Source organism: Dryobates pubescens, chromosome 4 (genome assembly GCF_014839835.1).
Source record: "Dryobates pubescens isolate bDryPub1 chromosome 4, bDryPub1.pri, whole genome shotgun sequence".
In the NCBI taxonomy this organism is placed as follows: domain Eukaryota; kingdom Metazoa; phylum Chordata; class Aves; order Piciformes; family Picidae; genus Dryobates; species Dryobates pubescens.
In genome coordinates, this window is record NC_071615.1 from 26,077,199 (window position 1) to 26,577,238 (window position 500,040).

At 44.2% G+C, this 500,040-nt stretch overlaps 4 protein-coding genes across 9 annotated transcripts; 3 read left to right on the top strand and 1 right to left on the bottom strand.

The window, feature by feature from the left end:
• The first annotated feature begins 27,211 nt into the window (after nt 1-27,211).
• HECW1 (HECT, C2 and WW domain containing E3 ubiquitin protein ligase 1) lies at nt 27,212-317,912 on the top strand. 6 transcript variants are annotated; one of them, XM_054160974.1, is made up of 29 exons: nt 27,213-27,447; nt 97,114-97,171; nt 116,207-116,531; nt 143,898-144,005; nt 178,881-178,975; nt 209,704-209,782; nt 220,529-220,698; nt 234,918-235,060; nt 237,044-237,144; nt 238,380-239,747; nt 243,198-243,299; nt 248,926-249,076; nt 254,589-254,719; nt 257,329-257,450; nt 261,270-261,455; nt 262,034-262,168; nt 269,747-269,852; nt 270,068-270,164; nt 271,265-271,348; nt 272,377-272,486; nt 274,637-274,757; nt 276,507-276,620; nt 279,447-279,599; nt 297,790-297,888; nt 299,330-299,459; nt 303,839-303,985; nt 305,351-305,465; nt 306,639-306,837; nt 315,776-317,912. In XM_054160974.1, exons 2-29 carry the CDS (start codon nt 97,145-97,147, stop codon nt 315,885-315,887), a joined length of 4,830 nt encoding a protein of 1,609 aa, XP_054016949.1. In that variant the 5' UTR covers nt 27,213-27,447; nt 97,114-97,144; the 3' UTR covers nt 315,888-317,912. The 6 variants fall into 6 exon arrangements, with proteins under 6 accessions (XP_054016950.1, XP_054016949.1, XP_054016947.1 ...); XM_054160972.1 differs by lacking the exon at nt 97,114-97,171; XM_054160973.1 differs by lacking the exon at nt 97,114-97,171 and having other exon boundaries at nt 209,707-209,782.
• A 10,606-nt stretch (nt 317,913-328,518) lies between these two features.
• Nucleotides 328,519-359,388, top strand: STK17A (serine/threonine kinase 17a). Its single transcript, XM_054160979.1, has 7 exons — nt 328,519-328,808; nt 337,174-337,386; nt 344,240-344,384; nt 353,105-353,231; nt 354,015-354,063; nt 354,171-354,350; nt 355,261-359,388. Exons 1-7 carry the CDS (start codon nt 328,624-328,626, stop codon nt 355,592-355,594), a joined length of 1,233 nt encoding a protein of 410 aa, XP_054016954.1. The 5' UTR covers nt 328,519-328,623; the 3' UTR covers nt 355,595-359,388.
• A 6,151-nt stretch (nt 359,389-365,539) lies between these two features.
• On the bottom strand, nt 365,540-421,940 carry LOC104298258 (cytochrome c oxidase assembly factor 1 homolog). Its single transcript, XM_054161374.1, has 8 exons — nt 421,888-421,940; nt 413,679-413,736; nt 409,125-409,240; nt 390,511-390,711; nt 374,577-374,679; nt 371,189-371,340; nt 368,175-368,251; nt 365,540-365,865 (listed from the first exon to the last, which is right to left on the bottom strand). The coding sequence occupies exons 5-8, from the start codon at nt 374,668-374,670 to the stop codon at nt 365,769-365,771; spliced, it is 420 nt and encodes a 139-aa protein (XP_054017349.1). The 5' UTR covers nt 374,671-374,679; nt 390,511-390,711; nt 409,125-409,240; nt 413,679-413,736; nt 421,888-421,940; the 3' UTR covers nt 365,540-365,768.
• Nucleotides 421,941-442,938: 20,998 nt separating this feature from the next.
• On the top strand, nt 442,939-454,352 carry BLVRA (biliverdin reductase A). Its single transcript, XM_009898307.2, has 6 exons — nt 442,939-443,061; nt 444,910-445,029; nt 445,607-445,704; nt 447,073-447,180; nt 447,870-448,041; nt 453,723-454,352. Exons 1-6 carry the CDS (start codon nt 442,943-442,945, stop codon nt 453,994-453,996), a joined length of 891 nt encoding a protein of 296 aa, XP_009896609.1. The 5' UTR covers nt 442,939-442,942; the 3' UTR covers nt 453,997-454,352.
• Nucleotides 454,353-500,040: the final 45,688 nt, after the last annotated feature.

Here is a 500,040-nt window from a genome sequence, read left to right on the forward strand (position 1 = left end):
TTACAAAGAAAATACCCTCACCTAAAAACCTGTCACCATTTAAATATTTAATTAGGAAAATATGGCTAGAAGAGAAATAACACTTTCATTGTAACCCATGAAAAATATAAGCTCTCCAAGGACATTAGAGTTCTATTGTCAAGCTTGTGACAGCTTGGACAACACTGCTTATTGTTCAGTTGCTATTTTGGTCTGGGTTTCATTTTTAAAATTGCTGATTAAAAATGAGAGAAGTAGATAAGGATGTCTGGCAAAATCAGCGTGCTCTTCTTAACTGGAGACAACCACAAGGTTTAAAAGGTTTAAATATTCAGAGCTATACTTGGTAAATCTCTGTAGAGGTCTCTTGCAAGAGCTGAGGCAGTCTACAAGAGAAATTTGTGGTGCTCAGAGTCAGCAGCAGCACTTGCATGATCTAGAGTCTCATGGCTGGACTGCTAGTGCTTACCATGACTTCATGTATGATTACTGTGTACTTGGTTTTCTTTTCATGTGTTTCAGTTATCCATTCTCAAATCATCATCATAATAAAAGATGATATTTCTGAGCCACTGATAAATGTACTGATTTTCAATAACATTCTTACTGTAATGCTACTTTCAGGTTTAGGTCACATGGCAGGCTTAGAGCTACTCCAAGCTGATACACTGTGATTTCATGTATGCCCAAGGCCAAGGGTAACTTCATGCTGAAGCATCCTAAGCTCATTCAGCTTCAATACCTGCAGCCTTACAATTACCCTGAAGGGTGCTTGTAGCCAGGTGGGGGTTGGTCTCTTCTCCCAGGTAACCACCAGCAAAACAAGAGGACACAGTCTCAAGCTGCACCAGGGGAGGTTTAGGCTGGATGTTAGTAAGAAATTCTTCACAGGAAAAGTGGTTTGCCATTGGAATGTGCTGCCCAGGGAGGTGGTGGAGTGAACATCCCTGGAAGTGTTTAAAAAGAGACTGGATGAGGCACTTAGTACCATGGCTTAGTTGATTAGATGGTGTTGTGTGATAGGTTAGACTTGATGATCTCAAAGATCTTTTCCAGCCTGGTTAATTCTGTAATATAATTTCCATAACTAATCTAGTAAAATGTGAAGAATGTCATTCAACTTTTGCTATGTATTGAAGGAGTCTTTGCAAAACTAAGACTTGGATTAAAACAAATGGCCAATTTAGTGACTTTTTTTTTGTAGCACTCATGAAATTTGTTCTCCTGTGGTTAACCTGCTTTGTGAAGGCTGCAGAGTTGTCCTCAAGAAAACACTAAAATGCAATTTCCTTCTTTCATTATATCACTCCAGTGTGTAGGTATTAATTTCTACTTAATGCATAAAATGTCAGTTTCAGATATGTGTAAATTAATATTAAACTGAGGGAAATAAAGATTTTAATTTCTCTTGCTCTGTACAGTAAAAAAGGTGACCTCTGGACATGTAGATCAGCAAAGCAAGAGTAAAAGCAAAGACTGCTCAGTGAGGATAGAGCAACTGTTAGGCTGGCAAGGGTGGTCCTGCCATTTAAGTATGTCAGAATGTAGGATGTCCATCCAAAGGATGCTGAGAAATTGGGAGACAGGAGAAGAGCAATGAGTGATAGGAGTGCTAGAAATTAAGATTTATAGTCTTAGAGCTTAGTTTCTTTAACTTGGTGAAGGTTAAGAGGAATCAAAAGTAGAATTAGAGGACTCTTAAGTGTAGCAAACAAGACTGTAAGAATGGTCAGCAGCAACAGCTGCATGGATTTCAATTCTGAATATTGCTGATGGACAACCTGTTGTGAAATCTATTGAGCCTCTTTAAGTGAAGAATCAATGCTTGCCTGAAAGATTAAACTCTAATTTGAACATGAAATAATTCAATGAAGTCTGATGGCCTATTATGCAGGATGTTGGATAGGAGAATTAAGAAAGCTTGATATTATATGTGTAAAGGCACAGCTCTGCACAGGTGGACTTGGCTGACCAGATGAATATTCCTCATCTGTTTCACTGGCAGGTAAATTGAGCTGTGTGAAGCTGCCTTAAGCATTGCTGATGGGAGATGGACAAGGAACTGCTACTACTCAGAATAGCTGAAAGCAGCCTGAAGAAGCTATTTTCCCTGTCTCTCTGGTGTTTCTCTGTTATCTATGCTGCAATGTGGCAGCAACTCCATTTGCAGTAGAGACGGGATCTCCTCCTGATCCTTTTTCTTAAGATTACTCCTATGTTGCAAAATGACACCAAGGTAGAGTGCAGTGGTTTGAAAAGACAGGTTGGGGATCGTGATCAGGCATAAAAATACTGATACTTGGCAGTATTTGTTTTATTGGGATAGGACAGGAGGAGGAAATCCCTCTAGTATCTGTATTGCAAGAAAAATAAGCTTCCAATAACTACTGCTGAGGTATTATCCTGGAGATTTTTCTGCAGGAATTAGAAGTGGTTAAAAACCAAGTACTAAAAATTGGTAGGAAAGGAGCTGTGAGCAGACCCAGCAAATGTCATCAGGCCACTAGACAAACTGTGGTGTGCCTGCAGGCTGTGTGCAGAACTGCAGATCTTGCCACTTCTCATCTGAGAAGACAGTTGTTGGAAAAGGTATAGGAAAGGCTCTACAGGATTGCTACAGAATTGCTTTCATTTGAGTGAGGTGCTAATTCTTTAGTTTCTTTAGTTTTCTCAAGCAAGCTGAAGAAAGGATGTGGTACAAGCTTAGTCATGGATGGATTGGAGAGTCTAGTGGTGAATGTCTACTAATTACGTGCTCACAAGGCTCTTCTGATGGAGAATGGCTTTGAAAATTAAGGTACTTTTCTAGGGAGTGCACAGGGAAATGGCAGAACTTGTCAGTGGAAGATGCTATAGAATCCAGAAGTACAGAAAGGTGAAGGAAAAGGAGCAAGAAAACAAGACCAGCAGCAGATGTTGGACATAATTGTGTCAACACAGATTTTTTAACTCCTGAAGTCCTTGAGCTCATTCCTGCTTAGGGGCCACACCAGGGGAAAGGTTACTGTGTGTTTGACATGCTGCTTTTAATTTTTCCCAAAGCAAAGGTCTTAAGAGGTAATCGAAGGGGAGGAGCTGGTCTCTACTGCCCTTTGAAGTCCCAGTGAAATCTCCTGGGAGAAGTAAAAAGCAGGGAAAGGGAGTTGGTGGGTCAGGGAAGTAACATGGCTATCAGGGCACAGAGGGAGCAGTGGAAGAGAATACCTTGCTCTGAGGTTTAAAGGAAGTATCTGTGGCCCTGCCTATCTGTCACTGTTGGAAAAAACAGGATACAGGTGGAGGTTGTTTGACACAGTACACCTGTCCTTAGGACTTTATTTCCAGCATGCCTGTGTGTCCTGCTTTGAGGCCAGGCTGATCCTCTCTGGCCCCCTGAGAGGGGCAAAAGAATGACACTCACACAAATGGATTGCAGAAGTGATGGAAAGTTTAAATGGAAAAGCAGCAAAGCAGTGACAAAAGAAGCCCAAAGCATAGAGGTCCCCTTACAGCATACCCAAAAGCCACCCAGCGCTTCCCTTTTCCCCACCTGAGGGTATACCCAAAACCCCCAGGGTTCTTTCTCTCTTACAGCAAAGATTTAACAGTCCTGAATTACCAGGAATCATTTAAATTTAGGGGATGTCTGGGACATCACAAAACATTAGCTGACCAGGGCACAGTAAGTGAGGTATTCCTAGGAGATAACAAGGTGGGGGGTGGAGGGGTGGGGAAGGCTGGCTAATTCTAATTTAATAGATGGATTTATAGGGTGCAGAATATTATGGGTATGAAATACAGGTTTTTTCCCTGTGTCCACCTACTGGGCTGGACACTCAGGACACTAGAGGTGTAACCTATGTGGCAGAAACAGGAGGCACCCAGCCTAAACTGCCACACTGGGTGAAGTCATTCTTGTAGGACAGTTTCTGCCAGTGGGAGAAGCTGGAGTGGACCACTCTACTGGAGAGACAGTGTGAACTATTTCAGGAAAAGGGTGAGATCAAACCCCTTGTGTTTAAATCGGATACCCACTTCTCAAATACTCTGCTGATAAAACCAATTTCTTCAACTGCTTTGATTTTCTTTTTAAAATGTGACTTTTAAATGAAATTAATTGCTCTTGAGTGTAGATTTGATCTGTATTGTCTCAAATGCTGTATGTATGAAGCATTCAACTTGAAATCACCTTCCTGGAGACCCTTCTAGTTAAATCAATGTAAAAGAACAGATCCTTGGCTAATACTGATCATTATTTCCATTAATGAACAAGTTGCAAAAGTGGCCTAACATGCACTGAGTATCATGGTAGTTTTCCAAGTAAATTGTCTGGATTTTTTGCTAAGATTTTTTTTTTTTTTTAAACCTTACAGAATTAATTCTGCTTTTGAAGCACTGTGCATTCTCCTCTGGTAGGAGCAGTTCCTCATCTTCTGCTCATAGAATCAATAAGGTCGGAAAAGACCTCAAAGATCATCAAGTCCAACCTGTCACGCAACACCTCATGACTACTAAACCATGGCACCAAGTGCCACGTCCAATCCCCTGCTGAACACTTCCAGGGATGGTGACTCTACCACCTCCCTGGGCAGCACATTCCAATGGCTAACAACTCTTTCAGTGAAGAACTTTCTCCTCACCTCGAGCCTAAACTTCCCCTGGTGCAGCTTGAGACTGTGTCCTCTTGTTCTGGTGCTGATTGCCTGGGAAAAGAGACCAACCCCCTCCTGTCTACAACCTCCCTTCAGGTAGTTGTAGACAGCAATGAGGTCTCCCCTGAGCCTCCCCTTCTCCAGGATAAACAACCCCAGCTCCCTCAGCCTCTCCTCATAGGGCTTGTGCTCGAGGCCTCTCATCAGCCTCATTGCCCTTCTCTGGACACATTCAAGAGTCTCTATGCCCTTCTTAAACTGAGGGGCCTAGAACTGGACACAGGAGTCAGTGAGGCCTAACCCGTGCTGGGTACAGGGGCACAATGATTTCCCTGCTCCTGCTGGCCACACCATTCCTGATACAGGCCAGAATGCCATCGGCCTTCTTGGCCACCTGGGCACACTGCTGGCTCTTGTTCAGCTGGCTGTCAATCAGTACCCCCAGGTCCCTTTCTGTTTGGGAGCTCTCCAGCAACTCTGACCCCAGCTGACATGGGGCTGGCTCAGCCTAGTCACCCCCCATCTTTGCTGTTCTCACATGCCATTCTTCTGTAGACTTACATTATTGTAGGACAAAGGGTGTTGGCCTCAGGAGAGGAAAATGCACCTAGGAGGGCAGAGAAATAAATCTGAAAATATATTTTTTTTCCTAAGGTGCACTTTCTGTTCTGAACATACTCTGTTCATGATGTGGAAAAACTAGCTGTTTCTGTTCCCAATCAAAAAGGGGACTTATTTCTAGCAGCAATTCTGCTTGGTGACTAAATCTCACTGCATCCTCAGAAAGGACAAGATCTCCTGTACAACTGTGTTCTGAACCAGCCTAGCCCATCACTGAGTTCCCCCTCATGACAGCAAATGTCAGAGTAAATCTTTTTCCCTTTCACACAAAACAAATTCTGGCACAAAAAAATCCAGAAACCAATTGCATAAGTGTCCATGTAAAAACCCTCTTTTTTTATTAATCAACCTCTTGCACCTAAAAGCTGAATTAGAGTTCTTGAGCTACCAAAAAAACCCCACAACCAAAAAGTGACAAACCACTTGGAAGCTCACAGCCACTGTTGTTGCTGTGAAGGCCACAAAAAAAGGTCACTGGCTGGCATAGCTGCTCTGCTCTTCCAGGAAGCGATGCTTTTGGGGCTGCATATTTTTAGACATGACCAGAAACAAAACCTTGTGCTACAGAAGAAAACAAGACTGCAGTAATGAGGGGTGAAATGGTAGTCAAATCAATGTGCTGCTTTAACCTTGCCTTTGTGTGCTTGTTAACCGAAACACTCAACTACTGCTACAAGTTTTTAATCAGTGCCGAGTTCTAAGTGTATGAATCCATCCCAGGTTAATTAAATGTTTTGTTGCAGTTCAATGGGCTGGTTCTTAGCTGCTACAAAGCTGCCACAGGTAATGTAGGACAGTGCTAGGCTAATGAAAGTGAGAATCTAATTATCTAAACCAGACTTTTCTACCCAAGCTCTGTACATGATGCCAAGAAAGGAACTGTCTAATCCCACCTTTCCACAGAGCTAAGTAAATTGAATTATTTTTATTCTTCAAGATCTGCAGGATGAATTGCAGGCATTGAAGTAGCATTGCAAATCTATTGGTAATATATAGAAGTAAAGCTAAGTGATAACAGTTGTCTAAAGGAAATCACAGGATATATCATCAGAAAGTGATTAAGATGGTGGGTGGTTCTTTCTGATGACCTCTGTTCTTGTACTTAGTGTTGAATGTTTTTGTCTGGCTAAGAGGGATCCTTCAAAGTGCCTCACTTAGAGCATTCAAACCCAGTGGTGATAGCTGAAAAGCTGGGTCCTGGTTTAGTGTACAATGACCTGACACTACTGGGGGGTTTCAAAAACCAGCACCACTTTGTAAATCATTACAATGAGATGTTGGTACTCAGCCAGCTAGTGCCATCAAATCAAGATGTAATACTACATCCATCAAGAAGCTGGAGCAGGGTTCTTGCAGGAGTAGTCCAAAAGGCTGAAGCACCACATGTTGTTTTTTAGTGTCAGTTCAACAGAACAGCTGCCCAGTGTGCAAGTATAGAGATGCAGAGGAGGTGTAGTATCTATTTAAGTGACTGCATGTCTTAGTCATGCAGTTGCCCATGAGAGGTCTTCAGAGACAGAGTTTTAAAACTAATCGTCTTTCCAAAGAGGGACAGGAAACATCCTTTGTGACAGGCAGCTGGGACTGCAGAGGTGTAGGCTGCATCTTACCAGTCTGAGAACAGTGTATCCTGGAGCTAATGGCATGGCTCAAAGGTGTGAAAGAACTTGTGACTTGTTACAGCAGATCCTGTCAAACTAGATTACTTGTGACTACACCTTCTGTAGGCAGTGAATGGGCAAAACTCACCTGAACTGCTGTAGGGAACAATGGGCCTGAGAGTGCTAAGGCTGTATCCAGATTTATTCAGGCATAAACTAGAGCAGAGCTCCACCTCCAGAGCCTTGAAAGCTGTTATCCATTCAGGTTTCTCTCATATCTTCACATAATGTGGTGGTATAGAGCCCACTTCCATAGAAGGCTGCATGTGTTTGCTTTTATATGATCCAGAGGGAGCTTTCCCAAGGTGGAGAGGACAGTTTGGTTCCCACACTCCTCAGTCTGGAGGAGGGCTTATGCAGAAGCCTGGTGCATAATGTGCCACTACTGGGGATTAGCTGTGGCATTGCACTAAAAGGTTTGGAGACCGTCAAAGACCTGAGGCTTTCTGCACTCTGAATGTGGTGGCAGAAGGTCTCTGTGCTTCTAGGTATCACTCAGTGAAGTAATTTATGTCCTTTTGTTTGCACCAGTTCATTTTGAGATGGTGTGGGCAAACAGATCCAAATTCTGTGACATTTTGAAGACACTTCTGATAATGGAATCAACAGATTAAAATGAAAGGCTATGACTGGAGAAATGTTTGTCTTCTCAGGGGTCCTTCCCTTAAGATTTCAGGTGAGAATCTGGCTCACAAATGGCACTTTTCAGCCCTGTATCTACAGCAGCTGCTACATGTAACCTAGCTAGCTTATGTCTGCACTGTGCTGTATCCTGGAATTGTGCATTAGCTTCTTGTGCCTCCTGTGACTTATGCTGGCATGAACTATTTTTATTAAAACCTTTCAGGATCTCTAGAAGGATGAGGAGGAGCTCAAGCAGCATTGTTACAGTACTTTTGGTGCATCCTGATACTAGCGAGGTTTGTGGACTGTGAAGAAGGGTTTGAAGAGACCAACACAAGCAAACTAGAAACTATTGCCCAAATCTGGAATGTGCCCAGCTTGAGGTAAGGGCAAAACCTACCTGCTGCATTTCTATCAGCCAGTGCTGTGATTGAGTATCCTTAATGACCTTGTGCCCCAAATATTGGACTCCTAGGTCTGAATGGAGTCTGTGCTTAAACTACATCAGGATGGATGGATATATATATAGATAGATAGGGCAATCTGTCTGCTTTGCCCTACCTGTGCTCTAAACCATCTGGACATGCCAAACTGATGCAAAGTCTCAGTGTTCCAAAGGCTTTCCAGTGCTTTGGCAGAATTTGTTATTGTGTTATTTGGCTTAACAGTAGTGATGTGACTGTGAGCTCTAGGCAAGTGGTTAGACTTGATGATCTCAAAGGTCCCTTCCAATCTCGATAGTTTTATGATTCTATGATCTTGGCTTGGAGCTGGGGTGGAGAAAGGACTGGTCTGGGCAGCCCTGCTCCTTTACTGAGCACCCTGCCAGACATGAGGAAGGGCAGATCTGAGCAGGACAATCCAAACCTCTGTTCCCTTTTCCACACAAACACCCTGCATGCTGTGAGTTTTCAAAGTAGCTGCTGACATCCTCAGTTGTGTAGCTTGTATACAAAGTACTGGATGTGGGAGCACTCAATCAGTGTTCCCAAACTTCAGAGCCAAACATGGTAGACTACACTCTTGAATATGGTTGTCTCCTTTTAAAGGAGAAAGAACAAGAGAAGCAAGTTTTGGGTTTGTTTCCTGAAGAGTTGGGGTAAAGGCTAAAGAAGCTGAGATTAAGTCTTTAGAGATGGCAGGGAGGGAGACTTGAGGAAAAAAGCTCAAAAGTAGATAGGGATTTTTTTTTCTAGCTATTAATGACAGAAGCTACTGGAGGTTGTTAAAGCTGTCTGTGTAAATGAGCTGTGTAGGTTATAACAAACACAACAAAGTTGTCTTATGAGCCATTATTGGTACATGTATGAGACATTATTGGTATGTTGCATTTCCATCGAAGAAGTAATAGAATGGACAAAAGTATCTTGTGATGTCTTGGACAATCTAGCGAGATAGCAAACTAACAGATACTGATGGGTGTCTGTGATATGTAACCTTATCTAGTAGAGTTGAAGAACTGTAATTATAAATGGATTCCCACAGACAGTAGTTAAAACATCTGCAAGTCCCAAAGAGGCTTCTCTTGTGGTTGTAACCTGAAAAACAAAAAAAAGCCTGGGAGAGGTTTTTTCTCAACATGACATCCATTCCTATGTCATTTTCAAGTCCCATCTGCTGTAGCAGTGCTGTTCTTCAGTGCATCTATACTGGGCTAAATCCCACTCACCTTAATCACAACAGCAGTCCCACAGGTATCCACAAAGGATTTGCACCACTGAACTGGCGTAGGAATTGTTCTGATGTCAACAATTTTATGACCTCTTTGCAATCTACACTGCAAGCTAGAATTAAACAGCAGATCTCCAAATCCTGAGATACAGAATGGTGAAGGAAGAGGATGAGAAAGGACGAAAAATGTCTGACTGGTATTTGTTTTGAAAAGACTAGGCAATATTGTCAAAACTTTTCAGCTGTCTGACTTCGAATGCTATCTGAGGAAAAAGAAATCTCTCTCAGGGGAATTGAAATTAGAACTTCTGTGCTCTTGTTCCTACTTCTCTGCCAATTTTCTGCATGACCTTGGCTACAGTATGTTCTGCAGCACAGTCACTTACAGGAAGGATACTTTAAACTGTCTGAGATGTTAACCAAAATTCACGTTACCATGTTTTGCCCTCACTTGACAGCTATCCATTACCTTAAAGCTCTGTGGGCTGGTTAGCACAGTATTCTCAAGTTCTGTTCCAGCTTACCCAGCTGGTATGAACATGTACAAACCGGTATCTTTGGATAAAAATGCTGGCTTTGCCCTAAATAGCTACTGAAATATTAAAGCCCTAATATTACATTTTGGGGAAATTGTTTCAGATAATGTGTGTATCAAAGCAACAATAGGAGTGTTTTGTACCCAGAGGCTATCTGGGCCCTGAATTTTGTGATTGGAAAAGGGCTAAAGACTTAAGGTGATTGTCAGGAAGGTCTAAATATTTAAGAAATCTTGCGTCTGCATCAGCACAGGGCAGGCAGCATTGTGACAAAGTTTTGCTTGGTTTGAAGGATGGCAGTACACAAAAAGGAAAACACAGATTCCTGACATGATTGCCTTACTTTTTAAAGTCCAACCTAACCCCCAGTTCAGTGTCTTCCCAGGTTTCTGGTAGGCCCCCTTCACCTACTTCATGTGTAGGGAAGGTGACCAAGTCCATGGCAGGGGGGTTGGAACCCACCACAGAACTACATGATCTTTAAGGTCTCTTCCAACCCAAACCGTTCTGTATCAGTGCTAACAGAATCCCTATTTTCCACATGAGGTTTCCAAACTTTTGTTGTCATTCCAGAATTCCCTAATCTCTCATTTTCTTTTGGTATTTTTTTCAACACAAAAACTATGCAACTTTCCATTTGGGACAGTCAGAATGTGTGTGCTGCTTACAGGGAATGGATTTGCAGAGGAAGCACTCCAGGGGGAAATAGAGAGATGCAGGACTAGAGCAAAGCTGTTAATTTGCTCAGTGTCAGTGACATTCATTCAGTATTTCATGAGAAACACATGTAAACCACTAAGAAGAAATTCTGTAGTGTATATAGCAGCATGTACACTGCTGAGTCAGCAGGCTCAGTGACAATATCATCCAGTAGGTATTTCACAGAGCACTCTTCTTTTGACAGGTTGCTTCCTGACTTGCTGTAAGGCTGCTATAAAAGTACACTGGCCTTTCAGGCAGTGGATAGGGTTCCATGAACACTGTATCATGCAGCCTGAGTACTGGCTGTTGCTTCTCCGTAGCTATATCACTTACAAAGTCATTCCCCAAGACTACGAACGCTCTGCTCCTTCCTAAGTAACCTTTCCTTGCTGAGGTACATTGATCCTTGAGTGAGTCAGTAAGAACTAGGATTGCTTAAATTATGTTCATTTGTCAAGGGGTTGCTCTGAACTCTGTTGAACAAGACCCCATTCCTGTTATAACACACCTGTTTTCTCAGGTATCCTACTGTCCCTGCCTTTAAGATATGGCATGACAGCCATGATCTGTTAGAGGGTAGGAGAGCTCTACAGAGGGAGCTTGACAGGCTGGACAGATGGGCAGAGTCCAATAGCATGAGATTCAACATATTTAAGTGCCAGGTTCTACACATTGGCCACAACAACCCCATGCAGTGCTACAGGCTGGGGTCAGGGTGGCTGGAGAGAGGCCAGGCAGAAAAGGACCTGGGGTTACTGGTTGATAGTAGGCTGAACATGAGCATGCAGTGTGCCCAGGTGGCCAAGAAGGCTAATGGCATTCTGGCCTGTATCAGGAATAGTGTGGCCAGCAGGAGCAGGGAGGTCATTCCATACTCAGCACTGGTTAGACCACACCTTGAGTCCTGTGTCCAGTTCTGGGCCCCTCAGTTTAGGAAAGATGTTGACTTGCTGGAACGTGTCCAGGGAAAGGCAAGAAAGCTGGGGAGGGGTTTGGAGCACAAGCCCTATGAGGAGAGGCTGAGGCTTGCTTATCCTGGAGAAGAGAAGGCTCACAGGAGAACTTATTGCTGTCTACAAGTACCTGAAGGGTACTGAGGTTGTAGCCAGGTGGGGCTTGGTCTCTTCTCCAGGCAACTAGCAGCAGAACAAGAGGACACAGTCTCAAGCTGTGCCAGGGGAGCTATAGGTTGGATGTTAGAATACATAGAATAAACCAGGTTGGAAGAGACCTTCAAGATCATCGTGTCCAACCCAACAACCAATCCAACACCACCTAAACATCTAACCCACGGCACCAAGCACCCCATCAAGTCTTCTCCTGAAAACCTCCAATGATGGCGACTCCACCACCTCCCCAGGCAGCCCATTCCAATGGGCAATCACTCTTTCTGTATAGAACTTCTTCCTAACATCTAGCCTGAACCTCCCCTGGCACAGCCTGAAACTGTGTCCTCTTGTCCTGGTACTGGCCGCCTGGGAGAAGAGACTAACATCCGTCTGTCTACAACCTCCCTTCAGGTAGTTGTAGAGAGTAATAAGGTCACCCCTGAGTCTCCTCTTCTCCAGGCTAAAGGAAGAAGCTCTTCGAGAAAGAGTGCTTTGCCATTGGAATGTGCTGCCCAGGGAGGTGGTGGAGTTACCATCACTGGAAGTGTTTAGGAGGAGACTGGATGGGGCACTTTGTGTCATGGTTTAGTTGATTAGATAGTGTTGGGTGATAGGTTGGGCTTCATGATCTCAAAGGTCTTTTCCAGTCTGGTCTGGTCTATTCTATTCACAGCTCTTCACTGAGAGAACAGCTGGTACTTCAATCTGAATGCAAGAATTGTATGCATACGGATGTAGGAAATGGCAGTGGCATTCCCTACTGTGATCTGGAATTTCTCCATAAATGAAATGTCAAGAACAGAATACAAACCTATTGAACAGACTGAAATCCAAGCTGTAGCCATGATGTGAGGTAATCAAGAAAATGATAAAAAGAAAAGAGGATCAATAATTGGAAACACTCTGCAATCAATAAAATGCCACTGTTTTATACTTTACCAGCCCATATTTTGATGTAGAACTCCTGGCCTGGCTATTTCCATATGCTTAACAAAAGCTTTTTAAAATTAAGCCATTTAACAGTAAGCTTATCCCAAACTTAAATATTTTCTCTAGGACTGAAGAAAGCTTTCAAATTCTTCACATTACAAATAAATGCTAGCAGCTTCTCTTCTTTATTACTACGTCTCTTCATAACGGATTAAGAGTTGTGAAACAAGTGTTGAAGTAATTGGATGGCATAATCCAAAATGCACACCATAAACCAAAACAAAGATAGAGTCAAAGGCATGAGAAAGTTAGCCATGTAGATGCAAATAGAGTAGAACAGAATAGAATAGACCAGACCAGGTTGGAAGAGATCAAGTCCAACCTATCATCCAACACTATGTAATCAACTAAACCATGGCACCAAGTGCCCCATCAAGTCTCCTCCTAAACCCCTCCAGTGATGGTGACTCCACCACCTCCCTGGGCAGCACACTCCAATGGCAAATCACTCTTTCTGTGAAGAACTTCTTCCTAACATCCAGCCTAAACCTCCTCTGGCACAGCTTGAGACTGTGTCCTCTTGTTCTGGTGCTGGTTGCCTGGGAGAAGAGCCCAACCCCCACCTGGCTACAACCTCCCTTCAGGTAGGTGTAGAGAGCAATAAGGTCTCCCCTGAGCTGCCTCCTCTCTAGGCTAAGCAACCCCAGCTTCCTCAGCCTCTCCTCATAGGGCTTGTGCTCCAAACCCCTCCCCAGCTGTGTTGCCTTCCTCTGGACATGTTCCAGCATCTTGAACCTGGAGTTTGTTCACTTCCATATCTTGATTGTGATATACTTCTGAGGAAGGAACAGAATAAAATGTACTTCAGCGACAACACTTCTAAGTATCTCCTGTGGATTAATCATAAAATAGGACACTTCCTGATTAGGAAAGTATTATGAGACATAGCAGATTGGGTAGTAGCGACAACAATGGATTACACAGAATGCCTGTATGGGGGGAGAACATACACACAAAATAATTCCTGTGCAGTAAACAGCACTTCAAGTCTTTTAGATATCTGTAGATCTGTTCTGTAATATCCTAAGTTAAGAAAAGACTTTAATCTCTATATACACAGAGGCAAACTGAAAAGTAAGCCACTACGTGGGAAACTTAGTTTTTTGTTCAGAATGTGATGCATTAAATAGAGCAGAGTTGGACTGATAGCCTTTCCCCCCCCCCCTCACTCCTTGTTATCTCCTAGGAATAGCTCAGTTACTGTGCCCTGTAATGTGTCGTGATGTCCCAGCCATCCCCTAAATTAAAATGATTCCTGGTAATTTGGGGCTGTTAAATCTTTGCTGTAAAGCTTTCTCTGTTAGAAATTCTATAGGATCCTCTCTCAGGGACAGTGGAAATGAAGAATCTGCTGAGGGTTTTATCTATTCTGTTTGGAAACTTTCACCTGTGTGCTTTTAGAGGAATATCAAGAAAGCATCAGGAAGGTCCTTGGAGAATAGAATTAGCCAGGTTGGAAATGACCTTTGAGAGCAAGTCCAACCTATCATCCACCACCATCTAATCAACTAAACCATGGCACCAAGCACCCCATCCAGTCTCTTCCTAAACACCTCCAGTGAGGGTGACTCTACCACCTCCCTGGGCAGTCCATTCCAATGGCCAATCACTCTTTCTGGGAAGTTCTTCCTAATATCCAGCCTAAACCTTCCCTGGTGCAGTTTGAGACTGTGTCCTCTTGTTCTGGTGCTGGTTGCCTGGGAGAAGAGACCAACCCCCACCTGGCTACAACCTCCCTTTAGGTACTTGTAGACAGCAATAAGGTCTCCTCTGAGCCTCCTCTTCTCCACAAAACATTAGAACAACATCTAAAGGAAGAAGGGAATTATGGCAATATCCGTGTCCATGCAGGAGGCATGCATATACGTGGAGAGACCAGATTGAAGGGGAGTAAGCACAACTATCTACGGACTTCAGCCCTTTTATCCAAACAATCTATTTCATATCACTTGGTTATGAAGTGTAAGGATCTGCACTGTATGTGGGATTTCCCCTGTTTGCTCTACTCTTGTCTCTCTGCTCCTGACAAGAGTCAGGAAGGGGGTTCCTGGCTAGCTGGTCTTTGGTCTGATCCTCTCTGGTTCTGTTTTCCATATCGATGATCATCACAAATCATAGCTTCATAGAACTGTTCCCGTTGGATAAGACCTCTAAGATCATAGAGTCCAATCATCAACCTAACACCACCCTGGCCACTAAACTGTGTCCCAAAGTGCCATGTTTACACATTTTTAAACACCTCCAGAGATGGTGACTCTACCACCTCCCTGCCAGCCTGTTCCAGTGCCTGACCATTCTTTTATTAAAGAAAATCTTCCAAGTATCTAATTTAAACCTCCCTTGGCACAGTAACTGCTGGGTAGAAGTAGCAGCATCATGGTTAGCAGGAAAAAATAATCCAAACCCAACCCAAAACCTCAAAGTGCAAAGGGGGTACTTTCTCTGCCACTGAGAATGTTACTTTACTATAAGCAGTAGTGCTTCTGAAGGATATTTATCTGGTCATCTAGTGATAACAGATTAGAAATAACAGGACAAAGTGCAATCCTACCATTATTTAACTTGCCTATCTTAGTGAGGTGTACTAGTAGTCTGCTCTGTCCAACATGAAACTTTCAGTATTAAGATCTCTACCTCAGTGACTCTCAGTTTGCATCCAGCTTTCAGGGGGTTTGATATTTGCAGATCTTTAGCAACTGAAAGAGCCTAAATACTGCAATAAAACCCCAGGGCTGGACAGCTCAATCTGTGTCCTTCACTTCTGCCTGAAGAATTTCTATGTACTCATTGTTCTTGCTCTCTAATACAGCTGGTCACATCTGGGGTAACTCCAATAAAGCAAGAGGGTTTAAGGTAGTAAAATCAGACCTACCCAGTGAAGTAACAAGGGGTCTGCCACTGGAGAACTGAGAATTCAGTAATGCTTATTTTCTGATGACAGTTCTGCAGCTTGTATCTGTCCCTTCTTTCTTACTTGAGATACTTGGAAATATTATGAGAGGCCAGGGAGCAAGCCTCTCCCTAGAATACTTCATATATTTTTACCTCAAGAGTACTGGAAACTAGAAAAAAACAACCCTCCAGTACACTATGATCTGTTTCTGTATTATGTCAAAATTGATTTAATCATGGAGAACTAGACCTGAAGTTTGGCTTCAGTCAGCAAATAATTGGCTAATTTTCAGACTTTGAAAAGCAAGGTCTTCCCCACAAAAGGAACTACCCTGTCTACCTTATTAATACCCTTTAAAAAAAAAGTTAATTTCCTGCACTATTGTACACATCAGTCTGTGCCCTGTCTGTCCAAACACTTCTGTGATCTTCACTGTTGATAATATGCATCTAACCTGACACTCTCTCAGTCCTTTCAGGTTTATTGCTTAGTGACATTTCCCTGGGTAAAGCAATATTTTTCTCTTTACACATAAGGAATAGACAGAGCAGGTGGACTGAAGTATTTACCCAAAGCTATATGGGAAGTCTGACAGAACCAGGATCTGACTCCAGCTATTTGGAGTTGCAGCATGGTCACCAGACGTCCATCGTCATCTGCTTGCAGCAGTATCTTCTAGTGTATTCCAACAACAGGTGAAACAGTATTTTTTCCTATAGGATCAAAATATGGTGCTGAAGAGAGAGAACAAGTCTATTACTGTTGCTGGGTACTGGCCAAAATCAGGATGAGGCTCTTTTACAAGAATCTTTCTTTCCCAATATTCCTGATTGTATTTAGCTTGCTTGCTTTGACCTATATTAGGTGTCATAAGTCATATTATTTTGGATAACAGCTGGAGATTATCAGAAACACTGACCAAATGAGGAATTTGAGGAGGCTAATTGGATGCACAGTGTATTTTGTATAAAACATCAGATTTACACAAATACCATGGGAAGTGTAAGTCAATTTTCCTTCCACAACATGGAACCTGGTACTGCAAGGCATTATAAAATAATACAATTTAAAACAGCATAAAAGCACAGTAAAACTAAAAAGCTCACCCTGCTGTTTAAAGCAGATATCAAAACATAACTCCTGTCCTAAGGCACTATTACCCAGCAGTGCCTGAACATCAGGCCGGGTGCCTCGGAGAGCTTTAGACACAAAAGGAAAGGGACGTCGCATTATGAACTTTGTTTCTGGTAGCATGTTATTTTTAGTAAGAGTCATTTTCCAAGAGAAATGTTAGAGCTTTCTGTAGGTCAGTCAGATTTAGGATTTGATCAGCTTGGCAAAAATAAAAAATTAATCTGCCAGTGGGATACAGCTTTCCAGGAAAAGTTGTGTCCCCATTAGCCACCCCAGGCTTCCCAGGAGTGGCAACTTGCACTAGCAGCAAGAAGTCTGAAAGGCTGTAAACTGAGGACAATGTGTGGCAGAGCAGTGCTCTGGGCCTGTGGACTGCAGCCAAATAATTGTCAGAGGATAAATTCTTGCCGTACTATGGCACAGCTGAGAAGACCTTTGTGCCACCCTAAACCCTGGAGAGTTTTGGTGTGAGACAAAGGTGAGTTGGTAAAGTCCACAAGGAACTGCAGAGATGTTATCCAGACAGCTCTGGCTAACTCAGAGGGAAACTATATTTTCTCTCTCTTTAAATACATGGATTTTATACACATTAATCCATGTGTGGCCAGATGTGTACAAGCTCTGTTGAAAATCATTGGATTATCGTGAAGCCAGACATCCTCCTTTCAACTACTGCCTTATCTCTGTTCTGAAGTGTGAAGCCCGGGAGATATTAATCACGAGAAAATTAACTTTTTTCTTTTAGGCTTTTTATAAAGCATTAAAAACCATTATCTCAAATGTTAGAAGTGAAAGCAGCAATAGTTTACAAGTTGGCTGGGAAGTGTAAGAGCACTGGAATGGGTGCTCATGTAGGAATTTTATTCCTTTGTGTATTGATCTCAAACAAGGTAGTGCTGAACTTTGATAATTTTTTCATAATAATCAGGGACAGATTCTGGTCTCAGTAATGAATTCTTCTGGATATAAAGCAGCGTGATACAGCTGAATGTAACCCTATAGGATTAATGCTTCTTTCAACTGCAGGTCAACATGCTTATAAGACTGGTAAGGCATCACAGGCAGAAGAACGCTCAAATTAATGTACTCCAGCTCTGGGTGTCCAGTGCTTCTTACAGTAACGTTTTTCCTGCTCATGTGTCAGTTGTCCTTTAATATCACTTCTCATTCATGTCTCCTTTTACTGCCAGATGCCATTTTTTACCTTGGGTTCAGACCCCTCTTCTGGCATTTACTTTTGCCCTTTCTGTAGAAGTTCTTATGTTGGCAGGAAACTCGGTACTCTGTATCATTAGCCTTGCAGGAAGGGCCACTGCCATGCAACTTCCTTCGTGCACATAAGTGCATTGTGATGGGGAGATGGGACTGCAGTATAGACCACTTCTTCCTTTTATGCAACAAAAGGAAGAAGAAATCCAGGGACAGGAGAACCTGGGAACAGCCCCTTTACAATGGCACAGCATGAAAGGCTGCCACTTTATAATGTGTGGTGACTATTCACAGGTGTCTTGCTAACTTACAGAGACACTTATACCTCTCATACTGACTGACAGGGCTCAGAAATCAGTCCTACATGTTTGTCCTGTACAGATGGCTCACTGGACTTCAGCTGCTGCTGAGTATGACCTGTCTATAATTCTGTCCCTGCTCCTGTATACTTCAACTGTAGGACATGCCATGTGCAGCTATTGCTTACTCAATAGGAGCGTGTGTAGACAGTCACATCTGCTAACAGTGTCAAAACACTTTTCTGTTGCTTTTTCCTCCTGTTAGCTTTGCAAAGACAATACAGCTGAAATGCAGGGCTGCTGCATTAATAACAGCTCATTTGCTGAGCTCCTCACAGAGAACAGTCCCTGCTAGCACTGTGCAAGCCAGATGTGCATTTTTGCTGACTCCCTGATGTTGAGCTGGATGCAGAGCTTACTGGGCAAGGAGTGGTTTATCTTAAAATTTACCTTGGATGTGAACTAGGGTCATGACTAGGGACTCTCTCAGTGCTGTGCTTCAGGGAACAGATAAGATTAAAGATGCCCAGCTTAAATACAGAAGGAATTCCTAGAGTGGCACAGAGTTTGAGACCTACCTACATTATGCTGGTATTTGACATGCACTCGTGAGAAGATAGCTTTGTGTTGCTTTTGTGTACATGCAGTAGACTTGATGTTTCTCTCAAGGGATACATAACATACATGTCTATTTTATGTATGGATAGAGGTTGCTGTATTTCCTAGTCATTGCTTTTTACTACGACTGATAACACCTTTTTAAGGACAAACTGGTGAAAGCAAAGGAATTAATTGTATCTCTCACTAAGCTTTAAAGTGTGGCTTGTGAATTTTTGTGGGTTAACCTTCAAGTTTAAAATGGCTGGAATGTTTGCTGGGGTTAATGAGCATCCCTGGTGTACTTCATGCAGCTTACAAGAAAAGGGAGCTGTGCCTGAGAACTTAACAACTTCTCTGCAGCAAGAATTTCTTGAATGGTGGTTGTAACTAGAGATCAGAAATTGTGTCAGCATTTAAAGGCTGGAAAAGGTGCTCTGTACACCTAGCAGGTGACAAAGTGCCCCTGCAAGCTGGTATCTCAGCCTTCCTACTTAAGAGCTGTCACAGTTACATCCCTTGCAATTCAAAGGCAGAGGCATGCAAATTATGCACGTGGAATACTAGTTGCTCAGCATCCAGCAGGTACAGTGATGTGGTGTAAATTAAAGTTTGTTTACATGATCCCAGATGTTATTCTAGGGGTTGAGGACTAATTGGAATGGCTATGTCTGCAGAGACCGCTGTAGGGAGATCTTGGACTAAAATGTTGATAGTAAAGAGTAGCAGCTACAAGCAAAGCATTCACAATTAGCTAGAAGAGCAAGATGAGCAAGGGCAGAGCTGAAGGAGCAGGCAGGGCTCAAACAGGGGTGGTGCAAAGTTCAACCAGAAAAGCAGGTAGCACTTACGGCCAGGAGGAGCAGCTAATGCTGTAGGGCCAATAACAGCTTGGATAAAGTCTTCTTATCCTTCTGTTCAGCTAACAAAGCCCTAGGACCTGCTGACTGCAGAAGATGGGGAAGCAGCCAGATGGCTACAGCAGTGTGCTAGGGAGAGGAAGGTTGTAAAGAATTACAACTCTGTTTGGGGAGTAGTGTTGTACCTTACTGGGTTTGTCTTCCTGGTGTCCTTTTCCTCCATTCAGCTGAGTAACAGCAGACAGTTTAGTTTAATCTTGCCAGCTTTGGGGTGGGAATTCAAGCTGGTGTTTTATTGGCCACTGAAGTTTATACCTAGTATGGTTGATATCAAGTAAAGACTGTCAGAAAGGTTGCAGAGGACTGTGTATAAACTCAGGACATCTTTCCTGACTCATTAAGACATTTCATGATAGGTTATTTTGGCTACAATTGGAAGAGAGATGCTATTTAAAAGCATACCTACTCCCTTTTTCATTTATTAGTAGGACAGATTGACAGATGAGGGAAGACAGCGGCAACTAAACCCATGCCAGACTTATCTTGACAGTATTTGAATGGGGAGGTGGATGAGACATTGCAGAACTACTGAGGGTGGCAGTACATCTGTGCTTCTGTAGCTGTATTCATATTATTGTGATTATAATATTTGTAAAAATAACAAAGGTATTCACACCACACAGAATGGTGGTGGTGGGGTGGTGTTCGTTTAGATCCTTGAAGCATTGCCTGCACAAACCCACCCCCCCACCCCCCCCCCCCTGAAAATCTCAGAACAAAACAATGGGATAGTTATGAAGCACTCTGACAATCAAACAACAAGAGCAGAAAAAAATGTTTAGAAGAGACATATGGCTTAACATGCTGGCCCATTTTTGGTTGATCTTTTTCCAATCCTTCTGCACTCTCAGCATAACCTCTCTCTCAGTCCCTCTCTATTCCATAAACCCATCTGCCTTCATCTGTTAATTCAGCCCTCTGTTACTATTGAATTGTTTATCAGCCAAATGAGTGTGGACGATGGGCTCCTCTATTCCCTCCAACCTAGTTAAAACAGGCTTGCTACTCAGTGGTGGGTCAGGGTTGGGAAAAATGTAAATTACTAATGATTTGCCTGGCAGCCTTTGAGAGGGAGGCCAGAACAACAGAGCATTTGGCAACCCCCAAAAAAATTTCAAAGGCCTGGATTCAGGCAGCAACAATCTCCTCTTCACCACCCTACTGAGTGCACAGAATTTTGGCTTAGTGGGCTTTCTTAAGGTAAGAGGAATACCCCTGCTTGTTCTAGGCTTGATCCTCTTCCAGTTTGGTCTGGGAGAGTTCTCATGAGGAGTCTCAGCTGATCCAACAGCCTTAATTGTCCCATAAGGGGGAAATCTCATTTTTTTCCCCCCTCCTGCTGTCCAAGTGATTTCAGCTCTCTCTCCAGTGTACTCTGGGAGGTGTTGGTCTGAACCCACTTCAGATATCAAAAAGTTAACCCAGCAAAACAGCGGCTACCAAAGGACTAGGTAAAATGCTCAGCAGAAAAGTGGGGGAGTAGCAGATGAGGAATTGGGTGCAGAGTAAAACCAGAAACATCCCCTTTCCATAGGGATTAATTAATTGCATTTGAATAACCTTTCTCTCATCAGGAGAAGAAAAACTTCTCTCTGGTTCTGTTCTAGCATGATGTTAATATGTGTCTAAGCACATGAATAGCTGTACAGCAGTGCTGCCTGTGTGACAGCTTTATCAGAGTTATTCCTCTGTGTGTGTGGGGACTACCTTCAAAACTTATTCCAGTAACTAGAGATTTTCTCAGTCTGCCCCTCCAGAGGAGGCTTCCTGTTGAGATTAAAACTAAATATATGTTAATTAAGCCAAATCAGTCTGGTGCTGTGACTCTCCAGGGGTTTCCTCATCTCTCTCCTAGCTTCACTGTTGCAGTTATGCTTATAGACCCCTGATGTTTTTTATAGATGATGAGACAATTATCCCCCTTTAGTGTGAATTCCTAAGAAAATAAAACTTGTAGAATTACTTTGAATGCCCAACAATATGCCATCCACATAACTTTTAAACTGGCTGAGACCTCATTCCCATGCCATGGAGGCTTACCAAATATACTAAATTCTTCTAAGGTTTGTGCCAGCCAGGTAGAGAAGAGACTGATAATTTGCATTCCCACTCCCACTTTCTGGTGTGGGAGAACAAACAGCGGTGTGAGCTCACCATAGTGCAGCTGACATACTAAAACAGCTAAAGGAACATTCATCTAAGTAATTCCATTGCTGATGGATCCCATATCCCCAAAAGTTGTTCAGTCTTTGCATCGTTGAACATGCTTTAGCTGGTGCCTTGATGGTAAAAATAGTTGGTATTTTGATAGGATTATGGAATCATAGAATTGTTAGGGTTGGAAGCGACCTCAAAGATCATCCAGTTCCAAACCCCCCCTGCCATAGGCAGGGACCCCTCACACTAGATCAGGTTGCTCAGAGCCACATCCAGCCTGGCCTTAAAAACCACCGGGGATGGGGCTTCTACTACTTCCCTGGGCAACCTGTTCTGGTGTCTCACCAGCCTCATGGTAAAGAATTTCTTCCTAAGGTCTCATCTGAATTTACCCACTTCTATTTTTGCTCCATTCAGCCTAGTCCTACCACTACCTGACACTCTAAAAAGTCCCTCACCAGCTTTCTTGTAGGCCCCCTTCAGATACTGGAAGGCCACAATAAGGTCTTCTCAGAGCCTTCTCTACTCCAGACTGAACAGCCCCAGCTGTCTCAATCTGTCTTCATAGGAGAGGAGCTCCAGCCCTCTGATCATCCTTGTGGCCCTTCTCTGGACACATTCCAGCATGTCAAGATCCTTCTTGTAACAGGGGCTCCAAAATTGGACATAGTACTCCAGGTGGGGTCTCACCAGAGTGGAGTAGAGGGGGAGAATCACCTTCTTCAATGTGCTGGCTATGCTCCTCTTGATGCAGCCCAGAAGCCTTTATGCAGGAAAGTATATGCAGTATGTTTGCCCATATAGAAGGTGGTTTCATGATTATGATGTATCCCTTCAGCCAGGGGTGGTAATATTTAACCTCCTTCTATTTTGAAGCTGGTTAGCATTTGCTCCAGGAAGAGTCAAGTTAGAGGAAAATGAACCGCACAGGGACAAACGTCATACCAGTGTGTATCTACATGTAAAGGAATTAAGTGGAACTGCAAAAATCAGGCCATGCAAATTATTGCAGCCAAAGGGCTGGGATTCTTTTGATCAAGTTGGGTAAATGCTCCAGTATTTCAGTACCTGTGTAAAGAAATTCCTCTGTGCCCTTAGGATGCAACAGGGATGGAGTTCAAGCTGTTGCATAGCATGCTGCTCACTTCTGCAAGGAAGAGGATTGGGAGCTATCAGGGTTGCAATCCTACTAGGGCAGAAATCACTCTTGGATCTGTCCCATGCCACACTCCACCAATTAGAATCCTTGGTCACCTCTTTTAAAAGAGTGTCTGTCATAGCCTCCCCAAACATTCAGATCTGGGCTGCCAGGAAGGATATAGTGTCTATGAAAAAAACAGTTTGTGCCAAAGTGCTGCTTAAAGCACTCTGACAGAGCCTGAAGTCCTAGCACCTACATTAGACACGTACCTACTGCTATGCATAAACATCACATTCAGCTGAGAGATGAGCAATCCCATCTGTGTAAGGCAAAATACAGTAAAAGACATTAGACAGCATCAGCCAAGCGCCTTTTTAAAGACAGTCTGTGTGTGTCAATGTCATTAACAGAGTCCTGAGTCCCAACAGAACAAATAATCCAAAATGAGAAGACACAGGAGCCAGGTATGAGAATATTACTTGTGCATAAATAAGTCTAGTGTCTGGAAACGCTGTTGTATATCAGTGAATGGCAATCTCTTTATCAGGATAAAAATGGTGTCTGTTGGTAAAATTTGATGGATACTATGTTGTACTTAGACATCTAGCCCAGCTGGAGATGAATCAAGCATAAAGACTTAGGATATGCCCAAATGTGCCTCTGAACTGTTAAAAAGACCTCAGTATGGTGTCTTCTGCTAGTTCTGCCAAGGTGGGTGATTTCTATTTATCAGTTATCCAATTTATTGCTAACAAAATGGCCACCCAGGGCCAGTGGCAAGATAAAGGCTGTGATCCTGTTTGGCAGATTAGAAGGTCAATATAAAGAAGTTAATATCGGTTTTTATATGCCTTTCAGGCAGGAACATATTTAATAAAGAAGAAATAGTCACTCCCTAACCTTGTTTTTTCCAGTAAAGCTCTTTGGGGGATGTTTGGTCTGTTTGCACCTGGCCCCCTGCAAATGCAAGATATGAGTAAACCCTTACTCTGTCCTTCCATCATCACCCAGGTCAGCTCAAGTCAAGTCTTGCAGCAAAGGACATCAGTGGCATTTTTCTACTGGCTGTAACATGACAGCCACCCTATCTGGTGTTTTTTTTTCAGATGAAGGTGTGCCTGACATTCATGAAGAATAAGTGAAATTTCCCACTTTTTTGTTTATTTGATCCAAGCATTTTAACGTAACTACAACCTGTTCAAAATATGACCCTATGCTAAGGAGTTCCTCTGACACACCAGGCATGAACAAGCCACCTTTCTGAAATGCAATGGGATCCACCCTGTGCCAACTCAGGAATATAGGTTACTCAGAAATATTTGGTGTGGAAACATACAGACGTTTCACCTTGTGTTGTTCACTTTCCCAAGCCAATTTTTTATTGCTCTCATCACTTACTTTTGCTGGACTACTCTCTGGCTGCCAAAATCCTTCCAAATTTCCAGCAAAACAGACATCCATTTTGGCCACTGCCTGCTCAAGTGATCTTCACTTGATGCTGTTAGAAGACCTGGCTTGAGTGTGCCTTAGCTTATGGCTGAGAAGATACCAGCAGCTGTTGACAACCCTGTGGGACAGCAAACCTTGCTGGTTTGCCTAGTCTGTGGGAGGCTGGGGAGTGTATAATAGGTAGGCATATAAAATTCAGAGGTTTGTTTATAACATAGATAAGCATCTGAACTGCCAAAGTTTAGTCTAATTTTAAATCTTCTTATGCAACTCCTCCTCCTCCTCAGTGAAATGCAAAGTTACAATGGCAACCACTTTATTTCCAATGTGCATAATTTCCTTCTTTTGAGAAACAAGAGGGCAAAATGTCCTCTTCAAAGCCTGGTTTACCTTCCGACTTGCTCACTACATTCATCTTCTGCTCAATATTTGAATAAATATCCACAGGAGGTGGGTATGCAGTTTGCCTCTTGATCTTAGTTTTAATCTCCCTGGTTTTACTCAGATTCCAAGAGGGTAAAATTTTCAACTTCCCTCTCCTGAAGGAGATTCAGGATATTCTTTTCAGCCTGAAAAGAAAGCATAATTGGTACACAGTGAAGAGAAAAGCTCATGCCCTTAAAGGCCCTTGTGTGGCTTTAAGTCTCATGGTCTGGAAATGTGCTGTTGGGGGTTTTGTGGACTCCTTGAAACCCCAAAATGTTAAGCTGCCTTTAATATTCAGAATCAAGCTTGGAGCTTGAGTTGCTGTATTTAAACTGCTTTTGGATCATATGGTTTCATTAAATTTCCTGGTTCAGCTAACTTAATGTCTTGATAAAAATCAAGAATCCACCTTCAAAGATGAGATGCATCTCTGAGATGAATACGTGATGTAGAATTACACCAGTAACCCACACAAGCAGGAGGACTTGAGGAAACATTCAGAAAAGGGCAGTGAATCAAGAATGAGGACTCTTGGGCCAGTTCTTTGCTTGTTTCCAGCAACCTATTGTGTGACTTTTGGGCAAGCCACTTCACCTTTCCATTTCTCTGACTCCTGCTCCCATCTTTTGTCTTATTTAGACTTTCCAAGTAAAAGAGGGAGAGCACATGCCTACCATGCACAGTTTTGGTGTAAGCATTGATACATAGCTTTAAAACAAGGACGCAGATATCTGGTTAGAGTGCTCCAGTAGCTACTGGTTAGCATGGTCTACTGCAGTCTGTGATCACTGGATGAGGAATGGTAGTGTGCTTGCTCAGACATTAACTGAACTCCTGAAGTAACTGCAGACGAGTGTTTGCATACAGACATGTCCTTAGAGGCACATTAACTCACCTGGGTGGCCTTCAAGCCTGGTAGGTCTTTTGGTCTTCCTTGCTCTGGAGAAGACCTGGTGTGGCTTTGTGATGGCCCCCCTGCCTTCCCACTTTGCACAGGCAACTAGCCCACTTACTGGTCTTGTGTGCTGGCAATGCCAACTGTAGCTGTATTTTTTGACTCTAACATAATAAAACACCAAGCCATGCTCCATCCCAAATTAAATTTGGTTTTGTTTTTTCTTCTGAGGTTTCTGCTGATACTAGGTTCTAATTCCTCCTGGTTTACCTCTTTATAAAGGAAATGAGATGATCAAGTGAAAATTAGAGGTTACAGCATCTCTGAAAATATTTGAGTGCATTGATTAGAAAACAAGAATTAAAGATTTCTTCCACTGATACCATGCAAAGTAAATCTTTAGTTCCAAAGAAATTTCTATGACTGAAGGAAGCAATGATGGGTTTAGAAACAAATTTAGATTCCATTGGGCACAGTTGTGTGTTCTATCAAGATGTCTCTTCCTCAGGATGCAACCTAAGATCCAGAAGACCTTTGCAAAATTGATGTATTCAGTAGCACAAAGGGAAAAAGAAATCCACAACAATAGAACTGTTTTTTTAAAAGCTGCTACCTAAAAGCCTCACACCTGGAAAAATGAGGTGAGTGGGCTAGCAGACCTGTGCAAAATTATTCTGTCTTTTCCTTCTTCCAGATACCACGAAGTGCCAGTCTTCAGCCCTTGTGACATGTGGATGCAGAGCCTGCATGTTGCTGGTGGAAGCGGGAGTTTTGTGCAGTCCTAGCAGCACTCCTGATCTGTTTTTGATGAGATTTGCCCAGAGGGGTAGGACAAATGCAAGACCTGTGAGAGAAATGAATGTACAGCACCTCTGCCTAGATCCCGAACTGCAGTTTGAAACCTGCTGCCTTCCTCCCGAGCTGCGGTACTGTGGCTTTCTCTGTCGGGGGGTGTAGTTCATAAAGCAGTGCCCAGAAGAAAAAGACGGGGCAGGAGACGCTGGAGCACAAAGGTGTACCCTGCCCCCCTGGGGACGAGGTGCAGCTGCTGAACTGGCTGTGTGTGGGCGAGAATAGGCATTAATGATCCCCCGCGAGACAGGGCACAGCTGGGGGGTCGGTGGGAGGACTGCACACCTGGGAGCTTGATAGGCAAAAAGGAGAACAGGTTCATTTTCCTGCTTCCATACGCAGTAAGCGCTGGCTGTGTGGGGTAAGCCGGCACACCAGCGGGGTTCGGTATTGTGGTGTCTCTGAAAGCCAGGGTGCGGTGGCTATGAGTGACGACCCCCGGGCGGGCAGTGTCGCCCCCACCTGGCCGAAACGCAGTGAGGGCGGCCCAGGTGCTGAGCACCGGGGAAAGCGGCGCCGGGTCTCCGGGCCGGCCACCAGCCCTACCGCGGCTAAAACTCGACGCTCCGTCCCCAGGCGGTCGGCTATGTTGCCGCGCCGGGCGAGGGCCGGGCAAGAGGCGGTGCACTGAGGGGCGGGCCGGGCCGGGCCGGGCGGCGCTGCCGGGCTCCCGCCGCGGCGTGTGGGTGGCTCCAGGCGGCCGGTACCCAGCGACAGGCGGAGAGGTGGGAGGAGGCTGGCGGGGCGGAGGAGGAGGGAGCGCGGCGGCGTTGCGGGCGTATCAGCCGGTGCTGGACTATGGTGCGGCTCGGTGGGGGCTGACGCGCCGGCGCTCCGTCCGTCCTCCTTCCCTGTCGGCGGGCAGGCGGCGAGCCCTGAGCAGCAAGTGTGGGATGTGAGACCTGCCCTCGCCGGGGGAGTATGAGCTGTGCCCAGGCCGGCATTGTCCAGGTACGAGGGGCTGCTGCTGCCGCCTGGCACCGGGTGAGGGCGGTGGGGACGGAAGGGCACTGGCGTTGTTTCTCAGCGGAGAAGTGCGAAGCGGGATGGGGCTGTCAGCGGCCTCGCCGCCGGGAAAGGCCCTTCCCGGGGCCGCTAGCCCCCGCCCGGCCGGCGAGATGCAGTGGTGGGTCGTGGGTGTGCGCTGTCATCTGTGCTCGGTTGCGCTGGTGCCCGCCTTTGTGCCCGGGAGCCGGTCGGGCTGTGCGGGAATGGGACTCCCCGCCGTGTTCTCCAGCACTTCGGCGGGTGGCTGGGGGCGGGGGCTGCCCTCCCTGGGCCCTGGGGGGTTCCGGGCTTAGCCGGCGGCCTGTCAGCTGAATTCCATAGCCAGCAAATAGTGTGGAATTCTGATGAGCGACGTGCCGGCGGGGATTGACATCATTTGGGGGATGTGGATGCGCGCAGGCGGTGATGAAGAGTCCCGCGCTGAATTTTCGGTGCTTACATCCCTTCTCTGCGAAAGAAGAAGCCCCCAGATTTGGTTCTTGGCTCCTTGACAATGCAGCAAAATTTAAAGCACAAACTGCCTTTCCCCCTTCTCCTCCTTGTTCTGTTGCTGTAAGCTAATATTGTGACTTCACATTTTGGTTATTACCTGGTGTTATTATGTAACTGCATCATTTTTTTGTGTGTTAGCCATTAAATAAAATAACTTATAAGTGCATTAGGAACATTGCCCCAGCCTGTAGCCTCGTCAGATGCTGCTTTCCTCATTTCGCAGCCTGCATGCCTAATGGGTTTGTACTGACACACAGGCACATACAATTCATTTTGCTATCTTTTGCGTTGTTTCCTGGGTGTTTCTCTGTAGTTGCAGAAGAAATTACTTGGCCTGGGTTTAGATTTTTGCATCCTGCTGATTGGAGCTGCAGTAGTGCCTTTTTTTTTTTTTTTTTGTTAATGCTGCACTCAGCAGAAGTGCGTAGTGAGGCTGTACAACAGCCAGGCAGGCTGTGCTCCTCTCCATGCCTCCACCAGCACTACCAGCTCCTTCTGTGGGGCACTCTCTCTGTCTGAAGACAGCGGCGATTAGAGGCAGGGTGCTGCTGTGCCTGCAGTGTCACACAGCAGGTGGTCAGCTGCCCCTCTTCTGATTAGTGCTCACACGAGGATTGTGGTTATTACGGTAATTCATTTTAGCTTGGGGATTCATTTTGAAAATTTGGATTTTCCACTAAGAAGGGATTAGGACTTCTCTGTGTAGTACATGTGTTTTATGAAGAAGTGGAGTACAGTGCGTATATCCTGGCTGCTCCTTCTACTTCTTTTCTGTCTCTGAAGTGAAGGCCCATTTGGAGGGTACAGGTGCAATGTTGGGTTTCGTGCTGGAACCAGAAGTAGATGTAAACCACAGCACACACAGGCAGTGAATGTGTGCAGAGGGGACATGAGTATCTGTCCTCATGGAGGGCAGGCTTAGTCTATTGCCTTGTCTGTGTCAGAAGCGTGAGCAGCCTGTTAGCTCAGAACAAAGAGTGGTTGGTCAGATGGTCATCGCTTGCAAGGGGCCAGCGAGTTGCTGGTGGATGGCATGTCTATCACTCCTGTGATACATATGCTAGCGTGTTGCTGACTTAACGTGATCTGAGCTTTGGACTCCTAACCTTATTAGTATCAATCAGCTCTTTCACATCAGCTTTCTTTTTGAAACCAGAGCAAGCCAGAGCATGAACTGATGCACTCAGTGACTTTATCAGGAACTCTCAATATCTGAATGTGACAGTAATGTATTTGAAAGCAAACTGTGTGCACGTGTTCAGAACGTCCCAAGGAACTGATTTGAAATCCATATACTCAGTATTTAAAATACATTCTAATAAACAAGGTGGCATTTATTGTATTCCAATAAACAACTGTCTAAGACTTGTTTTTAAAGAGCATCTTCCCGTGGCTTTGTTTCATGTACATGGCACAAGATCAAGTATTCTTTGCTATCATGAGATAGCCCCTGCAGAGCTTTGTGGATTTTTTCAGGTGCTGTGTCGGGCACTAAATAACTTCCTTCTCCTGGCCTCCTTTTGAACAGTCCTCTTTCAAACAATGTGGTTACTTGGAGAAATTGTGTGAGCAGAACGTAGTTTATTAGCTGCTTTGTTAGCTTTAAAACACCATGAGAGATGTGGTTATGGGGGGATTCAAGTTGGGAGACTTGATGGTACTGAATGGTTGGTGTCAGGCCAGGAGCTTCTTGAACAAAGAGGTTGGGGTTCTTGTTCTTTAAAGTTGTTGGAAATCTGTTTTGTACATGCAGGCATTAAGGTTGCCTAGATTGTGATGATGGACTTTGCCAGAGAATGTAGCTTGTCTTCACAATAACTTCCTTTTCTTCTTTCCAAGTGTCTCTCTGGTCCTAAGTCTTGCCCACTTAGTTTCCTCCAAGCTTAGGGCTACCCACAAGTGCTGGCTTCAGCATGCATAGTTTGTAGTCTTTGCAGGCCCCTACAGAGCCTTACACATGAGCTCTGTCTTGCTCTCACTCCTGCCCTCTGGAAGGGATACTTGCCAGCCTAAGCCAAAGCATGCCTTTGTGAATGCTACCCAGACCAGTTTCATTGGGTATCCAAACACGTATGTGGCTTCCACAAGTGGATTGTACCCGCACCTGTCACATCTTTCCAGCATCTATAACTAGGAACCAACTCCCCTGGGAGTCACCAGCACCTCAGATGCTCCCTGGCCTCCGGTGGCACCTGCGCTGCCGAGAATGTCACTGTAGCATCAGCTGCTTCCTTTGGATCAGCTTGTGGGAGTAGCTGGAGGATGGTCCTGCTGATCCCAGTTTGTGTCTGCCTATTAGTGTGAGGAGGAATCGCAACGCCCTCTGTTCTTCAGGATGTCTGTTGTTTGTTTACGCTCGGCGGCTCGCTCCGTTTTGGCAATAAGGAGATGAGTCAGTTTTGCTTCTGGTTAAGGCTTGCTTTTTTATTATTTTTTTTTTTTTACCCATTTATCTTGTAATGTTTCATGTGCTGTTGTGGTTCTGCAACGGCTGAGTGGCAAACGCTGCAGGGGTTTGGTTTAATTCCTTAGAAAGATATTTCTATCGGACTTTAGATACTGTGAATGCTAATTCTAATAAAGTCTAAGCCAGGCTAGATCTTACATATTTATGTATTTGCCCTAAAACACTGCATTGTTTTGCTTTCTACTGATAATCTCAGGAGGGTGGGGGCATGCAGCACAGTAAAAATAAAAGTAAAACCAGTGTCAAAGGGCAGGTTGGAATGCCACCTACTCCAGTTGATGTTTTCCAGATGAGATTTGAGGACAGCAAGATGCTTAGGATTAATTAAGAAGAAATGGTAAGGTTCTTTGATGCAAGGAGCCCAGGGTCATTTTCCTTACAGTTAATGAATGGTGGCTAAGCAGCTGTATAATGTCTTGTGAGTCAGTCTTGGGTTTTTTTTGATCAGCTGTGCTGTGGCTAGGGTATCCCATCACCAGCTCAGAAGTAGGTTTAGATTCTTCAGGCAGGACTCCTTAAGAGGTGCTGGGACTGTCCCTTGGCAAAGGGTCCTCATCTCAGATGTTTGTGAGTTTGCCAGAACATGTACTAGTAAGACTGGTCCAAGCTACAGGCAAAACAGTGTTATCATGGGCAGCAGACTGCTGGGGGCAAGAGGCTGGCTGTGGCCCCACAACCTGCTGTTTACTTTGGAAGGAGGGAGGAGCTGGGTTGCAGGGCAGCAGCTGATCCTGAAGTGGGATTCCCCTGCTGCAGTACCTGTTGCAGCTCCTGTTTGTCCTCTCCCTCCAGTAACAGCAGGAACAGAAACCTCAGCTCCTCAGGACTCTCCTTCCTCAACTCTCCACTTACCTCACTCTCCTTTTTCATGAGTTTCCAGTCCAGTCTTGATGCCAGCTCTTCATTCTTTTGTCCAGGTTATTGCCTACAACGCAGAGAATCCTCCAGACGGCTTGGGGGCTGGGGAGGAGTCATATGGCAAGGTGCTCCTTTTAGGCTTTAAAGAGAGGGGTGCAATACGGAAGCAAAAGATGGGCGCTGTGTTGCCCTGGGCATCGCCGTGCTCCATTGTATTGCAAAGTTCTTTGAGAAGGTGGCAGCGCAGGCAGCGTTGCCTTGCTGCAGAGCAGAAGGTCTGTGGGAGAAGGCGTGTGCACAGCAGTCGGGAAGGCTGGCTGTTATTGAGACCTTTGCTGAGGTTTCATTTTATGCATTTAGCAAAGCAGGCTTGCTCTTTCACACTTCCCAGATATTTTTATATTTCTCTGCAGATGCCTGCAGAACACCAACGTTTGTTTGGTTTGATGCCTGAATTAACATTCCCAACCAATGTCTAGAGGCAAAAGGAGACCAAAACAACAAAAAAAAGGCATTTAAATATGAGAGTTGTTAACCCATGAAATAGTGATGGAGTATAGAATGTCTCTTGGACTGAATCACTTGTGTTTAAAATGGAACATGCTCTAAAAATAAATGGGTAATTGCTACAGTGTAGTCAATATGGAATGTAAAGATGACTGACAGCTGATTTGTCATCTGTCTCTGTAGCAGGAGTCATCTGGGAAGTCTGTGATGTTAAAGGCATTTGTTTCTATTAGCACCTTTTAAAGTCATTTTGTTAATGAGCTCTTGAACACCAGGACTGAAATCTTTCATGTGGTATAATTTTTCCATACCATAGGAAAATGTGGGCCATGTGCACCTTCAATTACCTAATCAGGTTTCTCAGGTCCTGAAATGTGTGGTTCAGCCGGCCTATTGTTTTAGAGAAAGGAGGAGCATGTTGGTCTTCTCCTCCCAAAACAGTGTTTTCACACAGCTCCATGTGAAATTTAGAATGGCATCCTGCAAGCTTGGGAAGGTCTGGTGGTGTGCTACCTGCAGTATGCTTTTTTGCAGAGGGGAAGACTGGTGGATACCCCTCCCAAACATGTCAGCAGAAGTGAATCAGGAAACTGACTGCTTTTTCCAAGGCTGGGAGAGGAGACTAAGAGACAGAGAATGTTTAATGTGATGGTCAAACAAGCAGTTTTTTACTGTACACTGGTGAAATGCCTGACTGTTGGTTGTATGGAGCAGATGGGTCCAGGAGCTGTTCTTTGGGTCTGAAGTGTTGCTGTGACTTTTCTTCTTCCATGAAGCTATCCTGCTAAAGTCTGTCTCTTTGGCAGATAGTGTTCTGTATGCTGTAGGTAGTTGAGAAGCAATGAAGTTGGGATAATCCAGCTTTACTTGGAGCTGGATGTCTGTTGTGGGACACTTCCTGAACCATTTGAACTGCAGTCCTTCTTCCAGCTGGACACAACAGATGTGTGTGAGGCTACTTGTCTGGGCCTCTGTGGGTATGCTTGCAAGTGCTTGCCAAACTAGTGGGATGGACGGAATCATTTGGTGTCTCCAGCTGTTGTTTGGGCAGTTAGGTGCTTTCCTTTGAAATATGGGCCCGTCAAGACTGACAGTATTGTTGAAGTGGAGTTATTGTCTTGTGCCTACATCTTAATGCAGCCTCAGGAAAATTTAAACTTAGAATTCATATTCTAATGCACCTCATCCATCAACTGTTGGGTCGTTTGTCAAGTGTTTTTAATGGTGGGGGGGGGCGGGGGGAAGAAAGAAAAAAGAGAGAAAGGCTACGATATGAGAGAGGCCTTAGGATTTTTAAATAGGGAAACTTATGCTTTTTGTTTGACATGGTACTTATTCTGTGTGGCTGCCTGAAGACAAATACAATGACAGATTTATTCTGAAGCAGCATCCTGCTTTAAATAGCAAGGTTTAGTTGCTCCATGCTGAACATGAAAAGGCGGGTAAGTGGGTGAAATGTTTAATCTTGGAGCCAGAACACGTGTTTCCAAGATGATGCTCTTCAAGAGTCATGAAAGGCCCATTAGCCATTAGCCTGTCTGCTGCTTTGGTTACAGGCCCATGGAAGCTCCATAGATATTAGAAGCAATATCTTGTAATGAACTTTTAAGTTGCTTAATTTGACTGCACCATGTGCTCAGATGGTAGTCAATATGAGGTCAATACCGTGATTCAGAAGAACTACATACGTACCGTGAGTCATAGCAGAGCCCCGATGCTGAGATAAAGTATTATTGAGCTAAACCCTTTGGTCTAAAAATGAATAATGCTCCCCCTAAAGTTATTTGGAACTTTGCTTCATGAAGGTTAGTGCTACCTGGCCCTTTGTGGTGCATTTTTTCCTTTTCTTTCTCTTTTCACTTTTTGACAGAGCTGCATATCATAGAGGAGCTGGCTGTTTGCTGTGCCAGCGTGAAGCACTGACATTTCCTGCTCATTACTCTAGCAGCAGGCTAGAGCAGAAACAACCATAGGTATTACTACCTAAGGGCTAATGAGCTGGTCTATATTTTCTCCTCCTGTTCTTCTTAGGCTAGTAAAAGATTCCAAAATAGAAGCACCTGGTTCTGTGGTGGAACTCCTTTCAAGACCTATCCCTATGGTGGTTTATTAGAGTCAGGCTACCTGATTTATTTCCTTTTTGGTTTCAGCTTCTTCATGTTCCTTAGGGGTTTTTGTTTTGTGTGTGAAAGAAAATTATCTTTTTTTTAAACTGAGCAAAGCTCCTATTGAACAACAAGATTTCTCACCTAAGAGCAGAATTTCCTACGTTGGTTGAGAAACCGCATGCTGGCATAGAACAATTCCCTGCTCCTGAAATTTGACTCTGGATTACTCCTTCATGCCCCTCAGAACTGTGGCTGTCAAAGCATCCTCTCTAGAGTTTCAAAGGCTCCCTCTCTTTGCTTTCTCTTTGATAGTCTCTTCTTCCCTTTCAGCCTTTCTGCTTCTCAAGAACTGATTGACTGCAAAGTGCTGTTCTTTCCAATGCACTTTGCTACACAGATACCTGTTCCTAGGCAATGCAATTTTATGTCTCAGACAATTAAAACATGGGTTAACTTAGGCTAAGTCTCTGTACCCAATAGCATGATGTAGGCTAAAACCTTAGTGTCTGTATTTGAGCAATTATATTAGGGCATGTCTAATTAAAAACATGTGTCACCTAATTGTAAGCGTCTGAACTCTTAAATATCTGTCTTTTGCACTCTGCTGCATATATAAAGCAGGAGCAGGTGCAGAGAAGGTACTTGCTTATCCTAAAGTGCTTAGGGCAGTTTACAAATCTAGTGTTAGATTTCACTGTTGCCTGGAGAGTGAATAAGGAAGCTTGGGATGTGGGAGCAAAACAAGCAATCACACTGTAGGAAAATGCAGCAAAATTGTGGGAAAATGTTCTGGGTGCTTCTGTGCATTTAACTTGCCAACTGTGCTGCTGAAGCTTGGCTAGAGGTGGATACTAGAGGAGGGTGTGAGTATACAGCATCTTCTAGAAATCTGAACTGAGGATCAGCTGCTTGATTTGCTTATTGGAGCCACCTGGTAACTTGTAGGTATGAGCCATATTGTCCTGTCCAGCTAGAGGAGTCATCACAAGCCCAGGGAAACTGCTGCAGACCTTCTTCTAGAAAGGGGCAGACTGCCCTCATGCCCTCTGCTCTTTCCTTGTGTGTGGACCTGCCTGCCAAAGTGGTTCTTTGAAGCTTGGAATAGGGGTGGTGGCCAGGCTCCCTGCAGGGCTGTCTCAACCCTGCACTCTCACTATCTTTAAAAAAACCCTAACAAACCCCACCAAACCCTGCCCAAGGCTGTAGTTGGGAATGGGTAAGGAACAGTTTGCCAAAAGATGGGACAAGAAGAAGATGCTTGATTACAGCAACAGGATGGATGTGGAATTGTGATGGAGAGGTGGTGTGTTTAAACCTCTGCTTGGAGTGGGAATAGCAACGTTTCTGGCAGAGCCTCTGCTCTGTAAAATGCTGTGATTGCTTCCTTCACATCAGAATGATTGCCTAACAGTTATCAAATACAGGTTTTGTGCGTATGAGTTGTTTGTTGGTAAAATATGATTCTGAAGTTGGAGTCCAAGTTAAACATATGCCTGTTTTGACCTATTTCTTTCTAACCTGATTCTGCTAGGTCTGCATGGGCATGTGTGATGTTGCTTGCTCAGGGAGTCCTGCTGACTTCAGAAAGACTATGCGCTTTAGGGTAGCTGGTATGGAAGTGGTGGGAGCAGGCTTAGGTTTGCATGAGATGGGTTGTCAGGTGAGCTCGGCAAGGGGAAGACATGGAGTAGGATGTTTGAGGAGTCTACTGACTTAACACTGTATTCCCTAGTAGTTCAGGAAGGGTCATTGTGATTAATCTGTTTGGCTGACTTGTGACCTCCTAGTAATAGCTCTGAGAGACAGACAGGAGATCAATCTCCTTGATAGCCTTCTAATAACTTGCTGGAAAAAGCCAGTTCATCTCCTTTAGCTACCTGGACCAAAAGGGATAGAAATGTGGTATTGCTAATCCAAATAATCCCTGTGGGACCATGAGAGGGGCCACCTACCTGCTGAAATGAAAGTGATAAAAGGGTGTTAAGCAAATGAGGATCTAAGCTGCTAAGTCTGCGTGGCATCATGCTGTGAGTTTACTAGTTTGTATCCAGAACACTGTGGCTGTGTTTTGTGCTGCACTGCACAAAACAGAGGTATGAGAGGTTAGCTTGAGTTGCCTGCATGCAACTGGTTTGTGTGCAGGGTTCCTGCTCTGTGTTCCTTAGGCCTTTTTTTTCCCTATGTAATGCAAGTAACCGAAGTTCGCTGCACCTCTGCCCCTTTTGAGTTCCTGCCCTGGGTTAGCTGCAAGGCTGGTTAGCAGTCCCTGAAGAAAGGCAAGCCTCATAAGCAGATTCTCCAAAACCCATGTGTTGGGTAGGGCCTGTTGCTCAGGGAGCAGCGGCCCTCTCTGGGAAGGGGCATTATTATTGTTCTTGCACCTAATTTAGATCAGACCTAGATCCGTGACTTTCCAGGAATGTGCCCTAGCAGGCAGGGAGCTCCTCTCAGCGTGTGTGTGTGTGTGAGACGTGATTTATGCTCCTCTGGCCAAAGTCAGCGTATTCTACATGGATGATTTGAAGATTCATTGAGCCAGAGAGCAAGAGGGAGCGTAACTCTTGATTTAATAGGTAGAGGGGGAATTTCTGGGTTCCTTTGCCAAGGGCTGGTTTATATGTGTTGCATGCAGAGTAGCAAGTGGGCTGTTGAGACTGGTGTTTCTGGGGTGCACAGGAGCAGAACACTAAGTCCCTGAATACTGGCGTGTTGAAAGCAAGGCTCAGTAGCAGCAAGTACCATTTCCAACTTTAATGCCTCAGTTCTACACAAGTTCTGTCCTTTTGATCTAGCCTAAAAAATGTCTGTGTTCAATCTTAGTCTTCTGAACTGTTTTAATTCATGTCTCAGTGATGTGTCCATGGAGAATCTGTATGTTCATTTGGCTTGTTTTGTGCAGTAGTGTTCTGAGCTGAATCCTGGTAGCTAATGGTGAATAGGAAAGCTTTCAGACACAAATTCCTGTGTAATAGGATGCCAGTGTAATTCAGTCAGAGCTTTGATAAGCAACACATTATATGTGCTAACCAGCTCTCCAAGCCTCAGAGGACCTAGTATCGGAACGCAGAAAGTCATTGGGCTCAGGTCTAAATTTAAGAGTGAGCAGTTGGCAAGAGATTATTGAAAAATGCTTCCCAGCTGCACCACTCTGGTTAAAACCATGGTCTTTCCATAACTGCGTCTCTTGATCCTGTGTTCATGGTCTCCCTGGTGGTCCGGCAGGACGGAGACTTTGTAGCCATAGAAGTCTGAAAATTGAAGACTTGTTATTAGAGGCACTGACTTAATGCTCCAGTTCATGATAAATGAATCAATGGTAGCTCGCTTTCAGACTTTTCAAGGTTTAGAGCTTTTTTCTCCAGTTTTTAAAGGAAGTGGGGTGTAAAAAAACCAACCCTTTTTTGTGCTTGAGTCAGCAGGTAAATTCTGCATCTGCTGGAAGCAGCATGTCTTCTGTTTAGCGAGAGCCATTTTATATAATCGGTTGGGGGGCGGTGGGGAGGAGGGGGAAATCGCATTTTAGACCAGAGAGGGTTGGCATTGAGAGACTTTTAGAGGGATTGCTCCTCTTGCCACATGTGCTCTGTGTCCCTGCAGTGCTGTCCTGTTGGGCTTGTCTTCTTAGTCCAGCTTCAAGTGCGGTTCAGGAGCTTGGACCAGCCCTTGGCAGCCCTGATGAATGCTGAGTCACAGGGAAGAGCCAGAGACAGATTTGTGCAGCAGTGGTGGATTATTTGCTGAAAACTAGAGACCCACTGCAAATCATGTGCACTTCCTCAGTTGTTGATCAAGATTGTTTGCTAGTGTAATCATGATGTTAATTTTCAAGTATCTGTCTGCCTAAGTAAGCTGAGTTTGTCTCTGTGTGAGGCATCCTGAGGCTACCAAGCCTCTCCTTTTAAAAAGACCAGACAAAAATAAGAAAAACAACAACAGCCAAGGAAAAAACAACAAACCCTGACTTTTTTCCTTGCATCTATTTTTTGGGAATACATGTCATTCATGTGCAGACATTGAGTCACCTCCATTTTGCTGGCTCCTTTCCTTGGCATCTCTCACTCCCAGCAAAGACGGGTGACCTGACAGGAGCAATCCAATGCACTTCAAACATGCAGCAGAATTATCTTTTCCAAGTAGTTCTGGTGCATGCATGTGTGGGAGGAGGGGGAGGCATATTAAGTAGGGGAGCTGCGTGCAGATTTGCCTGTAGAACAGTTTTCTTGTCAAAGAAGCGAAGCTATTTTGAAACAGAATGAAGATGTTCCTCATGAGAATGTTTGTGCTGCAGCTGGCAGCCGTACAGAGGACCTGGAGCCCTGAAGCCTTGTTTAATGATCAAATCCAGTTGGGAGAGATCAGAGATGGAGGTGTGGCAAGGTGGTGGTTGTTGTTATGATTCAGCTGTAAGGAAAACTTCAAAATGCTTCGATTTCCCACAGTGAAGAAAATTAGACTTGACCTACTCTGCTTCATACGACTGTTCCTTAAAAACTATCTCCTGTCTCCAGCACACATCATCATTGTAGTGACATACTATTGTGTTTACTTCATGGCAGCCTGGGCCCCGTCTCATTGCTATGCTGAGCTGATTTGAATCACTGATCATCCTGCACTAGGGATGCATTTGGCTCGTGAGGTCTTAAAATAAACTGGGGAAAGATTCACTGCATGTTGATGTGGGACAGCAGCCATGCAGATTTTTTCAGGTTACAGTTTTGTAACACTTGTGCACTGGAAAACAAAAGCACAGCAGTGAGGGAACCCACACACGTACATGCTTGCTTTTTGGCTTGACTAGATCACCTTGAAGGGGGTCCATGTTCCCTTTTTCAGGTCAGTTTTTCCAATTTGGATACCCATGTTGCTTTAGCAAGGTTCTTCCCCCCACTTCCTGGTAATGCTAGGAGCAATGTTTGTTGTCATAGTTGTTGTTCTTTCTCCTTCTTTCCTTTCTATCTTCTACTTCCCTCCACCTCACAAACATGTTTTATATAGCTATTGGAGACTAATATGTCTGTTCTCTCAGTGGCAAGCCTGTAAGATGTTTGCACCACCTTGGGTTAGTGGCACAAACCAAGCATAGTGCTACTGCTTAGGTCCTTCTGGTTTCACTGGTTTTGGGATCTTTTTTATTTTTAGTTGCAGAAAGGTCTGTGTTTTGAGACTTGTGCTGTCTTATTGTACAGCAAAGGCTGCAGCATACTGTTCCAAAGTGGTCCTCGTCAAGGAAAGAAATGTCACAGGATCACAGGATGTTAGGGGTTGGAAGGGACCTCTGCAGATTGAGTCCACCCCCGCTGCCAGAGCAGGACCCTAGAATCTAGCACAGGTCACACAGGAATGCATCCAGATGGGTCTTGAAAGTCTCCAAGGAGGACACAACCTCTCTGGGGAGCCTGTTCCACCTCTGTGTGACCCTTAAAGTAAAGAAGTTCTTCCTCACGTTGAAGTGGAACCTCCTGTGCTGTAGTTTACATCCATTGCCCCTTGCCCTGTCACAGGGCACAAGTGAACAGAGGCTGTCCCTTCCTTCCTGGCACCCAGCCCTCATTTATTTGTATGTATTTATTAGATCCCCTCTGGGTCTTCTTTTCTTCAGACTAAAAACCTCCAGGTCTCTCAGCCTTTCCTCTTAAGACAGTGCTTCAGGCCCTTAATCATCTTTGAAGCCCTCTGTTGGAGTCTCTCAAGTAGATCCCTGTCCCCCTTGAACTGGGGAGCCCAGAACTGGATGCAGTACTCCAGGTGAGGTCTCACTGGGGCAGAGTAGAGGGTTGTCAAGGGAGAACCTCCCTTGGTCTGCTGTCCATGCTTTTCTTAATGCACCCCAGGATACCATTGGCCCTCTTGGCCTCAAGGGCACATTGCTGTCCCATGCATAACTTGTGGCAGTCCAGCCAGGCATTGCTGCGGTGGACAGAAAAATAATGGCTTCAATTAATGTCTTAACGTTTCATAAGATTTTTCTTTCTCCCCTGTGCTGTCAATTTATCTTGTTCCAGCAAAGACCTTTTTTCACCCTTTGCCCTGTGGGTTGCACTGGTCTGTTGAAGACCATCTTCCAGCTGCTTAGTCTGCTGAAACATGAATGTGGAAAATGCATTTTTCTTAGTGTGAACACTCAACAGTGCATTTGTTCAACTGAGCAGTTCCTTGTTCAGAGCATGCTGTGCAGCAATAACATAGCAGCTATGTCAGCTGCTAAGTAAGATGAAGAAAGAGAAGGTTAATGGTTTGTTCTTTTTTTATTATCCTGAGACCATTTCTCATTCTGCTTAGTTCCCCAGTTTCTTGTGCTTGTTGGCTAGCACCAGCCTTGCATCCTGCATATACAGATAGGATCTTCTGTACTCATCCTGCTGGATTAGTCTGGAGTGTGTTCCTGCTGTCACTGTTTCCTTGGCTCAAGGTATCCATGTATCTGGAGGCAGGACTAGGCTAGAAGTGCCCTATTATCTGGGCAAAACTTGGAGGTGTGGAACTTCTCAAATTCTGTCTGTGACTGAAGAGCAACAGCAGAAACTTCATCACTGTGCTTAATGTTTTCATAGGCTGAGTGTGGATAACCAAGTATGTATGAAAAGTTCTTTCGCTCTTCCTTTAAGGTGTCCTGCTGCCTGCAGATGGAGATGGGAATCCTTCAGAGAACCTTGTAATTCTCTACCAGGAATGTATAGATGTTTTCAGTTTATAGACCTTAAATATTCAGACCTTCAATGCTGTTCTCACAGGCATGTGAACCCCCTCATAGAAATGTCATGCCATATCTATCATTCAGTCATTGAGGTAACCTGCATTCTTCACAGTTTTGCTGAAGAGTTGAGTGGGTTTTTTGTATTTCATTTTGTGCCTGTTGCCTCTGGTCCTGTCTCTAGGCACTGCTGAGAAGAACCTCACCCAATCTGCTGTACTGCATCCCAACAGCTATTTATGCACATTGATAAGATTCCCCCCAAGCCTTTTCTCCAGGCTAGATAGTCCCAGTGCATCCTTCTGCTTTTCTAGCCACTTCTTTCTGCACATTAGCAATTTCTTAGGTCAGGATATGCATTTCTGTGGCTGCATGAAGAGGTACATCAGGGAAGTGGCCCAGGTTAGAAGCAGCCTGCTATTTTATGCCTTGTGATTTTTAACCCAGGTGAGGTCTGCTTGGCTGTTTCTTTTTGCAAGTGTCACTTTATGCTGGCTTAGTGTTTTTGACAGCAGTCACCTGTGTGGACTGTGAACAGATGTGAAGACCTAAGGGCAAAAAACTTTGGCTTAGACTTACCAAGAAATAAAGGCAATGGAAATTGTGTTTTTGTTTGCTGTGAGAAAATGACTTCTATTGTTTCTCCAATTATTTATTATAATAGTTTGTTCCAACCATTTTCCTCTCAGGAACTTTCATGACCAATTGTTTCTGTGAATTTAATACCTTTCAATACAGACCTGTTCCATGGCATCTTCCCTGCTTTCCTTTGAACCTATCTACACTTCTATTGTAATGTAAACATTAATTTCACAGGTCAACTACCTGTCACATTAAGAACCACCTCCTTCATGTTGTGAATGTGACTCCTAGTGCCTTCTCATGATGCCTCTCCTAAGAGGAACGTTCCTCCATTGTCTCTTCCACTCACAAGTCTGTGCTCCTCTCTTCCATCTTCCCCCAGCTGTCTTTTATCCTTCCCTGAATCTTCTCCTCTATTTTAATCTTTGGTACCTGCATAACCTTTCTCTCCCATTGCATGCACTCCCATTTTTCAGATATTCCTTTTCTGTTAGCTTCCAAACTAGTTATTTTCTAACTCCAACCCGTTTCAAGAGAGATTTCATGCAAATTTAAGCAAAAGAGCTGTAACTGGATGATGTAAATCTTTACTCTACTACAGGATTGCCTGTGATGATAGAGGACTGGAATTACTGGTCAGTATTCCTGTAGGGGTCCACATTAGCTTTTTCTGGAACACAAGAAAATGTGTTGCTGACTTGTTCATGTCTGTCTTCCTGGAAGGTTTAGTTTTGCTTTAACAGAAGGGGCTGTGTGTCATCAAGGCCAGTTGAAGGTGTCACAAGTGGTAATAGTTGATTCATAACCACCAGCAGGTAACTGTGTAGAGCAATGTACTTAGGGAAAGTACAAAGGGCAATTGGGACCTGGGGGTACTGGTTGATAGTAGGCTGAACATGAGCCAGCAGTGTGCCCAGGTGGCCAAGAAGGCCAATGGCATCCTGGCCTGTATCAGGAACAGTGTGGCTGGCAGGAGCAGGGAAGTCATTGTGCCCCTGTACTCAGCACTGGTTAGGCCACACCTTGAGTACTGTGTCCAGTTCTGGGCCCCTCAGTTCAGGAAAGATGTTGAGTTGCTGGAACGTGTCCAGAGAAGGGCAACAAAGCTGGGGAGGGGTTTGGAGCACAAGCCCTATGAGGAGAGGCTGAGGGAGCTGGGGTTGCTTAGCCTGGAGAAGAGGAGGCTCAGAGGAGACCTTACTGCTCTCTACAACTACCTGAAGGGAGGTTGTAGCCAGGAAGGGGTTGGCCTCTTCTCCCAGGCAACCCGCACCATAACAAGAGGACACAGTCTCAAGCTGTGCCAGGGGAGGTTTAGGCTTGAGGTGAGGAGAAAGTTCTTCACAGAGGGGGTTGTTAGCTGTTTGAATGGGCTGCCCAGGGAGGTGCTGGAGTCACCATCCCTGGAGGTGTTCAAGAGGGGACTGGATGGGGCACTTGGTGCCATGGTTTAGTAGTCATGATGTGTTGGGTGCCAGGTTGGACTTGATGATCTCAAAGGTCCCTTCTGAACTGGCTAATTCTATTCTATATCAAGCCAATACTTCTGTCCATAAGGATTGAATAATCAAAAGTTGGACTGCCCACCAGTGTAGGAATTTTCAAGTCTTTTGCTTTGGAGACTTACAGGATCTGGGTGCTTACAGGGTTCATGATTTGAAGACTTTCAGTACGTGATGGTTGAGGATTTATTTCTGGAAGGGAAGGCTTAGGTTTGTAGGTTTGCTTTTTAAATTCCCCCCCCCCCCCCCGCCCCACCTTGCTCCTGTGCATACAGGTGCTCTGTACGTTAGGAAAAGGATTGGGTTTTATTAAACTCTCAACAGTGCTGCTCCCACTGAAGGTGGTGAGATCTGGGGGTCTTTCTCCACTTTTTGCCAAGAAACTCTGCTCACTGAAGTTTGAGGTGGCGAGAAACAACCCTTTCTTTTATTGATTTGTTGTGGTTTTAACTTGGTTATGCTTCCCTTTTACTGTCTCCTAAGCCTTGTTAAATGGCCTTTTATATGCCGTTTACTTAAGAAACATGAATATTACTCACTTGAAAAATCCTCTCATCTTCTCTGAGGGTTAATCAAAGGAGAAACTTTCTAATCCTTGGAAACAGGGTGAGGCTCTGTCTTTATTCTGAAATATTAAATAAAGGAATCAAAGGGAAATAATACCCTGTGATGATACCTCAGAGAAGATTTAATTAAGGACATGAAACTGTTTTAAGAGTGACCTGTTGTGGACTACCAAAATGCCAAGAGATGAGGGAAAAAGTTGTTAGCAGTGGCTGCCCATCAGCAAGAGATCACTCAGTGTACCAAGCCTGTGAGAGATGATGCTCAGAGTGGTTTAAAGTGATGTTTAATTACCTGATTGATTAAGGTTGTCTCTTTAAATACAGTACTGCAGGGAGCAGATCCAGTCTGTGAAGTGGTTCACAAGTTCTGGGACCAGGGCTGGTGATAGCATGCGGCTCTGTGAGGGGGTCTGCTCATGCCTCGCTTAGTCCTCAAACTAATGAGTTGCCTGCAGTTCAGAGATACTGTTTCCAGCCCTTACTGGCTAAAAGGGAGATGCTGTCTGTGGCCTGGCATCAACTGAGGAATATTACTCAATAGGCCTGCAAACCTCCTGTGAAGTTGTATCTGTCTAAGCTGACTGAAATTTCTGCAGGTTTGTGTTGCTTTGATCAGTGCAGGGAAGTTTTGTGCTTCTTGGCAGAAGCAGTTTTGTCCTGACCGAACCCCGGAGGTGTGAGGGCAGTTAACTGGTTGGCAGAAGGTCAGCTGAGGAGTGCAGACCTACCTGTAGTGGCAGAGATTAAGAAAGCAGCAAAAGCTGTTTCTCATGGGTTCATGCTGCTCCAGGTCTACTAGAGGCATGAAAAGGAGGCACCTCGGTGTGACCTGGTTTGGTAAAGTTCAAAGCAGAGTATCTGGGGAAGGTGCATCCAGGTCTTTCTCTTGCCTTTACAGATCAGGATTATTTCCTGATTCACAGCAGAAGAGTGAATTGGGAGACTCTGTAGAAAGAGCATATGAACTGAGGAGGGGAGGGTATGTAGGGAACTGAATACTTGGTCCCTTACTCCCATAGGCAATGCTTTTGAAGTACATTTGACTCAGGGGTCTTGAACAAGTCAGGGAATGACATTTAACAAATAAAGGCTACAAGGATGGGTCCAATGTCTGTAACAACTTGTGTGCTTTTTGTAAGCCAGCAGTCATCCCTGTGCTAGGGTTGAGCAGTTTCTTGAGTGCCCTGTGCTGTCTGGATCCCCAGAGGTCTTGGCCTGCTCTCTGGCAATTCTGCAGGCATGGCATTCCCTCACTGTCACCATTAGTGTAATGGCTAGCAAGAACATCACTTATCCTTTTGCTCTTGAGTGACTACTGCTGCTATAATCTCTTTTGTACTAAACTAATGGCTGACTTGTGTATGCAATTTTTCTCCCCCTTCTCATGTGGTGAGGAGGGTACCTGTCATTGCTTTTGTCCCATTTGTCTTTTCTTGCAGATGAAAATAGAAGAAGAATTTGACAAGAAATTAGAGCAACTGTCATATCTCACTGTGTCCCACAGTCTTCTGCAAATCTTACTAAATGTATGCAAATAATAGAAAATGCCATCTGAAAAAAGCAAACCACCCCCACAGTCAATTACTTTGTCGCCATGTGTAATTCCTCAGCTGCGAGAAAGCAGATTCTCATCAGCAGCAGTCATTTCACCTGGCTTTTATTTATTTATCTTGCAGTTAGAAGTGATATTTTAAATAGCTACTTGATGAAATGGTGTAGTGACAACTTTAAGCCATCCTTTATGAAGGAGGAAGATAAATTTTGCTTACAGACACAGTACCTCTCCCACTGTCTTTTACTGTGATGTAACAGTGATTTTAGAGATCTGCCTCATCTTTTCTGGGTTTAAAACATGATTCCAACAAATAAACATCTCCTCTGTTCATTTGTTGTTGTTGTTTTTCTTTTGTTTTGCTTTTGTTTCTGTGGTTTTTTTCCCCTCCCCCTTCTCCCTTGAGCTGGAAGTGACCTGTAGAACAATGGTATCTTCAATGCGATGTGTCAGGAGCTTGTGTAGCTGCTTTCAAAGGCTGCTCAGACTGCTGTGCAGTGTGTACCTCTGCTGCTCTTTATTGTTAGGAGGCTTCATAATGTCTAAGTTGACTCTTGCTGTGGTGTAATCAGACCCTCCCACTGCAGACACAAGAGAATATTGCAGCTTCTTTGCAGTAGCATCTTTAATATTAACCAGTGTTGCTTGCACCATTCTTCCCACCCCCTCTGCTGGTTTTTTGTCCATGTTTGCTAACCATTTAGAGTTATATCTTTGAGTAGTGTTTCCCTGAGTTTTGCTCTTTGCTATGGCTCTTTTCTGGACTAGTTCCATCTGGCTCATTTTTTATTTCAAAGGCTGTGCCCAGGCAAGGATGTAGTACTACAGCTGAAGCCTTGCTGATGCTCAATAGAGTGGAAGGATAACCATGTGTTATGCAGCCCACAGTTCTATTTATCTGTTCCAGCCTGCTTCTTTGTCTTGTGCTCAATAGCTTGACTCTCAGATTCCCATCCCCTCTCACCAATGGATCCTCTCTGAGGAATCTTACAGTGAGGAGAACTTCCAGCTAGGTATTTATGCAATCATTTCTGGTAGGTGTGGGAAGGGACCTCTGAAGATCATGGAGCCCAACTCCCCTGCCAAAGCAGGATCACCTAGAGCAGGTCACACATCTTGGGTTCTCCATGATCTTTTGAAAACGATGGAGGGTGGCTCAGCAATAACATCAGTCAGCTCCCTCAGCACTCTTGGATGCACCCCATCAGTTTATCCAAGCAATCTCTAACCCAATCCTCACTGACCAGTGGGCAGTCTTTCTACCACCAGGCTTTCTCTCTTTCTTCAAGGGTCTGGGATTCCTGAGGGATGGTCACAGTATCACAGTATCGCCAAGGTTGGAAGAGACCTCAAAGGTCATCGAGTCCAACCTGTCACCACAGACCTCAGTGCCACATCCAATCCCCTCTTGAGCACCTCCAGAGATGGTGACTCCACCACCTCCCTGGGCAGCACATTCCAATGACAAACGACTCAGTGAAGAACTTTCTCCTCACCTCGAGTCTAAACTTCCCCTGGTGCAGCTTGAGACTGTGTCCTCTTGTTCTGGTGCTGGTTGCTAGAGAGAAGAGACTGACCCCTTCCTGGCTACAACCACCTTTCAGGTAGTTGTAGACAGCAATGAGGTCTCCCCTGAGCCTCCTCTTCTTCAGGCTAAACAATCCCAGCTCCCTCAGCCTCTCCTCATAGGGCTTGTGCTCAAGGCCTCTCACCTCACCAGTCTTAGCAGTAAAGACTGAAGTAAAGAAGGCACTCAGTAACTGCTTTCTCTGCATTCTCTGTCACCATGGCTCCCACCTTGTTCATGATGCTTTGTGCTGCTCTCCTGTTTTTTCCCAGTGTCTCCAGTTTGTCACAGTAATACTGGATTTGAATCCTGTTCTTCACATATGTGGTCTTCCTTGGTTTCGTTTGGTCTGCAGATTCAGTAAGTCATCCAGTTAAAGACAGAACATGACTAACCCACAGAATTCATCTAGGTATGTGCTTGTGTAGAACCAGTGATGATTTTTGGATACAGCTCTCCAAGTTTTTCATCCAGCTGCAAAGATGATCCAAAGGGAGGAGTGCCTCTCCTATGAGAATATGCTGAGGGAGCTGGGGTTGTTCAGCCAGGAGAATAGAAGACCTCAGAGGGACCTGTCAGGTGCTTTCCAGTACCTGAAGGGAACCTACAGGAAGGCTGGGGAGGAACTTTTCATAAGGGTGTCTAATGACAAGACTAGGGGGAATGGTTTTAAGATGAGAGGGAGTAAGATTAGACTGGATCTTAGGAAGTTCTTCATTATGAGGGTGGTGAGACTCTGCAATAGGTTGCCCAGAGAGGTTGTGGATGTCTCTTCTGTGGAGGTGTTCAAGGCCCGGATGGATGAAGCCTTGAGCAGCGAGGTCTAGTTGAGAGGTGTCGCTGCCCATGGCAGGGGTGTTAGAAGAGATGATCTCTAAGATCTCTTCCAACCTGAGGCATTCTATGCACTTCACCTCCATCGTGTTTTCCAAACTTTCTCAGGAGATTGTTGAGTGAGACTGTATCAATAGCCTTATTTACAGTGAAAATATGCATTATTCATGCCTTTTTCCTGAGCCACTAAAATCATTACTTTGTTGAAGGAGGAAATTTAATTGGTTTGAGGTGATTTGTTCTTGATGCATCTATTTCTTGTTAATTCCTGTCCTAGACATGTAATAATGCTCTTTTGGATTTGGCCCACTCAAGGAGCTGTTGGGATCTCTCATTGAAGCAAAATGCCTGCCAGAGAGATTAGACTTCAGACCTATTCCTCTTTGTCTAGCTTTCCCAGTCTCTGGGGCAGGCTCTGGATTTACCTCCATGTTCTGGAGAAGTATCTGGGAAGTCTGAATGACACTGCACAAAATTCAGTGTCAAGGGAATAAAAAAAACAGTTGTTTTCTCTTCTCTCCCCAGGGACTATTGCAAGATGCAGAAAGTTAATAAATTGTCCAGGTGCCTAGTGTGTCAGGTGGTCCTGTGGTCTGTGTAGAAGTCACCAGCTAGAAAGTGTTCGGTAGTATAAACTGAAATGATGTTATTAAGATTTCACCCAAGTAGAATAAACACTGCAGCTGCACATAAACAGGATCTCTTCTCCCTCCAATATCTCTTGCATTTGTAGCCAGAAAGAATGAGATAGGAAGGAAATGGGATCCAGTATACAGCATAAACTTTATTCATGATGTGGTTAAAATGCAATCACTGTACTTTGGTTAGCTTTTTCCCTACTGTTGGGAGAAAAAAATCTTTACGGATGAGAAATCTCAGTGTTTTCTAGCTATCTGTTTATAGTGAGAAAAATAGATGTGTGAAAAAGAAACAGAATTCAGGATGAAGCATCTCAGAGAATCAGGTCTCCTTAGTATGGGTAATTTCATAGAATCAACAAGTTTTTTTTGCAGGGCTTCATCCTGGCCCCATGAAGCTGGATGTTGGATCTCAGCTGGTTTTGGAGACCAGGAGCACTGAAGGATATTAATGCATTTTAAGGTGTATTTTTAAAAGCCCTTTGTTGTGAGCTGAATCTTTGAAGCCTAAAATTTATTCTTATCTAAAATATACTTTAGATGAAATAACATTCAGTATAAATAAAGTGTACTTTACTTACTGAAAGTTATTACCACTGTGTACTTGTGGAAATCTTTGACTGGTCCTCCTTCTCACTTTGTACAGCGCAGCTTACTCTGTGTCTTGCTGGAACTCTGAAAATGCTGTTACATGCCTTGCAATTTGATTTATCAACTGTAAGGCAGGTGTCTGTCTACATGGTAACACTAGCATCATAGAAGGGTCTCAGTTGGAAGAGACCTCCAAAGGTCATCCAGTTCAACCCTTTTAGCAGGAAGCAGGGACAGCCTCCTGTATCAAGTTATCCAGAGCCCTGTTGATCCTGTCCTTGAATATCTCCAGGGATGGGGCCTCAACCACCTCCCTGGGCAACTTGTTCCAGTGTTCTGCTACCCTCATGGTAAAGAACCTATTCCTAACATCCAATCTAAATCTGCTCTTCTCTAGTTTGAAGCTGTTGCCTCTTGTCCTAGGGAGGAGTGATCATGTATCTAGCTTTTTGAAAAGCAAACGGAGTACTCTGTATGCAAGAAAGCACATAGACCTCTTAAGATACCAGAGCAAGGTCTCTGCAGTCTGTCTGGAATTACAGTAGGATGGGTTTCAGGCACTTAGATATCTCTACTGTCTGATGGTATTTGGACTGATGGATCTGTGAAGTTTTCCTTGCTGCACATTTTTTCTTCTTGAGTGTAGCTCATCCTTCCCCTGCCCCCCCCTTTTTTTTTCCTCTTTATGTATTCTATCAGCTTGAGGAAGAAGACCTGTTTCTTCTTTTTCTTAGTGTTTTGTTTCCACTTCTTTCCCAGAAAATTAAATGTTTGAATTTTAAATCTCTAGGCTTAGTCTTAACTCAGATGCATCTATGAAGTACAAAACTCTCTGTGGTTGAGTTATAAAAGGCTGCAGATTGTCAGTGCTGGGTTCAGAGCCTTACAAGTGTGGGCAGCAGATACGAGTAGGAGATGCAACATATCTTGTATAAAACATTATAGATATTTTATATGACAAGATTTAGCAGTAATTCAGGAAGGGATTGCTCTTCATGATGGGTCTTTAAACATTCATTTATGTGAGTATTTATTATCAATGGTTCCAATTATTTAATGAACCAACGAACTTACTTTGTCCCAGGTACAGCAAAGACTTTGCTGTATCTTCAGTTTGGATGTGAGGTGACTGCATGCTGATTAGAGATTCTGCTTAAAATTAATTGGAGTGGGCTAAAGCAAAGCTTGTGACCTTTTTGCAGAAGTGCTTGGGAATGGAATAGAACAGAATTAACCAGGTTGGAAGAGACCTTTGAGATCAAGTCCAACCTATCATCCAACAAAATCTCATCAACTAAACCATGGCACCAAGCACCCCATCCAGTCTCTTCCTAAACGCCTCCAGTGATGGTGATTCCACCACCTCCCTGGGCAGCCCATCCCAATGGCCAATCACTCTTTCTGGGAAGAACTTCTTCTGAACATCCAGCCTAAATCTCCCCTGGCTCAGCTTGAGACTGTGTCCTCTTGTTCTGGTGCTGGTTGCCTGGGAGAAGAGACCAACCCCTTCCTGGCTACAACCTCCCTTCAGGTAGTTGTAGACAGCAATAAGGTCTGCCCTGAGCCTGCTCTTCTCCAGGCTAAGCAACCCCAGCTCCCTCAGCCTCTCCTCATAGGGCTGTGCTCCAAACCCCTCCCCAGCTTTGTTGCCCTTCTCTGGACACATTCCAGCAACTTAGCATCATTCCTAAACTCGATTTGGCTGCTGGGAGGATTTAAGATACTTCCTAAGTTCTTAAAGTAATTCAGTGGTGGCTTTTAGTTATAGCCTCATCTTTTAATTTAAAAGCTGCATTAAAAAATAGAGTTTTAAAGCACAGGGAAAAGAATGCAAGTTTCTGGTATCCACCATTCACTTTAAAGAGGCAATGAGGTGTTTTCTTAGTTATTGTTAGTCTGTACAATCAAGGCCTTAACCTGACCATATATGTATGACATGGTTCATTGTCTAATTAATTTCTTACTAAACTATTTGTGTATGATGTGACTCATAGTTACTAGTTTTTTCCTGTCTTCTGTGCTCTTTGAAAGTATTTAAGTTGGAAAAAAATGTTGGGCCAGGTTTTTTGGTGTCTAGATAGTCTAAAAGACAAATCTTTATATTTTTCACATGTATCATTCATCACTTTGAAGCCCTGGACTATGCTGGTTCTGAGAACATTGCTAAAACAAGTGACATCTCTGAAAGTATTGTGTGAATTATTAGTAAATGTTGATGGTTTAATAGTGACCTCAATTTTTGTCACTTGTCTTGTTAGATTTGCTAATATTTCAAAACATATGGTTTTCCATGGGAGAATTTCTCCTTCTTGGTTTTTCTTCCTTCTTTCTTGAATCTGCTGTGAAGATGGGAGGCTGGATCTGACATGATCTCCATGGCAGCACACATTAGTTTCCATGGCAACATATTTCACAAACAACCCTACAACTTTACTACAGTGTCAAACAAAAGGAGAAAGCTGACTATTGGAGCAGGCTCTGACTGAGGTTAAAATTAAAGAGCGGGGGGGGGGGAAGGGACAAAACATGGGAAGAGATTGGGTGAGCTAATGACTTCTTGCAATTTGTCCTTTTTAAAGCTTTTGCTCCAGGATAAGCACACCATTAAAAGGGAGGAAAAAAAAAAAAAGCCCACCTACATTCTTCAGGCCATAATTACTGTACCACCCAGCTGCATTCCTGCACACCAGTAGGTAAATGATGTGCTGTCACAGTCTGTTGTCCCAAGATACTTGTTTAGCCTGATTTCCTAAGGAAATGAGGCTTATAGAATGAGAGTCCTCTGTTTTGGCTGTCTCTCTGTCCCTCTTCTACCCTACCTCCCCCCACTGTGGGTTTTGACCCCACTGATCAGATTATTTGAATTTGACAGAAGGGCCAAAGCTAAGAAAGCAATTAAGTTGCTCTAGATGTGTTCTGGCTCTCTGGTCAGTCCCTGGAAGGAGGCTGTAGGCATGGAGAATTAGGGAATTACAGGCATCCAAACTACATGGATAAAGTGAGTGAGGTAATAAATCCTAGTTCCTTTCTTCTGAATTCGGGAAAATATTTCAGCACATGCTTAGTGTTTCTCTCTCTCATAAGATTTTTTTTTTCTAAACTGCAAGGTAAGGGAACGACAAGAGGCTGATGCTTTTAGAAACATTTAAGGTTAGTTCATTTTTCAGGATAATGATACTGGGAATCGTAGAATCACAGCACGGGTTGGGTTGGAAGGGACCTTAAAGATTGTCTGGTTCCAAGTCAGCTGCTATAGGCAGGGACACCTTCCACTAGACCAGGTTGCTCAAGGACCCATCCACCTGGCTTTGAACACTTCCAAGTTTTGAGGGGAAATGTGAAAGGATTGTAAGGTGTGAAGGGACTCGAGTCATAGACTGAGCAGAATCCATACTTCAGTGCTGTGCAGTTCAAAGATAACAGGCAGCTGGCTGGTTGAGTTTTGCTCATGTAGCATGTTGTCTGGTCAGGAAGCTGAAATGCAGTTGTCCTTGTCTCTCCCTTCCTATGTACTTGTCAGGATGCTGCTGGCAACCAAATGTGAAAATACAGGTTGGAGTTGGGGCACAGAGGGCTTTTTAAAGAGAGGGTTTGGGAACACGGGCAAGAATAAATCATTGTATTCCATGGTCTGCTTTATTGTTTGAGCTGTGAAATTCTCTCCTGTCTGAAAGATTTTGTTCCACCTACATGTGAAAGACTGCGTGATAGCATTTTCAAGTAGAGAAGAGTAGATTTAGGTTGGATATTAGGAACAGGCTCTTTACCATGAGGGTACTGGAACACTCGAACAGGTTGTCTAGGGGAGGTAGTTGAGGTCCCATCCCTGGTGATATTCAAGGTGAGGCTCGACAGGGCTCTGGGCAGCCTGATCTAGTTGATGATGCCTCTGCTTACTGCAGGGGGGGTTGGACTTGGAGGTCCCTTCTGATCCAAACCATTCCATGATTTATGTCACTAGAAAGGTGCTGGTATCTGTTTCTCTGCTGCATTGGAGGTGGCTTTAAACAAATTACTGACTTTCATTTATAAATGCAAGGCTACCACATTACCACATCTTGTCACCTCAAAGTGATTCCTATCAAACTTAGTATGGCATGCAACATGAACTTTTAATGGAAGATTGGAGGGCTTTGTATTTTCTAGTTCTCTTACTTAAAAATATCAGGCCCCATTATAGAGGTGACTATAGAGGGTTAAGTACAGGAGGGAACTAATAAAGATATCTTTTGATTGAAAGAAATATAGATAAACCCCCATTAGTATTGCTATAGGTGGTGATGGAAGTGGAAGGCACCTGTGGAGCTGCTAGGGATACAGGCAGGTTGGGGAGCTATGCTCTCAGACTGAGTACATTGCCATGCTCAGGGAATGGAATCTAGCTCCAGTGGGTCCTAGAGGGAGGGATGGGTCTTTTAATACATTACTTGTCAGAGGTGACTTGCCCCTGGCAGACCTACTTGCCATACAAAGCATTAAAATGGCAAGATGCTCCTTCAGAAGGAAAGGAAAACAGCATTAAGAGAAATGGTTGAAGATGTCCATAATCAAGTTTTGTTGCCTACCTTTCCATTTTACCTGATCACTGCTGGTTTCAAAAGTGACTGGTGATTTTTATTGGTTCTGTTTTGTTGTCCCAATAGATCTCCTTGGAGGGTAGTTCTTAGCGTGCCTACATCTTCTGAAAATTAAGTCCTTTGAAGTTTTTGGTGAAACAAAGATGCATGCAAACACTGCCCCTATTAAAAGGCTTGCCTTATAGCAGTGTTAACTGTGGAACCAGCCTACACAATACTTCTGATTTTGATTAAAACCAAAGCCCAAAGTAATAGCTGTGATAAACTACTAAGCTTCCAAAATACCAATATCGAAGGGGTTTTTTTTGTAGCTGAGGTGCCACCTCAAAACACTTAGGAGGGTTGATGTGGGAATTCAGACATTCTTATTTAACCTTCTTTTGTGATGCTTATGTTGTGTCCCTGCCTGGCCATCACAGGGGGCTTAGTCCCTCTTAGACTGACAACCCACAGAACCCATCTTTGGTTGATTTTCCTTCTTACTTTTCAGCCTTCTTCCTGCCCTTAAGGCTTCTCAAAATCAATCAGTGATACTTAGACTTGAATTAGATATGCAGTGGTGGTCAAGCTGAACCATTCTGATTTCCTCCCCCAATCAAAAGCAGCTTCTCCAGCTATTGTCTTCCGTGTTTTTAAGCTTGTATTCAAGGACGTGTGATCCAGGCAGGGTAAACTAGACAAACATCTGTTTTTTTAATGTCTTTCACCAGGACAGGATTAATGTTTGCTAGTGCTGATTTCAATATGTACTCCCAATGCCTTTTGGTGAACACTGGTAATGTCTTGCTTTCTTCTGCTTTGCCTCAGAGTGTTAAAATTGCAATGTGGGCTCACTGCTAAAGAGCTACCAACATATATCCATCTGAATGAAAACTGTGAATCTGTTCCATGGGTTGTAAAAATAAACTTGTTTCATTGAGCTTTCAATATCAAGAGATTTTGCAAATGTAAAATGCAATATAAAGGAAATGGATTTTGAGTAATTCCTTAATCTGGTTTTCAGTGGTCGGGATATTCACTGCATTTTCTGTCTTCTCCCTAATCACTTTCCTATTAAAGATTAATTGCATATCATAGAGAATCCTTGATTAAGCCAATGAAAAGTGAGAAGATAGATCTGTTCATTAGAAGCAGTGCGAGGAATAATAATGAGCAACTAACTGCCAGGCTTCCTTGTCTACCTTACAATAGACATGTGTATTTCTGTGATGCTCCATTTGCTGTTATTAAACAAAAAAGAATCATTTACAGCTTAAGTGGGAAACTTCCTCATTAAGATAAACAAAACCAAACAACAATAAATCACTCTGCTCCATACATCTCCTGTGATGTAAGTTTAACAGGGAAAGGAGCTAATGTTTTACAAGTGTGTTTTGGCTCTGTCTCCAGTAGAGTCCAACAAGGTGATTTATGAAGGCATTTTGGTTTTAGACGTTGTCATTTTGTCTAGGACTTTCTCTTTTGAGTCACAGAATGGTTTGGGCTGGAAGGCACCCTAAAGATCATCTAGTTCCAAACCCCTGCCATGGGCAGGGACACCTCCTACTAGACCGGGTTGCTCAAGGCCCCATCCAACCTGCCTTTCAACACTTTCAGGCTTGCAGCCTGCACTACTTCTCCGGGCAACCTGTTCCAGTGCCTCACCACCCTCATGGGGATGAACTTCTTCCTTATGTCTAATCTAAATCCAGCTTCTTCCAGTTTGAAGCCATTACCCCTCATTCTATGAAACAGAACAGAACACAGCTGCTGGTGCTACACACCTCTATGTGATGGGCTTTGTCCAGAGTTCTAGGGTACTGCATGTGGCATGCGTTGCATCTGTAAACCTGCAGAAACTGATTCCCATTGCACAAGTAGGTAAACGTGTATGCAGTGTTTTACCCCTGAGCTGTGGCTACTGGCCTCTGTAGAGAACGACTATCAAAGGATAGAGTGTAGCAAGGGGCAAGGTCATGAAATAGTGTCAACATGCATTATATATGCCAAAATTAAATTAGTGTCACTTTATAGTGTAAGGTGAAGCAGTTTGAGAATGAGATCTGTTTGTGAGGCCAAAGGTGGTTAAAAGGTACACCTTTGTTTCTGATAGATGCATGTACTGCAGCTACTGGATTTCTGTTCAGCAGCATCATTGGAGGGTATGAGTCCCTCATTGGAGGGAATGAGTTCTCTTACTTCAAGGGATGACTTTTTTTTCCCACTAGTATGCTGAATGAGTTTGTCCTGAACCTGTGAGTGAGAGTTGTGAGGCTGTTGTCATGCTCAGTGTTGTTCATAGTCCATAACAGTGATTCTGAAACCTCCTGGAAATGGATGACTCTCAAGGCTCAATTTCTGCAGTTTCTCTTGGATTCTTCTCAGATTTTTAAGAGAGAACCCCATTAGACTATGAGTGAATTAAAGTCGGTCTCATCTACTTCATGCCAGTCATTGGTAAAATGGTAGTTTGGGAACCACCAGCAAAGTGTCATCTTTGTCTTGAGTGAAATACAAAACAAGGCCTCTGGGTTGAATTTCTTGTTTCAGTCAACTTTTTTTTTTCTTCCTGCCTAAGGCTTAGAGATTCAACAGAAATGCTTGATGCCAAAAAGGCAGCTGGATTCTGCCTCCTTCAAAGACTGTGCAATCAAGTCAGTGTGGAATGGGAAGTACTGTCCTGAGACTCATCTGAGGCTTGTGCTTCTCATGTACTGGCCTTAGACCCCATTGTTTTGCATCTGTTGTAGGGAAGATACTTAGATGTGTATGAGAATATGTGAAGTGGGTCAGGTACTAAAAACTTCCCAGAATTGTCCCTCATTTACCCAGTAGGTAAGAAGCAAAGCTGAGTTCTTGCTTGAGAAGATTAATTACCCCCAGGAAGTAATCAACAACTGACGGTGCAGCTGGTTCCGGACCTTCTGAAACAGAAGGCTGTTCTGTGAATGATGTGGTCAGAGGTGATGAGTCAATACAGTTTCTTTCCACTGATGGTTAAATAACAGTTAGGAATAGGTGGTTATTGAGTAATCTGTGTTTCATACCTTCTTTTACTAGCACTGGACTTTATAGATCACTTTTAAACAATTTTTTCTGCGTCTCCATTCTGCCTTTTTTTGAGCTAACATGAGCAGTATGCCAAAGGGAATAGCTAACCTATTTATCTTGCATTTCTCATGAAGTCTCTAGGCAGCGTATTATAATCGTCTTCATCTTCCAAAATGTCTGCATTGTAGGCAAAAAGATTAAGGGAAAGAACTTTCAGTCTTGGTAAAAACTGAAACACAGATGTTGGCAATAATAAACCTAATTTAATCTATCTCTGCTGAAAAACTTGGACCAAATTGAATTGAGTGGATGGCTGTGCTGGTTTTCACTGTTTTTGTGTGATTGTATAGCTGAACTGTATGGTTTTAAATGTATTTTTTTTTTTCTTTTGATGCAGAATCCTTCTAATTTCAATATTTATTTCCTTTTTTGACTCACAAACAGTAGTGTGTCCCAAAACATGTTGGATTTACTTTGTCTTCTCTCCTAAGTTTATAGAAATAGATACCTTGGTTGTCACTTCACAATTTTTTTTGCCAATGCACCCTTAAAGGCATTGTTGTTTTTAACAAATGAGGAGACCTCTGAACAGGCACAAACACAGGCTGGGTGCAGTGTGGGTTGAGAGCAGCCCTGAAAAAGTCTTGGGGGTGTTGATTATTGAGAAGCTCAATGTGAGCTGAAAGTGCACTCATGCAACTCAGAAGGCAACTGTGTCCTGGACTGCATCGAGGAGTGTAGCTAGCAGGTCAAGAGAGGTGATCCTTCTTACCCTTTACTCTGCTCTTGTGAGACCCCATCTTGAATACTACATCCAGTTCTGCTGTCCCCATCATAAGAAGGACATAACTGTTGGAACAAGTCCAGAGGAGGGCCACGAGGATGATCAAAGGGCTGTAGCATCTCTGCTATGAGGATAGGCTGAGGGAGCTGGGGTTGTTCAGCTTGGAGAAGACTCCAGAGGGACCTTATAACTTAAAAGTGGTTTTAAGCTGAGGGAGAGCAGGTTTAGATTGGATTTTAGGAAGAAGTTCTTCAGTATGAGGGTGGTGAGACTCTGCAATAGGTTGCCCAGAGTGGTTGTGGATGACCTGTCCCTGGAGGTGTGTAAGGCTGGACTGGACGAGGCCTTGGGCAACCAAGTCTAATTGAGAGGTGTTCCTGCCCATGGCAGGGTTGGAGTAGATAACCTCTGAGGTCCCTTCCAACCTAAGCCATTCTATGATTGTATAGTGGTTTGGAAGGTCTGGAGAAAAAGACAAGACATAGGTAAGTAACAGCAAGGGAGTGCAGTTAGTGATGAAAGTTATGTACGCTCTGTAGTTGCTGCAGGGACCAGTTTGTGAAAATATAAGAATTTGGTTTTATCTAACTTCTCCAGGTACTGTTGGCAAGGTGATCATGCGGCACAGCTGATGCTGCAGGTATGCTTGGTGAAATGGCATGTGCTCAGGTGGTGAATCTGTTCCGAGTCCTGTCTACCAAAGCAGATACAGGACTCATGCTATGGAGTGATGAGAAGAATGCACTTCAGTGTTCCAGTGAGGGGTGGTGTTGTATTTGGTTCCTGTTGACCTTGTAGAACTTCTATTTATCTGTGTGTCTATCTAATTATTTTCTTTGCTATCTTCACAACGGTGTTGAAGAAAACACTACCTACCTCAATTCCTGTATCCCACTGTGAACACTGCTACATCGATAGCAACAATTTGCTTGCTGTTGCAGGGAGCTGAGTTGTGCAAACCCCATCTATATCTCTATGAGAGGAGTGGCATGGGTATGGCTGGGGTCTGTTTCATACTGGTTTCATTTGAAGAGCTCAAGGAAAAGATAAATTTATCATAATGCTACAGGAGTCTGTTTCCATTTTACTGGTGGAAAGAAATGAGTCTTTCACAGGTGGAGAGGCAGGAAAATTTAATCATCTTCTAGTCCAGAGAGCCTGCACCACTCTTCTGGTGTGCACAACTGATAACATACAGTCCTGGGAAGGGTTGGATCATGCCCAGCTCTTTGGGTGAGAAGAAGGGAATAGGTTAAGGAAGAGATGGGAGAAGATTGAATAGTCCTTCATGTGGCTGTGGTCAGAAGGAGAACAAAAATCTGTGTGGTGCCCTAGCTTCTGTACCTTGCTGTAGTTTTGTGCAAGAATCGCACTGCCACTCATATGCCTAAGCTGGTGAGTTGGTTTCCACTCATGCACTTGTCTTTTTTTCTGTTCCCTGGATAAGCTCTGGGCAGGTTCTGAGGCAGAGATTTTGATCATGAGCTCAGATTTGCCACAGGAAAACTAGAAGAAGCTAAGTTGCCTGGCTTCTTGTCCGGTGCGGAAAGCCTGAGGCCACTGCTGCTGTTCTTCTCAAATGAACTCTGGACTCTTCTCCTCATACTTTGTGAAAAACATGTTTAAGATTAACCACCAAAACGGGATTTATTACTGTTTGTAGAGCTCAGACCCATGTTCTGTTGTCTTTGACTTGTTCTTGGTGTTCTGCTAGAGTGAGGCATTTTTGGAACATCTACTGTGTTTTTACCTTCGTCCCTGACTAACCTCCTTTCCCTTGGACCAGGACATAGAGCCTATTTGTTTTTGGTCAGGCTACTCACATCTTTGTGCAGTGCATGAGTAGGTAGGAAAGAAAAGTTGTATTGATTTTGATGTTTAGTGTTTGACAGCAATGTTTATTTTTAGCCACAGCAATGTGCAATGGGAGCTTTTCCTCTACAACTAAAAACATCCTGAAGAGTTTTCGCTGGGATGTATTGGATAATCTGTTCTGCAGGGCACCAGACATAACTTGAAATGAATATCTCTCTTATAAGTGAAAAAAGAATGACATTGAGGTCAAGGGAAAGCATCTGAGGAAAAATAGATCCATAGTGGTTAAAAGACCGCATACAGATTCCTTTCCTCTTCTATCCACTCACAAAACATGCAAGAGACCATTTAAAAATCAGTTATAGGTAAGAGAAGGTAGGAAGGTGAAATACAGGAAGAAACTGGTGAGCTTGCATAGATTATCTGCATGCAACCACTAATTCAGGAATTGTACTTTATTGTTCAGAAGTAGTGTCTGTAACATATATATTCCTCAAGATTTCAGTATTGGGAAGGGAAATTATGTGATTTCTGATCTACAAAGAGCAAAATAGTTTGCCTTAGTTTAGTTTACATTTCCAGGTCAAAACTGGAACATGTCCAGAGAAGGGCAACAAAGCTGGGGAGGGGTTTGGAGCACAAGCCCTGTGAGGAGAGGCTGAGGGAGCTGGGCTTGCTTAGCCTGGAGAAGAGGAGGAGGCTCAGGGGAGACCTTATTGCTGTCTACAAATACCTGAAGGGGAGGTTGTAGCCAGGTGGGGGTTGGTCTCTTCTCCCAGGCAACCAGCACCAGAACAAGAGGACACAGTCTCAAGCTGTGCCAGGGGAGGTTTAGGCTGGATGTTAGGAAGAAGTTCTTCCCAGAAAGAGTGATTTGCCATTGGGATGGGCTGCCCAGGGAGGTGGTGGAGTCACCATCCCTGGAGGTGTTCAAGAGGAGATTGGATGTGGCACTTGGTGCCATGGTTTAGTTGATTAGATGGTGTTGGATGATAGGTTGAATTCAATGATCTCAAAGGTCTCTTCAAACCTGGTTAGTTCTGTTCTATTCTGTTCTGTTCAGCACTGAGCTGAGTCTGCCTTGTGTATGTCTCTCAGCATATTGGTTATCTGCTACCAGATGAGAGATAGAAAGTAGAAACTTATATTTGAGGAACTCAGCAAATCCATAGATTTCCATTTGATGGTTTCAAGAACTCATCAAGGTGTTCTGCAGGCTGTCCCTATATATGTCAGCACCCTGGGGAGGTGCAGGAGAACTAGAAAAAGAAACTTTTGTAGGTTTTTAAGAAGGGTGAAAGGTACAACCCAGCTACTTGTTTGTCTATGACTACTTGTTTATGCCAGAGGGATGATGCAATGCCTGGGATGTAAGGAAGGGTAGTATAAGGAAAACTTGCCCACTTGAGTGTTGACTGGTAGGAAAAAAAACATCATGTCAAACTGACCTTTTTCTTTTTTCTTTTTTTTTTTTTTTTTTTTCCTGTATGACATTTTAAGCCTGGTTAGCAGAAGTTACACAACTGATTTAATACGTCAAGACTACTCTGAGGCATTTCTCTTGCTGCTGTACGACGTTTTGATTGAGAACACTAGGTTGCTACAGAATCAACATGACATGTTATGTAGATAAAACCCATGTAACTGAGGTCTCCAAAGGTAATGGCAAATAGGAAAAACAACTGTTGACAAAGGAAGCTGCCTCTTCTTTCAGTGCTGTGTCCTCTGCTTGTGGCCACAGGTCAGGAGAGGTTTTGAAAATGGCCTTTGCAGAGGAGCTGTAAGGAGGGGTGAAGAACTGGAGTTGCTGGGTCTGGTTTATTTATTTGTTGATATGTTCATCTTAGCACAGAATCACAGAATGGTAGGGGTTGGAGGGGATCTCTGGAGATCATCTAGTCCAACCCTCCCTGCTAGAACAGGCTTCACAGGACAGTGTTCAGGCAGGTTTTGAAGGACTCCAGTGACAGAAAACTCCATCACTTCTCTGTGCAGCCTGCTGCAATGCTCCATCACCTTCAATGTAAAGAAGTTCCTCTTAGTGTTTAGACAGAACTTCCTGTGTTCAAGGTTGTGCTGTTACCCCTTGTCCTGTCATGGGGCACCACTGAAAATATTCTGGTCCCACCCTCCTGACACCCACCATTTAAACATTGATAAGATTCCCTCTCAGTCTTCTCTGGGCTTTAAACCCCCGAGTCCCTCAGCCTTTTTTCATAAGAGAGATGTTCTAGTATGTACCCTCATTATCTTTGCATGTCTTTGCTGCACCCTCTCAAGCAGTTCCATGTTCTTCTTGAATTCAGGAGCCAAAACTGTACTCCAGATGAGGCCACCACTTCATCAAAGAGAACTGAAGTGGTGACTTGATCATAGTCTTAAATACAAACAGGGGAAAGAGAAATGCAAGATCTGAAGCAAAGGTTTAAGACCCTGGGGGCTGAGATTGTAAGAGGTATTTTTCCTTTATGCTGTAATTAACCATTTCAGTAATTCCTCAAAGTGTGCATGGCTGTTGCCACATCTGAAATCTTTAGTCCTTTTTGTATATTTTTCTCGAATGTACACTCAGGGAGGTGTACAGGAATTAATTCCCCCCGCCCCCAATCTCTTTTGGTGAGAAAAACCAACCCTGTGTCCCCCAGTCGGCCCTGGCTGCTGGGCTGAGCTGCCTTGCATTAGAGCTGCCCACTCCTTGCTCAGTGTGGTGAGATGTGGTGCATCTGGGAAGATCAGCCCTTGGGGGGGAGAATAAGGTCAGGAGATGCTGTTGGGAGGCTCTACAGCACCATGTGGGGCCTCAGGGCCAGCTTAGACCCAATTCAATTTAATGTCATACCAGTTTAAATTAAGACTTCTCTATTTAGTCTAAGATGCTAGGGAAGAGTGAAATATTTACTATCTGCAAATAGTGTTCTCTAAATACTTTATTGTGTTGAAAGTGCTGATATTTTGCATTTTTGCCCTAATTAGATATGAATACAAACATCCAAACTGGGATTTTCTGGGGGGTGATAGTCCTGTTTTATTAATTTTTACAGAAAAGCTCACCTTAACAGCCAGAATCACTCTTTCATAATCCGCATTAAGACAGCTGAGCTTCTGCCTGCCTTTACACACTGACTTAGTTGGGCTACTTCATTCTAAGAATATATTTAAGCACAATGCTGAACTGGCCTTCATTTCAGAAAATGAGCTGCAGTCCTTTTTGTTTGTAAGCAAGTCTTACGAGGAGCCACTGAGGGACCTGGGGTTGTTTAGCCCGGAGGAAAGGAGGCTGAGGGGAGACTTTGCTTTCTACAGCTCCCTGAAAGGAGGTTGGAGTGAGGTGATTGTTGATCTCTTTTCCCAAGTAACAAGAAAAAAGGGCCTCAAGTTGCACTGGGGAAGGTTTAGGTTGGACTTTAGGAAAAAATCTTTCAGTGAAAGGGTTAAGCACTGTAACAGGCTGTCCAAGAAGTGGAGTCACCAACACTGGAGGTATTTAAAAGGTGTCTAGATGTGATGCTGAGAGATATAGTTTAGTGGTGGACTTGGTAGTGTTAGATTTATAATTGGACTTGATGATCTTAAATGTCTTTTCAAACCTAAATGATTTTGATTGAATGTGTGAGAAGGCTGAGAGGATAGATAAGGAGAGCAGAGCATATGTAGGACAGTAAAATCCCAATGAGTGTGAGATAATACTGAAGGTATTGAACTTTTACCTGCCGTGATGAACAAGGGTGTGAAGTAGGTGAGTAGTTCAGGAGGCTGAGAATTACTGCATCTCTTTTTTGCTGTGTGAGGTTAGAATAGAATGGAATTAACCAGGCTGGAAAAGACCTTTCAGATCATCAAGTCCAACCTATCACCCAACACCATCTAATCAACTAAACCATGGCACCAAGCGCCCCATCCAGTCTCCTCCAAAACACCTCCAGTGATGGTGACTCCACCACCTCCCTGGGCAGCACATTCCAATGGCCAATCACTCTTTCTGGGAAGAACTTCTTCCTAACATCCAGCCTAAACCTCCCCTGGTGCTGCTTGAGACTGTGTCCTCTTTGGTGCTGGTTGCCTGGGAGAAGAGACCAACCCCCAGCTGGCTACAACCTCCCTTCAGGTAGTTGTAGACAGCAATAAGGTCTGTCCTGAGCCTCCTCTTCTCCAGGCTAAGCTCCCTCAAACGATCCTTCTACAGATACCCCAACCGTCCCCATTGCTATGGGTGTGCGGGCAGCCGGTCCAAACCGCTGCACCCTTGCCCGACCCTGCGGCTCCCCTGCATGACCCGGGGGAAAGTCACTGAGAAGCCAGCCAGCCCCCTGCTCAGCTGTTTGGCAGTGGCTCTGAGCAGCCACTCAGTAGTGCTGCTCCAGGAGTGCCTGGTATGCAGCTGAGAGAGTCTTGGAGACCAAGTGAGACGCTCTGCCTGTGCTACCCAGAGGCTGTCAGGTTCAGTATCCTGAGCAGTGCACAGGACTGGTTCTAGGGATGCAGCTGAAGATGTCTTTTTTCCCTGCAGCCTGGAGTGCATGGCTGAACTCCCACTGGGATGCTGCCCTAAACCTGTATCACATGTGAGCTGGGCACCAAAGGGGAGGTGTGATGCACCAGGAGCAGCGGGTTAAAAAGGCACCAGTTAGTGCCGGTGACTTGGCGGTTGCTTACATAATACTTCTTCATGGGCACTTTAATATTTAATGTTTGCTATAGGATAAATGGAGCTTAGAGACAGATGTATATTAGCTGTATGAATTTTTAAGATGGGGGGAAAGAAGTTTGGAAGGCAGAAACGTCACAGAAGCTTCTTAATTGGCACATACCCCAGTAGAAAGCAAAATGTGAAAATTAAGTGACTGCCCTAATTATCAGAGGCTCCTAGGAATACATTGTGCTGGGAGATATTCCTTTTTCATTTCAGGCACTGCTTTAAAAATAAGCATTGTGCAGAGCATAACAAGGCTTTTAATTAAAAGGCTGTGCCCACACAGCAACTTTTCACTGTGGCACTAGCTGGCAAAGGGAGCTGCGAGGGGTGAAAACGCTGCTTTGTGTCCACAAAAGATGGAGCTAATAATCCATTGATAACCAGTGGCTCTTAAATGGGTTTGCCACAGTGATGTGAGATCTGATTCTGCCTGGCAGCTGTGTGCGTGGTAGGTTTCCTGTAAGGATAAATGCTTCTGTGTGCTTCTGGCCAGGAACTGCTTTTGACCTCCTGCTCCTCTGCAGTCACACAGCAAAAAATCTGCACCTTCCTTTTGTCCTGAGTGCCAGCCTGCCCTGAACTCTGGTGACTCTTTCCCTAGTCTGTACCAGAATGTTAAATTTGTGGTCATTTAAGCCAGTAAGGCTTGTAAGATGTGAAAGAAGGCTGGTAAGTGGTGATGGAAAAGCATGGCAGAGTACTATGTAGGTGGGCAATGTCACCTGAAGAAATGAATAGTAGGCAGACATGTACACTGAGGGGTGTATGAATGCTGCTGTTAGTAATTGTGAAGTTCTTCTTAACTTGCCATATATGCTTTTTGGAGGCAAGAATGCATATGTATAAAGGCAGAGTACATAACTTGAACAGGTAACTCTTTTGTTGGTGCTTCCTGGAGAAGTTGTGGAGGCTCCAACCCTTCAAGTGTTCAGAGCCAGGTAGGATGGGGCCTTGAGCAACCTGGTCTAATAGGAAGTGTCCCTGCCCATGGCAGAGAGGTGGAAACTCTTCAAGGAACCTCTTCAAGGTCCCTTCCAACCCAAACCATTCTGTGATTCCTTAATATAAAAATCTGATTGCAATACCCTGTTTTCTAACCCATTCCATTTTAATATTTTTTTACCCCCAACTTCTCTTATCCCCACATGACTTGCCTTTGCTGCCTCTGAAATGTCTTAGTTTTCCTGTGCCTTCTCCACAGCACTCCAGTGTCTTTGGCAGCTTAGCCAAGAGGACTGACGTGGCAGTTGGCTGACAGGGTCCAATAGCTTAAACCTGTTCTGCTAGAAATGGTGCTTCACAGGCACCCTCTTATGTAGCTAACTTTGTAAAGGTTTCTTAAACATGCTCTCCACTTGTTCACCTGTGATTGTTCCAAGTAATGGAGCATGATGTTAATTGGCCAATGAACTGTTTTTTCTTGGAGGCAGTATTTTGATTTGGGCAAAAGTAATTAATGTTCTCATGGTCCTGTTGGAGTACAGAACTGATGTCTACATAGGCATGTGTTTGAGAGGGGAAAACTATAATAGCAGAGTGCTGCTGAGTTTCTGGTTATCTGGTACAAAGTATGCCTTTCAGAGTAAAGTGTTTTGAATGACTCTCCTGACAGCAATGTCCCCAAGGTCAGCAATTGTATACCGTGACTTCCCTGGAAGAGGATTTTGGTAAAATGAGGAGTGCTTTTAAAACATGCTGCTTAAGGGGACAATTACATATTTCAATTTGTATTCATATAATGTATGTATGCATAATAGCTGTGTACCAGAGAGCTGCTGAAACCCGAGAATTTTGTGGTCAGGCAAAAATATCTCTGGCGATATAAGCAGAAAGAATGTGTTTTAAAAGTATCTCTTGATTTGCCAAAAAAATCCTTTAAGGACTTCAGATTGGGAAGGATTTGTAAGTTAGGCTTGCTTTCCTGTGTCCAATCTACTTTTTAAACCTTTGTAGAATAGAATAGAGTTAACCAGGTTGGAAAAGATCTTTGAGGACATCAAATCCAATCCACTACCCAACACCATCTAATCAATGAAACCATAGCACCAAGCACCTCATCCAGTCTCTTCCTAAACACCTCCAGTGATGGTGACTCCACCACCTCCCTGGGCAGCACATTCCAATGGCCTTGTATAAGAGGTTTGAGTAAGTTTTAATAATTAGATTCATCAGGGGGTGTGTTACTGAAGTTCCTTGTGAAAACATGAGATCAGCAGAACCTGGATGAGAAGGAAAGGATCCCCTTGTGCAGTTCCTCTCTCATGAACCAGTAACATACATTTAGGTAATGAAAGGTAGAACCATCACAAGCTTTGTAACGATGATTTGTGAGTATTCTCCCACCTTGCAGTATGCTGTTGCTCAGGAACTTCAAGTCTGTATTGCCTGATAGTGCCTAAGGGTTATTTATCAATTTATTCAAGTATACTTTTATTTTCCTACTTTATTCCTCTAACTCTCACCACAAAATTTCTCACAAAAATGGAGTTTCCATCTCGAGGCATATCCAGCACCAGAACAAGAGGACACAGTCTCAAGCTGCACCCAGGGAGGTTTAGGCTGGATGCTAGGAAGAAGTTCTTCCCAGAAAGAGTGATTGGCCTTTGGAATGGGCTGCCCAGGAAGGTGATGGAGTCACCATCACTGGAGGTGTTTAGGAAGAGACTGGATGGGGTGCTTGGTGCCATGGTTTAGTTGATTAGATGGTGTTGGATGATAGGTTGGACTTGATCTCAAAGGTCTCTTCCAGTCTGGTCTGGTCTATTCTATTCTATCCTGAAACTGCAGTGTCTGGCTGCCAGAAAGATGTGATTGTGTAGATACTGCATGCTCTAATTCAAACAGCTGTGATTTGCTGTTTGTGACAAACAAATGTGATTTCAATTAGTTTGAGATATTACTTTGGAAGAAAGTAAAGTGACAGAAAATATATTCACTTGAGGTGCCCAAATCTTTATAAAGGCTATGAACAAAACCATATTAAGTAATCAGGGATACAACAATCTCCTTAATCTGGTTACAGTACCCTCTAATTGAGTAAGTAATCAACCTGAAACATCTTGCCCTGAGCCTCAGTCTCAGACTCTCACTGAGTGTAACTGATAACACTGTGGGCAATACCTCCATATAATGTGTCCTTTCAGCTTTGCAGCAATCTGACACACAGCTCTTTCCACCCAAATTTGTGCTGATGCCTTATTTTGAATGTGATAATGCTCAAGGCACCCAGACAATTTCTGCCTCTCCTCCCCTCCGTGAGAGACTTTAGTGAGCTGATATGAAAGTAGGGAAAATATATCTCTGGAAGAGGCTGGCAAGGATCCATGGAAGATGAGATAACAGTAAATGTACGACTGCTACCTGGAGGCAAAGAGGAAAGCCACGTTCAGCCTATGAGGTGTTACAAATACAGCTGTTAGACACTAATGTGCCTCTCCTGGTGATCAGTAGAAAGTATCTGATTGTGTTGGAATCAAAATTTTACCTACTGACTTTAAGATAGGAAAGATTGTTCCATCAATACTGTTTGTTAAACTGCCTAAGTGTCCAATTATTTCTTAAACCAAACACTTGGAGAAGTTTTGTTCTTCAGAGCGGAATAAATGCTGTAAAATATTGCTTGCGCTAGTGCCTGGACTAAGCACTTTCTGTGCACCAGACATTGATATTATGATACTCATTCCCTCTGTCTCTCTATCACCAATTTCTCTTTCCTGAGGTCTTTCATGAAGTTTGCATTTCTGCCCTTTTCCCTCCCTGCTTACTAAACAGCCACCTAAATTGCAGACTGGAGGATTCCTCTCCCCATGGCTGTGCTTGCTGCTGTTCTCAGGGCATGTGTAAGCTGTGCTGGGACCCACGCTGCTGGTTTTGGCATACCTAAAGCCCAGTTGTTGGACTGTAACAGTCATAAATGTGGGCTGGGGTGACCTGGGGAATGCTCTCTTAATGTGCTGAAAGGTTGAAATATTGTTGGGCACAGGAGTTTATGTGCAGCCTTGTTATCGGCTGGAGCGGTCTGGGTGGCTTTTAAGGTGTGTTTTAAAGAACAGAGCAGAGCATTCTCCATTAGAAAAATAACCTTTCCTCTTGCAGTTGGGAGTAAAGGATTTCACGTGTTGGGAGTTGAAAGGACCTGTGAGTTTCTTGCATTCCAAGAGTAAAAGGGAGGCTGTAAAGCATAGTGGGACATCAAGTTTTTCTTGATAAAGAAAGCTACCTGAGGTTCCTTGTTCATGAAGATCACTATTATTTGCACAGCATCAAAACTGAGTTAGTCCACTGCAGTGAGACAAGAGCAGACTCTAATACAAGGGTTTTTAACTCTACAAGTCCTAGAAATAACACTGGCTGTGATAACAGAGACAGCCAACATTTAGGAGTGCTGTATTTCAGGTCTGCGTTCACTGCATTGCCCGAGCTCTTAGTTTTCCCATAATTATTACCCACACAACATTTGGCAACCAAACTGCTCATTTAAATGCTTATTCTGTATGTTTTAAAGGTTCTGTTTTCTTTTTAACTATTTTTTTCCTTAAATACCAAATGAAAACAGCCAGTGGTGCTTAAAATAGATTTAAAGAAACATCAGGCAGGAGAAGGTCTGTCCTGGAGCTGGTTCACAAGGATGACAGAGGGCTGGAGCACTTCTGCTATGGAGGCAGTCTGCAAGAGTTGGTGCTGTTCAACCTGGAGAAGGCTCTGGGAAGACCTTATAGAAGACTTTCAGTACCTGAAAGGAGCTACAGGAAAGACATGAAGGGACTTTTTACAAAGGCTTGTAGTGATAGGGCAATAGGAAATTGATTAGGAGCTTGAGGGCAGATTTACAGTGGGTATTAGGAAGAAATTCTTTACAGTGAGGGTCTTGTCACTACAAGTCCCTGTAAAGAGTCCCTTTCTGGTTTTCTTGTATCTCCCTTCAGGTACTTGAAGGCTGCTATAAGGTCTCCCCAGAACCTTCTCTTCTCCAAGCTGACCAGTCCCAACTCTTACAGCCTGTCCTCATAGGGAAGGTGTTCAAGACCTCAAACCATTTTCCTGTCTTCCTCTGGCCCCACTCCAATGGTTGAATGTCCATGTTATGCTGGGGGCCACAGAACTGGATGCAGTGCTCCAGGTGGGGTCTCCAGAGCAAAGCAGAATGGCAAAATCACCTCCCTTGTCCTGCTGGTCACACATCTGTCGTCTAGCCTGCTGGTGTGCGTTGCCAGCTCATGTTGAGTTTGTCATCAACTGACAGCCTCAAGCTGTGCCAGGGGAGGTTTAGGCTGGATGTTAGGAAGATGTTCTTCACAGAAAGAGTGATTGGCCTTTGGAATGTGCTGCCCAGGGAGGTGATGGAGTCACCATCACTGGAGGTGTTTAGGAAGAGTTTGGATGGGGCACTTGGTGCCATGGTTTAGTTGATTAGATAGTGTTGGGTGATAGGTTGGACTCGATGATCTCAAAGGTCTTTTCCAACCTGGTCTAGTCTGGTCTATTCTATTCTATTCTATTCTTGGCCTTGTTGAACTTCATCAGAGTTGGGATTGTGACCTCAGGTTCACCAGATCTAGTTGGGCATCTAGCCATTGCAAAGACTGCACAGAAACTGCTGTGTCCTCTTGTCCGTGTGTTTTGCCTATTAAATTCTGCTGTGGGTGAAAAACAAAGTGGGAGACAGTGGTGTGTGTGGAAGTGAGTATACTTGCTGGTATGGCTTCATCGGGGAGCACATCTGGACTATTCTTTGACATGCAGCATTGCCCCTAACTGAGGAGCAACACTTTGTGATCAGTTCAAGTATCATCTTGTGTGCTTTCATTTGTGATGTTCATGTTTATGGCAGGTTCAAGGTGTTCTGATGACAGATAGGTTTGCAAGAATAAAGCCTTGTCGCAAAGACAGCAATTGAGAGCTGCTTCAGGGCTACGCTTGAGCTAAATATCTGCCTTTGATCTGCATGCATGACATCTGTTGATGTTAGTGCATGTCTGATAGAAAGGCTGAGGGTAGATGTATTAATATGCCAAATGTTCATAATTGGTCTGTCCAGAAAATTGATTTAAAAAAAACAACACAAAAAACAACAGGAAATTAACTGAATGGTAAAATTAAACAGAGAAGGGGGGAAAAAACATCACACTATGCCAAATATGAAGTTTTCCCATTTTGTCTAAAAAAAATTCCCTTTTTATGCAGTCCAAAATAAGCCTGTAGCACCATTTTTTTGCCAGCTGGTTGGAAAACAAAGGCAGGAAATTCCTGTGTTCACAGACTCTCCAATGGTTGTGAACTTCTTTTTACCAGGACTTTGTTGCTTCATGTTATCACCTGGGATGTGGAAAACTGCCCTCATTTCTAGAGGGGTCATTTAAATTTGCAGGTCACTAGCGACTTTAACCACAAAGCTGAAAACTAGTCTGAAGTTGAGGACTCTTCACAGGCTCCATTTAAATCCTATATAAATAATTATCATTTAATTGGAGCAGAAACGTGATTTCGCTTGGCAATGAGCATCCTTACAGATGATGTCGAGAGCCAGACTTATTATTTTGTTTTTGCTTTCTATTTATATTTATCTATAGTAGAACAACTTCATCTGGAGTGGCTGAGAGAGCCTCTCTGAGTGTTTTATAGCATGAAGTGTAGATATTGGTGGTTGAATTGTCTGCTTGAGTGGAGGAGGGAGATGAACTTTAGCCTGGAAACCACGTTCCAGAGCTAGGGAGCTCCTGGGCAAACTAAAGACACCCACCAGCAGCAGTTTTGCATGCCAGAGTTTCCTCTCCCATTCTAGTAGAGCGCTGCTGAAATAGTGTGGGTGAGATTCACAGGGTGTTGGGGGGTGTACATTTTGGATGCGTTCTTCAGAGGAGCTGCTGCTTGAGTCGAGGCCAACCATCTGGAATTCCTTGCTCTTCCAAACGAGTGTGTGTCGCATTAGTTATGGATTAGTGTTTCTAGCAACAAAAAAGGATGGTAATCGTTACTGGGGGCTCCTGCGGTGTTGCTTTTCAATAAGAAGTCAGGTTGAGCCAGCAGGCAGTAGGAGCTGTTAAGAGGATGTATGTTACAGTAAAACTAGCTGCAGAGGACTTCTCAAGATGTAATATGTGAAGTTTTAAGTCCGGTAGGGATGCTATGTGATAGGGCATCTTGATCTTCTGTGTCTGTCGTAGCTCCTCCAAGAAAATTGGTTGAAGAAGCATGGTCAGCAGGTTGAGAGAGGTGATTCCACCACTCTAATCTGCTCAGGTGAGATCTCACCTGAAGTACTGTGTCCACCTCTGGGGACACCAACACAAGAAGGGCATGGACCTGCTGGAGCAGGACTGGAGGAGTGCCACAAAGATGATCAGAGGGCTGGGGCATCTCTTGCATGAAGACAGACTGAAAGAGTTGGGGTTGTGCAGCCTGGAGAGGAGAAGGCTCAGGGGAGACCTTAGAGCAGCATGTCAGTATCTGAAGAAGACTTACAGGAAGGCTGGGGAAGGACTGTTTAGAAGGGCTTGTAGTGACAGGACAAGGGACAATGGTTTGAAACTGGAGCAGGGTTCATTTAGGTTGGATAGTAGGAGGAAGTTCTTCACAATGAGAGTGGAGAAATCCTGGAACAGGTTGTGCAGGGGTGTGGCTAAGGCCCCATCCCTGGTGACATTCACGATCAAACTTGATGTGGCCCTGGGCAGCCTGATCTAATTTAGGAGGCGTCCCTGCTGACTGCAGTGAGGTTGAGGTTGGACATAATGACCTTTGCGGGTCCCTGATGCATTCTGTGAATCTGTGGATTAATCTGTTCTTCATCAAGCCTGGTTATGTGTTGTGAGCTGGGTTGGTTAATTTTCAAAACATCTTGTTGGTTTCTGTCATAACAGTGCAATGTAAGAGTTGTGGTGTTCTGGAGGCTTAAGAGGAAAACTTACTGCTTAGAGAAGAAAGATAGAATTCATTCTGATTCTTACCCAGACAGTGTACTCCATCAAAGCCTGCCTATGCCATTAGAGATGTTGTCTTGTAATAGCTCTGCTACATTCTTCAGTCATGGTGAGATGTATTAAGGAGGAAATGATATTAATTATATAGGTACTTGAAGGCCTCTACTTTTGTTCAGAGGGATGAATTGTCGTGGGCATGAATTGTTTTGGATGTTGAGAGAGAAGCATATCTGAATCCCCAGATCACTCACCAGCATTTTATCTTGGAGATCTCAAAGTGATAGGACTGCTTGTTGTATCAGTTGGCCAAACCAGCCAGTGTGGTTTAACTGCATTAATTTCAGCAAATATTTACTAATTTGTGCTGCCTGTGAGGATTTGGCTTTTTCCCCCCTGTTTTTCTGAATATACCAGTTTAAGAGAAGCCACTTACATGCTGTGTTATGGAGGATATGGTATGAGATGAGACCTGCCTTAGTTGACAAGATTTTGACCAACTAGGAAGTGCCAGTTTTTCTGTAAAAGCAAAATGTGTCTACAAAACATGAGTGAGTGGTGTGAGAATTGCCAGAACTTATGGCCAAATGCCTGACCAGTCACAGTTAACAAAGACATTTTTAAGAAACATGAATCCACTACTCTGACAGATCCCAGTCAAATGCAGGGGTTTCAGCTGTGTAGACCATCTGTCTTCTGTGCCAGGTTGAAATTGTGTTACAGCTGAAGCAGTAGCAGGCCTGCACCCTTGTGCCTGTTGTCAGCAGCTGGGCTGCAGGATGCAGAAATCTAGAGCAGCAGAGGCACCATAATTGGTTTGAGAGTGAGCCTGAGTGAAGAGAAAGGTTTAAGGATTTATGGGGGCCAAGAGATGAATTTGACAGTAGGGCAGGTTGTTCCATGTCCTGCAAGTGACCTATACAGTCTCACACTATTACAAAAGGGTCCTGGCTTTCCTGCTATTTGGAGTCTTGAAGTGGACTTCTCAAGGTTTTCAAGGGGAGGCACTTAAGGGTAGGAGAGCTGGCTGGAAGGAGAGGAAGGGTGCATGTGCAAGAGAAGTCTCCTGCAGTGCTGTTCAGACTAGTTCCGCTCTGAGCCACAACTGTCTTTGTGTTTTAGGAACCTGAGGGATTTATAGTTTAAGTTTGATTGCTTAGCTGAGGGCTGGAGTCTTTCCTCTGAAATCTAAGCATGATGAAGTAGTTGATCAACATCCTCAGGCACATAAGGACTAGGAGAGTACCATGTGAGAGCCACAGCCACAAATACCTTTGGAGAAGACAGCACAGGAAAATGTTCCCTCTGTCACCGCGGCATGAGAGAAAGAGCAAGGAGATAATCCACTTTTTTAGGATGGTGGATGGTTTCTAATACAGAGCTGGTGCATTGTGCAGCCCCATCAGCAAGCAGGCACTTATGTGGTGTACAAACAGCTGTCTCTGGGCAGGAGGCTGTACTTCAGTGTGGGTTTTTTTAAATGAAAGCTGCTCCATGCCCTGCCTGAGGACAGTGAGACATTTGGGCAGATCAGTTCTGTGTGCAAGAAGACAAAGTAGCCAAGGATGTGCTCCATAAACAGTTTCCAAAACATCCCTGTTCTTTAATTATTCCTCTCTTTTCATTTGCTCAATAAAAACATTCCTGTGGTTGTATGTCCTTTCTGGTGTGCCACCCATTTTATGCCTGCATGCTTAGGAGCGTACCCTTGTCTGGTGGGGACAGGACAAGAGGGAATGGTTTTAAGCTGAAGGAGAGTGGGTTTAGACTGGGGCTCAGGCAGAAGCTCTTCAGTATGAGGGTGGTGGGACTCAGGAATAGGCTACGCAGGGATTCCTCCTCCCTGGGGGTGTTCAAGGCCAGATTGGATGAGACCTAGAGCAGCTGAGTCTAGTTGAGAGGTGTCCCTGCCCATGGCATGGAGGTTGGAGTACATGACCTCTAAGGTCCCTTCCAGCCTAAGCCATAGTATGGTTCCTGTAAATGGCTCATAATGGTGAGAGCTTGAGTGTTCTCAGTGTTTGAAAGTTTTCAGCTGGGTGTGATTTTTGAAAGCTTGAATCTGTCTATCTAAAGGTCATTTACATTCATGTGTCTGTCCATAGCTGTAAGTGCATGTGTATATATATATATAGCACACACAGATAAAAGCAAATTAGATGTGGCTGCATCTATCGAAGAAATTTTAATTATTGGAGGGAATTCCTTTGGCAGCATTACCTGTGTGTTTTTCATAAGACATATTTGAAGGCACAAAGATGAGCTGTCTGGCCTTGTTTTAAGCTGAAAATCAAATTGGTGAGGAAAATGACCTAACTGATTGTCTCATCCATCTCGAAGTCAGCCCCAAATGTTTCCCTGCTGTTACCCTTGGCACAATTTTTGTAGCGGTTTATCCAGCCTGCAAGAGCTGAAGCCTTTGATGTTCTGCTGTACAGTTTATTTTCCATCTGAAGTACCACCTTTCATATGTGGATTTTATTGGAGGCCTCTCCCAAAGACTGTGGATCAAATCTTTATTCCTGTTGTTTTCAAGGGGCTTTAGGTCAGGCTCTGTAAAACTCCATTGATACAAAGCACTGATCCTCACAAGGGCACAGGGATTGAGGATTTCTGAGACACCTGCCATCAACCTGAGTGAGCCTACATTCCAGGAGGCTTTCCTCTTATGAGGAGAGGCTGAGAGACCCTTCTCTGGACACGTTCAAGTGTCTCGATGTCCTTCCTCCCCCTCAGTTTAGGAAGGGCATCGAGACACTTGAACGTGTCCAGAGAAGGGCAACAAGGCTGGTGAGAGGCCTTGAGCACAAGCCCTATGAGGAGAGGCTGAGGGAGCTGGGATTGTTTAGCCTGGAGAAGAGAAGGATCAGAGGCGACCTCATTGCCCTCTACAACTACCTGAAGGGTGGTTGTAGCCAGGTGGGGGTTGGTCTCTTCTCCCAGGCAACCAGCACCAGAACAAGGGGACACAGTCTCAAGTTGTGTCAGGGGAGGTTTAGACTCGAGGTGAGGAAAAAGTTCTTCACTGAGCGAGTCATTCGTCATTGGAATGGGCTGCCCAGGGAGGTGGTGGAGTCGCCGTCCCTGGAGGTGTTCAAGGGGAGATTGGACGTGGCGCTTGGTGCTATGATCTAGTTGTGAGGTCTGTTGGAACAGGTTGGACTTGATGATCCTTGGGGTCTCTTCCAACCTTAGTTACTGTGATACTGTGATACTGTGATACTGGAAGGGAAAACTGAGAGAGGATCTTAGCAATGCTTATCAGTATCTAAAGCATGGAGGTCAAAAGGACAGGTCCTGGTTCTCTTCGGTGGTGCCCAGTGACAGAACAAATGGCAAGGATCACAAACTGCCACACAAGAAGTTCCACTTAAACATAAGGAAAAAATTCTTATCTGTGAAGGTGCTGGAGCACTGGGCCAGGCTGCCCAGAGGGGTTGTGGAATCTGCTTCTCTGGAGCGATTCCACATCCACATGGATATGAACCTGGGCAACCTGCTCTCAGTGAATCTCCTTTAGCAAGGGGATTGGACTAGATGATCCTCAGAAGTCCTTTCTAACCCCTGCCATTCAGAGGATCAAGGCTAGGTTTGTGTAGTTGACAGCATCATCATCTCAAGGCTCACATCATCTCTCCATTATAGGTATGTGCAGAGTGAAGGAATGTACTTTGCTGCCCCTCAGCCGAATTCATGATAAGGACTGCTAAAACTGCACACCTCTCGTTTTGGTGTCCCTGTGGATGCTTGCTCACATCTGTGTCCACATGGCAGCAGCTGTTTTAATACCATCCTGAATGGTTTGTTCTTTTCTAAGCAAATTTGTGAAGGTTTTTTGGTGTTTTTTTGTCGTTTGGTGTGTTGTTGGTTTTTTTTTCTGTTGAGGCCCTGTGTTTTCTCCTTGTTACACTTTTTTTGTGTTGGAGTATTGTAATTCCTTGCCAAGTGGGGTCACACTTGTGGTAGCATCTTTCCTGTAAAATGCAGGATACACAATTTCAATTAATGAAGGCAATTTTTCCTTTTCTAAACAATCCTAGCAAGCAAAGTCATGGGAAGGGCATAATAGAGCATCAGAACAACATTTTTTCTTACAGGCCACCGTTCATAGTGTAAGGCAATGATCAGAACAGCTGTTGTGTAAGGTACAAGAACAGAAAGCAGAGAGTCATTCTCTGTTCAACTTAAAATTTTTGGGGCATTTGGAGATGAATGAAGGTACAGTGGGGAAATGAGCTGTGACGTCCGACTCAGCCAGCCAGGGTCACTTGGAAATGAGGATCTGTTCCCCCCCCTGCCCCGAGATGTTCAAGGCCAAGTTGGATGGGGCCTTGAGTAACCTGGCCTAGTTGAGAGGCCTCCCCACCCATGGCAGGAAGGTTGGATTAGATGATCTCTGAGGTACCTTCCAGCCTCGGCCATGCTAAGAACTACCAAAACAGTTTAGTGCAATTGACTTCCTGCTGTCATTCTTTTCTTGGGGAACTCGTTAACCTTCCAGCAGTCCTCAGTATTTCTGCAAGAGAAAGGGTGGTGCAAATTCACTGCCACTCCTTTTATTTGAGGGATCCTGCAGCCTCATTTGTGAAGCTCACACTTTTGGGCTTTATTCTCAAGTAAATCTTTATTTCATTGTTCAGAGTTCCAATGAAGTTTGGCTTCGGGAGAGACTTTTTGAGAAGGGCTTACCCAAATTTGATGAGGCTTTTTCTAGATCAGGATTATTCCACTCCAAGTAGCTGAGATCTTCCTTCACATACATTTTAAATCTAGAGTGAGGTTTTTGTCTCCCAAACTCTTCAGGCAGAGTTCCAGTGTGTTTCTACAGAATCCCACCATTAATATCCCACATTAATAAAGCAAATTTTAAAAAGAAAATAATTGTATGCCTCCCTTTAAAACTTGTTTAATTTCTTATGAATGAGCTTGGGATTTCTCATTCAAGGTGTGTGATTCTTAGGATACTAAGTGCGCTTGTAACTGTCTATATCCTGCCTTTTCTCTTCCCTGGAGTGAAAGGAAGAAGTAGAGAATGAATTCTGAATGGGAGAAGCCCTATATAATTTCTTCCTTTGAGGATCTGAAAGGTGCTACATGGCCTCAAATCTTTAGCAAGGACCTGTGAGGAGAGAAGAAAAAAGCCTCTGTGCTGCCTTCTGATACAAAGCACAACAGAAATTGGGCAGTGTCATAAGGCACACAATGTGTTTCAAAGCCTTAACTTACTGGTTGATTTGGTTTGGTTTTGAGGGCACCCATGAAGAGCGGTAGCCCTGTGCCTTTGAATGACCTGTAAAGCTGAGTCTTGGCTGCATGCCTGGGGCCAGGAGCAAAACTGAAGTTTCTTGATGCACCTTTAGCAACTCCAGAATGTGGTGTTTCTGTAAGGATGCCAAATTAATAACTTTGGCAGGAATGGTCTCTTAATCAGCACTTACTGATTTGCTGTGAAATACTGAGGGCTGTTTCTTGGGCAGTTTCTTGGAACTGCTCTTTATCCAGCCTGCATTGCTGGGTTAGGGTCAGCTAGCTATGCATCCAGTTTCTGTCTTTCTCAAGTGCCATTGTGGTAGCAAAAAAGATGATGAGGGTGTGGCAAAAGCAAGTCAGAATGTTTAGAATGCTTCTGGTTATTCATATCTTTCTAATTTGGGGGGGGGGGGGTCCTGTTGCTTTGGAGTTGCTTTGCAGAACTTTGAGAAATCTGTCAAATCCATATTTTCAATTTAACGTCTCCTTTCTGTGGAGACATGCAAATGGCTGCCTTATGCTTTAAAGGAAAGGAGGAGAGCAACGAAGCTATGTGTGTGAGAAAGTAATTTTGTGTTATCTGCAAGTAGTAAGTTTAAGAAAAAAGGAAAGCTCAAGATTTATAACCACTGACATTTAAATTGGTGGTAGCTTAGGGTTTCATAATTGCCTTTAAATACGCTAGATGTATTTCTACAACTTTATTAACCTCAGAGCAGTTAGCAGGCGATATCCTGGCCTATTTCTTATGACCATCATATCTTAACTTTTAACTTCTTGTTGTTTGTAAGGGAGCAATATATTCAGTTTGTTATTCTGAGGTCGGGGGGAGGAAGGATGTTTTCAGGAACTCTGTAGCCTCTGTCTCAGGAAACAGAGACATGGAAATCCCACTTTCATTTTATATGGAACAATTGGTTTCTTTCCCTTCACAAACAGTGGCTCTTAGGCCACTAAGAGGCTGGTGTAGTCAAAGGCAATTTAAGCAGCAAGTATTTGAGCTAGGGACTTGACAAGGAGCTGCCAACCCTAAATGCATTTTCAAGATCTGCTTCAGAAGCAAATAAGATCAGGTGCCCAAAAGACAGAAACCCAACCCCTGGTGAAAGTACAAGGTGAAATGAAATAAACCCAGTCCCAGATCAATACCATAAGTAAAGAGGGGAGTCTGCATGTAAATCTGAAGTGCTTTTGTGTTGGTGCACAACAGGAGACATGTTAGCCTGCCAACTGCCTTCAGTCCTGGAGAGTTTCTGAAAGCTGTGTGCCTTTTCCACGTGCTTTGTGCTTTGTTCATGAAAAAGCTGATAAACAGGGTTCATTATTTATAAAGCTTCTCTGTATCCCTAGGACTCTTCCTAAGCAGACAGAATGAAGACAGCTCATTGCAGGGCATACTTACTCTGGCTCAGTGTGGTGCTAACCATTGCTACCTGAATTGTAGTAACTTGGAGAGTAGGCCAAGGACTGTGACAGGTACTGTGTCTTGTGAGATCCATTTGAGCTCAGGAAGAAGCAACCATTAAAGTTTTATCAAAAATTAATCTATTTGCCCAGTGTCAAGTGAACATTTGGTAGCTGTCAAGGAACCCCTAGGTGACTTTCCAAGAAGAGTTTGACTTACTGGATTTCACCAGCTCAGATATTAGGAAATGTCCTAATTTTGTTTTGGTGAAATCCAGTAAAGTGGCAAAGGAAGAGCAAATGGGGTTGAAGTGATAACTGTGTGGTGGCATAATTAAAGCTATACATCAGGGTGGTTGACTGCCTAAGTAATCAGAAGAGGAGATTTTGGAGTCAACATGGGAAAACAATATTGGTTTTTGTCATTAGCAGCTTATAGCACTTAGGAGTAAATGACCTTTTCACAAGAAGATAGGTGAATACCTTGAAAACACTTTGTGGTTTCTTTGATTCCAAATATAAAGATATTTAGAGGATAACAGGAATTTCCAGGTATTTCATGACTAAATGAATTTTTTCAAGGAGTTTTTTCCCCCTTTTTCTATCTTCAGAGGTTAATGCTCTTCTATTTCAGAGGGTAGAAATATTTTGACAAATATCATACAGCCATAGAATACCAGGTTGGAAAGAACCTCAAGTAGCATAGTTCGGCCTTTCCCAGCAAATATATGGTCTAGGCAAGATGGCCCAGCACCCTCTCCAGCTGAATCATAAGTGTCCAGTTCTGAGGACTCCCCTCCTTCCCTGGGGAGCTCATTCCAGTGGCTGATCGTTCTTGTGAAAAATTTTCCTTGTGTGTCCAATCAGAATCTATTCTGGAATAACTTGTACCTATTACCCATCACCTTTTCCTTGTGACTCCTTGTAGAAAGGAAGTCTCCATCTTCTTTTGTGACCATCCCTTAAGTACTGGAATATGGTGATTAGGTCTCCTCTAAGCCTTCAGTTCTCAAGGTGGAACAAACCCAGTTTCTCTCAGTCTTTGCTCATATGGCAGCATCCCAGTCCTTAGATCACCTTTGTGATGGGCCCTTCTCTCATTGATCTTCAGCTTGACCATGTATTTTGTGTGGTCAGAACCAAAACTGAACATGGTATTCCAGGGGTGGCCTGATAAATGATGAGTAGAGCGGGATAATAGCTGCTTTATCTCTACTGGTGATGCTCGTGATGCAGCATAGCAGTCAGCAGCATACTGTTCTCTCACATTGAGCTTCTTGTTCACCAGGACCCCCAGCTCCCAGGCAGGCAGATCCCAGGCTGTGCTGCACTCCTGGATTATGTTTCCCCAGGAGCAAACCTTACTCTCATCCTTGCTGAACTTCAAAGGTTTTTGTCAGTCCTCTCTTCCAGCATATCCAGGTCTTCCTGCAGGGTGGCTCTCCTTTCTAAGGTGTTCCCCACTCAGTTTGGTATCATCAGGAAACTTCATCAGGGTACACTTGATCCCAACATCCAGATCACTTAAGAAGATTTTGAAGGGAGTTGAGCCTGGTACTAATCCTTAGGAGACCTCACTTGCAGCAGGTTGCCCATTTGAGAGGTGGTCCTAAAGCAAAGGTCAGTGCTTAAGAGACAAATAGTCTGTTTGTGAGTGCTTGTAGAATGTCAGATTAACATAGTGTGCAAAAGGACACTGTACTGCACTATTTACAAAGTTAGGCTAATCCATATTTCTGCTTTCTGCCTTTTTAAAGTTAGCTTTTTTGAGCAGTTATTTTCTTTACCTATTTTCTTGTAACTGCTGCTACAGTAGGGTCCTGATCCTATCCATTGCTTTTGGTACTGCTACAGTATTCTGCATTTGAATTAAGGAGCAGTGATCTTCAGTCTGATTAAATCTGCTGGGAAGCTTTGTCAGTCTTCCCCAGAGACTTTTTATTCTCAAACCTGGTTCATACATGAATGCTTTCCTTAAAATACAACTACTGGGGCAGGGGAGGAAGGCAAAAGCTGCATAATGAAGAAGTTTTGGATACTTTTTGCCAAAAGGACTCTCTTTGATCTCTGTATGCCAAATGAATATTTTAGAATTTCACTGCTTATAGCTACTCATGATAAATTAATGAGTAATTACAACTTATGGAGTTTTAGCCTTTGGAAAATGTAGTGCTGGTTTGACTTCCTTCACTCGTTTGGGTGGAAAATGTGAAGGGTCCGATTCCCTCCTTCATTGCAGCACTGCTAACCTGATGTAATTGCTTTCATTCCCAATCTACAGGTGGATGTAAAATTGGTGTTACAAAGTGGATAAAATGACCAGGAAATGTCAATGTATTCATGTTGCTTTTGTAGCACATTTGCTGCAGGAGACAGAATTGTAGGAGCTTGATGAATGAAGTCTGTAATTATTTTATTAAAGCTTGCCATGGTAAGAATGTTTTGGGAACCTCTTCTGAGACACTGAAACTACTCTATTTTTTTTTTCTTATTATTTTTTTCTGAAGGAGCTTTTTTGTTTTGGAAGGGAGAAGGCACTTCAGGTAATAGTGTCTTTTGGTGGCCACACAAAATGACAATAGTTTCTTCACATATTTTTCACAGAATTATTGAGGCTGGAATAGACCTCTGAGATCATCAAGTCCAGCCTGTGTCCTAACACCACCACATCCACTAGTCCATGTCACTAAGTGCCACATCCAATCTTTCCTTGTTGTCACTGTCCCTTCCTACAAACACTTTGCACCCAGGCATGCTCTGAGTTATTAATTTGTTCAGATGTTTCCAGGACCCAGATGAATATTTATTCTCAAGATGAGTGCATTTGAAAGGTCTCAGTGGGATGCAATCTTTTTGCAACAGAGTTGTTAATCTCCAAGAATCAAAGTCGTCGAGTGGAAGGGAGGCCCTATCTTGGCATCCTTTGAGAGCATATTCTCAGCTGTGTGTTCTTCTAGCATGGGTGTTAGCCTGTCTCTCCTGAAGAAAAAGCTCTTGGCCAGGATTCTTGCAAGCTTTGTTAGTGTTATGCAATATGATTTTAGCTGAACCTACCATTGATGGTTAGAAGAGAAATGCTGTGCTGTCCTTTCTGTTGTTTGCAAGGCATGTAACTGGTTAGGGAAAGGGTTTTGCTATCAGTTAGTACCATCTTAAGGCTTCCTGCCTCTCCCAGCCTCTTCTGGATGTGTTCACTGTCTTCATCTGCCTGGCTTTCGGGTGCATCTGTGCTGTGAGCTGGAATGGGGACAACCAAGGCAGCTCTTCATAAGCTGGTGTGTGGTTCTGCATCCCATCATGCAGCATGCAAGGCAGTGCACAAATCTCTTTCTCTGCAAACTCTGCGCTTGCAGCTTGATCTCTTTTGTCTCTAATTCCTTATTGCCCATCCCAAGTGCTTAAAAACATGAGTCAAGAGCCAGAGGGCAAGAAATTGTCTGACAAAAAAATGAGGTTTGTGGGAAGGCAAACCTCTTTTAAAAATATCTTCTGGTTTTAGGCCCTTTAGGGTTGACCTTTGCCAGATTGTCTGAAAAAGTAAACCTAGACACTCACAGTACAGGAAGGGAAGATTTTTACTTGTTCATACAGCTCCAGGGTTGATCTTAAGAATACCAAATATTGTAAAATCTGCAATTAAATCTTAGTAATTAACTTAGTTATTTATCCCCTCACCCCAAAACTGCTTGAAAACTCTGAGAGGCAACAGCATTTTTTTGGCACAATATTTACTATTGCTCACAATTTGAGTCTTATTCAGAGGCAACAAAGGAAAAGGTCTCTAGGGTACATTTAAGAAGAGTGTGAACAGCAGGTCAAGGGAGGTTCTTCTGCCCTTCTGCTTTGCTCTGATGAGACCACATCTGGAGTATTGTGTCCAGTTCTGAGTGCCCCAGTTCAAGAGGGACAGGAATATGCAAGAGTGTCCAACAGAGGCTATGAGGATGCTGAAGGGACTGAAACATCTGTGTGATGAGGAAAGGCTGAGAGACCTGGGTCTGTTTAGACTGGAAAAGAGATGACTGAGAAGAGATCTTATCAATGTTTATAAGTATCTGAAGAATGGGTGTCAGGAAGGTGATGCCAGTCTCTTTCCAGTGGTGCCCTGTGATAGGATGAGGGGCAGCAGACACAAACTGGAACACAGAAAGTTCCACTTCAACATGAGGAAAAACATCTTTACTCTAAGGGTGCCAGAGCCCTGGAACAGGCTGCCCAGAGAGTTTGTGGGGTCTCGTTCTCTGGAGACTTTCAAGACCCATCTGCATGCATTCCTGCCCTAGATGATCCTGTTTTGGCAGGGGATTTAGACTCCAGGATCTCCAGAGGTTGCTTCCAAACCCTACCATTCTATGATCTAAAGAGCACATTCCCACGTTGGCTGGAGAAACTATGAGACGTGACGCATCAATCCAGACAATGTGAAATACTCAGAAGTGTTCTGTGGTGGGAAAATGCAGTTCCTTTAATGAACAGTGCCTTACTGTTTGAGTTGCCATAAATGCAGTCTCACTGTAACAGGCTATTCTCATGCTGTGAAGCACTTTTAATTAAGAAACTCTGTGGACGCATCATGTGTAAGTTATGCTGCCAAAGAAATGCATGTATGCATGTATACATGCAAACATCTGTGTGTGTCTATGCTCCTGGGTTTTGTTTATATATTAAAAAGATAATAAATCAGGAGGCTTGCATCATGGCAATATAAATATTTATTCAAATTGAGCAATGAATTACTTCTGGATTGTTTCCTTAAAATGTGGAATGAATCTCCCAGCACAGATTTCCCCAAATGAACTTTAACAGGTAATATTGATTGTATGCTTAAATGCCAGCGTGATTACAAACACACTTATGCAGTCTTGAATAGAATAGAATAAACCAGGTTGGAAGAGACCTTCGAGATCATCGTGTCCAACCTATCATCCAATAGTTAACATAGTTAAGACATGAAATACTTTGATGAATTGACATTTATGCATTTTGGGGCCTGGGAAGTTAATTTTTACCTATGCTAATAGAATTGTGCTGATATTCTTCATACTCAAAGTGTCTTCTGATCACAGTGAGCAGAAATGAAGGGCAGTAAAAGAGACAGCTGCTTGTGTGCAGGATCAACAGTTCTGCTCAGCCTGTTTCATGGGAAATGTTTTCAAAACCAGACTCTCATACATGTCTATGGTCACGTACAAGGCCTTTCTGTACCTGAGTTAGTCAAGAACAAATTTACTTGACTTGAATGAACATCAGTCTTTGGATCCTGCCTTACAAGTTAACATTCTGGACATGGGACTTAGAAAATTACCAACTTTCCAAGCACCTTTTACAGAAGCAAATGGTCAGAGTGGCAGAAGTGAGTTGTTACAAACAAGCCTCACACCTTCCAAAATATAGAATTCTCTTTAAAATATCTTGTCACTTACAAAACACTCCCCTTTCTTTTTACACAAAGATAACAAATAGAGAAAATTAGTGTGGCAACAATGTATGGAAAACAAATCTCTCTCTGTCTTTGTTTGCATACGTTCTGTTCCCAGGGCGCTTGTGTGCTTCATGATGATTTAGCATGAATTCTGTATGATCCTGTTACAGACTTTAATATTCCAGGCAGCTGATCTGACCTCTGTTTAATCAGTGTTTATTTTGAAGAGGATGTAGACAAACTTATCATGAGAGTTATCATGAGAGAAATAATTCCACACTGCTTGTTCATCAGCAGAATTTGCTTCATCTCCTTTTCTTGATTTCCTGACTACAAGTTGGATCTTTCTTAGATTCTGGTTCATAGGTCACTTACAGGTCACTGGATTCATGTGTTTCATGTGGATTCATGTATTTCACTTCAAAACTGAGCAGCCAAGTATCTGTTCCTGAGAGGAGTTTTGGTTTTTTTGTCCATATAAGCATGAAATTCAGATACACCCAAAAGAAATCATGCTACTTTACAGCATTCTCATCCTGCTGATTCTTTGTCATCAATGACTGTGGTTACATGCCATGATCTAGAATATGTATTAGAAGAAATGAAATTGGGAGAAACTAACTGGGGGATCTGGAGGAGGAGAACCCCAGCAGTCAGCTGAAGAATCACAGGTTTACACTGTAGGGTTGTTTTTTTTTTTCAGTTCTAGAAACAGCAATGAATTACTTTCTCAGTAACTTGCTTTTTGTGTGGCTAAAAAAATATATCATTGTGGGTTGGTTTGTTTTGTTTGAGTTTTTGTTTGTTGTTTGTTTTTAAAACTTTTTTTTACTGCAGCCTTCAAGTTAAATCTGATCACTGGAATTCTTCTAGGGAATTACTTTAAATTGGTGTGTGTAAATTATGCATGCATGAGGACAAGAAATAATTTGGTGTTCCTAACAGCCAGTTGTACACTGAGATGAATGTTTGCATGTGGAGTCACCCATTTGGAATTGGGCCCAAACTAAATTAGAATTAATACCATGGGCTAGTTCCAGGATTTAGCTCTCAACTCTATTTATAATGATGTAATATACATTAAAAATGTCCATCTCTGCAGACTGCATTCTGCAGGGGCTGTTCTGGCTGTGAACCCCAGTAGCTGCAGCAATTGCACGCCATCAGGTAAGCGTGTGCCTTGGAGATAAGGGGCTGGCATGTCAGGTAGAGCTGTCATCTTCAGAACTCTGGTGCATGTTTAATGTGAGGAAACAGGCCAAGCTGGGTAAGAAGCAAGAGATAGGACTGTGACACGAGCACCTCTTCTTTCTCAAGCTCCTCCACTCCGTAGTGCTTGAGCAATAGCTGTGCGGATGAGGAGATGGACTATTTCCAGCAGACAGCCACTTCAGTTCAACCCCCCTGAGATGATAGCATGCACTTTAAGAGTAATAATAGCTGCCAGCCCTTGCAAGCCCCAGGGGATGGGATCTTGACGTGCTGCATGACATTCTACAAGCCTGCCTGATGTCTTGTGTCAAGTTGAGTGGCCAAGCTTGAAGTGCAGTGCTGGAGGGAGAGGGGGCAAAAAACTCAGTCTCCTGATTTAAAATGGATTTTGCAGCACTTGGCATCTTCTGCAGCCTGTCTGGTGGACAAGGATTTGGACAGAGTTTTTCATCTCCTGACCCATCCTTCCTTAATCCTCACTGCACAATGACTGCAGCAGGACCCAGGCTCATAAGAGAGCCCAGTGTAGTACCATCTGCCATCCCCCACTCCCACTGGTGTTATCCATCCCATAACGGATCAATTGGCTCTGCTCTTAAAGGATTACACTGGTGAGGCCAGACTGAGACTAATGCAGCACCCGGTGTGGTCTCCTGTCACAGGAACAATTTGCGGAATCCTCTGTCTGGCCCCACCATTTGTGGTCAGAGAATGATGTGAGCTCTGGAGATGGAGCTAGTCTTAGTTTTAACAGTCTGGTGACTAGACTCAGACTAGCTCACACAAGACAGCGGTGTGATTTTATTTTCTATTACAGGAAGGCAGTTCCCACTGTGCCTTCAGATCCAACCACGTGCAATTTCAGAGCTTTTTTAATGCCAAGGAAGGAAATAACATTCTCACTCTACCAAATCATCTTTTTAGGACAGCTAAGGAGTACCAAAAGAACAGAAAACCAGACCAAACCAAGGAGTGTAGTGAGCTGTATTAAGAAAGAGGAGATGAACTTCTTGTTTTGAATCAAAGGAAGGAGAATTGTTTTGGTTGTTGTGTAGTATATTTTTGTTATCATGTATTAATTAATGTTCTTTAGGGTCAAATGACTCCAAAATCTTGGCGTCAGATGAAACACTGAATTTGGCCGTTAGTGTTACTCAAACATGAGTGTGCAGGAGGGTTTAAAAGTCAGATTGTTTAAATAAGATGGTTGCTTTTGTATTGTCTTCAATTACAAAGAAGCCAAAATATTGTGTGCTTATGGCACCCAGTAAAAATACTGCAGTAGCAGTATTTTGTTTAAACAATAGACATAGTCTAATCTGTGTGATAAGACAAATCACAGAATGGTTTGTATTAGAAGGGACCTGAAAGATCATCTAGTTCCAGTCCCCCTGCCATGGGCAGGGACACCTTCTACTGGATCAAGCTGCTCAAGGCCTCATCTAATCTGTCCTTGAATACCTTCAGGGAAGAGGCCTTCTTGGCCAACCTGTTCCAGTGTCTCACCACCCTTACTGGAAAGAATTTCTCTCTAATATCCAATCTAAATCTACATTCCTCAAGCTTAAATCCATTCCCTCTCATACTAATAAATATCAGATGGTGGTTGGTTGTTGCCTACCGTTGTGGGTGTATTTTGTCGGTAGTGGAGGAATCTCTGTTTTCAAGGTGACAGAACAATAGTATAATTGAGTAGAATGCTTAAGAAAGCTTCTAGACTTGTTTTTTAAATCATGTCCACACAACTGAGGTGGAATGATTGAAAGCATTGGCTGAGGCAAGCAGAAAGAAAAGGTACTGCACCAGGAAAATAAGTCTTTGGAACTTTTGTGAGCACCAAGAGATGTGAGCAGGGAGAAGCTGGACACGTGAATGCACGTACCTTTGAGGATCAAATTAGGCAGAGACCCAATGACAGAGAATACCAGTATAATGATACAAGAGAGAGTTCTTTAGGAAGTCACCGAACACAGAAACACACCTGCAAGATTACTGAGGGGAACTTTTTCATCTGGAGTGGTAGTTTTCCTGGACCAGTGGTGTTGTGTACAAAGTGGTAAGAATTTCTTTTGTATTATTAACTGATAACTTCTTTCCCAAGAAATGTTTTTTATTTTTACCTGCTTTGCAGGAGTTTTTAAGATTGTTGTGAGTCTGCCATCCAGAAAGGGACAGAAATGGATACTCTTGAAATTAACAGCTCAGCTGAAGGCAGTTCAGGAACCTCAGTGAGCTCTTGGAACCTGTAGTCCACAGGAGTTGTATGAATTGCTGGGCTGGGTCCAGAAGAGGTCCACAAAGATGATCAGAGTGCTGGAGCACCTATGCTGTGGGGACAGGCTGTGAGAGTTTGGGCTGTTCAGCCTGGTGAAGAGAAGGCTCTGGGGAGACCTTTATAATAGCCTTCCAGTACCTGAAGGGGGCCTACAAGAAAGTCAGGAAGGGAATTTTTACAAGGGCTTATTGTAGGGGCAGCGGTTTTAAGCAGGCAGATTTAGACTGGGTATTAGGAAGAAACTTTTTATAGTGAGTGATGAGATGCTGGAACAGGTTGCCCAGGGAGGTTGTCGATGCCCCCTCTCTGGAGGTGTTCAAGGCCAGGCTGGATGAGGACTTGAGCAGCCTGGTCTAGTGGAAGGTGTCCCTGCCTATGGCAGGGGCGTTGCTTACCTTTTTGGTGAATGTTGTCCTTTAAATTCTCAGGGTTACAGTAATAATGAAATGCAGTCAAGCAAATAACTCTTCTTTTGAAAAAGATTATACTCAGAAGTTATTTTGACTTAGCCTGTTGCTCTTAGTAGAGGAAAGAAAAGTGGAAGACAGAGATAGAAGCATTTTTATTAATATCTTTGATGCCTTTTTTTTTTTTCTTTTGGTCACTTCATTTCAATTCTTAAAAGAAATAAAAATCAACTACTATTACACTTCTGGAAGTAAGACCTTAGCTTGACTTTCTTTTTAAATTGATTTAACCTACTATCCCTTTTTAGATAATAAAATTAATGGGTGAGCAAGGTGCAGTGAATGGGGCCAGTGTTTTGCCCTAGGAGTTAATAGAACATTATAATCAGCTTCAGCAGTACAGGAATTTCACCCTAATTCCTAGGTCTTACTAAAAATAAAAAGATGTAATCAATTGCACGTTGTTTTCATCCAGGTCATGTATTGAAGACTGTCTGAGATACTTCAGGAGAAGATGGAGCCTTGCTGGCTCTCTTTGGATAGAAATTATTTAAGTGGCTCATTTAAAAGCATGTTTCATCTTTTTCCATCTAGATGATGGTGCCTGGCGAGTTAGTGGTCTAGGCAGGACATACTGGGCTGTTATTCCTGTGGACACATTTCTGTGAAGATAAGATGTTTGTTTTATTGGTCTACGTTGGTGTGTTTTGGTTTGTGTGTTATTTGTGGGGTTTTTTATTCCATCTGGTAAGTGTCCTGCTCTTTTCAATGTATCCCTCTCAAGTCTGTCTGCTTGAGAAGTAGCACTTGTCTTCTTCAGTGGCCTTTCCTAAAGCTTTTGTGTGCCTGATTAATTAGCCTATTTATCACTTTTATTGAGTATCAAAATATCTTTTCCTTATAGCCACCTCAAAGTGCTGTGAAGTGTACTGCTGGATAAATAATTAGTGATTGCTAGTAATGGCAAATCATCATGGCTTTACATCTTACCTGTGTAGAAATGTTTAGCTTTTCTAGATATTTAACTTGCTTGTAACTTCAGAGGTGGGAGTGGTTATATTTTCTTTATGGGTTTCCAAGAATGTGCCTGCTGAGACTTGGTGCAGGTGTTACCTGGGGGGTTTTATGCAGAACAAGCTGGAGTCAGCCAGTTACCAGAAACAATGCTTCTGGTTTGGGATTTCCCGCCCCCCTTTATATATCTTCCAGTAACAGCTTGGTCTGTGAATATTGCTTTGAAGAGGTGAATGATGCAATTCTAAATACATCTCACTGAGATGCTGTTGTGTTAACCATTTGTCTGTGTGTTTGTGGGAAGCAAATAAGTCCTTGTGTACCACAGCCAGACTCAGAGCTTGCAAAACTCCTTTTATATAGTGGATCCACCTCTCAAACATCTCTTTACCACAACTTCCATGCTTAATGAACTATCCAAACCCAGTGGTTAATACAGTAATAAATTCGTCACTTTGGCATAACCAGTGCCAGTTTGTAGTTTCATAGTGTGTGGTTATATCTATAGTGAAAAGAGGATGAAAGCAGTGGTTTAGGAACAGGAGCAAAAGGGTCTGGTATTTATCATTTACTGCAGAAGCTTGTTATTGCTGCTTGGTTTCCCCTTCCTCCCCCAAGCTTTTTTTTCCCCTTCTCCATTTAAACAGGAAGCCATAGTTTGCAGGTACTGGGAGAAGGTGCTGCTGGTGCTGCTAATAGATTGTTGGATGTTTCTGTGTCACAGTTCCTCAGATAAGGTGAGGAGATTCCCAGCTGCAAAGAGGTCCAGCAGCAATTTGTTATACTTGAAGCATTCTGTTTTGCAGACACAAGCTTTAGTGGTCTATTGCAGTCAGAGGGCAGCAGTGGCATTTAGGCAATGCCAAATGAAGTTTTCTGTCATGTACCTTTTCCTGCTGCAGGTCTTTAATGTCCTTCTTGAATACAAAATACTGTAAAAGTTTGCTGCAGGACTGTCATGTGTGCAGTTTGTTCAAGGCTGTTCTGGTCCCTTGACTTTTTTCTGCTCTAGGAAAAGGATGCTTCTAGGTAGACCCTGAAATTGCACTTGCAAGTACAGGGCTGTAGAGACAGGCTAAGGGGTATACAATGTACAATGCTGGCTCTCCAGTCATGCCTGCTTCCTTGAGAGCTAGGTCTGGCTTCCTTGTGTTTGATGTTTACAGCTTGCTCAGCAGCAAACTTCATTTGGTAAGCATTAACTCATCTGCAGATGTTAGTATTCCACTGATCCTTTAGGACCGCACTTCAGATCCAACTTCATTTCACAAGTGGCTGATGGACTGTGCTAAACTGTTTTTCTGCTTGAGTCAGTGTACTGCCAAGTGTCCACATCACTAGGAAAATCATGACTGTCAGGGAGAGACTGAAGACTTGAAGCCACTCTCTTCAACAAGTTGTTAATTATAGTACACTGGAGCCAGTGGAGTGATAAGAAACAACTCCATCTGAAGATGTGGTGTACACAGTTCCACCTCATCAAGCAAAATGTTTTCTACTCAAGCCAGCTCTGAGTCACAGTGGCAGAGCTCTAGAAGGAGTTTGGCAGCTGCTGTTCTTGTAGCTATCTCGCAACATGCTGAAGTCTTTTGTGCCCAGAGGTTGAACTGGTGGTGCCTGCCATCACCTTGATGCTTACTTCATGAGAAAAAAACCTGGACCGAGCAATCAAATATCTATGGACCATTTCTGAAAATGTCATTGCTCACCAAAACATTAGGTAGACGTGGACACACACATCCTTTTGACACATATGAGAAGGGCATGACTAGTGGTGATGCTGAAACATCAACCCTAAGTGAGGCCTTTCCTATTGCTGCAATAACACCAACTAGCTTTAGTTTTCATTGTGTGCTGTCAGTAGCCATAGCGTTATGTGCAGCCAAGGAGTCTGGTCAATAGCTGGACAACATCCAAAGGAAGCAGAGGTTGTTGAGAAGCCTGATTTCCCAGAGGCTTGTCAAAGCAAGAAGAATTTTGTGATTTTTCAGAACCTGATCCATCCATTGAGGATAGGCAATGATGCTGGAAATAAATTGATTGGTTGAGATGGGCTCTTCAGGAGAAACTTTCTGGGTCTCTTCAGCTCTTTGTTCAGTGTTTTATTCCCTGGGGCTTCAGTTATTGCAATATCCTTTGTAGTAATGGACATGCCTCACTTTATATCTCTCCATGGTACTGCTGGAAGCACCTGCTACCTACAGAGCACGTTCCTCTGACTGTATTTTCTCTTTTGCTGCCCTCTTTTTGCTCTCCCCTGCAGAATGTGTTAAATAGCTGCTCAACTTCAGAGACATTCATGACCTGTGAACACCCTTTGTATCATCTTTGTGTTTCTGCAGAATATATTAAATAGATCAGCTTTGGAGACATTCATGACCTGTGGACATTCTTCTTGTCATCTTTCAATCCATACCAAGAGTTCAGCATGGCTGTTCTGCCTTCATTGCCAATGTCCCTGGAACACTTTCCTTCTCTTTCAGTTAGTCTTCATGAGCCCTCCCTTGCTGTCTTTCCTGATTGTCAGGCAAAGGAAAATACGGTATCATCCCTTACCCTCTTTTTAAGCCTCCTCCTTTCTGCAATACCTATGAAAAGCCTGGCAGAGTTGGCGTCATTGCTACAGCAATGAATACTGTCTCATTTTCTCTCCATTCTCTGTTCGTCACAAGATCTTAGCAGGCATGTTTATGATGTCACCTTTTTGGGGCAGGAATCATGGGTTCTGTTCTGTGCTCATATATCTCCTTGCTTCATGGAGGAGCCTTGGTTCATGACCTAGGTTCTACACTTCATCTTAATGTATCAGCATTTAATTACAGAATGGGTGGGTTGGAAAGGACCTTTAAAGACCATCTCACCCAACTCCTTCAAAATTTGTCAGCCATTTGTTTGATGTAATATTACTGCCTGATGCCTTCCAAGACTGGCTGCAAGTTGTGAACAGTAAAACAGAGGTTTCATTTTATATTAATATCTACAGACTTTGTGCCTTTACTTGGACAAAAATAAAGTGCTTTCCACAACAGATGTGACTCTGATTTTGAGCCAGATTTCAAGGCAACTGAGGTTTGTCCCTAGGCAATTAAAATCCTCAATTAACATATTAATTATTTTTCTAATGACTTTCTTTTTCCTGTTGTCTACTGAGGAGAGAAGAAACTGTCTAATTTGTATACTGGTTTGTGAGGTATTTAGCTAATTGACACAGGAGAATTCGTTAGTATTTGTCTTGCAGTCACAGAAGGGAGCATTTATTCTGAGGGACTGTGTCTGTTTCCTGCTGTAGGAAGGTGTGTTACAATAATGCGTCAGCTCGCTGGGGTAACTAGCAAAATGGGATGAGACAGGAGATTCTTTTACCTGCTTTCGTGTGGTGAGAGAGAAGGAACAAATGCTTCTAACATAAATAACCAGTGCTACCTTATAGCTCTTATCTGCATAAACACTGCAAAGTCTTTCAAATACCAATCTTTGGAGGTTAAACCCTATGTCATTCCAATCCCTTCGATGTTGTTCTGATCCCTTCAATACAAAGGCAATGCTTGAACCGTGCAGCAGCCGCTGTTAATTAACAGCATATTGGGGCTGATGCTTGCAGGAGGGAAGGAAGAAGACAGTGAATGTGAAAACAGAAAAGCATATCTGCAGGAAAAAAAACAGAGCTGCTTTTCTGTTATTGTTGATGAATAGTTTCCTATTTAACAGGAAAAAAATCTCTTTGTTAGCATGGTTGGATGCTGTTAGCATGGCATGATGGCCTAATATCTGAGCGGTGTCCATTCTCTGTGCTACAAGATCAGCCCCTATGTAAGTGGCATCAAGCCTGAAGGTATTCACTGTTGGCTCTTAAAACAAAGTGTTGACCAATGAGCAAAGTAATTTTTCAGCCTTGGATAGATTTTCCTGCAAAGACTGAGTTGTTACTAACCAGTACTGCATATCTTGACTGGAGAGACTCATTCCTGTACAAACTACCCTGAGGCATTGAACAGTTCATGGGCTAAGAGCAGGCAATGCAGAAAGCATGGGCAGCAGTAGGAGGCAAGTAGAAATAGAATACATAGAATACATAGAATAAACCAGGTTGGAAGAGACCTTCAAGAAAATGTCATCATGTACAAGCAGATGTGTACACATGTATTAAGACATGTAAAAGAGGTCCTGATTTTAGCTGTTTGTGTCCTACAGTCAGGGTTTTGCTTTGTATTTCCAAAACACTTAACTGCAAAAAGTGGGTTTTGAGTAGGGATCTGAAACAAGACAGCAAGTACCAGCTTCAGGCAGGGCATGGCATGCATAAAAGTGAGGTTAGTGTACTTCTGTGGTAAGCAGAAGAAACAGAAGGTGCTCAGACACCACTTCAGAGGCATTATGGAGGATCAAGCACTGGGGGTCAGAGACTAGCAATGGCTTCTATCAGGAGAGAGTCAAACCAGAAGGAAAAGTGGAGAAGAGAAGATGAAGTATTAACAGAAATGAAGGAAATAAAGAAATAAACCTGAAGGGAATGGAGTTGAGGCTTAACTGGGTTGGTCAGAGCTGGATAGCAAGCAAGAAGTCTTTATGTTAAATGATGTGTGATGAAAAAGGTGTTAGGTGAGGAAGAGAAAAACAGAAAACAGGGAGACAGTAAACATCAACTGAATCAGCTTGAATTTGGCAGTGTTTCCAGGAGGAGAAATAGGTTAGGAAAATGTCACTGCTGATTGGACTTTCCTCCCTCCTTTTTTATTTTCTTCTGGATTGTGGTAACATCACACAGAGGGCTCAAAAGAAACTGCTCATCTTCTGTGTATGTAGGGCTGATTTTGGTGAAAAACTCTTTTCTTCGCAGCCAGAGAGTGAATGGGTGCTTGGGCTGTGAGGAGTTTCAGCACAAAGGGCTCAGCTTCTCTATTCTTTAATCAGTTTTTCTCATCTCTTTATCAGGGAGGTTTGAAACATGATGCTATTAATTTTCTTGGCCTTTCTTGTGTTTGTGTATACATTTACTGGAATAAGTGCTTTCTAGACTTCTATTGCAACAGCAACTGGCAGACCCAGTTATGAGCTGAGGAGAGGGCAAATGCTGTAAGAGAAAAACCAAACCAGAGTGCCAGGAAACATGCAGTCTAAATGTAAAGACAGGAGTTCATAGGTGACCAGAGACAGACAAGAAAGAAATCCAGAGAAGAGTGTTCATCAGAGCAATGATAGTCTATCTGATTGCAGGTTCTCCAATTTACCTGAAGTGCACTTCAAACATAATTATGTTTCTGAAGCTTTTCATTTAACATTAAATACACCCCTGAGTAAATCTATTCGTGTGTAAAATAGTGCTTTTCCTATCTGTTGCTATTGAAGTTTGAACACATCCAGGCACATGTGCCGCTTGTCCTGGAGCAGGGGGACAAATACAGCACAGTGGCAATGGAGCTCTGCTACCTTGTGGGGCCTTCTTGACCAGATTGGGTGATGAGAGCTGGGACTTCTGTCAGGCTTGCTGTAAACCCTGAGTGATAGATTGTCTGAAGGCATCACTACAGGACCTATCTCCATGCAAAAAATGCTTACTGTGACTCAGTGTAGGTTTTACATGATGTGTAAGCCAAGCAGTTTAGAATCAGAGTGGTTTAGGTTGGAAGGGCCTTCTAAAGGTCTTCTAGTCCATCTGCAATAAGCAGGGATATCCCCAAACAGATCAGGTTGCTCCGGGCCCAATCAAGCCTTACCTTGAATGTCTCCAGGGATGGGGCATCTACAACCTCTCTGGGCAACCTGGGCCAGTGTTTCACGTCCCACGTGGTAAAAAAATTCTTCCTTCTCTCTAGTCTAAGTCTCTTCTCTTGTAGTTTTAAGACCATCACCCCTTGTCCTGTCACAACAGACCCTGCTAAAAAGTTTATCCCCAGTTTTCTCACAGCACCCTTTAAGCACTGAAAGAATGTTCCAAGGTCTTCCTGAAACAATCTCTTCTTCAGGCTGAATGACCCCAACTCTCTTAGCTTGTGTTTAGAGGAGAGGTGTTCAGATCACTTTTGTAGCCTCCTCTGGAGCTGCTCCAAGAGGTTCCTGTCCTCCTTGTTCTGAGGGCTCCAGAGCTGGATATAATATTCCAAATGAGGTCTCACCATAGCAAAGTGGCAGAATCACCTCTCACTCTGCTGGCCATGTCTTTTCATAGAAACATAGAATCAATGAGGTTGCCTTCCCCGGCGGCTCATCTTTCGGCACATGGGCACAGCCTGTTCCTGTGCCTTCAAGAATTCCTGTGTGAAGTAGGTGATGGAGCCCAGGATGCAGTTTCCCTTCTGGGCTGCAAGTGCACATTTCTGGCTCAGTTCCAGCTTCTCATTCACAAGCCTTTCTCCACAGGGCTGCTCTCAATCCCATCATCCCCTGGCCTGTATCAGTGCCAAGGATTGCCCTGACTCGGGTGTAGAACCTTGCACTTGTCTTTGTTGAACCCCGTAAGGTTCACACAGGCTGAGTTCTTGAGCTTGTCTAGGTCCCTCTGGATTACCTCCCATCCCAGTGGCATGTCAGCTGCACCACTCAGCTTGCTGTTACCTGCAAAGCTGTTGAGGGTGCACTTGATCCTGCTGTTTATGGCTGTGTCATTGATGAAGATATGGAAGAGCGCTGCTCCCATTTACAGACCCCTGAGGGACACCGCTTGTCACAGAAAGGTTTATCAATTCTTCTTTCTTCTGATTCACAGACTGAGTGACCTAAGGTCTGAAATGCTGAGATGGTTTGAGGAAGGAGGGTGGATAAAACCATTTACAGCCACCCTGTGGGGTTGTGTTGTCCATTGCAGCCACACTCAGCACAACAGGAGCTGAGGGTGCATATCTGGGAACTCTTCCTTGCTCTAGTTTTGCTTTGGTCAGAGAGCATCCCTGGTCTTGTAACATGCTGGTACAATGTAGTGGCTTTGAGGATAGGAGCAGAGCTGTGGGTTGTTCACATTGCCAGTGAAGAATGAAACTTTATCTCTATGGAAGCTGCTTTAGAATTGGATTAGGAATAGAGATGTGCTTTTATCCTGAATCGTTTTCAGCAGAGACCTGAAGGAAAATGGAGTGGTGTATTACTATTTGCTGTTCGAAACCAGTTTCTGTGGGGCTGAAGAAAAATTATGGTGACCGTGGTTGAGAAGTGGTTTTACAGTCCTTATTTGGAAGAGTTTTTGTTGTGTATGCTTCTAACAGACAGCTGACCAAAGTGTGCATGTGGATTAACTCCTGTGAGACTGTCTTTAAAGATGATGTGGCTCTTTGCCCAACTTTGGGATCACCCTGCTTTATTTCCAGTCTAAATGCTATTTCAATAAAAGCAAAGAGCCACCAGACTACAGGCAGTTGGTAAATTTGGGCCTAAACCGGATTAGGTCCATGAGATTTAGCGTCTTTTGAGAGGCGGAGGGAGATGACAAAGCAATATGTACTTTGATTTTGTTTAATTTTGTGGGTATTGTGTGTGTTTGAAAGCCTCTTAATTTTTGAGGAGGAGGATCGAATGGCATTGTTTTGTTTCATAAATCTTTTTTTAGCTGAACATTTCTGAACAGTAGAACATCTTCCTAAATCCACTGTCCTGCCCTTTGCTTTTGGTTCTCTTTGGTTTGCTCTTGCTGAAATGTCAATTTTCGTACTGCCTTTGGTCATGTTATTACAAGATTGTTTTTGTGCCTTCTCAGCTGCCATTGAGTACACAGCAGAAACTCATGAGGATGAACGTAAGGGTGGGCCAATGGTTTCCGGGCATGTGTGACATGAGGAGATGTTGGTATCAGAGTTTGTTGCTGAAGTGCTTTCCCTGCTAGTGCTGTGGAGAAGCTGTGAAGTGTCAGTGTGCCCTGGTCACCAAAGAGAAGGGGGAGAATGAGTTGAAATCCAGACATTGCTGTTGTGGATGAATTGTGGATGTCTTTAGCTGTTTTAATTTGAAGTTGCATGTTTAGAGAGTCTTCCATCCTTGCTGGTTAGCTCTATCCCTGATTCAGATTTAAGTTTCTCAGTTTTGTGGCCTCTCTCTGTATAATTTTGTGACTGTATAGTTTGGGTTTTTAAATCTGCTCGAGTTTGATTTAGAGAAGCAGATTATTGCTCGCTGTATTCCATGGTCTGATCGTGGATGATTTAACTATGTTAAATACCCAGTCAGCTCCAGTATGGTACACTGACATTTCCTTCTTTTGTGGCTGGTCCCCACCAATATCTGAGGATATCAATAAATTGATGGGAAGTGGAAATGCTAGTTGGCTGCCAGCCATCTAAGCTCACTTGGTATGACAAAGAACAGTGGATACGGACTGGAACACAGGAAGTTCCACCTCAACATGAGGTAAAACCTCTTTCCTGTGAGGGTGCTGGAGCCCTGGAACAGGCTGCCCAGAGAAGTTATGGAGTCATCTTCTCTGGAGACTTTCAGTCCCCCATCTGGGTGCATTCCTGTGTGGACTGCCATAGGTGATACTCCTTTGGCAGGGGGGTTGTGCTTCATGATCTCCAGAGGTCCCTTCCAGTCCCTCCCATTCTGTGATTTTTCAGTAAAGTTGTACTGGTGGTGTCTTTTGTTTTCTTTCAGTTTCTTCTTAAGTCTGAAAGAGGTGTAGTCAACACCCTTCTTACTTATTCTAAATGCATGTGTTTCAGCCCTGAAGTGTATGACAACACCTAGCTCTACTGGAACATAATGTAGTACAGGATTAACGTGAGCAAGATATACTCAGTACCCAACAGCAAAGCAAATCAGTTCATACAATGTTGGCACAGACAAATTTGATGGAAAAAACACAATGTTTTGAAATGTGGCTTTTGTTGGTTATGGGATACATGCTGAGTTAACCTCATTGACCTTTTCCCCAGGAATTGATGCGCTTACAATTGGCGGGTCATTATGCTGCTCCACCTGTGTAGTGTTAAGGTCAGTGTGTTTTTCTGATTATAAAACCCATCCATACCATTCCATTATAAACTCACTGCCATCCATATAATGGAATGTGCCAAAGCTCGGAGCTCGTTGCAGCTGCCCCTGGTCCATGTTTAAGATCAAACAAAGTGATTCAGGTAATTTGAGCACCTTTTCTACAACATGTCTAACCAAGCTTCATTTGAAGTGACTTTTGGTTTATGTTTTCTTTCTATTTTTTTTCCTTTTCTTCTCTTTTTTTTTTTTTGGTAACCTACTAAGCATCCATCTGATGTCAGTGTTGGTTTTGTTTTGTGTGACCTGCCCAAGAATTCTTACCGAATTGAGACGTGGTATTTATAAGATCATAGCAGGGAGGTCCTGGGAGCAGCAGGCAACTGTAACGTTGCAGTTGCATGCATCCACGCGTAGGCAAAGCACAGAATGCATCCAGCACTCACCTTCACAAAGCATTTTCTGAAACCTGCAGCTTCTAACAGTGAATTGAGTCATCACAACACACAAATCAACCATCACAGTAGACACTAATGTTGGACTGGCACTAACCACTTACTAGGGGAACGTGGGAGATAATGTGCATGCATAACACACTACTGCTTTATGCATCTTCCTGCACAGCTGAGTCTTCTGAATGGTCATGCATTATGAAAGACAGCCAGAACCTGCATTAAAGCCTATCTAGTGTTATTTCTGTCACTGAAATGTTGTTATGGTTGGGGCTTCTGTGTGTTTGCTTCTACATTTTAATTTGTTATTAATCATCCTTTGATTAATAACTTTAATTCTGGTGGAGAGAATTCAGTCAAGAGCCATCTGTGTAACAGGTCATTACGTTCTTCAGTTTCATGAGGACGTATCCTTTCTGTGCTAAGGTTTGCGCTTTGTAGCAGCCGGTAAGAGCCTCGGGCACTGGCAGTTTTGCTGGGGGTTATTTTGAGCCCCTCTGCAAATTAAGCAGTGCTGTAATTGCTGAGGAAATACATTCAGCTTCTTGATGATGACAACTGTGACCGTGTCTAACAGCAGTCCTCCTTTCACCTCTCCATAGCTGCAGACTCAGTGGTATCCTACACTAATTGCAGTGTGAAACTTCCCTGGGTGTGTGTGCTGCATACAGCACATCCAGGCTCACAAAGCGTGCTGGAGAGTAATGCAAAGACTCTTTGGTGAAAAGTAGTCCTTTAATGTTCTAGCTTATGAGTACCTGTTCACAGCCTGACATTTCACATGGCAGTAACTTGAGTATTGCAGCTATTGCATCAGGTAAGTACATCTTCAGAGGTGTTCTTTTATTACTCTGGGAAAAAATAGTATGTATTTCAATTAGGCCACAGTCCAAAAACTACATGAAATGTCCCCACAGAAAGATGATGCAGGTCGCTATAGGACTGCATGTTTTTTTCACGAGACTCAAAAAGAAGGTTGTGCTTAACAGCAAAAGGGATCCAAAGGCTTGAGAACAGGGTCTGGAGAGTACATAACACCTGTGTAACTTAGGAGCAAAACCAGATTCTGCTTGCGAACCAGAAGGATATATTTTGCAGCACTTTCAAGTTTATCTGTGTTGATTAATCTACCCAAGCATCAAACAAGTGCTTCTCTCGCTGCTACACGGAATCACAGAATACATCTGGTTGGAAGAGACCTCAAAGATCATCCAGTCCAAGGGTTAACACTAAACCACGTCCCTAAGTGTCAGGTCCACATGCTTCTTGAATACCCTCAGGAATGGTGACTCCACCACTGCCCTGGGCAGACCATTCTGATGTCTGAGAACCCTTTCAGTGAAGAAATATTTCCTAGCATCCAGCCTGAACCTCCCCTAGTGCCTCTTGAAATCATTTCCCCTAGTCCTGTCACTTGCCACCAGTGAGAAGAAGCTGCTGCCTCCTTGTTCCGACCTCCCTTCAGGGAGTTGTAGAGAGCGAGGAGGTCTCCCCTCAGCCTTCTCTTCTCCAGACTGAACAACTGCAGCTGCCTCAGATGCTCCTCATAGGCCATATGCTCGAGGCCCTTCACCAGCCTCATTGCCCTTCTCTGGACATGCTCCAGCATCTCAATACCTACACCTAAGTGTCTCTATCAATATGTACACCTAAGCGCCTTACCAAATTTGGGCCCTTACAAACCCTCCACCGGAGATCCTGGGGTTTGTATTAAATACCTCCCACCAAGGATCCTGCCAGAAATAGGTAGCTGACATGACAGCAGGAAGAAAGTAAATTAACCACCTGCTGCAGCATATTCAACTGGCTGTGGTGCGTTGTCTCCTCAGGGAGATGTCTTCCAGTTAAGATAAGTTTGACGCTCAGTTTGTGGACAGCTATATTCAGATGTATCAAAGTGATGCAAATCAGAAGCAAAGGGCTGTCCACCAGGTATCTCACCCACCTTTTCTGGACAACATTCATTAACTAAAAATGCAGCTTTGGCTCTGTTTCTACTAGGAGGCAAAAGTCCAAAACATTCTGTAATTTACAGAAAATAATTTCTAAGCCCCCTGCCCCATCTCCCCTCCTCTTCTTATCCCCCATGGAAAGCACGTTGAACTAAGTTTATAACAATATTTCCAGCTGTTGCTGGATATTTCTTTTCTCTATTGTCATGATTAGAAAAAAAACAAAAGTTAGTTTCAGTCTCAACATGGACTTCTTCAGGAAAAGCAAACCAGATGTATGATTTAGTCTATGGCAATGAACTATGTGTACCTGCAAGGGCATTTACTTTTGTTCCATGTAGGCATTTGAGATAAGTGCCAGTATTTGTTAGCAGTGTGAAGACTTGATTGGTGCAGGGAGTGCAGGACCCTTCCAGATTCTGGGTGAGGAGAGAGCACTATTCATAGCCCTGTGTTTGAGTATCTAATTTAGCTTCTTAAGTTCTTTTTTTCCTACATAGTTCCTGTATAGTCAACAAAGTCGTGCTCCTGGTGGTATTTCAGACCACTATTTTTCTCTCCCTGAACTGTGTAACTGATATAGAAAACTTAACTTCATTCAGGTGCCCAAATCTCATTGCAGGCTATAAAAGACAAATCAAAATGTATACAGCCCTCAAAAAAATGATATGGCACAATCAAAATAAGGTCTCAATTAGAAAGGCTTTAGTGCTGTAGTGTGTGGCAGCTCTCAGGAGTAATTTCTAGCTTTTAAAAGGTCTTCTTCAGATGTGCTAAAGAACAGCAGGTTAACCTTCTGCTTTGGAGATAGCCCTTTGGTAGGGAGGAGAGCTTACATTGATCCATTGCTTATAAAAATCCCCTTCTGTGTGAGCTTCACATTATATTTGCTCTGTCTATGGCTGTTCTAGCAGATGTGTCTTTGGTAACGTGCTCTGTGTTTACATTAAGACACAAAGCACTGTTTCATTTAAGACAGAAAGAAATAGCCTTTAATTAGAGGTTTCTCACATGTGGAGTTCATCCTTTTAGTCACACAAGCTAGTGATGGAAAAAAGATCTATTGGTGTTCCCGTGCCAAACGCTGTTAGTGTAGAATTGTTGCCTGTGGTTTATTTAGGACTCAACATGCAGAAATCTTTCTTTTGCAGTGTAGCTCTTCAAAGAAAATAAACAGCAACAAAAATCAGAAGGATTCTTTTTTTAACAAACAGCACACCTAGGTTAAACTTGTACTGAAAGCCAAAAGCATTCCCATGTATCCAAAGCAGAGCATTTTGCATCTCCTCATTTTTTTTGACACTGTACTTTGTGCTCTCACATTGCTTTTTCTTCTTGCTAACGGTAACCAAAAAGATGTAAAAAGTGTTTTGACCTTTTCGGCTCTCCTCATATGTCAGGCTTGTAGGTAGAAGAACCAACAGATCCATGAAAAGGTGCAGAAGGGATGGTGGTTAGCCAGCCTGCAGGCATGAAAGAAACCCCTGACATATCCTATAGACCCTCAGCTAGGTGCTCCCAGCAAAGCCAGCAGATGAGAGGCAGTGGTAGGAGGAGAGGTGGAGCTATGAACTGCAGCTCTTGCTCTTACAATGTCTTTTTAATTAAACTAATATAAATATTGGCTGGGTTGATAGATATATCTTAATGGAGAAATTAAGAAATTAATTTCTGGCAGAATTCCCTCTTCTATTGGTCTCCATTTCCAGCACCAGTTTAATTGAAGAAACAATTCTCTGTATTTGCTTATCTGCCAGCTTTGTAAGGGGATAAGCGTACATTTGGGAAAGCACAAAGAAGGTTTAAGGGCAATGGCAGAAATAGCTACAGGTTAAAAAACACCAGCACTACCAAACAATGCTGTCATTCAAATTATTAGGGAAAGAGCATTTGCAAGAAAATTAGGTGATAAGTTTGCCATTTTTCTCATTATACCACAGAATAGGAAGGCTGTGAAGATGGTGCTTTCTGTCTAAACTTTGATGTGAGGTTACACAAAGATGGTCAGAGAGGCACCTCTCCTTTGAAGACAGGCTGAGATGGCTGGGGTTGTTCAGCCTGCAGAAGAGAAGTCTCCAGGGAGACCTTCCAGCAGCTGTCTGGCACTTGAGGATCTCCAGGACAGCTGGAGTGGGTGTAAAGAGTTGTATAGTGACAGAGTAAGGGGCAAAGGCTTCAACCTGGAAGAAGCTCAATTTAGATTAGACATTAGGAAGACATTCTTCCCCATGAGGGTGATGAGGTGCTGGAACAGGTTGCCCAGAGAAGTTGTGGAAGCTCCAACCCTAGAAGCATTCAAAGCCAGATTGGATGGGGTCTTGAGCAGCCTGGGCTAGCAGAAGGTGTCCCTGCCGGTGTAGGGGGTTGGAACTAGATGATCTTTAAGGTCCTTTCCAACCTAAGCCATTCTATGATTCTATTTAGGAATTTCACAGAACCCCAAATGACCCAATGGAACAGGTTCTGCTTCAAAGTCTGAAGTCAAGAGGAGCTTTTCCATCACACCCAAGACGCACAAGATCAGGCCCAGGCTGAATTCACTTTAAAAGAACAGACAAGTGGCATGCAGATCCATACCTGTATACACCTTGTCCATACTGGAGGACACTGCATAGAATATTGGCAGCAGCACCTGTCCTGTGTGCCTTTAGAGAGCTGATGCCATTTCAAATAGAATAGAATAGAATAAACCAGGTTGGAAGAGACCTTCAAGATCATTGCTTCTAACCTATCATCCAACACCACCTAATCAACGAAACCATGCCACCAAGCACCCTATCAAGTCTCCTCCTGAACACCTCCAATGTTGTCAGCTAGAATCACGGGCCTTTAAAACCTGAGCTAAAATGCTTTATTTCTTTTGGTGTAGCACAAGTGTGCTTTTTCCTTTCAGGATTTCCATACTGGGCATCTGCATTGCTTCCAGAGGGTTTTTGCCCTTGAGTGATGTGTGGGAACACTTTGGTTTTGACACAGACAAATATTTTGATTTTAGTGGGAAATTAATTCTCTTCTCAAACTGTGGCTCATCTCTTTAAAGCCAACAGAGCAACTGGCTGGAAAAGAAATGTATTTAGTGAGATCCTATATGATAAAAAACTAATTACAAGCAATGACTGTTTCATTTTATTATTAAACTGTTCACAGAGCTAGTTGCATGATGGCAAAATTATTCCACAATATATTGGGCAAGCTCTATCAAATACTTCATCTCTGACTCTTATCTGAATGTATACTTTATATTGCATTGGGAATTGATAAATATAAATGAGAAGAGTTTGGGGTTTTTTTAGTAATTTGCAGTTTAAATTATTCTTTGTGACACGGAGTTTTCACCTCTACAAATTTTGTCACCTCCTGAGGAAAAAAAAATATACAAAATTATACAAAATATTGATGCTTCCTGTAACATGGGGGGGGGGTGGGGGGTGGGGAATCACACCAGATTTACTTGTAATGTGGGAATCGATCACAAAAGCCATACAGAGAATATAGACGTGTTCTGCTTCATTTCTAGCCAAAATTTTCCACTAGGATGCAGCTCATTGGACTCTCTGACAAAATAACTAGGGAATTAGGAGGAATGGTGTTAGAAATGGAATAGTGTTGTTTATGTGTTAGACCAGGTCCTATTTCCACTGAAGTCACTTTGATTAGTTTCTGTTACATTTTTGTAATGGCTTTTGAAGAACCCATGCCCCCTCTTTTCTGCAGACCTGTGCATGTGAGGGAATGCCCTCCTGTGGGTAATCAGTTAAATCAGTGAGGCTATGGGTATTTTTTTTTTATAGCCTATCTTCCTGAGCTGATCAGACTTCTCTAATTCCACTTTCTTATCTGTCACTCCCTTACCTAATTACTTTTGAAGCCACTGGCCAATTTCAAGTGAAGCAGAGAGAAATAGTTGTCTTTGAGATAATTAAGTTTCTAGAGGTCTCAGGGGCTGGGGAGAGGAAGGAGACCCAAGCTGAGGTTGGGGGAAAGGCAGGTAGAGCCTGTCTGTCACCTGCACTGGCAGCTGGCACAGTTGCTGGGATTGTCTATAGCTTTGTTTCATGTGGGGTTGTTTTTGCAGAGGAATGGACAGGAAAAATTGGGACTTTTGTAGAGGCTTGATGGTGATGAAGGATACAGCTCTGCAGGAAAACAGCTTCATTAATTCCACTGCTAACAGGGCTGCTTGGTTTTGTTTCCCTGAATCAGACCTGAATGTCTTTAATGCAAACATTTGGCTGCTGGTTAAAGATCAGCAAAATAGCAATCAAGTTAATTTGTGGAGTTGATATCAAGAGGAAAAATTACCAGAAACCTTAATATGTGGCTATTAAGCTAATGTGTTACAAGTGATACATTGTCAGATCAGTGTCTTTTCTGTTGGCAGGTCTTACAGTGTAGTGGGTTGGCCCTGGCTGCATGCCAGGTGCCCACCAAAGCTGCTCTGTCACTCCTCTCCTCAACTGGATGAGAAAGCATAAAAAGAGGCTCATGGGTCTAGATAAGGTCTGGGAGATCACTCACCTATTATTGTCATGGGCAAAACAGACTTGATTAGGGGAAATTAGTTTAATTTATTAGCAATCAATTAGAGTAGGATAATGAAAAACAAAGAAAAATCATAAAAACAGCTCCCCCCCATCTTTTCTTTCTTCCCAGGCTCAACTTCACTCTTGGTTTCTCTACATCATCCCTCTTCTGAGTGCTGCAGGGGGATGGGGAATGGGGGTTGTGGTCAGTTAATCGCACATTGCTTCTGCTGTTCCTTCCTTGTTATGGGAAGGACATCCAGTTGCTCGCTCCAGTGTGTGCTTCTGCATGGTGGAGCTGTATTCCACTATTAACCTCCATGGGCTGCAGAGAGACAGCCTGCCTTGATGTGGTCTTCACCACAGGCTGCAGGGAAACCCAGTGCCTGGAGCACCTCCTCCCCTTCCTTCAGTGGCCCTGGTGTCTGTAGGGTTGTTTCTCTTGCATATTCTCACTCTCTCCAGCTGCAATTGTGTTGTGCAGCACATTTCCCCTGTATTAAATGTGCTATCGCAGAGGAGCTCCCACCATTATTGATGGGCTCAGCCTTGGTCAGTGGTGTTGACCAAGATGGTTTTTGGCTGCCATTGACTCCTCACAGAAGAGAAATAATTGCAGTTTTTAATATTCCACTGCATGTAAGGCCCGAAGGTGAACTTTTTTTAACCTATGTGGTAACTATCCTTCTGTGAAGGAAGTGTCCAGCATCTTGAAGCCAGCTGACATTGGTTTTATCAGACACAAAGAAAGCTTCCAGCAGCTTCTCTCCCAAAATCTTTGCCATACAAACCAACACATGAGTTTTTTGCAACGTTTGAGAACCCCTGATAGAAATACTTGTTCAAAAGTCGAGTTTTATCTTCATTGATATTCCAGTTTTACAGCATTTTATCCAGCAAGTAATTCCATCAACTTGAAAACAGCATCTGTGGACCAAATGTGCTTCATTGACTAGTTCACAGAACTGGACAGTAGATATTTCTCATTGTCCTTAGGCGGACAGAATCAGGTCCCATGCTGAGACAGGCCAAGGGTACGGCCACTGCATGGCCTCAGCCTTGCTGTGTGATGTGTGTGGCTCAGCCTTCCTTCCAGAACTTAGGTTTAATGTCTGCAGAACCAAATGGTCTTCCAGCTTGCTAATTTGTGCAGGCTTCTGTAAATACTAACTAATTAAACACTAGACTTTCATTGCAATGGCCTAGAACCTAATATTTGTTGGGTTTGGGACATTTCTTGACAGAGGGATAGTTACCAGATAAATAGGTTAAAAAAAAATCACCTTTGGGCCTTACTTGAAATGCAGTGTTAAAAACTGTAATTACTTCTCTTCTGTGAGGATTCAGTGGCAGCCAAAAAACGTTGGGTCAAGTATAACTAATGATCCTCATTAAAATTAATTTCAACTATGGCTTGACCTTTCATTCATAACCATTCTTGTGCTTTTGGCTGTGGGGGAGTGAAATGCAAACTTTTCCAGTCACATTTACAGACATTCTTCCCCTTTCAAAACTCTCATAAGAGCATTTAACTGCAGGACCCTAACCCTTTTGAGCTGAATTAAAAGAGAAATAAGTAAGTTATCACAGCATGTAGTAATGGGAGTAGGCATGATTGTGTGATACAGCAGAGTAATATCTGATTATGGTATTAGAGATGTACTAGCAGTGAAGTAGGTATGGATGAAGCTTATAAACCATTTGCTGCAGTGGAGCCTGCACTAGTTTGCTCTTCATCCACTTAATCTAGCTCTCCCATTCCAGGCAGTTTCTGTTTATGCCTGTACTTGTTGTTTTGGGGAAGGCTACCAGACTACCTTTCATTTAAGCTTGGCTAGGAGTTCCCCAGAAAACCTTTGATATGTGGCTTAGAATTGTCTCACAGTGATCCAGAGGAAACCAGGTCCCTGAATGCAGCTTCTTTTCTCATGCCCTAAATAAAGCCACCACATATTCTCGTTGTAAGATCCAAAGCTTGTTCCTCAACTAGTGACTGTAATACCAGAATGACTCATTTCCTCATGGGATGTCTTGCCCAGTTGCTTTGATTTCTCATGAATACAATTATAAGAGCAATTTAGTATGACTTACACAATCAAAACATAAACAAAAAAATGAAACAGTAAGTAGCAATCCCTCAGTTTAAGAAAAATGTTGAGATGTTTGAATGTGTCCAGAGAAGGGCAACATGGCTGGTGAGGGGTCTGGAGCACAAGCCCTATAAGGAGAGGCTGAGGGAGTTGTTTAGCCTGGAGAAGAGGAGGCTGGGGGGAGACCTTATTGCTCGCTACCATTCAGGTAGTTGTAGCTAGGTGTGGGTTGGTCTCTTCTCCCAGGCAACCTGTGTCAGAAGAAGAGGACACAGTCTCAAGCTGCACAAGGGGAAGATGTTAGGAAGTTCTTCACAGGAGTGACTGGCCATTGGAGTGGGCTGCCCAGGCAGGTGGTGGAGGCACTCTTCCTGGAAGTGTTTAAAAAAAGACTGAATGAGGCACTCAGTGCCATGGTTTACTTGATTAGAAGGTATTGGGTGATAGCTTGGAGGGCTTTTCCAACCTGGTTGATTCTGTGATTCTGTAATCTGGTTTGGAGATATGTCTCTGAGGCTAGTTTTACCTGCCAAGGAACAGAGGCATATCACCCCTTAAGCTGTGCCTTGTGGGTTCAATCAGCAGCATTAAGTTTTTTATGGTGTCAGGATTATTTTCAATAATAAAATACTGGATCTGAGGCATTACTATGAAAAAAAAAAAATCACTTTTTCTTTGCTGTTTCTCAGTGCAAAATAAAAACTCCTGATCCTAAAAACCTTTGTTACAACAGATTTTTCTCAAAAAGACCCGAACAGGAACAACACATAATGAACTTTAGATATTTTTGTATTTTTTAAAAATATAAATATGAGGATGTTATAATGACCCTCAGAATATACAGAAGTTATGCTTAACCATGGCAGTCAAACATTTTATACTTGCAAGTGGTTTTCATTCTGCCCTCCAGTGACGCCTGACAAAACCTGCGTAGTAGTGATGAATATGCTGCAGTGTCTAGTGATCCAGTTTAAATCCATAAGGAGTTTCTTTACTTTTGAGGGAAAAGAAAGGAAGAAGTCTTGGATTCTCTCACACTTTGGTCACAACACCCCCAAGGAACACTACAGTCTTGGGGAAGAATGACTGGAAAGCAGCCTAGTGGAAGAGTATCTGGGTGTGCTGATGGATGGATGGCTGAACATAAGCCAGTGTGTGCCCAGGTGCACAAGAAGGCCAGGAGCATCCTGGCCTGGATCCAGAACAGCATGTCCAGCAGGAGTAGGGAAGTGATTGTGTCTCTGGGCTCAGCCCTGGTGAAGCCACACCCTGAGTACTGGGTTCAGTTCTGGGCACCACAATGTAAGAAATACATTGAAGTTCTGGAGTATGTCCAGAGAAGAGTAAGACAGATGAAGGGTTTGGAGAGTGTGTTGCATGAGGGGTGGCTGAGGGAACTAGGGTTGGTTAGTACGGTACTAGAGAAGGCTAAGGGGAGATCTTATTGCTCTCTACAGCTCCTTGAAAGGAGATTAGAGTGAGGCTGGTGTTGGTCTCTTCTCCCAAGTAGCTAACAATAGGATGAGAGGAAATGGGCTTAAGGTTTAGGTTGGATATCAGGAAAAAAAATATTACTGAAAGAGTGGTCAGGCATGGGAACAGGCTGCCCAGGGAGGTGGTGGAGTCACCATCCCTGGAGGTGCTCAAGAAGCGTGTACTTGGTGGCACTTCAAATATAGTTTAAGTGGTCATGGTAGTTGGGTTACAGTTGGACTCTTAAAGGTCTTTTCCAACCTTAATGATTCTATTGTTTTTTTATATAGGGAAAAAACAACATTGACATATAGTCTAAAAACATGATGCTATTTTAAAAGAATCCTAACCCACCCATGACAGATTTGTTTCTGGTGTTTGAGCTCTCACTCGAAGAGTTGTATCCTGGAATGCATTTTGCTGCTCTATGTGTTTGTGTTGTCTAACAGGATATGATGGATGCAAATGTTTGAGGTGTTCCAGTTAAAATATCAACTTGATTTTCCAGGTCTGCATCAGCCCTTCTTATCTGCAGCTTTTGACATATATGTGGGTTTTCTTTTGCTTTACAAAGTCACTTTGTTCCACGTCGAAGTTAGGGAGTTTTGCCTTTAACTGTATCAGAAGCAGGATCAAGCAGACTCAAGTGGATGGCATTTCTGTATTTGTCTGGAGGTAATATCATAATAACAGGAGCTTTGTACCATATTAATTTTAAAGTGTCAGGAAATGTGCTAGGCCTTGTTGAAAGGTAGAAGATGGAGCTGAGGGCATGTTCTGAAGCTGGTGTCTGGTTGAGAGACTGGTTTATTGGGATGGTTTATTGTTTGTGGATCAAAGAAGTAGTTGAAGTAGGCATAAATACTTGACAGCTCGCTAGTAATACCTGCCTGCCTCAGTCCTGCCTCACTGCCTGAGGATCTTCAGATGCTGACACTTCAAATCACTTTTCTCTTGTAGAAGTACAGATGGGGTAAGAAGCATAACAGAGTGTAGGGACAAAGAGTGAAGTAGAAGATTTGAAATGTCCTCTTTGCTGTAGAGAGGGGTTCAGGCACTGCAGGCAGCTGGAAGGAACCAAACGTGAAAGGAACCTCCTTTCGTGTCCCCTGGGATTTGTGTGTTTGTCTGCATGTGTTAATCCAGTGCATGTGTTAATCCAGTGCCGGTCTTCTGGCTGGTACAGCAGGTGGTGCCTTGTGCCCTATTCCTTCCTACCTACACGTGAAGGGAGGGTGGTAATATTGATGAATGAGGAAGAGGAGATATGCTCTGAGAATAAAAAGGAATGGGAAGGAGAGGAAGGTGCTTAGTCACCTGGGAATATGGCATGGGCTGTGATGTGAGGGACACGGCCCAGAGGAACGGGGACCTTGCTGACGGCCTGGAGCCAGAGGGAGGAAGGCGGGAAACTGTGCACAGCTGTTGCAGGGAATGGTACTGGTGGTGCTGACAAACATTTTACAGATCATAGCAATGGTGAACACCTGATGGGGTGTGTGTGTATGGATCCGTTTGTGCTGCATATGGGAGTGTCCAGGCAGAGAGGGAAGTCTGGATGGTGAGAATGCTGCTGGGGTATATCTGAGCTCTGCAGAATAAATCCTGTGATACATTTGCACATGAATCTTTTGTTTGCAAAGAACCATACTCATCTCTAAAGGCTAATATTAAAGTCTTCACTTCTGCATTCTGTACTTCTTTGCTTTGTTGCCTTTGTGTTTTATACAGAACAAGCTATGCCTGTTACCTATCTAACACATTGGACAACTCCTATCTTCTGTCTGGTAGCCATATGCACTTTGGTTTTTAGCTGAACTGTTGCATGGTGGGAGGTATGATGTGCTTTTAATGCTAGAGAATGCTGGGATTTTTATATCACAGAAATTAAGAAGTTTTTTCTGTAAAAAGTCTTCAGAGGAGTCTTTGGACTCTGGGGAAGAGATATGGGAAATGTGGGACTGCTGCTGAGCAGAGAAATGATTGTACCTGACAGTTCTGAGAAATGTTCTACATTACTGGATATCTTTCTGCAACTCACATTTACTCTACATCATTTTGTTAGTAGTCTCTTAAATTTTGCAAGATACCTTCACAGCTTTTCCTGTAAACCTCTGCCTCGTTTACTGGCACTGCACTTTTAAATAGATCTGTACATAAAGTGACTACTGTATACCGAGTATTTCCTTTTATTTCCTCTGCTTTGACTTTCTCTGTTTCTCTGGAGGTACCATCTTGTTTGCAATTTTAGTGTTGCCTAGAATATCAGATTATTCTTCATCAGATAGTACTTCAGCATGCTTTGAAAATATGCTTTATGTTTCCGTTTCACATGTCTGAATGCACTTTCAATACACATTTTCTGCCAAGATTGTGTTTCTGCTACTGATTAAGAGAAATTAAGGAATTAATTTTGTCCTTAGCTGCATTCTATTACAGAAACTTCCAAGTGCTTTATGTAGTGAACTGTGAGTTCAGGCTGTCAATACAAATGTGTTGAATGTGAGATTGTTAATTGCTCTTAGATGTAAACACATTACAGTGTAGAAGCTTGAGGTGATCTTATCTAAAACTGGTAAAATCTCATTTTTTTAACAAATAGAATTGTTTGATTTATATAGAGGGGCACAAATCTTAGTTCCTGGAATCTTATAATTGGAAATGTGATGTGTGTGTCTCTCAGCATGCTCTCTGGGGTTCATCAGACAGCACTTCCTCCAGAAAGTATCAAAGAAATACTGTTGTGGGTTATTTTTTTTATCTTTCTTTTTCTGAACTCCAAGAATTTCCATTCAGTCATTGCCCACCTATTCCACCTTCCATCTGCTTGTGTCCAGGAGATTGTACGAGTGCTCTCACAAAATAGACTCCTCTTAATTGTACTTTTGTTTTGTTTTGTTTTGTTTGGGTGTTTGGGTTTTGTTGGTATTTTTGATAGATGCTAAGATGCTGGTTCCTGCACTGCCAGCTTTTGTTGCCTTAAGACTAATAGGTCTGCATCAGAAATCAATCCCACCCACTGGCACTGAGCCTTGTCAGGCTGACCTTGAGGCCAACTCTTTCATTTTGATTCTAATTTGTGCAATGATTTGTACATCATTGAAGCAAAGTTAATGTAAGAGGGATACATTAACATAGCAGTACAGCCAGACTGGAAACATACAAAGGTCAGGAAATGGAAAAATGAACTACCTAATAACATCCATTTGCCCCATTGCTGATGTATAATGGCTTTGATTTCCAATTAGTGTTTATTATAGGCATAAATATATGTATTGTGCCGTGGATGTGCAATATGGAGACAGATGCACTTGAAGTTCTTTAGTGCTACTATGGCACGCATCACTTTGGAATGCCTGCAGCCTTTGTTTCAGTTGACTGAAGAACAGCAGGGAAAAAGGTGTCAGGAGACCATGGAAGCCTGCAACTCCCTCGTGCTATTAAATTATTCCTATGGAGCCCTGAGAAACCATTCCTGTGCCTTTCTGTGGTGGTTTGAAAGGAAAGGCTCTGCTTTCCCTCCCCCACTGAGAAAGAGACCACGGCTAAACCCAGTCGGAGAAATGAGAGTATATTGTACAAGGAAACAGATTCTATGTAACACAACAAACACAGGTATTTTACAATATATACAGGAATATACAGCAAATGAACTCAACCAGAAACCAGACCCCCCACACAGGGGGCTTCCCCCTGTGCCCCCTTCAACCCCCTACCTCCCTTCTCCCCCAAAAGAGGTAGAAGAAGAGACGAGGACAGTTAACAGGGCAGGAAAGGAAGAAAGGCCTTGCACAGGAGTTAGTATCTTATCTTAGTTGGCCAGAATCCCAGAAGCAGATCCAGCCGAGAGGGACAGCGAAGGAAGGAAGACTGAGAGAAAGTTCCCAACTCCCCTGGGTCCAATCTCTCCTCCCACAATCCTACCAATGAAATTCGTTTAGAAAACCAAAATATTTTACAAACATTTAGCCAGTGTGCCCCTTCCTTAAAGGCACAGCGTCAAACGGCCACACTTTCAAATTAGTGGCTTGATCCTACAAAGTTGTCCGTGCTCTCCAAACCCTTTGGCTTCATAGTATTTTCTAATCCCAAGCTAGGTGGTTTTCATCTTGGGTTTTATGTTTCCAGCAAGTCAGATGATCAGCTGTTTGGAGAAGGTTTTATATAGCTTCTTGCACTACAAGGTCATGTTTACTGGATTTGGCTGTACTGTAAGCTTTGCTTTAAAAATCCTTTTTGTGCTCAGAGTTACAGTGATCATTTTTCTGAAACTCAAATGCCTAAAGGGATTTTTCTTATATGATATTAATAAACAAATAGTGGTGATAGGTTGATGAGGGGCAGTTATGATAGCTTGATTATAGCTTACTGTATTTCTTCCTACCTCTGCATTGCCTTGCATTTGTTATAGTCAACTGTTCTGCACCCGCAGAGATGGAAATTGCAAATGCTCCCTTTGTTAGTTATTTGCTGTGCAGGTACTGCATGCTAAGAGGAGTGTCCCTGGGCAAAAAGAAAGCAATCTGTGCTTTATTTCTATCTACTCTGAGGGCTGCTAAGTGGTTGCAGCTAAGGGACTCTCTGGGCTTTGAGTGGGGGAAGAAGATGGGGAAAGGATTGAGAGCAGCAGGTCTGTGATGAGAGTGGAGATGGGAAGGTTGCTGGGAAGAATAGATCCTGCAGCAAGTCTTTAGCACTGTGGAAAGCAGGAGAGTTTCCTTTGAGGATGGAATTCATGTTGCTGGGTTGAGAGCCATGCTCAACTTCTCAACGGGGGGGAAAGTTATGCTTTGTAAGGAGCAACAGTGGGATTCACTCTCCTATATTTTTGCTTTCCCTCAGCTGTTTTCACTCTTCCACCCAACAGAGCTGAGTTTCTTGTCTTTTCAGAATTTACCTGACTTACGCTCTAATGAAACAGTTTTATATACTGAAAGCCCTTTCATTAGACTCATCTGTCTCAAAGCTCTGACTCACAGAGTCCCATCACATCACCTTTTGATGACCATGGGCACTGTTGCCTTCCTGCTCCTCTTTCTCGCCCACCCTCAGGGTTTTGCACTGGGTTGTTCACACCTGGGCTGTAACTGAGTTTTAAGAATGTTTTTGTGTTTTCTTTCACCCACCAATTAAACTTTTCACACAGGCTATTACTACCTCTTGGTACAATATACTTGTCGATACAAATGACTGTGCTTTCCTGAAAGCTGATCAGAAGACAGTGTGATAACTGCTAACTGATCAGAAGACAGTGTGATAACTGCTAGCTGATCAGAAGACAGTGTAATGACTTGCCACTGTCACCAGCCTACCCTAATTTCTTACTTTTTTTATTTTTTTAATCTGTCTTGTGTCTCTCTTGGCTTTTACAAAACACATAAGCCTTGTAAATGAAGCCTAAAAGCTTATCAGAAGAACCTTCATCCCTGAGGGAGCACCAGGAGACTAACTAGAGACTAACTCCACATCTGACCTGCTTGTGATGTCAGACTCAACTACTGGCCTATTAAATTTGCATATGGCTAAATGTGCTGCGTCCCAAGCTTCTCATCATACAAAGCTATCTCACTGTCTTGCTTGGTAGTTGCCCTTGAAATTTGTGTTGAATGACTACCTGTGTCTTACTTTGAGCCCACTGTTGTGCTGGCTATCATTGTCACCTTGTTCCTGTTAATTTCTTCCTTTGCTCCAGTGATGGATTATATTTCAGTCATAGAGTATCTTTGGTTTAGATGGCAAAAGTCTGTTGTGCCATCATCCTGACCTGCACAAATACATCTCTGACAAAGCGGCAATGGGAGGTAACTGGTGTTGGTCCAAGTATCTAAAAAAACATCTCTTAATTGTCTGAACAGAGGATTGATCTGGATCCTTGCAGGTGCTTTGCTGAAATCTATCTCTGTGTAGCTAAAGCATCATGTGCCTTTCTGGCGTGATTTAAAATAATCCCAAATAAAATAACAATAAAAAAATAAAATCCCTAACATTAAGCTCTTCAGGGGAAGCTGCTGCACAGCAGCTCTGAATGCTTTGATGAAATTCAGCTCGCAGTAATGGTGTGAAGCCTTTCAGCCACAGGATTAATAGGTTCATAGAAACATAGAATGGTTTGGGTTCAGTGGGACCTTCAAGATCATCTAGTTCCAACCCCCTACCATAGGCAACTTGTTCCAGTGTCTCATTACCCAGACTGTAAAGAATTTATTTCTAATATCCAGTGTAAAGCTACTCTCCTCAAGCATAAAGCCATTGCCCCTCATCCTGTCACTACAAGCCCTCGTAAAGAAGTCCATCCCCTACTTGCTTGTAGCTCCTTTCAGGTATCGGAAAGCTTCTATAAGGTCTTGCTAGAGCCTTCTCTACTGCAGGCTGAACAGCTTCAACTCTCTCAGCCTGACACCCCCCACCCCCCCTCCCCCCCACCTCTGGACCTGCTCCAACAGTTCCGTATCCTTTTTATTCTGAGGGCCCCAGAATTGGATGCAGTGCTCCAGGTGGGGTCTCAGCAGAGCAGATGTGGAGAACCACCTTCCTCGTTCTGCTGGTCACACTTTTGAGAGGAGTATGATGCAGGCCAATGATACAGAGTGACCCAGAAAGAAGCTACATTTTCTCTTTACAGGGAATATTGGTCTTTATATTGTGAACTCTCTTTTCAAACACTGAATACATATAACTCTTAGAAAAGCAGCAGCAAAACATTAGTTGTGTAGGACATGCAACACCGTGTACCTCATTCCCCTACATGCTTCGATCCTTCTCTATTCACAGAATGACTGAATGCCAGGTTGGAAGGGACCCCAAGGATCATCTGTTCCAACCTTTCTAGGAGATAGTGTAAATTACATGAGATGGCCAAGCACCCTGTCAAGCTGAGTCTTAAAACTGTCCAGGTAGGGCTATCCACCACTCTTGGGAGTTATTCCAGTATCTATTCCTGTATCTCTAGTGTAGCCTTTTGTATTATAAGCTTCAGTCTCACCAGCACTTCCTCTAAGGTGTGGCATTCCCACTGGAGCTATTTCTGCTTATAAACCCTGTTTAAAGCAGTAAGTGAGGATTTGGGTCAACGGATTTTAAGTGTTACAGGACTGTGTCTGTAAAGTGACAGCATATTCTATGTGCCAGTCAAGGGATTTCTGCCTTTAATTCTCCACACAGTTTTGTGTAACGGACTCCTAAGACACAATACTGGCTCTAATTATTCCACAACAATTAGTACTAAAAAACCCCCAATGTTAAAATTATTATTATTTTTATAAACTTCGTGTTCTGTGCTGGCATAGCCTTAATAAAGCCAGAGTTAAATAACTGCTTGGCTGGACAGAGGAGCTGTGATTTATTCCCCCCCCTCCCCCCCCCCCACATTTAATTTGTTTGAGTTCAAAATGATGATTTCATTTCTGATCATGTGAAAACCATACTGGAAAGCTGTCTGGGTTTCGTATCTAACGAATTTGACAGCATGGTTGGCAACAGACAGATAATGGAAGGGCTAATGAATAATGAAAAGCAGAATGACTGAAATAGCAGAGCTGTAGGGAGAGAAGAGGGAAAGCTGGGAAGGAGAATGTTAAAAATAAACAGCACAGAAGTGAGGAATAAACAGTATTTTGATCAGTGCCAGAGCATGCCTTCACAACAAACTTTAACCCAGTTGTAACTTCAGCATTACCCATCTGCCAGCTCACAAGAGCTCTTCACTTGGGTACTTGTTGTATTTTGCGTAAGTCATTCATCTTGCCTTGAGAAAGAGGATGGTAGGTTGGAATTTAAGTAGTATGTTCAGCTTCTAGAATGATGACTACACTTCAGTAACCATCTCAATTGCCATTAGTTGCCTGGTGCATTCCCAAATTCCTACTGGAGCAGGTATGCACAGTATCTCAGAGTCTACAGCAAAAACCAAAGCCAAGCAATAGCACTGGAAGCCATCAGCTGTGCTGGGTGACCCTGTTTGTATTTACAGGTCAGTGGAAGACATCTCTGTTATGGCAACAGGGGTAATTCTATTTTCACAGCTCTTACTCTTCAGATCTTCAGCAGGAAGAGTTCTTACTCAGATAACTAGTCTCTTCAGGTAGGTTATGATCTCTAGGGTGACTGTGCTTTAAGAAAGTCTTCTGCAAATGCAATGCAAATTACTGGGGAGAAGACATAATTCTGGGTGTCAAAAGTGGGAAGACTATCTCCTGATGATAGGAGAATGGCTTGCTTGCACTTCAACAGTCATGATGTGTGTGGATGCATGCATTAACATGGAAGAAGCCAGCTATTATTAATGTCTTCACACACTGCCAGTTGTGGCTGAGCTTGGTGGTGTAAGGCTTGCTCTTCACTTGTTTTTGTGGTAAGATTATAAAGTAGGGGCTGAGTTAGCACTGTGATTCCTGCTACATCTTTTCCCGCCTCTTTTCTTGCAGTGCCAGAAGGACAAAGATCTGCTAGTTTCTTGTGCTGATGTACAGCTTTTCCTGAGTTTTGACATCACTGAAAAATGAGCAATCCTTTAAATACTCTTTTGTCTTTTTGTTTTCCTTCGCAGAATCTGTACCAAAACAGGTTCCTGGGCCTGGCAGCCATGGCGTCTCCATCTAGGAACTCACAGAGTCGACGCCGGTGCAAAGAGCCTCTCAGATACAGCTATAATCCTGACCAGTTCCATAACATGGACATCAGGAACAATTCCCATGAGACTGTCACCATCCCTAGGTCTACCAGTGACACGGACCTTGTCACTTCAGACAGCCGGTCTACCCTGATGGTCAGCAGCTCCTACTACTCCATCGGGCATTCGCAGGACCTAGTGATATACTGGGATATAAAGGAGGAAGTGGATGCAGGGGACTGGATTGGCATGTATCTCATAGGTGAGTTCTTATTACTCCTTCCCCTCGGGTTTCTTGCTGCTTTTTTTTCCAGTTACAAGAATTAGGGTAATATGGGCTAATGGTAATAATGAGCTGGTACAGAGTGAAGTCGTCAAATGGATTTACACAGTAAAAGATTTCTTCTGTTCCTCCATTGTTGATTGCAGTCCTGGTGCTCATTTTCACTTCAGCAGAGGTCTGAAAAGGCTTTCTGTTGATGGAGTTTAGAAACTTCAGGGTATTTTCATTTTTAAAGCTATTTGGATTTGGGGAAAATACCTCCTGATAAAGATAGCCAAATATTTTCAGGATTTCCTCTTACGAGTCCCTGAGTAATCTATGACAGATGAGAGGGATGAGAGGTTTTTCAAGTCAAGGATATGAATCATTTAAAAAGCTTGTGGAAGAGAATGCTTTTCTCTATAGCCAAAGGATATTTTGATATGAACAATAATCCACTTTTTACCTGATTGTTTCAGTTTTAAATGAGTTTTGGATTTTTTTTAATTGCTCTTTTTTGTTTGGTTGGGGTTTTCTTGTTTGTTTGTTTTGCTTATGTTATAACCTCGTTTGGTCCCTATGGAAATAGTCCTGCTGCCTAGAGTGAAGTCTGTATTTGCTGTTTGCCCTCTGCTGAGTTTTGAACATAATGGATCCATTCCTGATACATTCCTCTACAGATTAGAAGTCTAAAAAAATGTGAAGTTCCTATGTTTCCTGAAAAGCAATGACTTGCTAAAGAAGATAGGCTTAAACTGGCTCCCCCACAAAGGGAAGTGTGGGTAAAATGTCTTGCTTGTCTGTTTGGATAAGTGTGGCTAGCACTAAACAGGTTTGTCAGTTCCAATAGCACTGTTCCATTTTGCACAGGTGGGAAACCAAACCCAGGTAAAGCATATAATATTGTGAACTGGGCTTTTAGTGTAGTCATCAGGTCCATCACAGGGAGCTATGGTGCTACTTAAGTGCTTAAAAGAGAAGTGATTAAAAGAGAAGGCTTGGTATCATGTGTTGGGGATGTTTGGAACACAGATACTGTCAACACAGGGGATGTGAGAAAGTACTGAATGGGACGTCTGAGCATGTAGAGAAACCCTGACTGCACAGTATTGGGCCCTGGGAAATGAGTTCAGGGGATTGGAGAGACTAGGAGAAAAGGAACATGAGGATGGCTATTGAGGACATGGAAGGAGAGGAGTTGGGATTACAGTAAACCAGGTTGCAGTACCAGTTCCCACGAGGAACCTCATAAAATACCCTGCTTTGGAAATTAAGGTAGGTTTCTGAAATTTTAAAATCATTTAGGTAAAAAACAGAGCTTGGATTTAAAACAGATGCTCTGAAAGCAGCCTGGTTTGTTGCCCTGAGCACTGACTTGTGTTTACACTTATGCTTGCAGCTGAGTGTTTTACTAGAGCAAATCAGTAGAGTCAGCAGTCCTCAGTGCTCAGCAATGAGAAATACTCTAAACCTGCTCTGTAGTAGGGCAGGCAAACTTGTGAAAGACTGCATTGCTTCAGTAAAAAGAGGCAAAATGAATCTGGTGGTGGTCTGGAGCAGCTGTTTTATGATGAAAGAACTTGTTCAGACAGGTGTCATAGCCCAGATACCATATCAAAAGCTGTGAAGACATGTTCTAATATTAAGGATGGGGAGACACTGGAACAGGTTGCCCAGGGAGGTTGCAGATGCCCCCTCCCTGATGGTGTTCAAGGCCAGGTTGGATAAAGCCTTGAGCAGCCTGGTCTGGTGGAAGGTGTCCCTGCCTATGACAAGGAGGTTAAAACTAGGTATCTTTAAGCTCCCTTCCAACCCAAACCATTCTGTGGAAAAATAGAAGTTTAACTGGGTAAAAGAAAAATCCCCCGTGTTGTTCCTGATTAATTTACTATATTGAACAGGGTGTTGCTTCAGAAACCCCAGAAAATGTGAAGTGCAAGTTGTGAAGTGTATCCTTGCCCCCACTGGCTGAATGCCTGGTGTTAATGACAGTAGTCACTGGCTTGTTCCAAGAAACAATGCTTTTCCCTTGAAAAACCAGCACTTGGCCCTTAGTGTCTTTGAAGGTATTTTGTCTCCAGCCTCTCAGGATCTCAGTCTAGATAACTTTTTTTCATTTTCTTTCCACTCTTCCCACTCCTCCCCTTCCAAAAGGTGGGTATTGGTGTTTTGGTTCCTATAAAGAATGAACATGGGATGCTGTGAAGATCACTTGGGTTTGCTGTTAGCTTGATGCAAGGAACACTCAGAACCTAAGATGGTGCTGTGGCTATATCCACAGTCACAAAAGAGGGGAAACCATTAGGAATAGGTCTGTAGAAGCAAATACCTGCCGAGTGCATTTTGGGGACTTTGCTTTAGAACAGTCTGTCTGGCAGACTGAATGCCCTTGAGCTGCTGTAGTGCATCTTTCACTTTAGCTTCATCAGGACAGTTTGTGTGCCTCAGTCTGGTGGTGACAAAGTGGGGACAGTGGGAAGAGTCGTTAAAAAAGCATACCTCTGACCTGAAATAAAACACCTGTGCTTCCTGCAGTCAGTGTTCTTGACCACTCCACAGGGGTGGCAGATCCACACATCCCTAATGGCTTAGTTTTGTGCGTGCATTTGCACAGATTTTATGAGCCTGCTCTCCTGTTTAGGGAAAGAATGTTGCTGACCTTGTGGGTATGACCTTCACAATGTAAACTGATATATGACTATGTTTTGAATTAGCAGCCAGACTGGAACAAGAGAACCAAAGAAACTGTGAGCTCTTCCCAGTCTGTTCAATAGAGGATTAGTGCTGAAGCCTGTTATTACCACTTGTATGGCAACACTGTTAACTATTGCATTGCTGATGGTCACTCTAGCATTTGTTTCAAAGCTAGCTTGTGGAAACAGCCTGACTAGGGGCGTTTGTGATGTTTGGATTGGCAACATTTGAGCTGAAAAGTTTGAATGGAGCAATATTTAATTAATACAAAAAATATATTGTTGGAGCAATATTTAATATCATCCTGGTCCATGAGAACAATAAGGAATTATTTGCATCAGGTTGTGTGCTGTGGATTTTCTTTAGAACTTGGTCTGGGTACACCATAGTCAGTGTTTGTTATTTGTCGTGTGGGGTGCTCCTGGGTGTCCTGTAAAGGGAATATGTTAAAACAGAACAGAAGGCGGATCTCACCTTGCAGGTGTTTAATAATTGTCATTGTGATATTCTTGGAAATATCTCCAAATAATTTTATATGAGTGTTTGTTTTGGGACACAGAAAACTTAGTCTGTTACCACCACCACTACCATCACTAGAAAGCTGATGATACCCAGTAAACTGCAGGCCTAAGAAACATAGATACATAAGAGGTTTTCAAAACAAAGAGAGCAAAAGTTATGCAGCTTATATGCTTTGATACAACAGGGCATTTGGGGCTGCTATTCAGAGGTTAAAGTAGGCTGAAAAAAGAGTTAAGAGAGTCCTGCCTGTGTGGACATGCTGGCTGCTTATTCCTCATGTAAAGGAGCCATGGCTCCTTTTATCACAAGGTATCTGTTTTTCCCCTCTTCAGTTCATGTGCACATTCCTAAGGGTGGCCAACTGGAAAACAGTCTTTACAGGAGCTGGATTTAGAATTGGTTATAAGAGTTAACTTTTGGTCATGGTCTCAGGAAATGGAGTAGGCAGTCAGTCAGTCTCATGTCCTGCACTTCTGTCACAGCAGCCACAGGCTTGGGGCAAGGTGGCTGGAAAGCTGCTCAGCAGAAAAGGACCAGGGGATGCTGGTTGACAGCTGGCTGAACATGAGTTAGCAGTGTGCTCAGGTGGCCAAGAAATCCAGCAGCATCCTGGCCTGGGTATGCAATAGTGTGGCCAGCAGGACCATTGTCCCCCTGGACTCAGCACTGGTGAGGCTGCATCTCAAATAACTGGATCCAGTTTTGAGCCCTGCACCCCGAGAAAGACTTTGTGGTGCTGGAGCATGTCTAGAGAAGAGCAACAAAGCTGGTGAAGGATCTAGAGAACAGGTCCTGTGAGGAGTGTCTGAAGGAGCTGAAATTGTTTAGTCTGGAGAAGAGGAGGCTGAAGGGCTGACCTCAGTCTGAAAGGAGATTATAGTGAGGTGTGAGTCTGTGATGGAAGAGATTTCTCCCAAGTAGCTAGTGATAGGATGAGAGGAAATTTCCTTAAGATGGGTCCAGAAAGGTTTAGGTTGGATGTTAGGAAAAATGTCTTTTCTGAAAGAGTGGTCAGGCATTGGAACAGGCTGCCCGGGGAGGTGGTAGAGTCACCATCCTGGGAAGTGTTGAAAGTCGTGTAGACATAGCACTTCAGGACATGTTTTAGTGGGCATGATGGTGTTGGATTGATAGTTGGACTGGATGACCTTGGAGGTCCTTTCCTGCCTTAATGATTCTATGATTTTATGTAAAACAGTGTATGAAATGGCAGCCATGCATCTTATGGCAAAAAAATAGTTGTATTGAATATATCCACCATGCATGGAAAAATGCATAGACACTGGTGTGGTTTTGATGAAGTGCCACAGAAAAACTCTTTAGTTGAAAGGAGAATAGTAAACGTTGACTCTGTTAAAATACAGACATTATTACTTCAGTGCGTTTAAAGGTTAGCTGTGGTAAGATGACAAAAAATATGGGGATTTGAAGAACAACCTTTCTGGGTGTTTCAGACATATTGTGCCTTCAGGAGCAGGAGTTGCATTTCATTCCTGCTAAGCTTCAACTCCAGAGATGTTCTAACTTCCCTTTGTATACACTATATATCAGCTCTGAGCTGTGCAGAGGAAACTGAATTCTCTAACAGCCCACCTGAGGTGTGCATTTGCTTTCCCTCAAGACAACTATAGTATTATGAACATCAGCAGGTTTTCAGGAACATGTATAAACACTCAAAAATGATTTGTTGGGAAATTCAAACACAACCCAGCTCTGTTGCTGTAACAAAATGTCTGGAATCTAAGTTTTCTTTGCAGAAAAGCTACATGGCAAGAAAATGGTTTCACTTTTTTATTCCTCCACTCCCAGTGTACAAAGTTAGGAATAATGAAGAACTCTAATTTGGTGGGAAGAGTGAGACAGATTTAATATTTGCAGTTATTATCTCAGAGGTTTTTATCTCTCTTATGTACTGGTAGTGTTTGCTACAGCATGAAGCCTCTTAGATAAATTAACATGGACTGCTGGCAGTTGACTGGAGATAAAGAGCGATCTAATAATTACTGCAGTAGCATTTTAGCTGCCACTAGATTTCAGTTGTCATCATCTCCATATCTGATGTAGAGTAGCTAATGAGAAATGCTTAAACCAGACTTTCGAAAGAATGGTTTGCCACAATGTCTGTGCACGCTGCTGGGAATTTATCAGGGTGAACATCAGACTCCTCTTCCTCACTTGCAGCAGGCTTTTCGCTGTCAGCATTTCCTTATAGGAAAGCAAAACACTGTTGGAGGCTGTTTATTAAACGTTTCTTCATACACAAATCTTAGAGGATCCAAGTTCTTGTCCATATTTGGCTTTTGACAGAGTAGTTTATCTCAAATTTATATAAGCAGGAACATCTTGACCTTTTTGAGCTTTAAAATGGCATGTTTTCTTTCTCTCTTTCAGGCTTTCATGTTGTTTCTTTCCCAAAAAAGGCAACTCGCCATAATTTGGGTTTTGGAACTATTCATTAATAGACATTTGAGCATTTGTTTAATAACTTTCCAGGTTGATTTTAGGCTTGGAGAGCCTTGTATTGCTGCACTGCCCACTGAGGCAAGTAGAAACATCCACATTTTCCCTGCCATCAGACTTGGATCAGAACTTGTTTGTACAGCTATGTTACCAAACATCCAATGCGCATGAGGAGAAAGTGTCACACGTTGCCAGCAGAGGTGGAAAATGTTAGACACAGTGATGTGCTTATAAGGGTAGGAGTTGTGGGTCCCTGCATTGTAACTCTAATCCCTGATTCAAGCTGTCTGTTTGGATGGTTGTTCCACCTTTCTACTTCAGATGTAGCCATCTGTATCACAAAAGTCTTCACAGTGTACCTGCTTGGAGTGAATTTTGTTGATGTTTGGATTTGTTGTCTCCTAATGTTACCCATCTTCACGGTGCTTTTGTGGCCTTTGGAAAAGAACCTTGCTCTGGTCTTAGGGCTTCTCCTCCGGAGGTCGTATTGTAGTTAGGTCTCTCACCAGGCTGAGGTTGGTGACTGTGGCTGGCTGGGATCACCACAGCAAGTTGTTTTGTTCGACTACTGCAGTCCTGCTCTCCCTGTAAAACATCAACAGAGGTGCCCAGAGGCTAGACAGCTTTCACTAAGCACAGCACTATTTATTTCAGGAACACAGTGTCAGAGGAGCAAACCTGACGTAAGAAAACCAACAATAGAATGCCTGCACAAATGCTGAACAGAGAAGATATTAGGTATCGTAAGCCTTGGCAGATGGATTAGTGCAGCAATATGTTCTTTGTTCTAGTCTCCCTTGCCTACACCTGGCTGCTCTCGGGTCCAGTGAGTGACTTCTTTTTATCAGGCTGAGTCACTTTTGGCCTTTCCCAGTTCTGTATCTAGTGGACCACTTCAGCCAGATGAAACCAGTATATGCTGTTTCCAGACCTACCAAGTGTGACTAGATTGTAAAGTCCACACATTCTCCAACTCTACCAAGTCTGATGCTAAACCATGTCCTTCAGCACCCCATCTCTGCATCTTTTAAACATGACCTCTGTTTCACCCCTTCAAGTAGATACAGTCAACAGTTAAATGCAGGGGTCTCCAAATATTAGCTTCTGACCCATTCTCCCTTTCAGTGCCTCCAAGATTCACCTCTGTCATTTGTGTGGTGTTAACAGTGCTAGTAGCAATGCCCTGAAAAGCTTCTGTAGAGGGGTTTGTGCAGTGGTGGTGTGCTTTTGGTCCTTTAAGGAAGTCATGGTAAAGAATAGAATAGAATAGAATTAACCAGGTTGGAAGAGACCTTCGAGATCATCGTGTAGGCTGTGGGTTCTTTTCCTTAACTATCTTTACTATCACAGATTTTAAATGGTAGGGGTTGGAAGGGACCTCTTGAAGATCACTGAGTCCAACCCCCCCTGCTAGAGGAGGTTCAGCTAAAGCAGATTGCACAGGAACACATCCAGGCAGGTCTTGGCATCACTGTCCTCAAATGATACCTCCCATTTGAAGGCAGCTGAAGTGATAAAGGATGACATCATATATGACTCTGAAAGTAAGGCAGATGTTCAAAGGTGTAAGTGTTTTGCCGAGAGATGTAACTCTCACAATGTGTCCTTTGGACTTTATGTGCAGTTCTTTCTGCTTCAGAGTAGGTGGTTCAGGTTTTAAACCTAACATGCCCACCTTTCCATGTGCCTGGACCAGTTTACTTAAGATGGCATCTTGTGCCCTTAGTGACCAAGCATTGTTGCAATCTTGCCATCTCTATCACTGTTTTATTACAGTTCATGCTCAGTTATCTCCCTACTTTCCTTAGGTCGCTCTCTTGCTGTGTCTTCCTCTCACTGCTCTTCTCCATTCATTGTTCACATTTTCTCCCTCCCAGTTTACTTTTCCTGGGTAGGGGTTTAATTTTTGAGGGATTAACATGGAACCAGTCATGTTCTCAAAGCAAAGCACATGCATGGCTATTAGAAATGAAAGATTAGGCCCTTGTTTTCTTCCAAAGAAGCTGTGGAGAGATGGATGCTAAGTGTAAATTGCAGTGCATTCATTCTCTGCACCAGAAATCAGCAAATGAATGGGCAGTGGTTTTGATCCATGCTAGAGATTAATCTGTAGCTGCTTCCTATTGAATCCTATAACAATAACCATTAGTTGTGATTTTTTTTTTCCTGCTGTAATCTCTGGGAATAAGAAGTTGGTATCTAATTGGTATCTGAATATTCTGCATACACTCCTCATTAATAGCTTCTCTCCTGCAGAATGGTGGCCAGTTCTAAACTTTGGAAGCACAGTTTCCAAGGGCTATCTTTTGCAATGTTAAAGGAAACACTGGCATGGCCTGGTAGAACTCATGCAGGCTGCACTTCTAAATTGTGGAGGCTGTTGTCATCATTTTATGTTGTTCTTCAAATGATAAATTGGGTGGTAAGAGAAGAAACATCAGAAGTAGGAAGCTTATCCATGACTTACAGGCATATTATCTTGCAAAATAATTTTAGCTTATTGATATTCTGTGCTTTACAATGTCCCTTTCCTGCAGTTTTCCAAGCAAATTGCAAAACAGATCAACCAGAGCTGAATCTCTTTGTACAGAAAATGATTTTTTAAAGTATTTTGCTAGCTATCTTCATCTCTCATTATAGTGCAGACAAACATATTGGCCAAAAGCCATTTAAAATTTCTAGATGAAGCAAATTTGTTCACTGAAAGGCCCTAAGTTTTTCTGTGCTTTCAGGAGTACAGCATGCCTTATTCATAACAGATTGAGATGTACAATCATAGAGTGGTTTGGGTTGGAAGGGACCTCCAAAGCTCATCTCGTCCAAACTCCCTGCAGTCAGCAGGCACATCCTCAACTAGATCAGGTTGCCCAGAGCCTTGTTGAACTTATTTTTTAATATCTCCAGGAACAGCGCCTCAACTACCTCCCTGGACAACCTGTTTCAGTGTTCCAGCACCATTACGGTGCAGAACCTGTTCCTAACATCCAATCTAAATGTACTCTTCTCTAATTTAAAACCATTGCCCCTCATCCTATCACTAAAGGCTTTTGCAAACAGTCCCTCTCCAGCCTTCTTGTAGGTCTCCTTCAGGTACTGGAAGGCCACTCTTAGGTCTCCCTGGAGTCTTCTTCAGACTGAACAATCCCATCTCCCACAGTCTGTCCTCATAGCAGAGGAGTTCCAGCCCCTTAATCACCTTTGTGGCTGTCCTCTGGACCTGCTTCATCAGGTCCACGTACTTCTGGTATTCAGGGCTCCAGAGCTGGATGCAGTACTCCAGGTGAGGTCTCACCAGGGTAAAGTGGCAGAATCACCTCTCTCCATCTGCTGGCCATGCTTCTTTTGATGCAGCCCAGGATGTGATTGGCTTTCTGGGTGGCAAGCACACACTGCCTGCTCATGTCGAATGTGTCATCAACCACACCTCCCAAGTCCTTTTCTGCAGTGTTTCTTTCTATCACCTCATCCCTCAGCCTGTATTGATAATGAGGATTGGTCTAGCTCAGGTGCAGGAGTCTGCACTTGCTCTTACTGAACCTCTTACTGAGTTCACCTGGGCCATATCCCCAGCTTTCCGGGTCCCTCTGGATGACATCCTGTCCCTCTGGCATAACAGCACCACTCAGCTTGGTGTCATCTGCACACTTGCTGATGGTGCATTCAATCTCACTGTTTATACTAATGATAAAAATACTAAACAGCACAGGTGCAAATCTGTTTCTGTAAGGGTCCTGGGGGTGCTCATATGTTTCAATTGCTGAGACCAACCTCCTCTGGGACTCTACCCCTACCATCTCATGCTGAATGCCCAGGGGATGTCTCTTAGCTCAGCCAGGGGTCTCCAGGCTCTGCCTCAGAGCTATTATAAGTGTGTCTGTTCCTGTCTCCTGGATGGGGCTGATACCTGCACTGCAGTGAGCTGCTCTCCTGGATAGAGCCCTCAGCCCTGTGTCAAAGCCTGTTGGGATGCTGACCTCAGCGTCCCACAGCAGAACTGTGCTCTTCTGTTCCCTGCACTCCCCATGAGTGGAGGAACCATGAATCTGTTCTTTGCCGGAAATGCTGGGAGGTTTCCAGCTCCAAAACCACTTCAAAGGACACAAAACACAAAGGATACAGGTGGAAATAGGATTTTATTTTGGTTTATGTTGGTTTGTGTTATTTTATTTTTTTTATGCTTCACTGTCCTGGGAATCTAGAAAGCTTCCTCCTCCTGGACGTGCATCCCAAAGGCCACCTCTGCAGAGCATGAGTGACAGGTTCCCTACCCTGAGTCTAGAGAGCTTGCCTCCTCCTGCAGGAGCGGCCCGAAGGCCACCTGTGGAGCACAAGAGTTCCCTCCCTGTGCTGCCATGGTAGATGGCTGCTCCCTCTGGATGGGCGGCCCGAAGGCCACCTTTGTGGAGCGGCCCAAAGGCCACCTGTGGAGCACAAGAGTTCCCTCCCTGTCCTGCCATGGTAGATGGCTGCTCCCTCTGGATGGGCGGCCCGAAGGCCACCTTTGTGGAGCGGCCCAAAGGCCACCTGTGGAGCACAAGAGTTCCCTCCCTGTGCTGCCTTGGTAGAAGGCTGCTCCCTCTGGATGGGCGGCCCGAAGGCCACCTTTGAGGAGGACAAGCAACAGGCACCTGGCTAGCTAGGGTGGTCTGGAGAGCTTTCTGTCCCTGGCTCTGCAGCCCGAGGGCCACCTTTGTGTAGCACAAGCAGCAGACCCCTGGCCAGAATGGCCCCAAAGAGGCCTGGCCAAGGGGCTGTGCTGAGTGCTGCAGAGGAAGGCAAAAAAACCCCGGGGACACTTAATAGTCCCTTGTGAGGGGAAAAAAGCCTTCCTCCCCTAGCCTCAGGGCATGAGAGGCCATCTTCCTGGTGCATGAGCAGCAGGCAGTAGCCCAGCCGAAAGGGAGCGGAGGAGCCCTGGCAAGCGGTGATGCTCAGTGCTACAGAGGAAGGCAAAAAACCCCCAGGGACCAGTGCCAATGTGCCCCGGGGGAAAAAATTCCTTCCTGACCCCGGTGCTGGCGATCGGCTACTCCCTGAGCACGTGAGCAAGACCTGCTTCCTCCTCCCACAGGCTTCTCATGCCTCCCAGGAGATGCCCAAGCCCTCTTCTCCCTCAACCTGCAGCTGTTCTCTCAGTGGCTTCACAGAGTAGCCAAATGCCCCTGGCCTGATAGGCCTTGAGGACAAAAATCCTTCCCCTGCCTGCTGCCGCTACCACTGCAGGGGGTGAAGATGGTGAGCTCTGCTGGGCTCCTGAGAACACATTCCCTTGGTCTTGCTCTTGCTGCCCAGCTGAAAAAGCCTCAGGCAGCTCCAGCAATTGGTGGTTGTCCTCATCCCCAGCAGCCTGGTCTAGCCTCTGCTCTTCATCCCTCAGGCCTTACCAAGTCATACCACCTGCTCCTCCGGTGCCTCCTGTGGGCCAGGTCTGTCAGCAGGCACGGGAGGATGCTCCCTTTTATACTGGCTGGTGGCATAGCACTGCCGTTGCCAGGTGCTGGTGGCCCTGTGACATCAGGTGACAGCTCCCCGTGCTCAGCCCTGCCCACCAGCGCCCCGCCCAGCGCCCCTCTGCCCAGTGTCCTTCAGAGGAAGCCTTTGGGGTGCCGGCCCTGAGGCAGTCCCTGTGTCCAGTGTGCCCAGGGAGCTTTCCCTGCCCCAGGTGGCCACTTGGCACAGCTGCTGGACATCCCTGACATGTTATGTGCTGCTAGGCTTCAAGGATGTAGCTCATGCTGCCACTTTTCTCTCAGGCTGTGGCAGGAACCACCCCTGCACCCAGCTGCTCCTCAGCCCTTGACGATGGGCTTAGAAAGGCATATTTAGTCAATCTCCTCTACTGAGGAGCAAACAAAGCATAAAAGCAATGAGAAACTTGGCTGTGCTGGCCAACAAGACGGGCAGGAGATCACAGAGCCATGGAATGACATTAGCATCCAGGCCAGAAAGGACCCCCAAAATCAGCAAGTCCAGCCACGCTTCTTTTGATGCAGCCCAGGATGTGATTGGCTTTCTGGGTGGCAAGCGCACACTGCCTGCTCATGTCCAGGGTCTCATCAGCCACACCTCCCAAGTCCTTTTCTGCAGTGTTACTTTCTATCACCTCATCCCTCAGCCTGTATTGGTAATGAGGATTGGTCTGGCTCTGGTGCAGGAGTCTGCACTTGCTCTTACTGAACCTCTTACTGAGGTTCACCTGGGCCACCCCCACAGCTTTCCGGGTCCCTCTGGATGACATCCTGTCCCTCTGGCATAACAGCACCACTCAGCTTGGTGTCATCTGCACACTTGCTGATGGTGCATTCAATCTCACTTTTATATCAATGATAAAAATATTAAACAGCACAAGTCCCAGTACAGACCCCTGAGGGACACCACTTGTCAGTGCTCTTCACCTGGGCTTCAAGCCATTGAGCAGTGCAAGTCTGTTTCTGTCAGGGTCCTGGGGGTGCTCATATGTTTGAATTGCTGGGACCAGCCTCCCCTGGGACTCCCACCCCTACCATCTTATGCTGAATGCCCAGGGGATGTCTCTTAGCTCAGCCAGGGGTCTCCAGGCTCTGCCTCAGAGCTGTTATAAGTGTGTCTGTTCCTGTGACCTGGATGGGTCTGGGACCTGCACTGCGGTGAGCTGCTCTCCTGGATGGAGCCCTCAGCCCTGTGTCAAAGCCTGTTGGGATGCTGACCTCAGCATCCCACAGCAGAACTGTGCTCTTCTGTTCCCTGCACTCCCCATGAGTGGAGGAACCATGAATCTGTTCTTTGCTGGAAATGCTGGGAGGTTTCCAGCTCCAAAAACACTTCAAAGGACACAAAACACAAAGGATACAGGTGGAAATAGGATTTTATTTTGGTTTATGTTGGTTTGTGTTATTTTATTTTTTTTATGCTTCACTGTCCTGGGAATCTAGAAAGCTTCCTCCTCCTGGACGTGCATCCCAAAGGCCACCTCTGCAGAGCATGAGTGACAGGTTCCCTACCCTGAGTCTAGAGAGCTTGCCTCCTCCTGCAGGAGCGGCCCGAAGGCCACCTGTGGAGCACAAGAGTTCCCTCCCTGTGCTGCCATGGTAGATGGCTGCTCCCTCTGGATGGGCGGCCCGAAGGCCACCTTTGTGGAGCGGCCCAAAGGCCACCTGTGGAGCACAAGAGTTCCCTCCCTGTGCTGCCTTGGTAGAAGGCTGCTCCCTCTGGATGGGCGGCCCGAAGGCCACCTTTGAGGAGGACAAGCAACAGGCACCTGGCTAGCTAGGGTGGTCTGGAGAGCTTTCTGTCCCTGGCTCTGCAGCCCGAGGGCCACCTTTGTGTAGCACAAGCAGCAGACCCCTGGCCAGAATGGCCCCAAAGAGGCCTGGCCAAGGGGCTGTGCTGAGTGCTGCAGAGGAAGGCAAAAAAAACCCCGGGGACACTTAATAGTCCCTTGTGAGGGGAAAAAAGCCTTCCTCCCCTAGCCTCAGGGCATGAGAGGCCATCTTCCTGGTGCATGAGCAGCAGGCAGTAGCCCAGCCGAAAGGGAGCGGAGGAGCCCTGGCAAGCGGTGATGCTCAGTGCTACAGAGGAAGGCAAAAAACCCCCAGGGACCAGTGCCAATGTGCCCCGGGGGAAAAAATTCCTTCCTGACCCCGGTGCTGGCGATCGGCTACTCCCTGAGCACGTGAGCAAGACCTGCTTCCTCCTCCCACAGGCTTCTCATGCCTCCCAGGAGATGCCCAAGCCCTCTTCTCCCTCAACCTGCAGCTGTTCTCTCAGTGGCTTCACAGAGTAGCCAAATGCCCCTGGCCTGATAGGCCTTGAGGACAAAAATCCTTCCCCTGCCTGCTGCCGCTACCACTGCAGGGGGTGAAGATGGTGAGCTCTGCTGGGCTCCTGAGAACACATTCCCTTGGTCTTGCTCTTGCTGCCCAGCTGAAAAAGCCTCAGGCAGCTCCAGCAATTGGTGGTTGTCCTCATCCCCAGCAGCCTGGTCTAGCCTCTGCTCTTCATCCCTCAGGCCTTACCAAGTCATACCACCTGCTCCTCCGGTGCCTCCTGTGGGCCAGGTCTGTCAGCAGGCACGGGAGGATGCTCCCTTTTATACTGGCTGGTGGCATAGCACTGCCGTTGCCAGGTGCTGGTGGCCCTGTGACATCAGGTGACAGCTCCCCGTGCTCAGCCCTGCCCACCAGCGCCCCGCCCAGCGCCCCTCTGCCCAGTGTCCTTCAGAGGAAGCCTTTGGGGTGCCGGCCCTGAGGCAGTCCCTGTGTCCAGTGTGCCCAGGGAGCTTTCCCTGCCCCAGGTGGCCACTTGGCACAGCTGCTGGACATCCCTGACATGTTATGTGCTGCTAGGCTTCAAGGATGTAGCTCATGCTGCCACTTTTCTCTCAGGCTGTGGCAGGAACCACCCCTGCACCCAGCTGCTCCTCAGCCCTTGACGATGGGCTTAGAAAGGCATATTTAGTCAATCTCCTCTACTGAGGAGCAAACAAAGCATAAAAGCAATGAGAAACTTGGCTGTGCTGGCCAACAAGACGGGCAGGAGATCACAGAGCCATGGAATGACATTAGCATCCAGGCCAGAAAGGACCCCCAAAATCAGCAAGTCCAGCCACGCTTCTTTTGATGCAGCCCAGGATGTGATTGGCTTTCTGGGTGGCAAGCGCACACTGCCTGCTCATGTCCAGGGTCTCATCAGCCACACCTCCCAAGTCCTTTTCTGCAGTGTTACTTTCTATCACCTCATCCCTCAGCCTGTATTGGTAATGAGGATTGGTCTGGCTCTGGTGCAGGAGTCTGCACTTGCTCTTACTGAACCTCTTACTGAGGTTCACCTGGGCCACCCCCACAGCTTTCCGGGTCCCTCTGGATGACATCCTGTCCCTCTGGCATAACAGCACCACTCAGCTTGGTGTCATCTGCACACTTGCTGATGGTGCATTCAATCTCACTTTTATATCAATGATAAAAATATTAAACAGCACAAGTCCCAGTACAGACCCCTGAGGGACACCACTTGTCAGTGCTCTTCACCTGGGCTTCAAGCCATTGAGCAGTGCAAGTCTGTTTCTGTCAGGGTCCTGGGGGTGCTCATATGTTTGAATTGCTGGGACCAGCCTCCCCTGGGACTCCCACCCCTACCATCTTATGCTGAATGCCCAGGGGATGTCTCTTAGCTCAGCCAGGGGTCTCCAGGCTCTGCCTCAGAGCTGTTATAAGTGTGTCTGTTCCTGTGACCTGGATGGGTCTGGGACCTGCACTGCGGTGAGCTGCTCTCCTGGATGGAGCCCTCAGCCCTGTGTCAAAGCCTGTTGGGATGCTGACCTCAGCATCCCACAGCAGAACTGTGCTCTTCTGTTCCCTGCACTCCCCATGAGTGGAGGAACCATGAATCTGTTCTTTGCTGGAAATGCTGGGAGGTTTCCAGCTCCAAAAACACTTCAAAGGACACAAAACACAAAGGATACAGGTGGAAATAGGATTTTATTTTGGTTTATGTTGGTTTGTGTTATTTTATTTTTTTTATGCTTCACTGTCCTGGGAATCTAGAAAGCTTCCTCCTCCTGGACGTGCATCCCAAAGGCCACCTCTGCAGAGCATGAGTGACAGGTTCCCTACCCTGAGTCTAGAGAGCTTGCCTCCTCCTGCAGGAGCGGCCCGAAGGCCACCTGTGGAGCACAAGAGTTCCCTCCCTGTGCTGCCATGGTAGATGGCTGCTCCCTCTGGATGGGCGGCCCGAAGGCCACCTTTGTGGAGCGGCCCAAAGGCCACCTGTGGAGCACAAGAGTTCCCTCCCTGTGCTGCCTTGGTAGAAGGCTGCTCCCTCTGGATGGGCGGCCCGAAGGCCACCTTTGAGGAGGACAAGCAACAGGCACCTGGCTAGCTAGGGTGGTCTGGAGAGCTTTCTGTCCCTGGCTCTGCAGCCCGAGGGCCACCTTTGTGTAGCACAAGCAGCAGACCCCTGGCCAGAATGGCCCCAAAGAGGCCTGGCCAAGGGGCTGTGCTGAGTGCTGCAGAGGAAGGCAAAAAAACCCCGGGGACACTTAATAGTCCCTTGTGAGGGGAAAAAAGCCTTCCTCCCCTAGCCTCAGGGCATGAGAGGCCATCTTCCTGGTGCATGAGCAGCAGGCAGTAGCCCAGCCGAAAGGGAGCGGAGGAGCCCTGGCAAGCGGTGATGCTCAGTGCTACAGAGGAAGGCAAAAAACCCCCAGGGACCAGTGCCAATGTGCCCCGGGGGAAAAAATTCCTTCCTGACCCCGGTGCTGGCGATCGGCTACTCCCTGAGCACGTGAGCAAGACCTGCTTCCTCCTCCCACAGGCTTCTCATGCCTCCCAGGAGATGCCCAAGCCCTCTTCTCCCTCAACCTGCAGCTGTTCTCTCAGTGGCTTCACAGAGTAGCCAAATGCCCCTGGCCTGATAGGCCTTGAGGACAAAAATCCTTCCCCTGCCTGCTGCCGCTACCACTGCAGGGGGTGAAGATGGTGAGCTCTGCTGGGCTCCTGAGAACACATTCCCTTGGTCTTGCTCTTGCTGCCCAGCTGAAAAAGCCTCAGGCAGCTCCAGCAATTGGTGGTTGTCCTCATCCCCAGCAGCCTGGTCTAGCCTCTGCTCTTCATCCCTCAGGCCTTACCAAGTCATACCACCTGCTCCTCCGGTGCCTCCTGTGGGCCAGGTCTGTCAGCAGGCACGGGAGGATGCTCCCTTTTATACTGGCTGGTGGCATAGCACTGCCGTTGCCAGGTGCTGGTGGCCCTGTGACATCAGGTGACAGCTCCCCGTGCTCAGCCCTGCCCACCAGCGCCCCGCCCAGCGCCCCTCTGCCCAGTGTCCTTCAGAGGAAGCCTTTGGGGTGCCGGCCCTGAGGCAGTCCCTGTGTCCAGTGTGCCCAGGGAGCTTTCCCTGCCCCAGGTGGCCACTTGGCACAGCTGCTGGACATCCCTGACATGTTATGTGCTGCTAGGCTTCAAGGATGTAGCTCATGCTGCCACTTTTCTCTCAGGCTGTGGCAGGAACCACCCCTGCACCCAGCTGCTCCTCAGCCCTTGACGATGGGCTTAGAAAGGCATATTTAGTCAATCTCCTCTACTGAGGAGCAAACAAAGCATAAAAGCAATGAGAAACTTGGCTGTGCTGGCCAACAAGACGGGCAGGAGATCACAGAGCCATGGAATGACATTAGCATCCAGGCCAGAAAGGACCCCCAAAATCAGCAAGTCCAGCCACGCTTCTTTTGATGCAGCCCAGGATGTGATTGGCTTTCTGGGTGGCAAGCGCACACTGCCTGCTCATGTCCAGGGTCTCATCAGCCACACCTCCCAAGTCCTTTTCTGCAGTGTTACTTTCTATCACCTCATCCCTCAGCCTGTATTGGTAATGAGGATTGGTCTGGCTCTGGTGCAGGAGTCTGCACTTGCTCTTACTGAACCTCTTACTGAGGTTCACCTGGGCCACCCCCACAGCTTTCCGGGTCCCTCTGGATGACATCCTGTCCCTCTGGCATAACAGCACCACTCAGCTTGGTGTCATCTGCACACTTGCTGATGGTGCATTCAATCTCACTTTTATATCAATGATAAAAATATTAAACAGCACAAGTCCCAGTACAGACCCCTGAGGGACACCACTTGTCAGTGCTCTTCACCTGGGCTTCAAGCCATTGAGCAGTGCAAGTCTGTTTCTGTCAGGGTCCTGGGGGTGCTCATATGTTTGAATTGCTGGGACCAGCCTCCCCTGGGACTCCCACCCCTACCATCTTATGCTGAATGCCCAGGGGATGTCTCTTAGCTCAGCCAGGGGTCTCCAGGCTCTGCCTCAGAGCTGTTATAAGTGTGTCTGTTCCTGTGACCTGGATGGGTCTGGGACCTGCACTGCGGTGAGCTGCTCTCCTGGATGGAGCCCTCAGCCCTGTGTCAAAGCCTGTTGGGATGCTGACCTCAGCATCCCACAGCAGAACTGTGCTCTTCTGTTCCCTGCACTCCCCATGAGTGGAGGAACCATGAATCTGTTCTTTGCTGGAAATGCTGGGAGGTTTCCAGCTCCAAAAACACTTCAAAGGACACAAAACACAAAGGATACAGGTGGAAATAGGATTTTATTTTGGTTTATGTTGGTTTGTGTTATTTTATTTTTTTTATGCTTCACTGTCCTGGGAATCTAGAAAGCTTCCTCCTCCTGGACGTGCATCCCAAAGGCCACCTCTGCAGAGCATGAGTGACAGGTTCCCTACCCTGAGTCTAGAGAGCTTGCCTCCTCCTGCAGGAGCGGCCCGAAGGCCACCTGTGGAGCACAAGAGTTCCCTCCCTGTGCTGCCATGGTAGATGGCTGCTCCCTCTGGATGGGCGGCCCGAAGGCCACCTTTGTGGAGCGGCCCAAAGGCCACCTGTGGAGCACAAGAGTTCCCTCCCTGTCCTGCCATGGTAGATGGCTGCTCCCTCTGGATGGGCGGCCCGAAGGCCACCTTTGTGGAGCGGCCCAAAGGCCACCTGTGGAGCACAAGAGTTCCCTCCCTGTGCTGCCTTGGTAGAAGGCTGCTCCCTCTGGATGGGCGGCCCGAAGGCCACCTTTGAGGAGGACAAGCAACAGGCACCTGGCTAGCTAGGGTGGTCTGGAGAGCTTTCTGTCCCTGGCTCTGCAGCCCGAGGGCCACCTTTGTGTAGCACAAGCAGCAGACCCCTGGCCAGAATGGCCCCAAAGAGGCCTGGCCAAGGGGCTGTGCTGAGTGCTGCAGAGGAAGGCAAAAAAACCCTGGGGACACTTAATAGTCCCTTGTGAGGGGAAAAAAGCCTTCCTCCCCTAGCCTCAGGGCATGAGAGGCCATCTTCCTGGTGCATGAGCAGCAGGCAGTAGCCCAGCCGAAAGGGAGCGGAGGAGCCCTGGCAAGCGGTGATGCTCAGTGCTACAGAGGAAGGCAAAAAACCCCCAGGGACCAGTGCCAATGTGCCCCGGGGGAAAAAATTCCTTCCTGACCCCAGTGCTGGTGATCGGCTACTCCCTGAGCACGTGAGCAAGACCTGCTTCCTCCTCCCACAGGCTTCTCATGCCTCCCAGGAGATGCCCAAGCCCTCTTCTCCCTCAACCTGCAGCTGTTCTCTCAGTGGCTTCACAGAGTAGCCAAATGCCCCTGGCCTGATAGGCCTTGAGGACAAAAATCCTTCCCCTGCCTGCTGCCGCTGCCCCTGCAGGGGGTGAAGATGGTGAGCTCTGCTGGGCTCCTGAGAACACATTCCCTTGGTCTTGCTCTTGCTGCCCAGCTGAAAAAGCCTCAGGCAGGTCCAGCAATTGGTGGTGGTCCTCATCCCCAGCAGCCTGGTCTAGCCTCTGCTCTTCATCCCTCAGGCCTTACCAAGTCATACCACCTGCTCCTCCGGGACCTCCTGTGGGCCAGGTCTGTCAGCAGGCACGGGAGGATGCTCCCTTTTATACTGGCTGGTGGCATAGCACTGCCGTTGCCGGGTGCTGGTGGCCCTGTGACATCAGGTGACAGCTCCCCGTGCTCAGCCCTGCCCACCAGCGCCCCGCCCAGCGCCCCTCTGCCCAGTGTCCTTCAGAGGAAGCCTTTGGGGTGCCCAGGGAGCTTTCCCTGCCCCAGGTGGCCACTTGGCACAGCTGCTGGACATCCCTGACATGTTCTGTGCTGCTAGGCTTCAAGGATGTAGCTCATGCTGCTACTTTTCTCTCAGGCTGTGGTAGGAACCACCCCTGCACCCAGCTGCTCCTCAGCCCTTGACGATGGGCTTAGAAGGGCATATTTAGTCAATCTCCTCTACTGAGGAGCAAACAAAGCATAAAAGCAATGAGAAACTTGGCTGTGCTGGCCAACAAGATGGGCAGGAGATCACAGAGCCATGGAATGACATTAGCATCCAGGCCAGAAAGGACCCCCAAAATCAGCAAGTCCTGCCACGCTTCTTTTGATGCAGCCCAGGATGTGATTGGCTTTCTGGGTGGCAAGCGCACACTGCCTGCTCATGTCCAGGGTCTCATCAGCCACACCTCCCAAGTCCTTTTCTGCAGTGTTACTTTCTATCACCTCATCCCTCAGCCTGTATTGATAATGAGGATTGGTCTGGCTCAGGTGCAGGAGTCTGCACTTGCTCTTACTGTACCTCTTACTGAGGTTCACCTGGGCCACCCCCACAGCTTTCCGGGTCCCTCTGGATGACATCCTGTCCCTCTGGCATAACAGCACCACTCAGCTTGGTGTCATCTGCACACTTGCTGATGGTGCATTCAATCTCACTTTTTATATTAATGTTAAAAATGTTAAGCACCACAGGCTCACTTTTTACCAATCTCCATCTGGACTTTGAGCCATTGACCACTACCCTCTGGATGCAACCCTTCAGCCAATTCCTTATCCACTGAACAGTCCACCCATCAAATCTGTATCTCTCCAACTTGGCAAACAGAATGTTCTTTGGGGTCTGTGTGAACGTATTTCCAGAAGTCCAGAGAGATCACATCCATAGGTCATCCCTTGTGCACTGATGGAGTCACTCCTTTATAGAAGCCACTAGGTTAGTCAGGCAGGATTTGCTCTCAGTGAAGCCCTGTTGGCTAGCTTTGATCACTTCCCTAGCCTCCATGTGCCTTATCAGTGTTTCTATTGAGAATCTACTCCGTGATCTTCCCAAGCACATAGTTGAGGCTGACAGGTTGGTAGTTCCCAGGGTCCTCCTTTCTACCCCTTTTTTATAATGGGTGTAATGTGTCCCTTCTTCCAGTCATTGGGACCTTCACCTGACTGCCAGGACTTTTCATATATTGTGGAGAGTGGCTTGGCACCTACGTCAACCAATTTTCTCAGGACTCTAGGATGCATCTCATCAGGTCCCATAGACTTGTGTATGTTCAGGTTCCTCTGGTGGTCATGAACCTGATCTTCAGAAACAGTGGGAGGGACTTCACTGCCCTTATCCCCACCTTGTGTTTTTTATACTTGGGAGGTGTTGGAAGAGATTTGTTGGTGAAGACTAAGGAAAAAAGTTGTTGAGAACCTCAGTCTTCTCTTCATCTGTTGTTACTAGCTCACCATTCTTGCTTTTCAGGGGGACTATGTTTTCTTTAACCTTCCTTTTTTCACTGACATAAATGTAGAAGCCCTTCTTGTTATTCTTTGCATCCCTTGCCAAGTTCAGCTCCAACTGTGTCCTTGCCTCCTGACCTCATCCCTGCACAACTGAGCAGCATCTCTGTACTCTTCCCATGATACCTGTCACTGCTTCTCCTGCCTGTGCCATCTCCTTCTTGCCTTTTAGCTTGACCAGCAGGTCTTGGCTCTGCTATATATGAAGTGTAGCTTATTTTTATGCCATAATTACATTAATTTTATAGAAACAATTGTTGTAATAGGCAGTGCTAAATCAAGTTGGTGATGGATAAGAGACTGGAATGATGTACCAAGTTCAGGAACCTGTCTGGCATTGTGTTCCTGTCTCATGTTAATTATTGTCTGTTTTGAAGGTAGCCTGGGTTATTCTAAATTTTGTAGGTGTTATTCTTGGAGTATGTGGAAAGAGAGGTTGATCATATAGACCAGCAAATACTGTTTGTGAAAGGAGAATAGGTTTTGTATTTCAGCCTCTTAAGTAAAACCAAACTAACCAAAAGGGTCACTCAGATCTTTAGAATTTGAACTCTGTCCATCCTTCTGAGGCAGATGTGTTGACTTTCTTTGTTCCTCTATGGGAATTTCAGGCAAGCTTTCTAATACTAAGGTCCTGTCTCCTTATTGTAGACTGTTGACAGTGCTCAAAGTCTTCATTACATTTTTTACAGATCTTTTTGAGGATGGCCTTTATCAAGTCTCCCTAATTCCTCAGAAGAACAGCATGCTTTTTGTCAATTGGTTACTGTCTTTCATCTCAAAGATAGCTCTTTGGTGGCCATGGTTCTGTATCACAGTATCACCAAGGTTGGAAGAGACCTCAAAGATTATCGAGTCCAACCTGTCACCACAGACCTCATGACTAGACCACAGCACCAAGTGCCATGTCCAATCTCCTCTTGAACACCTCCAGGGATGGTGACACCACCACCTCCCTGGGCAGCCCATTCCAATGATGAATGACTCTCTTGGTGAACAACTTTCTCCTCACCTCAAGCCTAAACTTCCCCTGGTGCAGTTTGAGACTGTGTCCCCTTGTTCTGGTGCTGGTTGCCTGGGAGAAGAGACCAACCCCTTCCTGGCTACAACCACCTTTCAGGTAGTTGTAGAGAGCAATGAGGTCACCCCTGAGCTTCCTCTTCTCCAGGCTAAACAAACCCAGAGTTTGTGAAATATATTGGGATCTCTCAGCATGAAAATGACAGCACAGAATATTTTTAGCAGTGAAAGGCTGTGCTTGGAGGTATCTGGTTTGGTGAGGACAAGCAGTCTGTCAGAATTGCTGCTGATTCCCAAAGCACTTGCTAATGTTTGCCTTCAGCATACATTGGTCACTCTGGCTGCTATTCAGGCTCCAGCTGCTAAGTGCCTGGTTGTGCATCACCTTCTCCATTCCCTCTAGGGACTGTGTGAGGTATGGGAGGTCTGACTGCTGTGCCTCCTGTCCCAGTGCAGCTTTGCAGATCTGCAGCCTCCTTCCCTCTTACCAGCAAGAGACAGACAGCACTTCTGTGTGGCCCAGAGCAGTGTCTACTGGCTCACCAACTTAGATGCTCTCACCATCCTCATCTTTTATCTCCAGGACCAACCAATGATCACAGGATCACAGGATATTAGGGGTTGGAAGGAACCTCCAGAGATCATCGAGTCCAATGCCCCTGCTAGAGCAGGACCATAGAATCTAGTGCAGGTATCACAGTATCACAGTATAACTAAGGTTGGAAGAGACCCCAAGGATCATCAAGTCCAACCTGTCATACAGGAATGCATCCAGGTGGGTCTGGAAAGTCTCCAGAGAAGGAGACTCCACAGCCTCTCTGGGGAGCCTGTTCCAGTGCTCTGTGACCCTCACAGTGAAGAAGTTGAGGTAGAATCTCCTGTGATGTAGTTTATATCCATTTCCCCCTGTCCTGTCTTAGGGTGCAACTGAGAAGAGCCTGTCTTCTCCCTCTTGACCCCCAGCCCTCAGATACTTGTAAACATTTATTAAATCCCCTCTCAGTCTTCTCCTCTCCAGACTAAACAGCCCCAGGTCTCTCAGCCTCTCTTCATAGAGCAGTGCTCTAATCCCTTAATCATCCTTGTAGCCCTCCTTTGGACTGTCTTGACTAGATCCCTGTCCCTCTTGAACTGCGGAGCCCAAAACTGGATGCAATATTTCAGGTGAGGTCTCACCAGGGCAGAGGGGGAGGAGAACTTCCCTTCATCTGCTGGACACGCTTCTCCTAATGTGCCCCAGGATATCTTTGGCCCTCCTGGCCACAAGGACACATTGCTGTCCAGTGGATGACTTGTTATCCACCAGGACTACCAGGACTCTCCATGGGGTCCTGAGTAGCAGATGTTGAAGGGGCAGCACATCCTGAATTCTCCCTCATTTGGCACTTCCTTAATTAGTTATCTGTTTGCCATCCAGGGAAACGAAGCTGTAGATCTGAGAGTGAGCACAAAGTGCTTGCTGGCCAAGCATGGCCAAACCCAGCTATGCAGGGGCTTGCCAGCTGAGCAGAGAGGTAGCGTAAAGGTTAATCTCATTTCAGAAACAGGGGGAGGGAGATACATTACAATGCTTCATTGGAAAAATGTCAAAAGCCATTAGCTGCTGACTGAAATATATGAAAGGGAACAGCATTAACCCTGCTCTTCGTTTTGTGTGGAGGTGAAACAAAGCATTTCGCCATTTACCTTCGGGAATTAAGATGTAGCATGGTTTTAAGGTCAGTTCCTTTGTTATAGGGGTTCTCCGTAGAAATATGAAATGAAGTTTATTTTCCTTTGCACATAGTCTTTAACATACCATCTTGTCTGTTCTCTTACGTATGGCACGAAATAGACATCATGCACACATATATGGAATGCACTAAGCAGCTGTGTATTTCACATGCATGATTTTCTTTGTCCATGTGCTACATACATAAAGCCTATATTCAGGGAATACCATGCCTGGAATAGTATCACCTGCCAACTGAAACAGGTCTGTCTGAGCGTGTTCACATATTCCAACCTCCTGACCAATTCCAGCTATTGCTATTTTTAACTTGCCAGGGGATATTTCTTATCTTTCACCTTCCAAAAATACAGATCTTTCTCTTTCATTTTTTTTGGAAAGTTTTCCTTTTGGCCCTGTATGTATTTTTCTAGAGCTGAAATTTTTCTCAGTTAAAATCCCAACCAATGCAATTTTGTACAGAACTAAAAATAAGTCTTATTTCTTTGGAACGGGGGGAAGTACCTAGCATTTCCAGAGAGCTTAGGTCTGGCTTAGAGCACGTTATACATACTTAATTTCTAAATGGTGGCATTTGTAAATATGTTTTATTTACAAAAACCTTTTTTTATACATAAAGGCTCTGCTGCTCCTACTTGAGGTGACCTGCATACTGCATAAACTCATGTTAAAATAACCTTTCTGCTGCCTGAGCCTGCATTTCATCAGTGGCCACTATCCATAAATTGTGTGTGCATGACTTGCTCCGTGTGTGTATCCCCTCCCTGATGTGCTTTGCTACCTGACCTTTTGCTCTGGAAGCTGTCCTTCCCACACCCCCCAGCTTGTCTCTGCTGCAGGAGCCAGCGTGCAGCTGCTGCTTGGTTGGGAGCAAATTATTCCAGTTTTCCTCACTTACCAGTGTTCCTCACCTATCAGCTGTAACCATAAGTACAGCTTGCATATTCCTTCCATTTGGGGGTCTTTTACCCTGGTCGTGCAGATGGAGGGTGATCCTTGTCTCAGCCTGGTTTTCCAGTTTTCCTACACATTTCAAACAAAAAGCATTCCTCCTTTCTGCAGTCATCCCCACTGGCTCATCTTGCAATAGGGAAGTGCTTTAGTTTGGGCATGGGCATATGTCACCATCTCTGTCAAATCAGATTGTGTGACGCAGAGTTCATGCTGCCTTTGTGCCAACTCTGGGAAGCAGACAGCAGCCAATGCAATGGAAGTGCCAGCTGGCCCCCAGACACTGCGTATGAAGCTTCTGGGATCTCTTTGTTCCATTAAACTCTGCCCTAGTGTCTCTGCGATTTCTTAAGCAAGGCCATGCAGTCTAGCTCAGCTAAGCCTCCTTAAGCAAGCAGGGTATTCTATAAGCAATGTATCTTGAAGAACTGCAATTGCCCGTGCATCTTAATAACATGGCAGGTGTTGGAGCATCTCCAGCAGCTTACAGAAAATAAATACGAGAAATAAACATCATGACTGATGAAGTCAGACCTGAGGGATGCTCTCTGTGCCCTGTCAGGATGAGGGGCTGGGCAGGGTTCTCAGGCTCCAGCTCAGTTTCAGTATCTGCTCACCCTTAAGTATTAAGTGTTTTCCCTGCCAAAGCAAAAGGGACAGCTCAGAGGATTAAATCTCCTCATGTGTGTGTTCCTACTTCTGCAGAATGATGTGGGTAATTCTGGATAATGTGTATCCAAAATGGGTCTTTACTGAAGGTAGTCATTACTAAGCCAAAACTCTGAGAGCAATAGTGTGTACTTACCTGCCTTTATATATATATATATATATAAAAAATATGTTATAGGAAAGAAGATACAGGCAGCTATAAAGCACAGACAAAGAAGAGGAATCATACCAAGAGGATTTTACTGTTGAAGGGCTGCTGCAGAGATGTACTGTGTGAACACACTGAAAGATTTCCACTTCAATACCAAGCATGAAACACAGCTAGTGACATAATTACTGACAATTAGCAAGTCAGCAAAGGGAAAATGTATTGTAGGAAGCATTGCCATTTATAATTATCCAGTGCAATCATTAATGACCTTTCAAAAAGGATTTCTGTTGTAAATCCCTTAAGAGAGTGGAACCAAAGCATTCAGCATTGCTAACCCCCTTGCTTTCTTCCTTTGAGAACACAACTAGCAGGGTAACATCAACATCTGCATGCTGCTTTATTCTTACAATGAAAATGCGGTTCCCTTTGATTTAGAATTCTACTTTGACATTCATAATATGTATTTCAGTAGTATGTAAGTCTTTGAGTTTCTTGGGTTTGTTTGTTGAGCTGCCTCTTCTGCTCTGCAGTTGATCACGCCTTCACTCTATCCTCAGGCTCGATGTTTCCTTGTGTGGCATTATCTTTGTTTTCTCATTGGCTTACCTGATAACAAAGTGAGTGCCTCGGTGTATTTTAGTCTTGAATTGAATGGTTCATACTTCTCAGCTTTTAGGGTAACTAGTAGTTAATGTAATTGTCTTCAGGAGTGAGTCTTAGCAGTACCCCCTGGACTATATCTGCAGCAAGATTGAGTTTGTTAAAGTGCATTTGTAGAAATCTCGGTTAGAATTAAAACTTCTTTTGTTGCTGAGAGGAAAAATCCAGGAGGCTTGTGGCTAGTCTCTGCAGGTAGAGATCAAGGCCTTTTGTTCTGGCAGGGCACAGATGTGAAATCCATTTCATGTCCCTGAAGCTGGAGCAGTGAGGCCATGGTCAAGCCCATCCCAGGTCACTGCTTCAGCCACTTGAGTTCACAGCCACTTCAGGCTCCCTTTGGCCACTGCCCCTGAGCCCTGCTGCCCTCTGACAGGCTGTAAACATCTCCCTACGTCTATTATTTTTGCTGTGCTGTTTGTAAATAGTGATGATCAAAGCCACAAGCGCTGGCCCAGTATGGCGGCAATATCTACTTTTTGTTTGTTTGAAAGCCTGGCCTAAGCTGCTGAGCTGCCAAGTGTGGCCCTGAGGCTGCGGCATGGTCCCAGTGCCTGGTTTTTAAGCTGTTGGGTAAAAGAGGGTCAAGAACCAGGCCCTTGGGGTGTCTGCTCACATGCACTGTGTAGGGCTTGCAGATTGGTCTGGAAAAAAGCTTACTGAAGCAGTCTACAAGTATATTTGGAAACAGACTAAAAATTATTCATGTGGACAACCGGAAGGCCTCTCCTCAGGCTCACTGCCGGCTTGCCTTTCATGTGCATGCGGCCCTGTGTGCGCAGGCTGGCTGCTTCCTCAGCCTTGGTTTTCAGCAGCTCTTTAGAGATTGTTCATTTTTGTGGACTACTCCTTGGCCTCTCCGAAGATCAGCTTGGTCATCTGATAGCTGCTCTGTGTCTTAAAACACAGCATTTTGCTGTCAGTCATTTGGTTTGGGGGGCCAGGAGCTGTGAAGGCTTCCAGTGAGTGGTGTTCTTCAAAAATAAATATCCTTTTCTGTACCCAGCAAGAAACAACCACATCTGTTGTGATGTGAATGAGTGTAGTGCAGATGCCTACATGTAACTATTATCTGGTTGGTCTCTTTTTTTTTTTTTTAAGGAAGAGTTGTTGCAGAGCAGAGATTATTTTTTGCTACTATTACAGCTAGATAATTATGGTTGATTAGGTAGGGATTTATCCATGCTAAGTTAGATGTTTTCATTTCTGAGAATTTTGTAGGGATGTGGGTTTGGTTTTTTTGGGGGGGTTTAAAATTACATTTCAGGAAGATCTGTGATTTTTAAGAATAGCTCTACTTTTTAAACAGATGAGTAAAAAAAGCTCATTTCTCAACATGTGGTGTCAAGCTGTCTAGCAGTTCTAGTATGTTCTGTCAAGCCAAAGGCATATTTTTAGCCTCACTCTCTACTCTGAGTGTTGTCATAACAGGCATTTGATTTTCTTTGTTTATAGATGAGGTCTTGTCCGAAAACTTCTTGGACTACAAGAACCGTGGCGTCAATGGCTCTCACCGTGGTCAGATTATCTGGAAGATTGATGCCAGTTCTTACTTTGTGGAGCGTAAGTATTTTTCCTATCCTGCTACAGTATCAATCAGTCACCACAGAAAGATAATTGATTTCTTTAAGTTGCTCTTAAGATGGTTTTGTGCCCAATATGTCCTTTAGGAAAGGCCAAAAGCCTTACCAAAATCTTGTAATGGATTGAGAGGAATTGAGACATTTTATGGAGTAGAAAAACAGTTTCTGCAGGCAAATACATTCTGTGGATGTTGGCTGATTTACATAGTACTTTTTAATACAGCTATGAATAAGTGTTTTAATCCATTCGCAGAACGTTAGAGCTTGGAAGAGACCTCAAAAGATCTAGTTCTACACCCCTGACAGAGCAGGATGACCTAGAGTAATTCACACAGGAATATCTGGCTGGGTTTTGAATATCTCCAGAGAAGGAGGCTCCACAACTTCTCTGGGCTGCCTGCTCCAGTGTTTTATCACCCTCACAGTGAAAAAGTTTTTCCTTATGTTTACCTGGAACCTCCTGTTCTCCAGCTTGCACCCATTGCCCCTCCTCCTGCCACTGGACATCACTGAGAAGAGCCTGGCCTTGTCCTCCTGATACTTCCCCTTAACATATTTATAAACATTAATAATATGCTGCATTAACTTTAATGTGATATCAAGGGAAAGCGGAACTTGGGAGCATAATCACGCTCTGGGAAGATTCACACAGAAAATATCATTGTGCATCCAGCTTCCACCAGATTCAAGGTGGATTCAGAGGTAAAAAGAGTTGAGCTCTGATTATTGCCTAGACTGATGGAAGTATAGCAACATAGAGTTGCAGCAAGGTGTGCTGCTACTGTTACTCACGATACTCAGGTATTACCCAGGGCATCTGATGCAATGCAGCACAACTCTTTACCATTCCCTTAGCAAACAAAACACAGAAACACTGAATTTGCTTCTGCAAAGTACTATGCACCTTATACAGCAATTTAATGTTTCCAGGCTTGGCCATCCCACATCCCTGGCCAAGTGATCCAGGCTGAGACTGTTCAAGCCCTTCCTCTTTTCAAAGAGCTAGTCCATGCCAGCACAAAGGGAATTCATGGTCGTGTTTTGAAGAACAGAAAATAGGGTACTCAAAAGGCTGGGCTGAGATCTATAGCAAAACATCTGTGGTGATATAGCAACGTGTATCCTTAAAGAGCAGTTAAGTGTGAAGAAGCCTAGCATACAGCAGTCTCAGTTTTTAAGTCATATTGAATGTTTCTAATAATCTACCTGCTGGGAAAAAATTCAGGTGTTTTACTGTAAAAGTGTATATACATTTTGTGGCTATTGGGTAGATCTGTTTAAGACTGTCTGAATTTGAGAACAATCAAGGAAACTGATGTAACCTAAATGGAAAGGATTTGGAAAGGATATGAATTGTACTTGATCAGGTTAATCTGTGGCTTTGACCTTAAATATCTGGTGTCAGTAAGGATGATACACACAGGCATTTTACAAGATAACTTTGAAACAGGTTACCTCTTTGCAGAAGCATTGCTGATGGTCTGTAATTCCTAGGGTGAAGTTAAGTTGTGAATGTTGTTCTAAAGAATTAAGGAAGCTCCTGAAATGCCTACTAGGTCTTACAGGGTGCCTGTGTTTTGAAAAATACATTTATGGGAAATTGTTTAGTATCTAACAACAGTGGGTTTAGTTATCCTGTGTTAGGGGCAGAAATACATTACAGGATCTAACCTTTAAAGCAGAATATCTTGCAGTTGCTTCTTTGATCAGTGGTCACTAATCCATGAGAATGATCATGGTTTCTTTTAGCTGTTAAAGAAGCGTGGGTAGGAGAGAAAAAAAATCCCAAAACAGTTCTGATGAGGCTTTGGTAGAGTCATAGAGTGGTAGAGATCAGAAGGGATCTCTGAAGAGTGTCGAGTCCAACCCCTCTGAAAGGCAGGGTTACATAGGGCAGGTCACACAGGAACACATCCAGACAGGTCTTGAAAGTCTTCAGAGAAGGAGACTCCACAACCTCTCTGGGCAGCCTGCTCCAGGGTTCCAGCACCCTCACAGGAAAGAAATTTTTTCCTCATGTTTAAGAGGAACTCCCGATATTCCAGTTTGTACCCATTGTCCCTTGTCCTATCACAGAACACCACTGAAAAGTGACTTCTTGACACCCACCCTTCAGGTATTTCTAAATATTAGTAAGATTCCCTTTCAGTCTTCTCTTCTCCAGGCTAAGCAGCCCCAGGTCTCTCAGCCTTTCCTCATCAGAGAGATGTTCCAACCTGTCATACTTGTAGCACTTTGTTGGACATTATCTAATATATAACCCTGTCCCTCTTGAGCTGGGGAGCACAGAGCTGTACACAGATGTCATCTCTCCAGGGCAGAACAGAGGAGGAGCAGAGCCCCCTGTGATCTGCTGGCCACAGAACCTTGGTTTATTGAGGAAGGGTGGATGTGAGACTGGGCTGTTGGTAGCTTTCTTGACTAATCCACAGCAGAAAAGAAAGAGGCAATGTGGAAGTGCTTAGAAGAAGGCCTTTTCAGGGGGGCCACATTTCATTAAGGGCTGAACTGGAGAATGAATTAAGTCATAAGTTGTTCCTGTTAGCTGAGACATAGTAGCTGTTCTTGATTGCATGTACATTCTTCACTTGCCCAACTGTAAGAAAATGCAACTTAGCACAATCATCTTTCACTAATGTTTAAAACTACATTGTACTACGCTGTAGTTGGGTAGCTCTTGGTTGATGAGTTGGTGCCTCGTGGTAATTAGTTATGCTGATGTTATTAGGTTGTGAATCTCAGCCCTGTGATTATGGATGAGTGCACTCATAAGAGACAAATCACTGCCCTGTCCAGAATTAAAACAGGAGAAAATGAACTAGGCAGTATTAAATAACAGCACATGTGGATACTCTTAGAGCCATTGACTACTGAAGTAGGAAGCTAAAGCAGAGAAAAATGTTGATGTGAGTGAATTTTATCTATCCAAATCCATATTTGAGAGCTCCTTCTCAAGACTTAGATATGAAAGTAGACAGCTTTTCAGTTGATTAAATGTTATGTTAAAAACTTCAGTGTCTGCAAACTTCGTTATATTTCTTTATAGTGAAGGTGGTGAGACGCTGGAACAGCTTGCCCAGGGAGGTCGTGGATGCCCCCTCCATGTGCGGTGTTCAAGGCCAGGTTAGATGAGTCCTTGAGCAATCTGGTCTAGTGGAAGGTGTCCCTGCCTGTGACAGGGGTTTGGAACTAGATTATCTTTAAGCTCCCTTTCAACTCAAACCATTCTATGATTCTATGAATTGAAAGAAATACCTTCCTTCAGACTTCTACTTTTGGGACAGAGATGTAATTTCCTTTAATGTTGTGTGGCACACAATATGGTGACATTTGCAGGAATCAGAAAAGTACTGTTTGTCAAAATCAAACTCATCTAAGAAATTTATCCACTGCAGAATTGAGAGAACTTAGAGGACAGCGCAAGAGTATGTTCAGTGGTATATGCTGTAAAAATTGCCATGTTGGTCCAAAGTTAAACTGACTTGGTACCCAGTCTCCAAAAATGGCTGATAGTGTAGACTTAAGGAGGGTAAGAAGGTAGGCAACTGTTAGTGAGGATTCTAGATGGGGTATTCTTAGCTTCTGCTGATCTGTAGCTCAGGCACTTGAGGAGATAGGTATTCTTTTTATTTAGTGATCATCAAGGCATACAGTTGGCAGCTAAGACATCCAAGTATCTCAATTGTTTTTGCAAGCTTTTGTTAAGCTGCTATTGATTGGAGTCTTGCTGATGATGACATTAATTCTTTCTAAAACAGAGCCACTTACTTGCAAAGGCACCCCTTCCTTTCTGCTTTCACTTTCCCTGTAACTGTCTGTACCTTGGTATCTGTTCATTAGATGAGTCAATATCAATGATTTATCAAACACATAGATCTTCTGAATATTATGGTGTGCACTGCAGTGTTTGGCCCATCATAACTGTCAGGAGCCACAATGAAGGGGGAGATCAGTATGGCCAAATAAAGAATCAGCCTTAGACAGTGAATTTAGAGTTCCTAAGAAATGAAGGCATCCCATACAGACTGTTTTGGATCCTGTTCTTGAAATACACACAGGTTTAGCGTTTTGGTGGTGCTATTGTGTGAGTTAAAATAGACTTCTTATTGGGAGAACATGGGGGGCATCCTGTCAAAAACTTAGCAGTCAAAGTTTTTCTTTTGCAAGCAGTTAGATTTTAGGATTTCCTGTGGGGTGTTTTTGTATCATGCTTAAGGAAATTACCTTTATGCTGTGACCAGCCAAACACTTGACATAAAGAGTTTAAAAAAGATAGTTTTGAACAGTTTTCTTTTATTAAAGAGCTGTATGAAGGAACTGGAAAAAGCAAAGGTATTAAAGATTGCCTGATTTGCAACAGTGAAATTTCCATTAATATGAAAAAAAGAGTTAAGAATGAGGTCAAGTAAATAAAGACTATTACTCATTTTCTGTATTTTGAATCTGGAGGCATATAAAGTGCATTTGGGAGTATTTTGTTTAAAAGCTTTAATGTTCCCCAATTAGGTAGCCTTTCTGTCCTGCATTTGTGAAAATTAATAAGCAAATTAATGGTGTAATCAGTAGTCATTACACATCTTATCAATGCTTAGAAATATCTAAAGAGTGGGGGTCAAGAGGATGGGGCCATATTCTTTTCAGTGGTGCCCAATGATAGGACAAAGAGCAATGGACACATATAGGAACATAAGTTCACTTAAACTTAGCACTTTCTTTGCTGTGAGTGTGCTGGAGCCCTGGAGCAGGCTGTCCAGAGAGGTTGTGGACACTCCCTCTCTGGAGAATTTCAAAACCCACCTGGATGCATTCCTGAGCAACCTGATCTAAGCAGATTTGCTTTAGCAGGGGATTGGAATGGATGATTCCCAGAGGTCCCTTCCAACCTCCACCATTCTGTCATCCTGTGATACATAGAGCCACTTCTTCGGTGCTCAACAGAATACTGACAGTAGACAGTCATTTGCATGCAGCAGTCTAGGACCTGGAATAGGAATGAGTAAAACCAAAAGTGGCTGGAAGTTATTTTCTGTGTGATAGCAAATTATCACAACAGAAATCTTTTATTGGATGCTGTTGTACTGATGACTGCTGGCAAAACTCATCAACCTGGAGGACCACACTAGGCAGAAATGGTGTCTATTCTGCTGCTATGGGCAGAAGAAACTAGCAGTGTTGTGAGAGTTGTGGAAGTGCAGCAGGAGTGGAGAACACAGAAGGAAGCACGGGGAGAAATTGAAACAGTATTTTGTTAACTGCATTTCTCCTACCTCTACAGAACAAATTCCAGGGGCTTCTTTGCCCTTTAAGCTATACTTTCCACAGTATTCTTGGTGGGTTGCCCAGTCTGAGTCATTAAGGGTTACTTTTGCAGGTATGTTTACAAGCTCACTAGGTTAAGAAAATGCTGTTTGCATGGTAGGTCAATAACAATGCAAAACAGTCTTCTCTTTTTGGAACATGCCTCTGTGTTTTGGAGGTACTTGCACAAACTACATGTTGCTTTTGAATTTGCTGATAGCCTGGTTTAAGGCCATCTAGAGAGCCCTACCACATTTCAAAACAAGGAGAGTGTCTTAACACATCCCCATGCAGCATTTCAGAAACCACAGAAGGTTAAAGTTTGTTTTATTGATCCTACTATTTCACCTTGAAAGAGGACTAATACCTTTCCCAGAGAAGTGTGTGCCTTTCCACTTTGCATATCACAAACTTGCAATATAATGGTGCCAGACAGGTATGTAATTGGTGTGAGCCAGAGAGGGAATTGCTTCCAAATTACAGCACAAGCACTGGCAGAACAGGACTCATCTCCTGTTAATACTGAGCAAACAAAAAGATTTAACAGCTGCAGAGACAGCGCTGCACTACAGCCAGCTTTGCATTTCTGCAGAAATCTAGCAATCTGAGGGTTTATGACAGGCAGTGATAAACAGTAACCACCCACTGTACCCATGGCACAGCTGGGGGCGGGGGAGGGAGGAGTGGCTATGTGCCACTAAGGATGTACACTGTCTGTTAAGGCTTGGAGGGCACCGCAGTCAAAGTACCAGCTTGTAATGGGTTTTCCAGGAAAGTAAACATGCTCTGCTTCACCGCAACTTCTGGCAGACTTATTTAGCTTACACAGCAATACAGAGATAGTGTGCAAAAGACCACTGCAGTGAGGTGTGATGCATCCAACTAGTGTATCCTTAAAGTGATGAGAAGAGTTTTAACACTGTTCAGAATTGCACTGAAGATAGGCAGATACCTGGGACCCTTGTTAAACTACCTGGCAAGTAAGAAAGCCATTTCCAAGTGTAACCACTCATCTGCCTGGCATTTTTATAGAATCATAGAAGTGTTTTGGTTGGAAAAGCTCTCTAATATTGAGTCCAGCCATCAACCTAACACTACCATGGCCATTAAACCATGTCCATCCCTGGAGGTATTCAAGAGAGGACTGGACATGGCACTTGGTGCCATGGTTTAGTCATGGGGTATGAGGTGACAGGTTGGACTTGATGATCTTTGAGGTCTCTTCCAACCTTGGTGATGCTGTGATTCCCAAAGCACCATGTCCACATGTTTCTTGAATACCTCCAGGGATGGCGACTCCACCACCTCCCTGGGCAGCCTGTTCCAATGCCTGACCACTCTTGCAGGAAAGAAATTCTTCCTTGCATCCCAGCTAAACCTCCCCTGGCACTATTTCAGGGCATGTGGAAACTTATGCAGCAGTTGTTTGCTTCAATTTGTCGCTTCTGCAAGTTTATTAATAGCAAAGATGGATGATGTGCCTTGCAGAGAGCAGAAGCTGTAGTTAGTTTTTCCTATTGACCAACAAGGAAATAATGGTGAAAAAAAGCATGCAGCTGAAGTCAGGGGTCTGAGAGATCTGGTACATGTAGAAGGCATGTGTTCTAGGTCATAGTCAATATATGCCATGTGTGTTTTTGTAGTATGTACAGAAATGTCTTGAAAACTGACACCAAAAAATTAAAATAATCAGCATTCATCTGGGAGTCTCTCTAGAAGATGTATCTTTGTGATGCTTTAGGAAGCCAATATAAGGGCTACTTTCAAAGTAAAAATAGTTGATGTTACAGCCTCAAATGGTTCCAAATAAAAGAGGCAGAGTCGTATCAACAAAAGCTTTAACAAAGCTGAGTATTTACAGTTTTCCTTTTTCTGGACAGGCTGTTGACAAGACCAGCCCACTAAAATAATTTCCTGTCTCTGTTTTCATTACCCCAGTGTCTCTCAAATCACATGTGCTTCACTTTATGAAAGCATGTGTGAGAGGACAAAATGAAAAATCAGGCTATTGAAGCCCATCCTGTTGTACCTTTTAGCAAATTAGAATATGCTGCATGACTTTAACCTTGAGGAGTCCACAGATGGTAAAAACTGGAGGAACACAGAAGCATCTTCAGTAGTGGAAATACTATTTAGCAGATGTAAAGATGTGTGAGGAAAAAACACACATATGAAGCAATAAGAGACTTGTGTCCCAAAGGGTGCTTCTACTGCTTGCCTCTCTCCCTGGTTCTTATCTCTCTCTGAGGTTCTTTCTTTTCTTCTACATGCTGTAGTCTTATAAATGCTTCTTTGTTGTCTTCCTTCCTATTGAGTTTTTAAATTGCTCCTTTTCCTCAGCCTGGTACTCTTACAGTAGTTTAATATTCATATTCAAGCTAAGCTTAGCTGTGGGAAGATAAGCAGAGTGTGAGCCCAGATGAAGATGTTTCCCAGTTTGGGGCTGTTGAGGTTCCTCAAAAACCCTTTGATTTGAATCCTTTCATCAGCCCTTTAATCTTTGCCATTGTTGCATTTCCTGTTAGTTTTTCTCTTGCAGAATCTTTGGGTGCCAGTGCTGTAGACAGCAACCTCTCATAAACAAAGGCATAGGCCTGTCCACACCAGACATTAGAAAGCCATTTCTCAGCTTCCTGCATGGCTGTGCTGTGGTAGCTTAACCGAGAGACTTGTCTGTGAATCAGCTTTTTCTCCATCTTTCTCTCCTTTTCCACAATGTGTTTTGACACTTGGACATATTTGTTGGTGCTGTGGAGATCAGAGCTGTTTGTTTATTTCTTCCCACGCAGGAAAGGAGATGCTTGCGTTGCAGCATGCATGGCTGGTGACACCATGCTGGGACAACCTGCCTGGTCCCCACAATACCTGCTCTCTGCTTTTCATGGCAGTGCTTAAAGATATTACAAAATCTCAGCTTGCACAAAGCTGAGATTGAAGCAAGAGCTCTGATGGGTTGGTAACAGAGTTTTGGAAAGCTCTCTCAAGTTGAACTGGAAAGCTTTGCATGATAAGCAATGCCTGTTCTTAGGCTTGCTGAAGTCAGAGCAAGTCTTCCTTCATTAAGCTATAGTTCCTGGTCACAGAGACCACAGGTACTTAACTCTAAATAAGCACAGACATGGTATTAATATGTTAGAGACTGGATGTCATCTAATTCCCAAGGCAATGCTCAAGAAGTTGCAGTAACATTTAACTGAAGTTTTAGTGCTAATTAGACTGAACCATGAGGCACTCAGAACCTGATCTGGCTGCACACATCTATTCATGCTTGACTTTAGAGTTTTTATTCATTTTTTTTTTACTGCAGTAGTATCTTGTGAAGAGAGGTCTTCTTCTCTGTGTACCAGTATGGTTTCTGTCCAAAAGAGCTAAGGCTGGATTTTTGGAGTTGTAAGTTTGATGCAGATATTTGAGAGCTAGGCTTTAATGCTGAGATAGGGAGGGTAGATTAAAAGGTGAGAGGTGGAGACAGAGGCACAGAGTAAAGAAGCAGCTTGACAGGGCATGGGTACAGCTGCAGATAAGACCTCAGTTTCCATACTCCCTGCTTAGTGTCTCATATGGTAATTTCAGGCCACCTCTGGTCTGCACTTTGAACTGTTGGGACTTGCTTAGAAGTTGTACCCTGAAAATGAGTATGCCCTGCTGCATGGTGCATACCTCTTCCTTTTGTTCTTTGAAGAACAGAGTTTCTGAAGGTTCTTCTGCTGGAAAGAGGGAAGAGATTTGTGTAGGGCTGTTGTGACTTTATCAAAGTTGGAATGAGTATTGGAAAAGGTGGTAATGAAGGAACCAGGATTTTTCCTCTCCTATTCCATTTCATTTTTTTAAAGCCAGCTGTGGGCATGCTGGAGATCTGCAGGTTTTCTTTCTAAGATGTTTCAAGTTGAGGGATTGCAGTAACCTCTCTTGCAGTTCAGCAGTTCAACTCTTGTCTGATCAGTCTTCTGCCTTGGAAAGACAAAGATTTGTGGAGTCTTTTCACTGGCTGAGCATAAGGCTGACACAACTGGTTCCAGCCTTTTGTTCCCCTACAGTAGTCAGAGGAAGAAGGGCACTGTTGTGTCAGTGCTGCTGGGTGACCCTGTGTTCTAGATACACAGAGCATAGGGTGAACTCCCATCTTTGCCTGGTGTTTTGTGTCCCCGAGTGGACTGTGTTTTGTGCATTAGCTTTGGTATCACTCGGGGTACTGTACTGCACTTGAGGAAGTAAGGAGAGATTCCTGCAATCCAGAAGTGTGGCCAATAGCTGTGGTTTTGTCATCCAACAGCATTTGATAAACACATAAACAGATACCTGTTTTGCAGCTTTGAATCTTGAGCTTTAGTATTCTGCACAACGGGTGCTGAAGTCACGTAATTTATTTCTAATGGATCGGTATCACTTAGATAACCTTGTTTTGTGACTGATCATCTTTCTGCTGTTGACAGGAGGAGATTACAGTGTTATCTTTGACTCACAAATCAGTCCTTGCCACTGTTAAATGCTTCTGGAAGGTTTGTTTTGGATGATACTGTCTAGGGATTTAGAGGGATTGCCCTAGAAGATCTCTTCTCTTTGCTCCATTGAACAGGGGTCCCCATCCTTTCCCCTTGGATACTTCCATTGGGCATGTTTTTGAAGCTCTTGCAAGCCAAGATGGTCCCCACTGAATTCAGTGAGAATTGCTTGCATGCAACTCTGCATGCCATCAGGCCCAGCACCTTTCATGGACCACCATGTGCTGAGAGCCCAGCTGCAGACTTCAGCCCAATTGGTTTTATCTTTGTGGAAAACCAGAAGGCAAACACGGTGGAAATGGGAAGCAGCTGTGATTAGAAAGGTATCAGCACCTGCCTCAAAATGTCTCTCCAAAAGAGTGGTAAGGTCCTGAGCCTTGTGTCAGTTGTTTTCTGATTAAATATACAAGGGGGAAAAACAGAAGAAGCAAAAGTACTGTATTGAGGCTTTTCTAATTAAGGATGTCAGTTCAACTACTGCATGCAAAATTTTTCAGGAGACAAGGAGTCTGTCTTGTAGGTGTCAAATCTCAGCACCATCAAACCTGAACATTTCTGCTGATGGAGGGGATAGGATCCCCAACGACAGGGGTCTCTGAGCAAAGGCCAAGCTGCATCAAGGCCTTGCCTGAGAGCAAACTCAGCAGGCAGTTTATTGAGCAGGTCCATCACTAGTTTAAAGGTCCTAAAGAGCAGATCCATATCAAGAATTTGTCATATCTAATTTTGAAGAATTTTTCATTTTTGAAGGATTTTTGAATGGTTTTGAAGGGTTTTGAATCCTTTTTGAGGGATTTTTCTATAATCCTTTTCAAGGATACCATGGAAGTAAATAATCAAAACAGAACTTGGGGCATATATTCTGAGTTTATGAAGGCAGTGAGTTTGCTTCACAGCTCTAAAAGAAAGGTTCTTTTATAACTCTGCTGTAAGTGAAGCATCTGAAATGCTCTTCTTAGATGTTCAACATGGCACATGAAAATCTCACTATAAAGGGGGATAAATCCCTTCCCATAATACTGAAATGTTATTGTAACTCTGCTATGTTACTGTGTGGATTCAGCCAACCACTCCATCTCTCAAGCCTTGTAGTGGTTCTGGCAACACTTACCAAACTCAGGCAATGATGCTTGGACAACTTTATGAGACAGAAAAATTTGTTTGAATTTCCATGAGGATGCCAGAACTGTATCTGTGGTGTAGTGTTGTAGTAACTCATTCTGCTTCTGACACAGGAAGCCTTTCGATAATTGGCTTTTCTTGCTAACTAGCTGGAAAGCTAGCCCTGTCATCATCTTACTCCTGGTCCAGAGTTTCCTGCTATAGGACTGCCAGATGTCTAGAACACCACCTCTATGGAGAATAGGCTTACTCAGAGAGTAAGTAATTCAACAGGGCTGCATTACTGTCTCCCTGCAGAGTTCATACACTTTTGCACAGTGGAACTGTCTTTCTGCAAGGTCTTTGATATCTTGAGAGCCTCAGAGGAGTAATGTTTTATACTTCCAAGCTATACTCCAACCCTTTCAATACTTTAGATGTTCACTTTACCCCATTAGCAGCAGGTATAATTTCCTCCCATGTCTCAGTGCTAATAGATTTGAGAGATACAAAAAAACCCCAACTCCTGGCCTTGAAATAGATGCTTTTGCTGTAATTGTTTATTAATTAAATTTCCATAATGATGCTTCTTTCTGTCCTTCCCCCTTCATTAAATTAACTCTGCTAATTTCATTATGCATTCTCTTTAAAAGTTGTCCTGCCTGTGGATTTTTTTTTTAAGTCTCCTTTACCAAAAGCAGCTGCTACAATGAGACTTCTCTGAGTAGACAGCAGCATTGATTCCAGACCCTTCCTTTTCCTTGGTAGGAAAAGGAGCCTGTGTGCCTGGCAAATACTTCCTCACTTCTGAAGTGGTAGCAAGCAGAGATGGGTGGAGGTGATGTGTTTGCTTACCTGCAGTGAGCTGTCACAGCTCTCTTGTAGCTCTAGACTCATTCCTGAGTGTAGGAGGAACAGGTCTGATTGCTTCTCACTGCAAGGCTGTTTGAAGGCAGCTTTCCATGTTTACAGTGATAATCTCGTTTCCACTTAGTGGCCCCTTCACACTGTAAAAGAGATGAAAACAATTGTTCAGTAATCTTGGGTTGTCTTTTCCAACTGCTAGCTCAAGGCAGATCCAGTTAAAGGTTACTCTAGGGCCTGTGTCATAAAATTTTGACTGTCTTCATAGAATGGCTTAGGGTGGAAGAGACTTCAGAGATAATCTGTTCCAATCTGCCTGCTATGGGCAGGGATGCTCCTCAACTCAACTCGATTGCCCAAGGCTTCATCTAATCTGGCCTTGAACACCTCCAGGAAGGAGGCATCCATAGGCAGTCTGGGCAACCTGTTCTAGTGTCTCACCAGCCTCATACTGAAGAACTTCCTATGATCCAGTCTAAACCTACTCTCCTTCAGCTTAAAACCAATCCCTCTAGTTCTGTTGCTAGATACCATTATGAAAAGTCCCTCTCCAGCTTTCTTCTAGACTCCCTTCAGGTATTGGAAAGCAGCTCTACAGTCTTCAGAGTCTTCTGTTCTCCAGGCCAAACAACCTGAGCTCCCTCAGCCTATCCTCATAGGAGAGGTGCTTGGATCACAATCGTGGCCCTTCTCTGGACTCGCTCCAATAGTTCTGTGTCTTTCTTATGATGGAGACACCAGAACTGGATGCAGTATTTGAGGTGGGGGCTCACCAGAGCAAAGGGGAAGAATCACCTCTCTTGACCTGCTGGCCACACTCCTCTTGATGCAGCCCAGAACGTAGTTGCCTTCTGGACTGCATGAGCTCATGTTGAGCCTCTTATCAATCAACACCCCCAAGTCTTCTTCTCCATTGCTCCTCTTAAGGAGTAGCCCTACTTTGAAGGATTGATTTTCCTTCTAGACAACCCATTTTGTGTTTGACTACCTCATTGTAGTGCTTCTGGATTTAGTCTTTCAAATGTTTTCCTGTTTGCAGAATATTAGAGAGCTTTCTGAGCTGCCCATGAGGAATATTAAATTTGCTCAGCTAACAGAGTCACCATTTTCCTTTCCCTTCATAAAGTGCATGAAGTCTAAGCATGACATGTCACAAAACGGAGAATTACATTTCAGTACCAGGATACTTTGGCTTTATCCTTTCTTTTCTTCTTTTCCCTGACTACTCCTTAGATTTTGGAGAATGCATCATGTACCTATTTTGTTGGTTTGAGGCAGTGATGCCTCAGGTAGTTGTCTGTGTTGACCTTCTGCTAGAAGTCATCTCTCGCCACCAACCATTTTTGGAGTTACCATTTGATTCCTGATCTTGTAACCAGCTGTAATTACTGGCTTGCTTGCTCCATTCCTGGTAGTATAGATCATCTCCAGGTGCTTTTCCTAAAGGACTTAACATCTTACTAGGTTAGCTCATGGGAGCTAGCGTTTGGGCCTGAATCAGCTCACGTTGCCTAGACGTTACAGGTCTGTGGGGCTCCATTGTGGGACCCTGAGAGAAAGCTTCTGGTTTGGGTTTTTGTTTGCCATATTCTGGTGCAGAGAAAATATTCATGGGGATTCATGCTGCTTTTCCATTTGAATTTAAGAGAAAGTGAAACTTAGCCAGGAAAAATCTCAGCTGCAGCTATATTGATTTCCCTGACAGAAGAGTAGGTGGCAATCCATCAGATCAAGTTTCCCATGATTTCTACCTTAAAAAGGCAGAGTCTATTCAAACTAAAAGTTTAGTTTGAAGTCATATCCTGGAAACCCATGCCACCTCTCAGCCTTCTTGTGAAAGGTTGATGAAGTTCTTGGTACAGTTTGTAAAGTCCCATTTGCACCCAGTCAGTGGTTGAGCAGAGCTCTTACAAGAGTAGTGGCCCTCACTGTGCATATTGTACTACACTGTCAGTGGTGGCTGTGCTTGAGGAGGGCACAGAGATCAAGCCAGGATTGATTTGTTTGAAGTGTTTCTTTCCAGAGCTGTGAACAGCTGTCTAGAGGGGGCTTCCAGATGTTCTCTAACATGTCACTTTCAAAAGATCCCATCTTTTGTGAGACACTTAGCAATGCTCAAAACAGTGTCAGTGCATGAGTGTAATGATCTACACCAACATATTTCAGTAGGGTTTGAGCTAATTTGTGTTATGTTGCAACTGAAGTTAGCTTAAGAAGGCCAAAAATTAAATGAGAGAAGGCAAGAGCAGCTCTGTGGACAGCAGGATCTGAACTCCAGAACACAGAGCCTAAGATCCTGTCCCTGCTGCAGCTGAGAGAACTAGCTGTGAATTTAAACAAGATATAGATTTCACCCAAGAGTGTCAGAATTTGCTCTTTTAAAATTATGAACTCTCTTCCTGGTGTATCTTCATAGAGAATCTTGAAAAGTTTATATAATTCCCTTTTATCCTCTTTGTACTTTTACAAGAAGAGAAAGTAACTAAATAAATTGCTTCTGGGATGAAATTTTCTATGGTGGTTTAAGGCTGGTACATGGGTGTTTTGTGACTAAGCTGTGACACCATGAGAACTGGATTAATAATGAACCTCCTGACACAGCCTTAACAGTGGCACTGCTAGCAGGCACCTCTGTAATTACTGCTGCTCTACTGTGTCCTTCTATGATGGATCCATCATCTCATGTTGTGCTTTCTTCTGGTAGAAAATGACTCAGTGGAAACCTTTTAAATAGATACAATACTTGCAAAGATAAAGTTTCTGCCTCTGAACTAGCCCATTTTAGGTTTTGTGTGGTTTGGAAAAAAGAGCCTGCTTTGCTTTAGCAGATCTATTTGTAAAGTGCATAAATTTGCTGCATTTGGGATGCAGTGAAATGCTAAGTAACACTTCTGTGAATCATGACTTAGCTGACCTATGTATGTAATTCACACATTGCAGGGGGTTGGAAAAGACCCTCAAAGATCATCTTGTCCAACCTCCCTGCAGTCATCAGGGACACCTCCAACCAGTTCAGGCTGCCCGGGGCCACATTGATATTGAATGTCTCCAGGGATGGGGGCTCAGCCACAGCCCTGGGCAACCTGTTCCAGTATTTCACCATTCTCATTGTAAAGAACTTCTTCCTTGTGTCCAACCTAAATCTACCCTGCTCCAGTTTCAAACCATTGCCCCTTGTCCTATCACTACAAGCTCTCCTAAACAGTCCTTCTCCAACCTTCCTTTAGGTCCCCTTCATGAGGCTCTGGCCAGCCTGACCTAGTGTGGGGTGTCCCTGCCCATGGCACGGGGGTTGGAACTAGATGAACCTTGTGGTCCCTTCCAACCCTGACACTATGATATACTGAAATGTACTTACAAGGTCTCCCTGGAGCCTTCTCTTTTCCAGGCTGAATAGCCCACATGTATTCAGGCTGTTTTCATGAGAGGTGCTCCAGCCCCCTGATCATTTTTGTGGCCCTCCTCTGCACCCACTCCAGCAGGTCAATATCATTTCCTGTGTTAGGGGTCCCAGAACGGGACACAGCCCTCCAGGTGAGATCTCACCAGAGCAGGGTGGCAGAATCACCTCTCTCAATTTGCTGGCCACGCTTCTTTTGACACAGCTCAGGATGCCATTGGGAATGTTTGTGTTATCTGTCTGTTTTCAAACAAAGATTGCAGGAGCTTTAGAAATAGCCTGGAGAAGGGCAGCAGGACTAAGTGATGTGGATGTAAAAGGAATAGATTGTAACTGAGGAGACTTTTTCTTTTGGAAGGAAAATGAGAAGACCTAGGTGTAGTCTCCATCCACTAAAATCAGTAGGCGTTTTTCTGTGGGCTTTAAGGAGATGAAACAGACTTTTGACAGCTACTGTGGAAGAGGCATAGAGTCTAGGTGTTGGAAAATATTTTAAGGGATAAATTAAACACCAAATCCATAAGCAGATTTTGTTGTGACATGGACTGAAAGTTACTTTGTCTTTATGAAACGCTTTCATTTTAGAAGCCACGTCTTGTCAAGGCTGACATAAAGGTTCCTGCATGATGGCAGACTCAAAGCTGTGTCTGCCAGCCCTCTCTGAGGTCAAGACGGTCATTTTATGGTAGATCTGTTCTCCAAGCCAGCAAGCAGGTAGAAAAATGAGCCATCAAAACAATGCAACTAGCACACTGGAAATGCATTTACCTCTTTTGAAGCCTTGGAGAGGCACTCAGCAGTTGGATGTCCACAGCAGTGCTATACAGTAGACAGTGTACATGCAGTGGCACTTTCTTTGACAGATCCATCTGACGTGGTAAATATGCACATCTTATTCTGGCCTTTAGCTAGGAGGTAAAATAGTATATCCTCAGAGCCTATTTGAGACTTCAGATCTGGAAAATATGCATGCTAGTAAAGGATCTCCATTTGAAAAACAAGAGTCTGAGGATTTCGTGTGCATGAAGTAGGAGGGATCCGTTAGTATGGGAGATGATGTCAGTTCACAGCAGGTGAGAGTTCAAGGATTTGGCTTTCAGACTAGAAATCCCCAGATGTAGAAGAGGGAAATAAACCCTGCAAACTGAAGTACTGCAGACCTATCCAGGGATCATTGTGTCTTCTCTATCCTGTGTTCTTAAAGCTTCATGGTGGCTCTGTTAGATGCCCTTGCTTTTTCAGCACTCAACACTGGCAAAAGAAGACATGTTGACTGCTGGTAGTTAATGAGGATACTTGCAAAAACCCCCAAACCCTACATTTGCTTGTTTGTTTGTTTTGTTTAATAGATTCTTTGTTGTTCTGGTGGGTGAACTAAAACATATTATTACCTGCAGATACTTACATATGACCTTCTTGGCACTGTGAGTTGTGTTTTATGTTGTGTAAGATACAGGATTGCAAGACTGAATAGAGGGTGGCCTGGATGTGTTTATGAGCATCTCAACGAATGATATTGGTTTCAGGCTGCACTTATGATTTCTGTATGAAGGGGACAATTCCCCTGATGTGGGTGAAACACCACCAGAAGATGTAAAGGGACTGTTTGGTTAGTGCATCAGCAGTATGTAGAAAGGGCAGATTGGACTTGTGTAGCATTGTGCCTGTTGTTGCCATTATCAAGTTAGTTGTACGTGTCTATTTGCATCCCAGAAGAGCTCTCCTCCCACAGTAGAAAGTCCCTGCCCTCTGTGTGCCTGCTATAGACACCTACAGCCAGTCACTTCTCTCAGTAGCTTTCAGTCTCACTTTCCATTCCTTCCTTCCTCCTTTGTGATTGCTGGGCGAGGTGCCAAACACAGTGCTTCTCTGAATGCTGTGCTCTCTCGGTGGGATTTGTCATGCTGAGAGTGACAGGGTTACAGCTCAGGAGTGTTTAACAGTACAAGGCTGTCTGTGATTTAAGGGAAAACAGATGTAGGATAGATCTGAACAAACAGATACTTTTAAGAGAAATTGGGAATGTACTTTTCGATTTCCATGTGGGCTGACTGATTGCAGCTTCAGGAATAAGTAGAGCTAAATGCTGTGATGACCTGCTCAGTCCAATCCCATCAGGTCAGTAGAGAAGCATACATGTAGTGCCTTACCTCTGCAGAGGCAGGCTGACCAGCTGCACCATGTCACTGCTGGGAGTTAAACTGTTACTGAGATGCTGTGCTCCCAGATGCCAACAGGCTTTACAGAGTCCCTGCTGTCATCATGAGCATTGCTTTGCAGAAGAGAATACTTTTCTCCTGTGACTGAAGAACAGCCCCATTATTACGAAAACTGGCTTACAGAAGGACTAGCAAACACTCATATTCCTCTCCCCTTTGGGTTGGCTTGCTGGGAGTATAATTTTCTTCATCTTAGAGAGGGTGAAATTAAGTTAGGAAAGAGTGAAACTACTGAAATGAGTCAGTGGCAGAGGTTGGAATAAAAGCCAGGTTTCCTGCTGTCAAGCTGCTCTAGGCAAATGTGTTTTAGCAGGGAGGTTGGACTTGATGTATCCAGAGGTCCCTTCCAAGCTTCCCAATCACTCTGTGATTCTGTGAAGTGTGTTGCTGCCAGAGGTGACAAAGTGGTGGCCCGGGTTGCACAGGGCTCCTGAAGTCTTCCGACTTACTCCAGGCAGGGGAAGCTGACATCTGTCTTCCAGACCACAACAAAGACACAGAGCATTTTCCTTTTGCAGTGTTGCTGCATAGAGGGTATTGAGTTAAAGGCTGAAAATCTCTTTCTTGGGACTGTAAGAGGTATGAATATGAGTGCTAAGCTTGTGATTGAATGTCATATTTTAATGTACATGACTGGAAAATTAGGGGAAAAAAAACACCTAATATGCACTTAAGCATAAATTAGCAGTAGTGCACATTATAACTGCACAGCTGATTCAAAGGGAAGTACTCCACAGTCATCTTTTCTCCACTGCTACATCCTTCTGTTTCAGATGCCCTTTGCCTCTGCTTTTGATTTTGTCTAGGTTCTCTGCAAGCTTATTTCTGTAAAAGAATGATTTTAAAATAACCCAAGTTATCTGCAGGCACCCCACTCCATCTTGTCACACAGCTGCTTGTTGGATCTTGCTCAGGCTGTTGGTGATTTGCATTAGGATTTCCTTTTCACAGTGCAGCAGTTCCCGTGGGAGTTAAGCCTGCTCTGGTTGGAGACCTTAGCCTTTACTATTAAAAACTTCAAAATAATGTCACCTCTGTGTGTGACTGCAGCAATTTCAGCTTGAATGGGTTTGAGAAAGCTGGGAATCACTCTGAGGGTTTCCAAATGTCAGCCCCAGCCCCAAACATCTGCGGCTTGCACTGTGGGTCCCAGTGGTGAAGTGTGAAGCCAGACAACTCACCTGGCAATGTGATGAGTATACTGGCACCTGTACATGGGTTTTGTAACCACTAGGCACTATCAATGACTTGAAGACCATTCTTCACCGTCTCCCAATGTAGGTCTTGATGTATTTTGCTGTACAAGAAGCCTCCCTCACTGTGCAGTATCTTGTCTAGGCTGCCTGTGCTTCTTTGTCCCCTGATTTATTTAAAGTGGTATTTGTATTCCTTTTTCTTTGAATATATTGTTTTTAACATGCACAAATGCAGCATCTGTTTCATAGTCAATTTTTTGCCTCACACTTCCAGGTTTTTGTAACACGTGGAAACAAATGCAGTCATCCAAATGATCTCAGCATTAGTTTCTCAGTTCCTTTTACAGTCGGGGTATTTTATCTTGCCTTTCAACTTAATGTAACCCATTTGTAGCCTCTTCTTTTTTACCTGTGTTGAGTAAGATACTTTGGGAATTGCTGGGCTTTAAAAAGTCATGCTTCATTTTGTGATTATAGCAATGTTCTTCTACAATTATTAGATTGCAAATAAGTAATGAACAGAAGTTGGTATTTTAGAAAAGAAAAAAGGAGTTGCCGAAATAGGAGATTGCAGAGGGAGCTCTAAAGTGAGAAGTAATAATAGGTGTGATGCCTCTTTCTTAGCAGCCTTTTGATCTTTTCCTTCTTGATAGCTTGTGCTTTGTCTTCTAAATGCCCAGGGACATTAACAATAGATGCTGTAGCAGTAGCACCTAATCAAAATGCCCTGTGAACAGGAGTTTCCTGAATGGGTGAGCAGCCACATGTGGGCCATCTCAAGCCAAAATGTAAGAAATCCTTCACTGTGGAGTGGCTCAGACAAATGCAGAAAAGCTATATGCACCACCCCGGTTCCTAGGCTTCCCTTTGCTGCCAAACAGACCTGAGCAGCTCTGAGGGAGGAATGGTCAGCGCCACCTGTGAAAGAAATTGCAGGGACATGATTCATGAGTCTGCCTCCCTGAAGCCAGCTGTAGTTCTACCTTTTTTTGTGGAGGAGGTGGTGGCAAGTATGCACAGCATCTTTTAAAGCAGTGGAGACTTGTAGTTGGGGCGATGGTCAGATAACGCCAGCTGGTATTGGACAAGAAACCTCATTAATGAGACTGACTGGAGTGTACATCTTATGATGGCTATCAGCATCTGAGATGCTCTGGTCTGCAGAGATTACATTGCTCCAGGGAAAGTAGAGACCCCAAAAAGGGGCTGTGCATCAAGCAGACAACTCTGGGGTCTCAAACAGAATCACACAATGTTAGGGGCTGGAGGGGACCTTGAAAGATCATCTAGTCCAACTCCTCTGTCAGACCAGACCTAGACAAGGTCACACAGGAACACATCCAGACAGGTTTTTGCTGGGAAGCCTGTTCCAGTGCTTGTTACCCTCATAGTGAAAAAGTTTATCCTTATCTTCACATGGAATCTCTTATGCTCCAGCTTTCACCCATTGCTTCTTGTCCTATTGTTACACATCACTGGGAAGAGACCTAGCTCTGTCCTACTGACATTCACCTTCACATATTTACAAACATTAATAAGGCCTCCCCAAGGCTAAAGAGCCCCAGCTCCCTCAGCCTTTCATCATAAGGGAGATGTTCCATTCCCTTCACCATCTTTGTGGCTCTGCACTGGACTCTTTTGAGCAGTTCCCTGTCCTTCCTGAACTGAGGGGGTGCAGAACTGGACACAGTACTCCAGATGTGGCCTCACCAGGGCAGAGTAGAGGGGGAGATACAGGAGTCTGGGCTTTGAGTTTATCTTTTACAAGTGCTCTCTGGAAAAAGTAAACCTTGTTAAACCTGCAGATGCCACAATCCCATCCCTGTTGTGCTTAGCAGCAGGACACAGGAGAGGAGTTCTGGTGACATTGCTTTAAAAGGAGAATGCCAAGTTTTCGTCCATTATACAGAGACAGAGACTCTGACTGTGTTCTCAAAGGCATCACACTGACTGGGTTTCACCAGCCAGCAGTGTAGCTCACAAGTTTCTGCACAAACCAGAAGGTGTGAGGGCGCAGTCTCTCCCTGTGGCTTCTCAGCATACAGAAGGAAGATGGACCCTGCTCTTGTGAAGCAAAGCATTTGTAAGAACCTGTCCAGAGAAGGGGAACAAGGCTGGTGGGAGGTTTGAAGCACAAGCCCTGTGAGGAGACTGAGGGAGCTGGGGTTGTGTAGCCTGGAGAAGAGCAGGCTGATGGGAGATGTTATTGCTCGCTACAATTACCTGAAGGGTGGTTGTAGCTAGGTGGGGGTTGATCTGTTCCCCCGCACCAGAACAAGAGGACACAGTCTCAAGCTGTGCCAGGGGAGGTTTAGGCTGGATGTTAGGAAGAAATTCTTCAAAGAAAGAGTGATTGGCCATTGGAATAGGCTGCCCAAGGAGGTGGTGGAGTCACCATCACTGGAAGTGTTTAAAAAGAGACTGAATAAGGTACTTAGTGCCATGGTTTAGTTGATTAGATGGTGTTGGGTGATAGGTTGGACTTGATGATCTTAAAGGTCTTTTCCAAACCAGTTAATTCTGTAAGTCTAAGACAAGAAGCAGACCATGCCTCAGCAGCATAGCTGGCATGCAGCCTTTCTTCAAGGCTTGTGTTTCTGAGTGGGCAAACCCAATCAATTATAAATGCTTTAGATCTGTAAACAAGAGAACAGTTCTGTGTTGTGAAGGCACACAAGTCTCTCTTCTACTGTTTAATTAATGCTTACAAGGCCTGCCCAGGTAAATCTTTGGTGCACTAAGGAAAAAACCTCTAAGAATGCTGTTTCTCAGAACGAGTGAACTTTGGGGAATTTTGGTCACTGGGTAATTGCAGTGCAAGGCTGTTCATCTCCCTCTTGTATTTAATAATGTAGCAAGTACTGACTGATAGAATTACAAATTATTCAATGCTCTTAATTTCCTTTCCACAGAGAAAGAAAAAGAAGAGTAGAAAGAAATAAAACGTTTGCAGGATGGTAATGTTTATCCCCAGGAAGCAGTGTACCAGAGATCGCAATCTCTGCTGCACCGTTATTGTGCTGTGACTGTCTTTTGCCTTCAGTAGACTTACAGTGTCAAAACACAGGTGCAACTGTCCTCATTTCCCCCCCATGCTGTGTTGACCTCTTAGGTGCATTGCAAATACAACCAATTAAAAAAACAAAAAAGTGAAAGGTGTGTGAGTTTCCTTGGGTCGTTCCCTTGCATGTTTTCATTGCCTTTCACAGAATCACAGGGTGTTAGGGGTTGGAAGGGACCCTGAAAGATCATCTAGTCCAACCACCCTGCAGAGCAGGATCAGCTGGAGCAGATCACACAGGAATGCATCCAGGTGGGTCTTGAATATCTCCCGAGAAGGAGACTCCACAACCTCCTGGGCAGCCTGTTCCAGTGTTCTGTCACCCTCACAGTGAAAGAGTTTTTCCCAGTCATACCTTTTATGGCACTGCCTGGAATGCTGGCCTTTGTTTTGGTCTTTCTAACGATTCTCTTCCAAAATTGTCTGCAGATAGTTCTGCTCTGTTGTGGAATCAGGAAAGCAAAGACTGAGTCATCATACTTCCCACTGCATTCTTAGTACATGTAGCCTATTACCAATTGCCTAAGAGCACCACTACTCTTCTTTCTTTTCTCTGTGAGCTCTTACTTCTTCTAAAGCAACATTTGGCTGCCTCCTTTTACTTGTATTAGGGTCTTCATACTATAACAGCAGAGAGCAGTCTTTACTGTATGTCTTTGTAATGAAGGTGGTGAGACACTGGAAAAGGTTGTCTAAGAAGATCGTGGATGCCCCCTCCCTGGAGGCATGCAAGGCCAGGCTGGATGAAGCCTTGAGCAACCTGGTCTAGTGGAAGGTGTCCCTGCCCTTGGCAGGGGGAGTTGAAACTATATAATCATCAACACCCCTTCCAACTCAAACCCTTCTATGATTCTATGATCTGTAAGTATCTTAATCGCTCCAAATATTTTTTTTTGTTTAACAATTAGAAACAATAATGCACTTAGTGTAGTGTGTAACTGAAACAATTGAGCAGTAGGAAGCTGCTTCTACAAGCAATCTAAATTTTCATTCAGCCATCTTCTCCAATTGACCATTTCTTGCTCCGTTGTCATGGAAATATTAGGCTAAGAATACCTTTAGATGTGCAGTAGATAGAAGGAATGTGTGCATTTTGATTCTCAAGGGTGGTAAAGATATTAAAGAAAGAAAAGCAGCCCTTCTAGGGGTATTGTAAGTAACAGTGTTAAGCTCTTAGCTTCTTTTTTGCAAAGAATATTTTCTTGATAATATTCATGTCTTGTTGCCCGAAGACTTAATCACAAGACTTTTTCTGTACTGCATGGCACACACTTGACTGTCTGTAACATTCAGAGTGCACACTGAGTTTGATACTGCACAGCGTGGCTGCTAAACACAAAAGCTGTTGTTGTAATGTGTGGTAGAGACTGAAAGGAGCTTAGCAGTGACAATGTGAATAGATTTGGCTTCTGACTGGGAGAGGTGCAGAGTAACAGGAGAAAGGATGTAATGTGTAAAGGGAGCTGGGAGTGTGGTGAGGTCCATGATGGATGCCAACAGCAAAGCAGCTTCTTTAGCCACTTCTTAGTTCTAAAGAATTGTTGAGTGAGTTGTAACATCTGAGTGCCCCCTCCAAGGAAGTATTCAGGGACAGGCTGAATGAAGCCTTGAGCAACCTGGTCTTGTGGAAGGTGTCCCTGCCCATGACAGGGGTTTGGAAGCAAATGATCTCAGGTGTCTTCCAACCCAAACCAGTCTATTACTCTGTGAGTCTGTGGCTGGTTTTAGCACTAATGTCTCCGAAGGTCATCTTCTTGGAGGATAAAAAAACTTAAAAGATTGACTCAAGTGAATGTTCTGTTTCTGAAGTGACATTCAGTTATGGTTATCAAACACATGATTAAAGAGCAGCTCAAGAAGTGCTGTAGCAAGTGTCTTGAATTAAACTGCTACTAATGTAAATGAAAAAATGAATCCTCCCTAATTTCAGTACTTGGCTGGATTTGGAGTTGCAAAGTGTTCCTTTTCATGCTGTCCTTCCCCTTCAGAAAACAGGCTCCAGATAAAGTTATGATTTACACCTTCCTAAGTACTAATGATTGATCATCAGGCTGGTGTAATTTTCTGCTCCCATAAATCCAAAGCAATTCCAGGTCCACCTATGTTTTGAGATCAAGGGGAATAAAAACATTGTGATGTAGAGGACTGTGTTTGAGGTACTTGGCTTCTGAAGTTCATGTGTTATCTTGCTCATGGCTGTGCCTGAAGGCATAATATAGTCATATGTATTTAATTAAGACTTTTAACTGCTATTGCCCTGATAAAAGCAAGGAGCTGATGGTTCATAGGCATCTGCTCTGGGAGACAGCGTGGGACAGACATAGTATCTGGACACTTAAAGAATACATTGTGACAGAGGGAGTCAGAGCTTGCTTCATCTGAGAGTACCACTTAAAGAGAGGAGAGGGGTCCCCTGCTCTTCCTGTCCCTCCTCTTTCATGGAGCCTTGAGCTATTGTATAGTTTTGAGTTTATAGCTTTCTCTGTCATTCCTGAGTCACAGCACCTCTGCTGATGCTCAGAACAAAGCTCTGGGGTATCTCTGTGTATTTAATTTCTGTTTATGCTGTGAAATAGTTCTTATTGGCGTCAGTGAGAACACAGCCAGGCACTCCCTCTCCACTTCAGATTCTTTTCCTGAATATTGTTGGTGTCTGTGACGTAGCTAAGGGGCCACGCACACAGTGAAACAGATGGCTTTCAGCTTAGCAGGTAAGGCTCATTGCAAGCCTACTGCAAGCATAGATGTTTTCTACTACCCAATTTTGCTAACTGTCAGGTCCATTGTAACCAGTTTTAAAACAAAACTGCTGTCTAACATACTTAGTCTGATGTCATTGAGGCGTTTTCAGGAGACGGTTTGGATCATCTCCCTGATAAACAGACGAAACATGTTTGATTTTGCCTGCAATGGTGTTTTTCATTCAATGTGCTTGAGTGCTTAGGATCAGAGAGCAAACTTTAGGCATGGTTTCCAGTTATTATGGACTCGACTATCACACAGTTAAAAATGCTTTGATGATTTCAAGTTTTTCTCCAATAAATTGCACACTTGCTACTGCTCCTGGTAAAAAAACTCATCGTGAAGCTGATTTACATAAAAACATTACACGCCTGTAGGCTTTGGAATTTCATTAAAGTCTCATTTTTAATGCAGCCCTTATAATTTGCTGTTTGCAGTGACCAAAAGGTGCCTCTCAAACAGCTTTTCCTCCTTCTGATGAAAGACAGGCAAGTTGTTACAACCCCATTTCCCTCCGCCATCCCCAGCATTCACTCAGATGGGTGTCTGTCTTTATAGCAGTCCAAAGCCACAGAGGAGATAGCACTGTTTGGTGTAAATATAAGCAAATAAAATTCTTGCCTATTGTAGGCTGGATCCTGCTGGCTTTATGAATATGGAGCAAATAGTTCTGTTGATTTCAATGGCATGAGAGATGACTCAGAGCCAGGAGTGGTAAGCCTGAGTCCTTTCTTTTCCTTCCCCCCATCTCACATTTCCGAATATAATTTTAGGGGGAAATGATTATTTCCAAGGATGTGAGATGTTTCAGCAAACCCAATTTCAATTTCATTACTCATATTATACATTAAAATGTAAGAAGTGGGTAATAGTTGAAGAATATGCCCCAGAGCAAACTGCAGATTCTGTTTCTAGCTACATAAGGGCTAAAACACCTTTTTGTTAAAGATATTTAGCATCTTTAGCTACTGGCTGGGCAGTGGCATCCTTCCACTGACCTTTCTTGCAGAAGCTTTGCTTTGCTTTACTCTGCCTCAACTCTGGTTGCAGCCTGAATGCCAGGTTTAATGGACACTTTGATGCCCATTGCAGGCTTTTGTCCACTGTAAACTGGACTCCGGACTTTCACAAGGGCCACGGGATGGCTGTAGATTTTAATGTGTTCCAACCCCTGCTCACCCGGACAGAATTTGGGCCAACTGACTGGCCAGAAACCCCACTGCCATCTCTCTGTGTTTGCCTAACTGGGAGCTTGAGTCCAAGTCCCTCAGTATGTGCACTACCTTCCCACGATGAAGGTGGTTGGCAGTGCTTGTCTGTCCTAGCAAGACTGAAACAATGCTCTGCACCCTGCTCTCCCACAATTCTTCTTTACTCAAGTCTATGACCACCACAATTTACATGGGTTTTATTTCTTCACCATTGTACCTGATTTTGTCCTGGCTTTTATTTCTCCATCCTCATGCTCCTTGATACTTCCAGCTGCCTTCATCTCTTTCTTCAACAGGGGCAAACTGGCAGTGGATTCATGTTCTTTTTTTCCATGCTACTTGGCAGAGTGGGGTGATCTCAGGGATACAGTCCTCAGGCACCTAGGAGAGGCACCCAGACGTGGTACAGCCAGGAAAAGCTTAGATCTGTATTGCAGAAAAAAAAATCTTTTCTTAAGACCAGTCCACAACATGCTCAGCACAGGCAGGATTTGCTGGGCATTTAGATGGTAAAATCAAAGATGTCTCAAATGAGCACATCAAACAATTTTTTTTGCAGAGACTTCTAAGTTAGCTGAATTTTAATGCCCTTTTACAGGAAGAGCAAAAGATACATGCTTAGTATAGTAATTTCTCAATATTATCATGGAAGGGAATAAAAGGTCTTCAGAAATCTTGAAAAGATTTTCCCTTACCCTCACAGTTTCACTGTTCTGCAGGAAATTTTCTTGCTGCGCATCTCTGTAGATCTGAGGCGGCCATGCAGCATGCAAATGTTACTACAAATGTATATATCTTTGAAAACATATAAGCAACTGGAAACAAGGTTTATAATGAAAAACGTCAAGCAACTTTAGTAATCAGCAGTGCTAGATTGTCTTGCCTGTCTGGAGAAATACAGACAAGTGCTGGAAATGAATGTATAAGCACACAGCCATTCCAGCTGCTCGCATTCCTCAGTAATGAATCTTGCCAATAGGACAGTTTTTATGAGGATAGCACGTAAGCAGCAGCCTGTTGAAATTACATCTCTGTGTTCTTCCTGAATGGCATCTTACAGAACCACTTTGTTGTGTTTCTGCTGTAGCAGGAACTCCTGGATACCGTTATTTTCAGCAGTCAGAAATCGGCGTGATTCTGATTTGTCTTATTTTCAGGAATCTACACTTGAAACAAATTCTGAACAATGATAATTAATCCCAGGGCAGCCATGGGTAAGCAGATGTGTGTCATTTCATGTGAACAGTATGGTAATAGCTGAGACAACTGGCTTTGTTCAGCCTTGAGAAGAGGCGGCTTAGGGCAGTCCTTATTACCATGGACCAGTACGTAAAGGGTGGCTATCAGGAAGATGGAGGTTCCCTTTTTATAAGGACTCCCACAGAAAAGATAGGGGGTGATAAGTACCAAGTTACTGCTGGGGAGATTCCCATTGGACTCCAAAAAAAAAATGTTTTCCCATGAGAACTGCCAGATGTTGGAATCATCTTGCTAGGGAAGCAGTGGATTCCCCTACACTGGACAGTTTTATGACTCAGCTTGACGGGGTGCTGGGCCATCTCGTTTCAACTACACTATCATCAAGAAGGGTTGGACCAGATAACCCTCAGGGTCCCTTCCAACGTGGCATCCTGTGATTTTGTAATAGAAGTGGATTATACAAAACTAGACCTAAAATCAAAGTGCCATGGAGCCTGCAAAACCGAGGGTTCAGACAAGTGAAGCTAGGAGAGAGGAGAGTGGCCCACTGACTATAAGGATTTGTTCCACATTAGTGCTGAGTGTACTAATGTGCTGTACTACTCTTGTGGTGTTTGGAGGCAGCTAGCTGCTGAATCTAATTATCAAACAAAGGAAATAAAAAAGAAAATCAATAGCAGAGACTATCCACAGATCAAAACCAACAACAGAACAAGGAATCAATGATATAATAAATGATAATCATCAACTCTCTTCTTCCAGAGGAAGTAAGTCCAACCCTGAATGTGTAGCTCTTGTGAAGCAATAACAGTCTGAACATACACCATCTGTACATCATAGAATCAAGAATTGTTTTGCTTGGAAAAGACCTCTAAGATCCACTCCAACCATTGACCTAATACCACCATGACCATTAAACCATATCCCCAAGTGCCATGTTTACATGATTCTTGAACACTTCCAGGGATGGTGGCTCTACCACCTCCCTGGGCAGTCTGTTCCAGTGCCTGACCACTTGCATGCCATTTCCTCTCATTCTGTCACCTGATACTGGGGAGAGGAAACCGATCCCCACCTCCTTTCAGGTTCCCAGTTCTCTCAGCCACTCACCAGACCTGTTCTCTAGACCCTTCAACAGCTTTGTTGCCCTACTCTGGACATACTCTAGCACCTCAGTGTCTTTCCTGTAGTGAGTGGCCTGAAACTGAACCCGGTATTTGAGGTGTGGCCTCGCCTGTGCTGAGTACAAGGTCAGGATCCCTTCCCTACTCCTGCTGGTCACAGTATTCCTGATACAGACCAGAATGCTGAAAAAAAATGACTGTGATTATCTAATCTGTTCTTCAGTGTCCAATGGAACTACAACCCCTGAAATACAGTATTTATTGTTGTGGAATTAAGGTTAATTGAATATTCTAACTGTGCATTTCTGCATCTTGACAAGTTTGGATTTTTGTCTTGAATTTAATCCTGATTAGAAGATTTCTGGTTGTTGGCTTTGAGCTGTTAAAGTTTCCTTGCAAAGGTTTATGTCTGGTATTTTTGGTAAGTACTGGTCAGCCTTACTTCTGTCTCCAGGTACATTTTTCTTTCTTGCCTGGAAGCATTATGAAAATCTGAGATTTTAAAACCTTCTATCTCATGGTTTTTCAAAAGATGTCCCTTAAGTCTGCTCACATCTTTATGCATGTTTTACAGCAGGGCAAGGAGAAAGTCACCAGAAAATTGGAAGCAATTCCACAACTGGGATTAAAGGAACACATCTGTTTAGGCCTTGTTTGCTTGGTTTTAAACTGTTAGTTGTCCAAAACCTGAGGTGTCTTAAGGAAAGCTCTAAGTGGTTGTGATTGTAAACAAATACTGTGAGCAGATGTGGTGGACAGCTTGAGGAAATAGAGAGTCCAGAGGTGGCTGAGGAGCAGACCAGCTTGGTGGCTGTAGTGTCACCGTTGCATCTTGGCCAGGCCATTTCTGGAACAGTTTTTCTGACAGAGCACAGACATAAGAGCTGCTGTTTGCATGGAGCAGCAACAGGCATGACTGACTGAAATAAACAGTACTGTGTATTGATGCTGGAAGCACAAATTAGACTTGAACTTTTATGTCTTAATTCTCTGCTGACAGGGCAGGAAAAACTACTTACTACTTACAAAAAACTGTTGATGCCTAGTGAAAGGCTCGTGCTGATGCAGGGGGGCTGGGTTTGGACTCTATGGGTTGCACAGTTTACCTGCTCTTCTGAATTCCAGGGGTATTCAGAAGCAGGAGATGGCTGCTGGAGGCATCAGCAGATGGAGAAGGGTGGTCAGGTTTGGGAGGTGGACAGGATTTACGCCTGTGCACCAAGTTGCACGGGTAGACTCTGATAAAGTTCATACATGTGCTTCACAAAGATCTCAGTGAAAGGAAACTTTTCTCTTTCTTTGACTTTCTTACTCTCTCCCTCCTTTCCTTGTTTCTTTTTCCCTGCTTTCTTCTCATGTAGTCTCATTTAGGCAGTTCAAGTTGTTCTCTCCTGTCCTGCTCTTCTAATCTCAGTCTTCTCCTTCCCTCAGCTTTGACATTGGTGCTGTTGCTTACTCAATTCCAGTACTGCAACACCTCATGTAAACTGTCTTTAATCTCCCTCTGTATTGGTTTCCCATTACAATTCCTTGTCCTTTTTTTTTTTCATAGGCCTCTCCCAGTTTCCCCATTGTATTGTCATCCCCTGCATTGATTCCCTACCTCCACTTCGACACCATCTGTCTCCACTTCCAGAGATCACTGTGGCTGGTTGAATTCAAGATAGACCTGTAGCAATCTGATTATAGCCCAGTATCATATGTTGTTTATTACATTTCTGGGTCCTCTCTAGGGCAAACTTTATGACTCATCACTTAATTGTTTCATGCTTGGATTAGTTCACTTGGTGCCCACCCACTTACCAAAGGCAGCTACCTTTTCGTTACCGGTTTTTGACACCTCTCATTTTTTATGCACAGTGTTTGCCCAAAAGAGCAACAACAGATCTTTTAGTAATGGACTGAATTGATCAGAAATGACTCAGTTTTTAACACTGGCATTGCTTTCCTGGGAGGTTGTTCAGTGCTGAGAAATGCTTAGCTAATGCCTAGTCACCTCAGCCGTTTAATTGAAACATAAAGTATCGTTGCTGTAAATTCCAACCAGATTGTGGAACTGCCTCAGGTTTATCACTCCTATAAAACACCAGCTGACACTTCCTGCCTCCCCCAAGGAATATAATTTAGTCTTTCTTTGAAATACTCATTAGGATAGTTGGGATTTTTTGTCATTTTAACAAGGAAAACTGCCTATTCTTGGCAGGGCTGCTTTATATATTTGAGAGAATAAATCCACCTTTTAGTACAAGCTAAGCCTCTGAGACCAGACTAGCCTTAGTAAGTGAGGAGCAGAGGGTTTTAAGAGCAAGTGAACTTTTGAGAAGAGACTTAGGGCAGTTTCAACAACTGAAGGAATGAGGAAGATGAGGAGGAATGGCAGTGTTTTTAATGGAAAGGGTATCAAATAACCCAACAGGAGTAATAACACCAACGGGAAAGAAGAATGGGGGAAGAATGACAATACCTCTTAGGTGTCTTAGAGCTTTCAGCTTTCACGATCTCTAGCCACAATTCCTCAGCAGACTCTAATAGATTTAATCTCACAGATTCACAGACTGCATCAGATTGGAAAGGATCCTCAAAGATCATCTTGTCCAACCCCACTGTAGTGAGCAGGGACACCTCCAACTAGATCAGACTGCCCAGAGCCACGCCAAGTCTGACCTCCTCTTATTTCCATTTAGTAAAGAGGTGTAGGGTGTTTTCAAAGGGTAGGTGATTGTGGAGGCAGCATAGAATATTGCCTAGAAGAGTAATATTCAGCTGGTTAATTAATTTTCCAGTTAATCTGCAAATCTGGTTTGATAATTGAGATAACTCAGAGCTTTGAGAGCTTTGGTAGAGAAGTTTTCTGCTGACTGGATTTTTTTGCCTTGTGAGAAGGATGGTGTTCCATGGCAGGGTTGTTCTCTAGTAAAATTTGAACTTCATGGTTTTCCTCTGGACAAGGAGGAGTCTCTGTGGTGCCTGGGGATGGGCTACATCCCAGCTCTTCTCTGTTCCCTGTGAACCTTCCCCCTGTGTGGCTCACAGAGATGTTGGTGGACTGTGGTGTGAGGAGCAAAACAGAATGACCTCTCTTGTGTCCCAGCTCTCATTACCCTGCTTTGGGTACCTTGCTTTCGGGAAGCTGTGTTTTCTGCACCTGTGATGGTTACAGCAGTGGGTTTGAGCATACAACTGGTAACTGTTTTGTTGATATCAGTGCAGTGGAAGGCTTTAACACAGCCATGGTATAATGGAGATAGCATGCCTAATGCAAAGGGAACATCATGCTCTTTTGTTCGTGGTCTGTGAAAGTGGCCAGGTAGTTTGGTAACTGTCACAGGCATGACTGCTTCTGAGCATCTTTGAACATCTTGTCTCCTGGAAGGTTTACCAGTTTAACTGACATTTATGCTAATTGAAAGGAGAAATTAACCTCTATACTCCCTCACTTTAACGTTATAACTTCATTACTTGATCTGGTGAGCTCCTACTTTTAATTAATGAGATGAAAATAACAATGGCATGTCTGTATTTATAACTGGAGATTAACTGGACAACACCTGCTCCTGACCTGTGCACTGTGCCATGGAGCAAGAGCAGCAGGACAGAGTTCAATGGTCTCCTTTATTCCACAACAAGTTAATCTACAAGACTACAAGGCAAACACCCCTTGCAACTACATTTCACATCCAAATGCCAGCTGGATAACATTCAAGTTAATTTATATTGCTGTCTTGCTTATGCTTAATGGCTTTCTGCTCATCTGCAGAGGCAGTGGTACTAAGCCAGCAAATGTCTGCATCTGTTTTGGAACTGTCTCAGAGGTGATTCAGAAATACAAAACCAATCTTCTGAAGATTAAAATGTTAGGACTCCGCTTAAGTGACAAAGATGGCACCAGCAATATTATTTAGAATAACTCTCAGGCAAAAGAACTCCAGTTAGGGTCAGAGTGGCTTTTTTGCACATAAAGATAGCATGTGTAATGTTGCAAGCTTTGTACTTGTTGAAGTTTGCGTGTGTGTACTTACTTATAAATATATGGCCATTTTCTTAATCTTTTTGACCTGAAAAAGATGAGTGGAAAAGGGAGGGAGGTGGAATCTAGAATAACAAACATGTTCTTCCCTTGGTGTTTCTAGAGCAATTTTTCAAGCTGTGAAGCCTCTATAAGACTTTTTGCTATCAGGTCAGCTCTCAGAATTAAACTTTGGATATTCTTAAATCACCGACTCAAATGCTGCCTGATGAATGACATCACCTCTGCCACTGTTTTGAGTTGGGTGTGACACTTGCATTCTCTGGGCTGCTGTCTTCCCAATTTGCAGCTCTGTGAGGGCAGTTTGAAAGTTAAATTGGAATCGTAGAATCATAGGATGGTTTGGATTGGGTTGGAAGGGACCTTAAAGATCATCTAGTTTCAACACCCCAGCCATGGGTAGGATCACCTTCCTCTAGATCAGGTTGCGCAAGCCCTCACCCAGCCTGGCCTTGAACACCTCCAGGGCGTGGGCATCCGCAACCTCCCTGGGCAACCTTTTCCAGTGACTCACCACCCTCACTGTAAATAATTTCTTCCTGCTGTTCAGCCTAAATCTATCCTCAGGCTTAAAGTCGTTCCCTCTTGTCCTATCAGAACAAGCCCATGTAAAATGTCCCTCCCCAGCTTTCTTATAGGTACCCTCAGGTACTGGAAGGCAACTATAAAGATCTCCCTGGAACTTTCTTTTCTCCAGGCTAAAGAACTAGGAATAGTAGCTGCGTGAAGCTGAAAGGAGTCTTCCATACCCACCTGCTTCTTTCCAAATACATATTCAGTCTTAGTAACCCCTCTTCCTTGAAAACAATGCTAATACCCAGAATACTTGCATGAGGATATATTCTTTCCTCCTTCTGTTCTCTCTGTCTAGTACTTCTAGTTTCATTGAATAGATTCTTTTCAGTCATAGTTTCCCAAGGTAGGAAACCAGTTACCACATACTTGTCAACCTGTGGTGAGATTTCCCACTGTGAGATCTGAAGATGGTCCTACAGGCTAGTACCTGAACTTACATTTCATTAACTACCTGAATTAATAAAAATAAAACAAACCCAAAAACCTTCTCTTCATTCTAGCTCTCAGTGTCCCATTCAAACTGTAGCTAAAAATTTCCAAGGGAGAGGAAAATTAAGATTTGAATAATTAGTGAGAACTGCATGTTTTAGCTATTGTGATATCCTCAGCTTTTGCTGTCTTCTCAGTGAGCCAGTAAGTTAGCTGCTGAGCTGTTAAAAGTCCTGTTGTGAAAATTATAACGGGGAAAGTCAGTCTGGACTCGCAGTTTTTCAGTCCCGCAAGCTCATCCAGCTTGTTTTTGCTGCCAAAAGAAAACAACCGCTGCTCCCAGGTGCAACAACAGCGCGGCTTGCTCAGCTGCACTGAAACCTCCAGTAATTCTCTTCAATTTGCAGAAGTTTATTTAGGGCATAGTTGCAAATTAAACCCCAGTATGGACAACAAAGCCCCTTGTGAAGGTGCTGAGGGACCCTGGAGCCTGTTCCACTTCTTGTGGAGTGCTGTGTAGTGAAAGGGGCACACATACATGTCTGTGCATATAGTGGGAGAGGCGTGTTGTGTTTCCACGGTGTGAGCAGAAATCTGCACCTGCTTGCCTGATGAAGAATGAGCTGTGGGAATGAAAAATATGGCAGCAGATGAACTGTGCTGGCACTGTGCTTCTCATCGAGGGAGTGCATGGCCCTGGTACCTCCTCAGGGAGGAGAGCTGAGAAGCCACCTGGAAATGAGAAGTGCTTGAGCTACTTGGAAATATAACCTCTTTGGTTTTCATTTCCCAAGTCACATTTCAAAGCTGTGTAGGCTTTTTACTCCTAAAACTTGTGTTTCAAAAAACCAAATCAGGATTTATTTTTCCTTGTGTAACTGGATGTAAGCAATTCAAGGCCATGTTTTTGAAGTCTTCGCCACTTTTCACAGAATGGCAGGGGTTGGAAGGGATCTCTGATCAGCTCCCCTGCTAGAGCAGGATCACCTGGAGTAAATCACACAGGAACATGTCCAGTTTTGAATGCCTCCAGAGAGCAAGACTCCACAACCTTTCTGGGCAGCTTGGTCCAGTGCTAGACACCCTCAAAGTGAATTTTTTTCCCCTTATGTTTATGTGGTACCTCCTGTGTTCCAGTTTGTGTCCATTGCCTCTTGTCCTGTTGCTGGATACCCAAGAAGAGTCCGGCTCCATTCTCCTGACACTTGCCCTTTAAGTATTGATCAGCATTATTGAGATCCCCCTTCAGTCTCCTCCAGGCTGGGTCACTACATAGTTGTCCTTGGGATGTGCAAAACAGTAGATCACAGCACTGTAATCTGTGGCCAAGCTCTCAGCTTCCAACATTGCATAATCTTTTGTTAGAACTGCACTGATTTAGCTTATTTTGTTGCCGGCATTAAAAGGGCAATGCAATTGGTATGTCAAGACAGTGGTGAAGTACTGAAACAGGTTGCCCAGGCATATGGTTGAGGCCCTGCCCCTGAAGACATTCAAGATCAGACATGATGTGGCCCTGAGCAGCCTGATCTACTTGGAGGTGTCCCTGCTCACCGCAGGGGGCTTTAATAAGATGACCTTTGAGGGTCCCTTCCACCCCCATGCAACCTGTGAATGTACCTGAAGGATGCTGATCAGGTATTCTATGGTCTGTCTGCTGTAACTGCTGCTTGGGTTGGGGGTTCCAATTTTCTGGGCACAGGAACCAAACTCTTCACTCTGGCCAAGGTGAAGACTGGAGGCAGGAAGCGTCCTGTCATTGCAAGCAGCCTGGCACACACCACCCACAGTTCAACTGCTTGTCAGCCTTGTGCCTGCAAGCTCTGAGCTACAGCTGACATGTAGCTTCTCCTAGGCATTTCTAATCTGACAGAATTCTCTCTCTTTTTTTCTTTTTCATTCCAGCTGAAACAAAGATCTGCTTCAAGTACTACCATGGTGTGAGCGGGGCACTTCGAGCCACAACTCCAAGTGTCACAGTGAAAAACAATGCAGCTCCTGTAAGTTATGCCTACCTTTTACATTATTTTTCTATGTATATTCCTTGCTGTCACTGTGCTGTGCCTTGCTTTCCCTGCCTGCTTTGTGTACTCTTGTATGAAAACTGAACAGAGTGTGTGCTTGGGTGATGCTTCTAGCGTATTTGGGATCCTTGGGTAGGAGATACAATAAGTGTCCAGAAAAGGAATAAGATTTTCCTATTTTAAGGTGGTTTTTGCCAAACTGAGGTGTGAGTGTTTTCACAGCAGTGCCTCTGAGTTCCAGGAACAGCTACAATGTCACACAATCCCATCAGTGGTAAGAAGTGGGAATTCAGGACCCAGTCCATCACAGGACTGAACATCATTCCTGACAGACTGAGGGTTCACTGAGAGCAATCTTGATTTGCTAGAGCTTTGCAAAGCTCTGCGGCTCAAATGGTTCTAAAGAGCTGTGTGTCTTCCCTGGGTTTGGAAAAATTAATCACCTTGAGAGGGAAATATTTTTAGAAGCTTTCAGAGAGACTTGCTGACCTCCAAAGCTTGTCTGGCCTTGCTGACAGTGTTTCACTGCCTGCCAGGTTCCTCTTGGCAGAGATCTGCATGATCTGAGGAGGAGTTTTAGTCTAGCCAGAATGAGAAAAAGACTATCTCAGATGTTGCTTAGAACTGCCTTACCTGTGGGTGTATGTAGGTTTCAGTGGATGTGAAAAAAGCTTGAATGTTTAGACTTTGGGTGGGGTTTTTTTTGTTCTGTTGGGATTTTTTAAACTGTCTCAAGTTGCTGTTTCCTGAAAGGCTCAAAAGTCACCCATGCTGTGTTGGCTATGTCTGCACCATGGCCAGGAAGGATTAATTTTTTCACCCTTGACCCATGTAAAGGTTTTGAGAGGTTTCTCTTTGCCTTCTTTTGATGCACACAATAGCTGCCAACTGGATGCTGGGTAGGAACTTGATGGCATGTCTTTTAGGAATGAAAGGCATTCGTGTCTCAATGTGCCTTTCTGACGTGCTCACTGGGAAGCCACTCATCAATTTTGGAGCCTGGGGAGTTTCCTTCAGCTGTCTTCAGAGGAACATTATGATGTGGCCCTAGATATCTTCATTGTGTGGGATGCAGGAAAGTTCTTTCTGACCTGTATTCAGCAGTGTCTTGTTGACCCAGGACTTGCTGTTCATTGTATGATGAATTTAGGGCACAGTCTATGTCATCAACATAGTCCCAGTCTTACCTGAAAGGGGAGCCAACCAACCAAGACAGTAAATACCAGTAGGCTGAGAGATTAGAATATTTTCTTTTGCATAGTTCACATAGAATCACAGGATCCACATTCATGTCTTAGCTCTGAATTTGAACCAATTAAGCAGAATTTTCAGGTCTGGTTTGGAGGGTTACATTTTCTTTATTAAGTATCAGCAATATAGTTTAAGAGAGGAATGTCTGAGAACCTGTGCAATATGTAATCTCTTCTTCAGATGAGCCTTTATATGTGTGTGTGTAGATAGATATATAAAAGGGGAAATAAAGCAACCATTTGCTTTCAGCTCAGCAGGACTTCTGTTTAAAAGTCCTCTTCAGGCAGTACTCGTGGTCTCTGTAGGGATCAGGTCTACTGTACTTGACTGAAAAACAAAATATGACTAAAATTGCTGTCAGGTAACAGAGTTCAGTTAGAGGGACAAACCAGTGTCCTTGGAAATAGCATTCCCTTCACACTTACAATTTTTCCTTCCTTTCTGGGTTGTGGAATAGCCTCTGTGGTTTTTTTGTCAGTTTCCTTTGCAGACCAGAGAAGACAGCAGTTGTAGGTGCAGCATCAGTTTCTCTGTTTCCTCTTCCTTGTTTTGTTGTGTGACAATAAATATTTGGTGCAAACACTAAGAAATGAGGACAACAAAAGTGAAGGAATGGCAACAAAGGTTATGCACTATGAACTGGGGTGGACCTTCCTGTATGGGGCTGAATAGAAGAAAAAAATGGGCTGATTCTTGCCTGTGAGAAGACTTGCAGTTGGGAGAACCTCCAAACTCCAGTCTCAGCTGAAAGCATCAGCTGGCTTTCTCCATCTGTCTCTCTGCAGTACCTGTCCACCCTTTGCTACCGAAGTATCTGAACATTTCACTGCACCCTGCACCACTGGCATCATTCACTGCTCTCCCTGCACAGATGGGCAGGGGCAGCTCCAGCCTTTTCTTGGTTCTTGTGTGCCTTTGCACTGGCTGCTGTTGGGGCATGAGTAATGCCATGCAAAGGGCAGATCTTATCCTTAGAAACAACACACACAGGCCCTCACTTTTGTGCTGTGATTTCACTATTTTCACTGATGGTTAAATTCCTTTAAATTCCTCTCTTTTTCGGGGAGGGAGTGGTGGGGACGGGGACAGAGGGAGAAAGTAAATCCCCAGATAAACTGTAATGGTTTGGAATGATGATCAGAAACTTCTTGTCCAAAAGAAGCAGCAGATATTCTGGTTGGTACTTTGCTATTCTCTTCCATCAGCAGCCAGAGTAAATGCTCAGCTTTCTTTATCTGCATTGCCGGATCTCTTCCCCATCCCTTCTCCACAGAGGAGTGTTCTGGGTGGGCAGCCACATCGCTTTTATTCCAGTGTCTTGAATCATAATCTGAGCATAATTGAGCAGTGAAGCAGCAGTGTATTTCCCACCCCCCCACCCCCCCCCCCCATTCCTCTGTACGATCACTTAAGGGCTGTGACAATCCAGCACCATGCCTGTAGCTCATCTTAGATCCCTGAGACTTCTTACCCTAGTGAGACTTGACACAGAGGGCCCTCTGTGACTGAATTGGATACATCTAATTCCTCAGCTGATTCTATTGCTCCAGTGATTTGGAGCACTGCCTCAGGGTCCCAGGCATGACATTTCTCAAAGTACCAGCAAAAGCCATGGTCCTCCAACTGCTGTGGCTTGAGTGCAGAGTGGGGGAAAGCCATGGTCTTCCAACTGCTGTGGCTTGAGTGCAGAAGGGGGGTTCTGCTCAAAGGAGCCCTTCTTCAGATCTTGGGGCAGGTCTTGCACAACCTTTCTGCTAGAGGAGGGAGTCATGCAGTCTGTGCTTGGAAATTTACCTTCTTTTTCAGTCAGGAGTGTCAGCAGTGTTAGAAATAATAGCTTTGCAGGTGTGGGTAGAGGAACTGAAGGCTTTGGAAAAGCTGGTTGCCTTGAACCAAGGGGATTTTTTTTCCAGAGGGTGAGAGGGAATGAGGCTTTGTGTGTTTGACACAAGCAAACCTTTTAGTTTGGCACAGCTTGGGAAAAAGATGCAGAGCAGGTGTCCTTTGAGAGACAGCATTTGAGGACAGGTGACCTTCTAGGGACTGTTTTTTCACTGCTAGCACAGACTCATCTGCAGCTGATGACAGAGCTACCCAAGCAGGTTCTGCATGAGCCTCTGGGCATGTGGCACCTCCCGCAGCAGGGGCAGCAGCTGGGGGATTGGCTCGGTGCACGTCTGTCAATAGGGCCTGCAAACAGCCATCACCAGCAGCATCCTAACACCACAATTTGCAAACAAGAACAACTCCCTTTTCATTGTCTGTCCTGCTGTGCTTCACAGCACTTGAAAAGGGAAAAGAAGCTGGAAGAAGCCATGCTGGGGGCTAGAAGTGGTTGCCATTCTTGTTGACATGCTGCTGAGACCATCTTTAACTGATAATTAAAAGAAATCCTGCTTCCACTAGGGGGAAAAGTTGCTGTGTTAGTTGGATGTCTTTGGTGCTTTAGACTGAGTAGCATCACACATTTCTTGTATGATGAATGTTCTGCTCCATTTGAGTCTCTCTCCTTACGCTGTAACCCAGTTATTGGAGCTGCCTCGCCCACTGATGAAGATGCCCTGCAGTTCATTTGTGGGTGAAAAGTCCTGTCACATTGTATCACCTGGCAGTCATCAACCTTGAATGTGTGGGAACGAAGGGCTCTGCACTTCAGCCAATTCATACATGGCAGAAGCATAGATGTGAATTTGGGGCAGCAGATAGGCCTGGGGTTAATAGCAGTAAAACACAGCACCTGCAGTTCTGCAAGAAATGGAACATCCTGGCTGGCTTTTTTATCTGAGCTAGTGACATCTTGAAAGCAGTGTTGCATAAGCTTCCTAATCAGCTCTTCCCCTCCCATTTTGCTGTCCCATGGGTTTGTGTTGGGGACCTCTGTCTCCTCCTGGGGTTTAAAATAGCTTTGGTATCTTGGTATCGTCTTTCCCTCTCCTCTTCTCATTTCACTTCAGGAGAGGCTCTCTTTCCCTTGCTAAAACCAAAATCCCTGCTCCAGTGGTGCCATCCCCACCTCTGGCACAGTCTGTAGATATCAGAGGAATCAAAATTGGTGAGGGAGAGCTGAGCCTATGGCCAGAGTCCCCTACAGTGACATTCTGCCTACTGCCAGCTTGGAGTCACCAGCACAACCCTCACAGTGCAGCCAGGCTGGAGCTGGACACCTTCCAGGGACGCAGCTGTTGGGGTCCATCTGTCCTTCAGCCACCAGCTAATGAGTCTAGAGAAGAGGGCTGAGGGGAGATCTTCTCACTCTACAACTCCCTAAAAGGAGCTTGGAGTGAGGTGGGGGTTGGGTCTTCTCCCTAGTATCAGGTGATAGAATGAGAAGAAATGGCCTGAAATTGTGCCAGGGCAGGTTTATGTTGGAGATAACAAAGAATTTCTTTCGTGATAGAGTGGTCAGGCATTGGAACAGGCTGCCCAGGGAGGTGGTGGAGTCACCATCCTTGGAGGTGTTCAAGAAACATGTGGACATGGCACTTTGGAATATGGTTTAATGGTTATAGTGATCTTAGGTTGAAGGTTGGACTCTGTGAACTTAGAGGTCTCGTCTGACTGAAGCAATTCTGTGATGAGCATCAGCATGGTATGGACAAGCACACAGTTTTCTCTGTAAAAATGAACATTTTTACAACATCTGGAGCATTCCTCTGTTACTCTTCATTTATTAATGATGTTGTCACCTCAAATTTGTCTTTACATCAGACATTGTAGAAAAACAATCTGAGTTACAGCAATTCTAGCAAAAGGAAAGTGTCTTCTTGCTGGTGTGAAAATGATGTAACCTGCGTGTGGCTTTTTTGCAGTAAAGCAAAGCTGACACGGGAACAGCATAAGGAAAAAGAAGAGCCTTTCCCCCTGAGAGTTTATAGCCTAAAAAGATAAATTGGATGCATCACAATTAAAAGACAGTAAGTGGAGAATCAATGTGTTAGCCTCAGGACAAATGTCTTCACTAAATTGGGAGCATTCAGTGGCTGTGTATTAGATGCAAAGAACCACAGCTGATCGAACCTCTGGAGCTTTCATGCCACCGTCCCTGTCTCATAGATCACGATGGCACATATCAAATACACTTAGCAGCGTGGGGGAAGCGATGTAAATTGGAGCTAATTATGGAAAGGGACCTTCTCTGGGCTGTGCTTGTGTGGAAATGCTGCCTCAGCTGGGTTTCCCACAGCAGGAATTAGTGCTTGATAAGCTGCTGCCATTTGGTGGTGACAGATCACTCCTGAGGACTCCCTGCTGTAAATGTTTGCATTACGTGCTGTCACGTCAGAGCCTGGGCTGCCAGGGAGAGCTTGACAATGAAGCATCCTGCCCCATTTCCATCTATGTGCTGCAAACCAGGATCTTGAGTGCACATGCAGGCAGCTGTATCTCTTTCTTTCCAAAGGCTGGAGTTAAACGTCGCAGCTGTGTTTTTTTCACTTCATGCCTTATTCTGTGACAGGTGAGCTTTAAAACTGTCTGGTGTTTCTGGGTCATTGTTATGTAATAAACCCAGCAGTCTGCTTTTGAGAGTGTAAGAATAATTATACCTAAGAAACGGAGGATAAACTTCCAGTGTCTTCTGCACTGTTCAGCAGTTGGGGTTAGAAAAATGTTTATGGCAAACACACCGTCCGACTGCTGCAATTAATCACAGCACAGAATGCAAGCCAGCTACATCTTTAACAACTGTAAGTGGTGTACCTCCAAGTGCTCAGCATCTCCAGGGAGGGAAGCAGCATTTTTGTGGAGGCTATGAGTTTGCTCAGGTGTGTGGGTATTTGTCAGGACTGAGCAAGAGAATCCCTTTTTCTCCTCTTGAGATGGGAAGTTGCCAGAGCTCCCCCACCATGCAGCTGCCTTTGAATGCAAGGTAAGAAGTAGCATCATAGTGTGTCCTACATTCAACCTACCCCTGTATACATCTCCTGTTTTGATTGCCTGGAAAGGAGATGGAGTCATTCAGGAATGAAAAAGCCAAGGCAAAATGAGCAGGTGAAATGACTGGAAATACTCACTCAGCTGGAAGGAGGCGTGGACTCTAGCAGTCAGATACAAATTTCTGTCTGCCAGAGTGAAGTCCTTTTCCCTTATAAAAAGGCATCTAACAGAAAAATATGTGCTAAGAAATTACTTCTGACAGAGACTGGATTCCACTGACTAGAGGGGAATAATTATGAAAAGAATAGCTGATCAGTAAACTGTGGGAGGAAGGTGATCTGTGTAGGCTTCTGATCTGTCAGAAGTATCTGCCCTGTCTGGTTTTTCACCTCACATGGTATTTCTTTCACAACAGCAGCAATGCTGTTCACATCCCACCTGTGTTGCAACTGGGTTAGGTGAACACCATGAAGTGGTAGAACAGGAGAACATAAGTTTTTGCATTTAAAGAAGCTCTTACATTGGTGTCCCCATCATAAGAAGGACATAGAACTGTTGGAGCAAGTCAGAAGAAGAGAAGGGCCAGAAGGGTGATCTGAAGGCTGGAGCACCTCTGCTATGAGCACAGGCTGAGGGAGTTGGGGTTGTTCAGCCTGGAGAAGAGAAGATGCTAGGGGGACCTTAGAACTGTCTTCCAATACCTGCGGGGATCCTACAGGAAGCCTGGCGAGGGACCTTTCCTAAGGGTGTCTGGTGACAGGACTAGGGAGAATGATTTTAAGCTGACGGTTTAGACTGGGTCTTAGGAGGAAGTTCTTCAGTACAAGGGTGGTGAAACCCTGGAATAGGTTGCCCAGAGTGGTTGCGAATGCCCCCTCCCGGGAGGTGTTCAAGGCCAGACAAGATGAGGCCATAAAACAGTATGTGGAAGTAAGAAAGTGTAATAGCTCACAGTGAGCTCATCAGAGGAAAAAGAAGGGAGTATACTAGTACCTCTTTGTAGGGAATTGGCAAAGATTTTCTTGTGTGCTTAGAAGCACTAGCACTCACACGTTACAAAGTCCTCTGTGTACTCACTGTATGCTTGTTTGGAAATGTTCTAGAGAGGTGAAGTTAAAAAAAGGAGAGCAAGGAAAGGATGAGGAGTAAAACTGAAAGGTTTTCATTAATAAAGCCTTAATTAATCTAAGACTGGGCTCTAGGGCAGTATGTTCTGAAGGAATACGCTAACCATGGTAGGGGCTGCAGCTAGCACACGCTCAGAGGCAATCACAGAATCACAGAATTTTAGGGGTTGGAAGGGACTTCCAGAGATCATCAGGTCAAACCCCCAAAGCAGGACCACCTAGGGCAGGCCACACAAGAAGATGTCCAGGTTGGCTTTGAAAGTCTCCAGAGGAGGAGACTCCACAACCTCTCTAGGCAGTGTGTAATCAACAGTAAAGAAGTTTCTCCTCATGCTGAGGTGGAACCTCCTGTGCGCTAACATATCCATTATTCCTTGTCATGTTACCGGGTGCCACTGAAAAGAGCCTGGCCCCTTCCTCTTGGCACCCAGCACTCAGATATTTATAGACATTAATAAGATCCCCTCTCAGCCTTCTCTTCTCCAGACTAAACAGTCCCAGTTCTCTCAGTCTTTCTTCATAGAAGAAAGTCCCTTAATCATCCTTGTATCTCTCTGTTGGACTCTCTCCAGCAGAATTCTTGAATTGGGGAGCCCCAAACTGGAAGGGTTTCCTGGCTACAAAATACAAGGGATTGATATTTTTCTTTAGTGTGAAAACAGTGCTTATTACAGTTGTTAGAGTTGAGCAATGTCATTAATTCCTTTTCTCAATTCTGTTTGGTTTCATTATAAAGCCAGGGAAGTGCTTTGGATGTGGCACTTGAAGCCATGGTTTAATTAGTCATGAGGTGTTGGGCGATAGGCTGGCCTTGATAATCTCTGAGCTCTTTTCCAACCTTATTGATTCTATGATTTACAGCCTGATTGGGCAACACTTAGTTATGTTCAAGCATACTCATGCATGAGCACCCTCCTCAGAGCTTCACAGTCGAGCCCTTAGTTCAGTGTAACTGCATTTTTGGTTATGCTTTCTATGTCCCAGTTAGCACTGATTCAAAGAATGTGGAGGTTAATGATGCATGCAAATTATTTCTTATTGCCACCTCAGTAGTCTGGGTGCCATTTTCACTGTCCAGATACCTAACAGCTATTGTATTTGCACCCAATTACCTGGTCAGGTAGTGAGCACTCCATTTGTACGAATTACTGGAGCTGGGGGGTGTAACCAGAGTGTAACTACTCTCTGACTGCAGTGCCACTATAGTCACTGTGTTACAAAAGGGAGGGAAAGTTTATTGTTTATTTCCTCTACTCACATTTTAAATTGGGATGGTTAGCAACAGATTTTCTTCCAATATCAAGAAAACTTATTTGCACTGAAGGATTCTTCCAAATGCTGTTCAATAATGCTGGCTCTTACAGTCCTGCTTCAGTCAAGGTGCAGAGTACATGCTGCAGCCACCCTGCCATTACTGCAAATGTCTAAGGATGTTCTTCCAAGCTGGCAGAGTCTTTCAAAACAGTATAGAACTAGCAAGCAGAGTCACTTCAGGCAGCATGTTCATTATGACTTATTATCGACTTTTTCAGCTCAGTGTGGTTCAGACTCCTACCACCACACATTCATAGCTTTACACCACTTAGGAGAGGCAAGTACTCAGAATTTATTATCTAACAAACACAAATTGAGCAGAGGAGGTACAAACAATTTTCTTTGTGAACATCAGCATTGATTTCCTGAGCAGCAGCCCGTAACTCTCAACATACTGTTATGTTCTTTTTGCTTGTTCCAAGCCAGGAGGAATTTCTCTGCTTTCCAGCACACAGCTGTTTGCACATTTAAATGTCATTTAATGTTGCAGTCTTTGTAATTTCTTCATCCATCTGTATGAAGACAGAGGTGTCATCTATTTGATCATCATGGACATTAGGAAGAAGTTCTTTACTGTAAGAGTGGTGGAACACTGGAACAGGTTGCCCAGAGAGGTGTTGGTGGCCCCATCCCTGGAGATGCTCGAGGTCAGACTTAATGGGGCTCTGAGCAACCTGATCTAGTTGGTCATCTAGATGGACTAGATGACCTTTAGAGGTCCCTTCCAGCTCAGTGCATTCTATGACACTATGAGCATAATGAAAGTTTAAATGCAAGCACCTAAGATTAAGTTTGGTGCCAAAATCAGAAAGGATTGGGAAAGACTTGTAATGAAAGAACTGGGCCTAAAGTCCCCTTCTGTGCTTGTTCTGCACTAAATGACCTGCATATTTCACAGACATATTCAAGGACTGTACATCTAGGAGAGAAAGGAAAAGAGACAGCAGTGTGGTGAGAGTTTGGATGCAGGGCAGGGGGTCACCACTTCTCTTGAATGTGGTGCTAAATTAATACTCAAAGTGAGTAGGTTGTGCAGTCAGAGGAACAGCTGAGAACAGAACAAGAAGCAGGATAATGCCATCACTTCCACAAGACCCATTAAACCATCATCAACTTCTTGCCCTCTCGTGGACTCTAATGAAGCAGTGCTAATTGTGGAGTTGCTAAGCCATCCCCAGGTATCACTGGTCATAGCCTACTCTTCACTTTACAGAGCAGTTGCACCAATCTGGGGCTTGTCCCTGTTGCCCTGGTTCTTCTTGTTGTTTCAAAGAAAGCACTTGAGTCAAATTGAACTTCACTGGGCATCTGATCCTGTTTGAACTTCTAAATGTAGATTTTTTGAGTGGCTTAATTAGCAGACTTGCAATGCAGCACAGAGTTGAAGTGAAGAAATAAAAAGCATGACAGATGGGAAGTGGAGTGATTTTATTTCAGCAACACCAAGAAGATCATTACACAAGCCATTTATTTGTTAATGGGTTCAATACATGGCTGGTATTTCCCAGCCACTTGCTTTCTGAATGTCTCTTGTTATGGTCACATAATAGCCATACTAATAGTCTGCACATCATATTACTCCCTTCTGGAGTTCAGTAAATTATGGAAAGATCAGTGACTGTTCAGCACACTGCACTGGTATAATTGTCTATGCTTTGGTCTTGTATGTTCTTAGAGGCTGCCTCCTGCACCTGGTCAGATTAATGAAAAATAGCCCAGTTCCTGAAATGATGCAGTGGGGCTGAGAGCAGATGTTTTAGTTTTGTTGAAGGAGGAAGGAAGGAAAGATTTAGATCTTTGGAGTACACTTCAGAGGTGAAGGTGGTAGACTTCTGAATGAAGCCCCTCCTGCTTCCTCACTTTTAGGAATTACCTGCTGTGGTAGGGCATGGATCTGATTGTGGGTGAATGTCAGATAAATGTCTGGAGGCAGTTTAGGCTGCTTGACACATGTTTTTGGGTGTGTGTCAGTTCAGAAGTTGCAAGAATACTTGCCTTTGTGTTCCTTTACAAAAGAAATTATTCCTGCCCTTTCCCCTTGAATTTATCAGTTTGACTTATTATTGCTAATTTTGCAGCTAAGTCTCACTGGGTATTCCAGGGGCCTGCTAGGGCATTCAAAATGAGAATGTTACCTTCCAGCCATTTGTTGTGTGCCCCTGACTGGTATTTAGTGATAGCATTGCTTATACAATCTTGATTTTTACAAACACAACTTTTCAATGTGGAAAAAAAGGAGCAGGAATACTGTCAGGATGAATTCTCTCTAGCATCCAGCTAATCCAACACCCAGGACCATGGAAGCTACTAGAATCCTGCAATGTATGGGTGTGAAATCCTCTGGGTCAAATTGGGTATGTCTACACAACTGCCTGATGAGGTAAAAAGAGGAGAGGGCCAGGGTTTGTTTTTCTGTGCCCCATTATGTTATCCACATCAGGACTTTACTGGCCACAGCATTTTTTCCAGCTGCTCTTCCTCTGTGTGCCCTGCATGAACACAGGAGCTAGCTGTTGTCAGAACTTGTCCCTTTTGTAAATGGGGTGTTTAATGACTGCACATCCTTGCAGCAGGGAAATAATTTGGGGCTTATCAATTGTACACTTTCTGTGTCCCCACAGTAATTCCCCTCCCCTCCCCCCCCCTTTAATTAGACCTTGGGGGCAGGGGAGGAAATCCTTGCTTTTCCCAATTTTGAATTTACTGTTGTTCAATTTTGTTGTCTTCTACCATGTCCCAGGATTAGTGAAGAAGCTCTTGGTTTCCCATCTGTGTACCAGCTAGCATTGCTTATAGCTTCACCTTGTTTCCTTTTAGTCAAGTTCTTCTCAGGTCATTGAGAAGCATGTGCGTCAGGTGAGACGTGATTCTGATCTGCATCTTCTCTCACATAATTATTAATACAAAGTTTGTAAAACTTGCTAAAGCCAGATTGGAGCCTGCACTGAACCCTTCTGAATGTGATCCTGCAATAGTTTCCTCACTACTACTGCCACTGACTCTAGTCCTTACTGGATTTTCAGTGATCAAGGATTTTCCAGCAGCCAGTGTAAAGGAGAAAAGTAACTTACTGTTCTTGAAATATCTTCCTTTTGTTTCCTTGTCTGCTTTCCTAAGTCCTGGCAAGAAGAGGGAATGGGAAGGGGATTTTGGAGAGACGAACGTTATTGTAGTATCACAAGGTGTGACCCTTTGCAAAAGTAATCAGTACTTAAAATTTCTCCTGAAATAATCCATACCATCAGATAACCTATATAAAATCAGCACACAGGACTGTGCAGATGACTCTGAGTTGTTCTTACACACTTGTAGATCATTTTGAATGTTTGTGGCCTATCTCATAGGTTGTTTCTGTGGAAGTACCCTAAATAAGTGAAGGAGCAGCACATGGTGATGGAAAACTAAGAGGTTTATCAACAACCCATCATGCTTCACTGCCTGAAAGTATGTGCCCTTGAGTATGGTGTGCAGCAATGTTATTCTCTCTCTGTCCATTTGCACATGCATGCATACCACTTACTCTATCTGGAGTACTCAGAGTGAATTAAGCACAACAATTCCAAGCATCTTTTTATATACGTATTTCCTCTTGGTTTTTTCCCTGATTGTGTTTTTCCTCATTCTTCCCCACATCTTAGATTTTTGATGCAGCTTGTAGATATGGAAGGTTATTTAGAGTACCCTGCTTAAGGGATACAGCAATTGCCCTCTAACCTGATGACAAGAAAGTTTACCTATTTACAGAATCACAAAAACATCCAGGTGGAAGAGGCTTCAAAGGTCATCCAGTCCAACACTGAAGGGTCAACACTAAACCATGTCCTGCTTTAGCACCCCATGCTGCTTAAACACTTTCAGGGATGGTGACTCCACCACAGCCCTGGGCAGACCATTCCAATGTGAAGAACTATTTCCTAATACCCAGCCTAAAGCTCCCTTAGTGCATCTTGAAACCATTCCTAGTCCTGTCATTTGTCATCAAGGAGGAGAGGCTGCCCCCTCCTCACTCCAACCTTGCTTCAGGGTAGTTGTAGAGAGCAGTGAGATCTCTTCTCAGCCTCCTCGTCTCCAAACTGAACAACCTCAGCTCCCTCAGACACTCCTTGTAGATCATGTGCTCCAGGCCCTTCACAAGCCTCTTCCTTTCCACCTAGCAACTTTTCTTTTCTTCTCATGTGTGTGTCACATTTATCCTGTGATGATTTGGCTTCTAGGATTGTGTTTCATCTGTGTCTCAGGTATATCTTGGATTGCCTATACTTAAATTCTTACAAAACCAAAGGGATCCCAAAATATATCTACAATGTTATGTTGATAAGAGGTTATGTTTCAGAGACAGCTAAAGAAAGAAAGAATCATTACCATTTGTATTCATCAAGAGGCAGACTTCATGCTTCATAGTTATCTCTTAGGTTTATGTTTCCTAGATTCTGAGAGCTCGACAGGATAATTGCGTTCTCTTAACATAGTTTTGCTGATGGGATACAGTTATATAATATTGCATCTCTCTCTAAATAATTCTTGCTATAAGTATTACTTGTATGAAGGATTAAGAACAAAAGAGGTTGAAGTGGGTAAATGTATGTAGGTCAGTATGTTATATATCAGCAGATGTGCATAAGAATATTTTTTTAATAGAATTTTGAACCTTTGTTCATTTTTAATCCTTGAATCTCTGGAGAAAGATTTTCCATTTCCATTAAATATCTGAGTTGTTTTTTTTTCCCCAGCTAGCTAGTTGAGCTCTCAGACAAGCACATTTCCATCCATAATGAAAGCATGAACCACTCACCACTTGATATCTCCAGTTTAAAAGCGGGCTTCAATTCTTACATCTGTAAAGTCTGGTGGAAAGCAACTAAATTGTTCTTACTCAACTCCCTTTTTAACTCAGTGGGTCTGTTTCTTATTTACACCAAGGCCCTTTTTGTCCTTATGGTGAGCACAAGTATAAAGCACATTCATTAAACCATATGTTGATATTCTTAGCAAAGGACCACCAGCATTGCTCACGCGACCAAACCAGCCCAGGGCAATTGTTAAAACCGACTTCACAAAATGTGCAATGGACTCTATTTCAGGTACCACCACGCTGATGGCCTTTTGTCTAGCAGACTATGACTGTACTACAACTCCTAGGTGAAGTGTTTGAGGGTACCCAATATCTGTTAACATTAAGCTGATTTGGCAATGGCAGCAGCAAAAGCCCAGTTGTGCTCCCCTGGCCTTGCCCATCACCACTCACACAGCTGCAGGCACATGCCTGCTCAGGAAAGGAAGCAAGGGGTGAGCTGTTTGCCTGGCAGAGGGCAGGAATGTGTCTGGTGAGGATGAGTGGGAGATGTTTTCTGCAGAAGACACCTGCTTTCACAAGAGTTTGTTTGGCAACTGGGGAGCAGAGGACATGAAGTTTGCATGGAGATGGGATCCACTTCTCTTCCATGTGAGTACTGGCTGAGGATGATGGGGATGGTGTGTGTAGCATGGGGTATGAACCTCTGCATTGCCTTGCTCTGTTACACAGAATGGTTTCCTAGGATTGACTGAAGCATTTGAGATGAATTCTGCCCTGATTCACATCAAAACTGACACATGCAACAGAAAACACCTCTGTTGCTGATGTGACTTATTTATTAAGATCTACAAGAATGGTATCATTATACACCCTGTAGTTAATGGTTTCTCTGCAGTGACAGTATTCCTGCATTTAGTTGACATCCCTTTCCCCTCTTGTCATATTTAATAACTTCATATTCAGGCATTTTTTGTATCCAATATGCGGAAGGCCAAATCCTTCATGAGGCTTTCTGTGATGACCAAATTACTGTAGTGAATTCAGCTGTTGTTAGAGATCAGATTTTGTAAATACTTCTCCCTTCCCTTCCCCCTCTAAAGTCTTTGCCATACCTTGAGTTTGCTGTAACACCCCACCACAGTCATTTTTCAGGATGAGTCTGGCCCCTGTTTTCTTCTTCCTTCAGACTGCAGATTACAGATGGGGGAGTAGCAAAGACAGAGCTGGATTTGTTTAGTCTTAACAGAAGTCTTGGGTGGGATGTTACTGATGCCCTTACCTCATGGGAAATGGTAGAGAAGAAGGAGGCAGACTCTTCTCACAGTGCATGATGAAATGACAGACACAAATTGCACCAAGGGACATTCTGATTAGACCCCAGGAATTATTTTTGTCTCAAGATGATTGTCAAACGTTAGAACAGGTCATCCAGAGAGCTTGTGAGATTTTCATTCCTGGAGATACCCAAGGCTGAACTAGACAGGGCTGTGAGTAGCCTGCTCTAACTTGGTCCTCCTTTGACTCAGTCAGTCAGATGACTTCACGACATCCCTTCCAATGTTGATTATTCTGTGGTAGCTTGATTACAATCAGTATTCCCACCAGCCCACTTCACTTAGGAAAGCTGTTGACTTTTAAAACGTACTCCTCTAGAAAGCAGCAACCTAAGGAAAACAAGACAGCAAATGCTGGAGCTGTAGCCAGCAGTAACAAAACAGGAAAACAAAGCAAATAAAAAGAAAAATGTGAAAAACAACCACCCAAACAAACAGGAAACCCCTCTGGGTTTACTGGGACACAATAAGCACTTTCTGCTGGGTCTAATGGGTCTTCCAGAAGATAAGGAGAAACATTGAGTGTGAGTTGAGGCTGCATTAAATAAGTGACTGTAGATACTATAAAAGGAGAAGGTATTTTCTTTTATCTTCTCCGCTTTACCCTTTCTATACCATCAAAACTAGACAAATGCTCTGTGGAGCAAATTATTTTATTAGCAATTCAGCAAGATAGAGGGACATTTGAAGTAGAAGAGATACTTCTGTACTTTTAAAATCAGGCTATAAATCTCCACAGTCACCTCATTTCTGCCAAAAGTAGGATCCAAGGTTGAAAATAAAGGGTCTGTAACTCACTTCTGGAAATAATGATATTCATAGGGAATTGTATTTGGGGTATTCATTTAGAAGAACAGGCATTGTTCACTGCCTTGCTGCTTCTTCTATGATGTAAAGGGTCATTGACTCAGTTCCCTTGTCCAGACACTTTGAGAGCAAGACTAATGCAGTGAGCCCTCCTTCAGACACAGCTCAGCTGAAAGATGTGATTGTCTGTCACACGTGGCAGTGCTACTTATCTATATACTTGTCCCAGCCAAACTGCATTAGGAGAATGGGGAGTTTCTGAAGCTCTAATGTAGGCTGCCTGGAAGTACAAACTGCTGCCTAACAGTTTCCCACTTTCTGAAGACATTGTGGATGTGTCAGAGTTTAGATTCTTTCCACTACATATGTCCTGTGTTTTGATAGCTCTCATCACTCTGTAGTGCAAAAAAATCATAGAATGGTCTGGGTTGGAAGGGACTTCCAAAGGTCATCTCGTCCAACACCCACTGCAGTAAGCAGGAGCACCCTCAACTAGATCAGGTTGTCCAGAGCCCTGTTGAACCTGACTTTGAATATCTCCAGGGATGGGCCCCCAACAACCTCCCTGAGCAAACTGTTCCAGTGTTCCACTACACTCATGGTAAAGAACTTCTGACATCCAATCTAAATCTTCTCTATTGTAGCAGAGGTGCTCCAAACCCCAGATGTTTTTTTGTGGCCCTCTGCTGGACCCACTGTATCAGGTCCAAGTGCTTCCTGTATTCAGAGCTCTGGATCTGGACGCAGTACTTCAGGTGAGGTCTCACCAGAGTAAAGTGGCAGAATCACCTCACTCCATCTGCTGGCCTTGCTTCTTTTAATGCATCCCAGGATGTGATTTGATTCTGGGCTGCAAGCACACACTTCGTGCCCATGTCCAGCTTCTCGTCCATCAGAATCCCCAAGTATTTTTCCACATGGCTACTTTCTATCACCTCATCTCCCAGCCTGCACTGATAGTGAGGATTGGTCTGGTCCAGGTGCAGGACTCTGCACTTGCTCTTATTGAATCTCATGAGGTTCACCTGGGCCACCTCCCCAGCTTTCCGGGTCCCTCTGGCATAACAGCACCACTCAGCTTGGTGTCATCTGCACACTTGCTGATGGTGCATTCAATCTCACTTTTATATCAATGATAAAAATATTAAACAGCACAAGTCCCAGTACAGACCCCTGAGGGACACCACTTGTCAGTGCTCTTCACCTGGGCTTCAAGCCATTGAGCAGTGCAAGTCTGTTTCTGTCAGGGTCCTGGGGGTGCTCATATGTTTGAATTGCTGGGACCAGCCTCCCCTGGGACTCCCACCCCTACCATCTCATGCTGAATGCCCAGGGGATGTGTCTTAGCTCAGCCAGGGGTCTCCAGGCTCTGCCTCAGAGCTGTTATAAGTGTGTCTGTTCCTGTGACCTGGATGGGTCTGGGACCTGCACTGCGGTGAGCTGCTCTCCTGGATGGAGCCCTCAGCCCTGTGTCAAAGCCTGTTGGGATGCTGACCTCAGCATCCCACAGCAGAACTGTGCTCTTCTGTTCCCTGCACTCCCCATGAGTGGAGGAACCATGAATCTGTTCTTTGCCGGAAATGCTGGGGGGTTTCCAGCTCCAAAAACACTTCAAAGGACACAAAACACAAAGGACACAGGTGGAAATAGGATTTTATTTTGGTTTATGTTGGTTTGTGTTATTTTATTTTTTTTATGCTTCATTGTCCTGGGAATCTAGAAAGCTTCCTCCTCCTGGACGTGCATCCCAAAGGCCACCTCTGCAGAGCATGAGTGAGAGGTTCCCTACCCTGAGTCTAGAGAGCTTGCCTCCTCCTGCAGGAGCGGCCCGAAGGCCACCTGTGGAGCACAAGAGTTCCCTCCCTGTGCTGCCATGGTAGATGGCTGCTCCCTCTGGATGGGCGGCCCGAAGGCCACCTTTGTGGAGCGGCCCAAAGGCCACCTGTGGAGCACAAGAGTTCCCTCCCTGTCCTGCCATGGTAGATGGCTGCTCCCTCTGGATGGGCGGCCCGAAGGCCACCTTTGTGGAGCGGCCCAAAGGCCACCTGTGGAGCACAAGAGTTCCCTCCCTGTGCTGCCTTGGTAGAAGGCTGCTCCCTCTGGATGGGCGGCCCGAAGGCCACCTTTGAGGAGGACAAGCAACAGGCACCTGGCTAGCTAGGGTGGTCTGGAGAGCTTTCTGTCCCTGGCTCTGCAGCCCGAGGGCCACCTTTGTGTAGCACAAGCAGCAGACCCCTGGCCAGAATGGCCCCAAAGAGGTCTGGCCAAGGGGCTGTGCTGAGTGCTGCAGAGGAAGGCAAAAAAACCCCAGGGACACTTAATAGTCCCTTGTGAGGGGAAAAAAGCCTTCCTCCCCTAGCCTCAGGGCATGAGAGGCCATCTTCCTGGTGCATGAGCAGCAGGCAGTAGCCCAGCCGAAAGGGAGCGGAGGAGCCCTGGCAAGCGGTGATGCTCAGTGCTACAGAGGAAGGCAAAAAACCCCCAGGGACCAGTGCCAATGTGCCCCGGGGGAAAAAATTCCTTCCTGACCCCAGTGCTGGCGATCGGCTACTCCCTGAGCACGTGAGCAAGACCTGCTTCCTCCTCCCACAGGCTTCTCATGCCTCCCAGGAGATGCCCAAGCCCTCTTCTCCCTCAACCTGCAGCTGTTCTCTCAGTGGCTTCACAGAGTAGCCAAATGCCCCTGGCCTGATAGGCCTTGAGGACAAAAATCCTTCCCCTGCCTGCTGCCACTGCCCCTGCAGGGGGTGAAGATGGTGAGCTCTGCAGGGCTCCTGAGAACACATTCCCTTGGTCTTGCTCTTGCTGCCCAGCTGAAAAAGCCTCAGGCAGCTCCAGCAATTGGTGGTGGTCCTCATCCCCAGCAGCCTGGTCTAGCCTCTGCTCTTCATCCCTCAGGCCTTACCAAGTCATACCACCTGCTCCTCCGGGACCTCCTGTGGGCCAGGTCTGTCAGCAGGCACGGGAGGATGCTCCCTTTTATACTGGCTGGTGGCATAGCACTGCCGTTGCCAGGTGCTGGTGGCCCTGTGACATCAGGTGACAGCTCCCCGTGCTCAGCCCTGCCCACCAGCGCCCCCGCCCAGCGCCCCTCTGCCCAGCGTCCTTCAGAGGAAGCCTTCAGGGTGCTGGCCCTGAGGCAGTCCCTGTGTCCAGTGTGCCCAGGGAGCTTTCCCTGCCCCAGGTGGCCACTTGGCACAGCTGCTGGACATCCCTGACATGTTCTGTGCTGCTAGGCTTCAAGGATGTAGCTCATGCTGCTACTTTTCTCTCAGGCTGTGGCAGGAACCACCCCTGCACCCAGCTGCTCCTCAGCCCTTGACGATGGGCTTAGAAGGGCATATTTAGTCAATCTCCTCTACTGAGGAGCAAACAAAGCATAAAAGCAATGAGAAACTTGGCTGTGCTGGCCAACAAGACGGGCAGGAGATCACAGAGCCATGGAATGACATTAGCATCCAGGCCAGAAAGGACCCCCAAAATCAGCAAGTCCAGCCACGCTTCTTTTGATGCAGCCCAGGATGTGATTGGCTTTCTGGGTGGCAAGCGCACACTGCCTGCTCATGTCCAGGGTCTCATCAGCCACACCTCCCAAGTCCTTCTCTGCAGTGTTTCTTTCTATCACCTCATCCCTCAGCCTGTATTGATAATGAGGATTGGTCTGGCTCAGGTGCAGGAGTCTGCACTTGCTCTTACTGAACCTCTTACTGAGGTTCACCTGGGCCACCTCCCCAGCTTTCCGGGTCCCTCTGGATGACATCCTGTCCCTCTGGCATAACAGCACCACTCAGCTTGGTGTCATCTGCACACTTGCTGATGGTGCATTGAATCTCACTTTTATATCAAAGATAAAAATATTAAACAGCACAAGTCCCAGTACAGACCCCTGAGGGACACCACTTGTCAGTGCTCTTCACCTGGGCTTCAAGCCATTGAGCAGTGCAAGTCTGTTTCTGTCAGGGTCCTGGGGGTGCTCATTTGTTTGAATTGCTGGGACCAGCCTCCCCTGGGACTCCCACCCCTACCATCTCATGCTGAATGCCCAGGGGATGTCTCTTAGCTCAGCCAGGGGTCTCCAGGCTCTGCCTCAGAGCTGTTATAAGTGTGTCTGTTCCTGTCTCCTGGATGGGTCTGGGACCTGCACTGCGGTGAGCTGCTCTCCTGGATGGAGCCCTCAGCCCTGTGTCAAAGCCTGTTGGGATGCTGACCTCAGCATCCCACAGCAGAACTGTGCTCTTCTGTTCCCTGCACTCCCCATGAGTGGAGGAACCATGAATCTGTTCTTTGCTGGAAATGCTGGGGGGTTTCCAGCTCCAAAAACACTTCAAAGGACACAAAACACAAAGGACACAGGTGGAAATAGGATTTTATTTTGGTTTATGTTGGTTTGTGTTATTTTATTTTTTTTATGCTTCATTGTCCTGGGAATCTAGAAAGCTTCCTCCTCCTGGACGTGCATCCCAAAGGCCACCTCTGCAGAGCATGAGTGAGAGGTTCCCTACCCTGAGTCTAGAGAGCTTGCCTCCTCCTGCAGGAGCGGCCCGAAGGCCACCTGTGGAGCACAAGAGTTCCCTCCCTGTGCTGCCATGGTAGATGGCTGCTCCCTCTGGATGGGCGGCCCGAAGGCCACCTTTGTGGAGCGGCCCAAAGGCCACCTGTGGAGCACAAGAGTTCCCTCCCTGTCCTGCCATGGTAGATGGCTGCTCCCTCTGGATGGGCGGCCCGAAGGCCACCTTTGTGGAGCGGCCCAAAGGCCACCTGTGGAGCACAAGAGTTCCCTCCCTGTGCTGCCTTGGTAGAAGGCTGCTCCCTCTGGATGGGCGGCCCGAAGGCCACCTTTGAGGAGGACAAGCAACAGGCACCTGGCTAGCTAGGGTGGTCTGGAGAGCTTTCTGTCCCTGGCTCTGCAGCCCGAGGGCCACCTTTGTGTAGCACAAGCAGCAGACCCCTGGCCAGAATGGCCCCAAAGAGGTCTGGCCAAGGGGCTGTGCTGAGTGCTGCAGAGGAAGGCAAAAAAAACCCCAGGGACACTTAATAGTCCCTTGTGAGGGGAAAAAAGCCTTCCTCCCCTAGCCTCAGGGCATGAGAGGCCATCTTCCTGGTGCATGAGCAGCAGGCAGTAGCCCAGCCGAAAGGGAGCGGAGGAGCCCTGGCAAGCGGTGATGCTCAGTGCTACAGAGGAAGGCAAAAAACCCCCCAGGGACCAGTGCCAATGTGCCCCGGGGGAAAAAATTCCTTCCTGACCCCAGTGCTGGCGATCGGCTACTCCCTGAGCACGTGAGCAAGACCTGCTTCCTCCTCCCACAGGCTTCTCATGCCTCCCAGGAGATGCCCAAGCCCTCTTCTCCCTCAACCTGCAGCTGTTCTCTCAGTGGCTTCACAGAGTAGCCAAATGCCCCTGGCCTGATAGGCCTTGAGGACAAAAATCCTTCCCCTGCCTGCTGCCGCTGCCCCTGCAGGGGGTGAAGATGGTGAGCTCTGCTGGGCTCCTGAGAACACATTCCCTTGGTCTTGCTCTTGCTGCCCAGCTGAAAAAGCCTCAGGCAGCTCCAGCAATTGGTGGTGGTCCTCATCCCCAGCAGCCTGGTCTAGCCTCTGCTCTTCATCCCTCAGGCCTTACCAAGTCATACCACCTGCTCCTCCGGGACCTCCTGTGGGCCAGGTCTGTCAGCAGGCACGGGAGGATGCTCCCTTTTATACTGGCTGGTGGCATAGCACTGCCGTTGCCAGGTGCTGGTGGCCCTGTGACATCAGGTGACAGCTCCCCGTGCTCAGCCCTGCCCACCAGCGCCCCGCCCAGCGCCCCTCTGCCCAGCATCCTTCAGAGGAAGCCTTTGGGGTGCCAGCCCTGAGGCAGTCCCTGTGTCCAGGGTGCCCAGGGAGGTTTCCCTGCTCCAGGTGGCCACTTGGCACAGTTGGTGAACATCCCTGACATGTTCTGTGCTGCTAGGCTTCAAGGATGTAGCTCATGCTGCTACTTTTCCCTCAGGCTGTGGCAGGAACCACCTCTGCACTCAGCTGTTCTTCAGCCCTTGAAGACAGGCCAGAAGGGCATATTTAGTCAATCTCCTCTACTGAGGAGCAGTCAAAGCATAAAAGCAATGAGAAACTTGGCTGTGCTGGCCAACAAGATGGGCAGGAGATCACAGAGCCATGGAATGACATTATCATCCAGGCCAGAAAGGACCCCAAAGATCATCAAGTCCAGCCATTTTGCCTGCTCCACTGAGTCTGTCACTGCACCAGGGTCCCAAGCCCTTTAGTTTGACCTGCTCAGCCTTTGTGGTCTCTTCCTTTCCCTGCCTCGTTTCTTAGACATAGGGATTGCGATCTCTCGTGCTCTATACAAAGCATCCTTAAAGATCTGCCAGCTCCATTCTCCTTCCTTGTCCCTGAGGGCCATTTCCCACAGAGTCCTATTTGCTAACTTCTTGAAGAGCTGGAATTTTGCTTTCCTAAAATTAAGGGTCTCACTATGCTTCTCATGGGCTTCATACCCATTCGGACAGTGAATTGTACTAGTGCATGATGACTGCAGCCCTGGCTGCCTTCAGCTTTGACATCCCTGATGACTTCACTTGCATTTGTGACCCAGAGGTCAAATAACATATACCCTTGGGCAGGGCTGTTCATTTCTTGTCTTAAGAAGTTGTAATCTAGGCACTCTAGGACCTTTCTGGATAGCTTACAGCTGGCCATGCTGCTTTTCTGACAGGTATCAGGGTGTTTAAAATCCCCCAGCAGGATGAGAGCTTCTGATCACAATGCCTTCTCGAGCTGGAATAACGCTTCATCAATAGGCTCTGCTCGATCGGGCAGCCTGTAGTAGAGTCCTACCACAAGGCTCCCCTTGTTGTCCCGATCCCTAATAACTACCCATAAGCTTTAGACCTGCTCATGGCTAGTCGTTAGCAACAACTCTTCACACTCTATCCACCTCTTTACATAGAAGGCAACACCTCCACCCCTTCTTCCTCTTCCCTATCCCTTCTGAACAGCTTGTAGCCACTGATAGCCACACTCCAGTCATAGGATTCATCCCATCAAGTTTCCATAACTGCCAGTATGTCACAGCTTTCCTGTAGCAGGGTAGCTTCCAGCTCCTCCTGTTTGCTGCCCATGCTGTGTGCATTGGTGTGGAAGCACTTCAGCTGGGCTGCCAGCCATGTCACCCCATTGTTCCCCCAAGGTGTTTCATGGGAACTACCTTCCTGTCTCCCATTACCCCTGGCTCACCTCTGTAAGACCTTGCCTTTGCTGCAGGGTTCACAGCATGCTTCTGGCCAACAGGTTGAAGGCCCTTCCTATCACTCCACCCTTCCAAGCCTGGTTGGAGAAAAGGTATTAACAGCAGTTTCTTAGTTCTCCATACAAAAAAACCCCAAACCCTGTTTTCTTTAAAAGTTATTAAAAACTTGCAAGGGCAAATTTTATGGAGAATTACAGAATCCAAACAGGGCCTGTCTTGCCTGCCACTGGCAAACCGCCTGGTTGCTTCAGTGGGTTGTAGAGTCCTGCTTAGCTCTTCCTGAGAGGATAATATTTACAAGCAGTTCTTGCTGTCAGAGCACTTAAGCACATTAATACTCCATGTATGAACCCATCAGGTGTGCAAGGCCAATCCTGTCCATAAACCCAGTTTTTCTGAGGCATTTTTCTGGATGAGGGTAGCTCTGGGAAACACAAAGCTGTTCTTCCATTCTAATTTCATTTTACACATAGGAGCTGTGAGCTACTGCCATGCTTTGAACAATTTGAAACTTGCTGAGAGACTCATTGACATTCAGAAGGTCACTGACCTCAAGCAGCATGCAGCCCCAGAGCCAGTGTTTGAATGCTTGGTGAGATATGCTGCAGAAACCAGTCCTCCCAGAAAAAAAATGGGCTTCTACTTAGATGTAGTCCAACCATCAACCTAGAAAGCATGATCCAAAGCCACTCCATATGCACATGTGGCTGTTTAAGTATCTGAAAATCTAAGAGTTTATTTAAAAGACATTTCAAAGAACAAGTGAAGATCGGAATCTCTGATCAAAGCTTTTCCTCTGCTGCCAAAGGATAGCTGAATTTATTAGGCAGAACTGTTGAAACAATTAAAAAGCTGAAACTAATAGCATTTTGGAAGAAAAAGATACTGGGCTCTGTAGGAGATACTGATTTGTTGCCTCAGTCCTCAATTTTGTTCTGATTGGAAGTCATTGTTCTTGACATCCCTCTTCTTGCTTCTGGTTATGCTGAAATACCATTCTACCCACACAGGGTAGGGTGGGGAATATGAAATACCTCCATGCCAATGTGGAGACCTCATACACTTGGTATGTACTGTCACTGAATGCCCTCTTGTCATAACCCTGTTGATAGTTGCCTTCTAGAGGACTTTACTGATGATACTAAGAAGCTGTGTTTTCTGGTGATTTAGTTTGGCTGCCAGGGTTTGTTGGCTAGAATCTGCTGAAAGAATTAATGACATTTTAAATGTGAAAAAAAGGGTTTGCTCACCTCCTTGCTACCTTTGATTAAGAGTTTCTAGGAGAGAGGTTATGGAATGAAAAAACTCTGTCTCCTGAGAATAAATGAAGTAATCAATGACCACTGCTGCAAGATGAGGCAAAAGGGACTTTCTGCAGGTAAAGGGCAATTGCCATGTGCCCACAAAAGACAAATTGTCCCCTGGATTAGGAAATGGCTTTGAGAAAGTGGTGTGTTACACAGTTAGAAGGTGCTGACCATGACACAAGAGGAAGACTCTGCATGCGTGTGGTCACAGTCCTTCAGGGATGGAATCTGGCCATGGAGAGCCCATCAGGGGGTTAGGCTGCTGCTAGAGGAACTGGTTTCTGTTTGGAAGCACCTGATAGAGAAATACTGGAAAGCCAGCATAGCGGCTTAACGAGCTAACACGATGAGTGGAGTATATTGTGTTCAAGAGCTGGAGAATTCTGTTAGCAGGGTGAGGGTTGTATCTGAAGCACTGCCACTAATTAAGGCTAGATTTCAAAGTGGTGCCTGGGATTATAGCCATCATTCTGTCAGGGTCAGTCATGCACCTTGGGCTCCCATTTTCTCCTTTCACAGTTTTCCCTTGCATCTTTGTGTGCCCTGTATTCCCAAAATGTGGAAGCAGTCGAGTGATGGAGAGAAAGGAAGCATGTATTCAGTCTGTGTTTGAGTCCATTTTTCTTCAAAAACTATTTCTTTTTAAGTGCAGCACTTGAGAGGAAATGTGAGTATTCTCCCATTTGCAGATTTGCTGAGAATTTCACTCTCAAGGAGAATGATAGGATATGAAGTGTGAACTTGGGATCACGTCTTGCATTCTTTCACTGGGGAAAGATTCCTTGCTGCTGAGCTGTGGAAAATGCAAGCCTTTTTCTGGTTGCTTAGAGAGTTGTCCTAAAGTTAAGAGTTCAGTGAAATCAGGAAGGCAACAGTAAAAGGCAGGAGAAGTGTTAAGGGAGAATAATTTTCTCAAGATCTCTTTGTGACACCTGTACTTTGTGTTGTGCTGGGCAGTTTGGGACCTGTCCTTACATCTCAGATTAACTAAGGGAGGTAAGCAGATGAAAGAAGATGTGAGCTTCTGCTTTTCTTCCTGACCATCGAATTCAGGCTGTTAACCTTATTTATTTTGCTTTAAATCTGGGTGCAAATTTAGTGCTCTGGAAGAGCAGGGAACAGAGAACTAGAGCTTAAAGCACAGTGCAGGCAGTTACTGGACAGACTGTCTTTTGCCCTAGTTCTGTAGCTTCACGTTTTTAACTCTGGCACATCTAGCAACAGTTTTTCTGTTTGCTGATGCACAATTTGGGACTGAATTGAGGCTATTTTTGACTTATGATTTGCATCAAGCATAGGTCACAGCTTTCCCTTTGGGCAATGCTCCTGTCTATTACTTTTCATCCTCAGAGCCATTCCATACAAACAGAAAATACATTGCTGCTCTACTTGTGTACTTTTGTTTTCTTTCATTGTAGACTTCTATCTTCATAGAATCATAGAATCAATAAGGTTGGAAAAGACCTCAAAGATCATCAAGTCCAACCTGTCACCCAATACCTCATGACTACCATGGCACAAAGTGTCCAGTCCCCTCTAGAACACCTCCAGAGACGGTGACTCTACCACCTCCCTGGACAGCCCATTCCAATGGCTAACAACTCTCAGAACTTTCTCAGAACTGTGAAGAACTTTCTCCTCACCTCAAGCCTGAACTTCCCCTGGTGCAGCTTGAGATTGTGTCCTCTTGTTCTGGTGCTGGTTGCCTGGGAGAAGAGACCAACCCCCTCCTGGCTACAACCACCCTTCAGGTAGTTGTAGAGGGCAATAAGGTCTCCTTTGAGCCTTCTCTTCTCCAGGCTAAATAAAGGTTCAATACAGGTTTAGTTAGTACCACCTGTAAGTGTGAGCTTCTCTGAATACTTTGATGTGTTACTAGATTTGCTGTTTGAAAGAGAAGCTCCTGGCTAGAACTTTGCCAGGTTAAAGCACCAATTTAATCTGCATTAAATATTACTGTAGTTACACACTCTGCTGTTAGTGTAAAACAGTCTAGAATTTAAATACCACCTTTCAAAATTGGAACTTGATTGGAGTGACCATGACATCACGTCCATGATGTTCACTATATGAAGTCAACAAATGCAAAAGCAAATAGTGCAGCACTGTTCTTAGTATCACTGCAGTTTTCTGTTTTGAAAGCAAGTTGTACTGGCTGATGTGAGATAATTTATATCAGTTCTGATTATTAAACATTATCACTCTTTTGCAGCAGAAACTACTGATACAGAAATGTTTTGGCTGTTAGTGAAAAGTAAGATTTCTTTAACCAGGTGTTTCTTTTACTTATGGGAAAAGAAAAATATGCTTAGCTTTGAGTCTTTGTGTACTCACCAGGGCCAAAAATGTCCTCCTGGAGGGGGAAGTGTGTTACAAAACATCACAACTAAAGCATTAACAGTGTTCTTCTGTGCTGTGTGTAGGAAGTGGAGTAAGTGCTTGCGTGTCAGCTGTGCATATCTAACTGTGCATGAAACAAGTAATAATATCATGTTCATCCCATTTAATATCAGCAGGACCAAATGTGTGTCCAAAAATATTTGCCTCATCATTGCCTTGAGGTACAGAGATGCTGAACAGGGGCACCCAAGATGTGCTCTGTAAGCCACTTTCAGGAGGAAGAGCATTGTCCTTGGTACTCTTCCACATACCTAGTTAGACTGGTGGAGGGTAAGGTATTTTAGGAGAAGGTTTTAATTAGCTATGAGCATCTCTATTTCTTAGCTTCTGCTTTAAGCAATGTACTTGGAATTTTGTGTCAGCAAGAGCTGATGGGCTGTAGTATTCTGGGATTTCTCAAGTTTCTTTCTTTTCTTTTCTTTTCTTTTTTTTTTTTCCCCATAACACATATTATGGCTAAAGAGCAAGGGAGTCTCAGGGGCTCCTGTGAAGCCTGCCTCCTTTCTCATTCAGGGTCACATAACTCCACTCCAGCATTTGCAGGAACTACTCACAAGGAAAAGTGATACCAGGACAAGACATTTATTTTTAGCTTTCTGTCAGTTCCTGTCTTCTTTTTACTCTCTACTGAAAATAATTTGAAAGTGCTACTACATGTGGACCTTTTCCTGAGCTCTGCAGGTCCAGAGGTGCCTGAATCTGGCCTCAAGTACCTTCCTATGTTTTGTAGGTCTGGCAGTTGTCTTTTGCCACGCTCCAGAGGTTGGGAAACTCCAGCAGACCAGAAGAAGATTTTACAGTGTATGTGTACTGGAAGTACCAATACTCTCTGAGTGCTGCACTCCCATCAGTGGCAATGCACTAGCCCTGATTACAAGCAGGGAAAGCAAAATGAGGTTTCAGTCTGCTTCAGGAAACCTTCAGTTTTCCTAGAGATTAAGTTAGGCTTGAAGTTGCACCTAACTTTCCATCTTTTCATGTTTAGGTGCAACAGAAACATGGAAAAGAAGCATATTCACCCTGCTTAGTATCAGCAGGACTTGTCAAATCATTGGGCTGGGCTGCACTGTGTGCAAACATGATAATGAAAACTAAAAATATTGAACTAATTCAGACTGAGCTCTCTCTTCAAGGGCATAAAAGAGCAACAAAGTTGTTTAGGGAAAATCACATTTATTCCTTTTCCAGCCAAGGACTTCAAGCCCATAGGGTGTCAAGTGACCAGATGAATGTTCTCTCAACTAACCGTGTTTTAAGTGGCAGTTCAGAAGGCAGAGGGTTTTTTGCCTTTTGATACCTAAATTCAAGGTTTACTTACAGTGATAAAACTCCCAATGTAATTACATTGTAGCTACTAAAATCAGCCTGAATTTCTTTTATGATAAATGGCAAGCAGGAAGAGTATGACCCATGCACTTCCTCATCACAGGCCTCAAGACACTAAGAATCCTGTTTGGTGTGGTGGCTGGTGAGTGGTGGTGACCATGTGCCCTCTTTAGTCATACCCTGCATCAAGATCTGTTAGCCTTGTCCTCACTGCTAAGGGACAGTCTGGTATTGCAGCAGAAAACTGTGATTCCAAACTGCAGCAAATAGCTATTTTCATTTTCAGAAAGTCAGACTTAATGTCAGGAGATTTGATTCCCTTCCTCCCCCACTGTTCTCTCCAACTCCTTGAAATGCCAATATGAAAGTGTAATCGCTTCCCTGGCCCTCCTCATATCCTTCCATGGGTACATCCATGCATAATCAATTGCTCCTTCCTTCAGAGAGAACATCTACCTGCTCTTGAGCCACCTCTGGCATGTGCCCTGCCCTGCCTGAGGACCTGTGTCATGGGTGAGAAGATGCAGTGTATGTGTGGGGCAGATGGCATACCAGTGCCACCAGGCCACCAGAGAATGGGGAGCACAGGTGTGGAATGGTAGAGCTGTACAGGGGGCATTTGGCTTGGTTGTATGAAGTCTTTAATGGCACATGCTCCATGTCTCAGCCCAACAATAACTGTCAGTCTCTCAGGCTTTCTGCTGTGCTTTTCCTTTCTCAGCTGCCTGGACAGGAAGAAAATCAGAAAAGCTTCAAAAATGGTGGTGTGGTGTGTTTCAGATAATTAAGGTTAGGTGCTAGATGTGATGGAAATGCCTAGCATCTTGATGGAGCATTGCCTTCCACAGAGTTACACTGGGACAAACTAAGGGCTACATCATGTGTTTAGGCTGGTTTATAAACCCTGTGATTGTGTGTCTGAAGGGTGAGCACTTAACAGGATGGTGTGGGGTATACCTGCTGCACAGCATCCTTTAGGAGCAAACATTTAGTTTTCTGTTGCTTCATTTGTGGATTTGGACCTTTTTTTTTGTTACTTTCTTGGTACAATGCCAAGCTTTGCTGATGCAGGTTTGGCCATGCTGGAGATTCTTCGCCTACATCAGGATTCATGACAATACTCTGGTATAACTCTCTCAGTATAGTTTCACTAATGCAGAGATGGCCCCAAAAGGGCCATCTAATAGCAACACATATTTAAGTTTTGAACAGGCTGGTATTTTCAAGGCCTCATCATACCCACCCCAGTCTGTTCAAAGCACAGGCTGTTAAACTCTTCATAGTGATTTCCTGGCAGATCTTAAAGCCCCAGAGAAACATTTAAGGACTGGAAAAAAGGACATTTTGCTAATGTGTGCATATCTAGGTTGGTTGGCTCAGTTACTGTCCTGGACAAAACCATGAAAAGACCACAAGTGGTAAGCATTAAAGAATAATGTGTAATAAATGCCAGGCAGTGGCACAGTGTGAAAAATACATCTTGACAAGGAAATGTCATTGTTCCTTGGTAGGATCACAGCTTCAGCTGCTAAAGGTTACTGAATTCTTGTCATAAAATTCTCATAGATACGCAAAAGCTGATTTAAATACGTCCCCAGAGATCAGTGGGGGCCTGCTTAGCTGAGAAAGCCAAAAGTGCAGTTGCAAGTAATTAGATGTTTCTATTGGAAGCTGCTTGCAGTCCTGCTCTACCCAAATACCCTTTTTCCCATTTAAATATTTTGTAAGAAACAAAATGACAAACAATCAAATCCAACAGAGCCCATTTTTTAAATGATGATGCCCAAATTCTCCCATAGTATTTATGATCTAGGCTTTATCTGTGTCTCAACCAGCCAGCTGTGCTTGTTGCTTAATCCCTGCTGGCTGGGCTGCTGTGCTCCCTTGCCCAGGTTTTGCACTCTCTGGGAGCAAAGAGCAGCTTGTTTTGTAAGTTAAGCTTGAATACACAATATTTAATATACTGAGCAATGAGTCACAGCTGAGTGGGACTTCAGTTACTGTTTCCTGGCAGAAATTGGAACTTCACTGCATAAATGCTCTTTTTTCTTTTTTTTTTTTTTTTGCCTGGAAGCTGAACTGCAAGAGTGGTGAGGAGCTACAGCTTCCCAGGAGCAGAGCAGCACTGGGTTTGTGACTCCAAAGTTGGTGGGAGGTAGAAATAGTAGCTCCACCTCTCTGCTGGACTTGGAGCCTGGCTCCTGATAGCATCTCCTTTGCTCTGGTCAGGGAAACAGCAGTAAAAATTCTTGATGGTAGGTTCCTCCTGGTACCCCAGACACTGGCTTGAAGATATTCTTGCTTACCAGTTCTGATCATGGCCACAAGGTAGCCTAGGCCCTAAGCTGCACAAGAGCAAGGCCACCAGTAAACTCAGTTAAGCAAAGAGTGACATTAAAACCTAAACTGTGGTCATCTTTTGAAATTATTTTTTTCCAGATCTTCCTCAATGCTTATTGTAATCGTAATTCACAGCTGGATTTTGCACAGGGTGTTACTAAGGTCTTGGAAGTCTTTCTTACATGTATGCATTAAACTTTCTGAAACAAGATTTTGTACACTAGTAATAAGATGTTATAAATGCAGAAATTGTTTTAAAGGTGAGGGCCACATCCTCATCCTTATGCACTATTTTTATCTCCTGGTTAATAAACAGTTCTTGTTTTGGGTGAGGGACTGCTGTATTAAAATCACAGTAGTATTTTTGTACCATTCTGTTTTCTGAAGGAAAATCTCCAGGAAAGGGTGACTTAGGTCGCTAGGGCTTAAATGATTACCTAGATAAAAACACTGCTTTGATTAATGGTCAGGTCATTGATTCTCAGTTATAAAACTAAGAATCTCTTAAAAAGGCAGTTACTAAACAATTTGTCTGTGTGTACTGGACACTACTTTCTCTCACAATTATTTTTCTTCCAGCAGATTTTTAAAAGCATCACCAATGAAGATTCAATCCAGGGACAAGGAAGTCGGAGGCTGATAAGTTTTTCATTGTCAGGTAAGTCACTGTGGATGTGAAGGTTTTAAGCCAAGGCAGTGGGAAACTGAAGTTACTAAAAGCTTTTATGTACCTCTGTATATATGTATATATACATTTGTACATATTTGTGCACAAGTTCTTGCTCATTACTCTAGAAATGACACTGAAGTAGAGAATTAGTGTCTATGATTACTGCCGGTCTCTTCCTTCAATGAGAGTTATGTGCTGAAGAGTTTTGTTCAAGTCGAGTTTCGGGGCCTTGTTAGGTGCTATATATGTAGGTCATAGGAAGCAAGATAAAGGCATGCACTTTACTTACAGAGCAAAACATGATTTGTGGTAGCCCTCTGTTTCATGGACATGCATTGCAAAGTCTTGGTCTGGACCTGAGGGAGATCCATACACTGTGGCACACAAGCTTGTCTGTATTGCTCAGCAGTAACTCTCAGACTTCTTGAGCCAGAAGTCTGCTCTCACTCTTCTACATTTTCTGAAGACCGTTCAGCCTCATTACTTGGCATGTCACTGCAGGCTGTAAAGGCTAAATATGGTTCCATGGGGCAGCTATGAACCATTTGATCTGACTTTGCTAAAAAACAGTCTGTAAATCATTCCTACAGGAAAAAATCCTTTTGTCAAGAGGGAGTGTTTGTGAGTGAGGTTCTCATTTTGGAGTTTTGTGCTTGCTCCTTGGTTTCCATTTTTTTTCCTCTCCTGGAACACCAAAAGGATGCTGAATTCAAGTTGGAAATTCTTTGAGGAAGTAGCACAGAGAAAAAAAGTTACCCTCATTCAAACTTTTTACAAGCACAGGCCTTGCTCTCTGAAGTCCTGCACTCAGATAAGCATTTCATGACATGATTGATTTGGCTGTGTGATTTATTTCAGGCTTCCTTCTAAGCTGTGTTGAAGTCAGACTTCCATAGCTCTATAATAGTAAGAGTGCAAGTCAATGCTTTTCCAAATTAGGTGGCCATTGTGGTTCTTGAGAGGTGATGTTTGCTATGTGGCAGGTTGGACTGGCATTAGATGGGGCACTTTTAACTCATTGCTTGGTTTTGCTGGGTTGGACACTGGGAACCCTCTCAGACATATTGTTTTGATAAAACCACAGGTTTAGAATCATAGAATCAATAAGGTTGGAAAAGACCTCAAAGATCATCAAGTCCAACCTGTTGCCCAACACTTCATGACTACTAAACCATGGCACCAGGTGCCATGTCCAATCCCCTCTTGAACACTTCCAGGGACGGTGACTCCACCACCTCCCTGGGCAGCACATTCCAATGGCTAACAACTCTCAGAACTTTCTCAGAACTGTGAAGAACTTTCTCCTCACCTCAAGCCTAAACCTCCCCTGGTGCAGTTTGAGACTGTATCCTCTTGTTCCTGTGCTGATTGCCTGGGAGAAGAGACCAACCCCCTCCTGCCTACAACCTCCCTTCAGGTAGTTGTAGACAGCAATAAGCTTTCCCCTGAGCCTCCTCTTCTCCAGGCTAAACAATCCCAGCTCCCTCAGCCTCTCCTCATAGGGCTTGTGCTCGAGGCCTCTCCCCAGCCTCGTTGCCCTTCACTGGACACATTCAAGAGTCTCAATGTCCTTCTTAAATTGAGGGGCCCAGAACTGGACACAGTACTCAAGGTGTGGCCTAACCAGTGCTGAGTACAGGGGCACAATGACTTCCCTGCTCCTGCTGGCCACATTATTCTTGATACAGGCCAGGATGCCATTGGCCTTCTTGGCCACCTGGGCACACTGCTGGCTCATGTTCAGCCAGCTGTCAACCAGCACCCCCAGGTCCCTTTCTGTTTGGATGCTCTCCAACCACTCTGACCCCAGCCTGTAGCACTGCATGGGGTTGTTGTGGCCAAAGTGCAGCACCCAGCACTTGGACTTGTTGAATGCCATCATGCTGGACTCAGCCCATCTGTCCAGCCTGTCAAGGTCCCTCTGCAGAGCCCTTCTACCCTCTAACTGACCAACATCTGCTCCCAACTTGGTGTCATCTGCAAATTTGCTGATGTCTGTCTCAATCCCCTCATCCAGATCATCAATGAAGATATCAAAGAGTATGGGGCCCAGCACTGATCCCTGGGGGATGCCACTAGTGACTGGCCACCAGCTGGATGTGGCACCATTCACCACCACTCTCTGGGCTCGGCCCTCCAGCCAATTCCTAACCCAGCACAGAGTGTTGCGGTCCAAGCCTCGAGCTGACAGCTTGGCCAGGAATTTGCTGTGGGAGACGGTGTCAAAGGCCTTGGTGAAGTCCAGGTAGGCTACATCCACAGCCTGCCCCACATCCACCAGGCAGTCACCTGATTGTAGAAGGAGATTAGGTTGGAGAGGCAGGACCTGCCCTTCCTAAATCCATGTTGGCTGGGCCTGATCCCTTGGCCATCCTTCAGGTGCGCTGTGATTTCCCCCAAGATGATCTGCTCCATAATTTTCCCGGGCACTGAGGTCAGGCTGACAGGTCTGGAATTTGCAGGTTCCTCCATCCAGCCCAACTAAAATAAGGAAATGGAGTATTTTTTTAATGTCTGTAAATAACATCAAAATGTTACCCAGAATTGCTACTTTTAATTTTCTTTTTAATTTTCATGGATTCTTTGGCCTAGTAGACCAAGAGATGTCAAGAGTAATAATTTGTGAGTCTGCTAAATAATGAAGTCTCAGTGGGCCTTTTTATTAACTAAATTGTCTAATTTACAGCTTGACTCGAAGAATACAAAGACCATCCCCTGTAATACATATGGGAGACCTTATTCTGGAGGTTCACAAGCAATTCATTTGCATTTATATCAAAACCATGTTAACAGCGTCATCACAGTTAGGTATTTGAAAAGCTTTGAGCTCACAGCCATTTTATCAAAAAGCTTTGGTATCCAAATAGGTCATTTTCAGTATTTCAGAATTTAAAAGATGAACACATCATAAGATTTTCTTTATTGCCTTCTTACATAGTCAACACCAAAAATTGTCTCTCAAAGTACAATTACTGCTGATTCTATAACCCTGTTATGCTAGCTAATAAAATGCAAATCAACCCAGACCTTCCAGAGGCCCTGAAATGAACTGAGATTCCTTTCCATTTGCACTAATACTACAGCAATAAACTCTATTGTCATGAGTCCTCTCAGCTCATACAGCCTTCTCCTTTTCAGTATCTCTGCTTTGGCATAATGTCACCTGCAGTGTCATTACTTAGAAGTTGGGTTTCTAAATTATGGTTATTTTAGTTGCCATTGAAAAAAGGGGAGGAAGAAAAGGGAGGCAGGAAGGGAAGAAAGAAGGAAGGAAAGGAAGAAGGGATGAAAGAGAGGGATGGAGGGAGGGGGAGAAGAAAGAGGAAGGGAAGAAAAAGGAAGGAAAGAAGGGAAGAGAAAGGAAAGGAGGGAATAAAAAGGAAGGAAAGAGAAAGGAAGGTAAAAAAGGTGTGAGAGCATTAACCTGAGTGGAGACCATTGCGGTAGGCACTGGACCAGCACAGAGCGATCATGCTGCAAGCAGTTTGTCATCTAAAGAATGCAAGAAGAGCTATTCCTACTACCATCTCAATTTCTTAAAAGAAAAAAAAAAATTAGAATGGGAGAGAAAAATCTCCAAGTAGGCCAAATCCCAAGAATTGCTGAGCAATATCAGACCATTTCAGCTGGCTTGTAATGCTTGCTCCACTGCCTAGACACCCCAGTGAGACCCTATGTTAAAATCAACTGTGCAGAAAGACTTTCTTTCTGAATGCTGCTGGCAAAGTGCTTTATTCCTTCTGTCAATTTATTGAGTATTTGGTTGGACAAAATTCAACTGGTTTCCCTGGAAGTTTTGCCTGAGAAAAGATTTCTGGGTTGAACAAGAAAACGAAAAATGTATCCACTCATGCTTCAAGGCAAAAAGAGATGTGTAGCTCCTTGAGAACAGAGATAGCTGAGAGTTTGCATTACATCAGTAGGAGGTTTGTTTTCTTCATATATGCTTCTTTGGAGACTGAAAGTTGGTCCTGTGAAAGGTTAGTTCAGATTAATAGGTTCATTAGCAACACTGATATCTCCAAGATGGTAATTTCCCATGATTAAGCTTCTTAATCGTTTATATGGTGACTGTTTTATTATAGCTTTCATTATTTCAAATACCAAGAGAAGTACTTGTAAGCCTAATTTAGCTAGATTAAACAGAATCTTTCAGGAAAGCCATGCAGCCACTTTGCATTTACTTTCCAACATGACGTTTCTGCTGTTACCAGTGAATGTCACACTTCTGATAAGGCGGCTGAAAGTGTCAGAGCGCTCTCACATGAGGCATGGAGAGAAGAAATGTGCTAAGCTTCCCAAGATGTACCAAACATGATTGGAGGTTCATGCTTTAGCAGCAGGATGACACATTCGCTGAAAGTCCATCAAATGATTCTGTTGGCTGGTATACTTAGAAAGTGTTGTCATGAGGTTTTCATGGCATGCCTCCTAGCTATATGCTGCAGCAAGTAACTTTTCTCAGGCTTTAATATTTCACGTGTGTTTGCAGACTTCTTTATAAGTGTTCTTTTGGAACAAATGACTAGAAGACCTAGATATTTCACAGATGTTCAGGCATTTATCCTCATAACAGTCCCTAGGGAAACATTGCTAGTTATTTTTGGATGGCTTTCAGGCCAAACATTTGGGTAATATCAATTAGTTTATGGAAGTCAGAATATAAATCACAACTGCAAAAAAGGATTGCATCTGATAAAGGTGCAATAATAGTTGACAATAATAGTTGCCATGAAATGATTGATCAGAATGCAGATACACAGTACACTTTATCTTCCAACCAGGTGTTTTGGTAACCTAGTGACTGACATTATAACAGGAGTTACAAATATTTCTCTTGCCTGTAGGTGAGAGGCAGCACTTTTGTGCCTCTTGGTGAATCTTGAGCAAGCAGACTGTTGTTGTTCCTTCTCTGAAGCTACCAGTTTATTTTAGGTAGTGTATGTGAATGCTACCCTCTAAGATAGATGCTGCTTGTCCTGGTCAAGCTCTGCGAAGTGCACTCAACTAAAGAACCAGTGAGAGATTAGCACCCTGGCAATGACTGTATCTCATTAGCAGTCAGGCCAGATACCAGTCCCATTCAAGTACCTTTTTTTTTTCAGTGTCAGAACTTGAGGGGACAGCTCTTTGGGAATTTACAAAGAAAAACTGAAGACATGTCTGGGAGATGTCCATTGACATCCTAATTAGCAACTCTTTTGTGGTGATGGATGATGAAGATGATTTATTGTGCCTTGATATATAAATCCTGAGGATTTCAGTAAGGTGACAGGAGTTTTACTTTGCCATTAATGAGCAGATCATAGACACAATACATTTCATTTTAGTGTTCATCAAGCTGAATCTCAATGTAAATTGGCTGTGGTCTTTCCAGTGATCTTTTGGTCCTGATAACTTTGTAGTGCTTCATTACTTATGCTTTTAGATATGTTTTGGGCATGCCTGCCCTAACTTAGGATGTCAGTGTCTTCGCAGAAGATCAGGTAGCTCATGAAGGAAATGTATAATTTCCTGATTCTAAGAACAGGAGGCTGCTCTGCTAAATAAGAAAAAAGTTAATTCAGTGAGCTGACCACAGAATTTCTGGGCCTTGCTGGTATCTCCCACAAGTGTCACTGTAGCTAACTGCAAGACATCTATTGACATCAGTTGGATGGTGCTTAGAAACATCAAGGACATTCACTACTGGTTGTCCTTTGCTGCAAGGATTTTCTAACTGTATTAGAATATCGGTATCGGTTTCTCAAAGCTAGTAGCTCTGCTATTCATTAGTCTTTGATTCTTCTGCTCATTTGTAGACTCATTCTACTCAAGTGAAGCATGCAGCATCAGGAGAATGGGTGAACTCAGTCTTCTTGAGACACATTTATAAACTGCACAGAATAGCCTTGGGAATTTCTAGCAAAGTTCTTCCACAGATGTTGGCAGAAGCTTCTTATCCCTGGGATAGAACAGCTGCAGACTTCCTCAACTTACCACTGACAGATTGATGACCAGACTAACTGTAATTAATTTAGAAAACAGACTGCTCCAGACTCTGGTTCTTGCTCTGATTCTCCATCCTTTGCTGTCATGCTGGGGGAGCAGGGGACTGGATCAGTACCGTGCTATGTCTGCAGGGAACTGAAACACCATCTTCACAGCAGAGAATCTCCTTGCTGAGCATGACAAAATCAGAAACCCAAACCCAAATCATCTCTCTCCTGTGACTTTTGACAGCTTAGTCACTTGTATTGAGGCAAAATCAAACACAGTAAAACACAGAAGTGTTCATGCTGTGTCTGTTGGAACTGATATCCCCACCTGGTTCCATGTTGTGCCACTAAATGCATGCTGGTTTCTAGATTGCCCCAAAATGGTCTTCATCACCATGCAGTCATCAGTGCCCCCAAGTGGGGAAAGTGACTTTGCAGAATGATCCTTTAAAAGGCAGACAGGGAAGTTTATGGCACACCTTAGGAACAGGCTACATGGATAGAAGTTACCTAGAACATTTTATTCCTTAGATATCATTTGGGCATCCAGACATCAGCATATATATGAAAGGGAAACCCTGAAGATTCTGCTACTCCGCTTTGGTGAGAATTCACCTTGAGTACTGTGTCCAGCTATGGGACCTGCAACACAAGAGGGACATGAACCTGCTGGAGCAGATCGAGAGAAGGGCCACAAAGATGATCAGAGTGCTGGAGCACCTTTCCTATGGAGACAGACTGGGAGAGTTGGGGCTGTTCAGGCTGGAGAAGAAAAGGGTCCAGGGAGACATTAGAGCTACATTTCAACATTTGAGGGGAACCTACCCGATGGCTGGGGATGGTCTGTTTAGGAGGGCTTGTAGCAACAGGACAAGGGGGAATGATTTTAAAGCAGGGTAGATTTATGTTGCACATAAGGAAGTTCTTTACGATGAGAGTGGCAAAATACTGGAACAGGTTGCCCAGAGCTGTGGTTGAGGCCTCATCCCTGGAGACATTCAAGATCAGACTTGATGTGGCTCGGGGCAGCCTGATCCTAGTTGGAGGTGTCCCTGCTGACTGCAGAAGGGTTAAACAAGATGACCTTTGAGGGTCTCTTCCAACCTGATGCAATCTGTGAATCTGTAAAGTTGGAACAAATTCATAATTCACTTGCAGACAGCAATAAGGATAAGCCATTTTTCTGCAGTGAAGTGAGTCTAGATGAATTAGGGTGCATGCACTTAACTACTACTGAAAGTCTGCAGCAGTGAGAGTCTGTGGTCTCTGTGTCTACACCTGGATTCCTTCCTTCTGTCATCTTTCATGAGAGCTTTCCTGACATCATTAAACTGTTAGATGTATATAACTTTTTTTACTCTGAATTGTGATTTATGGGGGAGTGGAAAGTTGACACACGGTGTATTGATAACATTTTTAAAGAGACTGGATGAGAACACATCTTTGCAACACATTGCTGAGTTATCGTGGTAGCATTTCCTCATCCTCTCCAGAGATGCACTGTAAAGCTACAGTGTTCAGCAAGGCACATCTAAGCCTTCTGCAATTCATTCATTTCACCAAAATTTTAAAGTGTTTTGGTTTTGTTTTTTTTTCTTTTTGTAGGCAATGCAGATAAGAGAGAAATCATTCCATTCCAGGAAACAGAATAGCTTGAACTCTTCTACTGCAGTGTTCTACAGCAGTGGCAAGAGAGTACCTAAGCCTTTGGTTACAATGAGTTATGGCATCTGTAAATTCCACTTCAAATGAAATGGCTTTCTCCTGGATATCTGCAGATGCCAGTGCAGCTTTATTCAGAGCTTGTGCATTTTTGATGCTCTGTTTTTCACAGCACTGAGGATTTGTGGTGAGATATGCAAGTATAACTGGGATGTTTGTCCTTGAGAAAGCTATCTCTGCTCTCCCTCTGTGTACTTTAGACATTAAAAATTGAAGTTTCCAACTGATGTTTTTACACAATTTGTTGTATTATGCAACTTAAGCAAGAAAATTGCACAAATAAAATTTCCTGTTTATTCATAGCTAAATTACTTTTTCTCATCCATACAAAAAAATGAGACTATCTAAAGCTAAGAGTACCTTCACCTTCATGGCAGTGATTAAGTCCCATAACTGGAAAGAGGCTGGTAGGTCATCATAAAAGTATGTTCTTTATCACACATAATATATGATATGCATAATTGAGTGCTAGTTCTTTTTTGTCTATCAGTAGACCATTTCTTTGCACAGTGGTACCCAAAGGTTGTGCAGTCTCTCTTTGAAAGAAAAAAAAAACCCAGAAAAATACACAGCAATAAATATTTCAGTTTCAGAATCTTTTGAGGAAACATCAGAGAGAAAGAAAATAAGATCCCAGAGGTCTTTCTCTCCTCTCGTATGTTCACAGCCTGACACTATTAAGCTGCTGGGGCTCGTCATTCATAGTGCTTTTGCAGTTTTGGTTTCTATTTCTGGAATGTATTTTTAACAGCACCATTTCCAAAGCAAAAGAGTTTGCCAGCTAGGATTTCAGCAGGCTGATAGGTGAGATATGCACTGGTTACAGAGAGATTGTACACTCAGAAAAGGACCAGGACAGACAGTACATGCTGTCAGAAAAAGAACTTTGAGATAGGCTATTAGTAGTGATAGCCTCTATTTTTTTGTTTCATGTGACATTCTGTAACAATTATGAGATTCTTAAAACACAGTCTGTTTCAGGACCATCTGTCCAACAGCTTTGGACTATTTGCACCATGCATTGTGTGCTGGGAGAGATGATTAAAACCAACCAGAACAAACCCAATTGTTTTTAGCTTGCACGTTCTATTGTGTTGGTTACTGCCATATGTTATAGAAGCAAAATACAACTGGGTGAGTCTTATCCCTGCTCTTGATGCAGCAGTTTTCTGGGGGAAAAGGCTGGTGGTGTGGAGTGTGTATGATCTTCAGATTCATCCAGAATATCTGCCTGGAGAGTTTTGCATGGTCTCCTGCAACCTGTCAGCATAATTAGGTTTTTAATCAGAAGACAATTAAGAGACTGTAAAAATTAATGGTTTTAAAACCTGCCTAATGAAAAAATCTGTGTTTATATTGAATGTTTAGGTATATACATCCAAGCAGCTTTGTAAACTGTTGTGACTAATGTTTTGCACCTCTTCAATACAGCAAGAGAGAGTATGCAGAATGCAGTTCAGTGTTCATGCTTTAAATAAAGCTTTAAACAGAGGAGGAGGATCTCACAGATTCACAGATTGCATTGCATTTTAAGGGACCTTCAATGGTCATCTTGTCCAACCCCCCTGCAGTGAGCAGGGACACCTCCAACTAGATCAGGATGCTCAGAGCCACATTGCATCTGATCTTGAATGTCTCCAGAGACAGGGCTTCAACCACATCCCTGGGCAACCTGTTCCAGTATTTTACCTCTCTCATTGTGAAGAACTTCCTCCTAATGTCCAACCTAAATCTACCTTGCTCCAGTTTCAAACCATTGCCCCTTCTAAATAGTCCTTCCCCAGCCTTCCTGTAGGTCCACTTCAGATACTGAAATTTAGCTATAAGGTCTCCCCAGGGTCTTCTCTTCTCCAAGCTGAACAGCTCCAATGCTCCCAGAGTTTCTTGATAGGAAAGGTGCTCCAGCCCTCTCATACCTTTGTGGCCCTCCTCTGGATCCACTCCAGCAGTTTCATGTCTCTGTTGTGTTGCAGGTCCCATAGCTGGACACAGTACTCCAAGTGAGGAATCACCAGGGCAGAGCAGAGTGGCAGAATCTGCTCTCTTAATCTGCTGGCCATGCTTCTTTAGATGCAGCCCATGATGGAATTTGCCTTCTGGGCTGCAAGGTGCATGTTGCTGCATCATGTCCAAGCTTCTCCTCCACCAGTACCCCTAAGTCCTTTTCTGCAGGGCTTTAAATAAAGCTTCAAACATAGGAGGAGAATCTCCATGCAGAGTGGTGGAAAATTAGCTACTGAGCTTACTAATAGGAAGAAGTGCTCATATTTTCCAAAGAAAGCTTAGAATGCATCTGGAAAAAGGGAAGGCCAGAGGCTTTAGTTTGTAGCTGTTAAGCCAAAACTAATAATATACCAGTAGATTGGTTTGCATTTCATTAACTTTGCAGGGTCAAATCATAATGGACTTGATGTCTAACTAAAGAGCCTGGGGATTTTTTTGTCTGCACAACTCATACATTGGAGTTCTGCAGCTAGAATGTCCTGCTTAAAATTTGTGTGTTGTATACAAGAGTTCTCCTAAGTTACTACAGGTAAAGTTAACCTAGGCAGGGAAGGAAACATTTTAACATGGAGAGAAATGCAAAGTGACTTCTCAGCTAGGAAAAAAAAGGTGGTCTAAAAGTTAAGATTCATAGAAAGATAAAATGGATATTTAGGAGAACTGACACACACTGCATCCTGAATGCCTGTCTGTGTGAGGAAATGAATGTTTAAGCAAATTAATGGCAAGAGTAGGCTTGCCACTATCAGCAGATCACTTAAGTTGCATAAGTATTGATTTAGAAGCAAATCATTCTGCACAACCAGGTTGTAAAATTTGCAGCTTCATTATATATAAGGTAGTTCCTGAATCACAAGGTCTTTGTGCTTTGGTTTTACAGTATCTCATAAGAAACACTGTGATTTATTTTTTTTCTCCATATTCTTGCCATAGTATTTGAATCCCTTTCCTGTTTTCCATATGCTTTTCCTAACATCCCAGAGAGCTACTGGGAATGTGAAATATAACCTGTTAATTTACCTTCTTTCAGATTTCCAGGCATTTGGTCTGAAGAAAGGAATGTTCTTCAATCCAGATCCTTATCTGAAGATTTCCATCCAGCCTGGAAAACATAGCATCTTCCCAGCACTTCCTCATCATGGACAGGAGAAGAGATCTAAGATCATGTGTAACACTGTTAACCCAATCTGGCAAGGAGAGGTAAGCAGTTTGCCATGCTGAGACTTTTCTGAACATGTGGAAATGACTCTAGCACTATCTCGTCTTTAAAAATAAGTTTAAACATTTCATTCTTGGCTAAACAGTTGTTCACCTGACAGTGCTTGATGGATTTCATGACTTCTTCATGCAAAAGGCTTGATTAGCTACAAAGATGAATGATACGTTAAAACTTTCCGAATGGGTTGTACACTGGTGCGCGCAGTTTATGAAGTTGTTAATTATTGAACGCAGGTGTGAAACACAACTGGAACCTAAAGTTGGATAGCATGAAGGGCTGCTGCTTGGTTGTCACAGTGTTCTTATACAGAGAGGAGACATTGTGTACAGCAGAACAAGAGTAGCATGCAAATAAAAAGAATCTGTGTGATTGAAAAGCATCGGCGGCAATTTAAATTAAAGGCAACTTTGGCACATTTACCCATCACCTTGAAGAAATGCTTTCTAGTCTGCTGCTGCTTGTTGGAAGGCTTAGTATGTATTAATGAGATCTGAGAGTTCAATTGCTGCCTGCTGTTTTTAAATTGCACACAAAATGACAACAGGCAGCAAAGAATAAGGAATCGCTTTGGAATTAAAGGAGCCTGACATAATGGGTGTGATTTACTGGTGTTCTCTTGTCAGACCAATATCTCCAGTGCAGGAAAGAGTAAAACTAAATAGACCAAATAGATTTACTCAAATTAGAATGCAAATTGTAAAGTAGCCTAGGGTTAATTAGGTCAAACTGTGTAGTCATGGAAATGTGAGTTGGAAAAAGAGGCAGCAGAAATGTTGCTGAATACTCCTATGTGGAGGAGGATAGTCAAGAAATGAGGTACCACATCAGGTTATGTGACAGCTGAGCCTACATGGGGGAGGTTATATGCAGGGGGGAACAACCTTATAACTAGACTGAGAAAAACACCTTCTAACAGGACTTACTTAGTGGAAGTCTCTATTGTGAGACATCCACCAAGCTATAACTTCTCTGTAGCTTCAGTCATCACATATATCTAGTTGAAAGATCCCAAGTCAAGCTGAGATGCTGGAACTGACATGGAGGATCAGGGAGTAGGCAGAGATCTTCCAATAAAGTGTATAAGACACAGGCCTAGAGGCGGGCAGGCACGAAGTGGAAACTTGCTGCATGTGTGTCACACTCCGTATGTGTAATTGTAGGAGCTAGCAGTGAGTGTGGATGCCAGGAGCTGGCGCTCAAATGAGGACACAGGGTATGGATGTGGTCCCACTACTGCAGCCAGAGTTAACTGCTGAGGAGACTGTCCTTATCCAAAGAGACATGTGGCAACTGTGCTGATGAAAGCTGAAAACAGACTTTTTGGAAATACTCAGTATTGGTCAGAAGTCTTCTCTTGAGAAAGACAACCCCCAGCCAATGTAATCTGTTCTTACTTCAACATGCTTTTGCATTGCTGAAAGATAAAATTACCTAAGAGTAAGAATGTGGCTCTGATCAAATGTCAAGGGGGTCTTCTCCTCAGGCCATGGGGAATGGCTGAGTTCATGGCCTGACATTTCTTTTCCAGTAGAGTTTGGCAGCAAGGAAAGGAGAAAGAATGAAACAGCCTAATGGACATCAGAAAGCAAAAGGCACAGCTGTCTTCCAGCTTCTCTTTTCAACCCCCTGGCTTCTTGATTGCGTGCAAGCACACAGCTTCTCCCTTTCTCACGTTGGCCTTTTAGTGGCTAAGGAGTCTAAACTAGCCAAGCTGTCATTTGACATGCTCTCCTTCTGCGTTCCCTTCAGCTGACACTGAGATGTTTAACTGCAGGATTTTGTGTTGCAGTTTATGCACAGCAGCTACTCCACAGACAGTTCTGTTGCTGAAAACTGACATTAGTTTCTTTTGCACAGAAGACCCTAGGCCTGATTTTCTTCAACTTCCTCCCTTTGTGAGACGAGGGGAGAAGCAAGACTGCAAACGGTAGCCATTCTTCTGTCCACTCTTTTTACTGGTGGATGTGAATATAGGAAGTGAAAAGCTTTGAGGAATCAGTCACTTCATTAACTGGATCACTCCCTAGCTGTTTTCCCCCCAAAAATACTTTAGGCAATAAATTATTTTGGGAGGACGACTCTTTCCTAAGGTTCTCTGTCACTACATGTAAATAGAAGCCAGATGCTCTTTTTCTTTTTTCCTTTTATCTTTTTTTTTTATTACTCAGTTCAATGACACATCTAATTTTTTTTGTCTGCTAAGCCTGAAATAAAGCTGTAGAAATAGCTGCAAACTGGGATCCTTATACTCTTGACTGCCCTGGAGCAAATTAGGAAATTGAAGAGTTGGCTCAGTTCCATTAGGACCTCAACACCAAAGTCAAGTCCAACAGACTGAAGGTCACAGAATTACAGAAGGGACCTCTGAAGACCATCTAGTACAATTCTGCTGCTAGAACAGGATCACATAGAATGAATCACCCAGGAACACATCCAGGCAGGTTTTAAATTACTCCAGAGATGAAGACTACAGCCTCTCTGGGCAGCCTGTTCCAGTGTTCTGCCACCCTCAAAGTGAAAACATTTTCCTTATGTTTACATGCAACCTCCTGTGTTCTAGTTTGTGTCTGTTGTCTCTTGTCCTGTCACTGGAGACCACTGAGAAGAGTTTGAATCCATCCTCCTGACACTTGCCCTTTAACTATTGATCAGCATTGATGAGATCCCCTCTCAATCTCCTTTTCTCCAGGCTAAACAGCCCCAGCTCTCTCAAGCCTCTTTTTGCTCCAGTCCCCTCATCATCTTTTGGGCCATCCATTGGAATCTCTCCCTGTCATTCTTGATCTGGGGAGCCCAGATTCTGCTAAGCCAAAGTGCTGAGTATTGCCATGTGTGATGATAAGAACTTTGAGGGAGATCCACAGTAGCTACTGATGGTGCCTACAGACCCCTGCAGGGTCAATGGGGAGAAGCAGGCAGCTGCAGAAAGTAAGAGTAACAAGTGTCTTCAGATATGGAACTTGTTGCAAAATCAAAATTAATGATCCTGATTGTTTTCTTACTTCTGGCTCTACTTTCAAACTGGTCCATTCTTCAGCAATATCTGTACTGTTAAATGGTGCTGGAAACCACATGCCACTGGACAGCCTACTCTAAGCCCCTAGGTTAAGCAGTTTTTGCACTAGCAGTCCGCACAGTTGCAAAGGTATGGTAGGCAAGTCTTCCTATCGTGCTGATTTGAGATAGAATACTTCAGAATGAAGTGCCCACTTCCCAAATCTGCTCTACATCTAGTAGAGAAGGGTGAATGTTGATTATACCTTTTCTAAGACTGATACTAAAAATAATGACACTATTCCCATATTATTTCGTGTTGAGGCAGTGTGCCTGGTGTGACATTCTTTGGAAGAAGCTCCTTTAGGAAGATGTATTTTGTCAGCAAGCAGTGGAGTCATAGGTTTAGACAAGCTGTTAATAAGCTGGGGATCATAAGCACCAAAGCAAAGTGGTTTAAAAAGTAGTTCATGTATCACCAGCCTGTTAGGAAATTCTCTCAGTGGTTTTGCAGAAAAGGTACTTCAGGTCTCTGGACTTTGCCTTAAATGTATTTATATAATCACAGAATGCACTGGAAGGGACATTTAGAGGTGATCTAGTCCAACCCTCCTGCACTCAGCAGGGACATGCCCAGCTGGGTGGGGTTGCTCAGAGCCCCATCAAACCTGACCTTGAATGTCTCCAGGGATGAGTTCTCCACCATGTCCCTCAGCAACCTGTGCCAGTGTTCCACCAACCTCATAGTGAAGGACTTCTGCCTAATGTCCCATCTAAATTTACTCTTCTCTAGTTTATATCCATTGCCCATCCTCCTAGTGCTACAAGACCTTGGAAAAAGTCCCTCTCCAGCTTTCTTGTAGGACCCTTCAGGTACTGGAAGGCTGCTGTAAGGTATCACCAGAGCCTTCTCTTATGCAGGCTGACCAACTCTCTCAGCCTGTCTTCATAGGAGAGATGCTACAGATCATTTTAGTGACCTTTCTCTGGACCCACTCCATCAGGTCCATGTCCTTCTTGTGCTGAGGGTATTTCTTCTGTAACTGGCAGTCCAAGCTACTTGCATCTTCCATTTTTGTGAGCAGATGCAGAACATCAAAGAATGGGCAGTGAGGTAACTATAAATGGATGGTCACAACCATCCAGCATTTTTCAGGAGTAGGAAGTGTCACCTGTTAAATGACCCATTGGCTTTCACCTCTGATAATGCTAGCTCTGGAGAAGCAGATTGCCTTCGAAGTGTGAGCCCCATGCTAGGATAAAAACAACTCCCTGCAGCTTTGCTGATTGTTTCTTTGCCTCAGCCTTTGCATATGCAGTTAAATTACAGCTGAGGCACAAAAGAATGTTTTGGGTGGCTGCCTTATCACTCTGAGGAATAGCTGTGTTGCAGTGGTGAGTTAATTGATGTGTAGAAGCAGAGGTGTTCAGCGCTCTGTTGCAAGAGCACTTAACAAACAGTAGTTAATGTGTCAGAGCCGATAAACACAATTACAAGTGTTTCCACACGTGGAACTTGTACACTCTGCACCTCAGATAACCCACAGCCTTTCAAAAATGCTGTACTTGGGTAAATTCCCACGTAACCTGTCTCTTCAGATTACCAACACAAAATCAAAAGGAAACAGTCGGGGTCTTGAATGCCAGGGGGGAAGGTGGTCTGGGAAGAGAGGGCTTCTGCAGAGCCAGCTGTCATCACTAATAGAAACAGTGGGTTTGGATACTGCCTGCAAGAATATTAAGATGACAGAGGTACAGCTGACTGAGTGATGGTTTGTAGCTGCTTGTGATGCAGATTTGCAGCTTGGGTACTGATTCTGTGATAATGAGTGCTAGACTGGTGCATGATGGACCACCCAGCAGCACTGGGACTGAAAGATGCTTTGTCAGATTAGCCAGGTCATGCAATATAGGGTTAATGGAATCTCTCTGATTCTCTTGGTGCTTTATGTTGGCCAGCACATCAAGTGAGGCAATCCTGCTGGTCTGTTCTGCTCTGGTAAGACCACACCTGGAGTACTGTGTCTGGCTCTGGAACCCTCAGCACAGGAAAGACATGGACTTCTTGGAGCAGGTCTTGAGGAGACCACAAACATGATCAGAGGGCTGGAGTGCCTCTCCTATAAAGACAAACTGAGTTGGGGTTGCTCAGCCTGGAGCAGAGAATACTCCAGAGAGACCTTACTGTGGCCTTCCAGTACTTGAGGGGGCCTATAAGAAAGATGGGGACAGACTTTATACCATGGCCTGTTGTGACAGGACAAAGGGTGATGGTTTTAAACTAAAAGAGGAAGATTTAGTTTAGATATAAGGAAGAAATTTTATGCAATGAGGAAGGTGAAATGCTGGCCTAGCTTGCCCAGAGAGGTGGCAGACCCCCCCATTGCTGGAAACATTCGAGGTCAGGTTGGGTACGAATCTGAACAACCTGCTCTAGTTGAAGATGCCTGTACAGTGAAGTTGGACAATATGACCTTTAAAGGTCCCTTCCAACCCAAACCATTCTATGATATGGTGGGTGCTACCTGATGTAGTGCAAACTTAGTGCTACAAACAGGGGATAATTGATCAATGGTGAATCTTGGCAGAACAAAGTAAAGCCATTAAAGATGCTTTGGTATATTTGAATCAACAGTATGAATTTAAACTAAAGTAGGTTATATTCAATGTGATTTTGGTCTTACACTGAGCACTAGAATCTGTTCTGATATAAGAGGAGACTGGATGTGGCACTTGGTACCATGGTTTAGTTGCTAAGATGGTGTTGGGTGATGGGTTGGACTTGATGATCTTGAAGGGCTTTTCCAACCTGGTTAATTCTATTCTATTCTATTCTATTCTGTTCTGTTCTGTTCTAATATTCAGAGCATTAGATGCTGACAGTCACAAGAACCATTTTGTGATTTCACCAGGAGTGCAAAATTAAAAAGGCAACAGGAACATCACACTGATTAAGTTAGGTCACCTTAAAATTACTGTTTAAGTTAGGTCAGTTTTTTCCTACCCCCCTGCTAGCAAATATAAAAGAATCTGCTGCAGAAAGTTGGAGGCCTTTGCTCCAGAGCATCACTCCAGTGTAGGTGCAGTGAAATCCAGATCCTGAATTCCATATGAATTTGTCACTGGGACTGAGTAAAGCTTTGTGATTGGTAGCTTCCTTGTATAACGTTTCTACACACATGGACAGGTAAAGTGTAAACCATTGTAGAAAAGCTGTGATTACAGCTGCAATTTTTTGAACAATTGAAGTGTGAAAGCCCAAGAAAACTCCAGTAGTCTAGATTATATTTTTAATATGTTACTCTTCTAGAGATGCATTTCAATTGCACATTCTGCATCTAGAAGAGTAGCAGTCCTGTGAATCTTACATATCAGTGCTCGTGAGAGTCCTCAGATGTTTTCAGTCTGTGCTTTGCTGATAAATCCATAGAAAATGTGAGAGATGAAGAAAAGCCCTGACTCTTTAAGCAGTATTTGCACTTGATTTATCCAGAAGTTCTTTTACATTTCTAATGCCTTAGGGCTGAAACTTGCCATTAATAAAGTAAAAGACATCTTGCAAAAATATCTAAGCCATCAGAGAGAATGCATGATGAGCCTATTAACTAGCAACTCTGAATGTTGTGGAATACATGAAATACATGGGAAGAACTTTTTAATTCCTTGTTTCCAATACAGAGAGGTAGTGATTCTGAGGAAGAAATCTAGGAAGCCAATTTGCTGAAGGCCCTATCTAGATTTGGAGGAGTTCAGTAGAAAGGACTGAATCAGACCTTAGAGCAGCAACACATTTGTGTGCACTCCTTTTGTACTGTAGGAAGAATCCCACCAACCTTGTGCCATGCCAAAATAAGGTACAGCATTGGATCTGCCCCACTGTGGTTGCTGCTGAGTTCCAGGACTCTTGGGGTATGTGCAGGTATGTCCCAGCCTTTGGCAGCAGTGGAACTCTGGGCTTGACACTGCTGACTCTGGAGTATTTTGTATTGCCATTGAGGAAGCTGGAGTAAGATCAAGAAGCTGATATGTAGAGGAAGTATTTGAATGGCAGCAGAATAATACAGATTGGGTGGTGAGTGCATTAAAAGTGTAATTGTTTAACTGGAGTATTTGAACATAAAATCCCACTCATATTCATCTGAGAGACTAAATCTGTCTTCATCCATCAAAAGCAATTTGAGAACCTTTTAAGATTTACTTCTGCTTGTATTGTCCCTGTGGCATGATGGATATCACCAATAATTCTATTACTTATTCAACTCTATCTCAAGAGTCTAATTCTTCCTGTCACCAATGTATTAATTGATCTGCCTTTCACCAGTTGTTATATTGACTGTTTTTAAAGAACTTGTCTTGACTTAGCTTGTCTAATTAGTGCTAATGGGCATAGTCTGTTCACTTCCTTGATAGTGTTATTGAGAGCTGATATCTGTAATCTATCCACATTCAGGGATGCAAATAATATCTGTAGAACAAAATGTGGGAATCAGTCATCATCCTCATTAGTTGACTTTCTATGAAAAGGATTCTCAAGCTGTGGAAATGGTTGTGTTATCTTATTAATGGATACAGATAGGTTCTGCCTTTATTCTTTACCATATATAAGTCCTGTATTAAACACCCATGAGGTCTGTTCACAACAACGCCATGAACACTTCAGGACTAGGGCAGAGTGCCTGGAAAGCTGCCCAGCAGAGAAGGACCTGGGGGTGTTGATTGACAGATGGCTGAACATGAGCCAGCAGTGTGCTCAGGTGGCCAAGAAGGCCAATGGCATCCTGGCATGCATCAAAAATAGTGTGGCGAGCGGGAAGTCATTGTGCCCCTGTACTCAGCACTGGTTAGGCCACACCTTGAGTACTGTGTCCAGTTCTGGGCCCCTCTGTTTAAGAAGGACATTGAGACTCTTGAAAGTGTCCAGAGAAGGGCAACGAGGCTGGTAAGAGGCCTTGAGCACAGCCCTGTGAGGAGAGGCTGAGGGAGCTGGGATTGTTTAGCCTGGAGAAGAGGAGGCTCAGGGGAGACCTTATTGCTGTCTACAGCTACCTGAAGGGAGGTTGTAGCCAGGAGGGAGTTGGTCTCTTCTCTCAGGCAACCAGCACCAGAATGAGAGGACACAGTCTCAAGCTGCACCAGGGGAAGTTTAGGCTCAAGGTGAGGAGAAAGTTCTGCACCGAGAGAGTCGTTCATCATTGGAATGGCCTGCCCAAGGAGGTGGTGGAGTCACCGTCCCTGGAGGTGTTCAAGAGGGGACTGGACATGGCACTTGGTGCCATGGTTTAGTCAGGCAGTCTGTGGTGTCTGTGGTGACAGGTTGGACTTGCTGATCTTTGAGGTCTCTTCCAACCTTGGTGATTCTGTGATTCTGTGAAGGCCAGCAGCATCCTGGCTTGTAATAGGAATAGTGTGGCCAGCAGGTCTAGGGATGTGATTGTTCCCCTCTATTCAGCACTGGGGAGGCCACACTTCAAATACTTCGTTCAGTTTGGGGCTCTTCACTCCAAGAAGGACATTGAGGTGCTGGAGCATGTCCAGAGAAGAGCAGCTAAGCTGGTGAAGGGCCTTGAACACAAATCTTGCAAGGAATGGCTAAGAGAATTGGGGTTGTTTATTCTGGAAGAAAAGGAGGCTGAGGGGAGACCTCACAGCCCTCTACAACTCCCTCAAAGGCAGTTGGAGTGAGATGGGGGTTGATCTCTTTTCATATGCACCAAGTGACAGGACAAGAAGAAACAGCCTCAAGTTGTGCCAGGGGAGGTTCAGGTAGGACATTAAGAAAAATGTCTTCACAGAAAGGGTTACCAAGCACTGGCACAGGCTGCCCAGGGAGGTATTAAAGTTGCCATCTCTGGTGGTGTTTAAAAGATGTGTGGCTGTGGTGCTGGGGTACCTGGTTTACAGATTCACAGATTGCATCAGGTTAGAATGGACCCTCAAAGGTCTTGTTGTCCAACCCCCCTCACAGTCAGCAGGGACACCTCCAACTAAATCAGGCTGCCCAGAGCCACATCAAGTCTATTTTTTAACGTTCCCAAGGACAGGGCCTCAACTACATCGCTGGGCATTCAGTGGTAGTAGTTTAGCCGTAGTGGCGGGATTGCAGTTGGACTTGATCTCAAAGGTCTCTTCCAACCTCAACAGTTCTATGATTCTATGATAACCATCTCTGTCTGTAAAACTGATGCAAGTAGTGACTGAAAAGTAGATCACTGTCTGAAACTCCTTCAGTGGTATTTACTACAGTGTGTTCAGATCTCGCCTGAAGACGGCAGCAGCAATGTAAAATTGGATTTGCATTTAGGTCACTGAGATGGTGTGAGAATACGAATGTTTCAGCTGATTCTCAGCAGTTTTGCTTCTGATTTGTGTCTCTGAGAGTGAATCTGCAAAAGGGAGCTGTGTGAAATCTCTGTGAGAGAGAGGAGAATCCTAATGAGTGGAGCCATAACTGATGAAACCCTGCTTAGCCCAAGAAGACTTAATGCATTGGTTTGGTTCTCTCTGCCACGTCACTTTTGCTCTTCCCTCTCCTTCCCTTCTCATTATTTCTTTAGAAATAATTAATTATGGCTCGTTGATTCTTTGGTGCCTGAGAAAATGTCTACTAAAGCTTTTCCTTCAGTTAGGGGCATTTTAAGGCTGTGCCTTAATGTGGAGTCACTGTCCCTGGAGGTGTTCAAAAAGGGCTTTGACATGGCACTTGAAGCCATGGTTTAGTAGTCATGGGGTGTTGGGTGACAGGTTGGACTTGATGATCTTTGAGGTCTTTTCCAACCTTATTGATTCTATCATTCTATGACCTACATGTAACCTATAAAAAGGAGCCCCCCTCTCATCCCCAGCTGTTAAGGATCAGACAAGGGGATGTCTGGTACACTGTATGGACAAGATGAGGTCTGTGACCATTTCTAGAGCCAGGTACCCTGTGAGAAACAGGTTGTTCCTACTCCTAAGTTCTTGGCAGTTTTGTTGAGGCAGTTTGCCATCTCCTCTGTGGTGTGTGCTGTCATGTATCTTCCCAAGTTCTAAGTCATTTTGTGTGAAGCAGTAGTTGATGTGATATGCAGGGTAATGCACTGTGACTGATGCGTCATTGTAGGTAATTAGTGACTTGGGCTTATCAGAGCATGGTGATTTAACTTCTTGTTTGTTATCCATTCATTCACCAGCTGCTATAGATCAACTCTGAATTTTGGGTCCAGTGATGACTCAGAATAGGTTTACACACACACACACACACACACACACACACACACACACACACACACACACACACACATTATATAAAATGCATTTTTCTTGAATTTTGGCTAGGGATCAAGAATAAAATCAAGTTCTTGACATCACCTAACCATTTTTGTGGCTATTTCTTCCCAGGTGTCCTGTTTTCTACTCTTATCTAAATGAATACATAGTCTGTCTTCACACAAAGTCTTTTCCTTGGGTAGGACTTTGGCCTTGAAACTGTAGCTGGTGCTGGTTTTATGCATCAGAACATTCTCCTGGAAGCAGCGTTGGAGAGCTGTGGTCATGAAGCAAGGGCTGGTCCCTGAGCACTCTCATGTGTCCCCAAAAGCACCATTGTTGGCAGATGATGAAATCAGAACAAGATTTGATTTTGCAATTGTAGGGATGATCCCGGCATTTGTATGTCTGAAAAGGATATTTTCTCTGGTTGATTCCAACACGCCTTGCATCCGTCCATACTCTCTGCTCAGATGCTGATCATTGCTCCGAAAGATGTCCATGTTTTTCATGTGCTAGGAGGGGAACTCTCGATCTCGGTTCCACCTGCTACTATGGAAACAAATGTCCCTGCGGATGCTGGTTTGATTCAGAATTTTACTACAAGACTAAATTAGCAACATAGGAAGGTGCAGCTCACTAACCTCCATTTTACTTTCCACTTATGAACAGTTGGGTGCTTACTTCTGTGTTTGCATGCTTTACCTCACAGAGATTTCTGTACAATACAGGTTTCAACAGCAAGATAATGGGGGATTCATGAGATGCCATAGTGCTGGACCTTACAATAGCCTCATTCAGCTAAAAGTTAATTATCTTCTGCTTTCCTTGTATGTGTCATGAAGTGGCAGGTACCCAGGTTTTTAGTAGTAATGGTAATACAACATGTTTTTATAAAGCAACTTCCAATACACATAGAGAAGCAATGATCTCCCCTTGGTTGGGTTTACCTTCTGTAGTAAATTGCTACAAAGATATAGAAGAAAATGAGAAGAAAACACTTCAGCTGTTGTTTGAATTATTTTTCTCTGATTATTTGGATTTTTGCAGTGCCTGATTAACAGACTATCCTGCTCATATTGGTTTCACTTGAAGCTGTTTGAACTAAGCATTTCTGAAAATTAGATCACGATCCAACAGAGCAAGCAATTTAGGGCTTAACTCTAGGCCTCTATAACCCAGAGCATGATTCGGTTGTGAAGATTGGTTTTGGCAGCAGGAAAGATAGAAACTTCTTTCATCCATCTCAGTACTCACTCCTGCAGTTGTCTTCTAGTTCAGTACTGACCTTTCAGTTAGGTGAACAGTAGTCTTACAGTTGGACAGCACAGCAGAGATCTGCTTTTTGTGAGTGATGATATTCTGGTAGTAGCATATCTGCTTGGTGAAGTGATTCAGTGACCTGTGTAACCAGCTCCAAGTCTGTCCTGAATTTAACAAGACTAGGAGCAAACCAGGCCAAGTTATTTAATATTTTTACTTTTTATTGTTGTGGTGGGTTGAAAATTCCACCCCTAACATTAAATTTGCCATACCAGCTCAGTTGGAAGCAAATGGAAGCTGTATTTACAAGCAAAACTACAGTCTACCATGAAATACAATGAATATGTACAAAATATACAATATTTACAGGTATTTACAATTAATAAACAGCACAAGGACCTCCCTGGCCAAAGACCAGGGAAGCTGCAACAGCTTCTCCCTGCCCTATCTCCCCCTTACCCCCCTGTACAAAAGGGACAAGATAAAGGAGCAGAGAGACATTAGACTTAGCCAAAACAATGCAGCCAAGGTCAAGCAGAAGCCAGCAGAAGCACAAAGTTAGTGTCTCCCAGCCTGAGGAAACAAGAAGAGAGAGATTGTTTTGGTACAAATAGTTTAAGTCCCTTGTTCTCTTCCAGTGGTATTGTTTAGAACTATCTTTATTTTCCTTTTTACACCCAATAGTAATTTATTTGCGTTTTTTACTACTTTCTGTTCAAGATCTGTGAAAAAAATTTAAAGGCATAGCCTAAAAGTACCACGACTATTAATCCTAAAAGGAGCTTTTCTGTCCCTGTGGGGACATCCCAGCATCTCCACGTCCTAACGCTCCCACGCTTGGAAGCTGTACACATGGACTTCAAGCTAACACATCACCCTCCTTGCCCCTACCTTAGGTTTGCATGCACACAGTCTTAAAAATAAAAATAGATGTTCTTAAAACCAGATCAGTTGAGGCAGTGGTCACATGTTTCAAAGCTCTTGGTGACAGCAGTTGTAGATGGTGCAGTTTCTGTCTTCCTCAGTATTGTGTGTTCCAGTAGCCTCTGCTGTGGCTTACATTCTGGTTTAGACTTTTGTGAGACTGTGCTGTGAACCAGATTGGAAGACTGATCCAGATAAACAAGATTTTCAGAATTTTTCCTTTCTTGTATTGGAGCAGGCATGGGGGAGGTAGGGAGAGAGTTCAAGACATACCTGAAAACTGTGGACATTCATCTCTCACTTCACTAGATCCTCACTTCTCAATTGCTGAGGTGCACCTCCCAGCCAAAGCACCCAAGCACCCTAAATAGCCAGTCAAATGTAAAGAGGACTAATTTCACTTGGAGGGAAATGCTTACTAAGGATTTCTTCAGGCTGTCAGCTCAGTTGTATTTACAAGCAGCTATTTCAAGTTTTTAGAACTTGCAGGGGGAGGGAGGGGGAAGGAAAAGCCTCATGATCTGTGTAGTTACATTTAGATCAATAGTCATGGCTAAGGCAGAGTTCATTGTTCCCCTGTGCTTGGCACTGCTGAGGCTGCACCTTGAATACTGGGTTCAGTTTTGGGCCTCTCACTGCAAGAAGGACATTGAGGTGCTGGAGCAGGTCCAGAGGAGGGCAACAAGCTGATGATGGGTGTAGAGCTGAGAGTACTAGGGTTGTTTAGCCTGGAGAAAAGGTGGCCCAGGAGAGACCTCCTGGCTTCTTTAACTACCTGAAAGGAGGTTGTAGTGAGGTTAGGGTTGCTCCCTTCTCCCAAGTAATAAGCAATAGGACAAGCCTCAGCTTGTGCCAAGAGAGCTTTAGGTTGGACATTAGGAAAAATTTCTCCACAGAATCATAGAATCAACATGGTTGGAGAAGACCTCAAAGATCATCAAGTCCAACCTGTCTCCCAAGATCTCATGACTACTAGACCATGGCACCAAGTGCCACATGCAATCCCCTCTTGAACCTCAAGTGTGTCCAGAAAATGGCAACAAAGCTAGTGAAGGGTCGGAAGAGCAGGTCTTGTGAAGAGTGACTCAGGAAACTGGGGTTGTTTAGTATGGAGAAGAGGAGGCTGAGGGGAGACTCTATAACTCCCTGAAGGGAGATTGTGGCAAGGTGGGTGTTGGTCTTTTCCCCACATAGCGATAGGATGAGAGGAAATGGCCTCAAGTTGCACCAGGGGAGGTTTAGGTTGGAAGTTAGGAAAAATGTCCTTACTGAGAAGAGTGGTCAGGCATTGGAATGGGCTGCCCAGGGGGGTGGTGGACTCACTCTCTCTGGAAGTGTTCAAAAAGTGTGTAGACATGGCAGTTCAGGACATGGTTTAGAGGGCATGGTGGTGTTGGGTTGACAGTTGGACTTGATTATGTTAGAGGTTCTATGAGGTTCTAAGAGGTTCTTAATGGTTCTATGATTAAATTACTGTAAATATGCTGTCTGTACTAAGGGCAAACCTTGTTTAGAGTGTTTGGGTGCTACCATGACATGAGTAGGTAAAATTTGTGCACCTCCAAGCCCAATTCTGCAGCATTGCACTGTCCCTGTAGGGTGCTTTCACCTGCCTGCTTTGCAGCCAAGCTTTCTTATTTTGCAGGCATGTACCTCGGAGTCCAAGGACTGTTTCTGTCCTGTGAAAAAGTCAGCAACTTAACACAGTCCAATAAACCACCACCAACTGCATATTGTCACCAGCTTCATGTTCTTTGCTTTTCCTTTATTGCAGCAGTTCAGCTTTGTCTCCCTGCCCACGGATGTCCTGGAAATAGAAGTTAAAGACAAGTTTGCCAAGAGCCGACCGATCATCAAGCGTTTCCTGGGAAAGCTCTCGATGCCAGTTCAGCGCCTCTTGGAAAGACATGCCATAGGGTAAGTGTCCAGCTCATCCTGCTTCCCCTTCCTTAACGAGCCTCCTGCTGGGCCAAAGTCCCTGTGGATACCTCGTTATAGTGATATAATGATGTCGAGGGGGAGTTATTAAACATACAGTTGTGTGATGAATGATGTTGATCTTGACTAGAATTTCTTACGCTATGGGCCAGAGAAAGAATTCCTTCTATAACCCTATCCCTTGCCTTTTGAAACATGAGAGCTGGTGCACAGGGAAGAAGGCTGTTTCGTGTAGCATGGCTGTGAATATGGAGAGTGCAATATTTTCAATTTGAATATTCTTTTAGTCTTGTCCACAGGCTGCTTTCATGTTTCAGGGAGTCACCTATATGCTAAAATCATGCCAGATATGTTCCTCCTCCCTTTAAGCTCTGGACAGAGGAAATATTACTTTAAAAATGTATATGGCGTGTTGTACCTAAATCTTTCTGACCCTACCCTGCTGTCAAGGAATAACTAGTTCACTTGAACTCACAAGCCCTGCCCTGCCTCCCCTTTGCATGAAAGTCCTGGGAAGGTGAATGCTGCCCAAGTAATGCAAACCAATTTGAGGAAGATGGATAGGATTCAGGCAAGGCCAAAAAGTTGGCTCTAAACTTGTAAGGTTCAGACCTTGAGGAGCAGGGAGAGAGAGAGTCATGTCCTGAGGAGTGGATATGCAATGCCATTTCCAAGAAGGCATTTCTGAAAATTGAATCTCCATTCAGCAGAACAGCAGGAAACTGAGCTTGTTGGAAGTGGTTTTGAACAGCTGGTTCAGAAACTGGCTGTGATATTGACAGCTGAATCTACCAGAAGGGACTAAGCGACCTCCCTGTTTCTCAAGTATGGAAGATAGAGTAGCTTTTTGGAAACCAGATGGAAAAGAGCAGCTTGGGGAAGGTGGAGCCCTATAACTGCTACCATTGGCTTCCCTCTGTATGAGAAGATTTCTTATCATCTTCTGATTATATCTTCCTATTTTACTTTCTTATTGTAAACACTGTCTATCTAAGAATATACTTTGCCAAGAGCAGTGCCTCCAGCCTGCACCTAGATCTGGCTTGGTTGCAATACCATAGTGGCTTTGAAATCTTAAGAGTTCGGGAAGATCATACACAAATCTTGAGATCACCTCCTCTATCTGATGCACATGAAAGTATCCTAGCAAATATATTGGGCTCAACTTGAAGTGAACTGTGTCTCTTCAAAAGATGTATCAATATTACTCCTCAGTGAACCCTTAACATTCAAAAAAAATGCTTTGCAAACATTGATTCAACCTCATTTTGGGCAGCTGGGAAGTTAATCTCTTCTGTAGTTTCATTCTGTTCTGAGGGGTGGATGAAGTGTGGCAAAGGGAGGGACCTGCACAAGGACAGAATGGAGTCATTGATCAACCTTGTCAGGAAGGTGTTCTCCTGATATTTCAGCTTCATAGAGGTAAGAGGGGTGGAAAGAGATGAAGAGCAGTCATTCAGCCAGTTTGAAAAGTGAAAGTGGTGAGTGGGGACTGGCCTGTACAGGATTTTGGAAGACAGGACAGGGAAGATGAGTTTTACACAGAAGGTGAAGGGAAGGCAAAACAGAATTGTGAGGTTCTACAGAAGCATAGATAACTGTCAGATCAGCAGGGCAATGAAGCCTTGCTATAATAGCTGAAGTGGGAGTTGTTTGCTTCCCATGTCAATATTTTCATCCCCATACTGCAGAAGCTCCATTCCCACCCTTCTCTCTCTCTCTATACATACGTGCTCGTGTATCCCAGAAGCCTGTCTGGTTCACTGACTCAGCTCTTCCATTGTAATTGAAGACATTGTCCTCTCCTTCTCTGCCATTCGTTCTCTTGTATGCCAGTCAACATGCCCTCATGGCTGGGTTGAATAGCCTTGGAAAACCATGGTGTATTTTTGTAGGACACAGCAGCTTTAGTAGAAACTGGGCAGGTTATAGACTATTGTGACAATATTTGTTTTCTTTCAGGGACAGGGTTGTAAGCTACACTCTGGGTCGCAGGCTTCCTACAGATCATGTCAGTGGCCAGCTGCAGTTCCGATTTGAGATAACTTCTTCCATTCATCCAGGTAACTCTCAGTCTTGATCCATCATTTATCTAGATGATTTTTTTTCCTTGCTTTTCATTCTTTCTCCTTAGAAATTTGAACTCATTCCTGGCTGCTCTGGGACTTTAGGTACAGTCATGAGCAAAAGAAAGTTCCCTGTCACAGGATGCATCGTGAGTCACAACTTCTTCCCCATTTCCCCTTAGCTTAGAGCTACCGGTGTCTCTCATCCCTCAGCTCTTGATGGCTTCAAATACTTTGCCACATCACTGGGAGAGAAGAGGGTGGAAAACTCAAGTCTTATCTGCTTCTCTGTCACCTGTCCTGGAGAAGTGCTGGAAGTGCTAGATGGGCTGTTACTGGTAGAGTCATCTGCATTTGAGGACTCTAAAAATGGAGGCTGTAATAACAGAGATTATTGGAAACATTCTCATTTGATCATTTTTCAATGAAAAAAGTAAAGCAAAGAAATAATTCAATGTCCCCCTCCTTCCCTCCCTTTTGGTTTGGTTTTGATTCACACTCTTTTGTAGCTATTAGGAAGTCACTGGCATGATGGTGTTAAGTTTGAACCTTGGCTTTTATGTGAGAGTCTCAGTAGTGTTGCTCAGGGACTCTTTCCCTCTCTATTGCAGTTCCTTCTCAGGTGCACTTTCGTTAAGCCAACAGCAGTAGTAGTTGGAAATTGCGAAGCGCCCCTTGCTGGAAAACCCTGACTCCTGTCTTTTGACTGTTTGGATGCCATGAAAGGTCCCAGGTTATCTGGCATCTGGGAGGAAGTGGTACAGATGAGGACCACATCAAAGGATATTTCTGCCTTTCAGGAGCATGAAAAACATTTTTCTAATTTCTCTGTGAAGTCCTGTAAGGTTCAGCATAACAAGAAAAACGTCATTCAAACCTCAGGGAAGACTTCCTTGTCATTTCCATGATACTGCCTCCAATGCCAGTTTGGTTCAAAGAGGAGTTCCAAGGTGTTCCCTTCAGATTATGTTGCAAGGGGACAGAATGCTGTGTACAATTTACCAGTTTGAGTAAGCCCTGTGATTGTTAACCCAGTGTACAAAGACTGCCTAGCAAAAACATAAAATCAGCATTTTGTGATAGCTGCTCAGTTGTCCGCTCATTTCACACTGTAATTTATGCTTTTCATTTCCTCTGATTGCTGTGGATGCCTGTGCCCCCACAGCCAAGCTTCTGGTGCAGTCAACACTCTTGTTAAAGGAGTAAGTGATTTCTTTTCCTGTCTTATACAGATGATGAAGAGGTCTCCATTAGTGCAGATCCTGAGCCAGCTGACCTGCAGGAAAGCCCTGTGAACAACCCTACAGAGGAAAGCCTCGGTGAGCCTCCATGCATCAACACAGTGACCTCAGAAAGTGCAGCTCCAGAACAGCTAAATGGATACAGTGTGAACAGTGTGGATAGCCCAGGGGCTGTCAAACCACCTGGGGAAGTCAACCAGAACAGCTTAAATGAAGAGCTAGCAGGAGATGGGGAGGTTGATGCGGTGCCAGTTCCTGAGCCCTTGGAATCCATCCCAGGAGAAGCATTGCCGCCTTTGAATGCCATGGACCTCACGGAGCAGCTGGCTCCGCTGGCTTGCACATCTCCTCCTGAGACTGAAGTTAGGGAAAATAACATAGTCAATTCTGGTACTCAGGGAGATGGTGGAGTCTTGACCAGCATAGAAACATTAGATATTGATGAGGTGAGTGCAGCTGTGCAGGCTGGCAAGGACCTAGAGAAGAGTCAGGAAGAAGAAGGGGCTTCAGCCCAGGAGGAGGAAGACAACAAGCTACAGCTGAGGACCACAGCAAAGAGGAAAAACAGGCCATGCTCCCTGCCTGTGTCTGAACTTGAGACAGTCATAGCATCTGCTTGTGGCGAGCCAGAGACCCCTCGCACACACTACATCCGGATCCACAACCTGCTCCACAGCCTGCCCTCAGCACAGATGAGCAGTGATGGGGAGGAAGAGCAAGACGGTGGCAACGGTGGGGAGAACGATGAGGAGTCTACGGTGAAGGAGGTGCTGGAGAAGGAGGTGGTCAGTGAGAGTGAGACAGTGGCAGCAGAGCCTCCTCTCGAAAATGAGGCTGAAGAGAACTTCAGCCAGAGAACGGTGCTTCCTGGGACCCTGGACGAGCAACTCTCTGATTTAAATGATGGGCTGCTGGATGAGGAACATCCCAGGACAGGAAGCGAAAGCGAGTCGAGCTCCAGGCCCAATGGTGACAACGAGTGCGAGGCGTGCGACACCTCTTGCTACAGCCCCTCTTGCTACAGCACTTCCTGCTACAGTACCTCCTGCTACAGCACTTCTTGCTACAGCACCTCCTGTTACGACAGTAACAATCGCTTCTCCAGCCATACCCGCTTCTCCTCTGTCGACAGTGCAAGGATATCTGAGAGCACGGTCTTTTCCTCACAGGATGATGATGAGGAGGAGAACAGTGCTTTTGAGTCAGTGCCAGATTCAGTACAGAGCCCTGAGCTGGACAGGGAGCAAGCGGATGGCTCCTCCCAGTGGCCAGATGAACTAGTAGCTCATGGTGGGAATCCACAAAGAGCCACAGAGAGTCTAGACACCCCCATAGCAGGTCCAAGCAGCAGAAGAGAAGGTTAGATCCTGAGAATCGATGCGTTGAACAGCCCTGATTATCTGGATGTCACAGGTGGCATCAGATAATCGAAATTTCAGATAGCTGATTTTTATTGTGTACAAACTTGGGGGCTGTGAGCAGGGCCAGATATCAGGGAGGGTTGGATAATTGAGTCTGTCCTTAAAAATCCCAGCAAGCCCAAGTAATTCAGATGGGAATCTGTATTTAGGGACTCTCATAGATAGACATGCATCATTGCAAAATCAAGATTAACTGCTGTAGTCATGTGGCAGATCAGCATTATCACATCCACCAACTCATTCCTTATTTCCTGGGATTGTTCCATTCCTTATTTCCAGGGATTGTTCCATTTCACATACCTGATGTGCTGCCATGTCTCTGATAGTCAGTGAGAGGATCAGCTTGTGCTTGTCAGAGGGCAGATATGCTGATTTACACCAGCTAAAGCTCTGGGCCAGTTTCTATGTAGGGTTGGTAGCGATGCACAATTCACCAGCATGGCAAAATGCAAATAGTTGTCTTCTAGAAATCCATTTTTCTGACCCCATTTGTCCAAATTCCCCAAGCATCCAAAGAAAAAAAAGTACCTCAGATTTCACAAACTGTAGGGCAACTCAACGGAGAGATTTTTTTTTTTCTTCTTGGATGCTTTTAAATTGAACTATATTGAAGAAAACCCTCATCTCCTTTTCTTTTTCTATGGATAAAAGATACTTAAGAAAGTACTTTTTTGCCTTTGTAACTTAGCTACTGTTTTTCCCAGTTCCTCCAAACCCTGACATTCAGTTCCTCCCTCTGGTAACTCGTTTTATGTTGTGTGGAGTTACATGAAGGGTGGGTTTGATCACTGATCTTTTCTTCAGCCAGTTTATCTTTTTCTCCAGCTGAGGAAGTAGAGGCCTCAGCCGCATCTGAGGAGTATGTGGTAAGGTCAAGTGGTAGTCCTTGCACCCCCAAATCCTGAATCATCTGTCTCCCACCCTAAGTGGCACCAAATTAAGATGGCACCTAAAGAATAACATATTTGGGCATCACTAAGAAATGCCAACTAAAGCATTCTTCTATCTATTTCTCCATTCCCAGTTTATTTACCCTGACCTTCTACTGCCACAGACCCTACTCCAGCAAAAAGTTGTAAGCATGGCCTTACATGCTGGACTGTAAAGACTTTGTGGAGCAGAATCTAGCCCAAAGAATAACATTCTGTGAGGGACACTGAAGTGTAGATACCTGGTTTACCTCCTCTTTGCATGTGGACAACATTCATGTGCAAATGTACCTAAGGGGGCATGAGTGTGTGTGTGTGTGTGTGTGTGTGTGTGTGAGAGAGAGAGAGAGGGAGACCATGCTTATAGATTTGGTGGTTGTTTGAGACTCTGTGCACTCTTGAGAGGGGAAGTGAGGGGAGAGGATGTCTTCTGCATATGGATTCAGTTCAGGTCCAAGATTGTGCCCCTCATGCCTATATAAAGGGCACTGCAGTGTTTGAGGTGGCTTGGCTTTCATTAGCTAAGAGTATGTGTGAAGGGCAGCCCAGCTCTTAGAGCTCTTGGTATCACCAAGGGTGCCTCAGTAAATGTGCACGTTGCTTCGTGACTTGGCAGCTGGTACAAATACAGTGGATGTGGTCACCTCCATCCACTCCAGGTGACTGGTACTTCCATGCTCCCGCTGGCTTGGTGTAACTATCTTGACTAGGGGAGAGTCAATTATGGCGAGGTAAGTAAAGAAACCTAGTTGGGTGATCTGGTAGCTGGTGCTACAACAGCTGTAGTAAGAGCACCGTGTTAAAGACTGTGAGAGTTGGACTTTGAGCCCTGAGTAATAGCTTATATAACTCTGCTGCCTGCTCCAAGCACGCAGCAGATGCAACTGTGAGATACGCCCATGCACGAGGGGTTTCATGAAGACATTTAGCAGCCCATATGGTACCATCAGAGCACCTAGGAGAGGGAGTATTTATTTTTTTTTCTGAGTGATTTTTCTCACTTCTGGATGGTGTGAGATTAATTTTTTTCAGCCTTATACAAAATTGGCCTCTGCCTTAGAACTGTTGATTGTTCAAAGAAAAAAAAAACACCTCACCTTTTTTGGTAAATGTTTTTTATACATTTGATAGCTGTATGTTTGGGCTTTTTACAAAGTACTCAGACTATTAAGATTCTGACATGAAAGACAGCTTAGCAGAGGGAGTTGGGCTTAGCTGAATGGTCTGGGCTTTAATTTTCAAGTATCTTTGTGTAATTTTCTACTGATGTTGGAAATGCTAAATCTGGGTTGCTTTTTTGTGGGGTTTTTTTTCCCCAAGCTGCATCTTTCTGATGCATGCAGATGTAATACTTACTCAATCAGATTGTACTTCTATTAACAGACCCACCTGGAGCTGTATGTTATAAAGAAAACTTGTTAATGCAAAGTATGAAAATATGTCCATTAGTAGCATAAATACTCCTGGTTTCTAAGATTTTAAGGAGAGACCAGGAAAGAATCTTCATTCTGGAGCCTGTGAAGTTTTAATGTGCAGGTTCCTTATTCTCACAGTTAAGTCTAAGATGAGGAATGCTTTTCCATCCCTGTTATAACTTCTTAGTTTCTTAAAGGATTCTACAAACATTGACTGGATCTTAAGTTACTTGTTCCTTTCAACACGAGTTGGGATGTTTGCTTAGGTTTCATTTATTTTGTGTATGGATTTATAGACATACATGCAATGTTAGTGTTTATACACTTCTTCTGCACTGTCTACTGTATTTCTCTCCTTCTTCTTTCCCTCTTCTGTACCTCAGGTCTTCCTTCTTTATCTTGGATCCTGACTGTGTCTCACTATCTTTTGTCCTACTTCTACCACCTGTCTCCTACCTGTTTCTGGTCTTTCTTTCATTCTTCCTCCTTCCACCCAGGATGGACTCTTTGAGTTTTGCAAAATACTTATAGAAGGGGATGATCTGCTCTGTAGGGACTGCAAAATCCTGCCATTCCAATCTCTTATATAGACATTGATCTTTTGGAAAAGCAGAGAAAGATCCAAGGCGACTTTTAGCCTTGTATTCCACTAATGGGATGAATTAAAATTTGGAACCAGGATTTTACATGTTCCTGATAATTTCTGCAGAAGCTTGTGTTTGGTTGTACATGCACAGTGTTTCTCCGAGATCAAGCCTGATTCTTCTCTGGCTTACACTTGTGTGTCTATGAGTCCAGAATCTGGCCCGTAACAGTTTAGCATTGACTCAAGCCTGAGATCGGAGCCTTGACTGCATTATTTTAATAATTCCTTGGCAAATGAGTTGTTATTAAAATAGTGCCTGAAAACAGGAGTAACCACAGCTGCTAGTGCACCAGGCTAACCTATTGAAAATTAATCACTTGTTTTACAGTAGCACATTTTTTGAACCACATTGTGAACGCAGTGAATGACTGTCAATGTCTTGAATATCTTGTCCGTAGGTGATTGTCCTTTACTCCATAATTCTCAGCCAGTCAGCCAGCTTCCTTCTCTGAGGCCTGACCATCATCACTACCCAACTATCGATGAGCCTCTTCCACCAAGTAAGCTTTAGTTTTTTTCATTTACTGCATTTCTCAGCTTTTCCTGTTAAGTCAAACAGTGTAGAGGTCAGTATGTCTTTCTGAATAACCCCATCTGTTCTGTACATGCATTCTACAGAACCCACACAATATGCCCTTTTGTTTCCCTGATTTGATCCTGACTTCAAGTGTTGTCACGTTATTTTGGACAAGCTCCGTAACCTCCCTCTGCCTTGGTCCGTTGTCTTCCTTAGCTACCATGAAGTCAGTGTGTTTAGATTCAAATGAGTGAGTGTCTGTCAGGTGTTCTGGAAGCCCTACTGTAAAGCTTTCTGCGTGGTGTATCAGCAAAGTACTCTGATTTTTCTATAACGTTTGTCTCCAGGTTCTCCATAGCCAACCTCAAGATTTTTTGGGATGGCAGTCCCAGTGGTCTGTCAGTTCTGCTTGCAGGTCCAGCAGGAACCCTTTCAACAGTCAGGATGCTCCTGGGACAGACACATCCAAATCTGAGCAAAACCAGCAGAAGCTGGGAAAAGGCAGCTCACGTGGAGTGGTCTTTGGATTTGATAATCAGCAAATTATGTGCTTATTATGGACTGCAATGGTGTCTGAGGCTGCAGGATGAAAATGAGAGGGCCTTAAGTAGTGTGATCTGATGTGGGCTGATAATATGGAAGTTTTACCACGGAATCAGCTGCTGGAGATGTTTTCACTTGTCTCTAGCCTTTCCTTTGTGCATTCCTGGAGGATTACCCCACTCTTTGCACTGGCGTTAAGTGCCCAGCAGAGCGCACTCAATGCCCTGCAACGTGCTGCTGGTCACCTTCAGACTTCAGCCAGATGATCCATCGAGCAGCCAAAATGTGCAGTGCCTCAGGAGAACAACCGGGCGGGTACACAAAGCTCTCTGTTTTCTTCAGAGCTCAAGAAGGGAACACAATTATTTGGCGTGTGGTGCCCTGGACAAAAATAAAGCATCACTTCCCAACCATGCTGTCAGTATTCCCTAAGCTGAATATAGCCCCAGTGCTGGCGTCAGCTGCACCAGTAAGAGGAATGATTCAAACGCCTTCAGCCCAATGAAGTCTTGTTAGAGTCCCACTGTGGCTTGCCAGTGAGTGATGAAATAGGAACAATTACCTCTCCAATAGGCAAATATTTCTCTTCCTCCCACTCTTACCTCAACACCTGGTGAACTGGGCACATGCCCCACTAGATGACTTAATGGTAGGACACTGACAGGAGCTCAGGTAAACAAAACATCCTGTGAGTCTGTTCCACATTCTTCATCACCAGTTTAATGCATCTTTTCTCTTTCTTACAATTATCCTCAAAAGGCAAGTGTTCCCACCACTGGTTTTCACAAGTGCTTTAGGACATGGACTGCAAAGTGTGATGCTACAATACAGACGCGATATCCCTTTGCTGGATTTTATTTTACATCTTTTTTACAATATGGGCTGACACTGTGGCCTTAGTTATACTGATCTTAATAGGAATAGACTGTGCTAAATTAATTTCAGGGACAAAAAAAAAAAAACACCAAAAAAGTTGACTTTGGGTAATATCAGCTAGGGAAACTGTTTCCAAAAACTCCATCAAATGTTAATTTCAAAATGAAAACTGTAAGCTTAACCTAGAAGTGTTTCATCTTCTAGCATTTAGTGTCGCTATCTAAGTGCCTTTAATGCCTCTTAATCCTAGATAAATAGTTCTTCAATCATGTGAAAGGAAGAAACTGTGTATTTTAAAATCTGAGTTATGTGATGAGACCTGGCAAACTTCTCACACACAGCTTCCATTCATAAACAGAGATGAAAATAATTTGCCAGTGCTGCAAGCTCAGCATTGACTATTTTTACTAGGGTCAGTCTTCTGGCCAGTCCTCTTTCTCTTCTCAGTAGTTTTTTGAATAACTTTATTTCCCAGTAGTTCTACAACTGTTAGTCTCAGGGAGGAAATTTAATTTCAGACTGTTTTATTTGGGAAAGTAAGGTAGAACAGATCTGTTGTTTATGTAGGAGTGCCATTGTGGCAGTCTGAATATTAAGGCCTGTACAAGATTCACAGAAGATTTACAGAGTTTGTATGGCCTCATGATATCATTAATAGTCACCCCTTATTACCTGCGTGCTTGCTGGCGCCGCTGGAAGCCTTACACAACTGAAGCCACAAAACAGATGTGTGCCCAGTTCAGAGCTGCTCTTTGCTGGAGCTGTGACTGAGCTTGGAAAGGGAAAGACATCAGGATTGAGGTCCTGCCAGAAAAAGTTTTGTCTTCTGGGATTAATCAGAGCAGTTCCAGAGGCTGCTGTGAAATATGACTAGGCTGATGGAGTGGGATCGCTGGAGAGCAGAACCAGTACTGTCTCATCTCCAGCCTGTGCTCCAGCAGACTCTTACCTGGAAGGTTAGATGAAGATTAGTCTCTGGTGTAGCAAAAGTTGCATTTTGCCTGAAAAACTAACTAAAGGCACTGGTGAGATTTGGCTGCTTCCTATATCACTTATGCCCCTGAAGTTGCATGAAGGGACTTGAGCACAGCTCAGGAGCAGAATCCTGTCTGTCAGTTCACCTGTCAGCCCTTTTGTCTCTCGGTGCAGGTATCCATCCATCTGTGCACAAATCTGGTATCATATGCAGCTTCAGTGACTTGTCTACCAGTTTCAGTGAGTTGTGTGACTTACAGGCTGTCCTGTGGGAAAGCAGAAAGTGCACCAGCCACCTGTCTACAGCAAAAGTATCAGCACCTGTCACACTGTGGCACCCTTCTGGGGTGACCGTAACAAGACTTATTCAGCTGATGAGAAATGCTGCTGCATGGAGCAGTACTGCTGCAGGTTTCTCAAAAGCTATGACACATAGTTCCTAATATTTTAGCAGGCTAGTGCAAGAGTCAGCCCCTGGTTTCAGACTTACATGCCCAAAAAACACATGCAGAGAGGTGTAGTTCATGTCTCTACATAGAATCCTAGAACTGTTTTGATTGGAAGAGGCCTTAAGATCATGAAGTCTGACCATTATCTAACTCTACCAAGTCTGGTGCTAAACCATTTCACTTAGCACCACAGCTCTGCCTCTTTTAAACACCTCTGGTGATAGAGATTCAGCCAGCTCCCTAGGCAGCCTGTCCTAGTGTTTGAAAACCCTTTCAGTGCAGAAGTTTCTTCTAAAATCTAACCTGAACCCCTCCTGGTGCAACTTGAGGCCATCTTTTCTTGTCCTGTATTACTTGTTACCAGGGAGAAGACACCAACACCCACCTCACTCCAACCTCCTTTCAGGTAGTTCTAGAGAGTAAGAAGGTCGCCCCTCAGCCTTCCCCTGACTAAACAACCACATACATACTGCTGTTGGATGTCTGATACATTCCCAAGATAGCCTTCCTGAAGTTGTGATCCAGTCCACGTGATCCTGACCTGATGTTGTCACTGTGATCTCCAAGCTCTGGACAAGTTTTGTCGCTCCTAGATTTCTGAGTATTGTGCTTAGGAGCTTAGGAACTCAAATTTAATTAGGGAGACACTGCAGTGCAGCTTCTAGAGCTGGTAGTGCACAGAGCTGGATTATGAAAAACTCTTGGTTTACTGTGTGAGTACTGTTATTCTTACTATGTGCCCCTCAGTAGGCTTCAGACCAATATGACCAGCTGGTGTCTTCTGTAGGCTGTCTAGAGTGTGGACCTACAGCACTGCCTACAAGCTTTTAATTATCCATCGATCTTTGTTATTCACAGCTTGTTACGTGTATACTGCAGTAGTGTGGGATGAAGGCTAGGATTTATTCTTTGCCAGACAGCAGCAAGGAAAATTAAGATCTTTATGGTGTTAAGGTTCAGCATGTCACCTTTGATCTGTCCAAGATTTTTTCCTGGATGATATTGCAGATACTGCTTAGCTCCACACCTGCCACCAGTGACAGCGTGCTCAGCAAGGTTCTCACCTTTGGCCTGCCTTTCGTGTCACTCTGATTTCCTTCACTGTGCATCTCTTGTACTTGATGTGCTGCTTTTATTCATTGTCTTATCTTTAAACAATTTTTTAACAAAGCTGCAATCTTATTCTTGAAACAACTTCAAAATCCTTGGGAAACTTTAAATGGTGAGAGGAAGAAAGTGTCATCTCCTTAAAATTATACAGTGATGTTCACAGAAGAGACACTGTGTGTGTACCTATGATGTGACTATAGGTTTTGCATCTGTAAGAGCTTGAGACAGTTAGTTTTGAAAGAAGAAATTTATGTGGCTCTTGCTGTTTTGGACTCTTCCAGAAAATTCCTCTAAGGATTCCTAGTGCCCATCTTTTAATGTTTGTGGGATTAATGTGTCAGGGGCAGCCAGCCATAGGCTTCAGACCACCTACTCTTTGCTGGGACCAGCCCAGGTATGGGGAACTGAATTTAGCTGGGGCAAACATTCCAGGCATGGGAACTGCTCATGAAGGACAAGTTTCCAGATACAGCAGGAGGTGGTACAACTTCTCTCCTACTCTTAGGAGATAAAATGCATAAAGTGTGAAATCCATCTGATCCTGAATTTGATCATAGAAACCCATAGAAGGAGGAGTGAAGTCGTCAGGGAGGAGGATACCATAGTAAGAATATGGGAGTAAGAGGAAGTGTTTGCCCCCAAAGGTAATCACCATATGTGCATTTGTGTGTGAATGTGAGTGAGGTTTGTATATAAACACATGCAGAAGGTATGTGCATATATTTACATGGATATGTCATCAGCTGATGGATCATGTAGAAATATGAAGCTAGGAAGCCTAATTTATATCACTACTCCATACATTCCAACCAATTTGATATGTGGCTTTGCTAGCTAACTCCCTTCTAAATTTCTCCCCTTCCAAACACTTTTTTTTCTCACATTACCATTTTCCACAAGCCATCATATACCAAGTAACTTTGAGTTTTCAGTCACGGGACAACCCAAACATTAGCAGGAAACAGTAATGATGGAAGGCTCAATATCATGCTGCAAACTTTCAGTCTAATTCACATTCATGAGAGCAAGAAATTTGTGACAGCCCTCTGTTCAGAGAGATTTCTAAGTGTACATCCAGCCAGGCTGTGATCAGTTTTCAGGGCAACGTTTAATTGCTGCAGGGTATCCTTCAAAGCCACATTATGAAAAAGAGAGGGATGAAACACATTTGTTGTGAAACATAACCAAAAAGAAAACATGAGATTGGCCACATTGGCTCAGATGTCCTCCTTCTCTACTCAGTGTCAGTTTGGCGTGGCTACCCCCACCTGCAATGGATCCAGCCAACTAGAGTTACTGTTTGTAAAATTATCCAGCCCTTCGAAAACGTGCAGCCACTATGTCACTTGTGTTTCATAGTCTATGGTAGTCAGTTCCATAGGCTGCCTATGTGCTGTGTGTGAAATGTTTATGTATATGCAGATACTGCATATACATCTCTCTGGCTAAGCACATAGTATGTATACACATTGAATGTATACTTCGGATACACACCTGTGATGTATACTCCACGCATGTAAGCTGTCTATGGTACCTCTGGTGTGTATATACCCTGTCTGTGGCCACGGATGTCTGTCTGTGTGTATCTCCCACAGTTAAGTTTTCAAGAAGGCACCAGACTGACGCCGTCACCCCTTCCTTTCTTTCCAACCCTAGATTGGGAAGCTCGGATAGACAGCCACGGGAGGGTGTTCTACGTGGATCATGTCAACCGAACCACCACGTGGCAGCGCCCCACAGCCGCCGCGACGCCAGATGGGATCCACAGGTCTGGCTCCATCCAGCAAATGGAGCAGCTGAACCGACGGTGAGCATTTCCCCCTCTATGACTTTGAGATCTACTGCCCTAGCAGCTTCCTGCCTTTCCTGCTGCATCTCCTCAGCTCCCTAAGGATTTCTCTTTCCTCCTTGTTCAAGTCCAGTGTACGTGTTCCTGTCCACACCACCGATCTCTTTCAGCCTGCTGGTGTATGTGCTGTGGGTATCTGGTACCCAAACTTGCCCACAAGACAAGTGCTGTTGGGTGAAGGATCACAGAATTATAGAAGAGTTTGGGTTGGAAGGGACCTTAAAAATCCTCTGGTTCCAATGCCCCAGCCGTGGGCAGGGACACCTTCCACTGGATCAGATTGCTCAAGGCCCTGTCCAACCTGGCCTTGAACATGTCCAGAGAGGTCCTTCCTCATAATGGCATTACAGAAATATGTGTCCCTATCTGGACTGGGGCAGACATATGCCACTGTGCAGGCCCATGAAGTGTCCTGTCTGCCACCTCTTCTTGTTGTTTGGTTTTGGTTTTTTCTGACCACTTTACCCAGGATGTGAGACAAGAGATGTTTCCAACAGCAAGAAGAGGCTTTTGGAAAACTTTTTTTGGAGATTACATTGAGAAGAGAAGTGACTCCCAAAAGTTACATTTGAAACAACTCCCAAAAGACAGAGTCACTTTTGCTATTGGACTGTAAGAGTGGTATGGAGTGGTGGTCAGCATCTAGTGCTAGGCTGCAGCAGTTTCTGAGCTGAGTGTTGTTGGAAGTATTGCCATATCATGTAGCATTTCTGCTCAGGCTAATTAGGCCTGTTGAAAGGTCTGTCTCCTTTTCCAGGGCAGAGCACTGCTCTGCTGTACACATTTCTAGATGGAGACAGATCTGCTTAGTGTTGTATTGAGCCCTGTAAATCTGTCAGTTCATTGTGAGCTGGCTGAGATCTCTCTTAACATGGCACATATTTTCTCTTTGACTACTCTACACATAGGTTTGTTTATCATTTCCTTCTCATATTTGCTTTTTGGGCTGAATTTAAGAGGAAAGAGAAAAAATAAAGAGTTGGTCAACAAATCTTCCTCTTTTTTTTATTTCAGGAAAGGTCTTGTGGGGTTTTTTTAGTTCCCCACTTACTGTAATGATATGATCTCTAGAAAAAGATGAGCAAAGCTGAAATTATATTCTAATTATAGCATAGTAAAATGCCACAAAATTTTTTTTTTGGTCTTTGTTTCCATGCTAAGAGAAAGATCTGCAGCTGAGAGAAGGATGCAGAGTTTCAAAGTACTCATTTCAGCGTGCAGAATGATTTAGGAGTTAGTGTGGTTAAGGAGAACTGGGCCCTGAATGATAGCAACTAGAAAGCTAATTTAAATTGTGAAGAGCAAAACAGCTTTCTTAAAGTAGTTATTTTGCAACTGAAGGCAGCACCATCAATACACTCTTGAAGAATTTCTCCATTTTTCACCAACATTCATTATTTTTGATAGTATTTCATGATACACAATGTGTCATAAAGAAGTGAAAGAGTCATTATAGCTTTCCTCAGACTGTGTGAAGCTACTATGTTAATGTTAAAAAAAATAATAAGGAGAAAAATGAATGTTTAATGTCAATTCTTTCCAGGGATTTATATGACTTCTCTGCCATTAGCATTTGTCTTTGAGAGGAATCTGACCCATGACAAAGCTGAAATTATTTGGCTGCCACTTAAGCAGGTTACCTGCCACAGAAAGCCAAGGCTCTGTTGTGGACATACATTGGGGGGGTTGTGGCTTAGGATTTGTTTGAGGTTTTAAACTGAAAGAGGGATAGATTTTAATGATATTTAAGGAAGACATTTCTTACAGTGAGGATGGTGAAACCCTGACATAGGTTGCCCAGAGAGGTAGTAGATGCCCCATCCTTGGAAACATTCAACGTCAGGCTGGACAGGGCTCTGAGCAACCTGCTCTAGTTACAGATGTTGCTGCCAACTGTGGTGGAGTTGGGATAGATGACCTCTAAAGGTCCCTTCCAACCCAAACCATTCTGTGACTCTCTGATCCTGAGTGCAGCACACCCAGGAAAGGTGCAGTTTTCCATTCTGTGAGTTCATGCAGGTTAATCATGAAACCAGCTGTCTCCGAAGAAACTGAAGGGTAAGCACTGTCCTTCTGACCTCCTTCCTCCAACTTTTGTTCCATGTTTTCTTGTAGACTGCCTAGCTTTCTTAGTTATGACTTGATTATCACTGGTTTGGCCTGAGAATCAACGTTCTTTGAATCTCTCTGGTTTTAGTATTCCCATATCCCATTACTAAGTAAGAAGAAGTATGGAGGAGTTTCTAGAGTGCAGTATTTGTCCCTACTGGAGTCCCATTAGAGACTATTTTACAACTTATTAAACATGAACTGTCATGGCTTCTTAGGGCAAAGGTAAAAAGCAGATGATTCACCTCTCTCTGCCAGAGCTCTATTGATTTGAGAAGCTGACTGCTGAGGTCTCCTATTGTTCCCAAGTTTACCAATGTTCTAGTAAGAGATTCATGCTGAAGCTCTGACTAGGAGTCCAGATGCAAGTAATTTCTGTATTTTCAATGTGGCTGTTGTACTATTAATAATTATTACTGTCTTAAAGATAATTTCAAATATTTCATGCCCACAGATTTCAGAATCTTGAGGAAAACCACTTTTCATAAATGGTTGTCATCAGCACTCTGAAGGATCAGGCTATGTTTTAATCATTCACTTTAAAAATACTGCTTTGCTGTATTTCAAAGTTCATTATTTGAAATTTTCTCCAGCAAATAAGCCTAAGAATCATTTTAAGTGAAGAAACAGCAAACATAGACCTTGCTGATAGAATTAGCAGCAGCCTGAACTTTTGCTCTAACCTCAAACAAAATTTGGATTTAAAATCACATAACAGTTTGAAAAACCCTGGTGACTTTCTTTTTAAACCAATCAACTCACTTTTTGGCTTCCTGGTTTCATTTCTGGAAGGGAATGGAAAGCCCAGAATATTACAGGGAAGCATGGTATTTCCAGCCCAGCCAAAACCACAAAGCTTTGGAAACTCAGCCTGAAAAAAGCCCCATAGCTGTGCTTGAACTTAGTTCTGCTTTCCTTCTGTGCTCCAAGCTTCCCATTAGCTGTATGAACCATTTCAGGCTACAGGGAATGCAAAACTGGAATCCAGGTGTTAGGCAAACTCCAAAGAGACATCCATGCTTCTTATTTTAAAGACTCTTGCTCACTTTCCACACTGCTACCTGACTTTCTTACTTGTTAGCAAAGGAGATAACACTTGTTAGGAGCTCTGTTGGAAAAGTGCTTTGCAGCACACATGTAACTAGGCTTGTCTTTGCACTAACTTAAAAGGTAGTAAGTACCATAAATTATAACTCTAATAGTTAAGTGTGGTATTTCTAAACCTTCATTTCTTTGACAAATCACTTTGAAAGGAGACTGGAATTTCCAGAGGCATTCCCATAACTTTTGCACTTTCAATGTTTTCTCCAATTACTTTGGCATTTTCTGGTATTTATATAAGATTTTATAGTATTGAGACCCAAAAGAAAAGCGTAGCCTGTTGTTGGCATACAGCTAGTGTTACTCTTTAAGGTTTGCCAGCAGGGATTTTCTACCATCTAATTAAATGGAAGCTACAAGGGTTTTTTTTTATATACATGCTTATATTCCTTGATTATATGAACTTCTTTCCCCCTTTTCCATTACATGTGGGTGTTGTAAAACTCTTCCAGTACTGGAATGGAAAGTTCATTCAGTTGCCTGCAGTCAAGTGAATTAAAATGTAAAATGTAGGTCTAAAACAGAGGGTTTAAAACTCTAGTAAATTCAGGTTGTTGTGAAACCTGCTATTGGAATTGCCTTGTCAAGAAGGCTGTTTACTTAAACTGTCCAAGTGTACATTAAATGGAGTTTCAAATGACTTTGAATACTGGAGGACACGCATAGTACTGTGAAAGTTTAGCATAAATCTATTAAAACTTTGATTATTTTTCTTAATTATCTCTGTCCCTTCCATCCAAGATTGGGTTTCAGTGAACTGCTAGAGATGACATCTCTTAAGAGATGTAAAAGTCAAATCTTAACTGCTTGTCTTTAATGATCTTGTGTCACTTCGAGGAACTAACTCTTGAGTGTCTTCTCCTTTGGAATAAAATGTGCATTAAGAAATAGAAAAAGAAATTAAGTAACAATGGTAAGTCAGAACTTGAGATGAAAGAAAAACCAGAAAAAAGTCAGAAAAGTGAGAGACAAACAGTGCTAAATGAGATTACATGCAGACAGTAAAACCATCCTGGGTTATATACATATGGAAATGTAATCCAGAAATAAGGACTCAAAATACTGGGGTGGAGTAAAAGCTAATTAAAATGATTAAGAGAGCCTATTTTCTTTCTCTCTGCTTCTTAATTTCTCCTTACACTTTCTTTTTCTTATCTTTTTGTCTCTGTATATAAAATGCATATTCAATATATAGACTTACCTTGATGGCTTGCCAGTAGAACCATAGAAAGCTTGATCTCTGATCTTATTCATCTGTGCAAGTCAACATGTTAAGTAGCATTTGTTTTGTGTAGTGCAAATACCAAACACTTAGGTTATTCCCCCAGCCAGGTATATACTTTATTCCCAATCTATTGCAGTATTTAGGATTGGATTCATCACTAAGACCATGATCAGTCCCATTGACATAAAATAATGTGGGAATGAGTTCTATGATTAGCATGGAAATGATGTTATAGATTTTTTTTAGAGGCATTTGCAGGTTTTAGTTCAGACTTTTCTTCTGTTGGTCTTCTCACTGTGATTTGGTCATCTCTTTATTGTTTTCTCTTTCTTGTTCTCCAGCTGGTTGCACCCAAGCTAGGTGCCCAATCCCTCTGATTTCCACAAAGGAACTTAACACTTGCATCCTCAAGCTGCTCACTCAGCTCATGTGTGACATCCTATTTTTCTTTCCTCTGGATGTCATATCAATTAGATTGTAGCTCTCTGAGGTCATACTACCCACTAGTCTACAGTCCATATTGCCTGCCACAGTAGCAGTGTTCCCAACTGCTGGCCATGCATTATTATCAATTCTCAATAGTCTTTACCTTTAGGGTTGCACATATGCATCCATTACTGTAATAATATGACTGAAGGGTACTCAGCACTTCACAGAATTGATCCTTACTTCATTGGTTATGACTGAATGAGAAGGGGAACCATGATCCACCAGTACACTGAGGTTCCAGATGTCCAGGTGTTTTAAAGAGAAACCTAGTATCAACCTGTAGCCTAAGCACCTGTCTAAATTTGACCTTTGAGTATTCCTAGCTTTCACCCTTTGTAGCTATTTGTTAGTCAGTGCAAAATGCCATATTTGCAGAATAATGGTTGACCCAGCATCAGCTGAAGAGTCAGGTGTGCTCTGACTTTGTTGTATGCTGAAGATGGAAGTGTTGGAATCATTCAAAACCAGCTTTGATTTAGGTAGAAAGCCGCCAGAAAGCTCTCCTGTTAACTCAACCATGCTGTTCCTTTCTCTGAATGTGTGTAGATACCAAAACATCCAGCGAACCATTGCAACAGAGCGGACTGAAGACGATGCCGTAGTAAACAACAGGGTGGAGAGAGTTCCTGCTGGAGGAGGAAGTGACTCTGAAGCTGAGCCTTCCCAGCCAAGCTCAGGTATGGGGGAAGAAGCTCCCGAGTGGCATCTTCAGTGCCATTCAGTGATGTCCTTCAGTTCTGGGGAAATCTGCATTTCCATGGGAGACTGGAACTTTGTTAGACTGGGCTGCAAAAACTAATTAAAAGAAAAGAACTTCAGGCTTGAAACTTTTAGACCTGAAGCCCCAGGTACAAAGCTACATACAAAGGACCTCAGGGTATTTTTGACATCTACTAAGACAGGCAAAGCATTTTTACTTTAGAAAAGGCCTGTTTGAAATTAAAATGGAAAAGGCATCTGTTTTTTATTCACCTTAGTGGTTTCAAAAATGGCACTCTCTTATTTTTTGCTGCGGTGTGATTTTTATCTTGGGGCATTGCAGTTTATTCTCCCTGGACATGGCTTTTGCACTGCCACACTTGTCTGTATGGTCACACCTGCAGGGGTCCTGGCATCAGGACAGCTGCAATTCTGTGATAGCTATGAGCTGATCAAAGTGAGGGCTGCCACTGAAGGAGACTCAGCTATCATTTTGCTCAGTAACAGCATATGGCACAGGACCCCATACCAGGGCACAGACCTATCTGACTGAAAAATAACCTTGTTTCTTGTACTTAATGTTATTTTCATCCCAATTAGTTCTTTCATCTGGCTCACTAGATGACTAGACAAAAACAAGTGTCACTACAGAAAAGAAGAGCAGCATGTGTAGGGCAGGATGGGATTGCAGGGAACTCTTCATATGAGTCATATTTTCTTAAAACATTTGTGAAACCATAGCCTAAGTGTTTGTTTCAGGTGAGAAGCATCAGCAGTCTGAGTACTGCCCACTTGGTAACTTGTGGACATGCAAAAATGTTTCAAATCCTGTTTGGGAATTTGCACTTCAGTTCTCTTTCTTTTCTCATCCTCACCTAATTTTGTGTTCGGCATTGTTTGCTGCAAGCAAATATGACTTCCTGCCATCCTTTGGCCCTCCCTCTGTTGGCAGAGAGAAAGAACCAACACGTCTGCTTGAATTTTCTTAATGCTCCATATTGAAAAGCAAGAATAACACAGAGAAATAGGCAAATCTTTTTTTTGAACAGGTTTAGAAAAATACTCCATGTTGCCTTCTTGTTTTCCTGATCCATTAGGTGTTTTTAGATTGAAAATCTGTTTGTACCAAGAATGTTTAATGTTTGATATTCTAAGTTGCCTTGCAATCCCTTGTTTTGCCATTTAAGGGATCCTATTACCTACTCTGTGTCTTAGAGGGAGAATCTAGTCCTCTCTGTTAGTAGCTGAAATGGAAATGAGGTCCACATTGTATCATTAATATTGAAATTATAATGTAATGTAGTCATTACTTGTAAAATCTATAATCATTTACTATAATAGCCTAGATAATAAAGTAGTAATTTAATAGGAATTGCTACCAGTAAGTATTTAGGTCAATTTATTATGTAACATTGACTTTCTTGTTTTGACCACAAAGAACTACTGAGTATATGTGCCATCTTAAATGACTAGGAAATGCTTTTTGCTATAGATAATTGCTTTGGGTTTAGAAGTAAAAAGTCAACATTGTATAAAATGCCAAGAATTAAAAGATCAAGGGTGGTGTAAACCACACTAGAATAAGAAAAGACCACTGTAAGACCTATTTGCTGTTTGCCTTTTAATTTAGAAGAAAAATGTCAGAAGGAATACAATTTAGATGTATTAATCCAGATTCTAAGGCAACAAAAGTCAATTCATCCCCAGCAATGGATCCAGTCTTCAGTTTTAAGTAGATAACCTAAGATGTCTCTAGCAGGAAGAACAGTGATAAGTGATAAGAAAAAAATAATAGTATCCCTATGTATTCTGTGGATGATGTTTGCATCCAATTTCCCTGGACTGCAAGTAAAAGTTGGCTTGTCTTTGAAAACACCACAACTGCACACTCGAGACGTAATTCTATAGTAGGAAGCATTTTTCATGTGCCTGTAGAAGGTCAAGGAGTTCCCACTTCTACAGAGTTACATTCTCAATTGCTGGGTTCTCTTCCTTTGTTTCATGAATTTGTACAGATCAGAAAGTATCCCTTTGTGTCTGTGGTTTCTTTTCTTTGCCATACAAGTTCCCAAAACTGTGGACTTGCCAAAAATAATACAAGGGGCAATGCTTTGCAGTACCAACATGAATGTGAGTGGCTGTGCAGGGGGCTTCCTTAATCCAGTCTTGTTACCAAATGCTTTCTGCTGGTGAACTCCTTAAGATGGACTGGGGAATCACTGTTCTCTAAAATTAGCAGTGAGGGGAACCAGTCAGGACCTGGGTGGCAAAAAACCAAATCATCAGCTGATAACAACTGTTGTGTCACAATAATGTTGAGAAGCAGCAGGAGATGTGTCACAAACAGTACAGAAGAGCATACAGCTCCTGCCCTACTGCTGTAAGCCCTGCATCACTAACCGTAACAAGCACATCTACCAGTTTGCATTCAGGCTTGTCATAAAAACACAAAGGAGGTTAGGTGCATTGGGCAGGGTGGTGACTTTTTTATACAGCCACTTTTTCAGCCATTCATTAAAAGTAAAATAACAGACTGTACTTTCCATAGCATTAATAAAACTTTGCTGTCTTCTTCACTTTTGTCCAGAGGTTAGGAGGGAAGGTTCCCTTTCTCCTGTGAATTCTCAAAAAATCACCTTGTTGCTGCAGTCTCCAGCTGTGAAGTTCATCACCAATCCCGAGTTCTTCACTGTGCTGCATGCAAACTATGTGAGTAATCAAGACTTGCTCTCTCTCACTACGGATTTCTGAATCCAAATGCTATGTCTCAGGTCTCTGGGGACAATGCATCATGAATTTGTTTGGTATGACTCGTGTAACAGTTGTCCTTTCTGAGCACCAGACCAGGTAGTGGACTGTACAGGCAGGCTCCTCCTAGGAGAATTTTGCTGGGTTTCTGCCTCACACAAGGAATTCCCAGGTACAAAAAAGCTCATTAATGTTATCCTTCCAGAATAAGCAGGAACTCTTGCTTTCAGCTTGGTTGATTGCTGTTGTCTGTTGCTGCAGGTAGTGAGGTTGTGGCCTTTCATGCCACATTCCTGAGAAATCTTACTCAGACACCACTATCTGTCAGGGAAATAGAGGGAAAAATTATTAACTTATGTAGTTTGCAGGTGAGCATAATGCAGTGAAAGAAATACTGACTTCAGTCAGTGAAAAAATAAGAATGAAAATGTAAGAATGCAATTTTCCCCAATAACACAATAGACCTGCATGTTTTCTTGCAAACCTAGTGTGAAGTAGGAAAAATGAAATGACAGGAGGAAGCAGACAGGGAAATCTCATAAGGAGATGTAGTCCTAGTTTTCCATATCACAGAATGGTGGGGGGTGGAAGGGACCTTCAGAGATCATCTAGTCCAACACCCACCCCTCCACCCCTCGTTAATGCAGGTACAACTAGAACTGGTTGCAGAGGAATGTGTCCAGGCAGGTTTTAAAAGTCTCCTGCTCCAGTACCCTCACAGGAAAGAATTTTTTTCCTTAAGTGCAAGTGAAACCTTCTGTGTTCCAGTTTGTGCCCACTGCCCCTTGTCCTATCACTGGGCACTACTAAAAAGAGCCCAGCTCTGTCCTCATGACTTTCACCCATTAGATACTGATAAGCATTGGTAAGATCCCCTCTCAGCCTTCTTTTCTCCAGGCTAGAGAGCCCCAGGTCTCTCAGCCTCTTCTCATAAAAGAGATCCTCCAATCCCCTCAGCATCTTTGTGGCTCTCCATTGTGCTCTCTCCTTTAGTTACCTGTCCCTGTTGAACTCGGGAGCCCAGAGCTGGCCACAATACTCCAGCTGTAGCCTCATCAGAGCAGAGTAGAGTGAGAGGAGAACCTCCCTTGACCTGCTGGTCACACTCTTCTATTAAGATCAGTGTGACCCCAGAATACCATTGACAGTCTTGAATGTAGTTCAGCTAGGCATCTGCAGGTGACTTCTGAATATTTGGAAAGTCATCCATTTCTGGGTAAGGATGACCTTTCTTTTTGAAAGGAAAAGAAATTAAAACACTTGAGGAGTTGCTTCAGTGCAGGTCTTTAGGTAGCTACAGGGGTCAAGTCTGGCTGTGGCACTTTGTGTGTTGAAGCCAGCTCTCCATCTCCATGCATCTGCCAGAGATTATTGTCCATGAAATCTTGCAGAGGAGGGCATATATTAATTCATCTGATACTACCTGAACTAGGTTTTGGAATGCACGTAATATCTTCCATTGGCAGCATGATCTATGATGATTTACAGCTAGGAGCAATATCATTTTCATTTGGCATAGCTGTTTGCAGAGTGAGCATAGTGATTCCTCTGTGGTGTGAGGAACAGCTTACAAGAGACTGAATCTCAAATTTATTTCTCACTGAAATAATAAAAAAAAAAAAAAGTCAAGAGAGGCCTTCAGTTTGAGTTTATAAAGTTGTCTCTACTATGAGAGCCAGAAGAATCTATTGGAACATCTGTCAAATGGTCATGCAGATTCCACTTGCACAGAAATAATGGCCCACATAACTTTTGGCTATAACATGGTTGTAATATTTTAACCACAAGCCTCTATTACAATTTCAAGCTATTAATTATGCCAGTGAAGTCAGGATTGGAAAATATTATCCAGCAGTTGGAATTAAAAGGGAAAGTCTCTCATTTTTCAGATAGTTTATTTCCAACAGAAACCTACTCTTTTTTTGTTTACCCCGTGCACCTAAGAGGTACTCTGTCATTGGTAAAACATTAGATCAAAATACAACTTCTGTCACGGAGCAGGCTGGGATCTTAGCAATCTGTGACCATGAAGCTTTCCTGGGTTTTAACCAGGTCATGTCTTCAGGGCAGAGATCATATCTTCAGGGCAGAGATTGTATCTCTGTGATTTCATAACATTTACCAACCCTTGCTGTAATTAAGGGACCCTGTGCTGCAGGCAGTATTTCTCAGCACTACCACCACGATAAATCCTTGCATAATAAAGGTAATACTTGTAAAGGTTTTATTGCATTATAGTGGTTAAAACAAAGTACACAGAAATTGAGAATTCAGAGCTCTGGGGTCAGATTCTCTGGACAGATTACAGGTACACACACGGGGGCTCAGCTGGCTGGAGACCAGAGCCTTCCAGTGATCCTTTATTACTCCAGTGAATAATGAAATGCTTTGGGCTGACCAGCAGAACCAACACGCTCATTTCCTCTGTAGTGAAATGCTCAGAGGGGTTGCAGATTATTCTAACGTTTCCTATCCTGTCTTGAGCAGCTTTTTCCCTTCACTAAATGAACCCAGGAGCAGATGAGAACACACTTGTCAGCCTAAGTAAATTTTGTGGCTCTCTGTCACTGAACACTCTTTGGCCACAAATATAATTCACTTTGGCCCCTGTTCCGCAGCCAGATCAGCACAAACTCACTCACAACTGTTCCAGTGCATTTAATGCCCTTTGTGAGATACAGCTTGATGCCTGAGGGGTGGTGTTCATCTCACTCATGAAAACATCTCCTTCTGACGTGCTTTGTAGTCACTGCAGAAACAAATACTGCTTTCCAGGAAACGATTCATATCTTCCAAAAACAGACAGCTGAACGTGTCTGTTTCTGTCCTGTGGCTCTAAAGTGACCATAAATAAGACTGCGAGCTTAGATGTAGACATCTGCACTGCAGTCCTCTTAAGTTCATGAATCCTACCACATGTATCTTGATTGGAATTACAACATAAATACATGTTCCCAGATGTTGTTGCATCTCCCTAGCATCATCCAGTCACACAAGCTGTGTTTCTGATGACCAGTGCAAAGGCTGAAACAGGCACACCACTTGCATCCCATGTGAGGTGTTGTAGCTGATCATCTTTTTTGGACTGGGTTAGAAAGTTCTGGGCCCCTCAGTTTAAGAAGGACATTGAGACTCTTGAACGTGTCCAGAGAAGGGCAACGAGGCTGGGGAGAGGCCTCCAGCACAAGCCTTGTGAGGAAAGGTTGAGGGAGCTGGGCTTGTTTAGCCTGGAGAACAGAAGGCTCAGGGGAGACCTTATTGCTCTCTATAACTATCTGAATGCAGTCTCAAGCTGTGCCAGGGGAAGTTTAGGCTGGAGGTGAGGAGAAAGTTCTTCACAGAAAGAGTTGTTTGCCATTGGAATGTGCTGCCCAGGGAGGTGGTGGAGTCACCATCCCTGGAGGTGTTCAAAAAGGGATTGGACATGGCACCTGGTGCCATGGTTTAGTAGTCATGAGGTGTAGGGTTGGACAAGTTGGCCTTGATGATCTTTGAGGTGTTTTCCAGCCTTATTGATTCTATGATTCTGTGAAAGGCAGCTGGTTCTGCTGCTGGTTCTGGCTGTGCATGATGTGTGGGGTATTTCACTTTCCAGATTGTATTTCTCAATTCTAGGTGTTCATGTGAAGTAGTCGTTCAGATTAAAACAGTGAGTTGGAATCAATTCTTGAGCCTGTCAGGGTTTGTTTCAGTTCTTGAGTCTTGTGTCCCATGGAATAACCAAGTGTGGTGTTGTGACTCCGTGACTGGCTTTCCTCGCTTCTGTTTCCCATCTCACAGAGTGCCTATCGAGTCTTCACTAACAGTACCTGCTTGAAGCATATGATTTTGAAGATCCGTAGAGATGCTCGTAACTTTGAGCGCTATCAGCACAACAGAGACCTGGTAAATTTTATCAACATGTTTGCTGATACTCGGCTGGAGCTTCCTCGTGGCTGGGAGATTAAAACTGACCAGCAGGGCAAGGTAAGAGAGTGCCAACAAAACTAATGGCTGGTTTAACACAGCACACCAGGCTACGTGATGACTAAAGCTTCCTTCTGTCTTCACTCGAACTTGGTGAAGGTTTGGTTTAAAAAGCACGGGCAGCAAGCAGAATTATTTTAGAAGCAGGGGAAAAGCTTTGAGAGTTTTGAAGCATAATGGTGACCCTCTAACTTTCTGTGGAGTATCACACCATAGCCAAGGCAGCATTGGACTAATAAAAAAGTTTAATCCAGAGTCTAGGCCTGTCATGACTGCAAAATTTGGCCTAATGGCTCTGCCACCAGTGAAGCTCTGCTGAGTGGCTTCTGGAAGCACCAACCTGGCTAAAGCAGTGTTCCCCAGCAATTTTATTCTCTTCTGGCTTGTTTACGTCATGATCATTGCATGTGATTTTGACCTACATAGCTTCAAGTATTTTCCAAGAGCCGTTCTAGCTTTGACTGAGAATGTCCTGTTGCTTGCTGAACAGGGTATTTCTTGCCATACAACCCACTTTATGACGCCATCACAGTGCTGGCAGTCTTCTTACAAAAATGCATCGTTCCTGTGTGTTTCAGTCTTTCTTCGTGGACCACAACAGCCGTGCTACCACGTTCATTGATCCCAGGATCCCGCTGCAGAATGGTCGTCTCCCCAATCACCTGACTCACAGGCAACATCTTCAGCGACTCCGTAGCTACAGTGCTGGAGAGGTAACTTCTGACAGCAATCTTCTGTAGAATTAAAAGCATTTTTTAGCTTTGAAATGTACTTAAGCAAAGTCATGGGTTAGTTGATTAGATAGTGTTGGATGATAGGTTGGCCTCAATGATCTCAAAAGTCTTTTCCAACCTGGTTTATTCTATTCTACTCAAAGTGCCTTGTGGAATTTTATCTTCCAAGGGGAAATAAGAGTTTTGTGTTTTTTTCCTTTCTGGAGGGCTTATCTCACAGCTTGCTGGCAATGGAGGTTTATATTTTGACCATTTTCAGAATAAAATAGTAAATAAGTAGAACTAAATAACCAAAGTGAAATTGTGACAAAATAGATTTTAAAAGAAGAATCCCTCTTTGACATCCTAGTTTTGCTTGAGTAAAGTCAAGTCACTCATTCTTTTTTATAGCCTGATACTTCAGCAGCCTCATGCTCCAAGGAGATATACTCCCCAGCAGTAGTGCAGTAATGTGTGTTGAGGTTTGCTTCCCTAGTTTAATCACACTGATCATCTTCCCCGTGTTTCGTAGGGATGATTTTTATCAGAGGGCCGTGGGCAGGGTGCGTAAAGCCTAAGTCCCGAGTTTGTATTGTGACCTTAAGGAGGAACTAGTAGCCATCAGGTTCGTCATGTAGCAAATCTATACAGATGAAGATTTGTGGAGACCAAAGTGGTAGAAGAGTAGAGATGAATTCTGGCCAAAGGATTTTCCTCTTCCAGAAAAACATCTGGAGAAATGCTTGTGAAATTAACAGTAAAATTTATTGCAGCAGGACCAGTCTGAACACCTCCCCCTGCCAAATGGGGTTGGGATCAGGAGCTGACTGGGGTGTGAGGTCAGTACTTCAGGACCAAAGGTAGATGAGACATGAGTAGCTTGGGTAGGTTTTCTCCATCTGGGGTGACCATGGCAACATATATCTGAAGATGGAAGTGTATCAGTGAATCTGTTTCAATCATATTTTCCTACCAACTCAGCAACTTGCATCTGCCAACAGCTTCAGTTTAGTGTTGCTGTTGTGACTGAATTTTTGACATGAATGTGAAAGTCACCTCCATGATGATTCATATTTGGGCCCATGTTTGTCTGAAGCTTGCTTACAAATTCACCATGTCCAGGACAGAAATGCTGCTGAGCAACTCAGATGACCTAGCCCAGAAAATAGGCTTGGTTTTGCTGGCAAGGCTGACAAAGAACAATTTGCAATAACCCCAAAATATCAAGTACAGGGAAGGGAGTAGAAAGTGTTGATTATTTTTGAGTAATAATTCTCTGAGGAAATGGTTAACTGTTCACTGAGGCCACTGATTTGGCATGATGAGCCACTGAAGCTGTGATGGCACCTTAAAAAGTCTGGGTGCCCCAGTTCCCACAGTGCTTCTGCACCTTTGTTAGAGTCGATAGCTTGCCCTCTGGAAGCATCTCCTGCTCCATTAGAAGGAGTTCTATTGATTTCCAAGGACTTTGGGTCGGTGCCTAAAAGCCCACCATTTGCAGCTCAGCCTATTTATTAAGAGCTGCATGTTCCATGCCATTTCTTCCAAGTATATTTGGATGATCTTTTGTCCTATAAATCATGTCTGTAGGGACACTTGGGGCTTTGTCCTGGCCATGTGTCAGCTGTCTGCAGTCCAGCTGGTTTCTTGGTTTAGCAGGTGGTGTGGCCTCTGGAATCTGTCACCTGGACAGTATGAAGGTCCAAGAAAGCCAGCCACCAGTTCTGAACATACAGATGTCAAATGAGACTGAAGGAGAACAGAACAGTGCAGCTTCAGTCACGATTGCTTGAGGGTGCCAGAGAGGGTATAGAAAAGAGACAGGGTAATGGGAGGAAAAACTCTATACCCTGCCTTGGTACACACCTGGCATCCTGCCCAAGAGCCAAAATGAGTTTCCAGAGTGTCATCTGGACTTCCCAGGGACTTTGTGATACTAAGTGATCAATCAAGGAAAGAAGAGGCAAAAACAGATGAGCCCAAAGCAGGGACCAAAGAAAGACCCCAGTTTCACACACTCTGTGATGGCTCTTAGCTGAGCCATCAGAAATGGTTCTGGTGCTAAGAAATTGTGATCTCAGTACTCAAGAGCAGACAAAAAAGCAAATGCAATGTTTGGAATGCTTATAAAATTCACAAAAGATCTGTTTAATCTAGGAGAGAACAGGCATTGCCAGAACTAAGTTTTGGTAGTATGAGCCAAACCGACAAGATCAAATTAATGCAGGACAGAAATTCAGCAAGAACAGTTAACCAGAGCAGCTAATGATTATATGGGCACAGGGTCTCCTTTTCTTCATACTTTCAAGCCAATACATAGTAAGCTACAGTGCTGAAGTAAAATTGATGATCTCCTGCCCTCCCTTCCATGACATCCATGAATCTTCTAAATCATTTTGACTCATCAAAGTGTGACCTTGATTCCTGCCTGGTAAACTGTCTTGTTGAACAGAATGCCTTCCAATAGTAACAAAGAATTAATTTTTAGGATTTCAAATGTACTTTTAAAACTCCCCTGCAGAACTGGAACATAAAAATGTGCAACCTTAAACATGGCAGTTTGCTTTGTGTTACAACCTTTAGTATTCAGTTTAAGAAGGACATTGAGACTCTTGAACGTGTCCAGAGGCAATGAGGCTGGGGAGAGGCCTCCAGCACAAGCCCTGTGAGGAGAGGCTAAGGGAACTGGGGTTGTTTAGCTTGGAGAAGAGGAGGCTCAGGGGAGACCATATTGCTCTTTATAACTATCTGAAGGAAGGTTGTAGCCAGGAGGGGATTGGTCTCTTCTCCCAGGCAACCAGCACTAGAACAAGAGGACACAGTCTCAAGCTGCACCAGGGGAGGTTTAGGCTGGATGTTGGAAGAAATTCTTCACAGGGAGAGTTATTGGCCATTGGAATGTGCTGCCCAGGGAAGTGGTGGAGTCGCCATCCCTGGAGGTGTTCAAAAAGGGATTGGACGTGGCACTTGGTGCCATGGTTTAGTTGTCATGAGATGTTGGGTGACAGGCTGGACTTGATGATCTTTGAGGTCTTTTCCAACCTTATTGATTCTATGATTCCTACTCAGTAGAGAATAGCAATAGCAGTTACACAGCTCCTTTAGAAGCTTGCCTGTTGCTTCCAAGTGCCTGCCCTAAACACTAACAGGCAAAGTGGAGATTAAGACTGCCCTTTCCCACTTAGCCTCTATCTGGTGTGCTGTTTTTAAAAGCATGTATAAAAATTAGCAGTGCATATAACAGAATTGCACTTCCCTCTTCCAAGAAAGAGAGTACCCATTTCATAAACTAATCTGTAACATTTATGCTTTTCTGCATAAGATCAGAGAATTGTTTCAGCTGGGGAAGACCTTTAAGATCATCAAGTTTAACCATTCTCTAATTCTACCACGCCTAGTGCTAAACCATGTCCCTCAGCACCACATCTCTGCCTCTATTCAACACCTCTGGGGATGGGGATTCAACCCCTTCCCTGGGCAGCTTGTTCCAGTCTTTGAGAACCCTTTCAGTGAAAAAGCTTCTTCTAATATCCAACCTAAACCTCCCTGTTGCAACTTGAGACCACTTCCTCTTGTCCTATATCCCTTGTTATTAGGGAGAAGAAAGCAGCACCTACCTCACTCCAGTCTCCTTTCAGGGATTTGTAGAGATTGAGAAGGTTTCCCCTCAGCCTTCTCTTCTTGGAACTAAAACACTCTAATTCCCTCAGCTGCTCCTCACCAGACGCTTCACCAGTTTGTTTCCCTTCTTTGGACCCACTCCAGCACTTATTCAATGTGTTTCTTGTAATGAAGGCTCCAAAACTGAACCCAGCACTCAAGGTGCTGAATCCAGGGGGCCAATCACATCCCTAGTCATGCTTGTTGAAGTATTCTCCTGAATAAAGGACTTCTGTAAAAACTTTTGTTATCTATATGGGTAGATTGTTAATATCAAATGCTACTATAGATAAACTCAACAGAAATGCTACAGATTCTTTAGTGAGCACGTCTTTAAGTGTTTGGGGTTTTTTTATTAGCAGAAATTGGTTGATGCTCCCCTTGACTTTTGAAAGTGAAGTTCAGGGAGCTGTACTGGCTACCAATAACTAAAACAAAATAGGTCACCAAGTACTTCTGCCTGCTATAAACAGAACAGGTCAGAAGCTCTTTCCAATCACTCTATGAGACTTTGCATCCACAGTGGAAATGTATGATTGCAAGGTACCCAAGGAAGTAGTGGAGTCACCGTCCCTGGAGGTGCTCAAAAAGGACATGGCACTTGAATCCATGGTTTAGTAGCCATGAGGTGTCGGGTGACAGGTTGGACTTGATGATCTTTGAGGTCTTTTCCAACCTTATTGATTCTATGATTCTATGAAAAAGAAGAAATGAGACAGCACCCGTAACAGAAAAGGAAGAGTTTCTGGTTAGCAAGAAGGCAGAGACGGCACTGGAATATAACAGTGTATGAATCTCCTCACTGACTCAAATCACATCAAGCAAGTATCAGGATTCAAAGAGGCTCAAGTCCAGCAGTGGCATAAAACCCAGGAAAGGATATTGTATCATTGAAAGGCTGCTGTGATGGTTTGGACTCCCCACTCTGGCTGCAGCATCGCAGTATCAATTGCAAAGCTGCTAAACCCTGCCATAAAATCTGTCAGATTATCCTGCACTAGATGAACTAGGTCACTGAATCATTAGAAGGGTCACTCTTTTAATTAGGGAATAATGTTCTAATCTAAATTAAACAATTCAATTAGAAGCCAAACGAGACGAGGCAATTGTGATTAAACATTGAATTGGAGCAATCAATTGTACTGTATTGGCTAAAAGATTGGAAAGGGGAGTGTTAGCAAAGTGGAAGTTAATTAGATGGCTGGGAGTTTGCTTGTTGTGTTGCCAGAGAACAATTGTTTAGAGGTGTAAGTGTAAAGACCGTGATCCAAACATGGCATTAGCAATGCCTGATGATAGTGATGAAGAAAAGTAGAGCACCGTAGAGTGTGCTGTTTATTATGTTAAGGTTAAAAGCTGTTAAACCAGAATTGGGAAGCAGAGAAGTGGGGAGTAAAGGTTTCTTTCATGGTCTCTGGACACATTTTGGTTCAGAATTCTTGTTCAGGCACACAACTCAGCAGCACTGGAGAGCTAGCCAAAATAAAATAAAAAAGTAAATAAAATGAAGTGACCTGAGCAAGGAGAGGATCCAGCCCCAGGCTGGACACCAGCACCATGCAGTTCCCAAGTGATGAGCAAATACCAACTGGTGCTAATTTTTCTCAGAGATATGTGTTTAACTCCTCCCTTTTCCCCTTCCTACACAGTAAATCTGTGTATAGCAACAAGAGCGTGGGATTTGTCTTTGCCAAGGATGAGGCAGAGACCACCCTTAAGAACAGGCTCACCCACCAGCTGCAATCCCGTGCAAGGGAGCTGGAAAAGAGATGTCCTCACTCAATCTTCAGATCTGCCTGGATATGGAGAAGCTGAGCTCAGCAGAGCTGAACACACACCCTTGCTAGCACAACCGTCACAAGCCAGTGTGATTTTGACTGTGCTGCCCACAGACAGCCCAATAAATGATTGCTCTTAGAAGGCCTTCATGCCAACTGACAATGGAATATAGGGCACCTCCTGCACCTAAGCTTCCTCCTCCTTCCATAAAGGCTACTTGGTGCCTGTCAGGATGCATGCCTGGGCCACAGAACAAAACCTGCCTAAGCCTGAGCAAAACTTGCAGTGTCAGTTTACCCATGGCAGTGTGAGGAGGAGACAAAGCAGAAGATCTAGCACAGTGACTTAGCAAATTGTCTATGACCTGCTTGAAAAGTTCTTCATGATTTTAAAGGTAGGAAGGGTTGGATCAAGGTTAGCACATCAGTCCAATAAATACTGCAGGCTTGCCTGTTCTCACTGGCACTGGAAGAAGTCTCTTGTCAGCAGATGCACCCATTTCATATTGGTGTGCAAGTGAAATCATAACTGAACGATGGAGCAAAACATTCACCATGCACTTTCACAGCAGATTTTTGTTTACAACTGCAGTATGTCTAATTAGAGTCATTGTGATTTTTCATTGTTTAACCTGTGTATTGACACATGGGAGGTGTGTTGACACGTGAAGGGCATTGACTGGTATCTTCTTCCATGTGAACACTTTATGGTTTATGTGCTCCAAAGGCAACCTGCCAGTCACATTTAGCTTCTCAGTTTTCATTTATATCCAGTTGGAAGAGCTGGCATTTGGCCGTACCGCTGAAAATGGGCTGGCACCATTTACTTGGACACAGAGCTAAGGATTTAAAATATTGGAGTAAGGGCAATTTCTTCCTGAAGTGGTTGCCAAGTGCTGCAATTTGTGCAGTGAGAAAGGAGCAGCTGCCATTAGCCCAGCAGAATGGCAGTTGGAATTCCTGACACATCTTGTGCTGGTATGGGGTGTCCTCACACGGATTTTGTAGCAGTGCTCCTCTGGTGGCTTCATTGCTTCACTGTGGTCATATTTTGGAGAAACATGTGGTGTGAAGGAGACATGGGAACCCCTCAGCTTGCACTAGTCCTGAAAGAGTTACCCAGCAAGTAATGACTTACTGAAAACTGATTTCCTTGTTGTATGGCTTTTAATATCCTCATACCTAAGTGTTTTTCCCACCTTTTGATGTAGCTGCCTTCCTGGTGTGATTCCCTTCATTAGATACAGTGTGTAGTACAGTGGCATTCTTTAAGTGCCTCAGTTAAGTAGTCATGATAAATTCCCTTCTTACTATTCCTTTTATCAGCTCTTCAGATTATGTTCTTTTCTAATTGTATAAAATTCAACTTCTTTTTCTGGTTAGCCAAGTTAGGCAACCCCCATTTGTGCCAATATAGCCCTTTTCTGTCCTGTGATCTACATAGACAGAAATTCTTCATGTTATTTCCAATATTCAATCTCCCTGCAACAATGCTGAGTGAACATCTTGCAGTGTTGTGGGCTTTTCTTTTTCTTTTCCTTCTTTTTTTTCACATTAACATTGATGTAAAGACCTTGAAGCAAATGCAGGTGTGCTAGAACAAGAGACTGTATGATGTTACTGAGATATTCTTTACAGTGAACCAGACAGCTCCATCACTGCAATACCTTTAATTTGTATTTACTTCTGGATTCTGCTGCCTTCCCTGCAGCATCAAGGAGTCATAGAATCATAGATTCATAGAACACTTTGGGTTGGATGAGACCTTAAAGATCATCTAGTTCCAACCCCCTGCCATGGGCATGGACACCTTCCACTAGACCAGGTTGCTCAAGGTCTCATCCAGCCTGGTCTTGAACACCTCTGGGGAGAGGGCACGCTGTTGCAGTGACTCACCGAGACAAGAGGTGTGATAGTTGTGGATAATGGTTTCCCTCTGTTTGGAAGCACAGGAGTGCCTGCCTGTTTCAAGCTGGCTCAAATGTAAAGCTGTCATTTTCATGCAGGCTTTCTGTCCTTCACTCAGTGTCATGGATTGTTCTAAAGATCACAGAAGTAAAGATGAGAAACCTTTTTACTGACTGCTGTGCCTACCGATGCTCACTCTTGATCGTTCTTTCCCCTTCCTCTGATATCTTAGGCCTCTGAAGTCTCTCGGAACAGAGGAGTTACTCTGTTGGCTCGGCCTGGCAATAGTCTTGTAACAGCTATTCGAAACCAGCACCATCATGAGACATTACCTCTGGGTAAGCAGAGTTGCTTTTTCCTTCCTTTCCGGAACAGTGCTCACAAAGATGCTTTTCAGAACTTCTCATCGACCGCATGCACCGCTGCTTGTTGCCCTGTGCCTCACTAGCAGTGTGCAGTGTGTCCCTGCACAGTTGTGGCGACATGACAAGGCCTCCTCAATGACCAGAACAGCCTCTTAATTGTTTTTCTTTGGTTTGGGTTTCTTTTCCAGCTTACAATGACAAGATTGTTGCATTTCTACGCCAACCCAACATTTTTGAGATGCTGCAGGAGCGTCAGCCCAGCTTGGCCAGAAACCATGCACTCAGGTACTGCTTTTTTCCAGGTTGCTGAAACCAAGTTCCAGGAAGGATTTTGGGTAGTGAGGAGAACTAAATTCTAGTAACTGCAGTACAAATTATTAACTGGGGCCCCATATAGAGCCGTCATCATTAAAGGGCAGGTGTGGACCACCAGAATCTATGTAGTTAACTATAGTTGTTTTCCACACTCAAGCAGTAAGGAGAACAAAAATAACTGTGGGTACATAGTGACATATTTAATTTCCATTCTCAGTATTGCTCAGTAGCAGAAACTCTGTCTTTACCTACAGTTATCACTTTGCTTTTCAGAAAGTAGGGTTAAAATTGTGTTCAGATGGAAGTCAGCTTCAAAAGCCTCAATAACTTTGGGAGAACCAGGATTTTACTGTGTGTTTGGTTTAACTCCCATCTCATGGACGTAGTTAGCCTAGATTTGATAAACAAACAAGAGCATTATGATGTAGATTGTCTTCCTGTCCTTAATCTTTCTCACTTATAGAATCATAGAATGGTCTGGGTTGGATGACCTTCAAAGGTCATCCAGTCCAACCCCCACTGAAGTCAGCAGGGACATCCTCAACTAGATCAGGTTGCCCAGAGCCCTGTCGAGCCTCACCTTGAATATCTCCAAAGATGGGGCCCCAGCCACCTACCTCCCTGGGCAACCTATTGCAGAATTCCACCACCCTCATGGTAAAGAACTTGTTCCTAACATCCAATCTAAATCTGCATTTCTCTTGTTTGAAGCGATTGCCCCTCCTCTTATCACTACAGGCCTTTGTAAACAGTCTCTCTTCATCCTTCTTGCAGGCCCCCTTCAGGTCATTATTAGAATATGATATACAGTCTCTTGCTTTTCGATCAGGAAAGTGAGTGATATAAATAGATTCTTTTTTACAAGTTTGTGAGTGAGATTAGCAAATTAATCAGGCAGCTGTTTGACATTTTTATAAGGAGACAAAGACAAACTGGCAAAACACCAAGGAATAACGACACTGTGCATAGTTCATGTCTTGATAATGGCCCTTTCTCTTCTTTCTTTCTTTGTTTTTTTGTTGGGTGGTTGTTTTTTTTCCTTCTTCTCAATGATATACTTTCTGTTTCAGGGAGAAGATCCATTACATTCGGACAGAGGGTACACATGGGCTTGAAAAGTTGTCCTGTGATGCAGATTTAGTAATTCTGCTGAGGTAATCAATTTGATCAAAGGCATAATGGCATTATGGTACCAGAGAAGCCAGCTGGCCCTTTTTTTCAGCCTAATTGAAAAGATTTTGTTAAATCTTCCAGGTCATTTATAACTAGAGTAGAACTCACTGTTGCTGATAGTGACCCAAAATAATTCAACAAGAGTATGTCTGCCAACCTTCACTGCCTGGAAGGCAGCCTCCATCAGTGCAGTAAACTCCATCTCCAGCCACCTCAATCAATACAGCTTTTACCAAGTACCACATACAACAGAATGAGGTCAAAATGTTTCCTTTTAATGGAAAAATTGTTGTTTAAAAAAATGAAAAGAGGAACAAATGTGTCTTTCTCAGAACAAGTGGGTAATGTAGCTGCTCATGAAATTGCTAGTTTTACTGTAGCAGTGCTGCCCATACAGACAGGACCATGTCACACTGATGGCATGACTCAGTGTGCAGGGCAGGGGGCACATTTGGGTAACATAGCTAAGGCTTCAAGTTTTATGAGGACCTTAGGCTTGCTCTTTAGGTCCTAGCTACTTTTGTTCAACACTGATAAAGGCTTGGTTTATTGCCTGGGTCTTACAGAGCAGGTGGGTTTGGTGTGCTATAGAGCAGTGTCCAACACAAGAAGGTTACATCTTACTCCTATCAACTTAATCCCAGTGATTGCAGAGCTCAGCTGTATGGAAATGTGTGAGCCAAGGAAAACAACCTGGGAGGAGGCAGATGTGTGTGTCTTAGCTTCTCACTGTTGAAGTGTTGCAATTATCCCTCTTTACGACATAGCCTCAGAACTTTACTCTCTATCAGCAGACTGAGCCCCTGGGTTAGCATGAGGGGTATAATAAAGTTAATTTTGTTCTTTGTTACTGCTGACCTTGCCTGAGGTGGGAAGCCTGTGGAATTAGTGATTCAATGAGTTCAGAGATGTACCCAAACTTAGGACTGCAGCAGACTTGCACCATACTGCATATTTACATTCCCTTATGTGATGAGTGTGAACTAAACCTCTCACTTTTTCCATGCAGCCTTTTTGAAGAGGATATTATGTCCTACATACCACTGCAGGCTGCCTTCCATCCTGGTTACAGTTTCTCTCCTCGCTGCTCACCTTGTTCCTCACCCCAAAATTCTCCAGGTAAGGGGAGTTTTGCATTTGCAGTATTTCTCCTAGTAAGTACAAAGGGACAGACTCAGAGCCAGCCTGATCTGTCAGCCTGCTGATTCCAATGCCCACCCCAAATCTGATGCCAGCTGCCCTTTTTTGCTGGATCAGTTGCCATTGCTGTTACTTATTGTTGAAATGTCAACAGTAGCTGAAATCCAGAGATCAGAAATTGCCCATATGGAAAAGGTATCTTCCTGCTTTTTATATAATTACAAGAGATGAGAATACAAGAATGAAGCACTCCAAACATAACTCCTGACATGGAAGTACAAGTATCAGGGGCAAAGGGCAGCTTCCAAATCAAAGGTGTATTGCAGTACCCCCAGTATTCCTGTGAAGTTCAGTCTCCTCCACTCAGTGTTCCAGAGACTTCTCTTCTTCCCAGGACTCATCTATTTTTAAGACCTGAGGGGATCATCTTGATCATCTAGTCTGACCTCCCGTGTTGAGCCCATTAGCTTTGGTTTGACGGGAAGCATACTTTCCAGAAAGACATGCTGTCTGAGAAGGTTATTTCCAGCTGTGGTATGTCTCTAGAGTTATTGTTTATGCTATAGAAATCTGAGGAGCTAATGTCTCCCTTTTGCCAGGCTGCACAGCCCCCCGCCACAGGCTCACTGCACAGCTGTGTCCAGTGACCATTTTGAGAGAATCGACAGAAATGTGATCCGGAGAAATCCATTTTTGGCTGAGCTTTTTTAACATTCATTTAAATGATCTAGTTTCAAACAAAGTTAATGGACACTACATTCAACTCTCAGAGGTGGCTCTGGAAAATTGGAAAGTTTTTTGATGAGAAGAAGTTTCATGCTGGATTTCTGTCTGTAGAAGGACAGTGTTTTGTCGGAACGTCCTGCTTTCGGTAATGAGCTTTAACACCATTGTTAGTACATTTCCCCTTCTCTGCATCAGGGCAGGTCACAAACCAATCTCCTGCAAGACTAGAGTCCTTAAGTCTTTGTCAAGAAGGTGACTTGGTGGGGATGTTAAAAGAACTGCAGTGCTCTCTACCTGTTCTTGTGAAAACACAAGCAGGGCAAATATTCATTTCCAGAAATACTGCGTGCTGTCTCCTTTCTGCCACTGACTAGATAGCCCACGAGAACACCTATTCTCTGATGTCCTGGGCTGGAGGGAGAAGTCTGCAGAAGAAAAGTGTCTCCAGGAATTCTCTTTGCAGTACATGTAACATGCCTCTCTGATTTACCAGCAGAGAGTTACTAATGTCCTTCCCTCCTGCTCCTTGGTGCTTCCATTAAATGTGATTATATTTCTATTATTGTTATTTCTTTTGGGCTTCCAGTGGAGGATTTTTATTATTTTTCCCCCCAGATTTCTCATAAAAGGGTTTGCTTTTATTGTCTTCTGTAATGAGATAAGGAAATGGGATTTCATGGATTCATTCTTTGACCCCTTATGGCATGGCATTTATTTGTACCAAAGGACTAATCAGCTGCTTTGAGAATGCAGGCTTCAAAACAAAGCAGGTCCCAAACTGGGAAAAATCTGCTGTATGTGTGAATTATAACAGGAAAATGTAGCATTTCTTCCTGATAGAAATCCTTGATGCCACAAAGGGGTTTTGTGTTGATAGCTGAAAGTGTTTAATATACAGTCAGATTAACACAGGGAAACCTGATCCCAGCCTGGCTGGGTGCTAGGCTTCAGTGAGAAGCCTTGCTTCGAGCTCCAGAGGTTTCATCCTGCCAAGGAGATCCTATCCAGTGCAGAGGAGAGAGATCCATTGAGAGTGCAAAAGGGAAAGGAAATCAAATTGCCAATGAATGGGGATGGGAGTTACACATGCCAGTCTTTCTCATGCCTTTCTGATCCTTGAAGTTCCATTCAGACCAGAGTTAAAGGCTCAGACATCACAAAGGCACACACAAAGTGACCTTAACAGTTGTTTTAGTGAAGAAGACATAGTCTCTGAGAGTTACTGCAATAAACAAACTATAGGAGCTTACAAGCCCATTAACACCTGCTGGAACAAAACGAATCCTGAGTGCGCTGCAGATCTGTGAAAAGTTCCTCGTGCATTTGCTAGCCACTTCTGACTGGAACCGTCAGAAGAATGTAAAGCCCCTTACACTTTAGGATGCTGTTCATTGTCCCACCAGGACTGCAGCGAGCAAGTGCAAGAGCACCTTCTCCATACAGGAGGGACTTCGAAGCCAAGCTGCGCAATTTCTATCGAAAACTTGAAGCCAAAGGATACGGGCAAGGTCCAGGTAAAATTAAGTGAGTATTATGACAAGGCACTCAAATAATCTAACATGGTGTAGCGTTGTCTTTTATCATTATCCATGAATGAACACACTGACACAGGGAGTGAGAAACACATCAGAGATTCCATTTTGTACATGAACCATCAGAGAAAGATAAGTTCTTGTTATATCCTGCGAAAGAGTGACCTTCAAGAGGCTATTGTGTGGAAGCTTGCTTTCTTTCAGATTTATATTGTCTCAAGCTCCCATTCCTGTCTAACAAGGATGTTGGTATTCCTACCTGTAATTTGCTAGTAGGAAAACAATCTGTTCAGGCAAATGTCCACCAGAGATTATTAACAGCTGCGTCATTGTAATGATGAAGTGACTCCAAAGCCTCTGGATCCATGGATCCATACAACTCAGGACCAGAGAATGACCCTATAGGAGCTACCCTTTACATGCTGATTTAACTTTCACTAGTTCTTTGTCTTGATAGCCCTAGTGCATTTGAGCTAAGGAGATTTCTACCTCTCTTCATATATTTTAGGGAATCTATGTTGCTTGTGGAGCTTATTTTCCAGACATCTTGTTAGCTGGCTTTTGATTCTGTACCTACTTGTGCTCCATCTAGTTATCCAACTTGGCTAAATGGACTATATGTTTTTAAGGGATTTCTTGGGAATCTGGTTGAATTTATGCATCAGATTGGCTTCCTACCAAATCACATCTGTTGTGGGAAGGAAAAAAAAAAAGTTAATTTATTCCAGGCAAATGTCATCATCAAATATTCTTACAGAGCTGGGGAGTCCTGGCTGTTGGTTAAACCCTTTTGGTGTCCTGCTAAGTGAGTCAAAAGCAGATGTGAAATACATTTTGGAAGGTTTGTCTTAACATGTCCATGAACATATGAACAAGAAGGATTCCTTGCACAGATGGTGTTTAAATATACTATTCATTAAGTTGTTTTGGAGGTTGGCAGGGGAGTGAGAGGTGTGTTGTATAAACAGAGGCTGATATTCCCTTTGCTTATCCTGCTACAGAAGCAGTAATTCCATGGACATCCACTGGATTAAATCCAGGAAGAGTTTGGGGCCAATCTCAGAGAGCTGTGATCTCATACACATAGGAAACTCACAGCCTCCTCTCCTATACAAATGTGTACATAGAGGCTGTTACAGGGAGTCTGTGCAGTAGAGCAGCACTGTGAAGAAATTCACCTTTGATGCATATAGAAAACCCTGGTGAAGCAGTGCACTGAAACCCTGTGATGGCCAAGTAGCACGTGCACCAGTGGATGCAACTTTATTACATCCTGGAGAAAAGGAAGCTGAGGGGAGACCTTCTTGCTCTCTACAACTCCCTGAAAGGAGGTTGGAGTGAGGCGGAGGCCAATCTTTTCTACAAGTAACTAGTGACAGGACAGGAGAAAACTACCTCAAGTTGCACCAGGGGAGGTTTAGGTTGGACATTAGAAGAAACTTCTTCACTGAAAGGGTTCTCAAAGACTGGAGCAGGTTCCCCAGGGAGGTGGCTGAATCCTCATCCCTGGAGGTGTTTCAAAGAGGCAGAGATGTGGTGCTGAGGGACATGGTTTATCACCAGCCTTGGTAGAGTTAGAGAACGGTTGTACTTGATGATCTTAAAGGTCTTTTCCAACTGAAGTGATTCTATGATTGAGTTCTCTGAGAATGGATGTCTGTTACCAGCTCTTGTTTACCTTCAGCCTCACAGGCTCCTCAGGACTCAGTCATTAGATCTGTATTTCTGCCTCCCCTCGCAGGCTAATTATACGCCGTGAACACTTGCTGGAAGGCACCTTCAACCAGGTGATGGCCTATTCACGCAAGGAGCTCCAGCGCAACAAGCTCTACGTCACCTTCGTTGGCGAGGAAGGGTAGGGAACCACTAAATGCTCTGGGGTTTGCGGTAGCTGTTACATTGCAAAACACCGAGTTGATTAACGCTGAGTCTCTCTTGCTATGTCACATTTTCTTTGGTTTTGTTTTACCTCTAAGTCATTTGTCTTAATCAGCTCAGATATTTGTTAAGAGTAACAATAGCAATGCTTCATTTTCCTGTTGCACCTTCTGTCTACATGTCTCAAAGCGACAACTGAAGTGGTTAAATCTAGTGTCATCTTGTTGCCATAGGTATTTGGACTAGCTGGAAGGCAAAACTAAATGGCAGGCCCTTGTTTACACACTGAATCAGTCTCAGGGCTGTAATTAGAGACCAGATCTTTATCCCTTTTGTTACTCTAACTCTTCAAAATGGATCTGGTTTTGCTTCAACATTTTTTGCTTTGCGTGCCATCTAATGATCATTTGTTATCCATATGTGGACTTCTTGTTTCTGGCTGAAGTGAGAAACATGAGTCCTGTTCGGTTCTTACAGCTCAATTCACCCAGTTGGAAGCTGAAAGTCTTTAGAAGTCTCTTGAGAAGGCCTTTTCTCAGGAGATGTTCTGCCAGTCTCACAAATCCATGTGCCATTCTCGGATGATTAAAGCCAGCCCCTGACCTTTTGTTTCCAAATCTAAACACAACCTTTCAAAGCCACCCTGGCTCCCCTCGAGAGCTGTATTATAATTGAGGCTTAATCCACGTTTTTGTAATGGAAAACCCATTGTGCATGTTTCCAGTGTTCCACATCACATAGGCTTGAAGTCCTATTTCAGTAGCTTTGCATGCCAGATTCCTTATTAGAAAAAAGACAAACTCACACAGATAGGATTTCAGTTCCAAAGGTATCAGCACAGTAAGGCTCTGGGTCAGCTCTTGGCATGTCCAGCTCTGAGGTGGCATGGCAAGTGAAGAGCTTCTGCCATGCTGAGCTTGTCTGGGGAGATGTTAGGTCCAGTGGAAAACAGAAGTCACCAATCTCAGAGAGTCACTCAGTGACCTCAGTGACTGGAGTTCTCTTAACTCTTACTTTTTATACTCCATGGACTCAGTATTATTTAACAGAGGTTGCCTCACTGCTCAGTTTGCCTTTGGCTTGCAGGTAAAGCATAAATGTGCAACATACCCCAGGTTGTGTTTTTGGAACAGTGTTCTAGTATCCTAACACTGGCCAGAGTCATGTTGTTTTCCTCACATCTCTAATAACTTCTACTGTGTGTGGCATGGTATCCTCAAGAGAAATTACAAACCAATTTGATTTGCAAATACATTTATTCTTCGCTGCTTCATTTTACATCTGAAGATACCTTCCCTCAGGGTTTCTGCTGTTTAATGCTATTACAGGTTCTGCTGGAGGGACTCCAAAGATAACAATTCCCTACTGAAAAGAAGAGTTGATGCTGTATGGGCATGTGATGCTGTATGGGCACAGCTTCCCATGTGTTCTAAAGCCAAACTTACATTGAAAATGAACTATGAAGGTTTTATGATGAGTTAATGTGTTGTAATGCCTAGTTTCTCCTTGGAGGTTTTTGGATACAGAAGGTTGTTGTTTGTGGTTCTTTACTCCAGCCATCATCAGACTTAGGCCAGTATATTAATGACCATCAAACCAGATCTGTTAGATGGCTAGAACTAGTGTTCATGTGGGCTTATGGCTATCCCCTTCTGCTGGTGTGGTTTTAGTCTCGCCTCATGATCCTAGAGCTAAAGCTGCTCAAAGAGAGAAGTACCCAATATCCAGAGGTGAGATGGAGGAGGATGAGCCAGCCTGCCCTTTTAGCATCTTTCTACTTGGACAAATCAATCATTCAACCTCTTGTGGTTATGCTTCCATAACTTCAAACAGAATACAGAGCATTATGCATCCAGCTGCACTATTTTCTACTTCCTTTGCATTTGGTAAGTAGCAGGAGTAGTGCCCACCTCAGAAAAATCTCTTGACACATGTGATACCTGGCTACAAATCACTTGTTCATGTTGCTACCTGAAGATTTCTTTTAGATTGAAAATCCTGCCTACCATCCTTAGAGGACAGTCTGGTTTTAATAAATCAATCACAGCTGGGATTAATGTATTCAGGAAGATTTGTTTGGTTTGTGGATTTTTTTGTTGAGATAATTTGAAGTCACTTGATGTAAGAGTTGAGGTTTTAACACAAAGTCAAGGGAAAAAAGTGACTCTCTATAGAGCAAAATCACATGACAGCAAAATAAAGCTGAAGGTGTGCCACAGGTTTGAAAGTGTCAGAAAAGTAGGAGTTTGGGTGGGACAACCCTAGAATCACCATTCTGTCTTAAGAGATACAGTTCTGTTAGGACTTGTTCAGCACTGACCTTTAAGGTTATTCTTATAACTAAGAAAGCATCTTCTAGGCTAGATTGTATCTTTGGTTACATCTCAGTGTATGATAGTAAAAGTAATTTCTCCTTTGGTCTGGGTGTCTGTGAACCCAGATGTTCATAGGCAGTTCAAACCCACTCACTAAAAATCTATCCCTCTGCTAGCCAGCCAGTTAAGGCAGGGCTGAGCTGTATACCTCCAATTTACTAAGCCTTTGGAACCAAGGAAAAGAAACTACTCAAGGGATGCATCTGAGTTGTGATTCCTCCCCTCCTCAACTTGGATGCTGGTAAAGTTTCAGCCTTGTCATTTCTTTAGGGCTCAGAATCAAGCTTTGAGAGGAGAGGTACACCATGTTAGAAACACTGGACTGCCCAGGGGTGGGTGTTAGACAGCACTAAGGTAGGCCAAACCCAGGAAATCCACTCAAGTGGGAATGAGCCTCATTTTATCTTTTTTTTTTTCCCCTTTTCCAGGTTGGATTACAGTGGCCCTTCCCGAGAATTTTTCTTCCTTCTGTCTCAGGAGCTCTTCAATCCCTACTATGGTCTGTTTGAATATTCAGCCAATGACACTTACACTGTACAGATCAGCCCCATGTCTGCCTTTGTTGAAAATCACCTGGAATGGTAAGAACATTTTGTGCAGAATGGAAAAGTTGTTTCAGAGCAATACAGAAATGGAAATGCAAACCACACAAGCTGCCTGTTTAGACTAGACTGCATACAAATAGCGGTGCTTCTGCTGGGAAGAACGGGAAAGTAGGTTGGGAGAAGGAAGAGAGGGAGTGAAGTGTAAACACAACAGCAGGCTCTGAAAATGGAGCTGTGATGAGGTGCTACTAGCAAAATGTCTGCATGCATTACTTGGGACTTGGTGTTTGCGTACTTCTGTGTGGACATGAACAGGACAGGGAGAAGAGCTCCGCTTAATCCAGTCATCCTCTTGGTCCATTTCTAAGAATAGCAAGCGTGGGTTTTCTGTATATGAAGCAACATTGTGCTTGGAAGCTACACAGTGTCCTCTAGGAGCCACTTTGCTGCTCTGTACCTTAAAAAAGACCCAGTGAAAGCAGTTTCCCTTTTCTCCCCGGACTGCTTGTGCTGGCAAGGCCAGCAGAAAGAGCAGGTATTGTGCCTTACCGAGTATGTGTGCAGACAAATTCCTGATCCTGTTTCTTTGTCAGAAATTCTGAATGCATATTGTGATCACCTCCTGTTTCTGTCTACCTCCAGATCTTTGTGTCTTTGGGAGCTGTTTTCCTTTTGATAGTTTCAGATGTGGCTCAGTGAAGCATGGACTGACAGCCTTGGGCATCATTTGATCCCTTGTGGGATTCCATTGTGTCAAAGAAACAGCGCCACATGCGTTTGTTCCTATGATGTTTTCCTTTGTCTGACCAATCTCACTAGCTCCTCTCAAAGATCCTCTCTTTAAATGGAAGGCAGTTCAGGCCCCTTTTAAATTGCAAATAGCACACAGAATCACAGACTCATAGAATGCTCTAGGTTGGAAGGGACCACACCTTTAAAGGTCATCTAGTCCAACCCTCCTGCCATCACCAGGGACACCCCCAACTAGATCATGCTGCTCAGAGCCCCTTCAAGCCTGACCTTGAATGTTTCCAGGGATGGGGCATCTAGCACCTCTCTGGACAACCTGGGCCAGTGTTTCACTGACTTCATTGTAGTCTAAATTTCTAGTCTAAATCACTGTTAGTTTCAAGCCATCACCCCTGTCAAAACAGACCCTACTAAAAAGTCTGTCCCAGTCGTTCTTATCAGTACTGAAAGGCCACAGTAACATCTCACCAGAGACTTCTCTAGGCTAGACAAACCCAACTCTCTCAGCCTTTCCTCATAGGAGAGATGCTCCAGCCCTCTGATCATTTTTGTGGCCTGCTCCAATAGGTCTATGTCTTTCATGTGCTGAGGACCCCAGAGCCAGACACAGCACTGCAGATGGGGTCTCACCAGAGCAGAAGTACAGAATCCCCTCCCTCAACATGTCTTCTGTCCTGGTAAACAGCTCCTTTCTTGCTTTGGCTTGCAGCTGCCCTAGAGTGACTAAAAGGATGTACCATCACCACTTTTGAGGTTGCAGTGGGAAAAACATAAATGTTGATGGGACCTAGCCTAGTCTCTTAGGATTTTATTCTTTCTCTGCACTGTCACTTCCAGCAGTGGATCATTATGCTAACGATGATCTTTGTATTAAGTTTTTTCTCTGCTGGCAGGAGCAGGAAAGGAACAGCTTAGTTCTTACAGCTTGTCCATCTCTCACTGCAGTCCTAGTTTTCCAGGGGAAATACAGTTTGTCCTTTCTTCAGCTTAGCAGGTGGCATGGATGAAGTTTTGATTTGGGAGACTGTATTTGTCAGCATGCATTTTGATTTCAGGGCACAGGACTACTAAGGCAGTTGCAATCCCAATATCATTCTACCCACACTGTGAGCAAACTGGATGCAGGACTCTTTCTCCAGAAACAGTCTTACCATGTTACCTCAGTAGCCCCTGACACTTACCCGTTCTAAAGACCGTTGTGAGGAGTTCAGCAGCAGTTTTCTTAAGCAATAAATTCTGCTGCAAGAAGTACATACTTTGGTAGCCTCATTTTGTTCTTTGTTCATTGAGAGGTTTCAGCATGGAAGAGGCAGATTTTAAAAGGTATCCCTCGCATATAGAACAGCAGCATTTAAATCAGTAGTCAGTAGCAAACTCATCAGGATAACGTTTCTCCAGCTACAGGCTTCTTGCATAAGGAACATTATTTGGGCTTTGGGTATTTTTGGTTCTCTTTTTTGAGGAAAGGGAAATGAAGCTCCTTGGCCTGCAGAAAGAAATGAACATTATGAAGGAAGAGATCTGTACATAAAGTAGTGTAAATGGGGCAAGACTGCAGAACCCAAGGGAAAGATAAGCACTTCAGCAAGTGCTTGGTAATACTTCTTGAACCTGTTATGGAAATGACTGGCTGAGACCAGCAGTTTATAACCAGCCTGATAGGTTTTATGATTGGCTTGTTAGATATCTGGACATTCTAAATGTTTTTGTGCTAGCTTGATCTCAGCCGTTCCTGTGTAACCCCAGAGTACTATACTCAGAAGTCTGTGCAGCCAGCTAAAACAGGATTTGGACCAAGCATTTGCAAATTCAAGGAGTATGATCCTCCCATAAGGGTTTTAGAGACTGTCTTCTCTGAGGGAACTAACTTAATTAACGTTATTAATTGTTCTTGAGGAATGGGGTTTCTGACATTCTCAGCCTTTCTCCAGCTTTGTGCTAATCAAAGTCAGCTTTAAAACTTCTGTGTCTCAGATTTACTTGATATGATTCCAACACATCTCTTCCCTCTACCACGCCAGAAATAAAAATTCTTTTCCCAAAGCCATTGTGAGACAGCCACTAACAGAGAGGGATGAAGCCTTTTTGAGAGTCCCAAGGTCACAGATGGTTAATCTTCATAAGCTTTTTAAAGCTTGAAGTTTGATGTGTGTCATGAAAAACACACAACCACAATTGGTCTGGATTTGCAGATTTCTTTACCTGTACGCTGTTTGGTGCTGTGGGGTTTATCATTTATGTGGAATCTCCCTTTGACATGTTCTTCTGCAGGGCTAACTCTGCAAGGCCTTTCCAGACACAGCTATATTAAGAGACAGGGCTAGCAAAAAAAAAGAAAAAAAAGGAAAAAAAGGCTCAGAATTATTTTACATTTTCTCTTCTTTAAGCAAACAGTGGCAAGTTTGAGATACATAGAATAGACTAGACTAGACTGGACTAGACTAGACTAGAATAGAATAGAATAGGAATTAACCAGGTTGGAAAAGACCTTTGAGATCATCAAGTCCACCCTATCATCCAACACCATCTAATCAACTAAACCATGGCACCAAGCACCCCATCAAGTCTCCTCCGAAACACCTCCAGTGATGGTGACTCCACCACCTCCCTGGGCAGCACATTCCAATGGCCAATCACTCTTTCTATGAAGAACTTCTTCCTAACATCCAGCCTAAACCTCCCCTGGTGCAGCTTGAGGCTGTGTCCTCTTGTTCTGGTGCTGGTTGCCTGGGAGACAAGACCAACCCCACACCTGTCTACAACCTCCCTTCAGATACTTGTAGACAGCAATAAGATCTCCTCTGAGCCTCCTTCTCTTCAGGCTAAGCAAGCCCAGCTCCCTCAGCCTCTCCTCATAGGGCTTGTGCTCCAAACCCCTCCCCAGCTTTGTTGCCCTTCTCTGGACACATTCCAGCAAGTCAACATCTTTCCTAAACTGAGGAGCCCAGAACTGGACACAGGACTCAAGGTGTGGCCTAACCAGTGCTGAGTACAGGGGCACAATGACTTCCCTGCTCCTGCTGGCCACACAATTCCTTAGACAGGGCAGGATGCCATTGGCCTTCTTGGCCACAACAGAATGCAGAGAGGTGAAGTTTTGTTCATATTGGCAGAATTGAGAAGCACACTGCTCTTTTTCCCCTGGCCCAAAAGTTACCGTTCTGCCCCTGTTAATGGCTTATTTCATGCCTTACTCTTTGTACAAACAGCATTCTGAGTCCAAAAGGAGCACATCAAAGCACAGAGAAGTTGTACACGTGCCAAGTTAAGAAAGAGACATAATGACTGGAAAATATTTCTCATTTATGGAGAAACTGAGATTTAACACCTTTCCTGCAAGCTTCCATTGAATAAGACTTTTTCCTTCAGTTAACATATGTGCCTGCTGAACACACAAAATATAAGATAGCACACATTCTCAGACTTAAATATTTTACATCCCCCTGTAGCTGGAAGGACACAGTTATATCTCTCTAGATCTAAGAAGTTTGGTGATGCACATTTTTACCTGCATGCTACAGGATGTACCTGAAGCTCATAGCCAGAAGAGCTACTTTTAATCTGTGCCAGTAATGAGCTGTGCTCTCTGATCTGGGTACTGTGCCTTGCTTTTTTACCTGGATAATAGAAAACATCATTTATAAAATATGGGTTACACCCCCACTTCTCCAAATAAGTTGGCAAAATGTGGTGGCAGCTACTATATATCCTTGTCTTTACTCTTGGTCAGGCAACTGAATTAGAGTGAGCCACTGAAAGGTCCTTTTCAAGTTTTGCTCAATATGCTAGGAGACAGAGTGGTGGGGATCATTGCAACCTCATGCAAGATTGTATGTGGAATGGAATGGAATGGAATGGAATGGAATGGAATGGAATGGAATGGAATGGAATGGAATGGAATGGAATGGAATGGAATGGAATGGAATGGAACTGAATGGAATAGAATTAACCAGATTGGAAAAGACCTTTGAGATCAAGTCCAACCTATCAGCCAACACCATCTAATCAAGGAAACCATGGCAACAAGTCCATCATCCAGTCTCTTCCTAAACACCTCCAGTGATGGTGACTCCACCACCTCCCTGGGCAGCACATTCCAATGGCCAATAACTCTTTCTAGGAAGAACTTCTTCCTAACATCCAGCCTAAACCTCCCTGGCACAGCTTGAGACTGTGTCCTCTTGTTCTGGTGCTGGTTGCCTGAGAGAAAAGACCAACCCCCACCTGGCTACAACCTCCCTTCAGGTAGTTGTAGAGAGCAATAAGGTCTGCCCTGAACCTCCTCTTCTCCAGGCTAAGCAAGCCCAGCTCCCTCAGCCTCTCCTCACAGGGCTGTGCTCCAAACCCGTCCCCAGCTTTGTTGCCCTTCTCTGGACACCTTCCAGCAACTCAACATCTTTCTTAAACTGAGGGGCCCATAATGCTGAGTTCCTAAATACTAATAAACAGCTCCCAGTATCTTACTACATCAGCTTCTCACTTTCATCCCTGCTAACAGTGTGTGAAAGGTTTTAGACTGATTTTCACAGAATCACAGAATGGTATGGGCTGGAAGGGGCTTTAAATATCATCTAGCTCCAACCCTGTTACCATGGGCAGGGACACTTTTCACCAGACCAGGTTCTTAAGGCCTTTCAGTTCCCTGGTGCACTGTAGTCCAGGATGCTCAATATTATAGGGCATACAAAGATGTTGTCCCTGTTCCTTCTGGCCACAGTGTCTCTAATACAAGCCAGGATGCCATTGGCTTTCTTGGCCACCTGGGCACGCTGCTGACTCGTGTTCAGTCATCTATCAACCAATACCCCCAAGTCCCTCTCCAGGCTGCCACTTTCCAACCACACATCCCCAAGTCTGTGGTTTACCATGGGATTGTTGTGATCCAAGTGCAGGATTTGGCATTTGGCCTTGTTCATTGGGCCCTTCACTCTAACCTGTCCAGACCCTGCTGTAAAGCTTCCCTAGACTCTAGCAGATTGACACAGCCACCCAGCTTGGTGTGATCTGCAAACTTACTGAGGGTGCACTCAATCTCATCATCCAGATCACTGATAAAGATATGAAAGAGGACAAACCCTAGTACTGAACCTGGGGGGACACCACTAGTGACTGGGCACCAGCTTGATTTAACTCCGTTCACCACCACTCTTGGGGCCCCACCACCCAGCCAGTTTTCAATCCAGTGCAGAGTGGATTATCTCTGTGGCATTTCATTGTTCATATGGCCACTCATTTCAGATGTTATGATTTGGCTGTCATCATCACATCATGTAGGAAGGTTCTGCTTCTTAGAACAAAGCAATTCTCAGTGTTTGCTCATCAGCTTCTCCCACTGCGGTGAGGGCTGAATCTGACAGTGACAACAAAAGAGCATTGTCTTTTCAGTTCACAAAACGTTGTGTTTGCAATCTGCTGTCAGATAGATATCCAGTCTCTTTTTTTCACATCATCTGAGTGGGGCAGACTCTTCCTTCACATCAGTCCTGTCCCCGGGAGTAACCCAGTAAGGTAATGTAATGCACCCTGATTCAGGAAACAGCACTGTGCTCACAGCACAGAAACAGCACTGTACTCACAGCAGAGTCATCTGCACCAGACCTTTTGTCCTCAGATCCCTTGCCTGGTCTTTTGTCTGACTTGCTCCAGCAATCTATTTCTCATCATCTACTTGTGAATTTTCAGTTTGTTGCATGTTTGTAAATGTAGAACCACAGCCAGAAATGTGAAAAGAAGCCCACTCACTGCGTGGAAGACCAGATGGCCTAGACAGATAAAATCCTTCACAGACATTCATTTGGAGATCTGAGGGATGCTAACTTGAAACATCTTTTTCTGTGTTTTCATAGCAAATTAATGACAGCATGTTCTTTTTAACAATTAGGCTTTTGCAGACCTTGCTGTGACATTTATGCAGTGAACAGTACCCCAGTGTCACAGTTATCTCAGCTTGCTAATCAGACTTAGTATTCTCAGCATCTCAATAAAGTCCTGTTGTGGCTGGTTTGTTTGTCTTTACATGAAATTTAATACATGTATGTAGCAGAACCTTATTAGTGAATAAAATGATTTTGTGCAGAAGCCTGCTGAAGACCACAAAGATGATACAGTCAGAATCCGTGGCCCCAGAAGCTGTAGGTTGATTCCTGGCTGCAATGTTCAAATGGTCTCCCTTAACTTCATGCTCCTTGAGAACTGCTTTGAGGCAAGAGTTTCTTTGTTCGGTTCCCACAGTAAACCTCTCTTTCTGCCCTTCAGCACCCCTTGTATCCTAGTCTGTGCTGCTGAGCAGAGTGAAACAGAAAACTTGCCTGTATTCCTACATAGTACTCTGCAGGCAGATGCAAGCCTGTTGCACCCACTCTCCTTGTAGGCATCATCTTGCTTTCCCTGTGCTCCAAACCAACTGACATAGTTACTGCAACACTGAGCTGAGAAAATATGTGCTGCCTCCCATCAGGGCTGATCACTTCAGACTTGGCACTGCTTCAGTTGTCTTTATGTGCCTTGGCAAGCTTGGCACATGGGTAGAGCAAGATCCCTTTGCCCATGCACAGTGCTGCGTGGGTATAACCCAGCTAGGCTCTGACTTTCCCTTTTCTTTATTTCATATAAATGAGAAACCACGTAGCCATCTCTCTCTCTCAACCATGCCAAAGAATGCAGGGTGGTGTTTTCCCCATTTTTCCTTCTAACAAACCCAGGAAGAACCAAGAATATTGCAACCTCAGCTCTCCTTTGTCCTTAGAGAGCTTGGTTGGTTTTGTTAATGTGGTTTCCTTAGGAGTTGTGCCTTGTGCAATTGCCCTGCCTCTCTGCCAGACAGTTTCCTAATCAGCTCGAGACCTCTGACAGGAAGGTAAACACCTCAAAGATATGGGTTTCCTAAAAGCGTTGTGAAACTTGTGGCTGGCTAAAGGACAGCTCTGCAGAAGAGTGCCTCAGAAAGGGTGGGCTGGTGAGCCTGGTTGGTGCCCAGCCTGTTCTGTCTGGCCTGCAGCAGGAGCAAGCTGACAGGTCCATCACAGGCACAGGCCGTAAACCATCTATAGCATCTTACTCAGTAGCTTGAGGATGTGTGGGAGAGCTGTGAAAACTCAGAGGAGGCAGAAGGGAAAAACTGGAGATGCTCCAAAGTGTGGGAAGTGCTAGTAGAGATGTGTAGAGGGAACTGGAGCTCTGGCAGTGTGCTAATGTAGGGCCATCAGAGACAGGTCTATAGAAAACCAAGCTCCATTAATCCTGCTGCATGGAGAATGACTTATTTCAATTAAAGGGGTTTTGAAAGAAAGTGACAAATTGCCTCATGACCTAAGGGGCTGCATTCAGATACAGACCAGCTCTTAGGACGGAGTTAACACGTTCTGTGGCTCTTCATAGAAACAGTGGAGAAATGTACTCACGCCATCTAAGCAGGAGGTCTGCACACAGCCCCTACTCCTGTCCAGTGGCTAAAAGTAGCTCTGGGGAATATGTGGCCTGAATTACTCTTTATCTCTTTAACCTTCAACCGTTGGGGCAGGCAACCTATATATGGCCCAATACCTGTTTAATTAAGAGTGTCAGAAACACTGAGTTTGGTTTTGGGGCTCACATGGGCCATTTGCATGAGTCAGTGTTTTGGAGGAGGAATTAATTTAGAAGGCTAATTTTGCAGCCATCTTGCAGGGCCTTGTCTATGCTAATTGCTGAAAAATCATCGTCTTTAAAAATCAGACCATCTAGAGCAGTCCAGAGTGGGACATCCAGCAGAATCCACTTGCTTTTTAAATTAGATTATTACTTCCTTGCCTCAGTTTCCATCCTAGATGACCTTTAAGGTCCCTTCCAACCCAAACCGTTTTGTGATAATCAACTTGAAATCTGTTTGATGCTGTGAACTGCTTTGAAATTCTCAGATGAAAGGCACCATAGAAAACCAAAGCATTTAGTGTTACACTACACTACAGATTGCAGTTGCTAGCAATATCTTATTTTAAATAATTTATGTTTGTATGAGACATTTTCAAGCAGTATTATAAATCTTCTGGACAAGAATGACAAATATGCAGCTGAAATAATTTTGTGGGACCTTTTCACTGTGTGAAACGTTGATGTTACTGAAAGGTCTTCTTGCTGCTGTACTGTGATCTCTCTCAGTGCCTCCTGTACTGAAGTAAACTTTGATTTTCCTGTTGAGTTTGATGTATGACCATATCACATAGAGCTTACCTCAACAGCTGGTTAATTATTTATTAAGGATCAGGAGGAATTGGAAGACTGGAGTTCAACCAAAGTGAAGGAGAAAAAAACCCCAACAAACTATTTCCTCTCACTGAGCTTCTACAGCAACAATTCTATAAAAAGATCTTTTGCTTTGTATTTGCCTTGTTCTTGACTTTCTGTCTCTTACTGGAGGATTTTTTCCAAGTCTTTTGAGGATCTGAAGAGCAATATCACCTGGATTGAAAGAAGAGATGTCTCTCAGACTCTTTTTCCCTTCTCTGAGTCTCCTGGTGTCCAGCACTGCTTCCATAATTAGAGTTTTGTTCGAGAGAAAGGCAGGCATTCTGTTTTGTTGTGTTTTCACACAAGTCATCTTTATGGGGATTTTCCCTTCCTTAAGGCTGTTTGGTCTTTTGCAACACTGTGAATTAAATTTGCCCAGAGATGGAAGCTTCACATGAAAATCTTTAGAGTGTCTCCACCTGGCATGTGGTAGAGGAGAAATTGATACAGCCTACACAGTCTCTGAGTACTCAGGCCTGCAGGGAAGCATCAGGGTGGGCAGTGAGTATGTATTTAGTTTTGGTGGCAAAAAACTCCCAGGGAGTGATGAATGTACTCATATCTCCTGTTCCAGCCACACTGGAATGGCAGGGCTGAGCTGTCACTATGAAGTATTGCTCAGTCATCTTTGCCACTCCTGATTCCTCACTGTATTTTATTATAAGGTAAAGAAAAGTCAGTTAGAGCAGGTGCAGAAATTGCCAAGCTAACTTTTTCTTTATTAGTAAACACAATTCATACATCAAAAGAAAGCCTGCTTGCAGAGCAGAATTGTTTTCAGTAAATCACCCACATTTGGTTAGGGTTTTTTGAGTGCAAAAGGCATTTCTCTTTGTGTAGGTCTCTCCTTGGGTTACTTTGAAAGTTACAAGTTTCATCTGTCCGTTGAAACTAGTTCTTCGTTTCGGTATGTTAACTTAGTGTTACATTAAAATCCAGGGAAAAGAAAGATTGCAGATTTAAGTCTGATCTGAATGTACTCAAAGGGAGAAGGACAATGTCAGGTTTGTGGGTTGTCCCCCTGACTTGGGACAGGAATAGTTTTCAAAACCTCAATAAAATTATGGAGGATGAGAAAAATCCTGAGCTAGCCAGCCACCACGGGGAAAAGTGTAGTTAGCAACAAGAATACAGAGCCATAAACTCAGTATCTTGTGTCTGATTGAAGGAAGCTTTTATATTGTGACTTATGACTTGTATTCTGCAAAAGCCACACTAGAAACTGGAATTATTGTATTGGAATGCAGTCAGCTCAAGAATATCTGTGAGCATGCTTCATCACATGGTGTAAACATTCCTGGGTGCTTACCAGTGAGTTTATGATGAGCAGCCTGTCTCGTGCTTAAATCCCCCAGACAGGCTGGAAAGGATGTGCCTCCTTTGACTGAGAATAAGTCAGTTATTGTGGCTTCAGTGTTTGCAGTTAGCCATTGAAGGAAAATGTGCAGTCATTTGGCTGGTGCTTTCATGGCCCTCTTGTCTGTCTGATGACTACATCTGTGGATTTTCCCTCTGTTGACTAGCTCATTTCAACACATGGCAAAGCTATGGAAAGCAAACATAAATCATGCAATGTATAAAACTTCACCAATTCACGGCTTTACCAAGTCCTGTCCCCTGTCCTTCACCCCAGCTTTTCAGAAAGGTTTGACTCAGAAATCAAAATCTCTTGGAAAAAAAAATCCTCTGGCTGCTTAAAGAAAAACAACCCTTGTGCCACACACTGTGTTAATCCATAAATCATAAACTGCAGCTGATTCACAAAAATCTGTATCATTTTATAGAAGGTAAGACAGAAAAAAATGTCAGATAGACTAAACAACTGAAATTGAGCTGGGGCTCAGAGGACTGTGATCCTTCTGCTGTTTCTACCACTTGTTTTCTGGATTACATTAGCACTTTTGCACTTGAGTTTTCTCATTTGTCAAATGAAATACTGACACTGCTTTCCCCTGGAAGCTGCTCTGAGGTCTGCCAGTCAAAAATACAGTCTGGGATCTGAGAATGACAAAACGTGGAGGTTTGTAGCCAGTAGTTCATACCTCATTCTGCACCTCCTCTGTAGTCACTGGGCAGAATTGGAGGAGAGTTTGCCAACAGCTTTGCAGACTCTAATGTGTTTTATCCATTATAGCAGCAAGAGAAGGTAAACCCTGCAAGCAGACTGGTTTCTGATGGTGCTGTCTTTTCCTGCCATATTTTTCCAGGTATTCTCCCAGAGGAGGAGAAACCTTGTATGTTAATGGTCCATGAGGTTGATAGCTCTGCAAGCAATGACAGCCACTGCAACACTCAGCCACATTCCACCCCTCCTCCAGAGCACTATATTTGTGGAACTTCTTTGTTATGGGTAAAATGACACATAGCACTGATCTCTTGTCATAGGCAGACCACCATAGGCAGACTACACAACCTCTCTGGGCATCCTACTCCAGGGCTCCATCACCTTCACCTTAAAGGAGTTTCTCGTCATTGAGGTGGAACAACCTGTGTTCCAGCTTAAACCCATTGTTACTTGTCCTATCACAGAACACTACTGAAAAGAGTCTGGCCCCTTCAGCTTGAAGCCCACCCCTCAAATACTTATAGACATTCTCTTCTCTTCTCAAGACTAAACAGCCCCAGTTCTCTCAGTCTTTCTTCACAGAACATTAAAGTTTCCCAATCATCCTCTTAGCTCTCCATTGGACTCTTTACAGAAGATCCCTGTCTCTCTTCAGCTGGGGATACAGTATTCCAGGTGTGATCTCACCAGGGCAGAGTAGAGGGGAAGGAGAACCTCCCTAGACCCACTGGACACACTTTTCTTGATGCACCTCAGCATGCCATTGGCCCTCTTGGCCACAAGGGCACCTTGCTGTGCCATGGATAAATTGCTGTCTGCTAGTAGTTGTCTGGGTCTTCCTTCTAGAAGACTGGAGTGACATTGGCCCTATTCCAGTCCTCAGGCACTTCTCCTGTTATCCATGATCTTTCAAAAATGATGGAGAGTGGCTCAGCAACAACATTAGCCAGCTCCCTCAGCACTTGTGGATGCACCTCATTGGGGGCCACAGGTTTCTGTGTTTTCAGTTTATCCAAGTGCTCTCTAACCCATGAATATTAAGCAGACAGAGTATTAGCAAAGAGAGGCTTACAGAATATGCTCCTTCGCCTTTTGATGCCTGAACAAAATGTCATAGAATAGAATAGAATAGAATAGCATTAACCAGGTTGGAAAAGACCTTTGAGATCATCGAGTCCAACCTATCATCCAACACTATCTAATCAACTGATGGCACCAAGCACCCCATCCAGTCTCCTTTTAAATACCTCCAGGGACGGTGACTCCACCACCTCCCTGGGCAGCCCATTCCAATGGCCAACAACTCTTTCTGTGAAGAACTTCTTCCTAACATCCAGCCTAAACCCCCCCTGGCTCCTCTATTGAGCCCAAATAACATTTGGAAGAGCTGCAGGGATGAACCCCTGTGGACTTCAACTGTTTGACATCTATCAGTTTCCAGGCTGGAAATGCGCACAAACAGTTGCTTTCTGTCAGCACCCCTAAACGTTTCTTTTTAGTTTTAGTTTGGAAAATGGACTAAAGGTGAAGCTTACCTGCCAGAATTATCTGTGGTTTCATAGTGAGGAAGTATGGAGATTCCCCTTGAAAAAGCTCAGTAATAATCTGAAAACCTGGAATGAATGTGGGCCATCTATGAGATAAGAGAGAGTTATTAGCCATTGGAATGTGCTGCCCAGGGAGGTGGTGGAGTCACCATCCCTGGAGGTGTTCAAGAGGGGATTGGACATGGCACCTGGTGCCATGGTTTAGTAGTCATGAGGTCCTGGGTGACAGGTTGGACTTGATGATCTTTGAGATCTCTTCCAACCTTATTGATTCCATGATTCTATGAAGATTGATTTTGGTATTTAGAACATAGCTGAAAGGAGGTTAAAAAGAAAATGACAACAAACTTAGATGGGTCATTATCCTTCCTTCAGAAATGTATGAGGATCCAGAGTAAGTTCTCCAGTGGAATGGCAGTGTGGTTAGATAGCAGAAGAGGTGAGTAAGTCCTCAGCATGACGTTGGAAGCTACAACATATAACTGACCCAACACTTTGTCTGTCTGAGAATTCTTCATATTAGAGATGATTATAAGAAAAGGTAACAAGCCAACAATAATCTGACTACTCCTTGGAATACTGGAATTCTCCAGGATAGTTTAGGAATTATTTTTGCCTTGTCTTTTTAATGTGCTGAGACAATGTGGACTTCTGGCTTTTGTAAGAGCCATTCCTTTCATATTAATGACACCTGAGCTCATCAGATTCCTGAACTGAAGAGGCATGGTGCTGGAATGCCACAGCATCCACCTCTGAGCCTGCAGATACACAGAGCACATTTACCACAACACCAAATGACACAGTGACAATGAGGCAGCCTGCAGAGTTTGCAGATGGAAGGCAGATAAACAGGACAGTGTTGGCTGTCCTAGCTTGCACAGCTAACCTTACTGGCAGTAGATCACTTTTGTCATCACATTGGTCCATTCAGGTGTTGTGTCATTTCTGTGAACCAGGCTTAAGTATGCACATCAAACTAAAGAAAGGCATTTGTTAATGAAGGCTGAGAGAGGTGTGAATTTGATCCTCTGCCAAGGTTTTGTGACAAAGATTGGATCTACTGCTAGGTTATAGCTCTGTAGATGTAGCTCATTGTAGGACATGTTGGCCATGTCCTGCACAGAGCCAACACCAGTGTATGTGCTGCTAGCGTATGAACACACACCTCTGGTGCATGTAGAATCACAGAATGGTAGTGGTTGGAAGGGGCCTCTGAAAATCATTGATGTCCAACCTCCCTGCCAAAGCAGGATCACCCAGGGCAGGTCACACAGGAATGAATCTAGATGAGTCTTCAAAGTCTCTAGGGAAGGAGACTTCATAACTTCTCAGAGTACCCTGTTTCAGTGCTCCAGCTGGAAGTTTTTCCTCATGTTGAGGTGGAATCTCTTGTGTTCCAGTTTGTATCTGTTTGTCCTTTGTCCTATCACAGGACACTACTGAAAAGAGACTGGCACCTTCTCCTTGACACCCACCCTTCAGATATTTATAAACAGTCATAATATCCCCTCTCATTCTTCTCTGCTCCAGACTAAACAGCCCTGGGTCTCAGCCTTTCCTCATCACACAGATGTTCCAGTCCCTTCATCACTCTCACAGCCTCTGTTAGACACTCTCTAGTATATCTCTGTCCCTCTTGAACTGGGGAGTCCAGAACTGGACAAAATACTCCAGAAGTGATCTCACCGGGGCAAGCAGAGCAGGAAGAGAACCTCCCTTGACCTGCTGGCCACAATCCATTGGCCTTCTTGGTCAGATTTAGACTGGATATTAGAAAGAAGTTCTTTACAGTGAGGGTGGTGAGACACTGGAACAGGTTGCCCAGGGAGGCTGTGGATGCCCCCTCCCTGGAGGTGTTCAAGGCCAGGTTGGATTGGGCCTTAAGCAACCTGGTCTGGTGGAAGGTGACTTTACCCATAGCAGGAGGGTTGGAACTAGATGATCTTTAAGGTCCCTTCCAACTCAAACCATTCTATGAACCTATGATAAAGCAGAGCTGCGTTTGTTCAACCAGTTAAGAGAGAGATGTGTAAAAAAAAGGTCATGATAAGGACCTGAGTAAATTAAATTGCCTGTGACTCACCTGCAATTGGAGGAAAATGGATTGCTTAGTCACTGCTCTAGCATATAGATTTGTCTCTCCCTGAGTACACAGACATGCAGTAATTGTGCAGAGTCCCACTGAGGAGAATGAGCCTGTTATTTTGCAGCTGGCTGTTTCAGGGGCACCTGCAGCCTCCAGAAGGAGAGGGAGTTAGCTGTGTAGTGTAGAAAGTCCTGCAAATGGTTCAGAGAGGAGTGTTGTTAAAAGCCAGAAAGCAGGTGCACACAATGTCCTTTTTGAGTGGATGGACGGTGTCAATAGGCAGGCAAAACAGAGCAGCTCTCCTGCTCATTAATTCTGTCTCTCCTTCCACCATTTCCTGTTCATTAACTCCCTCCCATGCTCCCCACTGCCAGAGCACATTACTCAGACTCAATCATTGTCTCTGAAAGGGAAGGGTGTTGAAAGAAAGGGCCAGAGTAAGACCTCACATTCCCCACTCTCCCAAGCAGTCTTTCCTCCTAGAAAGAAATCAAACAAGCATTTTACACTTCCTTGGAACGATAAACTTAGGTCAGGTTTAAGGAAGGTATGTGCCCTCCAGCCAGGATTTACCTTTGTGCTGCTTACTGTGTCAAGAAAACTTGTGGGTTTTTTTTTCTGAAGGGACTGTTTCACCCACCTCTGAATCTCACCCATGCTCTAAATCCTTCAGGAAGAAATAAACACAGAAGTCTGGTTTTGTTTTAACTGCCTTTTGTAAGGAGAGCAATTTGTTTCTTTTTGCTTTATGGGAAGTTTTGATGTATTTTAAGTGGGACTGTTATGCTTAGCTGATCATGATGGCAGCTTGATGGACTGTGTGGACACAGACATAGACAATATAGATGTCCTCTGAGGACAGTAGCAAATGCTTCCCTTTAGACAGATATCCATTGACTCACCATGGTCCATGTTTCTCAGTGAATTGCTGGACCAGAGAAGTGTTGCCTAAAGCCCCAGGCCCTGTCCAGAATGGACAAAGGGCCAGAGGACCTTCTCTGACTCAGAGAGTCAGGCATAGGCAATCTCTGCACAGACAGCAAAGCTACTTTGAGGGGAGGAAGGATTTGTGGGCTGGAAAACTCGAATGCTGTGGCCAGAAAGCATTGTGTCTACTGAGATGACACAGAGCTGCCAAGAAATAGAGCCTGCAACACAGCTTTTTATCCATTGTATTGAGAGGCACCAGGATTGGCAATGTCTTGTTAGTTATTTAATTTCCTTAGTCCAGTCCAGCTAGAACTGGATTTATTTTCCTACACAGTACCATTGCAAGGACTGGGACTGTGAAGCCCCAGTCAGGCTCCCAGCTTGTGCAAGCCCTGGTGTGTCCTAGAGGGCTGCTTGTGCAAAGCCAGATGGATGGACCACACAACATAGAGCTGCTCTGCCCATGTTTGCTTGGGCTGACCCACTGGACTTGGTCTTGTCACATGGAAAGGCTGCCCATGGCCTTGTGATGGTTTGATACATTTCTGCCATATGGTATTGATTCAAATTAAGATCATCATTAACAGCTATGCTAACATGAGCTCATGATCCAGGTGCTACCTTTTCATGTCAGCTTTGCATGATGGCCCTCAAAACCCTGTAGAGGTACAGAAGTGATCCAGGCAGCAAGGAGAAAGCCAACACTGTTCACACATTTAAGCAACTTCTTAGTGGAAACAGTGTTCCCAAATCCGTGAGACTTTTCTTGGCAATTTACTTTCAGCTTTATTGCAAATGCTACCTGCTGCCCAGCCTTGTACTGCTGAATAGCCATGGGGTGAGCACTGTGGTGAGGAACACTCAGTGCTCATAGTGTGTTCATTCAGTGTCACTTTCAAGATACAAAGGGATGAATGAGGGTGGTGAAGAGCAAGCCCAGAAAAGCCAACATGTGTAATTTAGGACAAATGGACTTGATCCTGAAGGTGCAGGAGCTGTAAAACTGATGAAATGCAGGCACAGCATTCCTGGGACTGGAGCAGTCTGGCTTCCACTGTGCTTGCATTGTGTCAGCTCCCCCTCTTCTCATTGCTTCTCACTGGAAACATTGCACCGGAGCACAGGTGAAGTGAAGCAGGCCCTAACGAGAGCCAACAGCTGCCTTTTGTTGCTGCTGTGGAAACAGCTGTAAGAGGGTAACATAATCACTCTTCTGTTGCCAGTCAGCTGCATAGCATAAGCACCTTTCTGGGATGCAGGGGACCCGGAGGCAGCTCCTGTGGTGATGTAAATGCTAATTGGGCCCACAGAGTGCTATTTTGTGCCCCATTTGACATGCTAAGCACTTGTTGTTCTGTCCCATGAGGGTGAAGTTGACTCAACTGATACTCTGTTCCACTTTTGTTACAATGAGACTTGTGTTCCACTCATGCAGGAGGGGTCTTTGCACTGCTCCCTTTAGTGGGAGGAATGGTTTCTTGGCTTTTTGATCTTTCTCATCTTTTGTGCAATAAAACTTCACTATGATGTCAGTCAGCTCAGGCTTGGAGTGCTCACATTTGGGATGCTGGATTTTCATTTTCTCTCCCTTTTTTTACTAATAAGTGAGTTTTGGATGGGTGTTGGGCGTTGTTTTTACAGAAGACAGACTCACAGGTCTGTATTTTTCTGTCTGAGATTACTGATTTGAAACCAGATTTAATGAAAGAACATCTAGTAAGTCATAGAGGAAATCACAGAATGAAAATTTAACAGCTGAACAGACTGTAGTGGACAGGGCACTATTGGACTGTACTTGGAGCAAGACTAGGGGTTGTTATTCTTAAAAAACAGAAACAGTGACAAGTAAATACTGAAGACTGCTGAGCACCACCATTAAGGAAATGTCTGGGAACAGCTTACCTGAGCTTTAGATACAAATTAAAATGTGTTCTTGATCACAGCAGTTAACTTACTTGAACTTCTGTTTCACCTTATAAAGTCAGCTTGTTACCCTTTTAGAGTACCTTAAAGCCTTACCTTGGAAAGTGTTGTAACCAGTATGAAACTGGGAATACTGATTCACCAGCTAATCCTTTGCAGCTGTTTTGATAGTAGGTGCTCTGCTGAGGTAGACCCTTAGGGGATTTTTACAGGCTGAATACTGTGTCTGACATGGCCAGTCTCTGTTAGAGAGTTCAACTAAAGATAAGAGAAGGTGAGTCATAGAATCATAGAATGGCTTAGGTTAGAAAGGACCTTAGAGATCATCTACTCCAACCTCTCTGCCATGGGCAGGAACAGCTGTCCACTAGAATCAGATGCTCAAGGCCTCATCTGGCTGGCCTTGACACAGGGGAGCATGTAACATGCCAGCTGTGTGTATGAGCCCTGTAGGAGGTGGATCAAGAGATCCATTATTGACCAGAGGTGCAAAGGTTGGTGTTAGGTACTGCTTGGGAAAACAGAAGTATATTAATAAACATCAGAAACTGTCAGAAACAAAACCAACAAAACAAACAAACAAACGGTTACTACCTGTGTAAGTTTCTGTGCTGAATGTCTTGAGTTACAGTTCATTTACTCTCTGTTTTTGTATCCCAGGTTCAGGTTCAGTGGTCGTATTCTTGGCCTTGCTCTCATTCATCAGTACCTTCTTGATGCTTTCTTCACAAGGCCCTTCTACAAAGCACTACTAAGGCTGTAAGTGTTGGCGTGCAACCCTGCAGAAACCATGCAGAAACAGCAATCCCTACAGAGACCCAGACCCAACTCAAGGAGTTGCTTTGAGCACCCTCTGACCTTCAAGTTGTTTCTGCTGTTGGTTGGTTGGTGTGTGATAAAAAACAAACACATTGTAGTTCTGCTTTACTTTCTCCAACAAGTTGTCTTTCATGAATACTGTGTTGATTAAAATGCACAGTAAGTGTGATGTTTGCGAACAGACATTTGAAAGTACAGACCTACAACTCCAGAGTTTGCTACTGATCAAACTTCAGCTGCATGGAAGACTGAAAAGCATCTTTGAAGGAACAAAGCAAAACCCTAACAACAAAAAAAAGAGGGAGGCCATGTTGAGAATAATACACATTTCTCATGCTTCACAGGTGCAGGAGGTTTTCTTTCTAAAACACAGCTCAGGTTAATGAGGAATGCTAAGGTAGTTATAAGCAGTGAATATTCCTTGTTGGTCTTTGTCAAGGGTTAGGGCCAGGCTGGCCACTAAATGAGCGACTGATGCTCTTTTCTACTATCCTTTCTATTAACAAACAGAAGCTACCAGTAATATATGACTTTCAATCTCAAGTTCATAAGGTTAACTTTAATTGACATGCTGTCCCTCTAGTTAACAAACATCAGTAAGACAAGGTACATAAAATTTGCAGCAATAAAAAAAAGCCATTAGTAAGGCAGGACTTCAATTAAATGACAGAAGAGCAGAATAAAGCTTAGCTGAAATATTTTATCAGTTAAGATGATTCCAAATCAGCAAAGATACTAGTCTGAACAGTCCTTCAGGTTCTTTAACATAACCTATATTTAATTATGTTTTAAAACAATGAGTATTGCTGGGCTGCAAATGCTCATATCTATGTTGTATCTGAGCTAGTCTGCAAATAGCCTAGAGTGCTCCCTGCATCCTTAGTGTTCCTTCAGGGGATTGAAAGCAGACTGCTCCTGACACCCACCTGCCCTTTCAGCAAACAAGGCCAGCTCCTGATTAGCAGAAATTTAGACTGCCTGGTCTGTCTTGTGTCAGTCTTGTGTGCTCACCTCCAGGATGACAGATCCATGGAAGCAGCCAGGCACAACATAGTGGGGCCCATCCTTTCTGGAGGTAAGTATGTCCTCTGAAGTGCAGGGCATCCTGAAGATTCACATAAAATCAAGCCCCAGGAGTGCCTTGTGACGGCCAGGAGTGTGGGCAGCCAACAGATTTGGCTTTGAGCCCAGCATTGCAAAACAGACCGCTGCAAAACTGCTCTAAGAGGGTCTGTGTAACAGGCTTTGATGTTAACAAAACCAAACAAACTTGATGTTGGCCCTTTGCACAAATCTGTTGTCATTCTTAGTACTACGTTATCCTGCAAATAGTCATGGGGTCCTATATTTAGCCTCATCTCTTTTCTTACCTTGACATCAGGCCCTGTGACTTAAGTGACTTAGAATACCTGGATGAAGAGTTCCATCAGAGCTTGCAGTGGATGAAGGATAACAACATCACAGATATCCTGGATCTAACCTTCACAGTGAACGAGGAGGTGTTTGGACAGGTGAGCACAGCTATGCAAAACATTTGAAAAGCAAATTTGAAGCTGACAAAGCTGAGCATGATGAACATCTTTCTGTCAGAACAGATCCTTTAGCCTTTTGATAATATTTTCTTCTCCTAATTTCTGTTTCTTTCAAGCCACCTGTTTCAATGCAGGTGTATAGTATGAAATACCAGCTCCCCTACAGGCCTGTTGAGCCACACACTGATGAGCAGGAGGAATTCTTTGGAGTGTAGCTCTCCTCTCCAGGGTGTAATTCACACAGATGTGGCATTTGGTGAATGCAAGCAATGTAACTTTAAGCTGATGTGACTGAAAGGTTGGGGTGGGTTAGGAGGGAAGAAAAACCTTTGGTAGGTGGTGTAAGATGTGTCAGCTCTCACCATTATTGTGTCTGGTATTACCTTGTTAGATCTGTGTCTTACCTTGCACCTACTTAATGACTCGATCTGAATTTATTATGCTTTCTACCACTCAACTCTTCCTTAGACGATTCTCTTTAACCTACCTGATCTGGATAATTACAGCCTTATATAGAGCCCAGCCCTGGCTGCAGTGCAGACTGGCAACTGGAGCCAGTGTCTGCTGTGAGATTCTTTGGCTTGTGCTGAAGGCCTCGTGCTCTTTCCTGATGTAACCCATGCTAGACTATTAACTGTCACTGAAAAGCCATGAAGGGATCCAAAACAATATTCAGACCAAGATTAAGGACCTCCAAGGAGATACTGAGAAAACTAGAAAGGCTGAAGAACCAAGCTCACCAAACACTGCAGAAGCTCAGGGGATAGCAGCTAACTTGTGTAAGGAACTTGTGTCAAAGGGAGCAAAGAGATAAGGTGCAATATACAGACAGTGGCTCTTAGCCCTTGAAAATGAAGCTGACAGAAGGTTGCACAAAGCAATGGTAGCTCTGCGACCTCAGGGAGAGTTAAACTAGTTTCTGAGGGGAGAAGTTCTGACCTTGGGAGTAAAAGGGCTGCTCAGCTATAGCTTGAGGGTAACAGAATGCAAGCAAGACATCAGGGGTTATTTTCAAAAGTGAATTTAGTCTGCCTATAGTACAAGGTCATGAAGGATGGTCAGAGTCAAGGGTGGATGAAATGAAAAGGATGAGGCAGAAGAATTGAAGTAAGAAGGGATGGTAACACTGTTATTCCACAGACTTAAATGCAGGGTGTTTTCACGGGCTTTGAGCTGAGAGCTCGCATGGCTTCAAATTGACAGTGCAGTGATTTACCTGGAAGGTATGGCTATAGAAGCCTAATACACACAGACAGACAGAAACACACAGACATATTCACAAAGACAGATGAGACAAGTTTGTATTTACATTGGACAACCACAAAGTTGAATGAGAATCTCAGCCTGAATTGCCCTGATGGTTCTGGAAGTAACATCTGACATGCTAATTACCCCTTACACTCTCCCAAAAGAAAAGCTAGACAATTACATAGGAGTCTGTTGTGGAAGACATGAGATGGCTCCAAAGAGAAGAGAAAAAAAATCACAATCTGTTGTAGATACTGTGATATGAAAGCAAAATAACACTACAAGCCAGAATTTGATGCTGGTTCACATGTTGTCTACTACTTTATTTCATACATACTAAACACTAGCCTTGCTAGATCTAGTGATGGGGGGGAAAGTGGTTCTTGCTGTGAATTCTGGCTGCCAGAATCCCAGAGTCCTAAGTGAAAGTGAGATTTCCCCCCCTTCTGAAATGTGCTACATGCTGACAACAAACTAACGAAGAAATCACAGTCACATTTTATGCTCACAGATGGATCCCAGTTGGAAATTCTTGCATGCCAAGAGTATCTGACCCCTTAAATGCCATCTGAGCATTGCTTTGCTGGATACAAGCATAAATCACAGTGGCAGTTCTGCTAATATTTGGGAGGCTGGATCTCTGGGGTTGGGTAAGGGAAGTAAGATATAGTGGGTCATTGAGAAGTTGTGTTACAACCCTTTTGTCCTGCTTCCACAAGGACTTTACTCTGGGCCAGTCACTACTTCTTTCATTTTATCTTTCTTGTTTGATCTCTGGCACTTATTTGGTTTCAAAGTGTTTTGGGCCAAATCCTCATTCTTGGTACCTTTTTAATTAGAATTCAGCACTGAGGAGTTCTACCCTTCTTGCACTCTGGAGCCTGGAGCACTGCTGTAGTAGCAAAGAAATGATGTTGAACCAAGCATTACACATTTTTACTGGTGGGAACTGGATGCCAGTTAGAGAATTTTACTTCTGAGACAGAAGTGTTAGTTGCTTGTGACCCTAAACACTTTCTCGTGGCTGTACCCAGTAGAAAGTGTTCTTCCAGGACTGTCTCCAAGCTCTATGTGTGAATACATCCTGCCTCTGAGCCCTGGCAATTGCTCCAGTAGATATAGGGAGTGGGCTGGGTGGATGGCAATGTCTCCTTGCTTCTCCAAAACCTCATTTTGAATTCTAGCTCACAGCTGTGGTGCGTGCCTCTATGGGCAAGAAAGAAAAAACAGGGATGGATTGTTACTGATTGCCTGTCCCCAGTTCTAGATAGAGTCATAGAATGCACTGGGTTGTGGAAGGGACCTTTGAAGCTCAGCCAGTCCAAGACCCCTGCAGTAAGCAGGGTCATCCCCAACTAGATCAAGTCACTCAGAGCCCCATCAAGCCTGACCTTGAATCTACTACAACCCTGGGGAGCCTGTTCCAGGGTTCCACCACCCTCATTGTAAAGAACATCTTCCTCATGTCCAGTCTAAATCTACCCCTCTCTAGTTTAAAACTATTCCCCCCTCATCCTGACACTACAAGTCCTGGTAAAAAATCCCCCCTCAGCTAACTTGTAGGACTCCTTCAGGCACTAGAAGGCCACTATAAGGTCTCCTTGGAGCTTTCTCTTATCCAGGCTGAACAACCCCAGCTCTCTTAGCTTCACAGGAGAGGTGCTCCAGCCCTCTGATCATTTTTGTGGCATTCTCTGGATCCCCTCCATCACAACTAATAACTAATTGTATTCAAAATTATATGGATAATGAGGAGTTGAGAAAATCACCAGCACCTCTAGGTGTTGGCAGGAAGTCTTGCAGGAGATGCAGAATACCTGGACTTAGAGTCATGCTTAAAGGTAAACATTTACTCCTTGGTTTTGACAAGTGTATCTTAATGCTGCACTGTCTTGAAGAACTCAGGATGGCAGCTGGGCCTGAGTCTGACCCTCTGGTTGATGCCAGTATTGCTTGTGTGATGGCAATGCAGTGATTTACACTTGGGAATGTATCCTGAACCGGCTAAGAATTCCTGACTCATCACACCCAACCTTACTTGTTCTTGCTGTTTCTCAACAAAGCAACAGATTAGGTGACTCACTCACTGCTCCAATAATCCATAATGTTACAATAGCTTGTCCCTCAAGCAAAGTGACCTAAATACCATATATGCTGTGTGCTGTCTGTTGGGCTAATAAATAGATAAAAATATAAATGATATGTAAATAATACAAATAATTAACATGTATACATGCAGCTTGTTCACTATCTGTGCTGGGCATCATTGTTACAGCAGCAGAAGACTGAAGAGAGCAAAACATTCTTCCTTTTAAATCCACTAGATTAGATGTGAAAATAATTACAAGGCAAATACTATTTTCTCTCAGATGTGAGGAGTATGTGCTTGCTGGGAAGAATAATTCCTTAAATCCCTTCTCAGTCTGAAGTCTTAGCAACCCAAGCCAGCTAAATTAGCCATTATAATGCAACGAAATGCTGTAGCTCTTGGTTTTAAAAGCAGAAGTTCTTTACAAGCACTTCTTGGGTTTGAGTGGCTGATACAAAACTGAATCCCACGGTGACTCTGGCATCTGTGCAGGGTGCTGTATAGGTCTTGTTTAGGAAGGGTATTGGGAGTATCTATTTGGGGCTAATTTCTTTAGCTATTGCCATTTCTGAGTAAAGACTTTCATTAGCACTTGGGGAAGGGTAACACTTGCCTAAGAACAGCCTGCCCGCCCCAGTACTGCCACTGCCATCGCAAGCTGGTGTGATTGCCAGGCCCTCAGCAGGTCATAGGCGGGGAAAGGAGAGGAGAAGGATGAAAAGATGGGCCAGAGTGGCACATTCTACATGGCTTACAGGTGAAGCTTTCCAAATCAATCCTTGCTGGTACAATTTGGAGTAACCTAAAGGTCAGTCCAGCTTTAGCTAGGGATAAGGCCAGGGCTAGGGCTGAGGGGGTGTCCTTCTTTTATCCTTTTTGTTTCTTCTGGAAATGGATGAGAGGCCAGGAGGCCACAACTAGAAACATGCCTGGTTTTCACCTAGATTTTCAAAGTACCGCTTATATCTGAAACACAATGTGATCCCTGCATCCCTATACCATATTTATTTCTGTTCCACAGGTGACAGAGAGAGAGTTGAAATCTGGAGGGGCAAATACAGCAGTGACAGAAAAGAACAAAAAAGAGTACATTGAGAGAATGGTGAAGTGGCGAGTGGAACGAGGAGTGGTTCAGCAAACAGAGGCCCTGGTCCGTGGCTTCTACGAAGTAAGTAAGGAAACTATGCTCCCACAGCCTTCCATTCCCTACCTGAATGAGAGGGCCCCGAGGTTAAACTATGCTTCATCAGTACCCTAGGAATTAGCTGGGCAGCCACACATGGCAAGCAACTGGAGAGCTTGGATCTGTAGATCCAAGGACCTTTGGGTATGACTTGTTTAGCATGAAGGGAGAAAAGAAAGAAATGTATGTTCTGCATATGCTAAAGCATGAGGATGGAGGGTGAACAAGGATGCTGCTTCCCATTTGCAGAGTAAGAGAAGCCAGCATTTGCAAATTTCATTTTACCCTGCTGTGACACAAAAGATTATGAATAATTGTACACTTGAGTGAGGAGTTGCTGTGACGCACTGTTATCTTGAGGGCCTCGTTTCAATGAAGTTGGTCCCAGGATGCAGCCAGCTATTATCTTGCTAGTATTCATGGGTAGTGCTCCATTTTGTCCCAGGATTTGGCTAATTTCTCTTTGCTAAAGACTGGGATCTGAGAACATCCTTCCAGCAGAGCTGCTACAAGGACTGTCAAAGACAGGATGAAAACCTCTGGCATTGCTGACCAAGTCCTGTGGTCGCCTATTCTCACCCTTTACTAGTCACAGTCAGTCATGGCTCTTGCCCTGGCAGCTGTAGAAGTCAAGGGCTGTCTTGTAGAGGGAAATAAATGGAAAGAATGGCAACCCTGGGAAATGAAACAGCAGATAATGGGCATGCAGAATAATACTGATAACAGATCGCTCCAAGTAGTTGTGCGCTGACAGTTACTGGGGTGGAAGCCAGTGAGGCTGGCTTTGTAGCTGAAAGGAACTTGGTCAGTCCTTGGCTGGTGAGGGGGCTCCATACAGTTCACTGACGTGAGCATGTGCATTCAGTAGCTTTCCCCCACTGGGGATACTGCAGGATGTTAAAGCTTCTGGGTTAACGTAATGCTCAACGTGACACTCAGCTGCATCTTCAGTGGATAAAGACCTGGAGGCACTCCTACACAGTTGTAATCAAATTCCAGTGCAAAACCAGTAACAAATAAGTTGTCTATATTAAAAATCCAGTCTGACTATCAAAGTCCCTTGTCAAAATGACTTTGTCACAAAGAAGAATGATCTGCACAGACTATGTCCTGTCACTTGTATTGTTTCATTCTGGTCAAATCTCATATGTCATTCTTTTCTGCAGCTCAAAACATCAGCAAACTCCCTAAAGAAGAGCACAGACTCATCAGCAGAGGAGTGGAAGTTAGCTGTCAGCATGGAAGCTGTGCTAGAAAAAAGAGCTGGCCAACAGAGCCATAGGCTTAGGAGATATTGCATCTGCTTTATTTCCACTCTGAAATTGTGCTTACAAGTGTTTTGTGTTCCAGGTTGTAGACTCCAGGCTTGTCTCTGTTTTTGATGCCAGAGAACTGGAGCTGGTTATAGCTGGCACTGCAGAAATAGATCTCAATGACTGGCGTAACAACACAGAATATCGTGGAGGTAAACTGCACCCTGATATCTTGAGTGTTTTCAGTCTAAAATATGAAGGACTTGGTCTGCCTTTTCCTTCTGTCTTTCCTGAGGGAAATGCCCTATTTTGGTCTGTACCTTTTTGTGAAGAATAACTCATGGACTGAAATGGGTTTGGGTCAACAGATGCAATAATACTGAAATTGCTTCTGCTCCTTCTGTCCAGATTTTAACCACTCCGTTCCTACTGCCTTAGCAGGAGTTTTGACTGTAAAGGACTGAGAAGGATTTGCAGTATTAGACCTAAAAGTTACTCAGCTGACTGTGAATGAACTCCCGACCTCACTAAAAGTAGTACCACAGATCCTCTTGGCTTCAGCATGGAGCTGAATTCAAGAGCTGAATTTCAGGGTTCCAAATTACACTTGAACAACATGCAGATCTTGCTTCCCTGTACCCTCAGCATCAAGCTGGATTTTTTTCTCTTCTTCTCTACTGCTTGGCCTGGTTTCGCTTTAAACACCGAGTATAATTTATCCGGGCTCTCTTGGATAAATGTGAAATATACCAGTCCTGCACTACAGAAGGAAAGTCCCTGAGGTTCACATACCCTCCTCTGAAATGCAAGGTTTAAGTCTTTGCTGCTCACTGCCCAGCCTTTGTATTACCGTGGAATACATGGCTTACCCCAAGCACAGCTGCTCCCCAAAGTTGTTCTCCTCTTTTCTGTGTAGCTATTGCAACAGCCTCAGTCTGGGTTTATGCTGGCTCTCACAAGCACAAACCAAGGCACAGAGCCCCTCAGATGGGAAGCTTGCCAGGGAAGGGCTTGCAGCAGCAACTCCTCTCCATATGTCAAACACTATTGCAATGCAAAAGAGAATTTCTTTGGGAACTAGAAATTGTTGAGTTGTTGTCTCATGCTGTGTGGCATAGCGCAATTAGTCTTCTGTATCTCATTCAGGTAACTCCAGTTCTTGCCAAGGGATTTGTGAGAGGTCGGTGTGCCTCAAATACCTGTTTGAGTTTCAGGGTTTCAAATTATTTGCGATACTACAGTGTCCACAGCCAGGACAAGATGGGGGTGGGACCTGCTGCTCATTGACAAGAAGGTATATTGTTGGGTCAGGATCTTTCCAGCAGATCTGCTGGCCCATGCTAGTGGGAACATATTTTAATCTCTCCTCTCGCTTCTTGGTGTAGGTTACCACGATGGACACATAGTCATCCGGTGGTTCTGGGCAGCAGTGGAGAGGTTTAACAACGAGCAGCGGCTGCGGCTGCTGCAGTTCGTCACTGGGACATCGAGTGTGCCCTACGAGGGCTTCGCCGCGCTCCGGGGGAGCAATGGGCTGCGGCGCTTCTGTATAGAGAAATGGGGGAAAATCACCTCCCTCCCAAGGTATGGCCACCTGGCATACAAAACCAGGGTGCTGTCAGAGGGGTGGGCCTGCTGCTTTTTGCATCTATCTGCCAGGGTAAAGTAATGAACACAGGAAGGACATATCAAGACAGCGAGGAAACAATGGTCGGTTTGTCCTGTAATTACATTCAATGGAAAGTGTTCTCTTTTGCTGCCTCTTTGATTTGCACGCTCAGTTTAAACTACCTTGAATCCTGGGAAATGGTTAGGATAAAGATTTCCATAGGACCAAACCTACTTCTCTTATTTTGATTCTGGAATAGATCCAGACCAGCAGGAGCCTGTCAGCTGATTTTATTTCCTCTGCTTCCAAAATACTAGTAAAAATCCTTGTGAGTTTACAGAGCCATGAAAGCCAGAATCCACCTCTGAGTTTTGGCCAGGGACCTGAGTGCAAGCCCTTGATTTGCACTGGTGGCTCCGCTTTCTCCTCACAAAGAAGCTCGGTAAAGGGACTTCAAACCATGTGGTGATAATATCCAGTTTAATAATACCCAGTTGAGTTTGCTCAGCCAGCTAGGAGCAAATGAGCCATAGTGTCATACAGAGTCAACAGACTTCACAGTGCTTCCCAAAGGAGGAGTCATCTTCCTTTTCAGAGCAAAGGGCCTGGGGCACAGAGAGATGGTCAGACGTGCCTAAGGCCACCCAAGAGGGCCATGGCACTGCCAGTGATACATTCAGCTTTGAGCTGTGCTTCAGCACTTGATCCATGACCAGCACTCATCCCTCCTCACTGAAGTGACCTTTTCTTGAATGTCCTTACAGCTGCCCAGGGCTCTGCCCACATTGTGATTACAGAGCACTTTTCCCGGGGCCGCATCGCAGCACTTCCGAGCTGTTTTTGCTACGTGACCTTGTTGCATAACATGTGCCCTTCAAAGGCTGCTTTCTTCCTGCTCGTATCATTTGTTTTCAGCTGCAGTCCAAAGGAAGGTACTTTCATGGCAGAGAGCAAAAAATCTCTTTTTGCAGACCTTGCAATATATATTCAGACAATCAATTAACAAGGGGGTCAGGTCCAGTGTTCTACTTACTTGTCATTTTGTTTACCCTAAAGCATACTATAAAACAAGGTCTTGAGCAGACCTCGAGAGTCCTCTGGAGAGAGAGTTCAGATATGATCATCCTCTTAGTCCAAACCTGTTCAAGCCGTTGTTTATGCAGTGGGAAGATGCAGGAGCTGAATCAGGGCAGTGTATCAGTGGACATTCAGAGCTGATATCTTATGTGGACACCCTCTGAAAGTCAGCAAAATGGAAGTAAGTGTTTCAAGGTACAGTGCATCTCACCTGAACACAGGCTTTTGAAACATCACAGACAAATCACACCTGGTACATTCTGCTTGATGTCTATCAACGTAGTCTCAACGTATCAACGTAGTCTCTACAGAGACTATGTGGAGAGCTAGAGACTGTGTGAAACCTTGGTGTCGGCACTCAGATCTACAAAAAAAGATGAATGCATGTACGGTCAGTAAGTTGCCTTTCCCCCTCTGAGCTTCAGCCAGCAATGTGCAAAGAATGTCTCTAGTAACAAGTGATAGGACAAAAGAAAATGGCCTCAAGTTGCACCTGGGAGGGTTATATTGGCTGTTAGAGGAAACTTCTTCACTGAAAGAGTTCTCAAAGAGTGGAACAGGCTCCCCAGGGAGGTAGTTGAATCCCCATCCACGGAGGTGTTTCATAGAGGCAGAGACGTGCTGCTGAGGGACATAGTTTAGCACCAGTCTTGGCAGAGCTAGAGAACAGTTGGACTTGATCTTAAAAGGTCTTTTCCAACTGGACTGATTCTGTGATTCTAAGAAAGCTACAGTTTGCTATGTGTGGGCAAGATCCTCCTCGTGCAGCATATCTATAGTCTATATCTGAGCTGACCAATGGGCTGTAGCCAGGCAGCAGCTGGAAGTCACAGTCTTGTGCAGCATTTCTGCAGAGCTCTCTTTGCACTCCTTTCTGGATGGAAAGGGGTGAGAGGGGAGGGTGGACCTTGGTGCATGTACCGAAAATGCCCTGGGCTGACCCATCAAGTTCTGAAAAGGTAATTGGCCTCTTTCTGTTCTGCTTAACTTTCTTTGTGAACCCAGGCATCACTTCTGACCTAGATTCAGTTAGCCCGGAGATACTCACATTAACAACCTGATGTTTGCCTGCTGATGAGGGAACTTGTGGCTCCCCATGCAAGAGGCCTCTTTTCCAGGTGAAAGTTGTTAGCACTTTTTAAAAGTCGTATAGCTCTGCATTCATTTTGGCCAGGGGAAAGAGAAACGACACTTGCTCATGGGGAATAAACACAGCTTGGTCCCAGTGAATTATTACCTGCATTTTTATAAACTTATGGGGTGCTGCCATGTATACACAGTGTTAAGAACGATATAAAAGACAGAGGCTCAACCTGCAGGCTCCCTAAATCTTCGGTTAAGCAACTAAGTAAATGTTACTTTAAACGTTTTGTTTTCTTAATGTTCGATTGTGGCTTGCTCATGTTTATTTAGATTGACTCAGGTATTTGCTTAGATTTAGAGGCTTAGAAGAAGTCATATGTCATATCCTGTAGGCCTTTTGGCCCTCCTGATGTAATACCAGTGTAGCTAACTTTAGCTGTTTAAAATAAGCCACAACAAACCCCCTCCTGCCTCTGACAATGCCCGCAATTTCACAGTTACCCTTGCTCCATGTTTTCAAAGTCCTAGGAAAAGAGGGGGGGAAAAAGGGACTTTCTTGTGTCTTATCACACCTCAGGTTTAGTCACTGATGTGCTTAGGTATGGATTGCACCTCTTAATTACTGACCCAGTAAGCGCAGTGCTGTGAGAGGTGTTAGGGAAGCTTGCAGATGGCTTTCCTGACATCCAGGTAGATGGTGGGTCACTGGGGGTGGGTCAGTCTGGCCTTTTGGGTTTCAGCTGCTTTACAAAGTATCAGGATAACTTTTAGCTCTGTCAGGAGAGTCCAGGACTCCTTCCATATTCTCTCACTCCTGCCCCAGATGGCTGAAGTAGCTAGATGACTCTCCTTCACACCTTGTCCTTACAGTCTGGTGATGGAGCATGCAGCAGCCATTTGCTTACAGTGAGCAAAGCTGTGATGGTACCTGAACCACCTGCCACAGCAGCATGGCACTCTGCTCAGCAAAATGGCATAGTATCTAAAATGCAACCATTTCCAGATAATAACCACTAATAGGTAACGCCTAAAATGCTTCTTGAGAGCAGTGAGGATAAGCAAGGCCTTTTCAGGAAGGCTGAGAATCCAGTACCTTCATTCTGAATTGGTGACCTTGTTCATCCAGTTTGCTGTATGAACAGGGTAATGGTGGGCAGTGTGTTTACCTAAGACAAGTAAGAGTCAGATTACACCAGTGGTTTGTTTCTGGAGTGTGCTATCTACATTTACTTTGAGACCACATTCTTTAGAAAGTTAAATATGGTAGAACTCAGAGATGTTGCTCTGATTCCCACATCTCTAGATGATGACCCTAAAGCAGGCCCCAAAGAGACTCCCAGATTTACCCATCTCTCAGTATAAGTCTGCAGCATGGTTTCTTCCAAACTGATGTAACTTTTAGTATGAAATAACAAGTTCAACCACTTGTTGAATTGAGTTTTACTCTAATATGCAAACCTTTCTCCCAGAATAGAAGAGTTAGGTATTTTATTTCCTGAACTGGTTGCCTGAGTAGCGAATAGATGGAGAATTCTTCCAGCTTTAGCCTCTTCAGAAGCAGGAAGTCTCTCTTCACCTTTCCTAGGTCATGCAGATATTGAATACACAACCAGTTTAGCAGTAGCTCCACCAGAACTTATTCAAACATTACTGAACAGACACTGGCTTTCTAGCTGGAATAGCATAGCTTCATCTGTTATTGTGGGAGCAGAACTCCTGGCCCCAAACAAGCCTGTGCAAAGAACTAGCAGTGTTTGCTACTATAGCTATAGGAGGCAGTCTTCAGTCTTCAGCTGGCAAACTGTTCAGTGCCTAAACATGCCACTGCCCTACCTTCTAGTTGTGCTCCTCACCTGGACGAAACTCCAAGGTTATTTCTGTTGGAGTATCAATTAAGTAAGGGCCTCTGATTGTATCCCAGTGATTCAAATAATCACTTTTGACACAATGAGGTCACTTTCCCCAGCAGTGCTGAGCTGCAGCTACCCTTTCATCAAATGAGATTTCCGTTCAGCAGAGTACTATTAGCAATTGCCACCATGCTGTCTGTGGGTTGTGTGTGATAAAGGTTGCCAGTGCCAGTAAATATCTGATCTTTTTTAGGAGAATTGTGTCCCTATTAGATAACCAAGTGTTTAACCACCCCAGAATCCCATTCAGTAATTAAAAAAATAATAATTCTGTGTGATTACAAAGAACTTGGTTCTCATTTCCTTCTTTCCCTGTGATCAGAGTGTGTGCTGTCTTTTATCTCCCATCCCTCTTCTCTTTTCTCACATACAACAAAAATGCCATCTTCAAGTCTGCATTCTTCTTAAGCTGTGGTTCCCAGGCAGCACACAAGTGTTCCTTCTTACAAACAAAAAGAAGTTCATACTTTTGGGTCCTGAGGTTGATCAAAGAAGAGTTTGTAGGTTCATCTAAAGAAAGCAAGGTGACAAGGAGAAATGCCTAGTTTCTGCCTGACAGGCATGATTAGGTTAGACGGCAAGTCTTATTTTAGTTGATAGGTTTGAGCTATAAATAAGGTAGGAGGGGGTTCTGTTCTCATTTACTGCCTTTGGATTCCCATCATTATGGGAATTAAAGGAAGTGACAAAGAAAAGAAGAATGCAAAAATCTTAAAGGCTTATAGTCATAATTTTTTGAGAGAATTCTTTAAACAAAATAGCACAGCACTGTGAACAGTGAGCAAGATTAAAGGTTCAGACCCAGCAAAACTACTTTGAGCAGTAAAAACAGACTGCCAGGAAGAATGAAATTTTAAGTGGTCCATTTACTGCTTTACTTACTGGAGGATGAGGGCACATGAGGGTCAGAGTTGGTTTACATGACTTTATCTTGCATTTTTTTCCAGAGAAACCAGAATCCTTTCCATAAACGCTCTTACCAATCTAATTCTTATTCCAGACCTCTCACTCCGTGAACACCCTCTCAGATGTCAGCAGGCTGATGTGGTAGGAGGCTTAATCAAGGGAAGAAAGACTTTTCTCATTACTAGGACTGTTTCTTGTGCTGCTGATGTAATGTTTTCACCCCAATATGTGCAGCAAGCATCCCCTGAATTATGCTTCCTGTAGTCACTCTCACTGGGATCAGTAATAGGAGATCAACACTGTTGAGGAGGAATTTACCCCTTCAGAGAACAAGGCACAAAGTTAGGCAGCAGTGGATGTTATGGAAAATACCCTTGGGTCTTCATTGCCTTGCGTGCACAGGCAATGTCACACAGCATATGGTCATAGAACCACTGAATCATATCAGTTGGAAAAGACCTTTAAGATCATCAAGTCTAACCCATATCTAACTCTACCAAGGCTGGTGTTAATCCATGTCCCTCAGCACCACATCTCTTTGAAACAACTCCAGGGATGGGAATTCAACCACCTCTCTGCAGAATCTGTTCCAGTCTTTGAGAACCCTTTCAGTGAAGAAGTTTCTTCTAATATTGAACTTGAACTTCCTCTGGTGAAACTTCAGGTCATTTCTTCCCATCCCATCACTTGTTACTGGGGAGAAGAGACCAACCCCCACCTCATTCCAACCTCCTCTTAAGGTGTTGTAGAGAGCAATGAGGTCTCCTCTCAGCCTCTTCTTCTCCAGACTAAACAACCCCTCAGCTGCTTCTCACCAGACCTGTTCTCCAGACCCTTCACCAGCTTTTTACCTTCTCTGGGCCTGTTTCAGCACCAAAATGTCTTTCTTGTAGTGAAGGGCCCAAAACTGAACTCCATACTCAAGGTGTGGTATCTCCAGTGCAGAGTACATGGGGACAGAGTGGAGGCTGAGCAATTTGTCTTTAGTCTGGTTTGGAAGTTAAAGGTTTCTGCTTTCAGTCACAAGAGGCGAAGGCACAGTAGCAGCAGTACTGAGGAGCAGCAGTACTGAGGAGAGAGAGGTTGGATGAGAAGGTGTCCCAGTCAGCCTTCTCTCTGTGTTCAGGTCAGGCAGAATGTATTGTTCAGTTATACAACTAGACAGCATCTCTGGCCTTTGCAGCAAGGATCCTATGAGGCCTGTGTCTCAGTGTATACCAGGGAATTTTCCATATAGTTCACAGAATCACAGAACGTTAGGGGTTGGAAGGGACCTCAAAAGATCATCTAGTCCAACACCCCTGCCAGAGCAGGATCATCTAGAGTAGGTCACACAGGAATGTGTCTGAGCAGGTTTTGAAAGTCTCCAGAGAAGGAGACTCCATAGCCTCTCTGGGAAGCCTGTTCCAGTGCTCTGTCACCTTCACAGTAAAAATGGTTCTCCTTATGTTTGCGTGGGAACCTCCTGTCCTCCAGCTTGCACTGATTGGCCCTTGTCCTATCATCGGGCATCTCTGAGAAGAGCCTGGCTCTGTCCTCCTGACATTCACCCCTCAGGTATTTGTAACCATTAATGAGGTCACTCCTCAGTCTCCTCCAAGCTGAAGAGACCCAGCTCCCTCAATCTTTCCTCATAAGGGAGATGTACAAGTTATCTTGTAGATCCATGTTTCCCAACTGGAATTTGAACTCAGGTTTTGCCCTCAGCATTATATTGTGTTTAGCACCTTATACAGGGAGAAGCACATCCCTAACCTGCATTGGACTCCTGAAAATTTGCTTTCATTTTTAACTTGCTGATGTTTTTTCGATTGAAAGAATTTTGTTCTATAAAGTTGCTGAACTTGGCAAAGCACTTCAGTGGTTTTGGATCTGTTAACTTTTCCTCCCTTCCTTCTTTCGTAGTACTTTCTCCCCACAACAAATTTCATGAGACTTTCTATAGAAGAGCCCATCTCTGTGAACGTCATAATAGCAAAAGGAATTGAAATGTTTCTGAGGTTGACTAGGTCAAGGATGACTAGAAGTCAACAGCACTCCAAGGCTGTTTCATAAGCAGTATGAATGAGATGGATAATGATCAGGCAAGATGTCTGCAAGGAGGTAAACACCAGTATCAGTGGCTGTGGGTACATCTGCACCACACAATAGGATGCCTGACAGCACCTTTGAGATGCTGTGGTCTCGTATGTCAAGTACTCTACAGAGATTCTACTTTAGGTTCAGCAGAGTTCTATTAGCAGAATCTGCACCTGGGCCACCATGACTGTGCTGCGTCCAGTTCCAAAGCCAGGCAGCTGAGGTCCTCAAGCCCAGTTGTCTCTGTCTGAATGGTGCTGTCCTACCTATGAGAAACACGTTCTGAATGGACTGCAAGAATCCTTCAGTTAATTAACTCCCAGTGGTTGATATGGATTGGCAATGGATTGTAGAAACAACGTGGGCTGCCAAAGATTGCTGAGATAAACAATAAACAGTGCAGGGCTGCTCATGGATAATGCACATGAGCTGCCACATTTCATTCCAAGAAATAGCTCAAGTAATGGCTTAATGATCCTTTTTCACTAACTCACATGTTCCCAGCTCATTTCCACAGATTCTGTGTGCACTGTGCACTCTCTCTGAGAGTGACCAGCTAACAAATCTTCATTCAGAAGGGGGCAGAAAGGATGGTAAAAGCTTTCCTAATGAGATTCTGTGATGCGGTGAAGATTGTGTGCCTCTGGCTATTTCAGTTGCCTGATTGCTTTTAATGATTCTCCCTTGGTGCTTGATAAAACTCTCCCTTGAATCTGCAAGTCTCAGGCCAGCCCATCTAACCAGGATCATGTTTTTCTCACTTTGTGGGTGGCCTTGGAAATGACTAGCACCATTTTTAGTTTCTCCAAGATAGTTCTTCTGCTTCAGTTTTGAAAGAATAGCATTGACTTAAAGTATGAGACAGAAAACACAACTTCACAGTTCTAAAAATTCTGGAGGCCAGAAGCTTAGACATTGTTAGCCATTGAGGCAAGGTTTTGCCAGTTCACATTTCTCAGAGGGAGCAAGAGAAAACAGAAATATTTCTGGCATCATGTAAAACTCCAACCCGCGTGGGGGAAATGGCCATGTGTCATCCCCCCTGCTTTGTTGAATGAGTCAGTCAAAACGGATGAGCTGTTGGGGCAGGGACTGTTTCTTTGCTCAGCATTGGGGAAGTGCAGGTCGCATCTGGGTCTAATTGCTGCTACCAGAAAAGCTGCAACAAGTTGGAGGTATGCATGGAACCTGTGCTGCCAGCTGGGGGTAAATACAGTGATACAGCTGGAGGAAGAGAGGCTCATCAAGTTGGCAGCCTGCTCTACACAAAATATTTTGCTTTCGCCTTGGCTGCTCGAACAAATAAGGTTTAAAGGCCAGACTTGCAGCAGATGGCCAACAGCTGACTTACAGGAACATTTTCAGTAACCTTCATTCTTCGGCTATCAGATCCCTGACTGGTCTCTTACCAGGCAGCCCTGCCTCACTGCAAACACACGCCGAGCCCGTTCTTCTGGCAGAGTTCGTCACATTATGTTTGTCTGCTGGTGCAAAACTCACTCACATTGGATGGACAGCTGAGATGGAGTTTTTGGGGAAAACTCAAAGCAACCAAAATTACAGTAGTGGAGTCAGGACCTAAGCCCCAGCTCCTCAGTGTTCTTCTCCGTGAAGATCCCTGCAAGATGTGGTGTTATGTTGTACTTAGCTCGTGTCTTCTCTGTGAAATACTCATGTGTATGTGCACATCCATTTCAGTACCTCAGTTTTGGTGGAATTCAAGAGTTTAATACTTGACATTTCTTTTTGTTTCTCTAGAGTGAACTTGAATGTCTTGAGTCTTACTGGGAACTTGTTTTCTTGACTCTCTCAAGTTACTGAGATTAAAGTTAACCTGTAGTGTATTTTCCTTTTGCAGGGCACACACATGTTTCAACCGTTTGGATCTTCCACCTTACCCCTCATATTCTATGCTGTATGAGAAGCTGCTGACAGCTGTTGAAGAAACTAGCACCTTTGGACTTGAATGAGGGGGTTCAGGCACTTCTGGTGTTTTTCTGGCTGATGATGTCACCTTTCCTGTCCACCATCATTTGATCTTGGTTCCCCATCTTTTTATTTTTGAAAACAAAACAAACAAAACGAAGCAAACAAAAAAAATAATCAAGATTAACAAAAGCTGTGCATGAAGAACTGCCACCCTCTTCTAAGATCTAACCTTCATGCTTTCATCCTGTTTCCAATGGACTGCTAGTCTGTATGCAATAGAAAACCAACTGTCTCAAGGTTTCTGTATATCTCTACATACCTCCATTAATAATGATGAAAATACAAATGCAAGTTACACTACACTTGACCAAATGTTAATAAATGTTTACTTCCACCCACGTTGATTAAAAAATAAAGAAAAAAAACCCAACTCATCAAGCATTCCAAGCTTTTATATGCCCACACCTTCTAAATCAGCCCATCCTACTTCTTAACCATTGAATCCGGTACTAGGAGCTGGTCAAATAGATCTTCATCCATCCTGGTTTTCCCTGTACGTATTGTCCATCTGAGAGACATCTATGAGCAAAACTGAAATTTTATACGCGAACTCGAGATCCACATCAGTTGCATCAGCTGGAACTGTCCCAGATCCATGGTGCAGATAAGACCTTCAAAAACTAAAAAACCAACCTGTAACGCAATGCAAAGCATAACAGCGATTGTTATGGTTGCTGCTTGCCAGTACTGGAGAGAACTTGCACTTCAGAGATATTGGGAGGGGCATCTCCATTGTAATGTTTACCACACAAGAAGCACAAGGTTGTGCACACTCAAGAAGGATGTTTTATTATGTAGCATAAAGGACAAGGCTCCCTTACCTTAGTGTTGTATATGACAAAGGAAAGGGGAATAAGAAGAATGTTCTACTCTTACGAATACCCTTGGGTTCTGTTTACCAGGTCTTTGTTTTCTGATGTTAAAAATGCTCCTTTCCAAACGAGAGGTCTAGACAATCCCATCCCCTGTGTCAGAAGCCATTTATTTTATGTCAGGCTGAGCTAATCTATGGTTGCTGGGGGCAGTTTTGGGTTCTGTCATTTTTCTTTTCTTGTCCAGTGGAAATCTCCATAACCTCAAGAGTGGCTGTAGACAAAAGGTTTTAGTACAGAGTCTATGAAATGAGAAGCTGCAGTGAATGAGGGTGCTTGTCAGGGATGAAGGGGACTCACTCTCTTTGGGTTAAGATTGTGCTGCATTTCCTCTTGGAGTAAGCCCAAAGGGCCTCAGGTCATGTTAGGAACCACTAAACTAAAACCTAGCTTTTGCTGCTGCAGACATAACCCTCTTCAGTTTGGTGTGCTTTGCATTCCAGTTCTGAAGCCAGGGAACAAAGGGAAAACAGCAGTTAGCTTGTCTTAGGATGGATTTTGCTGAGGCTGTTACAATCACCCTCACTGCTCTGATTGCGTTCCATTTATTAGTCTTTGCTTCCCTTGTTTTCCAAGACTCAGATTGAAAGTGTTTGTCTTAACTGGGAAGAGAAAATACAAAATATATTCTGACACTAAATATGTTAAAGGATGCATGAAATACGAGGTGTGAGACTTGTGAAGGCTGAGTGAAGGTGAGAAGGTAACATCGTAGTGTTGAGCAGTTCACATAAAACACCACACCCCCTTGAGGGTTTGTTACTGGTGGCTTTGTGTTAGCAGTGCTTCAGAAAACTGTAAAATGAGAAGATCAGGTCAATGTCTGACACATCTAATTCCCAGAAGCTTTCTCTCCACAGAAAAGAATTGGGCCTTGATTTCCCACCCATTTTTGTGGTGACTATACAGAAACTCATCGCACTTGAAAAATGGCAATTCTGAGAGACTTGGATCATTCTCCTGCTTTGATTCCTTGTGTCAAGAGGTATTTGAGAGGTGATAGACCCACACCCATGTTTCTGAGCAGAAATAGTAGCTTTTGTTAACGACAGCTTAAATGTTTGGGATATTTAAATTGCTCCATTCCTTCAATTTCTGCAACATTTCACCACTTTGATACTAATTTACTGAGAATCTGTTGTTATTCTCAGAGTACTCAGATTGCAACTGTGTGTGGAGGCAGCAGTTACAGGCCAGGTTCATTGTACCAGCTGCTGAAAATGATGCTCATTATTTCCACAAACGATCTCTTGGGCATCTCTTCCACATCACCAGCCCCACTGCCCACTAGAGTGGAAATCTTAACTTGAGAGCGCCAGTCATGTGCAGATGAATTACATCAGAGCAAGTCACAGCAGGAGAGACTCGGACACCAAATCTTCCAGTCTGTGGAATTTCTGCCTCAAGCCGCTGGGCCCCAAAATCCACTGATTCCTCTATGGTTCTGGTTTCATTCTTGGTGATGTTGTGAAGTTACCTGAACTGTGTCAAATGATGGATGTCTTCCAATAATAGATGAAAAGAAAGAGAAGAATCTCAATTGGTGGCTCCATATTTGGCCGAGGAAAATAGTACCTCAAGAGCTGTCTCATTAACATAGTTAAAAAGTACCAAAAGGGAAAAAAATAACCCATTCTTTACAATAGTGCATAGCTGGGTGTTTTAAAAGCATTTTAAAACTATGGTGTCATAAGGAAAAAAGTGAAGCTATTTTATTGTGGCATAAAAGATGTTTGTGTTTCAGAGACAGCATCAAACCCCACTGACGGAAGCAGGCTTTCTCCTGAAATTCTTCTTCACAACACCTTCTGGCACTCACCGCCCGCTGAGCTAGATTAGGTTTTGTGTATCCCCATGTTTGGTAGATGCCATCTCAAGCACCTTGTATGTTCCTGCTTTGGGAAACGCACAGCAGAGCCAGCTGCTTTCTGTCTGTCAAGGCTTAGGGCTGGACCAGACACTAAAGGAGTGACAGAGGCTCTCTGTGAACACCTCTGCCTTCCCAGAGGGGTTGCCAAAGGGAATAAGGGAGAGAAACTGATGAGTTGGGAAAGAAAACTAAACCATCTTTCATGAAAATAATAACAAAAAATATATTCAAATAGATAGAGAATGGGAATGGAATCCAACCTCCTGATGGCAACTAGTCACTGTGACCACTGATGCCGTGGCATTAGTCCCAGACTGGGATTCATTGCAGACAGGAACCAGATTCAGGAGCTGGATTCTGGAACTGGATTCAGGAACTCATGGATCATGATCAAGGCAGAATGGACATAGACTTCCTGGGACACCACCCATTGAAGAGGAGGCTGGATCCTGCTGATCCCTCAGCTTTACACAGCATATGCCATCCCTTTTTGGTCACTTCAGGGTCACCTGCTCTGTCCCTTCCTCCCCACAGCTGCAGCCTTTCCCTTCTTGCACCCCAAGGTGTAGCAGTGCCCTTGGTCTGCAGCCCAGCTCTTGGTGCTAACTCTCCTCATCAGCGTTGTCACTTCTGTCAGCAGCCACTGTCTGTGCAAACCTGCCCTGAGCTGCAGAACGTGCTGGCCCTGAGCAGAGACTGAGCTGGGAAGGCACAGCAGTGAGCAGAATTAGTGCAGGTCTGTCTCACACCAGGACAAAGTCCATGGCTCAAGCACACAGCCTAGCACTTTTAAAAGATTGTTTTCCCAGGAGACTGTGGTGACATCAAAACAACAAGGTTGGAAGATTTCCTCTCTTTTTGTGTTTGTTTTTTTTTATTATTATTATTTTTTATTATTATTATTATTATTTTTGGTTGTTTGGGGTTTTTTGTTTGTTTGGGTTTTCTTGGTATCTAAAGGCAGTAATAGAGGAAGATGACTAAATTCATAAAGAGAAATAAGATGCCACACTCTGCTTTTCTTTCATTCTACCATTCCAGACCTATTCATCTCTTCCAAATGCCCTACCCTGGTAGGTTGATCAGGATCGATGCTTTGCAGTGCATTTCTCCATTCATAGAATCACCCCCTAGGCAGAATCCAGCCCCAATCCGGAGCAAAGGGAAGCTATGCATACAAGTGGCACTGTAGAGTGAGCAAGGCAGTGAGTGAATGGTGCTAACAGGAGAGAGGGAGGAACCCCTCTCCCTTGTCCTGTTATTTAACCTGCCCATTATGCAATGAATTGACTGTGTTGTTGTGCACATACAAGGCATATCCTCTTCCTGGTATACCTTTCAACTCAAATGCTGTTACTCTCATAATCATCTGTGCTCTTCTCAGGTCTGCATTTTCATCTGCAAAATGCTGACTCTTAATTACAGGATTTCTGGTGTCATTGTTGTCCCACAGGAAAGGCCAGAAGATACTCCACAGGGCACATTTACAGTGCAGTAATCTGTTCAGCTACTTCACCTCAGTTCCCTCTAAACATGGGGGTGGCTAGGTTAGGATATGACATAATCATCACTGGTTTTTAAGATTCAAGTGAAAAATGAAGCAGGCAACCTGGCAGGTCTTCTGAACTAGTTTTCAATGACAGCAATGAATACTGGGAATTGTACATTTGGCTTCAGAGGGCTCCTGTCCTTCTCAACGTGGCTGCTGTGATGGTTTTAATGGTAGAGGGAGGGAAAGGGGCATTTCTGCTTATGAAATCCTGTGGCTGTACTAGCATTAATCTGAAGACAGGAGAATGAAAATAGGTACTTTGAATCATCAGTAGGTCTTCCACCTTGGAGTAGCCTCACCGACTGTTGAACCACATAAGCTATGCAGGATTTGATCCAGTATGAACAACTGTACCTTACTGTTAACTGTGTCAGGTCTACACCTCACACCTGCTGCCACTCCAGGTTCCATGAGCGTCCTGTTTCAGTCATGGGGCTGTGCACGTTCAGAACTTGGCTGTTAGGCTCTAGGCAGATGTGTGGTTCTCACAAGGCAGGAACTGAGCAGTCCAAACTATGTCTAATGGAGGAGTCATGAGTTTTGTGCAGGTCTGACACAGGGGACTTTTTTTACCCAGTTTGCTTAACTGGCAGTGAACTTCTAAATGAACTTTAGCCAAGGTTTGAGTTTGTAGTCTGATCTGAGAGGCAGTCTGTAAGGCGGGGGTGTTTGTTGAGTTTGTCTTGTTCCAGTTTCATTGTAACAAAGAGTTGACATACCTCTAGTTGAAACTGAAATTAGAGATGAAAGTCAAATTGGAAATAAATACATACACATAGAGGACAAGCTCAACTCGTCCTTCACTATTAATCCTCTGACAGCGCCTATGGGATTCCAGGAGGACAAATTTGACTGGAGATTTGTTTAACTTCTGTTGAAATAATGATTATTTGCCCTGTCTCCACAGTAATATTAATAGGGCTTCCCAGTCAAGATGAAACACTTTCAGTCCCAAGCAGACAAACAGCTCTTTCTACAAGAGATGCGGTGCTTTTTTATTATCATTCTTGCTGTACCTCAGTGTTTGTTATTAAAAGGGGAAAAAGAAAAAAAAAAAAGAAAAAATGACTGCAATATACTAAGTCTGGAATTGATTTTTTTTTTCCAGCTATCACAAAGTCCAAAAGATTGGATTGTTACTTTCTCTCTAGTGAGTCATGTAGTTCTTCTGTTCTAGTAGCAAAACAGATGCCTGTAGCTAGTAGATACTAGGTATAGTAAATATTGTACCGTTAGCCAAATTCCCTGCAGCTTCTGACTTATCCAACAGAAATGTCTGTTCTGGTTTTTGGTAACGACTACATGAAGTCAATGGCAGGAAAGGTCCTCCTTCTTGGACTGGTTTTGCTTATATTGACAGGAAAATGTCACATGATACTCAGGCTGTGCTTTCTATTTGACCATATCACTATAGAGGAATGTCAATAAAATCACTTTGTTATGGCATTGTGTGGACTGTCAATTGCAAACAACTTCTTTTGTAGATGATGTGTTTTACCAGAGTGGGTAGAGACTGGCAGTAGTGAAAGTCCACTGATGTAAAGAATTGCTCTTCCAGGTTCTTAATCCTTTTCAGCCATGGCATTCAGACCCTTCCACTACTTTTGTTCAGGGTATATGTTTAAAAGTTGAGGTTCTCCACATGAGGTAGTATAACCAATGCCCCCGTGCTCTCCAAGACTGCCCTAAGACCAGCCCTGCCTTGAGCTTATTCCTCACCATAAAAAATGTGGGGACAAACCAAGGGTCAGAAGGGATGTGTGTGCTACTTATGCATACCAGCACCCTTCCAGGCGTAATTACTGCATTACAGGTATGAAATGCAAGTGCAAAGATGATTTCTTAATAGCATATGCTGGGTCTGCATTAAGCGTTGACAGCAAATAAGTAGCAAGATGCTCTGGCATTCTCAGCATGTCACACCCATTCCTCTGCTGCTCGTCACTGTAACATCTCAGGCATGTTTCATTAGCACATTCCAGGACAGATTAACACACCTCAGATACAAAGTCAGCAGACACCTTGCTGACCATACCTGTTGTCTTCACATAAATGGCAGCTCATGAGGGATCACAGTAGGATATGAAGGATAGGAAAGCTGAAATATGAGGAGCAATTTTTATAAGGAAAGCTACAAACCCATGGAAGACACTCCAACAGGAACGGTAAGCACAGCTGGCACCAGACAAAGCGTAGCAAATGTAAACGCCTGTGACCGTGACAGCTCCTAAGAGACCTTCTGCAGTCAGCGCTGCATTTCAGCATGTGTAGAGTACAGCTCCACAAGCCTGAGGCCAGCGCTGGCTGGCAGACAGGTTGGTAGTAGCAACAGCATCACCCACCCATGGATGTGCTCAAGAAATCTGGGTCTGACTGTGCAGCCTTTATTCAAAACTTGCATGCTCATGTACATGTGTTGAAGTGGAAGAGAGGGCATTTGTGACACTAAGCTCTGAATTTGAGAAACATGAGGGAAGGAAGAATCAGTATTTACTGGAAAACAGTGAGATGAGCTGCCACTCGTTAGGGTGCACCACGTGTCAGTTTCTGTGGTGGTGATCCCTGTCTGTGGTGGGAATGATGGCTGTCTTTTACCAGATACTGCTCTATGATACATGATTTCTGATCCCGTCTGTTAAAAATAACAGCAGGCTGCCTGAAGCCTCCATAAATAGGATGTCTTTCTTGGCATGCCAATACAACTCCATCGTCCTATCAGACATGACAAATCAATCATAATCCCTCTCCACCTTCTGGTAGCAAAGTCATGGCTTTTGCTGCAACGGACAATAAATCCTTCTGTAGGCTGACGTTCATTCTTGTCTAAGAGGCCAGACTGGACAATAGCTGTCACTAATGGAGAACAAAGCTACAAAGGATCTGCTGTGTCTCCTCTGATTGTAAGTCCTCCTTGAGCTCCAAAGCCACGCTCTTTTAGTATATTTTAGTTTAACTCTGGTAGTCTTCAGAATCAATTTTGCCTGAAAACACCCATCATGAATATATCAAATTGTAGAATGTGTGGCTTTGTTTGTTTAGTTCCTGCCTTCTTGGAATTCAGTATTGAAGGAAAAGAAAAATACATTATTCTGTCTGAAACACCAGCCCTGAGTCTTATTTACATTAGGCTTTGGTGTATTGTTTTAACTCTAGTGTAAATGAAGCTTATCCCAGCAGTGCTACCTTAGGGCTCCTTGAAGCTGCATAGAACAGAAGTTGCTGCTGAAGACTGCAGCTGATGATGTTTTTTCCTGAATTGCTGGCATGTGGGCTTCCATATAGCTAACTCCTGTGGTGTAGGAAGATAGTGGAGCTGCACGAGAAAGTTTTCTGTGTCAGTGGTAAACAGGAACAATACTAAGGTCACCTGCTTTCTGCAAAGAAGGATATGCACTAGGGACATGCCTTCAGCTTTTACATTTTTCAGGGTGAAAATAAAAGACTGGGTTGGGTTATTTTCTCTCCCAGTTATAAAATTAATCAGTTGTAAGAAAAAAAGCGATGCAAATACTCTGCAATGTGACACTGAAAATGTGTTCTGTTTCTGAATGGAACACAGATATCAGTTGAAGAACTATTGCTGGGTGCGACGTCCTAAGCTGGTTATCCAGAATGAAAACAGCATACACAAATAAATTGCTCAAGCTCCTATTTTCTTCCCCCTGTTTTCAGCATTTTATACACTTCAGTCTGTAGACAAAGCTGTGTAGGTGCCTAACCAGCATGCCCCATGCAGTCATCATGTTTAGATAACAGCTTTTGAGGAATGCAGCTGGGCAACACTGGAATCTGCTTAGGAACTTGGTTACAAGCTGCAATTTGACTTCAGTACCTCTCAGGTATGTCTTAGTGTTAAACCCCATCAATGATGTTTTAGGAGTGACTGAATTAGTAATAAAGATTACTATATAAGATTACACTTACAATGTGTGAGGATGCATTTACTGACAGCTCTGGCATCTCTGAATATAAACTTCCCTGCTTTTGGCAAGCAAGTTAACAGCTTTAGTGATTCCTGCATTGATTAATAGAATTGGGTTCTTTGGAGTTTAACCCCTGCTACTATGGTAAGTAAAGCACACAACACAGGTTTTGATCATCATTGTGCTTTGGCTATACATTGCTGCCCTGCTGATGTACACACCAAAACCGCTTATCTTCGTGCTCTGGATACAGACATGAAATAAGTAGCAATGCACCCTTGGATTTGGTAAAATGTAGCCTACCTGATTTGTGAAAGATGTCTGGGACTGCCTTGGCACTGCTGTGAAAGTGATCTGAGCAGCCCCCAAAAGAATGCATGGGCACCCATGTGATGTCTTTTCCAACTCTTAGACTAATGTTATGTGTTTAAAGGTCTTTTGGTTGTGGTGCTTGGGGATATGGTTTAGGGGTGAACCTTGCAGAGTAGGATTATTAGTAGGATTTGGTGATCCCAAGGGTCTTTTCCAACCTGGATGTGGTTCTGTGATACTGTTATTGTAATATATGTAAAGCTCATGCTGAAATGGAAATTTCTGCAAAATATGAACCTGTGAAAAGAATTTGGAAAGGTTACTCTTGGATTCTCCAAGCATGAGTTTATTCATCTGTCCTGGAAATGACAATTAAATTCAAACCTTATGAGTGAAAAAGAGGTGTACATATTATAGCCACATGAGCAGCAGTTTGCATTAAATCTCTCACAAATATAATTCAGCAGAGCTGGCACTAATGATGCCTAGTGCTGCCACATAGTGGAGCTGTACTTTCCTTCCTTCAGTTGGAAAAGTGAGGATTTTGTTGTTGTTGTTATTGCTAGTAAGAAACCTGTACCAAAGTGTAGAATGGGACTGGTTTTTCAGTGGTGCTGGCTCACGTATAAAACAAGCACATTCAGCAATAAGTGGCTCATCAATGAAACAAAGCAAGATTCATACAGAATCTAAGCAGCCCCCAGAAATGCCCAACCATGGAAGATCATGTCTTCCTATCATTGTGGAAGCTTGAAGGATGATTTTAGCACCTGAAAAACATCTTGTGTGTCCTGCACTATGGACGGTCATATTTCTGTTATAAATGAACCATAGTGATGATTTACAGTAACTTTTCTATCAGGAATAAGTTGCCAAATATACTCATATAGGGAAGAGGAATGTCTTGTGAAGATGAAGCTGGAGGCAGACTGATACAGCTGGAGCAGAGCCCATGTCCTTGTGCAACATGTTTCATCCACCCCTTCAGGGCAGAACAGAAATCAGTCCTTCACTCAAGTGCGTGCAGGCACAACTTAGAAAAGGACATTCTTTTAAACAGGGTACCTTTGGTGATGTCTTCCACCTCACCTCCTGCTTCTTAGCTTGCAGGCCAAACACAGCTCAGGAGAATGAATTCCTTTGATGCAACTGGCAGAGAGGCAAAAAACATAGTGAAATACAAAATCAGTTAATGTTATCTGTACAAGCAGAAATCAATGTTTGTTTTAGTATCTGTGTGCTACTGGGCATACAACAGCTAATAATATTTCAGTGATTGAAGCCAAATATCCAAACAACAGGAAAAAATAATAAATATCTATTTTAATAGTAGGTAATATATGAGAGTAACCAGCCTAGATGTGTCTGTTATCTTATCTCTGAATAAATCAAGCACTTATGTTTCTCCTTGTGAGGATGGCACATATAAGCTTGTATCCTGGTATGGAAGACTAAGATCACTGCTGCTTTAATACACAGGTGAGTCATAAAGCTTGTGTTTATTCTTTCTACAAGGGAAATTCCAATTAATACAGCATATATCAGCTCAGTCATATTCTGATTTGACAAAGAACATCATATTCTGTGCTGTGGTAGTGCATAGGAAATTAGGAACAGATTCTAATTCCCTTGGTTTTAAACACAGTAAGGCACTCCCCCCCCCCCCCCCCCCCCCCCCTTGTCATTGTCTCTGTATTCTGGGGTTAATTCTTTTGGAGAATTCAACAAATCCATCTTCATATTGTATTAAGACACTGAATTTCTGATGTCTTTGATGTCTTTTTCTACACAATGGAAGAAAAATAGGTAAAGTTGCATACTATGTGGAGTAAAAGTCCTTCCAGATAGCAAGCAACTCTATACTCCAAACTCTGCATAAGTTAGATATATCTTAAATTTATATATAGATATATATATATGAAAGTCTGTGTTTTGTTGTATACAGAACCCAGTGCTAGATTTGCAAAGACATTTAAGGTCTAAAACTTATAACTGAATTTAAAATATGTCCAGACAACCTTCAATATCCCAGAGGCTTTTGAGAAAGGTCTGTTCATATTCCAAAATCCACTCCTTTCCATATTTTTTTTTTTGCAGGTTTCTCTCCCTGCCCCCAAGAAAATGTGATTGTGGAAATAAGAAGCAGAAAATATCACAGGAATTCGGTATCTCAAACCTTCATTAAGGATTAGCATACTTTTAAGATACGATCTATTTTTCAGGCAACAACCTTTTCTCTGCAGTCAATGCCTTTGATATGTGCTTTCAGATGTAACAATTTCTTAACCCTTGTGTAATCCCAGTTTTATTGTTCAGCAGTAACAGTCTGGTGCTGCTACACCTTAAATGACATTCTGAGTAGAAATCACATCAATACAAGAAGTTTTAGAACAGAACAGAACAGAACAGACCAGACCAGGTTGGAAAAGACCTTTGAGATCATCGAGTCCAACCTATCACCCAATGCTATCTACTCAACTAAAACATGGCACCAAGTACCCCATCCAGTCTCTTCCTAAACACCTCCAGTGATGGTGACTCCACCACCTCCCTGGGCAGCCCATTCCAATGGCAAATCACTCTTTCTATGAAGAACTTTTTCCTAACATCCAGCCTAAACCTCCCCTGGTGCAGCTCGAGACTCCAAACCCCTCACCAGCTTTGGTTTTATACGTTGGTTGTGGAATTTATTCCTAAACTATTTATTTCTGCACATTGGATTTGGCATTATGTGAACAAGGGAATTCCAGAAAAAATAAGCCCATCAATTGTACTCCCATCCCTGATCAATGACCAGGGTTTGGGCCAAATCCTTTCCTGCATGTTGGCCTGTTTCCTCATTAGTCTCTTCTCCTCTGTGCTCTGGATATTGACAGGCATGGCAGAGAAATTCTGTCCACTTAATGGAGACAAATGGTGCAGCATTGCTTCAATAACGACTGCCACACAGAACAGGCCTATTAAATATGTACATGAAGTAAGCCGGATGGTGAAGGGCTCACAGAGTGAGCAGAGCACAGCCATTTCTCCAGCCTCTTGCACTTACAATTATGCAACTCCATGGGATGATTCCCACCAGCCTGGACAAACGGATGGCTGGAGGCAGTTGCTGCACACCTCATGAAAACATTCAGAGCTCAGGCATGCATGGTGGAGAGGTGAGCATGCTCCAGCTGTGGGAAAGGCTTCACTGGAGTTTGTGCCTTAGACACTGCAGAGACCAAGGTTCCACTGGGTGGGCTGGAGTGTATTTGCCCCATTTGGAGCTGCCACTGCTCCTTTTGCCCTCACCTTAGAATCAAAGAATCATAGAACTATTTTGGTTGGAAAAGACCTTTAAGATCATCATCACCATTATCTGCCTCTACCAACTCTGCCCCTAAACCGTGTCCCTCAGCACATCTCCATCTCTCCAAAACACCTCCAGGGATGGGATTCAACCACCTCCCTGGAGGGCCTGTTTGAGTCTTTGAGAACCCTTTCAGTCAAGCAGTTTCTTCTAACATCCAACCTAAATCTCCCCTGGTGCAACTTTCCCCTTGTCCTATCACTTGTTGCTAGGGAGAAGAGACCAAGAGCCCCCTCACTACAACCTCCTTCCAGGTACTTGAGAGAGTGAGGTCTCCCCTCAGCCTCCTCCCAAAGGACCAACCCCAGTTCCACGACAGGCCTGAGCCGTGTTTCCCACGGGGAAACGACCTTCAGGGATGGATTTTGCAGTTTTACCTCAGGCTTCGCGCTGGGGATGTACCACTCCCTCGGGGCACACCGGAGCGCCCGCAGAACGAGCTGCTGTGCCGCGCAGGCACCGAGAAAAGCCCGAACGAACGGAAGCGGCTGGCCAGCCACCTACGCCTCGCTCCGACACTCTCCTCAGCTTTATTAGTCTTTTTATTAGACTTTAAACCCGCCTCATTTTGCGAGAGGGGCTGCCGCCGCGCCCGCCACCTCTCGCCCCCTCCCCGCTCCCCCGTCCAGCCGGCAGGTGGCGGTACGCACCCGCCCGCCCCCCGCCAAGGTGAGGCGGCCACGGGCGGGGCCTCGCGCCGCTCCCCGCCCCTCCGCCCGGCGCGTGCTGCCCGCCGCCTTCCGCCTCCCGCTGTCCCCGGCCGCTCGGCGCAGCCGGACGGAACCTCGCCTTAGCGGGCGGACGGACCGACCGACCGGGGAAGGAGAAGCTCCCTCACCATGAGCCCCGAGGAGAAGCCGCCACCCAGCCACTCCCGCAATGACCGAAGGCCACCGCCGCCACCTGAGCCCGCTCCCGGCCGAGGCCGGCGGCGAGGCGGTTTCCTGACTGAGATCCGCACGCCGATCCGCACTGAGCCCTTCCAGGAGCGGTACAGCCTTAGCCCCGGCAGGGAGCTCGGCAGGTGAGCGCTCTGCGTTGGGGCGGGAGGCGCCGCGTGTGTGTATCCCGTGTCCCGCTCGCGGAGGCGAGGCGTGTGCCCTCCGCCGAGCCTGGCGCTCGGCTGCCTAGGAGGGGACAAGCCGGTGCCTTCCCTTTGCTTCCGTGACCCCTCTCGCACTGCCTGCCGCCGTGAGCGGCCGACGGCCAGCGGGCGCTTCACCTGCTGCCCTTTGCTCCGCTGCCCAGATGGAGCAAAGTTAGGATGACAGCAGGAGGCAGAGCGAGGTGGGGGATCGCCGCTCCGACGGGTGCTACAGCCGCCTTCAGTGGCTTCTTTGCCGGCTGCACCCCGCTGCGGGTCAGCTCCGAAGACGTGCCCGTGGCGCTAGCGTTCGGCTTGGCTGGGAGGGGGTGCTGGGAGGCGGCTTTCAGCACAGCTGCTGCCCGCGGCTGGTTGTCCCTGCTTGGAGCGGCGAACGAGGCATCCTCAGCCTTTGAGGAGCTGGCTCCGAGGACACTGCGCTCTGCCTTGGGAGCCTGTGTGGAGTCGAGTGTTGCTTGAGATTCCTGGTGGAGATGGAAATCTGCCTATTGCTTGCTTATGGGGTTTGGTTGGGGTTTTTTTGTGGATTTTTGGTTGTTTGGTTTTGGTTTTTTTTGTTTCTTGAACTCTGTAAACTGACGTGGGGAAAAAAGAAGTCGAGAAGGAGACTAGTTGGTGGTAACCTGGGCTTGAGAATGATCTAACGGTGGAACTCTGCAAAGAATTAAGAGACTTGGGCTTTAAAGTGACTCCATCTAGAAGGTTTAGTTAATGGAGATTTCAACACCTGACTGCTGACAAGCAAGGCTTGAGGCAGAAAATCTCATTAAAAGGTTTTTGCATCTTAGGTGAGATGTATATATATATATATATATATATATACACACACAGACCTCTGGAACATCAGCACTGCTAACCAATGGTTTTGTCTGACATTGTCACAAGAATGCCAGCATTCTTACTCACAATTGCATGTGCTTTATATAAAGAGTGTTCAAACAGAAAAAAAAACAGATTAAATGCCCTGAGATATGGCAAGGTACACTCCTTAATATATGTCCTTTTGCTGTCTGTGAAGCAAAAACAACACCTTTGGAGCTAAAGAGGAATTTCAAAGCGAATGTAGCTGCTGTCAGTACCTCCAACAAATTTTTAGGTTGCCCAGGTATCAGCTTAGTGCTCACTTAGTAACTCTAGTGTAGTAATACAATAATAGCTCTTTAAACATAGTGGCATAGAACATTCACATGGGAAAGGGGTGGGAGACACATCCCATAAAGGGAAGAAACTTTTTTTAGCATGATGTGACCACAATATCCAGGGCCTTGAAACTGAAGCTAATTAAATGCAGGCTGAAAAACAGCCTAAGTTCTTAGAACAGTCAAGAAGGCACAGAAGCAATGTAGCACAGGATGTCCTGCTATTACTGCTGTTCAAGTTGTTGGTTTTTTATTATTTGAAGATCAGATGACTTTTCAGAAAACATTTTTGCAGTTGTGCCATGGAGTGAGAGCTGCCTTTGAAGCTGGCTGATAGTCATTTGCCTTATCAGAAAATAAACTAGATGGTGCTTCCTTCTGGCACACAGAAGTCCAACTGAAATGTTGTTCTTTACATGATGAACATAAATTAAGTATTACAAGTAAATCTCAGTAGGGCTTTTGGTATGGAGTCATTTTTGACCAGAACTACATTTAAAGATGACTATAGCACCTGTTGTTATGTTAAAATGAGTTAGGTGACTGTTTCTCAGTGTTTGTCTTGCATTTTGAACAACAAGTGCATGTATATTTGTTCAGACTACTTTTTTCTCTCCCTAACTTCACAAATGTTTTCACTGCTTTCTCTCTTAGAATATAGAAATCTAGATATTGGGGATATATGTGCTTGGCTTTTTTTTTATTCAACAATTTTGAATGCTTTTTTACTCCATTTTGGCTTTAAAAAGTGAATACTTCCTCTCAATGCTCCTGTTAAATACAGCAGTAAATAGAAAGCCTCTTCCTCGTAACTGTTACTGTCATTTTATTGAAAATGTATACTTAGCAGAAATAGTTTCACTTCTATCTGTTCATAAAGTAAGTCTCTACTTATGGGTAGAAAATTCATCACAGAAGCCCTTTACAAAGGACTTGGACAAATTAGCACCCTGGTGTAAGAGGTCTTTGCCTCACCTGAAAAGCAGTCCCTGAGCACACGGTATCACTCGTTTTAAGTCTAATTTGGGAGGTGAAGTTACTAAGTAAAAATGTTTGCACTCTGAATTCCTCTATCCCGTTTCTCAGAATGAGGGAAACAATTTAAAAGCTGAAGTTTGGAGGTTTTTGAGTAACAACAGTCATATGAATTGTGTTTTAAAACTAACAGCAGGGAGAACAAAGTAGATTCAGCACCTTTGCTGAGAGCAGGGCTGCCGAATGAGCTCAGCAGGTTGGTGTGCTCTTTGGCCTCAGATCCAGTCAGTCCATGCATGTGTACTGAACTCACCATAACATTTGGGGCCTGTGCCCTCTGTTCCCTTGCCCACCTGCTTTCAGCAGAGGTGGGAAGGGGTGAGAAGCACAGGAAAATGTGAACTTATAGTTCCAGCAAAGCAGGAATGGGAGGTACTGGAACTGCTGATCCCTGATGGCAGGTTAGGCAGGTGAAAGTCCTGGGGGAAGCATTGCTGGAAGTCACAGAGCCTGAGAGGAACCTGGTCACAGTGTCACCAGAGGGACTTGGGTGCAAAGCCATAGGAAATCAGGTTTCATTAGTTCTGCTCATGGGGGAAGAAACTGCTTTGGGAGTGTAAAGCTTATGTGCTGCCTCATTTGATAGCTGAACAGGCATTTGCAGTCTTTTTAAATACAGCAGCTAGGAGAACCAGGTTAAGAAAAATACCAAAAACTTTGGTTATAATGGCTACTTTGCAAAGGAAATGACACAAAATTGTTTAGGTTGACATGGAAATGGCAAGGTTTTGTAATTAAATGTTTTACTAAATTAAATGTTTGGGCTAGTCTTCACAACCTTAGTAATTTTAGTGTCCCTAACTAAATCAGAATGTTCACACACAAATCTTCAGCTGCCTAATGTTTAAAATCAAACTTAACTCTGATGGATGTTTTTAAGGGTGCCATTTCTCACCAGCTCACTCAGATGTTTTCAGACAGTGCTAGCGTGAGTTAGGTTCAAGTTGTGTAAGCTTTGCAGAGGACAAGACACCAATTGCTTAATGCTTTTTCCTCTTTACATCTGTGCTTAAGCCATAATTGTACTGCAAAATGGGGAAGAGTGTGTTTTATATTACCTAGAGCCTCTTTAAAGGGCCTAATGTATCTGTATTTAGTTGCTCTGCTCTTTTTCCTCCTCCCAGTTGCAGATAAAATATTGCTTGTTGGTGGAGTATTGCACTTTTTTCTTTGTTTTTTAATGTAAAACAAAAATGATAACTGGAAATGATACTGTGCCTACAGCAAATAGCGCTCCTGATGCTAGAGCTGGGTTGGAGGAAGGCATAAATAACATACGTGACCTTGCTTTCTTCTGACTGGAAGGTAACAGTCACCTCAAATGACTGCTCTAAAATAAGTAGTCTTCTGCTAGGAAAATGTAGGCAGCACATACACATGATTCAGTTGATTATTCTTGTTCCCAGATTTTTTTCCCAGCATAGCAGTGAAGTTCCCAGTAAAGCAGACAAGCTCATTCTTTACCCAGAGCTAAGAATAACAAGTATTTTAATTGTCTGAGGAGAGCCAACAAAATAAGGAGATATTTGTTTCTAACTGGTGTAGTTTCATGTGCAGATAACTCATGTCTTGAATTACTGTTTTTTTTTTCTGCAAAGTCTGGCATGAACCTGCTTGTTTCTCAGGTAGCTTTCAGTGTCTTAGTGGGACATGATTCTTGTGAGATTTTGCGTGTCAGTAAGAGTGTAGATGCTATCACACTTCTGTCCTCAGCTGCTCTCACTTGTGGCACTAAGGGGAGTGGCAAAGAGGCGAAAATAAGGAGTTGCAAGTAGTTAGTTACATCATTTGAGGATAAATTAATGTGAGTAAATTATGCATGAACATCAGAAACGGAATCCCCACACCTTGCTCTGGAAATCAAAGCCACCTTGCTGTTGGGAAATGAAAACTTGTAAGGAAAAAGCTCACACTTTAGAAAAAACCTGTTTGGTGTGAGTTATGTAATAAATTGCCTACCCTGTGGATCTTGGAAAAGTTTCCTGAACTTTATAAAAAAGTAACTATCTTCACAGGAATTGCTGTTATTCCTGCGTTTGTTATAGTGACAGTGTCTTATAAGTCACTTCAAAGCTTATCATTAGAGTAAGATTAATTCTCTGTTCTTCTGAGCCTACAACAACTGTAGTGAACTGGTGTGGCATAAATGTTCCTACTTACCTGTTTTGATTTGTGATTTGAGGCTTTTTCTTTAAGCCATAATGTATGCCAAATGAAACAGTGCTAATTCTGGTGCCAGTCTGCACATAGGACTTGGAGCTTCTTTGTAATCAGATATGAGACTCTTGTGAGGACTGAGGACTCCTTCTAGCTTTCTAGTCATGTCTCTTCAAAGCATTTTTGTTTGTGGTGGGACAACTGGTCATCCATTTTCATCTCTGGAAACCACTATTAAGGTTTTCCTCCCAGATTTGTTCTTCCTTCAATGCAATGTCCTCACTGCTAGAATCATAGAATTGTTTTGTTTGGAAAAGACTTTTAAGATCATCAAGTCCAACCATTGTCTAACTCTACTAACTCTGGTGCTAAACCATGTCCCTCAGCACCACATCTCTCCCTCTCCACAATGCCTCTAGGGATGGGGATTCAACCACCTCCCTGCAGAGCCTGTTCCAGTCTCTGAGAACCCTTTCAGTGAAGAAGTTCTTCTAATATCCAGCCTAAACCTCTGCTGCTGCAACTTGAGGCCACTTCCTCTCATCTTACCTCTTCTCAATACAGCTAAACTAGCAACACTGATCTAATACCATTTTCACTGTTTGATAAGGCATTCTGAAAAGCAGGATTTTAAGACAAAGATGAAGCATATGCAGTAAGTACTTTCTGGGAAAGCATGTTCATAGCTGTCTTATCTTCTATTCTATCTCTATATAAAAGAAAGTATTTACAAGTTTGTCTTTTGGCTTAGCAATGCAGTGTATGGTATCTTTGGCTTCTAGCTCTGAAATTATCTTGGGTGTGAATCTAGATTGCTGCACAGTCTTTAGTTCCATTAGCTATAAATATCAGGTTTGTGAAGTTTGCTTTTTATTTGGGGGGGCGGGGGGGGGGAATTGTATTTAGAAAAGATGAGTTCTACAGGCAGTAGTTACACTGGCTCTAATCATAGAGATAACCATAAAGAATCTGGGCAGGATTCTTGAAAACAACTTAAGTGTTAGTATTTGTCAGGCAGCTGAACTCCTGTGTAACCTGTCCTTTCAATTACGTCACCTGTCAGGCTTCTGGCCAGCTCAGCTGAACAGGACATGCATGGCCACACATGGTGGTGGCTCTTGCTGCCCCGTGAACACTGGTTTATTTCCATGGTGACTAATGCACTATGAATCGCCACCATTGGTACTCATTAGGCTAATTGCCTTGCTCCCAGATAGTTTTTGTCGGTAGTTCAAAACACTACAGTGCTGCTTGAAAACTCTGTTCTAGAGACTTTAGACTTTCCAAAACTCCTTTCTCTAGGTCCTTCACTGGTGCTACAGTTAAAAACGTTTGACTCCGAGCTAAGGCAAACACTCAGCTGAAGGGAAACTGCATTCAGACAATGGCTTAGATTGGAAGGGACCTCAGGGATCATCTACTCCCCACCCCTCCCCACCGTGGGAAGGGATGCCTTTCAACTAGACTTGGTTGCTCAAGACCTCATCCAATCTGGTCTCACACCTATTGGGAGTGAGCATCCACAAGCTCTATGGGCAACCTCTACTATACCCATCTCTTATTTCTTCCTACATGTTTTTGTTAGTTGTATGCCAGGCACCAAGCAGGTTGTTCACCTTTAGGAGTCTATTCCTACATCCATTCATGCATTTTATAGCCATCCTTTGACCACATTTCCATGGAGCTATAAAATTCTGTAATACTATTTTCATGCATTTGCAAAGCTATAATAGTCTCTGTGTGTATGTGTGTGTGTGTATATATATATATATGAATGAGTAGTTGACAACTTTCTCCCCCAAAACTGGATTTAAGACGCTGAAAAGCTGTCCCTGCTGCATGTCTGCCTTCACAGGCATCTGGGCTGTGCTCTGATCTAATCTTCATACAAATTGTGCTGTAGATTAATGTGTACTTATGCTAAATATTATTCCTAGAGGAATAACTGTGGCTGTATCAGTGGTTACAAGTCCGATTATTCTAGCAAGATTGCCTAGCAAATACCCACTTTGTGGGTGCTCATTTGACTTGATTCATGTAGACTGGGTAATTGGGAAACAAATGCCTGTTAAAAGCAAGCTGACCACAACTTCTTTCAGCAGTTACATTTCATGGATAGCAGTCTGCCAATAAGTGGGAGCTATGAGAGTGAAAGCTTTGATGTGAGCTGAATTAATTCATTCTGTGAACTTCACCTTGGATCTAGGAGAGGCAAAGCCCAGGTATTCAAAACCAGATGAGGACTCTTGTTCTGGTTTCAGCAACCCTACAATAAGGAAAGAACCAAAATAAGGATCTCTGAGCTATTCCTGCAGTCGTTTAAGAAAGCTTTTATGTATAAATCAAAAAGTTATGGTGATCATTTTATCTGGATGGTAAGGACTACAAAAAGATTGCTATGCTTCAGAGTATGAGAACTCAGCATTGCATTAGGTAACAAGTATTAATTAACTGACCTTTTCAGTTCAAATGTCAAAGGGACAGAGCACCTACCCTGTGGGGAAGGGCTGTAAGAGCTGAGGCTGTTCAGCCTGGAGAAGAGAAGGCTCCTGGGAGACCTTTTACCTGAAGCGAGATACAGGAGGGCTGGGCAGGAACTTTTTACAAGAACTTGTAGTGATAGGGTGAGGGGAATGGATTGAAGCTATAGGAGAGTAGATTTAAACTGGAGATTGGGAAGAAATTCTTGACAGCGAGGGTGGTGAGACACTGGAACAGGTTGCCCAGGGAAGTTGTGGATGCCCCTTCCCTGGAGGTGTTCAAGTCCAGGTTGGATGGGGCCTTGAGCAACCTGGTCTAGTGGAAGGTGTCCTTGCCCATGGCAGGAGGGTTGGAAGTCGATGACCTTTAAGGTCCCTTCCAAGCCAAACAGGATGTTTTTAACTTGGTGTCACTCCTTGGCTGTGTGTCTTGTCAGAAATTATGTGAGTTAAGTACTATGATCAGTTCTGCTCAGTTTGAGTTCATATTCACATCATTGCCACCAAAATTTTGTTAGAAAGCTTTATGTTGGCCAAGCTGCTTAATTTATTTTAAATCATCCCTGTTCCTTACTTATTCAGTGAGACCAAGAACAAGGGATTTTGAGAACCACTAAACAATGAAAGAACTCTGGGTGTTCTCATTTGAGTACAAGCCCTATGAGGAGAGGCTAAGGGAGCTGGGGTTGTTTAGCCTGGCGAAGAGGAGACTGAGGGCAGACCTTATTGCTGTCTACAACTACCTGAAGGGAGGTTGCAGCCAAGTGGGGGTTGGTCTCTTCTCCCAGGCAACCAGCACCAGAACAAGAGGACACAGTCCCAAGCTGCACCAGGGGAAGTTTAGGCTTGAGGTGAGGAGAAAGCTCTTCACAGAGAGAGTTGTTGGCCATTGGAATGTGCTGCCCAGGGAGGTGGTGGAGTCACCGTCCCTGGAGGTGTTCAAGAGGGGATTGGACGTGGCACTTGGTGCCATGGTTCAGTAGTCATGAGGTGTAGAGTGTCAGGTTGGACTTGATGATCTTTGAGGTCTTTTCCAACCTTATTGATTCTATGATTCTTCAATTCTATGTTTCTATATCATGGTGAAAACACAAAATGCCATCTTTAACAATGCAGAGCAGATTCTGGGTATTGCTTAGAAAATGGAGCAGGATTTCCAGCTGTCTTTCAGAGCTGGTTGCTGTTGCCTTGAATGCTTTAGAAAGTATTCTTGTAAATTATTACTATTATCAAGTAGGGTACTTTAGAGAACAATAACTGGGTTATTGTGACATAGCCACAGAAAGCTGGACTGTGGTGTTCCTAGCTTTAAAGCGTGGGCGTTGCCACTCAGCAAGGCAGCTTTCTACGTTTAGAATGTATTTTAAATGCCTCCATTAATAGTGATGGAGTTTCCTGGAGTTTACAAGGGTGTAATACTGAAGTAGTCAATGAGGGACTTAATTTTAACTTGAAACTCTTCTTTAATTTCAGGGGGAAATTTGCAGTGGTGAAGAAGTGTATCCAGAAAGACACAGAAAGAGAGTTTGCGGCAAAATTCATGAGAAAAAGAAGAAAGGGCCAGGACTGTCGGATGGAAATAATCCATGAAATTGCAGTCCTTGAGCTCGCACAATGCAACCTTTGGGTCATTAACCTGCATGAAGTTTATGAGACTGCAACAGAGATGATTTTAGTCCTGGAATAGTAAGTACTAATAACAATTCCTGACTAAACTTCTGCAGTATTTGCTTAAAACTAAGAACGTAGTAAAAATACTGTGTAACAATATGAATCAAGCCACAAGGTTTTATTGCTTGCCTGTTACTCTTGCTTGAGTTCAAAATGAAGAAATGTCAGTGTTACAAAGAGTTATGGGCAGTCTTGTAACTATATTTCAAAGCTGAACTATAATTTCACTATAATCCAGAGGCATATGGACGTGCTGGAACGTGTCCAGAGAAGGGCCATGAGGATGATCAGAGGGCTGGAGCACCTCTCCTATGAGGACAGACTGAAAGAATTGGGGCTGTTCAGTCTGGGGATGAGAAGGCTCAGAGGTGACCTAATTGTGGCATTCCAGTATCTGAAGGGGGCCTACAAGAAGGCTGGGGAGGGACTTCTCAGGGTATCAGGTAGTGATAGGACTAGGGGGAATGGAATGAAGCTGGAGGTGAGGAGGCAGTTCTTCACCATGAGAGTGGTGAAGCCCTGGAATGGGTTGTCCAGGGAGGTGGTTGAGGCCCTGTCCCTGGAGGTGTTTAAGACCAGGCTGGATGAGGCTCTGGCCAGGCTGATCTAGTGTGAGGTGTCCCTGCCCATCGCAGGGGGGTTGGAACTAGATGATCCTTGTGGTCCCTTCCAACCCTGACTGATACTATGATGCTATGAATTTGTGTAGTTTAAAAAAGTCCTTAGTGAAATATGAAGTGTGTACACTCCCTACTTGTGAAAGAGGGAAGAGGCAATGAGTACCTGTTCAAGAACTTAAGTTTATTTCATCAACAAAGATGGTTTTTGTGTGTTGTTGGTGGTTTTTTTTTTACTAGGTACAAAAAATGTATTGAAGGCAACGTCATTGTTAGAAACTATCAAATTCCCCTATGATCTGCAAATAAAAGCTCTATGGATCATTCTCTTTTGGGGAAGACAAGAAGTGGGGAGGTTTGGATTGGACTGAAAGGGTTCTTCCACACTGGAACAGGTTCCTCAGGGATGTGGTTGAATTGCTGTCGCCAGGGATCCTTCTGAGAGGCAGAGATGTGGTGCTGAGGGACATGGTCTAGAATTAGAGAATGGTTGGACTCAATGAGTGTCAAGGTCTTTTCCAACCAAAATGATTCTATGGTTCTATGACACCACATTTGTCTGTGTGGGTTTTTTTCTCCCTCTTGAGTTTGTCCAGGTGGGTGTTTCTGCAGCTGTTGTGACTGTTCATCTAACATGCCAGTGGCTTAGATATTTGACATTTGAATTCCAAGAGGCAACCAAATGTTTGTTGCTGTTGAACTCTGAGAAGATGAGTTCAAGCTCCATGGTTTTTAAATAATTAGAAGAGGAAGAGTGAGGCTTGATAGTTCAGCAGTGATTTAACCTGTCTGCTAAGATAAATCTGGTTTCTGCAGCTCTCTTCTTGCTTGGTAATTAAAAGAAATAGTGAGAAATCTTATGGCTCAATGTGATCTTGTCTAGAAGTCCAAAGAAATGGTGTCTTTGCAGTTCAGTGAAATGAGTGAAACCATGCCTGCTAGGGCGAACTTCCTTCTAGAATACATTTTTGCAGCTTCATTGTGCCCTCATGGAATTAATGATTGACGAAATACTCAAGCCTCTGTTCCAATGCAGAGGTGTGACTGAGCTTCTGGAGTTTTAACTGCTGTTACTGGAGACTCATAAATACATGCTTTGAACCTTAGCAGCACAGATCTAACTAGAGTACGGTTTAATTTTTGGATCCTAAAGGGGCAATGCACGAGCAGTAGAGTCCAAAGTTTGATCAGGGCAATGGGGTTTGTGATAATTCTAATGCAGAATTGATAGTTTTCTCTTAGAACTGAATTGTCTTACAATTGTATAAACACTTTTAATCCAAGGTATTAACTAGATCATTCAATACTCACTAAATTGTTCAGCAATCAGCAACATTACTGGGTTTATATGCATTAAACAGTCATCCCATGTGTCAGATAAATCGCTGCGTGTTGAAGTTGTATATTACCAAAACGGTCTTTCCCTGACTTCAGCAAGTATGTCTGGATGCTTCTTTAAAGTCAGCATGTTCCTGAGACATGTTGCAACAACACAGGTATGAATGTTAGTGAATTTCTGGCATTCTATGTGCAGAGGATTAAAGAACATACCTAGACTGCAAGCTTCCCTAGGGCACTGCTGTTTCTATTTAGCTCGATGGTCTGTGTGGCAGATCTCTATCTGGGGAAGGAGGAAAACAAACACTTAATTGCTGGCTACTAACTTTATCTGCTGAGGTTCTAAAGTTTCTTGTCTTCATGTTGCATCTCTCCTAAGGGGTGAGGAGGACACCTAGTGCTTCACCTTCCTGAAGAGGAATATTAATGTTACATGCAAGGTGGTCTTTCTAGCAGTATCAGTTTTTGATAGAAAACCAAATTGGCCACTAACTATTAATATTAAGTGCCAAGCAAAGGGAAGCAATGAGATGTTACAGTGTTGGCTTCAGCTGCAGGATAGCAAATTGGTGGCTGTCTCCATCCATCCTGACAATAGTCTCTGGATTTTGTTTTTTGTCACAAGACCTCAAACAGGATGTAAGTAGGACTTGGAACAGGTAAGTCCAAGGATACCAGTCTGTACTTGGACAGCACCAAGTTCTGTGGTGCAGTCAACACGCTGGCAGGAAGGGATGTCATCCTGGACGACCTTGACAGGCTTGAGAGGTGGGAGAGAGTCAACCTTATAAATATCAACAAAGTCAAATGCAAGGTCCTGCACCCCAAGCACACATACAGGCTGGGCAAAGATGGGTAGAGGGCAGTCCTGAGGAGAATTGCTTGGGGGTGTGGATTGATGGGAAGCTCAGCATGACCCAGCAATGCACACTGGAAGCCCAGAAAGCCAACCCAATCCTGGGCTGCCTCCCCAGAAGTATGGGCAGGAGGTCAAAGGAGGAGATTCTGCCCCTCTGCTCCACTCTGCTGAGCCCCCACTTAGGTTGGAAGGGATATTGGAGATCATCTACTCCAACCTCCCTTCCATGAGCAGGGACACCTCTCAACTAGACTTGGTTACCCAAGGCTTCATCCAACCTGGCCTTGAACACCTCCACAGAGGGGGTGTCCATAACCTCATTATTTGCTGGTTTTTGTTTGGTTTGGCTTTTGTTATTTTTTCCCCTGAACTCTAGCTATGGAATATAAAGTAACTTAGTTGAAAGCCTTGTTAAGGAGCTGCTTACTGGAGGGGGGTTGGACAAGGTAACCTTTGAGGGTCTCTTCCAACCTGATGTAATCTGTGAGTTTGGCAAAATTTGGCAATAGGTCTGTGGGAGAATCTTTTGAGAGTCATTTTACTATGGTTTGGAACCACTGCTGTGCCTGGGTTGGCTCACAGCTAGGTGACTGTTTTGCTCACGGGAATAGGCTAACTTCACTGCCCAGCAACAATACCCAGAACAGTCTTGCAGTAACAGATTGCCCTGTGTCCTAGTGAAGGGTGGGTAGCTACTTGTTTGGTAATTTGTGTGTAGAATGACTTACCTGGAGGAAGTTATTCTATCTGCATCCTAACTAGCAAAGCTGATCAGAACATGAACCCTTGCATGTGAAGCCACCTTTCCTTCTGAATCTTTTGTAAAGCTAAGTATGTTTGTCCCTGGTTGCTGGGAATGTCTAGATTTTGTAAGACATGGAGTAGTTGTGCATGTGTAAGGGTTGTATCTGCTGCTCTCTCAAAAATGCTGGTGAACTAGGCATCTTCAGAAGTGCTGGTAGCTATTTAAAGACCTTTTCTTAAGAGCTTTCTGGATCAAGGGTTTTCTACTCTTGTAGTGCTGTCTCTTGATTTCACTGGTGGGACATTGTCTGCTTCAACTTTTAAATGTGTTAAAAGTCAACGCAAGAGTTCAAAGTTCTTTAAGTGTAGTTTTAAAATTCTAGGTAGCTTATGGTTTAGCTTGGTGGCTCCTTCAGTGTTAATTTGTTTATCAGTGTGGAATCCTCATGGACAACACATTCATTCTGACCTAACAATGTGCTCTTGTGGCCAAGAAGACCAATGGCATTAAGCAGCATGGCCAGCACATCAAGGGAAGTTCTTCTTCTACCCTAGTGAGACCACATCTGGAGTATTGTGTCCAGTGCTGGGCTCCCCAGTTCAAGAGAGACAGGGAACTACTGGAGAGTCCAATAGAGAATCATGAAGATGCCAAGGGGACTGGACCATCTCTCGGGGAAAGGCTGAGAGACCTGGGGCTGTTTAGCCTAGAGAAGAGCAGCCTGAGAGGGGATCTTACCAATGCTTATCAGTACCTAATGAGCAAGGGCAAGAGAATGGGGATGGACTCCTTTCAGGGGTACCCAGCAGTATGACAAAGAGCAATGGGGCACAACTAGAACACAGGAGGTTTCACTTGAACTTAAGGAGAGCCTTCTTTACTTGGAGGGTGCCCAGAGAGTTTGTGGAATCTCCTCTAGAGGCTTTCAAAACCCACCTGGATGTGATTCTGGGCAACCTGTTCTAGGTGAACCTGCTCTAGCAGGGGGGTTGAGCTGCATGATCCCCAGAGGTCCCTTCCAACCCCTGTGATTCTGTAACAATTTTTAATGTCTACAAAATAGATGTATAGCAAACAAGGCTTCAGAAGGCCTCCCCTTTGCTGATTTTTAAGGTGGATCTATTGAAAATAGTGTGATTCCTGGCTGCCAACAGCAGTTCTGGGATGTAAATTCTGTTTCACAGGATTAAGCAGCAGAGATATTGTTTTGCTTATCGTCAGTGGCAGAGCTACACCAGCAAAACCCCAGGGTTGCTGCTGTAAATCTCACTGTGTTATTAACTCTGGTAGTAGATCTTATCACTCTGTGTGTTATTATTCACTGCTACAAGGAATGAAATCATACTTCCAAGTAACATATTATGGCATTCTTAAAGTATGAAGTTCAATTTATTGATTACAGGAGATGTTTTTTTCTGTCCCTATCTTGAAGATCCAATTGAGGCTGCTTTCTTAGATGAATCTGTCTTAGGGTAATAGAATAGATTAGCCCATGTCCATTTTCAGAATATCTCTGAGATCTGAATCCTGTCCAAAGCTGAAATATTACTAACTTTTTCTCCTGAGTTAAATAATGTGCTGATGAAAGATGTGATAGTGCCAGGCATATGCAGTTTTTTCTAGAGGAACTGAAATACTAATACTCCATTGATTCTTCAGCTCTATCATCTTTGATACAGGGTGAAGAAAAAGAATTATTTCATGGACTTTGGGGTTGGTTTTGCTTTTTTTTAAAGAAAACCTTAGTTTCATAAATCAAATTCTGCTGCTGCACCATTTAGCCTGCATAGAACAGAAACATAAGACTCTCATTTAGTGAAGGCTAAGATGCAACCCTCTCCTAAATTTCTCCATTTTTTTTCTTCTGGTAAGAAAATATGCAAGGGGAATTCTAAATAGCAATAATGAGAATGTCTGGAAAGGCACGAAGCTTTTTATAAACCATGAGGCTTTTGAAGGCAGAAGAACTGAAAGGGCAAAGTTAGTGTAGACAAAATGAAAATTTGAGTGTATTTAAGTGTTCTTTTCCTGAGGGCACGTAATCCAAAGGCACCATTTTTGTGAGCTCGCAGTTGCTGTTGAATTGGTGCTGAATATGCCTCAGTCTTCTGGGCTGCCTAGGAAATATCAGTCATCAGGCCAGCCCAAGCAGAGGGGAATAGATGGCTGTGCATCCATAAAGATAAACACTTGTGCAGGGTTAAGATTTGGCACGTCACAGTTTGGGGTAACTGGAGAAGATGCTGTCCTCAGGGCTTTCATCATCTTTCACCAGGAGATGATTTTAGAATTTCATGCAGAACAAACATGGATGTGTTGATGACATAGTAGTAACTCAAGCCATCTGCAAAATGGGCCCATTCTAATGTCCTTATGCCTGTTCTTGTTTTAAGATGGAGCTTCTGCTCTGGTTATGTTCTAAACCAATTTTAGTTCTCTAGAGTGGATGGTACTGCATGTGGCTTCAGAGGACTTGAAAAACATTCCTTCATGTTTGTTGTTACTTTCTTACTAAACAACAGATAAGGAAGCAAGCTGAGAGCAAAAACCTTCAAAACTATTTTTAGATGAAAGCCATTTAGAAACTTAATGCATCCCAGTGTGCCAGAGACTTCAGAAACAAATGAGTTCTGGACTTTCCATTCAATCTTTTGAGTAACTGCAAAGTGTTTTGAGGGGGATTTGGGGCTGGGCCTGTTTTGCTTTCTGTTTACAAAGGCTTACCTTGGCCAAATTTCCATGTAGCTTCATAGGAATGGCAAAAGGTACATCTTTTATGCTCTTAAACAAATGCAGCATTCTTCTTACTGCACAGTCAGTAGTGTTTCCAAAACAGTCCACACACATTCTCTAACTAAAATTACCGAGGTCTTTTCTTCTCTCCAAAGCTGCCATACTGCAAAGAAGTCTCCCCAGGCTGTGAAAGCTTGATAAAGGTTTCATAACTGAAAATATCACTACTGGATGCTACTGCCTGCTGATCTTGCTTACAGATTCACAGATTGCATTGGGTTGGAAGGGACATCAAAGGTCATCTTGTCCAACCCCACTGCAGTCAGCAGGGACACCTCCAACTAGATCAGGCTGCCCAAGGACACATCAAGTCTGATCTTGAATGTCTTCAAGGATGGGGCCTCAACCACATCCCCGAGCGACCTGTTCCAGTATTTCACCTTTCTTGTAAAGAACTTCCTCCTAATTTCCAACCTAAATCTACCCTGCCCCAGGTTCAAATCACATAGTGCAGCTGGAACAAGATGGGTGCTACAACTTTGTCTTTGAAATAATAAAATTCATATTGTTCCTTAGTGCTGCTGGAGGTGAAATCTTTGACCAGTGTGTGGCTGAAAGGGAGGAGGCCTTCAAAGAAAGAGATGTGAAACGACTCATGAAGCAGATCTTAGAAGGAGTTTCGTTCTTGCACAGAAACAATGTGGTTCATCTTGACTTAAAGGTAGGAGTGTTGCTGTATTTTTCTCCTTTTCTTATCCACTGACTTTCCTGTTAGTCATATGTCATATAATGCTAACTTGTAATTAATACAGTTTTTATCTAGTTATTCCTCAAACAATAAAATTCAGCCTTTGGGATGCAATAGGCCCCAGGGTTGCAAGCCTTTTGTGGGCTTTATGTGATTTTGTTAAATATAAACTTAATTGGATTAAGTGAAATACAATGAATTCAAAAGTAGATTTGTGCTGCACCTTAAATTGCAAATGAGTGTCTTGGGTAAGAACTTTTACTTCACTTTTTAAAGTGCAGTAAAGATGCCTAGGTGTTGTATGGGCAGTGAAAAGAGGGCTTGGGGTTTTTAGGGAACTGACTTGAGTTTTAATGAAGCAGAAGGATGGCAGAGACGCTATAGCATTGTGTCATGTTTCAGAATGAAGTGTTCATACAGGACTGGTAAACAGTAATGTCTTGAGTGCATCTAGAACACTGTCCTGGTGTTGGTTGGGACAGAGTTAATTTTCTTCCTAAGGGCTGGTACAGCGCTGTGTTTTGGATTTGGAGTGAGAATAATGTTGGTAACGTACCGATGTTTCAGTTGCTGATAAGTAGTGTCAAGGATTTTTCAGCTTCTCCAGCGAGGTGGCTTGCAGAGGCACAAGAAACTGGAAGGGGACACAGCCAGGGCAGCTGACTCCAACTAGCCAAAGGGATATTCCATGCTGCACGCTGTCATGCCCAGTATATAAACTGGGACAAGTTGGCCAGCAGCCCAGTTGCTGCCTGGCGACTGGCTGAGCATCAGTCAGCAGGTGGTGAGCAATAGTCTTGTGCATCACTTGTCTTTCCTGGGGTGTATTTCACTGTCCTTTCGTTATCTTCATCATTAGTAACACTATTATTGTATATTTTTAATTAAATCATTTACCTGTTCTTATCTTAGTCCACAAGTTTTACTTGTTTTCAGAGGAGGGGCACAGGAGTAAGCAAGCAGCTGCCTGGTGTTTTGTTACCATCTGGAGTTTAACCATGACAAACACTTCAGTTTTGGTGTTTTTTAATTACTGTAAAATGTCATTTTTATGTTTGTCATTTACAGCCAAACACTTTCCCAGCCCCCTGTTAGTATGTAAACTCCTGTGATTAGTGGAGTAAATATTCTTTTTTTCCTTACTGAAATACAGTTTTGACTCAAATCAAGAGAAAAGGTGCAGCTGCCATCATACAAAATCCAGGGTATTGCTTGTGGTTAAGAAGGGAGTTGTACCTGGGATCCAGAAAGCTATCCCTTACCACAGGCAGCAAGATGCAGTTATTTCTCTGTAGCTTCTATTGTAGAATCCTTTAATGGTTTGGGTTGGAAGGAGGTCATTAGTCCAACACCCCTGCAGTTAGGACATCTTCAAGTAGAGCAGGCTGCTCAGAGCCCTGTCCAACCTTGGCCTGGAACGTTTCCAGGGATGGGACACCTAGCAGCTATCTGAGAAACCTTGTCCAGTGCTTCACTACCCTCAGTGTAAAAAAAAAGTCTGAATATACCTACTCTTAGTTTAAAACCATCACCCCTTGTCTTGTCACAACAGGCTCTGGTAAAAAGTCTGTCCCCAGCTTTCTTACAGGTCTCCTTTAAGCACTGCAAGGCCACAATGAGGGCTCCTCAGAGCCTTCTGTTCTCCAGGCTAACAGCCCCAATTCTCTCAATCTGACCTTACAGGAGAGATGCTCCAGCAATTGGCTCACTTCCATACGCTTGTATGGAAGATGCAATTTTGTCTCATTTTGACGTTGATTACTTTGTTACTAAGCAAGGCAGTATAAAAAGTACCTTCCATTATAATTTCCAAATTCTTTTTACATTTCCAAATCCCATGTTTACTAAATACATAGTAGGATGCCATGTTTGTTCTGTTGCTGAAATCCTTACTTAATTGCATTTTGGCAGTATTACAAAGCTACCAGTAGATTCCAGTATCAGTCTGCACATACTTAATATATAACCTAGCACATCATTAAGCATTCATCAGCTAAAGCAGATGATGAGTAATATTTGCACACAAATATGTCACCTGTCTGGTTTTCCAACCATTTATTCAAATTATCTCTGGAATCCTTTCAAGCTTGCTGCTTTTTTTTGTCATATACATAGAATACAAATAATTCAACTAAAATAATTAATAGACATTTTATAGCAAGGGATGTGAGAAGAAATGTTTAGAAAGACTACAAAAAATGAGCAGTTAGAATTCCTTGAAGTTCTAGTGTGCTTATACAAGATACTGAATGTCAGTACTGTGGGTGGCTATTGAATTTGCTTGAAGCAAAGTGTGTGAGATTAAAATACTCCTGTTGTGGGCAATATCTATTCATATATATTCATAGTTCAAGCTGGGGTGTTCCTGAGCACTATCAGCTGGGTATCTGTAATCAGAAATACATTGTACTTTGGCTGCAGTACTTAAGAGTGGTGTGTTGATTGCAGCTTGCAGACAAGCACCTTCTTCAAAGCTCAGAAGAGGCTTATTTAAGAAGGACATTGAGACTCTTGAACGTGTCCAGAGAAGGGCAACAAGGCCTCGAGCACAAGCCCTACAAGTAGAGGCTGAGGGAGCTGGGCTTGCTTAGCCTGGAGAAGAGGAAGCTCAGGGGAGACCTTATTGCTCTCTACAACTACCTGAAGAGAGGTTGTAGCCAGGAGGGGGTTGGTCTCTTCTCCCAGGCAACCAGCACCAGAACAAGAGGACACAGTCTCAAGCTGTGCCAGGGAAAGTTTAGTCTCGAGGTGAGGAGAAAGTTCTTCACCGAGAGAGTTGTTAGCCATTGGAATGTGCTGCCCAGGGAGGTGGTGGAGGTGTTCAAGAGGGGATTGGATGTGGCACTTGGTGCCATGGTTTAGTAGTCATGAGGTGTTGGGTGACAGATTGGACTTGATGATCTTTGAGGTCTCTTCCAACCTTATTGATTCTATTCTATTTGAGCTTTCAAACAGATCAGGAAACCTTTGGTATAAAACTGAACATATCCAGTTCTTGCCAAAAGACTCACCATTGCCTTGCTGGCTTATAAAAGTTAATTAGCAGAGCAAATTGACTAGTGTTTGAGGTTAATGTGTTTCAATGTTATTGCAGAGTGTGATGACTTTAAAAAGTGGCTTTTAATAGGAGTCCTAATTACAGTGATTACTGTCATGAGATACAAGGCTATCGGACTTTAGTAAAGCAAGGTTTAAGGAAGCCTTCAGAACACTAACTAATAAAGAGTATGGAAACTGCAGGATTAAAACCCATAATTTGTGAGGGCTCACTGACCCATGTGCCATGCAGACTTTTTAAATTTAAAAAAAAAATATATATATATAAAAAAGGCCCATTTTCCAAGGAACTCATTAATTAAGTTGGGTGCTGGTTGTGGCTGCATGTTCACTAACCCACTGGCTTCAAACCATCTTCTGTTGTGCAGTATGGCTCCTGCTGTTTTACCTGGTGGCTTACAGCACCATGGAATTTACTGGCTACTTGGGTTTGTGAGCTGACACGTGGAAGACTCATGCAGAGTGAGCTGCTGTTCAGCAGGCTGTTTGCCAATATAAAAGTTTCTAAATCCTTCCTAAAATATCTGTCTTATGCTATTAGTTTCACCTTTGGGTCTTTGAAGGCTTTCCTTTAATTTCCCTGGTACAGATACCTTTGGAAAGGTCCATCCAATCTTCTGTCATATGTTGCACCTTTAAAAAATTCAGACTCTACACCCAGAAAAATTTAAGTCAAAGTGGTTGTCAGTATCTGTCAGCTTGTTATTGTAGTTTTGTTTTATAAATCTAATCACCCAGATCTATGAGAGTGACAGCTAGCTTCATTTAGCTTCTGCTTGGCACCAAAGATGGGATATTTTGATGTGGCTTAGCAAGATTGCCACCTGATCATTTCTTTCCAAAAGCATGGTTCTCTCCTGAAAAATGGTTGAAATGTGGCTTGCTTTTAACAGCAAAATACAATCATGTCATCCAGTTTTGACTTGAAGAAAGGGCAAATAGAATGTTATTTGAGTGCAAATTAAGTAGCACTTGACAGTATTGTCTTGATGCTATTTAATTTGCAGGGTGTGCATAGATCATAGTTAGGAGTCTTTCATCTCCTCTTAATGGCACATAAAAGCTGCAGAGTAAGGGAAGACTCCTTTCTCTCTGTTTTCATTTGCTGTTGGACTTGAATTGCTGTTTGGTAAAAGCTTAAAGTAGCTGGGACTGGGAGAGTGGGGGTTGAGGAAGGACTAGCTGCTTCTTGTCTATGGTGGAGATAGCTAAAGAGCCTTACAAAGCCCCAGGGCTCCAAGCCAGAGTCTCCTGTAGTGTACATGATGGCTCTCTGGTTATCCAGCAGTCAATTTTTTGCTTCCTTCTTCTGTAGTGTTTTGAAGATTATGTGCTCAGTGAGGACAAGTAGGAAAGCTGTCATTTGAAATTGATTTGTGTGTCATTTTGCACCTGTAGTCAATAAGCAAACTAAGGCAGTTGCCAAAGAAGTGGCCTGATAGAAGAAAGTCACAGATTAATTTTCTTAACTGAGTTTCCAGGTGGATTTAGGTGGAATGTTTATTGCATAGAAGTGTAGTATTAGTAAAAGTGTAGTATTCCTTGTCTAGAGGAACACCAAAGAAAAGGAGTTAAAAATTAAAATAGCAAATTTTCAAGGCAAAAAAGCAGTTCAGCAATTAGAGCAAAGCTGTTTGTTAACAGGCAGGTGGAGAGTATCCAGGTTCTACAGACCCTGCTGTGCTCAATCCTGCCTTTTCTTCCCATGATCTGATTATGTAGTTAGTTAGTTTCACAGTATTACCAAATCAGATACCTCACTTCATTCATGTTGCAGGTCAAGGTGAGACATTGTTTAGTTTTGAAACATGACCTTCGTTGTGTGTCCTTAGCTGCTTTCAAGAGGAGTATGACTAAAGAGACAAGAAGTATTAAGGCCAGAGGCTCATGGAAACTTCTGGAATAATGGCAAATTTGCAACATACGGATTTTGCCATCCTGTAGTCTCTTTACAGGATTACTAAATCCTGCTGACAAGGCTGAGTTGAAGGGTATCCTCTTCTGCTAAGTACACTTATTACAGACAATTTGCGTGACTCACAGAATTAGGTTTCCAGATGAGACCAGATCTTGGTCTACATTGCCTTACTTTGGCCTTTGTCTTGATATCCACAGTGTCAAGACAGCCATGTTCTTCATGGGACAGTAATTTAGTCCAGTTCAAGTTCAAAATTTAAAGCCTGGGTTTGTGGTTGTTCAGAGTATGCCTGGAAAAATACAACCTTTAGTCTTGTTTGAGGGAGCTGTGTTTGCTCAATCTGGAGAAGAGGAAGCTGAGGAGAGACCTTCTTGCTCTCTACAACTCCCCAAAAGGAGGTTGTAGTGAGGTGGGGTTAATCTCTTCTCCCTAGTAATAGGTAACAGGGTGATAGGAAATGACCTCAGGTTGCTCCAGGGGAGGTTTAGGTTAGATATTAGGAAAAAATTCTTCACTGAAAGAGTGGTCAGGCATTGGAACAGGGCTCCCAAGGAGGTGGTGGAATTGCCATTGCTGTAAGCATTCAAAAAATGTGTAGACATGGTGCTTCAGGGCCTGGCTCAGTGGTGGACTTGTCCATGTTAGGTTAACAGTTGCACCTGATAATTTTAGAGGTGTTTTCCAACTTCATGATTCTACACTCTTTCCCAAAGTACCTGTCTCTGGCTGTGCTAACTCTGACATTGAACTAGACTCCTGTCACGTGGCTTTTGTGCACATTCCAGTCTTGTAGCACATCCATTCAGGTTGCCCACCCATTTATGCAAAGGATCTTTCCTTTTGAAGTTGTTGTTCTATGCACAAGGTAACAGGGTCTAAACTGGAACCTTTAAGCCTTCCTGCAGTAGAGGGGGAGGGAGGTTTCTAAATGTTGCCATCTGGCAGTTTTCATCAGCCATTTCAGTACTGCTTGATGGTAAGAGCAAAAGGCCCTTTTTAGGATGGCCACCAGAAGAGCCTCTGGCCTGCATCTCTCTTGCATTTGTGGGCTAATCACGATTAGACAAACCTCTGGATGTATTATGGCAGAGGAAAAACAAAAGAGACACGGCATTACAGATGTGGGAAAAGAATTTTTCCTTTCCTTAGAATAGTTGTATTGAGCTGTAGCACTGGTAAGTTCAAAGCTGTGGCTTCTTGAAGGTGTTTAGACTGTCACTTCACCAGTGAAGTGAACAACCCCCAAGATGCCTTCAGAGAATTAAAGCAACTGGTATTTCATGATGCATTGCTTTAGGCTCATGGCTCAGTTCAGATAGGGGGGTTTCTCCATAGCTCTGTTTTTAGCAATAAGATGGCTTTTTAAACAAAGAAAAACTTCTAACTACTACATTATCTACTAAAATATTGTACAACAGGGTTTCACAAAACATTTCCATTAAAAAGCTTTCCTCATTTAAATGTAGAGAACAAATGCTGTTCTCAAGCTTTTTGTTTGCCTCTTCAGAAAGTAGCTGAATTTCCCACTGGGAAGAACATCTAAGAGGCTAATGAGGGAGGCATAGTCAACTTTTTTGGATGTTTGCTGTTCTAATACAAATACAGAATAACAAATGTGAACTATAAAGCAGATGGTAATGTACAGCTCCAAAAGCCTTTGTACAGCCACCAGATCCCAGTTGGTAAGCAGAATAAGAAAGAAAGAAAAAAAAGCTGTTCTTAATACACAGATTTGCAAACAGAAAGTGCATTGGGACAACATCATGGAATCAGTTTGAAATACCATGGTTTAATTTTGCAGGCATCAAAGAATTTGACTATATTTAGATCTTGCAGCAAGGAGAACTGTCCCAAGGTTTTTAAAATGTTCTTGCACGGTTTTGTTTCCATGTTCAAAAGCAGACTGTTCGTGTGGGAGCACGCCTTCATGAGTGACACGGGGACGAGGAGAGAACAGCTCAGGGATTAGGAAAAAAAGTATAAATGCTGCTCTTAATCCAGTTGGGCTATCCATCATCAAATCACAGAGTGGGTTGGCTTGGAAGGGACCTCTGAAGGTCACCCAATCCAACACCCCTGCGGTGAGCAGGGACATTGTCCATTAGATCTGTTTGCCGAGAGCCCCGCTGAACTTGAACTGGAATATCTCTGAGAATGGGGCCTCAACCACCCCTGATGCAAGATACTCCAGATTCCTAGTAAATAAAGGCTGGTATACTTTCATGGAGCTTATGCTCACCAGAGACATGAGCACAGTGTCAGCTATCAGTGGCACCATTCAGAGAAGTTAATGATGTAACCCAATATGACATTGGGCTGGGGGCAGGGAGGGTCATACCTTCTTTGAGACTGTCCTCTTGTTCTGCCACTGGTTGCCTGGGAGGAGACCAACCCCCACCTGTCTACAACCTCCTTGCAGGTAGTCACAGAGAGCAATAAAGTCTCCCCTTCTCCAGGCTAAAAACCTTCCAGGGGAGGTTTAGGCTGGATGTTAGGAAGTTCTTCACAGAAAGAGTGATTGGCCATTGGAATGTGCTGCCCAGGGAGGTGGTGGAGTCACCATCACTGGAGGTGTTTTGGAGGAGACTGGATGGGGCGCTTGGTGCCATGGTTTAGTTGATTAGATGGTGTTGGGTGATAGGTTGGACTTGATGATCTCAAAGGTCTTTTCCAACCTGTTTAGTTCTGTTCTGTTCTATTCTATTCTATTAAACCCCAGCTCCCTGTGGTGGGTTGAAACCTATGACCACCACATTCCCTCAGCCGCTCCTCATAGGGCTTGTGCTTGAGACCTCCCACCAGCCTCACTGCCCTTCTCTGGACACGTTCAAGTGTCTTAATGTCCTCCTTAAATTGAGGAGCCCAGAACTGGATGCAGTACTCAAGGTGTGGCCTAACTAGGGCTGAATACAGGGGCAGAATTGACTTCCCTGCTCCTGCTGGCCACACTATTTCTGATACAGGCCAGGATGCCATTGACAAAAGAAAAAAATAATCTGAGGCCTGTTTTCTGAAGTTAATTTTTAGACTATTTTTTAACTGAACTACCATTTAAAGTACAGTGAGGAACTTCTTAATGACCACAACGTTGCTTTGAAGGATGACAGCCAAGATCTAGTGACGTCAGAGCAAACAAGTTTATCCCAAGGTGATGCTCTTAAAAACCTGTTTTTCAGGCTGCTGTATTTTTTAAAACTGTCTTCAGTTAGTGCTCTGTAATACAATTGTTTGTACTTTGAACACGATTGAGGTCGGTTGCAACAGGCTTTCTTTAAACAGGTGTAGTCCAAACAGTTTTGTGTGCTCAGGCTTTTTAATATGGTTGGGTGTTTCTGGAACCCTTCAAGAGGAGTTATTTTACACTGTCTGTTGGAAGGAAGCACGGAAGGAAAGGCAGTTAAAAAGGTGGTGTGAAGGACTAAAGGTACAAATGGGAGGTATTTATATACTGTTGGTAAATGATGGCTATTGGCATGTGTTTTATGTGTTTAAGCTAATCGAGGTAGGTGTTTAATTCTCAGCTATAAGGAGAAAACCCTGCCCCTCCTTTTAGTCTACATGTCTCTTCAAGTTCACCTTGGGGGGGGGGGGGGGGCGGAAATGATCCAGGGCACTGTTCCTGTTCTGCATCTAAAATAATTACCACAGAATTATGTAATATGGTATCATAGGCATCAGATTTGGGTGATCCTGAAAGTCTCCTTATTTTGTTTTTCAGCCCCAAAATATTCTGCTAACCAGTAAGTCTCCTCTGGGTGACATTAAGATAGTAGATTTTGGCCTTTCCAGGATAATGAAGAGCAGTGAGGAACTGAGAGAAATTATGGGCACTCCGGAATACGTAGGTAAGTTGGTGCTGGAGGAGTGCAGTCTAGTCCAGGCTTCTGGGGGCTGGAAAGAGAAACTGCCTCCAGCTGGTGAAAGCCAGACTGGTCGCTGGGCCCAAAGATCACTTGATTACTTGGATGTGGTACTGCTGTGGAATGTTGAACTGTGAGTGATCATTGTGTGCTCATCTTGAAGGTGAGCGCATGCTTTAGATGACTCCTACCAGCAGTGATAACAAGCACTGAGTCATAGAATGGTCTGGGTTGGAAGGGACCTCCAAAGGTCATCTACTCCAACCCCCTTTGCAGTAAGCAGGAGCATCCTCAGCTAGATTGCTCAGATTAAAAGTTCCAAGTTAAATATTCAGTCTCTGAATATCATCTTTTAGTCTGTGGTGCTATGTATCCATTTTACTTTTAAAGCAAACAAACAAATAATTCCAGGCCTTGAAAACATCTTGAAGCTGTGTGGTATAGCTTTCTGGGTATGAGCTTCAGTGCTGTAGTATGGAATATTAAGATAGTTCTGATTTATTTCATAAGAAATCTGTATACAGATTCCTGAATTGGGAAGGATACTGGCCTGCCTTCAGAAGATGACAGTAAAAGGAAATTATATTTTCTTTACTTCAAACCAGTGAATGATAGTAATCAATTAACTTAAGAGAAGTGTCTTGATTTCAAAAGACAGTTGTGCTTCCCATGGCTTGTCTTTTACCACATGCCTATATAACTCAAATATAATGTTTGCAAGTGACAAAAATAGATCTTGATTGTTTGTGTTGTTTTGTTCCTGAATAGCTCCTGAAATTCTGAGTTATGACCCAATCAGTACAGCGACTGACATGTGGTAAGTTGAAAATCAGTGGTCATTATAACTTACTTCACTGGGAAGCTGGGGGTTTAATGAAAGAGACAAAACCTAAAAACTGCCTTTCTGTTTTTCTTCTAATGCAGGAGCATTGGAGTCCTGGCATATGTTATGCTAACAGGGATATCGCCTTTCTTAGGGGATGACAAACAAGAAACATTCTTAAACATATCTCAAATGAACATAAGTTACTCTGGAGAAGACTTTGACCTCATATCAGAGTCTGCTGTGGATTTCATCAAAACTCTGCTGGTTAAGAAACCTGAGTAAGTCAAGCATCCAGCAGTGTGCTGATGTGTCAGACTGCCTCCATCTGAAATGCAGCAAGTGCTGGCATTTTCATTTGTAAACTACAGGAGAACTTTCACAGAACGTTAGGGGTTGTAAGGGATCTTGAAAGATCATAGAAGCATAGGTGGGGGTTGGTCTCTTCTCCCAGGCAACCAGCACCAGAACAAGAGGACACAGTCTCAAGCTGCACCAGGGGAAGTTTAGGCTTGAGGTGAGGAGAAAGTTCTTCACAGAGAGAGTTGTTAGCCATTGGAATATGCTGCCCAGGGAGGTGGTGGAGTCACCATCACTGGAGGTGTTCGAAAAGGGATTGGACATGGCACTTGGTGCCATGGTTTAGTAGTCATGAGGTGTTGGGTGACAGGTTGGACTTGATGATCTTTGAGGTCTTTTCCAACCTTATTGATTCTGTGATTCTATGTTCACCCTCCTGCCAGATCAGGACTATCTAGAGCAGGTCACACTGGAACGCATCCAGGTGGGTTTGGAATGTCTCCAGAGAAGGAGACTTCATAACCCCTCTGGACAGCCTGTGCCAGTGTTTGGCTATTCATATTTCATTGTGCTGTTACTTTTCACGTATATGAGAAGATAATTCCTCCACTTCCCTCCAAACTCATGGATTCTGATGGTCTACAAGTGTTGGTAATTTCCTCTCTCTCAACTTGGAAGGTTGGTTGGCCACATGGGAGCCTAAACTGCTATTTAAGGATCTATGAAGTCCTTTATTTCCAGTGCTAGCAGTTCATCTCCTTGTGCTGCTGGTCTATCAGCTTGTCTTCAGTATAGTCATACCCTTGGAATAGTTTGTGTGGCTCTCTTCTGCAAGCTACTGGATTTCAAATTCATGTAGATACTTATTTTAACTCTTTCCTCCTTCTCCAGGGACAGGGCAACTGCTGAAGAATGTCTTCAACACCCATGGTTAGAACAGAGTGATAATCCTGCTTGCAGGGCCTGGAGTAAGAGCCCAGGAGAGGAGCCCAGTGATACCACTCAGAAAGATGCAGATTCTGCCTCTGAAAAATCAGTAGATGCTGAGAAGACTGAAGAGGAAGAATCAATAGTGACAGAAGAACTAATTGTAGTGGCTTCATATACCCTGGGACAATGTAGGCAGTCAGAAAAAGAGAAAGTAACAGAGCAGAAGGCCATTTCCAAGCGCTTTAAATTTGAGGAACCATTACTGCAAGAAATACCAGGAGAATTCATTTTCTGAACTGTGTGGAGCTCCACAGCTGTAACTGGAAGGCAGCATTTTCTACTAAACAAAAATATCCTAGCCAAGTGAATTTCTGATATGCAATAAATGTTCTAGGTAAAGGAAAATGTTGAGGAAATGGCATCCAAGGAAAATGTGCCAAGTTTATAATTTCATTGAACAGATAAGCAAGACTTCAAGCGGCTGACAGGAATTTAGCAAAGATTTTGAACAGCTGATTTTTGTTTGCAATTTTTATTTCTGGATTATTTTGTTGTTGGTTGTTGTTGCTCTATAGCAGAGTTGGTTTTGTTAATTGTTCCAGAGTTCTGGAGAAGTTGACATTGGAAGTGTTCCAGTGGCAGGTGTCAAGTGGGTGATTTTGGTGTACGTTGTGGCATTTAATGCAAATGTGTAGTGCAGGGATTTGTTCTTGAACACCTTCTAGCACGCCTGACTTCAGTGGAACTATCTACTGATCTAAAATGTGTACAGGAGGAGAATTGGATCAGCTGGTTGGACGTAGGGTTTTCACAGTTACACCGTCTGTGATTCCTTGTCAAAGACCCAGACTCCTCCGGTGTACAGCCACACAGTGACCTGTGCTTCTCTAGCAAGACATGCACACATCCCACAGGTAAAGAAAAATCGGCAGTGGGGAATGATCACAGGAGTGATGCTGCTTCATGTGGGGGCACAGTGCAGCCCTGCTGGGGGAGTACAGCACAGCCCTTCTCCAGAGGGTGATGAGTTTAAGCGAGTCACTCCTGAGAGCAGAGGAGATAGCTCCTGTCCTCCCCGTGTTGAGTGAAATGTGCTAAGAGAATCCAGCTCATTGTGACTGTGCAGTGTTGATGAGTGGCAAAAAGAATGACACAGGGTCTGATGTAGCTCTGCTGAAGTTATTGAAGTTCTCTCCACTGACTTTTCACCGTGTTTATTCAGTTTGTCCAACTAATGATAAATCAGCCCTTGATTCCACCTCCCCCAGATCCCAGCTGGGGTTTTACTGGGAGCATGAGGTCATTTCTGCCTTCTTTTTGTTCCTCTAACTGCTGCTTTAAGGAAGGAAAAAGCAACCTTAGGCTAAATTGCATAACCTTGTTCAATACAGCTGTGAGATGAGGAAGAAGATACTGCTTCCTCTGAAATGAAGAAGCACAACTCATACCTCGTGCTTCCTAATCACTCTCCCTTAGACACTTAGGAAAAACCAGCATGTGTGTAATGGGGCAGAGTGGGATTGGGGAGCTCTGTGGGTGGGTCGTAGCTCTGAATGGACACAGTCCCTCAGAGGACAAAGCTGGGACTAACTGGGCATCAAAATCAACTGTTTTTTACAATGTACAGGTCTGAGGATCTCAGACTGAGTCCTAGTTTTCTAAGAACTCTTTCATATTGATGCTGTTCCAAAGTTTATGTAATTGAAGTTTAGTACTATTGTATTGCCTACTGTTAACTATTCAACTATTTATTTGGTTTCCTTGTGCTGTTCCTTTATAATAAACCCTGACAACCTTTTCTTGCTATAAAGCAATGAGTATAAACTCCTTAAGCTAGTTTTTCTGGTTTTCCATGTTGCTCCAGGCTTTCTAATTTCAACTGTACTAAGGATGTTCTTACTCTTGTTAGTGACCAGGAGTTCAATGCTCTGTGCTAGTATTACACAAGGAAAATGGCTTGTCAGTAACACAAGCAGTGCTGGGGTGATCTCATTAGCACTGCTGTGAGAATGGGAGAGAAAGCATCAGAAGAGAAGAATACTGAACAAAGGCAGTGTGACACTGAATGGAGCAATGAGCATTCTACAAGGCTTCATTGCCAGTGGTCTGGTTGCCTTTGCTTGAAGCCACATCAGAAAAATTGCACCTAAATTAAACTCTTCAGTTGGGCTTCTTCCCTCTTGGATACTCATGTAGGTAGGACAGCTTCTCACTCATGGAAGACCTTCATACCAGGAAACATCCACCAGTACTCACAGCTGAGCTTGGCCGTGGTTTATATTGCAGTGCAGGATTTTCTTGGATAGCTCTGGCTGGCCATCAGGAGAAGTTAAACAAGAATCCTTGAGGCAGCAGAGCAGCTGTCTTGCCTGTTTCAGACATTTTGTAGGCATGACAGTACTCTTCAAGGGCATCTTTCTTTTACTGCTCAGTTATTTGCCCAAGACAATTTGCTTGGCTGAGGGGCCATTAAATTACAAAGCATTGTGCAAGATTACAATTTCTGGCACCTTCTATCACCTCTGTTTTGAGACCTTTTTCCCATTTCCACACTGCCACGCTTTTGCAAACCTCAGCAAAGCACTGAGGACAAAACTCACATCCCACCCTTACAGAACAAGGTAGCCATACCTACACACCTCGATGTGTCATACCTCATGGGTCCTCACAGCAAATCATTTGAGGGGCATAGACCTGACTGAATTCCTATTTGTAACCACAGATCAGGTCTCAGATGGAGACTGGTACTGATGAGAGAGAGCAGATGAGCAGCATGCATCTGGTCCTGCAGTTACTGGCTTTAAATGTATGACAGTGATGCTTAACCTGCATAAATAAACTTACATACTGAACTACAAGGCCAGCTTCCCTTGGAATGGCTGCTTTGACATGTCCAGTGGGCTGCATTTCTGGGTTTCACTTTTTGTGCCTTAAGGTGGTTTTGTACAGTTGTTTTTTAATATTAAGAATTTGTATAAAGTTGTGAAAGTTTAATAGTATAAATTATAAACAAGGCAGCCGAGACTGGCCCCAGAATGGACAGTCCTGGCTGCAGGACTGTCAGCCTGTCAGAGGTAAAGCCGTTTCTGTTCCACTGTGAGGGAGACTGAAGCTGTAAATGAGGCATTCTTACCCTGTGCTGCAGAGAGGGGCTGGGGAGGGTTTGAGAGGCTTAGTTACTAGTGAAGCAGGACATGAAGACTGGGAACAAATCACTTGCCTTGTGAAGAAGAGCTGGTTTCCTGCAGCTGCAGGAGTATAGAGGGCTGCAGGGACATATGCAGTTACCTGAAAAAAGCTTGCTTATGCCTTCAAGTGTTTGTGGGGTAGGGGTGGTTACAGAGACCGAGTCAACTCCTCAGACCTTGTGGTCAGTGCTCTGTCCCCACGCTCCAGACTGGGTTTCTGCTGGCTGCCTTCATAAGGCTGGGAGCATGACTGCTGTTTGCTCAAGCGCAGGAAGCTGTAGAGAATGGAAGTGCATATGTGCTTGGAGCTTGCTGCAGAGCTGCTATTGCTATGGTTCTGATGCAAGACATGAGCTCTGTCTAGGCAGGGTAGGTCCAGGCCTGTGTCTCTGTTGCAGTTGTTGGAATTAACAGCAAACATCTGGTTGAAAACAAAGCCTTACCTCCTCTTGCTAAGTTCAGCTTTAAGCGAGAGGCTGTAAATGTCATAGCCATTAAACTAAAAGTTCTAGAAAATAATCTGTTTGGTTTGTTGTTTGGGGTTTTTTTGGTCCAAAGCTAAATTTGAATTTTGGTTTGTTCCACTTCTTACACCTTTTACCTGAGGGCCCCTAAATACAAAAGGATGAATTCCATCTTGCAATCTTCCAGGTGAAGCTGGAGAGCTCTTAGGTAGGAAATGCAAATTAACTTCCCCTTTTCCACTGGTGGTGCTGGCAGGGGCCAGGAAAGAACGTGAGCCTTGCACCAATTGATTCCATGGTTTAAGAGCTCTCTCAGATATTTGATGTTGCTGTTCCTGGAAGACAGTTCAACATTTTAAAGAAATAGTGCCAGTTCATTGTACTTCATTGACAAGGTGTTTGGTGTTTCAGGAATTTTACAATAAAAGACATTTTGTTTTCTGAAGGGCTGCTGAGTCTTTTGTCCTTCATGCATTGGGAAACACTTTAACGGATATTTTTTGTTAAAAAAATAAAAAGCATAGGCTGCTTTCTTCAAGGCAACATTACTGATTTGAAACCAGGTTCCAGAAGTGAGACTGGTTTGTCTGGTGCGGGGCAGCTGCGTGGTGACTGGGATCAGTGCTAAAGCACAGTGCTGCGCTGCAACCCACTGCACCTGAAACACTTCTGTCGTTGGAGCCTGCACACGCTCACACTGGGCTTGGAGTACTGGCTAAAAATACATTGTCAAAGCTGAGTGGTAACATGTTAGATGAAGTCTCTTGCTGCAGTGTCCTTGCTTTTCTCCAAGGCGTTCTGTAAGGTTCTGTTTCTCAATGCTCCTCTAGCAGGATTGCTGCTGTGTTGGTTTTCTGAATCACAGTTTGTGCACCAACTACAAAATGCACCAATAATCTTTTCCACGCTAAAGCTGTCTTCTTGCACTGTACTTCATGACACAGCCTTTACACATGTTGTGTTAAACTCTCATTTGGACTGATAAATAGAACTGTGGAATCATAGAATCATTTTGATTGGAAAAGACCCTTGAGTTCATCAAGTCCAATTATTCTCTAACACTGCCAAGTCTGGTGCTAAACCATGTCCCTCAGACACTCACATCCACCTAAATCCTCCCAGCTTGGTCGGTTGTGTTGGTTGGTTGGTTGTTTTTTTTCCTTGGTGTATACTAAGCCTAGAAACATACTGACATCAAACTTAGGCCTGTGAGTTTAAATGGCTGGCAGGTGGGAAATGACCTGCCTGGAGGTGTGGGGTTGGGAAACAGGATTTGTGCATCATTGGCTGCCATCTCAAGTAGGGTGACTGTGCATCTGGGACAGGATGGAGCAGATGCAAATCAACATGATTCCAGGTTTAACATATCAGACTGAAATCACAGAATCACTAACATTGGAAAATTACCTTTAAGAGCATTGAGTCCAACTGTAACCCAGCTACCATGACCTTTAAACTATATAGTGAAGTGCCACAATCTATACGCTTCTGGAACACCCCCAAAGATGGTGACTCTACCATCTCCCCAGGCAGCCTGTTCCAGTGCCTGACTCCCTTTCCTAATATCCAACCCAAAATTCCCCTGGCACAACCTAAGCCATTTTCTTTTGTCCTATTCTTAGCTGCTTAGGAGAAGAGACCAACATCAGCCTCACTCCAACCTCCTTTCAGGTAGTTGTAGAGAGCAATAAGATCTCCCCTTAGCCTTCTCCTGACTAAACAGCCCTCGTTCCCTCAGTTGCTCCTTGTACAACCTACCCTCCAAACCCCTCGCCAGCCTTCTGACTCTTCTCTTGACACTCTCCAGGACTCCAGTGTCTTATACTGTGGCACCCAGACTGAACACAGTACTCAAGCTGTGGCCTCACTTCCCTATTGCTGTTGTCCACACTATTGCTATTCCAGGCCAGGATGCTGTTGGCTGCCTTTACTGCCTGGCTCTTCTTCAATGGGCACCACCACGTCCTTTTCTACCAGGTTCCTTTCCAGCCACTTTGCCCCAAGCCTGGAGCATTGCTTGGGGTTGTTGTGACCCAAGTGCAGGACCCAGCACATGGTCTTGTTAAACCTCATCCCAGTGATCCCAGCCTGCTGATCTAACCTATCCAGATCCCTCTGCAGAGCCTTCCTATCTTCAACCAGATCAACACTCCCACCCAACTTAGTGTCACCTGCAAACTTGATAAAGACGTGAAACTTTCATATCCCCACCCCCCCCAACCCAAAGGTGCACTCCAAGGTGTCCAGAACTGTGTTGTCTGCCTGCTGTAACTTCCTGTGGGGAAGTCAACTAGATGCTGGGTGAAAAAACTATTTCCTCTTCTGTACAAAGGCATTTCCTTCTCTAACACCGCTTCATTGCACCACTTGCTCCTGTTACAAGACAGCTGGCAACTGTATAGCTTTGCAATAGTAAAATATTTTGGTTCCATAAAAATATATCCTGGAAGCTTTATAAAACAGGAAGAAAAAACCTTCAGGTCCATGTAGGTGTGATAAAAACCTCTCTTAATTAAGAAAATGTTCAGAAGCAGAGGACTTGGGTTCACAACAGTTGCTGAAAAATTAGGAGAGGAAGGGGAACTTAACTACTTGAAGGGATTTTCTTTATTCCTGTAAACACAGAGAACTAAACTGCATTGAGTCTTTGCTTGCTGTACTACCGGTGTCACAGCGAAGCTGGAGAGGTGTTGAAATCAGCATGCCCCAGCTCTTCAGGTGATGTGCAGTCCCAGCAGACAGCCTGACTTCCACAGGGGCCCTTTTAGCTAACCCCCACAGCTGCTGGGGTAGCACCTTCCTGTGCTACCCTGTGAGATCCAGCTGGGCTGGTTGCTGAATGGAAGCTCTTGTCATGGGTCTCTGCAAGCAAGGAGAGGCAAAGGCTGTCTCTCAGAAGTTACTCAGTAAAGGTGCTTGCTTTTAAGTCTTCTAGGAAAGCCACTTAACAGAAGCTGCATTAGACTGGTCAAAAACCATTGGGATTCCAGTACTTTTATATGCTTGGTGCTACACAAACCCACCAAAGATGTTTGGCCAGATGTCATGTGCCTTCCAAAGTAGCATCAAGAATATGGCAGGTCTTCATCGCTACTGGTGTTACAGGACTGCTGCGGGCCCTGCTGCAGGGAACTTTTGGAGCAAGTTTTGCTCGATACACAGAGGAAACAGTGTGGACAAGATGCAGGCAAATGGCAGGGAAGAACTGGGTGCATTCTCATTTCTAAATGGGTGGTGAATCCAAACAACTGATGGTCCCTGTGCAATGTATGACATCTGCCTGAGCCACCAAGTGTGCTGGCAGGCCCCTAAGTTGGACAAAACCTCATTACTACCTGAAGAAACAAACCCAAATGGAAACTCATCAGCTCATTTAGCATTTTTGAAGCCATTGCTTTACAAACATCTGGTTGTATACAGCCTCTGCCTGCTGGTTGAGTTCATCAGGCAGGTGCAAGGGTAGCAGTCTGCTAAGCAGTGTTTGTTGCTCCTCAGTTGCAAATTAAAGTCTTGCCCTGAACAGCCTGCTGCTGCGATAGTTTCCTTGAGGGTGATGCTGGCCTGGCAGAAGCTATTAAAATCAAACTAGAGAGTAAGAAACAAACATGCAATCCAGTAAAGGAGGACTATGGTGGTTTCAGCCACACCAGCAACTGGAAGAGGAACTATGCAGATTTTTCAAGCCAATTTAAAAGAACTCCTTTAACATCTTGAAAATGATCAAGATGATTAAAGGACTGCAGAACTGGTCAGAAGGCTGAGAGCCCTGGAATTGTCAGCCTGGAGAAGAGAAGACCTGGAGAGGATCTTATCATTGTGTACAAATACTTGGGGAGGAAGCGTAAAGACAATGGATTCAGGTTATTCTCAGTGAGTGGTACCCAGTGGAAGCACAAGAGGCAATGGGCACACACTGAAACACAGGAAATTCTTGTGTTCCTTACACATAAGAAAACCCTTCTTTTGCTGTGAGAATGGTTGACGATCAATGCAGCTTGGCCAGAGGTTGTGGAGTCCCCATCTTTGGTGATCTTCAAAACCTCACTAGACCAGGTAATCTGCTCCACATGATCCTGCTGTGAGTGAGGATTTGGACTAGATGATCTCCAGAGGCTCCTCCTGACCTTAATTGCTCTGTGATTAGAACTAAAGAATGGCTTTCTAAAGGAGTTTAACTGGGGTCTTATAGCAAAAGATGAATATTTTCTCAATACAAATGAAATTATTGTCCAGACTGCTCTTAGGTACACGCAACACAATCGTAATGAATTGGTGCTTCAGTGACCTAATGATGTTAAACACAACCTGATCTGCTCCACTGTTCCTTAGACAAAAAAACCCACAACTGCAAGGGGAAGAGTGGTGCCCAGGTGTCCTCTTGAAGTTATTTAGGCTTTCAGCAGCTGCTGGCAATTCTGAGACCTTTGCTCTCCCTCTTTTCCTGACATGCTGCAACTCTCTTGGCTGCTTCTGCTGCACCTGTGTCCCCTCTGAAAGCAGCCCTGTGGGCTGTGGTGTATTTAATGGGAGCCACATGGCCAAAGCAGCTTGGCACTGAACACATCAGCTTGCTGGTTTTGCTTTTTCTTTTTGAACATGTGCATCTTAAAAGAGCTCAAACATGGAGAGGAAGCGGCTTCTGAGGCTCTTCAAGGTCAAGAGGTAAGGTACTCTGTGTTTGCTGACTATTAGGTAGTAAAACAAAAGCAGGGATTTGAATGTGATTTTGCTCTTGCCCCAGTCCACTGATTAGCTGGCTTCCACCTTCACCCATGGCTTTCTTCCTTCTCCAGGTTTAGATTTGATTTAGAGGAATATTGGTGTGATCTGATGATGCAGCCCATTCTCATGTCTTTGGTCACCCTGTGGGTTGGTTAGAATGACCAGGAGCACTCAAAGAGGTGCTCTGCTAAGTCTCTAGGGGGAAAGTGAGAGACAGAACTTCTTTGCAAGCTCTGCTTCCCCTAAGCAAGGCAATCAAGTTTCTAGTGTTGCTGGTAAGGTCTATGTGGGGATACATCCCTCAGACCTGGGATAAGCAGGGGCAGAGCTGGCTGGTGGTATTGTGATGTAGCAATTTGTGAAGCCAGACCAAGACCATAGTGTGTGCTGCTCAAGTGACAGGATGGTGGTGAGCAAATGCTGTGTTGTTGCTTGCAGTGGTTGCGACCCAGTTTCTTGGACACTTGTACACCTTGCCCCTACTGCAGGTCCCAGGCTTTCTAAGCTGACAGCTGTGACAAAGGACAGGTGAATAGCACCATGTGCCAGATGCTCCTAGCACAGGCTAGGGAGGGACAGCATAGGCTGGGGCTGCTTTCCACATTCATTACTCCTTTGAAGATCAGTAACAAGTCAAAACTCAGGAAGTGGTAACTGACAGATGTGAAGCAGTTGATTTGACTTTTCCTTGCTAACTGCTTAATTCCCCACCAGACTTCTTCAGTGACCAAAGGCCAGAGCTGACCAATCTCTGAGACACTGGGTGGCTGGGAGATGTCCACACCTCCCAGCTGATATTCTTGTTAGGTGGGCTGCAGTAGAGCAGGGCTAATGGCTTTAAATTATGTGGTCTGTATTTTGTTTTGTGAAACCAGGTAGCTGTCTCTCCTTGACTCATCCCAAACCTTCCCCTGGCATGCTGGGCATTTGGATGGGCTGGAGCAGACCTTACAAGTGCTGTTCATCTTGGCAGCCCTTCATGAATCCCAAACTAAAACTGAGGTGTATTGTTTTCTGAAATAGTTTGTCAAAGATGCCTTGGGAGGAACGTGGGGAGGGAATGGAGTGGTGTAAGCTTTGCCTAGCTGCAGCTTGATTCAGCTGCTCTGGTTAAATCCACAATCATCTTGTGGACTTTCTTACTTCACAAGTTCCTAACTTGCACTCTTACTAACACTTCAAGGCATGAAGGCAGGATAGTTACTCAGGTGTCTTCAGTGCCTCAGCCTGTGCCTTAGGCTTTGCAATGCTTGGTTTGGGGCAGGAATTGGGTTTTATTTTTGTCAGTTTGGTTTTGTTTTGTTGTTGTTGCAATTCTCTACCTGATTGACAGAAGCAAGGCACAATCAAAATCTCCTCTGCAGTCAGAGTGAACCATGGCAGCATTTTACCCGTTCTGCACCTCCTGAGTGCTTTCCCCGCTGAGTAAACGTGACCTCCTGATCTCGTGTTGGGTGATGCTGCTGCGAAGCAGTGGTTTCTTCTGAGTAACCTGCAGCATGAGTAGCAAATCTCTTCCTGGAATTCTTAAGTTATGATGAGTGGCCTCAGCTATCTCATGAGCTGCTTAATGATAACTGTGAGGGTGTAAATCCACCTGATGTGTGACATTCCTTAGGAGTGGAAGGGGCTACTGCTGAGCTCCACTTCTGCTGCATTAAGTTGCACCTTGTTGAGAAATAGGGGAATTGATTGAAGCAGGTTTGAGAAGCTGACTTAGTCTTCTAGCAACGACAGAGCAGCCCAAGTGTCCTGCCTCTGGTCTGCAACTGTAAACCAGCTTCATTTTTCCTGGCAGTTTGTTTGTTTATTTCAAATTGGTGCTACCAGCGCACACCCCCCACATGACTTCTCTGAAACAGCAAGTCTGTTGCAAGGTGTTTATTTCGGGCTTCTGATGAACACAGGACTAAAGCAGCAAAAGAAAGAAATGACAATGAGGAGGGCAGTCTTGGGGAGGACATTGTCTACAGAGCGCCGCTTAAGTGAAGCTGCCACTTGTGACAGCCTTGTGGATTCGGGGACACAGCAGGATGCAATCGATTAATAGCTCCCTCAGCTCAGCAGGAGGTGGAGGCGCAGCTGCCTTTGGTTTTTAGCCTTCTTGCACACCAGTGCTTTCCGCTGGCGAGTGGTAAACGGGAATACTCCGACCATCCTTCAGTTTCAAGGTGACATCCTGAAGGCACCAGCTGGCACAAACCACAGGCGATTTTAAACTTGTTTCAATCACTTTTAACGTAGTGGTAAAACCAGCATAGAAACAGCTGGCAGAAGAGAAACAAACCATGCCCTGCATTCACTGCTCTTAAATTCTCCCATGTGTTTTAAAGTCTGGTTTGTGAATGCCAGCTCCTGAAAGCTGTTTTCCTTAATAGCACAGCCCAGATTTAAAAGTCTGGCTTGTGTGTTCCTGTTTGTTACAACTCAACTCAAACCCCGCCAGCTATTTTTAGATAGGACATTCCTCCCCCGACCCGTTGCCTTTCTTTCTCTCCATCCTGCGGGTGCATTCCTTGCTCCACTCCTCTCCAGCCTGGGAGCCAGACTGTGTTGCTAAGGAATTATCCTGGCTTGGAGGAGTTGGAACACTGTGTGATCGCTCAATGTGACTGCTGAAACCCTGACAGGGTACCACAGTGGTTACTCAGAGAAGGGAAAACTGCATTTGTTAGAGACTAAGGAGGAGCCTTTTTCTTCTGCTCCAAACCCACTTCTGTGAGGCTGCTCATGCTGATTGCCAGCTGGGAATCATAGAATTGTTTTGGTTGGAAAAGACCTGAGGGAACTGGTATTGTCTGCAGAAGAGGAGGCTGAGGGGAAACCTCATTGCTCTCTACAACTCCCTGAAAGGAGGTTAGGGTGAGGTGAAGGTTGGTCTTTTCTCCTTAGCATCAAATGATAGAATAAGAGAACATGGCCTCAAGTTGCACCAGGGAGCTTCAGGTTGCATATTATGAAAAAATGTGTTCCTGCAAGAGTGTTCAGGCATTGGAACAGGCTGCCCAGGGAGGTGGGGGAGTCACCATTCCTGAAGGCATTAAAAAAATGTGTAGAGATGGCGCTTTGGGACATGGCTTAGTGGGCATGGTGGTGGTGAGTTGACAGTTGGACTCAATTTTAGAGGTCTTTTCCAACCACAATAATTCTATGATTCTGTGACACCAAGTCCTGCCTGGCCCCAAGTGGAGCTGTGCACAGAAGTCTGCATATAGAAGGAGATGTTGAAGTCTGACAGATTTGTCTGCCACAAACCCTTTTACAGAAAATGTTTTTGGTTGGGTGTTGTTTTTTTTCCTCCCCTCTTAAGCTTTCAGGGATGCCTGAAGAGCTCATTTTAGACCAAAACTGAGAGAGATGCACACACTCAATTACTGCCATAGCTTAACATCTTGCAAGCTTCAGTCATCCTCACAGTAGCTCAGTCAGATGGGTAGGAACAGTTATTTCCCTCCATCTGTGAGGAAGGAATAAGGAGGAGTGAGATGAGAGCCCAGGCCCCAGAGAAGTGTGGTGTGTGAGGACGGTGGCTGGGGACCTCTGGCATATCTCTGCTCACTAGGGAGGAGGCCAGAGCTGGCCAAGTCTCTCAAGACCCAGTCTAGCGCCTTCCATCATTCTACACCTTACTTCTTGTAGCTATTTGGAAGAGAAATCTAGTAAATTATGCTCATCTATTTATGACAAGAAAATATCACCATATGGCCATCAACACCCAAGCAAAAGTGTTGGAGCTTGGGTTTTCTAAATAGAGATAACAGAAGTGCTTAACATCTCCAGCAACAAGGATTATGGGAAGAGCTTTGTGTCTCAGACTTTCCTCTTTTGCAGTGGAAAGTGGACTTTGAATTCATGGAGTAATCCTTTGCTCAGGTTGGAGAAATCCACTTACCTTTGACAAGGATCAGGCTTTCTCATGACAAAAATGTAAGGTTGCTACTAGATGGTGTGGGATCAGGGCATCCTCCTGCTATAACCTCTGTTCTAGCACTTTTTTACACTGATGACCATTTAATGGATAGCTTGGAAAAACCCACACAGCCTGATTGGGGGTTTTGGGTGTGGTTTTTTTCTCCTGTTGACAGGCTAAGTCATTCCCCTGCAGCAGTAGGTAACACGACTGGAGCTAGGGCTTCCTCTGTGCAATGGGCTCTGCACCTCCCTGGGGAGGAAGGAGGGCTGGGAGGAGACCTTGGCTCAGGGGATTTGTTTGTATCCTGAGCTATAGTTTGCAGGATGCCCTTCACACAAATGAAGGGTCTGTGTGGCTCTTCTGCCTGTGTGCACAGGGATGAATTGAGTGCATCCCTCAGCTAATTCCTTTTGTTGAGATTGTGCAAATAGCTTTTCACAAGACCTTCAGACAGTTGTTTCTGCTGCTTCTGTGTGTGTGAGCTCAGCAGCACAGGTGCCCAGAGCAAATATCCTGCTCCAGCCTTTTCTCCTACCTCTTCTCTCCCTGTGTGTATACGTTTCTCCTGGCACCTCCTCCAGTACTCACCGTTGATGGGAATGATCCATCTCAGAGTTAATGTAGAGATAGCCTGCCGATTTTGCTCCAGACACTGGCAATTTTATCTGCAAACATTAAAGTATGTTAAGGATTCAATGAAGCATGTTATGAAATTGAATCTGTGAAATGGACACTTAGTCCTTCTGCAAAGACTTAAGACCTTCCTAAAAACTTGCTGTATTTCAGAGTTTCCTTAAGTTTTCCTAGCAGCTATTGTGTGCATGGCTACACAAGTGTGCCTGCTCTGCCACACATTAATCTCTCTCTCTGCTGAAAGAATGTGCTGTGTTGCAGCTGCAACCTCCAGGGAAAACCACTTGCTTCCTGAAATATTATGAGCCTTTCTTTACCAAAATGCATGGTGATGCAGAGGTGACCTGTACTGTTAAAGCTTCTCATAATCACAGCAGCCCTGTAGATTTGGATCCTCTGAAGATCAGTCCCTCAATGCATCAAGGCAGTTGAGATGTTCAGTGGTGTATAAGTGAGATGTTCAATGACGGTGTTGGGTTGATGGTTGGAACTGATCACAGAATCATTCAGGTTGGAAAAAACCCTCAGGATCACCGAGTCCAACAGATAACCCTACTTTACAAGATTCACCCCTAAACCATATCCCCGAGCCCCACATCCAAGTGACCTTTAAACACATCCAGAGTTGGTGACTCAACCACCTCCCTGGGAAGCCCACTCCAATGCCTGAACACTGAAAAAAAGTTTCCCTAATGTCCAGTTTGATGATCTTAGAGGTCTTTTCTAAACTAAATTACTATGATTTTTTTTTTTCTTGAGGTTACAAATTCTATCACTCAGTTGTTGAACAAAACATGCTGGGAGCAGCAGCAGTGGCCACAGCTAATTGTTTGAATGAAAGAAATGTGTCTTGGGTGCAGTATCTGCTGGTGGGAATGCAATCGCCACGAGAAAATGCCAGGGGTTCTCCAACAGGGCCAGAAGCTGGAAATCATAGAATCACCAAGGTTGGAAAAGACCTCAAAGATCAAGTCCAACCTGTCACCCAACACCTCATGACTACTAAACCATGGCACCAAGTGCCACGTCCAATCCCCTCTTGAACACCTCCAGGGATGGTGACTCCACCACCTCCCTGGGCAGCACATTCCAATAGCAAACAACTCTCTCTGTGAAGAACTTTCTCCTCGCCTCCAGCCTAAACCTCCTTGGTGCAGCGTGAGACTGTGTCCTCTTGCTGATTGCCTGGGAGAAGAGACCAACCCCCTCCTGGCTACAACCTCCTTTCAGGTAGTTGTAGAGAGCAAGAAGGTCTCCCCTGAGCCTCCTCTTCTCCAGGCTAAACAATCCCAGCTCCCTCAGCCTCTCCTCATAGGGCTTGTGCTCGAGGCTTCTCACCAGCCTCGTTGCTGCAGAGTCAGTAAATCAGTCTGTGATATGATCACTAATGATGATCATTAATACCAGTGTATTCCATGAGAACATCAATCTTGGTGAGTGTGAAAAAGCAGAGAAGAAAGTTGGTGGTTTGTGCCTTGGGTGAGGTCAGCAGAAGGCAGGGTTTGACTTCACCCTGAGTCACGCAAGCGACCGGCATTCTTCAATAGTGACACAGGCAAACATTGGTGGGTCGGGTTCTCTCCTCTTCAATTAGCAAAAGAGGGTGTGAGGGAGTTTTGCACACTTTTTGGTCTCAGATATGCTTCCTGGTAGAATCTCTAGAAGCTGGGAAACTGGGGAATGTTTTGGCCCATGTGATACCACATGAGTGAAGCACAGCTGGAGTAAGATGGAAAGTGGAGTTTTATGTGAGTTGCTTAAAGACTGATTTTTTTCTTGCCCTGACAGCCCTTTTCCTTCAGTGTGCCATCTGTCCTGTTCTTTAATGCCCTTGCTTGGGACCTTGGACTCAGAACTACTCACTAGGAGGCACAAAATGATTCATATGTGACAAGATCCCTCACTGAGGGACCTGAAGAGGTCACTTAGCAACATTTTGCGTCACCAGCAAAACCAAGGAAGGGCAGCCAGCCCTGAATTAAGGGCTGAAGACACTGATGCAGAGTCAGAGACGTCAGAGAACTGAGAGTGGAAGTGGACTTGTGTTTGTGAGCCCTGGGCTGACGCAAGGCAGCCTTGCGCAATGCCTCAGCAGGCTGCATGGTGTTCTCCAGCCACTGCGTAACCCCAGCTCCCAGGCCTGTGCCAGGCAGCTGCCCTCCGTGGCACAGGCGTGCAGATGCATTTCAGAGCAGCACCATTTGTGCTGTGCCACGGCACAGCTCGCACGTGGCTGTGCATCTCTGTCCAAAACTACTGTGAGATGTATCCATGGGGAAAAGGGAGGCAGCTGCTCTTTTAAAGCTGGCTCTTTCTGCAAATATCTGCAAAGAGGTGGGGGTTGGTCTCTTCTCCCTACTAACAACTGATACAGGACAAGAGGAAATGGCCTCAAGTTGCACCAGGGGAGGTTTAGGTTGGATGCTGAAGTAAACTTCTAGACTGAAAAGGTTCCCAGACTGGTACAGGCTCCCCAGGGAAGTGGTTGATTCCCCATCTCTGCAGGTGTTGGAAAGAAGCAGAAATGTGGTGCCCAGGGACCTAGCATAGCACCAGACTTGGTACAGTTAGCTAACAGTTGGACTCACAAGGGATGATCTTCAAGGTTGTTTTGGTTTGTTTTTTTGGTGGCATTTTGTTTGGTTATTTTTTTTAAGAAAAACACCAAGATTCTGCAATTCTATGGAAATTATTTTGTGGCTTACTGTAGTAGGAGAGGGACTGACTGCCTTGGGAGCCATTCTGTGATGTGCCCACATAGCACAACATGAAGATGCTGCTCTTGCTGTTCCTAGTCCTTCACTTTAGACTGTAGATTTATGCTCTGGAAATCTGCTCCTCTTCCAAATCAACTGCCAACCCATCCTACTGCCTTCCAGTGCTCCCCAGTGACTTGTGACCTGCTGAAACCCTTGCTGGCTGATCTCTTGTCACTTTGGGAAGCCACCTTGTGACACCCTCAGCATTACCTGTGCTCTCTCTGTGTCCACACGATTGCTCCCATCTGTCAGCCGGATGTTGTGAACCTTGAGCGGGGGGGCACCCAGGGCTTCTAGGGCATCAGGGCTGCTGTGCAGTTGCTCCAGAGCCTGCTGATAATACTGGGTCCGGGCAAAGCTTTCTAGGTGAGAGAAACATAGTAGTGAGGAGACTGTCCGCTTCAAATGTAAGTCAAAAAAAGGATGTTTCCTCCAGACTACATAACCTTCCTAAAAACCAGTCCAAAACTATTAACTAGGAGAAATATGGCAGGGGGGTTGGACTTAAGATGGTCTTCAGAGGTCCCTTCCAATCCTACCAATCTGTGACTAGAAGAAAGGAAGAAATACCTCCTTACATCAGAGAAGCAGTGCTGAATTGTAATGTTATTCGGCTCAGCTAGGTGAAGAGGGCTCTGAATATAGCCTGTTCCATACTGAAACAGTTCAGCTTATGGTGGTGTCTCCTGCTCTTCAGCTGTTTGTACCTCACCTAAATGGGACCAAAAACCAAAAGAGGGAGGGGAGAGAGAATAAAAGGTGCATTTCTGAAAATGTGCTGGATGTAATTCAATTGATGATTATTTTTTAAAATTCTGTTCCTCCTTCAAAAAGAAAAGTAAAATAATTTAAGAATAGAAAACAGTTTGTAGACATTGCTGTGAGACAGGAACTCAGTGCTGTGGAAAACTCTTGCTGTGGTCTTGATACGGCTTTTCAAGGTGCAACCGTGAAGCTGAAGCTCCACCCATGGATGCTTTGATAGGGAGGCACACAGCACCGCCAGGATGAATGGTCCAGTAGCAACAACAGCACAGTGGACTGGATGCTGTGGTGTTGGCACACAGAGGACAGTTGTAGGAAATGGCTGTTGATCAATGGTTACTATACACAGCTGAGAAACGCTGTCCACTGGTGACCACCACACAGCGCAGAGCTGTGGGGCTGGAACTGTGCCCACCCTCCTTACGGAGGACGAGCAGTGTTTGGAACAGTCTTAAGGCATGCCTACCGAGATTTCTACATGTGCCTCACACCAGCCTGGCTTCATTCTCTTGACATCAAGAAGGGCAGAGTTAAGCTAAGAGTGTGCACATGTGAAAAATTGGGAATTTTGCTTTCATCCTCCAAAGCGTTTAAACCAAGGTGCAATGTTTGTCTCCTAGCCTCTTGCCTGTCAGCTTTATTCCTGGAGTGTGAAGCCAAAGGATGTTGCTCCCTCTCTCTAATTAGAGGCATGCCTGTGAGCAGGCAGCATCCAGTTGGCATAGAAACATCTTTTCTAGGCTGCAGCCTGTTGCTGGTCCTCCTCAGCCCCCTGGGCCATCCTAAGGAGCTCTGGTAAAAGGGGTTGCAGCATGGCTGATCATACCAGGTAGCCACCCATACCATGTTAAAAGTACATTATGTTCATCCTGCACGTTGGAGGGGGAACAAGTTTGAGTTTTCTGGTGCTCCTTCTCAGCTGTTCCTTGCTAGCATCTCATGCATTGGATGTGAAGTGCCCAACTAATCCATTTCTCCATGCATTTTCAGTAGAAGAGCTGGAAGGATGCTAGGGTTGGCTGGGGAGTCTGCTCTTATGAGAGGAGTGTGAAGGAGAGTGAGCAGAAATAGCATTTCTTGAGTGTTTATACAAGCTTGCACAGGCACCACGTGCGTGCAAACTTCCCTTCAGCCAGAAGGAAAGGAAGCACCCCTCTCACCCTGCTCCCATCACTATGGAAGCTCCTTGCAGATCCCAGTATGAGGCAGTTCTATCCATCAGGACAGCAGAAGGAACTGGAACAGCTCTGGGCATGGGTCAAAGGAGGAGTCTCAGTGTGGCTCCCCTGTTAGAGGCTAGAGAAAACCACACTCTGCAGTAAATAGTGTCCTTTCAGCAGACTAGTTGGCTTGCCACCATTATCATACAGCTACTTGGTAGCCACCAATATTGCCACAGAGCAAGGAGCAGCCATTGTGTTGTGTCACTTGATTGCCCAGCTTGGTGGGGAATGAGCCTTTTGACTTTCTGTACACCATAGGGTTGACTTTCCCCACACCCCCTGATATTTCTAGGTAACAATGCTGAAGCTGAAAATTAAAACATGGTAATGTCCTTGTTAAAGCAGATTCCATATTTTAAAGCATAAGAGAATGATTGTGTCACGTACTCCAGAGCTTGAGGGTATGAACTGCCTAAAATGAAAGCTGCTTTCCAGCTTTGTCTGATTTGTTATTAATATGTGGAAAATGAAGGGGAGGGTTCCAAGCTTATCTGAGGGCTTGAGGAACAGGCTTGGCCACACTTTTCTGGCAACATCCTCTGATATAAGGGTAGGTGAAAAGCAGTATCGTGATAGCACAAGCAAAGGAGAGGCACAAGGCCAAGAGGTGTGTGTCTCAAAGGGTAGGTGTCAGGAGGATGGGGCCAGTCTTTTTTGCAGTGCTATGATGCCCAGTTGACAGGATGAAAGGGAACAGGTACAAGCTTGAACACAGGAAGCTTCATCTAAATATGAAGAGCAACTTCTTTACTTTGAGGGTAGTGGAGCACTGGAAAACATTGCCCAGAGAGGTGGTGGAGTATCATTCTCTAAAGTCATTCAAAACTCACCTGGACATCACTTGTCTGTGTTCCTGGGAAATCTGCTCTAGGTATTCCTGCTCTGGCAGCAGAGTTGCACTAGATTATTTCCAGAGATTCCTTCCAACCCCTATCATTCTAAGAGGCATATAACACCCCCTGAGAGAGAGGCAAAACCTGATTCTGGCCTGATGCTACATATCTAGGAACAACTTGAGAAACAAGAAACATCTATCTAGGGGAAATATATATTTGGACTCATAATCTGGATTCTTTGCCGAAGGCAAATAGCAATGGCACCTGTCTAGCTTTTTCTCTTTGTCCTAGTCTTCTACGTGCTGAATGGTCTTATCTTCCTTTCATTCAGGAGAAGCCAATCATGTCTTAGCACTTCAGATGTGCTGTCTTTAAGGGTGAGCACCCCAGAGCTTTGCAGCTCCAACCACTAGACACTAATACCTTCTCACAGCTGGTCTTCTTTTCCCACCCAGTGCTAAAGTCTCAGTAAGAAATGAAACCTCCATGACTGCTTAAGCTTTCACTTCACCCTCGCCCTCAGGGAACACTCCAGAAAACAGGCTTTCTCCTGCCCAGAGCAGTCTGCTCCCTCTGCAGCACCCACCTCTGGGAAGGCATGGGCTAAGGAAAGCAGCAGCCCTGGGTCAAGCAACTCTGCACAAGGAGGCATAACCAAGAGGCTCAGCCACGCTTCCCTTTAACTTCATCCACTCTCCACATCTTGCAGGCTGCTATTTTCCCTGCTGCTCTGGGCAGAAGAGAAAGGAGGCCACTGACAGCACCAAAGCTTACTTTGCATAAGATTGTACATCACGATGCATCCCCCGCCGCTGAACAGCCCCATGAACACAGCCATTTGCTGCAGTTTCCTTAGAGAAGCTGGCATTTTTCCTCTCTGAAAAGAAAAAGGGAAGACGTTTGTTGTAAAAGAAAAAAGCTAAAGGGTTATTTCCCCCTCCCCGCCTTTCCTCAAAGCCCTTTCCAAAGCGAGCCTGAATGAAAGCGCAGCGCACAGGCACCAGGCTCCTGCTCGCTGGGGCCCCACCGTGCGCCCAGAAGGAAAGGTGGTGAGAACAGAGCAAACTGGGGACCCAGCTGGCTTGAATGTGTTTATTCAAGTTCTTTTAGCGATGCCACCACTTCGCTAATTGCCGAGAAGAAAATGACCTCCCCAGTGTGGCCGGGGGCCAGCGCCACGGCGCATTGTGGCAGGGGGCTCCCAGTGCCCACTCGCTCGCACACTGCGAGCATTCAGGCTCCAGGGGCTGGATTTCTCTCTCGAGTAACCTCCTCCAAAGTAAACACGCTGGCGGCAGCGCTGGATTTGGCCTGGGGTGGGAAGGGACAGAGCCAAGCCAGCGCGGTGCCAGCAAAGATAATGGAGCCAGGGCGTGCATATTCTCTTGTGTTGGTTTTTTTCCCAAGCTGTGGATAAACAGGAAGGCTCTTGCAAGCTATTTTTCTTCCTTCCTGCACCCCCTCAGCCCCAGCTTGCCCTTTTAATGAGTCACAATTTTGGCATTTGAATGAATGACCCAGCAGAATACGGAGCACCCCTGAGAAAGTCAATCTACGAAATGCTTCCATCATTTGGGTAAGAAGGGAGCTGTGTGGCCTGAAGAGTCTGAGGTAATGCTCCTGCCCACAGCAGCTTAGCAGAGTTGAGCTGAGTCGTCAGTGGGTGAGTAGCAAGCTGCTTCAGGCTGTGGCAGGATAGGACTTGACTGAGCAGCTGAATACCAGCTTCTCTGCTCTGGTGTCTCTTGCACCTGGGACAGTGGGAAGGAATGGTATTGACAGCAACTAAAAATAGAAAAGAGAAAAAAACCACCCCAAATTAAAAAAACAGAAGGGCTTCTCCTTTTGATGTAAGCACACAGGCATCTGAATACTGGAGAAGCTGTATGGCATTTGTAATCCCAAAGGCTTCATGCCTTGCTCCTTGTGCCACCCTGGTGTGACTGAAGTGTTGCACTCAGCAGGAGATGGTTAATAATCCCAGGCCCAAACCAGTCAGAGAACTGTGACCTGGGCAAGGCTGCTGAGTCCTGTTGTGAAAGCCACCTCTAGCCTCACTCAGGTATGTGTTAGTCAGGGACTGCTCAGCTGACCACCACAGTTTAGAGAGGGTGGAGAGGCAAACGTCAGGACTGCTTCCCATGGTGGCCAGGTCAGGGTGACACAGGCAGCTTTCTTTTGCTCCCTGCTGTGCTGACATGCCTCTATGTCATCATCTGCATCCTCTAGCCTGGGAGAAACCATGAATGCAACCCAGGTACAACTTTCATCTACTGCCCTGTTGGCTCTAGTGTTCAGTTGTAACAATGTCCCTTAGTTGAAGGCCTTCCTTCTTAACTAGTCCCCTTGCTTTTAAGAACTCTTTGTTTACTAATCAATTTACTTCAGATTTATGGCTGGCTAGTAATAGTAGCAACCCAGAGAAGCACATGGGTGTTATATGTGCAGAACAGATCTTCTGAGGAGTGGCTGAGGGAACTGGGGTTACTCTTGTCTGGAGAAAAGGAGGTCAAGGGGAGAGCTTCTCACGCTGTACAACTACCTGAAAGGAGCTGGGGATTTGGTCTCTTATCCCTAGCATCAAGTGACACAATGAGAGGAAATGGCCTCAGGTTGCACCAGGGAAGGTTTAGGTTGGCTGGAATGAAAAAAAAAGTCTTTTAACTGGAGGAGTGATCAGTCATTGCAACAGGCTGCCCAGGGAGGTGGTGGAGTCACCATCCATGGAGGTGTTCAATAAACACGTGGACTTTGGGACATGGTTTAATGGTTATGGTGGTGTTGGGTCGATGGTTGGACTAGATGATCTTCGAGGTCTTTTCCAACCAAAGTGACTATGAAGCTGTGCTCCAAAGGCCCCTAAACTGTGCCACTGGTAAAGTCAGTCACCATCCCTCTCCCTTCTGACCTGCTTCTCTGATGAGTTTTCTCCTTTGCTTGCCCTGGGGAACTTGAGCAGCATGAGAAGTTGCAGTGGAGGAAGCATGAGTGTGTGTTTACAGAGCAGTGGTGGCAGGCATTTCACAAGGACTTGTGTTTGCAGCTTTCCTTAAATCACAACTTGTAACCTTGTCCCCTCCTCAAACTGCATGATCTGGTTAATCCCCAAGTCTCCTGCAAGATCCAGACACACAGAAGGAGGATCTGACACCACTACCACCTAACAGGGGAAGAAGAGGAATGCAGGTGGCAAGTCTGGATTGTGGATTGGATGTAACAGGCTGTAACCTGCAGCTTTGCCCCTTCCAAAACTGTGGCCAAAGTTTGCTTCCTGTGCTGAAATTTTGGGTAATTGAACACAAATGTCTGGGGGTGGGGGCTTCTGCTGGCAGTTTACTGAGTAAAAGTGGAAAGATGTGGAGCTCTTGCACCAGCAAGAATGTTTTAACCAAGGCTCAGGGGACCTGCCTGGCAAAAGGCGGAAACGAGAGGCTCTGCAACTTGCTGTCAGTGGGTTTGAGGTTTGGTAGGTCTCATGGTCTGCTTGCACCCAAACAAGGGGATGGAAAGTACAAGGAGATTTGTGCTGATCAGTCATGTGTGAGTAGGTTGGTGGCTGTGAGCACCCTGCTGGTTCCATGCCAGGACAGTGCCACCCAGCAAAGGAACCTGGCAGCTGAGAAATGGTGAGCCCAGTAAGTGCTGCTGCCCCATGCAGCACTCCCAGCTGCTCTTGCTGTGCTGCCCCTGCCTGCAGCCATGGCCCATTGCTGGTCTTGGTGAGGTAGGGACACGGTGACTGAGGCACTCCCAGGTCATACAGCCCACATCAGTCTGCAAAGGGTTTGTTGCTAGGAAAGGGAGAATATCTCCATTGCTTGCTTTCAGTCACATAGAATCATAGAATTGTTTCATCCAGAAAAGACCTTTAAGATCATCAAATTCAACCATTCTCAACTCTACCAAGCCTGATGCTAAACCATGACCTTCAGCAGCAGAGTGGCAAGCCTGCAGGCTGGACCACCCCATCCCCAGGCTAGCCCTTGGTGCTCTCCTCCCACTTGTGTCTCAGCTGTCTTTCCAAGCCAGTCCTATGAAAGCACATTGTGGAAAGAGGTTCAGAGCAACATACTTTAACAAGCCTCTCCAGATCTTGCAAACCCTCTCTTTGATTCAACAATTCCCTCTTAACTTCCAAAGGCAAGGACAGAGGTGTCCATTGCATAGCCTCACAGGGAAGCTACTGCTCCCTTCCCATGCCATCATGGTCCCTTGTGGCAGGGTTGTTATGGAATCATATAATAATTTCTATTGGAAATGACCTTTATGATGATCCACTCTTTAGCTCTGCCAAGTCTGGTGCTAAATCATGTCCCTCAGCACCACATCTCTGCCTCTTTGAAACACCTCCAGGAACTGGGATTCAACCACCTCCCTGGGGAAGCCTGTTCCAGACTTTGAGAACCTTTATCCAGATATTGCATCCAAATTCTTCAGCATCCCTTGGCACACAGCTGCTGATAACTTCTGAATGATGACACTGGAGATACTAACATTGCTAATTTGCAGAAGACCAAAACGTAGTCAGGAGCTGTTGTCTTCAAGGATTCATTGCTAGGATTTCTGCCCTCTGGCCAACCGTTTGCTTCTCCCCGATGCTGCTCTGCCAAAGTTCTATGGAGGTGTCTTGCTAGGGAAGGGAAGCAGAGACATGCCTCCTGTCCTGAGCCTTTCTGAAAGTTACTTACAGCCTGCAGAGCAGAGAGGCTATGAAAGAGAAGAGCCAAACCCCTTCAACTTCATTTGCCACAAAGACAAAGCTTTTAGGAGAATCTTATTATAGATGCATATGGAGGGAAGTTCAGGCTGCTATCTGTGACAGAGATCTCCCCATAGAACCTGTTCAACCACTAAAAAGTATGCAAGTCAACTGGGGAAAAACAGATTTCCTCACAGCCAGTAATTAAAAAAGCACACTTTCCAAGCTATGCTGTTCTGCAAAAACATTTTTCTGTTCTTCCCCTGTGCTATTTGCAGCAGTAAGGAAGATGAAGTGGAGATTAGCACACACAAATCCACCAAGCCTACAGTTACCAGAAGAAAGACATTAGATCTTGCTTATTTTTGGAGAACACTACTTATAATATTAAAAAGCAGAGCTTCCTGAAAAGGGCAATGTTCAGTTTGTGCCTTGAAAATAGTACGATGTGGTGAAGGTAGGATTGAGGCATGACTTTGAAACTAAACAGGACTCGGGCAATTAACAAGAAGATGTAACCAACCCAGAAATGTGGATGACTCCCAGGGTCACATGTGAAATGGTGGGGTACTGCAACAATAAAGTCTGGTTTTAATTAGACTTTGTTTTCTACACAGAGGACCTTCTAAAAATAGGCTGGGATTAAGAGATTCTCCCTTATTTCAGCAAATTCAGACTTTTCTGGTCTGGTGTCTGAAATTCATGTGGCAGAGGTTTGTCTCGGGCATGTCCACACATGGCAGGTAGCGGTGAAGGAAGGGCATTTTCACCACGCCACAAACATTTATTTGCCTCAGACCTGAGCAAGGAAACTGGGGCTGCAGGTTCTTTGGGGAAGGCATTTCCTTTTCCTTTTCTTCCTTCTGGCACTACCAAGCTCTACCAGAACCTCCAGTTTCTGAGGGCTATTTCAGACCAAACAGTAACTTAGCTCCAAAATCAAAGAGAAGCAACTTGATCCATGTAAACTTGGTGTATGACTGCTACTGGCTATCTCATCTGGATCACTGCCTACCCACCTGGCCAAGACAATACACTCTCAGGCCACCTCTACAAGCAGTTAGGAGCCTTTAAACCACTTTGAACCACTGTAGTCCTGAGGTGTTGGCATGACACACTAAATATCTGTGGCAAAAACCTTCTATTAAGTTAAATTACAACTGTATTAACAGGCCTGAAGATGGCTCTGAGTTGTCCAAGACACCCAGCGCTGCCCATGCTTCTCACTGAAATATGAGGGGTACCATAAAAAAAAGAGGCATAACTAGGGCATGTTATTGAAGAAGCCTACAGTGTGACCCATTTTTGTTGTTATTAGAGCACAGTGTTATAAGTTAACATTAATAATCTGTCATTAACATCCCTAATTGTATGTTTCTGTAATTGGACACGGGTTGGGGGCAGGCAGTGTGAACAGTCACCTTTTTATGTTTTAGAGGTGAAGTGCAAAGGATTTAGGAGTAAGAACTCCTAAGTAGGGTAAATGGGGAAAGTTGTGTCTAAGGTAGAAGAAGAAAAGATCCCTAGAATGTATGGTTTTAACAATGAGTGGCTTACCTAAGAAAGCTACAGGACAGCTTCTTGGCTTCTCAGCCGCTGGGAGTGTGAGAGATCACGAGAGGTGCAATTTAAGGTTCAAAAGAATCACTCCACGCTCTACCTGTGTCTCCCCACAGCCCAGCTTGCACATGAGCACGTTAGAACAAAAGAATCACACAGAGAAATAGCAAATGTAGTCCTTTGTCTGGTGCTGGCAGGGTGAGAGGGAACAGTACTCAGGGCTTAGCAGGAGCTTAGCAGAAGTGGACTGTCAAGCCAGGGAGGTTTTCACAGCCTGATGTGTATGTTCTGTAGGCAGCTTCCTAGAACAGGTTCACTGAACCTGCAAAGTAAGTGATCAGTGAGGAGCTTCTCATGGAAAGATTGAAAAGCTTGCAGTGCCTCCTATGCAGTGGTAACTACTTCCCTCTCAAGCTAGTCTGTGGCTCTTTCTCTGTGTCCAATACACTAATTATGTTAAAGACACTGACAAAACCAGTGACCTATCAAGCTTTAAGTCAGCTTATTAAATTCTGAGACGGGGAAAAAGCATTGAGAAACACAATGAGCCTGTAATAGCCTTCATGGCAAATAGGTCACATTTTACCTCTTAAAGAGAAAAGGAAGTGGTCACAGAAGTTCACAGAGGTACTGCAGATGTCACTGGGCTAGGAAATGTATGGGCCACATGAGAAGCTGGTCCCTGCCTGGAAGTTTACAGTCTCTAACCCCAATCCTGATAAAGCTTAGGCTTGCCTGTAGTCTTACTAACTTCTGTAATAGTAGCCACATGCACGCATTAAATAGGCATGCACTAGACAGTGACCTGAAGGAACTGAATGCCAGGGCAGGCTGTCACAGGGCAAAAATATTGAAGGCATGAACACAGTGTAAATCATATGATGCTGTTCCCTTGTAATGCTTCTGCTTACTGAAATGAAGGGGTAAGAAGATGGAATCTGCTCTGCTGTGATCAGCCTGGAGACCAATTTACAAAGCCTTTAAAAATGTTAGCAGAGCTGGGAAGGTTTGCAGCCCTGAAGTCAAACATCTTTCTGATATAATGTCTTTCATTATAAAGTATTGTTGCAATACATACTTGTGGCACATCACAAACACCTTGTTCTTATTCATACTTCCTACTGAAAAGCCAAAATAAATACAATGCTGCCCTAAATCCCCCCAGATTCTCAGATGTGGTAAGTTTATTTCAAGTGCCCATCTTTACCCCCCCCAAAGAAGGGCCCCTCCTTCAGAAAATGCTGACCCTCCTTTTCTTCTAAAAGTCAAGTCCCTTTGAAATAATTCAGCGCATAAAGCCTAAGGCTTTGAGGAAAACTAATTACTTTTGAACATCTTGGACACCTGGATTGTTTCCAGAAGTTGGTCCTTGCCCATATGAGCAGAAGTGGTTCAGCATCAGTTAAATCTCTTAACACAAATTAAGAGCTGGGTGGGGGGGGGAAGCAACCTCAAAACTCGTGACTTTTTAATAAGCACTGAACACCAAAACCAGCACAAGACCAACAGGGATTCTGACCTAGAAACATTCTATTCTCAGATGGAAGGAGGAAAAACAGTTATAATGGGAACCTTTAAAAAAAAAAAAAAAAAGGGAAGGAAAGAAAGAAAAGAAAAGAAACGCCCACAATCCATGAGGCTTTCTGCTCAGACACACATCCAGCTTGTTAACTTCTGCAGAGAGCTCTGCAAGATGGACATGGAGGGAGTAAAAGGGTGAGGGAAGTGGTGGAACTTGACACACCATTTGCACATGCAGCTTCTGGAGTCAGGCCTTTAACTTCATCTGAAGAGTAGCTACTGATCCTTGGAACAAAGGAAAAGGTATGCTGGATGCTCAAAAGACAGCTAGATATGAATCAGCTTCTCTTCCAAAAATGAGTCAGGGCAAGAGGAATTTGAGAGAATAGCTGACCACAATCCGTATTTTCCTCCTTGGAACATGTGTAGGGGGAAAAAGTATCTCTGTTTAATGCTTTAAATGCTGTTTCTTTTTATTCACTAAATCTTAGGTCCTTCTATAGCTCTTGATAGGGAAGGCAGGGATGATTTTTTTTTCCTCATTTTGCAGAGCTGTGGCAGAAAAAACATGGAATGACTTCACAGGAAACCTGTACCAAGTTGGGCAGTTGGCCCTCAGAGACCTGGGGCTGCTCATGCACCATCCCCTTTCTTAGGCTAAAGCACACCAGCCTAGGCAGGTGTAGCACAACTTCAGGGCTGTTTCCAATGGCAAATCTACCTTTAGGTATATGGGTTCATCCTATGGAGCTACTGCTGTGCCCAGTGAGGAGGTGTGAGGGTCCAGGAGTGGGACAAAAGCACAAACCATGCTTTTGCATACTGTTCATGGGTGAGATACTTCAAAACATTGGGTGCTTTGTGTGCATTCAAGAGGGGATAACCTTTACAGGGTCACTGTGCCCTAAAGGTGCTGGGAGCTTTGCAAATGAGGCTGCTTTCTGGCATTTTCAAGGCACACCTCACTGCTTTCAAACAGGGCTGCTAACATAGACTCAGACAATGGTTTGGGTTGGAACAGACCTTCAAGATCACCTAGTCCAACCCCCCTGCCTTGGGCAGGGACACCTTCCACTAGACCAGGTTGCTTCAGGCCTCATCCCACCTGGCCTTGAACATCCCCAGGAAGGGGGGCAGCCACAACCTCCCTGGGCAACCTGTTCCAGTGTCTCACCACCCTCACTGTAAAGAATTTATTTCTAATACCCAGTCTAAATCTCACCTCCTCAAGCTTCAAGCCATTCCCTCTCATCCTATCACCCTTGTAAAAACTCCCTGTCCAGCTTTCTTGTAGTCCCCTTCAGAGGCTGGAAGACTGTTATAAGGTCTCTCCAGAGCCTTCTTTTCTCCAGGATGAACAAGCCCAACTCTTGTGGCCTGTCTCCATAGGGCACATACCTTATTTCCTTATAAACCTGATGCTACTTTCATCTTCAGATACTTGTTTGTGAGGTTGTTGATCAAATGCTAGATTACCAAGGGCTAAATACAATGAGATGTGACAAATGTGGCATACAGGAAACATAGAGGTGTGCTGTGATCCATTAGAAAAGGAAACAGGACCAGTCAGCAGGGAATTGCTGCTGCTAATGGTACTGGCAGGGATCCATGCCCACAGACTTCTTAAATTGAAGGCTGCAGAGGAAAGACTTTGCCTTTGACCACAACATAAACTTTTCCTCTGAGTTTGTTTTTGTTTTCTCATTGCATGCCTCTCCGCTCTTCTTTGTGGGAATTAGGAAGAGTGATAAAGAAATAACATCACTTTTATACAATGTCCCTGCCAGAGACCTCAGTTTAGATAGAAAAATCTCCTAGTCAGTGTTCATTCCAATTTATCTGTGGCTTTTGCAGTTCCTACCACAGCAGAGCAGGCAAAGCAGAAAGACAGCGCTCCCAGGTTTCACGAGCAGCTCGAGGGCTGACTCACTGTATCACTGTGGCTAAACTCATAAACTTCAGGTGGCTCGACTCACACCTGGAAACATAAGGGACAAAACACTTCCTGGCTCTTACTTGGCTGGAAGATGGGGACATTTAATGGCTGTAAAAGGCTCTGACCAGCCTCAGATTTGATTTAACTGAGGTATGAAATTGCCTATGTGCAGCATGTGTATTAAAAGGCAGGGCCACGTGTTCCAGGAAAAAAGAAAAAAGGTATTGTGCAGCCTACAACAGGGCATGTTGTAAGACCAGCAGAACAATTACAGCAGCCACAGCTGGCACTTATTAGAAAATTAAAGAAGCTGTTAACAGGTCATTAATACTATGTGACTACCTGCCTTAATAGTATTCTTCAGTTGACAGGCATGAGGGTGGTGGAAAGGGTCACACCTTCTTCTAAGTCACTCCAGAAGGATGAGACCCTCATTTTTCATCACTTTGTAATTTCCTTGTTTACTTCCCTGCCGGAGTCTCTTCTGACTGGCTCTTCTCTCACTTGATAGCTCTCACACCAAAGGGCCACACGGCTTCTGGCCACGGAAGCTAGCAGCTGCACCTGCCCCAGCCCATCCCAGTGGAAAGGCAGATTTCTTGGCAGTATTCTGGCCTGGGAGCTGTCTCCCTGCTGTTCAGAGCTGCCTCTAAACACCTCTCCTGAGTGTCTGCTCCTACTTTTGAAGGTTACTTTGTCTGCTAGGCATCCCTGTCTGTTTACAGTATGCTAGGATTTGTTCTCTCACAACTTGCTACTTGCCTTCTCTGTGCAAGCAGATGGCTGGAGGAGGAGAGAAAAGCAACTCATTTTCCTGCTCCTTGACAAACACAAGGTCTCCAGAGCAGACAGATGCCTTAAAGTCAGATCCAGGGCATCAATTCATCCTTTGGGTTCAGCTGTGGTGCATAAAGCATTTGCTGGCTGTGGTCTAATGCTTTTTGACATTGTCAGACCCCCTTCAGTGAACTACTGCCTTGTAACCAACTTGACAGCAAGTATTGTTCTACATTTATTAATATTGTACGTGCTATCTTCAAACTGACATGTTCCAAGGCCAGGCATCAGCTGTGCTCAGCTCTGGCTTAAAAAAAATGATATTCAGACAAGAGCACAAACCTCCTCCTGCTAGTTAGTAAATAAATAAATACAAGCATGCCTTTACCATGCTGCTGCTGCCGCCATCCCTTTTTACTCTTTCAATGCCAATTTTGCAATGATTTTATCTTTTCCATGGGGTCTTAAAATGTGAAGTACCTCTTTCTCTCCACCCTTCCCCTTTTGGCTTCTTTAGGAAAGACTTTGGTTGGTTGTTGTTGTGTTTTCCTTCCCTAGTCGTCTTTTGATTTATCACTTTCTTTTTTTGGATGCAAACTTAAATTCCACAAATTTGAGTTTAGATAAAAGTTAATTAACTTCAAGAACCCTTGTCTCTCATTTTTTTCCACTATAGCCCCTATAATTTCTGTTATTTTTTAGATGTTCAGCTCAATGGGCTATGTTTACTCAGTCAATAAGTTGATGATGCCCAAGACAGGCACAGAAGTGTTTGGTTAGCAGCAGGGAGGGAAAAAAAATCAGTAACTCCAAGCATTTGGCAGCTTTGTAGGCAGGAAATCATTTGTATTCTCTGGTTTAAATCAATGACCTTCTTTTCTTTGCTGTTCCAACAGGAAATTATAAACTCTGTGAACACTATTTGCATAGTGCCTTCTGCAATACACTTGTATATGCCTGGGCAAAACAATATGTTAACCCCAGCAGTGCTCCTCTGAAGTCTCCCTTAGAGAAACCAGCATTTTAGCATTGCAGGCAGGCAGGCACTTGTCTTTATGAGAAGGGGAGGCAGAACAGAGCAAGTTGTGAAACGAGCTACATCTCTGCTTCCAGTGGCACCATCAAAGATGAAGGCATTACTGTTTGATAGCAGGCTTATGTATGAAAATAAAATGCCTTCTTTGTAACTTGGCAAGATGGTGTATTTTCAGTATGACAGACAGAAACTTACTACTTCTACTTTAAAGCTGCAATTGCACCTTTGCATCTTGCTTGTCAGAGTTGCCCTATTGTGCCACACACGGGTTGAAAGTGCTGCACCTGTGCTTAAACTCAGCTCAGCATTACAGAGTGAGTGTGTGAAAGCACAGAGTTTGTTTGTGAAAGTATCAGCCTTCTCCATCCTGCCCTGTTGCTAAATGCACCTTGTTTTGCCATGTTGATGGAAAACTGTCCCAGGAAGGTGACATTCTGAGATAAGGCAGTGTTGAACCTGCCACTGAACTTGCCTTCTGACTTTTTGCACTGCTCACTGCTGCATGAAGTCCAGCCCAGTTATTAGCAATGTAGAAGAGCTGGCATTCAATTAGATCAGCTAGTCACAGGAGAGAGAGGAGGTGTGTGACCCTTCTTCCTATGTTCCCCTGAAGTGTGATCCCAGTGCAGCCCCAAAATCTGGGATTCTTGTCTATGACCAAAGCTAAGTATTGCAGCTTGCAGTATCTGCAGCTGGCACTGTAAAGCTCCTTGGTGTGCTTATCTTCACCCTTTGCAGAAGAATGGCATGGTAAGGCAGTCCAAAAAGCAGGATAAGAACCCCAGAAACTATCAAGGCCTCAGTAAGTCTGCATTGACATTAAATGTCATAAAATTTAGGCAGCCAGATTTCTCTGCTTTGCTTTTGCACATGACAAGTCCTTTCACAGTAGTTCTCAGCATCCCTCCTATGCTGCCAATGCCACTGGCACAAAGCTGTAGTCATCAGGTGATCTTTGAAGTATATTTATTAGTTATGTCACAACTCTCCCTCCCTGAAACAAATAGGATAGGAAAATTACTCAGAGTCACTGAAGCAGGAGTAATATGTAATTCTTGCACTCCTGATTTTGTTTCTATTAATTTGCCATATGTAAGCTTCCTATCCTGTGACCCCACAAGCATTTCATTGCTTCCCACTGCAAACTACATGATTGTTAGGGTTCCTTCAGAGCTTTTGGATGCTGGAATATCTATTGCATTTCTAAAATTTGCTGTTCCTGATTGAAGGAAACCACCAAACAAGGAGGTGTCTCTCTTTCTCACAGGAGACCAAAGCATCCTCACAGAAGGGATGAGGTCAGAAGGGACCTTTGGAAGTCACTTTTGTCTAGTTCTTTCCCTGCTCAAACAAGGTTGCCTATAGGCAGCTGCCCAGGACAATGTCCAAATGGCTTTTGAATATCTCCAAGGATGAAGACTCCCCAGGCAACCTGCGCCAGCACTTAGTCACCCTCACAGTGAAAATGTGTAATGCAGATGGCACCTCCTGTGTTTCAATTTGTGCTCATTTCCTCTGGTCCCATCACTGGGCACTGCTGGAAATGATGGGGTGCTTGGTGCCACGGTTTAGTTGATTAGAAGGTGTTGGCTGATGGGTTGGACACGATGATCTTGAAGGTCTCTTCCAACCTGGTTTATTCTATTTGCACACATTGATGAGATCCTCCTTGCGCCTTCTCTATTCTGAACAGACCCAGAAAGCAGGGTGCTAAAGCAAAGGATGAATTGGGCAGCTATTGCTCAGTTGAATTCCTTCTACTGAGTGGATCAGAAGTAAATGTGTCTTTCTTTCCTTGTTGCTTTTCCTCCCTTCCCCATGCATATATCTCCTAAATGTCATGCTGTCGCCTTTTGCTATTGAACACCCCGTACCTGGAATCCTTCCAAATCACAACAGAAAAATGCTTTAATCTGGAAGGACGTGCAAATAGCATAGCTCATGCCAGAAATAATAACTAGTTTGGTTAGTTTTAGTCTCTGGACTGATTTGTGAGTGATTTATGATCACATATGCAGAAAACATAATCAGAAACTGTGGAGTGATAGTGGTGTATGTACAAAGAAGGGATCTGCTTCTGTTAGGCATGGGAAGGTGTGGGCCATCATCTAATTCTTTTGAGGCTGTGAAAGGTGTGCTATGTGACTAATTCATTTCACTAACTTGTGACAAGCAACTTTCATAATGGAAAAAATTACTTTGCTGGATAATTTGGTTTTTAACGACTTACCATAGCTGTTATCTTCCTAAGGGTGTGTATTTTCCCCTATGCAGAAAACTGGATTGTTGGGGTTTATATATATATATACACACACACATATAAAAGCTATGGTCTGTGATATTTTTGCTCAGAAGGTAGCCATGAAGTTCATGTGGCCTCTGTTTACAAAAAGAAAAACACAATTCTTTCTAGGAAAAGAAGCAAATTACCCTGCAGGAAAAGGAGATTTAGTGCTAGGGTGTTCAAAAGGACTCAAATGGAAATTCAGCTCAAGAGCTCTGTACAGAATTTAGGACACAGGTTTACCAACTGGCCAGGTTCTTGCACTGGGCTTAAATGTCCTGCTGAATTGAATGGGATTTGCTGTAGAGGTAAAAAGCAAGACTCATTCTCTTTTGAATTTAATACAGGGTAATGACTTTGCTGAATCAGTAGAGTAATTTTTGATTTATACTGCTACAGGGAAGAGTAAAGCCAGGCTAGGAAGACACCTCAAAGTGACAGTGTCGGGATGAGCACTTAATGCTTATTAAATGAAACATCTGGAATAAAATGCACTATTCACTGCTCTTACCATTCTCCCTGGAAGTGCATTATGAAATGGATTGTGCTTTGAGGGCTTTTTAAAAACCCTTATAACATTAGTAATAGGGATCCAGAGTATCCAAACATCACTCTCAGCATAAACCCACCCCCTTTAAATGAAGTTTAACTTGGTACCAGAGAAGACAGAGTTGTCTGCTTTAGTGTGTGTATGTACAGACAGTAGGATAGCAGAACTGGCTGACAGACATATAGAGAGCTAACATTGACCACATCTGTTCCTCTGCCCAAGACTGGGCAGAGTAAGAGGGGCAAAACTTCCTCCTTTCCTGTCCGTGACACTTGGAGCCATTAGGCACACCTATTAGTTCTTCTCCATTTGTGTATTGCTCTCTACAACTACCTGAAGGGAGATTGTAGCCAGGAGGGGGCTGGTTTCTTCTTCCAGGCAACCAGCACAAGAACAAGAGGACAGAGTCTCAAGCTGTGCCAGGGCAGGTTTAGGCTGGATGTTAGGAAGAAGTTCTTCATAGAAAGAGTGATTGGCCATTGGAATGAGCTGCCCAGGGAGGTGGTGGAGTCACCATCACTGGAAGTGTTTAGGAAGAGACTGAATGAGGTGCTTGGTGCCATGGTTTAATTGATTAGATGGTGTTGGATGATAGGCTGGACTCGATGATCTCAAAGGTCTTTTCCAACCTGGTCTATTCTATTCTACTCCTTTCTTACAGGCCATTCTCCTCCACCTAAGCCAAGCAGCTAGGGCAAGCACATGCTGCTATACCCTGGCTCAGAAGTTCCTATAATCGTGGGATTTTCCCCCTGGGGATGTTTGGGCAGCTTTATGATGCAAAGGTCTGACAGGCAGAAAGAACTAGCCCTACAAGGTCTGGGTGCCTCACTGAGAGATGAATGCTGGTTAGCATATACAACATCCAGTATTGGTAGGGAAAGTGAGAAGAAAGCCACTAATCATTTTTCATTTGTGTAACAAGTGGCACTCCTCTGACTCTGTTTTCCCCCAAATTGGCTTGTTAAGTATCATTCAGTATGTGCCATTTGTGCTTTATGGGACTAAGAGCCTAAGCCCATTTACTGGTGAAAGCAACAATTTTCTCATTAAACGTTAATGGCAGTGTTTTAATTGGTCCCAAGGTTCTGGTAGAAAGTTAAGTCCTTCCTTCAATAACCAGCAGTTACAGATGCAGTAAGTGTTAATAACCTAATAGGAAGCAACCTAGGCAGGCATACATTCCAACACCCAGAAAATGGATTCCATGTAGCTTTTTGATGGATTGTTCCCCCTTTAAACCCCAAAATATGGAGAGTTGGAGCAGTTTGCAGCCCACATGCTCCCTGATATACAATTTAAAAATGTCACCTGCTTTAGGGCTGGGGAGGGGAAGAAATAGAAGGAGGGAAACACCCACTTTCAGATTTTGAGCAACTGTGCCCAGACACCAAAAGAATAAACATAAGGAATCAGGTGAGCTTTAAATACCTTTGTTTCTGATATAAGATTTTCAAGCCAAAATGCACTTTTCTAAAGAAGCAAGAGTAAGCACAGGGGTTATGTGGGAATGGGAAAGGCATGCAGTGAGTCTGACACCAGAAAGGACTTAGTGGGAACAGCAGATGAAAGAATTTTTATCAAATATTGTTCTAAAGGCCACCTTAGCTGATTTTCATCTCTTTCAAAAGGAGAGTAGCCAGTTAGACTGCCCTTCCCCATCTCTCTAGCCTCCAGGGTTTTAGTAGGGGTTACCTTTCCCTTAAACAGAGTGGCAAATTACCATCTGTTTAGTGATACAACAGCCTCTAAGCATACTGTATCTTGAGGGATAGAGAATTGTCACTTTGACTGGTAACAATGCTTTTGGATCCTTGGTTTTGTACTCTAGTGAGGGGGGAAAAAAAAAGTCTGTCACTTTATTTGCTTTATTAACTGGCCAGCTTAGATGTTTTCTGCACTTTCCAGTTCAGGAAATAAGCTGAAGCTGCACAAATAAATCTTGAGCTTTTGTCATTGCAAGGAGCAAGTCTGATTCTGGCAGTGGACAGGGGCTTTTCTAGTGATCCACTGCAGGTCTGGCAGTGGACAGGGGCTTTTCCAGTGATCCACTGAAGGTCTGGCAGTGGACAGGGGCTTTTCTAGTGATCCACTGCAGTTTTCCAGTCTCAGAACAGCTGCAACTGAGAAAGTTGTGGAACCCATCAGCACAGTGTGAGGATGTCCTAAGAAGGCCCCATTTACTGTAGGTTTAGTACAACAGAGATCAGACAATACAGTGTCAGTGACACAGCTCTAGTGATTTTCCCCTGGTTTGATTTAAAACAGTTATATGATAATCTGATAACTGCAATTATTTTCAACTCAGTCTTGCAATGGATGTAGGCTTCTTCAGTGTGCCTTACCGTATTCCAGTTGAAGTCGAAATCTGTGGCTTGACTTTCATGCAGCTGAGGAAACAGGGAGAGTTATTTGTCCTGTAAAGCACTCAGCATATCAACGGGCTTTTTGGTGCCACTCCTCTAAATCAGTGGTTCAAGATCACTATCACTTAGTAGCCTCAATCCAGTCAAAATGCTCCGCTGACAGCTCTTATCCAGAGCCACCTAGAACAAAAGGGAACATGCAAAGGAGTATGTAGCAGAGGCAGAGGAAGAATGTTCAGACATTCCTAAGGATTCAACAGGGTTCCTCAACCTCCCACTCCAAGATAACCTCCAGTATTGTCAGTCCTGCTGCTCGCGTTTTCTTTGTAACCAGCAAGAAGTTGGCACAGGACTTTTGACGTGACAGTAGGCAGCCCCACTGAAAACATTAGGGATCTCCTGCTGCTTTGTCCAGCCCGATTCACAAAAACCTTACAAAAATAACCACACATTCTGTTGCCTGCAACCACACCTGCTGAGTGCCTGAACAGTGCTAGCAGCATTTGTCAAAATTTGGTAACAGAGCATGTATTTCAGTTGGGCAACTAAATATAGTGTTCATAACAGAGGTTTCTCCTGCACAGTTCTTCCTCTCTTGGTAATAATGAATCCATCATAGTCCGTGTGCTGGGACTTTTTGTTTACTGCTTTATCACGTTTTTATGAATTAGCCTACCTGAAAGTGGGCACATTCATTTCTAACAACACTTTGTGTTTAACAGTCTCTGAACACACAGCATGTTGCTCTGTACAGCTATCAGGAGTGGGGGGAAAAGTAGAAAAGCTAGGGGTTTTAAAGAGGAAACATTCCAGGCTGCAGCCAAGATCTTTAGTGAACTCTGTGAGAAAAGCTAGGATCCTCCAGATTTGGTCCTCTTGTAGTCTCCAAGGCTAACAGCTCCCTGCAGAGAAGATCCAGTTCAGCATCCAGTCACCTGCTTCCACAAAATTCTACTATCTTCAGTACCTCAAAGATCTTGCGTCTGTCAGGACTGTTGCAGCAGGGTGGGAGGTTTCCACGCTGTCTATACACGGATGTGGACACACACACAACACACATGCTGAGAACAGTCATTTCCGTAGGAAATGAGGCTGAAATATCTGCAAGTCACTCAATACAAAGCCAGGCAATTTTCAAAACAGCTGTTAAAAAGCTTGTTAAAAGCCTGCTAAACACTAGGAACAGGACTGTGTGCTTCTAATGGAGCTGCAGACCATGGCACCCCAACAGCAGCCACTTGAGCACTCCCAGCATGCAGGAGTTAAATGTTGCAGTGTCATCATGAACAGATCCAACAGAAATGGGGCTTCCATCCACTGGCCACTCAGCCTTAATTAAGAGAACACTTTTCAATTAAACTTCAATGACATATTCTGAAAACAACTTTTACACCTACCATGTTTCTTCTGGACAAAACAGCCTGCTCAGCTGTATTCCCAGCTGTCAGTTTTGTTTTCCCCAGCCTGCTGGCAGCCACGGCTACTTCGAGAGTAACTTATGTCAAGCAGTAGGATTTTCTACAGTACACATTACATCATCTCTCCTGAGAAACTCGTCTGAGCAGATCCCTTTTCTTGCTTTCTTCTTTCATAATGTCCTTCACATCCCTCTTTCAATATTTGCTGGTCTCTCTGTGGTAGCTCAGTTGCTGGCATTTTAAGGAAAGTTTACACAGCCGAAGGGTCACTAACGGAGCTTTATTTTTTTCCCCCCTATCCCATGCTCCTCGAGAGAAAACTTCAGTGTGTGGCACCTTTATAGGAAGGTTTTCCTTCAGAAAAACCTGCAGCATTCATTGCTGGTTTCAAAACAGGACAAGGAGCATAAATTCCCTTGGCCTTTTTAATTCTAGCAGAATTAAAGTAGTAAGGAGGAGAAAGATCAAAAGAGAAAATGAAACAGACAGCAAATTATTCTCTGGCGCAACTGGAAAGCCAAATCCCTAAATTTTACCCTCATCCCTGGTACTTAGGTGACTGTATCCCTGATCAAATTGCTCTGTGCCTCTGCTTGCTTCTTTATGAGTTCCTATAAAATGGCCTTGGAAGTCAACAGTCATAAGTCTTTCAAAATGTCCTCTAGATAAAACGTAACAATTGAAACCTGGTCCGGAGACAAAGGAGGTTGCTGGGAGCCTGCCAACGTTCAGGCAATGTAAGAACAAAATACGTTGAGTCTGGGGACAGGATTTGGAATAAGCTGGGAATGGAGCCTAGGGAAAAAAAGAAAAGATAAACATTTCCAAATTTAGGTGCATGAACTGGCATAGCTTAATGCACATGCTGAGCAGTGTGAATGTATGCACACAGGTGTGTGAGCTGGCATGTGAGACAGCTGCTTGCTCTGTGCTCATGCCAGCTCTTTCACTGTCCCTCACTGCAGCAAGGCACCCTGTGCAACAAACTAGCACTGTCAGTTGGAGGCTATCAGCTCAAATGTGGGGTAAGGATGCTTATTTTGACTGAAGCTAAATAGCTGAACATGAAGTTGGGAGGTATCTTCTGTTCACATGCAGCTCCTTCTTCTAAACACAGTGGCTCGCACACGACCTTCTTGAGCAGTTTGAGTCTTTCTATACAAACAATGGAGAGGAAATCTAATTCCCAGTCTAGGAAAGGAAACACAGCTAAATGAATGCTGTTAGCAAGGGCAAGCATATTATCTCTGCCTGTTTGAGAACCCACTGAGGTTGAACAAAATCTTTTCATTAGCTGCAGCAGAGTCTTTATTACAATCCATTTGAATGATCTGTTTAGGATTAAGCATTTCTTGAAAAACACACTGCTGCTACTCTCAAAGCTTCTTCCGTTCCATGGGACTTGGTAATGCTACAGTTCAGCAAAATGCTGAAGGATCTGTCACATTTAAGATGAAATGTAACTGAAGCACCCTGCAGCAGTGCTCTCTGGACCTCTCTTTTTGTAAAGACTCTGAAAAAATCAAACAGGGGGAAAAAAATGCAAGCAAGCTATTTTGAGCTGGCTTAAATTTAGTACAAATAGGTCCTGATCTTTACTGGAAAACTTTTAAAGAAGCCAAAACAACAACAACAACAAAAGGAATTAAAACCAACTGTGCTTCAATGGCAAAATCCTTAATAAAATAGCTTGATCTTTTTAGGCTCAATAATCTAGGCAGATAAATCAAGCCAATGGATGATAAAATAACGAAGCACCTGGTACCCAGTTAATGTATCTGTGTGCTGTTGATGGTAGATAAACAATGCTAAAAGAAAAGGAAATTCTGGAAGAAGGAGGCAATACTTCATTTACTATTCTGCTGGGATTACTGCTTAGGAAGTCACTAATACCCATTCATAATGAATACTAGAAGTGAGCACAGGCACAAACTTGCCTGTTACCCAAATGAGTATGACTAGTGATGAATGTTTCTCTTACTAATCTTTCTTAGAGCCTCAACTTCACTCCCAGAAAGGCAAGATTATTTGGGAGGTTCCGTTTCCACACTTAACTGCAGAATCAGACATATGGAGCTCTTCCAGAAGTTCTCTCAGTTTCGGTTTCTTCTGAGCAGAGAGAACATCAAAGAATAACAAAGCCCAAAGCACCTGCTCTGAACTTGGTTTGCCCACCTGCCAATAGTGTGTTGGATTGGGTATTTCACTCTCTTTTCTGGAAGGCAGAAAACAAGAGGAGAAAAACTGGTCCAAATTAGGATTCTGGTTTTGTTCCAGTTGGTCTGTTTAGGATTTTCTCACTGGCCTCTGCCAGACCAGGAGAGGCTTCAGTGTTTCAGAACAGAACTGAGATCAGAGCTTCTAGAAGGGGACATACCAAAGTAGTGACTGCAGTATGAGGTCCCTGGCATGGCCAGACCCTTCCCATGGCACAGTGTGATGACCTCCACAGCCCTTTTGACAGAAACCGCTCACAAGGCACTTCTCCTGTCTTAGGAGTCTCAGTTGAAGAGGCAGCTGCCTCATGCCAACCAATTGGGAAATGTTAGGCATGAGGCGTGTCTCCCAAAAGGTCTGAATCATGATTGCAATGCCCAAGTCAGATGCCTAAAGTAAGGAGGAGTTTCAATCCAGACTACCCTTCCCCCTTCCTGAAACGCCAAAGTTGCTGATTTTCCCACTCACCTCTCCAGCTGCCCGGGATTGCTGTCAGAAAGGGACGATATGGTAATTTAATTTCTAAAGCACCAAAGCCCACTGCACTGAGAAATTCAGATAACACTATGGAGGAGCACTTGGTGGCACATACATAAACCTCACACAGGATGGGCTGCTACTGCCCCTATAACCAACTGGGTTTGCAGCAGCCTGGAAACTGTGGCTTCTACAGAGAAAATGCAAACTCGGGACAAACGAAGGGACATGAAATAGAACGGAAACTTCTGACCATACTTTTTGCCCTCATCTTCCATTTATACCCCTGCCTCTCCTCCCACTCCATCCCTTGTCCTCCTGCTCTTGTGTAAAAAGCCAAAAATGGCACTGCTCATGTTGTGACCACAGATCGTTTGTCAAAGATTTGTTTCCTCCCTTTCTGTATGAGCCAATGGTTCCCAGCAAGCTTTCTGGGGCGGTGAGTCACAAAGAACTGACAGAGGAGATGTGGTATTTATTTTCTACTGCCTTTTTTTTTATTAAGCATGGCATTCTCCCCCTTCCCCAACCACAGGGGAAGGGGCAATCAAACATACTGCTACTGGGAGCTCTGAGGAGAAAGTTCACAAGACCTGCAGCTTCCAGTAAAAGCCTTGTATTTTTGTGCTTTCTTTTTTTTGGTACCAGGCATTGCTGGATGTTTACTGAGTGACAAACTGTGTTAAAAGTTGCAACATTCAATCTTTAAACATTAATTACCAAGGCATGATTGCTTCAAAAATCCAGCGCCTGAGGCCAGGGCCTAGGAAGTGGAAAATGTAGTTTCAGAAAGAGATGAGAACAAATGCTGAGCCCTTTAATTGCAGGTTAGTACAAATGACTAACAGTAAAGCAAAAATCATTTGGATGTATTTGTCGCTCTGAATGTTGAATTCAAAACTTAGCAGTGACTTGCCCAGGATTTGTTTTCCTCCCCCATTGCTCTCCTTTTTACAAAAGTCAGTGAAGTTGCTGAATTTTGGAGAGATGCAGGAAGTACCTTTCTATAACTTCAGTTAAAATCATTTACTAGTTTGGAAGAAAGAAAGAAAGAAAAGGGTACATAATGCATGCAAGGTCACAGAATCATAGAACTGTTGAGGCTGGAAGACACCTTTGAGATCATCAAGTCCAACCACTCAGCTAGAGCTCCCAATCCTGCCACTACCACTAAACCACATCCCTCAGCACCACATCTATGTGTCTTTTAAATACCTTCAGGGTTGGTGACTCCACCACCTCCCTGGGCAGCCTGTGCCCATGCTTGATAAAACTTTCTGTGAAGAAGTTTTTCTATTATCCAAACTGAACCTCCCCTGGTACAACTTGAGGCCATTTCCTTTCATCCTGTCACTTGTTGCATGTGAGAAGAGATCAACCCCTACTTTGCTCCAGTCTCCTTTGAGGGAGCAGTCAAGCCATAGTCTCAACAGCTGGTGGACAATTACTGTGCTCATTCAGGGATGAAGACTGCAGTGATTATCAACATCTTTTTCCATCTCCCTCAGTTCTGCTGGAATCTACCTGTAATTACCAACAGCGTAACAATGGCTTGGATCTGTTCCATCACGTGTGGCAACACAAGATTAAATGCTGCTGTGACTCAACATTGCTGTATTGGGCGTCCCAGCCTGAAGCCAGCACAACCACTGCAACTGCAACAGAACCTTCATCTCCACCCTTCTGGCCCTGCTGCTGGCAGAATGGGGACAGCCCTTTGCAGGGTATCAGAAGCACTACTTTTCCCACAAGGGTAAAGGACTTGCTCATTCTTGCCTCCCGTCACCCATTAGCGTTGGCCATGCCTTGGAGCACGCAACTGAAGGGAGATGTAACTCTCAACCTGGTGGGCCTGAGCCTTGTTTCTTGTGTGACCAGGAGAGACCATAAGGCCAGAGTCTGTGATGGTTGCAGTTTTGCACCAAAGACCAGAGGCCAAAGAGACTCTAAACTGTGACACTCTTCTAATGCTGTCATTCTCCAGGAACCTCCAGTGCTGTTGCTGGGTGTGCTCAGAAACACTTCTGACCTCATAGCTTTAACAGGCTGGTGCCTACCTCCCTCAGATTGAGAAATGGCATGCCACTTCACTACCAGAAGGGCTTGATCCACCAGGTGTATCCAAAACTTCCCTAACCCATCATGTTTCATCCTGAGGAACAGAAACAAGAAGAGAACACCATGATGATGATAGTACTTGTGTCCCATCTCCTCTCCTCACTTACTTGTAGCTAAAGTTCTCTACTGAAAGGTTTTTCCCTGTGGCCTGGGAGATGCTCTGAGTATGTGCTCTTACTAATTCAGCCTGCACTCTTCTGTTAAATGGGGAATAAAAGACTTTTCCCTCATGGCCATTCTCAGCAGGTCTGTACTGCAAACCTTTGCCCACAGGCCAGTTTTTCCATGACCACACTGTTAGGAGTAGCTAACAGTCATTTTCTGTGCATGGGCTTGGTGGTTTGTTTTGGTTTTGGTTTTTCAGTAGGCAGTAGGTAAAATACTGCAGGCCAGTACAGCAGCAAAAAAATACAATGCCAGAAAAAAACCTTGTGTGCTCTAGGAAGAGGATGGGTGAGAGCACAAATTATTCTATTGCCTAACCTGGCACAATGCTGAAGCACTGTCCTTCTGGAAAGAAATAGAGCTGTCACCTTCCACATCTATCCTGTCTGTCTGGAGCAAACCCTACAGAATGAACAACACTCATGTTTCCCCTGGGGCAGACCAATGGATTTGTTCCAGAAAAGAGCTCAAACACTGACAGGTGTCTGACATACTGACCAGGGGTAGTATGAATGACCAGGAAACCCATCTCTGGAGCAAAACAGGAGTGCAACAAGCTACTAGTCCTACCACACCTTTTTAATGTAATATCTATTCTACTTTGATGGGGCTATGAAGTTCAGGAGAGGTATCTCTGCTGATTCTGCATCAAGCAGAATACTTAACCAAGTGAAATGCAGTGCTGTACAGCAGCCCTCAGTTGGTGTGGTCAAGTAAGTAATGATGAGAGTCATTTTATTACGATTGCTCCCTTGCACACTTTCCAATAACCCAGATGAAGGCTGCACTTGTAAGGTGTGTGCAGAAGAGTGGGGCGTGTCCTGTCTCATATCCTCCCCTTCTTTGCCAGCAATTCCATGCTCAGTTTCACAGAATCATTTTCATTAGAAAAGACCTTCGCGATCATTGAGTCCAACCATTCTCTAATTCTACCCAGCCTGGTGCTAAACCACACCCCTCAGCACTGTCTCTCTGCCTCTTTTCAACACCTCCAGGGATGGGGATTCAACCACCTCCCTGGGGAGCCTGTTCCAGTCTTTGAGAACCCTTTCAGTGAAGATGTTTCTTCTAATATCCAACCTAAACCTGGCCTGGTGCTCCTATCACTTGTTACTAGGGAGAAGAGACCAACCTCCACCTCACTCCAAACTCCTTTCCAGAAGGTCTCCCCTCAGCCTCCTCTTCTCCAGACTGAACAACCACCATTCCTCTAGCTGCTCCTCATCAGACCTGTTCTCCAGACCCTTCACTAGTTTTGTTGCCCTTCTCTGGAGCTGCTGCAGCACCTCAATGTCTTTCTTGTAGTGAGGGTCCCAAAACTGAACGCAGTACTCAAGGTGTGGCCTCACCAGTGCTGAGCACAGGATGTTCATAGAGGGATAGTTTTTTATCACAGGTACAACTGGGAGAGCAGGAGAAGTCTCCTGTACCTCTGCCCTATTGAATGTCACTGCTGCTCTATGGAAACCCAGCTGCCACTGTGTTTTCCTGACCGCGTCTATGATGATTGTCAGGGACAGAAAATATTAATTAAACTTTAATTAATAAATTGAATACTGTGGGGTTAATTATAGCTATTTAGAGGGAGTGTATGGGATCTGGAGGGCCTACCTTCTGTTGTTTTTGCACAAAGTATTGCCTCTCCCTCTAAGCTCTAATTAGCTGGCTTTTTTTTTTTTCTTTCTTAATAGCCAGTCTCCAAATGATTGCTCAGTAGCTCCCATTTTGTTCCCCATCAGCAGTTCTCCAGCACAGCTGCTACTGAAGGGAAGCAGCACTTGCAGGGAGCAGGTGATGAAGAATATATCAGAAATGGTGTAAACCAACAATATTATTTAAAAAAAAAAAAAAAAAAAAAGAGAGAGAGAGAAAAAAACCCAAGAGGCCCAGCCCCTACCATTATCTAGCAAGGCAACTAAAAGAAAGGACGGACTGAGGCAGAAACAAGAAGAAACAGCAACAGCTCATGCTGCTGTAAGGTTAGAAATTTTCTTCCCCTATGCAGCCCTCTTGTCTGGCTGCATGTTCTGCCTTCCTGCATATGCATAGAGCCAAGAGTCATCAACAACAGATAAGCACCTGGGAAAAAGCAGCCCGTTCCAGCTTAAAGTCAACCATGCAGCTTGGAGAGACTTCCCCTCTACTCCTTGTTTTCAACCTACAGATTTCCTCCTTTGTGGTAAAACCTTAAAAAAATTTTAAATGAACTCCATTACCTGTATTTTAAACCCAGTTACTTTTAGCCACTCAGTGTATAAAGCACAAGGGTCATTTCAGGACAATGTTAAACTAAAGGCACACAGCAAACACACTATGCCCAGATATCAGGAGTTCATTCCAGCCTGCTTTCCAATTTCATGCCACTAGATGCAAAATAGCAGTGCCTAAGAACTAACCCAGAACAGAGCTGTCAGGGTTTGGGGGTTATTTTGGACGCTGTTTTGTTGGGTTGGGTTTGGGCATAAAGTAATCAATGTGACCAGCAGACAGCCCCCTGCTCTCCCCCCAGCATCCCGTCCTGCCTGCTGGCATACACCACCCAACGGCTGCCACAGAAGGAGCGCAGTGCAGCAGCTGGAGCATGAGGACTGGCAGCAGCCAGCAGCTGGCCTGGTGCCTGCCTTCCCCTTCCCACCACAGCAGCAGGCACAGGAGACAGTTTTTGGCTCCCACTGAGGTGAGATGGGGTAAGGAAAAGGGGGAAAGAAAGGTGCTTTTTTTTGTTAACCAAAAGCAGTAAATGCTAGTAAGGGAAATGGGGCCATTGGCCAACATGGAAAGCAGGATATCCTCCAAACCCAGCGTGGATCCCTGTGGCTTCTGAGGCTGGAAACCATTGCCTAAACTAAGAAAGCTATCTTCCCATCTCAAGAAAGGGAACACAAAAGCCAGAATCACTCTCGCGGAAAAGCCTAACTTGTCTAGCTCCTCAAGTGTGCTTGACAATATTACCCACTGCCCTGTGCAGCAAAATGGCTTCACTGCTCAGGGGCACTGAGCTGAGGGCTCTCCAGCATCCAGGTGTCTCCCTGCCTTGTACTTCGGCTGAAAGCCTTGTACCACAGTGCCAAAACCCTGCTCCAGGTCCATCTGTTAAGAAAAACTTCCTCACTGGAAGAGTGATCGGGCACTGGAACAGGCTGCTCAGGGTGGAGTCACTGTCCCTGTAGGTGTTCAAAAACATGCAGCCATGGCACTCTGGGATGTGGTTTAGCGGGTATAGTGGTGTTGGGTTGACGGTTGGACTCAATGAGGTCCTTTGCAGCTGGAACAATTCTGATTCTATACCTTTCACTGACACAGAGATTCCCCCAAAATGGAGCAGATAAAGCATGGTTTCCTCTTTTTGTGTTTAGAATTGTGTCACTCAAGAAGTACTGGTCATCCCTATGCCAGTCACCCCTGGGCCCAGCCTGGAGCCAGGGAAGGAAAGCACAAGCTGAGCTGCTGAGAGCCTCTAAGGAGGCTGAGACACTGGAGCAGGGAGGCTGTTTCCAGCCAGGGCTGGGCAAGGCGAGCTGCCTGCAGGCTCGGGCTGCCGGTGCCATCTTCTGGACACATAGGCAAGCGTTATTCACCTTTTCCTTGGGATGAAAGCAACACTGGTAAGTGTGTCTTCATTTCACTCCTTAGCCTTGCTCTTTGTTTCCTTCACCGCTGTCTTTTGTATCCATAACGACATAGCACAACTCAGCAGGGAGAAGCCCCAGCATGGCAGCAGCACAACCCAACACACTGCACAGTGCACCTGTGGAGAAGTATGTGCTGCAAGCTTGGAAAAATGCTTCCTCCTTCTGGCATTTCCTCTTCTCCATGTACCTGTGTGAAACAGCCAAGCATGGCTATGGCACTTGTCCTAAGAGACATCCATGTGTTTTAGGTCAGAGAGAAAGAGCAGTGGCATGCAAGGACACCCTGGTGGCACCTGGTGACACTAGTGGCACCTTCTCAGGGGCTCATGAGTATTGACTTCAGCAAGGAGCAGCCCGTGGAGAGGGGTCTGTCTGGTCTTGCTGGCTAATTAGCTTTCATGCCATGTGTGAATGCAGACATCTTGAAGTCTTGCCATTTGTGTCAAGGAGAGTCGCTTTCTCAAAGGGATTTGTTCCCTTTAACATCCAAACCACAAGCTGTTGAGCGTGGTTACACCACAAGTATTACTGAGAGCAAGGCTAAAGTTAGAGAGGCCACCTCACCCTGAAAGAATCCCAAATTACATCTCCCCCAGACAACAGCTGCAATTCTACCTATGTCTTCCAGCTGCAGAGTGGGACCCCACCACTGACTTCTAAGCAGCTAACAGGATGCATGCACCCTATCCAGCCCCAAAATGAGCTCACAGAATCAAGTTGGGAACAACATCTAGTGCAGAGAACATGTCTCCACAGAATGGTTTAAAGAGCACAACAGGGAACAACAGACCAGGAAAAGCTGTGAGGTTGGGAAAAAAAAGTCTGAATTGGTAAAAAGCAAAGAGAAGCCAAAGAGAAGAGCTGTGGGGATGATGCAGGCAATAAAGGCAATGATGATGAAATGTGGTCCATGATGGAAACTTAAAACAGTCTAGGGATTACATGTAAGCTGCTGCACTTCTGTACTGCAAATGATACTTGGCTCCAGTTCATGAACTGGGGCACAGCAGTGAGATAGAGTCAGGCTGAAGGAACCATAGGGAAACTTAAAGCAATAAAACAACAGACTCATAGGCATGAAAAGGCCTTTAAAAGTCATCTAGTTCAAACCCCTGCACTCAGCAGGGACATTTGCTCAAAGCCCCATGCAATGTGAGCTGGAATGTTTCCAGGGATGGGACATCTACCACCTTTCTGGACAGCTTGGGCCACTGTTTCACCACCTGCATTGTAAAAAAACTGTTCCTTGATTCTAGTCTAAATCTCTGCCTTTCAGTCTAAGACTATCACCACTTGTCCTGTCACAACAGGCCATGCTAAAAAGGTTGTCCCCATCTTTCTTTTTGGCCTCTTTGAGTACTCAAAGGCCACAAGGTCCCCTCCCAGGGCTTTCTATTCTCCAGGCTGAACACCCCCAACTCTCTCAGCCTGTCCTTATAGGAGAGGTGCTCCAGCCCTTGCATCATTTTTGTATGAACCTGCTCCACAGGTCCTGCTCCTCTGGACTCACTGCAGCAGGTGCTGTTCTGAAGGCTCCGGAGCTGGAGGCAATGTATGCTTTCAGAGCAACGGTAGGGTAATGTATTTCTTTCAGAAACATAAGGTACTTGAAATACCTTTTCACTCTATTAATTTTAAATCTGTCACGCTCTCCTTTAACGTGCATATATCGTAATAACAAATACCAAGCACGCGATGATGGAAAGCTTTGATATTGTTGTGTCACTGTTACACACCCCAGGTTCAGATGCTGACCCATCTAGGTTGTCAGTTTGCATTCCACTCAAATTCAATTACTGTGCAGCTGGTCCAAATATATGTGCTGGTACTGTTTGTTTATGCAATGGTTTCACTGTATTTGTTTTAACATAGATTTATTAAAAAATAAGTATGCTATAAACTGGCTAAAATAAGAGGCTACCTTCCATGATGGTGTAATCAGAGTAACTGGCAACAGCAGTTTATGTCAGAGCACCTAATTCCTACTGCTGTTAAGTCTCAGTTCCCATAGGTTTCTGGGAAGGGCACAGACAACTCCTGTCTGAAGTAAGTTTCAGCAGGATTTAGGTCTAGGTCTCAGAGCCCTGCAGAAAGGGCTTTGTAGATGTGCTTCTCTCCAGCACTGGTACTTGACATTGTTGTATGCTTTATAACAAAGGGTGTCAGTGAAGTACTTTTACTCTATTTGGCTACTACACTGAGGAAATAGCAAGCTAGCTATTTATAACTGTTATGATTTCCAGTCTGCATTGATGTAAAAGATATCTTCAACGTGCAAGCAGCTGTTTAAAGCATTTTGACCAAAAAGCAGAACATTTGCATTAGTATTCCCGCTGGAACACTTGTCCTTTCATGTCCATGCATTAAGGGCCTGTTTAAAATCTGTCCATGTCCCTAATCTCTCTGGGGAGCTTTCCCTGAATATTCAATGCTAGTCCACGGTGTGTAACAAAAGAGGTGGGGGGGTGGGGGGGGCGGTGGGTGGAAAAGAGGCAGAGAAGATTGTTTATACATAAAGTTCTACAGCCTTTTCACGGAAAAGAACATACAGAGACATAAATGCACCTCTGCTACAGAGCCTGGCAGTTCCACAGCAAAGATCTGACAGCATGTGCAGTTTTTTTAAGTTAACTAACTTACAATAAGGGCAGAGGCATCTGAGCTCCAGATGCACTCATTCAGGCAGCCAGGGCCATAAATAAAATAGAAAAGAATGCTCTAACATGGGGTATTCAGAGACGTGTTGAAGGTCCAGCAGATGGGTTTTGCTGTCTTGGTTTTTACCTGTGTCACAAAGTAAATGTGTAAAGCTGCTTACTGGTTCCTTCAATTCAAAACGTTTGCATTTGCTCCCATATGCTTCCATAAAGGCAGGGCTATTGTAACTGATGAGCAAAATCCTGCCCTCCCAGGGAAGCTGATGGCAAAACTCCCACTGGCTCCAGTAGGCTATGAGTGTTGTTCAGCATAAAAGCAATTGGCTGATTTTGACTAACAGCATAACCAATCCTCTAATCAAATTTGTATTCTTTCATCTACAGACTTGCCATCCTAACACTGACCCTGGTGCTGCTGTCACCCTGTGGAAGAACAAAACCAGAGACACAGCTGCTGCTGCAACTGGGCTGGCTGCAGGCTTGACCCATGCTGACAAGCAGCTCTTTTCCATGGAAGGGTGAGAAATCTTCTCCTGAATTAGGACAACTTATCAAAACCTTTTTTGATACCATTAACTTTGTTTTGCTCAGTCTACGTGCTGTTCTAACACAGTTCTTGTGAAGCAGAAAACTGGAACCCTGCATGTCATATCAGACAGCAGAAATTTCTGATTTTCCAAGAAGTTTGCCGATTGAGAAATTATTTCTTTTTCCACCTTACCCAGGCACTGCGTCATCCTTATCATCCAGTCCAGCTTCCATAAACACCTGAGTATTCTTTTTGAAGCCAATCTGCTGTTTGGGCAGATGGCACAGAAATTTTGCAGTCCATTTCATCCCTGATGCCTACAGTTAATGTTAACTGTTAATAATGGGATACACACAGATGGATACAAACACACATGGATAAGAGAAGAAAATATTTCTGACATGTTCTGGTATGGGAATTAAATTGCTGAAGGTAGATTCCAAAGCTCAACGCATACTGGAAGTACATCTCCCAACCTGTGCATCTAGCTGGCATTAGGAAAAATTGTGCACTGTGAACAACTAACCAATGCTTCCTAGTTTGGTATATCTGGAAAATCGGTTCTTTTCTGTCTCTTTTAACTGTACCAAAATACATCTGCTCACCTGTACTACATAGTTTTAAAACAGAACCATCTGGCTGGCCATATTCCATGTGGTTCCTGTGGACAATCACTGTTTGCCACCCTTGGCTCAGATCTCCAGATCTCAGATCCTGCTGCCAGAAATACATTCAGCAGTTCAAACTGGGAGAGGCTGCATCTAGACCAGACATTAGGAAGAAATCCTTCCCCGTGAGAGTGGTGAGGCACTAGAAGAGGTTGTCCAGAGAGGTTGTGGAGACTAACCCTGGAATTGTTCAAAGCCACAAGGGATGAGGCCTTAAGCAAATTTGTGTAGTAGGAGCTGTCCCTGCCCATGGCACAGGGGCTGACGCTAGATGATCTTTAAGGTCCCTTCCAACCCAAACAATTCTATTATTCTATGAATTTAACAGTATGTTTGACTCAGTGATTTCATAACCAGGGAATGCTTTTTTCCCTCTCAATATTTTGGATTTAAAACTGACATTTCTAGCATTGAGCATGGGGAGATGGCAGGGAAAGAAACATCCAGCCTCCCAGAAACCAAAGCCTGCGTCAGGAGGAGAACAACAGGGAGAACTCCAGGTATAAGAGGTAGACAGGCAGAAAGGGAGTTGCTAACTAACGGATGTCTTACCCACGTATGGGTATATCCTTCCAGAGCCCACCCTAAGAAGCAACACTTGACATAAGCAGCTCCTGCAACCTGGGCTCCAGTTTTCTTTCTCAGTACCTTGGTTCAGTCCCTGCCCACAGTCTCCATCCCTGACTGCTCTGAGGAGCATCCCCATAATGCACCCCAGCTTTCAGTCAAGGCACTGGTTTGTCATATGGCTTAGGGAAAGGCAAGAAGGAAGAAGAGAATTACACATATTTGAGGATGGATGAGTCAGACTAGCTAGAGAATGTGCTTAAAGCAAGTTTGTTTCGTCAATGGCAGCACTATGTTGTTTTGCTTCTCTCCCTTTAGATGGGGTCATCGCAATTCTTTTCCTCCATTTAGTGGTGGCATAACTAAGTGGGCCACGAAGAAGCTGCCTCACCTATCATAAAAGCACAGTGTGCAGTAATCATAGGAGGCTACTGTTCAAGACAAAGCCATGAACTCCACTTTTAAGAATGTGCTGGGCTGTAATTCTGAAGAATGCATTTATTAGCAAACTCCTGTTTTCATAAGCCACAAATCAAGACACAGCTCCCTGCAGCGCTCGACCGACTTTATGAATCACGAGCCCTGCAGAGCATTGCCACGAGACTTCGCTCCAGAAAGAAAACTGTCTGTTCAACAGCAGAACACCCTCCTCTTTCCACAACTGCTGCTTAGCTCAAATCAGAATGAACCAGCTCTGGAATTACACGTGCACTTACTGTCCTCTCACTATCTACCAGATTCAGTACAAAAGCATTATGGTGAGTTTTTCACTCTGACAATTGCTTAATTAAGCCAAATTTTCAGTATCTGGCTACTTTGCAAAACTAGGCAGCTAAGTAAAAGAGGTCTAGAGCAGAAACAGTCATGTGATTACTATTTTTTTGGGGGGGTGGGGTGTATGTTCAGTGCTAGAGGGTTTCCCAGATATCCCTCATTTCAAAGCAGGAAAAAAACAACGGCCAGCTCTGTACCAAACCACAGGTCAATAGATTTCAATGGGCCAAGGTTAAACATTGGCCTCCAGCTAGCTGCACAGACATATCCCACAGGTATTAAACAGGAAGCTTTTAAAGCATAAAAATAGTCACAGTTGTGTGACTTACTCTTGTAAAAGGATTTTTATCGTGCACATGAAGACTAGAAGCTTTCCTGCTTTGAAATGTTTGTGTTTGACACTTCCTCTGTAGCACAGCCAGTCTGTGTTTTTCTCTCCTGAACAGGCTGTGGGCTGAGTTTTGTTGTGCTGTTTTGTCCTTTTGTTGTTTTTTTTTTCTTTCACAAATCAAGCTGTCTGCAGCATGGGAAGTAAATCTGTAACTGGGACACGTAAGGGCTCATTCTGAGCTTGCATTGCTGCCCCCACTAAAGTCACCCTTGGAAACAAGAGCACTTGAGAATATCTTAGCACAGAGTGAAAGGCTCTTTGCTACGGTTTATTTAGCTGAAAAGGAAAAACATAATTCAAGTGAAAACCTCCAGAGATTAGAGATGCTCAAAGGATGTGGTCTCTGCTGAGCTTCCTACTACTGGAGGCCACAACCTCTAAAGAGCATTGCATTTGAGTATCTGCTTTGGCAGGGACAACGCTTTTGGGCTTGGAGATAAACCTAGTTTTCTTGGCCTGATATGAAAGCTAAACAATAATATATGCACCTCTCCTACTACCACAACCACTCCCAAACCTAAGGGAGTCCAGCCCATTACCAAAGGGGTATGCTGAGTACGGCTCGTTGCTACATGAATTATTAGCCTGCTGTTAACTTCCTCCTCTGCTCCTTACTCACTGCTTTGTACCATGGCTGGTAGCTGCACTCTCCACATGTCCAGCCTTGGCCTTCCAGGACTTTCAAGCCTACAAGAAAGCTAGGAAAAGACTTTTTACAAGGGCTTGTGGTGATAGGATGAGAGGGAATTAAGTAGAGAATTTAAGGGAAGTAAGCTTGAGTAGAGTAGATTTAGACTAGACATTAGGAAGAAATTCTTTACAGTGAGAGTGGTGAGACACTGGAACACATTGTCAAGGGAGGTCATGGATGCCCCCTCCTTGGAAGTGTTCAAGGCCAGGCTGGGTAAGTCCTTGAGCAAGCTGGTCCAGAGCAAGGTGTCCCTGCCCATGGCAGGTGGGTTGGAAGTAGATGATCTTTAAGGTCCCTTCCAACCCAAACCCTTCTATGATTCTATGATCCATCTTATCTATCCCCAGATGCCACATCTAGCCACCACTTCCCAGGTGGCTCAGTTTACCCAACCTCAATCTCCTGCTGGGCCCTGGAGCCTGTCTCAACCATCAGATGCACCACACTCAACCAGCCTAGCTATGTCATTAAGCAGTGCAGCTGCACAGCCACCAACCTGCCAGCACACATGTGGCAGACCACTTCTTGGCAGCGATTAATCATACATTGCATAAGAAACAGTCCCTTAACACAGGCTAGGCTTTCCACTCCCCAGCCATGGCAAGGACATAAAAGCTTTTGGCCATGCAGAAAAGTGAACAAAATGAGTGGTAATTAACTCTCATGACTACAAAGGCTAACAACTTTGGCACTGGCAAAGGGGATCAGAAGCAGCCGAGCTGAGAAAGAACTGTAGCAGAACAAGTATTTGCCTGGGAGCAAACACTGCCAGAGTGGTTATTTTAGAATGAATAGTCATGTTAGTTAACTAGAGCTAACTACTGAACAAATCACTCACGTTACAGCATACCCAAGTGCACTAGATGCAGCCTTTGATCTGCTGACTGACAGACCTACTGCAGTGGTCTTTCTTTCTTTCGTTTGGTGTGTTGTTTTGGGGTTTCTTTTTTGAGAACCTGGAAAATACCCCACCCTAATTTATCCTTCATAGCCGGTTCTGGGGTTTGGTGTCATCTTTTCACTGCTTAAGAGGAACACAACTTGTATGAAACAGGAACCCAAAATGGACTTACTCATTGCAGCATGAGGTACTTGTTCAGCGTCGGCATGTGGTTTGCAAAGAAAAACATAAAAAAATAACCAAATGAAGTGTTTTTCCTGTAAATGGACATGTGACTGTTAACTCCTTCCTTGTAGCTCTGTCAGAACAGGCAAGCTTTGCTGCATCACCATGCCCTTCATTTCTGACCTTATACCATAACTTCGCAGCCTTTCAGCATCAACATTTAGAACTACAAGGAGGATGAAGGGACTGGAACATCTGCCTGATGAGGAAAGGCTGACAGACCTGGGGCTGTTTAGGCTGGAAAAGGGAAGATTGAGAGGGGATCCTATTAATGTTTATAAAGATCTTTTCAATGGTGTCCTGTGATAGGACAAGGGGCAGTGGATACAAACTGGAACACAGGAAGGTCCAACTCAACATGAGGAATAACATCCCAGGCAACCTGTGACAGAATGAGAGAACACAGCCTCAAGGTGCACCAGGGGAGGTATAGGCTGAATGTTAGGAAGAAATTCTTCACAGAAAGAGTGATTGGCTGTTGGAATGGGCTGCCCAGGGAGGTGGTGGAGTCACCATCACTGGAAGTGTTTAAAAAGAGGCTGGATGAGGCACTTAGTGCCATGGTTTAGTTGATTAGATGGTGTTGGGTGATAGGTTGGATTTGATGATCTTGAAGGTCTTTTCCAACCTGATTAATTCTGTATTTTAGCTGTGAGGGCAACAGAGCCCTGGAGCAAGCTGCCCAGAGCGGTTGTGGAGTTTCCTTCTCTGGAGACTTTCAAGACTTGTCTGGATGTGTTCCTGTGTGACCTGGCCTAGGTGATCCTGCTTTGGCTGGGGGTTTGGACTGGATGATCTCTAGAAGTCCATTTCAACCTCTACTATTCTATGATTGTATGATCTGGCTTGCTCTTCAGCAGCATACTATGCAGCCTGCCACACCCCATGTGCCACTTACTTAAAATACCAGTGTGGACAACAAAATGACTCTCATGGTATTCAAGAAGCAGGGAAAGAGAGCTGGGGGGTTTGGGAGTGTTTTTTAAGGCAGACAAAATTCACCCTGAAAATTGCTAAGTTAAATGTGTTCTGACTGTCACTATACAAGTAAACACATCTCATCTGGAAGCACACATGAAGTGGTGAGTATAAGTTTCTTTTTCACATTAACTGCTTTACACTGGTCAAAAACTTATGGGATTTGACAGAGATTAAAGACTCACTTGTCAGCTGCTATGTCCTTTAATAAGCTTCTTAACATCTATACTGACAGAAGCAGCGTGTCCCCAATTTAGCAAAGCAGGCTCTCCAGTCCAGGTTTCACTGCAGCTCTGGAGGCCTGGAAAAATGTTAAATGCAGTTAGTCTTCTGCCTCTTTTAGAGAAATAATCTACTAAATAGATTTTCCTCAGAGCCAACTTTTGTGGAATGGGCAACAAAACTATTAATTTCCAGGAGCTGTACAAAGTGTGTGCATGGCTCTTTGTCCTATGTTGAGGAAAAATTTATGTGTGAAAAAAATCAAATTGTGTTCTGCTGTGTCCTGTCCTCATACTTCCTGCCTCAGCTCATGTCCACAGCAAGCTTCTTCCTGAAGGCCTATTCAGCTTGGTAAGGATAGCCTTGCCTGTAAAGCACTTGACAGCAGTCAAGGTTTCTCTGCAACAAGCAATGCAGCTGCTGACTATCTAACCCAAGCCATCTTAAGCCCTGGTTTGCACTCTCACCTGTACATGGAGATGAAAAAATTCTTTCCCCTTTCCAGCTAAAGATTTTTCTGCTTTTTAAACAGCACTGTCCTTAGAACAGAGAGTTGACCATGTACTTATCCAGAACCAAGCACAAATTACCTATTGCTTTAATTCTTTGGGATCTCCCCTGAGATCACAGAACGTTAGAAGTTGGAAGGGACTCCAGAGATCATTGAGTCCAACCCTGCTGCCAAAGCAGGATCATCTAGGGCAGGCCACACAAGAATGCATCTAGGCAGGTTTTGAAAGTCTCCAGAGAAGGAGATTCCACAACTTCTCTGGGCAGCCTACTCCAGGGCTCCCTAACCCTAAAGAAGTGTCTCCTTATGCTAAGGCAGAATCTCCTGTGTTCTAGCTTGTATCGGTTGTTCCTTGTCCTATCACTGGGCATCACTGAAGAGAGACCTTCATCTTGACACTCACCCCTCAGATGTTTATAGACATTAATAAGATCCCCTCTCAGCCTTCTCTTCTTCAGGTTAAACAGCCTCCGGTCTCTCAGTATTTCTCCATAGGAGAGATGTTCAAGTCCCACAATCATCCTTGTAGTTCTCCATTGGAGTCTCTCCAGTAGATCCCTGCCACTCTTAAAATGGAGAGCCCACAGGTGGACACAGTAGTCCAGGTGTGGTCTCAAGAAGGGCAAAGTAGAGGGTGAGAACCTCCCTAGACCTGCTGGACACACTTTTCTTAATGCACCCCTGTATGCCATTGGCCCTCTTGGCCACAAGGGCACATTGCTGTCCCATGGATAACTTGCTGTCCACTAGGACTCTGAGGTCTTTCTCCACAGAGCTGCTTTCCAGCAGTATCACCCCTAGTCTGTACTGGTGCCTGGTGTTATTCCTCCCCATATGGATTCTGCACTTGTCCTTACTGAACTTCATGAAGTTTGCCTTCACCAAGGCCCCCAGCCTGTGCAGATCTCATTGCATGGCAGCACAGCCTTCCAGTATGTCAGCCACCCTTCCCTGTTTCATATCACCAGCAGACTTGCTGAGGGTGCACTCAATCCTCTCATCCTGGTCACCGATGAAGATACTGAACAAACCTGGGCCCAGAACCGATCTCCAGGGAACACCACTACAGGCCTCCAACTTGACTCTCTGCCACAGACTGCAACTCTCTGAACTCTCTTGTTGAGCCAGTTACCAACCCACCTCACGATGCAGTCATCTAACCCACTGTTCTTGAGTTTACCCATGAGGATGTTATGGGAGATAGTATCAGCTTTTGTGTAACAGCATTTTAAAAGTTCCATCAGACCGTAAAGCAAACCAGACAGGTCCTCACTTTGGGACCTTAGGTTTATTTGGTTTCCATCCTTCTGTCTTTCTAGGCTGTGTGTGATTACAGGCAAGTTTCTTGCTGGTCTCGTGTTTTGTGCCATCTTATGCTGCTGGAGCCATGCAAGTAAGGAGCTGTAACAGCAATACTATCTGCTCTGCTTTAGTGGAACACAGCTATTTTTACTGGATTATTTTTCTGGCACAGCCCTTAAAGCACCAAATGATTTGACACCTGCAATTTTATACTTGGAATAACACAAGGTATTCATACTTCTTTTGTAATACAAGATAAAAGCAAATGCTACATAGGTTTTCATTCCAGTTCTGCTCTCTGGCATCTATTTGCCTAAGGAAAAAACAAGTACTGTTACATTACAGAATATGTGGAAAAGTAAAAGCTATGGAAAAGAAATCATTAAATAGCTAACTTATTCCCCTGCTAGCACCTAGGCTGCTCCCTACAGCATGTTTCAGACTGCTTCATCCAGTCTGGTTTTACAAGTTTCACCTTACTTCCATTTATATCTTTAACACAGCACAGAGTCCAATGCGGTTTGGTGCTGCTTGTTTTCCTTGTCTTTGGACTAGAAGGCTCTGTACTAGACCAGCTGTTCATATAGAGCCAGCTCCAAAACTATGGGGAAAAAAATCTGGACTCCTTCCACTGACTTCAACAGGCTTTGGATCAGACTTATGAAAAGACAGTGAATATGTTTCATGTAAGACTAAGCAGGTTACAGTCAGCAAAGTACAAAGAGGATTAGCTGTGTACAATCCACAGGCACATTATTCCCAGGGTTTGGTAACAACCAGCCAAGGCGCTTTCACAGAGAGAAAGGGCCAGAGCTTTTTTGGCTGCTCTGCCCTTTAGCTAAGGCCACCATGCCACAATGGTATCCCACGGTGCACTGAGTATGGACAGCAGGTCGAGGTTCTCCTCCCCCTCTACTCTGCCCTGCTGAGATCACATCTGTAATATTGTGTCTAGTTCTGGGCTCTCCAGGTCAAGAGGGACAGGGACATACTGAAGAGTGTCCAATGGAGGGTTCTGAGGATGATTAGGGGGCTGAAACATTTGTCTAATGAGGAAAAGCTGAGAGACTTGATGCTGTTTAGCCTCAAGAAGACTGAGGAGATCTTATTAATGTTCATAAATACCTGAAGGGTGGGTGTCAAGAAGGTGCCAGTCTCTTCCTGTGCTAGGGCAGGGGGCAATAGATCCAAAATGGAACACAGGAAGTTCCACCTCAACATGATGAAAAACTCCTTTGCTGTGAGGGTGACAAAGCTGTGGAACATGCTGCTGAGGTGTTGTGGAGACTTTTAAGACCCATCCAGATGCTTTCCTGTGTGACCTGCCTTAGGAGAACCTACTTTGGCAGCAGGGTTGGATTCTATGATGTTCAGAGGTCAGCTTCTAGGCCAGGAATTAATTTGATCTGGAAACTGCCCAGTTAGTTTCATTACAATTGGGATTTCCTTCAACTGGATGTGTAGACTTTTTTGTACAAAAATGCAAAAATAGTAAGCTTTCTGATTTTCAGCTGAAGTTTAGGGCTTTAGACTAGAGACCCTATGGAATGAGCATCAGGACAAACAAAACGGGTTTTGTTTCTTTCCTCTGTTAGGGAGGGATGGACACTGAGAACCTAAACTGGGTCATACTTGGTTTAAAACACATATACTTAGACCTTCACTTTCTGTCACCAAAACAGACAGGCAGCTCCAAACCCACTAATTTGTACATCTTTTACAGAGCCCTGATACTTAACACGCCCCCACTATGCATGCTTTGATTGCAAGGCCTCTGAAAGCTAGAAGGCCTTTTACCAGGAATGATTTTATCAGCGGGGGATTCATTCTGAACAATGCAATCAAACGGAGATGGTGCACAGTTCAGCTTCCCACCCTTTCAAAGTTCACAGCAAACCCTCTCACAGTTAGTGATGTTCTCAGCCGCTGAGAATGCTTTCATCAACCAGACTTCTTTTCCCCCCCCTGCTCCCTCTGTTCCCTAAGGACAGGGGACTTCATGGCACTGCTTTGTTGTAGGATGTGTACAGTTATAACCTACGCTAAAAGTATGCCATTAATGAACCAACACTGGGTGTGTGTGTCAGGCAGATGAGAATGTTCTTTTGATCTTCTGTGCTCCACCAGCTGTGGCAGACGCATGTCTAAATTGCTTTATTAACGTGCTGAAGTCTTCCATCATTTCCCAAACAATACAGAAGGAATAATCAGAATTTCATTGTGTTTAGTTTTTTTGCTCTTCTAGTAGCTGGATGCTATGAAGCAGGGAAAATAAAGTGGGTTTTTTGGTCTCTATTTATTAATCTTCAAGGGGGATGGAAGAAATATATAGCGTGATTGACACTCTCTGAGGCAGCCAACAGAAGTCTCTCAAATTTCTGTTTCATTTCAAAGTGCTTTCCACACAATACAAGAGCTGTATTTAGCTTTAGGTACAATTTCCCAACTAGTTCAAGGGAGCAAGACAAGGGATTCAAAACATTTTTTGAAGGTACCTTGGAATAAGCATGTCTAAAAAGCATAGAGGGGTTTCTGAACGTGATGGCAACTATGCTTTTAGCCTCCAACAAACAAAGAGCTGGGAAAAAATAAATAACCCAACTGGTCAGAGGCCACAGAAGCATATTAAAGAAAGTTAAACAATTACCTGTAAGGGCACAATGTAGAAAATCCTTGGTAACCCTTCCAAAACTATGATTCTTACCTGGTGGTGTGACAAAAACGCTGAATCCACCTGAAATTCCCCAGATTGAATGGCATAGCTGTAAATGACAAGGAGAGAAAAAGATGCAAGTAAGGCCTCCTCTGTAGAAGAAAGAAATCAAACTACCACTTCAAAGGCAGCTAAGCTAATCTAACAAGTCACTGTTGCAAAAAAAGAAAAAAAAAAAAAAAAGCACCAGGTCAACTCTCTCAGCCCCTTTGCAAGCCTCCCAGCTGCACTTGAAGAGGTTCAGGACCTCCTCTGATCCTTTACCTTGTATCTGTCATTTAGGCAGATGATTTACCTCACTATTCCAGAGGAAGCCATCTACCTTTCGGCTATTTTTCTTCCAGGCTAATAGGTCAAATTGGCTAATGGTGGGATGCAACACATGCCAGGATCAGTGGGAGGTAAGCAGCAGGAGGACCAAAAGCGAGGAGGGCTGGGATGGCAAAGGACTGAAGACTGTCACTGCTCACCTCTGGCAGTATAAAATTGTCAAACTGTCTCCAAGTCTCTCACGGAATCAGTGTCTTAGTCCAACAAGTTGTCATTAGAAGGGAAGAGGATTATCAAAGTGTCAAGCAGAACAAGTAAGGGTCCTCATCATTGTGGCTTTGGAGGACTGTGGATATAAGGATGCAAACTAGAGGGACAGGAATCCCATATGCCTGCAGAGGATTTAACAGATATCAAAAAACAGGTGCATACGCAGCAGCTGCAGCACAGCCAGGAGCCAGAAGCTGTGTGGTGTATATGCAAAGAACTGTGTAGCTCCCATCTGAAAGCATGGGGCTGACCGCACACAAGCTCAGATGTGTGTGACATCTGCACCAAGCCTGCTATTTGTGAAGAGCTGTGCACTTACTGTGCATGGCTGGACAGCACAGCACACACACGACGCTGCTCCTGCTAGGCTGCTCCATGTTCTGTAGTTCACGTTCACAGACATGCAGCAACTAGTTCATAAGTGTCTGCTTCCTACAGCTACCAGACATCTGGAAAGCTCAGACAAATTTATGAAGTCCTCTAAAACTGCCTAAATGTGATTTCCAGGCAGAAAGACTAAATGTGTCTGGGGAAAGGAAGGCTGCAACATCCCAAAAGTCCTTTGCTACCTGCAGGGTAGCAAACATAGGACAACACTTTTAGGAACGCCTGCTCTGTGGAACTGAAGGCAGGGCTGGAGCTCAACTTCTTCACCTGTCTTTTCTACTGACTTGATTTACCCTAGCTCCACTTTACAAAATATTTGAGAGGACGTACTTTCACATCATGGAAATATGAGAGGTGTCTTGCAGCTCAGCTTCACAGGCATTCCTGTTCATGTGGCCATTACAAAAGCTGCATAAGGAACTTACTTCAGGTCTAGACACCAGTGAAGAAAATAACTGTAAATGAGTAAGAGGCTATGCACTAATGTGAGAATCCACCCTTCCCTCTCCTTTATATGGTGTTGGCTTATAAAATTACTTACTTACTTACACACCTCACAGAGACACAATATTTAATTAATATTTGTTAAGTGCTTTGAAATTCTGATGGAAGACATCTCACTAGTGTGCATTATGACTAACAATGTAAAAGAGATGCCAATGATGTTGCTCAAGCATGATGCTGGAAAGTTATCTACTAGATTTCTCATTTTAAAAGGTGAATGGAGATGAGGGAGGTTTAGGGTACTGTTTCAGAGCTGCTACCCTAAAGGAAAAGGGAGAACTGGGGAAGAGAAAAGCTGAATTACTTTTCAGAGGAATTTACTGTGCTGTGTGCAGTAACTCGTGCAAAGTCAGACAGTAAGCACCTATAGCAAAATTCCTGGCTCCAGTCAAGTACATGGAAAAGATTTCACCAACTTCAGTGAGGTGAAGATTGTAGCTATTGTCATAATTTCCAAGACATGCATCCAGCATCCCACACGCAGGTTTGCGACTTTGCACGGTTGACTCTTTACAGTTTAGGGTTAGGAAATAACCTCATCAAGCTAGGGCATGCTCACCATGTATAAGCAGCTGCTCAGCTTCCAATCATCCTTCTACTACATCTCATATTTAGAGTAGATCTTTCCATGTTGTTAATGAACTTGGACCTGAGCTACCTATTCAAGTAGGTGGCAAAACTCCAATTAAATGAAAGCAGCATGAAGATCACTGTAGATTTTGTAATCAAGATGGGAAAAAACCACCTCGTGTTTAACAGTGGTTGTAACTCATATACACCCCTGGAGTTCCTTTCATTTACTCAGAAGCCTGTGGAATTTGTAATTAATTCCTGAATAGAAAAAAAACCCGAAGTAACAAATTCAGACAACTTATTTTTTCAGAATTAATCCTTCCTACCTAGCAGGACAAAGATTGTGAGAAACACACAATACTATTCAATGCTTCTAGGCAAGGCAAAATTAAAGATCACTTTTCATCTGGAAGCTTTGCACCTGGGAAGCTCAAAGGCTATAAAGAGCAGCTGGTGAGAGCTGACAAAATTTGAGAGAGGTACCTGGGAGCTTCTAGTAACAAGAGGAGCTGTTTTACAGCAGGAGTCCACAGGTACTTTAGGTAGGAAACTAAGTGAAAATGTACTAGCATATTTTGGAGGTTTTGTTGTTGTTTTTTAAGGGTTGCAGCCTGTTTGGTGTTTGTGAATCTCTTGCTAAGCTAGTACTTGCCTTTTTCCAAGTGGTGTGTGATCTCTTCATGTACTCTGATAAAGCACTGAGATTCTCAGAGGTAGGGTTTATTGTAAACCATGTCCTATGGTAAGCTTTTCAACTACGTATCATGTAGAAAAGTTGTACTACAGCAAACCAGTGCTTTTAAAAGCAGCTTTGTGTCTATGAATGGCCTAGACCAAAGGTAACAATGAAGTTACACCTAGCAGCTTTCCCTCTTCACTGTACCTTTCTAACTGTACTGCACGCTCTGGAGCTTGCAGGCTTTTAGTTTTCTTTCTCAGTGCTTGTGCAGCTCTGTCCACAAACAGGAGGTTTAGGTTGGATATTAAAAGAAAATTCTTCACTGAAAGGGTTCTCAAACACTGGAACATGCTCCCTGGGAGGTGGTTGAAATCCTATACCTGAAGGTGTTTCAAAGAGGCAGAGATGTGGTGTTGAGGCACATGGTTTAGCTGCAGCCTGACCTAGGTAGAGTTAGAGAATGGCTGAACTGGATGATCTCACAGGTCTTTTCCAACCAAAAACTATTCCGTGAGTTGATGAACTGCCTCTAAATGCATCTAATCAATCCTCATCACACTTTGCTCATATGCTTTCCAGAATAGGTTCCTGCAGTTCTCTAATCATCTAACTTACATTTCTGTGACTAGTTTTAATGTTAGCATGTCTTTCATGGTTCTATTAGGCCATGTACAGGATGCAAATCCCTGCTTTACTGTGTATCTCTGGCAGTACTTTTTGGCTTCTATTGACAATCTGCCATGCTGAACTCTTGTTAGACAGTCTAGTCACCCTGTATCCACAATTATCTTTTCCTTCCTCGTATCTTACTTTCTTCTACTACTAGGTACCCTCCACAAATTGCCCTGCCTCAGGTGAATGATTTTTCATGTTACATTTGAATGAATGTGCCTTTTCAAGTGTTCCAGATTTCAGTATACCACACTGTGTTTACAGCTTCCAGTCGTGGTGCTCCTCAATGCCACACCAACAGCTGTAGAGGCTCTTGCAGAATGCTAAAAGCCTAGTCTGAGGTCTTTGGGACAGTGTTAGACTTCCCTATAGATATTCCCATTTTTCATGGGTCTTCCTTCTGGGGTGGTCCTATACATCAATTTCTAATTACTTTAATGATAGAATAGAATAGGATTACTTTAATGATAGATTGATCTCTCTTTGAATTACTGCTGGTAATGTCAGGTGTGTGAATCGAAATACCTGAGGGCTGTGTTCCCATTACGTGGGGTTTGTGTGTGTGGTTTGTTTAGACCTAGCTCTTGCCTGCTCTCATGGACTTTCCTACCTATGAGCTGTGAAGAGCATTAGGCTTTCTCTTGAGGTCCAGCTGCTGATGGTCCATTTGAAAAACTCCAAGTCAAAGTGCAGTACATGGACACAATCTGCTCTTCAAAAGCACACTCTTGGCATTAACTCATTTAACATCATCAAAGTGAGAATCTACACTAGTGCTAGAGCACAGATCAACACCTGCCAGACAGACTGGGAGACTGCTGCTGCCATTAATGAATGTAATCCACATCTGGAGAAGGCACACAGTGATGTGGAAGATTCCTATCTCTTTGTCAGTTAATGGGAGAAGCTTACAAAGCCCTTCTTCAAAGCAGACACAGCTGCAGATATGAAAAAGGAAAACAGTCCCTGTTCATGTGCCTCCAGTTTGATCTAGGAGAGGTAGAATCCATTTTTAGGTAATGGATAATTGGGCTGACTATGCTTAGTGTTGTGATCAAATTAATAGCAGGAATGCCTTTTTATTTGGTGTAGGGAGGAGTGAGAAAGGCAAGGCAAAATCCTAAAAATTATCTGCTGCTTACTGAGGATATGCAGAGTACTCTGAGACAGTTGTGGAAACAGGAAATGTGTATTTTTGTTGGTGGCAGGCTGTGCAGTCACTTAATGAAGGCATGTAAATACTGAGAAAAGCAAATGACTCTGCCATGGGGAAAGGAGGGTGTGTGAGGTATGTGTGTTAAATACAACTGTTAGTACAGTTAGTGCAGTTGTTAAAAGATCACCACTGCCGCCCCACCAGGTGAAAGTATTCTGTCACAGAACTGAAGGCACTCTAATACCAGAAAGCATCCCTGACACGCTTCAAATGTCACTGGTGATGTTTTTCAAGTTGCTTGGAACAGGGAAAATACTTAAGAAGCAATGCCGAACTGACATGTTAGTAAGACTTCACACTTTCCTGTATTTCAGGTGGCTTTTCAGAAGTATGCTCTCAAATAGTTTCTATTCCTACGATACACAGATCAGTAAAAAAGCAAGACTGCATCTTCAAGAGGAGAGCTCCCACACTAGCTTTATGGTCATGTAACTGCTACTTGCTTCCAGAAACTAAGAAACAATATGACCTTTTCCTGCACCCTCCTCGGTTATGCAAAATCACAGCTCAAAACTGTAGACTAACAACATCACAGACAAATAGAAAAAGCCATCTAAGTCCCTTTTTTCTTCTCTTCCTCTGCAAGCAGCTCAAGATCAAGTGCTCACACATCAGTTGTTGATTTTTATTTCTGTGGCATTTGTCCATTTGGGAGTTGGACCATTTGGTGAGGTGTCTGCACAAAAGTAGGCAAGAGCTGATGTGGCCTTCAGGTCATCCATAACTAGAGTTCTCTTCAAATTCTCAGAACAACCACAAGTTGGGCTGCCACCAGAACATCCTTGGAGCTGCTCTAATGGCTGTGCTGCTGAATAGGTAAGGCAATAGTGGCAAGTAAGAGAAACTGCTGTGCAATGACAGTGCTTGCATAGAGCTGTTTATAGGTAAGGTGCATTCACCTGGGATGGCTAAACTGTGGAAGGTATAAGAGAAGGGTCAAGCACCTTAACAGCCACGTTGTTAGTGGGCATGTCTCTGTGTGAGCACCAACACTTAAGGTGCATCAAGTGTAGTGATAACAACCCCCAGCATCAGCCTTCCTCCTGCTAAGTTTCATGTTGTAGTCACACCTGCAAAGGTAAGGATGTTATTTTGTTCCTTTTGCTCCTCTGGCACTGAGTCAAAACCCAGAAGTCTGTATTTGAAAAGTGGCCTGGAAAGTACTGTATCAACAGACATGCCAAGACTCTGATTTCTGGGGAATAAACAGCTTTGAAGTAAAATACATGCAGCAATAATCCATGCACACTTCATTAATTTCAGAACTGCAACAGCTAAGTATTCCTCAGAAACAGCTGTAAGATAGTAATGAAGGGTTTGGGTTTAATTTTTCCCCCCTTTAATTCCCAAAGCTCCTTATCTCCATTCTCCATGTTTTTTTTCCATTCAATTTACAGCAGTTGAAGTTAAAGCTCATTTGAAAAAAACTGACACATTAAGTTTGACTAAACCCTTCACTCCCCTCTTGATGAGAATCCTTCCTTCCTCAGGGGAACAAACACAACAACTTAAGCAGGCAATGTAGTAACTTTCAAGCTATTTCACCCCCCCACTTTGTGTTTAATGGAATTTAGATATTTCAGCACCTTAAATTATGTTGACACAGTGAGGGCACCAACTCTTGTCAACTCTTAACTAGGACAAAAGAATCTCTAGGCACTAAGCTACCATAAAGGCAGCATTCTGTTATCTGTCAACATGCACCCATCTTTCCCTGCCACACCTCCAGACAAGTCTGAGAACCCTTAACACAGGCAGCTGCATGATATGAAACACCAGTTTACTGCTGAGTCAAAGTTTAAACTCAACAGAAAGAGTAGATGCAGTTTAACACCGCATTTAATGACAGCTGTGAGTTGCTGCGGGAAGGGACGCTCATGCCCCTCTTCCCTCCCTTCTGCTGGACCGTGCATCTGCAGTGCTTGCCACATCCAGCTGTAATTCACTGGAAAACCGACTGTGAGTAAATCAGCTGATCCCTAAACCTGACATAAGAGATGCAGCAGGATGCGCAGCTGGGCAGGGGAATAGGGCCATCTTGCTGTCACAGCCTGCTACTGCTCCAGCCTGTGAAGGAGGCTCATTTTGCTCCATTTCAACTTCAGTTTACCAAAAACTAGCTTTAAAAGAAGCAATAAAGTCCACTCTTAACACTTCACGCTACGTGCTCCCTTCCACACTTTCAATGATCATGTGAATCAGCTGAAAGTCATTGATTTGAGTCAAAACCAGCCAGGGTGGGAGACAGGAGGAACTCACCTCACCAGGAAGAAGGAATAGGGGAAACCTTGTCTGGTTTAGTGATGAGAGTTAAACTGGAAAGCTTCAAATTGTAAAGAAAGTAACACAGCAATTCATTTTCATTGCAGTGTTAATCAGCTTATTAAACATGCTCAAGGCAACTTGATTGTTTCTCAAGTTGTACCTGAACAGTGAAGCAAATGTGATGGTAGTTTTCTCATTGTGTGGATGAGATACTGCACAGACTTGCTTTACACTTGTGTATTTGTGCCTAGCTGTGCTTCTGCCACCGGGTTTTCCACAGCACAATACTGTGGGCAGATACCTGTTTTAAAGTGTATTTCAGCCCAAGGGATGTTTTTAGTACGGCCTTTAGACAGGGCAAGAGGGTGATGGTTTTGAACTAAATGAGGGGATGTTTACACTTGATATAAGGAAGGAATTTTTCACACTGAGGGTGGTGAAACACTGGCCAAGGCTGCTCAGAGCTGGTAGAAGCACCATGCCTGGAAACATTCCAAGTCAGGTGGGACAGGGCTCTGTGCAACCTGCTCTAATTGAAGAAGTCCCTGCTGACTGCAAGGGGTTTGATTAGGTGGTGTTGGATGATGGGTTGGATGCAATGATCTTGAAGGTCTCTTCCCACCTGGTTTCTTCTATTCTAATAACCTTTAAAGGTTCCTTCCAACCCAAACTATCATTCTATGACTGTTGTCTGTCACAGCTCTCTGCCTGCTGGCCATGGGGCACAAGCCCATGACTGCTCCACCTCAAACCTACCCGTGTGGGGGCTGGCAGTGCTCCCTTCCTGGAATTGACATCTAAGTGGTTGAAACCAGCACGACAGCCTCTTTACAGCAAGTTAGAATTTTTTTCCCCCTGTGTATCAGGGTTTATTTGTTGCTTGCTAGGTAAATTTGCCTTGCAGCCCACTTCTAAAAGCAGGTGAGGTGTATTTAAAGTGTAATTAACATTAACATAGTCCTGGTAATGGAGCTGTGAGATGACATATCTACAATTACTGCACCTGTTTATCCTCTTACGGGCCTGAGACTCCTTGCTTACCAGTCCTCTGGCCACCTCGCTGCACAGCTTTCCTCACCGTGATGCCACCCGGTGAGTGCCTGTGCTCACCCCCACCGCCTCTAACTGTCTGATGTTGCCCGCAGTCTCTGTTTCCTTCAGTTTCCCTTCCCTGTTCAAGGCCCCCCGCGTCCTTCCCACCCTTGGCCTAGCCCCAGCTGCCCCACGGGCCCCTACCGCGCCGCGGCCGCCATTTTGCACAGGGCCGAGCCCCGCGGCGGAGCGGGGACGTTTGGGCTGGCTCAGCGGGGCTCCTCTGGGACGGCCGTGATCGCGCCCCGTGCGCGGTGCCCCTTCGCACTCACAGCAGCGGCGTTCGGCGGAAAGCCTCAGGCGTGGATCATGGGGGCCGCCATAGCGGTGGTGCCGGCGGGGCGCGGCAGGGGGAGCTGGCGGGCGGCTCAACGAGCGGCTGCGTTGCGGTGCAGGGCAGGAGTGGCGAGCGGGCTGCTGTGGCGGGCTGCTGTGGCGGGCTGCTGTGGCGGGCTGCTGTGGCGGGCTGCTGTGGCGGGCTGCTGTGGCGGCCGTGCTGGGTCCGCGTGTGTTTACACCGGGGTGTTTTCAGGGCGTCCCGCTACTGGAGGACAGGGTGAGGGGAGTTCCTCGGCTTGTGCCTCGCCGGTGGCGCATGTCCCGCAACCGTGAGCTGGGGAAAAGCTGTGAGGAGAAGGCAGCGGTGATTTGCCAGCCGCTGCCGTGCTGAAGCACAGGCCTGTGCGACACCCACATCCCCTCGGCTCCCTGGTGACCACCGAAACGCACCTAAGCGTGCTGCTTCCCTCTCAGAGTCCTGCTCTCTTGTGGTGGCTTATTATTCCCCACCCCCAAGCCTCAAACCAAGGGACACCATGAAACGCCCTTGTGCATTAACATGAGAATCACAGAATTAGGGGCTGGAAGTGACCTCGAAAGATCATCTAGTCCACACCACACACACTCCCCGCCAGAGCACACCGAGCAGAGTTTTAGAAGCTCATTTTCATAAAAAGAGCAACTAGGAGTGTTTATTAAAATGAGTTACCAGAAACCTGTTACATATTCTATGAGTTCCCTGGATTCATTCGGATACCACGAAGCGCGTTAGTGAGACTGCGCCAGCCAGCCCTCGAGGGGTCGTACTCGGAGGTTGTTGGGAGGCATGCTCCAAGTCTTCCTCGCTCTTGTCCTTTGGACCCACTGGGCTGGTGCATGCTCTTTCCTTGTATTCTGCGCTTTCCTTGTATTCTGCAGTTTCTTGCTGGTGGAGATCCAAGTTCCTTCTTGCTATTTCCCCCTTTTTCTTAACAGCCAAATGGCTATCTCATGTGGTTATTTGTGGTATGCTAGCTAAGCTCGAACAGTTTGCAAGTTGTGAAATGTTACAGTTTATACAAAACAGTTAATCTTTTCCTGTATCACTGGAAAGGTTGGACCAGATGATCCTTGGGGTCCCCTCTAACCTGGCATTCTGTGATTCTGTGAAAAAAAAAACCCAACAAAATGTCTGTTATCTTTTCAACAATCCCCACAGAAAGCGCTCTGGATCTGATGTGATGATGTGATTCCATACAACGATCTGCATACTTAATTACTGCTGTCTTTAGCTTATCTTTTTCATTCCACACTTATCCCTTGTCATTGTACCACATAAGCCAATGTCCCTGTCAGAGTTTATTTAAGCAGGCTGTCCAGAGCCGCCGCTGAGCTCTGCACTCAGGCTCTGGCATTGTTAAAGTGTGCGTGAGTGCTGCTAGATTGTGGGATCACTGTGAGGCTTGGCTTACGCTTCATCTGAAATTAAACAATGAGTGTACCAATAATTTCAGAGCGTGCCTGGCTGCTGTTTCTTAGTGCATCGTACCTGCTTTTGATACTTACTGTATCTGTTTCCTGGCTGAGGGGTTGAATCAGGCATTCTTTTCAAGGACTGTTGCCAAGCCAGTCTGTTTTCTTAGCCAAGCAGTTTCCAGCTTCTCATTTACAATTTTTTGGCTTACTGTTGTGATTTAGTGGTATATTATCCTCTACTGAATTCTCCCAAATAAAACTATTTCTTCCTGTGGAGGGCTTCTAGTGGTTGTGAGGAAACTCTTCCCCTCAGCATGATGATTTACATTATTTTGTATTGCTTAGTTGTTCCTGACAAAATAATTGAGAGTGAGAGGTTCCTAGGTTGTAGCTTGAGTTTAATTAATACTTCTGCTTGCTAGGACTTGTAATGCTTGTGGGACTGTGGAAGGTGAGTGAGGAGAAACATGGCATGGAAAGATGATCAGCAGAACAAAATGGCATGCAGATTATGACCAAAAAATAAGACAATGAGAAATGCAGAAGGAAAAAGGGTGAGGGTGGCCCAGCCAAGTGGGAACTCTTCCTATGCTCCTAAGCGGTGGGTTTGTATGCAGAGCTCCAGGTTTTTTAGTCTTTTTCTCCCTTCTTTCCACTAACATCCCTTCTTTGTGGGAATCAGCTGCAGTAACCTTCAAGGGTGGTCTGACTCCTATATCTCTACTCTCTGAAAAATCATTTCAGACCTGAAGACGGATTTTGTGCCAAAAGCTTGTCTGCAGTTCCCAGCTATGCCTGTGCTGGCCTAACTATTCCTGCAGTCCTCCTTGTAATTTTACAGTGATGAAAGCTATGCAATATCCATCCAATTTTAGGGAAGATTTATTAGTATTGAAAGGTACTCATTTTTTGGAAATACTCTCTGCTATGTGCACGTGGAAGGAGAAACAGTCTGTGGAACACACCGGTAGAACTATGTCCACGCTGGGAGGTATGTGCTGGCCATTCCCCCTGCCCAGTGTCACCACCTCGAGGACCCTAACTTCTTTTGCCATGCCAGCTACACATCTCACGGCCACAAACGGCTCCTCCAGAGCCCATGTCTCCTTCCACTTCTGGAGGAACTCCTCTTCCTATCCCCTCTAACCTTGGCCATGTCTGGAGTTCAGTTAAATGTTTTGTTATCTAGCCACCTGAATAAACAAACAAACCAATAACAGAGTGAGCTGGAGGCTGCATACAGGGATCAAACAGCAAGTGGTTACCAGACTGCTTTCATCTAACCCAACTCCACAGTGTGGTGGAAAGAGGCAGTTGTGTCCTCCTGTTTGGCTGCATGTTGCCAGTCCCACCTGGTTTTTGTTCCGATTCCATCTGGTAGGGTTTTTTCATAAGGTTTATTATGAGATGGGCCAGGTGCCACATCCTGTAGAACATGTGGCTGTACAAATGGGAGCACAGTTACAGAATCCAAGGGCTCTAAGTTAGAGCTGCCTCTAATCATTCCCATATGCATTCTTTCATATGTTCTGCTATTTGTTATGGGTTCCTATCATGTGCTAATTGATTCATTACTTTATGCTAAGCATACAGTCATGTGCTAGTCATTAGCAGTCCCATATGTTGAACTCATGATGTATATATTTAAATGCCATACCTGCTGGTCTACCAATACTCTTTATGCAATACCACACATATGTTCCAAACCTTCCTTCATGCTTTGATGGGCTTTAAACTTCCTGCTTGTTGGTCTTGTATGTAATTCTTCAGTTACTCTCTAGTTGCAGTTGTGTAAGTACTGTAATTAGAGCAGCTGATGGGTAGATCTCTGCTTTAGCCTGTGGTAGTACAATGTGTTTGAGAGGAAAGAAAGAATTATGAGACATCCTGTGACATATCTGAAACATCCACTGTAGCAATGACAGTATAAATCCCAAGTTCAGATGAAATTATGTTAGACTATGGAAGTTTTGCTGAAGTTAAAACTCCATAATTGGCTCAGACAATGTGACTCTGGGAAAGAAAATGTAGCTGGGAGAAGGTTAAATGAGTTGCTGAAGTCTTGCTGATGGGCTTAACTGGTCAGAACAAATGAGTGGGGAAGGGTGGAAAGTAGGGCATATCACTTTCAATCCCTTAAAGAATATCTGGAGTTGCATTGAACTCTTGAATTTTATTAGGAACAAGGGAGAATAATTATGATATTACTACTTACATACAGCATGCCACCAAGAGTTGCTAGTAGCAGGTTGAACTGAATACACTCAAGTGCAAAAAATTAGTTGCCTGTTTCTCCAGAGTTTTTTCTACTTTACATCTGAGGTGAATGAACACAGGATTTGATCCTGTGTACCTTTAGTCCTAGTGTGACAGTTCTAGGTTCTGTCATAGCCTGTGAATGCCCAACATCAGCACGGTATAGAATGATCTGTGGAATTCAGACCATCCTCATTTCATACACTGTTTATAGCAGGAACTGCTGGCCTGGGGGAAAATAGCTGCACCCTCACAAACTCTATCTTCCAAGCCCTGAATGACTCAGCTGAAAGTCCTGTTTCATGGAGATAAACGGTTGGGAGGAAGACCTGGGTAAAAAGTGCCTCTCCAAGGAAAAGCTGTTTTTGAACACAGTATGTTGTGGGCCAGGAAGCAATTCCTGTAGGAAGGGAAACAAAAAGTGTCGATTAAGGGCTGGTGTAACACCTGGCCTGGGCAGTCCCAGCACCTGCTTTCTGTATGCTGCCTGTCTGGGCAAAGCCAAGCACAGGATTTCTTGGTGCTACTGAAACGCTCAATTTGCTGAGCATGGGCACAGCCTGCAGCATAAACCCTATGGATGCAGCCGGGCAGACACAAGCACTGCTGATGTACTAGTGTCTGCAAGCCGTTGCATGACTGGACCTGCTGGAAGGGGTCGAGAGGCGGACCACAAAGACGATCAGAGGGCTGGAGCACCTCTCCTTCGAAGACAGGCTGGAAGAATTGGGGCTGTTCAACCTGCCATGCGCAGCGTTCCTGGTGCTCTCTAGGCGCCAGCTCCCAGTCCGACTGCCTGTACCAGCCTTTCTGCAGCTGCTCCTGGCGACAGCCCGCCCCTGTGGTGTCCTTATTGGATTCCTGGCCAAGGGGGTGTTGCTGCCATGATAGCACATTGATATGCCGGAGCTGCAGAGGGTTGTGTAAGGAGGAGCTGCAGGGAGCGTGGAGAATTAAACAGGATCACGTTTCTCCTCTGTGAGCTAAAGAGGTTAGTGACTATTACTTAATCCCTGCTAACTGTAATTAGGATTTGAAGGCACTGCTTTCGTGTTCTACTCTCCCTCTCCGCCCTTCCCACGACTGCTTGGCACCGGCGTTCCCCCTCGGTGGTGAAGGAGTGGGGCAATCCTGCAAGTCGCGTTGTCCTAGCTGCTCCAGAGACACCCACCACGACTAGAGGGGACAGGCCAGCACTCGAGGAGGGGGGTCACAATGAGGTAGAAAAAAAAGAGAAAACCCTTTTGTTGGGAGGGATGTCCAAGGTGCAGCAGAATATTAGCTTGTAAATGATGCAGGAATAGCCAGGTAGCATCACTGGGTGACCAGAGCACTGCGTGGCGAGAGCGTCGAAGTCGTTTAGAACCTTTCCTACAAAGTGTCTTCTTTGGAGGGAGAGCTCGTCTTAAAAAGTACTGAGATTCTTCCAAATCCTGTTAAAATGCCTGTTTGTAGCAGGTGTTTGACACCCCTTTCTGAAACAGACTGAACCTTGCCATACCTTAGTTTATTCAGGTGTAAAGTGGAGATGAGGATGTTTTCCCTTTTGTAAAGGAACATGGTGGGAGCATATTCCAGCCAGCCTTTGGTGGGAGAAAGGTGATTCTTACGTTCTCAGACACGGTGCAAAATCCACCTCAGTAATCATTACTTTCTGCTCTAGTCACAGCTACCACCGATCTCTACCTACCTTAAAAAACTACATGCATCAAGGCTTCGTCTGCACACAAAGGAGACAGGCTCAGCCTTTATATAACTCTCCTGGCATCATGCTGAACTTCTCTGCTGGAGCTTGTTCAAAACCAAACAAGCTCGTGTTAATTAGGGCAACAGTTTATTGAATGGATTTCTTGTGAAATTATTTTTGTTAAACTCCTTGCATTGGTTTGCCAGATTAATTTTCCTGAAGTGAGGATAATCGTTTCACTGTTGAGTCTCTCATTACAGATGTGAACACAGAATGACACTGTGCCAGAAATCAGTAACACAGTGTTTGAGCATCTCTCTTGTCACCTGTGTCGATAAATGGAAGAATAAAGACAAATCTGTTTCAATACTATAAATCCAACTTGAAGTTTATCTTTCATAAAAGGAAGAGCAACAGGGATATATTTTAAATTGTTTTCAGCACATGTAAGAAATCCTTTGTGAAAGTCTTACTAAAAGCTATTGTCACAAGCAGTTAGATACTCAGTAATTACTAGTAAAAGATTAATGATTGATAGGATTCTTACTCTTGAATCAGGGGACTTCCCTTATGCTGGAGGAATGATGATTATGGATTTGTCCTCCTGAGTTTTCATGCACATGGTCAACCTCACAGTTTCTTTAGACAGTGAATTGAGTTAGTGTTTATGAGCATCTGGAGTTTGGTGAAATATAGTTTGTGTTATCCTTAAAGGAATGGCAATGCCTATTTTGTATAACTAGAACCAAGAATCAATATTTATAGTTTTCAATGTCTTCTTTGTAGTTTTCAACTTCTTATTTTCAAATGATGCAAACTAGATGCTTCAGTGCCTACTTCTCTCCCCACCCCACCCCCCTGAAAACACCAAACACTCAACAACATCAAAAGACAACCACATTCAGCTCTGAGAGACTTCATTTTATATATCTGAGGGCTAAGCTTCTTTTTTTTTTTTTTTTTTTTAAATGAAGAATGTCTGCCATATAGACTAAGCTCAGCAGAAGAGATGAGAAAAAGGCCACTTGGAACTGTTCTTGTCAAAACAAGTGAAGATTAATTGATAGAATGGCTTGGGTTGGAAGGGCTTGGGTTGGAAGGGCTTGGGTTGGAAGGTTGGAAGATGATCTACTTTCAACCCCCCTGCCATGAGCAGGGGCATGTTCCACTAGACAAACTTGCTCAAGGCCTCATCTAGTCTGGCCTTGAACGCCTCTGGGGAGTGGGCACCCACAGCCTTCCTGGGCAACCTGTTCCAGTGTCTCACCACCCTCACTGTAAAGAATTTCTTCCTAATATCCAGCCTAAATCTACACTCCTCAGGCTTCAAAGTATTCCCTCTTGACCTAAATAAATAATATAAATTGATACATTAACTAACCAATTTTAAATTAAAGCAGGGTTCACTTCTCATCTAACATTTTAGTGTCAAGACTTAAGTAACATGCAGAAGTGGAATGCACATTGACATTTTTGCTTTTTAATGGTGACTCTGAAGTCATCTCAGTTTCATATGGCATGTAGAGAGGATATTGTACCATTCGTTGTACAGATTTGTTCTAGGGAGCTTCAGTGGATGTTTGTCATTAGCACTGGTGTTGGTCTATTGAAGCTGTGTCTGTGCCATCATCCTTGGTCAGGAAAGCAGTCAGGCAGCAGGAGATAAAAACAAAGCTGGAAAGAAGTGGAGAAACTAACGAAAAGAGCTTGGATAGAAGCAGTGAAGCAGTATTTGCAGTGGGAGGGTAACTCCCCAGGAAGTGAGTTTTGACACAGTGATACAGCAACATATGTGGGATTGGGGATAATGCTTTCATGTTCAGTTTGCAGACAGCTCTAGATCTTTCTGAGGCTTGGAGGTAGTGCTCTGTGTAGTACAAGACCCTGCGTTATGCTGGTACTGCAGTTTACTAAGTGAGGCGTCAAAAAGGTGACTTCATTGATGAGGGGAATGAGGCTTTGGGAAGAAAGCCAGGCTGAAAGCCAAGGCACTTAACAGCTTAATCCTGTAGTAAAAAAACACTGATCCTGAATGTGTACTTGCCCTCTTGTAATTTAGTGGAATAAAGGTAGCTGAGGGTCTGTCCCTCTGCTCTGAAGCTGGCCTTGAACCATGCAAAGTGTTCTCACACATGTAAGGCCCAAGTGTTGAGCTTACATCTTATAATTTTACAAGATAAGTACAAATATAATGAAAATAATAATTTGACCTTTTACTTCTCTATGCCAAAAGAGTTTTCACTTTTTTGTTTAATTGAATTTACGCTTTCCCTAGATGAATATTTGCAACCCAGACCGAGCTTTACTGTGTGAATCAGAAAGCACTGTAGGAAACACACCTGGCTGGGAAAGATGATGAAATGCATTTGCTAATCCTGTTAGTCCAGATGAGGGCAATCCACCACTTAAACAACACAAGTTCAACAGCACAAAGTTTCTCCTTTTTAATTTTTTTTTTCCCCTTATTTCTTCTTAGCATAGTCTTATAAAACAGCTAGAAAAACCCTGTTTGGGGCAACTGGTGTTCCTGTTCTAGTAACTCGTCCAAATGCTGATTTAAAGGCTGTACTACACAGACTAATCAGACAAGCTGTTCCTCACGGCTCAAGTGATGTTACTGTGTTTAATTAGCTTTCCCTTTTAGAGAAATGTGTAGCAGAAGAGGATCTTTATTGTCTTGTCATTACCTTTGTTCTGTGAATGAGAGCAGGGGAAAGCTGCCAGAGAGAACATGGAATTATTAAATAATCCCTAAATGATAGGAAGAAGTGGTACTAGATAGGAGGGGAAAGTTGAGACTGCTGTCGTTCTAGTTGGAACACCAGGTTTTTTAGCTCTTCCAGAAGCTAAAGCTTTGTGAACTTTTCTGTTGCCAGGGAGAGAACAGCCCCTAGCATTGACTGACTTTTGTAGACTGTGGCAGTTTGCTCATACTTGTCTTTGGAGTAATTTGCAAATTTTTCTCAGGTGTAGCACAACTGTGTGAAGCTGGAAGAAGGATTGGTGTGTTTGTATAGATCTCACTGGACTTATTCTGGATGATGGATGAAAATGTATGAAGGACTTGAGATTTTGTTTATTTTGTTCCAATTAAATTGGAGTCATAAAATCATAGAACAGTTTGGGTTGGAAGGGACCTTAAAGATACCTAGTCCCAACCCCCGTGGCCATGTGCAGGGACACCTTCCACTGGACAGCTCAAGGCCTCATCCAACCTGGCTTTGAACATTTCCAGGGTTAGAGCCTCCACAGCTTCTCTGGGCAAACTGTTTTGGTTCCTCACGATCCTCATGATGAAGAAATTTCTTCCTAATGTCTAAATCAAGGTTTTTCTGTTTTAAAGCCGTTACCTCTTGTCCTGTCGCTACATGACTCTGAAAACAAAGTTCCTCTCCAGTTGTCCTGCAGGCCCTCTTCAAATACTGGGAAGATGCTAAAAGGCCTTTCCAGAGCCATCTCTTCTCCAAGATGAACAACCCAACTCTGTCAGCCTGTCTTCATCAGAGAGGTGCTTCAGCCCTCTGATCGTTTTTGTAGCCCTCCTCTGGACCTACTCTTAACAGTTCAGTGTCCTTCCACTGGGGGCTCCAGAGCTAAAATTTGGATGGAGAAGGCAAAATAGCTTCTGGGTTCTGTCTCCTTCTAAATTTATGATTTTTCTAGTGATAAAAGTCTGTGAGGGACTCACAGAAAAGGATAATGGTGCTGTCTGTATTGGTGGCAATTCACTGTTAAGTAATGAGTCTGCAAACTGGAGTAGTATGCTTCTGGCAGTGGAGATGACCGTGGGCTTTGTCTGCTTTCATTCTTGCTGTCCAGTGTAAGACCAGAGTAGGCTGGAGTTTTCTCTTAACTATGCAGTACTTGAATTTGTAGTCTGAGTAACCTGATAGAAACAGCCCTGAGATGTCTTAGGTTTGTCACCCAGAAGTCAGGATAACCAGTACCAGTGGCTGCTGGAAGCATTTTTTTGTTTGGACTTCTTCTCAAATGGCAACATCTGAGCAAAACTCTAATTGTCAGAATCTGTTTCACATTTACTTATTCCGTAGTGGAGCGGAATTGCTGTCCTTGCATTTAGCCCATCGTATCTTATAAGGCTAAGATACACTGCCTGTCCTTAGGCCTGGCATCTACAATGAGACCTTAAGACTAAGGACTGGTGAATCAGTCTTTTCAAAATAAACACGTCATCTGCCTGACTCTGCTTACTGTTTAAAAATAACGATATTCTGACAGGTGTTTCTGGCCCAGTCCTTCCTGGATGGCTTCTGGTGATAGCCAGCCTGATCCAGTAATATTTGCAGCATAGACACAATAAAAACACAGGAAAAGTACCATGAAAATAAGGGCTCAAAGTGGTTGGATGGCAGCTGCTTCTGTGTTTTATGGGAGAAATTATCTCCCTTCTCCCCCTCTCCTGAAATGCAAGGTCAGGAGTTTCCTGGTGTTCATGTACTCAGTTGATAGAGCACCTTTCAGGAAAACTGCTGGTGTGCTGCAGCATGATACCATCCCTGCCAGTTGTCTGATACCTTCCCAGCATCAAATGACCTGTCATACCAGAAACAATATTCTTATATTTAAAACACAGGAGGGGAAGTTGTCCTATCCTAGATGCTATTAAGTCAACTCCTAAGGAAGCATGGAGGTGCTGATAACCCTGGAGATTAAATTTCTTTTGGTTAAATGACTACTAAATGAGGCTTCAACATTTCATCTTTTGCCTCTGGGTTCATGTGTTGCTGTGCTGACAGGGATGGCCTTTCTCATCAAGAGAATCCTCACAAGCAGGGAGATCCAATATAGTTGCCAAGTCACTTCACATCATATTTGAAAAGTCGTGGCAACCAGGCAAAGTCTCCACTGGCTGGAAAAAAGGAAACATCACACCCATGGCAGGGGGATTGGACTACATGATCTGTAAAGGTCCCTTCCCATCCAAACCAGTCATTACAACAAAAGGAAGTTCGAAGTACATTCCTGCATGACCCCTTTTTTCCTTATATGCCTATCTGGGATAGACTTTCCTTCTCTAGACTGCAGAACTAAAACCCATGTGCTCAGGAGGAAGACCCATACAACCTGAGAGTAAGCATAGAGGAATGGTTTGAGACCTGTACATCTAGCTCATAAGATATTGTTTGGCCACACTTGCATTCTTTCTCCAACTCAATCCTAAACAAAGCCAATGTCTTCAAGCTGACTTGGAGCAGACATGATTGCAGACAGTTGTCGTTTACATATTCTGAGCTGCTGAAGCTCCACTGCTACCTTGATGTACCCAATCTGACCATGGGAGGGGAGAACAGAGATTTATTGTCCAATATCAAAGGCAGGCATCTCTAAAATAGTGACAACTTTCAGATGGCCATGTATAGTGTTTGTGATATTAATGTAGGATGCCTTGGTTTGCCACTCCTCTCCAGCTAACATCACTGCACAGACTCAGTGATCAAGTCAGTTTATCATTCTAATGAGTTTTGTATGTGCTACAAATTCATGTACAAGAGTTGCAATACATATTAACCTCTCCTTAGACGTGTTTTAAATATGTTGGTGTGGCTTGAGCCAAGTAGGGGCTTCTGCTTTGCCTGCAGTTGGACTCAACTTGATGGCAGTTTTATAGGTCCTTTTGGAGACTTTTTAGAACAATAAATCTGGTGCTGGCAGATCTGGTGAGACAGTTGTAAACAGAAACCATTTTCAAGGCAATTTTTTGCTTATTTGTCTAGCCTGAGCATGCCAGGCTCTAGGGTGACACAGTTGAAAGTTCAGGTTTAGGCATGTTCAGAGCTGTCTGACTCTACAGGTAGATCAAAACTGGTGAGTAATTTACTCATCTTCTTGGCACATAAAACTACATCTCTGCTTGTAGGAATCACAGGGTTTGGTGTGGATAGACCTAGGAATTGGAAAGGGAGAGGTGGAGTTTGCTCTTTCATTGTATCTGGTTAGACACAAAGAAAACATTGTTCTTCCTAAGACTTTGTGTGGGACCTACTGTGCAGTTGAAGTACTGTGGGAAATGGCCTTTTACAGTATTCCTGGAACCCTTTGAAGTTTTTCTCAATTATCTTTCTTATCAGCATAATTTATGCAGGATACCAAACACCCCCTCTAGAGGCTGATACTTTGGGAAAGATGTTTTCCACTTCTTGGGACGATTTTGACAGATGACCAGCAGGCCAGAACTACTGGACTGCTAAATCTTCATTGAATTGCAGATTTAGCTCTCCATGAGAGAGCAGGCTGGTGGCTGGCCTCTATGATTCCTGGGTGTTACAGGATGGTGGAGGTTGGAAGGGATGTCTGAAGATATAGATTAGGGTTACCTAAAGCAAGTCACATAGGTACATATCCAGGTAGGCCTTGAAAGTTTCCAGAGCTCCATGATTTCTCTGGATGAGGACAAGTGACTTCAATCTGGAAGAGGGGAGATTTAGACTGGATATTAGGAAGAAATTCTTCACAGTGAGGGTGGTGAGGCACTGGAACAGGTTGCCCAGGGAGGCTGTGGATGCCCCCTCCCTGGAGGTATTCAAGGCCAAGTTGGATGAATCCTAGAGCAACCTGGGCTAGTGGAAGGTGTCCCTGCTTGTGGCAGTGAGGTTGCAACTAGATAACATTTAAGGTTCCTTCCTACCCAAACTATTCTATAATTATGTCTTTTTTAATGGCATTTTTCTGATCAGCTGCAATTTCTGTATATAATGTTTGCTCTGGAGAGAGCATGGTGCAGGCCTCTGCAGGTGTTACGATATGCTGCCATGTGAACGGTGGAGGCAGAGAGTTTCATTAGCCATGGTAAGCAATATCTTTATGGTGACTGCAGCATTGGGGAATTCTGAAAATAGGTCACACTGTTACAGATCTGGGATGCAGTGACCTTTGGTGGACCGGAAGATAGGTATCATCTATTGGGTTGAGTCCATAAAGATATTAAAAGAACATACTTGTGGCTGGATGTGTGTTTTGTTCTTGTGCCTACTAATGTTACAGTAAACAGCAAAAGCTCTTATTTTGTGCTGTTATTTGTAGGAGTATTCTCATTGATGTCAATGGGATGGATAACAAGTTATGGACAACAAATTAGCTGTGAGCCAGCAGTGTGCTTTTGTGGCCACTAAGGCCAACAACATCCTGAAGTGCATTAAGAAGAGTGTGTCCAGCAGGTCGAGGGAGGTTCTCCTTCCCCTCTGCCAAGGTGAAGCCACACCTGGAGTTTTTGGGCTCTTCAGTTCAAGAGAGGTGGAAACTACCTGAGAGAGTCTAACAGAGGCTATAAACGTGCTGAGGGGCCTGGAGAATCAGTGTGAGGAGGAAAGGCTGAGAGACCTGGGGCTGTTTAGCCTAGAAAAGAACAGCCTAAGAGATTAGCCTATTATTAATGCTGATCAATATCTAAAGGATGGGTGACATGAGGATGGGGCCAGACTCTTTTCAGTGCTGCAAGTGACAGGGCAAGGGGCACAAACTGGAACACAGGAGGTTTCACTTGAGCTTAAGGAGAGCCTTCTTTGAGTGTGACAGAGCACTGGAACAGGCTGCCCAGAGAAGCTGTGGAGTCTCCCTCTCTGGAGGCTTTCAAAACTCACCTGGACAAGTCCTGGGCAGCCTGCTCTGGGTAACCCTGCTTTAGCAGAGGGACTGGACTAGGTGATCTCCAGAGGTCCCTTCCAACTCCTAGTATACTGTCATTCTGTGGGGTTGATTTAAAGCGTGCATATAATTGCTTGTAAGGTTTGCGTTTCAGCTGAATTTTACAACAGGAGAAAGAGAAGGAACCACAGTTTTTTTGTCAAGCATTGTATGATATTGTTATGAAGATCTGTTTCAGTACAAACCTTGGTTATAGCCACCTTTTCTAGGTGTCTGAACTGTGTGGGATTTCCCTTGAAGAAGGGAGATTGTAATAATTCCTACTTCATACATTGCACTTATTATCAGTAGGTCCCGGAATGCTTTGCAGAAGAGAGAGATTTCCCTTGCTCTGGAATTGTGAGGACTGATGGAAAGAGGGTGTGATACACTTGCTTTAGGTTTGATCCCATGGAAAATGAGGATCTGTGACTTATGATGGCTCCATACCATAGCTCATCTAAAATTGGACTTAACAAGTGACAGTTAGTTACTTTGGAGTTAAAACACTTTTCTTCTACCACCATGGACAAATTAACTTTCAAAAATTGTTATAGCACATTAAAACTCAAAATAATTTTTTTTCTGGAACTGCTTGTGGCTCTCTTTGCTTTAGTGGTATACAAATTAGCCATAAATGAGCGGTCTTTTGGTCAAACAATAGCTCTGTTGAGGCTGCAGTTGTGTGGGGTTATTTATTTACCTACCAGCAGTTTCACAAGAATCTCTGGGACTCACTCCAAAGTAGCTCCTGGAAGCTTAACCTCAGAAGTAGGCATGGGTTCTTCTGTTTTAAGGGGATATTTCTATAAAATAAAAAAAAAGTGGAGCCCTTCATGGACATCTTTCTCTTAATTTCTTTTTTAGGTGCCTCCAAATAGCTCTTTCCAGGATAGTTTCAGCATCAGTAGTGGAATAGCCAAATTACATCCAAATCTAACTTACACTTGACTGTCACATATAGAGATTAGTTGTCTCGTGCAGAGCATGAGGTCTGCCATTTAAAATTGCCATAAAAATCACTATTTATCTCCTCAAATTGAAGCAATGTAGGTTATCTCAGGGTAGAGTTTCAAACAAAGTGAGCCAGGTCAAGAACTTAGCTTCTCTTCACATCACTGAGACATCTCAGAAGTGTTACTTGGCTTGTTTTCCTCTTCAGACTAGCAACCAAATCTGAACCCTAGTCACTCATACCCATGCATGTACATCACTGCTCTTCTGATTTAGTCCTCCTCAAGTGGAGTACATCACTTATTAAAAACAGATTTAAAGATGCTTTCAGTACCTCTTGTGGGTTTGTATCAGTTTAGTAAGATGGTCTTGCTGCAGGTATGGAGTTGCAGGCTCTGGAGAGAAACCTTACTGTGACAGGGGTCAGGATTGCTGTGGACTCAGGAGTTAGTAGAGTTAAGTTGTAAAAGCATGTTTGAATAAAAGTTTTCTGCTTAGGTGTGGAAATGGTAACTTTGTGACAAGTGCAGGCAGTCATTTATTGTTGAGCATCACTGTAAATAGTCAAGGGGACTGGCAGCCATAACACAGCATGTGGCCATATCTCAACTTCAGCTTCGGCAGCCAGCTGGAAATCCAGAGTTTAATCAGAAAGCCTGTAAGTGCAAGCTGATGCAGGTGTATTTATAGATTCATAGAACTGCTGGGTTGGAAGGGAACGTAAGGATTATCGAGTTCCAACATCCCCTCATGAGCAGGGATACCTTCCACTAGACCAGGTTGTGCAAGACCTCATCCCACCTGGTCTTGAACACCTCCAGGGAGTGGGCATCCATGACCTTCTTGGGCAACCTGTTCCAGTGTCTCACCACCCTCACTGTAAAGAATGTCTTCCTAGTATCCAGTCTAAATCTGCCTTCCTCAAGCTTCAATCCATTTCTTCTTGTTCTATCAATACAAGCCCTTGTAAAAATTCCTTCCCTAGCTTTCTTGTAGCCCCCTTCAGATACTGGAATGCTGCTCTAAGGTCTCTCTGGGGCCTTTTCTTCAGGCCTGGGTTGTGATAGCCAGATGGGTGTGAGAGATGTTGAGGAGGGCTGATACTTAGTACTGTAACAAGCGGCTTTCAGGGGTAATATATGTGGTTTCTCTACAATGTCTAGTTACTGTTGTGTTCCTCTGAAATGTGGAGACTGTCAATGGTCTTGGCAGGTTTTAAAGAAAGTTTGTGACACTCGTTTGATGAATGGATTAAAGAGAAGTAATGAAGTGTTGGAGGTTGCCTTCCTGACTATCTCTTCCTTGCAGAAGGACTTTACTTTTATCTCAAGGCTGCAGCAAAGGCACAGCAAAAACACAAACGCCTACTCCAGCGTGTTACCATGTGAATCACTTTCTTTGCCTGTTTCTTCTTTTCTTCTAGTCAGGGTTAGTGAGGCCTGTGTTGTGTCTTCTTCATGGAGATACTCCCAGCATACACAGAGGTTAAAGTGCAGAACAAAGGATGACTCTGCCTTTGAGTAGGCTGCTAAATTGGAGTATTTGTGCAGTTCTTCCCTTCCAGAAAACAACACTAACATAAGATACACTGTTCAGCTTCTGCTTTCTCTGCTCCAGGAAGATGCATCTTGATGAGAACACAATAAGTGTAAGATGTGGTGGCACAGGCTGTGGCATGTACCCACACCCCAAGTACAGCATCTGCCAGGTATCTGAGTATTTTAAATAAGAGATCATGGAATCATTAAGGTTGGAAAAGACCTCTAATATCATCAAGGTCAGCCATCAACCCAACACCACCATGCCCACTAAACCGTGTCCCAAAGTGCCCTGTTCAACATGTTTCTTGAACATCTCCAGGGATAGTGTCTCCACCACCTCTCTGGGCAGCCTGTTCCAACACCTGACCACTCTTCCAGTAAATAATTTTTTTCTAATACACAATATAAACCTTCTCTGTTGCAAATTGAGGCTGTTTTTCTCTCATCACTAGTTACTTAGGGGAAGAGACTGACCTATACCTCACTATAACTTTTTTTCAAGTAGTTGTAGAGATGTAGGGCTGGAAGGAGCCTCAGGTTTTCAGCTTGTTGATTTTACAGTGACTGCTGCTGTCTGTCCATTGTTGCCCTAAAAAAGGGGGTGGGATTCTGCAACTTTGATCTCAGGGCACCTTGCTGTCCCATGAATAACTTGCTGTCCACCAGAACTCCCAGGTCCTTCTCCATGGAGCTGCTGTGTGGTGATCCACACCAGTCATGGACGGAGCACTCAGAGAAACACAGCCAGCACTATCAGCCTCCTCCAGCTCCTCTGGCTGAGCAGGATGAAGGTCTGCTAGTGAGAACAGATGTGTATTGTCATATGTACAGTGTGGGTGCCTCCAGCAGCCAGCCTCTGACACTCAGTTTGCACAGTAGCTGCCCCTGAATCCCAGTCTCTCCAGCTGCTGGCATCTGTCCGTGAGTTCCCCTTTAGTCTTCTGAGTAGTGGGAGGTGGCTGCCAGGCCAGTGAGGATTGTAATGTGTATTTTTTAAGCAGCAGGAAGGAAATTACAAGGTGTCAGCACTCAGGTTTGGTAGAGTTAGAGATTTAATGTAAGTAAGGTAGAGAAGGGGGTGCTGGGGAGAGTGAAAAGTGCTGAAAAATTACTGTGGGAATGAAATGGTTCAAGTGTTGAGTATGCAGAAGTGATCTGACCTCAGCAGCACTTCTTTTCAGATGAAGTACTCACTGCAAGCTCTACACTACTCTTAAGGTAAGTGTGGCAGTTAAATGACAGTCACCTGAAGTAGCACACTTAAGACCAGTGCTTCAGGAGAGCTTCTCACATCAGTGTTATGCTATTGCAGGTGACACTAATTGCAATGTACTTTGACTTCTGATGTGAGTCACTCCTTCATACCTGTGGGCATGAGACTTTGAAGACTGCTGGGAGAAGGCACAAGGCTTACTGAAATTCCCTCTATCATGACAGAAGGGAGTCTCTCCATCTGCCATGTCTTTATATGCTATGAAAAGTTCTCTTGAAGAGAGAATTCTTATCTTCTGCCTTTTGTTTTGCCTCTGCACTGGCTTTAGAATTGTAGAAACAGAATTGTTTCAGCTGAAAGAGACCTTTAAGACCATTGAGTCCAAGCATTATCTGCCTTTGTCAAGTCTGGTGCTAAACCATGTCCCTCAGCAGCACATCTCTGCCTCTTTGAAACAACTCCAGGGATAAGGATTCAACCACCTCCCTAGGCAGCTTGTTCCAGTCTTTGAGAACCCTTTCTGTGAAGAAGTTTTTTCTAATTGGGATTGGGGATCTCCTAACTGGGGATTGGATGTGGCACTTGGTGCCATGGTCTAGTCATGAGGTCTGTGGTGACAGGTTGGACTCAATGATCTTTGAGGTCTTTTCCAACCTTGGTGATACTGTAATACCCAACCTAAACTTCCCCTAGAGAAGATTGAGGCCATTTCCTCTCATCCTGTTCCTTGTTACAAGGGAGGGTACTTTACTGATGCAAAAGTTTGAAATGAGTACATTTCCTTATATTTATCTGGACTGTCAGATGAGCATTCTTTATTCTGCTCTTACTTGGTTCATCACAGCTCCAAAAAAACCCCATTTAATTTCCTTTCCTCCCTGAGCAGCTCCAGAATTTGTTGTGTGAGCAAAATAAGGGTAATAAAAAGCAGCAGCAGGGATGCAGACACAGTGCTTTTTCTCTAGCTCCATAATAAGCAGAGGTTCTGTGATTCACACTTAGTAGCTGTCTCTTTCCATGTGAATACTGTATTAGCCTGCAAACCCCTGACCTGGACCCCGTGGCTGGTTGCTATGGGAACGGGTCACATAGTAACAATTTTTGTTCTTTGCTTGAAATCATCTTGCCTCTTAAATGTGACTTTTGGGGAGGTCAGTAGTGGTTCATCAGATAAATTGAGGAAAGATTCTTGTCAGAGGAAAGGCAAAAATGTTCAGCAACCTGCACATCTGCTGTGAGATGCTCTTTGTTCCTAGCAGTGGAAGAGGGTTGTCAGCTTCCCCACCTTCTTGCTTTGTTGAAGCAGAGGTCAGCAGCTCACTGGGGGAGGGGGGAAGAAAAAGGCAGTTCTTGGAAACAAGATGAGTGTAGGAGGTTCGGGGGAATTTGTCTGCTGCGTGACTCCCACTCCAGTCCTGCTCGAGGCGGTAGGCAAATATTAACAGCTTAGCACTCCTGTAACCTTGAAAATTTCTCAACTTCAAGTAAGCCCCTGACCAGCTGCTCTTCAGCTGGACTGCTTCTAAACCTCTGCTGACCTGGCTCTGAGTCTAAATTTTCAAGTAGTAGATCCCTACACTTCAGAAGAGCAGGGGTTTTTTGATAGCTCCGCTTGGCAAGGTCCTAAGAGAGATTTCTCTGCCCTGTGGGGGCAGAAGGGCTGAAGTTGGTCTTACAGGAGCGACCTCCCCAGAGCACAGATGCCCTGCTCCAGTGTGCTGCAAGCAGAGCCAAGCGTGGCAGAAAGCCAGTATGGATGGACAGGGACCTCCTGACTGTGCTGAAACAACAAAAAGGAGTGCACAAGCTGGGAGGGACTGTCCTGCCGGGACATGGAGACAGTGACTGAGGTGGCAGGAGCAGTGCTTGGAAAGGTAAAGTTCAGCTGAAGCTGAAATGAGCTATAGGAAGGGTTTCTTTGGGTACAGTCGTAACAAAAAGAAGGCAGAGAAAATATGAGCCTGATGCTCAGTGGAGCCAGGGTGGAGGGAGTGAAAAGGAACTCGATGTCTTTTGTTACTGTGGCTTTCACTAGTAAGGTCTGTCCTCAGACCTCCCAGGTTTGGGAGTCTGCTGACAGTCTATGGGAATGTAGCAGTACTCACAGTGGAGGAAGACAGTGGCCATGGTGGTGTTAGGTCAGTGGTTGAGCTCGAGGATCTTAGAGGTCTTTTCCAACCAAAACAATTCTGTGATTCTATGATATAGTTCTTGAGCTCATTGGATGTATGGCAGCCCCTGACACCAGACAAGGTACATCCACAAGTGTTGTGGGACTTGGCTGACTTCACTGCAAAGTCAGTGGCAGTCAGGGGAGGTTCTTGGTACTTGAGAAAATGGCAAGTGGTGTGCTCATCCTCAGTGCTGTTAAATGTCCTTATTAACCAGCAGGATGGAGTCAAGCTTTGGCAACTCTGTAGATGTAACCTAATGTGGGGAGTGGTCAGTGCACCAGAGATACCTGGGCAGGCTGGAGAAATGGTGGACAGGCACATCATGAAGTTCAGCAAAGGCAAGTGTAGAGTCCCTTATCCAGGGTGGAGTAATCCTGTGCACCAGGATAGACTGGGAACTGCCTGTCTGGAAGGTCAGAAGGTGCCTGCAAGATGCAAGTGGACAAGTTGAACCTCAGGCCACAGCAAGCTCTTTTGGCAAAGAAAGCCAAATGTCTCCTGGAGTACTTCAACAAGAGTATAGCCAACAGGACAGCAGACAGCATCTGCTGTGTCCAGTCTTGTGTACCCTGGTACAAGAAACAAATACAAGGGTGAGTCTGGTGGAGAGCCACAAATGATCCTGGCACTGGAGAAGATGATGAAGGAGGTGAGACTTTAGGAACTGCATTTGTCCAGCCTCCAGAAGAGGGTGAAGGGAGTTACTATTGCTGCCTAAAGCTTTCTGATGGGAGGATGTATAGGGCTGGAGCCACACTCTTTTGGGAGATGTGCAGTGAAATGGCAAAAGGCAATGCAGGAAGCTCTGAGTAAATGCTATATTCTTGCTGTGTGGTCAAGCACTGCAGTAGGGACCCTGGCAGATTGTTGGATTCCCATCCAGTCATAACTCAGTGTGGCCCTGGTGTGACTGAGTGGGATTTGGATTGGATGACCTCCAGGGCTCTAGCACTGCCTGTGCTGCTGCAGTGTGATCCACTCAGGCAAGAGAGGCAGAAGGAGGAGTGAAGGAATTGGGATTGTCCCTTTATCCATGTAAGCCTCAGAAGGATTTGCAGGGCTGCAGCCAGTTAGTGGAAGCGATCGAAAGGGTTCACTCGGGTGAGGGCATCAGCACAGGCAGGAAGGAGAACATTGAAACAGAAGAAACAGAGTTTGAAGGGGTGCTGTCATAGGATGGAAGGAACAAAACTGCAGAAGGGCTGACTTGGCTTGGTTTTAGGCCATTTTCCCCTGTAAACCTTAAAAATACTACAAAAAGTGTTGGTGGCCCTCAGGGTTACACCAGCTGCCCAATGCTTCCACAAATCAATGGCAAATCATAAAACCAGTGGAAGAATTTATTACCAGTGGCCCAGAGCCTGGTCAGTGGGACCAGTACCTGGCTGCATGTCTGTATGATACAACTATGGCAGGAATGTGCTTTGGGGAGATGCAAATCTTGAGGACGTGCCTGCGTGTCATTAAAGAGGTGAGAGAGCTATCTTTGTGCACAAAAATGTCCAGCAAACATCTTCACCAAATTATCAAATGGTTCTATCTTGACATTGCAGAACGTGCCAGTAGTTGTACGGGGTGAAGAAAAGATGCTCTTTGCTTCCTGCCCTGAAGCATTCCAGCTCCACTGCCGTGAATGCCCCTGTGGCAGCACAGGGCAGGCAGTGCTGCAGATGCTCAGGAAGTCAGCAGGGTTTATATAAAGCTCTGCTGGGTTTCCAGAACCTTTTGGCTCCTTTCCAACATGGAAGCAGTGACATAAATAGCAGGATGTCTCACTTTTGAAGTCTGCCTTCTATTCATGGAAAGGAAGAACTTTATGGCACAGCTGTGATATAATAGCTGCTAAATATGACTCTCAAAACCAGTTGTGTGATGGGCTGAGCCGCTTGACCACATTTCAGTGGGATGCAAGTGAGCTGGGTAGTTGATAGCATCACATCTCTGATAGCTGCTTGCTGACATCTGAATAAGGTTTGGCTGTATGAAAGCAGAGTTTAAGAGTAATCCACCCTCCCACTTCTCCTCCCAGCTGCTCTTCTCCCTGCTTAAAAAAACCAAACAAACAACTGAAAACCAAAATTGTTTTGTTGTGTTTTGTTTTTCTTCTTCTTTTGATCAGATAACAAAATGTTTGGGACAGTGGTGGTTGGAGTTGGAATTGCTGGCTTAGCACGAATCCGAGACTTGATGAATCCAATGCCTTCCAGCCCTTCTGAGCACCTGAAACTCTTTGGATTTGTATCCAGGTCAGAAATTTCATCTTGGCTTGTTTACTATGTACGTGGAAACGTTTCTTTCTTCCCTTGCACATGCCTTGCCATGTGGAGGACTATTATTTGAGGGGGGCAAGGTTTGTTATTTCTCTTATAATTAAGGCTGTCAGAAAAGGGGAAGTTTATGCAAATATGCCTGTCATTCTGAGTGGCATCTAGAAAATGAGCACAAAAAGCTTTGCAAGAGGCAACAAATAGGTGAGATACCTTGCAGAAATGACTGAAAGAGAAGCTGAGAGACATTCTCACAGAAGAATCTGTGTGCAGTTCTGTCTGACTGGAATTTCTTGTAGGTTTAGGACAATACAGAGAATGATTACACTAATAAACTAATTTCTGGATGATGTTTGTTTTGAAAACAGACATTTTAGGTAATTTTTTGAAAGTTGGGGGCTGGGGTGTTTTGTTTGTTTTACAAAAACAAATGTAAAGCTGCTCATGCTGCAACTTCGTCATCAAATCCTAACTGTCTTTTTGAGACCAGATGCTGCATCTGTAGGTGTCTTTAAAGAAGGTTCCATAATTGAGAACATGCAATAAGGATGCTTCCTGGAGAGCAATTAGGTTTTCTCACTAGCTTGGAGCTGTGGAAAATTAGTGTATTGCCTCCCTCTGAGCTAGACCATTGGCCCTACAACGGTAGAGCACGGAAGTTGTGAATAGTTAGGCAGTACCTGTGTGAATCTCAGGCTGTGAATGTATTTTTCCAGCTATATTTAAATCATGCAGTCAGGGTCATTTGAGACTGTAAGGATCCATTAGGTCATCCAGTTTATCTCCTTGCCAAATAAACTCTTGGTTCTCTGATGCCTTTGCTAGTGCTAGAGCTTACCTTGGACCACACTGAAGATAGGATTTCCGCTACTTCTGTGGAGAAACAGTGCCATCAAGATGCAGCATTGAAGACATCTTGCTGGGATGTCTTGGCTTGCTTTTTGCATTATGATCATGATGCAAACATGATCTTTGCTTTCAAGTCCCCTTGTGGCCTAACTTTGTGCCCACTGCCATCTATCCTAATGCTGTCAAGGTGTCAGCTCCAGTCTTTACTAATGCAAAGGACTTTTGCAGGGACCAAATCAGAGAATCCTAGAACACCAGGTTGGAAGGGACCTCAAGGATCATCTGGTCCAAACTTTCTTGTCAAAAGCACAACCTAGGCAAGATAGCCCAGCATGCCAGAATCTTGAGAGTATCCAGTGTTGGGGAAATGAGTGTGTGTGTGTTTCAGGTGGAGATGAGGTCTCTTCCAACCTTAGTGATACTGTGAGATGTGCTCAGGGTGGTGGCCAAGAAAGCCTTCCTCTCAGTACTGACATGGTATGGTGTGTGTGTTGCAAGGTGTGAGCCATCATAGCCAAGCATCTGCTTTGTCCCTCTCCTGCTTGCTGTGCTTGTAATTGCATGTGGTCCTGCCAACTCTAGTGTTTTTGTGTACAGCATGATGGGGAGAAGTCCTCCCACAGGAGCACTCTCCTTCTTCAAGTCATTCTTTCTAAATGACTCTTTCCTAATGATGCTTATTAAAAACCGAAACATCCAAACAAACAAAAAAGGACAAAATCAAAGAGCACTTTACACTTCAACATCAAGAAAGTGTGCCAGTACCACCACCTACACACTAGCCCATGTGGTTGGCTCTTCTCTGTGAGTGTTCATGCCCTTCCTGGATAACAATCTGCCCTTATTCTGCTCTAGTTGAGCTCAGTGAGACAGTGGCCCATGGGAATAAGAGACTCTTAAGTGCTGCTGCGTAACATGCAGTTGGTGAGAATGGACTGTGACAGTTATGCTCTGGTTGTATTTATGCTAAATGTGCAGGAGAAGTTTTGGGAATATCAATGAGGCCAAGCAGATTAGCCTGGAAGATGCCTTAAGAAGCAAAGAGATCCATGCAGCATTCATCAGCACAGAGAACAGAAGCCATGAAGAAACCATCAGGTATTTTGAGGTGGCTTGTTATCTTTTCTTCCCTTTTCTCACCCTTTGCCCTGCAATGTAGAAGCTGTTGCAGGAGAAGCTGGCAGACCAGAATCCTGAAGTGAATGATAGTGAGCTCCCTAGGGCACCAGATAAACCTAGAAGAGAGCAGGATTTAAGATGCATAAATATCTGAAGTAATTCCAATCAAATACCTCTAGGCCTATGCTTGATGAACAAGCAACTTAAAACAGGATTCAAAGCCTTTCCTCACTGATTGTATAGAGGAAGGGCACTCTGGTGCCCCACTTCAGCCACCCAAGTGTCTGGAGCTTAGAAATTGCAGTGCTCAGTGCTATGCCATTTCAGTGACTTGCTGGTGAGTTGGGGGAATTTGGTGGAAAATTGAGAATTAAAGCCCATCTCTGCTGGTATTTAAATGTTGTCATATAGCCACCACACTATCCTTGCTAGGAAACGGGCCGTTTATTTCTGTCACTCCACATTGTGCATTTCCCTATGTGGGGCTGACTAGGGGAATAAGAAGCAGCTTGCATAGAAGAGGGAGATGATTATCATGATCTTGTATCCCTTTCAGAATGTTTTTAGAAGCTGGGAAACATGTCCTGGTTGAGTACCCCATGGCTTTGTCAGCTAAGGCGGCCCATGAGCTCTGGGAGATGGCAGAGCAGAAAGGTAACACTTTGGTTCTTGAGGGTGCAAACAGTATGACCTGTTGGGTACTAACCAAGGCAACAAACTCAAAGGCAGGGCTCCAGACTGCTATTAATTATGGCATACAAGGCAGCTGGCTTGTCTCAGAGATGTGCTAGTCTAGGATTTGTATATGTTGCAATGGGGGAATAAACTGACACAAATGTCAATGCCAAGAATGAGGTACATAACATTGGTCTTTGCTTACGATATGAGAATGCAGTTAGAGAAGAAAACTTCTGCTGCAGTGATAGTAAAGTACTTAATGAGTGTAGCCATTGCACTTCCCTGGCCTTCATCTCTCTGAAAACAGAATTGGAAACAGCTCTCCTGTCTCTTGGTGTTTGTGAAGCACTGGTCACACACAGCTGCTCATGCTATTGCAGGCCAGCAAAGCATCCCTGCCTGAAAGAGAGCCTGACTCTAAGCAATATCTCTCTATTTCAGGGACACCTGTGGTCCCAACCCTGCAGCTAAGGTCTGTAGGGATGTGTGGGGCTGCAAGGAAAAGAACAGTGCTGGGCCAGAGCAGAGTATGAACCATTTGGGCAAGCTGCATATTTGTACCACTACTTCTTCAAAATATACTTTGTCACTCTTGTCCTAACACACCAGAGATGTGGGATTTCTGCTTTTCTGCTTCCCTGTACCAGCACCACTTACTGCCTTGTTGCTGGCCAAACAGCTTCCTTTTGAAGAGAGGTTTATGCCTCTTTCCTTGAAGCAGCAGCAGTTACTGTCAGCGGTCTACACTGACTCTCCTGGAAGCTCTCCAGAAAAATACATATTGATTTGAAAGCAACATTCAGTGTGTATTGGATAGCCTCTATACCAACAGAGCCCAATTAATTGCAGTGGAGGGAGCTGTTTAACATATTGCTGCAATCTGGGTCTGAGCATTATGCCATTTTTTGTTTCCCTTTCGTATTTCTTTCCTACTGCCCTGGGAGGAAAAATGCAGAACACGGAAATGTGAGGGGAAAGAGGCCAAGAGTTAATCCATCTTTTGCTTTGAAGATTCATGTTCCAGCCTTGGCTGGGTATTGGGTTTCATGACAGAATTTCTATTAAACATAGTAGCTACTGTTCCTCTGGTCTCTATATTTGTTGTCTCCTGAAAACCCTTAACCCACATTAATGCCTCAGCACAGGGCCTATGTTTGTTTTTCTTCTTGACATCATTTTGCCAGCCTGTGAGAAGTTTTCTGAGTTCCCACTGGTAGCTGGTGAAGCCTTTGCTACTTAGATGTGTCTTTGATTCATACAGAAAGCCCTTACTTAATCTGTCCACGTAATTGGCGTGAGGGTTTTTTTTGTTTGATTGTTGTTTGTGTTTGTTTTTAATGGCAGATAAAGTACTCCATGTGGAGCACATTGAGCTTCTGACTGAGGAGTACAAGCAGCTGAAAAAAGAAGTTGCTGGGAAAGACCTGGTGAAGGGAACATTGCATTTCACAGGTTAGTAGATATGAAGAAATTGAAGTCCATCTGGGTTTGTCCGCCTGCTCCACGGGGACACAAGTCCTTCCAGGCTTCGCTCAGTCCTTGCAGACAAGAGTCTGTCTATAAACTGACTACAGAGACAGGTATCAGTTCTGAGTATTTCCATGAAGATACAGAAGTGTCTGGAGAGCACCTTTGCCTTAACAGTTGTCTTCTACAGCTAGTGCTTTGCTAATCTCCTTCTGCCATCTGGTGAAGAGCACAAGACTGTGTCTTGGTATTTGGTATTCATCCCCTCTGTACTTGGGCGATAGTGACCGCTATCTTATTCATATTGGTCTCAGAGAGGAGGATGAGCTCTGAGAAAGTGTCCCAGTTTCTAGTGGAGATCTTTAATCTTGTGTATTGGTGTTTGGCCCCAATAAGAGCTGCATCAGGTTTTTGAGATGTTTTCTCCCTGCTTTATTCTCTTTTTGAATCCACATACATCCTCCTGTTTTCAGCATGTCCTGATGTGATTTGTACAGCTCACCAGCAGATTCATTTTAATGTTGACCATATTTGTTGACTTTCCTGCTCATTCCATCCACTCAAGGCCTCTCTGCTCTCTAGGCCTGCAGCCCTGTGGTTTCTGCAGTCTTTCCTGTGCAGAGGGCATTATGCCCTTTCCCCTTTCTCACAGCTTTCTGTTGCTGTTGCACCAGGTAGCGTCCTTGATGAAAACAAAGCAGGATTCCCAGCTTTCAGTGGAATAGCTCGACTGACCTGGCTGATTGACCTATTTGGAGACCTCACTGTTACCTCTGCCACCAGAGAAAAGCAGAAGGATAAGAATTATTCCAGAATGACTGTTCATTTTCAGACAGCAAACAAGAAGTGAGTAATAGCCGTGGCAGCAGGGGAGCCAGGCTCCTCAGGTATCATCTGCAGGAGCTCTACATCCTCCCTTCATCTTGGGAAATAGAATGGATGGATGCTGGCATGAAAGTATGCAAGAGAAACAGACCTGAAAGTCCTTCCTTTAACTATTGTGGTAAAAAGAGCACAAGATGGTTTTAGATCTCTTTACTGATGTCTGAGTGTAGGAATGGGCCCATAACACCTTTCATCATGCCCAAGAATGGAATGCCCTTCACATGCACTCTGAAAAATTGTTCAGAAGCAGACTATTTTTTTGTTTGGCATCAGAAATTCTAACTGTACATTGATAGCTAACCTTTGTTTAAAGGCTGAAAATATCTGCCTGTTTGAAAAGGTGTGATACTTAACTTACAGCACTATAATGCCTCTGATTGCCTGTAGTAGTCACTGGAGGCTCAGAGAAAATGACACATTTTGAGCAGAAGCATCACAAACTACCAAGAGGCCAAGATGCAAAGTTGGTTCTTGTCTGATGCTAATCTGCAGTCTTGAAGTTCCCTTGAGTTTTCCTGAGCAGGACAGCAGTCTGTTTCCCATTTCTTACGTTTTTAGCTTGTATTGTGTGTTTGTGTCAGAACGAGGGAGAATCCAGCAGCCAGGACTACTTGTCATTTTTCCTAGCTGTTGCATTATGACTTCCTTGCAGAAAACTCTTTTGATGATGCATTTTATAAAGAGTTTGATGTCTCTTATTGTATGATAGCAATAGGCTTGTTGTCAAATAGTTTGGGGGGTTTATGTCCTTACTATACATTAGTATACTTTTTTAAATGACCGTAAAGAAAGTCACCAGTGTTTCATACTGTAGATTGAGTACTCAAACGGATTCAAAGTCTGGTGGTGTATTTTGCCGGGAACTTTATCGTTTGGTCATTCTGTGCCATTTGCCTGCAGGTCATGTCCTTTCAGATAGTTCAAAGTCAATTATGATGACAGTTTACTGCATGCTAGGGATGCAGCTTAAGAATTGCCTGATGTGAAAAGGTATGTAAGCATTACCCAAGCTCTATGTGTTTCCTAGGAGGTGATGGAACAATTTGTTCCATTCTCTTCCCTCCTGTCTTCTTGGTTTTCCATACAGCATGCTCTGCCTTTGAGGCAGATGACTCCCCTCATAGGCATATGACAAGAGAGAGAGTAGAATAGAATAGAATAGAATAGACCAGGTTGGAAGAGACCCTTGAGATCATTGACTCCAAGCTATCATCCAACACTATCTAATCAACTAAACCAAGGCACCAAGCACCCCATCAAGTCTCCTCCTAAACACCTCCAGTGATGGTGACTAAAGGTGATGAAGACTAAAGGAGAGAAGGGGAAAAGAAGACCCTGTGGGAAAAGATTCCAGTCTGTCTTTAATAGATTGCCCTCTTTCTGTTGCACTTACATTGCTAGAATGCTTAAAATAGGAAAAACTCTGACAACAAAAGTAGTATTTAGTTCAAGTAATCACCTAAAGGACTTGCTGTTTGGGGAGTGAATAATCAGTGCTCATTTGAGCTGATAGTCTCACCATGGGTCTAGTTAAGCAATTTATGAGCCAGTCCTACAAAGCCCACTGCAGTTTATTGTGGGATTAGCAATCTTCCTCTCTCTTTAAATAAAACATCATTTCCAATTCCTTTTAAAATGCAGTTGTCAGAGGACAGGACTCTCTATAAAACAAGCTCTGTTTTCTTTCTTAGCAGTTTGCAAGTAATACGAGTGGCTGTAAAGATCTATCTAGAGTGAGATTTTGAACTAATTCCAGCAGGTGGAACTAGTGGGTGGCTTAAACATTTCCCTGGGTGTTCTGTCTCCTAGGTAGCTCTTAGCTGCTATGCGTGGTATTTGCTAGGAACAGAACTGGATTTTCATCCTCTATACCATTACCAGGTACCTGCTTTTCTGGTTGGATTTCGTGGTGTGTTTTTCATATGGGTCAGTAGGTATTTTTGTCACTATGGGCTTGTTAATGACCCAAGGGACAGTCAGCTCTATGTCTGAGGGATAATTTATGCAGAATGGAAAGTTGCATAGCGTTCCTGTCTTCTCTTGGGTGGCAGGGCCATGTTTCCTGCTGACCTTCCCCCATTGACGTCAATGGAGTTACAGCGGTAGAGAATTTGGCCCACTCTCTGCCAAGGGAAGTTATGGCCCAGCAGCCATGCTGCTGATGTTACAGCTCTAATTTGCCCAGCCTTTATTTTACTGAAGGATAGGAAAGGTCTGCCCTTTTCCTGAGAGTGATCCCATCCCCTTTATGAAAGACATGATGACACTAACCTTGAGACATCAGGTGAATTCAGCCTATGTTCTGCCTTGGAGAATACAGCAGGTGCAGAATGCAGGAGGCTGTGTTCTGCTTGTTATGTGGGATTTGTGCAAAGGCTATAGTCTGTCTCAGCTCACAGCCTGCACTCATCTCTCCCTGGGTGGATTTTGGAGGTGTGTGCTAATGCCTGATGCCCAGCTATCTGAGGGATGGCCTCTGCCTCTGTTGTGTTTCCAAGACAGTTGAGCTGACAGCTTCTCTGTGATAAAACATTGAGCAATCCAGGAAAAGCCAAACCCCTACTGACAGCATGGCTGGTTTGGGGCTGCCATTTCCTGTCCCATGGTTACAGAGCTTGGATTCAGTAAATGTCAAAAATGAATTTTTAATGCTATCTGGAAAGATAATGATTTGGGCAGCATCTCTTCTGATGCTAACTAGGGATAGGGTCTAATTGTCTAATTCCCATTTGGGGTAAGGAAGCCCATTTTTGATTGCATGGTAAATAAAAAGTATTGGCATTTTCAAAGCTTGAAAAGGAAGGTGTTTAAAAGAAATTGAATGCAGTTCTCTGAATGCATTTTCTGGGAACAAATGTTAGAAATGATGTTTATATGGAGATCTGAGCTTACAAAGTCCAAGGGGAAAAAAAAAGGCTTCAAATTGAACATCTGTTAAAAAACTCATGTAATACATGCTTTCTGCAGAAGCTGCTGCAGAGAATATTAAGCTGAGCGGACCCAGCATGAAACCAGCTGAATTATTCTGCAGGTACAAAGAGTGTTCACTTCAGTTTGGGTTTATTTAACTAGGGCAGCCTGACTCGGGCCACTCATTGTTTGAAAAAACAGGGATTTGTAAAAGCAGAAAGTCTCTTCCAATCTCTGAATAAATGTAGCTAGGAGAGAGCTCTCTCAGCCTCAGATTTGGAAAGACAAAATGACCTTAGAAAGTCTTCACTGCAGACAGTGGTTGCTTTGTCAAAAGTAACTGTAAATGTGGTTTGTTAGCGTTTGGTTAAACTTCCTTCTTTAACTATCCAATATACTTAATGTGACTTTATTCAGCCACCAAAAATGATGCATTTGTTGCTTCTAAGCAGCACTACTGCCACTTCTAATTAACCAGCTATATCTATAGCCAGATATTACTTGGGTATAAATCCTTAATGAGAATGGGTAAATGATCTATTTAAAAGCCCCAGCAGTTCTTTATGATTTTCTGACAAATACAAACCTCTTTCTTCATCTACAAAGTTGCTTAAGTACTTGCAGCATACATATCTTTATAGCAAGAAGGGGACTGATTTTAGTATAAAAGTTGTTAATAAAAAAAAAGAGGCAACACAACTTCTTTATTTTTTTTTGGTAGCCAGTTGAATAGAATCAACTTCTCTTTGGGAAAATAACAAAAAGTCCAATTACAGAAGATGCTAAATCTATTAGTAGAGCCAACATTTTCCTGCTCACTGATCTAAATCAGGCATTTTAATCACTTTGATTAAATTCTGCCCAGTCTACATTATTGTACTTCTGGTTCAGTAGCTTCCCCAAGCTAGAGGAGAAGACATCATACACTTGAGCCTGGTCATTGGTGCACATCTGCTCTGGATCACTGTAGGGAGGTGACCTGTTTTGGAGCATGTTGTGGGCTTCTCTCTGTTAGGTGGTGTCTGTGCCTGCCCAGTGGTTTCTTCTTACCTGCCTACCTGAAACAGAGCAGCTTTGAATAACAGTGCCCTGAACAGCATAAACCCAGCTCTGTCGAGTCAGAGCAAAACCCAGCTTGCTCAGCAGCCTGCCTCTTACCCAGGTCCACAGCCAGCACCTCAGGGAAGGAGGATAAGAACACAAAGCACCAAGTGATAGGGCCCTCAAGCATCCTTTTAGCCTGTAGCAACGTGTAGCCTTGGGACTGCCTGAAATGCCTGGTGTCTTTGCATTTATCAGCCCTCTGAAGACTCTTTTCATTGCATTTTTGCAGGCTGTGATTTGGGACCTTTCTTTTTGTTGGTTGGTTGTTTTTGTTTTGTCTCCAGTTGTTTTATTCTGTTGAATCAGGTTCATCTGGCCACGCTCAAATTGTAGGGTATGTGTGTGGTACTACAGATGAGCAAAGAATAATTGATACAATGATGTGAATATTGAAACTGGTTCCTAAAGCATAAAAGATGAGAGGTGCAGAATCATTAAGCTGAGTGCTCTGCAGGCTATGTTTAGGGTAGACTGACAAGAACTTTCTTTTCACATCTAATGATATTGAAGATTTAATGGGCAGTACTTGGAGACAGAATTTATTCTTCCATGCTATTGATGCCCTCATAATTTGTGAGTGGCAGACTAAAGTGGGCCATAAAGGAACGTAGAAGGGCCATCAATAACCAAGTATGAAAAATAATGTGCATCCCCTAAACACAGGCAGTGCTGATAAATGAGGTGCAGAAAGGTAATGGCATGATACAGGCAGTTGACAAAAGAGCAGGAAGGGAGGATCATGGCCGTGGCTGGTGTTGAGGACCATTCCTCAAAGCATCTGCAAGCATTTGCAGTGTTGGGTCAGGGAGTCTGTTAAGGCTCCTAAAGCAATATAGCATATCCCATGGCTGCTTTTTCCTCAGCCAGACTGTGAGAAGTCCTGGTGCTATGCCAGTCAGTAGCCAACAGCACCAATGCTTGACCTGGAGATTGTGGCTTTCATGAAGGCATAAGACAAGACGTGGATCTGATTAAGAATGACTTGCCTGAGAGTCTAGGCAGCTGAAACAAACAAAGTTGATCTCTTCTGCTGCAGTCTCCACTCAGTGCTCCCAGTGATGAGAAAGGAATGTATTTGAGGATTTCAGTGAGTAGGGGTGCTAGTGTCTGCATGTCTCAACTTGCTTATCCTTAAGAGGTGATGTTCAGCTTGCACAGGAGAACCTGGGTCATCATTACGTACCTGAGTGACCTAAAACTATTCTTGCTGGAGGAATGACTGGGCACTGAGTGCCTTGTGATGGAGTCATGCACAAAATCATGGGGTGTTTAACTGCACTCTTCATCCAAGCCCACAAACTGACTGAACTTCCCTCTTCCCTGTGAGATGGCTAGACACTGCTGGCCTCACTTTGTACACAGGGAAAACAAAGCTGGAGAGAGCTTAGATGGTGTGCTGGAGGTCATGGCATGAAGCAGTGGCAGAGTTAAGATTATAACCTGGTGTTCAACTTTAGCAGCAAGGCGTGCTGGTCAGACCATGTTACCTGAATATGCAATGGCTGGGATTTTAAAACTGCATTTGTCAGGGCATTTTCTATGAATGCTGAGAAAACAGAGCAAAAACTATGGCTCTTGGATCTAATTCTTAATAAATACTCTTCTTTTTCTCTGCTCCTCCACACTAGACCTTTGACTTGGATTGAAGAAAGAGGACCAGGGATGAGACGTGAAAAGAAAATCAACTTCTGTTTCACAAGTGGTTGCCTGGAGAACTTCCCTCAAGCCCCGAGATCTGCTGTGGGACTTTTCATGCAGGATCAGAACCTCTTTGCCAAAAAACTGCTGGGCCAGGTATCCAAGGAAGAGCTGGCTGCTGAGAAATGGCGAATTTTGCGGTGTCTTGACCTCGCTGAGGTGATCCAACAGCACTGTGAACAGCCGGAGAAAATCTGTTCCTGAGACTGTTCTTAGGGAAGGAGGAGCATAGCAGGCGTGCAAGCTGTAGGGCTAGAGCACCCTGATGCCATCAAGCAGTTGCTTATTTCTGTTTCATTGCCTTCTTTTTGACTAGTGATTCCTAGGCTCTCTGAGTGGGCTGGAGAGCCTGGGCTATACCCTGTGCCTTCTGGTTTGCACCAGAACAAAGCAGCATTACCCTGCTCAGATGCATTGCTGTCCTTCCGGGCAGATAGGAACCTGGCAAAAACAAGCGTTTCAGTGATTCAGCTGGAAGTGTCCCAGATTGTAGATCCTGGAGGACTCAAATACTAGATATAATTTTCCCTCCTGAGTTTGTTTCCTGCCCCTTCCCCCCCCCCCCCCCCCCAGATATGTCTGAAAATGAGATGTGTCTCAGTAGCATTTGTGTAGTATCATCCAGAAAGCAGTATTGGCTAAAACAAAGTTCTAGGTGACTTTTCCGCCTCTCTACTTGCTCTACGGAACTTGTGCCACCGCAGTCCTGACCTTTTCTCCAGATGCCTTGAATTGTTCTGTGTGTTTGTGCTAATGAGTTGTTGTGCTTGTTTGGAGGGTGTTTTTTTGTGACTTGGTTTGTGGGCTTGTTTGTTTGTTTTGAAGGAGTGGGGTTGTTTCTGTTTTTAGGGTGTGTTGTTTGGTTTGGCTTGGGATTCGTGTTGCTTTGTTTCCCTCCCACACTGGAAATCACAGAATGGTGGGGATTGGAAGGGACCTTTGGGGATCATCTAGGCCAAGCCACCTGCTAAGGCAGGGTCACCTAGGTCAGGTTGCATAGGAATGCATCCAGGTGGGTTCATCTACCATCAACTAGAATCTATATTGGTATTGAACCAGAACAGGTGAAATATTTTGTCTCCTGATAGATGCCATGTTGAGTTCACTCAATATCTCTGGTTCCCTGTGCCAACACAGAAATCTTTTTCCAGCAGAAATTAGAACAGTACATCAAACTAGTGCATTGCCTGCCTGCTTTTACTGGATCTAAATGTTTTTATCTTTTTTTTTTTTTTCTTCTTTCTGCACTGGAAGCAGCCTTTCATTTGTGTTCTGTATGTAATTCAGCATGTGGATGGATAATACATCCTGCCTTTAAGAAAAAAATACACTCCTGGAAACAGTGACATTCTTTAGAAATAGTGATAAAATTAGAACTATAGAAAATGGAGCAGTTGGCAAATTCAGCCAAGGAGTTGTGGCATATGACACCTCTGGGGATGGGTCTTTAGCATCTTACAGTAGTCCCAGGGTCACATCTGAAAACATTATTTCTCTGGGGCAGCATTTTAGTCTTAGGACAAACCTAAACAGTCCACAGAAGTATTAGCAGCTCCTCTGTTTGCCTTTTGCTTTCTAATTACAGCATCTGTATTAATACAGCAGCAAACTTCAGTCTCTGCAGTTGTTCTTTCAGACACAGAACCATCATTTCTTTTCCATATTGCCACTTGGTCACCTCTTTAATAAGAGAGCTCACATGTTGTGAATGTGTATGTAATTACAGCCAGTCAATATGGATGGAAAAAAAAAGTCTTCTTTTGGGTAAGCTATGTTCATTCAGAAGTTGGATACAGTTCAGTTAGTTGGAAACAGGGAAGGAAGGAAAGACTCTTTTTCCCAAATCAATCAGATGTTAAGAGTAACTGGAGCTTGATATGAGAATGAATTCTGCATGTGAAATTTGTTTAAATCTACTCTGTTAAACTCAGTGAAAACTCTGCTATTGGCTTCAGCAGATTGAAGTCCATGTGGGTTGGCAGCAGATTTGTGCAGGTAGATTATGCACTTCTCCACCCAAATGGACACCTTACTGAGCACCCACAGGGACTTTCCCAGCATTGCCTGGGCACATCTGATATTGTATGAGGGGGAAAAATGGGTTGGTGGCAAAATGCAGAAAGTCCACGTGGGTTCAGGATGAAATTAGAATCTGCTGTATGTCTGCTGTGTGTGACAGCACACAGTCCTGTTTCTTGACAAACTCCTCAGCTGTGATAATGGGATAGATACCACTTGTTTATATGATAACAATGGATAGCTGGGGAGGGAGGGCAAAGGGAAGGGAGATCCATGCTCCCCATTGATAGGCATCCAAATTACCCACCACATCTCCCTAGGTGCACTCTGCAGTTGCTGTTGTGAGCAGTCTGCCTCTAAGAAATGGGGAACAGACTCAAGTGAGCTCTGTAGAGCAGCAGTGAAACATCCTGCAGTGAATCACCCTGTGGAGAAGCTTGTTTCTGTAGAGAGTGCCTGGGGAAATTAGCTGCTTAATTGGAGCTAGGGAAGGCAGATGCCTGGAGATGGATATGCTGCACACTCCCTCATCCCCCTCCCATTCCTCCTAGCTAACCTGCTTGCCTCCTGCTGTCTGCCCTGCTCCTGGGAGCCTGCAGCATACAAATAACTTTTCCTTTTAATTTTTTTTTTCCCTGAGTACCATGGTGGTTTGTATACCAGAGCACTGGGTGTCAACCTTCAGACATATGCATTGTTTAACTAGGTGTCAAACCCACCAATAAAACACTGGAGCCCTTAATCATTCCTTGTAGTTCCTGTTCTTTGTTAGCAGTTCCCATTGCCTGTGCTGTGGCTCTGTCATGACTGGTTCTCGTCCCCGCTTCCACTCCTTGAGCCCTGTGAAATCCTGCCAGTGGCTGCGGGCTGTGATCCCATCCGAAAGCCCTCAGCTGTCTGCCTCTCCTCTTTCAAAGTTTTGAATCCCATGTGTGTGGTGGGGTTTGTGACCTTGTCTCACCTCAAGAGCCCTCGTGCACAATTCCTGCCCTTCCGCTCCTCTGCCCAGCAGTGCTGGCGAGTCCCAACCTCAGCTGTACGCTTCCCTTTTCCCGCTCACCCACTGATGCATTCCGCAAGCCTTTTGAATCGACTAAGCGGAATCCAAGGCAGATATTGAAATAATTTTTCTTGTGGTTTTAATAAACTGCTTTTCCACAGCAGAAATCCTATCAGAAGAACTTTCCAGCTAGCATTTGGCATAGCCTGCCACCCAGCCAGTTTCAGAGATGCAGAGCTATGAAATTGTGAGTGTAAGATGTGGCGTGGGCAGGTTAGTCTGTCATGTTCCTTGAAGGTCACTGCTTTTCCACTCTTTCTGCTGAAAATCCCCCTGCTCCTGTGGGGTGCTGTAGGAAGCCCATTGCAGCAGACTTTATTCATATTCATTTATAGAATGGTTTGGGTTGGAAGGGACCTTCAAGATCATCTAGCCCAATCCCCCTGCAGTAAGCAGGGTCACCTTCCACTAGAGCAGCTTGCTCTAGGCCTCATCCAACCTGGTCTTGAACACCTCCAGGGAGGGAGCATCCACAACCTTCCTGGGCAACCTGTTACTGTGTCTCACCACCCTCAGTGTCAATTTCTTCTTAATACTCAGTCTAAATCTCTCCTCCTCAAGCTTCAATACATTCCCCTTCATCCTTACTACAAGCCCTTGTAAAAAAGTTCCTTCCCAGCTTTCTTGCAACACCCTTTAGGTACTGGAAGGCTGTCTCCCCAAATCCTTCTCTTCTTCAGGCTGAACAGCCCCAAATGTCACATCCTGTCCCCACAGAAGTGTTCCAGCCCTCTGTTATCTTCATGGCCTCCTCTGGACATGCTACAACAGTTCCATGTCCTTTTTGTGTTGGGGGCCACAGGGCTGGACACAGTACTCCAGATAGTCTCATGAGAGCAGAGAAGGGGGCAGAATCCCCTCCCTTGTCCTGCTGGTCACATGTCTTCGGATGCATCCCAGGACGTGGCTGCCTTCTGGGCTGCCAGTGTGCATTGCTAGCTCATGTTGAGTTTTTCGTTAACTGACACCCACAGGTTCTTTTCTCCTCAAGACTGCTCTTGAGCTACTTTAACTCTGCCTGCTGCTTGTAGGGCTGTTATGAAAAGGGCTGTAATGCAAAATGCTGCTGCTTGTCTCTGGCAGATGAGAAGCATGGAATCACCAATGGCAACATGCTATCTGAAATCTGGCAGAGGTGGTTTGATCCAGAGGCCTGCTCAGAGGGACAAAGATCAGAGGAATATTTCCAAAGAGCAAAGAAACTCTGTTGGTATGAGGACTTGCAAAGATGTGTGGGAAGCTGCTAAGATGGGAATTTGCAAATGCCTTACTGCCATCTTTATCTTATTTTGCCCTATGGTAGAAACCAACCACAACCAATCCATCTATGTAACTGTTTCTACCCTCTACCCCTTGGACTTTTCTGCTAGCTTAGCTGCAGTGTACTCAGAGTGGCTTTCTATGCACTTTGTCATGTACATCGTGCGTCTCGCTGGGCACGCTTCTTGCTCTGCACAATGCAATCCAGCTTTGCTGCAAACCTGCTGTGTTCTAACATTTGCTTTTCTTGTGACACTGTGTCCAGCTTTTATACCCTCACCTCTGTCTGCTCATGAGACTATTGCTCATATCTGCTTTATTACAGGTGCCTCTTGCATGGCCGTGCAGGTCACGACTGCACACCAAACTGCACACCAAAACCCTGTGCTGTGATATCTTCAGATTTCCTATGTTACCTTATCAGCCTTTAGAGCTTTCTCTACTTTTTGCTTATGAGCTTGATTTTGTTAGGAGCTCATATTTCAGCCTGTCATCCTAGCCCGTCAAGGCACAGTCATCTTATTGTCAGCTGTATCCAGGTTACACACTCATGAATCATTTTGGAATGTCCTTGATTTCACTCATGGAAAGGGAAGATCTTTGCATGGAGGTGTTTTGCTCTGGAAAATAGTGTTTGTGTAGCTCAAGCAGTGCATCTAGGTTTGTGGGGTTTTTTTTCCTATTCTGCTTCAGTGGTCTGATCACTGGAGATGAGAGAGATGGGAGGCTCTGCAGATATCCTTGCCTTTTCCCCTAGTGCATGGCATATTCATGGGCTACATCTGCCAACAGCCCTGAGATGATTAGCTCTGTTAAGTGCTTGTCTGCAGTCTGTTTCTCTGCAGTCCTTTCAGTTTTGCAAAATCATGGCAGGCAGCACATTTCTTCCAACATTTCAGATGAAAAGCCCTCTTTGGGTGTCTTCTAACATCATGGATTTTGAAGGGGAAAAGTGGTAAAGCAAAAAGCTTTCTCTATTTTGTTGTCTGCAAACCCTGTCTCAGAAACTCAGCAGAGCTTAGCTGTGGTGTTTTAGGGTGCAATTTGACAGGCTTTTCTCCAGGTAGGACTCATGGCTTGTCCCTGCCCAGCTGCCTCTGTGCCACTGTGGTGTCTCTATCACCTACTCCTCCTGCCTCTCCTGCTGGGGTTCCTCCAGATGTGCTGTGCTGGTACTGCTGTTGCTGTGATTCATTTCCAGTCCCTCAAGGTGTATCCCAGAGGTGGTTAATGGGGGGACCACTGCAGGGCTGGGGAGGGCTGTGGGAGGAAGACTAGAGAACAGCAATCCTTTGCCCCAAATCTGGGCAGCAGCTGGAGGGGTGGATTCTTGTGTGGAGAAGGGATGCAGGAGGCTGAGCTGTCAGTCAGCACCTCACCAGGGCTCCCATGTCAAGAAATAAAGAAAAAGAATAGTAAGGGGCACTGGCTTTGTGGGGTTTTTGGTGGGAAATAACTCAGAAAACACAGATAACCTTTATTCCTGGTGTTGGTATATGAAAGGCTCAGAGTTGCTCCAATATTCTGTTAAAATCAGTAGCCACAACTCAAACCCTAATAATTGCATTTTTCTATAGGAGATGCCTGGATTTCTCATGTGCCTATGGGTGAAAGGCTCCACTGGAATTTGGCTGCTCTGCATGCTGAGACACCTTTTCTTGTGCTAAGAGAGAGACAGTAGCAGAGGGGTTTTTAACACAGGAGGAAACAAATAAGAAATAAAGCTCATGAGCTCCCAGTTATCTTACAGACAAAACCGCTTTCCTTGAGCAGTAGCTCATCTTTTCTGAGGAGCTGTCGTGCCTGGTTTTATGGTTCTTGTCAGGTATTGGAAAGGTCTTTTTGCACTTTGGAGTGGGCACCAGCTCACTCAGGGGATGTACTATGGATCATTCTGTACTAGACATCTGTCTACTATGTGGTGAGCTGGAGTTGTGACCTGATGACACAGCCTGAGCTGTGGTCTCTTCCTTGATGTCATACCAGAGGTGATTTTGAAGGAGGTAGCTGTCTGTGAACATCATTGAATAGAATAGAATAGAATTAACCAGATTGGAAGAGATCATCGAGTCCAACCTATCACCCAACACTATCTAATCAACTAAACCATGGCACCAAGTACCCCATCCAGTCTCTTCCTAAACACCTCCAGTGATGGTGACTCCACCACCTCCCTGGGCAGCCCATTCCAATGGCAAATCACCCTTCTTCCTAACATCCAGCCTAAACCTCCCCTGGTGCAGCTTGAGACTGTGTCCTTTTGTTCTGGTGCTGGTTGCCTGGGAGAAGAGACCAACCCCCACCTGGCTACAGGTGGCATCAGTTACAAAGGGAAACCTGAGAGAGAAAGGTAACTTTTGTCCCTTACTATATGTACGACTTCCTCCATTTCCCTGACATGACATGCTGAGGAAATCTCTAGTGATGTTTCTTCCCAGCCCTGCACTAGCAGAAGGCATTGAATGCACAGTTCTGTCCCAGCCTAGGCATTGGTTCTGTCACCCTGTGGAAGGGTGCATGCACCTTCTGCTAAGGGTGAATGCTGTGGGTTGTCTTGAGATAATTGGATGACCTGAACAAATTTGCAAACAGCAAAGGTGTGCATTGTGTTTTTCACAGCTCTTCTGTGTTCATCCAGTGTAGCAGAGTTTCCACAGGATGGCAAATCCCCACATCTGTAATGCCAGCAAAGCTCCAAGATCAAGCCCTCAGTCTGAAGTAGGATGTGCTCTTCAACTAAATGTTTGCACATCTTTCTAGTTGAGCAATACCTCTCTGTGGATATGGTTTTTCTCCTTGCATTCATTTTTAGAAATGCCTGACCCTTGGACAGACATACTAAATCACAAGAGCCTGAGAACATCAGTACTCCCATCAGAGAGAAGGTCCATTTAGCCCCATACCCTGTCTATAAAGTGGCCAAGCATAAGCATCTAAAGGAGAGCACATGAGCAGTGCAAGTCTGCTTCTCTCAGGGTGCTGGGGTGCTCACAGGTCTCAGTGTCCGAGACCAGCCTCCCCTGGGACTCCCACCTCTACCATCTCATGCCCAGGGCCCAGGGGATGTGTCTCAGCTCAGACTGGGGCCTCCAGTCCCTGACTGAGCAATGTTGTGGGTGAGGCTGTCTCTGTCTCCTGGATGGGTCTGGGACCTGCACTGCAGAGAGCTGCTCTCCTGGATAGAGCCCTCAGGCCCAGTGTCAGAGCTTGTGATGCTGACCTCAGCATCACACAGCAGAACTGTGCTCTTCTGTTTCCTGCACTCACCATGAGTGGAGGAACCATGAGCCTGGTCTTTGCCTGAAATGCTGGGGGGTCTCCAGCTCCAAAAACACTTCAAAGGACACAAAACACAAAGGATCAAGTGGAAACAGGATTTTATTTTGTTTTACGTTGGTTTGTGTTATTTTGTGTTCTGTTGTTTTATTTTCAAAACCTGTTTTAGTGACAGTGGTCTAACACAGAGTACCCAGAACTTGCTCCTGCTGCAAGCTTATACACAGTAAGAGAGCCAGGGCATGAATGATACCTTGGAGGTGCCAGAGCATCAGGAAGCCCTGAGAAGGGGCTGTGCTCAATGCTACAGAGCAAAGAATCAACTCCTGAGGAAGCCAGGAAACCCTCGTTGTCCTGGAAATCTAGAAAGCTTCCTCATCCTGCATGTGCATCCCAAAGGCCACCTTTGCAGAGCATGAGTGACAGGTTCCCTACCCTGAGTCTAGAGAGCTTGCCTCCTCCTGCAGGAGCGGCCCGAAGGCCACCTGTGGAGCACAAGAGTTCCCTCCCTGTGCTGCCATGGTAGATGGCTGCTCCCTCTGGATGGGCGGCCCGAAGGCCACCTTTGTGGAGCGGCCCAAAGGCCACCTGTGGAGCACAAGAGTTCCCTCCCTGTCCTGCCATGGTAGATGGCTGCTCCCTCTGGATGGGCGGCCCGAAGGCCACCTTTGTGGAGCGGCCCAAAGGCCACCTGTGGAGCACAAGAGTTCCCTCCCTGTGCTGCCTTGGTAGAAGGCTGCTCCCTCTGGATGGGCGGCCCGAAGGCCACCTTTGAGGAGGACAAGCAACAGGCACCTGGCTAGCTAGGGTGGTCTGGAGAGCTTTCTGTCCCTGGCTCTGCAGCCCGAGGGCCACCTTTGTGTAGCACAAGCAGCAGACCCCTGGCCAGAATGGCCCCAAAGAGGCCTGGCCAAGGGGCTGTGCTGAGTGCTGCAGAGGAAGGCAAAAAAACCCCGGGGACACTTAATAGTCCCTTGTGAGGGGAAAAAAGCCTTCCTCCCCTAGCCTCAGGGCATGAGAGGCCATCTTCCTGGTGCATGAGCAGCAGGCAGTAGCCCAGCCGAAAGGGAGCGGAGGAGCCCTGGCAAGCGGTGATGCTCAGTGCTACAGAGGAAGGCAAAAAACCCCCAGGGACCAGTGCCAATGTGCCCCGGGGGAAAAAATTCCTTCCTGACCCCAGTGCTGGCGATCGGCTACTCCCTGAGCACGTGAGCAAGACCTGCTTCCTCCTCCCACAGGCTTCTCATGCCTCCCAGGAGATGCCCAAGCCCTCTTCTCCCTCAACCTGCAGCTGTTCTCTCAGTGGCTTCACAGAGTAGCCAAATGCCCCTGGCCTGATAGGCCTTGAGGACAAAAATCCTTCCCCTGCCTGCTGCCACTGCCCCTGCAGGGGGTGAAGATGGTGAGCTCTGCAGAGCTCCTGAGAACACATTCCCTTGGTCTTGCTCTTGCTGCCCAGCTGAAAAAGCCTCAGGCAGCTCCAGCAATTGGTGGTGGTCCTCATCCCCAGCAGCCTGGTCTAGCCTCTGCTCTTCATCCCTCAGGCCTTACCAAGTCATACCACCTGCTCCTTCGGGACCTCCTGTGGGCCAGGTCTGTCAGCAGGCACGGGAGGATGCTCCCTTTTATACTGGCTGGTGGCATAGCACTGCCGTTGCCAGGTGCTGGTGGCCCTGTGACATCAGGTGACAGCTCCCCGTGCTCAGCCCTGCCCACCAGCGCCCCGCCCAGCGCCCCTCTGCCCAGCGTCCTTCAGAGGAAGCCTTTGGGGTGCCGGCCCTGAGGCAGTCCCTGTGTCCAGGGTGCCATGGGAGCTTTCCCTGCCCCAGGTGGCCACTTGGCACAGCTGCTGGACATCCCTGACATGTTCTGTGCTGCTAGGCTGCAAGGATGTAGCTCATGCTGCTACTTTTCTCTCAGGCTGTGGCAGGAACCACCCCTGCACCCAGCTGCTCCTCAGCCCTTCAAGATGGGCCAGAAGGGCATATTTAGTCAATCTCCTCTACTGAGGAGCAGTCAAAGCATAAAAGCAATGAGAAAATTGGCTGTGCTGGCCAACAAGGTGGGCAGGAGAAGATGCAGCCTCTGAAGAAGAATTGGGTTTGGACAATTTGTAGACTGGGAACAGCAGTTTGCCTGGTTTTTGTAAGAGTGTTTGTTCCTTGGTGTTCATCTGAGGGTGGAGAGGAGCTGCCAAGCAGTGAGTGTGGAGAGGATGCAGGGAAGGCATGGGCTCTTAAGACATCATTCTGACTCTGATGGTCATCAAGAGACATGGAAGTGAGAGTCTGGCAGAAGGAAGGGATGCAGACATGGTTTCTGTGCCAGTGTCACCCAGGCCAAGCAAAAACAGAACGCAGGGTGACAATTTTTCTTCTCTTGGAAATTGACATTACCTGCTCTTAAATCCCTGTGTGATCTATGTCTTTATTTAGGGCTAAAGATATATTTACTCTTAATGATACATTTCCACTTCATTAAGTGACTGTGGCATCAAGGCTTTCTGAGTTTTCTGCCCTTCTGCTTCTTCAAGGTTATGTCTGCTCCTTTCATTCAGGCTTCTGCCTCCTTTTACACCACCTGGCCCATCACTGCCATCATCCTGTGGATTGTGTCCAGCTGTGTGCTCCACCCATGGCTAACATGGGCCATCCTTGCCAGAGACCTGTTTTCCTCCAAAGGCCCAAGAGCCAGGGGAAGGCTCAGGAGCTAAAAGAAAGGTTATTCACCTTTTCAGTCAGTCAAACTCAGTCCAGGCAACCACCTGGGCTCTTTTCTCTGAAGCCTTGCTTTGTGAAGGAGTATTTCTTGTGTCAAAGCTATGCTGAGAAGTGAAAGGCAGCAGGTCACCTAGATGCCTTGGTGCCCTCAACACCAGGATCTTTTTCTTCTAACTCTGAGAATGTAAGTACAAGAGATGAAGACATCATCAGAAATGGGATATTTTTGTCGTTGCTGCTACTTTTGTTTTTCTCTCTTATTTATTTTTTTATAACTTAAGCAAATGCAGCTTGATTTGTAGGCAAGGATTGTAAGTGATGCAGATTTAGCACAGAATGTGTGCTGTGAAATCTGTGAGAAAAAGCTTTCCTCTCTAGACTGGGGCTGGCTGGAGCCCTTCAATGCCTTCTGGGTGTTTTGTAAGGAAATGTGTTTGATGGAGGAGTGGTGCTGCCTTACCAGTAGTTCCTCATTCTTGTGGTTTTGAGTTGGGTTAAAACCAGAATTCTCATCTCTAAGTGTTTTGTGTGGGAGGAGTCCCCAGATTTGAAGCAAGACCCAGTAAAGAGGCTCACATTAGGACCTTGGGGATGCTCACTACGAGCACAGTGTTCCTGAGAAGGAAGAGTGAAAGAACAGGGAAAGCTGAAGAATCACTTAAATGGAGGGGGGGAGGAAGGGGGCAATAATGACAGTTATAAAGTTCCTGTGCAGCAGCATGTCAAATACATTCTTTTTTTTCCCAAAGAGATATTGTTGACATCAAACACTGTTGGTTCTGGCACTCAGTTAGGTTTCTGTGGAAAAGTTGGTTTTGAAAATAGGAATAAAAAATTATGTTTATTCCTAAATCTTGAGGTCATTTTGTTTCTTCTTCTTAAAAAAAAAGTAAAGAAAAAAAAAAAGAAAAGCACCTCAAACCCTACACACACAAAAACCCAACAGGAGAATTACCATTTACAGTGTTACTTGAAATACAGGCCTGCCACTGATTTAATTCCCTGGAAGGCAGCAGTTCATTGTGTTTTGCAAGAAGGTTCAAGTAGGACAAGGATTAACTTGTTTACCTTTTTTTGCTTAATGCTTATTTTCTGACACAGAAGGGGGAAAAAAGGGTTTTCAGAGGAGGAAGAGAGGCAGGATGGATGCCCCTTTTTCATGTGTGAAAAAGGAGGACAGTGCTGGGTTAACGGTTGGACTTGATGATCCTGAAGGTCTCTTCCAACCAAAATGATCCTATGATCTGAAAATGAACTGTTTCCAAACTGGGAGCTGGCTATTCTCTCCAGGGGGATATACCTCTATCTGCATTGGTACTCCACATCAGAAGAGCTTCAGAGAAACTGGAAGAGCTCTTGGCTGGGAAGACATTAGAAGAGCATGTTGCTACATGGCAGCTTCAGGGAAGATGCAGCCTCCAGCAGCTAAGACCAGAAGAGACTTAACCTCCACTTGAAACAAGGTCCTTGTGACTGGTATCACCAGCACATGAGCAGAAATCACTTGCAACAAGAGCACTGCCCAAAGCTAGGTAAACCTAGAAGGTCTTAAGTTACTTTTTCTTGGGAAAAGAGATGCATCCAGCCTTACTAAATCCTCCTTAACTCTTCAGCTGTATTCTTGTTATGTATTAGGCAAGTCCAGAACTGAGGTCGGGTATCCCCCATTTCCTGGCCACTGCCTTAGTGTGAGTTAACTGTATTGACCTTATTGGAAATGCAGCCCACGGACTGATCTTCTGGACTCAGAGACACAGTCATGGTTCATCTTGATCCTGGTTGGCTATAAAAACAGCATCTCAAAGCTCCATGCAAAACGAGGACGTCAGGGTTTGCACGTTCAGTTTGTTGCACTTGTCACATGAAAAGAACATTTTTCTTGCAGCCCAGCAAGCTTCCCTTACAGTGTGGAAGTCTGAAATTACTGATCCTCTTTCAACCAGTATGCAAATCCAACAAGCATCCTGAATGTTGACATAGTAGTTGCTGTTGTTACCTGCTGCAGGCACCAGCTTCTGCTCCTCACTTTGAACAGGTAAAACCTGTACTTGTACCCAGGCAGAGCACAATTGGATGAAACCTCTTGGTTGAACAGACACAGCGTATCAGTGCTGTTAGAGCACTACACAGAAGTGGTCTGTTTAAACCCACTGAATTAGGATTATTTTTGCCAGATTGTTGAAGGTTGTTTTAGTAGTGAATCCTTATTTTGGATATAGGCAGCAAGTCCTCCAAACATCCTCCATAGCTTACATTGGCATATTGCCTGCTCTTGCTGGTGTGTTTGGTTTGTTGTCTTTGTTCTACCATAAAATTCTGTCTGTTGACTCTGTTTGTGCAAGATCCCTCCTAATTGCTGTAGCAATATGAAAGTTTAAGCAGAATTGGCTTTTAGTGAATCCCACTTAGCCTGGTTTGTTGAAGCTCAAAGTTTACAGTTCGGCTGGAGGGGCTTTGAGATGAATCAAGACAAACAAAGCACAGGGAACAGTCAAGGCTATTAGAACATCTGAGGTTTCTAAGCCAAATGAAAAAAAGAAAAATAATGACATTTTAAAAGGCTGCAAAATGGTGTATTGAGCTGATATCACCATCAGAATACCTTCTTTGTCTGTTGGTTGAGCCTGACTGCTCCGTGGTGTCGGTAGAGCAAATCCCCTGGTAGGGTTGCTTGGTTGTTAAATGAGCTGTCCTAGAGTAGGTAGGGATAAAGAAGTGGCAGAGAAGCAGTGACTCCCTTATTCTTTGAGAAGCTTTTGTCAACGTCCTTTTGAGATTGATGAAGTGGCTGCTTCTCAATGTGAGCTGCTAAATGTCCTGGCTGGCCTTGCACCAGGAAAAGGCTTGAAGAGAGCTGTGTGAAGCAGGGCTCGGTGAGCTGAAGCAAGATTAGATTTGCAAGTGGAATTAGGGTTCTAATAGTTGGGGGAAAAAACAAAACCAGAACCCAACAAACAAAAAAATCCCACCACAGCCCCCCCCAACAACCCACCCAAAGGCTAAATGGGAAGGTGGTGAGAGTAGACCTTGGAGGAGATCTGAGATAACAGAGAAGAAAGGGAGCTGTAGAAAGAAGAATCTGTGGCTGGGTGTGGAAGAGGAAAGGGAAGAGGACAAGGTATGAGCCAGATAGCTGGGCAGGACAGTGGAGTATTCAGGAAAAGGAAGAAGACAGCAGGTAACTTAAAGAATTCTAGGGAATTAATACAGGGAAAGGAGGAAAGGGCATAGAGCTCAGAGGCAAGATGAGCTTGCAGAACAGCAGGACAGAATGTGAGTATTGCAGCAGAGACAGGATCACCCAGGGAGCAGAATGAGAGGAGCAAAGCCTGAGTGGGATAATAAACTAGGTGTTAAGATGAAAACCAAAGTAGCAGAATTCAGAAGATGATGAGTTTTTAGGGGCAGAAACAGGACTCACACTTCACTAGCACTTTATTCTCTTCCACCATCCTACTGATACCTGGTTTCCTGTTATTGTCCATGTCTGTTTCTACTTTTGCCATTTTCTTCATCCATCCATCTGGGAACAAATTCAGAGGGCACCGTCCCTGTGCCATTCTAACCTCAATTTGAATTCAGCAGGTATTTTAGGTGGAAGGTTAGTTGCAGGGGACTGACTTCTGGTAAATTATAGATGAAGTCACTGTCTGTGAATGGATTTAAAAGCTGTGTAGATGAGGGTGCTGAGGGACATAGTCTAGGGATGATCTGGCAGTGCTGGGTTAATAGTTGGACTTGATGATCTGAAAGGTCTTTTCCAACCTAAGTGATTCTATGGTTCTGTAAATATCTGCTTTCCTATTGACCATCCTGTATGTTTCACTTCCTGGGACATATCTCCATTTGCCTCCTCAGTGGAAACAGTTGTTATTCTGCCAAACAATGATGGAATCTTGAATCCTTTGCTACAACTCTTTACATTTGGAGTTAAGCATTGCATCTACATGTCTTTCAAATCTCTCCAGCAATGATGACTCCATCACTCCCTGGGCAGTCTGTTCCAATGCCTGACCCTTCTTCCAGTGAATACATTTTTCCTGATCTCCAGCCTAAACCTCTCCTGGCTGTAACTAATGCCTAGATCTATCATACATTTATTTGATGGTAGTTGACTGAAATGTGAGTGCTAATGTGGAATGTGCTAGAAAAGGGATGGTGACAGCTCTTGTGTCACATTTTTAAGGCTCAATTGCTGTGTGCAGAGGTAATCATGTTCCCTAGCAGCCCATCCTACTGCACCTCTTAAGTCCATCCACCATCTGAGCCAGAAAAGTATTAGACTTTGATCTCCTCTAAGTCTGCTCCAGGCATGACAGAAGAGCACCCTCCCTCCTCAATGCCCTGAAGCGATTGGCAACTTAATCTGGAAGTTTTCTTCCAGATGACAAATTTTGACTGAATATAGCAGTGGGATCTGGCAATGGAATAATTTGTAAGTAATTGGAAGCATCAGAACATGTTTAATAATGTGCACTCTTGCAGATTATGTATAATGTGAAAACCTGACAAACTTCAAGTTGCCATGACAGCTTTGTCACAAAAACTGTGTACACTTTTATATGGAAATGGTGACAGAAGTGCTGCATGAGTTTTAAGTAATCAGCACATGAGATGGTACTGGGGGCAGGGAGAGAATTTGGCATTTCAAAAGGGAAAATGTTACAAAACGGAAGGAAAGAGAGATTTGGGATGGAGAATGTCAGCCTAGGGCCTCTGTGGACTGGAGGGACTGGGAGGAGAAGCAGCAAGCAAGGGCCTGGGTGATTGGTGGATGTGAGAGAAAAATATTTGGGTTCATAAACCAGAAGATGCTGGAACAAGGCAAAATGAAAAGGAAAAAAAAAATCAAGTGAATGGAGGAAAAAATAGTCCTTGGATGTCCACTTTGCTCAGGAGGAGGTTGGGCTGGAGAGGACAGAAGTCACCACCATGCCTGTGGCAGTGCTGGATAATCTGCGTATTTGCAAGCACTGTGGAGATGTTTCTAGCTAGTGTTGTTCAGGTCTGTGCCCTCCCAGGGTATGGGCAAGAGTTCATGACGGAGTTTGGGAAGCCTTGTGTTCACAATGAGTTGGCTTCTGGAGATGCTGCTTAAAGGTGCTGGAGAGTACATTGCTGACAAGCATTTCACCTTGGGTGAGAACTACACGCTGCAGCCCAGGCAGCTGGTGGAGGCAGGGTGATGCCTGGGCTGCAAAGGTTGAAGAAGGCAAGAACCAGGTAACCTGTGTTGTAAAGTGTGTCCAGTGTGTGGCACAAGTGTGCTGACATGACTGGCAGGGGCGTTATTTTAGCAATCAAACAAGTTACGTACACAGGAGGCACTGAGTCCTTGGTTACATGTCCCACAAAACTCAGCTGCTGACCTTTTGCTATTGCCACTCTGAAAGCTGCAGGTCAGCAGAACTTAGTCCTCTGTCATCTCCAGTTGGATGTGACAAGTTAATGAGCAGAGAGGTCATGGAGTTGATAGCCTAACGTGTCTACACCTCCACAGAGACATAGATTTGCTAGGAAATTCTGCTTGGTTAGGGCTACCCCATGCATGATCAGAGTATCTACTGAGCACAGCCATTTGGTGAGCTTTTTCTGATAAAATTACATAAAAATACTGCTGGTCATTCTCATGCACAAAGATGAAGGCTTAGAAAGATACTTGAAGAAATGCATGTTGAGAAGCACAGATCTTGACTCCCTGGAAAGGATCTGGAAGTTTCAAAGTACGGGGAATTACTACAAGATCTTGTTAGTTATAAAGAAACGTGAATGAACATTGCCAAAGCTTCCAAAGATTGATGCATTGAGACAAAGTGGACTGTAGTGGGAGGATGGATGCTGTAAAGTTAGAAAACTCAAGAGGAAAAGGAATGCTTGGGAAGTTAGCTGAAACCAATGTGAGCTAGCAGGGAGTTTCAATTAACAAAAAAGAGAAGCGAAATAAAGCATTTAAAGAAAGCAAATGTTAATATAATGAAAGGCTGGGATCTAGCTGGGCATGTCCCTGCTTACTGCAGGGGTATTGGACTTGATGACCCTTAGAATGCTATAAGTTAGAAAGGGTCTCTGTGATTCAGTGTGAAGGAGGTATTGATCCCAGGGGAATCCCTGGGATTGGTCCCAGAGGAGTGTGCTGCTGCTGTCAGCTTGTGCTTGTGAGTTGCTTTATATAATCCCTTACAAAGTTACTTGTAACTCATTTACAGGGTGAACTTTATTCCAAAATGTGACCTTCCTGCACTGGGAATAGCAACCTACAGCCTTGCCAAAGCAGAGTTTGCTCCTTAAGGCCAAGTTCAGCCAAGTTTATTCTTTAGTTGCAGCTGGCCATTTCACCTCCAAAGAAGACCAGTCTGCTGATATCAGTTTATTTGCCCTCATCACCCTCCTGTCCTGTAACTGCAACACCTACACCTAACTATGCAAAACCTTAGTGTAGCAGGGCAGTGCTTCAGAAAACACAGCTGGGAGGGTGTTCCATAAGACATTTCTCTAGAGAGTCTTTATCACCCTTGGGTCTTGTTCATGCTGTCTGTCTTGCAAGTTGCTAACCATATTAAATGGCCTCAATTTGCGCTGGGGGAGGTTTAGGTGGAATATTAGAAGAAACTTCTTGACTAGAAGGCTTCTCAAAGACCAGCAGAGACTCCCCAGGGAGGTGGTTAAATCCCTGGAGGTGTTGAAAACACGCAGAGATGTGGTGCTGAGGGACATGGTTTAACACAGACTTGGTAGAGTTAGAGAATGGTTCAACTAGTTGGTCTTGAAGGTCTTTTCCAGTAAAAATGGTTCTATTGTTCTATGTTACAGGGGGAGAGCATGATTTAAAATAACCTCTTTGCTCCTCTGGGATAAGCAGAAACTGCCTGCTGTTTCCTTGGTGGTTTATCCATTAATGGCAAAGATTGTGACCTGATCTGTACAAAATCTGACCAATGCTCAGTAAGGTCTGTTTGTGCACTGGTAGCTACCAGCAAAGGAACCCAGGCAGAAGTCACTGTTCAAGGTACATCTTTCACCCTGGTAGTATGGATTTAGGTGTTCATCCTGATCTCATGGTTCTGAGAAAGAAAGGAAGAGCAGCCTGAAATGTATATGTAGTGCTATTTGTGTGAAGACCTCTCTGGAGTCTTGTAGTAGCTTAACAGATGGAGCCAGGACAGAGATTAATATCATGACTCTTATCTATTAATACAGTTTTTCTTGAGACTGGGGGTGGGGGGGAATCTGGTTTTGTAGAAAACCTTTTCCCCTTCCCCAGAATGGAAAAAGAATGACATCTGGACATCTCCTACTCAACTGCACTTGGGATGTCTATTTTCCCTGGATAAGCATTTCTGAATCTCATGATGACTTGGTTACTTAGATGTAGCTCCAGTAGCCAGTTTCTTTTTCCCACAGAAAGAAGTTTCAATAAATCAGCAATTTTGTTTTAGGTCAGTGCCCTGTTTCTTTCTTGATCTCAAGAAACTTCTGCTCCTGTTTACCTATTCCAAAAATATAGAAGAACACAGAAGGGCAAAATGTCCAAGGGGCAGCTGTTGCTTGGTGGGTGCAGTAGCAGGCTGTTGTTGGTGCTATTGGCTGCAAAGACAGGGGTTTTAAGTATCAGGAAGAAGATTTAGAAGGGCAAAGGATCGAAATTGCTATGCTTGTTTCTTAATTCCTGCTTTACTGAGAGGCAGAAACAATGGAGCCTTGCTGGAGAAGCTGCTGGGAGCTCTTCTTTCCACTCATCAGTGCCTGTGAAAAAAGTGGCAATGGCCTCTCTGGCTCTTTTCCCCAGGCAAACATCCCTTCTTCTGCCTGGTACACTGCATCTGACTGGTGTTCTGCATTACTGAGGTTTAAAACAAGCCAGAGGGACAAAACCCTGGAGTGAAACGAGATTGGAAGAGTAGGGAACAGGGAATGAAGGACTCACCAGAGACATTACATTTATGGGAAAGATGAGATAAAAGGAAAATCTGGAAATTTTTGGCCCCTTGGGGCCCAATTTACCAGCTTAGTAACCCCTTAGAAAGAAAATGATTAATCAGGAGCATGGTATCCAGCAGTTCCCATGGAGCACATATCCTGGACTAATGACAGCGCCAGTGGCTTTACTTTGAAGAGGTAAGCAACAACCAGTTGACCAGCCCCCACAGCTTCTGGCCTGTGCAATGTGCCAAGAGAGCTGGCAAGACTCAGGGAACACAGAAATGTCCTTTAGTCATGACTTTCCCCCACTGCCTTGTGCTGCGCCTCCTCCCGTGGGACTATGGGGCAGCACAGCCCTGAGTTTTCTCTCAAGCCTGGAAAGTACAGATCCTGATGCATAAAACCCAGTAACAAACCAATTTTATGGTTGGCAGATGACACCTATTGAGTTGGCATCTAGCAAAACAAAGGTACTGCAGCGTGGGAGCCCAGCTGGCTCCATCTCTCTGCAACTTCTAGTTGGGATGAATCTTTTCATTAGTCCTAAAAACCCTGGGGACCAGTTCTGCTCAGTGAGTTGTTTCAGCAGGACATGGTGTTTACACATAGTGCAGGCTGTACCTTAGACTGGTGCTGACTTCAGACACTACTTTCATGACCCTCTTGCCCCGGTTTGATTATTCTCTTCTACTTTTTCCCAGGGGATGGGATGGGAAGGGTGAGGGAATCGGAGGAACTGCACAATGCAAGAAAACCAGCAGCTTCCTCTTTCCTGCCATATGCAAGGTTTTACAGGTGCTTTTTTGCCCCCCTTCTTCTCTCAATGTGCTCAGTAGCTGAGTCTCCAAAGTGGTGAGAAAACATTTCTGGAAAGACAGTTGTGCAAAGCGTTGTTAGGGATTTCCTTGCTTTTGGCTATATAATCTGGATTTCAAAGCGTGTCCAGCTGCTTTGAAGTTGGCAATGGTCTAGGATATTTAGGAGGTTAATACTGGGCTGATGAGAGTATCACCTCTGTGCTAGCCCCAGACATACTATTCCCTTCCATCCTCATATCTTCCCTTCCTTCAGTCCCATTAACCAGGGTGACACAAAGCTGTGTATTTCCCACTGCATGTAGAGAGGCAATTGCTGCTGGTTCTGCCAGAGCAAGACTGAGATATGATGGTTGTTGCTTCTTAAATATTCAGCCTAAATTGCTCTTTTTTTGGCTAAATTGCCTCCCCCCCCAAAAAAAAAAATTGAATCCCTGCATTTATTTCAGGAAAAGATAACTGCTGGACTAGGGTCTTCTTCCTGCTCCCTCCTGTCTTCTGGTGTCTCCATTTCCCCTCCTGCTCCCCATGTCTCTTCCATTGCCTCTCTTGTTCCCTTTTCTCTCTGCTGTCTATTGCCATTTACTGATGCAGTCAGGCTAGAGGGAAGGCGGGTGTTTGGAAGAAGAGAAGGTGCCTTTGCTTTCCCAGGCTTGTCACGCCTGCAGGTCAGCACCTGCTCTCTGGAGGAAGGATAAGAGGAAGGATAATATTACTGAAGCCTCCGAGCAAAGAAAAAAAATCAATCTTTAATCTCATCAGTACATGGCAATGAGGGGAATGACTGAGTAATTAGATAAAACCAAGTCTTTCAACTTGCTTTGCCTAGATAGTGTATGGCAAACTCTTCACTGCAGAATCAAACAATCAAACTGTTCACTTGTTTCCTAGGGTTTGGGTTTGTGGGTTGCTGAGCAGGGTTTGTCCTGTATGTGTTAAATGACTGAAATGAGCATGTGTCCTAAATCCCATCGATTGCCACTTCTTATCTCTGAGGGCAACCTCTGCCCTCCAGAGACACCCACACTAACAAGGCTTGCTTCTGGCACACAGATTACCTTGAGAGCTTCTCTAAAAGAGGGAAAGGGGGTTTAGAAGTGGCAGGAAGAGCAGAGACAGTTTTGTAGGGTCTGAAAAATGAATCTAACAGAATATGGTAAAATCAGTCAAACAAATCAAGTCCGTATTTGTCCTAATCTTGCACGCACAAAGGCCTGTTTCCCTGTGTCCCACTGATTCACAACACCATTGTGAATCCCAGGGAATCATACACATGGCTCATAGACCTCCAAAGGTGCCAGGCAGAGTAGGACTGATCTCTGTGTCCTTCTCTCTGCATTCCTTTGACAGATGACTGAAGTGCAAGACTTTAACTCACCCGCTGAGGAAGGTGTTATTTGGACAACCATATAGCTGCACAATGAAGTCTTCACTAATCTGTGCAGCTGGAGATTTGCTTCTGTTTGTCTCAGCCTGTGTCTTTTCTGGTATAAATTAAGGTGATGCTGGACCCTTTACAGTGGTGAGGTGTAGATTTTCAAGGGTTTTAAATTGAATACACTGGACCTGATCAGCAGGATTGACCTGATCAGAAGAATGGTTCTTACTCTTAATAAGGTTTAAGTTGGATATTAGGAAAAATTTCTTCACAGAAATGGTTGTCAGGTATTGGAACAGGCTGCATAGATGTAGTGCTCAGGGTTGTGGTTTAGTGGTAGTGGCTTAGCAGTAGTGGTGGGATTATGAGCTCTACATGAGCTGGACTCAATCTCAAAAGTCTCTTCCAACATCAACAGTTCTATGATTATTCAAGGCTCTGCAGGCAACCAGCATAACTCAGGGGAGGGAAAGACATACATAATGCAAATCATAAATGATTTAGGCCAAAAGAACAGATCTGGTGTGTTAATCTTTGAAGAACACATGAGGAGATTTCTGTTGAGACCAAGGTAAGCTTGAGAGACCAGTGGGCTTGCTGAAGCCTGACCTAACTCTGCATCAGGTCTCTCGGGGACAATGTGCCACAGCTGCAGGCAGTTGAGGAGAATTGGTTGATGCACCAATCAGGAAACCCACCTGATGCTCTGGAACTGTCTCTGAGGACAAAGGCCACTTCTAAGGGATGTAGTGAGAAAAAGCCAATAGCATACCGATTGTTCTTTCTCCTCCCATGCCCTGCAGCATCTCATTGTAATTGCCCATCTTGCAGGAAAAATGCTATCATCCTATCGGGTGTGCAGCATCCTGAAACCAAAGGATATTGATGACAAACAGCATCCATGTAGAAATAAGTGGCTTTGCAAAGAGGAACAATACCTGTCTTGTGCCTACGCTCGGCACCGCACATTGTGTCTGAAAGCCTGGCGTTATTCCATGCTCAGCAGCCTGTAATTCTTTTGGAATAATTTTCTCCTCCTTTCTGGGTTATGAATATAAATGACACTTCTTGCTTCAGGGCATTTGGACAGGCTCCATATATATTCAACGCACAAATTCATCATAAACAATATGTCTGCTCGAGCTCACGCATGGATGTTGCTCTCGTCTGCACCTGGCTGTCCTCTGCTTCACGTTAGGAGAGTTGACAGGAAAGTTGTGTGTGTGTCACAGCAAGCTGAGGATCATGCCGTGGCCCCCAACACAAGGACATCAAACTGTTGGAGTGGCTCCAGAGGAGGCCACAAAGATGATCAGAGGGCTGGAGCACCTCCCCTGTGGAGACAGGCTGAGAGAGTTGAGGCTGTTCAGCTTTCTGGTACTTGAAGGGGCTTAGGTGATAGGATGAGGGGCAAAGGCTTTCAGCTGGAAGAGGGGAGATTTAGACTGGATATTATGAAAAGACTCTTTACAGTGAGTGTGGTGAGACACTGGAACAGCTTGCCTGGGGACATTGTTGATGTCCCCTCCCTGTAGGTGTCCTAGGCCAGGGTGGATGAGGCCTTGAGCAATCTGGCATAGTGGAAGGTGTCCCTGCCCATAGCAAGGGTGTTGGAAGGAGATGATCTTTAAGGTCCTTTCCAACCCAAACCATACTATGATTCTATGAACACAGCCTGGCAATTTGTGTGGTAGCACTCTTACAAACCTCCAGTAACCTCTAACAATCACCCCAAAAGAAACTGGAAGCATTCCCTAGTTTTTCTGGTCATATTTTTGGAAATAAGGAATGACTTTGTTTTCTTCCTCTCAGCTCAAGCCTGAGGTTTGCAGAATAGAATCATTAAGGTAGGAAAAGTCCTCTAACACCTGTCCAACTGTCATCCCAACACCATCATGGTCACTTAACCGTGTCCCAAAGTGCCACGTCTACATGGTTTTTAATCAGCTCTAGGGATGGTGACTCTACCACCTCCCTGGGCGGCCTGTTCCAATGCCTGACCACTCTTGCAGGAAAGACATTTTTCCTAATATCCAATGTAAACCTTTCCTGGTGCAATTTGAGGACATTTTGTCTCACCTGATAAGAGAGAGAAGAGTCCAACTCCTACTTCACTCCAGCCTCCATTCAGGGAGTTATAGAGAACGGCAAGGTCTCCCCTCAGCCTCCTTTTCTCCAAACTAAACAATCCCATTTCCTACAGCTGCTCCTCACCAGATCTGTTCTCCAGACCCTTTGTCAGCTTCATTGCCCTTCTCTGGACACACTCCAGCATCTCAATGTCCTTCTTGGTGTGAGAAGCTCAAAACTGAACCCAGTACTCAAGGTGTGACTCCACTAAGGCTGAGTACAGGGGCACTGGTCACATCTCTATTTCTGCTGGCCACACTATTCCTGATCCAGGCCAGGAAGCTGTTTGCCTTCTTGGCCACCTGGGCATACAGTGGCTCATACTCAGCCAGCTGTTTTCCAGCATCCCCAGGTTTTTCTCTCCTGGGCAGCTTTCCAGCCACTCTGCCCCCAAGCCTGGAGGTTTGCATGGGGGTGTTGTGAACCAAGTGCAGGACCTGGCCTGCAGGTTTCTCTTCTGACCAGGTGCCCCACAGTTCTTCCTCTAAGCTAACTGGTGGGCTTTTGCTAACTGCTGAATTGTTTCTTGAGAGAGGATCACCAGCAAATTCTGTGGCAAGCCCAGGACTGCTTCTTGCTTGCACCACTTCTGCCTTGCGCTTGGACAGCAGCCCTTCTGCTAGATGAATGATTTGCAATGCTACTTTGTAGACTGGATTTGTGAGGATGATCTGTTTAAAAAAAACAAAAATCAGCTGAGGGGGAAAAGTTAGTTATTTTTAACTCAAATGGATTCATTATTCATGCTTAACAGGAGAGCCTTACAAAGTCAGGAGGGCACAAGGGGGGGAGGGAAGGATGGTGCAGGGCAGAGAATGGTCCCAGCTGCCTCAAGCAGTTCTGTGGGGCCTTGGCTTTAGCCTCTGTTGTGAGCTCAGCTTCTGGAAACACAGCAGGTCTCACTCTGCTCCAGGGATTTTCTTTTTACAAGTCATTGTTCCGGGTCTGAACTGAAAAATGTAACTGTTAAAGGCTGCTGCTTTCCCAGCAAGCATATCCCTATTTTTCTTTTTTATTTTTAAGACTCTTAGCTTGAGAGAAGGTAAAAATATTTAGTTTTCCTTTTTCTTCCCTACTCTCAAAGGCTGTGTTTTAACTCATGGTTTCGCTGAGCTCATCTTCAAGATTACAGGGAGAGAGCCCTGTAATCCCTGGGGGTGGGGGAGTAGTGGAACAGGTCATGTTAGAAGGCAAAGTTGATGGTCAGTTCTGGCCTTCTGCACTCCAACTTTCTGGCCAGCTGCCCAGAAAGTAGGCAACAGAAAGGAAAAAGAAACAAAGACAGAAGTAAAAGCTTGGCTTTTAAATGAGTAATAGCCCTGTCTCTGTAACTGTTGGTGTCACAGTTTTACTAAATCCACCCCTCTGTAGCAGTGAGGTGGCCGGAGCCAATACTCTGCTCAGACTCTGGATGTGCTGACACCAAGGCATTAATGGAGGCAGGCTGAGGAGCAGCTTGACAAAGACAAGCCACCCTCCTGCCCACGGGTGGCTTTCGTGGTGCCTGGGAATGCAGCCCACGTTTCTCAGGCCTGGGTGCAGTGTCTGAAGTACATGAAATGACTTTCTCCTCTGCTTTCCTTGTTTTCTTTTATCTTGGGAGATGACTGAACCGACAGTCTGCCTCCTCGTAATGAGGCCAGAGTACATTGGAATTATCTGTGGGTATCAGTTAATAAATAGCAGAATAAAAGGCCAGGAGCTGTCTGAGGGTAGTGCATGTCAGATCTTCACAGCGCAGCAGCCGCTTTCTGCACAGGGTGGGAGCAGGAGAAGACGAGAGGTGGGCCAGGAGAGTGCAGCCTGGTCACACAGCTCATGCAATTAAACTAAATAGCCTGACTCTGTTGCCTTCCCTCCTCAGCTCAAAAAGCAAGGGTCTGAACTGCTGTCAGGCTAATGAGGCTGAGCTGTGTGGAGGCATGTTTAGTGTACTCTCTGCTGTGGTGGAGCAGAGTGAAGTAGCAGAGAGTGGGCTGCATCAGTGGGGACAGCAGAATCTCACAACCTGCTCTAAGAGAAGGTTATCAGTTCTGATTTATGACCTGAGTGGCTAGAGTAAGACACTGAGCAGTTACCACTCTTATAGGCTGATCAATATCTAAAGGGCAAGTGTCAGATGGATGGAGCCAGACTCTTCTCAGTGGTGTCCAGTGACAGGACAAGGGGCAATGGGCACAAATTGAAACACAGGAGGTCCCACATAAACATAAGGAAAACATTCTTCAGTTTGAGGGTGGCAGAGCTCTGGAACAGGCTGCCCAGAGAGGTTGTGGACTCTCCTCCTCTGGAGATTTTCAAAACCCACCTGGACAAAATCCTGTGCAACCTGCTCTGGGTGACCCTGCTTTAGCATAGGAGTTGGACTAAATGATCTCCAGAGGTCCCTTCCAACCCCCACCATTCTGTGATGCCACTCATCTCAGCAGGAGATTGGACCAATGTAAACAGAAGTGGGTTTTATTTGGTATTCTTTTTTTTTTCTGATTATTATTTCAGGCAGAACTTGTTGCACTGCAGATCAGTAGGGCTGCCCAACACTTTCCTTCAGGAAAAGCTGTTTTCAATTGTTTCTAACAAATCTTAACCATTTGGTCTGCAATTTTCCACACCAGATACCTGGCTCAGACTGAGAAAGTTTTAGAAAATTTCCAAGCCATTGTGGTCTGAGAGGTTTGGGGGGTTTTGAGGTGTTAGCTGGGGAATAGACATTATTTTGTCCATGCTCAAATTCATTTTTTTCCCCCCTAATACTTTGAAGTGAGAAGGTAGTATTTGCTGTCCACATGGCCAGCAGGTCAAGGGAGGTTCTCCCCTCCCTCAAGGAGGGGACAGGGATATAATAGAAAGATTCCGACAGAGGCTGTTCAGTCCAGAGAAGAGATAACTGAGAGGGGATCTTTTTAATGTTTATAAATACCTGGAGGGTGTCAAGAAGAAGGGACCAGTCTCTTTTTGATGGTGTCCTGTGACAGGACAAGGGGCAATGGATGCAAACTGGAGCACAAGAAGTACCACCTCAACATGAGGAAAAGCTTCTTTACTGTATGACTGATGGAGCCCTGGAGTAAACTGCCTAGAGAGGTTGTGGAGTTTCTTTCCCTAGAGATTTTCAAGCCCCATCTGGATGTGTTCCTGTGTGACCTGCCCTAGGTGATCCTGCTTTAGCAGGGGGGTTGGCCTCGATGAACTTTAGAGGTGCCTTCCAACCCCTACCGTTCGGTGCTTCTGTGGTGCTTCTATGGTGCTTCTAGGATTCTAGGCTGTATTAAAACCTGGACAAAAATTCTTTCAAAAAAAAATAAAAAGAGAAGTGAGCAGTGTCCTTCCCTCACCAGCTGAAGGGTAATGGGATGTTGTGCTCCCAGAGTAATTGAGCAAATAATTATGCGCTGTTTGTTTGCTGAGTCTGCTCTTCTGTTTTCAGCACAAAGCTTGCCCATTTTTGTGTTTCTATGCATGTTTGTGTGGCAAAGGTAAGGCCAGCTTACTGGTCTCAGCTCCTGAAGCAGTAAGAACATGTTTTCCTTTGAGTAAGGGCTGCAGGATTTGACCTTCAGTGTGTAACTCAAACCTCTGTCCATAATGCAGGATTGTATTTCATGTTGATGGTCCTGGGGTGTGAAATAAATGGGAAGGGCCTTTCCCTCCTCCAGGAAAACGCAGCAATTAGTCAAAAGCAATTGTTTCTACAGAACAGGTATTCTTCTAGTTGCAATCTCGTGTCGCTAGCAATGCAGATAAAATCTTGTGTTTGCATCTGTTTGGAGCAAGGAGCATAGAAACAGTGACAGTCTGTTTATTTTTATGGTTGCTGAACCTCTGTTAAGAGGCATTATGCATGGTGTTTGATTTTTCTGCATCTTCACATCCCCATGGTTACTGTTTGATTAAACTCTGATCAAAGAAAAGACAAATTATGTTGTTAGTTGTTTAACCCTGCGTGGAAAGGGCTCTGTGGGTAAGAAAGTGAATTCTGATTCATACAGCCACAAAATCTCAAATACTTCATCAACTAGAATTCCCAGTTAGAGAAAAAAGAAAATTAGAATTTTTAGCAGACTACGCATGATATGATCTTTTATTTGGCTCCTGGTATAAGCTTGTCATTCCTTGGGTTTTTTCATCTATTGACTACAGCTGCCTGCTTGAAAAAGAAAGAACAATTTAAGGTTGAAAAAACACTCTTAGGTTCAGTGGAAGTGACATTAGGCAATCGATGCTTGATTGGAAAATCAAAGGCACTTCTTTTTCATTCTTTGGAGCGTTCCCTTGTTCAGGCTGAATGTTGAAGGCAGGGTAAATGTCTGACTAGGGTTAGTCAGCTGTTCTGTCACCCAATGACTCCTCCACTGGTTAGGCCACACCTTGAATACTGTGTCCAGTTCTGGGCCCCTCAATTTAAGGACATTGAGACTCTTTAACATGTCCAGAGAAGGGCAACAAAGCTGGTGAGAGGCCTCGAGCACAAGCCCTACAAGGAGAGGCTGAGAAAGCTGGGCTTGCTTAGGCTGGAGAAGAGAAGGCTCAGGGGAGACCTTATTGCTTTCTACAACTACCTGAAGGGAGGTTGTAGCTGGGAGGGGGTTGGTCTCTTCTCCCAGGCAATCAGCACCAGAACAGGAGGACACAGTCTCAAACTGTACCAGGGGAAGTTTAGGTTTGAGGTGAGGAGAAAGTTGTTCACCGAGAGAGTTGTTAGCCATTGGAATGTGCTGCCCAGGAGTGGAGTCACCATCCCTGGATTTAATAAAATAAGAATAAAGCCCTCTAATATTAATACTAAAATAAAGTACATATAGTTTTGCATATACTTTATATTAGTGGTATTATTAGTATAACTAGTATAATAATTAGTATAACTAATTACTATACCTAAAGTATTCATTAGTAGTATAACTCTGTATATAGCTGAGGGAACTGGGGTTGTTCAGCCTGAAGAAAAGGAGGCTGAGGGGAGACCTTCTGGCCCTCTACAGCTCCCTGAAAGGAGGTTCAAGCCAGGTGTGGGTTCATCTCTTCTTCCCAGTAAGAAGTTGTGGGAGGAGAGGAAATGGCCTCAAGCAGTTTAGGTTGGGTATTAGAAGAAACTTCTTGAGTGAAAGGGTTCTCAATGACTGGATCAGGGTCCCCAGGGAGGTGGTTGAATCCCTGTCCCTGGAAGTGTTTCAAAGATGCAGACATGTGGTGCTGAGGGACATGGTTTAGCCTCAGACTTGGTAGAGTTAGTGTTTGGACTGGATAATCTTAAAGGTCTTTTACCACCAAAATAATTCTATGATTCTATACTCAGCCTGTGCAGTGGTTGTGAGGTGCTCACCCCATTAATGAATGCTGCATGTCAAGCACTGTGATTGCCACATCTCCAGTGAAAGCATGACAGTCACAGCTGTCATGTTAATGAGTAAGGTCACAATGTCTGCCTGTCTCAGAGCCCAGGACTCTTACTGGAGCTATTTGGCAAAATTAACATTTGCCTCTGTTTTCCAGGGCCTCAATAAGGATTTACACTGAGACAGCTTCAGAAAGTTAAACCTATCAGGTGGTTTAATTGTTCACAGGGACAGACACAACAGATTGGGGACCGATAGTGCTAAAGGCATTGACTGCAAGGTGATTTGAAGTTAATAAATCCTGGGTGACACCCAACACAGCTGGAGACACAAACCTTTGCAGCAGCTCTGATATAGAGTAGAAATGCAGCAAAAGCTTAGCCATGTATTGGAGGCATAATTTTCACCAAGAAGGTGTCCATTTCTTTGATGGAGGAAAAGGAGCACAGCTCATTGAGTCTCCTCATCTCTGTCTTCTCCCCCCACCTTGCAGCAGCAGCTGCTGCTGGGGGTGCTGGCCAAACTGCACCTCTGCTGCTGGCCCATGCTGTGCAGGGGGGCTGCAGCTGGCTCTGGTACTGGTGCCAGCAGCATGTCAGAGATGTCCCTCTCATGCATTTTATACCCCAGCCCAGGTTGTCTCTGCCTTCTAGGTGATGTTCAGCATGATTTTGGAGGAAAATTGAGTAACATAGTCATGTTTAGCATGTTCTCAATTTTTCTTATTAGCATATTGAGGGCTGTCAACTTTAATATTAAAAATGCATTTAATTAAGCAAAGTTTTTTGCTGGCCTGGGCATCCTATCCCTCAGAATCTGCTTTGAAGTTGGTGTTTAGTTGGGCTAAAAGTTTACCGATTTTAGACAAAACAGGGCAATCTTATCTTCATAAGACTCCCTCCTTCAGCTCTTTGGCAGGCTGACTCTGCAGATCTTCAGCATCTGCAGACTGGAAATTACCTTGGCCCCACGGTGTGATAGATCAGCTTACCTCCCTGTCCCCCAGCTAGCTGGGCAGTTTTACCATAACAACAAACAGAGCAGTAGTCCATGGGAGCAAAATGGTGGGAGAGACCCTCAGGGATGGTGACCATTGAGAAGAGATTGTCCTCTATAAACTTTATAGTGAGTGTGATGTTTATGGTATAGAATAATTCTGTTGGACAGCTTGGGTCAGCTGGCCTGGCTTTTGCCCTTCCTGGCTTTAGAAACCTGGCTAACTCAAAAGTACTTAAAGACCTTGATGACTATGCAGACCTACATACCATGGCTGGCCATGAACGAAAGCAAAGCTTCCTATGAACAAAAGCAAAGCTTCCTATGAACTGTGTTGTCACCAAACTGGGCGCTGCAGCCTTTTCACAAATGTATCTTTCCTGAATTGAAAACTGATCCTATGATTCAATCCTAGCAAAATCAGGACAGTTGGTTATGTTTTTGTGAGACTGAGTACCTTCTGTGTAGAAGAGAGAGAAGTGACCCACAAAGAGCAACAGAGGATGTGATCAGCCCTGTGCTCTTCATGTATCCATCTGTATAGACTAGATGGAGTATTTTGTACTGGACCAATTAATAAATGCTCAGCCAGATTTGAGCATCAGCAGCAGGTTTTTCTCCTGGTCTATGAGAAGCCAGCTCAGGTTCAGGGCATGCTTCTTACAGGGCTTGATTGAGCAGCACTAAATATGCCCAGCAGTGCCATGTACGTGGTCAGGAAGATTCACTGGGGAGCCTGTCATCTGATGGGACCCATTTGAGTGTTTGGCTGGGACTTTAACATTAAGTGTTAGTGGGACATGGCCAGTTGTATTCTGCATGGGGATGAGTGGGTCAGGATAAGGCCAGCCTGATCCTTGATGTATTGGACCAGGCCGGGATTTGGACCAGAGAGACTGCAGCCTAGTTTAACAGGTAAATGTAGCTGGAGGCAGGCTGTAGAGCTCAGTGTGGGAGTCTTGACAAGTCTGGCTTTAGGAGCCTGTGGTACTCCTCACAGTGCTTGCACTGGCAAGAGAAAAGGAAACTCCTGTGAAAGCAAGGAGTCTGGGGACCCCATCACAACCCATGATGTAAGTGTGGGACTGTGCCAAGCTGGTTGGAAAAGAGGGATTCTCATCTGTTCCATGGTGCTTGAAGTGGTTGGAAAGAAGTATTAAGTTTGGGTTAAACCAGGAAGCTGGCAGTCAGAAGCAGAGAGAAGCAACTGAGGTAAATACCACTGCTGTGGCAAGATTAGTCACAGTCAGGAGGATTGTTTGAAATATAAAATAACCCTGGGATAAGCCTCACAAGCACTTAGGGAAAAGTCTTTCAAATAACATGGAAAATGGAACACAGAGAGGCAGAAGGTAGTGTTTTTGCTTAAGCTGAGGCAGCTAACAAACTTGAGAGCAACCTGGGTAGCCCTCGAAACTGAAATGTGCAGGGGTTTTGCACTCATATGCATCGATGAATGCATAGATAGTGCTAAGAGACCTAGAAATGAACAACTTGTTCATCTGCAAGGGGAGAGAGTGACTGGGGATTTTGCATCCACTTGAGAAGGAGGAAATTGCACTGGAACTGTAGCCCTGTGTCAAGTGAGCAAGAACATTTGACAGACAAACAGTTGATCTGGACTTCATTACAAATGAAAAATGTATGAGATAGGAACGTGCTTGAGAAGCATGGAGCTTATGGCAAGCTACGATGGTTCCCTTCCTCCTTACCCAAATCAGGAAATAAATGCCTTACTCACTTTTACATAACAAGCAGAGGTTCATTAATCATCTGCTCTGACAACAATGGGAGACAAAAACATCTTGGAGGCGTCTCGGATGAATTATAGTTGAAGTTTCCCATGAATTTGAGCCTGAGTGCTGAAGAAACTGGTAAGATCTGAGTTCTATGTGGATCAGTGACCCTTGGTCTTTCTCCTTTGCTCCTCTACCCTGCTCAGCTATGGATTGTCAACCCAGGGATGATGGACAATGTCATTAGAATAGAATAGAATTAACCAGGTTGGAAAAGATCTTAGACCCAGGTTCGATTCCCGGCTGGTGCGTAGCGCAGTGGTGTCAGTGTAGGCACTGAATTACACTGAGCTGGTCCAAAAGTCTAAGAGGAAGGAAGGTTTTGTTTGCCCAGGTGGCCAAGAAGGCCAATGGCATCCTGGCCTATATTAGGAACAGTGTGGCCAGCAGGAGCAGGGAAGTCATTCCACCCCTGGACTCAGCACTGGTTAGGCCACACCTTGAGTACTGTGTCCAGTTCTGGGCCCCTCAGTTTAGGAAAGATGTTGAGTTGCTGGAGTGTGTCCAGAGAAGGGCAACAAAGCTGGGGACGGGTTTGGAGCACAAACCCTGTGAGGAGAGGCTGAGGCAGCTAGGGTTGCTTAACCTGGAGAAGAGGAGGCTCAGAGAAGGTTGTAGCCAGGTGAGGGTTGGTCTCTTCTCCCAGGCAACCAGCACCACAACAAGAGGACACAGTCTCAAGCTGCACCAGGGGAGGTTTAGGCTGGATGTTTGGAAGAAGTTCTTCCCAGAAAAGAGTGATTTGCCATTGGAATGGGCTGCCCAGGGAGGTGGTGGAGTCACCACCACTGGAGGTGTTTAGTAAGAGACTGGATGTGAGGCACTTGGTGCCATGGTTTAGTTGATTAGATAGTGTTGGATGACAAGAGGGACTCGATGACTGCTTAAGGAATAACTTGTGAGGTGACTCAAAAAAATTAATCAGGCAGGAGTCAAAGCCTCCAGCATGTTCAAAACACTAGTTTCTCATGTGGGAAATGACACCCAATTGTCCACATAGCAGATTCCTCACAATGGAACCAGGTGTAGGGTACAAGAGGGAAGAATTATTTTGCAGCCTTTGAAAGGTGTAAAAGGCTCCATGAGGAGTCAGTTGTAGGCTAACTCCAGAATACAAAGTAAAGTGAATGAAACCTCGAAATGCATCAGCCAAGACAGAAATGTGTCATATCAGTTCTGTCACTGAGGCATTAACAGAAATAAGCAGAACTGTGAAGTGAAAGCTGTTCAGAAATGGCGAAAGTAGCTCTTTTTATGCACCTCAATCACTTTGCACACCAGTTTATACCATTACAGACCTCTTGTTCTGGTGCTGGTTGCCTGGGAGAAGAGACCAACTCCCCCCTGGCTAGAACCTCCCTTCAGGTAGTTGTAGAGAGCAACAAGGTCTCCTCCGAGCCTCCTCTTCTCCAGGCTAAGCAAGCCCAGCTCCCTCAGCCTCTCCTCATAGGGCTTGTGCTCCAAACCCCTCCCCAGCTTTGTTGCCCTTTCCTGGACATGTTCCAGCCACTCAACATCTTCCCTAACCTGAGGGTCCCAGAACTGGACACAGTACTCCAGGTGTGGCCTAACCAGTGCTGAGTAGAGGGGCAGAATAACTTCCCTGCTCCTGCTGGCCACACTATTCCTGACACAGGCCAGGATGCCATTGGCCTTCTTGGCCACTTGGACTTCTGGCTGATGTCATGCTAACCCTGGCAGTGAGGTGTCTTGAAAGCTCCCTCATTTGAGTGGATGATGATCCGTGAAATCCTGTAAGGGCTACCAGTGGTTCTGCTGATGTTTAGGGTGTGAGAGCTGCAGCCCCTTTGGGGTTAATGTGGGGTGTTGTAAGGAGAAGTGGCAGTGAGAGACATTGGATCCAGAGATCAAACTCTTTCAGGCCAAAGAAGCACCTCCATCTGGTGAAAACTAGGAGAATATGGACCTTAGGACAAAAGCAGACTAAACTGAAGGTGCTGAGGGCTGGGGATGACTGGCTGCAGGTGGGTGTGTTGGAGCACAAAGCATGTGTAAGGCGCGTCCTCCAGAGGGAGCAGAGAGGGTTCCTTGGACTCAGGAGTTGCTGGAGTGAAAAGCAGTTGTGACTCTGAGCACACTGCAGGAAGCAATTTCCTCTGCTTTGCTCAGGAAAGCAATCTTTGTTTACAGCACTGAAATGAGACCAGATTGAGAATTCATCTGCTTGGTGTCAGGTAGAAACAATATCCTTCAGGAACATCCCTGTGAGACTCTGTATCCTGAGTGGCTTGGCTCATTCAGGTGAAATGAGGCAAGTGTTTTCCATGCACATATAGATTGTAATACTGGCTCTATTTTGATGACTTTTTTTCCATTTTAGAGATTAACATTTTAAAATCTGGTGTATACTGTGTGCTGCTGCCAGGGCAAGGAGGAATCATCACAGAATGGCTCAGGTTGGGAGGGACCTCAGAGACCATCTACTCCAAAACCCCCACCATGGGCAGGGACGCCTCTCAACTAGACTTGGTTGCTCAAGGTCTCAGCCAGCCTGGCCTTGAACATCCCCAGGGAGGAGGCAGCCACAACCGCCCTGGGCAGCCTATTCCAGAGTCTCACCACCCTCATACTGAAGAACTTCTTCCTAAGATCCAGTCTAAACCTACTCTCCCTCAACTTCAAAACATTCCCCCTTGTCCTGTCACTAGACACCTTTATGAAAATTCCCTCTTCAGCCTTCCGGCAGGATCCCTTCAGGTACTGGAAGGCAGCTCTAAGGTGCCGCTGGAGCCTTCTCTTCTCCAGGCTGAACAACCCTAGCTCCCTCAGCCTATCCTCATAGTAGAGATTCTCCACCCTTTGGATTGTCTTTGTGACCTCCTCTGCTCTAACAGCTCTGCATCCTTATACTGGGACACCAAAACTGGGCATGGTATTCGAGGTGGGGGTCTCAGCAGAGCAGAGTAAAGGGGCAGGATCCCCTCTCTTGCCCTGCTGAACTTTCCCTGGGGTGTGCTGAAGGGGTTTCTGCTTTGTTTCTCTGCACTCTGTCCCTCCCAAAGACAGTGCTCTAGCAGGAAACGAATGGCTCGTGGAGGCTCATCAGAGCACCAAACAGCTTTGGAATTTCATCATTTTGTATAGAGTAATTATGGGGGGGGGGGGGGGGAAGCTCATATGAAGTACAGAGCTCCTTGCAAAATGCCACTGGGTTAAACACTGCTGCCATCTCCTCCTTTCCTACTGACCTGTCCTTTCATCTCAGCATTAAGTGCCCACTTTGTTTAAACAGCTTTTTATCCTAACCAACTCTTCTAATTCACAAAGCTACCTGAACTCATTTATTTTTGTTGACTGCCTGCACCAGTTTTAATGCTTCATTCCTTGTGACTGAGTAAGCTTTCTGGACTCCGCTTGCTTTGCTTCAAGCAGCCAAGCAATGGTCACCTGAACCCAGCAATGCTAACATGGTTTCTTCAGCCAGAAAAAACCCCAGAGTCTGTGAGTTTGGGGAGCAAGAGAGGGTGAAGGAAAATAGTCACCATAAGCAAGACATGGTCTGGAAAGGAGAGCACATATCTTGTCTCAGTAAACACAGACAGGGAGAATTTGGCTTCATTTATCTACAGGCTGAGAAAACCGCCTGATGTTCTGTCTCCACACAAAGCAATCCTGTTATTAATTCAGATGAATAGTAGCATGCATCCCTGCATTACAGAATTATTTCATTACAGCGAAGGATCAGTTTAAAACATCATTAAAATATAACCAGCAGACATTTGATTTAATGTAAATCCTTAAATTAGGAATATTAAAATGTGGTTTAGCTCTAGAAGGTCTCTGAAAACAGCATTGCCTGATATCTTACCTGTCTATGCACTGTGCTCCTCCGAGAGATGGGCAGGAGGTCCAAACTCAGTAAAGCTCAGCAGCACCAGCAATGAAGGTGGCCTGCACACAGCCATTCCAAACAGCCTCAAATTAGTCAAGCAGGGTTTCCACATTATCAAAAGAAGTATTACACTTCCAATTCAGTCTCGAGAGTCGAAGAACCAAATTGATTCTCTGAGCTGCCAGAAACAATGGCTTGAAGCCAAAGCCTGCTGAAACCAAGACAAAGATCCCCTGCTGACTTCAATAGCTTGCTGGATCTCACCCAATGCCAGTAAATGACTTTTTTTTCTTTCTTTCTTTTTTTTTCTTTTTTCTTTTTCTTTTTTTTTTTTTTTAAGTGAGTTTCTTTTTCCTGTGGCAGCTTCACACAATATTTTCCATTGTGGCTACCTTTATTCCTATGCTGCTGCTTCTCTCCTGCATGCAATTTCTGACTCGTATTGTTTCAAATACTTTATAATTTTGCATTGTCAGGGTAGTTATCTCTGTGGTTTTACAGAGTGAATTGACCTAGTTAAAAATTAAAGGTTGCCAGCATAAATTAGATTAGGTTGGTCTAGTGATCTGAAAGAAACCCACTGTAACATGCTGTGTTTGTCTTTATTTCCACCGGGAAGAATGGTTGGGTGAAAAGACAGCTATTAGAGCTACTCAGTTTACACTGTTTTAATTGCAGCTCTGATGACAGCCCTATTAGGACAAAACAAGACCAAATCATAGAATCATATGAACAGTTATTTCAACTAGAAACATCATCATTTCACTTTTAGTTTTAGCTATGACATTTCACATTCCATTTGAAATGCATATGAATCTAATTAGTAATAATGTAATACGCTTCTTGTCATTGAGGATATTTCTGGCTTCTTAAAACCATCCATATCAGGAACTCTGAAGCCTGAGGTGAAAAGAACATCTTATCCCAAGCTTTGCAGATTGCAAGAAGTGGATATTTTGCTCTCCCAATCTTAACAAAGGCCCAAAGTCTCTCATTCTTGAGGTAGGAATACTGCAGGCATAGGAAGGGCAATGTACGTCACCAACCTCTTCTACCAACAAATATCTTGTGTGGTTTTTTCCTAGGCACAGTGTAAATGCTTTGAAGCTGAGCTACTGCTGGAATACTGGCTGGCTCAGTCTTATTATGCTTGTCCTTAAACTTGGGGTTTGTGTACATTGAAAAGCAGACTAATGCCTCTCTAAGATAGATTTTGTGTTGTCAGCCCTGTTGCTCCTGCAAATACCTCTCACCACTGCTAAAAAGACAAGAGGGTAATGGATATTATCCTGAATGGAGGCCAGCAGCACTTCATCTTGGGAACTGCATCAGCCTTTGCAGGCAGAATCCCTGCAAAAGTCGAAGTAAGATCTTTTGATAATAATACACAGATAATAATTAGTATAAATAGATGCTGACATTGCCAATTGCTGCTGTGTATAGCTCTGCTGTGTGCATGGTAAGCTGAATGGTTGGCTCCACTGGCAACAGCTGTATTGCTTTTTGGTGTGCCTGAGTGATTTACTCTAGATAATCTTGCTCTACCAGGGTGTTGGACTAGGTGACCTTCAGAGGTTCCTTCTAACCCCAACCATTCTATGATTCTGTGATATCCAGCTGTCTGTCATTCAATTATCTAATGCATGGATGTGTAAAGGTTGCTTCCCTGAGCTGAAGAGTACCAGCACTTCTCCTACATGTGGGAGCAGTTCCCCACAACTCTGTATCAGACCGTAACTCGTTCTTCACACACCAGTTTTTAGCACACCTGCAGCCCAAGACGACCTCATTTGAGTAATTGGATCAATTTTTCAATGTGGACACTGCTAGTGTTTAAAATCTATTTATGTCTACTTAAATCTATTTTCTGTTGTGTGCTTTGCTGTTTGTAACTAAGAATTCACTCTATGTGGAAAAAAATGCTTTTACACAGCTTGTAGAATGATTTTGTAATGTTTTGGGCTGTGGCTGCATTATGGCTTAAAGGTATTGGGAGGCTTCAAACCTGCTGTTTTCTTCCTTCCATGTGCACTGTCAGTTGAAATTTTGGCAGCTGCAGCAGAAAGTCTCTACTTCTCCGTGGGGTCTGGATCATCTTAGATTTCTACCTCAAGTGTTTCACTGGTTTGTGCTGCCGGGATGTCATTATCTGAATGCCATGTAGTCCTTTACCATCACAGAGAAGCACTAATGAGATGCCTGCCTGTCAGCATTGTTAGCAGTGGTTGCTACATAGTGCCATGGAAGATTATCAGCTTCCATTGTCTTTTGGTAGCACGGTTTTGTTTCCATCCCAGTATCATAGAATGGTACCATTTAGAAAGGACCTCTGAAATTCAGTGAGTCCAGCCCCCCTGCCAAAAAAAGGATCATGTAAGGCAGGTCACACAGAAATGCATCCAGATAGGTTTGAGAGTCTCCAGAGAAGGAGACTCCACAACTTCTCCTGGCAACCTGTTCCAGGGCTCCAGCACCTTTACAATAAAGAAGTTTTTCCTCATGTTGAGGTTGAACTTCCTGTGTTCCAGTTTGTATCCATTGCCCCTTGTCCCCAGGACACTACTGAAAAGAGACTGGCACCTTGTTCTTTGTAGACATTAACAAGATCCCCTCTCAGTCTTCTCTTGTCCAGACTGAACAGCCTCAGGTCTCTTAGCCTTTCCTCATCAGACAGAGGAGTTCCAGTCCCTTCATCATCCTCATAGCATCAGCTGGATACTCTCTAGTATATCCCTGTCCCTCTTGAACTGTGGAGCCCAGAAATGGGCACAGTACTCTGGATGTGGTCTCAGCAGGGCAGAGTAGAAAGTGAGGAGAACCTCCCTTGACCTGCTGGCCACACTCTTCTTAATGTACCCTGTCCTGGCCCCAATGCTCAAGAAACAGCCTTATGGCTGCAGCTGAGCACACATTGACATTTCTTCTATATAAGCAAGTCTAGAAAATCCACGTCTTCTTTTGCACTCTGGAGTGTGTTCATAATGTGGTTTCTCAAGGTTGGGTTAGGTGGAAGAGGGAGTATTACAAGAAATTGGCATGGGAGTAAGTTACACTGGTGAAAAAATCTACCAGGGCTGAAAACAGGGCTGCTTGAAAGTTATTTAACAATGCATGACACACTGCAGTGGTTCAGAACTGCCAGGAAGGAGCATCTCAGATAATAAAAGCTGTAGTGCAGTTTTGGTAGGTGTGAGATGTTTGTCCACACTGAACAGCATTCATGACTTGTTAAGGCCAAGCAAATAATAAATCACTGACTTCCACAGGCTTTACTGATTACTAAGTCCTTACATTTAGATTTACACAGTGAACTGAACTGCCAGAAGACATCTTGAGTTAGTGAGCTGATTCTCCCCAGCTGAAGGAGCTGGCTTGATTTATGTGATAAGCAGTATGCACACTTAGAGAAAATCTTCATGCAGGGCCTTTACATGCTTCAGTGCCTGCATATATACTTCCTTTTGCACTATTGCCAGGGAGAATTCCTTGGCTCTGGTGCTCAGCTTTCCTGAAGAAGGTACAGCAGATAGTTGGAGATATTCCTTTTAAGGGTGAAACTCTGCCTTATTTAGTATCTTCACTGAAGAGATCTTGCACCTATTAAATCGACAATCCATTTGTCTTCTTTCTTCACTCTTAATATAAAACTCCTCACTGTTCCTATTCCAGCAAACCTAAGGCTTTCTTGTCCAGATCCATTCAGACAACAGAAGCCATCCAGATGCCAGCACTCACATCAGTACTGTTTCATGCTTGAATGGTTTAGCACTATGAAAGTTAACTCTAAGACAAGTGCTTGGAAACCCTGCCCTTGGGGCAAAGACTACACTCAGCCTCCTGTATTCCCCATTTGCTTTCCTTGACTCATCTCTCCTGAAAATTTCCTTGCCTGATGGTGCATTACCTCACATGAGCATATGATGGACAGCCCTGTCAGAGTTTAAACAACATGAGTCATGACTCTGCTGTACCTCATGCTGTCTATGCCAGCCAGCTTTGCAGATCTGACTGCCCAATGTTTTGATCCATGCCATCAAGACTTCTTCACAACCTTGGGTAGTAGGTAGGCTTTGTATTATTCAAGGACTTAGGGACACGCACTGGGCACACTTGAAGACCATCATTCAAGAGACAAGGAAAGGTTACTCATCTACTATCACTGACCTCTTCTCTGCGTTAATCCCTGTGGAATTTTCAGGAAGCCAGGACACATGCAAAATCTTCTCTTCTAGTTTTGTGTGCAGCCCTGGGAGTGATGGTAGTAGTAGCATCAGTACTAAGACATGAGAGAATAGGTAGATGGTACCATTAAGGCAAACATTCCCTGACTAAGAGTATTGAGTGTGTGGGAAAGAAGATGGAGACAGCATATAATAAAAAAGGTTGGTTAAAGGTTAAGTAATCTTCCCTTTCATAATGGACCCCATGAGGCCCTCTAAGGCTGCTACGACAGACTGAGTGAACAGTGTTGTTGCACAGATCTTTTAGCAACACTACATATTTTCCACTTGGTTTACAGATCAGGTGCCCCATTAGTATTGCTATGATTTCCTGTCATTCTGACATCAGTCGCATTTTATCCCTCGTGATTTCTAGAATACGTCAAGTATTGATATGTATTTTTTTTTTCAGTCCAGCAACAGATTAATCCTCTTCCCATTTAATTATAGTGGCTTTCCCCTCTGGCCTCTTCACAGAGAGCCATGTTACAGCAGCTCTGCTGCATTGCTGTTGGCTGGGAGCAGGAAAAATCCCAGTTTAATGATCAGAGGGCTGGAGCACCTCTCCGGTGGAAACAGACTGAGAGAATTGGGGTTGTTCAGTCTGGAGAAGAGAAGGCTCTGAGAAGACCTTATTGTGGCCTTCCAGTATCTTAAGAGGGCCTACAAGAAAGCTGGGGAGGGACTTTTTAGGGTGACAGATAATGGTAGGACTAGGGGGAATGGAGCAAAACTGAAAGTGGGTAGATTGAGATTGAATGTTAGGAAGAAGTTCTTCACTGTGAGGGTGGTGAGACACTGGAACAGGATGCCCAGGGAGGTGGTGGAAGCCTCATCCCTGGGGTTTTTTAAGGCCAGATTGGATGTGGCTCTGAGCAACCTGATGTAGTGTGAGGTTGATGGGTTGGACACGATGATCTTGAAGGTCTCTTCCAACCTGGTTTATTCTATGTATTCTATGTATTCTATGTGTCCCTGCCCATGGCAGGGGGGTTGGAACTGGATGATCTTTGAAGTCCATTCCAACCCTGACTATTCTGTGATAATGTGTGAAAATCAAGATTGCTGGGGGTAGAGAAGCAGTAGATAAATTCTCAATATGCTGCAGATTAAGTCAAATTGAGGGGAAAAAACCAAACCAAACCCCAAACAGAAAATTGTTACAACTTTAATGAAGAAAGCAAGCCAGTTTTAGGCAACTTATTTCATCTTTTTTGTTTGACTTCAAGCAGAAGTCTAAAGCCTGATTCTCCACTTGCTCTGGTTTTATATTTGGCCCATTGACTTCAGTGGAATTAATCCTAATTTACATTGGTATGAGAAGAATTTAGATGACCAAGGTCTTACTATTCCTTTTATTCCCTGGCTAGGATGATGCTGCAAGAGTTGAGATTGTTCATGGCACAGGCAAGAAGATAAGATAAAGCAAAAATAAAGTGCTTCAGATGGTTTCATTGCAGGGGGCTCATCCTCACAGGCCACAGGGGATGGCTTTGCATTTCCATTATGACACCGTGTGCTCAGAATTGCATTCCCCAGGCATTTTCTCCAGAGTGCTCAGAGCTCACCGACAGTGTCCATACTACATACTCCTGACAATGAGCAGTTCTAGTTCTTAGTCTCTGCCAACATCCCTTTCCTCTCCTCATCCCTTTTATTTTAAGTCTTAGGGAGAACCCCCCCCATTTTTAAACTAAGTAGGTGCCCTGTGGAAGAAATTAGCAGTGAGCAAAGAAGCAGAGAGCAAGCGAGCCCTGACAGGGATGTACATTCAGCCAGAGCATTCTTTTTTTCCATCTGCAGTTCACTCTACTGCTTAATAAGGACTCTGGAAGAAGTGGATAGGTATATTACATATTTATATATAAACTACAGCTGGGTTATGCAACCTCAGTGATATCAGGCAGCAGCGGTATGTTCTGTGCTTGGCCAGAAGCACTACCACCTCTCCTTGCCCTCCCCAGCCTCTGTACCAGGCTCTCACCATCCCAAGGGAGGATGCAAATGGCATTTATCTGTCCCCCACCACTACCACTGCATGGCTTGCAGGCCATCAGAAGTACACATATCATTACTAGGAACCTCTGTTTCAGGTCATCTCCACCTTTATGCACTATATTGCTTATATGCCTTTCTCTTCAGAGTCCCACTCTCTCATCCCTTCCTGGCTTCTAGACTCTCCTGACACAATATTACTCATTTTCTGACCTTGATTCTGTCTGTCCAAGTTTCAGCTCATCTCCCCATACCTTACAGATGCTGTTCAGCCCCTTCCTCCTTCCCTGGCATATGTGATCATTTGCCTAAAAGACCTTTTCCTTCTGTTCTCCTTATGAACCATTTGAGGGCAGCCTGGAAATTTATCACTCTAATCTGAAAGCATTTCATACTTACCCGAGGCAGTGCAGACTATGTCTAGCTCCAACAGCATGTGTTTAAACTTCTAACTATCCACTGAAATCAATAACAGGAGCCCAAATAGGAATTCAAAGCCTAAATACTTTGTTGGCCCTGAGCTTTGGTCCTATAGCAATGCTCTGAATGAACTTAACCTTCCTTAATCCTTCCACCAGCCAATGTTTGTCCTTGCACCGTGGACTGCAACCAAAGAGTTTGCATTTACAAATGATCCATCTTGCAGGAAAAAAATAATCCCTCTGAGCTCCTGAGTTCTCTAACACAAAGCATTAGTATCTTTGCTGATGGGATAAAATTTCATTCTTGATTGAGAAAACTGAACAAAGAAGCATTTGATCTGATTGACACAGTGATTCTGGTTGCATTGGGTAGTAGGTTTAATCAATAAGCTTTGTCCTTCAGAATACTAATGCTTAACTTGTACTTGCTGCTTCTCAAAGTACTGTTTGCTATAGAATTATTTGTTTGATATGATGGACAAATATCTGACTCCAGCCTGAAAGTCACAGACTGTGAACAGCAGGGTTGTTCTTTGAGAGCCCAGGTAAGGTAGCTTCTAGACAAACATTCCACCCTTCATTTCTTAACATAACTGTTACATGTGCTATATTTTCTTGGAAAGGGTGCCTGAAGTGGCCACAGATTCCCACTGTGGTACCATACAGTGACTACTAGTATGGACTCTTTGAGTATAATCCATAAACAGTCATACTGTTGCAGTTCAGTGACTTTTATTTAATACCAGTAGTTATGGGAAACCAACCTTTTCATGTGCTTTGCAGATATTAATGAAGATGTAAAATATGTCTGGAGGTATTGGAATACTCAAATACACATCAGGTGCCTTTTTCTTGACTAGTGCTGCTCAACTCAAAAATATCTTACCATACACAAATTAAGTTGTAGGAGGTACAAATATTTAGATTACCATTGGAAAGAGAACTGCTATGTGTAGATCACCTCTCTCCACCTCCACAAACTCTTCCTGAAGATGTAAATATTGAAGATGGAGGCACAGGGGCTAAGACGCAACTGAATTTGCAGTAGGTTGCTAAAATTAAGCAAGCCCAGAGTCCGATTTCCTTTAAGGTTTCATTTAAAGTCAGACACAATTTGGTACTATTCAGTCTGGAGAGGAAAAGGCTCTGAGGAGGCCTTACTGTGGCCTTCCAGTATCTGAAGGGGACTACAAGAAAGCTGGGGAGGGACTTCTTAGGATGTCAGGTAGTGACAGGAATAGGGGGAATGGAGCAAAACTAGAAGTGGGTAGATTCAGATTGGATGTTAGGAAGAAGTTCTTCACTGTGCGGGTGGTGAGAAACTGGAACTGTTGCCCAGGGAGGTGGTGGAAGCCTCATCCCCTGGAGGTTTTTAAGGCCAGACTGGATGTGGGTCTGAGCAACCTGATCTAGTGTGAGGTGTCCCTGCTCATGGCAGGGGGTTTGGAACTGGATGATACTTGAGGTCCCTTCCAACCCTGACAATTCTATGATGAGTAGTTATTGGTGCAAGTGATAAAAAAAAGATTAGTTTTTATTCCAGGAATTTAGCCATTACTCTGCCAAGAGATGACACCTTGGTGTATGCTGCTAGACAGAAAAAGTAGCCATGATTTTCCATATGTCTTAAAAGAGGCAGAGGATCTGTGGAAAAATACACCCCATGGATAAACAAAGTGCTTTGAATGAGCTACAGGAGCTGCAGAAATGTGACATTGTGATGGGCTTGGTTGGTTATTGCTGTATTCATGAATATTTTTTCTACCTGTTTTGAAATGAAAAATGCTAAAGCACTTCCTCAACAGATATCAGTGATGGGTTTGGAAAGCTGAGACATTTACTGCATGTTTTATGTAATTTAAAAGGGCTTTCTTTTACTTACTTACTGGCAAAGGCTATTGCTGGTTACATAATTATATATATATATATTAAAAAAAGCATTTCAAAACATAGTTGAGGTGATCCTACGCTTAAAATATAGAGTTGGGGGAAAAAAACAAACCCAACACAAGACTTTGACTCATTTTTAATACCTGTGAAGGAGGTACTGTCATATTTTAATAAATTTTAAAAATGTAGCTGCATGTCATTATTTACAGTTCATGCAGAGAAGCAAATGAGAATATTTGTTCATAATAAAGTCATTACCTGCTTCACACAGCCCCTGTGGAACTGAGTATTTCTCAACGGATTAGAAACAACTGTTTCAACATAAACATGGAAACACTGAGGAAACAGCAGTTTATAAACATTATATTCTTTAAAAATATTGACCAGTCTGGGTTCAGAATAGATAAAATCTACAGAATACAGGCACATAGATGTACTGTGAATCCTCCCTTAGGGATTTTCAAACCTGTTACTCAATTTGAAAAGAAAATTGGTAGAGGAGTGGCAGTCTCAAAAATAATGTATGCTTTTATGTTCCAGGAAAGAGAGATGGCTGAGTAAGGGAAAGATGTTAATATTGGCACCTCCACTGAGAGAATGATGGCAATATTACTGAGGAACACCTAATAATCCGCAGAGGAGAGGGATATTGTGAACATCCCAGCTGCCAGTGCAAGCCTTGATCAGATAAAATAAAGCTTCATTAAAGCTACAGCTCCTGGACCCATTTAAGTTTTCTTTTAATATATATTTGTTTCTATGAGCAGATTTGGGGTGCTCTGGAGTATTAAGCTCTTTGAGCACTGTATCTGAAGGAAGACTGGAATCAAGACGTGAAGGGGCAGATTTTTTACTTATGGACCTCACCTCCAACAAATCCTTCTCTCGTTTCACTCTGGTGCCAAACCAGCCCGCCTCACAGACCAGCAGAAAGTGTTAATTTATCCCCCAGACAAGCTCTGAGGAGCTCTGCTGTGACTTGCACTTTGGCTGAGAAAATGCCACATACTGGGCTAAGTTCATTTGTACTCCAACTCCATTAAAGCTAATGGACTTTCCCTGGGTAAGAAGATGGTTCCTTGAAGCTAGGTAGAAATGAAAGAAGACATCACTCAAGGGAGCCAAGATATGACTGAAATGAAATATGAAACTCTTTTTTCCTGGGCCAGGAGTGGCTTTCCCTTTTTCAGCTTATCTCTTGGCTTGGAAAAAATTTTATAGCATAGGATATCTATACCTTTATCTAGGCTGCAAATCATGCACTGGGAAGCATATGCTTCCAGACTGTGCAAATTCCTTTCTCCATCTCACTGCTTCCATCTTGCTATTTTTTTTTTTAACCCCAAACCAATGTTTTGCTTGTTTTGTGATTTTTGTTTGTGGATTTTTTTTTCCTTTCCTGCCCCTCTGAAGCCTTCTTTGAAACAAACAAACCAAAACAACAACAAAAAAGAAGAATACTTTCTTGGTGTTCAACCTAAACCCAGTAGTGATGTATGTGTTAATAATTCACTGGTATATATCTTGTAGCTGGCTCTGCCTGAGGCATATTTGACAGTGGGCCAGTGGCTGAAAGCACAAGCAGTGTTGGCCTTCAAAGGTGGTTGGTCTCAGTAAGACTTCAGGTTGTTTTCCTGCCTTTTCTCTACGCCTTAGTGCTCTCTCAGTCCTCCCAGAATTTGTGCTATCAGAGTTTCTGCCATCTCTGGGCTGCCAAAGCACCCCTGCTGGGAAATGTAGCAGTGGCACAGAGCACCAGTGCAGCACTGACATTCAGTTCCACTTAGCGTCCCTAAATGGGTCAGGCTGTTTGGCTTTTCCATGAAGAGTCATTGTGTCTTGGTGTGTCTCTATAGTGCTGTCTTCTGGGTCATGCAACACAAGAAGTTAGGGATGGGAAAGGGGGTTAGTATTAAAGCCATACATTAGGGCAGAGCTCTGAAAAAAACAACCTTTTCAAAATTCTGTGTTTTGGAGCCTTTTTGAAGTGATGCCTGACTTTGTTTGTCAAGACCACATAAGCTGATCCATCTTACATGATACTCAGTGTACTAAGTCTCTTTCTCTGTACCCCAGACATATGAAAGTGTGACATCAACACAGAGAGACTGGTGTGTACAGCTGACTCATTAGGTCTTCACTGTTGGACAAAGTGATAGCTTGTCTCCTCCTCATCTTCTAGTAAATTCTGTTAGATGCGAGTGTTCATCTGAAAAAAAACACATCTCTCAACTTCAGATTGATTGACATCAAATAGAGACACAAAGAGGTGTGAAAATCAGTGGTCCTTCAGGAAGGATTTGTACAGGCTACCTCCAAGTACATAATGTGTAGGAGTTTGTTAGTCATTGCTTACACAGAGCATTTGACCTGGGCCTGAGAGGACATGTGATTAATGGTGTCAGCTGGAAGCTGTTCCTAACCTTCCCTAAAGTTCACTGTATGGAAATAATAACCACCTGATGACATTTTGCTGGGTAGCTGGCACCAGGACACCGTGATTTTCTTCCTTGAAGATTATGACAATGAGGAAGTGCTGAACAAAGGAGCTATGTGTTTCTACTTCTAAATAGGTAGCCCCACAAGAGTGCAGTGGGAGGGTACACCTCCTTTGGAAATGCTCCTGGGAAAGGTTTGTCATTTAGAGGGAAGAAGAAGGTAGGAGAGTTCTCCCCTTTGTCTATTCTGATATTCTCTTGAGGACTAAGTAGCTAGCTTTCCTATAAAGCAAAGGCAAGACACCTTGGTAAATTGGTCCATCTGACACTTAGAAAAGAGTTGTGCCTCTTTTGCACTGACCACAATGCCATGCCCAGCTGTGGTCAGAGTGGAAGGGCTTTGAAGAGGAGTCTCAAAGCACCACAATGAGGTGGTGGTGAAGGAAACACCTAACTACATCAGGCTCAGTGCTGGAGTTGGCAAGCACCTCCAGTCTGGTCTAGAACTAGAACTGGCTGGAGACCTTTAGAAGAAGATGACCCAGGGCTGTTATTGAGGGCACTGAAGAACTAAAGGACCAGGGCAGGAGGACAACCTCTCCTTAAAGTGCTAAAGTTGCACCATGTGGGCAAGGTGGGGCAAAGCCTGCCCACTGCAGCTCCTGTTCTCACACATGAAGCTGATGGAGTCAGCACCATCATACAACCACAGAACCACACAATATTT

What these genes read in the sequence shown, in the direction of transcription:
- HECW1 (XM_054160972.1), top strand. Translation starts at nt 27,418, where the DNA reads ATGAGCTGTGCCCAGGCCGGCATTGTCCAG. An exon ending in CAGTTCTTACTTTGTGGAGC is followed by an intron (nt 144,006 to 178,880) that starts GTAAGTATTTTT and finishes TTTTCATTCCAG; the next exon opens with CTGAAACAAAGATCTGCTTC. An exon ending in GTAGCTACAGTGCTGGAGAG is followed by an intron (nt 262,169 to 269,746) that starts GTAACTTCTGAC and finishes CTGATATCTTAG; the next exon opens with GCCTCTGAAGTCTCTCGGAA.
- STK17A (XM_054160979.1), top strand. Translation starts at nt 328,624, where the DNA reads ATGAGCCCCGAGGAGAAGCCGCCACCCAGCCACTCCCGCAATGACCGA. An exon ending in GGGCACTCCGGAATACGTAG is followed by an intron (nt 353,232 to 354,014) that starts GTAAGTTGGTGC and finishes GTTCCTGAATAG; the next exon opens with CTCCTGAAATTCTGAGTTAT. An exon ending in CTGCTGGTTAAGAAACCTGA is followed by an intron (nt 354,351 to 355,260) that starts GTAAGTCAAGCA and finishes CTCCTTCTCCAG; the next exon opens with GGACAGGGCAACTGCTGAAG.
- LOC104298258 (XM_054161374.1), bottom strand. Translation starts at nt 374,670, where the DNA reads ATGCCAGCTTCTCTAAGGAAACTGCAGCAAATGGCTGTGTTCATGGGG. An exon ending in TGGACACAGAGAGAGCACAG is followed by an intron (nt 368,252 to 371,188) that starts GTAATGCTGAGG and finishes TAATGTTTGCAG; the next exon opens with ATAAAATTGCCAGTGTCTGG. An exon ending in ATGGATCATTCCCATCAACG is followed by an intron (nt 365,866 to 368,174) that starts GTGAGTACTGGA and finishes GGTTTGTGCCAG; the next exon opens with CTGGTGCCTTCAGGATGTCA.
- BLVRA (XM_009898307.2), top strand. Translation starts at nt 442,943, where the DNA reads ATGTTTGGGACAGTGGTGGTTGGAGTTGGAATTGCTGGCTTAGCACGA. An exon ending in CTCTTTGGATTTGTATCCAG is followed by an intron (nt 443,062 to 444,909) that starts GTCAGAAATTTC and finishes CTAAATGTGCAG; the next exon opens with GAGAAGTTTTGGGAATATCA. An exon ending in AGCCATGAAGAAACCATCAG is followed by an intron (nt 445,030 to 445,606) that starts GTATTTTGAGGT and finishes TATCCCTTTCAG; the next exon opens with AATGTTTTTAGAAGCTGGGA.